Source organism: Phocoena sinus, chromosome 11 (genome assembly GCF_008692025.1).
Source record: "Phocoena sinus isolate mPhoSin1 chromosome 11, mPhoSin1.pri, whole genome shotgun sequence".
Taxonomy (NCBI): domain Eukaryota; kingdom Metazoa; phylum Chordata; class Mammalia; order Artiodactyla; family Phocoenidae; genus Phocoena; species Phocoena sinus.
Genome location: NC_045773.1, coordinates 14185190 through 14761905, shown reverse-complemented (window position 1 = coordinate 14761905; position 576716 = coordinate 14185190). Strand labels below are relative to the sequence as shown.

General features: G+C 36.1%; 1 protein-coding gene and 1 non-coding gene across 7 annotated transcripts; one reads left to right on the top strand and one right to left on the bottom strand.

Moving 5' to 3' along the window:
• Window positions 1-105477: 105477 nt before the first annotated feature.
• On the top strand, window positions 105478-399097 carry CNTN6 (contactin 6). Of its 6 annotated transcripts, XM_032648981.1 has the most exons (26): window positions 105478-105662; window positions 127877-127881; window positions 145753-145759; window positions 145800-145802; window positions 166531-166651; window positions 250464-250590; window positions 256501-256676; window positions 291214-291309; window positions 306189-306392; window positions 308655-308757; window positions 326731-326915; window positions 329916-330052; window positions 331559-331688; window positions 333608-333758; window positions 356896-357023; window positions 372599-372774; window positions 373147-373264; window positions 373900-374058; window positions 374180-374329; window positions 377128-377198; window positions 384792-385026; window positions 385138-385253; window positions 386837-387023; window positions 396285-396397; window positions 397160-397328; window positions 398182-398454. In XM_032648981.1, exons 5-26 carry the CDS (start codon window positions 166597-166599, stop codon window positions 398280-398282), a joined length of 3087 nt encoding a protein of 1028 aa, XP_032504872.1. In that variant the 5' UTR covers window positions 105478-105662; window positions 127877-127881; window positions 145753-145759; window positions 145800-145802; window positions 166531-166596; the 3' UTR covers window positions 398283-398454. The 6 variants fall into 6 exon arrangements, with proteins under 6 accessions (XP_032504872.1, XP_032504873.1, XP_032504876.1 ...); XM_032648982.1 differs by lacking the exons at window positions 127877-127881; window positions 145753-145759; window positions 145800-145802; window positions 166531-166651 and having other exon boundaries at window positions 105557-105653; window positions 398182-399097; XM_032648985.1 differs by lacking the exons at window positions 127877-127881; window positions 145753-145759; window positions 145800-145802; window positions 166531-166651; window positions 326731-326915 and having other exon boundaries at window positions 105557-105653; window positions 398182-399097.
• On the bottom strand, window positions 217469-217573 carry LOC116762949. Its single transcript, XR_004352377.1, has one exon. It is a non-coding gene; the product is annotated as a U6 spliceosomal RNA (small nuclear RNA).
• Window positions 399098-576716: the final 177619 nt, after the last annotated feature.

Genomic DNA, 576716 nt, shown 5'->3' with positions numbered 1-576716 from the left:
CTCTCTCTGCTCTGTAGGTTCCACTTCTGAGGAAGGTGATTACTGGATATCTGTGGCCCCTATTTACAGAAAATTGCTTCTATAAAATAAAAGAATACAAAAACAAAATGTGTCAGAACAAGCACCCCTGGCCTGTTCATGTCCTCAATGTTATGCTTATTTCAAATATATAATTAAAGCTATTTTTTTCTTCTTTTGAGGAAATGTTTACTATTAAAAGCTCTAAATTTCTTGTTATAGTTTAAGCTAGAAAAGGTTAATGAACTACTCATGGAACAAGAACATTTTATCATTTTCATAATGTTACTATTCCCTTAAAATATTTTAAACCTTATAAGTGATGCACTCATTTTTCCTTTCCCTTCCCTTCTTCTTTTTTTTTTTTGAAAAGAACAATTGTATTTGCTTCCATTCTTTATTTTCTTCTTCCTCCTTTCATTTAACACATATTTGTATAGTGTTTACTGTATTCCAGGCACTATTCTTGGCACTTGGGATACACTAGAGGAAAATACTGACATAAATCTCTGTCCTTGAGGAGCTGATATTCTAGTGGAAAGAGAAAGAATTTAAATAGAATAAATACTCAGGTTAGGGAATTAATGTCATGGAAAAAAAAGGGCTGGAAGTACTGGGTCAAGATAGGGGAGTATGGATATGAATTTTAAATGAGATAAGCCTTATCGAGAAAGTGACATTTGAGCTACATGGTATTGTATAAACAACACTGGGAGTTATTTTTTTAATAAGTTGTATTATTTCATATAAAGATTAAACTCTGTAGTACTTTGGCATGTTTGATATAATAAAATAAAAAATATAATATTGCGTGCTCTGATAATGACTTAGCATACGCCATTTCATTCAACCTTCATGACAACTCTATGCAACAGGTGCTACTATTATCTCTCCTTGGGGAAAGTTAGACCAACAATGATCAATTTTCTCTGGCACACAGCTAGTAAGTGGCGAGGTTGGCATTGATACCCAGGTAGTCTGATTCCAGATTCCATTACCTAAACCACTAGTCATATTCTCTTGAATTCTTTCACACCAAAGAAAATGTTGCTCTTTTTCTTGATGGATCCTCATTGGTCTCAATAATAATTTGCACTACATAAGGCAGTTGAGAGGGAGGAGGACAACTCTTAACTTTCCAATAAAAATGTTGGTGGTTGGTGAAATGAGTTAGGCATGTGGGATAAAGAAGGCATGAGACTCTCTCTTCCCACTAAAAATGGGCTACGGGTGATCAGGTGCTTCTTAGGAGAGCATGCATGATTAGTATGGATGGGAATTTAAATGTATATGTATGTATATATGGATATATATATGTATATATGGATGGATGGGAATTTAAATGTATATATGGATGGGAATTTAAATGTATATATCAAATGTATATATATATATGTGTATATATATATATATATATCAAAGGGAGGAAACATCACGTTGAATTTTAAAGATTGCAAATAAATATAGTTGAATCTGTTATACATATTCATATTAGCAATAACTATTTCAGAATTAATGTCGACTAATGCTAAGATTAGTGGATGATGTCTCTGAAGCTTTACTGCAGGCTATTCTCACAGAAATTCATTAATGCCTTTATGGTTAATTTCCTGAGGCTTAGTTTTTGGTCTTTCCTGATGAGATATTAACCTCTCTTTTTAAAAAAGAGATTTATTTGAAAAAAAGAAAAAGAAAAGTCTCGTTGAACCCAATACACAGATTTTTCTTTAAGATAGGCTGAGGCATTGCATAAAAACTGGAAAGACTGCAGAGGTCTGGGTAACACGAGTATCTGTGGAAGTTTTTTTCTTCTTGAACTTGACCTCTTCCTCTTCAGAACACTCCAAGTAAGGATGTTAATATCATCTCCAAAATGCATTTTATTGCTTCAAATATTGAGAAGACTGTTAATCTTCTACTTACAAAATCTCCAAAGGCGGAAAATAATTGGAGAATTTGGTACTCAACAATTTTAAGCTCTAATTTAACTACTCATCCCTTTCTGATATTAAGGGTTATATCAAAATTAAAGATTAGAAGTTTTAAAAAGAGAAAGACAAGTGTCTTGTGCTGTGGTTATTCTTTCCTCCTCTCTCTGAAATATGGCAATGTTCCTTAAAGAGCAATACAGAAGTATCATCTTTAATTTAACTTTTCTTTGCTTTTGGTAACAACATTTGTTTTTTTAACCCAAATTTGAATATTTTCCCCAAAATAATGTTCAGTGATATTTCTAATCAATCAAATCTTCTCTCAACTTTCCTCCTCTTCGCATCAAAAGTCTTAAAGCTTTTCTTCATCCTCTTCTATTACCTCTGTGTCTGAAGAGAAATTTATGTTTGCATCTTTATAGATATTAGATTTAAATCCTATTAATTGTCTTTGAGGGTTTGTTATATACCTATAAACTAGACTGCATACTGAATTCTTCTAGCTTCCTCAAATATCTGGCTACGAATCTCCAAACTAACATTTCCAATTTTCTCCCAACTTTCTGATTTGGGATCACTAAGAACAAAGACTATCCTTGAATCTTTCTGGAAGGGACTATACCAGATACTCTTCACTACCAGATGGCAGCCAAACTGCAGGAACCTGAATCTTGGGTCCATATATCCCAATTAAAAAGGGCTCCCTTAGGCCCTAGGAACTGCTCACCAGCTGGAGACCATAAGATCAAATTAACTACGAAAAGAGGTAGCCAACATCAAGGTAAACTGCTTCCTCTCAATTTGTCAGATCAAGAGGATCAAGAATGTTTCTTTCCTTTCCTCCTTCCTTCACTGACCATCCTTTTCCTAATTCTTACATCACGAAGGCATTTACAATTCTTTTGTCCACCTTTTGCCTTGTTCTGGCTTGGAAAGATAATGCCAATGCTCATATATCTCATATTACTCATTGTTGGGTAATACAACCGCCAAACAACTGTTGGATTTACCACTATGCCAGTGATCATAAAGTTCTGCTCATCACAAACTTTTTCCTGATTTCCGATGCCTCAATTTCTCTGGAGAAACACATCCCCTCTATATTGTGTCAGACTCCCTAACCCTGGGGGTCCATTCTCCTGTCTCTGGTTAACAACTCCAAACCTGTGGAAACTTACATCCAGGCTCTATACAAAGAAAGGGGCACAAGGCAAGGGTAACCAGAATAAAACCTCCTGTGTGGTCTACAGATCTTTACATTTTACTGTCCCCCATGGCTGTTACCTTTCTAGTTCTGAGCCACAGACTCAAACTGGAGTTACCAGGAGTCATTCATGATTCAAAATTTGCCTCCTTTGGCAGATCCCTACTTCCCTGGTTAGAAGTAAGTACAAATGAGACTATGATCAGGAATCTTTCCTTAGCTCTTGAAGATATTGCAGAATGTGCTGCTAAAGCAACAGCTGCCCAAGAAAATCCCTAGACTGTCTGGCCAAAGTTGTTTTTGATACTAGGATAGGCTTGATTACCTTTTAGCTGAGCAAAGAGGTGTTACTGCTGTGGCCAACACCACATGCTGCTCTTGGATAGACACTTCTGTGGAAGTTGATTCTTAGCTACATAAGGTCACTGAACAAGCCACTTGGCTTAAGAAAGTGACTCCTTCAACAGAGCACTTTCTTTGATATATTTGATTCTGATTGGTTTGGGTCTTGGGGACCATGGCTCCAAAATGCACTCCAGACATTGAAAATTATCCTGTTTATAAAAATCATAGTAGTGTCCCTTATGGGATGCATTCTCTCAAAAGCTTTAAATGCATGTTCCAAGCTGGTAGCCACCAAGAAAATAATCTCACTAAGAACAGGACATCCGAAAAGAAATTAAAAGATTGACTGGCTTAAATGCGAGCCCAAAGTTGTGACCCATGAATACCACAGAAAGAATCAGCAGAAAACTGCAGGAACTTCAAGGTGATAACTGGGAGCAATGCTAATGCCTTAAACTTTGATCACATCTCTCAGGCTGAGAGTCTGATGGAAAGGAGGGGATTGTTGAAAACAAGACAATAGGCCCCAAATGGAGTCACGCTAAATCCCATGTCACCAATCTCAGACTGAATTACAGTTTCAGCCTCTTCTAGAGAAGAATCTTAAATCAAACAGGAATCACTTGGCCAGCATTAGTGAGTTAATCTGCCTGATAGACCCCCGCCACCCCTAAAGGAAGGTGACCTTGCCACAACGAATCCATTTTTGCTGGCATAAATTCCTTGCTCCCACTATCTTCTACCTATAAAAGTCTTTCTTTGTGTACAGCTCCCTGGATTTCCTTTTTATCTGCTTGATGGGATGCTGCCTGAATCATTGAATAAAGCCAACACAATCTTGAAAATATACTCAATGGAATTTTGTTTTTTAACAGTATTTTCCCTCTTGGCAGCCAGATGCCATGTGGTAAGGAAGCCCAAGTTACCACATGCAAAGGCTAAGTGAAAATAAGTGATGACTTGTCACCCCCCAGTGGTTCCAGCCACTTAGCTAAGGCACCACATATGTGAATGTAGCAGTATGTCAGACATTCCAGGCTCAGCAGACATAATGTGGAGCAGAAAGACTGTCCCAATTAGGCAGCACTGATTGCCCAATTATGAGATATAATATTGTTGATTCGACTCATGAAGGTTTGTGGTAGATTTTTGCACAGCATTTGGTAACACACACAGCTTCTAATGTGTTTAGGCAACTCACCTCAACTCACTGATCCATCCTAATTTATAAAATGAGACAACTGAGCTAACTAATTTCAAAGACCACTCCCTGCAAAATTCTGGTCATCCATGGTTTTTACATATGCAAGTATTCTTACTGATAGAGGTGAGAACATGAGTTAAAAAATTCTGGCACCTCCATTATTTACTTTGTGAATCTTGTCCTCTCTTACTGGTATTTCTGCTTTAATTAAAGATAATCTAGAACATAAACTAGATTAAAGGAGATAAAAAGTGTAAAACGTGATTCTGGAACATGATAAGTACACCAGCAATGTTACCTTTTATTATTAATGGAACAATCAGGAGAACCACAGCTTAATCCCAGAATTATTCACTCTAACCTTCACCAACAGTGGAAGAGAAAGTGCAGTTTATGAATTTTAAAGATAATTTTTGTAGGTGTTTTTGAACTTGGTAAAACCTCTGTGCTTCCAACCTTTAAAACCTGAAAATTAATAATCTTCACACTTCTCTGCAAAAATCAATAAAAAGTAATGTACAGAAGCATCACATCTCTATTCCTTTAAAAATTATCTTTACTGGAAAATCAGAGCAGAATATCATGAGTAATTAAAATTAAACTCTGCCTGAAAGCATGTTAATAAAAACTGTGTTTGGTATTGTTAGTATTGTTACAAAAAAATTTTAGAACCATCCAGAGGAAAGAAGACAAAAATGAAAAAAAACAGAGTTGAATAAATAAATAACCCAAAATAAGAAAGAAAAGCATGTCTCGAAATAAACTCAACAAAAAAGTTAAAGGACAAACACAAGAGGAGGAAAAGACTTACAATAACAAACCCAAAACAAATAAGAAAATGGTAATAGGAACATACATATTGATAACTACCTTAAATGTAAATGGATTGAATGCTCCAACCAAAAGACATAGAAGGCTGAATGGATACAAAAAGAAGACCCGTACATATGCTCTCTGCAAGAGACCACTTCAGACCTAGGCACACATACAGACTGAAAGTGAGGGGATGGAAAAAGATATTCCATGCAAATGGAAAACAAAAGAAAGCTGGAGTAGCAATTCTCATATCAGAGAAGATTGACTTTAAAATAAAGACTATTATAAGAGACAGGGAAGGACACTACCTAATGATCAAGGGCTCAATCCAAGAAGAAGATATAACAATAGTAAATATTTATGCACCCAACATAGGAGCAACTCAATACATAAGGCAAATGCTAATAGCCATAAAGGGGGAAATCGACAGTAACACAATCATGGTAACACCCCACTTTCACCAATGGACAGATCATCCAAAATGAAAATAAATAAGGAAGCACAAGCTTTAAATGATACATTAAAAAAAGATGGACTTAATTGATATTTATAGGACGTTCCATTCAAAAACAACAGAATACACATTCTTCTCAAGTGCTCATGGAACATTCTCCAGGATGTTTTGGGTCACAAATCAAGCCTTGGTAAATTTAAGAAAATTGAAATCATATCAAGTATCTTTTCCAACCACAACACTATGAGACTAGATATTAATTACAGGAAAAAAATTGTAAAAAAAATCAAACACATGGAAGGTAAACACTACATTACTAAATAACCAAGAGATTACGAAGAAATAAAAGAGAAAATCAAAAAATACCTAGAAACAAATAACAATGAAAACACAATGACCCAAGACCTATAGGATACAGCAAAAGCAGTTCTAAGAGGGAAGTTTATAGCATTACAATCCTACCTCAAGAAACAAGAACCATCTCAAATAAAATACCTAAACTTATACCTAAAGCAATTAGAGAAAGAAGAACAAAAAAACCCCAAAGTTAGCAGAAGGAAAGAAATCATAAAGATCAAATCAGAAGTAAATGAAAAAGAAATGAAGGAAATGATAGCAAAGATCAATAAAACTAAAAGTTTGTTCTTTGAGAAGATACACAAAATTGATAAACCATTAGCCAGACTCATCAAGAAAAAAAAGGAAGACTCAAATCAATAGAATTAGAAATGAAAAAGGAGAAGTAATAACTGACATTGCAGAAATACTAAGGATCTTGAGAGATTACTACAAGCAACTATATGCCAATAAAATGGACAACCTGGAAGAAATGGACAAATTCTTAGAAAGGCACAACCTTCCAAGCCTGAACCAGCAAGAAACAGAAAATGTAAACAGACCAATCACAAGCACTGAAATTGAAATTGTGATTAAAAATCTTCCAACAAACAAAAGGCCAGGACCAAATGGCTTCACAGGTGAATTCTATCAAACATTTAGAGAAGAGCTAACACCTATCCTTCTCAAACTCTTCCAAAATATAGCAGAGGGAGGAACACTCCCAAACTCATTCTACAAGGCCACCATCACGCTGGTATCAAAACCAGACACAGATGCCACAAAAAAAGAAAACTACAGGCCAATATCATGGATGAACATAGATGCAAAAATCCTCAACAAAATACTAGAAAACAGAATCCAACAGCATGGTAAAAGGATCATACACCATGATCAAGTGGGGTTTATCCCTGGAATGCAAGGATTCTTCAATATATGCAAATCAATCAATGTGATACACCATATTAACAAATTGAAGGAGAAGAACCATATGATCATCTCAATAGATGCAGAAAAAGCTATGAACAAAATTCAACACTCATTTATCATAAAAACCCTCCAGAAGGGGGCATAGAGCGAACTTACCTCAACATAATGAATGCCATATATTACAGACCTACAGCCAACATTGTTCTCAACGGTGAAAAAATGAAACAATTTCTACTAAGATCAGGAACAATGCAAGGCTGCCCACTCTCACCACTATTATTCAACATAGTTCTGGAAGTTTTAGCCACAGCAGTCAGAGAAGAAAAAGAAATAATAGGAATCCAAATTGGAAAAGATGAAGTACAACTGTTACTGTTTGCAGATGACATGATACTATACATAGAGAATCCTAAAGATGCTACCAGAAAACTACTAGACCTAATCAATGAATCTGGTAAAGTAGCAGGTTACAAAATTAATGCACAGAAATCTCTTGCATTCCTATACACTAATGATGAAACATCTGAAAGAGAAATAAAGGAAACAGTCCCATTTACCATTGCAACAAAAAGAATAAAATACCTAGGAATAAATCTACCTAAGGAGACAAAAGACCTGTATGCAGAAAACTATAAGACACTGATGAAAGAAATTAAAGATGATACAAATAGATGGAGAGATATACCATGTTCTTGGATTGGAAGAATCAACCTTGTGAAAATGACTCTACTACCCAAAGCAATCTACAGATTCAATGCAATCCGTATCAAAGTACCACTGGCATTTTTCACAGAACTGGAACAAAAAAATTCACAATTTGTATGGAAACACAAAAGACCCTGAATAGCCAAAGCAATCCTGAGAAAGAAAAACAGCTGGAGGAATCAGGCTCCCTGACTTCAGACTATACTACAAAGCTACAGTATGCTACTGGCACAAAAACAGAAATATAGATAAATGGAACAGGATAGAAAGCCCAGAGATAAACCCACACACATATGGTCACCTTATCTTTATAAAGGAGGCAAGAATATACAATGGAGAAAAGAGAGCCTCTTCAATAGGTGGTGCTGGGAAAACTGGACAGCTACATGCAAAAGAATGAGATTAGAACACTCCTTAACACCAACCACAAAAATAAACTCAAAATGGATTAAAGACCTAAATGTAAGGCCAGACACTATAAAACTGTTAGAGGAAAACATAGGCAGAACACTCTATGAGATAAATCAAAGCAAGATTCTTTTTGACCCACCTTCTAGAATAATGGAAATAAAAACAAAAATAAACAAATGGGACCTAATGAAATTTAAAAGCTTTTGCACAGTAAAGGAAGCCATAAACAAGACAAAAAGACAGCCCTCAGAATGGGAGAAAATATTTGCAAAGGAAGCAACTGACAAAGGATTAATCTCCAAACTATACAAGCAGTTCATGCAGTCAATACCAAAAAAACACACAGCCCAATCCAAAAATGGGCGGAACACCTAAACATACATTTCTCCAAAGAAGATATACAGATTGACAAGAAACACATGAAAGGATGCTCAACATCACTAATCATTAGAGAAGTGCAAATCAAAACCACAATGAGGTATCACCTCACACCAGTCAGAATGGCCACCATTAAAAAATCTACAAACAATAAATTCTGGAGAGGGTGTGGAGAAAAGGGAATCCTCCTACACTGTTGGTGGGAATGTAAATGATACAGCCACTATGGAGAACAGTATGGAGGTTCCTCAAAAATCTAAGAATAGAACTACCATACGACCCAGCAATCCCACTACTGGGCATATAACCTGAGAAACCCATAATTCAAAAAGAGTCAGGTACCACAATGTTCATTGCAGCTCTATTTACAATAGCCAGGATATGGAAACAACCTTACTGTCCATCAGCAGATGAATGGATAAAGAAGATATGGCACATATATACAGTGGAATATTACTCAGCCATAAAAAAAATGAAATTGAGTTATTTGTAGTGAGGTGGATGGACTTAGATTCTGTCATACAGAGTGAAGTAAGTCAAAAAGAGAAAAACAAATACCGTATGCTAATACATATATATGGAATCTAAAAAAATCAATAAATAAATGGTGCTGAAAAACCTAGGGGCAGGACAGGAAAATAGACGCAGACATAGAGAACGGACCTGAGAACACAGGGAGAGGGAAGGGTAAGCTGGGACGAAGTGAGAGAGTGACATGGACATATATACACTACCAAACGTAAGGTAGATAGCTAGTGGGAAGCAGCTGCATAGCACAGGGAGATCAGCTCGGTGCTTTGTGACCATCTAGAGGGGTGGGATAGGGAGCTTGGGAGGGAAGGAGATGCAAGAGGGAAGACATATGGGAACATATGTATATGTATAACTGATTCACTTTGTTATAAAGCAGAATCTAACACACAATTGTAAGGCAATTATACTCCAATAAAGATGTTAAAATAGATAACTAAAAAAGAATAGAATTACCAGTGATCCAGCAATTCTACTTCTGGGTATTTACCCAAAAGAGGTGAAAGAAGGGTCTTGAAGAGATACTTGTACAACCATATTCATAGCAGCATGAAAAAAAAAAAAAAAAGTAAAAAGACATATGGCTCTGCACCCTCTCACAGACTCACAAAATTCATTTCTTCTTATAGATACAACTTGTTATATGGTGAACCCTGACACAATCACTCTTTGTATCCAGAGTCGCTTACTTCAAAATAATATGATTTCCAAATGATAAAGTTCCTGACCTCAAGGTGAGCTCAGTCTGATATTGCTATGCCACCTCAAACTAATCAAATTTACAACTCAGATGTAAAAAGTTAACCACAAAAATCAGAGAAACTCCTTATAGGCCCCAAGGTTAAGCATCAAAGGCAGAACTTCAATTAAAATGTTATTAGGACTTTGAGATATCATACAATCTGGAACACTTTCTAGTTTGAGAAAAGGGTCTAAACATGAAAGCTAAAAATTTTCCCTTGCATCAGCACATTAACAAAATAAAAAATCAACAAATAAAATCAACTGTTTATTCAGTTATTAAGCAGAGATTTGTAGTTTTGCAGATACAAGTCAGTCTGTGAAGAACTGTGGAGATAAAGGGGAAAAAATGACTTTAATTTTAAACTCAAGAAGCTAATAATTTTAAAAGGAGCTAAAACATATCCAGATATCAATGGTAATAGGTAGAATGTAAAAAAATTCTGGAAGAGTGATGCACATAACATGAGACAGCTATTTAAGTGAGGAGAAACTCCTCCTCCTTTTAGGGATGGTAATGCTCTTAAGAATTTTTATAAAACATCTGACGCTTGCCTTAGACTGAATATACGCACTCTACACAGACACACTGGTACACATACATTTATTTATTTCAGTCACTCCAGAGATTTTTGTGCACACTATAAAACAAAGAATGCTGCCCACCATGCAGTTCATAAGGATTAGTGGCTGCAGTTGCTGACCAATGTTGCATCTGAAAGGAATTCAGGACAAAAACCTGGATGAGGTACTCGGTACTTTGGAAAAACAGTCTCTTTAGATAGTTAGATGTACAGCTCAGGAAGAATTTTAATGAACCCAGATTCTTGCATCTTCCCAAATGTAAAAATATACCATAAATACAGAAATAAACAAATGGGACCTAATTAAACTTAAAAGCTTTTGCACAGCAAAGGAAACCATAAACAAAATGAAAAGACAACCTTCAGAATGGGAGAAAATATTTGCAAATGAAGCAACCAACAAGGGATTAATCTCCAAAATATACAAACAGCTCATGCAGCTCAAATTCAAAAAAACAAACAACACAATAAAAAAATGGGTGGACGATCTAAATAGACATTTCTCCGAAGAAGACATACAGATGGTTTAAAAGCACATGAAAAGATGCTCAACGTCACTAATTATTAGAGAAACGCAAATCAAAACTACAATAAGGTATCACCTCACACTGGTCACAATGGCCATCATCAAAAAATCTATGAACAATAAATACTGGAGAGGGTGTGGAGAAAAGGGAATCCTCCTACACTGCTGGTGGGAATGTAAACTGGTATAGCCACTATGGAGAACAGTATGGAGGTTCCTTAAAAAAAATAAAAATAGAGTTACCATATGATCCAGCAATCCCACTCCTGGGTATATATCCATAGAAAACCATAATTCGAAAACATACATGCACCCCAATGTTCATTGCAGCACTATTTACAATACCCAGGAGATGGACCATGGACCTAAATGTCCATCAACAGAGGAATGGATAAAGAAGATGGGGTACATATACACAATGCAATATTACTCAGCCATAAAAAAGAACAAAATAATGCCACTTCCAGCAACATGGATGGAACTAGAGATTGTCATACTGAGTAAAGCAAGTCAGATGGAGAAAGAAAAATATCATATGATAGCACTTATATGTGTTGTCTAAAAAAGGGTACAAAGGAACCTATCTACGAAACAGAGATAGAGTTAAAGATGTAGAAAATAAATGTATGGTTACCAGAGGGTAAGGCGGGGGTTGGAGAAGGATAAATTGGAAGATTGGGATTGACACATACACACTATGATATATAAAATATACATTGGCCAAAAAGTTCGTTCAGTTATTGAATACGTTGTTCAATAAAGTTCTTCGTGAAAATGAAAAATGTCTTTTATTTTCACCTAAATCCAAATGAACATTTTGGCCAACCCAATAATAACGACCTACTGTATAGCGCAGGGAACTCTACTCAATACTCTGCAATGGCCTATATGGGAAAAGAATCTAAAAAAGAGTGGACATACATATATGTATAATAGATTCACTTTGCTATATATCTGAAACTAACACAACATTGTAAATCAACTATATCCCAATAAAAATTAAAACAAAATAATACTCAAAGAAAAAAATCCCAAAATCATTAATTGAGATATCTGTTCCTTGAGACCCTTTTACTGAGATGTATGATTGACCACATATATTCCCTAGCTAAAACCATGTATATGTATATACTGCCTTCTGTCCTACCTCCAAGGAGCAGCTCTCTCAGAGCTATGGAGAGGCTGTTTCCTGGGATATAGTTCTCAGTAAATAAAACTGAAACTCTTACATTGTGCACTTTTGTTTCGGTCAAAAACACCTGACTATCTTCCAGATACTGATAAGACAGTCACTACCGTCAGGTGGCATACTATCTGATTAGAGAGAAAAGGTACAGATACTTTATTTTAATTAAAAGTGTAAAGCTTATTTACAAAATATAAAGGCAAAACGTCAAATGAGCAGAGTATATAGGGATTGATGCGTTAGAAAGCAGAATTGTATTAAGAGTGGGGAACTGGGAGTCAGGATTCCTGGGTTTGAATCCAGTATCTACCACTTACTAACCAAGGGGAGCAGAATTTGCTTGCACAAAACATGTCTCTGTGGCATAGGGATTATTTTAGACTGATTATTTTTAAGAAAAGGCAGACATTGGAAAAGCCTGGGAACTGAATAGAAGTTACCTTTTTATAAGAGACATGTACAATTATAAGGGACATCTCTACTTGAAAGGGGGGGTCTCCCTCTCTGTAACAGCAAGAGGAGGATGACTAAATCCCTAGACACTCTTATTAGAGAAGGCAATGACTTAAATCTGCTTAGCAACCATACTCTAGTTTTTTTACCCAGTAAACTTCCAGAAATGGCTTCCCTCTCCACCAACATCTTCTTTTGTCTGTAGCTGGAGATGTTATTTAAGGGATGGATTGGGCCATTTTGGAGAGTTACTCAGCCTTTCTGAGTATCTCTTATGTATACAGGAGGTATATATATTATTAAAGTTCTGTTTGTTTTTCTCCTTTTAACCTGTCTTTTATTACCAGGGGATGTGTAAGCCAAGAACTCAGAAGGGTAGAGGAAAAATTATTTGTCTTCCCTACACTGGACAAACTCAACTTTCTCATCTATAAAATGGGAATAATAAAATTAATAACTCCTGCCCTAGGAATGCTGTTAAGTATTAGATAGCATAGTGCCTAGAGCATAGTAAGCACTCAATACCTGCTAACATCACTCAGATCAGTGAGAAACTATCCAGGACTGAAGAGCTTGATAGAGGTTCAGGGAAAAAGAAAGATTTGAACTAAGCTCAGAATAGTCTGTAGGAATAAATTTCTTCCTTTATGATGAAATAAAGGAAGAAATTTAGTCCAAACAGGGACAGTATTGGAGCTAGCAATCAATAAAACTTTGAAATTTTCTTACTTAGAATTATTAGGTTCTCATTCATTTTTGGAATAGATTTGAGATTTACCTACACTGGCATTGTATCTGTCTTCTTAATAGAAAGTAGACTCAGAGAACTTGAGAAATTCATGAAAGTCAGAAAGGAATTTTGACCTAAAATAGTAAAACAGCCAGTTATTTTATAAGCAACAGTTTTGTTTGTTTGTTTTGCCCTTTTTTTTTTTTCAGGGTAGCAAAGAATTACAATCTAGATGTACAAACTATAGCAAACCACAGGCAAGTCCAGAGAACAAAGAAAGGGAACTGCTTTAATTGGGAAAAAAAGGGGAGTTGGGATTTGCTGTTCTAAATGAAAGTTCATTTGCAGAAAGTAGGAGTTTGGGGGCTTCTCATTGGCTGAGTAGCAAGATTTCAAATTGGCTGGGCTGTTTCTGGGCAAGAAGAAATTCTACCTTCCAGATAGTAAAGTAGTTGCAGGGTATACTTCTTCCTGTGGAGCATGCAAATGAAGGTCAGTGCCTACAAATGATGGTAAATGATAGTGCTGGAGAGCTCCCTTTACAGACCATTCCCAACTCTAGTTTTAGCTGAGGTTTCCTTTTTTTAATTTTCAGAAACTAACTTTCTAATCTCAGCATTTGGTGCCTTATCCATCTGACTAAAGAAATAACAAAGAGATATCATAACAATTCTAGCTTGAGAGGTAGACCCCAGTCTAAATGATCTGATTTCTGATGTACTACACTTAACTAGTTCTGTCACTTAAATACAAAAATAAGGAAAAAAGAAAATAAATGGTGATTTTTGTACTTTAATTTCACCATAGATAAAAGAGCTACAAATTATCTACCCCTCCATATTTCTAAGAAAAGTTTGATATAAGTATGAACCATGGAATTTTAAATAAAAATCTGGGAAAATAAATGATCTAATGAATTCTTCCAAGGAAAGGTGCTACATAAATATGATGTATTTCCATTATTAATAGCAATAAGCTGTGAATACTTGAGCAGATGAGACCTCTGAGCAATTCTGCTGTCCTTTCATGGCTCTGTACAGGTCATCACATTTGATATAATACAAACAATTAAAAGATAAATATGTTTAGAAGCTAAACAAATGATAATTGGAAAAGACAATGTCAGGGACTGATTCAGTAAATCACATCTGAGATACATCAATCTCCTGATGTTATGTTTAGTCCCTTAGCTTACATACTTTACTTTCTAGTACTTTATACTGAGTATTCATTATTCTACTTCCTCTCAAAATAATCTGTATCCTCAGGTATCAAATTAACTTAACTCTAGATTTAATGTATTTTTTTAGCTAAGTATTTAAAATTTTACATACTTTGAGCATGGGTAACTCTCAGTTAACCAATATATTCAATTATCTGAAACATCCCAAATCATTATATGTGTGTATGTATTAATTGATAAATAGCACACATGTGAGAAGGAAAGGGGGAAGAGGCTATAGGTGTTTAGTCAATTATTTGGTTAGACTCAAATAATATTATGACTGGAAGAAACCTAACTGTTTAGTGCACAGTTGGCTTTTTTTTTTTTTTTCTATAAAGGCCACACAGTAAATATTTTTGGTGTGGTGGGCCACAGAGCCTCTGTTGCCACTACTCAGCTCTTCCATTGTAGGGCAGAAACAGCCCTAGACCACACAAAAAGAATGAGTATGACATCTTCCAATAAAACTTTGTTTACACAAACAAGCAGCCCACCGAACGTGGCCTTAGAGCTATATAGTTGGCTAACCTCTCATCTACTGCAACTGACCTATTTCATATGTGAAAAAATTGAGGCATAGAATATTTAAATGCCATTATTAACTGAATTTCATGGGAAGAAATACCTTTGTCTGCTTACAGATTTTTATTTTGCTTTGTTCATGAATCTACCCTTCTTAAGGCTTGCTGGAATATTCTTTCCGAAATGTAAAACAAAATATGCCTTCTTTGTGTTTAAATTCCTTCAACAGATCCCTACTGACTTCCATGTGAAATTTAACTTTGGGGTCTAGCATTTAGGATCTGCATTCACGAGGTTTCTGCATGTCTGCACCTGTTCCACATTCTGCCCCATCTTCCAGGCCTTCTTCACCAGTCCCCCAACATATGAAAAGCTGCATGATGACAGGAACTGGGTCTGTTTTGTTCACTTCTCTATCTCTTGTGCCTAGAACAGTGCTTGATACACAGTAGATTCTGAAGAAATAGTTGTGGAGTGAATGGACAAATGAAGAGGTGGCAACTGAAAAAAGCCTTGGGACAAATTTGACAGAACACCTCCTTCCTGGTCCCCACTGAAGTCTCCCAAGTCTCACCAAGTGTACATGGCAAATGGAAGAACCAAGGATGAAGAAACACCCCTTCTTCATCTGGGCTCCACTTCATCAGTGGGCTCCATGGTAACCATCTTTGTATTAACTCTTGACTAGTCGGGGGCCCCATCCATACTGCTAAATTTACAAAAGTATTTCACAAACTTTCTATAAGAAAGTTGCTATTTTATTACTCTGCAGAGTTTTCATCAGGCAGTCATATTTCCCTCTGCTTCTTCAACTTCTTAAAGGAATTGGATTCTCCAAATGTACAGCTTGGTGTAAGTTGGCACAATCTGGAATTATAACTTGTGTTCCTAAGGACATCATGCTGACTCTCAGTAGGGGGACATTTTGACACCTAGATCCCTGAATCCACCAGGAATGCTAATATATATTTCAGTGTAATGTGTGGAATTATCACCAGGAGGGAGTGCTCCCCAAGATAGCATTGCCCTGCTACACTGAAAATGCTGATTTTTTATCAGTGTTGCTCCACACCAGCAGCATCTCTTCAGGGAACATCTCCAAGTTGTGGCCAAAAAAGAACATGCTATGATGTTCATGACCCACACTTTCACTAAGACAGGCAATATTTCTTTTTCTGTAATTGTCCCTCAAACAACCTATATAAAGGACTGTGCTTCCTTCTACCTTTAAAAGCATGACTTCTGAACTGTCTCCATTCTAGCTATTATATTAATAATTACATATGTTTACTAGTCAAATACTTTCTAAATTGTCAGCTTGATGTGCAGAATGTCAAGGGGAAAAACTTTACTTCTACTCTCTTACGCAATTGATTGGGGGTGTCAATGAGAAAAAAAAAAAAAATGTTGCTGGCCATATCAGTAAACAAAGGATGTTGCAGCCATCAAGCCATCACAGTATAGCCACCCTGATGGTGACCCCTAAGGGGACTCAAGATAGAAACAGGATGCCTGCCATCTAGCAGTCAATCCCTGTAGCCACCCACCTCCCTGAGGAGACGAAAGCACAAGATACTGGGCCCAGATAGCTGAGATGCCTGTCAAAGGAATGCTTTCAGGGAGCCCAGACACTTGCATCTTCCCATACATAATAAAGTGCTAAATTCCTTAACCTGAGATATCTGGTTTTGTTAAATTAACAGTAATCTTTTGAAGTTCTGCCTACCTGGTCTTTGCTGCATAAACTCCTATATATCCTGGCTCCTCCCTTACCTCTCTGGAGCAGTCGTTCAGACTCAGAGCTATCCAAGATGCTGTGTCCCAGGCTTAAGTCTGCAGCTGTGTCCGCCAAACATAATTCTCAACTTTTAGGTTGTACTTTTTTTTTTTCAGCCGACAGGGGTCTGCAAATTAAATTAACAAAAGGCAGATTAGCAAGAGAAGAGACAAAGTTTATCCACTTATATAGACCTGTGAGTAAGAAAGAAAATATGACTCAAAGAAGCAGTTAGAATTTGGGGTTTATATACCAGCTTAACAAGGGGAGACAGCTAGAACTTTAAGGGAAAATAAATGGCAGAAAATGACTGAGAAATATATGGGGAAAACTAATGGAAGACAAAGTTTATTTTAACAAGGTCTATTTGTGCAATTTTTCACCCCCAGGGACGGTAGTCACTCTTTCCTCCGGTACAGGAATCCTTCCTTAAAGTAGGGTTTATTTATGGCAGCTGAATTCTTCTGGAAGGGTCTGCTATTAGGCAAAGAAGGGGGGCACAGAGAAAGCATCTTCCTGCATCAATTGAATCTCTAATGCCTTCAGCTCAATATAACTTTTATGCCACAGTGGCATATTCTGGACCCCTTGAAGAAAAACTACACACCATAAAGTGGAAAATCAAAGCAAAGAACCATATAGTCCTGGGAGTTACAATTTCTGAGTAAAGTATCCAAATACCATGGTAGGTGTGCCTTTGAAGGCCCTAAGTTAATGTGACTAAGTATTCACTTTTTCACTTAAGCAGAGCCATTACATTGGAAGTTGAAACCAAGCACACTCTAATTGAATGTCTCCTCCCAGAAGATTAAGAATTTCATATTAACTTTTTATTTCAAAATGAATCAATTAACTGTTCAGTACAGCCTGTGCTTTTTTATATAGAAGTAGGTAAATTTATTATCCAATTTAGCAGAGCTGAACTCTTTAAAAAGGAAGGGCCTTCTGTTAGTGTGTGGCAGCATCCATACATTAATTAGAACCTTAGAATATAGGGGCTAAAAGATATTTTAGTAAGCTCACCACCTGATCGCTTGATTTACCATTAGAAAAACAGAGGTTCAGAGCAGTTAACTCATCTGCCCAAGGTCACGTAGCTAGTTAGTGCCTTAACTGAGACTTGAGTCCTGGGCTCTGTCCCACTGAAACACTTGAAAAGAGAGGAATCTAATGACTTATAGGTTAATGAATAGAAGTGTTTTCATTAGGTTAATGCAGCAAAGCTCTGGATATTGAGAAAACACAAAATGATTTAAAGCTAATTAAATACAGAGAGAAATTAGAAAATGAGCCTTAAGACAGAATTTTTAATAATTTCAGGTAGACATCTCATCTTCATGTTCTCAAAGTGCCCTATGCTCTCCTCTACCACAGTGTATTGTCACTCTGTTTTCTTTATGTTATAGATTGAATTGTTCCCTTTACCCCCTTTATATGTTGATGTCCTAAACCCCAGTATCTCAGAATGTGACCTTGTTTGGAAACAGAGTCTTTACAGAGGTAAACAAGTTAATGAGAGGTCACTGTGTCATTGGACACTGGTGTCCTTATCAAAAGGGGAAATTTGGACACAGATCCACAGAGAAGGAAGACAATGTGAAGAGACAGAGAAAATGGCCATCAAAAACTAAGGAGAAGGACCTGGAACAGGTCCTTCCCTCACAGTCTTGGAGGGAACCAAACTTGACCTCGGACTTCTATCCTCCAGAACTGTATCTAAGCTGCCCAGTTTGTGGTGCTTTGTTAAGGCAGCTATACAAAACCAATGCACGTTATTTACTTAATTTTCCCCCATGCCAACCCTCACTGCCACCCTGCTCACCACCAGTGGGCGTTGTGCTAACTCATCTTTATACTGAGAATCTTGCACCATATCTGGCCTATCATGGCTACTCAGTTAATGCTTGTAAATAAATCACCTTGCACACAATGGAGTTCTTGTACGTATATTAACTGAACTGATACTCACAAAAACTCAGTGATTTGGGTGGAGTATATATTATTATTCTTATTTAACAGATGAATCTCCAAGAAGATAATGGCTTTCTCGTCCAAGGGTACAAAGTGTTATAAAGGAGAGTAACAGGACTCTAGGCAATGCTTTTCAACTGTCATAATCCAGTATTCAAAATCTCAATTTATTTCTGTTGAATCTTAAACCGCCTTTAATCCACCACATGAAACTTGAGGGGTCCTTTCAACTAAAACTGGTTCCATCAGAAACAAAAATAAAATAAAAAATCTCACAACTGATTATTCAGCTTAACAAAAAAAACAGAAAATCCATCAATCAAAAAAGGATTTAAAACAACAAATTCAGTTTTGAAAAAAAAAAACTGATGCTTGCTTTTGACTATTCTGTTTACTGACAAACTAAAAATAGCAGGTCTTTATGTTGTGTCTTACAGACCTCTTTGTCTACGGAAATCTTGGAAGAGACCAACATAGACTAATTTAGGGGTTGTTTTCAGGCGTGATATACTGACACTGATTAAAAATAATAAATGAATAATTATTTCATCATTCTAAATATTATTTTGTTATAAAAAGCCAATATTTCTTGAATGCTGACTACTGACAGGCACTGTGCTAAATCCTTTTTGCATCAATTAGCACTCTGGCAGAAAAATGATGGCTTAATTAAAAGGGTTTAACTGAACAGAATTTAATGGACAGTTTTACAGAGTATGGACAGGGTCAAAAGAATCATTGGTGGTTGGTGAGGTGCCCAAAATCTAGCAAAACTGAGAAGCTGTTACTACCCTAGGCCTCAAGGGGTGGGGAGGTATCATCAGAGGTCTCATGAGGATTGAGGAAAAGGGGTGCCTGACAGAGACTCTAGCCAGAGAAAAATAGTGTCACTGACAGAGAAGCGGTAAAGCAATGGCTGCTGTCTGCTCAGGCCCTCCTTTGACCTGCCAAGCCCACCCAGAAGCCTGAGGGCCAGGGAGCCCAGCAGATGCCTTCTGCAGGACCCAATCCCAGACAAGAGGTAAACAATGAATGGGAGGGTCAGCGGCAAAAGAATAATCAGATTATTTAGTATGCATTACCTAATTTAATCATCCCCACCCTCCAGATACAGTTTACTAATTTAGAAGAAGCTCAGAAGAGTTTAAAACATGCCCAGGTTTTCATGAGCAAGTAAGAGTGGAGAGGAAGGAAAATTCCAACTTTCTTCTGAGTCTAACAAAGGAAGAGAAAAGAAAATAATCATTTTGTTCTCAAACCAAAGCTTTCTTTAAATGAAGGAAGAGGGGAGAGGGCATTATGTAAAGCTATCGAGGAAACTGTAGAGAAGTGTTATATCAAAGGAATTGGTATTTGGTTCAGAACATGGAATGATTTGGTGTGGCAGGGGAGCAGGGAGGGATGGCTATGAGGATGGAGAAGAGGCTGGACTAGTGATGAATAAATGGGCATGTGTTTATGGTGATGATCAAAGATGAAGAAATGAGGGAGACAGGAGGTTAAATATGTTAGCTAACTCCTTCACAGCACTATGTAATTTAGTGAACATTTTAATTTATTTTCATTTGGCTTGATATCCAAAATATCCTGGAGAAATACAATTATCTTTCTTGGTGCTGTTACTGTGATTTTTTTTCTTGTTTTATAGATTAAAAAAACAAGCTCAAAGAAGCTAAGTGGTTTGTCCAAAGCTACACAGTTTGTGAGTGGTGGAGATGGAATTTGAATGCTGGCCTGAAGATTCTGTCTTGTGAACCAAGAATAATTATTTGTTTGCAGAGGTCTGGGAGCAGTCTGTGATGTAGTATGGCACCAAATTAAAGCTCCTCCAGAAGTAATGAAGTTACAATTTAGCTTTCCTTAGTCATTTTTCTAATCAAATCTCTATTACTACCATGGCATGCTAGATATCCACACATTTTAAATCCTTTTTTTTTTTTTCTTTTGGACTGGACTCCCTGTGCCCCAAATAAGAAAGCTAATAAACCCTAGTGTAGCCCAGTGTTCTGATAATTTTCATCATCATCTCCTTAGTTTATCTAAGGCATCACCTGCCGAATAATTCTGATTAACAACCTCACTCCACAATTATTTTCCAACACATTCAAATGTTACCTCTAGAGGTTAATTGCCAAGCTTTTCTATCCAACTAAGAGTAGGTTGACATTTAACATCTTGGATTTATAGATTTCCTGGTATGTTATTGGACTGTTTTCTTTGTATAGATTTCCCAAGCATTTGAAATTGTATTTCTCCAAGGACAGGTCTATATAAGTAGAGGAGCTTATCACATCATTTCACTTCACTATCTTCTCAGGGAACTTAGTTTATTACAGTCTTGAAAACTCTTGGGTTGTTTCTCTGACTCTGAATGTGTCTGCATGTACCAGTTAAAATCATGACTACTGTGATCTATACATTGACTATAGATTACTTTCTCATTCCACGTAAGTATTTGTATGTTGTACATAAAAATATTACAGAAACGTAGTGACAAGGAGCCCCACTTACTCATTTACAAGGTCAGGGACATCTTATTAATCTCTCTATTCCCACCAAACTATCAGAGCATTATACATTCTAGGCGATTAAATGAAATTGATAGCATGGTTTATTGACTCTGAAAAGCACTAAGACTAGTTATTTACTATTTCAATGCACATATACTTCAGGTAAACTGCAGTATTAGCAATTGAGAAAATAAGTTTTGTGGCCTAATTATTTGAGTAGTGTTTTTTAGGTAAAATCTTTTAGTTTCCAATGATAAAACCCTTTCAAACTCAGTTAATAAAGGAAATTGCATGGAATAAAGGGCAAAGACAACAGAGAGGTCTTCACTTTTCTCAATGTGAACTTTATTATTTTCTCTCTATAGGACTTTAATTTTTTCTGTGTCAATGGCCATTATTATGCTTGATTTTACATGTACCCCATTCAAAGTCATCTGCATAGACTTAAGGCTAACTTGCTCCATTTCCAAACTCCTAGGAAAAAGAATCTGATTGGTCCACCCTTGGTTACGAATTTACATCTGAGGCTGCACAGCTCTGGCTCTCAAAGTTGATTCATGGCTGCTAGGGCAGCTGGGTAGAGGTAGCTATTCCCTGAGAAAGATGAACATACCTGGTCAACCCCCAAATGTTTCTGCAGCACCTAAGGTGTCCACTTCGATGGGCTTCAGGAACTAGTTTCCCTTGCATCTTGTCTTCTCTATGTTTAACTACAAACTACTTAATATTTAACTCTGACCCTAGGCTGTGAAACTTTCAAGCTGGCCAAAATGGTGACATGCTTTTAACAACAGTATGACTTCTCTGGGAAAGATTTATCTCAGGATCGCTGCAGGGGGTAGGGGTAAATCCTAACTGTTTCATTTCTAAGTACAGGGAGCCTGAACTGTATTATTATTTAGATACCAGGCTTTCCGAACTGACCCTGGGCAAGAGTCAACTCCATCATTTCAGTGGGACTTTAAAACACAGTGGCAATTTTTAGAGGTGACATTTGAGGAGATTGTTCTTTTTTCTACAAGATGGGGGAGAATAGTGTGAGACAATTCTATATTCACACAGCAAGATATCTTTAGTGAATCTCTTCTCTATTCCTCAGCTAAAGACATTTTAACTTTTTCTCTACAGCAGAACCATCACAGTTAAGATATCATGCTAAGCCCTCAACCTTTTTCTAGCAAATATGGGAGGTAACAAAATACAGGTCAGATGAGCCAGAAATTCCATTTAGGAAACAGAGAAAATCTACCCCTTAATGAGCATGCTGTGTAGTCCCCTGTTCCGCCCCCCGCCCCCCCGCCCCACTTTTCTTCCTCAAAATAAAATCTGAATAATAAAGCCACCAAATCCAGTTAATAGTTGTGCCTTTAGGAGAACAACAACATAAAGTCACAGAAGGAAAAACATCATATGACAAGCTTTCCTTGGTTTACAAGGACTTGAAGTTAAGTAATTTCTTCTTCCGTTATAGTTTTAAAATACTTACTTCAGGAGTTGTCAAATCAGCCTGTCATGGTGCTTGTTACAAGTAAACAGGTTCCTTCTGTCAAGGCTCTAGCAATCAGCTTTCCCAGGGATTAGGTAATGATATCCCAAGGCCAGCTTTTCTCCCCATTGAATTTATCTATTTGTGTATCTGTGCACTTAGGCAGACAATGTAATATATCTATTTATCGTCAGCACCTGTGTATCCGTCTAAAGCTATATCCAAAGGCATGTGTTCTCATATAGTGAGAGAGGCACATTAGTCTGGCTTGATGCCACAGTCACAGGCTTTATCTTGCAAGTTATCTGAAGATAAGGGGCTTGATTGTTGTCAGACAACACAGAGAGTCATTACTGTGTGATTGCAAGGAGGCTGACAATTCAACTGGGTAAAACTCTCAGCAGGTTCTGCATCAGAACTCAGAGCAATGAAAGTGACAGAAGGTGGGGTCCTGGTTCTCTATTTATTGTAAAATAGACTGTTTTCCATCAGGCCATGAGTTCTTTGAGGTCAGCAATTGGGAATTTATTTATCATTGTACTCGATGATTTAAAAAAAAAAAAAAAAAACAGAACACAGTATGTGATAAATGTTTATGAGCAAATAGATGCATGGATAAATAGATGGATAGATGGATAGATTAATAGATGCATGGATGGATGTATGCATGCCTGGTTGCATAGATGAATAGACTGATACATGGAATCATGGGTGGATGAGCTAGACTACTTACTTTCAAAGCCTTCTGAATAATATGCTGTGCTAGGTTTTTAAGAATGCATGACTAGTAAGTAACTTCCAGTGTGGGCCCTGCCTATCTCTTTGACTTCTTATAACCTCCCTTCCTTGCCCACTGAATTCTAGCTATCCTGGGCTTCTTCCTGTCAGGACCACTGCACAAACTATTCTCTTTGCCTGACAGGCTTTTCTTCATAATATTCACACATCTAGTAGTTTCCTAATACGCAGGCGTCACCTTATATGTTATATCATTAGAAATGATTCTTCTAACCACCCAGTCTGAAGTAGCAACAAGGTTGTTCTCCGTCATAGCTCTATTTCAATGGTCTTCTTAGCATTTATTGTACTTTTATGTGTTTATTTGATGGTTTTATTTTGTGTGTGTGCCTTTATTTCCCTTTCTCCTCCCAATGAAATCTAAGTTTCATGAGTATTTCCTAGATTATTTAGGACTATATCCTGTGCATAAGTATCTAACCACATTTTGACTGACTGACTAAATGGATGAATGGGAATAAAATCAAATGATTTTCCATAATTTTAATTACTAGAACTTCTGTGTATAATACACTCCTATAATACATTTAGAATAATGTTAATTACACAATTTAGACATACACAGCCTTTAAAAAGATTAAATCTCCTATTTAAAGAAAATGATTATGCTGACCTGTTTAATCCACCAGCCTTGGAAATATATAAAAGGATAAAAAAATACATTAGTGTCACTTTCTTAAATCTTTTTGGAATGAGGTGAGGTATAAACACACATGCCTCCCCCGCCCACCCCCCCAGGAATTTATTAGTTCAGACTAATGACAGTTATATTCTCTTGCAAATAGACCATTTTTAGTATACATTTTTTGCTCTATAATTATTTAGAAAGGTGGAATTTTTCCAAGTAAAAAGGAGGTTGATGTCTTCTAGTGCAGGGAATTTTACTGGGGCAGTATGGTTTTCTAGGTAGTATTTTGGGATTTGATGGGATGTGATGGCTATTATAATTGGGAATACTAATGGTATTTGGTAGCCAGCACTGCTACAAATCACAAGGCGTGGAAAAGTCTTACACAATGAAGACAGCTTTTCATATCTCACACTACTTTTAAAACTCTGTTCACAATCACCTGAGCTTTGTATATAATTCTGCTTTACTTTTAAAGACAAAATATTTTGCATTCAAAAATACCAACTAGACTCTAGCCCCAAGTGCTAATATATGGAATAGGGCCTATTACATTGTACCCCTTTTTTCTCTGAAAATTTATTAAAACTCAGTTATGAAGGCTGCCTTTAAACATATCAAAAGGGACCTATGAAAGATGACCACAATGTGAGGTCCTTCCAAATACCGTTATCTTCTTTAGCCAAATACCTTTGGGAATTTCTAGAGTATGTCAAAAAAAAAAAAAAAAATCCAGAGTTAGATAAAGAGAGGTTTTATTCAAAAAGCCTATTGCAATAGGAAGAGGGAGAATATTGCAGTAGAGAGAACACTTTGATTGTAAGGTCTGCAAGAGTCTCAAAGGTCAGGCAGAATGGCTCTTCTTTTATAAGTGGACAAAGCTGAAGGAACTGGATGTGGGAGTTGGGGAGAAGCCTGACTAAAGTTTGGTCCAGCTAAGTCAGCAAGTGTTTTGTCCAGATTGATCAAATCAATAAATCAAATCTATTTTCCTTCCTCAAAGTTAAGGGTTGTTTGCCATTTGGGGAAGTCACATCACTAGCAGTCACACCACTTGTGCTATATAAACTGCCAATACAATTATTTATATCAATCTATATTTGTGGCCACAAAATTCATGGTAATTCTGGGGAAACAGGTGCAAACAGGTAACTATTGTGTTTTATCTTCTAGAGTAGTCATACTAAAGCAATTACACAGTGAAAAATATTTCATCAGTTGGTTTCCTTCTGTTTCTCCATTATGTCAATTTAGAGCATTATATAACTTTTCCATTTTCCTAGATTATGTGGAGAGATAGACAATAATGTCTGTGAACTTAATTTCAGGATAATAAAAGAGGCATTATAAAATATTTGTTCTCTAAAAGGGGTGAAGTTCCTTTAGAATTGAGCACCACTGTTCTACCACCAGATTATTTATGGATAATAACACTGAAACTAATAGAAGTTGACAAATTTGCCCAAACGTACAGAGAATATGGATACAATTATACACACATACTCTCAAATTGTTAAACTTTTTTTGGCATGACAAATATGGGACTAGGACTACAGATGCATAAACAATCTTTATTTTTTCTAATAGGAGAAAAGAAATGTTCACACATAAATGATAATGTGGTTGGTTTAGGAAACACAAATTTCTAGAAAATGTCATTTCTGATAAGCACACAAATTAAACTTTGCCTGGCTGTGAGATTCTTGCTGTATTTGAAACACATGGGAAAGTAAAGAGAAATTCTCTGAGGATCTATTTCTTGATCAGTAAAATGGGGATAAAAGTATGTACCTAATGGCATTGTGAGACTTAAACAAGCCAAGTGGTGTGATCCATGATTTCCAAACATTAACATTCTCAAAAATTACTTGAGGATATTATTAAGATGTCAACTCTTATTCATTAGATTTCAATGGTGCTTGAGATTCTACATTTTTAACAAAATCTCTACTAATTACCAGTGATACTGGCTGGACCACTTCGAGTGGTGGCAAGGATGTAATTCTGCTGGCACATCAGAAGGAGCCAGTTCTGGGTGTACCTCCTTCCCCACTCCTCCCTTCCCCTTCTCTTCTCTTCCCTTCTTGTTCTCTTTTTGAAACTATAAGAAGAATTGGCTTTGTTTCCTTGGGGACTTGATGGTTTTTTGTATTTTTAAATCACTGCCATTTCACTCATTTATAAACTTTTGGAAGAAAGGAAGTGATAAGATGTAGATGGTTTGGGGTAATAGGAATTAAGACTCATTTGAAAGAAATTACTGAATAAGCTTCTTTCCTCCTCCCACACTCCAAACTTATGATTCTTAATGTTATTGGGCAATACTTTACCCAAGTTCAAAGCAGCCCCACTGTACCAGTACAGCTAGTAATAGAAAGGGAGACAGGAGTTACTGTTATTTTATTCTACAATAGCATCCATGTTTGCTACATAAATATGTATCCATTTATCTAAAACAGCCTCACATTTCTAACTCATTTTGCAAAAACAGTTTTGCTATTGTTCAACTATGATCTAAAATAGCACAATTTTTAAAATGAGAAATGATAAAATGAAGCACAAAAGAGTTTTATTAGCCTCAAAATCCCACAGATGCTTCCTCAGTGGATCTTATAAGGATGATAGACAGTTTTTTTTAAAGAAATCTAATTCTAAGATATCTTGTAATTTTCAGTTTCACCAACAGATGACACTAGTGATTTCTGTAATCTTTTTTCTTTTTTTTTTTTAAATAGCATGTCAAGAAAATTCTTCAAGGCTGCAGTTTTGAGAATAAACGTACAAGCTAAATAAACTATTAACTCTGAAATGTTAACGTATTAAAATTACTCTTTCATAGAGTTTTATTGTTTTTTGTTGTTATTTTCATACAATTTGCAAAAGCATAATCAAAGATTGTTCCTGTGGCAAAAGACTGAACATCTCAATTTTGTTCACCAACCCATAGTTATAGCAATAATTCTGAAATAAAAGAATGTCTGAGGTATTTTCATGAAAGAGATATAGAGATATATATTTCATATTGTAAAAATTGGATGTCTGTTCTTTCATCTATAAAGTACAATAGTCTGAATATATTCTCAGGTGTCTTTCCACTCTTTATTAAAAGCATTGAACAGAGTAGCAAGAATGTGGCATAGCAAGAGAGGACACTACCTAAAAGAATCGTCAAATCAAGTCATCTAATAAAACTAGTTATGTAATCACTGGGGCCAAAGTGCCTCAGCAGTGACATGGGAGTTTCTGAAGGTTGTCATGCCTTCTAGATGTTTGTAACCTGTAAAACGATGTTAATATGAATGGCTCTTTTCTTTGACTGGTCTAAGAGTGATTCACACTCTTGATACCGTTCTGGGACTGGAGATATTTAGTTCTGAACACTTGAAACCTGTGCATTACTGGGTATATTGCACACCTGCCTTTTTGGTTATTCTTACAGTCACACAAACTGATGATTCTTGTCATAACTGTAAATTGGCAACGGGCCAGATGCTTTATGCACCTCCTCCCTTCCCCCAGTAACTCCATGTTGGACACAGACATTAATTGGCTTGTGGAATTAAATTTACAAAAAGGAGACACAAAAAAGCAACAGGTGTGTGGTATTACTTGCTGTGATGTGCATTAAAAGAAAGATCCAAAGGGAGTTGTGAGCACCAGCAGGACATGCTTTCCAAAGGGCGCATTCAGAAAAATCTAATATAAGGTTACCTGTCAAAGGAAAATATTCCATCTTAAACAGATGTTGAAGAATTTTATAGAGACATAGCTTTCTTTTGATTAGTAAAAAAACATGTAATGCATGATTATCACTACTCAGGCATGAAGCAGAAATTATACAAAGCTTTATCATTCCTGATGAAAAAGGAGAATATTGAGTAATGCTAGTCATTTTTCATTCTTTCAAAAATGAGTAAAAGTGAGTGGCTAATGAGAAGCTTAACTGCAATTAAAAAATAGTGTTCCCTTTTTACTGTCTTTTTTTGAATAAAAATTTCCATAGTTTTCTTTTTAGCAACAGGTTAAAAAACTCTTTGCTAATCCTTTTAAAATCCACTACAAAATAATAATAAAGAAAACTCATAACATATTTGGTTTTCACCATCACTGTCAGTAGTCACATGTACTAACTTCAGAGACAGGAAAAAATTACATCTGAGTTTTTAAAAAGATTATTTGTGTGGTGGTTGTTTTAAATGATTTTATGCGTTGGGGCAGAACTACCTTCAGTAATTAATTTGCATGGATACATACAGGATAATATTTTTCTACATTTTTAAGATAAAATATTTTTTCTTGAGATCATTTGTAATGTCAATGTACATGTACATACTATATGGCTTGGAAGAACAGCAAGGCAAGATGCTCAATCATATTATTGCAGGAAAAAAAATTGTTAATTTTGTAGATCTTAGTTCTGCTCCTGTTTTAAGAACCTGAATTTTTCACTAAGAAATATTTGTTACATGGAAATAATATTTATATGCATTCAGATATGTATTCATATATATTTACATATAAACACATGCATAAAATATATGTAAATTATGAAATGTGTTCATAAAATAAACACACCACTACCTTACTTAACAAAAGCTACACCTTAAAGTCTTGGATAGGGGCTTCCCTGGTGGCGCAGTGGTTAAGAATCCACCTGCCAATGCAGGCGACACGGGTTTGATCCCTGAGCCAGGAGGATCCCACATGCCGTGGAGCAACTAAGCCTATGCGCCACAACTACTGAGCCTGCGCTCTAGAGTCCACGAGCCACAACTACTGAGCCCACGTGCCTAGAGCCCGTGCTCCACAACAAAAGAAGCCACCGCAATGAGAGGCCTGTACACCACAACGAAGAGTAGCCCCCACTTGCTGCAGCTAGAGAAAGCCACCGTGCAGCAACGAAAACCCAACACAGCCAAAAATAAATAAATAAAATAAATAAGTTAAAAAAAGAAGTCTTGGATAAAATTGAAAGGATTTATAGGTAAAAACTCTTTAGAATATCTACTATGTTAAATAATTGTAGTAGATATTTTATTATCAAAAATTATATTTTTCAGGCTTCCCTGGTGGGGCAGCGCTTGGGAGTCCGCCTGCCGATGCGGGGGACGCGAGTTCATGCCCGGTCCGGGAGGATCCCACGTGCCGTGGAGCGGCTGGGCCCGTGAGCCATGGCCGCTGGGCCTGCGCGTCCGGAGCCTGTGCTCCGCGACGGGAGAGGCCACAGCGGTGAGAGGCCCGCGTACCGCAAAAAAAAAAAAAAAAAAAAAAAAAAATATATATATATATATATATATATATTTTTTTTTTTCCCTCCTTTTATTTGAGTAGAGCTTCTCATCCCACACACAAACATGATTTATATATATGAACTATAAGAGAAAAAATTTCTGTATGTTTGGTGTTTGGCAGTCAGCATAAGAATTGTTTTCAGTCCCAAAATATGCCCTGTATTCGATATTATTTTTAAGTTGTCTTTAGAGCACTATTCATTCCCTAGATTTTGTGGTTTTATGTATTTTCTATTTTCTGTGCACATATGCTAGCTTCTTGAAATTTTGCTAGGTGGGATTTTTGCCTTTAAAACAAGCACCAATTATACATTTTATTCTGCCCTTTATTACAAAAATAATCTGAGGAAGTAGGCAAAATTAACAGCATTTTCGTACAAATAATCATGAAAATATAAAATAATTTCCAAGTTTTGGGTGCCAAAACTTTCCTCATTACTCCCGATTTGAAAAGAGTAAATTTAAGAATATTTAATTGAATTACTTGCATCCAATTTGAAGTTCATAGTTTAAAAATGCCATATTTAACTATAGCAAAACTGCATATTTTTGAGAAAATACTTTAGGCTTTTAACATGCTCTGAAAGAGACTCCATAGCTATTATTTCCAAATTATAAATAAAAAAACAAATGCAAATTCAAGGCGATCTTCCCAAATCCATTTAGGGAGCAAGTGGTAAGGGAATTACCCACTCAATTTAGAATTCCTTGAAACAACTGTAGGTTGTAAGCACAGAGACTGAATTACACTTCCATGGTGTTATCAACACTTTCCTCACTGTGCATTGTGCACTCTCTAAGCCTCTATTTCTTTATTTGTAATATGGGAATGATAAAAATAACTATCAAATCAGCTTAAAGTTAGCACAGGTCTAACAAAGGGTGACAATAAATTTTGGAGAACAGTCTTATCCCTAAAGATTAGCACAGTGCTAAATGTTTACTGAACTAAAATTTGAGTATCTTTTTTTGAGGTCAAATATACTGAAGTACAATTTATATAAAATAAAATCACACAGGTCCATCATTTTTGATAGATATGTACATTTATGGAACAAACATTAAGATACGAGACATTCCCATCTTCCCAAAGTTCTCTTGGGTTCCACTGCAGTCAATACACACGACTATCACCACCTCACACACCAAACAATACTAATCCAATTGCTATCTTTATAGATTATTTATGCTTATTAAGAATTCAATATAAATGAAATCATGCAGTATAGACCTCTCTGTGTCCAGCCTCATTCATATAACATAAAGTCTGTATTATTGGCTGAATTGTGCCCCCCACCCAAAAAATTCATGTTTTAACCCCCAGTACCTCAGAATGTGACTGTATTTATTAGTGATATTTTTGACATTTTGGTATTTGTGTATTTTGACACATAGTTTTGATTTTTATTCCTCAAAATATTTTCTTATTTCCCTTGTAATCTCTTTATTGAGCTTGGATTATTTAGAAATGTGCAATTTAATTTCCAAATATATAAGGGATTTTTCATGTTATTATTATTGATTTGAAATTTAATTCTGTTTTGTTCAGATCATGTACTCTGTGAGATTTCAAACTTTTGACATTTATTGAGACATGTTATAGCCCAGTGTGTGATCTGTCATGGTTATACTCTAGAGTTAAATGCTATATGTCACAGTTACATGCCAATTAAGTCAAGGGAGTTGCTTGTGTTGAAATCTTCTATATACATATTTGTCTGCTTGTTCAGTCAGTTACTGAGAAAGGGATGTTAACAATCAGACCATAATTGTGTATTTGTCTGTTTTTCTTCTCTGACAGTTTTTGAGTCATACATATTAATACTCTATTATTAGATACATACATAGTTACAATTGTTATGTCTTCCTGGTAAATTGCTTCTCTTGCAAGGTATTGCTCCTCATTATCTCTTGCAATACTTTTGGTCATGAAATGTACATTTTCTGATATTACTATAGCTATCTCAACTTTTTTACTTACTCTTTGTATGCTATCTTTTTTCCTTCTTTTATTCCCAATCTGTCTATATTTTATATGTTAAAATCATGTCTTGTAGAAAAGACTTAATTGGATCTGCTTTATTTTCATTGTCTACCAAATTTCTGCTTATTAATTGGAACTGTTTAGTATATTTACATTTAATAAAATTATTGATTTCTTTGGTTTAGGAGATCAATATATTTGCTTGCCATTTGTCTTTTCAGTGTTTTGTTTCTCTTTTGTATTTTTCTTGTTTTTTAAAAATTATTATTTAACTTAGCATACCATTTTATTTTCCTTATTGACTTTGTAGCTATTTCTCCTTTTATTTTTTAATTGGTTCTCTATGGGGAGCAATATATATCGTTAACTTGTCAAAGTCCACTTAGAGTACCCCTTCACTCTTCACATTATCTGGTACATTTTGGGGGGTCTGGTCCTGTATTTGCGTAGCCCAGTCCTAACCCGGAGACTCCTCATAGGAACTGTGAAGCCCCCATTCTGCTCAGAGCCCTCCTCTCTGTTGTTCTGTCCTTTAGATTTTCACCACATTAGCTGCCTAAACTCTCTTGACTGCTTCTTCAGCTCAGTTGGACACCCAAGCTATGCTCGGATTACAGCTCTCTGAAATGTGGTCATGAAATTATACTCAGGCATAGAACTGGATTAATGTAATGCTCACATTGCGAGTTTTCCTTCTCTCAGTCATCACAGTCTTGTGCTGCCTGCTGTCCACTCCTGAAAGCATTGGCTTCATATATTTCTCAAATTATAAAGTTTTATCTGTTGGAAGGGCTAGTTTCTTAACAGTTATTAAATTATGACCAGAAATGGAAATAGAGCATAATGTGAATGTACTTCCTATGAGAAGAAAAAAGAAAACTAACAAGTACAGTGAGAGCAAACTTGGGGAATGGAGAGAAACTACCATGCGTTCACAAAGGTAAACAATTGTAGGAAATCTTTTTCCATGAGAGAAGATACCACAAAAAATAACATGATTTATGAATAGGCATGTGCGTCTGTCTTATTTTTAATAGCTGTCTGTAATTTAAGTTGAGTTAAAATCATTGTCTCTTGAGTTAGACATAGCTGGATTTGAATCCCACCTCTGCCTCATATGAGTTGCATGAAAATTTCTCTCTTTAAATACCAATTACTCTATCTATATAATTGAGATAATAAAAAATAATACATATCCTACGTGTACATACAAAACTCACTGTCTTGAGTGTTAAATGAGGTATTTTGCTCAGTTGAAGACTGAATATACTAAGAACTCAGTAAATATAAATTACCACCATTAGCATCAGGAACAGTGTTATTATTATTATTCCTTTATCATTCAGATATTCTTATGTACTTTATTATGATTAGTTAGTAATCTACAAATATATTTTTATAAGCTTTGAAATAAATCCATGTAGAAGAACTAAGTTATATAGTGCAGTGAGTCAATATACATGTTAGATACAACATAAAACAGTTCATATGCCCTGAAATCCAACTCTATTTTCCCACATAACTGGACATTTATATTCTCATGATAGCTTTCACCCACATACCAACATTACTCAAATGTATTATATTTTAAGAGAACAGTGTAAATGTGAGCCATTATTTGGTTATGATACTTTTAGCTAATTCTTAAGGTCTCTCTTAGCACCATATTGAAGTCTGACTTTGTCCTACAATCAGTTAAATGAAGATTGGGTTATTGAAGGACTTTTCTTTTTTCCCCAGCTGATCTGTCTTTGAAATAGTTCTCTCTGAAGTGTAAGAGAATTCTTGGCTGGACCTGCCCATTAAAATACATATATATATATATATATATATATATATATATATATATATATACACACACACATCATCTGCAGATAATGAAGTTCTAGTTTCAGATTTCTAGGTGAATAATTCATTGTTGTACTTAGCAATACAAGTAGTGACAAGTTAAAACTTAACTCAAAAAGGACAACAAAGGAGACAGTACACATTCTTACCTATCACATTGGTCTAGTGGGAAATGGAAAGAGCTGACATCAGAGGTCTTTATGGCCCCAGATAGGTATTATACAGAACTCTATCGCTTATGTGTGAGATTGAAATGGAAATAGTTGGAAAACAGCTATTTTATCTTATCAGATCCTTTCAGGGGACTTATGGTTCACACTAGCATAACCTGAGCAATATTTGTAAGGAATTGCTAAGTAATGAAAATTCACCCTATAGTGCCAACCAGAAATGAAAGTATCATGTCAGCACAATTCCCGTCAGATGGTCTTTAGATAAAGATTCTGGGCTTTTAACTTCACCTAATGAAAAAAACCTGAGTAATCAGTCAGAATGTAATGGAACTTTTATCTCAGTCTGTAAGTAAATTATGGAGATAGTTATACACTCAGGAGATGAACTACATAGTATATTCAAAAAGGCAAAACTAAGAATGGTATTCAACCTTGACCCAATTTTTTCACCTTCTCTGAAAAATTAGGGGGATGGGTTTGGTGAAGTACTGAATGCAAAACATGTCAAAAAAATCATATTTTATTCCTAAGACACTCCTTAAGGGTTCTTATCTTTTTCACAGAGTAAGTATGAAACTGCTTGAAATATCTCTATCTGCACCTTTAGATGAGACCCTGCCCTCTGAAGTCAGAAAGACACTGGGTTCAAATATTGGCTTAGATGTTTACTTTCTTTGGGCTTGGGTGATTTACCTAAGTTTTTTGAGCCTCAATTATCTTATACGTAAAATACGACTAGTACTTGCCTGGCAGAGTTAATCGGATGAACTAGTAAACAATTAAAAAGAAATGGTATCACTACGCTCGACACATTTGAATACTCAAAGGTAATTATTATTGGTTGATGATGATATTCATTTTAGATGTGTGGACTTAAGCAATTACTAAATCTCTGTGTGGTTCACATTTTCTAACTTTAAAGGAAAAATATACAAGTTTCTATTATACTACCACCTTATAAGGTTGTAGATAGAATTAAACCAGTTAATTCATGTAAAACAAAGGCAACAGTGCTTTCACGTTATAAATGTTTCATAAGTGTTACATTTTGTTATTTGAAATGAGAGTAACAGATAGCTTTAGGAAAAACACATGCTCTGGAAGCTTACTGCCAGGATCTGAATATTAACTCTATCACTTATTCAATCTCTCTGTGTTACTGTTTCCTCATCTTTAAAATTTGTGATTTAATAATAGCATCTCTCACACAAGATAGTTGTGTGGATTAAATGAGTAATACACGGGGCTTCCCTGGTGGCACAGTGGTTGAGAGTCCGCCTGCCGATGCAGGGGACACGGGTTCGTGCCCCGGTCCGGGAAGATCCCACATGCCGCAGAGCGGCTGGACCCGTGAGCCATGGCCGCTGAGCCTGCGCGTCCGGAGCCTGTGCTCCACAACGGGAGAGGCCACAACAGTGAGAGGCCCACGTACCGCAAAAAAAAAAAAAAAAAAAAATGAGTAATACACATAAAGAGCATAGAACAGTACCTGGCACATAGTAAATGCATAAAAATTGACTTGATCCTCTATGTGTACCTTTCAAAAAATAGATAAAATTATAAAGATTCATACAAGAAGCATCCATATGCTCAGTAACAAAAAGAAACAAGTGCTAACAAGTTTTATCTTTCTAACAAAATAAAATAGTTCAATACATTTTTTTGTACGGAGTGAAATATTGAAAGGGTGTTTTTTTCATTTTTTTTCTGTAATCCTGACACACTGAATTTTAAAATGAGACAATACTAGTTATTGGTAAAGAGCATGTGCCCTTGGAATCAGATCTCCTAAATTTGCATTTTAGTTTTACTACTGAGTACTGTTCCATCCTGGTTAACTTTCCTAACTTTCCCAGTCATGGTTTTCTCATTGGTAAAGTGCTGATAACAATACTTCCCTTACAGCTCCATCACAAAGAAAAAAAGTATGTGGGAAAAGTGCTGAGGACAAAGCATGCCATACAGTAAAGGCTCATTTCATTGAAAAACAAATTCCTGGAACATTTTCTTAAAATCATGGGTTATGATGGGCTTTGAAAAGTCAGTTAATCTAATCTTCTTATGCAACTTCAGTGTCTTGAATTTAGGTTCTAGGAGGGCAAGATTTTTAACTTTGTATATATTTGTATATCCCCACTGCCAATAGTAAAGAACTCAAATATTTATTGAATGTTACATGAATAGGAAAAATTACTTCAGTCAAATAAATATTTTTTAACAACATAGATTTTAGTTATTTCATTTTTTGATTAATAATCTTTTTGACCTCAGCCCCACCCACACTGATTTATGTGTATGGATTATAATAGCTTACATTTATGTTGCATTTAGTATGTGCTAAGTACTATTCTTAGTACTTTGCCTGTGTTAGCTCATTTACTCCTCACCCCAATCCAAAGAGGAAGGTGTTATTAGCCCACTTTAAAGATGTAAACTGGGGCACAAAGAACTAAGTCATTCTCCTTAGGTCATATAACCAATAAATATCAGAGCTAATTCTCAAATTTAATCTCAAACCCTGGCTCTAAAACTTTTGCTTCTGACCAGCGTCTTTGCTAGTATCTGTTTTATTTTACAGACAAAAAAACAGAAAAAAAACAAAAAAAACGTGTTTTAACAATTGATCATCATTGTGAGAGAAAAAACAAAGAAACAACAAAAACTGTGTAGCAAATTCATTCTCTAAAAACTGGCCACTTGACACAACAGTCTACCTCACAAAATCATGCAGAGCTTGAGAGGAGAAAAAAAGAGATGTACTCTTCCCTTATACAATGCAAAAGAGTGGGGGAATCACTTAAAGATAGTATTATTTATTTGGAGCACAATGTTTGAAAAAGCATTATGTGTAATATACTGTGCTATTTAACTAATGTTGGATCTCAGTGCCACTGGAGAGAGAGAAATAGAATAGAACAACAAGGGTCTGATTTGTTTCCGTTAAAAGTCCGTCCTTCAGTATAAAATTGTCCCTGGATCTCCCCACCATCTTAACACCCTAAACCAAAGTGTCTATCACTTATTTGAGGTTATCTTCTATATACATTTATTAAAGGCCTTGTAATTGTAAAGATACATGTCTGTCTCCTCCATGGTTCAAGACCTTCTCAATCGCTCTTTTATCTTAGCACTTAGCATAGCCCAGCACTTCTTGGACATTCAATAAATATTCGTTTAACTGGAGAATGAAGAATGACAATGGTTTTGAGCAACAGATACTCTCATCAGGCACATTGTACTTACTGCTCCACACTCGTCAGCGGGCTTACAGTCAGAGAAAATTGTGTTCTTTTTTAACTGTAGATTTAAGCTCTTAAATGAATAACAAATACCCACTTCAAGGGAGTCTATTTCATTATTATTATTAAGATGCCTTAACACACTGTAGCACTTGATTGAGGTATTCTTTGCTGTAATGGCCACTGAAGGCTTTAAGCTGAGAACTGCTAAACTATGAAGGAAACACAAAAGATAAAGGTTTGCATTTTGTTTCATCTACTGAGGGTGTCTGATTGAGTGTACACTTTCTTTAAAAATTGTATCAGATTGAAACTTAGAAAAGAGCAATAGGAGAGACTAGTGTTTTAGACAATTTCATGCTATTTTATAGAAGTAAGGTAATGATAGGGCCACAGGTATAAACACATTCAATTTTTTTTTAAGATTTCTTTCTCCATGTAGATTTATCTTTTTTTAAACATCTTTATTGGAGTATAATTGCTTTAAAATGGTAACACATTCAATTTTGAATTTAAATTACTTGGGGATACCGAGCTCTTCATTGAAATACTCCTTACCCTGCCCTCCCCCCCCACACACATACTTTCTCTCTCATTCTTTCTCCCTCGCATTTCCCCATTTATGTCCCTTTTAGTATGCTGTACTTACATTTTTAAAAAGATGTTGTTAAAAAAAAAAAAAAAAAAAAAAAAAAAAAAAGATGTTGTTGCTTTACCATAAGAGTGCCATAATCAGGAGTAAAGTCTCACAAGGGTAAGAATTCTTTTACTTACATATCAGTCATATCTATCCGCAGTGCTTTCACTTACTTGGGTTTTCTGACATAAGCTTTCCTGTAGATTAAGCATCTGAAGCTCAGCCAAATTAAGTGAATTGCATCAAAATGCCCAGATCAGATAGTAGGTTTCATTGCTGGGTACCATTTCATGGACTGTTATGTAGTTTGCTATCTGAGTAAAATGGGAATAGATCATTTTAAACCTGGTGACATGCATAAAGTCAGGCTGTGTTTAACGGTATACCTATGAAACCCGTTCCAATATGAGTTTCAATTAACTATTGATAAATCTATACAGCAGTGAAATCAAAAGGAGAAGGTGCATGTGCTATCTCGTAGTAGAATAATTTTTCTCTATGTATATAGAAGAGACCTTCTAATTAAAAGTTGCCATTATTATTGTTGTTGCTTTATACATCTACAGACTATATATAAATTCTGCACAGTACTTCACAAACTCAACAACTTTTTCTAACAAAGGGATTTTTAAGCAGTAAATTTGTATATTTTCCCCACTCCATCACTTCCCTGAAGGTTCATCCTAAACAACTTGGACATAGGAATGAAAAATTCCCAATATTTGTCACTCAGGAGGTAGGGAATAAATTGCTTAATTTTTGAAAGTACATTAAGGCAAGTAATTAGGAAACCATTATGTGGTAAAAGCCCACTAATATATCTTCAAAAGGCAATCTATTTCCACTTAACTTTATTGACCTGTCTGATAAATCCCACAGAAGGTGATGGTGGAGGTCCGTTTATTTCAGGAAACACAATTTAGATATATTTTTAGTCAGTGTCATTGCTGAGGTAGAAAGAAATGAACACATTTTGCTTCATCTCAAAATGTTGCCTTCTGGGAAATTTAAGTCACCCCAAGAGAAGGACTATTGGATACCTAAATAGTTTTTGAAAAATGAGATCCTTCCCTCTTCTTCCAAAGCTCAAGTGTACCTTTGTTTCTGACACTGTTATAAATCCATGTTCATGAGAAGAATTCATCCTGCACTTTAAATTAATCTTTATGAATAGTCAAAGTAATTTCCCCTTAGTGTTCAAACTTTCTGCAAGTGATTGATCAGTAATTCCAGAAATCAAAATATATAAAAACTGCATTCTAAATTAGCATATGATATTATATTGAACAATAAGTGAATATTCTGCAATTTTGCTTTGTGTTATCACTGCATATTACTGCAAAATAATGTTGGATATCAAGATTTAAATTCTGAGTGCCCAATATTTTCTAAACAGATCATTTAAGAAATTTTGGTTATCAATTAATGACATTATTCTTAAAAACATTTTTTAAAGTCGAGTAAGTAAATACTGTGTACAGATTGATTAGATATTATAAAAATTAAAATAGTTTATTGTAAAAATTAAAATAGTTTAGATTTTTCATTCTCAATTTTCCATAGATTGAGATTCTTAGAATGTTAAAATAGGAAGGAGCTAGTCTTCCAAAGGAACTGGTTTCAAAGTTAATTTCATCCTGAGAATTCACTGTTCACCTGAAATCTGGTGAAGAATACCAATATGGAAGCAGGGGAGCTTCTCGGGATAGATCAGAAGGGAACTGGGTGCCACAAAATTTCTCCCAACTTCTTCCCTGCCATGCTCTCTCAAGAATTTTGTCAGGTACAGTTTGAAAAGTAATGATCTAGTCAAATAAATACAAGTTTCTAGAAGAATTAAAAAAAAAATCTGGAAATGTTAATTGAACTGAATTATCCAGTATCACACAGAGAAATCAGAATTAGATATAGATATCAGTTCAGTATAGTAGAATAGATATCAGTTCAGTAATCTTTTATAACAGACTTATCCATGAAAACATACCTGAGAAAATTTTGCCCTTGTTAATCCATCTTTTTTTTGCCCTTGCACTCCATCTTCTCAGCAACCACATCATTTATTGTTCATTATGACATAATGTAATTTGTGAAACGTTTCAGATCAGTGAAGTATTCTGCTTCCTAGGAGAATTGAAAACCATTTGAGGGTAGAAACTATATAGCACATCTCTTATAATCCCATAAAGTGCTTTTGGTCTACAAAAAACAAACAATGGATAAAAGATAAGACCAGCCATAGAATACAATACAGTACTGCTCTTTGTGTAATATATTTTACAGAAAACATTTACACAGATTATGCATATGTGTCTCATTAAAAAGGAATTCCATGCACAAATAAATGTGAGAGAGGCTGGATTACACTAAGTTAAACAGTGCCAGTGGTCTTCTCAGAGCTTTTTAATATGCTAACATACATTGTGAATCTGCAATAATTGGGATTTTTGAAATTTATTTGCCATAGAGCCTTTAAAAAATGTTTAATATTGCATCCCTCAGCATGGTGATCTGCAGAATATATTTAGTAAAGTTTAAGAAAGGGCAAGACTAGAAGGCAGAAGCTTGGTGATTCTAACTCAAATACTCACCTACTATGTAAGCTTTGGGAAGTAACTTATCTGAACCTCAGTTTCTCCATCCATAAAATGGCATATATAACACCAGCATTGCCTATGTGAGAGTTAGTTAAGTACCAATAGGATTATGACTGTAAAATGCTTTTCAAAAAGTTAAGCACTATTTAAATGTAAATTATGCTTTTTTGTACTGTAAGTTTATAATCTTAACTTCAGTGGATAAATTTGAATAGAGACACAAAAAGCATAGCTTCAACCATGCTTTTCAGAACAAAAATAGTATTATTTTTAGTTAATTATGTAGTCTTAGATGTTAAACCACAGTTTGATTCAAAGAACTTGCAATTATAATGGGCATTTTTCAATTGCTTCTAGTAGCAGAGAATTTGGATGTTTATTTCTTTTATTGTAAACTTATTTTTCCTATGGAGAAATTAATTGAAAAATTAGCAAATTCTATATATTTGTCAATATAACAAAAAGAAAGATTAAGTAGGTATATTAAATGTATCTGAACCATTTAATTTTTTATCTCTAAAAAAGTTACTATAAAAAATCAAATTCACATTTCAAAGAAAGAACAATATAGTCTTTCTATGAATATACAAATTATGTAATTTAATATTCAGTCTAAAGGGATAAATTCAAGGTATTGATTATTTTAAAAATAATTGGTCACTATATTTTCCTCAGGGATTAAAGTTACTTCTGAAATAACTAATATTTTGATTTATTCTAATTTTCCCTTCCCATGCGCACAGAACACTTTCACTATGGGGCAGTGGTACAGAAGAGCCACGTAATTTATAGTTCCAATAGAAATATTTTTAATGGATAAAAATAGTCACTTAAAGGAAAATTAAAATTTTTTGATGCCAAAAGAGTGTGGAATTGATATAAATAGCAAAAGTAACAAGTTTTTCCTATATTCAAAATCTGACAAATTCAAAGTAGAATATAATTTCCATGAGGACAAGGACTCTGTCAACTTAGTTTTCTATTCCATTCCGGAGTCCAAAAGAATCCCTGGCATATATTAGGTACTTTACATATATTTTTCCACTAAGATCTAGGATTAATAGTGCCCTGGTAACTGACAGAAGCAAATATAAAAATTCTTTCTGAAAGAGAATAACATCATCCAAGATCTCAAATTATTTTTACAAATATTATTTCAAAGACATGTCCAGCACAGAAAAAAAGGTATCTTGGCAGATAAGCAAACAAAAAAACAAGAACTGGTAACATACACAACAGATAGAAGAAACAGAAGCACAGGTACTACAGATATTGGAAATAAAAAAGAAATAATAACAGATAGATGGCACAGTCAAGAGAATGAAAAGACATCCATGGGCTGGGAAAAATATTTGCAGAAGATATATATGATAAATGACTATTGTCCAAAATATACAAATAATTCTTAAACTGAACAAAAAGAAAACAAATGACCCAATTAAAAATGGGTCAAAGAGATGCTTCTTTGCATATACTATGTATCATTAGAGAAATGAAAATTAAAACAACAATGAAATACCACTACACACATATTAGAATGGCCAAAATTCAGACTACTGACAACATCTAATATTGGCGAGGATGTGGAGGAACAGAAACTCTCATTCACTGTTGGTGGGAATGCAAGATGTTACAGCCACTTTGGTGTTTGGAAGATGGTTTGATAGTTTCTTACAACATTAAACTTACTTTTACCATATGGTTCAGCAATCTCACTCCTTAGTATTTATCCAAGGTTGTTGAAAACTTTGTTCACACAAAAATGTGTACACAGATGTTTATAGAAGATTTATTTACAGTTGACAAAATTTGGAAGCAAACCAAGAAGCCCTTCAATAGACAAATGAATAAATAATCTGTAGTATATCTGGACAATGGAATATTATTTAGGACTAAAAAGAAATGACCTATCAAGCCATGAAAAGATATGGAGAAAACTTAAATGCATATTAATAAATAAAAGAAGCCAATCTGAAAGGTTACATACTGTGTGATTTCAACTACGTAACATTCTGTAAAAGGCAAAAGTGAAGGTAAGTAAAACGGTCAGTGGTAGCCAGGGCTTGAGGGGAGGGAGGGATAAATAAGCACAGAGGATTCCAAGGGCAGTAAAACTACTCAATATGATACAATAATGGTGGATACATGTCATTATACATTTGTCCAACTCATGGAATGTACAACACCAAGAAAGAATTCGAATGTAAACTATGGATTTTAGGTGATAATTATGTGTCAATGTACATTCAATTGTAACAAATGTAACACTCTGGTCAGCGAATGATAATGGGGAGGCTATGTGAGTACGGGAACAGGGCCCGGGGCAGGTAGTATCTGGAAAATCTCTGTACTTTCTTTTCAATTTTGCTGTGAACCTAAAACTTCTCTAAAAAGTAGTCTATTTAAAAAAAAAATAACAGGCAATTTTGCAAATTTCCAGTGATCAGGAAACCATAAAATACAATATAGCATATTTTAAAATTAATTGAATAAAATTCTACAAAGGAAAACAAAATAACCTAAACTAAGAACTTAATGGATGTTTCAGCAACAAACTAGATTTGGCTGAAGGGAACTCAGTTAAAAGAAGTAATAGGCTGAGACAAATGTAAAAAGAAATTGTCTGGAATAAAAACAAAGGGGTAAAATATTTTTAAAGAATTGTAAAAATTAAAAATATATATATAATGAGGAGTTCTAATGTAAGAGTTGTAGAATCAAAGAAGGAAGAGAATGCAGCAGAAGTAAAATTTGCTGAGACAATCACTGATAGTTGCCCCCAAACAATAAAAGACGTGAATCCACAGAATCAATAGGCCTAAAAAATACCAAGCAATATAAATAAAAACTAACACCTAGTCATATTATAGCAAAATGACAAAACAAATATAAAATTATAAATAAATCTAGGAGGAAAAAAAAAGGGAAAAAAATAACAGGATGCCTTCAAAGGAGCAAAGCTGGAATGACAGCAGACTTCTACAAAGCAACAATGAAAAACAAAATACACTGGAATGATATTATCAAAAAAATAACTCCCAACCTAGAATTAGATAATACTCAGTAAAAATACTGTTCGATTATAAAGGTGAAATAAAGATGTGTTTCACAAAACAAAAATTGAGAATTTACCCACAGAACTCCACAAAGTCAGTTTGCATTTTCCAAATGTGCTCATCGTATAGTACAAGCATCATTCCCATGTAGGGGTAGGGTCTATGTTCTCTTCTCATGAAGAGGCTGGGCTTTGTAACTCTTGTGATAAATAAGCATGACAGACGTGATAATATGAAACTTTCATGGTAAGGTCATAAAGATGATCCTCTTCGGCCTGACACTCTCCCCCCACCACCCATCTCTCTCTGGAACTTTGCCTTTGGATCCCAACCATGCTACTGGAATTCCCAAACCAGACACATGGAGAATATAACAGGAGGAGAAACTGAAGTCCACAGTGAACAGGCAGCATCCACTTCCAGTCAAGTGAGAAAAAAACTTTCAAAGTTTTCCAGTCCCCAGTCTTCCCTTCTTCCACCTGAGACCCCAAATCTTGTGCACTAATACCAATTGTTCCCACTATACCCTGTCCAAATTCCTCACCCACAGAAACTGTGAGAGATACTATATGATATTGTTTCTTTAAGCCACTACGTTTTGAGAATTTTTGTAATAATTATAATAACTGGAGCAGATTTTGGTACCATAAATAGGGTCCTTGGTAACAAAAACTTTAGAAACTGCCAGTGGCTATGGATGGTAGACAGAGGGACGTTGGAAGGGCTTCGAATAGTTAGTGGAAGTCTGATGGCCTCTGAGGAGGCTGTCAGTGAGATCTTACAGAAAAAGGAAGAAATTTTGAAACTGAAAGAAAGGGAATTATTGCTATGTACTGGCAGAAAGTTTTGCAAAACTACTTGTGATAAAGTAGCAAGTAGAAAATGTATCTAATGAAATGGAAAATTTATCTATGGAGATTTCTAGGCAGAATATGGAAGATGCCTCCTGGGTTCTTGCTGCTTATAATAAAATGCTAGAGAAGAGGGTAAACTAAAGGAAGACATTAAATAAAACAGACCCAAGATGTCCTGGATTCACAAATAAAACTGTCTTTCTTCCCAGCATCTGCAGGACTCTCAAATTAAGAAAGTGTTTCAGAGTAAAGTCATATATTCTTCTTAAAGGTCCCCAAATATATATATAAGGTGATGCCTTGAGAGAATTGGCCAGGGAGACAAAAATCTCTTTATTGATTTTAAAAGCCATGTTATATTTTATTTAAAAAGTTCCAAATTCAAAGTTTATAAAACATAGGGATGACTTTTACTCTCATAAGCAATATTTTTACAATGTCCAATAATAATTTTCTCTACATAGAATATCACATTTGGTTTATCACAGCATGGTTGGGTCCTCAGTCTCCATTTTATGACCAGGTTAAAACCAAACTCATATTCCTAAACTATAAATAGTAATGTGATTTCTCAAATAAATAGTACCTTACTTATTAAATCTAAGCTGCCCTCATTAGACATCTTATTTTTTGTAAAACTGAAGGAGAAAAATTCCTGCCAAATCAACTATGATACAAGGCTCTCTTATTGTTTCGTTATGTCTTCTTCTTACTAAAATCTGTGCTTATACTTATTAAATAAGATCATTTCGAGGTTTCTTTTTGGTCATTTAAAAAAGTTAACTCCTATGTGTATGTGAAAAGGAAAACAACTTTGAAAACAGTTAAGGTTTCTCAAATGTCTTAACATTAAAATCCAAAACTTTTATATCACTTTTCAACTCGCAGTTGTTGGTGTCAGTGTTTTTCCACACCATGATGTCTTCTGTACCATCCAAGGCCTGGGGGAGAGGAGAGGGCAGGAACATTTTTTAAAAGATGGCTTCACTGTTCTCTCCAGGATTCTCTTATAAGGTCTGACACCAGTGATGCAAGTTTTATTGCTTTCCTGACTTTACCAGATGATGACAATTGAAGGTTTTTCAGACAGTATCTAGAATTGGTAGACTTCTCCAATGATTCTCAAGTGGTTTAATAATTTACATGTCAAAAGGTTGCTCGTATCCAGTGATGTCACCCAAAAAGAAATAAAAATTTGCACGTACACAAGCAACTACCTCATTAATGTTATCTGGCCAACTCTACTTTTAAGATGCTTCTGATTGTGATACAGCTCTATTTTAGAGATGTTAAATTGTCAAATTTATACACCCTAATATCAGTAAAATATGGTATTTCTGTATCTCAATTAGTGTATATTTTTCTAGACCCAGAATAATTTAATAAGCACACTTTGGTTTCTTGATGGATCCAAGGGTGACATCCAGTAGGATATAAATGAATTAGACTTTATTCCCTACCTGAAAGTAATCTTAAAGTCATATTAGAGCCTTACTAAATTGAAGACTTAGACACAGCCTACCAAGAGTGATAAGTTCAATGAGAATCACTAAGCAAACTAGTTGGTTAGTTACTTCTGTTGCCTAAGCCCTAAGTATCAATAACATGAATGAAAATTCATACTGTGCCAGTGTTCTTCAGATCAACGCAGATTTGAAAAGCTATCTATTTAGTGTGAGGAAATAAATACAATTTTTATAAGTATCTGGGCTCTACAAATTGAATCTGATGACGTCAAGCTAACCTAATAATTGTTAAGGTGGGATATCAGTCGCAGATTTCTAAGATTCTCATAAGCTCATTTGTATATCTATAGTTCCAAATTTCCTGAAGAACAAACACAAGAGCTACCACTGAATGATAGATTCTTATGCATTCCAAATGACCACAAACGTGTACTTCATTCACAGAAACCTTGCCAATCCTGACTAATTACCCCGGTTTCAAACCAAGTGCAATGTTCCAGAAAACAAGTGCTCCAGGATTATGAGGCCAAACATTTGCTTTAAAAAAATTGTTTAGCTCATATTAGGGGACAGAAGTACTTCTCTTACCAAGATATTTAAAATGTAGTTCTACTGATAGCTCACTATTTATGAAATACATCATTTGTATCTGCAATCTGCTATTTAGATCCATCTATATGTATATAATTATTTGCAATCTGCAAATAGTTATAATTAAACGTAGCCAAGCAAAAGCATAATGAGATTTGTGACACCTGCAAATTTCTCTCAAAACCCAGTATAATCGTTACTGATTAGCTAGTTATCAGGTGATTTATTTTTCTGCTTGCTTTATATCAGTACTTTTAATAGTCATATATACATATTTCAAACATCCTCAAAATGGTATGTTTCTTTCAGTTAACCTCCACAAGGGTTTTAAGCCTTTGGATGGAACTGGTGAATGAAATTACCCAGATATATAAGCACATGTTTAACATGAGAAGAGACAGAATTCAGTATATCATTTGACCAGGTCTGTAAGAAATATATTAATATTATTTACATTCCTTACCAAAAAAATCAGTTCATTTACATTTTATCCTGTTCAATATATTGGCAAAGGCAAAAGCTACTGGAAGGAGAGACCATTTGAAATGCTAATGTGGTACAAAGTGATAGAGATGTCCAATAGAATTTGGAGCGAGTAAGGCTTTCAAATCTGGGCCCCGCTGTAAAATGGAAACTAAAAGTGCATGTTTTCTGGCTTCATTACCAAAGTAGGAGGATAGTATCAAGACGCTGTTCTCTCTGAAGTGTGATGTGGTGGCTAACACTCGGCTTAAAATTAGAAAGTACAGAAAGGTTAAGAGACTTGCCAAAGGTCACTTATGGGAAAGAAGTAGTACATTCAGTTAGCTTAGCAGATGCTTACTCCACAGTTCTTTCCTTTACTCTATAAAACCTCCCACTAATATAGGTACTTTGTTGAGTATTAAAAATTATATTTTAAAAATGGGTAACAAGAACCACACACAGCTCTTCTATGGTCTTTAAAATACTTAAGGATTCAAGATATGTATAGCTGAAATGATTAAAGGCATATGTAAGAAGTGTTAATTGTGACGGAAGAGGAATAAGTGCTTGGCATCAACAAGGTCTATCAAAATATTGATAAGAAATCATCCCCCAAACAGAGTAGTAAACAAACATGCATTTATCATTGCTCTTACACTTATGAGTAGACTGGTTGGTTCTGATGATCTGGGTCAGGCTTGTCCCATCTTGGCAGGGCTCACTCACACATCTGTACTCAGCTGGTGTGTGAGCTGGGGGCTAGATGTCCTAGGATGGACCTCATTCTTGCCTGGTACTCAGCTGGCAGTCATCTGACATAATGACTAACCTTGTGTCTTTCATTATCCAGCAGATTATCCAGAGCTTGTTTTCATGGTAATAGCAACATATCAAGAGAGAATGCAGTAGCGTATGGGGCCTTGGAACCGGCAGAGTTTCATGTACACTGCATTCTATTTGACAGAGCAATTCACATAACCAGCCTAGATTCACAGGGTAGACAAACCTACTCTACTCATGATGGAAAACACTATCAAGTCACATGGCAGAGGGCTTGGATATAGAAAGAGGTGATGAGCTCGGGACATGCTTTTTAACCAGCCTACCACAGCAGAATATTTTGGAGGCATCAGAGACAATTTCTCAAAAGAGATCACAGTTGAACTGAGCTTAAGAGTTACATGAAGGTTATTATGCAACAATAAAAAAATTGAATGGTTTGGCATGTGTGGAGATAAAGAGGTAGAGTACTAATAATGTAAACAATTGATGCTTTCTGATATTAATACTATAAAGAAAATTTTCTGATTTTAAATTCTATTTAGTATTAATAGTTGAAAAGTGAGGTAAAGAAGAAATTGCATTTATTAAATGAACTGATTAGATTTAAAATGTAATTTTAATATATAGTTTATCTTGTTTGTTAGATTTCCATACTTTGCTATGACTGAACACAAAGGGTTCAAATGTAGATTGAACCTGAAAAGTTTTTTGTGTCAAACAGACAAAATTAGGAATTTCATAGGCATATATCATAATACTGTAGTTTATTGCACTTTTTTAAAAGAAAATGGTAATTGTCAATGTAACCATTTGTTCAAGCTTTCTCACTAAAAATATTTAGATATAATAGAAGTTTTAGCTTCCTAATTCATAAGAAAATAACAAAAATGACTGCTTGCATCAATATAAAATAAAATAGAAATAAAAACAAATGATCATGAACTTTTACTTAGAATTATTCAATAACCTTAGGAAAATATAAAGATTATTTGGCTGTCTTGAAAAAGATAGGAAAGGTTATCTGGTTCATCTTTCTGACTTCAGATGGAATATTCTTCACATCAGAGTTCTATATTTAGCAACATTTTTAGACTGTGTACACAAAACATCAAGAGACTAGTAACTTGAAATAATACAGGTTAAAAGAAGAGACCTTGAGTGAATACAACTGCTATTCTCCCTCCGAATTGAATTCTGTCTGTATCTAGACACGAGCATCTCTGATCTTTTGAGCATGTTGTACCCCTGACTATGTAAACCACGGACAAGTCACTTAACTTCACTGGACTCATTTTCTACTTCCATGAGCAGGAGACTTATATATAGGGTTACAGCTGGATACCATACGGGATTATACTTAAGAGCCAGTATATTGTAAATGTGAAGTGTGGATTTTGCAATCGGGCACATTGGACTTCAAACCCTTGTTTGGGACTTTCTAAATGTTCTCTGGCCAGTTCCTGAGGTTTCTAAGCCTCAATTTCTTCATATGGAGAAAATAGGTACTAATATAATCTACCACGGTTCCTATCTTTATAGGGAAATGGGAAAATGCATTTAGTCTCTTGCACATTTCCAGCATGTGGGAAGTACTTCCACATTAACCATCAAATGATTGGACAAAGGAATGATCAGATAACTCAGTATTCCCTAAGTGATTTGAAGTAATTGATGAGCTGAATATTATGATTAAAGGAAGATGAAAGAGTATGGTACTAAGCTCTGAGCTGAACTGAGGATCAGTCACCTGAACTTGCTCTTAGCCTGCAAATCAAAATAGGTGTACACTGAACTTGATATTATTCAATCATTACATATTAGAACATATAAGAGCTCTTTAGAAGTATTTTTGATTATGTTAGCATTTTATTCTAATAATTAAATCATTCTTACTAATGACTTTCTAATTGAAAATTTTTTTTCCTGACAATTAAGAACATTCTGGAAGGACTTCCCTGGTGGCGCAGTGGTTAAGAATCTACCTGCCAACGCAGGAGACATGGGTTCGAGCCCTGGTCTGGGAAGATCACACATGCCGCGGAGCAATTAAGCCCGTGCGCCACAGCTACTGAGCCTGTGCTCTAGAGCCCCTGCTCTGCAACAAGAGAAGCCACCGCAAACAGAAGCCTGTGCACCACAACAAAGAATAGCCCCCGCTCGCCGTAACTAGATAAAGCCTGTGTGCAGCAACGAAGACCCAACGCAGCCTAAGGTAAATAAATAAATAAATAAATAAAGTTTAAAAAAAGAACATTCTGGAACCTTATTACTTTTACACCTCAATTTTACTCCAAACAATAAACCAGTCCAATCTGTCTTCATTTAAATCTCGCCTTGCAACTCTCTTTTACTATTTCAACTTTAAATATATACTCTTAACTGTGGCATAATTTATATTTGTTTCAAAATAACTAAAAATATAGAAAACTGCTGCATCAATGCTTCCCTATGCCCATAATGTAATTATTTCATCCCCAGTGGTAACAAGCCACTTACAGTTGTTTTTCTCATATATTTTTTAAAAAGTTCAGGACACTAAAATAAGTTTTTTCAAAGTAGAGCTTCTAGAGTTTTGTCTATCAGAGCAGAAATAAAACATGGAGCACAAAATTGATTTCAGGAGGCAGCAGGCTTTGTGGGGTCAAGCATGCGTGCACACCTGAGGAAGTGATGAAATCATTCACTCGATTCACCTCCTGTACAAGGCAACTGGTAATAAAAGCCTAGCAGAGACATAGATCAATGTTTAGACCTGTAAAGGATCTGAGAGCTTCTCTAGTCCAATACCTTTACTATGTAATTGAGGAAACTGAGGCACAGAGTAAGTAAGTGATTGTTCAAGGTCTTGAAGCTATGGGAAAACCTGGATAAGAATGGAAGGCTTCCGACTTCCTAATCTAGTACTTTTTCTCTACAGCATGATGAAAGGAAGGGAAGGAGATCAATGGAAAGTTGGGATTCCTCTGTGGTTATGCAGCCAAGCCTTTGGTGACAGACCAGGAAGAAGAGTCGACACAGAGTAGATGAGAGAGAGGATACCTAAGGACTGCATCTGGCTAAGGTAACCTGCAGAAAGTATTAGTCACTACTTCACTTACACTGTCCAAATCTCATGCAAGTTCATTTTTTCGCCAAATTCAACCTGCAACTATACAATGAAGGGGATTCTGGGAAATATAGGTTCAAGCTCAACCATGCTGTCACAGTCAAACCATCTTAAATGTTATCCTTTGACCCATTCTAAACATAAAATTCTTCAGGCATCACTCTACTAAATTAAGTATTTTTATAATAGCAAAGTTCTAAGGTGAATAGAGGGAAATATTAGTTTTCAAAATATTTTTAAATTTCCATGTTATAATATTATAAACCTCAGTTCCTTTCTTCAACATTTCCCATCAACCAAATCTTTTAGAAATATGCAATGCTTCTTACTGGGAAGAAGTTCATAAAACAGCCATTTGGATAGATAGATGATAGATAGATAAATAGATAATCTTAAACTGCTTCACTACATAATAAGGGATTTAAGTTCTGATACTAGATTTTTAAAATAAATTTTAAATGCTTTCAACCTTTTGTTTTACTTGACTCATATTTTTGGTTCTATCTTGGCAGCTAAACTGGCATTGGTACTGAAAGAGTAGTTGTTGATATACTTTTTTCTCCACCAGTATGCTCTTGTGAGTGTTGAACCTTCTGGTAGATGAAATGAACTCTCAAAGGCACTGTTCTCACTGCCACCAAGAGGGAAGTTTCCTTCTGCTAAGCACTAATGTTTCTCAGACCAGCTCAACACTCAAAAAAATGGATGGGGATATGAAAACAGTTATCCCAGTCATCCGAGGAAATACTCACTGGATACTTCAGGCTAAAGCATCTTTTGCCCTGCACTACCCCAATAATTGCCTTCTAGCCCCATGGTGGACATGATTTGAATGTCCACTTAAGTTAATATCTCTCTTCACTTTTTCCTCTGTTTGTCCGAATACATTGTTGAGATCATCCCCAGATAATTTTTTATTTTACTCTGTTTTTGGGTGTTTTAGGGGATCCACTCCTGGTGGAACCAAGGGGCACCTGTCAAGGCAAAGGAAGTCTCTGCTTCCAATTATTTCTGCCCTGCAGGCATTTCTCATAAAGGAGCTTTCTTTGCCAAGTTCTAGTTATTATTTCCTGAGGCTTTTTTTTTTCCTTTCCAAGATTCCTCTTGAGACCAAAACTTCTGACAGGACTGCAACTTTGTGACACTAGATATTAAAAGAATCTCTCATTATTTTGGCTTTTTCACTTCCTGACTTTTTACACACCTATAATTGCATGCTTTGCAGTCTTTCCATTTAGATTAAAGCTGTATCACTTAAGAGATTTTTTCTTTTCCTTTATTTCTGTGGTTATTATTAGAAAGAGCGGTTTCTGGTAACCTTGTTGAAAGTACCAATGTGTCTAGTTCATTTTTAATGTTGTCTTAAATTCAATCTCTTTTCTTTCAATTTGCTATGTTCTGAAAGTCTTACAAGTTTCTAAGCATAATATGACAGAAAAACTTTCACCCTCTTTGCACATTCATAGACAGTTGAATTTAAAAGGAAACTTCTCCAAGGACGATAGCGTGGGAGTGGAATCACACTTTGTCTGTTCTTACTTGTATGTCTAAACAAAATAGACATGTTCAAAGGAATATAGTTCCAGATATACCAGCATTTTGAATGATTCTGAAAATATTTTCCCGGTGTAACTTTCAGCTGAAACAATCAAAAAAGTGATCATATTGCAACATAATCAGTGAATCCAATATTTCTCTTGGTCATATACCATATTTCTCTTGGTATATCAGTAAGAATCTGATTAGTTCTGAGACTCTTTTTATGACTGAGAATCTCCTTAATCTTAAAACTATTTTTTAGATCTGGTCTGCTAAAGTTCAGACCAATAAATATAGCTTAAAATTACCCTATTAAAGCTACAGATCTGCCTAATTTGGATTCCACAGTAATGAGTGCATGTTCGTCTCTGTATGCATATATATGTGACATCAAGAGTCATCTAATTACAAAATAAACTAAAAATCGACCATTTCAATTATACATAAATAGATTTTGTATAGTTGTACAACTTCAAGTCAAAAGAAAAGACCATTGGGACATTAATAATTAAAGGATTTGGAAGCTTTATTCACTACTTCCACTACTTAAATATTGTTTTCTTTTAACTTTAAATAAAAAGAAAATTGATGTTGATTAAAGAAGAAAATGAATCTATCAGTGTTAACAAATGCCATCTATTATTTTGAGCCAGTTTTTTAAAATGAAATCTCTTTGGGGGAACAATGTGAATGGGAGATCATAGGAAAAATTTGAGGAGCCCTGCCAAAGCAAGATAACTTTGCAATCAGAATCAGAAAAATCTTGCTTGAAACAAGGATTATTCCACAGAAGCCCCCAGGTTCCCTAAACACACACACACACACACACACACACACACACACACACACACACACCCCCATAATCAATTCAGAAAGAACTCTAAGATTACGAAGCATGTATAGACATCATCTTCTGTGAGGCTTTTTTTTTTTTTTTGCGGTACGCGGGCCTCTCACTGTTGTAGCCTCTCCCACTGCGGAGCACAAGCTCTGGACGCGCAGGCTCAGCGGCCATGGCCCACGGGCCCAGCCTCTCCGCGGCATGTGGGATCCTCCCAGACCGGGGCACAAACCTGTGTCCCCTGCATCGGCAGGCGGACTCTCAACCACTGCGCCACCAGGGAAGCCCCTATGAGACTTTTAACCTTGCAAATGCCATATGCATTTGAATCCCATTTATGTTTGTAAATTAGACAGAATCACTGTCAGTTAACTTTCTTTGCTATAGATATCCAAGGACACCACTCTAGAGTATACATTCAGAAATTTAATAAAAGACAAGCCTCCATAATGAGCAAGATGTCAGTATGATATAGTAAAAATAGTGTGGTCTTTGGAACTACAACCACCAGCATTCATAATTAGCTCTGTCATAATTTAGATAAGCAACAAATTCTATCTGAGCCTCACTTTCCACATCAATAAAATGAAGATTATATTTAAGATTTTATAACAATTAAGTGAGATCACATAGGTTAAAGACTTTCTATGGAATCTGATATTTAGGTGTTAATATTATGGTACATACCATCATATATTTCAAAACTCTCTGAGTACAAATACAGCAATACATCACTTATCCAGAATCACACTTGTGGAATTATCGAGACTAGAAGTTGGTTTTACTATTCTTTCTTACCAAGGATATTGGGGGAAAATATTACAGTTATAGAGAAACATTTCTTGTAGTAAACATGGGATGTAAAAGATGTTTCCAGGCACATGGGGCAAGAAGCCATGAAGATATGAGACACATAAAGTTTTCCATTTCTGACTGATCCAATCCGATTGAATAGGACCTTCCCTGCTAGCTGTTAAAAATAGCTAAATAGTCTTATAGCTACAACGATGTAAGTGGTACCTAGTAGCAGTTGACAGAACAATCTGCCATTTTATGTTATCGGCTTCAAATTCCCCCCAAAGATACCTTCCCACGACCAGATGATTTGAATGTGGTGTACAGATTGCCAATTTTCATTTTGTGGCTCAGACTAGAGGAGTTCTGTCACATTAAAAAAAATACATCACACATCATTCCTTGATAGATAGGATCCAACTGCTGCACCTACGTTGCCACTTGACCAGAGTTAAATCTGATAGATACAGACCATAACTAACAGCCAGTCTACTAACAAATGATTCAGGAATGCTATATGGATACATTTTTCTTTTTAGTAAAATCAGTACCAACTAAGCTGCCTGCTGAATGACATTGCTTGAAGCATTATAAACACCATGATCAAGAAATTCAACAGCAACCTCTATCAGGATTGCTAACAACCTTTATCATAGATTTAAGCCAAAGTGAACAGAAGCAGAGTGTATAAAACAGGGGTCTTTAGGTATTAATTCCTACTTAGGGAATATCATCTTCTTGTATAAATACAGCAATCCTCCTTGGCTGTACATGAAGAATGAAGTAAGCAAAATTATTTTCATCATACCTAGAAGCCTTGAGTTCAAGACCTAACTATGCCCTTGGTAAGTCAGTTGTATGATCTTTATCACATGCTATGTCTTGAGACTGCAAAAGGAGGAATTAGACCAAGTTATTTTTAAATTCTCTTCATCTATGTTTCTAAGATTGTCCTTCTCCACGCTCACTGTAGGAACACAGATATCTCAAATTTCTACTCACAATACTAAAGTTACTCAGTGTTTTATTTTGTTCATTTAGTTCAGTTATTCAAGGAACTTGCATTGCACACTAATTATATGCCAGGCACAGTGAAAAATTCTGGAGATAAAGCAATAGTCCACAGTATTAAGAAACTTAAAAACAACAATGTCCCAAGCTCTGAATTTCTATAGCATTCATTGTTTTATGCGGACTCCTGGGCTCAGTTTTCTAAGGTATCAATTAATTATCTGATTACCAACCCATGGTAATGCAGACTGCTTACTATGGTCCTTTGTTCCTTATAAAATGAAATTCTTGATAGTTGGCAATGGGGTGAGTGCAGGATCATTTTATTATTTTAAAAAAATACTGTCTAATAGTAAAGCACAAACTGTACCCAAAAAATGTAGTTTCTGCACTCTGGCGTGAAATTAATTTTTGATGTCCCAATAATTATTATATACTGATCAGAATTTCTGAATGTTAAGGACATATTACTTTGGTGAAAAAACATAGGAAATTTATTAATAATTAGTTCATAAATTATAGTTTATATGGTAGACAAGATATATCAAAGGATTGAATCCATAGCGGAATGGTACTGTGATTAAACAAGGTGATTTTTAAAGTCCCTTTGAAGTTTAAAATGTGAAGATTCTTTATACCTCTGGGTTACCTCTATAGATTTTAGAGTTAAAAATTCTCACTTCCAAATCTTGGATTTATATGTGGTCTCAAATTTCATATATGATCCCAAGGGCTAAATGTTTTATTGTTTTTGTTTTTGTTTTAGGTTTAAGAAACAGTATAGCCGAGAAATCCTTTAAACTAAATAAAAAAGAAATAATTTAACACTAGAGCCCATGTAACACTGAAGTAAGCAGAGTTACACATTATAAACAACCACAGTAAAATAATTAATCACTTCCTTAAAAAGCCAGATGAAACTTAAGACTGCAATTCCAAAGGGAACTCACTACAAGAAGCAGCCAAAATGGTGCCATAAAAATCTTTAATATTCAAATTTAGCTTGAAGTATTTTGTACCAGACTGAAACAACTGTAATTTAAAAAAAAAATGGGGGGGGGATTACTAATAAGATTCAAATGTTGATTTATATAGCACAACTAACTCTAAAGTATCTAGGTATTAATTTTAGCTACAAAGAATATTACACAAATAACACACTGGTTCTCACAAGAGAATAAACAGAAATGTTTCAGCTCTTGCTCTTTTAATGTGGTATCACAGATTCATTGGTAGTTTGCAACTGTACCTTACAGATTTACTTAGTCAAATGAATGAACCAGCCTTTGAAAAAGCTGTTTAAACTATTACTAGACTTGGGAGGAGTTGAATTGTTTATGACATGTCCTTATTTATAAGCCAAATACCTGAGGCTACAACAGGAATTAATATACCAGTAGAATCCAGCCGGGACATTTTTCACAGAACTAGAACAAAAAAATTCAGAATTTGTATGGAAACACAAAAGACCCCGAATAGCCAAAGCAACCTTGAGAAAGAAATATGGACCTGGAGGAATCACGCTCCTGGACTTCAGACTATACTACAAAGCTACAGTAATCAAGACAGTATGGCACTGGCACAAAAAAAGAAATATAGATCAATGGAATAGGATAGAAAGCTCAGAGATAAACCCATACATATATGGCCACCTTATCTTTGATAAAGGAGGCAAGACATACAATGGAGAAAAGACAGCCTCTTCAATAAGTGCTGCTGGGAAAACTGTACAGCTACATGTAAAAGAATGAAATTAGAACACTCCCTAACACTATATACAAAAATAAACTCAAAATGGATTAAAGACCTAAATGTAAGGCCAGACATTATAAAACTCTTACAGCAAAACATAGGCAGGGCACTCTATGACATAAATCACAGCAAGATCCTTTTTGACCCACCTCCTAGAGAAATGGAAATAACAACAAAAATAAACAAATGGGACCTAATGAAACATCAAAGCTTTTGCACAGCAAAGGAAACCTTAAAAAAGACGGAAGGGCAATCCTCAGAATGGGAGAAAATATTTGCAAATGAAGCAACTGACAAAGGATTCATCTCCAAAATTTACAAGCAGCTCATGCAGCTCAATATCAAAAAAAACAAACAACTCAATTCAAAATTGGGCAGAAGACCTAAATAGACATTTCTCCAAAGAAGATATACAGCTTGCCAACAAACACATGAAAGGATGCTGAACATCACTGATCATTAGAGAAATGCAAATCAAAACTACAATGAGGTATCACCTCACACCAGTCAGAATAGCCATCATCAAAAAATCTACAAACAATAAATGCTGGAGAGGGTGTGGAGAAATGGGAACCCTCTTGCACTGTTGGTGGGAATGTAAATTGATACAGCCACTATGGAGAACAGTATGGAGGTTCCTTAAAAAACTAAAAATAGCACTACCATAAGACCCAGCAATCCCACTACTGGGCATATACCCTGAGAAAACCATAATTCGAAAAGAGTCATGTACCACAATGTTCATTGCAGCTCTATTGACAATAGCCAGGACATGGAAGCAACTTAAGTGTCCAGTGACAGATGAACGTATAAACAAGATGTGGCACATATATACAATGGAATATTACTCAGCCATATAAAGAAATGAAATTGAGTTATTTGTAGCAAGGTGGACAGACCTAGAGTCTGTCATACAGAGTGAAGTAAGTCAGAAAGAGAAAAACAAATACTGTATGCTAACACATATATATGGAATCTAAAAAAAAAAAAAAACGGTTCTGAAGAACGTAGGGGCAGGACAGGAATAAAGATGCAGACAAAGAGAATGGACTTCAGGACACGGGGAGGGGGAAGGGTAAGCTGTGACAAAGTGAGAGAGTGGCATGGACATATATACACTGCCAAATGTAAAATAGGTAGCTAGTGGGAAGCAGCCACATAGCAAAGCGAGATCAGCTGGGTGCTTTGTGACCACATAGAAGGGTGGGATAGGGAGGTTGGGAGCAAGAGGGAGGCGATGTGGGGATATGTGTATATGTATAACTGGTTCACTTTGTTATAAAGCAGAAACTAAGACACTATTGTAAAGCAATTATAACTCCAATAAAGATGTTAAAAAAAAAAAGAAAGAAAAAAATCCTGCCGCGAAAATGCTATATTTTCTATCTAAATTCTAATTTACAGGTTACACATCATTTTTTTTTTAGTTGTATTTGAAGGTGGCCTTTAAATAAATAGACTAGAAAATTGCTGCCAACTTGCAACAATGCAAGTAACGGAAAACAAGTCAGAGACCATCTAAATACTGCAAACTGGGGGGAAATAAAGTCTACAAAATGAACAGAATTTAATATCTTTCTGAGAAACCCCTCGAGAGTAGTGATATTTGTTAGCAAAATTGAGATTTGGGGATGTAGCTTTTAAAATAAGTATGATTATGGAAGCATTCAGTTAACTTGTTTTCAGATCTCCTTTTCTATTGATTAAATAAGCAGCTACTTTAGAGGTACTCAAATAGGCTGGATGGTCAAGATGTACAACAATTGTGGACCAAGCAAATGATTTTCATGGAATAAAAATGCCAAAAGAGGAAAAAATAAATAAAATCAAGACCTATAGCTATTTCTTTTTTAATCTTTTTTGGTTTTAGTATTTATTCGGAATGAAGGAATTCCTAAAGAAGTATTAAGTTCCCCCTGGAATATCAGAAAGAAAATAACAAGGTATACTGTAGAAAACATAAAAATCAAATATGAAAAGTCTGGTTAGTGTATTAATTGAAAACTTTTCCCTAGAGGTCATTCCAGTACATGATCCTCATTTTATATAAAAGGGAATTGAGACCCAAGCAGCAGGGATAATACAAAAGATGTTGAGGAAATGAATCTGGCTTAGTGAAGACCCCTATTTTTCAACCTTGGGAAGAGCAGCCAAGGACAGTTATGGTCTTTACTATCAGTCAAGCTCATGGTTACAGACAGCATATTTGACCAACACCTGAAAGTAGCAGCTATTCTGATTTCATTATATCACATTCTTTTTTTCAACATGTGTTTTGAAATTATGTGTAGAAATAGTTTGGAACATGTATTTGTTTATATATTCACTTCTGCGTTCAACACATTTCTTCAGCATCTTCCATCCTCAAAGAGTGTAAGGATTGGAGATATAAAGGGAAACCAGATTACAGAGTTGTTGCCCTCAGAGAGGTTATAGGGTAATGGGAAAAAGATAGACATTAAACACATAATGCTGATAAAGTGTGACATACACAATTACCAGGTATTATATAAGCATATGTTATAACCCAATTCAGATGGTCACAGAAGTTTTTATGTAAAAAGTAATGTTTAAGCTAAGTTCTGAAGGACAAATATTCATTAATTAGAAACAAAAATGTAATGAATGAGTGTGATTGAGGACAGTGAACTCAGTGAAATATTGTGTCCAAGTGCCACACACATTTGCTACACTATAAAAATATGACTAACACTTGACCTATTTTATTTACTGAACTCTTGAACTTCTTAAAGTCAATCAGAATTGGTCCTTTAACGTAATTGTTTTCAAGGCTTAAGGGGAAATGTTGCCATTTCCACATGTCAATGATTTTCAGAAAGTGCTTCATGTTTAAATGAAAATCTATTCAATTACACAGTAAATCACATTTGACAAGAAAACACATTACATGACTAAATGTAAAGAATTATGGACCCTTAAATAGGACAGTGGATTTTCTTAACAATATTTAGAATTTTTGAAACATTTGTATTTTAATCAAAAAATTATATGCTGAAGTATAAGAAACTAAAGGTAGAATGCCATGAAAAATAGCTTTCTCTACTCATTTTAACATTTTCTAATGTGAACGGATAGATTAGATTTTGTAATGGAATCTAGTTATGATTAAAAAGAACAAGTTGATCCAGCTAAAAACATATTTATTCCCTAATACCAATACAAACCTAAGCTCCCATTATATTCTATAAATATGAAATAACCTTTAGTAGTATGACAAATGAGCTGATGTGGAATGATACCCTTCAGTCCCAGATAGTAAACAGAACTTCTGGATAAAATATAACAAAAGCAAGTAAGTAGTGGCATTGTCTGTTTGAGAAGGAGAAGGAGAAGCAAGGAAGGAAGGAAGGAAGGAAGGAAGGAAGGAAAGAGGGGAGGGGAGGGAGGAAGGAAGGAAGGAAGGAAGGAAAAAAAGAATAAAAATCTCAAGATGCCAGAAATTATTCTAAGTGGTAAAAATTTGCTGATGCTCTGGGTCGTCCATTCTAAGAAAAAAGAACCCCCTAAAGATGAATTTACAGTGAAAATCACAACCAAAAGTACAATCTACTCTGAGGCATATGTAGCAGAATCAAGAAGTAGATTTAGAGATCAAAATGTAGAAAAAAATTACTTTAATTATACATGTAAAAGGTTATGGAACAGTAGAAAGTTTTATGAATAGTAGCTAAAAAATCATAAAATATTAGGTTATAAGGTGCAATATTTTTGGAAGGAAACTGAAGCCCAGAAGAATAAAGGGAATTAAGTTCACATAGGTAGCACAGGATAGTCCCAAAACTATGTTCTTTCAGGTTTGACAGGATCCAATTCCAATTTTAAGACAGACTTTCTTCTGCTGTAGTCATATTCCATCTATTTTTGTCATTTCTATGCACTAGTATACATTTAATAATGTCCAAATTGACTCAATTAGTATTCTTAGATTTATTTCAAATGGAGATTTTATATCACTAGAACAAATTTTAAAAATCTATGTGTTTGCCATAAATAAAAGCTAATTGTAAATATATATACAATGAAAACATAACACTATTATTTTAATGGCAATGGAGTAACATAAACAAGTAAAGATAAATGACAATAAATCTAATTAATTTACAAAAGGTGGATCTGAATATCAAGTCCCCAATGAGAAGGATATAGCAGTGTCAGATCAATACATTTGGCATACTGCTCTTAGTTTTAAAATGGTGAGATAGCAAGCTGACAAGGTGATTTCATTTTCTAGTTTGGTCTTAATGCCAACACTTCATTTGTATATATATTATTGTTGTTGTTGCTGTTATTATTATTATTAGGGGACTGACTACTAAGATTTAGTCCCTAACCAAAATGATATGATTCTATTCAACAGCACTTTTCTACAAATGCCATTTGAAGCAATGCTGAGTGTGATTTCTCTCTGAACTTGTCAAGTTTGTGGAGAATATTTTTGTAGAGATAGGAAAAAAGTATATTTTATCTATTCATTGCTGTCATGCAGACTGGGAAGGAACTACCAAAAGGATTATACAAGACTTTAAAAGATGCAAAGCTGACTGAATGAATTAGTAACTATGTTTTCAGATGACCAAATCAACACCATTCATCGTAACCTAAGCATGAAAAGCATGGCTCTAGTTTTTCCATTCACTTTCTTATACATTAAATACTGATGAAGCTTGCTTTCTACAGATTAATTTTAGTTTTTCAGATGACCAAATATACTAGCAGTATATGTTATTTTAATACATAATGCAGTTCTTCAACTGAACATAATATATTAAATAATTTTTCTCCAAACAAGCAAAAACTATTAATGAGAACTTTTCTATAAGAAGTCCAATTAGCTTTAGTAAGAAATAGGAGTTATTGGTAATCACACTGTTAACAAAGCAGAAGTGGGGAAAGGCCATGGATTCAGTTCCTCACTCTTAATAACGTTAATGGCTTCACTGAGTACTACTCTTGAATCTTCGTTCATTTCTAGGGCTTCCCAGTGACAAAAAAGTGAAGACTGTGATGAAAAATTTAGTGCAAGTAGTAATAAGTAATAATAAGTAATAATTAATAATAAGTAATAAGTAGTAATAAGACATATATCTCCAGATTGATGATTTTGCCTTTATTTTTTATTTATTTATTTTTTTAACATCTTTATTGGGGTATAATTGCTTTACAATGGTGTGTTAGTTTCTGCTTTATAACAAAGTGAATCAGCTATACATATACATATGCTCCCATGTGTCTTCCCTCTTGCGTCTCCCTCCCTCCCACTCTCCCCATCCCACCCCTCCAGGCTGTCCCAAAGCCCCGAGCTAATATCCCTGTGCCTTGCGGCTGCTTCCCCCTAGCTATCTACCTTACTACGTTAGTGTGTATATGTCCATGACTCTCTCTCGCCCTGTCAAAACTCACCCTTCCCCCTCCCCATATCCTCAAGTCCGTTCTCTGCCTTTATTTTTTTGTAGCACTCTAATACTTAAGTTTGAGTCTCTTTGGAAGAGACGAGAATTTGAAAGCAAATATTTAACATGGCAGGTGCAGGGAACACTGGTAGGCTGATAGGGAAGTATTAAAGGGAAGAGAGGAAACAAAGAGTATAATATCAAGCCAGTAACCACAATGAGTCTCTGGAGTTCAGTTTTATAACAAAGCTCTGAAACATGGTGCAAAACACAATCCTTTGAATTATTTCACCAGAAAGAAAAGGGAGCTGGATATTTATACGTGAACTTCTGAGACTCATCGGTTGAGAACTGCTCTCAGAGTTTTGATTCTCTGACACTCTGTTCTACAACACAAGCATGGCTGAACAGCTTTCTGTGGTTCTGCAAAATGCCTTAGGCTCTGAGATACATTTACTGGCAGTTGGAAATTGCTGTACGCACACCAAAATAGTAGGTCTGAGGAATACGAGTGAGGCACTGACAACATCTGCTACAACTGACAAATGATTTAGGTAATTAATGAATTTTAATGACTGATCTATAGCAAATTCCAAAGAAAATATAGATAGATATGAAATCAATTCACAATTATTTTTTGATTTATATATATTTTGCTGATCAGTAATACCTTAATGGTGTAGTATTGGGAAGAATGCTGTGGTGTATATTGAAATTCTATATATTACAATCTAAAATAGCAACTTATCTTGTCTCTACTATCTATACTTCTTAATTCATATAAGGTGCTTTGGGGCTCCAAGGAACCAAACCCTCCCCAAAAAGGGCTTAAACAATAAGGAGATTCACTATCTCATATAACAAGCGGTCCAGACACACGCTAGATAAAGGAATGGTTGATTCAACAGCTAATAACATCACAAATTTATAAGGTTTATTGCTTCTTTAGCAGATGGAGTTTGCCTTCAAGTCAGACACAGCCATGATTACAAGCTGAGTCTTAACTCATAACTGAAACCATGCTCAGTAAAAGAAAGGTTTGTCGCTTTATATGTACCTCCTTTTAAAGGTGAAGGTGTTGTTCAAAAGCACGTGGTACAACGTCCATTCACCATTTTAAAGTGTAAAGATTTTTAGTATATTCACAAGATTGTGTGACCTTCTAATTCCAGAATATTTTCATCACCTCACAAAGAAACCCTGTATGCATTAGTATTCACTTTCAGACTTTCCAACCCCATCCCCTACTAACAATTAATTCACTTTATATCTCTATGGGTTTGCCTATTCTGGATTTTCATTAGATGGAATCATACAATATGTGGTCTTTTGCTTCTGGCTTCTTTCACTTAGTATAATGTATTCAAGGTTAATTCATGTTGCATCAGTACTTTGATATTTTTTAAGGCTCTGTTAGGAGGAGGAAGATCACCAGCAGCAGCACTGAATACATTCAACAGATGAATGTTTAGCCATTCATCTACTGGTGAATATTTGGGCTGTTTCCATGTCTTGGCTATTATGGATAATGCTGCTGTAAGCATTTGTGTAAAAGTTTATGCATGAACACAAGTTTTTAATTCCCTTAGGTATCTATCTAGAATCGGAATTTTTTGGTCATATGGTAACTCTATACTTAACTTTTCAAGGAACTGCCAAGATATTTTCCCTGGTGGCTGTACTTTTATATATTCCCACTGACAATGTATGGCTGTTCCATTTTATTCACATCCTTGCCAATGTTTGTTGTCTGTTTTTTAGTTTTTAATTTTATATCTAGTGCGTATGAAGTGGTATAACACTGTGGTTTTGATTTGCATTTCCCTGATAATGTTGAACATCTTTTTATGTATTTATTGGCCATTTGTATATCTTCTTTGATGAAATATCTATAAATTCTTTGCCCATACTTTAACTGGAATATCTTTTTATTGTTGAGTGGCAAGTTTTCTTTGTATATTATGTATACTAGACACTTATCAGATATTTGATATGAAAATATTTTCTCCCTTACAGGGGTTCTATTTTCACTTTCTTTATACTGTCATTTAACCATAAAAGTTGTTGTTTGCTTTAATTTTGATAAAGTCCTACTAATCTATTTTTTTTTCCTTTGGTTGCTCATGTTTTAGGTGTTATATCTAAGAATTCTTTACCAAATACAGGGTCATGAAGATTTAATCCTATTATTTTTTCTAAGAGCTTTATGATGCCTACATTTAGGTCCATTTTGTGTTCATTCTTGTATATGGTGTTAGCCTCAACTTCACTCTTGCAAGAAAATATCCAGTTGTTCCAGCACAGTTTCCTGAAAAGATTATTCTTACTTCACTGAATGATCTTGGCATCCTTGGTTGAGATCAACTGGCTGTAGGTGTATGAGTTTATTTCTGAAAACTAGACATCTGAATACTATAATATAGTAAGTCTAGATGTAAATTCTCCTCATTCCCCAATTTGCTGTTTTTATTTTGCTTTTTTTAAAAATTGGTGATTTGTTTAGTGATTTTCCAAACTATATTTTTGAAAAGATTGTATTCCTTATTATATAAGATCATTGTCTCTGTTTCTCAGCTTGTGTTCAGGTACTGTTTGGACAGCAATGTTCTCAAGTGTGTGGAGATTAAAAAGAAGCGAATATGCAAAAGGAAAAAAAAAATGAAAACAACCTGTCTCAGTCTTTGCATCTTGGCTCTGTGTCAGGGCACTTCCTCACCACTTAGCCAGTCTTGCACTGAGCCTAGGTTCAGCCTAAGGTAAAAGTTTAAGGTCTTCTCCAAACTTTTCTGAGTGTGCATCTTGCTTTGAGCAAGCTTTCAAAATTGGCTTTCTAAATCCCCCATTCACATAAAATCCTTTTGAACTTCCTAATTTCCCAAAGAAGTTCTCTCCAACTTTTTCTTCTGGGCCTTAAGCAGTCTACTGTATGTTTCTTACCCCAGATATCTGTGGTTTGTTAGTTCATCTTGCTGTGTTTCTGAGGAATGCCCACCACTTTTCCAGCTTGAATTCTGAGCCAGGTGAAAGAAAGTTGGGTGCCTTGTATCAATTGTGCAGATAGACAATATACATGTTAGAACAGACATACATGATGATTCGTGATGAAGGGCTTCTCTATTCCTGCCAGAATGAGGGCTCAGAGTTCCACACTGGGAACATACACTTCCATCATCAGTAGTGGTGCCACACCAGGGATGGGGATGGGACAAGTGCGAGTAAAAATGCAACAAAATTTTCTTACCGTTTTGAAGTTTTCTTTCTTGATTTAGTGTTTGCTTGGTTGTTGTAAATCTTTGACTCTTTTTCAGCATTCCGACAAAGTTGGAACTCATAGTTTTTCTTGTATTTCAATTGGAGGAGAGAGCTTTGGAGCTGCCATTTTGCTGATGACCCTCCTCCCTCTCTATTCTTTGACCTAAAGTGCATCAGAGTGGTTGAGAAAAAACAGAATGTATTTGTTAGAGTTTGGGATAAGGCCATCTGATCCAAAAGCACACTGATTTAAAGACAAGTATAACTGAGACTACCTGTATCACCATTATTTAGTTTTGTGTTCAGGAGATTTTGCCCAGGAAAGAAATGAATTTAGACCACCTAAGCTGTCTTTGTTGAGTTTTCTGGAAAACCTTTGCCCAAGAAAGAGAAAACTACATACAAATCCTATTTTCTTCAGGGAATTCTTGAAAATCGTTTTTATCTGAGGTAAGAGTTTATTTACCTGAGCAAACTGCTTGCTTACCAAACAAGTTTACTTAACAAGAATCATTTAAAGACCCTTGCCTAACTATATCCATCAAGTCTGAATTGTTATCTTAAAATTTTCCCTATCCTAATAGTTTTCCTGACCTGAAAGATTTCCCTTAAAACATCTGAATTCAGAACAATTCCTGTAAATACACAACTTATGACTTTCCCCTTCTAAGAAGCTGGTAGGATTCTGTTAAGATAGTATTCTCATTTATTAGGTATTCTTAAAAAGTTAGGTTGGACTTATTAACAGGTTGTCTGATGAAATTTTAGAGAATTCAACATTAATTAACCAACCATGTATACTACAATGTTAAATAGTTATGGTAAAATTTAGTGAAGCTCTGAAATATCAAAGAACATGTTTGTGCTGTACATATGCTGGTAAGTTTTAACAACTGCTTTATTTGGACTCTCTATACCTGAGCACTTCCTAAACTACAGTGTGCATATTACAGTTTTCATAGGCTAATTATATTGTTTTATATAATCAATTCTAAAATCATATCTCTTATTTTTTCATAATATCTTTGTTCTACATAAAATTATCATAGATACCCTATCATTCTCAATTGTTGAGAAACTTAACACAAGATTCTGTTATGAAGGATCAGCCAATCATTAACTGTGACCAATTAGCAAGTATCATTGCATGAGTCACTCAAATGTGTCATGTAAATTCCTAGGGAGTGTGATGTGGATTTTAAAGCAGCATTTTTGTATTTATAGATGTAATCATCTATCCATTGAAGATACTGGAGTAAGTAGTGGTATCTCTTTGCATTCTGCATAATTGGATGGATAGACTTGGGGGAGATGGTTAAGGTACTTAAGAATAATAGCTGAGCTCCTAGATATATTTAAATTTAAGCACTATATTTACTTAGCTATCAATTTTCTTTGTTTAATATTTCTCAGTGGAGTTTTCCACACCCACTGGTCAATTTCAGCATCTCCTATATAAGGAGAGAAGCTGTGTTGCAAAGAAAAATGTAACCAGTCTGTTTTTACTATTTAAAATTGTTGAAAATTGTGGTTCAATTTTCAACAAGGATTTGAGGCATATTTACAATGATCACTAAACCAATACTTCCACTGATATTTGTAGTTGTTTATTAATCAATTTATTAATTTGTAGACCCCATCTTATAGGTAGCAGGCTTTTAGTTTTAAGATAGTAGAGAAATGTTCTTAGGCCCTATCATCTCTTATGCTGTAAGAAGTACAAGAAACAGAAATGCAAACTCTGGCCTTAACGAATCTAAGATAAATAAATATCTCCAAATCACAATATAAAAAGATGGAAAGTTGAAGACATGGTAATAGGATAACCAGGGCAGAAAAAAATGTCAGATCCCCATAGTAGATGAAGGAAATAGTAACAAGGTGGCAGCTGACTTACTCCAGACAACTCCTGGAAAGCTGAAATTTGAAGGCACATATTATTGAAAAAGGTGCAGTTAGGTTGATGGTGGATATGCTTCTAAGAGAGATTTTTTTAAAGTTTGTATATAGAGAAAGACAAACCCAAGATTACCACTTACATTACTAATAGTCACGTGGATAAACCATCTACATCCCAAGAGATAGGGGATCTAATCTTTGAAGTAACTGAATCAGTTACTTCCAACTCCAGGATCCCAGGAAGGTAGGATGCTGCTTACAGAACTGTGACATTTGAGCTCTCTTTTTCTTCCTGGTTTCTATAAAACTAACAGAGAGGTTTATGACCTTCAATGAAGGATGTAAGAGCATCCTTCTCTGGCTAAACTGAACCACTCCAGAGAAGAGACATCCAAATATTGATATTGGGGAGTACCAAGTGAAATATAAACAAATAGCCAAAGTTGAGGAGCACATTTTAGGAAACTTTCCAAGGTGGAAGATGACTAAGTGAATAAACTTAAAACAAAAACACAAATAATTTAGGATGAACAAGACTTTACAGAAAGTAGAACACTTCAAAAAAAAAAAAAAAACTATAATCAACATTCTCAGATAAATTCCAAAATAAGAACAGAGGAAGCTTTACAAAAGTTATACAAATTGTAATTAGAAAACAAAATAAGGATTTTATAAATTAAGTAAATGATTAGATAAAATTAAAAGCATCTAATTTTTAAAAGATATGTCTGTAATATTTTTTGGAAATTACATGGATACAGATCTAGATAATAGTGGTGAACATATAAGAAGATATGTGTGAATGAGTCAGACACTCCAATATCCTGTAAGAGATATTCCAGAAAACACAACAGAGAATAGAACAGGAAATTAGTAAAGAAATGATACTGGAAAAGAAATCCCAGAACTGAATAAAATAAGTCTCCACGTTAGAAGAGTCCATGAAGCATCCAAGAAAATGAATTTAAAAGGATCCCCTCTGTGTGAAGTAAGTCAGAAAGAGAAAAACAAATACCGTATGCTAACGCATATATACGGAATCTAAAAAAATGGTACTGATGAACCTAGTGGCAGGACAGGAATAAAGACACAGATGTAGAGAATGGACTTGAGGACACAGGGGGTGAAGGGGAAGCTGGGACAAAGTGAGAGAGTGGCATTGACATATATACACTACCAAACGTAAAACAGATAGCTAGTGGGAAGCTGATACATAGCACAGGGAGATCAGCTCAATGCTTTGTGATGACCTAGAGGGGTGGGATAAGGGAGGGTGGGAGGGAGGCTCAAGAGGGAGAGGATATGGGGATATATGTATATGTATAGCTGATTCACTTTGTTGTACAGCAGAAACTAACATAACATTGTAAAGCAATTATACTACAGTAAAGATGTAAAAAAAAAAAAAAAAGACTCAAAAAACATCCACTCTGTGGTATGTGCTCATGGTATTTTCCCCAAAATACTGCTTATAAAAAGAAAATCCAATATCTTTCAAATCTTAATAATAAGGAAGTTTCATACAAAGAACTAGACATCATCTTGGCAGGAGACTCAACATCCACACAGAAAGCTAGAAGATAATTGAATCAAATATCTTCAAAAATCAGAGTGAATTTGTTTATTTACTTGTTCATTCATTCATTCATTCTAATAAATAATATGACTGAATACAGATTTATAAATTGAGAAAGAATAATGATGTGTTGAAATAACCAATGTTTCAAAAATTTTCCTTCCATGCCCTGTTCTGGACTCGAATGCAGGATGCACTACAAAGATAATGAAAAAGAAAAAAAGAAAATGGAGGCATTGGATCCAGAGAAGAGAGATCTATTCCAGGAGTGAGATCAAGGGAATTCCCTAGATGAGATCAAAGGAAAACCTGTGATAATATATGGACAATAGGCCCTGATAAAAGCAACTAGTATAATTTGGAGCAGTAAGGAAATGACTCCAGAAGAGATATCTATAAAGGGTGAAAAAAAATGAAATTGACAGATTTTCTGAATATGTGAATATTGTATTGAGAGGATTTGGGGATCTTTTGGAGGGTGTAGGAAGTCTTGGCAAAAGATTCAAAGACTAATAAGTGATAAAAATGAGGAACGCTTACCTCCAGGATAAACAAAAGAAGGAGTAACAAGAAAGCAAGTATAATCATAGTGTAGTGTGACTCAAAAGTGAACAATATTTACGTGGTCATGATTATTAAAATACTGAATATGGCATTACCTAAAGATTATGATATAACCATGTTTGGAGGATAGAGGTAGGGAAAGTAGACAGTAGGAGAGCTAAAATCCTCACCTGCCACGATACAAAATTTAACAAAATTTAAATATCAGTCTACAGTCTATCCATTTAGAGACATCAATATAAGCTTGTTATTTGGAAATATAGAAGCAAGATCCAGAAGACAGTTTCTTCTTCCAAGTTTGGGATGAGGGTTGAAGGAGATTATGACATTCATCCTAAGCATGTGGTGACACTATTTAATTCTGTAAACACAGTGTTTGTTTTACTTTGATAAAGTATTAATTAGTTAAAATGATTTAGCATCATTACATGTACTTGGTTACTGTGTTAGTAACCAAGAATAAAGCCTTGTCTTCAGAGACTTTTCCAGAAGTGTTGAGAATCTTTCAAATTTCAGTAATCTTCACTCTTTGTATGCTCTCTGAGTAGCATACAATTCAAATAATATCGCAGAATTTTTGCATAAAGACATTTGCACATAAATCTTCATGAATTAAGAAACTGAACTGAAAGCAAGACTTTCAAATTGCTTGGATTCAAATTCTGGATTCTATACCAGATTCCTCCATGCGTTTGAGCATTTATTAACTTCTCTCTACTTCATATGCAGTTTTCAAATGATTTTACTGCTTACCTTGTGGATTTGCTGCCCTTTCTTTTTCCTACTTCTTTGATGGTTAAGAAGATCATGTATGTAAAAGTGCTGAGCGTGGGACTTGTTTTAGAGTAACTAATGAATGATGATGAGGAGAAGGATGACAATGATGAAAGGGGTGGTGGTGATGATACAACTGTGCACCAAGGTAAATATTCATTATTCCTCAAGCCTCTTGAAAAATGAACAAACTTCCCAATCTACATAATAATCTTCTTTAACCCTAATTTTTTCATAAAGTTGTAGCTAATAACATCATGTGTGTTGACATCAAAATGAATTATAACTTGGCAACCAATTTATAAAGAAAGAAACATTTGGATCATCCTCATAATTGAAGTTGAAGTTCTTCAGGTGTGTACATTTTCATTATTTTTCTTAATTTTGATTCCATTTTTTGTTGGATTCTGTTCCCATGCAAGTCCATATTATTCATTTGCTTTGACTGCTCCATCTTTTAAAATATGAATCTCTATCTAAAGTCAAAGGAGACTCAATGCATGAAAGATGTACAAAATTGTGAACGTGGGGGAAAGAAAGATGTCCCCAAAGGGTAGATTGCTTGGTCAAGAGTGACTCAGAATGAGTCAGATAAATTATCTGTTACTAACATATTTTCCACAAAACATCAGAGAAGAGGGAAAAGGTTAAACGTTAATGGTTCTTTGCCTAGTGCTATCCTGTCCTTGTCATTTTGAATAATGCTTTCTTGAAGGGACACCACTGTTCTAAGGCTGTGAATTCACAGGAAAATTGCCACTAACATTTTGATGCTGACTCTTGTTTTTAATTAGTAAATACCAAGAGAGGTATCAGAAACAGAGTGATTTTTAATTTTCTTTCCAGTTTACGGATTTTTAAAAATTAAGTTTTAATCATTTACAGAGAAGAAAGTCACATTTGTGTAGTAAACCACCTGAAAATAGAATTTTATACCCTAGTCATGGTTTGAAATAAAGTAGTGCTTTTGAAATGGCAATCAATCCATATTTTGAAGGCTGATTAGAGATATATCAGATATTTAGCATGTTGTGAGCTTCTTCTGGGCCTATTTATTGTCTAAGCAGCACTTAAGAAAATTAGACATAATCCCACACTAAGCCTGAGGCGTAATCAATCTATTCGATAATTCCCTCTATGTCTTAACCTCATAAAGTCACTCCATTGTTGATAAGTCTTGATACAAAGTCAGCGGTTCAAAGCTAAATAATTTTATGGTTAATGAGAACATCACACATATATTTTTAGGTGTATCTTCCTTGTCTGTGAATCCTAGTTATTATTGTTCGTTGTTTTTATGTAAGTTGCTGCTCATCAATATGTTCATAAATTATTCTCCAAAGGACCTAAGTGTCCTGAGCAAGAAATTTTGCAGTGATTTTAAAAGGCTTGTCCCTTTTCAGTCTATTGACCATTGGCTTTTGAATTACAAAAACTTGTTCCTGAGAGGCAGCAAGAGAATTATAACTACATTTTATGCACAACAAATAGCCATGTCATCTCCCATGTCTACATGATAATAAACAAGTGCTTGGGAGGAAATAACCTAGTGCATAAGGCCACTAAGGAGTTTATCTGCAAGAAAACAAAATTTGTTAAAGAAAATGCTTCACTCCAATGCCTCTTTTTAGTGGTGCTGAAGAAAAGTTTCTAGCTACAGTGTTTTTAATTCCACTGAAGAAAGCCGAGCATTTTAATGATGATTGGGACTCATTTTTAGACTATCTCTCTCCATTCTGCCATTTGAAAAGAGGGTTAGTATTGGAGAGATTTTCACTTAACTTCACAGTAAGTGGCTTGGCTTGACTTCCTGGATGCTTTCATGAATTGGTGGTAAATAGGCAGTGGTGTCGAATGACTGAACACGGAAGACATAAGGATCAGTGACTCACAGAGACATTGATTCAGAAAGAAACCTTAGGGGAAACAGACTTCCCCTTTTCCATCTTGAGTAGTCAGGCCTCTGTCTTTTAGTTGCAAGAAATTTAAACCGAACTCTAACTGAAGGCAAAATTAATTGACTAGTATAGTCAAGGAGGGATATGGGGTAGTTCATACAACCAAAGAACCAAAAGACTAATGGATTCAAAACCTAGAACTCTGGGTTTGATGGCTTCAGGGTTCTCTTTGACCTTCTCTAATTCCTATTAATTTTTGTGTGTGCTGGTCCAATTTCCTTCTACCAAACATAAGTTAACAATAACCACATATCAGCAACTCTAATGTAAAAGCACATGGTGCCTCTAAAAATCCATGGATTAATACCAAGTATCCATGGATTAATACCAAACTCTGATTTGTCCATTGTTTGGGCCAATCACAATTGTTTGGGATATAAGTTATAACAGTTGCCAACTTCTATTGCTGATTCCTATAACTGGGGGACTAGTCTCAATTTTAGGAATAAGGATAGAAAAGCTAGCTGGACAGACAGAAAAATAACTAACAGAGCCCAAGGCACTATTCCTTGCTGAAACAATTCTACAACGTCATTATAGGTGTTCCTCCAGGATCGAATTGTAAAAACAGTGGGTATAATGAAGAAATCACTAGATTGGGGAAGCGAGACTTAGATCCATCTCATCTCTGCTTCTAAACAGTTTTATGATGTTGAAAAAGCCACTTTGCAGACCCCAGACTTCATTTTCCTCAACTGTAGGGTAGCTTCAAGCTTGCTATTCTATCAAGTTTAATTTCTATGAATAGAAATGACTACTACTGATAAGCATGTTCTGCTGTTGGAGAATTCAAAGTTATATTGAGCTGGATTTTGCCTCTCTTACAATGTAGTATAGAGATTCAGAGTGGACTCTGATATCAAATAGCCCTGAGTTTGAATCCTGGAATGTGACACTGAGCAATTTACTCAATCTCTTTCTGTCTCTGTTTCCTCATTTGTAAAGTCAGGGTAATAATTTTACTACCTGGTAAGGTTGTTCAAAGGATTTAACTAGAAAATATAGGGCTTCCCTGGCGGTAGAGTGGTTAAGAATCCGCCTGCCAATGCAGGGGACATGGGTTCAAGTCCTGGTCCAGGAAGATCCCACATGCTGTGGAGCACCTAAGCCCGTGGGCCACAACTACTGAGCCGGTGCTCTAGAGTCCGTGAGCCACAAATACTGAAGCCCGCACACCTAGAGCCCGTGCTCCGCAACAAGAGAAGCCATCGCAGCGAGAAGCCTCCGCACCACAATGAAGAGTAGCCCCAACTCGTTGCAACTAGAGAAAGCCCACACACAGCAATGAAAACCGAATGCAGCCAAAAATAAATAAATAAATAAATTTTAAAAAATGTATATAAAGTATTTGGCAAAGTGCTTAGTACATATAAGCACTGAATAAATATTAGTCATTGTTGTAATTATTATTACTGTTTTCATTTTTTAAATTTGGACAGATGTTAGTCCTGCTCTCAAGAGTCATTAAGAATTAAAGAATCTTTCATGTTACAGATCCAGATCTTTTTTTGTCTCACACCCTTCCTCCTTTACCATAGCTCTTTATGCTTTAGTAAATAGGTTCTTCAAGACTTCCACACAGGGTATAGAAGATGCCTTTCCTTTTCAGTTGTCCAAGGTCAGAGATTAACTGCTCTGTCATTTTAACTGTGTTTTGAATAATTTATAATCCAGAGGTATCACAACATATCACATTTTTAAAAGTGGTGGTGGAAAGCACCTGGAGAACATGGGTTGAGAGATTGTAGGAGCAGGTTCTTGAGCACAGACGGTTCACTTAAATATTAAGATTACATAAAAGTACTTACTTAGGAACTGACCCAAGTAATTTGATCATCTTGTTTTGCATGATGAAAACTGCTTTTGATAATTAGTTTTCTGGCATATGCTCTTGTCCAAGAGAAGGTAATAAAAGATGAGAAAATAATTGTTATTTTATAATGATGTCTTCAGGATGCCAAAATATCCCATCAGTTGGGTAAAAAATTCTGAGTCCAACCAGCTCAGAATCATGTAGACAGTTTGTTTATGGGATAGGCATTTTTTACTGTCTGTCCAAAACAGCTTGGTTTCCTCTCTGCTGTTTTCTTATTTTCTGTCTTGAACGTGTATACTTGTATGAATAGTGATATTTTAAATTAATTTTAACATAGAAATTTGAAATGGAAATTCGTGTTTCATTATCTTTATAACCTCAGAAGATAGGTAAGGCAGGAATTATAATTACCACCTTCGTTTTACCAAAAGAATTTGCTCAGAGTCAGAGACTTGCAAACAAATACTATAATTCTAAGTAAGTGTCCTTATTAATAGAAAATAGTGTAATTTGTTCCTTCTCATTGTCTAATGTTGTTTGAGATTCTTTAGACAAAGCATCAGTATTAGGTTGCTCATAAATGCATCTGAAGATCAATGGAATTATGTTGGGACAATTCTAAAATGAACATTCAAGGAATGATATCCCTTAGAGTTCAATTATCTGAGTTAAAACTGTAATAATAAACCTTGGTATACAGCTGGCAAATTTCTCTGTGAGTTTTTCCTTTTTCCATCACCTTCCAGTTTCTACTACAACACTCTTAGGAATGTTACTAATAAATTAATTATTGCAAAAGCATATATAGCCTCAAGGTTTATCTACCGGTAGCCATTAGCCACAACATACTAGAGTAGATATTGCATTTCCGTGTTGAAATACCAGTCAAGTAGAACTACATAATCAATGTTCAGAAGACAGGCTGGGGATGGAGTCAGGTGCGGGGGAAGAAGATGTATGCATATTCACTTGGGATATTAACTCCATAAGGCATGTTTACTGAAAAAGAATGAACTCATGCAAGAACTGCACACAGCTGGTTGGAACCATGACGCTAAGAAACTGGGAGATGTTTTATAGATGTTTGTTCCAGTTTAGGAACGGGCTCTCTTAATAACAGCCTCGTTTTAGTAGTGGCATCTTAGGCACTTGATCCACAGAGGGAAGTAATTAAATTTAACAGACGCGATCCTCATTTTGAGGATATCCTCGATTTAAAGTAGCAGGGGAGCATAATTAAGTCTAATAGAAACAATGGCTTCAGAATGAAGATACACTATGAAGCAAACACAGACCAAGTCTACACATTACCAATTACCCAGTCAGCCAGGGTTACAAACTGTGCTTATGTCCTACTATTCAATCAAAGCAAAGCTAGAGGGTTGAGATGTGTTTGTTTGTTTATTTATTTATTTGGTTTGAATCGCATTTATAATTGGTATTGAGTGAATGTAAACCACAACATTAAGATGAGGTTAAGCGTTACACATACCCATTACAAAGTTAAGTGAAATAATTAAATGGGTGTTTCTAACCAAAAGAATATATTCTAAAACCTAAAGATATTTGAATTAGAGAATGTGTAGCCTAAACCATCAGATTAATTGTCTATATTCCCTTTCCCAGTCTTACATAATATACTTGTAAATATATTTGAACTTAAAGAAAATCATTCGGATTTATAGTTAGATTATAACATAATAGCTGTCGTTCTGTCTGTTATGGATAAACTCAGCTTGATGCGATGGAAAGACTCCCAGCCTGGGAGTTGAAAGTTCTCACTTATTATCTCGTTTCTGTTCATTTATGCTTCTATTTGTCAGATATATGTTGACCCTATAATGTGCCAGTTAGCATGGAGAGAAGTGGGGGAAATAACTAAATTAACAGGATTCATTTCTTACTATTGAAGAGAGTGTAGAATATTAGGAGAGAGAAACATGTAAAAATAATTATGGTCGAATGTATTTAACATTAGAATGGATGTTTATAGAATGTGTTGTAAGAGATGAGAGAGGGAGTCTGAGCCAACTGAAAAAGAGGTAATGAATGAGTTAATGTTTGTTCTGGGTCTCAAGGGATGATAATAAAAAGCCCAGGAAATGGCATTAGAGGTTGAGCAAGCAGTATGTGTAAGGGTACAGTAAGGGTCCAAGACATTTCTCTGAGACACCAGTGTATATGGAGGTAAAATGTGAGTGGGGTTAGAAGGCTCTGGATGTTCAGAGCAGGTAGGACTTGAGGTGAAAAATAAAACGTGATGCCAGATAGCACACAACTTTGTAGGACATATTCAAGAGTTTGACTTTACCTTTTGTAAAATAATCTTTTAAACCAAGGAGTTATTTATGTTCGATCTGTGTTCTTACCGGAACTCCATGATCTTGTACTTTTTTCCACCCAAACAGTGTACAGTTCACTGTGTGTTGAATGAATGTAAATGAGAAAATAATTGGTCTTATTCTAATTCTATTTTATGTCATAATTTTAGATTTATGACCTTAAGGGGATTTGAAAGATGATGACTTTAATAAATTTGTCATCCAGTGGCACTCCTGGAATACTTTTACGCTCAGATAAAACACTGGGAGTATCAGAATAGTGTAAAGTGACCGTATCAAAGAAGTGGCACACATGTCAAGAGCCAGCAATGTAAGCTCTGTCTTCAGAAAACTTGGAGCAGGGCATGTATAGCTTAAGAGAAGACTGTGTTTTGGGAAGAAAAAAATGGAAGGAAAAGTTAAGGAGAACTTAATGTCTAACTCAGGCTCTGGCACAATCTAGCTGTGAGAACTGACATGCCACTCCTTTCCTCTAGGTTTTATTCATTAATTCTATAAATATTGCTTGATCCTTTACTGTGTTTCAGACATTAGGGCATGAAGCAATGATAGACACAATTCTTGTGCTTTCATTTAATGGGCTAAAGTCAGCAATGTTTCTTTGAGAGCAAGCAACAAAAACCAGCTGGAGCTCTCACCAGCCAAAATGACTTAATTAGAAGGAACCAGGGTAGCTGACAGATTTGAAGGGGAAGCTGGAAATCCAGGTTTCAGAAAGACCAGAGACCAAGGAGTTCCCGAAAACTAGGTAGCAAGAACTGGGAGAAAATGGACTGTGTGCCGTGGTCATCAGGGGAGGAGCGACTTTGCAAAGGAGAATTGAGTAATCACTAAGAGAAAAGATAATGGACACTGGACAGGCAAAAGAAAATGTTTTTCCCCAAAGCACCTCTTAATCCTTAGGTGATTTCTAAGGCTTTTAAAAATTCTAGGAATAAATATAAGATCATGATTTGGTGTTTCACATTTTTTGGTGTACTTTCGTTAATATACAACCCTGCCTTATGTGAATAGAATCTCATAAATAAAGGAAGACGACTTTCATCTCAAAGTGAAATGAAAAAAAAATCAGTGAAAATGTATTTCTTTCAAAAGAAGAGGCCGTGATTGTATTTAAAGTAGTTCTATAAATAAGCATTCTGCAATCTGCTACACCCTTTAGAGAAAGAGCAAGGTTCGATTCTATAGCTCATTTAAAAGATATGCTTCTTGAGTTGAGATGGCCCCACAGAGATTTATTTTCATGGATATATAAGCTCTCAGAAACTGCAGTTTTAATATGGGCTAGCTGAGAGACGTTTAATTACTGACTTTGGTCATTGCAGGAACGTTAGTCCTCTAGTTAAAGAAAACAACAGTGTTATCAAAACTAACCTGTGAAGCTTTATTAAAACTATTTTTGGTGATCATCTCTTTTAAGAAGCATGGCCTTTAACTAGACCCTGGGTTTGAAATCAAGAAGGGTCAATGAAAAATAAATGTTTAATCATACCGCAGCTACTCTATCTTTACAAAATTCAATTATTTCTATCCAGCATAAGAATAATTTGGCAGCTGATTAAAACAATTCTTAAAGCAAATTATAGCACTGTCAGAAAACAAGAAATCAGAATGTCAGAACACAAGGACATTTCTATGCAAAATGTCTTGCAAGTGTCTGTGACAGACGATTTCTGTCTGTTTGTTATATTGGTTTCATTAATTTGGTCCACATCAAGCAAAAGAAAAAAAAGTACTTCCATATGTTTCCTATTTGAAATAAAAATCTTCAAATGAATAATATTCCCAAAGATAACCGAAGTAGCCACGTGGGGAAATTTTATGCTTTAATTTTATACAAGCTTACTCAGCACTGTAAAAATCTATGTACAGGTTTATAGCTGTAGAGATCCCAAAATAACTGCTTTTTTTTTTTTTTTTTGCAGTAAAGCTGCATCTATAAACTTTCAGCTACTACTAATATGTAAATGACATTAAACCTAGATTTTATTTATTGCTTTCTGGGCAGAGCCAAACAATGTGTTATTTGTAATATATTCATGTACACTGTAAAAAGTGAACGTATGAGCTACGTAGATCTGAGTTGTGTGTCCTAAAATACATTGTTATTTTGTCTTAAATCTAAATGTTATTTTTACATTGTTCACAAAAGATTACAGAATTTTCTCCTCTTTTAAAGCTAAAGAGAAACTCAAAGACACACATTATGGAAAGATGAAACCATACATTAATAGTGAAATAAGGTTGCCCACAAGAAATCTGGCTTCTTTTCACTAGATTTCCTGTCCCATATCAAAACTCATGCACTACAGTCTTGGACCCAACCTTATAAAGTCAGTTAACTGACTGTGCTTTGCACAAGTATGAATGCTTGTTTTAGTGAAGCAAAGCCTTGACTACCGTAGTTGCTCAACACATTTGTTGCAGTGTATTGAAATAAAGAGATGTGAGAACAATCAGTCACCAAGTGTTCACTGAGCCCCTTAGAACTGCTTGCTAAGAAACTTTATACTCATGTTAAAAAATTTTATAAAATTGGGTCTTAGCTTAAATAGAAAAACAATTTGAATCATGGAGTTTTATAATACTACTTACCAAATTGGCAAGTATTACATTGTGTAAATTTTGTACACTTCTTTTAAATAATAAAACCTCAGTTGTGAAGACTTCTGAGACAGCATCATGGTGATAATGAGGATGAGAGAGAGAGAGAGAGGGAGGGAGACAGATAGATATTTTTGGCTCAGGAAATAAAGTTTCAGAAGGAATTTGGCTTTGATTCAGGAATTCAATAGATGTGATCTGGATTTATTCTCTTTCTCACACACATACATGCACAGGTGTGCACACACACACAGACACTTCTGCCTTCCTTCTTTGGTGTTAACTTCATTCTCCAGTAGCTCACTAATTCTATGTAGTTGACTCCCCCAATTCTAGGCTTACACATTTATATCTTAGCAAGTATCCCTAGTGGAAGAGAAATCATCTCTGTTTTGAATAGTTACAAAATGGTTCCAGTATTGAGATAATTTTTTTTAACTCACTTGCTTTCCCTAACTGTGGCCTATGGGGATGAACTGGGATGGCTGACATCATGGGTATGTCTCTGGTTCCAGGGATGTAAATCAGTCCCTTCCAAACCAGGGAATGAAAATAGAGAGCGAGGGCTCATTACAGGAGACATCAGTGTGCTGATTTCAGAGAAAGGGTGTAAAACTGTAAGCAAACACAGCCAGTGTCCATAGCCAGCAAGAAATACAGCAGTGGAAAAAAATATATAAGGGGGAATTATATAATATAATATCAACACCTGTTTTATGGTCTTCCTTATTTTCCGTTAACTTCAACTTTCATGTCTATGATCCTCACACAATTCTTTACTGGTCACTAAACTCCAGCATCCTCCATTCATCAGAATTCTCCTCTCAGACAACCAAGAGGAGTCCGGGCTTATGGCTTAGGCTGAGACAAGGCTTGGCATGGATATGGAATGGAGGTAGCATGGTGCTGTCAGTTTGGAGAAAAGAGAAGCTAACTTAAACATATCAAAATTCTAGACCCACATTGCCACCTGCCCACCAGACTACTTTAAATACATGATCCCTAGCATGATAAATTCAATTATTCTAAGACTAAACTCATTCACTGAGTTCTAGGCTGAATTGCTTCTCTTTTCTGTGGTCAGTTATCTTCTAACTTTCTATTAAACTCTTTATAATTCCTCCCTTAGAATCCTCCCTATAATGTCTTTTACAATTCTTTTTTTTGTTTAATTTAAAATTTCACTATGTAATGAATTCACTTATAACAGTGAAATGTTTCCCTCCCATTCATAACTTCTAGTTCCCTAGATCTCAGTGTAGTCAAACATTGCTATGAATTTCTTGTAGATTAACCTTATTAAGATATGTATGTATACACAAATGTGCATACTTATTTTAACCTAAGGTAAGGTTTGTTTTGGGTCCTATCTTTAATAGTTTGCAATACATCTTCTTTAATATATAGAATAGTTTGTCAGTTTAAAAGAAACAACTTCATTTTTTAAATGGATGCACAATATGATATAGTATCCATGCACATAATGCCTGTAGCCAGTCCTCTCTGATGAGCACATATTTCCAACATTTTTGCTATTGTCAGCAATGTTTCAATGAATAACATTGTACATATATCATGTGTCTTCTTTCTTATTGAGTTTTATATATATATAAAGGAATTTCCTTTATATATAAAGAAAATTAGACTCCTCTACAAATTCTAAATATTTTTATTCAAGTATATAATTTGCTTTTGATTTTTCTTGGTTATGCAGAATTTACTTGATGTACATGAATGTATAAATTTTTCTTTTATGGTTTTTGAAGTTGATAAAGGTCTTTCACAATCTAACACTATTAAGGAAAAAAATGAGACAAAAACTTCTGTGTCTAATAAATCCATAGTAATGCTTTTAATCTCCTGTTAGAATTATCTCATTCTCCTTTGTCTCTGCTTCCCTGAAAGATTATAGACTCCTGCATGTTTGTAGCCTCACGGTGCTTGTTACCTTGTCCCTAACTATCTCTCAACAAACATTTGTTCATTGGAAATAAATTGCAAGCATTGTTCTTTTTAAATCTCTACAGGAATGTGTCTAATGCAAGTAAGAGGTTCTCTGGTGCATATTTATTTAACGGACTATACAATCTTTTTTAATCAAATATTGATACTTGAGTATAAAACTGTTTTTCTATTAAGGACTGTGAAAGATAGGCACCCTGACCTACTTTCAAGTGGAAGAAATGGGTGGATAGTTTGAAAAGAGAAGAAGGGATTTTCAGATAAGGGTATGGTTTTGAATTCAGACAAACATTGTTCTGAGTCTTGGTTTTACCTATTGAAGCTATAAGAGCCAAGGCCAACTTCTATGTAATGTGGAGTCAATAAAAATATCTCTAAGACTCAGTTTGCTCATCCTGGTAATGGGGTTAATAGGATTTACCCCATTTAGTTTCTGTGAGGAATAAAGGAGGTGATGTAAGCAAGCCACATTTTTTTAAATTGAAATGCTATTCTAACTTGCATCATCAGGTAGACTGAAACTCCTTTTTAACATTGGATATACACTTTGATTCACAAGATGACCTCATAGTGCCAGATAATAGTGCCATGCATGATGTTTAGGGGATCAATATTACCCACAAATTGAAGGTGAAGCCATTTCAGAGTTTGAACTAAGTTGTGAAGCAACACCTACTCAAAAACAGACGCCATGGACAATCCCCAATGGAATATCAAGAATTTTGGGCAGTCCTAAGAAGAGAAATTGGTACTACGCACCTTCTAAAGGCAAAGTATCTGTGATTTAAGGAGATGACTAGAATCCAGCTTTTTTTAAAATTTTTACTTAGCATTTAATTAATCCTCTGAAGTGTTTTGGCAGAATTTTGGCCTCTCTCTCATTCTACCCCAATAAATGCACTTACCAGTCTACTGAAAAAGAAGAATAGGCATGTCTTGCTTTATTTAAACAAGGGAACCAGCTAAACTTAAGAATCAGACCAAAACCCCATAATTTTGTGTGTATGGACAATTAATCCATAATCCAATTACTATCTCTGCATTTTATGAAATTAACTTAAAAGTGCAGGCCCTTTATTTCTGATCGCTTTCAGTAATGCTCTGTGCACATGCTCACTGCCTTACCCAAAAGAAAGGTAGTAAGATTCACGGAATAATATTTCCTGAAATTCTATTTGAAATCCCTTAGGTAAATATTGCCTCCCAGCTCCGTTTACTAACAAACAAAAGAAAACAAAACCCAGAAGCTTTGAGTTTCAGTCCTTTCAGAACTCTCTCTTCTGGTGGAAATAATTAGAAGGCCAGTGAAGAATAGGAAGCTCCTTACCTAGGAGACAGAATTTGAAAAGGCCAACATGTTTGTCAGCATTTCAGGAACAACACAGATAGAAGAAGTGGACCTGCGAAGAGAAAGCCATTTCTTCAATTCAGAGAGGACACTTGACCAAAACATAAACAACTCAATTTGATACAACCATGGAGAGAAAGAAAGTTAAAAACAGTTTGTGTGGATAGGCGTGCAATATACTACAGGAGAGGGCCATGTATTATACACTTTTTCAAAATGTAAGTGTGTGTGTGTGTATTGTGGTGGTTGTTGTTCCTTTGCTCTCTAAGTTTCTGACTAATACTTCCAGCAGTTTCAGTTCAGCAACCTTTGGAATTCATTGCGAAAAGCCAGAAAGGATGCTATAGAGTCGGAAGGCCTGAATTCACTTCATGCTTTCACTTGGATAACTAGCTTAGCTGTCCTAACTAAAGGTTGGAACGTGAGGTGGAGGTTTTGACTCTAAAGTCATAAATCTCAGCAGTAGAAATCATCAAATGGGTTAGTTCTATTTCCAGGGCATGTCTGTACATGCCCTCTGCCCAGTTTCCAAGTATAATGTACCTCCTGGGTTTTTGAAGTCAGGCACAAAATCTACAGTTTAGAACACAAGCAGTGACCCTGATCATTACTGAACGAAGTACTTCTTTCGGTACTGTCCAGAAATATCAGAGTATGTCTCTCTGCTTAACAGACATAGCACTGATTCCGTTTGGATCTTCCATTTGGCTAGGCCACTCGTTCTCAACCTGGGGTGAATTTGCTGCCTCCCTCATCACCAACGGACATCTGGCAATATCTGGAGACAATTTGATTGTCACACCCAACATCAAATGAGTGAAGGCCAAGGACCCTCTCTCACCACCCAAATGTCAAAAGTCTAAGGTTGAGAAATCCTGAGCCAGCCTTTGGGTTGATCAAAAATTCAGATAAAAATTCAACCCAGCTCCTTGAAATGAAAACTTGATAAAGGAAAAGTACCAATGAATAATACTGAACATTTATTCTGAGGACACTGAGATTGAGATTTTGCCATATAAACGCATGTAGGTACAGAGTTTCTACTAGATTTAGTTTTAGTTCTCTTCTGCCAAATGGATTTTTCCAATTGAAAGAAGAATCTAACATCTTCTTTGGGGAAAACAAAGCAACTTAGTTGTTTGCATTGCAGTAGCTCAATTATGAATAATCTGTAAATTTCCAACCCTTGAAAAATACCTTTTGGCTATTTTTCTTCTTTAAGAAAGTGTTGTAAAATTAAAATGGCGTTTGCCTATGCAGGTGTGCTTTGCCTTAAGCAAGTTCTGTATATGAAAACATTGATTTATAAAAAAGATTAATCTGGGCCAAACGTTTGCTTTAGAATAAGAATTTGTAGCTTTATAAAGACAATGTAGGAATGACTCATGTAGAAATCCAAACTGTGGTATTTTACACAGTGTGATTCAGTTTCCACTTTGGGAAACACATATATATTAACTTAAATTTTTTTAAAATTAAAATCAGTTAATCAACTGACCATTTTAATAAAACAATCTGCTAATTTTCTAACGAAAATGGTTAGTTACCTTCCTCTGAGTAAATAACATTGTTAAAGCACACGTTCTACATAATTTCTGTACTTATTAAACAGGTCCCAAAGATGTGTTGTGTGTGTGTTTTTTTTTCCCTACACCACTGTCATTTTTATATGAAATATGGCCAAAGCTAAGACTTTTTGTTTCCTTATCAGTATAAGTCTTTAAGAGTATTAACCCAACTGGACAATGCAGCATCATGTCAGAGGTATGTTGAACATATATTGAAAGTCAAAAGAAAAATTAGAAAGACACCATTAACTATTTATCCAACATAAAGCCCAACAATTATTTCTGTAAAACTCCCATTGCATTAATTGATTCAATCATCCATTTTATCATCAATTATATACACAATACTTACCAGAATTTAATGCCTATGAGATGTCTTCTAGCTCCAAAGCCCTAGGTTATGGTGATGCAGTTTTTAAACTAGGACAGCCTCCTAGAGAAAACGACATGTTAAAAAAACGACATATTAAAAAAAAAAATACAGCTTTGAAGTGCCTCGAGAAAAATAAAAAAAGAATGCTAAGGAGCAGATAAATTCCCCTCAAGTGTCCATGAAAACTTGAAGTCCACTTCATGTTATGATGCTTTTCATTTATTATGCCCTTATTTTAATAAACTCATCTATATAGCCTTGTGGGGGAAGCATTCATTCATAATAGAACCCAGACGCCAGACTAGAACACATATATACAGAACATTTTAAAAGATAAATGTTGCCCAAAACTATATCAATGATATAATCTGCATAGGGTAATTTAGCCATTTCGTACCGATGGAGTCTTCTTTTGACTAAGATCTAGGTTCAAATAATAGATCCATAATCTATCAACTGCACAGCCTTGGAAAATTCATCGTACCACTCTGAGTCTGTGTTTTGTCACTCTTAAAATGTACATAATAATACCTATCTTTAGAATTTTGTTCTGAAATTTAAAATTATGTATCTATAATTTCTAGCACATAGTAGGTGAACACTAAGTGGTAGTTTAATTTTTCTCTTAACTATGAGAAATTGGTCATCATACTTGAAAAAGTTATTAGAGAAAATTTTAATTTAAGATAAATGATATTCACATATGCAACATACATTCTTTATAGAAAGCATTATAAAATGACATTATTTTTGTGAAAAGATAAGAATTCTAAATGTCAGCTTGATAAGATGGACTGAACTAAATGAGATTTTTATTATTGAAGTATAGAAAAAAATACTTTAATATAAAATTTTTAAACATTCCAAAAATGAAAGATGAGTATTGGGCAAAGATTAATGTGATACTTACATGGTATTATATGATATGGAAAAGAATCAGTTCATAATTAAATTATAGGTTTCGGTGATGGGCTAAATAATGGGCTCCCTCAAAATCCATGTGCTAATCCTCAGAACCCAGCAGTATGGGTTGCAGATGTGATTAAGTAAAGAACCTTGAGATGGGAAGATTATCACGGATTATCTGGGTGAATCCAATGTAATCAATCACAAAGTTCCTTTTAAAGGGAGGCAGGAAGATCGAATTTGTAGTAGGAGGTGTGACAATGTAAACATGAGGTGGAAATAATATCAGCAAGGTAAGAGCCAAGAGCCAAGGAGTGTAGGAATCTGAAAAAGGCAAGAAAGTAGATTCTCCCCAAAAGCTTCTAGGAGGAATACAGCCTCCCAACACCTTGATTTTGGCCTTATAACTTCCAGAAATATAAGATAATGAATTCATATTATTGTATTTTATTTTAATTAATTTTTATTGGAGTATAGTTGCTTTACAATGTTGTGTTAGCTTCTAATGCACAGCAAAACTTGATAGCTGCATGTACAAGAATGAAATTAAAACACTCCCTAACAGTATACACAAAAATAAACTCAAAATGGATTAAAGAGCTAAATGTAAGGACAGACACTATAAAACTGTTAAAGGAAAACATAGGCAGAACACTCTTTGACATAAATCGCAGCAAGATCTTTTTTGAATTCATATTTGAGTTTCTGATCATTTGTTATAGCAGCAATAGAAAACTTACATAGGTCTAAATATACCCAGGTTTTGAAAAATATTACATAAAGGAAGAAGACTGAAAATGACACAATAATTAAACAAAGGATGTTAAAAGCCAAAATGTATTATATATTTATATTTTTCATTGCAAAAGTAATATAATTACTTTTTATATATACAGAATTACTATACAATTTTCAGATTGTATTGAATTCATTTTACAGTAGTATGAAATAAGACTAGCATAATGTGTAATACAAATACTATGAGACAGTTGTAATACAATAAGGAAACATCATAGAGATACTTTATTTCTCAGGAGCTTATTTGTCACTTTGTTTATCAGTAAAGTCTTTCTTCCTGGTCAAAACTTCACCTCAACTAGAAGTTAACGCTATTCTGTATGTTTGTTATTTTGGAATTAATTGTAGATGTTAATGTATTTATGGTTAGTATTGTAAGTAAGCTTTAGAAAAGCCTCAATTTGTTTTCCATATCATAGTAAAATTGATTTCGCTGTATGTAGACCAATTTCTCTTTGTGTGGTTATATTTCTCAACTAATGTAATTTTGTTTTAAGCTGCTCACCAGAAACCTGTGTCTATGTTATTGTGTATGATTAGACAAAGCAGATCTGTTAAAATTTCCCAAAACTTGTATCATCTTCTCCCTATGGTTGAGAATGTCCTCTTGTTTGATTCTACTACATGGAAGTGGGACTCCTGGTTGAAATGGTACTTCAGAAGATAACAATGAATGACAACAGAGGTTGGAAGAAGGGGAAAACAATTGCTGGAAAATCTCCATCTTTTTTAATGTCCAGAATGCTGATTACTTTGGGGAAGAAATAAATTTGTGTTGGCTTCTGGGAAATCAGTTTGTGGACCATACTGCCTTAGGGGAATTTTGTTGCATTTTTAATTCCCTGACCTGGGTCGCTCCAATCAAACAAAATTTTACTCTTTTCACTTCTGTTCCAGATGGAAGAAAATGTAAACAGCTGTCCAAGTGGTGATGGAGCCTTTTCTTCCACATTCTTGCATGTCATTATGTTAGAGATATACTTTATCAGCAAATTAAAACCTCTAAAACCTAGTAATCAAAATTTCCCCCTTTCCTTCACTTTGTATTCCAATGAGCATCAATTGCTTACTTTCAGAAATAGTTTTCCAAAGATAAAGCTATGATGAGTATGCATGGTCATTATCATATTTACTCTTGTCAGTACCATATAGCATTATGCTGTTTACAATAATTAGCTGTTGGAAGCAATTCTGTAAACACAACAATGTGACAGTCTGCATATAGAAAAGCAAGTCACTGTTAAGGGATGGATTTGGGTACTATTCAGTGGCTCTTGTGACCGTAATGTAAAGGTCCAAAAGAAACCACTTAATACTTTTCAAGATAATGAATATATGTGAAGACAAGAAGATGGGAGGGAATTTAGAAGTTTTAATAAAATCAATGGGAAATGTCATTTTTTTTTAAAGTTGGTGTGCTAATTATTTTCACTTAAGAAGCAATACAATAAAATTGTATAATTAATGTATTTAACTTACACAAATTTAATTTCATACACAGGATATGCCCGTCTCTTTTTTCATATTAAATGGGCAATGGATGTAATCACACCAAAAACAACAAGTGCAAACTATCAAAATGTATGAGAAGTACATATAAAAGTTGTTTCAAGATTTCCTGGCCATTGGAAAACATTAAATTCATTGTTTAAGTGATCTTCAAGCAGGTAGTGATGAATTATCACTATCAGCAAAGAACAAACTGATGAAAAATTGAGAAGCATAAAGGAATATTGACCAACATGAAATTAGAGGAGCGGACACAGGGATATACAAACAAAACCATATATGTTACTTAATGGGAGTTTTATATGCTTTCTAAAGATAATTTCAATTTTATGGAATTGTTGCTTTCCTTGCTGCCTTCAAAATGTGACTTTCTCATAAAATGTAACTTCACTTTCTATTTACCAACTCAACACATGTTCATTGAGCACCTCCTATTTGCAAGGCTCCCCTCCATGGAGAAACATGAAGAATCAGACACTGCTCCTTCTAGGAACTGCCTGTCTCAATTGTACTGCTATATTAAAATAAAAAATGATATGATTTAATACTGGAATTCACAGTGTGCTAACAAAACATCAAAAAAGTTGGAAAATAGTGTGAGAAGAAAAACTATTTGATTTCTCCATTAAAATATAATGGAGTTTTAGAGTTCCACTGAGTTTGCTAAATTATTAATAGAAGTCAGATTATGCAAATTAGAGGATAGATTGGTAAAATTTACTAGCATATTTTAAGGAAAAGAAATGCATATTTTGACGTGTACTCTTGTGTTTTACTTTGCTTTTCTAGTAGAGAGGAAATGCGTTTTCAAAATTATTTTATGGCCGAAGAATAAACAACTTATCAATAGATAGTGAAACAATCATACCAATTCTAAGTGCCAAAATTTGATATTGTTAGTGAGAGTTCAAAGGAGTTTCTTTTAGGAGAATTTCTGAAAAATACTAGTGGTAACTTGTTGTTTCCTTGTAAATGCATACTTGTTTACTTACGTTTGTAAGGGATACTTATTAAGGGTTTCTTTTCATCCTCTGATGATCTTATAAGACAGAGTAATCACTTTGTGTGGTTAGGTTAAAAATCTGCTGTCATGTGGTGACCCAAGGACAGGCTTCTGTAGTGGATGCTGTTGCTGCCTGGCCCCGGCCACTTCTCCAGACCTGGGCATGAGGCCATCAGCTGCTGTGAGAATGGGCTGCTGAAGTTTTATGATGCCTTTTTTTTTCCAGAGAAGTACCCTCAGTTAATTGGATCTGTGGTGACTGGGGGAGTGTACGGCTCTCCACCCACACTCTTCCAAAGCCCACAGCCAAGACTGATTTCCGTGAGGGTATAGAGGCTGTTTTTCTTGCCACAAAGTGGAATCAACTCTGTGGTGCAATCTATGCTCCAGAGCTCTCACTGAGACATGCTGGCATTTGTTTACAGCTACTTAGCTTTTTTCCTCTGCCCTATCCTGCTTTCCTCACTCGCTTTACCCAGAGAGCACTTAGCCTATAAATTACCTGAATAAAAATTCCCACCTCAGACTTTCTTCCAGGAAAATGATAACTAATGATAATTGAATAAATATGGAATGGGGTTTACGTTCATGGTATTAGCCATTCCGTGGCACCCAGGACAACTGGTTTATTGGTGAGTATATAACGTGACAGACTTCTCTACACTACAATGTTCAGAAAGAAAGTAATTTAAGTGAGCATTTAGCAAACTCAGGAAGTACAACATTGAAAATGTCATTTTTGTTTTCTTTTTTTTCAGGTCTTTCTGCACTTGAGAAATCAATGTAAGAGGATTCAGTCAAGTTGCAGTAACAACAGCAACCACTAAAAAAGAAAAAAAAAATCGGGACTTTACAAACCAACCTATTCTAATCTACAGATTGTTAAAAGAAAAAGTTGCAAAATACCTGCTGTGAAAAAATTGGAGACTGACTGGCTACAAAGCTTCTATAAAGATATTGAGGACAGCTTAAGATGGTACAATTGCATTACGGTTTATAATTTACACATGATCATTCATTTGAAACTAGTCAGAAAAATATAGGCTCTGAAATAACTTCAGAGTTTAACCCTTCCCACATTTTTTCTCCAAACATCCAATTATCTCTCATCAGTCTTGACAGTGAGTTGTCTTGTTAAAGAGCTTGCAATTCCATTACAGATAAGCTTCAAATATTGATTTGAACCTTTTATTTCCTTGGTCTGAGATATGAGAAGGCTAAAAAATGTTCAAATCTGTTGCTGCATAGCAGAAAAGAAATGGCTCCAGAGAAAGACAGATCTCAGATACATGCACAAAATCGTTTGCCACATTTCTATTTCACTGGACATCGTGCAGGCTTGGCCTATGTTTGTCCAAAGAAGAAGGAAGTACAAAAGTGTGAGCAATAAAGGCAGCTTTGGGACACAGTAAGTGTTCAATAAGTACACATGGAAGGTGGTTATAAGGCACGGTTTCTGCAAAGCAGCAATCTGAGAGCCACTCTGACATCATGGCAGTCAGCAGGAAGGAAATATTGTGGTAGACAAGAATTCACAATACCTACTTTATAGTCATGCAAATTAATGAGTTTGTTGTATAAAAGAGTTAGTGTGAGCTCCTTGGGGTAAAACAAACAAACATATGAGCAAAAACTGGTCTTTGTCTCTTTACCCTCAGAAATCTATACCATAATGAAACACTAGAAGATGCTCATTGAATTAATTTAATGAGTGAGTGATAAATTTAGAATAATTACTCTGTATTAATTTGGCAACAAATGAGAGTGACAAATGTTGGGAAGCCATTCCAGCCTTGCCGGCCCCTTCTTACTGCTTCTCAGTCACTCCTGCCTTCTTTTGATGTTTTGAATACTCATTGCTTCCTTTCCAATTCAAGACCTTTGTCCCTACTGTTTCCAGTGTTGATCATGTTTTTTGTTTCCCTTCAGTGCAATTAACTCTTATCCGTTCTTTAGACCCTGGCTTACACATTTTGGTTTTAGGGGAGTTTTCCCTGAACTCCAGTTTTCATAATCAGTTTGTTTACTTTCTACCAATCATTTTAACTTGAATTTAGGGATTTTTTTTTCATTCGATAAGAGATTGATTTTTATCATTAATTAAATAGTATTATAACTGAAGGTGAACTTGGAATTATTGTCTAATAAATGCCATCAGTGTGAACTACTAATTTAGATAACTACCTTGAAGTAATTTGTATTTTTCCTTTACAGTAAATTTTTTTAACTTATGTTTAATTTCTCCAAATAACTCTACTCAAACTATCTAAGTTAATAAGAATAGTATTGGCTATATTAAGCAATCAAATATCATAGAATTTTTCTAGTAATAATGTTTCTACCAGATAAGAAAGGTATTAATTATATGGGATGTTTGAAAGTTAGCTTGTTCTTACTACACAATTATATAGACATTTATGGTTACTGCTCTATTTCTTCCATTTTTAGATTTAATTTACTAATACATTAGATTAATTAAATAAGAAAAATAATTTTACAGAACTTTATAGGATATATATTATACTAAAACTTATGTAAGAATTAACTTAAAGGGAAATAAAATCAGAAGCCCTTCTTCCTGCTGGTGAACCACTGATCCAGGAGATTTGTTGGCAGGTTATTCAGAAAGTAGACAAGATGATTTTAGGGTATTAAACGGAATTCTCAACATATTATAGAAGGCATCTGGCATAAACTGTTATTGTTTATCTAATATCCATTTCCTGTGCCTCATGAATCTAGAAGGAATCAAGTGATTCATTCTTCCAGTGGAGAATGAGCAGAGCTGGCATGTCCCTCTGGTCTTGACATACATACGTGGATGTATTTTCCCTAGCTTTTTCTCTCCTTAGCACAGGCATAAACAAAGGAGGGTGAGGTGACAAAGTTGAGAGATAGAGGAAGCCTAGTCTATGAATTACTCTCTGGAAGACAGCCAAAAGCCATGTAACCTGCACTGGGCTTGGGTTATGTTATGCCAGAGAAATTCTGGGTTTACTTATTACCATGGCATAGACTTGCCTCGCCTGACTATAGCACTTCCTGAGATTTACCTAAACAAACTATCACATCATGCTCGAGCAATAAAATCAATCCAACAAAATTCTTTTTAGTGAGCACTAAGTAGTATACTGCATGTTGGAAATATAGACAGAAATAGTACCCCTTCTCTCTAGAACCAAAAACTCATAAGGAGAAGCCTAGCTTTATAAATCAATAAACAAATGGTATATGCGGTTATCATGATTTAAAAAAAAAATAATAATAAGATCAGTATTTGTGTTAGGTAGCTCAGGATACCACAACAAAAAACCATAGACTAGAGGACTTAAACAACAGAAATATATTTTCTCACACTTCTGGAGGCTGAAAGGGCAAGATCAGGGTGCCAGCATGGTTGGATTCTGGGGAAGCCTCTCTTCTTGGCTTGCAGACACTGCTTTGGCAGAGAGAGAGAGACAGAGAGAGAGAGAGAGAGAGGGAGAGGTCTTCCTTTCCTATTAGATTAGGGCCTACCCATATGACCTCACCTAACTTTAATTACCTCCTCTTGACCCTATCTCCAGTCACTATCACTTTCACTTTTTGGGGTTAGGGCTTCAGCTTATAAATTTTGGGGACAAGGGATCACAATTCATTCCATAGTGATATTTTTCTAGAAAAAATAGCATTAGGAATTAAATGCTATATTTAGAACCATGTAGAAAAGGAATAATGCTTTCACAGAGGAGGCAGGGTTTCTCAATCAAGTCAAATTATGAAATAAAAGTTATTAAAATTTAGAATATTAAAAATACAATTAAATACACACACAAACAAAAACATTGAGTGTAAAAACTTGAAGATTAAAAACATAATTAAGATAAAGGACTCAAGACGATAGATACTAAGACAGAAAAGATATGATAAATATAAGATCAAAGAAATGCAACACCAACCTATTTTACTTTTTGGAAATAAAGAGCAGAATAAAGGGAGGGGAAGGAATTATCAAGAAATAATAAAATTAAATTCCCCAGCATATTAGAGACACACATTTTGAGATTAAAAGTATCAACACTGACAAAGGAAGGAAATTTTTAAAAATGATATACCTAAACATACCTTTATAAGATCTGTAAGAAACAAAAGAAAGTGCTAAAATTTTCAGAAAAAAAGATAATCTGCAATATATTAAGAATAAGAATCCGACTGGCATCAGTAAAACCAGTTTCTAGAAGATAATGCTTTCAAAGTTTGTGAGAAAACTATTTTGAGTATAAATCCTATACCAAAGAACCAGCACCCAAATAAATATCTCTCAGACAAAAAGACTCACAGGATACATATGGATATGTGCCAGAAAAATGGAAGCTGAAAACCAAGAGAGAGAAAGATTTGAAACATAAGAAAATATTAAAATAACTTTAAAGTGCTATAAAATTAGCTGCAGGACGATGGTCAGAAAGGGTCTAACTAGGTGAAGGAAATTCTAAGATCTAAGTTGAATTTCTTCCAAAAAAAGAAAAAGAAAAAATGGAATGGAGTCTGTTAAAAGAAAAAAATTAATAAGAAGCTAGAAAATGATAGTCGTATGTTGTACTTGAAAAGAGAATCTTTTTTTTCTCCCAACAAATAAAAGCAAAGATAAAATCACAAAAACACTTAGGCACATCCAAGTTTCAAAAAGAAAGTAAAATAAAATGTACCATGACCCTAAGCAACTGATGAGTTCAGAAAATAAAGGAGTTTATCTGAATATCAACCCAGAAATAGTTTTTATTGAGTGGCTGAAAAGCAGTGGACATTGGAACCACAAGGAAGAAAAGGAAATCCAAAATACAGATGGTCCTTGACTTATGATTGTTTGACTTACAATTTTTCAGCTTTACGCTGGTGCAGAGGCAATATGCATTCAGTAGAATCCATACTTCAAATTTCGAATTTTGATCTTTTCCCTGCAAAACGTGGTATGATACTCTCTCGTGATGCTGGGCAGTGGCAGCTGCATCTTCCACTCAGCCACACAATCACGAGGGTAAACAACCAATATACATACAACCATAGTGTCCCCATACAACTACAGTATCCTGGTTTTCACGTACAGTACAGTATTCAATAAATTATATGAGGTATTCAATACTTTGTTATAAAATAGTCTTTATGTTAGATAAATTTGCCCAACTGAAGGTTAATATAAGTGTTCTGAGCACATTTAAGGTAGGCTACACTAAGCTCTGACGTTCAGTAGATTAGGTGTATTAAATGCATTTTCAACTTATGATTTTTTTTATTTAATTTTTTTAAATTTTATTTTCTTAAATGTATTTTTCTGAAGTCCTTATTGAATTTGTTACAATACTGCTTCTGTTTTACGATTTGTTTTTTTGGCCACCAGGCATGTGGGATCCTAGCTCCCCAACCAGGGACTGAACCTGCAACCCCTGCGTTGGAAGGCAAAGTCTTAACCACTGGACTGCCAGGTAAGTCCCCAACTTATGATATTTTTAACTTAATGATAGATTTTTCAGGATGCAACCTCACTGTAAGCTGAGGAAGATCTGTAGTTAAAATATGATTAATGGCTTTTAGAATTTCAAATCAATTGATAGAAAACTTACACGTCTTAATTACATTTACTGGACCAAAAAACAAGGTTATCACAATTGGCAAATTAAAAGGAAAAAACACAGCTGAAGAAAGGAGTTGGAGAAATTTGGAGAGAACAGAGAATGCTAGTACTCCTTTATATGTCATAATGTGTAGAAGTACTTTCTAGATTTGACAAAATGATGAGTGATTTAAGATTCAGAATAATCCTCTTAAGGACATTCAATGAACTACAAGCAAACACAAGCAGATGATAAAACCATTAGGAAAACAATGCATGAACAAAACAAGAAGTTTGATAAGGAAATAGCAAATATCAAACAAACAAACAGAAACCCTAGAGTTGGAAAATACAATAACTGAACTGAAGAATTCAATAGAAATTTTCAGAAGTAGATCTGACCATGCAGAAGAATCAGTGACCTAGAGGATAAGACATTGGAAATCACCCAGTCAGAGGAGCAAAAAGAAAAAAAGAATGACAGAGTGAAGAAACCTACTGGAATTAGGTGACACAATGTAAAGAAACAATATTCGCGTTACAGAAATTCCAGAAGGAAAAGAGAAAGAGTAAGGGACAGAAAGAATGTTTAAGCAATAATGGCTGAAAACTTTCCAAACCTGGGGATAGAAATAGATTTCTTGATCCATGAATCCCAAAGATCCCAAATAGTTTTAACCTCGAAGGGACTACACATGGACACATTAACATTAAATTTTCAAAAGTCAAAGGCAGGGCTTCCCTGGTGGCGCAGTGGTTGAGAGTCCGCCTGCCAATGCAGGGGACATGGGTTCGTGCCCCGAAACGGCAAGATCCCACATGCCGCGGAGCAGCTGGGCCTGTGAGCCATGGCCGCTGGGCCTGCGCGTCCGGACCCTGTGCTCCGCAACGGGAGAGGCCACAACAGTGAGAGGCCCGCGTACCGCAACAAAAAAAGTCAAAGGCAAAAAAATGAATTTTAAGAGCAGCAAGAGATAAGAGAGAAGTTGTATGTAAAGGTACTACCAGAAGACCATAGGCAGGCTTCTCAACAGAAACTTTCCAGGCCAGAAGAGAGTGGAATGACATATTCAGAAAACTGAAAGAAAGTAACTGCCAAGGAAGAATTTTTTAGCCAGTAGGCTGTCCTTCAGAAACAAAGGAGGGATAAAGACTTGACTAAACAAACAAAGCTAAGGAAGTTTGTTACCATTAGACCTGCCATATTATAAGAAATGCTAAATCTCATATGATGGTAGGTAAACTCACAAAGGCTCTGGGACTGCTATTTTAACATTTTTAGGTGTCCAAATATCTGTGGCATCCGGAGACATCCTTTCTAAGATAGGACAATTTATTTCACCATATACCCCCTATCATTAATAAAGAGGCACGTCACTTGGTGGGCCTTCTGAGTTTTTCAGCCGACATATTTTGCACCTGGAAATACCAACTAAAAGAAGAGGGAAAACATACATCAAGCCTATATAACAGTTCAGTTGTGAGATATTGGTGTGAGCCAAAAATGGACTACTATCTCATTATATCCTATTTCAAAGGTGGCTCTAAACAAAGTGGTAAATGGAAATCTTTCTGGAAGACTGAGAAGTGAACAGTCCAATTATTGTTCTCTTTGTAGGGAAGGAAAAGGGTCCTGAGTTATGAATATACATGGACCCTTAAGCAATAATGAATGGTTTGCCTAGTTAGTAGAGAGTCTGGAAAGAACAAGAATAGTAAATCAGAAACAAGGGATAGTCATTGGAGATAGACACATAGTAGCAAGCATGATTTGTGTATTTCTTTGTGTTTTATATTCATGTCCACCAGAAGGCATCCACTGCAAAGAGGCCCTCAACCAGTGAACTGGAGAGAATAACTTAATCTTGAATGCCAGTCATTCTCTCTTCTTGGCCACACAAGTTCTGGTGCAGTAAGCCCAAGAACTGAGTGGCCACGGCCTCATGGATGTAGATAGGCATAAATTCAACAGCATGCCCTTCTTCAATGTGTGGATGACTAGCTACTGCCACTGCTGCTTGCCTAGTCTGCTGACAGCAGAGACCAGTCATGACTCCTCAATACGGCACCATTTCTCAGGAATCCAGGCACCCACTTGATGGGAAGTTGATTATAATGGACATTATCCAACCTGAAGGGAACAGTGACTTATGCTTATCAGAATTGAAAGCTACTCAGGATATAGATTTTCCTTCCCTGCCTGCAATTCCTCTGCCAGCACCACCATCTGAGAACTTACAGAATGCTGAATCTATCATTATGGTATCCTATATATCACTGCCTAAGCTGAAGGGATTCATTTTATGTCAAAGTATGAGTGACAATGGGTGAACAAAAATGGGATTTTCAACATTCATTCTATATGCCCTTCTTACTCAGGGACAGCCAGTCAAATGTAATGATGGAGTGAACTGTTCAAAACTTAGCTAAGTTGACAGTTCCAGGAACATACCTTGCAGAGTTAGAGCCCAGTCATCTGGGATGTGATATATACACTAAACCTGCACTTGATATATGGTGATGTCCACTGTGAGTGGGATATGTAGGTCCATGAAATGAAGGGCAGTAGTACAATTAGTCTTTCTTACCATCATTCCCAATTGCCCATTTGCAGAATTTGTACTCCTATCTCTTCAATTTCAGATTCCTTAATTTAGAGGTTCTGAATCCTAATGGAAGAAAACTTTTACTAGGAGACAATAAATATTCTATGACATCTACTTGATCTCTTTAATTATTTTATTCTAGTGACCCAAAGAAAAAGAAAGTAACTATTATATTGCTGGGACTAGCTAACACTTAATATCATTAGGAGCAACATTTTCTGCTACAGAGTGGGGTCTTGGAGGAGAACATCTGTAATGCTGACTATACACTGGATTATCTCTTGAGTTTTATTGTAAAATAATAGTTGGGAAGTGTGCCAATGTAGTCTCACTAGGGCAAGAGGTCTAAGGGTATAATCTCCCCAGGGAAGTATGTCTGGGTTACCTAAACAGAGAGTCAAGGACAGCCAAATTCCTAGCTGAGGGTAAGAAATCTAGATTTCGTAGTAAAGAAATGAGATGATAGTTATCAGTTACCATCCCAAGTCTAGTTTCAGTGGGGCTATAGCTATTTTTCTCTAAGCCTCTTGTTTTTAAGTCATTGCAGAGAATTTGCCTGGCTCAATCCAGAAGTTGACTCTGTTACTGATTGGACTTAATGAAGGTTTTGAATAGATCTGAGTATGGCAAAGTGGGAACTAAATTCAATGCCTTTTTCTGCACAATTTCAAATCTTCTCAGTCTGACCAAATATTCAAGGCAATGTTTCATCTAACACAGATGTTACCTGACAAATTTTATCTCTCATAACTCTTGTTTCCCATTCAGCAGTTTTTCTGATTCCATGGTATTGAGTGAGCATACAAACCTGATTGGCACTCATGTATTTGTACCATGGATGCGTAGAAAAGTTAATGTCTCCTAGGACAATCTTGGACCAATAAGTAGGGTGATCACATGTCCTCAATGGTCCAGGATAGATTTGAGTTATACCAGTTGTGCCAGCATTACTATTAATACTTTCTCTTTTTACTGTTATAATTGTCCTGTTTTACATAATGAAGTGTATGATCATGTTACCACTGGGGATGGCAGCCAATAGATATATGCTTCTCTAATGCTCAATCTAGGTGGATAGCCCAGAGGCACTGGATATGATAAACTTCTTATATGTTCCCATATTATTGAGCAACCATTCATACTGAGTGATGGAAAACTCAATGATAGATCCTGTATTGGATTTTTTTGCTCCCTTTTTAATTCTCTTTGTCCCTCACTTCTCTGAGATCACATTTTCAAATAAATCACTCATCTATGACAACAGACAAAAAGTCCTTATCTCAGGCTCTGCTCTAAAAAGAATCCAGACTATGTTGACTTGGGTTCAAGGAGTGATAATATCTATGTTGGCTAGTTATTGTTGCATGACAAATCACCCCAAAATTTAGTGTCTTAAAATAATAAAAATTGATTTTATTGCTTGTGTTTACAAGATAGCTGAGGTTCAGCCCATCTGGGCTGCACTTACCCAAGTCTGTGAATCAGCTGAAGTAGCTCTGCTCCAAGTATCTTTCATTCTCCTTGGACTGCAGGCTAGCCAACATGTTTTTCTATAGTAACACCAAAGGAACAAGAAGGTGAACAGAAACACATGGATTTACTTAAAACGTAGGCCTATAGCCAGCACACTGTGACTTAGATTCATATGCTATTGGTCAAAGCAAGCCACATGTCAAGTCCAAAAATCGAGGGACAGGGAAGTATACTCCACCTACAATGAAGCAATAGCAATTGTGTATACGCAGGGAAGGATAAAGACTTGAAGGTAATAAACCAATCTACCACATGATTATGAAAGAAATACCATTGCATTGTCAGTGAAAGAAAAACCTGTGCAGTATTTCTGGTAATGATGCCAGTGGGCCAATAAGTAAATTCCACTTGATGGAAACTCTGATGAAACTCATGTTTTCTATGTCTAATCACCATTAAAACTCAGTGTAGTAGTTTGTATATTGCATAAATGAAGGACAAGAATGGGGAAGCCAGAACAGTTGTTTAAGCAGCTAAGCTCCAGATTTTAGAGTTTATGTGCTGTGACCTCTTCACTGTGTCTATGACATAGGACACATTCATAATTATTATGCATGGAAAATGTCTCAATATTCAGGGTTAAAAAGACTAGACTAGAAGTGGAGCCACATTAATGAAATACATTTATTTTCACTGAGGCCCAAGCAATTTACTCTATAATTTAGAAAAATCATAGTGGGCCTCATGGTAAATAATACTCCTAAAATAGTGAGCCTTGCAGAGCAATTGGTGCTCATTAAAATTCAGTGTTGGAAGCAGCAGGTGGCAGGCAGTTCCATGGAACAATTTCTCAGTGTCCTTCTCTGGTTGAAGCAAAATAATTCATGTCACAAGATACCAGATCTTACCTACTCCCTGTTGTAAGTTATCATTGTGTAAAAAATCTTCTATATTTATATGAACATATTCAAGGTGTTTGAACTGAATTATTGGAATATACTTCTTCTAAAATATACCTTTTCTTACTATGTGGTAGAAGAATATATTCATTTCCCTGACTATCTTCCCTTTGAAAAGCGATACATTTCCAGGCAAAAAAGTGTTCCTTTTTTTTCCCCAAAGGGAAGTGAATTTTTGAATATCTGTCAAATTATACATACATGGTAAAAAGTGAAAAAACAATTTTGTGTTGGGGCAAAAGACTAAGAAAACTGTTATCATCCTTCCTTCAATGTGCTCTTTTCTGAGGGAAAGTAAATGTGATATGTGTACTGAACTTCCCTTCATAGCACTCTAATCCCTACCTCTCTCTCACCAAAAAGGAAAAGAAAATGGTAAGGGAAAAATTATAGTTTACATTTCTTGGGACCATTTAATACTTCTATCCTTTTCAAAGCACTGTGGAGAGTTGAGCCAAATATTTAGATTCATACTATTTTCATGAGAAATCAGCTGTTCTATAAATAATATAGGGCTTAATTATCTAGTTAATTGTCAAAGTCTGTGCAGTTATAGCTTAAACAATTGTGTTCAAGAGAAACCTTTTATTTTATGTCTTTAAGAGTGAAATAACCATAAAAATTATAGCAGTTATTTTTGCCTTCCATTAGATATGCCATTGTATACAGCAAAGAGCTCCTAGCAGAGAGGTTCAGGAGACAGATGTTGAGGGTAATGGACCTGTGTTCAAATTCCTGTTTGGCCTTTTACAATTTGTATGATCTTGGCATGCTGTTTAATCTTTCCAAATCTCAGGTGCCAGTATAGCAAAGGTGATAGTAACTACATCATAGGGTCGTCGTAAGGGTTAAGTGAGATTTTAGAGTTAGCGTCTGGCCCATGGGAAGCCCTCAGGAAATTATAAAAAATTGTTTATATTTTGGTAATATTAGGAGAAATGGCTATCATGGGCAGGGGAAAATATCTCATTAAATATACACATTTTTAAACAAGGGTTATTTAGAACAGGTGTGCATACCAAAGTATCTGAATAGAAAATAAAGGAAACAAAACAATAACATCAAGAAAACAACACCTCTATGTTGGTATATCATATATCTTTAAATAATTGCATTAGTTCAATAAAGTAACCTTTCTTTTAATTCCTTTAGAGAAAGAATGTCATTAGAGGTTTCTTCACAATAAGGCAACTATATATCATTTATAGTTAATAGGCATGTTTTCAAGAGGAAGAAATAGATCAAGATTTTGTGGGGCTTGAAGCTTATAAAATTTGGGGGACCCACTTCAAGAGTCGGCAGGTGAGAGGAGCCTATGTATTCTACTGGGAAGTGTTGGGACGAAGACGAACACTGTGTTTTTTGTTGTTTTTGTTTGTTTGTTTGTTTTCCTTTGGTACCAAGAGAGAAGAGGAAATAGCAGCATGAAGGGAAATGCTCCCTGAGGCCGTGAGGGGAAAAACAGCCCCGTCTCATAGTTCCCTGAAGTTGACTTAACTGCTGAAGGAATTCTGTGGCAGAACTGAGACATGCATTATACCCATCAGCCTGTGCCTAATGTCGGGGGTCCTGTCGAATGAGGCTGTCCTACTGAGCTGGGTAGAACCTGAAATGTAGGTCTCAATGTCTCCCAGACCATGTGGGCACGTGGCAAATATCTGCACACAGAAAGACTCCCAACTCCATGCCTCAGCCAGACTGAGAAGAAAGAAAGAGATTCCAATACGAATGCCAGATACCACGCTAAATGCAAATGCACTAAGCTACCCTATCAGAAAGCAGAGCCACATTGGGTTGAAAAAGCCCAACTACATTCCACATATGTGTGTTAATATATGATATTTGCTTTTCTCTGACTTACTTCACTCTGTATGACAGACTCTAGGTCCATCCACGTCTCTACAAATGACCCAATTTCATTCCTTTTTATGGCTGAGTAATATTCCATTGTATATATGTGTCACATCTTCTTTATGCATTCATCTGTCAGTGGATATTTAGGTTGCTTCCATGTCCTGGCTATTGTGAGTACTGCTGCAATGAACATATGTGGAATCTAGAAAAATGGTACAGCTAAACCTATTTTCAGGGCAGGAATAAAGACACAGATGTAGAGAATGGACATGTGGACACGGGGAGGGGAAGGGGGGCTGGGATGAATTGGGAGATTGGGATTGACATATATACACTACCATGTGTAAAATAGATAGCTAGTGGGAACATGCTGTGTAGCACAGGGAGCTCAGCTCGGTGCTCTGTGGTGACCTAGATGGGTGGGGTGCGGGAGGGAGGGAGGGAGGTCCAAGAGGGAGGGGATATATGTATACATATAGCTGATTCACTTCGTTGTACAGCAGAAACTAACACAATATTGTAAAGCAGCTATACCCCAATTAAATAAAAGAAAGCCCAACCTTATGATGATTATGAGAAAGACAGCTAAAACAAAGTGGCAACAAATTTTGTTAATGTGCAAGTGTATATAGGAAAATGCAAACCGGAAAGTAGGGATGCCAAATAGAATTCAAGTCCAAGAGATGTGAACAAGTTTAAAAGGATTCCTAAAGATGTTATAATATCATAAAGATGCAATCATATGTATATATACATACATATACGCTCATAAAGCTGCAATTCACTGTATAGGTAGGTAGAGAATAGATAGATAGATACTATATATAGTATATATATCTCACTATAGTGAGATACATAGTGATATATATGTACATGCACACACACACGCACACACACATGCATAACATTTATCTATTAAGCACTCTAGCAGGAGAATATGTAGTGCAAAAGCTTCTTGAAAAATAAGGATTACTTGATTTAAAAAATCTTTGTGGGAGAAATTTAATATGCTTTTCACAGAATTTGACATGTCAAGTAGACAAAATGTAAAAAGAAATATAAAGATTTGAATAATAAAATCAATATTAATATTGAATTCTTGAGCCAGACTGCCTGGGTTTGGTCCCTCCTTTACACTATCTACTGCCTAGATGCTCTTAGACAATTTAGTTAACCTCTATGTGCTTCAGTTTCCTTGTTTGTTACACATGGAAAATAATAACACTAATCAGGTTATTGTGAGGATTAAATAAATAATATAAAATACTTAAAAACACTACCTGGCACATATTTTGAGCTATAAAAGTTACCTCTCAATATCACCATCATCACCGTCATCATCATTTTCCCCTAGAAAAATAAAAATGAACCAAATTGACACAGGTAGATCAAAAAGGATTGAAAGGACTAACAATCATAGAGATTGTAGAGGACAATTTTCATTGTCCACTAAAATCAGTAATAACAATAATAGCAAAAACAATAATATTTGGTCAGAATGATAGGCTTGTCAATAATTATTTTTCCAAAACCTGTAAGAAAAACTACTACTACCATCATCATCATTAAATTTATTAAAACCCAACTTTATAAGATATACTTTACATGAAATAAAATATACCCACTTGTAGAGTATGAAAACATTTGTCAAATGTACATATCAGGTAACCACTATCACAATCAAAACCAATATTTTCAGCACTTTAAAATATCCCGATGCCCAGCTGCAATTAATCTTCTCCCACCTCAGCCTTAAGCAACCATTTTTTGTTTTCTGTCAGTATAAAACTGCCATGCCTTTTTAAAAAATATCTTTCTGTTAGCATATTATTTTCTAGATTAATCTAAGTAACGAGTATCAGTAATTTTTGTCTTTTTAGGGCTAACTAATATTACGTTTATGAAAGTAGCACAATTTTTTAATCCCTTAATCTTCTGATGGACATTTGTGTAGTTTCCAACTTTTGGCTATTAGGAAAAAACTGCTCTGAATCTTCAGTGCACAACTTTGTGTAGACATACACTTTCTTTTCTTTTGGGAAAATACACAGGAGTGGAGTTTCTTGGTAATAGTATTTTAAGAAACTACCAAATTGTTTTTCAAAGTAGTTTTAACACTTTACACTCTAAGCAGCCAGGAGTAAGAATTCCAGTTGTCTCACATCCTCAAAAATGCTTTGGTATTTTCAGCGTTCTTAATTTTAGTCTTTCTAATAGGTGTGCAGTGGTATTCCACTGCAGTTTTAATTTTCATTTTCCTGATGAATAATGATGTTGAACACCTTTTTTTTATGTGCTTAAATGTTATTCACGTATCTTTGGTGAATTGTCCATTTATATATTTAAAAATTTTTTTTAGTTGGTTGTCTTCTTGTTATTGAGTTGTAAAAATTCCTTAATGATATATTTCAAAGATCATTTTCCACTTTGACAAAGCCCAATATTTCTATTTTTCGCTAAGCTTTGTGTTATTGTGTATACATATGTATGTATATGTGTGTCCTAAGAAATCTTTGCCTAGCCCAATAACTTGTATATTTTCTTTTAGAAGTTTTAAAGTTTTACTTTTAGGTCTGTGATCCATTTCAAATTTTACTTTTAGGTTTGTGATCCTTTTTTTGCATGTGTATGTATGGTGGGTCAAAGTTAATTTATTCCAAATAAATATCCATTTGTTTAAACACCGTTTATTGAAATATGATGCTTTCATCATTGAATTATCTCAGCACCTTTGTCTAAAATCAATTGATCATATAAGTGTGGTTCTATTTTTAGACACTCTATTATGTTCTGTTGAACTATCCTGCCAATACTACACTGCTCTGATCACTTTAGGGTAGTAGTAAGTGGTAAAATCAGAGTATAATTTCCCCAATTTTGTTCTTTATCATTTTGATTTTACTTTTCTTAGCTATTTTCATTCTACAGAAATGTTATCATCACTTGACAACTGCCACAAGAAAACTAGCTGAGATTTTGATTAGAATTATTTCAAATCTAAAGACCTATTTGTAGACAATTGACCTCTTAAAAATATTGTTTTCTAGTCCATGAACATGGTATATTTCTTTACTTATTTAGGTCTTATTTGATTTCTCTCAGTACTCCTTTATAGTTTTTAGTGTACAGACTTTAATTTAAAACTTTGAGGCTGCCAGTGATTAAAGATTAGGAAGATGAGAAGATACCAGCAAAAGTTTTTGAGCAGGAACAGCTAGTGAGACAGGGAACAGTGGGGAGAAACAGCCAATCAAATTGGATTCAAGGGAGAAAGGAAAAGGATTTTGAAGACCATGAGTATAGACAATTCATTCAAGGTGCTTTAAAAAAGACAGAACTGGTGATTCTGAAAAGGGGGACAAGTAGCTGGAACAGTGTTTGAATATGTAAGACAGCACAGTAACTAGAGCACAGTGGAGGACCTGGCCTGAGGAAGGAGCATGGTCTTTGAATATGGGGCAGAAGCATTAGAGATTTGAGTCAAGGGGTGTCCTTTAAACTAAATGAATTCCTCTTCATGGAAAAACTTACTACAGTATGACTATTTTTCTCATACATCCTCAGAAAAATTCAGCATGTTGGAATTTTTATAAATAAACAACATTTTGATTTCAAAAAAGAGAGATGCCTTTAACTTAAAAAGTTTTGCAGTTCAACTAAGACAAATATCCCTATAAAATAATTCTTCCAATTTGCATCCCCATGAATTAAAAGAATAGTACAGACCATTTTGAGTTTACCTAGTGTTATGAAGCATTAACTCCTCTCTAAACCCTCCTATAATGTTTGTTAGACCCTGTGTAGAAATGAGGTACGTGACTGACATATTTACAGAAGAATGTAATCATAGAAATCCATAGAATGTAGTCATAACACGCAGTCATAGCTCATCAGATAAAAGAAAACTGAGTCTGAAAGATACCATATTTGATTTGTGGATTTCATCTTCCCAGTATCTATTTACTTTAAGATGTAAAAAGTGCAATTTCTTTTTATTACAACATGAAAATAAGTTCAAGCAATTTTTCTGCTCTCATGTTCTAGCCATGTGTGTATCTGTTGGTGTCTCTGCATGCAGGTGGTCTTCATTTCTTAGCTTTTATTCAACAAGCTGTTACTTCCTTCAAAAGCAATACCAAAACTCAAACATATTAAAAAGTTTAGTTGAAGGGCTGGATGTGAAACACAAACAGCATTCTTTTCCTTACAGAGTTGTTTTGCAAACACATATACAGTGGCTCTCGGCCTCAGGAGATTATACATATGTAACCTGAGAGAGCAGCTATACTCTTTTGGCCTTTAGTTTCTTTATGTGTTTACCTGTCTTTTAGAAGCCTCATGCACGTATTTTAAAAATATGGTTTAGAAAGGATTCAGTGACAGTGCATAAGATCCTTGGGTTTTATTTCCCTTTTCTCTTCACCCTAACGAGTCGCAGGAGCTATAGGCATGAAAGCTATAAGAAAGCTTACGTTTGAATATAGGCTAAATTCGGGCAGACACTTGACCAGCTTAATCTTTGCTTGCAAATGACAATGCAGTGAAACCAGAGGAAGAAAAAAATTTACTTCTTTTCCTGTTGGAAACCTAATAAGTAGTTAGCCTGACCCAGTTTTCAATAAGAGAGATTTTCTGATGACCCAACAGGAGTGACTATCTCTAGTCAAAAAAAAGGGGAGGGTGAATTTAATCTTTCATGCCACTGGAATGGCAGCTGCTTTCAGCATTCTCTGATTCTGTGAAGGATGATGAAGATAGAACTGGCTTTTCAATGTACGGAGAATTTTCCTTTTGAATATTCCAAACGGGAGATTTGCACATGTGCCTCAAGAACTAATTGTCTAGGTTCCGTCAGTAATGCAGCAGGAGAGGAGCGTGTTTTATGCTTAAGACCAGAGAAGAGCCACGCAGTACTCAGTGGATAAAAGGCTTGCGGTCCCAGCTGGGAAAAAGAGTCCCATTATCTCCCAGCTGCATAGACATTCCATACGGCTTGGTTCTGCCTGGATGCACAGCATGCCTCGCTGAGAGCTTGAAACAGAGTTCTGCAGAAAAATTGTACAGATCCCGAGACATTTCCCTGGTAAGATCTGTAAGTACAAAATTCTGCTGTCTGCTGCAATGAGAATATTGCTGGGCAAGCTGCAGCTTTTCTTCCTTTCAGTGTCTTTGTATTAGCATAACAGGTAAAATCTGGGGTTGGGGGAGAAGTCTCTGCTTTATTTATGCTGTGTTTCTATGATGCTGATGCTTAAAATACATTTATTCCTGTGAAAGAAAATGTATTGAATCTGTATTCGGAGGAGCTTAGGATCAAACCAGGGAAAGAGACTACAGGTATATTTTTCAGCGTTTCACTAGTCTTTGCTGCAGTAAAACTAATGGGTAAGATGGGATGACAGTGCTAATTCTGGTACTTTCAGATGGCTTCACGCCCTTTCTGTAATGGCAAATGGGAAAATGTTATTGCTAAATTTTTTTCGTCAAAGGGTAAAGGCGTGGGGTTTACAGTGTACAACGGATGATTTAAAGGAATGTTTATAAAAAGTTTCCTGGGGGAGGGTTTTAGTTAGGGGAGCAAAGCAAGACTGGAGGTCACATGAGCTCACCAAATTTATCTGGTATTTTGCCTCTTATGTAGCTTCTAGATAATAGCTTCTGGAGTTTCCATTTATAATAGTTAAGCTTGTCAGTGTTAAGGTATGTATAATACTTTATGGAAAGTTTCAAAAGTTGATGACTTGGGAATAAAACTTTTAAGAGCTCTGAGATTAGCCACACATAACCCATTATGTTAATGGAATATTGTCAACATTGGGGGTTTGGGGGGATATTGGAATTCATAATTTTGCTTCTCCAGTTGTAAACTACTTACGTTTAAATAATCAGCATCCTAACTATGTCCTCTGAGAAACATTCACAGAATGACTAAATAGAAGAGGAAAAAGTAGGGAGAACAGTAGAATTACACAGAATCAATTCGGAAAATGAGGTATTCATAATCTTATCTAAAGTGGCAATGTTTTTCAAAGGTCTTATAAAAAAAAGAAGCCATATGTTGAATATTGAATTGCTTGTTTTGAACAATTTTCATTTGCCTCATGGGTTTGTTTATCATCTTTTTTTTGATTATTGTTTTTAAAGACTACCAATTTATGTGCATTGTATTTTATAAAAAAAAAGAGACATTTAAGCACACTCTCCCTTGACCCTCCCTTCTTTTACATACGTGTAAACCTACACAAATTCACAGAACAAACAGATACACACAAAAATACTGACGAGATTTGTATAACAAACAGAAATACAGAGTCATTTTATCTTTGATGCTTCAGTGATTTTTTTTTAAAGCAACAACATGGCTATGCAGTCCAAAGATTTCAAATATATAAATCTGCAAACTTTTATATAAGGCTTTATATGAGGTTATATAAATGCATAACTTATCACGTCTTAGCAAAAAAAAAAAGCCCATCAACTACTGTGCATTACTCTTTGAACATTTCTAGTGAAGTACCAGAATATTTTTTTTTAATTCTCCATGTAACTTTCCTTAATAAAAAATAATTTACATTGCCATTTAGAAAATTATTACATATTTGGTCCAAACTCAGACAAAACAAATTAATTATCTTGTAAAAAGCATGTGAAGTATATCGTTTGCATACTTTATTTTTTCTGACAAATAAAATACTCAGTAGTACAAAAGTAAATTTGTACCTCTTAAATTATTTTAGTGGAGGAAGGTTATGAAATTATTCATTTATGTATTTAACCTCATGTTATTTAGAATGCAGTAGCATAAGCTATACTCATTAAAAATAACTCAAACATAAAAGTTTGAAAAAGAAATCTCAACACTCATAAATAACAACCATGAAATTTAAAGACTATCATTGGAGAGATCCAATGCCGATGCCTAAATGAGAAAGAGAAAGACTTTGGTAAGAACAATTTCTTACCGTACATATTTAATTTTGTTTTTACAAATAAGAAGTATTTAAATAACATGATCGATGATTGATAGATAGATCCACAGATAGATATTTTTAAAAGGATATGATTTTACCCTACTCTTTAAAAAAGGTACTGAATTTAATTTCAGATTTGGATTAAGCAGAAAAAAAAGGAGTTGGTATGAAACTGAAGAAATGACTAAATTTGGGGTATTCATTTCTTTGCAACAGAGATTAGTTCCAGAAAAATTATCTTAGAGTTAAGAACAACAATTATGAAAATGTTAATAGTTTCAACTCATTTTTAAAATGCATTATTAAACAATCTCTTATAAGTCCTTGTTGTGATAAAGAAATTAGCACATGTACTTTATGATTATCTCCCTTACACATACCACCTGAATTTTAATTATATTATCAGTTTTACATTACTGAGATTTACAGTATTTACATCCTGGCTTAATTCCTACAGTCTTGGTTTGGACTTATTTCAAATTTGAACGGATTCAGTCCTTACCAATTGCTCAATTCACCATTCCTGTATTCTTTATTTTGAATTATTTCTCAGGTTGTTGGAGGTTACTGTTAAGTAGTACCCCTCCACCAAAGAAACTGTCATAGATGCTGTATTTTCTCTGTGCTTAGATAGACTGTTTCTTCCATTTGCCTTATACATGAAAGACAAGTTATCTTTGTTGAATCAAACTTATTTTTTCCTTCAGAAATTTGTAAATATTTATAAACAAAGCTGAGGACACTTCCCATATTGAATGGTGCTGCCCAGTGGTTTTTAGATATGTTTGAAATTTTCATCCTTGTATATAACTTGCTTTTATTGTGATGGATGTCCACATGATTCTTGTTTGTCTGTTTGTGTTTGCCAGAATATGTTCTGAAGTTGGTCGGTCTTCATCAACTTTGCTTGAATATGGTGTACTCCATTGATCTGAGGTTCTTTTATTTCCAAATTTTTTGTTGTTACACTATGTACTTAATTTTTTCCTAGAGAATGGGGAGATTGTTTTTATACTGCTTCTTTTCTTCAGGATCACCAATTATGGGCATGTTGGATCTCATTTGTATGTCTCCAATATCTATCATATTATCCAAATTATTTTTAATTTTATACTTTTTCAGTTCACTTTGATTTTCTTTTTTAAAATATATGCAGAAGATATTAAATCTACGTTAAGAGTAACTGTCTAAGCACTTTCCCCAAGCTGGGGCTGATTCTTCTTGAGATTTATGTTTTTTAACTGCATTTCCCTTTGTTCCCCCCACCCCATGATCTGCTTTTCCTTTCAAAATATATGCACGAAATATGAATAAGCAGAACACAGATGATTTTTAGGGCACTGAAACAATTTTCTATGATACTATAATAGTAGATACATGTCATTATATATTTGTCATAACCCACAGAATGTACAACACCAAGAATGAACCCTAATATGAACTGTGGGTTTGGGGTGATGGTAATGTAACAATATAGGTTCACCAATTGTAACAAATTGTAGAACCATGTATCACTGTGGTGGGGATGCTGACAGTGGGGGGCACTGTTCACGTGTGTGGGCAGGGTGTATAAGCTAGCGGGTTTGGGGGCAAACTGCATTCTCCTAAAAGAGAAAGAGAAAGTAACTGTCACTTTTCCCTGATGCATCCCCCCTTAGGTCCATGTTTCTTCGGACTTTGACAGTGACGGAGATGTGCGTCAGAGTCTGTGTTTTGGGGTAACCCCTACTCACATTTTTCATTGAAAACAGAGGGTTTTTTGCTTTGTTTTTGTATCCCACTACCATCATGTTTTTCTTTCTTCCTTGTTTCTGCAGAATAAATGAGGAATAGAAATCTCTTTAAGGAACTTTAAGTAAAAATCTTTCAGTTGGGGAAAATTCTTTTAAGTGGAAATTTCATTAGAAAACTAGAAACTAAATTATTTTCATTCATATTGACAAGAGCTATTTTAGTTAAAATTGATTTCATGTGCACTATGTATTCTAGTATTAAATACTTGTTATAGTAAAGGCATAACACAGGGCATACTAGAGAAAAAAAGAAAAAAAGAAAAAAAACCCAGAGTCATTGGGCATTCTTTTGATCTCCTATTAGTCTTTCATGATGAAGTCTATGGCTTACTTAACTATCCTGCAATGAATCCTAAGGTAATTTACAGTGAATTTGAGTCCTAGTAGCATGAATCAAAATTAGCACTCTCAAATATTTTATGGTGGTAGAGCGGGTATAAAACTTACACATAATTGGTTTCCAATTAAATGAATAAACGAATGAAATTAATTAGGTATTGATATTTTTGAAAGAAGCAATAAAAGAATCATGTATCCTATGAAGTAAAAAATGAATGATCTTACTGGTAAAACATGTTCCATTAAGTTCCATTCTCTGCATGGCTATAAAGTGGTAAGCAGGATTCTGAAGGCAGGCCACTTGAGCTGAAGTGCCACCCATCAGTTATATACCTGCTCTTCTCTAAATCCAGTACAGAATAGCTTTGTTGCCTTAAATGAGTTACTTAGCCTCTCTTTAGCTCAGTTTCCCCATCCCTAATGGAGAGAATAATAGTACTGACTTCAAAGTACTAGCAAGAGGATTAAATAGGTTAATATGTGAAAACACCTTGGAAGAAAGCCTTGAAATTAGTAAGTACTCTTTGTATTAGTTGTTTAATTGTTTTTATGTTAGTATCACTACTATAACATTTGTCTATAAGCTTTGGGATCAAGTGGGAAAAATAATAGAAAACAATGAAAAGAATGAATATTACCATCATCTATTCAATTATATTGGGTATTTAGTAGACAATTAAATTTGGAGGTGTAAATCACAATAAGATATGAAAATGGAGCTCAGGGAGCATTATGAGAGATTTAGAGATGCTGGCCCTAAGATCCATATAGCTTAAAAATAGAAGTGATATTTCTGCATAGACCAATCAGGCCTGATCAAGAAAAAAGATTTATTTAATTTTCTGATTATAAATTCAATGCACAGAAAAACATTTTTAAAAAAGCCATAATTCCTTTCATCAAGAAAAGCCATGACAAAATGCTTATGAATTTCTTTCCTGTTCTTACTAAGGGCTTTTTTTTTTAATTAAAATTTTAATGTCCTAAAAAAGTAATACATGCAGCTCGAAACAACAGTAATAAAATTTGAAACTACAGCAAAGGTAGTAAAATAAAAATACCTTCCTACACATTTCTAGTCCCACTTCCCAGAGATAATTTCAACAGTTTATTTTATTGTATTTATTGTTTACTGCCTTTTATTGGATTGATAAATATATTATTTATATATTTTTTACTAGCTTAAAAATTGGATACTCTATCACATTTTAGTGAACATAAATATTCTAACATAAAATATAACTTTATATTTTCTAAAAAAGCTAGAGATAATATATAAATCCTCTTCACAAACAGGACCATGACTTGTTTAAATTTTCTCCAAGATATTTTACCCAGTGTCTGCCTTTCTACCATTTTATTTTCACTTTATTTTTAAACTGCTTCCAATATTTTTAACTAAGCTTATTTTAAAGTTGAATTTTGATTGTTCAACTAGTTTTCATTTTTAGAGACAAATTATTCCATTACTTGTGTCTGCTGGATTTCCCTCATGGTGGCTCATTCTTTCTGATGTTTATGATTTCCTTTTATGGCAAATTCATCTTCAGCAGATGTCGCTTTCCATAAGAGACCAGCATCATGTGAGTAGAAGATGCTTCTCTATAGCATTGCTCCACTTTTGCCTCTAGGGTGGCTCTATAATTTCCCCGTTTTGGACTACTTTCTATGTTAACTTTTTGGCCTAAAATTACCTCACCATGCAGATGGAATAAATTTGAGCCCTACAACCAAGCCTGGGATAAACTTGGTGTTATGGCTACCTATGACAGACTCTTTTTCCACCAGATAAGCAGAATCCTTCAAGATCCCCTGTTTCATGCAGGGTCCTTTTCTCCTTGGATTATTTTAGCTTTACCACCTCCTCACCAGTCTATGTTTGAGTGTCCTCTTCATTTTTGGTTCCCTGAGCATTTTTTGTTTTCATTTACAACCTTGGTTATATACATTTTTATATTTGTTTTAAAGTATATTGTACCTAGATAGTATTTTATGCATCTGTGGTGGAAATGATAACTTTCTCATTATACTGCATAATATCATATACTTCCACGTTGACTCGAATTTTCCCCATCTGCTTTCTATCTTGTAGAAAGTCATCAAATTTCTGGCTTACTGTTTTTTTTCTTCCTGGCCCTCTATGATTTCATATATTTCTTTTGGTATGTTTTGGATCAATTCAATGGTACGTTAGGGGTGGAGGCATACACTCATTCCAAAATATTAAGCTGAAAGTTAATCTGAGGGTTTTTTAAAAATTTAATTTTATTTATTTTTAGCTGCGTTGAGTCTTCATTGCTGTGTGCGGGGTTGCTTTCTCCAGTTGCAGTGAGTGGGGGCAACTCTTTGCTGTGATGTGCGAGCCTCTCACTGTGGTGGCCTCTCCCGTCTCGTAGCATGGGCTCCAGGCGCGGGCTTCAGCAGTTGTGGCTCATAGGCTCTAGAGAATAGGCTCAGTAGTTGTGGCACACGGCCTTAGCTGCTCCACGGCATGTGGGATCCTCCCGGACCAGGGCTCGAACCCATGTCTCCTGCATTGGCAGGCGGACTCTTAACCACTGTGCCACCAGGGAAGCCCCAATTCTGAGCTTTAAAAATAGATTTTTCACAGAAATTAGAGATGGTTACTTTCCTTAATTTTTAAGTAATTTGCTAGATTCTCACGTTATCTAACAAGAAATGGTTAAAGCCAGCTGTATCTGTGTTTCCATTGGTTCCACAAATATTAACTTACTAAAGTGTCTGATTCAGTCCAAAGGGACAGTTCATTCAATAAGAAACTATGCTAGGTAATACTCTAGAATTTAGTTAGAAAAGCTGAACGTTTATATATTCTTTGGGAGTGGTGGCTATATTAATTCTTTAAATTTAACGATGTGCAAATTCTTAAAATGTAGCAGCAATTATTGAAAATGTTTTTTAGCACAGCAATTCCTAATGACACAGTAAAGCTGAGTGCTAAACAGACCATTCTTCCTTTAGGTGGCTTCTGCTGAGTAAGTGAGAATATTGGGGTGGATGTGTTTTAAAAGCTCTTTAAAAGTCTCCTTTTAAGGCCGGAAGGAAAGACTCAAATATGACATTTTGCAAAGTTTCTAGTAATTTCTCACTCTTGTGTGTAAAAAAGCCAATATGGACACTTTACTTTCAATACTTTTATTTTATTATTTCAAAGTTTAATCTATTTGGCTTCTATTACATTTGCATGACTGACAGGGCTGTGTAAGGAGCTGTATATAGAGAATTCTGTGGTGTCTTTGTAAATGTCAGGAGTGCATTACACTTGTTGGAATAGAGCTCTTAGCCAAAGAACCTAATTTTCCTCTCTGACATCCATCAAATTTCTCCAGTAGTAAAGAGCAGCAAATGAAAGAGGTCAGAAACCAGATATGCTGCTAATTTTCTATCGGCTGATATGAGTAAATTAAAGAAATTCCTTAAAGTTTTATTGAGATGAAAAGCTTATAGTTACTCAAGGTTTGATAGAAGGAAAGTTTTTTCAAATGTTACGTTAAGATGTTTTCTAGGCATTTAATATTGTTAGTCAGCAAATTCTTAAACATGCTTAATTGTGAATCTGTGGTGCTGACAGGTATGCTAATTCTTACATTCCTATATCTAAATTAACACAAAAGTGTGTATTCAAGAGTTCTCTTAAAATTAAGTTTTCTTAAAATAATATACGTGTTTTTCAGAGATGCCGACATTATTGTTATTTTGTGCCAACTGTGTCTATATGGTTTGTAGACAAGAGAATGAGGCCTCTATCTGCTTCTTCCTTTCAAGCTATAGGGCACTTTCGTGGGGAAAACTGTCTTAGCTGACTTCACTCTAGTTTCATCTATTTTTGTAAGATGGTCAGAGTGATTATGCAATGACAGAAACAGCTTTCTTATAGAAAAAGAGAGAAAGGAATTTAAAAGAAAAATAACCTATTTGCCCTGTGTGGTTCAACATAGAAACCCAAATAGAAGTTTTCATACATTTACACACACACATCCATCATCTGCACAATACTTGAGCCAATTTCTTTTACCATTAGTGACTTCTTCACTTAAAAGGTAAAAGTCCTCAAGTCCATTCTCTACGTCTGTGTCTTTATTCCTGTCCCGCTCCTAGGTTCTTCAGAACCATTTGATTTTGTTTTTTGTTGTTTTTTTAGATTCCATATATATGTGTTAGCATACAGTATTTGTTTTTCTCTTTCTGACTTACTTCACTCTGTATGACACGGGGAGGGGGAAGGGTAAGCTGGGACGAAGTGAGAGAGTGGCATGGGTATATATACACTACCAAATGTAAAATAGATAGCTAGTGGGAAGCAGCCACATAGCACAGGGAGATCAGTTCAGTGCTTTGTGACCACCTAGAAGGGTGGGATACGGAGGGTGGGAGGGGGACACAAGAGGGAGGAGATATGGGGATATATGTATATGTATGGCTGATTCACTTTGTTATAAAGCAGAAACTAACACACCATTGTAAAGCAATTATACCCCAATAAAGATGTTAAAAATAATAATAATAAATAAAATAAAAACATCTTTAGATAGAGTCACAGATGTAGAAAACAAATTTATGGTTACATGAGGTGAAAGGGGCGGGGGGTAAATGGGGAGACTGGGATTGCCAGATACACACTACTATATATAAAATAGATAACTAATAAGGACCTACTGTATAGCACAGGGAACTCTTCTCAATACTCTGCAGTGACCTATATGAGAAAAGAATCTAAAAAAGAGTGGATATATGTATATGTATAACTGATTCACTTTGCTGTACTGCGGAACTAACAAAACATTGTCAATCAACTATACTCCAATAATAAATAAATAAATAAATAAATAAATAAATAAATAAATAAAAAGGTAAAAGTCATTTTCCACAAAGAAACTTGGAAGAACAAAAAAATCGTTTTATACCATTGAAGTTTCAAGACTTATAAATGTATCTTTGGATGTCCTAAAGTTTTTTTTATTCTCAGAGTTTTAGCCCCTGGGTAACATTTTCTTTCATGCTTTTATCTGTATATGAAATTATCCCAATTTATTCACAAATTCTGTTTAATCCAGATCAATAATTTAACATACTTAATTACAATACTTATAATATAATTCAATAAAATGTATTGATAGCAGTAGTAAAAGGAATTTTCAAGTTTAATTAAATAACATTTCAGTACACTAAAATTTTTCAATATTATCTTTATAAATGATTGAAAAAATGTGATGTATACATTTATAATTATTGTCTTATAAACACAGTTAAAAAAATTTTTTTAACACTTTGTTTTCATGGAAGTTTGGACCATATTTTAATTTGTTTAATTATTTATTCCAGTTTTGTTCTTCCCTAGAGTCTGAGTTCCTGAAGGCTTGGGCCCTGACTTGTTCCTCTTTGTGTGTTCAGTGCCTGGTTCATTGTAGACAGTGATTTTCACTAATACATTAATTCCACAAATATTCACTGAATACTTACTATGTGATTGATGCTACTTCAGGTACTGGAGTGCAACTATAAACAAGACAGAGAAGAGTTCTGCTACTGTGAAATCAAAATTCTAATATGTGTTTTGAATTCAATTAAATACCGATCTCTACCAATTTGGGGGTCTAAAATTTTAGATCTTACTTGAGAAATGAGCATTAGAATTTAATAAAATATTTAATTCGAAAATAATTTTTAATGAAAAAACTGTACATAGTGAGAAACACAGAAAGGGCTACATAAAAAGGAATGCATATTTGTTTGGAATAATTATCCCTCTATTGTTGTTGATATATTCTAGGTTACCCAGTGGATTCATAAACTACCTGAAAAAAATAACATCTCATATTATATACATGTTCACATAATTTTCTAATCACATGTCCCAACTTCTTTACCTGAATGTTACTCATTTTCATCAAGTAAATGGTACTTGTGGACTCACTAAGATGATGAAATATGTTCAAAATTTGCAAACTACACCAAATTCTTAAATAACCTCAGCAAATTACTCTACATAGCAGTGAAGGAAATTGAAAACAAACAGAATATCACTTATTTTAATCCCTTTTTACTGATTATGCAAGTTGTATATATTTATTATAAAAAATTTGGAAATGAAGAAAAATAAATATTACTCATTATCCTAACACTCAAGATAATGGCATCCTTTCAGTCATCTTTTGTGTGTGTGTGTGTATCTGTGTGTGTGTGTGTGTGTGTGTGTGTGTAAAATACAACATCGGGATGAATCTATGTGGTGGTGTTTTTTTTAACTGTAAAAAATGTATTTATTGATGCTGGCGGGAATATAAATTAGTACAATCACTTTGTAGAATTACAGATGAAGTTGTACACACTCTTTGAGCTTGTAATTCCACTCTGGCATATACCCTAGAGAAGTGTGCTGAAATGTATACTAAGAGACATGTTTAAGGATGTTCACACCAGTAATTTTTGGTAGTAGCAAAAATTGTAAACCAGCTGTCCATCAACAGGGACTAGAAATGGAAATTTTGGTATATCCAAATAATGGAATATTACACAGTGCTGAAACTAATATAAAGCATCACTCATTATTATGGATCAATTTCAAAATCAAAATGTGGGGTGAAAAAAGGCAAATTGTAGAATACATATGTTATGCTGCTATTTACATGAAAGTTGAAAGCATGTGAAAACTATACTATGTATTTTATTTAGGGGTGCAAACATATGTAAAAGATGTGAAAATTAAAGGCAATGATGATTCTTAAGGTCAGGTTATAGTAGTTACCTAGGCTGTGAGGGCAGGAGGGAGAGAAACACTGGTTGGTAATGTTTTATGTTTTTAAAGTGGAAGGTGAGTACATGGATATTTAAATTCCTTTTTGTATGTATTACATAGTATATCAAAAAATTTTCCATAAAAGATAAAAATGCATTTGGATAGATCACAACAAAGTTTTAAGAGCAAATAATAAAAGTGTTGCTTCTGCACGGGGTCCTCTGCTCCAAACTGCTGATCATATTTTTCCTTTCCCCTGAAGACCATGCTCAGGGCTGTTCAACCAAACTTGTGACCCCCATTGCCTCAGTGCTGGCCACCTCCCTCCTGCCCTTGTGAGGCCCTGAGGTCACGCCTCCTCCCCTGAGCTCCAGATGGGCCAGGTGGGTGCAGGTACAGTGTTTTTCTTCCACTCCTGCCTGGTGGGGCCTCTGCTCTTCTTGCTGTACTTGCTCTCCCTTGATAATTAGAGCTGAAGCTAATCATTTTCTCAAATTCATTGGCCATTAGTTAGAGTTGCCAGAGTTGGCAAATGAAAATACTAATGTAGGATTGCCTAAATTGTAAATTGCATAAATTGGAGTTTAGATAAACAACAAATAATGTTTTAGCATAATTATGGCCCAAATTATTTGTTATTTATCTGAAATTCAAGTTTAATTGGGTATCCTATATTGTACCTGGCAGTCATACATTTGTTCCTTTACTTCCGGGAATCATCTGTCCAAAATTTTTGCTGATTTTTAAAATAGGAGTGGTAGTTTTATTTTTCACCTCACAGACTGACTTGGGAAGAGTTTTTTTTTTTTTTTTTTTTAAATACTAAGAATATTAATCTGTTTTGCTGTCATGTCTGGCAAATGCCTTTCATTATGAAAAGACACTGGTTCCAGTCTTCTAAATTTTACATCTTTGTGTAACTAATCTGTCATTATGGTTTCTGTCTTTGGTGTCAGGATGAGAAAGGTCTCTCCCTGCTAAGATTATAGAAATTAGGGTGAATAAGTTTATAAAGGCTCAGACTGCACAAGCAGCAACAAATACAATACACAGGTCAAACATCGATTTAATGTTCATATGAGTTTATACAGTATTTTCTGTGAATTAAACTTCTTATTGTAACCCTGTGGAAGGAGCACTTGTCCTGTGTTTTCAGAAATTTTCAACAACATTTGGAAAGAAGATGTGTCAACCGGAAGTATTCTGTCAAGATAATTACTTGGGGAAATTTATATAGAAAGTGTTACTTTCAGTAAACAGGCTTTCTTGGAAATGACAGTAGGACTTTGGCAAAGAGCTTAGACTCTTCCTCATCTTTGGGTCCTTTCCATTCATTAAAAACACTTTTCTTTGTTATGAAAACTTCCAAATATATACAAAAAAGCAGAGACTAGCATAGTGAATTCCTATGGAACCCTCACTGAGCTCCAAAAAAAACTACTGGCAAATCTCAATTCTTCCACCCATCCCTCTAGTCCTCTGATCATATTTTGAAACAAATTCAGACATTTAATCTTATCATCCATAAATATTTTCATATATATCTCTAAAAGATAAAGACATTGAAAAACACCTAACCAGAAAACCACATCACAACCAAAGAATATTAACAACCATCCCTTAATATAGGGATTATAATGTAGAATTCAGACAACATTCAAATCTCCCTGATTATGTCTCAGATCAAGATCCAATTAAGACCACATATTGGCTTCTCTCTTTGTTTATATTTTTTAATTTTTTGTTTTTTTTCTGATAGTTGATTTTTTAATTTAAATTTTATTATTATTTTTTATATAGCAGGTTCTTATCAGGTTATCTATTTTATACATATTATGTATATTTGTCAATCCCAACCTCGCAATTCATCCCACCACCACCCCTTGCCCCCGGTTTCTCCCCTTGGTGTCGTTAAGGTTGTTTTCTACATCTGTGTCTCTATTTCTTTGTTGCAAACTGCTTCATCCATACCATTTACCTAAATTCCACATACATGTGTTAATATAGGATATTTGCTTTTCTCTTTCTGACTTACTTCACTCTGTATGACAGTCTCTAGGTCCAACCGCATCTCTATAAATGACCCAATTTTGTTCCTTTTAATGGCTGAGTAATATTCCATTGTATGTATGTACCACATCTTCTTTATCCATTCGTCTGTCGATGGGCATTTAGGTTGCTTCCATGACCTGGCTATTGTAAATAGTGCTGCAATGAACATTGGGGTGCATGTGTCTTTTTGAATTATGTTTTCCTCTGGGTATATGCCCAGTAGTGAGATTGCTGGGTCATATTGTGATTCTATTTTTAGTTTTTTAAGGAACCTCCAATACTGTTTTCCATAGGGGCTGTATCCAATTTACATTCCCACCAAACAGTGCAAAGGGTTCTCCACACCCTCTCCAGAATTTGTTGTTTGTAGATTTTCTGAAGATGCCCATTCTAACCAGTGTGAGGTGATACCTCATTGTAGTTTTTATTTGCATTTCTTTAATAATTAATGATGTTGAGCAGCTTTTCATGTGTCTCTTGGCCATCTGTATGTCTTCTTTGGAGAAATGTCTATTTAGGTCTTCTGCCCAGTTTTTAATTGGGTTGTTTGTTTTTTTTAATATTGAGCTGCATGAGCTGTTTATATAGTTTGAAAATTAATCCTCTGTTAATTTTTTGCAGACATTTTCTCCAATTCTGAGGGATGTCTTTTCATTTTGTTTATAGTTTCCTTTGCTGTGCAAAACTTTTAAGTTTCATTAAGTCTCATTTGTTTATTTTTGTTTTTTATTTCCATTTACTCTAGGAGGTGGGTGAAGAAAGATCTTGCTGGATTTATGTCTAAGAGTGTTCTTCCTATCTTTTCCTCTAAGAGTTTTATAGTGTCCATTCTTACATTTAGGGTTTTAATCCATTTGAGTTTATTTTTGTGTATGGTGTTAGGGAGGTGTTCTAATTTCATTCTTGTACATGTAGCTGTCCAGTTCGCCCAGCACCATTATTGAAGAGACTGTCTTTTCTCCATTGTATATCCTGCTTCCTTTGTCATAGATTAGTTGACCATAGGTGCGGTGGGTTTACCTCTGGGCTTTCTATCCTGTTTCCATTGATCTATATTTCTGTTTTTGTGCCAGTACCATATTGTCTTGATTACTGTAGCTTTGTAGTATAGTCTGAACTCAGGGGGTCTGATTCCTCCAGCTCCATTCTTTTCCCTCAAGATTTCTTTGGCAATTCAGGATCTTTTGTGTCTCCATACAAATTTTAAGATTTTTTGTTCTAGTTCAGTAAAAACTGCCATTGGTATTTGATAGGGATTGCACTGAATCTGTAGATTGCTTTGGGTACTAGAGTCATTTTTCACAATATTGATTCTTTCCCATCCAAGAATATGGTATATCTCTCCATCTGTTTGTGTCATCTTTGACTTCTTTCATCAGGTGTCTTTTAGTTTTCTGAGTACAGGTCATTTACCTCCTTAGGTAGGTTTATTCCTATGTATTTTATTCTTTTTCTTGCAATGGTGAATGGGATTGTTTGCCTTAATTTCTCCTTTCTGATCCTTCATTGTTAATGTATAGCAATGTAAGAGATTTCTGTCATTGATTTTGTATCCTGAAACTTTACCAAATTCTTTGATTAGCACTACTAATTTTCTGGTGGCATCTTTAGGATTATCTATGTATAGTATCATGTCATCTGCAAACAGAGGGCACTTTTACTTCTTCTTTTCCAATTTGTATTCCTTTTATTTCTTTTTCTTCTCTGACTGCCATGGCCAGCTCTTCCAAAACTATGTCAATAATAGTGGTGAGAGTGGACATCCTTTTCTTCTTCCTGATCTTAGCGGAAATGTGTTCAGGTTTTCACTATTGAGGACGATGTTGCCTGTGGGGTTTTTCGTAGATAGCCTTTATTATGTGAGCAGCTTCCCTCTATACCCACTTTCTGGAGACTTATTATCAGAAATGGATGTTGAATTTTGTCAAAAGCTTTTTCTGCATCTATTGAGGTGATCATACGGTTTTTTATTCTTCAGTTTGTTAATATGGTGTATCACATTGATTGATTTGTGTATATTGAAGAATCCTTGCATCCCTGGGATAAATCCCACTTGATCATGGTGTATGATCCTTTTAATGTGTTGTTGGATTCTGTTTGCTAGTATTTGTTGAGGGTTTTTGCATCTATATTTATCAGTGATATTGGTCTCTAATTTTATTTGTAGTATTTGTCTGGTTTTGGTATCAGGGTGATAGTGGCCTTGTAGAATGAGTTTGGGAGTGTGCTTTCCTCTGAAATTTTTTGGAAGAGTTTGAGAAGGATGGGTGTTGGCTCTTCTCTAAAGGTTTGACAGAATTCACCTGTGAAGCCATCTGGGCCTGGACTTCTGTTTGCTGGAAGATTTTTAATCACATTTCAATTTCATGACTTGTGATTGGTCTGTTCATAGTTTTTATTTCTTACTGATTCAGTCTTGGAAGGTTATACCTTTCTAAGTATTTGTCCATTTCTTCCAGGTTGTCCATTTTATTGGCATAGAGTTGTTTGTAGTAGTCTCTTATGATGCATTGTATATCTGCCATGTCCGCTGTAATTTCTCACTTTTCATTTCTAATTTTATTGATTTGAGTGTTCACCCTCTTTTTCTTGATCAGTCTGGCTAAAGGTTTATCAATTTTGTTTATCTTCTCAGAGAACCAGCTTTTAGTTTTAATGATCTTTGCTATTGTTTTCTTTGATTCTATTTTATTTATTCTGCTCGAATCTTTACAATTTCTTTCCTTCTAGTAACTTTGGGTTTTGTTCTTCTTTCTCTAGTTCCTTTAGGTGTGAGGTTAGATTGTTTATTTGAGATTTTTCTTGTTTCTTGAGGTAGGATTGTATTGCTATAAACTTCCCTCTTAGAACTGCTTTTGCTGCATCCCATAGGTTTTGGATTGTCGTGTTTTTGTTGTCATTTGTCTCTAGTTATTTTTTGATTTCCTCTTTGATTTCTTCAGTGATCTCTTGGTTATTTAGTAACATACTGTTTAGCCTCCATGTGTTTGTGTTTTTTACATTTTCTTCCCTGTATTGATTTCTAATCTCATAGCGTGGTGGTCAGAAAAGATACTTGATATGATTTCAATTTTCTTCCATTTACCAAGTATTGATTTGCAACCCAAGATGTAATCTGTCCTGGAGAATGCTTTGTGCGCACTTGAGAAGAAAGTGTAATCTGCTGTTTTTGGATGGAATGTCCTATAAATATCAAGTAAATCTATCTGGTCTATTGTGTCATTTAAAGCTTGTGCTTCCTTATTTATTTTCTGTCTGGATGATGTGTCCATTGGTGTAAGTGAGATGTTAAAGTCCCTCACTACTATTGTGTTATTGTCGATTTCCTCTTTTATAGGTGTTAGCATTTGCCTTATGTATTGAGGTGTTCCTATGTTGGGTACATATATATATATATTTATAATTGCTAAATCTTCTTCTTGGATTGATCCCTTGATCATTATGTAGTGTCCTTCCTTGTCTCTTGTAACATTCTTTACTTTAAAGTCTATTTTATCTGATATGGGTATTGCTAATCCAGCTTTCTTTTGATTTCCATTTGCATGGAATATCTTTTTCCATCCCCTCATTTTCAGTCTGTATGTGTCCCTAGGTCTGAATTGGGTCTCCTGTAGATAGCATATATACAGGTCTCGTTTTTGTATCCATTCTGCGAGCCTGTGTCTTTTGACTGGAGCATTTAATCCAATCACATTTAAGGTAATTATCAATATGTATGTTCCTATTACCATTTTCTCGATTGTTTTGGGTTTGCTTTGGTAGGTCCTTTTCTTCTCTTGTGTTTCCTGCCTAGAGAAGTTCCTTTAGCATTTGTTGTAGAGCTGGTTTGGTGGTGCTGAATTCTCTTAGCTTTTGCTTGTCTGTAAAGCTTTTCATTTCTCTGTCGAATCTGAATAAGATCCTTGCCCTGCAGAGTAATCTTGGCTGTAGGTTCTTCCCTTTCATCACTTTAAATATAACATGCCACTCTCTTCTGGCTTGTAGTGTTTCTGCTGAGAAATTAGCTGTTAACCTTATAGGAGTTCCCTTATATGTTATTTGTCATTCTTCTCTTGTTGCTTTTAACAATTTTTCTTCGTCTTTAATTTTTGTCAATTTGACTACTATGTGTCTTGGTGTGTTTCTCCTTGGATTTATCCTGCCTGGGACTTCTGCACTTCCTGCACTTGCATGGCTATTTCCTTTCCCTTGTTAGGGAAGTTTTCAACTATAATCTCTTCAAATATTTTCTCGGGTCCTTTCTCTCTCTCTTCTCCTTCTGGGACCCCTATAATGTGAATGTTGGTGCATTTAATGTTGTCCCAGAGGTGTTTTAGGCTGTCTTCATTTCTTTTCATTCTTTTTTTCTTTATTCTGTTCCATGACAGTGAATTCCACCATTCTGTCTTCCAGGTCACTTATCCGTTCTTCTGCCTCAGTTATTCTGCTATAGATTCCTTCTAGTGTATTTTTCATTTCAGTTATTGTACTGTTCATCTCTGTTTGTTTGTTCTTTAATTCTTCTAGGTGCTTGTTCTTTAATTCTTCTAGGTCTTTGTTAAACATTTCTTGCATCTTCTCGATCTTTGCCACCATTCTTTTTCCAAGGTCCTGGATCATCTTCACTATCACTATTCTGAGTTCTTTTTCTGGAAGGTTGACTATCTCCACTTCATTTAGTCTTTTTTTTGGGGGGGTTATCTTGTTCCTTCATCTGGTACATAGTCCTCTGCCTTTTCATTTTGTCTATCTTTCTGTGAATGTGGTTTTCGTTCCACAGGCTGCAGAATTGTAATTCTTCTTTCTTCTGCTGTCTGCCCTGTGGTGGATGAGGCTATCTAAGAGGCTTGTGGGAAGGGCTGGTGATGGGCAGAGCTGGGTGTTGCTCTGGTGGGCAGTCCTCAGTAAAACTTTAATCTGCTTGTCTGATGATGGGTGGGGCTAAGTTCCCTCCTTGTTGGCTGTTTGGTCTGAGGTGACCCAGCACTGAAGCCTAGAGCACTGAAGCCTAGAGCACTGAAGCCTAGAGCCTAGGGGCTAATGGTGCACTCCAGGAGGGCTCACGCCAAGGAGTACTTCCCTGAACATGTATTGCCAGTGTCCTTGTCCCCGCGGTGAGCCACAGCTGCCCCCCACCTCTGCAGGAGACCCTCCAACACTAGCAGGTAAGTCTGGTTCAGTCTCCTATGGGGTCCCTGCTCCTTCCCCCTGGGTCCTGATGCACACATTACTTTGTGTGTATGCTCCAAGAGTGGAATCTCTCATTCCCCCAGTCCTATCAAAGTCCTATAAGCAAATCCTTCTAGCCTTCAAAGTCTGATTATCTGGGAACTCCTTGTCCCATTGCAGGACCCCCAGGATGGGAAGCCTGACGTGGGGCTCAGAACCTTCACTCCTGTGGGTGGACTTCTGTGGTATAATTGTTCTCCAGTTTGTGAGTCTCCCACCCAGTGGTTATGGGATTTGATTTTATTGTGATTGCGCTCCTCGTACTATCTCATTGTAGCTTCTCCTTTGTCTTTGGATGTGGGGTAAGCTTTTTGGTGAGTTCCAGTGTCCTGTTGATGATTGTTCAGCAGTTAATTGTGATTCTAGTGCTCTTGCAAGAGGGAGTGACCACACGTCCTTCTACTCTGCCATCTTGAACAAATCTTATGTGTTCTGTTTTGTAACTGGTTTTCATTAATTAACATATTGTGAACATTTTAAGTATCATAAATATTCTTCTAAACTTGAAGGACATTCTACCAGATGTGTATGCCATAATTTTACTCAAACCAATAACCTATCATTAGATATTTAGCTTTTTCTAACTATTTACTACTTATAAAAATATGATGATGTATATATATCTTTGTACCTGGATCTTTTACACGTGTCTCTGATTATTCATTAAACATAAATTTTAGTATTACAATTTCAATGTCATATGACACACTATAGTACATTATTTTGAAGATGTCAATGTGTTTATTAGTAAATTGTGCTTTAGGAAGACAATTCCCTTTGTATTTCCAGGCAGATGAATTCCCATTGCCCGCATATTTGTAAACACTACATGTTATTGGTGTAAATGCTCTTTTGATTGAATTGGAAAAACAAATGCACAAATAAAATCTATTTCAATATTTCTCTAACTCACATTTTTTCAAAAATACAGGCTGAATATTCCATGGGTGTTTGAACCAGTTGTATCTCTGCCTTTTGTTAAGGTCAGCCCATATTCTTTGTCCGTTTTTTCCATTCAGACTTTTTTCTTATGCTCAAGAAATTCATCATATAAGGAGATAACCCTTAATTTTCATACATACATACCTCAAACTTTTTTCAAATTTTATAATATATTTACCTTATTGCATTTTAAGTGTGAAACCTTGTAAAATGTATGAAATACTATCTGAACCTCCGTTTCCATATGTTCACAGTGGAGCCAATGATACCTGGCCTGGATTCCACAAATTTAGAGAAATTGAAATGAGTTAGTATTCCCAAATGTACTTTTATAACTATTGTTATCAGTCTTATTAAAATTAAATCACTATTTGACCTAGCTTGTTCATCAGATCACAAACAAGTGTAAATTAATAAGTTTGAAGTCTACTAAGGATAGGAACTATATTTCCAAGTTTTTAGGTCTAGTACCTAGCACAGTGTCTGGCATGTGGTGGGTGCTCAATAAATGCTTGCTTAATGAACGTAGATTCTAAATATACTAGAGAAACATAAATTCAAATACATCTGTGTTCATTCCAAGTATGCTATTAGAATGCCATCTAAATCTAATGGTGTAAAAAATAGCACATATTAAAATGATAATTAATGTTAAACTTAAATTTATGTCTCTGCCCTTGGCAACCTCAGTAATCCTCTCCATGATGAAGCAATCAGGAAATTTAAGTCATTATTTATTACATCACTACAAATTGTATTTGTCTTGTCTTTGGATCTGATGTATATTGTGGGCTTGACAGGGATTTGGCATAAAAGAGTGACTCAGAAGTGCATAGAGGTAATAGGAAATAGATTTGAGGGTAAAACTTGTAAACATCTCTAGATTCATAAGCAATTTATAAATTACAGAGAGAGTATATATGAGCTTTGTAATAATTTCTTATCTCAAAATTATATGAGATACATAAATTTCTTCTCCAAATGCAGAGTAGAATTTCTTTTTTGTGTGTTAACCTGCATTTAACTTAGTATAACTTGTTATGTTCACATGTGATCCTATCTTAATTTGGAGGAAAATAATGAAGTATTTGGCTTGGCCAAACAGCATTTTAGGAATAGTTTTGTGTGTGATTTAGACCCAATATATTCACACTTTGTTTGGCATATTGAATGATAAAGATAAACGCTATCAAACAAACATGTTTTACTTGTAGTTTAGAATCACGATATTCATAAATCAGGTTATGCCACAATAACAAACAATCCCTAAATCTTTTTTTTTTGACAAGAGGTCTTGCTCATTTTATTCAATGATGTATATTCAGTAGATGTCTACTTTAAACAGAGACAACACAGACACAAACAAGAAATCAAATATCATTGTATGCATGTTACTGAGTGCTCTCTTCACTTGTTTTTTTTTTGTTTTGCAGCTTTTTAAAAGATATAATTTACATATAATGTTATGTAAGTTTAAGGTACACAACATAAGGATTTGATATGTGTATAGTGACAATCCTCAATGTACAATGGTTCAGCTTACAATTTTGTGACTTTACAATGGAGCAAAAGTGATATACATTCAGTAGAAATTGTACTTTGAATTTTGATCTTTTCCTGGGCTAACATATGCGGTATAATCTCTCTTGATGCTGGGCAACAGCAATGAGCTGCAGTTCCCTGTCTACCAGGTAATCACAGAGTAAACAAGTGATACATTTATATCCATTCCATTTTTTCACTTTTAGTATAGTATTCAATAAATTACATGAATCAATACTTTATTATAAAAAGAGGCTTTGTGTTGGATGATTGTGCCCAACTATAGCCTAATCTAAGTGTTCTGAGCATGTTTAAGGTAGGCTAAGCTAAGCTATGATGTTTGATAAATTAGGTGTATTAAATGTATTTTGACTTACAATATTTTCAACTTATGATGGGTTTATCAGGATGTAACCCCATTGGAAGTTGACGAAGGTCTGTACAGTGTGAAATGATTACCACAGTAAGGTTAGTTAACACATCCATCACCTCACACAGTTATCTTTTTTTTTTATGGTGAGAACTTTTGAGATCTACTCTCTTAGAAACTTTCAAATATACTATACAATATTGTTAATTATAGTCACTATGCATGCATTACATCCCCAGCACTTATTCATCGTATATCTGAAGGTTTGTACTCTTGGACCATCTTTACCCACTTCCCCCATATCCACCCATTTCCCCCATATCCATCAACCTCTGGCAACCACCAGTGTGTTCTGTTTCTATGAGTTTGTTTTTTTTAGATTCCCCATGTAAGTAAGATTATACAGTATTTATCTTTCTATATCTGGCTTAGTTCACTTAGCATAATGTCCTCAAAGTTCATCCATATTGTCATAAATGGCAGGATTTCTTTCTTTTTTATGGATAAAAAATATTTTAACATATATATTCTAATATATATATATATATGTATATAGTTATATTCTCTTTATCCATTTATCTGTCGATGGACACTTAGGTTGTCATAAGTGCAGCTATATCTTCAAGACATTGATTTCATTTCTTTCAGATATATACCCAGAAGTGGAATAACTGGCTGGATCATATAGTAGTTCTTAATTTTTTAAGAATCCTCCACACTGCTCTCAATAGTAATTGTAACAATATATAATCTCACCAACAGTGCACAAGGGAAACAACCTCTAAATCTTAGGAGTTTGAACCAACCAAGATTTCTCTGGGTGCATTTCTGAGGAAACTATCCTCCATGAGAAAGCTCAATGTTACAATTTCATATGAACATGTGCTTCCACAATTTCAGAAAAGAGAATTCTAGTGTACTGCAGTGGCGTTTAAATGCTTCCACTCAGAAGTGATACATAAACTTACATTCACACTTCACTGGCTAAAGCAAATCACTCAAGAGAGTGAAGAAGTGAAATTGCTTGTGTACCTTACAAGAGGAGGATGAGAAATATTGCTGAGTGACAATAATATCTACCACTTTGAGTTTTGTAACAAAAAATATTTTACTTGTACCTTTTGCCGATGAATAAATTTACTTCATTTGTGTCAAGCAGTCGTACTCTCTTTTGTTTTACTGAGATTCATTTTCACTCTTTGTACCTATTAAGGAGTAATACATATCAACATTTTTGTCTGCTATACATTAAGCAGTCACCTCGTTCATAGCATTTTCATTCATTGATTCATTCATTCAGTAACTATTTATTATCTATTCCACATGTCCAAGACTCTGTTTGGAGTATTAGGGCTTAGAGAAACATATCTTGTACTCATGAATCTTACAGCATTTTGAGGAGATATATTTGAATTAAATTACCACATAAAGTAGAACCTGTGCTAAGTGCCCAGGAGAACAGCTCCATGGTGCCATAAGAAGACAATATGACATAAGAAAAGCCAGTGAAGACTTCCATGGGGGAGTGCTGACTAGGTGCTGACTAGTTGGATGTGAGGGGAGATGTTCATACAGAAGGAAGAGCAGATGAGCAGAGGGGGCACAGCAGGAATGAGAAACTGAAGAAGGCAAGATTCAGTTCCATGTGGACCAGAGGTCCAGGTGCCCAGAGGAAGCTAGAGAAATAGATGAGAACTTGACCAAGGGTTTTGCAGCTCCTACAAAAATAGAGGAGCTATTGAGGACTACTGGGAATGAAATAATACCACCAGAATTAGGCACTAAAGTAATTCTCCTGTCTACAATGTGGGAAAATTCATTTTTCACTATTCAAATATTTAGCATCAGGATGATATGGAAATCAAGATGGAATGGCATAGGGAACAGAGAAAATAACCACCTATTTAGAGTTTCCTCTCATTTGATAACAAAGCAAAACCTGTTTTGAATTTCACAAATCCTGCAATTTTGTTGTTTTTTCCTTATGTTGACTTTTTCACACAACAGTCATTTGAAAGATTTGAAAAAAATAGTAAAAGAACAGTTTATTAATTTTTAAAGTATAGGTCCAAAATGGAAAGTTTGGAAAGTATATAAAATAATAATATAGAAAAATAAAATCACAAATAGTATATTCTTCCAAAAATTACTCCTAAATATTTCCCTAAACTTTTATGTTTTAAGGATAACAAAACTTCTAATATTTCCACTCTAAGCTAAAATTTTATTAAAAATATACAGAGATGTAAGATTCTCACTGTGGTAGATAATCTCCAAAGATAGTCACCAATAAGCCCTCCACTCCCCGTATATATGTACCCACCCTCTCTTCAAGAAGTGATGTCTGTTTCTTTCCCCTTGATTCTGTTCTGGACTCATAACTTGTTTTGACCAAAAGTGGAAGTGAAACTATGGCAATTCTTGGTCCCTAAGAGGCCAAGCTATTTCTACTTTCATTTTCTTGGAACCCAAACAGCAGGCATTAAGGAAGTTCTCATTTCTGCTGAAGGAAGAGGTCCGTAGAGTCCCTATAGACACACTACACAAAGAGAGAGGCTGCTTGGAGGGAAACACAGGATCCCCAGCTAAGAGTCTGTGCCAAGGCAGGAAAGAGGGTTTCTTGGATCTCCAGTCCAGTTCTGATATGAGTGACCCCAGGAGACACTACATAGATCCAAAGAACTATCCAGTGAACCCACAGGACTTGGAGAAATAATAAATTGTTGTTTTAACCACCAATTTTTGTGGTGGTTTGTTAGGGAGCATTCAATAAATGAAACAATCACAATCACTTGGTCAATTTTTAGAAGAAAAAGAAAATGCTGCATTTTTCAGCAGCAGACCCCTAAAACTTGCATTTTTCACACTGCAGACCCCTTGTTTATGCATCCCTATGAAAAATATACCAAGGCTCGCATGGCACAAGGCTGTCTCTAAAAGTTGTGTATGCTTAATTTTGGATTTCCAAGTCCTTATAATTATAAACTGCTAAATCAGACTAAGGAAGTTTAAAAAATAGACACAAAAAAATCTGTTAGATTCATTTTCACTTCAACGTGTATTATATGCGCAGAGTTGGTTAGAATTTGAACCAAGACCAAAATATAAGACTTATGTGCTGGATTTGGCCTTTGATGAGAAAAAAGATAAAGAGTAAAGCAGGTTCACAGGTACCCATATACTTAGAGTCAAGAATATATATGACTTCTCTTCATTGTTGTAAACCTTTGTAAATTTCTTAAGTGATTTTTTTTTTTAATATACTGTGGACTTAAGTGCTATTTTAATATGAAGTTATAATTATTTTTGGCTAGAAGCCTATCCAATAGATGTCATACATTTCTCTGGGCTCATGGTTAACCAGAACACTTCAGAGATGAATATGTAACCAAAGATATTTATATATTTTTTAAGCATAACTTTATTGTTACAATGAGTGTCACCATGTGGATTTTTCTTTTGTAGCATAATAATTTTGTTTTATTAACATACATCCTTCTGGTCACTAATGATAATAATAATAAAACAACATTGAAATTCTCAAGTGTTGTAATATTAGTAGATAAAAGAAACTCAGTTGACCTGGTTGAGAAACAAATACTTTTCATGTAAAAGCCAGAGAAATGACCATCAAATATGTTACATGGTTTAAAATGATAATTTTTGCGTATCTATTTCCCTAAAAGTTCCACTGTTCATTTGAGGACTAAATGTTAAATTGATTCAATTCTCTCTATAATTGTGAGATGACTGCATATTTATTCATAGCAAATTCAAGTACATTCATTTGCAGTTGCCATTCATGGAGATCTCAAAAATGCCACTTTTTGTTGTGTATATTGTGAGAGGGCAAAATAAATAACCTCTCCTGCTTAAAATTAGATTGCTTGGGCTTCCCTGGTGCCGCAGTGGTTGAGAGTCTGCCTGCCGATGCAGGGGACACGGGTTCGTGCCCCGGTCTGGGAAGATCCCACATGCCGCGGAGCGGCTGGGCCCGTGAGCCAGGGCCGCTGAGCCTGCGCGTCTGGAGCCTGTGCTCCGCAACGGGAGAGGCCACAACAGTGAGAGGCCTGCGTACCACACACACAAAAAAATAATAATAAATAAAAAAATAAAATTAGGTTGCTTTTTAAATGTGTCATCAATCATACGTTAGACTCTAAAAGATCAAAATGAAATGGTTCAGAATTTTAAATTTTCCAGGGTGATAAATGCTGAGTAAGTTAACAATGTTTGACCATACTTCCCGGTGTGTTTGAGAATTTCTGAAGATGATACGCTTCTCTGTTCTATTACCTTTCACTTTTTATGTTAGGTGCTAATGTGTGTAATTAGCAGGGTTCAAACCTGGAGTTGGGACACCCCCCCCCACCAAAGACAGATAAATATCTATAAGAGGTGTGGCCCAGCCACATCAGAATACTATGAAATGCACAAGGAATTAGATGAACTGCAAGGAGTTTACTGAAAGAAGTTAACTGTAACCTGGGTCACGGGTTGCAAAATGAGCCATACAAGGCTATTTAAGAGTGCAACTAGAACCGCAAAATCCACCTCCATCTGAAGGGTTTAAACTTGGAGACTTCAGTTATTATAGTAAATATAATTACAATTTTCAGTGTGTCTCATGTGTGTTATGCAGAAAATTATCCAAGGCATAGTTAGCTCCTAGCACCTGTTCTCAATTTTATGCCGCCCAAAAGTTTTAACTGATTTGAGGTTGGTAAACACCTTAGAGGATAAATGTCTTTTAACACGAAAATGTTTTAGAATGAAATATAGAGATAATGATATAAATCAAACCCATGGTATTAATACTCTTGATTTCAGTTTAGGGTAAGTTTTTGCTCATTAGTACCACTTCTGTGCATTGATGTATAAAGGGCCTGTAATAATTAAAACTCTGAGGATCCCCTGCACAACTAAGACGTATGTTTATACTTTTAAGTTTGTAATCAAATAACTGATTTTAAACATATCAGTTTAAGTTGAACAATATATAAAAAGTAACTAATTTAAAACATTTTGAAATGTTGAAAAGAAAGTTAAGATTTACTATTTTATGAGGGTAATATAAAACATTTAAATACTTAGATTTTCCTTGTTAAGGTCCTTATGTTGATTGGTTAGACCTTTGAGACCCTTAAGAGAACAAAATACTTAAATTTTATAATTACCATGTAAAGTATTTGAGGACATTATAATAAACTAAGTTATCAATGGCCCTTATTGTTTAAGTAAGTTTAGTCTACTCAACTTGAAATAATTGAACATTAATAATGGCAAAAGTAAAGAGATTTTTCTTATTTTACTAAGATTATATAAAGAATATAAATTAAGCCTATGATTTTAAGAGAAACACAGCATTTACATTTGAAACTCTAATAAATTGGATGTTAATTTATGGTCTGCAATGAGCACTGAGACCCTGAATTCTACGGAGATAAGGGGACTTGCCCAAGACTGTAGAGCAAACACTGAGACACAGATTTTAACATGCAACTCCAGTGGCTGTGGTTTCTATATTCATTCTCAAAGGAAAAAGTTAGCTTTTTGTAGGTTTGTGCAAAATTTTCGAGTAAAATAATCTAATGCTCTGAAATACTCTGTAATCTTTTATTGCTAATTTTCTGGTTTAAAACCTACCAAAGCCAAAAGAAAATAGAACATACAGTACTTTTTTTTTTTTTGCGGAACGAGGGCCTCTCACTGTTGTGGCCTCTCCCATTGCAGAGCACAGGCTCTGGATGCGCAGGCTCAGCGGCCATGGCTCACGGGCGCAGCCACACCACGGCATGTGGGATCTTCCCGGACCGGGGCACGAACCCGTGTCCCCTGCATCGGCAGGCGGACTCTCAACCACTGAGCCACCAAGGAAGCCCAGTATATTTTTAAATAGTCAAAATAGTGTAAATAAGATATTATCTACCGTCATTTTTCTCTTCCCAGTTTAAGAAATAAGTTCATCTTTGTGGCTATGATTTTTAACTCTAAATAGCCAGCAGTTGTTCTGCTGCTGTTGACTTTCTAAAATGGTATAGTTATTTTGAGCCTGTATTCACACTGTATTCTTATTTAGAATACATAATAATTCATTTTACATTATTTATTGCCTCTGAACAGACTTGAAAAGATTTGAGTAATAACTTTTAAAAATGATATTTTGTTTTCATTCTCCTCTCTTTACCAGTTTTGATGCTGATCCTCTAAGGTAAATCTAAATGGAAAGCAAATAGACCCATATTTCTATTTATATGCACATATAGGCTTTGTATTTGTATACAGTTTTTTGAAAAAGGAATTACAAACAGATTCCAGTTTTTTCAGTGCCTTCTCTTGTTCTGTTCTTTAATTGTAATTTTTAAATGTTTAGTTATTTTTATATATTTCTTCTCTATAAATGTCTCCTATAGCTGTTTTCACTGGGTAGGTCAATTTTAACCTATCTATGGATGGTGTTTTCAAATTGTTGTCTAGTGTTGGAGCACTTACTTGTCAGCTGTTGTGTTACATTTGAATATTTCCCATGGCTAAAATTGTGCTAGACCTGTGTCCTTCTTAAGGAAAAGTGCTTTATGTTTTCTAATCTGATATTTACACCACAGACATTCAAAAAGCAGTGAACCAAGTCTTATGAAAGAGACAGAAGAATCACCATTTAAAATATTGGTGTCAGAGAAACAGAATTGCTTTTTGATTTACATTATGTAAATATTCACTCATTAAAAGATTGACTTTAAATCAGATCCAACTTTGCTAAACAATAGACAAACCATAGAAGAAACTTTTTTTTAATTTAAGAAACCACATAAAGCAGGTATAACATCATGGGGAAAGTAGATACTTTCTATATCATTGTCAAAAACCAAACATTGCTTCTTGATTTAGGACACCATAGACTCATGTAGAGGTTTGAGTGGCTGAAAGAAATCAATACCATCCATTATTCCTTAGATGGTGGACTCCACACATATTCTAGCCTCTGAACATTTCTAAAAGTCTCTCTCAAAGTTGGTAAATTTGGAAAAAAATAAATTCCTTTTATAGATGAATCCTGCAGGAAGGTGATATATTTTATAATGACTCCGTTAAGATTTTCACTTAATATTCAGCAGCCCTGAAGATTTCTATCTTGTACTCTAAATCAGTATTTCAGGGAAAAAATGATGAGCAGATTGACAGTGTTGTCAGGACTGTGATTGAGATGAAGCTGCAATTGTGAATGATGTGAAATACAAGTCCTCCTGGGTCCTGACCCAACCTGTACCTGGTTTTACAACCTCTGCTTTGTCCTTCAGTTGTAAGAAGATCTAAGATTCTTAGTCTAGTGACAGAAACTGCCTTTCCCTTTGGTCCATCAGAAGGGGTAGTAGTGAAGAATTCAAGTTGGGAGTCAGGCACATCTGGATTTGAATACTGGTCAGCTGAGACACTTACTAGCTGGTTGAACTGAGATATACTTTTTGACAACTCTAGCGTCAGTTTTCTCACTTGTATAACTTGGAAATAACATCTCTCATGATTGTTTGGAGAATTAATTGATATAAATGAATCTAAAAGTCTTAGCACAATGCCTGATGTAATTACTCGGTGAATTTCAAGTAATATAGTATCATTAGATTCACTATGAGTAAAGAAATAACGTAGATGGTATAGGAATAGTGGTAGACCCCCGAGGACATACAGCGACCCTGTATGGTGTTTGGCTGATCTCTACTACAAAAGCAAGATATTTAGTTCAAATTAGTATTAATCACAACAGTAATAGCTACCCACTTTATATAGTCCCAAGCACTTTCCTAAGTTCTTTTCTTAGACTAACACAGTTAATTCTCATAAAAACCCTAAGAAGAAGTGATATCATTCCACATTTTACATATAAGTAAATTGAGATCCAGAAAGGTAAGTTGCTCAAAGTCAAAGAGCCATTCAATAAAGGAGCCAGAATTCAAAACCAAGCAGTCTTTTGCCAAAATCAATGTGTTCTACCACCATACTCTCCATTCCCAAACTGAAAATCAAGGCACCCCAGAGCACCACAGTGAATTCACAGAGGCATCACGGGATATAATTAAATGTTCCAGAGCAACACATTGATGCTCGACACCTGTCAGCTACTGCATGGACTATTACTTTGAGGTCGTTTTGCTCCAACATTTTATCACACTACTTGCTTTCAATATCGTGTCATTGTTGGAGCTGAGCTTCCAGTGGTTGTGATTTACAAAAACCAAATGCTGCGTGAAAATCAGTGTTGAATAGGAAATAAGGCTGGGCACTCTTATTTCAAGGGTTGAGAAGTTGTGCTCTGCCTAACAGGAGCATATGTGCCATAAGTAAAAGTGGTTATTTAAGAAGAAAATAAAAATATTATCTTTTCTATCATTGCAGGCATACCTCAGAGATACTGTAGGTTTGATTCCAGAACACAATAAAGCAAAAATTGCAATAAAGTGAGTCACATAAACTTTTTGGTTTCCCAATGCATATAAAAGTGATGTTTATACTATACCGCAGTCTATTAAATGTGCAATAGCATTATATCTAAAAATGTCTATACTTTAATTAAAAATAGCTTGTTGCTAAAAAGCGCTAACCATCATCTGAGCCTTCAGCAAGTCATAGTAGTAATATCAAAGATTACTGATCACAGATCACCATGACAAATGTAGTAATAATTTAAAAGTTTGAAATATTGCAAGAATTACTACCAAAACCTGACACAGAGACATGAAATGAGCAAATACTGTTGGAAAAATGGCACCAATAGACTTGCTTGAGGCAGGGCTGCCACAAACGTCAGTTTGTAAAAATCATAGTATCTGAAGTGCCATAAAGGAAAGCACAATAAAACAAGGTACGCCTGGATATGCATATTATTTTTCAAACAGCCCCTAGGTTGTTAAAACATAAGTTGTTTGAATCAAACTGCTTTATACATGCAACTGTTCAGTGTTTATTTTGGCCTAGGGATGCCAGGAGAAAATTACTGAGACACTGAGAACAACAGGATGAGAAAAAGTTGTGGATTTTCTGCACTTCACTGTTCAGTTCCTCAGGGAACACTCTATCAGTTTAATTAAACCTTAATGCACCTATAATTTCTCAGGTACTTAGAAATTCCTTTCTCAAAGAGCTCACAGCAAAATAGGGAAAATAGACCCAAAGATTCATAGGAGAGTGCAATGTTAAGTGTTGGAGGGACCAGATCCTCCTAGGCAGGTTACATAAAGATTCAGAAAGTCCATGACATTGAGAAATGCAAGGGAATTTTATTGGGTGGAAAAGCAATCATAAGCAATTTCCAAGAAGAGATGAATGAACGAAAGAGGTTAAAATGTATAGCACTTATAGAATAATGGGCATGGTAATATTGAGCATTCACTGATCACATTATTACTTATTAAATACTTGTTAGGTACTAGGCAATACAATAGCCACTGAGTTGTGAAGATGAAAGTCAGAGTGCCTTTCCTCACGCTCTGATATCTCATGGGGTTACTGACAGGAAAACTGAGTTCAGGCGAGTGGTAGAAAATGAGATTAGAAGGGAAAGATAGGGATGGAAATACTATATTGCCTTTAACTCCTGAAGAGGCAAGGAACTTTTAGAATAATAAATACACAGTCTAATTACTTTGGATTAACTAGTAGCCAAATGCGTTCACAAATATTGATATTATTCAAATCAGCTTCATTTTACTGAAAAAAGATGCTGGATTTTTATACCCTCCTGGTGAATAAATGAGAGGCATGTGTATATTTTTCCAGAATCATGACTTATTCAGTTTATGGTCTAATTATTGATTCAGAAGATAAATAACAAATTATCATATGAAAAATGTGAGGCTGGGAGTAATTATGCAATAAAGTATATTGCTCAATATGTGAACAACTTCATTATAAGTTCTAGGAAAAGGAATGATTTCTGAAGAAACATAACATGAAAAAATATTAAGAATTAAATTAAGAGATAAATAAAACATTCGTAGGATGTACTATTCAAATTCAGTAAACAAATTCAGTGACAGTCACAATGAGACTATTGAATCTGTATAGCCCTGTCTTTCCTAGGGGATTGACTCAGGTGGTTAAGATGCAGTAATAACTCTCCTGTGTCATCTAGTTAATCCTAGATACCACTCTAGTGTTAACTGGAGACCTCTATTTAGCTGCAGACTGTCTCAGGTTGCACATAGAAATTCATGTATAATTACACAGAATGGCATCATGTTACTAAAACATATTAGTTAAAAGTCCTCACCTACCCAGTGGGTTAGGAGAATCATCCTTCTAAAATATCTCTCCATGACTCTGGTATGGGCACACAGCTAGAACAATCCTGTTCCCACATATGGTCACTATTCATTTATAGGTCATTCTGATAGAGATTTGCATGTTTACAGCTAGTCACTGTGATAGCAAAAGTACTACAGAATTCAAAAGAGAAAGAGATGATTTCCAGCTGGAAAAATAGAGATGTCTTCAAGAAGGTGGTGGCATACAATCCATGTATTAGAGAACAGACTTTTCAGTTATGTATGGTTCCATGAGTATCTACAATTCCAGTCACAGACTTCTCCAGGACAGGAAGGTAAAAAGAGAGAGAGAGCGAGAGAGAGAGAGAGAAAAGAGGAATGATTGTAAAGGCAAGATGACTGGTAGCATTAATTGAAGAGCTCTTTATTTGTGTTCACTCACCAGTGTGAGCATCTTTTCTCTTTAGCCATTGTATAACTTCAGTTTAGGTGTTTTTAGTTGCAGCTTTATTCATCCAATGAATCAAGCCTTGGAAATGTTGAAAGCTGAATTCCTGTGTGTGGCAGGAAGGAGGAGAGATATGAATAGAAGTAATGACACAATAACATCCTCTTCCTTCCTCCTTTATTAATGCAATTCAGCAAGTGGTTATTAAGCATCTCATATGTGGTAGGTCCTATCTGAAATTATGTAGATAGTAACTTACTAAAAGACAAAGTTCCTGTCTCACAGGTCTATAGGAACACAGGGATCTGTAAAGACTCACAATAAATGTAAAACGAAAAAGAACATAAATATAGACCAAGTAAATTGGTAGCTCAGAAGAGGTAAAAGATAATTGTTGAGATGTTGTGAAGAAGACTTCACAAAGGTGCTGTTTTTAGTCTCAGGATGTTGATAAAAGACATTTCTTTACCTGTACCCTCTCTAAAATGATTCACAAATAACGAGGACAACAAGAAACAGAAATCAAAATTCCATTGTCAATGAAACACAGAGAAAAGTTATAATCTCAAAAACTACAAGAACATGAAGTGGAAGGATAAATGCAGAGAGAGAAAGCGTTATACCAAAATACTCTCAAAGGAAGATGACTGCAAGAAGTAAGTGAAATATCTTGTGGATTCCCCTCAAAGGACCAGGAACTGGAGTCACCTTATAGCTTGGAAGGTAGTGGCAGGGATGCTAAAACTGGAGTAGAAGGCTTATTTGAAAGGCTTTCATTTGGGCTCCCAGGTCATCACCTTCTCCAATCAGTGGACTGTCCCTCTCTGTCTGTCTGTCTGTTTGCCTCTCTCTCTCCCTCTCACTCACACACAAACAAAACCTATGGGAGATTGGAAAATATGTGCAGAGAAATTGAGTTACAGGATCTCCAGACATTCAGTCTTAAGACAGAAAAGAAAATAGCATCAGGCCTAAGATAGAAAACCGACTTTGGATGATCCTTCTGTGCAGAAATTGAAAGACCCGAAACATAGACTTAAAAATATCCATGTTTAGGAATTTTCCAATAAAAAACTGTCAGCCTTAATAACCTAAAAATGAAGAGCATCAGCCAACACACTACATCCATGAATACAGATATATGAATGAAGAGCTAGGGTTATGAACCATTTGAGGAAGCCCTCAGTATACAAGAGTAAAGCCTTCAACTAAATAATAACCACTAAAATGGCATTATAGAGAAACAAATAAGAAAACTTAAAAAAATCACTGATTTCTTCATATCAAGATTGTAAAAACTTGGGAAGGATAGTTTTGGAGTTTGGGATTGGCATGTACACAGTGCTACATTTAAAATAGATAACCAACAAGGATCTACTGTATAGCACAGGGAATTCTTCTCAATACTCTGTAATAATCTCAATGGGAAAAGAATCTGAAAAACAATAGATGTATTTATATGTATAACTGAATCACTGTGCTGTACACCTGAAACTAAAACAAGATTGTTAACCAACTATACTCCAACATAAAATAAAAATTTTTTTAAATGATTTTACAAAAAATTACAAATAAAAACTTTTTCATCCACAAAAAAAGACATTAAAGAAATAAAAGGAAGAAAACAATACAGGAATTAGAAATCATTTTTGGAAGCTTACATTATGATAGCTAAAATCAAAACAACAATACTGATAACAAAAATTACATTCAGCACGGAGTTGTAAGATAAAGTTGAAGGAATTATCCAGAAAGGAAAGAAATAAAAATAATTTTATAGTAGTATAGTAGCAATAAAATAAGAAAGGTAGAGAATTAATCTATAAAGTATAATATCCTAGGGAACTTCTAAAACATAGACAAGAAAAAAGAAGGGGAAAATAATATAAAACATATTATCACAAAAATATCCCAGGTGTGAAATGTACTGAGAAGAATATTCTTGAGATATTAAAATATTTTATCTGATAGAGGTTTCAATGAAGAAAAGTGAGATTTGGCCAAAAACTGGATGCCAGGGTGAACACTGACTCCAAAACCAAGAGAGTAGGAACTTTAAAGTCCTGCTTTCACAAAAGTAAAAAGTAAGACCTTCTGAGTAAATGACTTGCCCATACGTTCACAATTCACTGATCCAAAAGTCCTCAGGTCCTTAATAATGTGTGTTTTCCATAATTTTTTGAACTCTAATTCTAATTTATTATTCTCCTCTCTTCTTTAGGTTATAGTCTGTGGACAGGTTGTAAATATGGGTAACATAATTGCTGAAAGAATGAATATTTATTCCCCACACCAATCCAATTCATATTGTTTTCCCCAATTCAAGTACTGGTCACTTGGCCTTTCATACAGTCATGTCTGTCTAATTCATAATTTAATGGAAATGATTTTGGCAAGTCCAAGAGACATCTGAGAGTTAAGTTTAGCATTTGTGTCATTGATGTTTTCTGCAGATTGATGACCTTTGTGTTATTAAGATGACTGCTTTCCAATTCCTCTATAGAAATTATCATTTTCCACTCTCCTTTTTCTTTTATTTACAAATGTAATCTCTGATCCATAAATTAGGAAGGTGGAAATGGTGTGTGGCTAGCTTTTCATATAATCATACATAAGGGGTCGAATTCACTGAGCCATCTCAAATATTTCCACCCACTTTTGGAAGAATTCTGAAAAGAAGTCAATGTGGCATAAGTGGAGGAGGGAACTGTTGGCAAGTGTGTCACAGGCTCTTTCAGGTTCCCTCTTCCAAATAACTGTAATATGAATTTTGAAGCTGAACTATTAGTAAAGTGATTATTTCAGTCCTGTTTAAGTCAGTAGATGTAGATCATAATATGACTATCATTTTATTTGTTTGTTGATGGTCTGATTTTAGGCCTTAGAACATTACTGTCTAGGCACATTTGAGAAAAAAGAAAAAGTAACATTAGAAAACCTCTGTGTGCGTGCGTGTGTGTGTGTGTGTGTGTGTGTCTGTGATAAAAAAAAATTGCAAAATCCAAGGACAGTGCTCCCTTGGTCCAGCTCAACTCTTAGAACAGCTTCAACTTAAAAAAGTCCATGATCATAATATTTATTTTTATATATCCAGATATTTATGCTATTTACTAAAAGTTCTGAGAAATAGTTCAACTGAGTTGTCTTATTACCAGGTTCGGAGGAAATGTTCTTTATAATTTTGAGGAAGTTTAATTCTATTCCTAGCTTTCTGAGTGTTTTTATTATGAAAGGGTGCTGGATTTTGTCAAATCCTTTTTTTGTGCATCAATTAAGATAAGCATTTTTTCTTCCTCTTTTTCTCCCTTCACTCTATTAGTGTGGTGTATTCCATTGCTTAATTTTTCTTATGTCAAACCATCCTTGCATCTCTGGGATAATTCTCAGTTGATAGTGACACATAATCCATCTAATGTGCTTCTGGGCCAGCAGTGATTTTGCACCCTAAATAGACATTTGAAAATATCAAGGTAGTATTGATTATCACATTGGAGGAGGGTGGTAGCAGCATCTGGTGTATGGAGGCCAGGATATTGCTAAACAGTCCACAATAGACAAAACAGCTGCCTTTCCTCTTACAACAAACCATTAGCCATCCCAAAGTGTCAATATTGCCCAAGTTGAGAAACTCTAAATTACATCAACCCTAGTAACATTATTCTTTCATTAACGTGTCATTTAGTCTCTTTCCCCTCAGACTCCTCAAATCACCCTACCCTCTTCTTTCTATGCTCTAGCCACATTGAACCTCACTTAGTTTCTTCTGTCAGTCAAGTTGTCTTTTGTGCTCATCTTCCACACATTTACTTCCCTCTGATCAGAATATCCTTTCCCCTTCCTCACTCCCCAACACCGTGGAGTTTTACTTCTACTTATTCCTTAGTTCTCAGTTATTTCCTCCAGGAAGGTTTTCTGATCCTCCTTAGACTAAGAGAGGTACTTTTGTAATATTTCCCCCCAATACCCACACTGCTTACATCATAGCATTTATCAGTTTCTTAAAATAACAAGTTAATCTCTATAAGGTTTATACACAATCCTGTTTGCTCAATGTAGTATCTTCAAGACCTGGGCCTTTGCAATTTATACAGTAGTTTTTTGTTTGTTTATTTGTTTGTTTTTAAGTTATGGAATGAGCACAAGAATAACAATGAATCAGCCTACTTTTTTTTTTCTTTATCTGTAACATTCAGGAAATGTAGCACTTAAGAAATGTAAGTTAATGTTTTGTGTGTGTACACTTAAGATATCTCTGTGAAACAAAAATAACCAATTAAAATATTTTTAATCTAGTTATCTAAATCTTTAATACTGTGCCTTACCCATAAATGACAGTTAATATATCTGACTGTTTTAAATTACCAAATTATTGATTCGCTATCTGTGCAAAGACTGAGAGACAAACCCAGAGTTTTAGAGCACTCATTTTCAGAATTGGTTTTGAATAAATTCTGAGATACACAAGCAAGATTTGAAAATAGAATCTGGGGCAAAAGCAAGCAGTTTATTTCTGCCTTTTAAATCAATAGGCTTGGAGCACAATTTTCTAGGAAATTCTGGCTTTCCCAGGCAGAGTTCAATTTCTGGAGAAAGAAATAAAATGTAGTCTCTGCACACAGTCAAATGCCAGAGACAATGCGAGTATTGTGCAAGTTCAAACCAGGTCAGAATAAAAATGACTACTAACCAGTCACCCAGCTTGTAAAATGATATAAGAACTCATTCTTACTTATTGCCCTTTACAAATATTAAAAAAATAAGTCATAGTGTCAGCAAGATGCCTCAAGTTTCAGTGTTGCTTTATGGACTAGAAGTGTTTCAAGTAAGACTCGGCTGTGATGTGAATTTCTGTAAATCAAAGCCTACTTTTCCACTTAATCTAATCAAGGTACTGATACTACATACATCCTAATGTTTATTTGACAATCCCCAATACACTGAGATGATGTCATCCTAAGAGAAAAGATTTAAGACAAAAGCCAGTACCATATTGCTACGATGAGCTAGATGTGTTCTGCCTGTTGGGGATTGTAGTTTTCATTTTGCTTTTATATTTCATTAGCATTTTAAATTCTAATGTCTCCTTTTACCATTAGGTACTCTTCATAACCTCTAGAATCATAGCAGTTCTTGAGAGACTAACAATCTTCCAAACCAGTGTTATGTTCCTCAGTTTATATTTGTCTTCCTCCTATGTTTTCCTAAATAGTTACATTGATAGTTGTTTGGAAAAGTTTCAGATTTCATGAGTTTATTTTGCTTGCCAACCTTCTGAGCCTCCATTTCCTCATCTTCAATATGGAGAACTGCAGAGAAAGTTAAAATCAGTACTTGATATTAAAAAAAAAACAAAAAAAAAAAAACAAAAACATGCATATGAATGTATGCTAATTATAGATTCTTTAGATAAATCTAATTCTGCTGGTTAAGACTCATTCCCCACTTTTGGCTTATCATGTAGTAGGTGAGAGCTCATTTGATTGGAAGGATTTTCAGTGATGTGACCTTCCCTAATCAGTTTACCTAAAGTAGCAGGATGACTCCCCATCTCATTATACCTCAGGTCACTAATTATTCTATTTATTTATTTCTTCATACTTATCACAATCTTTATTTATTATGGCTCTGCCTATTTTCCTATTGTCTCTGGCCCATCACCTTTAGAATAAAAGCTCCAGGAGGGCACAGACCATTTTTGCCTTGTTCAACTTTTTATCACTGACACAAAGAGCTCTTAGTAGGTCATCAATCAATGTTTGTTAAATAAGATTTTTTTGGTTGCAGACACCACATTTTATGGAATGAAAGTAATGTCCTGGGTCAAGCCAGAAGAGATGAGAAAGGCTTTCAAAAAGAATGCATAACCTTTATATTTAGAGCTTCTTCCTGTGTCTCTTCTACATGCCTCTTCTTCCCATCACCAACTAGGAACTCCCCACATGACCAGAGGAAGGATAGAGTGAAAGTCATCTGGAGAGTCAGCACCTTTCCCATTAGTTCTGGATCCTCTTATCTATTAATTATCTGATATGTCATCACTACATCACTGGTGTCCTAAGTACCTTAAATTATACATATATATAAACATACATACATATATATATAATATATAAATTGTATAGAAGTATATACATTTCATGTATTTTATATGTATTATATATAGTTTACACATACTTTTGTAAAAGTATTTATGTGTTTTCAATTAAAGTGGAAAAGTTAAAAATGCCTATTTTTGTCTATTACGTGATATGGAAACACTTGCTTAAAGGACAAATCCTAGCACAGTTCTAAAATAACTATACAACCACCAGAAAAAAGGAAAATTAATTTCTCTTGATATTACAACTTTATATAAGTGCTTCTATTATATTCTAACAATATTATTATATAATGAACACAAGACGGAACATTTCATAAGACTGATACTTTGTGTTTTGTAAGCCAAATCCATTTTCGATTACATAAATTCTTTGAATTCAGATTATGCATCAAGTTTATCCATATTAATATCTACTGTCAGATATATATGTAAGCACATAAACCTCTCTAAAAGACTACATTTTATTCCCCTATAACCATGAGATTTAATTAGGGCTGTGGCTAAGTAACACTAACCAATAATATGATTTGGCTGACACAACCAGAGGAAATCTGTAAAGTCAATGAACTACTTTGATATCTTGTATAGAAAAACAGTAAGTTGATTGAATTTTCACCTTTTAATCTGTTACTTTGATATCAAGTATTCTCAGCATTAAATATATTTTGTTGATTGAATTCTTGTCCACTAGGAAAAGGCAGTCTAACATAAAACTAGGGGGTCTTTTCTACGTTTCCAGAATTTTTTAGGGTCTCCTGCTAGGCTAAAGCAATGGTTAAAGTGATATTCTCAATATGTAAAACTTCAATATTTGATGCAGCCATTCAATCTTGTGTGGATGTATATATATATATGTATATGTATATATAAAACATAGATTGTTAAAAAAAAACCAAAAAACTCTGAGCAATAGAAAGCAAAGGATATGTCTCTGAAATTGAGTGACCACCCACTGCAGGGCCCAGAGCTTCAAAACTTTTGTAGCAGCGAATGGCTGTCTACAAGAAATATTCTAAATTAAGTGCGTACCAACCAGATTTACATAATTGGCTTCTCTTTAGCTACTTTTAGAGTCTACCTTGAGTTGGTTTAACCTATTTATTGGTTGAATTATAGAGACAACCTATCTGAATCAATCAACTTATTCTTTTGAAATTATGTTTCTTTTATCTCAGAATATAATTTTTCAGACCACAACTTTCAACATTACTTGTACATAATAAATGTTTTTGACATTTTGTTACATAATGATTACTTTGTTGCATTCATTCCCATATGATGACACCTTAAAGTGACCAGAATGACATGTGAGGCCAAGATACAGAGTGGGCACCACCCCAATCCTGTGCATCTCCATTAATTTAGGATCAACTGTAATGTTCCTTGTCATCAGGTCAAGTTCTATAATTCATTCTCTGGATAATTTGGAAATCATCTGGTCCAACTGCCTCCCCACTCCACAATTTGTCAAATAAAAAACTGACATTCAAACAAGCAGAGTACTTTCCGAACGTCACACAGAAAATTAGAGACAGTGCCTATACCAAAACTCAGGTATGTAGATAGATTAATGATTGATTGCCCTGCAGGGATGGAATCAACAAATTGAGAATTGAGGAATTTAGTTGTGCTTGTTTCAGGGAAATAAAGTCACTAGCTATTCACCTAAATAGTTTTAGTTATAAAATTCAACAGCCTCCTACAGATACACGTATTTCTTCAGAACAACACACTTGAGGGCGCTGTTTGTTTCTATAGTTTTTGATCAAACAAATGACAACATTAGAACTTCTGATTTTCCCTTTAGCAGCCCAAATATATTCAACTTACAAGCTGAAAGATATTGGACTTTTAATAATTCAAGCTTTCTGAGTACTATTAAGCTCCATAAAGCTATTTTAGGTAGACAGTTTTTTCATTTCTTATCTAATCTAATCTTCATTTCAATATTGGAACAACTAGGTATATGCCTTCTTTTATTTGTATGGTTTTCCTTTTAGGATTTATGTAAATGAATATAGGTGAAAAATGAGTAAACTATATTCCAGGAAGGGTATTAGAATACTAATGTAGCTAATGCTATTCTTGGGAGCCACTTAGGAAAAAGTGGATTCATTTAAAAAAGCGAGTTATAGAATATTATCAATATTAAGAGATCAGCTGTATGTTATTAAAGAACTGTAACTTTCGAGAACAACTACAGAGCAGTATAATCACCAAAGACTTCAGCATATGCTTCTAAAACTATGTGCATATTTTAAGTGCCAGGCAGAAGGTCCAATTTTCCCTGTTTGTCTGGGGTGGCCCTGATACTAGAACTCAACGTATTGCATCCCAGGAACCTTCAATTCCCAGGCAACTCAAGAAATTTGGTCTTATTGGTCTGACCAAAATTTCCAAGTGAAATAGTAGCTGGAATTGTGTTGTCTTCATGCATGTAGGCACAAGCTGGTAAAAAAGGTTTGGGATGATTTTTGGTTTCAACTTTTCCTAGTTTTGTGACCTATAGAAAATCAACTGACTTTTTGCACTGTCACTTTCCATTTTTATAAAATGTGAATAATACTTTTCTCACATATATTTATGAAGTTTAAGTAAAAATATGAATGTGAGGTGCATTTTAATATTCAAAATGCTATATAAATATAAGATGTTTTTCTTAACTCCAGTAAGTTTGTAGGATCAATGCTGGAACATAAAACACTTTCTAAGTGACAAGTGTTTGAGGTATATGTACTGTAACTTAAATATTTAACTGTACATGAATTGGTTTTAGATATGAGTTTCTAGGTAATTTTCCACAGTGGCTGATTTAAACTCCCAGGTCATGCTTTTGAAAACTATCTACATCAGGCAGTGTTCATTTACATAGAATACATTTTGTTTTCTCTCTTTAATTTTTTATTGTTACTTTAAATATTAAATCCCTTTGAAAAAAAGCATGCTTCCTTAATATGGAGTTTAGAAATTGGTTTGAAAGGCCAAAGCTTAATTTTAGTGTGACTTATCTATAAAATGTTCTGTCTTCTCTCCTCTTTACTTAATGAAAAAGCCAACTGCAAAGCAAGAAGATTGATGTGTAGCAATAATCCTGGTGTTCTAGTAATAAAAACCTTTGCTGAAGTCCCATTTTTATAAAAGGCACTGATTCTATTTCAAGGCTAATGTACAACCCAATGTCTAATAAATGGCAGAGATTTACTAATTATAGCAGATGTTGTCCATGCTCTCAATGAATCTCCCACCCCCATACCCATCATCAGGATTCACAACTACAACTCTGATGACTGTGAAAACCTGACTATCTCTGATTCCGGCCTGAGAAACATGCTTTTCTCCATGCAGGCCAAACTAGCACTGCCTGAGAGTTAATGTTCCCAGAACCAACTCTCAATCAATCATGGATGAGAAATTGATAAATAAATACTCATCTTCTGTGCCCCTCATTTGGGATAACTGAACATTGTTCTGCATCCAGTACTCCCCAGAGAGACCGAGATCCAGTTGACCACACTGACAACTGGCCTGATAATAAACTTTTACTGGCTCCATTCTGTGTCTAAGCCACTTCCCTTCCCATGTTTCTTAGGATAGCTTCCCAACCAACCTTTTTGCATTAAAAAGTCCTTGACTCACAGTCTACTTTTGGGGGAGCTCAGAAAAAGCAAATACTGTTTGACAAATAAATTAGTTCACCCTTATGAAAAGATACACACATACACAGAAAAACTTCTGCCTCTCTGTGTCAACATATAAATCATCTCATCTTTCTCTAAGCTGGTTTATAAGAGCTGTTGTAAATGAAACTCAGCTTATAGTTGGGGGGAGTGAATCCTTTCTTAATTAACTTATTATTAAACTAATTATTGAAACATACTATTTTACTTTATCTCAAGAGATTCTTTGAATGTAAATAATAAAGTTGAAGTCATAGACTATAAAGAATAGCAAAAGAACTGAGAACTCTATTTTTTTCAACTGGGAGGTTGATCCATTAACATTAGAGGCAGACCCTGGAGACATTCCATAAAGCTAACTTCTGCTAAAGTCTGTTCTGACATCTCCTATATGATAAAAGTTCCTGACATTTAGCAGGAGTTGACATCTTTGTATTCCACCTGCAAATGGTAGGTTTGCAGGGAAGACGGAGCACTATAATACGCATCCTAGAAATTTAGCACTTGAGCTCAGAAGTAGGTAGAGTGCAAATTATCTGCTGCTGCTGATGGTCATGTCTCATACCCAATTCTGCCCTGGGGTATGGGGTACACAAAGGGAGGTTCTTGTTGATACTGGTGGATGCTGTGTGTAAGCTTCCAAAGGAACAATTAATCCTTCGAGTCTAATCAAAGGCTGCTCAGGGGGTTGTTCTCCTTGAATTAATGGGAGTATGAGTGTTCAATGAGGGAGATTAGCCCCAGAAGACAGGGAAGCAAATTAAACCTTTATTTTGATTTGAATTGGGAGTGAATAAAGTGTTGTCTGCGCACTTAACTCAAGTGAAGTTAACATGAGAGAATGAATGGAGACTAGCTTCTCTGTGTGGCAAAGGAGACCTCAGGGCACTTTGTACCCAGAAACCTCCTGAGACAGAGCTGAGATGGAAGTGGCCATTCACCATGCTCTGGGGTGATGGGGATTTTCAGTAAATGCTGTATCAATGTAGTTAAATCTTCCCAGAACCAATAAAAATGCCCTTTGCCTTTTCTACCCTCTATTACAAGTAATTGCTACCCATCTAATTATGGATAACTTGGAAGTAGTTACAGAGTACTTGGAGTGCCTGGGGGATGAAAAGTTCGAAGGAAAAATGTAGCCGTGTATCATTGGCATTCATGAGAAAATTCACATTAGATGTTTGAAAGGCAGGTCCCCAGGAGGCAATAGAGAAGTCAGGAAAAATATTGTGCCAAAAATACCATTCTGGCTGGGGACATGAGGGAGTTTATGTCAGGTAGAGTGAAGGAAAGCTATTTGGAAAGAAAAGATATATGTGCTTTTCTATATGCATTTAGTTTATTTATATATGTACATCCCCTGAAAAACTAGTATGTTCTGGGAACTGACAAGCAAATTGGGACTGAAATTTCTGAAATATGCAGCTGTGCTTATATTTCTTTTACTGTAAAATCTCCAAATAACATCTTGCAACATGATCAATATGTTTTCAAACTCATATCGTTTTAAAATCTGTTTGCAACCAATAAGCCAAAAATGTGTTGCACCCAGGTACCACTTTACACTTGGGCGGCCAAGTTTAAGCCATTGGAGATTCAGATGCAGAATCCAAAGTCACTGCCCTTTCAGAAGATATACCTCTTCTGGAAGCCTAAAGACCGGCTGTCCCATTGATGACATACCAGACATATAGGTTGGAAAAAGATGTTAAGAGGAGGATAGGTGATATCATCCTTGCCTGGAATCACTTTAGTGCAAAAAGAATTCTTCTTTCACTTATTTCCTCATTCTAGACTGTTTGGGTAATAGTCACTTGAAGACAGGCAAGGGTAAGCCTACTTACTTCTCTTCATTACCCTTATTTAAAAGGTCTAGTGTATCACCTTTCAAGGAGACTGTACTGAATTCTATAACGTAACAAAGAGAATGATAACTCTCAAAATTATTATTGCTTCTGAATGCTTTTTCCATAACACCCCTGAAATACATTTAAGTCATAAGTAGCAACCATTCACCCGCTCAGTGAATTAGTGTAACTTGATCCTTCCTGTGTACAAGGACACACACACTCACACACACAACCCTGAAGAATAGACCAGCAAAATATATTATGGAAAAGTAGTCATACCTTAAATATTTTATTCATCCCTCATTAAAGATAAATTGATTAGAAGTTGAAAGTGAAAGCATTTCTAAATGAAGGTATAATGAAATCTTCATGGGATAAAGGTCATTGAATCTTGGCAGAATTCTAAAATTGGAGAATTCTAGGAAGATGGACCAACATAACCAAAGATAGAGGCATCCTTGAAAATGACCTGATCTTTTAAATTTGGTTGTTTTGTACTTAATAATAATAACAATAATGATGACAATAATAATAGCAGCTATTATTTAGTGTGCTCTGGTTTCATATGAGATACTCTTCAAAGCAGTTTATATGAATTAACTTATCCTCACCTCAGACTTGGGAAGTAGCTACTATTATTATTCCCATTTTACTGATGAGGAAACGAAGGCACAGAAGAGTTAGGTAACCTGTACCAAATTCCTTACTGAATGAGAGGCAGAGGCTGGATTGAAAGGAGGAAGCCTGGCTACAGAGCATAGACCTTCAGCTACCACTGTCTCCTCTTGAAAAGCTCAAAGCCACTGAGTCAATGACTCTGTCATCCTTTCCATGTCCCTTCAGACATGGTGGCCTAACAGAACCAATGCCCTCTTGCACATAGGAGTTCAGGGCAGTAGTGGGCATCTATCTATATGCAAAATGGACTGCTGGATTGGGTTGGGAGCTATTCCCCAGAATCATGGCCTTTTGTTTACATTATGCAGAGAAAAGAAACTACTGTCTGGTGTTCTCTTTCCTTCCACAGATCTGCTTAGTCTAGTAGGCGGCCATAGGGACAGAACAAAAGGCAGTTTTAAGAGCACCACTCTGCCCTTAGTCTCACTATAGCCTGTCCCACTTTAGATATTTTCCTAAAACTACCTTTACATTCAAGTTGCCTACTATTCTGGAAACCAATTAATGTCTTTTTCAGAATAATTCCAAGTATATATGTCCAGATCACTGACATCAATCCTGTGCTTCCTATATATAATATGGAAAGGGCCTTAGTCTTAAAATCAAAAGACCTAGGTCCAAGGTCCAGCTCAGCCACATACTACCTATATGATTTTGGCCCAATACTTGAAGTAGCGTTACATTATTTGGAAGCCTGCCTCCTACTTGTTTCTGTTGAATTGCCTGCTCTCCCATCTCAGCATAGAATTCTGAGACCAGAAATGTTGCTGGATTTACTAAGATTATGTAACTGGTTACTGGCAGTGGTGGACTGTCTCTGAGCCCTTTGGATTCCTGGTCCAGTGATGTTGTCACTGGGCCAGTCTGCCCATGGGGAACCCCTGCAGAAGGTACTGCTCCTTTCCTCTAAGAATGCTTTTCACATCCTCCTGCTATTCCCTCCCTACTGTTCACAGCTCACAATACCCTTACCTATATCTGGATATAAATTAGAATACAGTTTTGTCCCAAGTCACCAAAATTTGAGGGTGGAAAATATAAAACAGTACTTTTAAAAGAGTATGCATACTTTATCCTGGCTGACTCCAGGAAAGTTAATTAATCTCTCAGAGCCTCACTTTTTGTTTTTCTTGGTAATTAAAAAAAAAAAAATCAAAACGAGACATTTTATTTGAGAAAGCACTTTTCACACTATATATCAATTTACAAAAGTGGGGTACTATTTATATAAACATGAGATCCAGGTATTGGAAGGCAGTTTAGGTCCTATTAGTAAGAAGGCAGGAAGCAGGCTTGAATTGGGGGAAATCTGAGATAATATCTTAATACCCTGCCTTTGGGGAAGTGTATCGTCAGGTCAGCAGATGACTTTTTTTTTCCTTACCTACAAAAGCCATCTCCAAAGGTGAAAGAATGAGCAAAGGGCTGGGGAATGAGGTCTGTCCCCTGTGCCCCAGGCCACAGCATCTTTCCTCTCGGGGACCATGTATTTAGCGAGAATAACACACTCAACAGAAAGCCTGATCCGCATTTCTGCAACTTCAAAAAGCCAAGGAATGGGGCACTTAAGAGACCAAGGTTCAATGCCATTCCCTGTTGCCAAATGAGTTATTTTTTTCTCTCTCTCCTTTTTATTTTTCTTATTTTAGAAATTCTAGCTTCTCAATAGCAGAGGAATTTCCCAGTTTTACAGCGACAGTGTTGACAGGCAACTGCATTTTCCTCCGGAGATGACTCCTATTTCTGTGAGGTCAGGACTGCCAACAGGAGCACATATCAGGGGACAGGTTGATGCAAGAGAAGGCAAAAGGTCCAATTGTCCAGGGGCTGGGGACCATGAACCTTAGCCAAAGGGAAGGGAATGGAATCAGTGTACATCCTGCTATGAGTACTCACTATTTCTTTCCTCTTTCCTTCCTTAATAGATAGCCTTGGAAGAAAGTGTGTTCTTTCTCAGCAGAGAGCTTACAATTGCATAGCTTTAATGTATTCATGACAATATGAATATATAGATAATATTTTGATAATTCTTTCCAGGTAGATCAGAAAATTCACACATTTATGCATTTTAAAAAGATACAACATTATGTGTGGTCAGAAAATTGCTGATTGGCATGAAAGTGATTAAAATCTAGCCCATTTCCCTGATCAGTTATGTAGGAGACAGAAACATTAGTCATTTAATCCCTTATGCATACCTTGGGCTTTTTTCAATTTAGAGAGCTCTTTTAAATCCTCTTTTAGTTGATCCCTATAAAAATTTGGAGCAGTCAGTAGGACAGATATTACTGTCCCAACATAAGAACAGAGGTTACAAGACTTAGATCACATAGCTAGCTGTTGGCAGAGTTGGGACTTTGATACCATCGCATTTCTGGTCCAGGGCTCTTTTCTCTCTATTAGGTTTGTGTTCTATGGAGCATTCATTCACTCTAGGGTAAACACTGAAGAAAACAGAGTCCCAGGATCATGGAAGTCTAAGAAACAGTACGTACCCTTCTCCTCAGATTCTACAATGTGCATTAGAAGAGTAGAGACACTGAGAAATCCTGCAGGAAAGAACTTGTTCACCTTATTTAACCTTGCATTTTGCATAGTATTTGACTACATGCTACTTTTTTTTAAGTCCAAAAAGCACACTGTGGGAAACCTTGCATTGTGCCATATAGATTCATAACAGTTCAGGTTATTCACAATGAAGGAGGAATCTTCCCTTTACAACTCTGATAGGAAGAGATCTTTCCTATCAGAAATATGTTTGCTCAGAAATTAGAACTGAATCTCCCAGGACTGGCTTTAGGCAAAATTGTAAAATTTGTAAGATTGGCCATTGTGGAGGAAAGCAAAGGTTCAGGATTGGAACAGATACTGGTCAGATGAGAAACTTTTCTGCCATTTATTAGCTGGGCACACCTTTGCACAAGTATTTACCCCTCCAAGCTTTAGTATCCTCACCCATTAAAGGAAAGCAATCATTTTACACACCTTATAGGACTGCTGTAAAGATTAAATGAGACAATGTACATACAGTCCTTGACATAGAGCCTGGTAACTGGTCAGTATTCAAAAACTAATATTATTAATACTTTTGTTGTTAATCTTCCCTTTCAGACAGCCTGCCGGTATCCCATTCATTCTCTTCCTCCTCCTATTTTTCTATCCTGTCCAAAAGGACTGCAGTCCAGAAGGACTGCTTCCAGCTATCTCACCTAGCTAATGTAGGACAGAAGTGGCAATACACCGCCTTCAGAGATCAGGCAGGTGATATGAGACTAAGGTGGGCTGCATCTTAGACGAACTGGGTCTATTGTCTAAACTGAGGCAAATGATATTAAAGGGCCAAGCACTGCTGATGCTTGCTGCTAATGCTTTTTAAAGGTGCTGTTACTGATACCAAGCAGGGTCCTGTGAGGCTCCTATGCACAAAAAGCTTTCTGTGTCCCCCAATTCTTTGATTATAAGAAATAGGCTTTATTCAGCCTCCATGACCTTCCCAGAGTTCCAACAGGCAGGTTCAAGTAGCTGTTATTAGGGAAGGGAGGGGACATGAGACAGGGGAGAAACAAACAATAGTGCCACCTTGGGGCAAGGTCCTGTTCCCCATCAAGGGATACACACAACAATATCTTTAAGCTGTTTTGTAGATACTGAAACCCCCATCAGGTGAGTGAAGTTAACAGTTAACGAAGGTATGCTGCCCACAAGCATGTAGACCCCAGACCAGTTGGAACCAGAAAGTTGATGATGCTGACTCCCACTTACCTCACCACCAACCAGTCAGAAGAACGCCCATGAGCTGATCACACCCTCTTTGAACCATTACTATAGAACTTCTCACTACCCTCTCCAAGTGGGGACACACAGCTTTGCCGGCACTAGCCTGCTGTGGCCCCTTTTGCCTGGCAAAGCAATAAAGCTATTCTTTTCTACTTCACCCAAAACTCTGTCTCCAAGATTTAATTCAGTGTTGGGGTACAGAGGCTGGATTCGGCTTCTTAACCATGTAGAAATGTGAACCATTGATACCAAGTCTTCAGATACTTAAAGAGAAGCCAGAATGTTCCTTTTTATTCTGGTTTCCCAATTTTCAAGTGTTCTTCTAGGGGAATCCAGCTTTTGGACCACCACCTAATGATCCCTGGTACAGAGGATTTTCAGTTTCCTGCTCCTATATAGAAATAAAAGATACAAGTTTAGAAGGGCTTAAGAGGTCATCTAGCTTAACCTTCTACTTGGTGCAGAAATGCCCTCTATAATATTCTAGAGAAGTTGTCATCTAGCTGCTCCTTCTATATGCCTAGTCATGAAGAACTTGGTATCTCATGGAGAAACCACTTTTCTCTTTGTATGCACAATCTCACTGAATCCTTATATAAACCCATGCAGTAGATAGTACTTTTTCCATTGTCGTTATCATAAAACTAAGGCTCAGAGACAGTATTTTACTTCCTCTAAAGTCACAAAGCTATTAAGTGACTGTAAGTTTTGAGATACAAACCTAGAAAGTCTAGGTTTCAAAGCCAGTGCACTTAACCACTGGCTGGACAATTCTACTTGTTAAAATGCTCTGGGCTGATATTAAGCTAAAATTTGCTGCCCTGAAATGTCTACTCTTTGGTCCCAGTTCTGCTCTCCTGAGACACAAATAATAAGTCTAATCCTTCTTCCACAACATGGCCCTTCAAATATTTGAAGATGGTTCTCCTCTGCCTGCTAAATCCTCTCTTTCCCAGGCTAAGCATACTCATTTTTTTCCAGTGACCCTCATAAGCTCCCAGCCACTTCATCATCCTCACCCTGCTCCCTAGGAGAGGCTTTCAATTTGTCAAAATTTCTCTTAAGCCTTGATGTTGAGAAGAGAATACAACCCCCCTATGTGGTTACATAAGCGCACGTTAAGGTAGAAATAGCACATCCCTTGTTTTGGACACTATGCTTTTATTAATGCAACCTCAGTTACATCTGATTTTCAGCAACTATGTCAAAAGATAAGCAAATATTGAATGTTGGCCTAGAATCACCCCATATTGTGTTTGTTTTTCTAACTTGAAATTATGTAAAGTCTCTTTTCCCCATGCTGCTCCTATGCTGAATAAGTAGATCAATGTTTTAAACCTAAAACTTAATATGTACTTTTATTAAATACCATCTTATTAGATTTAGATATTGTTTTGGCCTATACCAATCTGTTTTGCTTTGTTTTTCTTTAATTTGACAAATTTAGTAAAGCAGAAAAAAAGAAAAATTTCCCCCAGTCTGACTGCTTTTTCTTAAGCACATAAAGAAGTAATTTTTTTTTCCTCTGATGCTCTAATACTGCTCCCAAATAAGCTTATTTATATTCCCCCAAACAAAACAAATGAACAAAATGCTTCGTATGCATAGTTGTTTCAGTAGGATCTTGCTATAAATATTCTTGTTTTCTTTAGTCCTTTTTTAAATTTGGAATACATGAAGAAGCAAAAAGAGTGAAAAGAAAACTAATCTGCTTCTTACTGTTAAACTTATCTATGTATGATATATGTATATCATATACATTATAATATATATCATACAGGTAACATAGATATCAGTAGCAAAATTCAGAAATATTTAGATTAAAAAGAATGGGGCAAATGACTATACTCCATTTGTTTTAATCAAGATTTTCTGAATTATATTTCTGAATATATCTTGTACCTGATATACTCACTCTCCCTCCCAGCTTCTTGTCATTCCAGAGGTTACTCAAATATTCAGTAGGCTTGGGCTGATAACTTCGCACTAGAAACTTCTCTCCATGCCATTCTTTAGACAGGGGTTGGCAAATTGTGGCCTTGGATTAAATGCTACCCTTGATCACTTTTTTGTAAATAAAGTTTTATTAGAACACAGCCACTCCCATTTGTTACTGTCTTGTCTATGGCTGCTTTTTTGCTACAACAGTCCTATTTAGTAGTGGCAACAGAGGCCGAATGATCTGTAAAAGCGAAAGTTATTTCCTATCTGATTCTTACAGAAAAATTTCCCAACTCCTTTCTGCTTTGGTGCTTGGTTTGCAGTCTGTCCATCTTATTATTCAACCCATTACCAAGAACTGAAACTGGCATAATTCCCTATCCCTGTGTTAAATGATACTGAAAGCAAAGTAATTTAGTTATTTGCTTTAGGAAGTATTCACTTCTATAGGACAAAACTTTCATTTCAAGAACAACATCAAGACCTACATCAAGAGTCTAACCACATGGCGCCCATCAATCTAAAGCTATTACACCATGAACTCTGCCTATTTCTAGTCAGTTCTTCATCTTGCAAGATCAACCTTAAAATCACTCAGCTCAGGCCATAAAATCCTATAAATATAATCGATAACTTGCCCTTCTGAGGTAGTACTAAGACTATTTCAACTTATAGTCTCTCTTTCTGTAGTAAGTCTAATAAAGTTAGGTTTGCCTGAACAGCAAATATTTCTTGTCACCGCTTTCAGAGATGAGAGTTGACATTACAAATCCTCCAAACTACATTATCACCCACCCTGATTCTCTTAGTCTGATTAATAGAGATACGACAGCATTTCTATGAGATATAATTACCTGCATTTTTCAGTTGGGAAAATAGGCTCACAGAGGCTGAAGCTATACTTAGGTGACAGGTCCAGTGTCACAGATCAAAAAGGGCATGCAGTAGGGAGGACTCTCTATCAGGGATCTGCCCTCAGGTCTCACTCTAGGTCATGAACTGAATAGGGATAATTATTTACTCCTTTGAGGCCTCAGTTTCCTCCCCTACGAAAGCAATATTATCTCTACACAGATGGACCCCAACGTACGATGTTTCAAATACAACTTTACTTTGAATTTTGAACCCTGATCTTCTCCCAGGTTAGCAATACGCCGTAGGCTCCTATCTCATGATGCTGGGCAGCTACGGCTCCCAGTCAGTCCCCCAATCACATAGGTAAACAACTGATACACTTACAACAATTCTGTTTTTCACTTTCAATACAATATTCAACGTATTACAAGAGATATTCAATGCTTTACTATAAAAGAGGCTTTGGGTTAGATGATTTTGCCCAGCTGTAGGCTAATGTAAATGTTCTGAACACGTTTAAAGTAGGCTAGATTAAGCTATGCCGCTCAGTAGGTTAGATGTATTAAATGCATTGTTGAATTACGATATTTTCAACTTATATTGGGGTTATTGGTGCATAACCCCATTGTAAATCGAGGAAGATCTGTACTTTCTTTCAATTCTGAAATTCATTGAAAGGATGATTTCTTATCACTTAGAAAACTAATTTCTTCACGTTGGTCTCTTTCAGCAAGACTCCACTGCCTCAAGCAAAAGCCATATGAGATAGACTATTGATGACTAGGTTAAGTTGTACAGCTTGGTTTCGCTAATAAGAAAATGTGTAGAAATGATTCTAACTATTTTCATAACAAACATATTTGCATTTATTTCATGCTGTTAACAACTTAACATGTAATCATGTCTCCTCGAAGAAAAGAAGGAATGTTTCTTCTATGATTGCATTAAACACGCTGTGTTATATCTTTCTGCTAATCTATCATCTATTATGACTGCCTATTTTGAGAGCTGGCATAACAATTATCATAAGTGATTGCATTATATTCTGAAAACAAAGACTGTGATGGCATAATTTATCTTGCTACTTTGCCTGACTTAAAGGCAGCTGGGGTTTCCTAGTCTAAATCAGATTTTTCAGATCATAAATATTTCATTTTTTAATTTATTATTGATTTAGTTTGATAGTAAATAACTCCATGAATGCTGAGGTTGGAAATCTGTTGTAAAATTATTAAGCATCTTCCCTTCTATCTGGCCACAGATTTTTATCATACTGAAATAAAACAGTGGGGCTACCTGAAGAAAATGGATTTGAGATTTTTAATTTATCTAGTGCAGTTAATTAAGTGGTCAATTAAAAACAAAAGGGCAATTAGTGCTGAGCACATTTGTTCTGATGATGAACATGCCATCTGAAAATGGATCTTAATCTCTGCTATGCAATTCTTCAATGTCAAAGCAATGTTGCTATAAGTAGAGGAAGAATAAGCCCATTAGGAGTAATGCACTTGCAACAATGATTTCCTTTCATGTTAAAGCAGCACAGTTAATACACATAGAGAGAAGCTGGCAACATTTTAAGTAATATTCCTCCATTGGTCATTATATTACCCTGTATTTATAGTGACCATTAAAGCCAATGAGTAGTTGCTTCTTTTTCCTACTACCAAAGTAAGAAAATCATTTCAGATAATGCAGAAAGGTCAAGAAACAGGTACAATATGTAATAGACCTGAGGATTTTTTTTTTTTTTCTGTACGCGGGCCTCTCACTGCTATGGCCCCTCCCGCTGCGGAGCACAGGCTCCGGACGCACAGGCTCAGCGGCCATGGCTCACGGGCCCAGCCGCTCCGCAGCATGCGGGATCCTCCCGGACCGGGGCACGAACCCACGTCCCCTGCATCAGCAGGCGGACTCTCAACCACTGCGCCACCAGGGAAGCCCTACCTGAGGATTTTTATACACTGTATGTACCGATTAACAAAGTTGTCTGTCACCCAAATTGGTATCACATAGATGTATCTACAGATATTAAAGAGCATCAAGTTGAGACAGACAAGAATAGCTCCCCATGTTTTTCTTCTGTCATTCAATGTGATGTGTTAGGTTTTCTTAGGCATTCTCTGTGGCTTGTAAGTGTAGTTATTGAGTACCAAGTAGAATCCTTCATGAGCCCCTTTCAAAGCCTTGTTAACAAAGCTGTACGTGCACATCCACCCACCGTTGTGTTTAAGCAAATGTTGCTAGTTCTCAGTGCAAAGAGAAGTTGGAAGGTACTTTTGTAAAAGCTAAACAGCAGAGATGCATTCCATCTCTCTTTTGGTATCACTCATCGTCTCCCATGTCTGCTAGGCCCACCACAATTTAACATGGCGACAACCTCCCAGAATTACTCTATTACCTAAAGTCGAGCCAATACTTAACTTCCTAATCATTCCTGGTTTACAAGCATTTGTAGCACATTCATAGACTGACGAATGGTTTTATGGCCAAGAAATAGATTGAGTGATGGCTTTCTATTTGAAAAAAAAAATGGGTTATTCTGAACCAAATGAAGGAAACGTTTGTGTTGTGTGGGTTAAGAACAATCAGTCTTAGGTACAAACTCACAGACACAGCAATCATCTCTAAACTCTTCTCTCTTGTGCCATCTGGGGGGTCAGATGCTGACTGGGGACACGTGGTAAGAAGATACCCTATTAAGGTACGATACAGTCCGAAGCTACTTCAAAATCAAGACCCATTTATTTTTTCTACTAAACATGTGCAATTCTTGCTGAGTATGTATACAGGGGGTTAGAGAAATAGAGTTCCACATTCCTTTACCTGAAATCTTCACAGCCAAATGTCTTTTGACTTTAGAATATACTAGACCAGAGATCAGCAACAGAACTTCCAAAAGCCCTAAAGTTATAAAGGGCCAGATAGTAAATATTTTCGGTTTTGAGGGCCATATGGTCTCTGGCACAACTATTCAACTCTGCGTTTGTAGCACAAAAGCAACCATAGACAGTACATAAATAAATAGGTATGCTGGGTTCCAGTGAAACTTTACTTACAAAAACAGGCAGGAGACTGAATTTGATCAAAAGACTTCAGTTTGCTGATCCCTACTTTGGTCTTTAGAAAGGCAATGTTCAAATTTACACGTATTTAGACAATACCTTCGGTGGGCTGAACAGCTCTATTATCAACCAACACTTTCTGTTCAACAGCAAAACCTAAATATTCATGCTAAGTTAGATGAAACAGACTAAACAACCTCACATTAATTTGGTGCAGATTTTACCACCAAATTAATGTTGCCACTCAACTTACAAGGGTATTTCAACTTTCAGAGATTTAAAAAAAATTGGGGGTGGGGATTACAAGAAAGAGATTGTGTACCTACACATACTCTTGTGTTGAAGTGTTTGAAATTGTTACTTTTGCACTGAGAAATTCCATGAGAGGAAAAAGAAACACATATGGTCTGGAGGGGACAAGCTTGTCCAGTAATAATAGAACAATAACCTCAGCAGCTGGGTTATGAACCAAGACACCCACTTCTTCAGGCCAAAATGATATTTAAAGATTGCATGGTTTATAAACCTCATCTAAAACAAAGTGCTGGTGATGCATTTTTGAAACTTTTTTAGAGCTTCGGGAAGTTCTTTTAAGTTAAGTTTGTATACTGGCCTCTTTTATTTTGCCTCAAGCAATCTTTAGGATTCTAGGAACCTAGAAATAATTCCTGTGGCTATTTTGCGTGTCAGTGCCCAGCATAAATTTTAGCTACTGAATATTTCTATCCCTTTTTCCTGTGAGTAAATAACCAGACTCTTCTTATCTAGATTGTTCTCATTGAGCCAGTGTATTCTCCTTCCTCAGGCAATTTAAACTTTTACAAATGGAACTTTTTCGAATGGCAACTGATGCATAAATATTAGCTATCTAGGCTGTCTTTATAGAGCATTGCAAAATAAAATATCTCTTGGACTTGGCCCTCATTAGAGGATGTTGATAAGCAATCAGATGATAAAGGGAAATATGTGTTATGAAGTTAGATACCTGGTTGAATCAAACAATCTTAGATTATCAGAGCTGGAAGAAATTTAAGGGTGATCTCTAGGTCAAACCCTTCCTTTTTCATAGGAGGAAGCTGACAATCATTGTGACTATAAATGAAATACCCAATATTAATAAGCTGGTTAAGAGAAAGACAGTAGTAGAAGCAAAGTCTCTAGATTCCCAGTTTAGTCTTTTTCTTGATAATACTAGATTGGTTGGTTGTCAAATACAAACCAGACACTTACTTACTGAATACCTATGAGCTCTACATTACATACCATACCATGTATTAGGAGCAAGCATTACATACAGTTTTATCTTCAAGATAATGTACAAAAATGCTGGCAATATAATGGAGTCTTTGATAAATACGAGGCTCAAGGGGTATATATCATGTCAGTTTGCACTGGAGTCTTTAAGAAAAACTTTATATAAATTCAGGCTGAAAAATGAATACACTAGTCAGATGATTTTGTTTGCAAGAGACCAAAAAAATTACAACCCAAACTGGATCGGGCAAAGATTTTGTCTTATTCATTCACATCTGGGAATTCCAGATTTTAAGCATGGCATTTCATAATGTCATGATATCAGCTATGACTACAGGTTCTTTAGATGGAGGAACACAACATAATAACACTCAGATATGTGAAACTGGGATATATGAAGCAAAACTCTTGTTTCCTACAGATCCAAATGAGAGAAGGGGTATTCAGAGAAGTATACCCAGGGACAGGATAATAGCAAGCTGGGACTTATGTATGACAAGTATGTATGGACAGGATAAGAGCAGCTAATGTATGGCAAGTGAGGTAGTGTTAGCTAAGTTTCGAGGGCATCCTTGAGATTGAGTATTTTGAATAATTCTGTCAGCCCTAGGAAGAAGGGCCATTCCTGGTTGTTAGGTAACTGGAGGCCTCTGGAAATTGCTTTGTGTGCATTATAACCCAGAAGTGTCAGGGCCTGATAAGGGAAGAAGTTGGGGTGGGGACTCAGGAAACTATCTGCTAAGGGGAATTGAGAGTTTTTAGCCATGCTTTCAAAATTGGGTCAAGACAGGACTTGCAAAATTTTGAATTACATTGGATCAACAGATTATATCTTAACAACTTAACTGTCTTAATATTATTGACAAATGTCTTGGCTTTGTTGTCACTGGTTTGGCTTAGGCTACATGCCCATCCTTTTACAAAACATTGTAGCCAGGGGAATTAATTCCTGATTGACATAGCCCTGGTCACATCCTCATCCCTGGAGCTAGGAGGTAAAAGAAATCTCACTCTCATTATATGGACTGAGGGTGTGTAGGGAGATGGTTCCTAAAAAAACAAAGACAAAAACAAAAAACCACAGAGCTTTTATCAGAAGAAGGGGGAAGAATTGTTTGGTCGGAAAAAATAATGAATGCCCATCAGATAAATTGGTAATTATAAGTTTTTACTTTGTACTCCACCCCTTCCATTCTCCACATCAGCCAGTAATGTTTGTACAATGTATATTAAATTCAGTCTGTCCTGCTTAAAAATCCTCATTATAATGTGGAAGTACAACATCCATACTCGTCAACATGGCCCACAGTTTAACCTCTTTGTCCTTCTCCAACCTTGTCTTATGTCACTGTCCTTCTGAATAGCAAACTGGATCTTTGTCAGGTCTTTGCAAATGCAAACTCAGGCCTGCTTCAGGATCTTGTCACACTCTCTCCCTTTTGCTTAGACAGCTAGTAGTCTCCTTCTACATCTTACCTATCTTAATCCCTGCTCTCCTATGCTCCCTACCTCATGTACATGTACTCTTTGCCTGGCTAAAGCATACTCATTTTTCAAGCCTCCGTTCAAAAATACTACTTGAACCACACCTCATAGATTGCACTTGTTTTCTTCAAAGTATTACCATATTTACCACACCTAACTATTTATCAGTGTTTGCGTGTGTGTGTGTGTGTGTGTGTGTGTGTTTGATTTTGCTGTTTTTCTTAGAAGTCTGTATCTCTTAAAAGATGGCAAGACCTCAAGGGTAGAAATGAAGGGTTTTAGATTCACTACTAACACCAAAGTACCTAATGTCTGGCAGAGAATAAATATAAATAAATAAATATTTCTTGAAAAAATATAAATTAATGAATGGATATAGTGGATAATTTCACTTAAATATAGGGGATTAGAGCTTAGAACCTGTGGTGTCAAAGAGAATGCAAAGACGATGTAAGATATGACAGAATTTCTGGTAGGACGTTGTCAAATCAGCATAGCATATTGACCTGAATATTGTTTATTTTCTTTTTGATTTTTATTCTTAGATTAAATTTGAAAGCATTTAACTTGGATTTTATAAAGACTTAAAGTTGAATATGGTCACTTTTTGGGGTTTAAGTTGAAGTAACTAGTAACAGAAAGAAATTAAAGATTTTTACAATTTAAAAATATATCAGGAAATGATCAAAAAGAAATTTTTTTTTACTAGACTTACACTTAAAATCCACATGCTTCCAAGCGATATTTGAAGTTGCAAGACAATACATTTACACTAAGTTAAAAGTTTCCAAAGGGTCCTATCATTTGATATAAAATAATTTTATCAAATGTGACCTACGTGAGTTTATTATTCTATACTTTTTTGAGATTATGAGCTTTATGAGCTGCTTACTAGATTTCACTTTTGGAGTAAAGGCTGAACAAACACTTTATCTTGATTTCATTTATCACTGGAAAGCTTAAATGTCAAAATAAATTAGAGAAAATTGTGATGTGATCACAAAGGAAATGTATGTCTCACACTTGAAAGATAATACTACCAGAAATTGAGTTCCAGGAGAAATTTTATACCACAATATTAATTTTAGTTCTAGTAACAATAGGAAAATAATGTTTCCCAATGAATATATTCTCAATATATTGAGAATAATACTGATTAAAAAAACACTTCAATATTCATGAAATGTATAAAATCACTGTTAATATATATAAGATAGAGTAATATTTTACCTTATTCCTAATGGTGTAAAATCAAAAATAAAAGTCACCAACAGAATTGTGGGAGTTAATTTAACATGTTTTTAAACCTCTCTAACATTTTTCAAAAAGAACCAAATATAAAATTATACTCATGAATTTGGAAGAAATGGACAAATTCTTAGAAATGCACAACCTGCCAAGACTGAATCATGAAGAAATAGAAAATATGAACAGACCAATCACAAGCACTGAAATTGAAACTGTGATTAAAAATCTTCCAACAAACAAAAGCCCAGGACCAGATGGCTTCACAGGCGAATTAGATCAAACGTTTAGAGAGGAGCTAACACCTATCCTTCTCAAACTCTTCCAAAATATAGCAGAGGGAGGAACAATCCCAAATTCCTCCTATGAGGCCACCATCACCTTGATACCAAAACCAGACAAGGATGTCACAAAGAAAGAAAACTACAGGCCAATATCACTGATGAACATAGATGCAAAACTCCTCAACAAAATACTAGCAAACAGAATCCAACAGCACATTAAAAGGATCATACACCATGATCAAATGGGGTTTATTCCAGGAATGCAAGGATTCTTCAATATACGCAAATCTATCAATGTGATAAATCATATTAACAAATTGAAGGAGAAAAACCATATGATCATCTCAATAGATGCAGAGAAAGCTTTCGACAAAATTCAACACCCATTTATGATAAAAACCCTGCATAAAGTAGGCATAGAGGGAACTTTCCTCAACATAATAAAGGCCATAAATGACAAGCCCACAGCCAACATCATCCTCAATGGTGAAAAACTGAAAGCATTTCCACTAAGATCAGGAACAAGACAAGGTTGCCCACTCTCACCACTCTTATTCAACATAGTTTTGGAAGTTTTAGCCACAGCAATCAGAGAAGAAAAGGAAATAAAAGGAATCCAAATCGGAAAAGAAGAAGTAAAGCTGTCACTGTTTGCAGATGACATGATACTATACATAGAGAATCCTAAAGATGCTACCCGAAAACTGCTAGATCTAATCAATGAATTTGGTAAAGTAGCAGTATACAAAATTAATGCACAGAAATCTCTGGCATTCCTATACACTAATGATGAAAAATCTGAAAGTGAAATCAAGAAAACACTCCCATTTACCATTGCAACAAAAAGAATAAAATATCTAGGAATAAACCTACCTAAGGAGACGAAAGACCTGTATGCAGAAAATTATAAGACACTGATGAAAGAAATTAAAGATGATACAAATAGATGGAGAGATACACCATGTTCTTGGATTGGAAGAATCAACATTGTGAAAATGACTCTACTACCCAAAGCAATCTACAGATTCAATGCAATCCCTATCAAAGTACCACTGGCATTTTTCACAGAACTAGAACAAAAAATTTCGCAATTTGTATGGAAACACAAAAGACCCTGAATAGCCAAAGCAATCTTGAGAACGAAAAAAGGAGCTGGAGGAATCAGGCTCCCCGACTTCAGACTATACTACAAAGCTACAGTAATCAAGACAGTATGGTACTGGCACAAAAACAGAAAGATAGATCAATGGAACAGGATAGAAAGCCCCAAAATAAACGCACATATGGACACCTTATCTTTGATAAAGGTAGCAGGAATGTACAGTGGAGAAAGGACAGCCTCTTCAGTAAGTGGTGCTGGGAAAACTGGACAGGTACATGTAAAAGTATGAGATTAGATCACTCCCTAACACCATACACAAAAATAAGCTCATAATGGATTAAAGACCTAAATGTATGGCCAGAAACTATAAAACTGTTAGAGGAAAACATAGGCAGAACACTCTATGACATAAGTCACAGCAAGATCCTTTCTGACCCACCTCCTAGAGTAATGGAAATAAAAACAAAAATAAACAAATGGGACCTAATGAAACTTCAAAGCTTTTGCACAGCAAATGAAACCATAAACAAGACCAAAAGACAACCCTCAGAATGGGAGAAAATATTTGCAAATAAAGCAACTGACAAAGGATTAATCTCCAAAATTTACAAGCAGCTCATGCAGCTCAATAACAAAAAAACAAACAACCCAATCCAAAAATGGGCAGAAGACCTAAATAGACATTTCTCCAAAGACGATATACAGACTGCCAACAAACACATGAAAGAATGCTCAACATCATTAATCATTAGAGAAATGCAAATCAAAACTACAATGAGATATCTCACACCAGTCAGAATGGCCATCATCAAAAAATCTAGAAACAATAAATGCTGGAGAGGGTGTGGAGAAAAGGGAACACTCTTGCACTGCTGGTGGGAATGTGAACTGGTTCAGCCACTATGGAGAACAGTATGGAGGTTCCTTAAAAAACTACAAATAGAACTACCATATGACCCAGCAATCCCACTACTGGGCATATACCCTGAGAAAACCAAAATTCAAAAAGAGTCATGTACCAAAATGTTCATTGCAGCTCTATTTACAATAGCCCGGAGATGGAAACAACCTAAGTGCCCATCATCAGATGAATGGATAAAGAAGATGTGGCACATATATACAATGGAATATTACTCAGCCATAAAAAGAAACGAAATTGAGCTATTTGTAATGAGGTGGATAGACCTAGAGTCTGTCATACAGAGTGAAGTAAGTCAGAAAGAAAAAGACAAATACCGTATGCTAACACATATATATGGAATTTAAGAAAAAAAAAATGTCATGAAGAACCTAGGGGTAAGACAGGAATAAAGAGGCAGACCTACTGGAGAACGGACTTGAGGATATGGGGAGGGGGAAGGGTGAGCTGTGACAGGGCGAGAGAGTCATGGACATATACACACTAACAAACGTAGTAAGGTAGATAGCTAGTGGGAAGCAGCCGCATGGCACAGGGATATTGGCTCGGTGTTTTGTGACAGCCTGGAGGGGTGGGATAGGGAGGGTGGGAGGGAGGGAGACGCAAGAGGGAAGACATATGGGAACATATGTATATGTATAACTGATTCACTTTGTTATAAAGCAGAATCTAACACACCATTGTAAAGCAATTATACCCCAATAAAGATGTTAAAAAAAAAATAAATAAATAAATAAAATAAAATTATACTCATGAAAGTTTTAATCCACATAGAATACATTCAATTGAATTGTACTCCAGCCCATAAACTACTACAGCAAATGACATGTATTTCTAAGGTATGAATTGAAATTATGGAAATATGAACTGAAATTATGGAAATTTACAAACTACACATATATATATATATAAAGTAGACCTTTAGGTTGCTTTATTTAGGTTAATATTTTAATATCAACTTGAATGAATATGCAACAATTCATACATACTTTACAATATGCATGTTTGTATATTTGTCATTTCATGACAATTTTATTTTTCTTTCAGACTGGAAGATAGACATTTTCTTTCCGGCTGATTGTATGGGAGAAATTTTGACCTCAGAAAGTGGAAATGAGGTTGCTTTGGAAATTGGTAATTCTGCTGACACTCATAAATATTTATGCAGGTAAAGTGTTCTACTATTATGAGTTTTGTTTGATAATCTATTGGCATTTTATTTTTTTCTGCAGGGGAAGCAATTTTCAAATACAAAATACTTATGTTAGTTAAATGACTAAAATGATAAAATTTTGAAGGTAATCTCTATGGCTAATATAGAGAGTTTAATCCTTAAAAATAAATCAAGTGCCATTTTTAAACAGAACTAAGATTATTTCAATTATAAATTGTCACATGAAATTTTTATAGTAAAAAATGTGATTAAGTAATTTTCTTATCAATAAACAATGAAGAATATTTCTTTTTTATTTCCTTTAGAGTGGTCTTTAAAAACTAAAATAGAAATGTATATTTCCCCTCAAATTTAGAATTTGGTATGGATAAAAAAAAAAGCTGTACTGGTATAGAAGAAAACGTAATATAGAATTTCACATCAGAAGTAGAATAACTTTAGAAATAGTTTTCTTTCCATTTCAATGATATATCCTTTCACTCAACTAAAATATATTAAGTCTGTGTATCAGTTAGCTTTTGCCATGTAATAAACCATCCCACATCTGAATGGATTAAAATAACAAATTACCATGTATTTAGTTAAGTCTGTAGGTTGGCAATTTTAAATGGGATCAACTGAGCTATTCTTTTGATTTTGCCTGAGTACTTTACATCTGTGGTTAGCTACTGGGTCATCTGGGATCTGGCTAGTCTAGGATATTCTCAGCTGAGACCACTGGGCTGTCTCTGCCCTGGGCCAAGGGTTCTTTCATCCTTTGTGAGTCTGGCCTCCTTCACATAGTGCCTGCTCAGAGTTCCAAGAGAAATCAGAAGTATGCAAGTTTTTTTAATGTCAAGGCTTGTTAACTGACACAATGTCATTTCTGCTGCATTCTTTTAACAATTCCACGTCACACAATCAGTCCAAATTCAAGAGATATGAAAATATACTGCATCTCTTGATAGAAAAGCCACAAAGTTACACTGTAAAGGGGCATGGAAACAGTAAAGGAGATACTAGTAGCTGTATTTGTACATAATCAACCATAGTCTATTAAGAACACAGAATTGTGTTCTGAATTTTCAAGCTTACCTATGTGAGTTGCCACAGAGCATGGATGTTGTCCGGGTCATTTGATTGCCAGAGCAGCTCTTCTATTACAACATACTGCTTCCCATCAACTGCCGTAGTGGATACTATTGAAGTTTCCAATGTTCATGACAAAGCCCTAATATATTGGGAGAAACACAGGAACAAACATAGTAACTTACAAGCCAGAAACACAGTAATTGTAAGAGACAAATATTTAATGACAACTCTAAGAAGTGGAAAGATTTCTAATCTTAAAAGCTATGAGAAGGCTAAAATATGCAGAAAACAACTATTAGAATCAGATAACCATTTAAATAAAAGTATTTTTACTACTAGAGAATCTAGTGGCTAGAAGTGCTACAGCCATATCATGTTTATTCAAAGTTATAACATTATTTTGATTCATGTCACTTCTAACTCTCTGTAACAAAGAATCAGAGTTAAATAACAATATTTTTTTTGTAATAGATAAAAAAAAAAGCTGCATCAAGGTGCCCCCAAATTATACATATGTGAATAAAAATTATATTTCTACCCTCAAGTTTCAGCTTCCCGTCAAAATTTAACATTAACATTTTGCCCTTTAAATATCTATATTGAATCAACACAGTATCTCTAGAAGAACTTTTATGGTTAAAAAATAAATTATTATTTTCAGAGCACATATCAGATCTGAAAAATCCTCCAGTTCTTCTGCTAACTTTTATTTATTGAAACCGTATGTGATTCAACATGTCTTTTTGCTTTATCCTAAAGGGAAAAATAATCATATATCCTTGGTGTACAATTTTCTTGTGAAAGAACAGATTGGATCTTTTTTTGTAAGCCATAGCTATTTAAATAAGATAATCTGAGCTAAACATTGCCCCAGAGGTAAGGATGCTGATAATGATATACACAAGAGAGTATTGCTTTAAATCTGCTTGGTTTTTTTAGAGATTTCATGGTGTCTCCCTACTTGCAGATATTATGCTAGTTTAGAAAATTAGATTCTCTAATGATATACTACTCTTTCTATGTGTATATGTAATATCTTCTTTGTTTTTCTAAAACTTGCCTTTGATTCATTCTGAAAGGCCAGCAAATCTTTCACAATTATGTGCTTTTTCCGTCCTATTTTTACGGTTACAGTCTTTTCAAAATGTTGACATTTTAAATCTCTCCACACTCTAAATTAAAATTTAAAATTTTGCCCCCAATCTCTTCTCCTGTTCTTTTTTTTTTTTTTTTTTAAATTAACTTTACTTCATCTAACTCCTTTACTATGAACATTGGCCTTTAGGCTTTTACCATGAACCATAATCTACCAAGACACACTTTATAGTTCTGGAACATTTTTGAAGTTATGGGTATTTAAAAGTTCTATTGTTCCATTTTAATATTTTTAAAATATTATGAGAAAACCATTTAATTAAGAAACACGATTGCTAATTATATACTTTTTTTTTTTTTTTTTTTTTTGCGGTACGCGGACTTCTAACTGCTGTGGCCTCTCCCGTTGCGGAGCACAGGCTCCGGACACGCAGGCCCAGCAGCCATGGCTCACGGGCCCAGCTGCTCCGCGGCATGTGGGATCCTCCCGGACTGGGGCACAAACCCGTGTCCCCTGCATCGGCAGGCAGACTCTCAACCACTGCACCACCAGGGAAGCCCACTAATTATATACTTTTTAATTATTTCATTAATGTGTGTGGTAGGCTAAATAACTGCCCCCAAGGATATCTAGGACCTAATGTCTGGATCTTGTGACTTTTACATTAAGTAGCAAAATGGATTTTGCAGATGTGACTAAGTTAAAGATATTGAGATGGATAGTTTATCCTGGAATAACTGAGTGGGAAATCACAAACACCCTTGTAAGAAGGTGGCAAAGGGGGATTTGTCACAGAGAAGAAGGCAATGTGATAAAAGAGGAGAGAGAGATTTGAAGATGCTATGCTGCTGACCTTAAGTACATAGGAAGGGACCATAAGCCAAGAAATGAGAGAAATGAAGCTCTAGAAGCTGGAAAAGGCAAGGAAACAGATGTTTTCTCTTTTGGAGGGAGTATGGCCCTGTGGATACATTGGTTTCCACCCTGTGAAACCCATTTTGGACTTGGGACTTCCAGAACTGTGAGAAAATAAATGCCTGTTTTTCTAAGCCACCAAGTTGTAATTTTTAGAGAAGCCATAGGAAACTAATGCAACGTGTTTTTTCCTCACTAACCTTTAAGTTCCAGGAGAGCTGGGACTCTATCTTCCTGGCACTTGGTAGGGATTCCGTAAATACTTGTTGAATGAACGAATGAATGAATTAGATCCAATGCATTGGTCCTATTTGGATTATCATCAAGTAGAAAAGGTTTAGTCATATAATTTCCTCTGAGGAATAATTGTTCTGGTGTATCCCTGTACGATTGACCCTATGTTATGTTATTATCATAGAATTTTAGAGATGAAACTCTAGTAACATTTGAAAGTTTCGAACTATGTCCTATTTGAAAGTAAATTTCAGGAGAGCAGAGATTTCCACCTGTTTTATTCTCTGCTGTTTCTCCATTGCCTAGCATATGGTTTGTAGATATTTATCAAATTAATTAAATAAAGCAATTCCATTCAATTCAACAGATAGTTTTAGTACCTTAGATGTGCCGGGCACTGAGCTAGATATTGACCTTCACCAATAAGAGGGCCATGGTTCCTGTCCTCTTCAGCCTAAAAATGGAAACAAGCAAGTAAGTCAACAATTGCAATAGAGAAAGTACAACTTGCTATTTGAAAAACATAGTAGGGAGCATATAACATGGAAATGTTCTAAGAGGACATCTGGTGTTTTTGTCAACCCTCAATCCATTTCTGCTTCCTCTGATAAAGAATATTTGATTTTTATTGGGAAACCAATCTTTCCTATCAGCCTTTGTAGTTTGAATGAGATTGGTATAACCTCATGATCAGCCAATTGGCATATTCCACCCTCCCTCACCATACTATTTGGTTCAGGATATATTATATCCAAACAAATCCCTGGGCTTTTGCTAAATTAAAATGACAGAAAGACATTGCATCTGTGCTGTTCTAGTTAGTATAAAGATGTACCAAGGACTGCTATGAAGGAAGAGTTGGCCTGGAAATGAAATTCACACAGAGGCAGAACAATCCAAGGGAAGAAAGGCACAATTTCTTAACTTTATCTTTTGAACTTTAAGCAATATAAACCAATAAGGTGCCCTTTTCCTAGTTTAGGCTAATTTCTATTGAAATTCTGTCCCTTGTGATGGAAAGAATCTTGTCTAATACAGATTAAAAATTGTTTTTAACATATGTTAGTGAACATTAGTGAAGGAGTTAGATTAGAAATAGAATTCCACTTGAGATAGATATCTACTCCCTGCTGGGAATGAGGAATAGAGAAAATAAAGGAATGGAGAAAAGGCACAATATTTCCTGGAAGGATAAAAAGCATCAAGAGGTTTAATATAGACTCAGAAGGTTGATTTTCAGTCCCCAAATTACTGAACCATCTATCTCTCAGGGTTGGAAAAAACATAACATTAATGGGGTAATTGGAGACCACATTGATCAATGGAGGAAAACCTACAACTCTGTTTTCTTTTCTTGTAGCCAAGAAAGTTTTCATGAAGTACGGGAAGTTTTCATGAAAAAATATTTTATGCTTAAATAAGTAGTAAATGAAGTGGCTGGAACAAATCTGTAGTGTACAGCAGAAGCTAAAAAATCATGTAGGATCAGATTTTGTTGATGTTAGAATGTCACATGCGTAGGAAACCCAAGGTTTACCGATGTGGTTAAGTGTTAAATTTTCCAATGGTGAAAAAAAGGCTCAGAATGTACTATATGTTATTATTCATTTAAGTCTTTCATCTCACTATGATTTTCATATAAAATTTGATAAATTATAGACAGATTTCACAATTTAAGTCCAAATCTTTAAAAATTTGATATTTTTAAAAATACTAAATACTTGATTAGTAAGGTAAAATAATCAGCTAAATCTTGTGCTATATATGTTATGAGTTATCCAGGCTTAGAGATGGCACAAGTTTAAACCCAGAACCTCATTAAAAACTCTGCTGTCCTTAAGAGTAGTGTCAATGAAGGTCAAATGACTGGTATTTTAGACTCAAACCTAATAGGAAATAGCAAACATCACTAGTTATAAGGGATTTAATAATATCATCTTAAGAATTTCTGCCTAATAAATTCTCTTTTAACTTCGTTACTTTAAGAAAATATTACAGCTTAAATGGTAGTTTTTTAAACAACACATTTGGTTCATAAATGTATGTGGCTCATTTGTGTGCCATTTGTATTTCTTTTCCTATGGCCAAACACTTTTGTCCATATCTTGTAAAACTATGACTGAACATCTCTTTGGTTAGTCCTGAAGAAGTACTGCTTATGCAGTATGAGACTCAGTTTTTCCAGAGAGAAACTGAATAATTCAAGGACGTGAACAGGAAGCTAGTCACATTTATTGGCAAAGCAGGATTAAAGGCCTCCTGCAGGCATGTAACTATTGTATTATGTCATCAGGGCCTAATGAGCCACTTTCTCTCACTGTATTAATTACTCTTGAGGAAGAAACTGAGACTAAAATTATAAGATGTTGTTCCTGCCACTATTTTTATGTAATATCTACCGATAAATGTAGTTATATTATTTTCAAAACTACTCCCAGAGTAAATGATTCTTAAAACTTGAATCAATTTGTTTCTAGGGATTATACCAATGAAGAAAAAAACAAAAACTGTTTTGTCAGTGTTTTTGCACGGCATGCCATTTTACAAATGGAGTAGCCTTAACGTGAATCTGGAGAAAATGTACCTTCTTCTAAATACTCACAATCAGGGGTCTGTGATAAGGGGACATTGAAAAGTATGTATGACGGCTTGAATTTTACTCTATTTCAAACATAGTTTCTATTGAACTAAGAACCAGAGTAATTGAACTAGCTGACAAAGAAAGCCACAAGAATGGAAATATGCACTGTGACCAAGATTTCTTCAGAGAAGACGATGTTTCACACAGCAAATCCATGAAAATTGGCAGGTGTAATAAACCTGCTTTACTCAAGGATCCCAGAAGCACATAATGGATATTCCTTTGGGTCAGAGTGTGATGAATATTGAGTACATCACAACCCACACTCTGCCTACAGTCTTGTTCAGATTTATTGTTAGCATAATAGCGCCTTTAGGAATGGAACACCAGGCTATATTCTTAAGTCAAGTGACGTCTCTGCAATTTCTACTGGAGATGGTCCAATTAAGAAATGCTGAAAATCAATTTTTATGCAATGCCTACTAATAAAGGTAGCTGTATGATAATCAAATCTTTTTCAAAAGTAATTGATTCTTTTTAAAAAATTTTTAAAACATCTTTATTGCAGTATAATTGCTTTGCAATGGTGTGTTAGTTTCTGCTTTATAACAAAGTGAAACAGTTATACATATACATATGTCCCCATATGTCTTCCCTCTTGCGTCTCCCTCCCTCCCACCCTCCTTATCCCACCCCTCTAGGTGGTCTCAAAGCACTGAGCTGATCTCCCTGTGCTATTCGGCTGCTTCTCACTAGCTATCTATTTTACGTTTCGTAGTGTATATATGTCCATGCCACTCTCTCACTTTGTCCCAGCATTTCCTTCCCCCTCCCCGTATCCTCAAGTCCATTCTCTACTAGGTCTGCGTCTTTATTCCCGTCTTCCCGCTAGGTTCTTCACAACCTTTTTTTTCTTTCTTTTTTTTTTTTTGGTTCCATATATATGTGTTAGCATACAGTATTTGTTTTTCTCTTTCTGACTTACTTCACTCTGTATGACAGACTTTAGGTCCATCCACCTCACTACAAATAACTCAATTTCGTTTCTTTTTATGGCTGAGTAATATTCCATTGTATATATGTGCCACAGCTTCTTTATCCATTCATCTGTTGATGGACACTTAGGTTGCTTCCATATGCTGGCTATTGTAAATAGAGCTGCAATGAACATTTTGGTACATGACTCTTTTAGAATTACGGTTTTCTCAGGGTATATGCCCAGTAGTGGGATTGCTGGGTTGTATGGTAGAGCTATTTTTAGTTTTTTAAGGAACCTCCAAACTGTTCTCTATAGTGGCTGTACCATTCCCACTAACAGTGCAAGAGGGTTCCCTTTTCTCCACATCCTCTCCAGCACTTATTGCTGTAGATTTTTTTATGACGGCCATTGTGACCGGTGTGAGAGGATATCTCATTGTAGTTTTGATTTGCATTTCTCTAATGATTAATGATGTTGACATTATTTCATATGTTTGTTGGCAATCTGTGTATCTTCTTTGGAGAAATGTCTATTTAGCACTTCTGCCCATTTTTGGATTTGGTTGTTTGCTTTTTGATATTGATCTGCATGAGCTGCTTCTATAGTTTGGAGATTAATCCTTTGTTGGTTGCTTCATTTGCAAATATTTTCTCCCACTCTGAGTGTTGTCTTTTTGTCTTGTTTATGGTTTCCATTGCTGTGCAAAAGCTTTGAAGTTTCATTAGGTCCCATTTGTTTATTTTTGTTTTTATTTCCATTTCTCTAGGAGGTGGGTCAAAAAGGATCTTGCTGTGATTTATGTCATAGAGTATTCTGCCTATGTTTTCCTCTAAGAGTTTGATAGTGTCTGGCCTTACATTTAGGTCTTTAATCCATTTTGAGTTTATTTTTGTGTATGGTGTTAGGGAGTGTTCTAATTTCATTCTTTTACATGTAGCTGTCCAGTTTTCCCAGCACCACTTATTGAAGAGGCTGTCTTTTCTCCACTATGGATTCTTGCCTCCTTTGTCAAAGATAAGCTGGCCATATGTGCGTGAGTTTATCTCGGGGCTTTCTATCCTGTTCCATTGATCTATATTGCTGCTTTTCTGCCAGTACTATACTGTCTTGATTACTGTAGCTTTGGAGTATACCCTGAAGTCAGGGAACCTGATTCCTCCAGGTCCGTTTTTCTTTCTCAAGAATGCTTTGGGGATTCCCTGGTGGCACAGTGGTTGAGAATCTGCCTGCTAATGAAGGGGACACGGGTTCAAGCCCTGGTCTGGGAAGATCCCACGTGTCGCGGAGCAACTAGGCCTGTGAGCCAAACTACTGAGCCTGCATGTCTGGAGCCTGTGCTCTGCAACAACAGAGGCCATGATAGTGAGATGCTCCCACTTGCTACAACTAGAGAAAGCCCTTGTACAGAAATGAAGACCCAACACAGCCATAAATAAATAAATAAATAAATAAATAAATAAATAAATAAGCCAAGCATTTGAAGCCCTTTAAAAAAAAAAAAAGAATGCTTTGGCTATTCAGGGTCTTTTCTGTTTCCATACAAATTATGAAATTTTTTGTTCTAGTTCTGTGAAAAATGTCAGTGGTAGCTTGATAGGGATTGCATTGAATCTGTAGATTGCCTGGGGTGGTAGAGTCATTTTCACCATGTTGATTCTTCCAATCCAAGAACATGGTATATCTCTCCATTTATTTGTATCAGCTTTAATTTCTTTCATCAGTGTCTTATAATTTTCTGCATACAGGTCTTTTGTCTCCTTAGGTGGGTTTATTCCTAGATATTTTATAATTTTTGTTGCAATGGTAAATGGGAGTGTTTTCTTAATTTCACTTTCAGATTTTTCATCATTAGTGTACAGGAATGCAAGAGACTTCTGTGCATTACTTTTGTATCCTGCAACTTTACCAAATTCATTGATTAGCTCTAGTAGTTTTCTGGTAGCATCTTTAGGATTCTGTAAAGATGCTACCAGAAAACTACTAGAGTATATATAGTATATATATAGTATATGTATATATATATAGTATATGTATATACTATATATAGTATCATGTCATCTGCAAACAGTGACAGCTTTACTTCTTCTTTTCCGATTTGGATTCCTTTTATTTCTTTTTCTTCTCTGACTGCTGTGGCTAAACATTCTAAGACAATGTTGAATAACAGTGGTGAGAGTGGATAACCTTATCTTGTTCCTGATCTTAGTGGAAATGGTTTCAGTATTTCACCATTAAGGACAATGTTGGCTGCGGGTTTTGTCATATATATGGCCTTCATTAGGTTTAGGAAAGTTCCCTCTATGTGTACTTTCTGGTCTGTTTTTATCATAAATGGGTGTTGAATATTTGTGAAAAGCCTTTCTCTGCATCTATTGAGATGATCATATGGTTTTTATCCTTCAATTTGTTAATATGGTGTATCACGTTGATTGATTTGTGTATATTGAAGAATCCTTGCATTCCTGGGATGAACCCCACTTCATCATGCTGTATGATCCTTTCAATGTGCTATTGGATCCTGTTTGCTAATATATTGTTGAGGATTTTTGCATCTATGTTCATCAGTATATTGGCCTGTAGTTTTCTTTCTTTGTTACAGCTTTGTCTGGTTTTGGTATCAGGGTGATGGTGGCCTCGTAGAATGAGTTTGGGAGTGTTCCTCCCTCTGCTATATTTTGGAAGAGTTTGAGAAGGGTGTTAGCTCTTCTCTAAATGTTAGAATTTGCCTGTGAAGCCATCTGGTCCTGGGCTTTTGTTTGTTGGAAGATATTAAATCACAGTTTCAATTTCAGTGCTTGTGATTGGTCTGTTCATATTTTCTATTTCTTCCTGGTTCAGTCTCAGAAGGCTGTGCATTTCTAAGAATTTGTCCATTTCTTCCAGGTTGTCCATTTTATTGGCATAGAGTTGCTTGTAGTAATCTCTCATGATCCTTTGTATTTCTGCAGTGTCAGTTGTTACTTCTCCTCTTTCATTTCTAATTCTATTGATTTGAGTCTTCTCCCTTTTATTCTTGATGAGTCTGGCTAATGGTTTATCAATTTTGTTTATCTTCTCAAAGAACCAGCTATTAGTTTTATTGATCTTTGCTATCGTTTCCTTCATTTCTTTTTCAATTATTTCTGATCTGATCTTTATGATTTCTTTCCTTATGCTAACTTTGGGGTTTTTTTGTTCCTCTTTCTCTAATTGCTTCAGGTGCAAGGTTAGGTTGTTTATTTGAGATGTTTTCTTGTTTCTTAGGTAGGATTGCATTGCTAAAACCTTCCCTCTTAGAACTGCTTTTGGTGCATCCCGTAGGTTTTGGGTCATCATGTTTTTTATTGTCATTTGTTTATAGGTATTTTATAATTTCCTCTTTGATTTCTTCAGTGATCTCTTGGTTATTAAGTAGTGTATTATTTAGCCTCCATGTGTTTGTATTTTTTACAGATTTTTTTCCTGTAATTTATATCTAATCTCATAGCCTTGTGGTCACAAAAGATACTTTATATGATTTCAATTTTCTTAAATTTACCAAGACTTGATTTGTGACCCAAGATATGGTCTATCCTGGAGAATGTTCCATGAGCACTTTAGAAGAAAGTGTATTCTGTTGTTTTTGGATGGGATGTCCTATAAATATCAATTAAGTCCATCTTGTTTAATGTATCATTTAAAGCTTTTGCTTCCTTATTTATGTTCATGTTGGATGATCTGTCCATTGATGAAAGTGGGGTGTTAAAGTCCCCTACTATGATTGTGTTACTGTCGATTTCCTCTTTTATGGCTGTTAGTATTTGTCTTATATATTGAGTAGCTCCTATGTTGGGTGCATAAATATTTACAATTGTTATATCTTCTTCTTGGATTGATCCCTTCATCATTATGTAGTGTCCTTCTTTGTCTCTTGTAATAGTCTTTGTTTTAAAGTCTATTTTGTCTGATATGAGAATTGCTACTCCAGCTTTCTTTTGATTTCCATTTGCATGGAATATCTTTTTCAATCCCCTCACTTTCAGTCTGTATGTGTCCCTAGGTCTGAAGTGGGTCTCTTGTGGACAGCATATATACGGGTCTTGTTGCTGTGTCCATTCAGCCAGTCTATGTCTTTTGCTTGGAGCATTTAATCCATCTACATTTACGGTAATTATCGATATGTATGTTCCTATTACCATTTTCTTAATTGTTTTGGGTTTGTTATTGTAGGTCTTTTCCTTCTCTTGTGTTTCCTGCCTAGAGAAGTTCCTTTAGCATTTGTTGTAAAGCTGGTTTGGTGGTGCTGAATCCTCTTAGCTTTTGGTTGTCTTAAAGGTTTTAATTTTCCTGTCGAATCTGATCCTTGCTGGGTAATGTAATCTTGGTTGTAGGTTTTTCTCCTTCATCACTTTAAATATGTCCTGTCACTCCCTTCTGGCTTGCAGAGTTTCTGCTAAGAGATCAGCTATTAACCTTATGGGGATTCCCTAGTGTGTTATTTTCCCCTTGCTGCTTTTAATATTTTTTCTTTGTATTTAATTTTTGATAGTTTGATTAATATATGTCTTGGCATGTTTCTCCTTGGATTTATCCTGTATGGGACTCTTTGTGCTTCCTGGAGTTGAGTAACTATTTCCTTTCCCGTATTAGGGAAGTTTTCAACTATAATCTCTTCAAATATTTTCTCAGTCCCTTTCTTTTTCTGTTCTTCTTCTGGGACCCCGATAATTCAAATGTTGGTGCATTTAGTGTTGTCCCAGAGGTCTCTGAGACTGTCCTCAATTCTTTTCATTCTTCTTCTTTATTCTGCTCTGCAGTAGTTATTTCCACATATTTTATCTTCCAAGTCACTTATCCGTTCTTCTGACTCAGTTATTCTGCTATTGATCCCTTCTAGAGAACTTAAATTTCATTTATTGTGTTGTTCATCACTGTTTGTTTGCTCTTTAGTTCTTCTAGGTCCTTGTTAAACGTTTCTTGTATTTTCTCCATTCTATTTCCAAGGTTTTGGATCATCTTTAATATCATTATTCTGAATTATTTTTCAGGTAGACAGCCTATTTCCTCTTCATTTGTTAGGTCTGGTTGGTTTTTTCCTTGCTCCTTCATCTGCTGTTTCTCTGTTTTCTCATTTTGTGTAACTTACTGTGTTTGGGGTTTCCTTTTCGCAGGCTGCAGGTTCATAGTTTTCCGTTGGTTTTGGTGTCCTGTCCCCAGTGGCTAAATTTGGTTCAGTGGGTTGTGTAGGCTTCCTGGTGGAGGGGACTAGTGCCTGTGTTCTGGTGGATGAGGCTGGATCTTGTCTTTCTGGTGGGCAGGTCCACGTCTGGTGGTGTGTTTTGGGGTGTCTGTGGTCTTATTATGATTTTAGGCAGCCTCTCTGCTAATGGATGGGATTGTGTTCCTGTCTTGCTAGTTGTTTTGCATAGGGTGTCTAAAAGTGTAGCTTGCTGGTCGTTGAGTGGAGCTGGGTCTTGGCTTTGAGATGGAGATCTCTGGGAGATTTTTGCCGTTTGATATTTCGTGGAGCTGGGAGGTCTCTTGTGGACCAGTTTCCTGAACTTGGCTCTCCCACCTGAGAGGCACAGCCCTGATGCCTGGCTGGAGCACCAAGAGCCTGTCATCCACATGGCTCACAATAAAAGGGAGGGAATAAAAAAAGAAAAAATAAAAGATAAAATAAAATAACATAAAATAAAGTAAAATAAAATAAAATGAAGTTATTAAAATAAAAAGTAATTTTTAAAAAATTTAATAAAAAGAAAAGAAGATGATAGCAACCATACCAAAAAACAAATCCACCAATGATAACAAGTGCTAAAAACTATACAAAAACAAACAAACAAAAAAACGGACAGAGAGAACCCTAGGACAAATGGTAAAAGCAAAGCTATACCTACAAAATCACACACAGAAGCATACACATACACACTCACGAAAAGCAAAAAAATGGAAAAAAAAAAAATATATCGTTGCTCCCAAAGTCCACGTCCTCAATTTGGGATGATTCGGTGTCTATTCAGGTATCCCACAGATGCAGGGTACATCAAGTTGATTGTGGAGATTTAACCCGCTGCTCCTGAGGCTGCTGGGAGAGATTTCCCTTTTATTCTTTGTTCACACAGCTCCTGGGGCTCAGCTTTGGATTTGGACCCGCCTCTGCATGTAGGTTGCCTGAGGGCGTCTGTTCTTTGCTCAAACAGGACGGGGTTAAAGGAACAGCTGATGCGAGGGCTCTCGCTCACTCAGGCCGGGAGGAGGAAGGGGTACAGAGTGCGGGGCGAGCCTGCGGCGGCAGAGGCCAGCGTGACATTGCACCAGCCTGAGGCGCGGGGTGCGTCCTCCTGGGGAAGTTGTCCCTGGATCACGGGACCCTGGCCGTCGCAGGGTGCACAGGCTCCCGGGAGGGGAGGTGTGGATAGTGACCTGTGCTTGCACACAGGCTTCTTGGTGGTGGCAGCAGCAGCCTTAGCGTCTCATGCCCGTCTCTGGTGTCTGTGCTGATAGCCGTGGCTCGCGCCCGTCTCTGGAGCTCCTTTAAGCAGCGCTCTGAATCACCTCTCCTCGTGCACCAGGAAACAAAGAGGCAAGGAAAAGTGTCCGGTCCAGACTTTTTCCCGGAATCCCTCCCGGCCAGCTGTGGCGCACTAGCCTCCTTCAGGCTGTTTTCACACAGCCAACCCCAGTCCTCTCCCTGGGATCCGACCTCTGAAGCCAGAGCCTCAGCTCCCAGCCCCTGCCCGTCCCGGCGGGTGAGCAGACAAGCCACTCGGGCTGGTGAGTGCTAGTTGGCCCCAATCCTCCGTGCAGGAATCTCTCCACTTTGCCCTCCACACCCCTGTTGCTGCGCTCTCCTCCGTGGCTCTGAAGCTTCCCCCCTCTGCCACCCACAGTCTCCGCCCGTGAAGGGGCTTCCTAGTGTGTGGAAACCTTTCCTCCTTCACAGCTCCCTCCCACTGGTGCAGGTCCCATCCCTATTCTTTGTCTCTGTTTTTCCTTTTTTCTTTTGCCCTACTGAGGTACATGGGGAGTTTCTTGCCTTTTGGGAGGTCTGAGGTCTTCTGCCAGCATTCAGTAGGTGTTCTGTAGGAGTTGTTCCACATGTAGATGTATTTCTGATGTATTTGTGGGGAGGAATGTGATCTGTGCGTCTTAATCTTCAGCCATCTTGAAGCTCCTGCAAAAATAATTGATTCTTAAACCCTAAATGAAATTGCTTTTTAAGAATGATAACAAAATGTAGAAAAAAAAAATTGTTTTGTCAGCATTGAAAGGAAATGACTGTTATGTAGACAAGATATTGTATAGGGAATGTAGACCCCTTAGTAGAAAGGAATGTGAAGAATTGTGCTTTTAACCTGAAGTCTTCGAAGAAAAGGGTCAAGGATTCTATGGAGGTGATAATATCAGGGAATTTTTTTTTAATTTTAGGGGTACCATAAATAGTTATTCCATAAATTGAAAATAACATGGGGGATTGATAGTTTGTTTTTTTTTTCCACTTAAATCTCTCCTGAGATTTAAAATCAAACTCCTTACCATGACACTAGACAATCTGACTTTTGTCAACCCCTTCCCTCTCAACTTATACTAAACTCCCCTTTTTCCATTATATTAGAGCCATTATTCTTTCTTAGGCTCCCAGAAATTTCAAAATTGTTCCTTAGGGTCTCTGTATTTGCTGTTCAGTTGCCCAAAACACTGTTCTCCAAATCTTTCTCCAAATCTTCTCTTTCCATTACACCCACCTCAGATCAATCACCTCCATAAAACGACCTTCCCTTAGAACACTGTGGAGGAAGTCAGCACCTAGTCCCATCACTGGCCCTACTCTCATCAATCTTATTTTACTGTCTTCAGTGCACTTTTTACTGTCTGAAATTAGCTTATTTATTACTTGTCCATTTTCTTTCTGTATCTTGTGGAATATAAGCTCTGCGTAGATAAAACTATTTCCAGTCATATATATGACTGCATCTTTCATGCCTAGAACATTGCCTGACACATAGTAAGCAATCAATAAATATTTTGAAATAAATGAATAAATGACTGACGTCTCAAAGTAAGCCCCTATGACTACTTAGATGTAATCCAATAGTCCCAAACACTTTTAGAATTTTATTGGATATTATTAGAATCCACTCTTAGGCATAAGTGTTTTAATCACAACACATAATTTGGTCTCAGATAGGTACTTTTTTGCTTTTAAAACAAATCATGATATACAATGAACACATAAAGCTACCCCTAATTTGTAAAGCTAATACAGTTTGCTCAGACGCACTTGACCTACTCAGGCATAATGTTAGTGTTGTTTGTTCAGGAAGTAGCATACTGAACACACAGCCAATGCTATTTTAATATTATTGTGTAGCAGATGCCCATTGATATTGTGTCATAAATAATATAAACGTTTAAAACCTTTGTGCTGTATTTTACCTCAGGATACATTTGTTCATTCCTTTTCCAGTTTGAGGGTCATCAGTCAAGCCAACCCCCCATTACTCTGCCCAAGACTTTTATAGTGGTCTCCTAAGACTTCTCCCTATTTCAAGACATCCTCTACATCCTTTCCAAGACATAGCTTATTGACACAGACTCCTGTGCAGACAAATCATAAAGCACAGCTGATTTTGTCATTACTCTGTGTCAAGACCTTCACAGATCCCATTTCCTATGAAGTTCAAACTGTCTAATCAAGCATTCAAATGCAATTTCCTTCAACAAATATTGAAAGTTCTCCAGTTAACTCAATTCCACCTGTGTCATGAGCCATGTCTTCCCTTACTCTCCTTAATGTATCCTTCATTTAAGTCAGACTGTACTACTAGTACGATCTCTGCAGTTTTTTTTTTTTATTCCCAAGTCTCTCCTCATATGATTGTCTCCACCTGCATTGTCTTTCTTCAGATCGATTTCCCCCCAACTGAAGGCAAATCCAACCTTTCTCAGCCAAGTTCAAATGTGACCTCCACTCTGAATAATCCTCCAAGGAACCAATAATTTCCCTTTCTCCTTAACTCTTAAGAGGAATTTTATCATTTCCACACACTTTGCTTAAAAGATGTCATTTTTCTCAAATATATACTCATTCTGAGATATATATATTATTTTGCTCTTGTTGAAAATAAGTTAATAATCATGGAATGTCCAGTTCTAAAGGGAAAAGAAAGACTAATCTTTGATATTTGATTAGTTATATCTTTTACCTAGTGTTTTATAGTTTATAAAGTGTTTTACATGCAGTGTTTCATCTGTGCTTAAAAGTAGGCAGAGGAAGTATTATTCTTTCTTCTATAGCTGGAGAAACTGAAATTCAGAGGTACAAGACTCATCAAGGACCATAGGACTAGAAAATAGCAGAGTTTATGAAAAGAATCCAATATTCAGATGAAAATTTTGTTCAGTATTTATTCAAGACTTTGCTTCTCAACATAAATTCAAATTTATGTAACAGTTGGCTTTTTCAGGTTGGTGTTCATTGTGTAAAGAAGCTAGCTTCTGTTCAAACTGTAATATGATTTAAAGAGATAGTCACCAAAATTCTATGACCAGAAAATAAAGTAGTAGTTATAAACATATAAACCCAACAAATCTAAATTTATATTATATACATTATAAAACACACAAAAATCAAAGTTAAGGAAAGTATTAGATAAAATAGACAGGTATGGAATGCCTAACATTTTCTTCCCTCACCATCAAATGGTTCATTTTGTACACTCTATAGGTGTAAACCACTTCACTTTGGAGACTATGTATTTTAAATATAAGAAAGGATGTGTCCTAAGTGGAGAGGTTGACAGGGAAAGAGAAAACTATCTGTATTTACAGAAATTCTCCTCAACTCACCAGAATAAAAGAGGAATTGGAGGTAGAAATGCAGTTACATTTTTAAAACCATGGTTAATGCAAAAGCAGGTAAAATTGGGAAAAAATAGATTTAATGTACCTCCTTTCATTAAAATATATGCAAACCTTAAGAACACCTTCGCAATCCTACAGATATTGTTTAAAACTGTAGGTATATGTATCAGTTGCCTATAGCTGTCTATATACCTACCCCAAAATTAGTGCTTTAAAACAACAATTCACTATTTTTTTTTTTGTTGTGATTCTGCAGGTTGTCTGGATATTTTCTCTGCTGGTTTCACTTTGTTTGGCTTATGTGGCTTCACTGAATTTGAATCAGAGAAAACTAGAAGGCTGGACAGAGAGAGAGAGAGAGAGAGAGAGAGAGAGAGACTAAACTACCCAGGGCCTCCTAAGTCATGATAGGGAGCTACATTTTGTTCAAAATACCTCCTAATAATATGATTTTTTTGCAACTCTATTATCTTTTATATAACCTTTTTCTTTTTTTTAAGTGAACATATTAGTATATTTTAAACTACTGTGAGTTGACAGATCATTTAAACTATGTGGAAAAATTCTGGTTCTCAAACTTCACACTGGAATCACGTGAGGACCTTTCAGAATACTATGCCAAAGTCCCACCCTTAGCAATTCAGATTTAATCATGCTCAGTTTGGTTATTGATATTCAGTATGAATATCAGCTCAATGAATTTTCACAAATTGAACCCACCTAATGTAACCAGTACTCAAGTCAGGATGCAGACCTAGGCTGTCATCCTAGAAGACCCACCAATCACAGCTGAGAAAAGGATAACCACTATCTGACTTCTAATCACATAGATTAGGTTTACATTTTATATATAAATTATATGTAATACAAAACATCTATATCATATATGTATATTAATAATTTATTTAGCCAGGGATGTGCAGGAAGTGATTTGCGGCAGCTCTTGAGAGCTGAGTGCTACTTTCAGGAATTTTGTAAGCAAGTTATTAAACACAGCCATTATTCAAAGTTAAATTATGCAATCTTAAAAGTAAAATAATTATATTAAAAAGTAATAAATATTCAAACCTCACTACTTCCTAATTGCTTTACTACATTTTATTATTATTTATGGTCTTGAAGTGGTTTATATGTATAGTACCTGTATGGTGGAAATACTGTATCATGAAGAACTACTGTATCTCTCTTCCCAAATCCTCATTCATGGTGATGTCATGTTAGCTTGAAATCAGCCACAGGAGTATTTATACCATAGAAAGTGGCAAATGCTACAAATCAGGGCTTGATTGAGTGCTGATGCTGAAAGAGTTTTCAGTAATGAAATAATTTGTAAAAGGGTGAGAAATTGTTTAAGATTATATAACACAACAGATTTAATGACAATAACCTGGAACAGACTTAGTGGATTGGAACGCAACTCCAACTGTCAAGTCATTGTTGAATTGCAACAAGTGATTAACTAGGAGTATATGCATTCAGTAAAACTTAACAAAAACCTTCTGTGAGAATAAATTGACTTTATGGAATTTATAACAAAGAGTACATTTTATTATTATATTTAAATTGCTAACATTCATTGTGTTAATATTACTGATAATAAACATATATATACATACATGAGCACACATATATAGGTATACAAACACATATATATGTGTACACAAACTTTTTTTCAGAGAGTTTGCTAGTGTGCTGCTAGTGTGCTGCTTCATTTAACCATTATAAAATTTTTTAGCCTTTTTATTAGTGGAAGTATATCATGTTTATAGATTTATTAGAGACCCAGATCATGGTGACCTTAGGAATATATATAATATATCCAGAATATATATATATATATCATATTAATCAATATATTAAATATCAACTTTCTACAGAGAGGGAGAGAGTTGATATTATAATTGTTTTTGTTTCTTTTAGCATTAATTTAGATTTTGATATTTTGTTTACAGAATTAGTGCTAATTTTAGGAACAAAGATAATAGATTTTCACTCTGTTAAAAAAAAACTCAATCTGAAAATATACTTATTAGGTTACCAGAAAAACAGATGAAGAGAGTTTCTTTCCCTCCCTGTAATTAAAAAAAATCAAACTTGCATTTCCTAAAACTTGCAGCTAACAATAGGTGTGGTCTGCTCACTTTGCCGGAAACTCACAACGAAGAAATCTGGTATATACAGAATTCAATCAACATTTGAATAAAGAACAAACTCTCCCTGAATGCTCTGACCAGCTTTATAATCAGTTTTCAACACTGAGCCTGGAAACAATGTCAATTTATTTCAAAAAAGAGCAGGAAGCTTTGTTTATTTTAGTTTGTGTGGTTTACCTGTATTTGCATGCATGGAAATTAATAGAAAGCACTTATATCAAAGAACACAGAAGTGCTACATTTGTGATAAGAGCTTTACAGAGCCACAACAGTACAGCTGGAAAGGGGAGAGGTGCAACTGCTCATCCTCTACACAGTCTTATTCAAAATCACCAATAATTGAAGGAAGAGTGTTTTCTGGGAGCAAATTATCAAAATCTACTGGGTGGTCACAGCATCTCTTAATAACTGTCAATTGTCATTTTACTTTGTACTCTTTATGTAGCAATGCTAAACTGAATCCAAGGCCACGGGTATAATTTAGTATACCTAAATTCATGGCGATACACTTATCTTGCTTACCCAGACTCAGAGTCTCTCTTAAGTAGAAGTTGACAATTTGCCAAATGATTTGTTGTTGTGTGATAAAATATTTGTGGAAGCTGGATCATGCTTTGTGTTTGAGAACACATTTCCAGAGTCCAAAGCATGTGAGGATTGATGATGCCGATGGGCTGTTCAGAGAACTGGTTCCAGAAAAATCATCTTCTATTCAACTGCCAGGTTTTTCTGTTTACTTCCTGGCTGGACATTCTGCCCCTTTGCACCTGCCCATTGCCTATATTTTTACTACATCAAAATCACTCCAAATGAGGGTGTCGGAATAGAAGAGAAATGAGATGCTGAAGAAAAATGAGACCAAGGACAATAATCTATGCCTGGGGACTAGCCTCTCAGATTATTTCTGATTTGGCCCTTGAAAATATTAGAGTTTATAATCTCTGTACCAGCAGACCTTTCCAGCCCTGATATTCAATGATTTTAAGATGAAAAGTATTACACAATTTTACTATTTTTTGACATATCAAACAACGACAGCATCACTTCTTTTAGCTAAAAGGCACTTGGGAACACATCTCTGAATTGTATTTATCCATCTTATGCTATAGAGTGAATTGCTCTGTGCTGTTCTTTCATCAAACATTTTCTGATTGTTATTTTGAAATTATTTTCAAGAGCATCACTGATGGAATTTAGTCACAGATGGGTAATGGTTTTTAAACTCTACTGTTGTTGTCAAGTTGTTGAATGCTACAATTCCATGGCTAAGGTTGTGCTATACCCAAGTTCCAGCTTTGAAAGCTCATTGATTAGCCTGCCTGTCTGTCAGTGTGGTCAAATTGGTTAATTCAGTGAGACACTCAGACACTCCAGACAAACTATTAATGTAAAGAGATAGCGTGAAACACATGTTTAGCAGCTGATGTGTTAAGAAGGTAAACATTTTGCCAATATATAGTCGTTGAATTCTTGCTTATTTTCATTAGAAAACTGAGTGATGATCAGGGGAAATCTGAATCCAGAGATAAGAAGGACCAACAAACTTGGCTTAGCTAAAACTAAATTTCCCAAATTTCCTTTCTCTGTATGGTTCTGGGTTCGAGTTGATTAAAAAGGAAATTGAGTGAAATTCGGAAGGTGGAAATGACAAGTTTCTCTGAAAGCCACATGTAAGTAACTGTGGTGAGAGAGAGATGTTGATAAGCTGAAGAGTGTGTCCCTGTCTCCTTCCTCATAACCAGCTTTTGTCCCAACTGCTGGCACTGATGACCAACAGCGACTCTAGGCCCACTCCCAGTTTCAGAGATGACAGTCTATACCAAGGTCTCCTCATGTCCACTCTGGCAGCTGGACTTGCAACCCTTCCAGATCCACTTGTAAGATCTGACTTATCCACCTGCTCCAGTGCCCAAGAGGGCTTGTTGATAACATTACTGCGATCCTTCAGCTTCCACTTTTGGACACCTAGTACTCCAGTTTCTCTTATAATTGTACAAGATCTTCATCCTGAAATAAATCCCCTATACTCTATTATTCATAGTGAGTTTGCTTTCCTGACTGAACCCCGGACTAATACAGTTCAAATTTGTCATGCTTGATGGGGGAACAATATCCAAATCACTATAACGTGGTTTCCCCTGTGATGTCTGATGAGTGTTGAGGTTCTCAGGGAACTTAAATTTTCCAGGTACAGTGTGACTGGCATAGTGAATAAATCCTTTGCAAATAGTATGAAAGCATAATACTCAGAGTATTGATATTTTTATCTCAGCTTCTTTGTATAGAAGCTCCCATACCATTTAGTTCTCAGGTAGCAGTCCCTACTTAACTGCCCTAACCTCTTTTAAACCTTTCTCTATCGCAGAAGCCAGCCTTGGCCCTATTTCCCAAGTTCCATGCTTTAGAATGAGACAGCATGCTGTTTCACACTCAAGAACAAAGGGCTGAGAGTATTTTAAATCACTGTGCCTCTGGGTTGCCTTACTGTTGATTTGACCATGATTTTTAGTGCTTTCACCCAAAGAAAGAAAAATGCAAAATAGTGTGGGAGGGTATCAAGCTGTAATTGGGTTACAGGGATGTCATTCTTTAATGGCAACATAAACAGTGCTATACAGAAGATAGGATATTTTCACACATCATCTTCTTTACTGCTCATGATTCCTCCTAAGGTTATTGGAAGGGCAGAGGTACATGCTCGCCCATGATTATCTGTGGCATGAAGGAACTGAACACAAACAGGTACTCATACTCTAGTGTTGCACTGAAACATGCTGCTACTCCAATGAGATGAGGTCATTGGTTCCCCCGTTTCCACTCTTATTACTCTGTTTTCCATTCTTTTTACCTCTCACCTTGGCTGCTGCAAGAGTCTCTGCAATCACCCTGTCTTCACTGTCAACCACACCCTGCTCCTCCTATGCCAATAAGAGATGTTTCACAATAGTTTCATGTTTTCCATTTTGAAATAGAGTTCCAATAGTCCATCTGCTCTGATCAGACCTCACGTGCTGTCCCTTTGCTGCAGAACCAAGTAGATTCTTCTTAACTTCATATTGAAGCCTCTTCAAGACCCCAGTAAACCTCTTAGAACTTTGTTCCCTACTTTTCTTCTTTAAGGATGCTTTGTGCTGGTCAAATTGAGCTCAAGTCTCACAAACACTCACTTCTGCAAGGACACACTAATAATAATATTTGTAAACGGTATTTGTATTGAGCATTTGTAAGATGCCAAATATCCTACTAGTTCTTTACCTATTACCCATACAATAAGGTATGTATTATTATTCCCATTCTGGAGATGAGGAAATCAAAATTGTAAAAGCTAAATGACTTGCTCAAGGAAACATGGCAGATAAATAAAAGAAGTTATATTTTAGCATAGATTGAATTTAGAAATCACACTCTCAACTCACTGTATTCTGTCCACGTCCAGCATTAATCCTCAGTGCTTATGTGATGATCCAGATTTTGACTGGATATTTAGCTCTTCAGGGATTCTGCAGATAATGATGAGAAGTATTCATATTTCTTTAGCATAGACCATATTTAACAAGAGGCTAAAAATAATATAAAGAAATTGTATGGTCAAGTTTCAGAGCTGAATTGGAAAAGTAATTCTGAGTAGTAGGATTTCAGTGAATTTTATTTCCTCTTTGTAATTTTCTAAATTTTTAAGTGGGTTTATATTATTTTTGAAATAAAATATTAATAGATTTAAGAAGTTTTGCTAGTTAAATAGATGACTTGAGAAGCTGAGGCATTTTCCCCACTGAACTAATCAGACAATTGACCCAACCTTTCCACTTTATTTGATAAACCTTGACCATTCTAAATTTCCAAACACCACCAAGGATCTTGACTTTGATAAATAATCAAATACTTAACTCTTTGGTGTATTTTCTTAGAACTCTTGGGTTACATATATGACATAGGTTATAGTCATTGTAAGTTTTAGTAGAAAAAGTACTTGTAATATTCACATATACTGTTCGAAGTTCTTTAATTTTACTATCACAATTAATCATTAAAATATTATGAGGTAGAAAGGAATGGATACTCTCTCCATTATATAGACAAAAAAAGGGTAAAGCAGTCTTAACACCAGAAATATCAAAAGTAGCAAAACTGCCTCTAAAACCCAGAATGTCTATTTAAATCACAAACTTCTTTGGGAGTGGAAACACTCGATCTCTAGAGCCCTTTGATTTCAAGAATTTGATATCCCAGGAAGATACAAATTGAGATCTTAGCACAGATCATAATAACCAAAGTGAAACTTAAAACATTTTTATAAAGCTCAAAATATTTCCTTTCTGTATTACTTGTGTTATCCAAGTCTTAGCTCAAGGAACACAGAGAATCAAACAGTGTCAAAACTTACATACCCTAGGACTTTTCCAATGCTTTTCTCCTTACCTTAGTCCTTCCTCAGGTACACTGCCCTGTTCTTAACATCTAACAACATGGGCTTTGGAGAAGGACATACCTGTGTACCAACCCTATCTCTGCCCTTTAAGTAGATGAGTTACTCCTGGCAAGTTTCATACTTTTCTCAGCTCTCTCTTCACTTTACAGTGAGTTTTACATTTCACTATTCATTTGTATAGATATGCAGAAATGCAAAGTGACTAGCACAGTGCTCAACAAATGATAGCTAGTGGGATCATGCTAAGAACCGTGCTAAGATTTGGGTTAACACTAACAGTTGAAGTAGCATCAATAGCCAAAACCACTTGCTGCTAGATTGTATTTGTAACTCTAAGGATCAGATTTTAAAACTCAGTCACCTGGGAAATGTACTTTGTCTTTCTTTGATCCCTGGGCTTTGGATGGCTACTTCCTACTGCTCTGAATCAAATATTCAAAGTGAAAATGAACAGGGGGTCATGCTCCATCTCAATTACCCTAAGTGAATAACTGGGTTATTATGGCCACAGATTAAACCCTAAATTTAAATGAAGGAACAATTATAGGTGCCAGAAAGACATGGGAGGAACTGTGAAAATACAGGTAAAATAACCTAAAATTTTGGCTACAAAATCACTTAATTTCCTATTTGGGAACTTTGCAAACCAGTGTTTCTCATCTTCAACCTACAGATTTGGGGCCAGATAATTCTTTGCTGTACAGAACTGTCCTGTGCCATGTAGAATGTTTACTGGCATCCGTGTCCTCTACCCGCTAGATGTCAGCAACAACACCCACCCAAGTCATGACAATCGAGAAATGTCTCCAGACTCAAAAAGTCCACTGGGGAGGAAAAGTGCCCCCAATTGGGAATGACTTCTGTATACTCTTAAGAATGCTCCTAAAGTTAAGCAACAATTAGTTATACTCTGCCTTCCAACAAAGCGTCAACCTCTGATTTCACACCAAACCTACTACAGCTGTTGAGTCTGCTGACATGGAGACTCTTACCATCACCTACTGGACCATCTCTCCATGGAGGTTCACAGCTGCTTCAGGATTCCTCTCATGAAACCCACTCCCCTCGTGTGCTCTGTGAAGAGTAACTACACAAACTTCATACTTCTCTCTCTCTTCCAACTATGTACCTACTTTCTCAGAGGTGCCTAAAAAGATAGTATTTTTCACTATTCTGAACCCACATTCACTCTTCCATCAGTTTCTGAAGGTCTCCAAAAATAGTAGGACTATATTGGCTTCTGCAGATACTACTGGTTATAAAAAATTAAAAACCAAAAGAGGCTTTTAACATAAAAACAACGTGTTAGGAAGGAAGAAGATAAGAAAGAAGGGAACTAACAATGATTAAGCTACCATGTGTCAGTTTCTAGATTACTTAGTATCTCATTTAATCCTTACAGTAAAAGTTTTAGATGAAGAAACTGAGACTTAGGTAGGTTGTTTCCAACATTGTACTGTAAGTAAATGGCCATTCCAGATTGTTCTGCCTTACTCAGTACCCTGTGTCCACTTTAGTGTACCATTTCTAACAGTGTCCAGGAATTCTTGTGAAAAGTGGGGACAGCCTGTGATGCTCATATTTATGTGTGTATATGTGTGTGTGTGCTATGTGTATCTCACAACTTAACCCATACTTTTGAAATATTAAGCATCTCACTAAAACCCGGAATCAACTATGTCCCAGAGGATCGAAGAGAACAGTCAGATTTCTCAAAAAGCAACCTTTACACGTTGGATAGAAGGCAAGTTTCTATCTACAGATCTCTCATGAGGCAAGCTGTCTCTTTTTTTAAATGATTTAGAGGCATCTGGCCTCCAGTCTGCTAGTCCCTTAGTGTCTTACTTGGCTGTTCACCATCAGAGGCAGGAATCTCTGCCCATTTCACATAAGGTACATGTCTTCCTACTGGAAGATCTTTCTCCAGAAGCGGATGGGTTCAGGCCAAGGTCTCTGCTTACAAAACTGAGACAGAACTCAGCACTATTTATATCACACTTGAGCTGACTCAGTGCCATTGCTCATTTAACCTACTTGTCTTCCTATCTGGAGATGTTGTTTTCCTTCTGGCCTTCCTGCCAGCTGTGACATCTCCCAGGCAAACCTTAAAGAGAGGACATTTTTAAGGATTACTCTCTTTCATTCTGGAAACAGAGGATGTTTAACATCCTAACTATACTTACAGACTGTGGTTATATATATTATCATCTTCTTTTCAGTAGGAGTTAATCAGTCCAGTTCTGTTTATTACTGTCTCATTTCTGGCTTCTTCTTTTGGAAATCCATCCCTTATGCTAAATGTTCTTAAATCATCTGGCAGTTTGCATAGACTTTAGTGTGAATGCTCCAGTAAAAATAACTCCCTTTATTAAGCTTGCCAACATGTGCCCAATACTGTGCTAAGTGCTTTACATGAATGATTTCATTTAATTCTCAGGAAACTCTAAAGGGAAATAGGTATTATTATCCCCATTTTAGATAAAGGAAACTAATGAAGAGAACGTAAATAACTGTCCAATTTCACATAGCTAGTATATGACAGAGTTGGGATTTGAACCCAGATCTATCCAATCCCCAAACCCAAGGTTGTTCATTTTATCACACTGTCTTCATGTGAGTTTCTGTTGAGATTATCTTTTATTGCTTGACCTATAATGTTATTTTCACCTTCATTTTACTTTGTAGTTGACAAAAATAATGCATTTGTAGAATGTGAAAAGACATGGAAATTGGATTACAAGCAAAAGAGTCTCCCGAAGTGCCAATTTCCTAGTATTTTTCTTGTAGAAGGAACCTAGAATAACAGATTCGATCAGTATTCTAATCTCAGATATGCCACTAATGGCCAACACCAGAAAAATCATGTTACTTCTTAGACTTCAGTTTCTTTATTTATAAATTGATGGAATTGGACTGATAAATTATTAATTCCTTTCTATCTATGATATTCTATGATTTTCTGATGCATAGGATATTTCTGCCTCACAAAGGGCTTGCAAAGTTCACTGGAGAAAACACCAGTAATAGGAAATTCTACATTCACTGCTACTTAACTTTGTGCTCATTCAAATATCTCCATAGTGCCTCTCCCCAGAGATTCCAAATACTTATTTAATTTAATATAGCCCTTTATAAAATGGGTCTTCTCTGCAAATCTCAGCTTGAGGCATTTCTCTGTTACCCACAAAATACATCCATTTTTGCAAAGGCTTTATTTTTTCCTCTAAGAATTTCCTGTTCATTTAGCTACAGCCAGAGGTAAAACTAACAAATTTGTACATCTCTTCAGAAGCACCCAATTTACTAAATGTCTCTTAATTGGCATGGGAGCCTGCAGAACACCCTCTGAGAGGCAATGAGAAGAATTATTTCTTTTTTTTTTCCTATTTATTTGTTATACAGCTGGTTCTTATTAGTTAACCATTTTATACATATTAGTGTATATATGTCATTCCCAATCTCCCAATTCATCCCACTACCACCACCACCACCCCCGTCACTGTCCCCCCTTGGTGTCCGTACTTTTGTTCTCTACGTCTGGGTCTCTATTTCTGCCTTGCAAACCGGTTCATCTCTAACGTTTTTCTAGATTCCACATATATGCGTTAATATACAATATTTGTTTTTCTCTTTCTGACTTACTTCACTCTGTATGACAGTCTCTAGGTCCATCCACATCTCTACAAATGACCCAATTTTGTTCCTTTTTATGGCTGAGTAATATTCCATTGTATATATGTACCACTTCTTCTTTATCCATTCCTCTATCAGTGGGCATTTAGATTGCTTCCATGACCTGGCTATTGTAAATAGTGCTGCAATGAACATTGGGGTGCACGTGTCTTTTTGAATTATGGTTTTCTCTGGGTATATGCCCAGCAGTGGGATGGCTGGGTCATATGGTAGCTCTATTTTTAGTTTTTTAAGGAACCTCCATACTGTTCTCCATAGTGGCTGTATCAATTTACATTCCCACCAACAGTGCAAGAGGGTTCCCTTTTCTCCACACCCTCTCCAGCATTTGTTGTTTGTAGATTTTCTGATGATGCCCATTCTAACTCGTATGAGGTGACACCTCATTGTAGTTTTGATTTGCATTTCTCCAATGATTAGTGATGCTGGGCAGCTTTTCATGTACTTCTTGGCCATCTGTATGTCCTCTTTGGAGAAATGTCTATTTAGGTCTTCTGCCCATTTTGGGATTGGGCTGTTTGTTTTTTTATATTAAGCTGCATGAGCTGTTTAGATATTTTGGATACTAATCCTTTGTCCGTTGATTCATTTGCAAATTTTTCTCCCATTCTGAGGGTTGTCTTTTCGTCTCCTTTATAGTTTCCTTTGCTGTGAAAAAGCTTTCAAGTTTCATTAGGTCCCATTTGTTTATTTTTGTTTTTATTTCCATTACTCTAGGAGGTGATTCAAGAAAGATCTTGCTGTTATTATGTCAAAGAGTGTTCTATGTTTTCCTCTAAGAGTTTTAGAGTGTCTGGTCTTACATTTAGGTCTTTAATCCATTTTGAATTTATTTTTATATATGGTGTTATGGAGTGTTCTAATTTCATTCTTTTACCATTAGCTGTCCAGTTTTCCCAGCACCACTTATTGAAGAGACTGTCTTTGACATACATTAGCTGACCATAGGTGTGTGGGTTTATCTGTGGCTTTCTGTCCTGTTCCACTGATCTATATTTCTGTTTTTGGGCCAGTACCATATTGTCTTGATTACTGTAGCTTGTAGTATAGTCTGAGGTCTGGGAGCCTGATTCCTCCAGCTCCATTTTTCTTTCTTAAGATTTCTTTTGCTATTCGGGGTCTTTTGTGTTTCCATATAAATTGTGCAATTTTTTGTTTTAATTCTGTGAAAAATGCCATTGGTGGTTTGATAGGGATTGTATTGAATCTGTAGGTTGCTTTGCGTAGTAGAGTCATTTTCACAATGTTGATTCTTCCAATCCAAGAACATGGTATATCTCTCCATCTTTTTGTATCATCTTTAATTACTTTCATCAATGTCTTATAGTTTTCTGCATACAGGTCTTTTGTCTCCTTAGGTAGGTTTATTCCTAGGTATTTTATTCTTTTTGTTGCAATGGTAAATGGGAGTGTTTCCTTAATTTCTCTTTCAGATTTTTCATCATAAGTATATAGGTATGCAAGAGATTTCTGTGCATTAATTTTGTATCCTGGTACTTTACCAAATTCATTGATTAGCTCTAGTAGTTTTCTGGTTGCATCTTTAGGATTCTCTATGTATAGTATCATGTCTTCTGCAAACAGTGACAGTTTTACTTGTTCTTTTCTGATTTGGATTCCTTTTATTTCTTTTTCTTCTCTGATTGCTGTGGCTAAACATTCTAAGACTATGTTGAATAATAGTGGTGAGAGTGGACAACCTTGTCTTGTTCCTGATCTTAGAGGAAATGGTTTCAGTTTTTCACCATTGGGAATGATGTTGGCTGTGGTTTTGTCATATATGGCCTTTATTATGTTGAGGTAAGGTCCCTCTATGCCTACTTTCTGGAGGATTTTTATCAAAAATAGGTGTTGAATTTTGTCAAAAGCTTTGTCTGCATCTACTGAGATGATCATATGGTTTTTCTCCTTTAGTTTAATAAGGTTTGTCACACTGATTGATTTGCGTATATTGAAGAGTCCTTGCATTCCTGGGGTAAACCTCACTTTGTCTTATAGTTTTCTGAGTAAAGGTGTTTTACCTCTTTAGGTAGGTTTATTCCTAGGTATTTTATTCTTTTTGTTGCAATGTTGAATGGGATTGTTTCCTTAATTTCTCTTTCTGTTCTTTCATCCTTAGTGTATAGGAATGCAAGAGATTTCTGTGCATTAATTTTGTATCCTGCAACTTTTTATTTCTTTAAATACAAAGATATAGAGGACACATTTTTCAGACTGAATCTTTTCATATGCAGTAGAATGGACTCTACCCCAAACTAAATTATTTAGCTGTATCCCGTGAACTTTCCAGATTTCCCATCACAAACGTTTTTCTGTCAGGTTTTCTGTCATAAATGTGACCTGTGGTTTGAGTAATGGTAATGACAGCCACTAAATCCTTCTCTCTTTTTTCTTTCCAGATTGTAATTGTGGTAGGAAGTATAATTAGAAACTATCTGTGTTGATTTTGGAGTCCACAGTAATCTCATAAAATCACAGTCAACCATTTAACAACTATTAGTAACATGTCTTCTACTCTTCACAGCCTAAATCAGTGAGGAACGTATAGGAGGACCCCAATGAATAAAATTGAATTAAGATACCAAGCTCCGTGCTGTAGGTAAAGTACTGAGCAAAACTGACATGGACCAATCCTTATAAAGCTTGTAGTCCAATGACTGTTTATTCTTACACACACACACAAACACACATCTGTGATTAGTGCCCTAAAAGACAAATGACTTTAAGAGCCTGTAACAGGAAATCTCACTTGGTTTGGGGAATTCAAAAAAGCCTACCTTCAGGGGCCCCCACAGGACCTCATGGTGTAATGGTAGCACATCTGACTCCAAAGAAGACTACCTTGAGGAACTGACTTTCTAAAATATGAATAATAATTGACCATTAGTTATATACAGTGGAGAAGAGGCATTTGTTGTGACATAAGCAAAAATAAACTCCAAGGAAAACTAGGTGGGAGGAAACACAAGTAGTTCAAGGCCAAAAGAAGGGTAGAGCAGATAGTAAAAATGGGAAGAGCAGATGAGGCAACAGGGAGAGGCAGGACCAAACCAAATAGGAATTTGTAGGTCTTTTTATAAATTATTAAGGGTTTTCCCTTTGTCCCAAAAGAATGTAGTCATTTAAGATTTTCTAGCTGGAAGGAGGAGGCAGGATAGGGAAGAGGAACAAGAAAGAAATGATCAAATTTGTAAACTGAAAAGATTACATTGGCTCCTCAATGGTGAATATATTGAAAGAATAAAAAGAGTGAGAGTTAAAAGGCAATCACCGTAATCAAGGCTAAAAAACACAATGGTTTGGTGTAAGGATCTGGGTGTAGCAGTAGAACTATTTAAGTAGAATTAGGACTGAGTTGAAGGGTTAACAATTGGACTTGGCATTGTGTTATGTAGAGAGGTGAGAGGAAGATGTTAAGGAGGACTCCCAGGTGTCTAATGAACATTTAGTTCAATCATGATGCCATTTCTGAAGTAAAGAGGGAAGATAACCAGATCTGGGTTTTGACCATGAGTTCCTTGTTCTTTGTAAGTTTATTATTCCTGTAGAAGTGTTTAGTACAAAAATAAATATCCATGGAACAAAAAGAATAAGGATGAGTTACAGCCAGGGTGAATTTGGCAATCATCATGCCATAAGTATGAATAAAATATGGTAAGCATAAATGAGAGCAGAGGCACCATGACCAAACTAGAGACAACTTTATTCAAGCTGGTTATCAAAAGAGTGGCTGATAGAGAATATTTACCATGCAAAGGTGAAGAAGAAGTAGTAACCACGAAGATATGAAGCAAACTAGAGTGTGTTTTATCACAAAAAGCAAAGAAAAAGAGTGTTTTCAGGGGAGACAACCACATATGACCATTGAGTGGTCAAGTAAATGGATAATTAAAAAATATACAAATCTATAGATGTGATGACAAATATGTCATGTGATACATTAATTGAGCTAACCTGTTTATTTATGAGATAAAGAGTAAAACTGAATTCAGTGAACGAGGAGTGTGGAAATAGAAGCAATGAGTATAGAAGCAAATTTATAGATGTTTAGCTTTCATGGGAGTTAGAATGTTTATAATTTATTAGGGAATAAAATGTACTATGCATGACCTCAAATTATCAGTACACACATTACTTCTTCATTACAGAGTGGCAAGATGTGCACAATCCACTCTAGCCAAGTGATCAAACAGCATCACTAATAAAGAGACTAACTGATATAACATGCTCCCTCATACAATAGGAAGTAGAGAACATCACACATGTGATAGTCTTGCCAACAATATTTTACCTGAATCTAATCTTGTGGAAACCACCATACAGTTTAGATTGGGCAACTGTCTCCACAGCCCAGGATCTTCAAAAACATCAATGTGATAAAAGTAAACTTTGGAGAACTGTTCCAGATTAAAAAACTAAAGAGATTATATTGAAAACGCAATGTTGCTTTGATCCTGAGAAACAAAAGCAGATACAAAGGATATATGTTTTTGGCCAGTTGGATAAATTTTAATATAGGCTATAATGAAATGCTGTATCTATATTATATTTCTCAATTGTGCTAATATTATCATGATTATTGAAGGATAATATTCTTTTCTTCGGAAATAAATGCTGAGGTATTTAGAGATGAAATGTGATATTTTGCAACTTACTGTCAAAACAATTTTTAAAAATTGAATTGTACATTTACCTTTGTTTATTCTATTTTTAGCACACAATTTTACTGTCTAGATTCTGTCTAGCATCACATTCCTTCCGCCTGAAGAGCTTTCTTAAATATATGTTTTATTGCAGGTCTGCTGACAATATACTCTGTATTTTGTTTGTCTAAAGAAAATCTTAACATCTCCTTCATTTGTGAAAGATATTTTCACTGGGTATACAATTATGGGCAGACAGATTTTTTTTTACAGTGCTTTAAAGATATCACTCCATTTTCTTCTCACCTGCATGACTTCTGAAGGGACGTTTCTGTAATTTTTGTATTTGTTTTCCTGTGTCCTTTCTCTTTGTTTGTCTTTCAGATTTTCTGTTTGTCTTGATTTTCTGTTTGATTATAACTTACCTGCATATTTTTAATCTTGATTGATGTTCCTTCTTCCCTGGTCTCATGTTCTTCTTCTGGAATTCCAATTACACATGTGTTAGACAGTTTGATATTGTATGACAGCTCCTGGAGCCTCTGTTCTGCTTTGTTCACTCATTTTTCTCTTTGTATTTTAGTTTAAAGATTTCTATTGACTTATCTTCAATTCCACTGGACTCTGTATGCCATGGACAGTGTCTCTAAACATATATCACATCTACTTAGCTCACACCCTTGTTCCTGCCACAATTGGAGCCTTTCAAATGGGTTTATTAACTTCAGTTTCTCTGAGGCTGCATGTTTTCATCAGTGTGACTGAGGAGACCCCAGTCCAAAGACATATAGATAAAAACAATTATAAGGTCTATTCAGCCACCTCTTATTTTAGTCTATGCTTCTCTTGCTTTCCAGCTAACATTTTACTCACTTGGGTCTGTAGACTCTCTGGTTTATTAAAACTTTTTAAATCCAAAAAAAAAGAAAAATAAGCTCTTCAGTGGAATTCAGATACACCTACTTTGGGTGCGTGATCCACAAGATTTCTCTGCAGAGTCGACCAATAAATGTTATGGACTCGTCCACAGGGGCAAACTTTGGTATTGGAATATGAGTGGACTGGTACATATGGACTGGTACATACTTTGCCAGTCCTGAATCTTTGTTCTTAAGAAGTTTTTACACTCTTGTTCCACATTGTAATTTATAATGCGAGATACTTCTTCCTGCCAAATCTTCAGACCGTAAATGTTGACATAGTCCTGAATGTATTCAAAAGAACGATGGAACCCAACCATGGTAGTTCCCAGCTCTTTCAGCTTTCTTTCTTCAGGTGTGTTGAGTCTGCCAATGAGACTGTTGAAGGCTTTCTTCATCACTGCTGCTGTATTTTTCATGGCTAACATATCCAATTGATTTTCTCCATCCATCTGTAGAAAGCACCCTGCTGATGTTGCATATAATGTTTTCCATTAGAGCTTTAATATATTAATCATAGTTATTTTAAGTTCTCTTTGTGATAATTTCAATATCTGTGTCATATCTGATCCTGGTTCTGTTGACTGCCTTGTCCCTTGGTTGTACAGGTAACCCCCACTTCTAGGAAGTTCACTTTATGCCGCTTGAATTTTACAAAAAACCTACATTAGTGCCTGTTTTCGCTAACTGAAAGGAATCAGAACCGGATTTTTACTTTTATCAAAAAAAAAAAAAAAAAAAAAAAGGTGAAAAGCAAAAACAGAGTTCGGCTTTATAGAGGCAGGGTGCACCCCAAGCAGTGAGAGTGGCACCATCAACCTCCTCTCCTGGGGACTACATCTCAGCATCAAGCCACCACAGAGTTGAACTGTGTTGGTGAACAACTGTGCTCTATATCAATTTATTTCATGCATGTGTTAGCAAGATGTGTTCTAAGGTAATTGCTTCTTCACTTTATACCATTTTAGCTTATGAAAGGTTTCATAAGAACACTCTTCTTCTGCATCAAGGGGGAAGCCTACTTTTTTTGTGTGTTTTCTCACATACTTTATAATTTTTTTTTGTTGAAAGCTGGACATCTCAGGTAGAAAAACAGAAACTATATAGTATCTATATCTGGAAGCGGCATGTTTTTACTTCTGGTAGGCCATTAGTGTGGGAATTTGAGTCAATCTAGTTAGGAGTAGTGCTGGTTTAGATTTGCTGTGATGACCATCAGTGTACCACTGGCTTCAACTCCTTTTGGGGATAACTGTGTTTAGGGTGAGGATCGGTTTGTCAGTGGGTTTTTCTCAATGTCTGTTCCATCCTCATCTTTGGGGTCTTCTCTTTGCACTGTACCTCAAAGAGTCTCTACCCACATGTTTTTTGAAACTTCCAAAGCTGAATCCCACTGTTAGACTTCACTGAACTCCTTGCAGCTTTGGGATACAGTGGTTGGAGGGTCATTCCTGTTCTGATTAAATCTCTGTTTTAGGCAAACACTATGTCCCTGGATTTCAGGGTTGTGGCTGTCTCAGTCTTCCTGCCCTCCTCCGAGCTATAACTCTCGGAAAGGTATAGAGGTTTGGTTTCGTTTGTTTCCTATCCCCGGCTGCAATGGGTTTTCATCCCTTCCTGAAGGCACTTCTCCCTACAGTTTAAAGCTTTGCTTCTATAGGAGAGATAGGGGAAGGGAATGTGAGTGTGTGAGTGAGATGTCTTGCCTTTGCTATGGTGGCTGCTGTTCCCTTGTATCTCTGGCCTCAAGTTTCTACAACAATGGCCTGAAAGTGAGAGAATTTCTATTCTATCTGCAGCCACCAGGCCCACGCTCTTCCTTACCAATCTGTTACCAAGCAAACAAATGCTAGCTTATCCTATCTCCTTATAGGCACATCTTTCTTTAGATTTTAGGCTAGGTGGTATTCCTGCAATCTCAGCTTTCTGGTTCAAGAAAAGTTGTGAATTTGTAATTTGTCTAGTTATTTTTCGTTGAGTTGGCATACTTTCCAGCTTTGTACATCCTGGGCACAAACTGGAGGTCCAAAACTTGATTTCAAATGGTTTAGCAAAAAAAAAGGAAAGAAAGACACAGAGAGAACATGCAAAAAAGAAAGCAAGAAAGCACAAATGTGGCAAAACATTAATAGTTGGTACAACTAGGAGAAGTGACTATGGATATGTATAATACTTATCTTTCCATTTCTCTGTGTTAACTCATAAGAAGTGCTCAAATCTTTTACATGTAATTAAGACATAATCTGTTAAGTGATAATATTATGGTATTCTTATTAGTCCTAGTCAAAATAGGTGAATCCGCAATAAGAAGCCTGTGCACCGCAACGAAGGGTAGCCCCCACTCGCCACAACTAGAGAAAGCCCGCGTGCAAGCCCGCGTGCAGCAACAAAGACCCAACACAGCCAAAACAAAAACAAAAACAAAAACAAACCAAAAAAAATAGGTGAATCAATTTTTTTCCATCCTGGTTTGACACTGTCATCCTAAGATACTACTCCTGTTTATTCTATTTTAAAAACAGACTCCTCACAAATATTTCATTTACTTTTCTCTCAGCAATGTTTCAAATAAAATAGAAATGGTTTTGCATAAATTCATCACTTATTAAGGAAGTCAGCTGACTGGAAAGAACATTAGATTTGGAATTAGGAAAAATAGGCTTAAATGCAAGCTTATTCATTTAACAAATATTTATGGAGATTTTACAGTGTTCTACTGGTTGTTTTTAGAGACATGGAAGAAAACGGTAGTCTGCTGCCTACTAGTTCTTTGAACTTGCACAAATTTATAACTATCTTCAACTTCATCTCCATCTCAGTGAAGTATTGGTAACAATTCTTACCTCACTTGTGAGGGCTAAATTCCCTGGTATATGCTAAAGCATTTTGTGAATCATACATAAATTACCGAAAAGCATATTATTATAATTCTCGTCTAGTTGTTTATTTTTTCCACTTGTTAGAAGTATTTTTTTGATGCTTTCCTCCATGTTTCTGTAATGTCCTTGGCCTTTGTTTCCTACTTTATTTTATTACAACTGCTTACAATGTTATAGCCATATACAACTTCATGTTAATCAAAATCATGAATTTCAGCAAAGGCAGCAATCCCTGACTAGTCTGTGACATTTTTCCCTTTGATCCTGGCATCTGAAAGCTTTTTATACATTTTAATTCTCTTCCATTTTAATAGCTCTGTGAAGCAGTCCTATTTTCTTTGACTGATAAGATCATTGAAGGTGACCTGATTTTCTCCAGAGATGCACAATGAATAAAACACACGCACTCACTTACCCATATCCTACAAAAGGGGAGAAAAACTTGGAGTTGCTGTTTCTATATGGAGGTCATATTAAGTGGAACTGACTTCTCAAATACCGTGATTATATGTGCATCATCAAATCATGCAAGCTGCTTTATTAATCATTCCAAATCTTTGCTTTTTTGAGATTTCATCTTGTTTTACAAAAAAAAAAAAATCAATGTAAACAAAAAATTTTTACGACAAGCAATATAGAGTTTATTTTTGCTTTGTTTTGTTTTTTTTTAAGTGCTCTGTTAATACAAACATCTAAACTTTTGGGCTACGTCTTTTTGAGACACAAAGTTATACATGCACTTTTAAGCATTTGTGTATATGTGTGTCTCCAGGTATTATGTTTATGCAGTTTTGAGTTTACAAGGTGAACATTTCTTGCTAGGTGTGTGCCTTGCACATAGGGTGCTCTATCCTTGTGATTTGTTTGTGTCAATGTTAATGCCTCATGACTTAAACAGCTAGGCTATTCATGGGTGTGGAAAATTGATATTTGAGAGCATTTTATTCTGCTCAGTCAGGCTTATACTGTATAAAGAATACAAACAGTAATAACATTTACAAAAGACTACTGAATAGAATATTTGATGTGTATGTATTCCACACATTTGTGCCCTTCCAAACACTCCAGAGCAAAACACCCTTTCTGCTCACCATCAGCCGTCACCCTGACAATCCTACCAACATCACTCCTATCACCATGGCTGTCTCTCCAGAAGATCTTTTCCTTCTGCTTTTCGAAGCTTTAAACTTTTGACACACTCAGTATATAGTGTATTATTTCAAGACATTTTAATATTCATCCTTTTTACTAATATCTCATCAACCATTTCCAGCTACTCTTCTAAGACCTTTGTTCAGGAATGGTAGAAGAATTAACTCATTGTTTTATCCCAATATCCCAGAGAGACAAAACTAACTTAGCATTCCTATGTATGAAATTTTAGTAATTATATTTCACCTATCATGGTTAGAGTCTGACAATGACCATCTTCCTTCTCCAGTTTTCAAAGAGGTACTTCAGTTAATGGACTTTCCCTATAGTTTGTTTCCACAGTCCTACATCAGTCAGTCATGGAAGACAGGGTGTTCTGTTTTCTGAAGTCACTATAGAACCACAGTTACTTGGTAGTTCATTTTGAGCAAGTCTTGATAATGTTTTTCGAATTCAAAATAGTATCATCAGCCTGAGCAAGTATGGCAAATATGTAGTTATAGTGAATATTCTCTTAGTTTAAAACACAGCATTAAGATAAAGGCAAGCATCTTCTATTGACATTTTCTCTGGCTTTTTTTGTTTTTAGCCTTCAAAAATGTAACTCCTATACAAAGTGTGTGTATATTTATATCATATATCACACATTTCATATGGGTAAAAGAACATAAAATTGATAAAATGTGCCTGAATGCTTGTGACATAAAATTATATTTCAGTTCTAGCTATAAAAGTGTAATCCAATTAAAATGTTTATCATGCATCTATGAATATTTTTTCTTGTATACATAGTGGTGTTGCATGGAAAATTTAATTTCTTCCTTTAAAAGTAATCCTGGAGGAATTCATTCTATAGCTTTTCACAAGATACACCTAAAGATCAGCTCTGTAGAAGTCCAAGTTTAATGCATAAAATGTATTGTCTCAAATAATTATTTTATTTTATTTTAATTCTATTGTTGACTTATTGTGCTAAAAAGCATTGGTATAATTTTCATGGGCATGGTCTCTCTTTTTCCTTCATGTGTGAGCTAAAGTAGTGGTTTTTTAAAAGGCCAAGATGAAATACTCTATATACATAGGCATAGAATTTAAAAGGCAACATATAATGCTGCTAACTTCACACTGAAACTTACAGTTCTCAGAAATATATAACCATTTTAACATCAAGATTATCATCAGAAAAAAAGTAACAGTGAAATAAAAATCAGCATAGAGAAAGTAAAGGTAGCTGTGAATCTGAAGATAAAATGTGACAAATTCTTCTATTAAGACAATTTCACTTATTCAAAGAGGAACCATGGATTAATATTTTTTATTGGTCAATTGGAAACTTTAAATGTATGAAAAATATATAAGTGAATATTTAAATTAAAAAAAAGTGGGTTCATAAGAGGCTGATATAACCAGGCTCTTGGTCATGATCATAAATATTTTTTCTTTCCACATTAGTTAAGTATGAAACTGTTTTGCAAGGGCCAGTATTCTACTTATTGTACAGTATACAACTGGATTTCATATTTTTGTAATCCTCAGTGCCACTTATTCTCTCGGCATTCTAGGTTCATTCCCATATTTTCATATAATTTAGTTATTTTTTTACTTTTAAGAAGAGGGGCACCTCTAGGAATCAAAGCCCTAATTCTGTTTCTGGCTTCAAAGAGAACAGGTGCCTGAGTTACTATATTAAGTTTCTGATGCTGTATTAAAACACTGCCATAATAATATTATGGTACAATAATACCATTAAATTAGAGGCTTAAAACAGCACCCATCTATTATGTCACAGTTTCTGTGGGTCAGTAGTCTGGCTACAGCTCATCTGGGTTCTTTGATTTGAGGTCTCATCTGAAAGTGGCAAACAAGGTGCCGGCCATGACTGGGTTTTTATCTGAAAACCCAACTGGGAAAGGATCTGCTTTCATAGTCATATGCTTGTTGACAGAATTCAGTTTATTGAATATTGTTAGATTGAGAGCTTCAGCCACTTGCTGGCTATTGGCCAAAGGATGCCCTCAATTCATTATCACATGGGTATCTACACACAGCTGCTTACTTTGTTAAACTGTGCAAATTGACTATGCAAGTGAGACAATTTTCTAGCAAAAGGGAAGTTATAATCTTATGTACCTAATCACGGAAATGACATTTCATCCCCTCTGCTGTGTTCTACTGGTTAGAAGCAAGTCACAGGTCAAACCTACACTCAAGGGCAGGGGATTACACAAAGATGCCCAATACCAGGAGGCAGGGTCACTGGGGGTCATTTTTAGAGTCTTCCCACCACACTTTTTCTATTCTGTAATTGGCAGATAATTTTGCCTAAGGAATATTATAGAAGTGTAATAGAAGAGATAGTATATGTCAATGAATCTAGGTCTAACCCAGAAATTTCAAGGAAGGTGATGCTTATACAGTAGATTGAAAAGTTTTATTATTAATTATTTGCTTTGATTGTTATCAAAAATTCTAATGATGTTTAATTGAGAAGAATATGCTTTGAGATTAGTATATATCATAAAGATGCCACCCTTTAACTTAATGGTGGATATATGTCTACAAAGTCTGATGTTTATGTGTAGGATAGTTACATATAGTACATGTAATAGTAATACCATATCTGAAGGACACAAACTTATTCATGTTAAAAATAAAAAACCAGAGCCCAAATTTGGAACTAGTTATAAGATAACTAATATACTGATTGCAATGGAATATAATGATGCCTCTCTGTATGAATATCTTAAAATAAGTAATGACTTTTATACTGGTCCTAGGAAACGATTAAACAGCTAACTGCAGACTGAAAAAAACTTACATAGCCTAGGAATTAAGCATTTGTGTGAACGGCAAAGCTTATGGAATTATGTATTTTTTATTAGAACATTTTCATTCCTGGTATTTCTCACCAGAAGTTCAATTAGGGAATCACATGGGAATGTAAAATTAATATATAAGAATTTGTTGGTTGTCTTTATAGAATTAGGAATAACTAGTGCTTATTTTAGCATTACCTTAACATAACTTTGGTATGGATTAGAGGAAAGAGCAGCTTTACTGGAAATGGTAAAAAATAAAATGTACATACACTAAAGTATTGGCATCCCATTAACAGAAGTTAGAGAGTAAAGAATCATTCTTAAAATTTGTGGAATAATCATTGCTTGTTACATCTTTAATAAGGAATTTAAGATGGTTCAGTAGTTAATAGATCCAGTTTGGTGGGATATGGGTGACCTCAAAACCCCTTCTCCTTAAAATTAATGGATTTAAGGAGCAGATGCATGATTTCTTTTCTTAATTAGCTATCTAGTTTACATATTAGTAAAATAGATACATATACGTGTTAGTGTATAGATGTCAATCCCAATCTCCCAATTCATTCCACCACTCCCCACCCACCGCTTTCCCCCTTTGGTATCCATATGCTTGTTCGCTACATGTGTGTCTCTATTTCTGCCTTGCAAACCACATATATGTGTTAGTATACGATATTTCTTTTTCTCTGACTTACTTCACTCTGTATGACAGTTCCTAAGTCCATCCATATCTCTACAAATGACCCAATTTTGTTCCTTTTTATGGCTGAGTAATATTCCATTGTATATATGTACCACTTCTTCTTTATCCATTCCTCTATCAATGGGCATTTAGGTTGCCTCCATGACCTGGCTATTGTAAATAGTGCTGCAATGAACATAGGGGTGCATGTGTCTTTTTGAATTATGGTCTTCTCTGGGTATATGTCCAGTAGTGGGATTGCTGGATCATATCATAATCCTATTTTTAGTTTTTTAAGGAACCTCCATACTGTTCTCCATAGTGGCTGTATCAATTTACATTCCCACCAACAGTGCAAGAGGGTTCCCTTTTCTCCACATCCTGTCCGGCATTTGTTGTTTGTAGATTTTTTGATGATGGCCATTCTGACTGGTGTGAGGCGATACCTCATTGTGGTTTTGATTGGCATTTCTCTAATAATTAGTGATGTTGAGCACCTTTTCATGTGCCTCTTGGCCGTCTGCATGTCTTCTTTAGAGAAATGTCTATTTAGGTCTTCTGCCCATTTTTGGATTGGGTTGACTGTTTTCTTAATATTGACTTGCATGAGCTGTTTAGATATTTTGGAGATTAATCCTTTGTCAGTTGCTTCATTTGCAAATATTTTCTCCCATTCTGAGGGCTGTCGTTTCATCTTGTTTACAGTTTCCTTTGCTGTGCAAAAGCTTTTAAGTTTCATTAGGCCCCATTTCTTTATTTTTGTTTTTATTTCCATTATTCTAGGAGGTGGATCAAAAGGATCTTACTGTGATTTATTTCAAAGAATGTTCTTCCTATGTTTTCCTCTAAGAGTTTTATAGTGTCTGTTACATTTAGGTCTTTAATCCATTTTGAGTTTATTTTTCTGTATGGTGTTAGGGAGTGTTCTAATTTTATTCTTTAACATGTAGCTGTCCAGTTTTCCCAGCACCACTTACTGAAGAGATGTCTTTTCTCCATTCTGTATTGTGCCTCCTTTGTCATAGATTACTTGACCATAGGTGCATGGGTTTATCTCTGGGCTTTGTAACCTGTTCCCTTGATCTATATTTCTGTTTTTGTACCAATACCATATTGTCTTGATTACTGTAGCTTTGTAGTATAGTCTAAAGTCAGGGAGTCGGATTCCTCCAGCTCCATTTTTTTCCCTCAAGATTGCTTTGGCTACGCGGGATCTCTTGTGTCTCCATACAAATTTTAAGGTTTTTTGTTCTAGGTCTGTAAAAAATGCCATTGGTAATTTGATAGGGATTGCATTGAATCTGTAGATTGCTTTGGGTAGTAGAGTCATTTTCACAATATTGATTCCTCCCATCCAAGAACTTGTATCTCTCTCCATCGGTTTGTGTCATCATTGATTTGTTTCATCAGTGTCTTTTAGTTTTCTGAGTAGAGGTCTTTTATCTCCTTAGCCAGGTTTATTCCTAGGTATTTTATTCTTTTTGTTGCAATGGTGATTGGGACTCTTGCCTTAATTGCTCTTTCTGATCTTTCATTGTTAGTGTATAGGAATGCAAGAGATTTCTGTGCATTAATTTTGTATCCTGCTACTTTACCAAATTCATTGATTAGCTCTAGTAGTTTTCTGGTGGCATCTTTAAGATTATCTATGTATAGTATCAAGTCATCTGCAAACAGTGGCAGTTTTACTTCATCTTTTCCTTTTATTTCTTTTTATTCTCTGATCACTGTGGCGAGAGTGGACATCCTTGTCTTGTTCATCTTAGAGGAAATGCTTTCAGTTTTTCACCATTGAGAATGATGTTTGCTGTGGGTATGTTGTATACGGCCTTTTTTATGTTGAGGTGGCTTCCCTCTATGTCCATTTCCTGGAGAGTTTTTTTTATCATAAATGGGTGTTGAATTTTGTCAAAAGCTTTTTCTGCATCTACTGAGATGATCATATTTGTTCATATAGTGTATCACACTGATTGATTTGTGTATATTGAAGAATCCTTACATCCCTGGGATAAATCCCACTTGATCATAGTGTATGATCCTTTTAATGTGTTGTCGGATTCTGTTTGCTAGTATTCTGTTGAGAATTTTTGCGTCTATATTAATCAGTGATATTGGTATGTAATTTTCTTTTTTCTAGTATTTATGTCTGGTTTTGGTATCAGGGTGATGGGGGTCTCATAGAATGAGTTTGGGAGCGTGACTTCCTCTGCAATTTTTTGGAAGAGTTAGAGAAGGCTGGTTGTTACCTCTTCTCTAAATGTTGATAACATTCACCTGTGAAGCCATGTGGGCTTAGAGTTTTGTTTGTTGGAAGATTTTTAATCACAGTTTGAATTTCATTACTTGTGATTGGTTTGTTCATATTTTCTATTTCTTCCTGGTTCAGTCTTGGAAGCTTATACCATTCTAAGAATTTGTCTTTTCTTCCAGGTTGTCCATTTTACTGGCACAGAGTTTCTTGTAGCAGTTTCTTATCACGCTTTCTATTTCTGCAGTGTCTGTTGTAACTTCTCGTTTTTCATTTCTAATTTTATTGATTTGAGTGTTCACCCTCTTTTTCTTGATGTGTCTGGCTGAAGGTTTATCAAATTTGTTATCTTTTCAAAGAACCAGCTTCTAGTTTTATTGATCTTTGCTATTGTTTTCTTTGTTTCTATTTCATTTATTTCTGCTCTGATCTTTATGATTTCTTTCCTTCTACTAACTTTGGGTTTTGTTTGTTCTTCTTTCTCTAGTTCCTTTAGGTTTAAGGTTAGAGTGTTTATTTGAGATTTTTCCTGTTTCTTGAGGTAGGCTTGTATAGCTATAAACTTCCCTCTTAGAACTGCTTTTGCTGCATCCCATAGGTTTTGGATCGTCATGTTTTCATTGTCATTTGTCTCTAGGTATTTTTTAATTTCCTCTTCGATTTCTTCAGTGATCTCTTGGTTAGCTTCCATGTGTTTGTGTTTTTTTATATTTTCTTCCCTGTAATTGATTTCTAATGTTATAGAGTTGTGGTCAGAAGATGCTTGATATTTCAATTTTCTTCAATTTACCGAGGCTTGATCTGTGATTCAAGATGTGATCTATCCCGGAGAATGTTCTGTTTGCATTTGAGAAGAAAGTGTAATCTGCTGTTTTTGGATGGAATGTCCTATAAATATCAATTAAATCTATCTGGTCTATTGTGTCATTTAAAGCTTGTGTTTCCTTATTAATTTGCTGTCTGGATGATCTGTCCATTGGTGTAAGTGAGGTGCCAGTCCCCCTCTATTATTGTTTTACTGTCGATTTCCTCTTTTATAGGTGTTAACATTTGCCTTATGTATTGAGGTGTTCCTACGTTGGGTACATATATATTTATAATTGTTATATCTTCTTCTTGGACTGATCCCTTGATCATTATGTAGTATCCTTCCTTATCTCTTGTAACATTCTCTATTTTAAAGTCTATTTTATCTGATTTGAGTATTGCTACTCCAGCTTTCTTTTGATTTCCACTTGCATGGTACATCATTTTCCATCCCCTCACTTTCAGTCTGTATGTTACCCTAGGTCTGAAGTGGGTCTCTTGTAGACAGCGTATACACGGGTCTTGTTTTTGTATCCATTCTGCGAACTTGTGTCTTTTGGTTGGAACATTTAAGGTAATTATCAATATGTATGCTCCTATTACCATTTCTTAATTGTTTTGGGTTTGTTTTTGTACGTCTTTTTTTCTCTTGTGTTTCCCACTTAGAGAAGTTCCTTTAGCATTTGTTGTAAAGCTGGTTTGATGGTACTGAATTCTCTTAGCTTTTGCTTGTCTGTAAAGCTTTTGATTTCTCCATCGAATCTGAATGAGTTCCTTGCTGACAGAGTAATCTTGGTTGTAGTTTCTTCCCTCTCATCACTTTATGATAATCGTTCCACTCCCTTCTGGCTTGTAGAGTTTCTGCTGAGAAATGAGCTGTTAACCTTATGGGAGTTCCCTTGTATGTTATTTGTTCTTCTCTTGTTGCTTTTAATAATTTTTCTTTATCTTTAATTTTTCGCAATTTGATTACTATGTATCTTGGCATGTTTCTCCTTGGGTTTACCCTGCCTAGGACTCTCTGTGCTTCCTGGACTTGGGTGGCCATTTCCTTTCCCATATTAGGGAAGTTTTCAAATATAATCTCTTGAAATATTTTCTCAGGTCCTTTCTCTCTCTCTTCTCTTTCTGGGACCCCTATAATGTGGATGTTGGTGCATTTAATGTTGTCCCAGAGGTCTTTAAGGCTGTCTTCATTTCTTTTCTTGCTTGTTCTTTATTCTGTTCTGTGGAAGTGAATTCCACCATTCTGTCTTCCAGGTCACTTATCTGTTCTTCTGCCTCAGTTATTCTATTGATTCCTTCTCGTGTGTTTTTCACTTCAGTTATTGTATTGTTCACCTCTGTTTGTTTGTTCTTTAATTCTTCTAGGTGCTTGTTCTTTAATTCTTCTAGGCACCTCTGTTTGTTTGTTCTTTAATTCTTCTAGGTGCTTGTTCTTTAATTCTTCTAGGTCTTTGTTAAACATTTCTTGCATCTTCTCGATCTTTGCCACCACTCTTTTTCCAAGGTCCTGGATCGTCTTCACTATCATTATTTTGAATTCTTTTCCTGGCATGTTGCCTATCTCCACTTCATTTGTTGTGTTTCTGGGGTTTTATCTTCTTTCAGTCATCTGGTACATAGTCCTCTGACTTTGCATTTTGTCTATCTTTCTGTGAATGTGGTTTTCATTCCACAGGCTGCAGAATTGTAGTTCTTTTCTCTTCTGCTGTCTGCCCTCTCGTGGATGAGGCTATCTCAGAGCCTTGTGCAAACTTCCTGATGGGAGGGATTGGTGGTGGGTAGAGCTGGGTGTTGCTCTGGTGGGCAGAGCTCAGTAAAACTTTAATTTGCTTGTCTGCTGATTGGTGGGCAGAGTTCCCTCCCTGTTGGTTGTTTGGCCTGAGGCGACCCAGAACTGGAGACTACTGGCTCTTTGGTGGGGCTTACGGTGGACTCTGGGAGGTTCAGGCCAAGGAGTACTTCCCAGAACTTCTGCTGCCAGTGTCCTTGCCCCTGCAGTGAGCCACAGGCACGCCCCACCTCTGCAGGAGACCCTCCAAGACTAGCAGGTAAGTCTGGTTCAGCCTCCTATGGGGTCACTGCTTCCTCCTGGTTCCTGCTGTACACACTACTTTGTGTGTGCCCTCCGAGAGTGGAGTCTCTGTTTCCCCCAGTCCTGTAGACATCCTGCAATCAAATTCCACTAGGCTTCAAAGTCTGATTCTTTGGGAATTCCTCCTCCCATTGCTGGGCCCCCAGGTTGGGAAACCTGACGTGGGGCTCAGAACCTTTACTCCAGTGGGTGTACTTCTGTGTTATAATTGTTCTCTAGCTTGTGAGTCGCCCACCCAGCCATTATCGGATTTGATTTTATTGTGATTGCGCCCCTCCTACCGTCTAATTGTGGCTTCTCCTTTGTCTTTGGATGTGGGGTAATTTTTTGGTGAGTTCCAGTGTCTTCCTGTCAATGACAGTTAGTTGTGATTCCGGTGCTCTCACAAGAATGAGTGAGCACAGGTCCTTCTACTCTGCCAACGTGAACCAATCCCAAGTCCATGATTTCTTTTAAAATTTTCCATCTATTTGCTGTAGTTTTTACACTCAGGGTTTCTTATCTCTTCCACAATGAATACTGCATGTTTTAAAAAATTTTATAAAATATGTGAAGAGAAAAAGAACAAAAAACTTACGAAACACTTTCTTTGGTATCTAGAAGAGCTTTGACTATGCAAATGGATGAGCTAAAAGGATACTGGGGACCCCTGGTTTTCCAATCCACATTTTTATAACCACTGCATTAGAATAAAACAACAGAAGTATGAAATCCTCAGCCTATGTTTGGTATTGTTAAAGGCCAATGAAAGTGCTAATATAACCCATCATGGCTTACAGCCAGCTTCTGTAAATAGAATTCATGGTACAAATGAATTAGTGCATGTAAAGCACTTACAACAGACATAATAAATATAGTCTGTCAGGAAAGCTATATATAGCATAGTAATTAAGAGCACAGCCTGAAGGCTGCATTGGTTCAAATCCTTGCTTTGCCACTGTCAACTTGAATACATTACATCTCTGCATCTCACTGCTCTTATCTGTAACACTGAGATATTAATAATGACATCTCATGAAGTTTTATGAGGATTATATAAATTAATAAAACAGCGTCTTGTACAGATTATGAACTATGAAATGTTTATTCTTAATTATTGCTATTTTTTAGTTCCTAGAGACAGATGTAATCTTATCAATAAATTTTAGGGCTTTGTTACTTTCATTCATTTAATAAATATTCATTGATTCATGTACCAACTTCAAGACACTGCCCAAATAATAAGAGGACTAAAAAAGGAAACAGGGGCTTCCCTGGTGGCGCAGTGGTTGAGAGTCTGCCTGCCGGTGCGAAGGACACAAGTTCGTGCCCCCGTCCGAGAGGATCCCGCGTGCCATGGAGCAGCTGGGCCCGTGGGCCGTGGCCACTGGGCCTGCACGTCCGGAGCCTGTGCCCCGCAACGGGAGAGGCCACAACAGTGAGAGGTCCACGTGCCGCAAAAAAAAAAAAAAAAGGAAACAGGATGTGACTTTTGGGATGGAAATTGTGTAATGTAAAAGATAAGATTTTGCATATATGTTAGTAGTATATTGAAGAAAATGAAAGCTAGTACAAGATAGTAAAATCTCAACATAAAAGAGTTATTTCCATGAATTTTTGAAAGACGTCATTTTGAGCCGTACCCAGAAGGGTGTCAGCATTGAACCACAGAGATGGCTGATGTTACTAAAGGGTTACCTATGCTTTGAAAAGAGATTTGTAGATCTATGTTTATATATGAGAACATCACATACCTGCAGACATTCATGCGAATGTAAACGCGATTTTCACACATGGGTTAACAAATTCCAACCAGTCTCCCAAAATTACCTAGGAGAGAAAAAGACCTGTCTCATTTTAACCATTTTGGGAAATTTTCACAAAAATATGTTTAATTTAGAATGAATTTAAAATGAACAAAATATTGAGTCCTGTGGACTGACCAGCAAAATAAAACCCAAATGCAAGTCATTTAGCTACTCTGCTTTCCGCCTAGGTGTTTTTCTTTCTTTAATATTTCCTGTAAGTTAGGGCTCTTTCATCTTTTATTTGCAGCATAAAAGCCTACGTGGGCATCTCTTAACTCCTAATTTAGCTGTCTGTTTGGAAAAGACAACCTGAACGTGGCTGTGGTGAGAAGTGCTGCTCCATCTAGTTGGCTAGAGACCCTTTACAGCTGGAGCCCCTTTTACAGTGCTGAAGTGGCTGCCACACTCAGCAGAAGTCCCTCAGTTGTACTCTTATTTTTATAATAAACGGGGAAAAACGAGGTATGATAAGTTGCCCTTTTCAGTATGGTTTCTCCCCATTCTCCCTGTCCAAATAGAAATATAAAAGAAATCTTGTCATGTATAAAGGTCTATTTCACATTGCCTAAGAGGAAAAGAGAAGAAGTTGAGGAGTGAAGCCAATTAGGGGAAATGGGAGGTAAAGAGGTAAGGCCAGTGGGTCCTCATAAATGCCCCCAATGTGAGGATTTTTACCTATTTATCCACATAGAATGACTTGCAAAAGCCTTTGTTGTTTTTTTTTTTACAATTCATAGGCTTCCCACTGATTATTTCCTATGGTCAATTGCCCCCTACAGTGAAAACCTTCCATCGGGAACTAAGCAAGCTCAAAAAACTGCCTGATGTGTAATAAAGCACTTTTTTGCTAACATCAGTTCCATATATACATACCACTTTTTTTCTTTCCTACACCTTCACCCCCTTCCTTACATTCCTTTGAGCTGTACAGAAGCCAATGAGGATGAAATAATTAGAATGTGTGTCTGCTGCACAAAAGTCCTTCTCCATGGGCACAGTTTTCACCTGATCTTTTATAGAAAGCATAGTGTGTTTACATACACATCCATAGGCCAGTACTACATATACAGAATTTGCCATCCCATTGTACACTTAGTTTTTCTATAGTCTCTGAGGACTTGATTTTGGTTAAAAAAACAAACTATTAGAAGTTTTTAAAATGCTTTTTATTTCAAAAAACCAAAAATACAAAATGAGAAATGACTATACACTATAACCTCAAAAATGAATATTGTCAAGGACCAAGATAAATAATAGCCCAAAATATAGTGAAAAAATTTTCAATTGAAATATAGAAAATGGGAACATTCAATTACCTCCTGGAGAACAGTGGGTTTCCTCCCAAGCCTCTACTGAAGAATATGATGTGAAACTGTTTCCACTGTTTTTCTATTAAAAATCTTCCAATGGACTTCTGTGGTGGCGCAGTGGTTAAGAATCCTCCTGCCAATGCAGGGGACACGAGTTCGAGCCCTAGTGTGGGAAGATCCCACATGCCGCGGAGCAACTAAGCCCGTGTGCCACAACTACTGAGCCTGTGCTCTAGAGACCACGAGCCACAACTACTGAGCTCATGTGCCACAACTACTGAAGCCCACGTGCCTAGAGCCTGTGCCTCACAACAAAAGAAGCCACTGCAATGAGAAGCCCGTACAATGCAACAAAGAGTAACCGCCGCTCACCGCAACTAGAGAAAGCCTGCGTGAAGCAACAAAGACCCAACACAGCCAAAAATAAATAAATAAATAAATTTATATTAAAAAAAAAAATCTTCCAGTTCAGTTTTCCTGTACTGACCCAATTCCCCGGTACTTAGGGCAAGGCTGTTTTTTGGTTTGGGCTTTTTCTTTTTTTTTTTTCTTCTGTACATGTGTGATTGCTTATCTGTCTAGAATAGTCTTATTTGCGTGCCAAATAAGTCTTCAATCTACAACCTCCTTTTGATACGTTCAGATTGGGCCCCCATTAACCTTTTTTTTAAATCTCATATTTTCATAATGGACAAACTCATCTAAAAGATCCTTATAGGATAATATCCAAAATCCGTGCATGGCCAAAAAGCCTTCCGTGATTCATTCCCCTAGGGTACTACAAATTCCCACTTTTACCAAACTATTTATGCTTTAAGAAGACACCGTGTTTTTTGATTTCTCTATACCTGTTTTAGTTGCTAGTGCCTCTTCCAAGAATATTTATACTTATCTTGTCTTCCTGGAAAACTACTACTATCTTTCAAAACCTAAAATAAATATTTTTTGCCCAGGAAGCTTTTCTCTGTCCAGCATTCTGGTTGTAGGAAACTGTTGCCTATATGGATCATAATACATGTCATTTGCAACATTGGAGGCAAATGTCCCTTGTTTGCTGCATATTAGTTTCAGAATAGGTTTTACTCTTCTGGAGGTAGAAAGATTTGGCTTAAGTCCAAAAGGATTCCTTTTTGTCACAGATCCACACATGCTGTTGAGTTTTATGTGTGCATCAGTAACAACAATGACATCGATTATATATATATATATATATATACACACACATACACACACACACACACAAACAAATATTCACACACACAACCAGTGTAAAGGAAGCTTCAAAACTTCCCTCAAATAATAATTTTTTTTTTTTTTTTTTTCTCTCTCTACCCTCACTTAGACAGCTTGGAACCTTCTCTTTTCAATGTGTTCACTGGAATCTTCTCTTTTCAATGTGTTCATTATTGCTTTCTCTGCTTAGCTCACCTATAATGCAATTAAATTAGCACAGGTACGCAAACTACTCACAAATTATGTATACCCGACAAGCCAAGTGCATAAAAATCTAGGGTCAAGATCACAAGAATGACTCAGTAAACTCAATCAGCTCCTCCCGTCTTTTTTGCAGCTCTGTATTTCATATGTACATTAATTTGCCTGAAGTTGCTGTATTGACTTAATGGAATGCTGCTGACCATACTGAGACATTAAAATTCTGCCATTTAACCGAATTAAAGAGATTAAAATAATCAGGTTTGGCTGTGCTATTGTTATAGCACATATTTATACTTTTACATATTTAAAAGTAGAGTGGCCAATATGATTCAAGTTGCCATTTAATGGCTCATCATGCATAATTAAACTAGCCTAAGCTAACCTACAATGACTGAATGGAAGTAATATGCCTTGGTTGTCAAGAGTACAGACTTTGACATCAGAAATAGAGCCTCAAGATTTAGCTTTACCATTTTTAGCTTTGTAACCTTGGGTAGGTCACTTAACCTGTCATTGTTCAAAAGGTAAAAATGGATTTTTAGCAGTGACTTCTTCATAGGGTTGGTATAAACAATCAATGAAATAAGGAATTTGAAATGCCAGTACAATACCTAGCGTGCGGTAAGCAATCTGGGCATGCTCTTGGATACTTTTCCCTCTAGTGCTGCTCTTCTTCCAGCTGCAATATTTGTAAAGTCAGTTTTATCTGTGGGCCTCCATTTTCTCATGAACTCTTCAATTTATAAATATGTGATTTTCCAATGCAGTTTCATCTGTTATATAAAGTACAATAAGCTTATGCTTAGTGCTCTATTTATTCAACCTTAGTTATATATAAGGCAGTCAAACCTGCAAACCCCAGAGTTAAATCATTGTTTCAGTCTTCTCACAGCACTCATTTTAAAAATTAAAGCATGTTTAATATTCAATAAAATACAATGATCTTGTGTTCAGTTTAATAAGTTTTTATAGTTGTAGTCACTCAAAACAAGATATAAAACATTTCCATTATTCCAGGTAGTTTCTCATGTCTTTTTTTCAATAAAGAAGGAAGAAAAAATGGAATGTCTCAAAAACATTTGTGTCATCCTTATGCAAGTCCTATGCTCATCTTCTTTGTATCAGGCCAATTTTACTTCATTTTGCCAAAGTGGGCACTACCCATTGCATTTCTGATTACCTCCCTTATTCTCTCAGATGCAGCAGAAATTATAAAAAAGAGAAAGAACAATTAACCCAGAAATACTCGAGCCAATCTAAGATCAGCAAACTCTTGGTGAGTATAGAGCTGCTCCTCCACCCCCAGCCACTTAAAAGCACAAATCTCTGTTTTACAAGATGTCTTTATAACATTAATGATATTTTAGAGGGAGAAGATAGGAAATCTTTTAGAGAAATGGTGGTGCCCAAGCAGAGAATAGTGGAGTTTCACTCATCACCCTTCAGAGTCTGATTCTCAGTTCTGTGGCTTTGGAGACTAGGTTTTCTTGGCACAGAGTTGATCAGGTCTTATGGACAAACACTTGCTGAGCAAATTTATATGACTTTATATATAAATCAGAAAAAAATTTATATTAATATATTAGTACATTAATAATATATTATTATAATGGATTGTTTTTCACTTAACAGAATATTTACATTCATTATCTAGGATACTTTATTCCAGTTTTTCTCAACTTTTATTTTATTTCCACTCTCCTTTTGCCACAAAGGGGCCCACTCAGTCCCCCACCCATGAAGCTTTAATACCATATATATTCTGTTTATTTATTCACATACGTAGTCCTGTGCTTTATACATAAAAAGTAACATTTTTTTTCACCATCCTCTCCACTCCTTGGAACTAATTTTCACCTCCTTGGGGGTGATATTGACTCATTGTGGGTGTATACCCTATTTCTTGTTTCCTGCTACCTGGCAGTATGGATTATTGAATAATCATGCCATCTCATTTTCTGTATTTCTGTTACTTTGCCATCTGGGGCCTTGCTGACCCTGGAGGGTCTGCCCCTCCCAGGGCTACCCAGTTTCTAGAGACACCATTGAGCTGTCTTTCATATGCAAACCAACCTATTAGAGTCCATACCCAAACCACCTCCTTTATTGGGATCTCACACTCCGGGCCACTATTCCCCAGCCCTAATCACCTCAGGGGCAGTTATCAGACAACTAGAGACAGACCCTAGACCCCAGAGGCTGCTGAAAGTATTCAAACTAGTCAATCCTAAACCTTCTTAGCCTGCCTTCCCTGTTTCTTCCTATGGAAATCACAGTACAAGCTCTCGCCTCCACTTCCTCTGCCTCCTGACTGACACTGGTGCTTCCCTGTGTAGGCTTGCATGGCATGGAATCTCCCCTGCTTTTGGGAACTGTAACAAACTTTTTTTTTTTTTTTAACATCTTTATTGGAGTATAATTGCTTTACAATGGTGTGTTAGTTGCTGCTGTATAACAAAGTGAATCAGTTATACATATACATATGTCCCCCTATCTCTTCCCTCTTGCATCTCCCTCCCTCCCACCCTCCCTATCCCACCCCTCTAGGTGGTCACAAAGCACCGAGCTTATCTCCCTGTGCTATGTGGCTGCTTCCCACTACCTATTGTACATTTGGTAGTGTATATATGTCCATGCCACTCTCTCACTTCGTCCCAGCTTACCCTTCCCACTCCCCGTGTCCTCAAGTCCATTCTCTACATCCGTGTCTTTATTCCTGTCCTGCCCCTAGGTTCTTCAGAACCATTTTTGTTTTTAGAGTCCATATATATGTGTTATCATATGGTATTGCAGTAGATGGACCTAGAGTCTGTCATACAGGGTGAAGTAATTCAGAAGGAGAAAAACAAATACTGAACTATCTTTTTAATGGCAGTCATCTCCTAAATCTGTTGTCCTTACTATACCTGAATAATAATAAAACCTACATTTTAAAACAATTAGGTATCAAGAAGTTGGTTGGCCAGCATAAAAAATGGATAGTCTTGAGACTGTGTTAGAGTTATGGTGAAGTTTTATAAATCCTCCCTGTCCCTTACAGAGTACCATCCTTACTGATTTCTACACTAGTGTGAGAACTGAAAAGTGATTAATGTATGACTTTAGCAGTCAGGCTTTTGGGTTTCAAACCTTAAATTGGCCACTTCTTAGCTATGTAATCTTTTTCTCTTTTTCTTTTTAAATTGAAGTGTAGTTGATTTACAATGTTGTGTTAACTTCAGGTATACAGCAAAGTGTTTCACATATATACACATATATATGTATATACATTCTTTTTCAGATTATTTTCCATTATAGGTTATTATAAGATATTGAATATAGTTCCTTATGCTATACAGTAAATCCTTATTGTTTATCTATTTTATATATAGTAGTATATACCTGCAAGTCCCATACTGCTGATTTATCCCTCCCCCCACCTTTCCCCTTTGGTAACCATAATATTGTTTTCTAAGTCTGTAAGTCTGGTTCTATTTTGTATATAGCTTTGTTTGTATTATTTTTTAGATTCCACATATAAGTGTTATATAATATTTGTCTTTCTCTGTCTGATGTACTTCACTTAGTATGATAATCTCTAGGTCCATCCATATTGCTGCAAATGGCAATATTTCATTCTTTTTTATGCCTGAGTTATATTCCATTTTATATAAATATAGCACATCTTCTTTATCCATTCATCTGTGGATGGACACTTAGGTTGCTTCCATGTCTTGGCTATTGTAAACAGTGCTGCAACGAACATTAGGGTGCATGTATCCTTTTGTTTTTTTTAGTATAAATTTATTTATTTATTTTATTTTTGGCTGAGTTGGGTCTTTGTTGACGCACATGAGCCTTCTCCAGTTGTGGTGAGCAGGGGCTACTCTTAATTGCAGTGTGTGGGCTTCTCATTGCAGTGGCTTCTCCTGTTGCAAAGCATGGGCCCTAGGCATGTGGGCTTCAGTAGTTGTGGCACATGGGCTCAGTAGCTGTGGCTTGTGGGGTCTAGAGCACAGTCTTAGTAGTTGTGGCACATGGGCTTTGTTGCTCCACGGCACGTGGGATCTTCCTGGACCAGGGATCGAACCAGTTACCCCTGCATTGGCAGGCGGATTCTTAACCACTGCTCCACCAGGAAAGCCCAAGGGTGCACTTATACTTTCGAGTTAGAGTTTTTATTTTTTTTGATATACGCTCAGGAGTGGGATTGCTGGGTCATATGGTAACAATATTTTTACTTGTTTTAAAAGAATCCCCATACTGTTTTTCATAGTGGCTGCACCAGTTTACATTCACACCAACAGCTTAGGAGGGTTCCTTTTTCTCCATACCCTCTCCAGCATTTATTATTTGTAGACTTTTTGATGATAGCCATTCTGACTGGTGTAAGGAGGTACTTCATTGTAGTTTCGATTTGCATTTCTCTAATGATTAGTGACATTGAGCATCTTTCATGTGCCTGATAACCATCTGGATGTCTTCTTTGGAGAAATGTCTATTTAGGTCTTCTGCCCATTTTTTGATTGTTTTTTTGATATTGAGTTGTAGGAGCTGTTTGTATATTTTGGAAATTAAGCCCTTTTCGGTCACATCATTTGCTAATATATTCTCCCAGTCCATAGGTCATCTTTTGATTTTGTTACAGTTTTCTTTGCTGTGCAAAAGCTCATAAGTTTGATTAAGTCTCATTTTTTAATTTTAGCTGGTATGTCTTTTGCCTTTGGAAACTGATCTAAGAAAATACTGTTATGATTTATGTCAGAGAATATTTTGTTTATGTTCTCTTCTCAGCCATGTGATCTTAAACCTCATTAGTTTGCTGTGAGGATTAAATAATATGTCTGCAAAGTTCTGGAGTTGCCAAGATCACCCTCACTTCTGGTACTAACTGCAAATTCAGGAGGTCCCAAGATCACCTCATGGGAATTCCCTGGCAGTCCAGTGGTTAGGAATCCTGACTCCATGCTTCCACTGCAGGGGGCCCAGTTTCGATCCCTGGGTGGGGAACTAGCATCCCACAAGTTGCATGGTGCGGCCAAAAAGAAAAGTAAAAGCTCAATCCAAGATCACTCTTAAGCTTGATAATTCCCTTAAAGGACTCACAGAAATCTGCAAAGCCACTATACTGACTGGTACAGTTTATTACAATGAAAACATACTGATTCAAATTAGCCCAGGGAAGAGACACATAGGGCAGAGTCCAGAAGAGTTCCATGTGCACAGCCTTCAGGTGTGCTCTCCTAGTGGAACCGTGCAGAGTGCTTATTTCTAGGAAAGATGCATTACCATATGCAGGGAAGCACGCTCAGTCTTGATGTGGAGTCTTTACTGGGGCTCAGTCATGTAGACTAGTTGACTGCCCGTGTGCCTTACCTTAGGCTAAAGCCCTTCCAGAGGTCAAGCTGATACTGCAGGGCCCAGTCTTGCTTTACCTCCCACCCTCTGCATCACCAATCACATTGTTAGCCTAGACTATCCAGCATGGCCTAGGCCCTAAGTAAACAGACATTCTTACCAGGTTTGACAGCCCAAGGGCTTAGAGATTACCTCTAGGGCAAAGAGCTGAACATCCCTTTGGGCAAGTCTAATCTTTACTGAATGTACACAAGTTGATACACTCATTAAATGCACATAACCATTAATATTTTATTGTTTTAGTGGCCATGCTAGAGTCTCTCCTGCCAAAAGAGTACTATAAAAACACTTCCAGGGTCTTCCAGTGGTTGAGAGTCCGCCTGCCGATGCAGGGGACACGGGTTTGTGCCCCGGTCCGGGAAGATCCCACATGCTGCGGAGCGGCTGGGCCCGTGAGGCATGGCCGCTGAGCTTGTGCGTCTGGAGCCTGTGCTCCGCAACGGAAGAGGCCGCAGCAGTGAGAGGTCTGTGTACTGCAAAAAAAAAAAAAACGCTTCCAAATACTTACTCCTTTTGTTCTTCTTTTCTGGGTCTAAGCAGACACTTCTATGTTGTTAAGAGGCTTTTTAGTTATTCATAGTTACATGTACCAGATTAAAACTCATAGCTTTGGTTAGACCCACCCTAGTTTTGTCTTGTTACTTTACCCCTTGAATGACCTGGGTGTTACCAGACCTTTTCAGGTATATATTTATAGACAACCCATGGGGCTATTTTGATGGTTGATCTGATTCATTATATATTGGATCTTACTAATCTCACCTTTAGTGTAATCTTATTTCCATGTTGCTTAGGGATTTATCACTTTAACTTCCTATATTCCACACAAGAACCTATACCCACTATTTCAGCAGCCAAAGATTTTTTTCATGAGCAGCACTAAAAGCTCACACAAAACTCAGCAGCAAGTAATTCCTTTTTAGGCAGCTTGAAAAGGTGCTCTCTTTGTCATAAAGCAAAAAGAAACAATGAAAGGTTAGGTTCTTACTGCCCCATCTCATTATTGTTAATGAAAAACTCCAAATTAGTTTGCTTCTGCTTATGGAAATATCTCCCTTAACCTTGGTGATTCAATGAGAAAGAATTTGTTTTAGAGATAGGCATTGCTTAACAGCATTTGGCATCTGCTCAGGCTGAACAATCATCCAGAGAGCATGTATCTTCCTTCTTTCTTTAGTGTAGTGATCACCGCAAAAACAGTACATGGAGTATGGTACAGAAAACCTTTAGCATGGTGGTTGGTGTAGAGGCTTTTAATAACAGTAGGGGCTCTTTAGTTAAGTACCTGGGTTTACCCTGGAACAAGTCTACTTCTGACTTCAGACAAATAGTAATATCACGTTCTTCTTTTCAGATCCAAAAGAAAAAAGGGTTTCTTTGTTTATCTGTTTTGTTTTCTGCTGTTTGCTGTACCTCTAAAAGTGACTGGCCCAGAGGAAGCACAAAATAAATATGTGTTGTTGAATGAACAAAGGGTTGTGATGAGGGTAAACTGCTAGAATGTATGCAAAGCCCTTAGACCAGGGCCTGGCACATAGTAAGCTCTCAGTAGATATTCATTTAAAAAACATACAGTTAAGACAAAAACAGATTAAATCCTTTATACTTAATAAGAGTTCAGTGATGGGTTTATAGGAAATCAATTAATTATAATATTAGATTCCTATTTTTATTGTCCATTTATTTATTTATTCACCAAGTAAGTATCCAGCAATGATCATATGCACTATTACAGGTCCTGAGGATTCAGAGGTAAACAAAAATAGACAAAAATAAAGCACGTCCATGAAACATTCTGCCCAGCCCAGGGCAGTTCCTATATGTCTATCAATAACCAATCCCTGAGGAAGAAGAAACCTCTAGAACAGTGATGAAAACAGAGTATTCAAATTATTAACTTTATTATTAATCTTTTGGCATTTCTGTATCCATCAGATTCTCTAAAACTCTTGAGATACAAAAGCATTTTCTCTGAGACAAGAGATTATTCAGAGACTCTCCTCTTTACTGCCAACGTTTGCCCTAGAGAATTTCTCAACTAGTTCTTTCAGATTATAGACATAATTGGCTATTAGTTATTTTAGTGGCATTGTTCTTGATATACATCTAAGCATCATCTCTGGGCCCTCTGAAAAGCAAGGTGTCTGTTTCTGATTAATCTGTGGCTGGTCACTGAGGATACTGAAGCAGCTCCTGGTTAATTAGACCATTTTATCTCTAACCTCATCTATTTTCTGAATGTAATAGTGATAGAGGTGCCAGCAGTTCCAAGCACAGCCCTGAAACCTTGCTAATCAGCATCTGTGATTTGCTAGTGGTACCACTGTTTGAATTGTTAAAGCCAAATTGTTATGAGAGGTTATGCATAAGTGGACATTTTTATCTCCAAGTCAATTATGCATTTAATGAAACTTAAGGAGCTTATAAAGTTAAATAAGTAAATAAATAGAAAGCAGCACCTACAGCACTTAGTGATGCAAGTCAGGTGCACCCTCCTCACCCCCACTCCCAGGACACACGCACAACATGATAAAATAGAGAAATGTGTACTTACATGGAAAGGAAGCACACATAGTGACAAAGAGTGTAGGCTCCTTATATTATCAGCTGTGTGAACATGGGCAAGTCACAGTCCTCTGAATGTCATCCTTCTTATCTGTCAAATGGACATAATTTTTTTTTTTTTTTTTTTTTTTTTTTGCGGTACGCGGGCCTCTCACTGTTGTGGCCCCTCCCGTTGCGGAGCACAGGCTCCGGACGCGCAGGCTCAGCGGCAATGGCTCACGGGCCCAGCCGCTCTGCGGCATGTGGGATCTTCCCGGATCGGGGCACGAACCCGTGTCCCCTGCATCGGCAGGCGGACTCTCAACCACTGCGCCACCAGGGAAGCCCTGGACATAATATTAATAACTACAGGGTTGTTATAGGGTTGTATAAGGATTAAAATGCATTAAATACTATTTTATAAAATATTTCATACACTGTCTGCTCTGTAATGTGTGCTGATTATATGTTAGTTTTTATTATTCTAGGAATGATTCCATCCTCCCAGAATAGGCCAGAATACAAAGAGAAACTGAAAGGCAGAGAAAGAAATGAGTTTTATATGAAGTATTTGAAGCTCGTCTTCCCCAACATTTCCAAAAAACTGTCCATAAAAAACAAAGAAACAAAGAAACAAACATATCATAAGCTGCTATTTAAAAAGAAAAAATCTGCCTTCAAGTAAGTTTGGGACACATTGAATACAGATTGCCTCTTTTTTTAAATAAATTTATTTATTTATTTTTGGCTGCATTGGGCCTCTGTTGCTGTGTGTGGGCTTTCTCTAGTTGCAGTGAGCAGGGGCTACTCTTTGTTATGGTGTGCTGGCTTCTCATTACGGTGGCTCTCTTGCTGCGGAGCACGGCTCTAGGCCCGCGGGCTTCAGTAGTTCTGGCATGCGGGCTCAATAGTTGTGGCTCACGGGCTCTAGAGTGCAGGCTCAGTAGTTGTGGTGCACAGGCTTAGCTGCTCCACGGCGTGTGGGATCTTCCCAGACCAGGGCTCGAACCCATGTCCCCTGCATTAGGAGGAGGATTCTTTTTTTTTTTTTATTAAATTTATTTATTTATTTATATTTTTAATTTTTGGCTGCATTAGGTCTTCATTGCTGCGCGCAGGCTTTTCTAGTTGCGGCGAGTGGGGGCTACTCTTTGTTGTGGTGCGCAGGCTTCTCATTGTGGTGGCTTCTCTTGTTGAGGAGCGTGGGCTCTACATGCACGGGCTTCAGCAGTTGTGGCTCGTGAGCTCTAGAGTGCAAGCTCAGTAGTTGTGGCACACAGCCTTAATTGCTCTGCGGCACGTGGAATCTTCCCGGGCCAGGGCTCGAACCCATGTCCCCTGCATTGGCAGGAGGATTCTTAACCACTATGCCACCAGGGAAGTCTTAGATTGCCTCTTGCACCTTAAGGAATAACAATTCTTATTTTAGTGTTGAAAGTGTCTGAGAAATCTGGAACAGCTCTAATAAAAGAAATAATTCCAAAAAATGCTGAGCTAAGTGCTGTGGGTTCAACAGTGTCCTCCACAACATTTATGTCCACCTACAAACTAAGAATGAGATTATATTTGGCAATAGGGTCTTCGAAAATGTAATTTATTAAGATAAAATCTTAACAGATTTTGATTGGGTCCTAAATCCAATGACTGGAGTCCTCTTAGAAGAAAACACACAGAGAAACAGAAGGTGGTGATGTGAAGATGGATGCAGAGATTGAAGTGATGTGTCTATGAGCCAAGTAAAACCAAGGATGGCCAACAACCACTAGACCCTAGGATGGAGGCATTGGAAGATTTCTAGAAGCCTCAGACCCTCCAGAAAGAATCAACCCTGACGAGAGTTTCATTTTAGAGTTTAAGCCTTTTGGAACTGTGAGAGAACACATTTGTTGGTTTGAGCCTCTCAGTTATGGGTAATTTGTTATGGCGGCCCTTGGAAACATGTATATGGTATTACAAAATGGCCATTTGAAATGTGGAAAATGCCACTAAATATAGCTCAATAAAAGCTTTTTCTCTCTTCTTCCCATTTGTTTTTGTTCCAATTTTTGGTGATGGGGGGGTGACAAATTGTACAGAGTGGGTGGAGAAAACACTGCAAAACATTGTGATTGAGTTAAATTATGACTCAAAAGTGAGCTCTCCATTATTTTTTCTGTTATCACTTGTGCTCTTGTCAACAAAAGTCCTTGGCATTTGTGAATTATTGGTGTTTGTGAAAAGTTTACAAAGCAGTCAGCTTCTTCTATGCTACCTCTAGAAGAAGCAAAAGAAAGGATAAAATAGGTAATAGCCAATATACCATAGCAATGTTTGCTAAATGTCAGTTAGTCTCTCTGCTAGAATTCTGTTTTTATTTCTTTGTCTAGAAAATAAAGCACATATTTTGTTTGTTTGTTTGTTTGTTTGCAGTAAGCAGGCCTCTCCTGTTGCGGAGCACAGGCCTCCAGACGCACAGGCCACCAGTGGCCATGGCTCACGGGCCTAGCCGCTCCGCAGCATGTGCGATACTTCCTGGACTGGGGCACGAACCTGTGTCCCCTGCATCGGCAGGTGGACTCTCAACCACTGCGCCACCAGGGAAGTCCTAAAGCACATATTTTAATCCAGTCCCTTTCTGGAGCAGCATCCAGTGATTACTATGTGAATTGAGTCTACAGTATATGTGACACTTGCTCGGTCACTGGACAGCAAAGATACCTCCAAAGAAAGAGCCAAGATCATGGAATCAGATGAAGCCAGAGACATTTGGACCCTTTGTGGACAGATAGGCAAATAAAGAAAACAGTAGATTTGCCCTAAGTCTAGTTCCTTCTTGTAAATGAAAAATGTTGCCTACCATATCAGTAAACAAAGGATGTTGCAGCAGCCATCAAGCCACTACAGCCACCCTGACGGTGAGCCCTGAAGGAACTCAGGATGGAGACAAATGGGCTGCCCACCAAGCCCTCAGCCACTGCAGCCACCCACAGCAGTGCACCCTGAGGGGACTCCAGACGGGAAAGAACAGGATACTGGCCCTAGGTAGCTAAGGTGCATATCAAAGGAATGATTTCAATGCGTCCAAACTTTTGCATGTTCCCATACAGAGAAAAGTGCTTAATTCAAAAATGGTAATCTTTTGATGTTCTGACTACCTGGTCTTTGTTGCAAACACCCCTATGTATCCTGGCTCTTCCCTTACTTCTTTGGAGCAGTCCCTCAGAGCGATCTGAGAATCTGTCTCCTGTACTTGAAGTCCTCAGAAAATCTGATGAATAAAACATAACTCTCAACTTTTAGGTTGTGCTTTTTTTTTCAGTAGACCTTCTTATCTGGAGAGCACTTCATATCTGGGCTCTCTGTTAAGCTCCTTAAATACAAGCATGGCAGCTACTGCTTCCTGGCAAATTTGCATGAGAATTTGGACATGTTTTTCCAACTGAAAAATGTAATCACAAACTTAAATCATGTTTATGGCTCCCCAAAGACCTCAGGATTAATTTCTTATTCTTTAAGGTGGCTAAAATTTCCTTCTTGATGTTACTTTGGATATCTATCTGTCTAGCCTCATCTCTTGTCAACTCTTTCCTTAGCAAGGATTATGTGAGTTCTCCAAATTCTCCTTAATTTCTCTCAACTCAGGGCATTTGCATTTACTTACTCTTTCTTCTTTCTAAATAATCTCTCTATTCCTAATTCCTGTATCTTCATGAGTTGTTAAGATCATGGCTTCTGATGTGAGACATACTAGTGTCAAAATTCTACCCTGTGTAAAATGGGGGAGAGCTAGCATTTTCCTCACAGAGTTGTGTTAAGAATAAGATAACGAATGCCAAGCTAGTACATCTAACAGTAAGTAAATTGTCAAAAATGTCATCATCCTCATCATCTTTCAAACCCTAGCTGGGTTAGAATTTGTACTAGAGAGCGTTCTCTGATTTTATAAACATTAAATTAGATGAAAATTATCAATAATTATCAGAGCAATCCAACATTAATTCTCTTATACTCACTAATTCCAATTCTAGAAAAATTATACTCATAATCATAAATACAGAAAAGGCATTTATTATTTCATTGTTTTGGTAATAGAAAACCAAAATATGGAACAATGTAAATATTTTCATTTAGATGCACCAGTCATATGATGGATTATTATGAAACTTTCAAAATGTATAGTTCCCTTAAAAATAAAATTTCACAAGTGCTAATTAAGAGCAGAGAAATGCTTCTCTCATATTTTTAACTGAGTAATAGCAGAGATTAAAAATTAACAGGATAGTATATAGTAAAAAATCCTGGAATTATCGGTACCAATATCCTAATAGTAGTTATTTTGCAAAAACACAATTGGGTATTTTTTCTCTTCATGTTTGAGTCTTGCAAATATTCCATAATGAGCATCTATTGTTTATATAATGGCATAAAATTAAAAACTTTAAACTTGAAACAATACTGTTGAGTAAATAAAACTTTTTCCTACATGTCCATACCAGTCCCTGCCAATGAGATATGTGATGTATTTCTCTTGTCTAAATTTTCACCTATCGTAAAGAACATGGAAGCGGGTTGATAAAGAACATGAAGGGGAAAAAAAATCAATAGGAAAGAGAAGAAGAAAAGCCTGACGCATATTCATCTTTGTAAAATGTTTCAAAAGTCAATGTAGCATCACAGGATAAACTGTTTATGTTCAAATACTGAAGTGAAAAAAAAAAAAAGGCAAAATTCAGAAATAGCTGATCCTTGAAAGAATAAACAGAAAAATGTCAAGTGCTTCTCTCACATAGGGAATCAGCCAGTTTCCCTACTCATAAAGGAAAAGAAAAAATCTTTTGTTGATTATGAGTCCAGAAAAAATTGAACTCGTTTTTCTCATTTCTGTAAACTATCCCTGTCATTTAATCTTTATATTGGGAAGAAGACAATATAGCATAATGAATCAGGGGATGCTATTTCATTTTCTTATTTCACATTCAAGTCCGGTCTAGTGTAATTATGGTGTTTATGAAGTTTAAAACGATGTAGCAAGAGAGAAATAAACAGAATAAGTTGTTCATACCACTCTAAGGAGCATTTCTTGATAAGAAAGATCACAGTTGACAAGTACAGGAAATGCATGAGAGGGTTTTATACAATCAATAATTTTACATTTATAAGAAATTTTCATTGTGATAAATTGGAAAACAATATAAATCTATTTCTAAATAAATAATTTTTTAACCAAAATGAGGCAACCTTAACAAAAATGTTTCAAAGTTACGGGGAGATAGAGGCAAAATGAAATAACAAATACCTCACCACCCCAGCCTGTGAGAAAAGAGCTGAAAAAGAACCAGAAAATTATAAATGAGCAGATCTGCCCCTTGGCTGTAGGCAAGATCTCTAACACGGTAATAAGGAGTGAGGTTACCAAACATCCAGAGAGAGATGAGCTGATAAAACTTAATCAGGCTAGTTTCACAAAGGGCAAACCTATTCTGACAAATTTGGTGGCATTTTTGCTTGGCACAAGAGGGCAGGAAAAGGACATGACTAGAATGAGTGATAGAATTGTACGTGAGAAAGTAGAAAGGCAATAGATGAAATATATGGGAGTGAGGTACTGTTTTAACTTTCAAAGGAAGCCACTTGGCTGACATTTAACCCCCAACACACTGATTTCGTTAAGATATTCACGCTGGCAATAAGTACAAGCAGGACTGATAGATCAGCATGCTTTGCTGTGATCACTGTGTAACCAAAATTAAGTCTGTCATCATCAAATAATATACATTGGGGTACTATGTCTGGCATTCACAGATTTTTAGAGTGCTTTTCTCAGTTATTTATTTTTCTTTATTCCAAATTTTCTTTCTTCGGTTTGTTATTGGTATATATATGGAATCAATGCCATTTCAGGCAGACACAATCTTATCTCAGAGAGCTACCAAAGAGGACCCTGTAATATCTCATGATAATAATAGGTTTCCAATGGTTTTCTAACATCTTCACTCTGGGACATTTTAAACAAAGTGCTTTTGGTGGCTTTGTGTTCCTGACAGCATGCTGTTATTTTTCAAAGGTTTAATGCTGAAATGCTCTAAATTGGGCAAGTTATAGGGTTCAAAGACCAGAAGTTTAAAAGACAGAATCTAAGTTTGCCTCTCAGTCAGCCCCTCAGCCTACAAATAAGCTTGTCCCTTTTTCCTAAAAATATAAATAATCAGAACTGAAACTCACATATACCAACAGCTCTAGGCCCTGCTGTTATTTCTGTTCACCTCTCTCTTTCTCTCTTGCCATCTGATTTCTTTGTAGAGTACTTTATATACAACGCAATAGTTTTCTCTGTCTTGAATTTAGTTAAAATTTGGCCTTTATGTCTCAATCCATCTTGACTTTGAAAATGAAATTTCTCCTAAAGAAGAAACAAGAGACTTTCTGATGACCAACACTAGTGCTTTGCTGTTGTTTTTGTTTTTCATTATTACTAACATGTGACAATGTTAACTATGTCCTTTATTAAAAGCTCTCCTTTCTTGGTCTCCCATGTGATGGGTGTGATGGGCAGAATAATGGCTCCAAAGATGCCCATTCCCTAATCCCTGGATGGTGTGAATATGTTAGATTACATGGTGAAGGGGAATTAAAGTAGCAGATAAAATTAAGGTTGCTAATCAGCTGATCTTAATAGGGAGATTATCTTGGATGATCTGGATGAGCCCAGTGTAATCATAAGGGTCCTTAAAACTAGAAGAGAGACAAGTGAATCAGGAAAACTGTGACTATGGAAGAATAGCCAGAGTAATTTGATATGAGAAGGATTCAATGTGCTTGCTGTTGCTGTCTTTGAAGTTGGAGAAAGGGTGTCCACAAACCAAGGACTGCAGGCAGATTCTAGAAGCTGGAAAAGGCAAAGAAAAGGACTCTACTCTGGAGCCTTGAGAAGGGGATACAGTTCTACCAATCTTGATTTTAGCTCAGTGAGACCCATTTTGGAATACCGACCTAGAGAATTATAAGATCATAAATATGTGTAGGTTTCTGCCACTAAATTTCAGGTAATTTGTTATGGTAGCCATAAAAAACTCATACAACGATCCTGGTAAAATAGTCTCAACTCCTCACATAGATCTTCCTCAGAATTTTTTGGCTGTTTTCTCTCTTTTGTCAATTCTATAGATGTTGATGATCATTGGTCTTCCATCTTCAGTTTTCCTTTTTATTTAAATTCCATGTTGTTACTACCTTTCACAAAGCAATGTCATCCAACTCTGCCTCTGTCCTCAGCCCCCTCCAACTTTGAGTCCCTCTGGCATGAGTCCCTCTGGCATGTTCAAATTTAACATGTCTTAATGATATTCTTTAAATGACAAAAATCATGAATCTCAAACAAATATAAATAAGCCCATGGGAAAAATTTTGCTTCAACAAATCAATTAATGTGGAAACCAGTAAAATGTTGCAACTTGTTCAAAATAGAATGCAAAGAACCATACAGGTGATAAGAAATGGTAATATTAATTTATAAATAGATGCAATATGGGTTTATCATGGCTAATCATATGGCAAGTGAATTATATTTCAAGAAAGCTGTTACAAAACAAAACAAAAGGCTGGTTTCTCCATAAGGGAAAAAGGGAAAAAAAACAATGGCATTCCACTGGACACAATTCATTTGCATTTTAATGGTTAGAATCATTTGCCTTCTTAATAGTTTTCCACCTCCTTTCACTGCTGTAAAATAGATAAAAGACACTGAAAGGCAAAATTAACCCCAAAAAGTGCACTGAACAGGACACTCAGTAATCTTTTCATGTCCCTTTTGAAATCTTTCACAAATATTCATGGTTTGTCCTGTCACAACACATATCTCTTGTCTATTCACTTTTTCATTCTCCTGATGATCATTTTACACATTATCACCTCTTCTCAAACTTCCCATACTTCCTCTCCCATCATCTGTGTCAGCTAATGATATTCCTTTCTCCTTCCTAAGAAAGTAAGGGAAAAAAAATCTGAATATTATTTTAACAGGTTTTCAATCCCACTTGTATCAGTACGTTTTCTATCTGTCTCTACTCTGCCTTCCTTCCTGTTATTGTGAAAGAACCTTTCTAAAGCCAGTTACTAAACAATGAACTAGATCCCTCCTCTGTCACCCCAAGGGCATCACTCAACTGTCAAGGAGGAACAGCTTAAGGTGTAAGATTCTGAAACGTGAACCTAAATACTTGCAGAATTTCTTGAATACTTTTATTCTCTAAACCCAGTTTGCCTTGTAAAATGATTCTCTGCAGTGAATGGATGTTTCATTTATTTAATCATTCAAACTTCCATTCACATCTGCGTGATTACAGAAAACATGGGGTGTGTAGGCTAGTAACTCATAAGGAAATTGTTTGTGTCTGAATGAATGTTTGTTTAAAAAATGAATGAAAAATGAATTAAACATCTCTACTTTCTCATCTCCTTTCGTCCCCACCGCCCTTAGTGTTTCTTCTCCTTTTCCCTTTAACAGTTAAGGACTTCAACATACATGCATTCTTGCATTCATCCACAATAGCTATCTCAGAGTAATCTTAAATGTTCTCTTTCCTTCACCTTTCACATCAAATCAGTTATACCAGTCTGTTGGTATTGCCTCTAAACACTTCAAAATGGCTCACTTTATCCTCATTCTTTTCATTCTTACTGACAATGCCCCAGTTATCTCAGTGTTTTCAAATGTTTGATAAATAATCTTCCTGATCTGTGGTTTTTCTTCCCCTATCCTCCTCCAGTTAGTCATAGATCTAAGTTTGTCATATGTCTGCTTAAAATTGAAAACACTCCCATGTTTTCTAACTTTTACACATCAGGTTCAAACCTCTGTCATATCACTGAAAGTCCTTCAAAACTCTTCTAAACCTATAATTCCATCCTTATATTTCATTACTCTCCTTCGTTCCAGACCAGTTACATTTTTTGAATGACAGGTATTTTCATATCGCTATACTTAAAAGTTTCCTTACTATTCCCTTTTCTTTCAAAGGCATTCTCACTCTCATTCTTTTACACTTAGTTCAAATATTGCATCTTTTGTCATTTGTCCATAACCTCTAAGTAGAATTAATTACTTCCTTCTCTGGACTTCCTTAAAATCATATTTGTGCTTTTGGCAGAACACTTATCCTGTAATAATGCAATTAGTTAATTGTTTTTGCCAGCCTCCCTTTCTGGAGTATACATCATAGTGATGTAGAGCATGGGTTCTGGAGTCAGACTGCCTAAATTCAAAACTGGATTCCAACACTCTCTAGCTGTTTGTTATTGACTAAGTTACTTAAGTTCCTCAAACATCAATTTCTTCACTCTTATGATGGGAATATTGGAATCTATGTGACAGAGTTTATGTAAGGATAAAATAATTCCTATAAAAGTTCAACTTTGTCCCTGGCTCTAACTATATGACAAAATTGCTCTTATTTGATTATAAGCATCTTGAGTGCAATTCATTTATTTATTTTTGCATTGTCAGTGCATAAAGAAGGTTTAACACATAATCAGAGCTAATTAAATGTGGTTGAATTTACTTATGTTGGCCTTTATCACTGTGTGCTGGCAATATCAAAATAAGCAACGATGGAGAATTTTATTTTGGTTTGGCTTTTGACTGAAGAGATCAACAGATGTGAAATATATGGTAAGACACACTTACTATGATTTACTTTATTATCTGTGTGCCACTTCCAATATGTCATATACTTTCCAGGCAGGTTTAAGGCTTAACTTCCAAATCAGTAGGTCACCATAGTTGTCTGAGTAGACTGAAATACTGCAGGTCTCCAATGTTATACCATGTGTATATCATTAGTTCATTCTGCAAGAGTAACTTATAAAAAAATAACCAAAATGATTCTATCATGTTCAGAGTAGATTCTCAGTTAAGAATTGTCTTCTCAAATGTCTGTTGCATGAAAGAAATATCAAGCATGGCCACTCTCAGGTAACTATTAACCTCCTCCTCTACAGACTTTTCATGTTTACTTGAATAAGAAGTCATTGATTATCCAGGTGTAAAAAAATGCCAAAGTCAAAATATACCTTGAATCTAATTAATGCTTAAAGTTAACGCTAATTTGACCCTATATTTTTTCCTCAACTTTACTGAGATATAATTGACATTGTGTAAGTCAAATGAGATATAACAGCATTGTATATGTTTAAGGTATACAATCTAATGATGCACTATATGTATTTATTGTGAAATGATTACCCCATAAGTTTAGTTAATACATTCATCACCTCATGTAGTAATAATTTTTTGTGTGTTTCTTTTAAGAGCTTACCTCTTAGCAAATTTCAAATATACAATACACTCTTGTTAACTATAGTCACCATGCTGTACAACTTTATATACCCCAAACTTACGCATCTTATACTATATGTTTGTACCTTTGACAACCTTCACCTATTCCCACCTCCCCGATTCTTCCTCACCCCTACTCCTGGCAACCACCAATATGTTCTGTTTCTATGAGTTCCAGTTCTCTAGATTCCACTTATAAGTGAGAATGAGTTATTTCACTCAACATAATGTCCTCAAAGTTCATCCATGTTGTTATAAACACCAGTACTTCCTTCTTCTTTATGACTGAATAATAGTCCATATATATGTGTGTGTGTGTGTACACACACACACACACACACACACACACACACATATATACATACACATATATGTATATACCACATTTTCTTTATCTATTCATCCACTGATGGATATTTAGGTTGTTTCCTGTCTTGGCTATTGTAAAAAATGCTGCAATAAACATGGGGACCTACTTTTTTGAAACAATTTCAAATATATCTGTAGAATGTATTGCCATCAAACCATCAGTAGAATAAAATTCTCTTTTCACTAAAATTTAAAGACCAATGAATCCAAAAAACCAGTCTCTCCATCCCAGCCCTCATTACCAAGCCATATCAGTATATACAACTATTCCTTGGACAGCTAAACCTATGAGCCCCAAGGAGCCGTGAAAATCAACATCTGCAAATCTGAACTAATTTCTTTTATTTTTTCTCCTATTTTGAAAAACAGTAAATCTCTGAGCAATTTTTAATGTTTTCTTTCCACTTAAGCATCCTCCAAATTCAATTAGTTGACAAATCACCTTTTCATTTTTCCTTTCCATTCTTACTCTCACTGCATTACTTTAGGATGTATCTCTCCGCGGACTACTGCAATAATCTCATAGCTATGTTTTAAACTCTATTTATCTTCGTTATTCTCTGACATAGCTGATGATTTTTCTCTCTCGTTTCTCCACTAAAAAATAATCCTAACACATCTTCCCTGTATAAAACCTACCACAAGCTAAGCATCAAGATATACTGGGAATTCCAGTGCAGAGCTCTATAGTCAGATTTAAGACTCATGTCTGCCTCTAATTCTTAAATGACGCACTTGACCTCCCTGGAGTTACTTCTCCTCCCCTGTAAATTAGGTGGAATTTATTTTTTTTCTATTTTAAAATTCTGTGGCTTGCTTAGAATAACAAGGGAAATTGGTGAGAGAGAGAGAGAATGAGAGAAAGAATGAGAGAAAGAGAGAGAGAGATTTTCTCTTTATAGAACCTTAATTTCAGGGAAGACACAACTGACCTTAGTCTAGGGTAGGTTTGACAGGCTAAAGAAATTGGTTTGGAAACTAAGGCAGAGGCTTAGTAAGAGAAAATAAAAAAAGCAGACAGAATAGAGCTCTTTTAGTCCTGGAAATAAACAGAACTCTGGTGGATATACTGTAGGGTGTACAACTTTGGACTTGGAGTCAAACCTCTGTTTGAGTACCCCTTCTGGAATATCACTAGCAGTGTGACCTTGATCAAATCATTTAAATTCTGTAAACTTTAGTCAGGCTATCTCTCTTGATCTGGTATGATGTTTTTAATTTGTTATTTAAAGTCACTTTCCCTTGGGCACAGGGATATTTGTTGAGTAAAGTAGACCCTTAGAGGCCCTGAGGGCCTCTCTCCACTACTTTGTGCAAACATGGCCCAGATGCTGCTGCTGGCCACTGGATTCTGCCCCTCACCAGTTGCCTGACCAACATGTTGTGCCCGGGACCATTCCCCCAACTCACAGCAGATGGACAACCCTCAAGGCATTGCAGTCTCTGTGCCAGGATACCCCAGGTACCTAGAACAGGAATGGATAAGAGCCTCACCCTTAACAAGCAGCCCAACCCTATGTACTATGTACTATGGTGCCGCCAGGTGGGGGCAGGAATGACCACCTCCATGCCCTATTCTGAGACACAACGGCACACTCACAGCAGACCCTGCCGCTGTGTGAGATCTACCTGGGCCCCATCCTGGAGCTGGGGCTGGAGGTGTTGCTAGGCAGAGGGGATGAGGGGAAGGCAGGAGAGGCCTGAGGCATCGGGAGATGAGGAGCAAAAGGAGAAGAACCTGTCCAAGGGGGCAGGCCTGGAGGTGGCTGGAGGAGGCACCATCCATTAGCCAAGGCTCCAAGCACTCAGGACTTATCAGACTCACTGGACTTGACTTAACAAAGCACAAAATTACAGGTAATAGTATCAAGAATGTTAACATGGTGACTTCAGAGCATTAAACTAGAATTGCTAGGCCCTTCTAAGCGCCTAGCCCTGTGCTGTCGCATTGGTTACACATCCTGGTTTTAGTTTCTTCTTTGGTAAAAACAAGCACAGATATCTTCTTTTCTTTTACTTTTTTTGCTTGTTTTGCCCTGTTTTTAATGAATTGGAAAATAATTTTAAAATTGAACTTCTGTAACAGAAGATGTTTTTGGGGGGCAAGGAGCCTGGGTGGGGAAATTTATTGGGAGGGATAGGACTGTAGCACAAAGAGAGATGCCAGCAATTTTCGCTCTGGGTGTGACCTTGGAGAGTTCAAGTCTTAACCCTCTGTGAAACCTGAAGTTGCCTAAGCCCAAACAATGAAATTCAAGTAAAACCACGGATAATATGCCTTTCAGTTCTGTCCTCTTTTAGATGCAGGTCTTCTCATGTGCTTAACTTTGCCCCTAATAACTTCTCCTGAAAACAAACTGTTGTCTGCCCAGGTTATCTGCACTTTGGTATTTCTGGAGAGGAGAAAAGCAGCAGAACACTGGTCATTCTATACTGTTTATTTGAATCAGTCTTTCCCAACATCCTGTCTATTGCAAAAAAAAGAAACTGTATAGTCAATGGCTCATGGAACCCAGAGGCAGGTCTCACTAGAAACTGGAACCAAGGATTAATAAGCTTAGGGAATAAAGTCCCGCTTTATTATTTAGTCTTTCTCTCCATCATTCTACTGTCTGTCTGTCTGTCTCAATCTTTGTCTCTATATAGACTAGCATTCTCTCTTTTTCATTTTTACACTTACCCAATTTTATTTTATTTACATCATGTACAGAATTTTTTTTCATGGTTTATATACTGTATTTGTGTGTACCCAACACTGTTCTTTTTTTTTTTAAACATCTTTATTGGAGTATAATTGCTTTACAATGGTGTGTTAGTTGCTGCTGTATAACAAAGTGAATCTCCTATACGTATACATATATCACCATATCCCCTCCCTCTTGCACCTCCCTCCCTCCCTCCCTATCTCACCCCTCTAGGTGGTCACAAAGCACCGAGCTGATCTCCCTGTGCTATGTGGCTGCTTCGGTAGGTTGCTTTGGGTAGTATAGTCATTTTCACAATGTTGATTCTTCCAATCCAAGAACATGGTATATCTCTCCATCTGTTTGTGTCATCTTTAATTTCTTTCATCAGTGTCTTATAGTTTTCTACAGGTCTTTTGTCTCCTTATGTAGGTTTATTCCTAGGTATTTTATTCTTTTTGTTGCAAGGGTAAATGGGAGTGTTTCCTTAATTTCTCTTTCAGATTTTTTATCATTAGTGTATAGGAATGCAAGAGATTTCTGTGCATTAATTCTGTAACCTGCAACTTTACCAGATTCGTTGATTAGCTCTAGTAGTTTTCTCGTAGCATCTTTAGGATTCTCTAAGTCCTCTGTATCATATCATCTGCAAACAGTGACAGTTTTACTTCTTTGCCGATTTGGATTCCTTTTATTTCTTATTCTCCTCTGATTGCTATGGCTAAAACTTCCAAAACTATGTTGAATAATAGTTGTGAGAGTGGGCAACCTTGTCTTTTTCCTGATCTTAGTGGAAATGGTTTCAGTTTTTCACCACTGAGAACGATGTTGGCTTGTCATATATGGCCTTTATTATGTTGAGGTAAGTTCCCTCTATGCCTCCTTTCTGGAGAGTTTTTATCATAAATGGGTGTTGAATTTTGTTGAAAGCTTTTTCTGCATCTATTGAGATGATCATACGGTTCTTCTCCTTCAATCTGTTAAAAAGGTTTATCACATTGATTCATTTGTGTATATTGAAGAATCCTTGCATTCCTGGGGTAAACCCCACTTGACCATGGTGTATGATCCTTTTAAGGTGCTATTAGATTCTGTTTGCTAGAATTTTGTTGGGGATTTTTGCATCTATGTTCATCAGTGATATCAGCCTGTAGTTTTCTTTTTTTGTGGCATCTTTGCCTGGTTTTGGTATCATGGTGATAGTGGCCTCACAGAATGAGTTTGGGAGTGTTCCTCCCTCTGCTATATTTTGGAAGAGTCTGAGAAGGATAGGTGTTAGCTCTTTTCTAAATGTTTGAAAGAATTTGCCTGTGAAGCGATCTGGTCCTGTTCTTTTGTTTGTTGGAAGATTTTTAATCACAGTTTCCATTCCAGTGCTTGTGCTTAGGTCTGATTATATTTTCTATTTCTTCCTGGTTCAGTCTCAGATGGTTGTGATTTTCTAAGAATTTGTCCATTTCTTCCTGGTTGTCCATGTGATTGGCATATAGTTGCTTGAAGTAATCTCTCATGATCCTTTGTATTTCTGCAGTGTCAGCTATTACTTCTTTTCCATTTATAATTCTGTTAATTTGAGTCTTCTCCCTTTTTTTCTTGATGAGCCTGGCTAATGGTTTACCAATTTTGTTTATCTTCTCAAAGAACCAGGTTTTACTTTTATTGATCTTTGCTATTGTTTCCTTCATTTCTTTTTCATTTATTTCTGATCTGATCTTTATGATTTCTTTCCTTATGCTAACTTTTGGGTTTTTTTTTTTTTGTTCCTTTTCTACTTGCTTTAGGTGTAAGGTTAGGTTGTTTATTTGAGATTTTTCTTGTTTCTTGAGGTAGGATTGTATTGCTATAAACTTCCCTCTTAGAACTGCTTTTGCTGCATCCCATAGGTTTTGGGTCATCATGTTTTCATTGTCATTTGTTTCTAGGTATTTTTTGATTTCCTCTTTGATTTCTTCAGTGATCTCTTGGTTATTTAGTAGCATACTGTTTAGCCTCCATGTGTTTGTATTTTTTATAGTGTTTTTCCTGTAATTGATATCTAGTCTCATAGTGTTATGGTCAGAAAAGATACTTGATACGATTTCAGTTTTCTTAAATTTACCTAGGCTTGGGCTTCCCTGGTGGCGCAGTGGTTGAGAGTCCGCCTGCCGATGCAGGGGACATGGGTTCGTGCCCCGGTCCAGGAAGATCCCACATGCCACGGAGCAGCTGGGCCCGTGAGCCGTGGCTGCTGAGCCTGCACGTCCGGAGCCTCTGCTCCGCAATGGGAGAGGCCACAACAGTGAGAGACCCGCGTAACGCAAAAAAAAAAAAAAAAAAATTTACCTAGGCTTGATTTGTGACCCAAGATATGATCTATCCTGGAGAATGTTCCATGAGCACTTGAGAAGAAAGTGTATTCTGGGTTTTTTTGAATGGAATGTCCTATAAATATCAATTAACTCCATCTTTTTCCATTGCTACTCCAGCTTTCTTCTGATTTCCATTTGCATGGAATATCTTTTTCCATCCCCTCATTTTCAGTCTGTATGTGTCCCTAGGTCTGAAATGGGTCTCTTGTAGACAGCATATGTACAGGTCTTGTTTTTGTATCCATTCGGCCAGTGTATGTCTTTTGGTTGGAGCACTTAATCCATTTACATTTAAGGTAATTATCAATATGTATGTTCCTATTACCATTTTCTTAATTCTTTGGGTTTGTTATTGTAGGTCTTTTCCTTCTCTTGTATTTCCTGTCTAGAGAAGTTCCTTTAGCATTTGTTGTAAAGCTGGTTTCCTGGTGCTGAATTCTCTTAGATTTTGCTTGACTGTAAAGGCTTTAATTTCCCCGTCGAATCTGAATGAGATCCTTGCTGGGTAGAGTAATCTTGGTCATAGGCTTTTTCCCTTTTGTCACTTCAAATATGTCCTGCCACTCCCTTCTGGCTTGCAGAGTTTCTGCTGAAACATCAGCTGTTAACCTTATGGGGATTCCATTGTATGTTATTTGTTGCTTTTCCCTTGTTGCTTTCAATATTTTTTCTTTGTATTTAATTTTTCATAGTTTGATTAATATGTGTCTTGATGTGTTTATCCTTGAATTTATCCTGTATGGGACCCTCTGCACTTCCTGGATTTCAGTGACTTATTTCCTTTCCCATATTAGGGAAGTTTTCAACTATAATCTCTTCAAATATTTTCTCAGTCCCTTTCTTTTTCTGTTCTTCTTCTGGGACCCTTATAATTCAAATGTTGGTGCATTTAATGTTGTCACAGAGGTCTCTGAGACAGTCCTCAGTTCTTTTCATTTTTTTTTCTTTATTCTGCTCTGCGGTAGTTTTTTCCACTATTTTATCTTCCAGGTCACTTATCCATTCTTCTGCCTCAGTTATTCTGCTATTGATTCCTTCTAGAAATATTTTCATTTCAGTTATTGTGTTGTTCATCATTGTTTGTTTGCTCTTTAGTTCTTCTCGGTCCTTCTTAAACGTTTCTTGTATTTTCTCTATTCTATTTCCAAGATTTTGGATCATCTTTACTATCATTATTCTGAATTCTTTTTCAGGTAGACTACCTATTTCCTCTTCATTTGTTTGGTCTGGTGGGCTTTTACCTTGCTCTTTCATCTGCTGCATATTACTTTGTCTTCTCATTTTGCTTAACTACTGTGTTTGGGGGTGTCTCCTTTTCACAGGCTGTACGTTCGTAGTTCCCGTTGTTTTTGATGTCTGCCCCCAGTGGCTAAGATTGGTTCAGTGGGCTCTGTAGGCTTCCTGCTGGAGGGGACTGGTGCCTGTGTTCTAGTGGATGAGGCTGGATCTTGGTTTTTTGGTGGGCAAGACCGCGTCCAGTGGTGTTTTGGGGTGCTTGTGAACGTAGTGTGATTTTTAGGCAGCTTCTCTGCTGATGGGTGGGGTTGTTTTCCTTTCTTGCTAGTTGTTTGGTGTGGGGTGCCCTGCAGTGGAGCTTGCTGGTTGTTGAGTGGAGCTGGGTCATAGCATTGAGATGGAGATCAAGATGGAGATCTTGATATTAAGTGGGGCCAGGAGTTCTCTGGTAGTCCAATGTCCTGAACTTGGCTGTCCCTCCTAAGAGGCTCAGGCCTGACACCAGGCCAGAGCACCAACACCCTGTCAGCCATACAGCTCAGAAGAAAAGGGAGAAAAGAAAGAAAGAAAAAATAAATAAATAAAAGTTATTAAAATTAAAAATTAAATATCGTTAAAATAAAAATAAATAAATAATAAAAAAGAGAAGAGAGCCGCGAAACCAATAAAGAAATCCACCAATGATTACAAGCACTAAAAATTAAGCTAAGATAACTATATAAATCAGAAACTCGTCAGTCACATACAGGAAACCCCAAGTGTACAGTTTCTCCCAAAGTCCACCACCTCAATTTTGGGATGATTTGTTGTCTATTCAGGTATTCCACAGATGCAGGGTACATCAAGTTGATTGTGGAAATTTAATCCGCTGCTTCTGAGGCTGCATGGAGCAACTTCCCTTTTTCTTCTTTGTTCGCACAGCTCCTGGGGTTCAGCTTTGGATTTGGCCCCACCTCTGCAGGTAGGTTGCTCTCTGGCATCTGATCTTTGCCCACACAGGAGGGGGTTAAAGGAGTGGCTGATTGGGGGCTCTGGCTCACTCAGGCCGGTGGAGAGGGAGGGGTACGGAATGCGGGACCAGCCTGCAGCGGCAGAGGCCGGCATGACGTTGCAACAGCCTGAGCCGTGCCCTGTGTCCTCCCAGGGAAGTTGTCCCTGGATCACGGGACCCTGGCAGTGGTGGGCTGCACAGGCTCCCAGAAGGGGAGGTGTGGATAATGACCTGTGCTTGCCCTCAGGCTTCTTGGTGGCTGCAGCAGCAGCCTTAGCGTCTCATGCCTGTCTCTTGTGTCTGTGCTGAATGCCGTGGCTTGAGCCCACCTCTGAAGCTCATTTAGGTGGTGCTCTGAATCCCCTCTCCTCACGCACCCTGAAACAATCATCTCTTGCCTCTTAGGCAGCTCCAGACTTTTTCCCGGACTCCCTCCCAGCTAGCTGTGGTGCACTAGCCCCCTTCAGTCTGTGTTCACGCAGCCAACCCCAGTCTTCTTCCTGGGATCTGACCTCCGAAGCCAGAGCCTCAGTTCCCAGCGCCCACCCACACCGGCGGGTGAGCAGACAAGCCTCTCAGGCTGGTGAGTGCTGGTCTGCACCGATCCTCTGTGCGGAAATCTCTCTGCTTTGCCTTCTGCACTCCTGTTGCTGCACTCTCCTCCATGGCTTCCCCCCACCACCCACCCCCCTTCTCTGCAAGCAAAGGGGCTTCCTAGTGTGTGGAAACTTTTCCTCCTTCACAGCTCCCTCCCCTAGGTGCAGGTCCCGTCCCTATTCTTTTGTCTCTCTTTTGCCCTACCCAGTTACCCTACCCAGTTTGCCCTACCCAGAGTTTCTTGCCTTTTGGGAAGTCTGAGGTCTTCTGCCAGCATTCAGTAGGTGTTCTGTAGGAGTTGTTCCACATGTAGATGTATTTTTTAAGTAGCTGTGGGGAGGAAAGTGATCTCCACATCTTATTCCTCTGGCATCTTGAGGGTCCATCTAGACTAGCATTCTCTTAACTCTTAACAAGTTTTATGGAAGACGGAGGCTCTAATAATCCTGAAGAACCTCCTCTCTATTCAAGTAACAATCAGAAACTAAGAACCTCTTCATTTTATTTCCTAATTCCCAGGAGAGAGAAGTACAGCAGCCGAGCAGGACATATTCACCTTTTGTCCAGTCATTCATGGCCATAAGAATGGGGTGAATTAAAAAAAAACACAAATTTAAGGGCCTATTCCTATCAGTTAAGAGATGATTCTCCATAAAGATGTTCATGAACTGTTCAGAAATGACAAAATGTCACTGCCGTCGATATAATCAAAAGTTTTTGGCATTCAGGGGGATGACAATGAACCTTAGATTCTGGTAGTTTGATCCAGTATTGGAATCAGATCAGAGGACTAATTTTTTTTTAACTCCATGGAAGATAAAGAAAAATGGGGCAGAACCCTACATGAATTTTCAATAACATTGTATAATTTGCTTTTAATTGTCATTTAAAATTATTTACTTTTCAATGTTCCTCTATTGCAAAGTTCTTCCTTTATTGCCAAGTAAAACATTTCTTATTGCGTAGCATTATATTGTATGTGATTTTATAGCAGTAGGTGTTGTCAATACAACTATTTAATCACTATTGATCAAAATACCGACACTTTTCCTAAGGTCTAGTGCATTTTTAAAGAAAAGGTACTTAAAAAGCATTTTTGATTTCTCGCTTTTGATATTATATTATCACATGGTTTCAGCTCTTCTTGTACAGAAAGCTCATGTTGTCCTTGCTTTCTGACACTGTGCAAAGCAACAAAAGTCTGCTATTATTTAATCATTTCATTGCAATATGAAAAAAATCTAAGGATTTACCACAAGAGACTAAACAATTAGTTGACAAAAGCTAGACAGTTTACTGGTATGAATTTAAGCTCTTAAAAATTTGATAACAACAAATATAAATGACTAAATAAGATATGGACTGATGATAATTCACCAAAACCAAGCTTTTCTGACTTTCAAAATGAACCAAAGTTTGTTAGAAAATGTCTGATTTTATTCGTCTCAACTTCTTCACCTGTCAAATGGGAATGGAAATGTATGTCTCAAAAAAAGTGTCACAGGAATTTAATTTGTTACTTGGTGCATGTAAAACTCCTTGGAAAGCTACAAATTACTCTCCCAAATATAAAAGATTATTAAGTCAAATTATACCCTTAGTTTAGATTATATGAAGATCAAACAGAGCTTTTCTCTGAGTGAAGGTAAAGGAAGATAAATTAACATTTGTTGTCTGCCTATTTTGTGCATAGCACGGTGCTTAATATTTCAGCCAGGTTTTCTTTTTAGGGGGAGAGGAAGGTGGTTGAAAATGTTTAAATTATAAAGATCTATGAAAAAACAAACAAAAAAACCCTGCTCATATTCCACTTGAATTTTTGCTATGAAAGAAGATGATATTAGCACTCACACATTTCAAACTATACTCTTTTACCCATCCCTCATTTTTCTGTTTATACTGTTATATTATCCAAGTTTATGGCATTCATATTCTGTTCTATAACTAAAACCAACATGGTTTTTAAGTGGTAGTTTTATATTTAAATGTATTCATTGTGCATCCTATTCCTCCTTCATTCTTTTTTTTTTTTTTTTTTTTTTTGCAGTACGCAGGCCTCTCACTGTTGTGGCCTCTCCCGTTGCGGAGCACAGGCTCCAGACATGCAGGCTCAGTGGCCATGGCTCACGGGCCCAGCCGCTCCGCGGCATGTGGGATCTTCCCGGACAGGGGCACGAACCCACGTCCCCTGCATCGGCAGGCAGACTCTCAACCACTGCGCCACCAGGGAAGCCCCCTCCTTCATTCTTGAGATCTGTATATTGGTTCATTTTTACCTGGATAAACTTCATTGTTAAGTCATTTCTTTAAGAGTGTTCATTTATGTTATATTCCCTGAGGGTTTTTTGTTTGTTTTTTGATGTTAAAGCATGTTGAATGTCATTAGATTCGAAAGCTATATCAGTGGGTACTAACAGTCATGTCACCCTTTTATTCAGAATACTGTAGACTTTCCCTCACTGTCTTCTGGTATAGAATGCTAATGCTACTATTATAAAATCTGAAATTAATCTGATTTTATCTTTCACTCTTTTAAGTAATTTTCTGTTTCAACCTGGTCTTCTTGCAAAGTCTTTCTTTAAGTTTGAACATCAGTCACTTAACTAACACGTGCTTTGGTGTTAAGTCCTCTCTCTAAAATGACTCTGGAATGTGGTGTATTCGTTCAATTCACAGGAAGTTTTCTTGCTAATATCTTTCAATACATTTGTTTGTCTATCTCAGTGACATCAAGGATCTTTACGTTGGATCATCTTTTATCTATCTTTCTTATCCATTACCTTCTCTTCCCTCTTATTTGTGTTTTTTAAATTGTATTCATCACAATTATCTCTAATCTTCTCTTTATGTCAGTAAACTGACTTTTAGTAGGTATCTGTTTTGTTTCTTGCCTATTTTAGTTGATTTATTAATTCTTTAATGATGCTCTTTTGGTTGCAATTTTTATGTTTAAGTTACATCCTAATTTATCTGATTCTATAGTTTGTCTTTTTCATCTTGCCATTGAGTTACATTTTTTGAATTCAGGTTCTTACTCTACTGTGTGAAAAATGTTGAGAAATTTCCTAGGATTCCTTGAGTTATATTTTCTTCTAGATTGGATATTTTGTCTATCTTTGGCATGCTATGTTTTTCACTTTTATTGTTGCAATACATGTCCATACTTACTATTCCGCTTCTTTTCATTTGCTCATACTTGAGGAACTGTGTGCAGACAACTCAGTCATTCCTTTATAGAAAGGGATATTTTTAAACGTTCTTCTCATCATATCAAGGAACTGTTTGTTTTCTTCCTTTTAGCTCCATTTTGGAGGCTGAATACCCACATATCATGAGTACCCCCATTTTGTAGCCTGAGGGAATACTGGGATTGTGGGAAGCTCAGCCTTTAGCAGAATATCTGGGTGCTTCTATTTTAAGGTTTTTTTTTTCTTTTTTTTTTTTTAGTGGTTTGTAGCAAGATTATTGGTGGAAGAGTCATAGGTATACTTTATTGGGGAAATGCGTCATTTTTTGGTTGGGCTTTAGAGATTTTACCAAGCGAATATATAGGCGTGAAACTATTAGTTTGTGAAACAGAGTCAGCTTTAATATTCATGCTTCTCTGCTTCACTCTTTTTTCTCCAGGAGTCCTGTCTACTCCTCTCTTCAGCCAGAAGAGAAAACAGATTAAAACACACTTTGCATGTATATACAAATCTGCTTAACTCCAGAATTGGAGGCTGTTACGAGAATTCTCAGAATTTTGTCATTTCACCAGTAAATCTCACAGAGGTCAGGGATGAGATTAAGACGTCAAGAACTCTTTCGCCCCTCTGAGCCTAGACAAACTCTTCTTATGCACAAATGTTTTTTTCTGTTGTTTCTTTGCTTATTTTGATTATTTTTAAGCCAATGGCATTGGAATTTGTCCCTTTTCTTATTCAGACACTGTTAATTTGTTTGTTGTTTATTTATATTTACAATTCCTTGTGCATTTCATCAGGTACTAGAGTAAGGAAAGTCTGTATTACATGTTTAATTCACTCTTTCTCAATCAGCCTTTACAAAAAAACAAAGATGTAAGATGTATTGCTACTTTATAGTTAAGAGTTATAACTTGTCCAGCATTATACAGCTAATAACTGTCTGCACGTCTACGTAAATAATGGAGTATACTAAAATTACAATTTAAGATAAAGTTACTAAATTAATATTTTACCTGGGTGCAAATATTCTGGAAGGAAGAAATAGATCTGAGTGGATGGTGAAAACAGTGAGAGAATCAAGATGCCTAAGTTTAACTTCCTCCTATCTCTCAACACAGATGGTGAATTTGGAAAAGATGATTCAACTTCCTGGGTTTTAGTTTCCCTTTCCCTGTGTGTAATAATAATAAGGATGACGATGATGATGACAATAATGATGGTAATTTTCACAATTTGATGATTATACATTTACATGTACCAGGCACAATGTGATATACTTTATAAGTAATATGTCATTAAATCTCAAAATAACCATCTGATATAAAGAGTCTATTCTGTCAATGAAGACTGCAAATTTCACAAATCCACTGAAGCCCATTTGATTCAAGGGCACATGCTATTGACCACTAGCTCTATTGTCTTTCCAAACCAAGAAGTCTGGCCTGAATGGTCTACAAAAGACCTACCAACTTTGAGATTCTCTAGAGCTGTGGTTGGTATCAGAGGAAATGACCATGCTCATACATGACCCTCAGGTACAACTACTAGAGTTCTGGACTGGGTGTCCTAAAATTAAATCCTAACATGATGAGGTTTTTGCTTTATGTATTCATTTGCACATTTTAAAAACACAGAATTTAACCTAAAACGTCAGTACCGAACTGTTCCTCCTCCTTTCCTCCAAATCTTTCTTTCTTAACTATTCAGTGCAAATGCCATGAAGTGGGGCTCTGTAAGGTGGGCATCCACATGAATGTGGATGATGAGCACCACGGTAGCCCAGCATGAGTTGTTGGAGCCTAAGAGTGGTGAGAAGGTCAGGCATGCAGGACAAGGGGTAAGGCAGTGGTGGCCCAGTGGAGTGGCAGAGCCCGAGGAAGGTGAGAAGGGCATGCCCTTACTGAGGTGGCCTGGCACAGGCTATCAGAGTCTGAGAAGCCTGAGGAGGGTTCCATTGCCAGGAGAGGGTGGTGAAGGTAGAAACCTGGAAGCTAAGCGAGTGAGGACAGAGTCTCCACAGGGAAAGGGCATTCCAGGGTGACGTGTTAGATCCTCAAGGATGTGAGAAAGTTATCCACTTTTGAATATAACCATGCACAGATTGTCAGCGGTCAAGAGGAAAGACAGCATCCACACAGGAGGGAGACCCTGCACAGGGTCAGAACATGAGTGAGGTGAGGAGGTAGGAGACAGCTTACAAGTGGTGTCAAAGAAGGTATGGGAGTAAAACTTGCAGCAGGTATCAGAATCTGTACAGGGTGAAGAGGAGCTTCACATAGGGGAGAAGGTGTTGACAGTAACTGGAGGTTAGTTACATACAAGGAGATTGAACAAATTCATAAATACACTGAGAATAGTGGAAACCAGGGTTCTCACAGCTGGAACAGGGAGTTAAAAATATAGACAGAGGACTTCCCTGGTGGCTCAGTGGATAAGAATCTGCCTGTCAATGCAGGGGACACGGGTTCGATCCCTGGTCCAGGAAGATCCCACATGTCGTGGAGCAACTAAGTCTGTGAGCCACAACTACTGAGCCTGTGCTCTACAGCCCGCAAGCCACAACTACTGAGCCTGCATGCTGCAACTACTGAAGCCAGCATGCCTACAGCCTGTGCTCTGCAACAAGAGAAGCCACCACAAGGAGAAGCCCGTGCACTGCAATGAAGAGTAGCCCCTGCTCGCCACAACTAGAGAAAGCCGGAAGGCAGCAACGAAGACCCAACACAGCCAAAAATAAATAAAATTAAAAATATATACATAGACAGAAAAAACCTATAATAAACCCACTATAAATCACCATAGATAGATAGAAGTATGGAATAAGAATATATACACACACACACATATATACATAGTTACATAAATATATGTCTGTATATAAAATTATACATATGCATACTTATATATATTCATATGTGTTTATAAATTCATATAAGTATCTATATGTATGTATTCACACATATAATCTATAAAACCTACACACACACACACACACACACACACACACACACACACACACGCAAACACTGAAAATCCTCAGAGCAAGAACACCTCAATAACAATAAGTACACTTAGTTCCAGATCATGGTTTCTACATACCATTCTCTAATAAAAGGAACAAGGTTTTCTTAGGGGAAAAAAAGACTACTCTGATGGCTGGAACAGGAGAAATGCAAGGTGATTCTGGAACACTTTCTGGTACCAGAAAGTAAAGAATAGTATAAAGAATGATAGGCCCACGTCAAAAAGATGAAGAAACCAGCTTGAATGGCTCCTGCTGGCCAAATCAGTGATGATTTGGGCAACAAAATAAATAGTAATGGATTATAACTTTAATAAAATAAGAAACGATGGATTCACAGTGATAGAGTAGATCATACTGATAGAAATAAAAAATTTTAATGTTCAGTAAGGAACAGTATATTTACATTGTCTCAAAGTCCCTAACCACAAAATGTTTACCAATTATAAAGGGGGGGAAACAAAACAATTTTATAGTGGAGAAGTCTAGCAGGCAACAGCACGTTAACCAAGTGATCAAAGTTAATTTCAGCAGAAATGGGACAAACAGAAGTCCTGCACTATCTGGTAGGATACAATCTGAAGCACACAGCATTCCTGAATCTAACTGTAATGAAACAGCAGACAAAGTGGTGCACCCAGTGGGTGAGGGGAATGGAGGGACAAGATGGCAAGACAATGTGATCAATATACTCTGGCTGGTGGGGACCAGTCATTTTCATGGTGATAATTTTTAAAAATAAGAGCCAGTTTTCTCATTGGTTTTATTAATGTTTTTTAAAATCTTTATAGACCGTTTTTATTACCCATACCCTCAGCACACAGCTCCTACCAGGACCCCTACCCTGTCATCACTCAGATAAGCCCAAATTGAGTGAAACTTTACCAGATCAGTGCCTTGTAATTTTCGAAGGTACCAAGGTGAGGAAAACCAAGGAAAGACTGGGAAATTGTTCTGCATTGAAGGAGACTAAGAGGAGAAAACAACTAAATGAAATCTGTGATTATCTACTGGATCTTTTTGCTATAAAGTATTTTATTAGGGAAAATGGAGAAATGGGATCTGAAGATTAGATGCTAGTATTGAATCAATGTTAATTCCTTGATTTTGATTTTATTGTATGCTTTGTAGGAAATATAAACTAATTTATTTGGGATGATGTGGCATGAATTTGCAAAATTACTCTATATGGCATGGAAAGAAAATTTTTGTACCATTTCTGAAACATTTTCCATATGTTTGCGATTATTTCAAGATAAAATGTTTTTAAAACTATGTATTGACTTGATGTCTAATTCAGACTTGCATTCAAAACAGGGTCAGGTTTTTTTCATGTGGTATAATTCTTTTCTTTTTCCAGGTGATGGTCGTTTGAGCCGTCCTATTTTTACCCAGGAACCACAAGATGTTATTTTTCCTTTGGATTTGTCAAAATCTGAAATCATCCTGAATTGTGTTGCTAATGGTTACCCTTCACCCCATTATAGGTAAAGTTCTACTTCTGAGTACCACACTGCTTGTTTTTTTTTCTTTGTCTTCGGGGTAAAATATACGTACAATAAAGTGACTAAATTTGAAGTGTACAGCTCAAAGAATTTTTACATAGGTATACAGCTGCGTGCCCACCACTCAGATGAAGATATGGACATTTCTGGTACAGCAAACTGTTCCCTCATGCCACTTGCCAAGTGATGACTACCCCACCCCCACCCGCAGCAACCACTATTATGACTTATTGATTAGGTCTGCTTAGAACAGTTATTCTTGAGATTGGTGCCATGCAGTGCCATGTTATGAAGAGAACTGACAGAGGAAAAGAAAGAAAGAAAACGGAACGAAAGAAGAAAGGAAGGAAGGAAAGGAGGAGGGAAGGAATACAGGAAAAAAGAAAAAATAAAGGGAAAGGACAGGAAAAGATTTGTTTCCCCAAAATGAAAGACTATAAAGCACAAGTTCATTTTGTACTCCCTTCCCCACAATTTGGAGCCACTGCCTCAGTTGCCCCATATACAATGCCTGTGAAAATGTTCCCCTAAAAGGAATTAATCCAGATGGAAACTTTATTTTATCCGACTAATTTTTGTGGCTCCACTGACATGTCCCATCACCCAAAAAGCACTGGTTTTAGAAAAACATGTTGAAGACAGCTATGTACCATCTAATGCAGAAAAGGAATTTTCATTCTGGGCAAGTAGAAAAATATATATTTGCTCCTCACATATTACCTCTGAAATAATAAGGCAGAAAGTTCTGTAGTGTTTCAGTTCTTAGAATATTGCAGTAAAGGCAGAATCTGATCCACCTTGTGGGTGGACTTCACAAATTTAAAAATATATGCATGTATATATTATGCTTATATAAATCATAAAGATATTTTGTTGGTAAGAACTGCATATGCAGTGTGAATATAGGAAAAGTAGAATAAATATTAAAATCACTATTGATTTTAAAATCACTATTGGCTTTGGGATTTTAAAAGCATTTTTTTAAAGTCTTAATTTTTAGTAGTTAAGTTAAATCATCACACACAAAAAGCAACAATTTCAGTCCATTTTGGCAAAATAAGCTGGCTTGGCGTGATTTTTATGTTCCATTAAAAATACCAAATTTCTATGTGTAATTACTTTGATCTTAAGATTGTCTAGATTAACTAGCTAAATGACTTAAATGCACAAAGTTAAAGAGAACTCTCCTTTACATTGTATTTTGTCAGAAGAACTTCAGAATTTGTTTTTTACAACAAAAGAGCTGAAAAACCGTGTCTTACTACACTTTATTAAAGCTTTCCTATCTTTAGGGCACCCAAACCAATAAAGTCCATCTGGATGATGAAGATTACTTAGTTTATAAATTGGTTCACCCAGTGAATGGTTGGTGGTTTGTTTTCCTTAAATAAAGAGTTATCTTACTTAACTTAAAATTTGGCTAAATATATAAAAATGTGATTAACACATTTTTCAGGATCACCTTACAGTTTAAGTTGGAATTTTATTTTTGAAAGCCAATTTGATTGATCCTAAAGATTGACAGAATTTGTTAGAGAAAGGGAAAAAAAAAGTATGAATCCCTATAAAATAAGAAACATTTGCTAAGTATAAGTAAGATAAATCATCAGTCAATCATGTACTTATATAAAAATGTCTATTGGCTTATAACAGGCCAAAAGATATAAAACAGTGGTTCTCACAACAATTTGCTAATATTATCTATGAAGAAATACACTGAATGAAGAGATTGCAAATTCCAGTGTTGTGAAATGGCTTCTGTTTCTAACATACTTAAAAATTAGGAGGCTAAAGACAGGTAATTTAGCTTCTTATTTCCAATCCCCATAACCAGGTTTAGCTCGGCTCTAATATCATGGTATAAAATACTCATAGGCAAGAGGCTTTGAAAAAAGAGTGAGAACAAAACCAAGTTTTTAATGCTTAAATGCCAGACTAAGACCCAATTTTCTTGATAATAAAGCAAAGGGCAGAGGTATTTCAGACAATGCACATTAGCAACAAAATACAAAATTTAGTTTTAATATGATCCTTTCTAACTTAAAATTTATTTTTAAAAAACATCGTAACTGTATTCATCTTAGATTGTGTGTGTGTATATGAAATAGAGGGACAATCTTTATGATTCAGAGTCTAACATTATTTGAGGTTATTTGGATATAGTGTGAAGCCGTATTAAAGAGCCTTTGACTTAGATCCATTCCATATGTGACCTTGGAATAGTCATTTCTTTCTCCTGGCATTGGATTCCTTATGCACAAAGTGAGGGTGTGGTTGACTTTAAGGTGTGTTTTATTCCTTTTAGTAAATTCCTTTAGCAAATGAAATCTCATAGGAGAAAATAAGCAATATTTAAAGCAGAACTTTGGAAACAGTTTAAAAGTAACTTGCCTAAAGTCACTTACAGTTAGAGTCAACACCTTCACAGACAAGATTTCAGTAGAAAACAAGAAGATACAGATGTCAGGCAAGTTGGCACAGAAGTTTTCCCATGGAAAGGATCATTCTTTATTCTTTAAAAGACCAGGCAACACATGGCAATTAACATCTAACCAAGAAGCTCTGTTAAGGGAAGGAAAATGGGTTATGCAAAAATGTACTTGGGTAGGATTGCTTATACTTTAAAAAGTTTAGGAAAATCAGATAGTAATGAGTTTAGTTCCAGCTCAGAATATATCTTTCATTTGGGAAAATGAAGCAACACACACATAAATCATTTTTACATTGGATACACTCTCTATCAGATACACTATCTTTGAATGTCATAGAGGATTTCTAACACATGTTCTCTGGACCTGGTCACAAGAGGAGGTTCCTTTCTGTAATTTAATCTACTCCAGTCACAAAGACATTCTTAAGTCTGGAGAAGCTCTAGGTCTCTGAGTAAAAATCATAAAAGTAGTTACTCTGCCCTTCTATTCTTTTTATTCATTTCCTCACTTGATCTTCTTAACAACCTCATGTGATAAAGCAGGATATTTTTATTGTGCAAATTTTATAATTGATGGATATGATTTTTGGAGAAGTCATTACTTGCACAAGCATACACAGCAAAGGAATGTCAAAGTTAGGCCTAGGACTCTTTCCACAGGGTCAATGGAGCCAAGTTTAGTGCACATTACAATCACCCAGAGAGACTACTAAAAAATTTACATTTTTGAAGTTCTTCAAAGGTCTAGGGATGGGCCCAGAAATAGTGCTCCATGTAATTCTAAAGCAAGGCTCAGTTGTGAAAAACACGTACACACACACACACACACACACACACACACTCATGCATTATCACAGGCCAGCAAACAAATATAGCCCCCAGCCATTATATTCTTAACTACTCAATAGGGAAGGATGTTTACCAGAAAAAGTTCAAGATTTTAGTTCAAATCCATATGTTTCATGGAATTAATATGATATTAAGGCAGATGCTTAAAATAATCATCTATAGCATATTTCCTAGTTTTCATCATGGGATAATTCTCCTGGGCATGCAATTCTATCCGTAACGTTTGTATGACAATCACTTGAATTCATTAATACTATTTCTCCATTGATTTAAACATATTAGGACAAAGCCCACACCACGACTTGAACCCTTGATCTACATGCACAGTTTAATAATCATTGTACCATAGTGATTAGAATGATTATGGGGATACTGTGAAAAATTCATTTGCTGCAGCTAAGCCAACAACTTTGAATTTGTGTTGAAAAACAATTACTGAGCTTAATTAGGAGCATATAATGATGACAGCAGTTATTTCAGTGACTGATTCCAAAATTAAAGAGAGCTGGCAAACTAAGTGCTGTATAGCCTTTGCATTGAAAATGAAAGGGAACACAAAGGTTAAAAGACCATGTAAGACAGTATTACAGTGCTGGCAAGGAGAATATTCGAGGCTTCAGATAGGCCTAAAAAATAATAGTTTTCTCCATTTTCTTCTTCTGAAATTGAGAACAAGAGGCCGAACAAATTTCTCTAGAAAAAAATTTGGCAGATAGCTCAGGCAAATGAAATATACTATTTTTGACTGTTGTCTTTCAACTTCCTTTATTAAAATGAAGTTGAGGTGCACAAGAATTGGCTAAATAATTTAAAAGTGACAGAGTTTGTTCAAAACCTCTGGATGATTTGATATCTGGTCAATCACTTCTCATCTTTAATAGGGTAGATTACCTAAGTCCGTATTTCTTTTCTACTGTTGTAGATATTTGCCAGACTTTTTCCACGGGATGTTTCAGAATACTCCTAAAAAAGTCAATGACATCTGGAATAATGCTATAAAATGTCATTCCTTTCTTACAGTTAGCTACCTCTACCAAAATAAGGGAAGAAACTGCAAAGCTGGCATAGACCCTACAAAAATGATTTGGAAATTGGCTATATTACATAGTAAGAGGCCACTCACTTGTTTTTCTGACTGATTATCTTAATTGAATAGTTTAAAATGGGCTTCCCTGGTGGCGCAGTGGTTGAGGGTCCGCCTGCCGATATAGGGGACACGGGTTCGTGCCCCGGTCCGGGAGGATCCCACATGCCGCAGAGCGGCTGGGCCCGTGAGCCATGGCCGCTGAGCCTGCGCGTCTAGAACCTGTGCTCCGCAATGGGAGAGGCCACAACAGTGAAAGGCCCACGTACCACAAAAAAACAAAAAAAAAGAGGTTAAAATATCTCTTTTCTTAAATGCTTTATATGACTACACACAGCTTGTGCCCTAGAAATGTATCTGTTTAAGTATGTAATATTCTTATTTCAAAATGTCTGAATATTTTGATGGAAGTTAGGGGTTGCAAGGTGGGGGAAGTGAGTCCAGTTAAAGATAATTACTGGCTATTCATTCATCTTAAAATGACCAAATGCAATTTCTAAAACATCTTATGTTTCTTTGAAAATAAATATAACTGTTAGGCCTTTCTGATACTTAATTCATGTACAAAAAGACTGTTGACTAATAGGTAAGCCAAGAAACTTTTTGCAGCCTAAAATAGAAACTTCTCAAACTGCATTTGTTTTTGTTAAGGTATAATTTTAGTTTGGCATTTCTAAATACTGTTGAAATATTTCTAAATACTGTAGAAATACTGAAAAATATTCAGTATTTCTAAATACTGTTGAAATTAATTTTCCTAGTAAGAGACTAACAGAGACAATCACGTTCTAAAGTAGTCTGGTTATTTTTGTTTTGTTATCGGCCTCAAATTGGCATTGTAAAATCTTTGCTGGCTTTCTTTGTGCCATTTCTGATATATTTTTCTTGGATTTCTATGTCTAAATCATTTTTTTTTTTTTTTTTTTTTTTTTTTTTTTTTTGCGGTACACGGGCCTCTCACTGTTGTGACCTCACCCGTTGCGGAGCACAGGCTCCGGACGCGCAGCCTCAGCGGCCATGGCTCACGGGCCCAGCCGCTCCGCGGCATGTGGGATCCCCCCGGACCGGGGCACGAACCCGCATCCCCTGGATCGGCAGACTCTCAACCACTGCGCCACCAGGGAAGCCCTGTCTAAATCATTTTTGACATTCAATTTTGCAATATCAGTTGTGCGTGTTCAGGTATGGTACGTGTTATTTGAAAAGTTGCTATAGGAATAGGGTGGCCAGGTTTATTGACTGAATGTCTACTTTTTATTTCTCATGTCAAGAGTTCTATTGCCTCTTTGTACACATTTGGGTGAATGTTCATAATCTGTAAAGAGTAGAAGATCTTCAAAATAACATAGTTATTGATATCACAGAGCTCATGAAGACAATTATCTTCGATGAAACTGGTGGGATGTATCCACATAAAACCATGTTTTGTTTCATTTTAACAGTCTCAGGAATTACAGGTGCATGTTGTTTAACACAGGAGTGGTCAACTCTATATCAGAAACATGATTTGATTTTTTTTTCCTTGAAGGTGGAAGCAAAATGGCACAGATATTGATTTTACCATGAGCTATCACTACAGGTTGGACGGAGGCAGTTTGGCAATCAGTAGCCCCCGCACAGATCAAGATACTGGCACGTACCAGTGCCTGGCCACCAACCCTCTGGGAACAATTCTGAGCCAGAAGGCGAAGCTCCAATTTGCATGTGAGTTTGTGGGAAAAATCTATAATCTTTATGTTTCTAAAAATATATTTTTATTATAATCATAGTAGAAAAAAATCCAGCTTTGCCAATCATATGCTCTTTGAGAGCAAATATGAATTTATAGAGGCAAAAAGTTTTAACAGTGTGCATTTTGTGAATTCAGACTCCTGGGGATAGCTGAAATCTATTTCAAAAAAGGAAGGAAATATCAGTGTTATTGTATTTTGTGAATTATATTTAGAAATATCTCTGAAAGTTCCAGATATACATATTAAGATAAAGATTATACATATTACTCTTTTTCCTTTTTCTTTTGCATTGGGTATTAGTATGCAGAGCACACGAAGCAAAAGCTGAGGGCAGAGATGTCTTTTGGGGGAGGCAAGTATTCTCCCAGGAAAAGTGATCATGCATCCACAGTTTGATGTAGGTGGAAATAAAGTAGTTGCCAAAGGCAGACTCTATATTAACTGTAACAATGTCCAGCTGCGTCACAAAAATGTCATCCAAATAATTACCTTGGTGACATTTGAGGACATTAGCAGATGAACAACAGACATACTGCTCCTTATATAGTGTTTTTTGTAGTGTTTCCAGGGGCTGAAATATTTCATATTGGATCCAGGGAAAGCCTTGTTTGAAAGTAATTACATCTGTTGATACGGATGAAGTAGAAGCCTTAAATGCCTCCTTTTGTACCCCCTCCCTGACCCAATCCCTACCCATGTCCACCTCAGAGGATATATCAGGGGCCAAAGCGCGAGAAGCTACTCTTTGCAGCCCTCATGAAAAGGTCTATGCTTCTGTTACTTTGAAAAAGTAATTATTTTGAAATTTAAAAAATAAAATATATGTCCAAAGCCCACCTTGTAGAACTACTTTAGTCATCACTAGATATATAAATTAACAATTGGGTCTGTTTCCCATTGCAAATCTTGTGTTCCAAATATGCCTTGTTCTACACATAGTTCCCCTATGTTGACCATTCTGGGGATGGCATTGTTTCTGAATATGTATATAAGCTTATTCAGAAATAAGTACACACACACATACGTATATATATGCATGCGGTCATAAATATACACACATTATACATATGTACATATATGTATGTGGTCCTATATATACACACATACACATGTATACATACACACAAACGTTACTAAGTGTATCTGAATGTATTTATATCTGCAGAAATCAAAGGATAATGCAAACGTTTATAGAGCTAAATGGAATCTGAACAAAGGCTGATGGCTGCTTGAACCTTACGGTAAAGATAAACACAATACTTGATGTCTGCATTTCAGCTAAGACCAGCACTTGGAAAAATAATAGCAAGCAAAATACTAATAAGAAACTTATTTTACAGAAGTAAACAATTGCTCCATAGACTGTCAATGATCCTGCCAAAAGAATTATATCTCCTACTTGGATAGGTGATAACCCTAGAAGATACACATGATTTGGATCAGATTGCATAAGAATAAATTTGGCTTTCTGGCAAAGGAAAACACGCACAGCACATTTATTTGCTATACCCTGGAGTTTCTCTAAAGCTATGGATTCTATCCATTCTTGAAAATAACTGAATACTTACAATGAAAATTAATGCACTATGCTTTACATGGCCATCTATTTCCTCCTCTTTGTTCCCCTTCTTAAACAAAAAATATATTTTTTTATTCCCCTACATTATTTTTTCCTCACCATTTTTCTGCTTTTAAAAATATGTGTAACTAGAAGTTTTTCAAAGTTAAATCATATTTTCTCGTTGCTAAAAAAAGAGGAAAGGTTTCAATTAAGAAGAAATTGTATGCTTTCATTTGGATGAACGGGAAAATCAATTCTTCTGTCCTTGCTGACTTTCTTGTCTCTTCACAAAATTTTCCTTTTTTTGAGTTGAAGGTGTGTGACTGTTGATCCCTAAAATCGTTTCTATTACTATTCATGCAGAAAGAAGAATGGCCTACATCCATTAGCTGATCTTTCTCCTGCAGACTTAAAGGATCTTATGTTCCAAGTCTTAAACTTGAAAACAAGAACAAAAACAAAAAAAGAACCATATCATTCTGCCTTTCATGTCCAGTATCTGTAGTGGTCCCACGCCTGAAACATTTCCTGCTAAGTCCATGGAGAGATTTGGTTGAGTGTAATTATCTCTTGAATCAACCCTAAGCATAACCAACATATTTTAATCACCTATAAAGTATCTCCCTTCATTTCCTGTATTTCATAAGTACTCTCGCCACCTTACTTAAGTCAGTTGTTCATTCCAAGTAGTAAATAACTTCTTTTCAAAAGGTGAAAATACCAGGTCTAGCTTTGCCACTGCTATTATGCAACTCTGAGTGGTTTATTTTTTGTACAAATGAGCACAAAGATCTTAAAGATGAATCGAAAAGTGTTGATGGGGACTTCCCTGGTGGCACAGTGGTTAAGAATCCGCCTGCCAATGCAGGGAACATGGGTTCCAGCCCTGATCCAGGCAGGAAGATCCCACATGCCGTGAAGCAACTAAGCCCACGGGCCACAACTACTGAGCCCACGTGCCACAACTACTGAAGCCCACATGCCTAGAGCCCGTGCTCCGCAACAAGAGAAGCCACTGCAATGAGAAGCCCATGCACCACAATGAAGAGTAGCCCCAGCTCACTGCAACTAGAGAAAGCCCACAGGCAGCAAGGAAGACCCAGTGCAGCCAAAAATAAATAAATTAATTAAAACATCCTTTAAAAAAGAAAAAAAAAACACCATAAGTCAAGACATAGACCATGGAAAAAAGCAGAAAGTTTTCTACTTAAAAAAAAAAAAGTGTTGATGACTTACAGCCCAGAAGACTCCACTTACAAATTCTTTCTTCTAATCTCATTTAAGAGATACAGGATATTAATTTTGCAAAATAGGTTTTCTGAAATTTCATTCAAAGAAATTACATTTGTATCCACATGCAAATATATGCATATGCATAACCTCATTAATAAGGTTACTCTTCCAAAAAGGGAGGAAGGGAAAGAGAGAGGCAGAGAAATAGAGAGACAGAGAGAAGAGAGGCAGAAAGAAAAAGAGAGAACGTAATAGAAGAGAAATATCCAATTGGGAATTTGTTTCTCTATGAAAACATCCTGAACATGACTAATCAGTACAGAAATACAAATCAGAGCCAGAAAATGCTGCTTCACACTCATGAGGATGGCTATTATTTTAAACACACACACACACACACACACACACACGCACACACACATGCAGAAAATAACAAGAACTGGCAAGGATGTGAAAACATTGGAATCCTTGTGCATTACTGGTGCGAATGTAAAATGGTACATCTACTGTGGAAGACAGCATGGCAGTTCCTTAAAAACTTGAACATAGAATTACCATGACACAGCAATTCCACCTGTAGGCAAATGCCCCAAAGGATGGAAGGGACTCAGGCAGATGTTTGTATACCCATGTTAATAGTGGCATTATATATAACAGGTAAAAGGTAGAAAGGACCCAAATGCCCATCAACAGATAAATGCATTAACAAAATGTGGTATAAACATACAACAAAATATTATTCCACTTTAAAAAGGAAATTTTATAATTCTATTACATGCTACACCATGTATGAACCTTGAAAACATTTTGCTGAGTGAAATAAGACACACACAAAAGGATACTTATCGTAGGATTCCATTTATATGAGGTAAGTAACTAGGCAAATTCCTAGACAGAAAGTAGAATGGTGGCTTCCATGGAGTAGGTGAAGGAAAATGGGGAGTTATTGTTTAATGAGTACAGAGATTTAGTTTGGATTGATTAAAAAATTCTGGAGATGGATGGGGATTATACAACAATACGAATGTACTTAATACTAAAGAATTGTACACTTAAAATGGTTTAAATGGTAAAGTTTATGTTATACATATTTTACCACAAGTTTTTAAAAAGTGATATCATCAGAATTCAGTGGAATAAAAGTAATCATTTCAGTTGGCTATTTTTCCTCCCATAATTATCAAAAAAAAGAGAGTACGTTTTCCTTATTAAGTATCTGTTCTGTTTCTTTGCACAGAAAAAGTAGAATCCAAATGCAAGTCTCCAACCAAATGGAAAGTTTCTAAAGTACAAGAGCCGCACCCTCAACTTAATTTGAGTTCTCACCACTACTTTCATAAATTTTCAACATTGTCTATTTTGCTAGAAAGGCTTTTGTACCTTTCTGAACATCGCAACAATGGTGGTCAAATGCTAATATTTTCAATACAAACAGATCTGAGTTCAAATTCTATCTTTGTAAGACAACCAGTAGTATGATGTTAGGTCACCTCTTAACAGTATTAAGCCTCTTTTATGAAATGTATACAATGAGAATTACAGCAGCATCCATAGGACAGTGAAATGGATTAACTGAGGTAACGAATGTGAAACCCCTGGTCCCTTATAGGCACTCAGGAAACGGTAACTCTAATTCTTCTTTTTATATTTTCATTTCCTCTCTCAAGTTGGCCAAACATCTACATATTTCAAACTGCTACAGTTACTCATAAAAAAATCTAGTTTACATTTTAAAACTTTCTCCAGACCAGCTGTTCCCTTGTTTTCAAGACTTTTAGGTATTTGACATATATTACCTTTCTTGAACTGTGGAACAACCACAAGAGGAAGATGCTATTGTTGTCCCCATTTTACAGATTAGAAGCCTGAGGCTCGCTGAGATTGGGATTTTTTAAAAAGTATATTGTTAGAGAACCAGTTGTAACTTGAGTATAAAAGTTCAGATTCTAAATCTTATGGCTTTTGTGTTAAGGTATTCAGTCCTTTTCAAACACTGCCCACACAAATTATGTGGACCTTTTTTCTTTATTTCATTTGCTATTGGTATAATCATTGCTGAAATAATAAGCCATATCTGTAGGACAGTAACCTTCACAATAAGCCTGGTGGTAGATGCTGTTGGTGCCGGGTCCAGATTCCTTTTAACGGGCAGTGGGCCCAGCTGTTAATGCCCACAGCTGCCCCTGTTCTTCAATGAATGCCCTAGAGCTCCCCATGGGGTCAGGATGGAGCTAGACAACAGCTGAGACACCTTCTTGCTTAGCCCTTTCCCTTGCTCTATCCAGTTTCCATCCCTCCATTTCTCCTGGGAGTGCTTCCTCAATAAATCAACACCTTGAATCTCTGCATCAGACTCTGCTTCTAAGGAACTCAAAGTAAGACAGACACTAAATATTTAATATATTTGATCTTCTTCTTGACAGAGAAATTGGGTCCAGAAGCCCTAATACGAATTTCCATAGGTAAGAACAAAGCTATACATCAAAATAAAATTGTGTCAACAACTCTGCTTTCTACCACTTGGCAGTCAACTGTATAGTGCCACTTTGACCTTCAGAACAAATGAATTATGAACAGCCTTTCAGTAACTAACTTGTCCATGGGAGAGACTCTGTAGGTAAATACATTTAGATAGTTGATGACTTTTGTTTGCAACTTCTGTCCTGATGTTCAGAAATTCAAAAGCACCCTTGGAGTTTATATTAGACTCAGCCTGTTAGAGTCTGCCTTACCCTGAATCATCCCACCATGAAACCATCCTGAAATGCAGCCCAAATATAAAAAAACTCTGTTATGAAAAATCCTCCTAAATCAAATTTGTCTTTAACCAGCTATGTTACTCAGACAAGTCAGTCATCTCTGTGGACTTATCAAAAGTATGTTTTGAACTATTTAATTGCAAAAGTCTCCTTCAGTTCTTCCACATAAGATTCTGTCATTCCAAATTCTCAGATAGATTCTAATTTAAGCTCTTCTCTTCTTCCTCTACCCAACCTCAACCCTAAATCAAATTCAGCAAGTGTCTAGTCATCAAAAGCTCCTGTTATCACCCTGGTATTCTTGAATGATAACACCAGTTTGACTTTTTACAAGCTACACTTGTAGCTGCTTTGAATTTCTTTTATTTCTCAAGGACTTTGGTGGTAAAGGTTGAATGTAGACTCCTTCCTTTCATATGTATGTTAATGAATTACTCTGTACTTGTGTGAGAGAACATTGCATCTGTCATTGCTGTTTAAAATGTCATCCTTGAGTAAAAAAGACAGGCATTTTGAAAGAAATCCATGATTTCACTGAGCTGTATTTTTTTTAGACACTCATAATATACAACTCTACCAATGAATAGATCAACATTGGGATAAACGTTATTTATGAATAGGGCTCTTTTGGTCCTGTACTATTTAAAATTTAATCACAGATACCATTTCACATAAGTTTGTTCCATTATTGCTGGAGCCTCCTAACCTAGCTAGACCGAAGCTAGACTAGTTGAATAAATGAATGGTCATTTATTTATTCATCCACCAAGCAACCAGAAAACACCTTATTTATATGCATCAAGCACTGTGCTAGGGAGTAAAGATTAAATGATAGATAAGAAATAGCTGCTCCCTGTCTTCACAGAGCAGGCAGATGAAATCTTGAGTGCAAGAAAAAAAGGAAAGAAATTGCTAGCATTTGCACAGTACATATTATATAGCAGGCACCGTTCCGAGCTTTTTATGTAAATTAACTTCAATGAGCCTTACACAACAACCCTATGAAGTTACTATAATCCCACTTTCAGATGAGCAGATTGAGGCCACAGAAGAGTTAACTAACTTGCCCAAAATCACACACATAAGTAGCAGAGTCAGTATTCAAACCCAGGCAATCAGAGCCTGGAGTCCAAGTTCTTACTGCCCACTGTACCTCCTCAAAAAAAGCACCAGATGATGTGAGATGTAACCTATAAGGGAGACCAGAGAAGGAAGTAGTAAAGTTTGTCTGGATTGGACAAAGGGCAAAGGAAGCATTCCAAAGGCAATTGGGCTTGAACTGAGCCTTGAAATATTAGTTTGTGTTCCAAACACAGAAAGTAGGTGGAGGAGAACATTCAGGTTGACAGGAGAGTGAGAGGAAACGCAAATGCAAACAAGTCTCAAGCATTAGAGAAAATGAGAGGGCAATGGCAAAACCCAGGCCAGGGTGCCTGGAATGTGAAAGGCCATGATTTAGAAATAACTGGTTTTCTAGGACAAGGCTGAAACATAATTTGGAGGCAGGTATATCCAAATTTTGGAGACCCTTTATTTCCAAGCTTAATCTACAAATAATGGAATGATCGGGTGATATTAGGAGATGACAGAGAAACCTGCAGAACTCCCTCATATCATGAAGCTTTTAGGCAGAGGTACCAGGCATGAACTGCCTATGTTTGAAAAATATTCCCCACTCAATGTGACATTGTGCACAGGTGTGAATTTAAGTGTAAAATGGAGGTGTCAGTAGTACCCACTTTATGTAGGTTTACTGTAAGGCCCAAATACTTATGATTACATGTAGAGCAGTGGGTAAGGGCACCTGATATATTGTTGTTGAGCTGTTGATGGAGAGCTTGGCAGAGGTCTGCCCAAGCAACTATTAATAGCCCAAGTTTGGGACTTCAGTACTTATCCTATGAACAATGGAAATACTTTGATGTTAAGGATTTTGAAGTTATTTATAGAGCATTGCTTGAAAACACCACATACTTTTCCCCTTAAAAATATCAGTCTGATAAATTAATGATATTACTAATGTTATTAAAACCACGGTACACATATTTAGGGATGTTCCAAACCTCATTTCTAACACTTGTAGGATGGGGTTAAGGGATTCTTGCTCCGTGTCACAGGGTTGATTTTAGGTGGCTCAAGGTTAAAATGCAATAATATTTCATTTTAAAGGGTTATAAACATGCAGGCATTTACAATCACCATAATTTTTTTTTCCAGAGAAATGCCAAGGGTTTTATATCTGCAATGCTGTTCATCTTTATTCTATACCTGTAAGCTCTCCTAAACCATGTTTTACAGATGAAGAAATTAAAGAAATTCAAAGTGGGGCAACTATGTTACTCGTCCAAGGTCACCAACCTACCACAGACTTAGAATTTCTCACATCCCCATCTGAAAATAATTTTTAAATATACATTTATTTGTAGATAGAGGAAGTAAAACAGAATCCACATGAATCCAAAACCCATAGTCAGAGAACAACAGAAAAGGTCTCCAAGTAAAAGTAATGATATCAAGGCCTTTGGCTCTTTCGAGAAGGATTTCTAAGATATCTGTATATTTGTAGGTGATGTGTATTTTTATTTCTGTCTCTTGCCCAGGGTCTGTACAAGCATGAAAAACAACAACAAAAACCCTCTCACATCTAGAAATAAATTTTAAAATCTTCATTGGGTACTGATGAATTCAGAATTCTTTAATATTTTTTCATATATAAGAAATATAAAAACAGTTATACATGATCCTGAAGATATACTGACAAAGTGCATTTATATCTGAAAAGCAAATTAAAACTCAAGAGAAGGGGTTTTAAAAATAACACTTAAAAACGCATTTGGAAATTGTAAAGGCTCTGATAATTGTGAAGTGTGTGTTAAGTGGGTAACGCGTATCTAATTATAAATGTAAATGCTAGATGGTTTTTAACCTTTTTTTTTTTGTACATCAGAAAAGTATCTAAACAAAGTGGGTAAAGAAATATTTTTCTTTAATTTATTAAATAAAAGAAATCTGATAAATTAGTATTGATTTTTAATGATCATTTCAGAAACAGCACTAAACAATGTAGCAATGGATTTAATATTCTGAATTTATCTTAATGTAATAACCGTCAGTGGGTATCATAAAAAGGAGAAGAGTTTGTCTTCACTTTTAAAAATAATCTAAGCCTTAAACAAATGGACTCAGAGCAGCTGCATGGTTGAATTACAGCAAGCCACTGTTATTTTTATTTTTTTCAATCAATAGGAGAGTGGATTATCCAACGTTTTAGCCTCATTTTCTCTTCATCATCACTGCTGGACATCTATTTATGTATCTTATCAGAAATGATACTTTTTAAAAATGCAGGCCTTCTCTTATCCCTCACCTCTACTCATATTCAGCAGGACCTAGTCTTTTTGGTCCATTTGAATAAAGTTGTACATTCGAGCTGCACAGGCAAAGAGTTGGGGTGGGAGAAGACAACGTTAGAAAGTAAGGTATTCATCCGATCAAAACTGAGATTTTCTGATGTGTAAAACTGAGAAAGAAACCCAAAGCTGAAGCGCTTATTTATTACTCTTATGCTATCTGACAAATGATTTTGAGGAAGTTTTGAACATAGCCTGTAGAGATTTTGCTTTTGAGATTTATAAATTTGGTCAGGAATCACAGCAAAATTTTTATTTGTACTAAAGAATCAGATGAACTATTTTCTGGGGTTTATTATTAATGTGTTAGCAAAATAGCAGACTAGAATTAAATGTTTAAAAAGTAAATTCAAATGATAAAGAGGATTTGGTGGCAACCTCTGGAAATGTTCATCATGTTTTAACGTATTAATTTATATACAATCTTTTCCAAGAAGCAAAACACATACAAGAAAATTGCAAAACATACATAGATCAGTGAAGCAGTACTAAACCAGATTCAGAAACAGAAAACTGGGAACACTCCAGAAGGCCCTCCCCTGGTCTACCCTTCCTGTTACTACTCTCTCTCTCTCTTCTCCACTATCTTGATTTGTAAATATATAATTAAATATTGTCTTTTTGAATTTTATATGAATAAAACCATACAATATATATTCCTTTGAGTCTGGCTTTGTAGCCGACAGTATTTGTGAGATTCATCCATGTTGTTGTGGGTAGCTGTAGATCATTAATTTCCATTGATATATAATATTTTATTGTACGAACATACTACAATTTATGAATGACTTCTACTCTTAATGGAAATGTGGATTGTTTCTAGAGGCAAAGATGAATAATTCTTTATGAATAATCATGTATCTATCTTCGGTACATTTGTGTATACATTTCTCTGTTGTATATACCATAGTGTAGAATTAATTATAGGGCATTTGGGTATGCATATTTACAACTTTAAAAGATAATGCCAACTATTGTCTACAGTGGTTTTATTAATTTATCTTTTTACCAGCAATGTTTTTTTGACAACACTTGGTATTGTCAGTCTTTTTTAAATTTTAGCTTTTGGGGAGGATATGTAAGCGTATCTCATTTGGGTTTAATTTGCATTTCCTGATAACTAATGAACTTGAGCACCTTTTACATGTATATTGGCTACATGCAAAGCCTCCCCTGCTTTAAAAAATTTTTAAATCATTTTTCTATTGAGCTGTCTTTTTCTTAGTGACTGATTCTAGATATCAGCACAGTGTTGGTTTTATGTAGGGAAATAGCTTTTCCTACCTTGTGGCTTGCCTTTTTATACTCTCTTAATCATGTCTCTGATAAACAGACATTTTCAAATTTAATATAGTCCAATTTATCGATTGTTTCCTATATGTAATGATGCTTTTTGTAAAAAGTTTTAGAAACGTTATCCTGCCCTGATTAAATGAAGATACTCTCCTATATTATCTTCTACAGTTTATTGTCTTGTCTTTCATATTTAAAACTGCAATGCACCTGGAAGTTATTTATTTATTTATTGGCATGGTGCAAGGTAGGTTCTATATATATCTATATATATATATATAGATATCTTCATAGGGATCCAGTCGAGCCAACCAAGATATTAAAAATGCAGCCCTTGCCTCACAGTTCTATAGTGCCATCTCTGAAGGTAATCAAGCATGCATACCCACTGCTTGGGACTGCATTTAGGCTCTCTCTTTTCTCTTCCATTGTTATATTTGTCTATCTTTGTGCAAATGCCACACTCAATTACAGCAGTCTTATAATTAGTCTTGATATCTGAGAGTTATTAAAATAGATGATATGGATTAAAATTGAGGCTCAATTTGTCAGCTAAACTCAAGGGGAAAAATATCTCAAGTAAAATAAAAAGGGAATAAAAATTCATATCATAAAGTCATATCCAATTACTAAACTCGAGCTTTTCAGTGGCCAAGGCAAAAAAAGGGTTCATATCTTTCAGGGGATAAAAACATGTCAATTGTTCCTATAAGCATAATCGCTCTGACTCTAGAACCTGAGAGAAGCTTCTCTTGTGAATCCTCAAGAGCAAAGTGGGTGATTCAGTGGATCACATTCCCCTCACAAACCTGCTCAAATGCTTACAACATTGGATTTCTTACGGTGACTTCTTATAACATATCTTAAAAATAATAGCTCACATTCATTAGATACTCCTTAAGCCTCTTCCATAGTGTTAGTTAAGAGGCTTCCCGAACTATGTGCCTCGTTTACTATCACTGTAGCCAATGTCACTATCTCTATTTGCAAATCTCACCAACCTCTGGCTATAGCTTGTAACACCACCACAGTAGGTCCTCTGCACAGGCCATAGAAATGAGTTGCTAAATTTTTCAAACTTCAGGTGAATCCAATGCTTGCTTTATTCACATATTATGTGGCTTTTCTTGGTGGAAGGCTCACAAAGCATAACTCAGTCCAGAGGTCCTGCCTACCTATTTCAGAAAACTAGGTTAGAATATTTTTCCTGGACATTTCTTGGTGTGCTTCCATGAGCCTGTGCCTTTCCCTATACTTCCGAGATTGATGGTTTGGGAAGAAAATTGTTCTGCTTCCTGAACTGGTGGTGTTACATTTATGTTATCCGCTTCTCCATTCTTGTAGGTGCCAGGGAATTATGGGAATTTATAAAAATAAGGCACATAAGCATTTCAAGTTTTATGATACTGAGTACATCCTCTATGATGGATGCTTACATATATGTTCCTAAAAGGAGGTCACAATCTTCTCAACAGTTCTTTCTAGCTAAAGAGGATAATTTACTTTGATCCTTCAAACTACCATGTAACACAGAAGCTACCATTATAAACCCAGTTTTATAGATGAGGAAAATTAACTTCAGAGAAGTGGAGTAACATGCCTAGGGTCATTAGAAAATAGTGTAGGTGAGATGTAATGCCTGAAATTCTTGATGTTATAACTCACTTCCCTAATCATTCAACTAGTGCTTGTCAAACGTTAATTTAATATACATACAAATCACTTGGGGACCTTATTAAACGTAAGTTCCGTTTCAAGAGGCCAAAGGAGGGTGCCAATAGTTTAAGTTTCTAGCAAGCTTCTAGGTGACACATACGTTGCTGGACTCAATACCATATTGAGCAGGAAATACAGTCTCAAAATAAGACTTATGTTAGTGCCTAAAGACAATCTAATAGCAGCATATACAGGTTAACCCAAGGTGATATAAAAAGGCAGCTATGATATGGTCTACATAAATCCAGGGGAAAAGCAAATGTTAATCTATATTTCCAAACTCTAAGATGGCCATTAACATATTTATTTCCACATTCAAATAATGCATATTTATTGAGCACCTACTATGTGACAAAAACAGGTGAGAGCAGTGAGCAAAGTAAACTCTATTTTCGGTGTTTGTGCACCTGCTCAAATATAACTATAGGCTTACTTTAAAAAATATATCAATGCCTTTGGAATATAGAACAAGAAAAAAATGTGTTTGAGCATCAACCAAAACAATAGGTTTTCAAACTATAATCCCGTCAGAAATTTCTACTCATGACATCAGAAAATGCAAATGAGAAAGTCTAGATCTACAGGTATGACTTAAGGAGTCAACTGCAGGGTGTTTCCCCACCTATTTGAGAATACTTAAGTTGACAGATCTACTTTCACATGCATGTTAATGAGTTTGTTTGCATAAGTTAATTCTATTTTATGAATGGGGATTATATAACCCTCATTTAATTCTTCCAGAAATCCCATCCATAAGAGCTACTAGAGTTTATCTTACTAGGAGTCTATCCCTTGAGCACAAAGGATTTATTTTAATTATTTCATCAGTTTTAAGCAAAAGTAATCAAATGTAAACAACTGTGCTACGGGGCTGTTCCCCCCACCAGTTGCCTCTCAGCTTTCTGTTTTTGTCTTTGTACTGTTCTCAGGATTCATTTAGAAAGTAATCCTAGTGTTTTCATTTAAAAAGGAACAAAATCTGGCTGAGTCAAACATCGAAGTTTATGACATTTCTTTTTGGCATGTCTAGCAGGTTTAGGGCCTTGACTATGGTTATTAACGTAAATATTAATATTAATAAAAGTTAATACGTATCCAGTAAGCCAAGCCCTGGGAAAAGCAGTTCCCGGGCTTGCTTAAATTCCCACAGCAAGTGTGCGGCAGACCCAGGATTTTAAACGTGGCTCTGACTGACAGCAGAAGTCAGGCTTTCAACACAAGCATCCCCAGTGGCAGGTGTCCTAAAGAAGCATCTTACTGCCTGTGGTCCCGGTTATCTCATCTCTGCCCTCCACCTCTCTTTCTGCAGTTAACAAAAGGAAACGTCAGTCTGTGATGCTCCGAATAAGTGTCCCTTCCCCTCAACTCCACGCTCTCCCAACAGAAGTGGAGAGGGTGTTTTGACAAGACCCTCCACCACACATCCCCAAGCACGTATCCTTGCCCCTGTATTTGCCTTGACATTACCATCTCTGATATGTTGGGGATCCACTGCGCTGTACATAGGGCACTGTAATAAGCCTAGAGTTCCAAGGTCACCCCTTACTGCCCAAACCCTCATCTACAAGTAACTCTGCTTGTTCCCACTTCTGACCCCATTTGCCAACCCTCCCCCAGCTGCTAAAGTTCTTCCCTGGACTTCATGAAACGAAGTCAGTCATCAGCCGAATCCTTATACCCTTAACCTTTGCTGACTTCCTCCTCACTGGGTTGCATCACCTGAAATTTGGCTTTCATCTGAGGATGCTGCTTCTCTTGTATTCCGCCAAACTTGTGACTATTTTCTCCCAGGTCCTCTTTTTCTTAATATTTTTATTTTATATTGGAGTATACTTGATTAACAACGTTGTGTTAGTTTCACATGTACAGCAAAGTGATTCAGTGATACATATACATGTAACTATTCTTTTTCAAATTCTTTTCCCATTTAGGTTATTACAGAGTATTGAGCACAGTTTCATGTGCTATATAGTAGGTCCTTGTTGGTTATCTATTTTAAATATAGCAGTGTGTACCATGTCCTCTTACTACCCAGTCTGTGAGTGAGGACACAGTGCCCCTTTTTCCTCAATGCCACTTCTAGATGACCTTTCTCTCATATGTAATGCCCCAGTCACTAGGATCATGGCCGTTAGACTATGCTACCCATGTTGTCTTCATGTTCTCATTCCAGATCATCCCATCATTCCTTGGAGACTTTACCTCCTAGCTTATTGTTAATTTCACCAAAATACTCTTGTCATATTCTTGGCCATTTCATCTTACAGTATATTCAGCATTCAGTATTCAATAACCTGATTTCTCAGTTCCTTGATTTTTTTATCTTACACTGACCTTGTTCATCTCTGTACCTTAGCCAAATGCCACCCAGTCAAGCTGACTCCAAAACCTTGTCACTATCTAAAATGCCAAGCTTCACCCATATCTAATTTTTCAACCTTCCCAACTCTGGAACACCACTTCTTAACTATCTAGCTCACTGCCCCTATTATAGTCCATGGACTCCAACCACACTTCGACTCATTGGATCCTATAATATACTAATCCTAACTACCCTCTGTCCCTCTCCCACCCCTTGTCATCATTCTGTTTTTTTTTTTTTTTTTGCGATACACGGGCCTCTCACTGTTGTGGCCTCTCCCGTTGCAGAGCACAGGCTCCGGACGCACAGGCTCAGCGGCCATGGCTCACGGGACTAGCCGCTCCGCGGCATGTGGGATCTTCCCGGACTGGGGCACGAACCCGTGTCCCCTGCATCGGCAGGCGGACTCTCAACCACTGCGCCACCAGGGAAGCCCCATCATTCTGTTTTTAACCAGACTATATTCCCTGATTTACCTTTGAAACCATTTTTTTCCAGTTACCCCTGACTCAACTGCTCATTTCTTCCTCCATTTTATTCATCTGGTGAAAACCGAACCATGGTGAAATCCAAAACAGAATTTTCACCCAGAGAAAAGTCCAACCATGACAACTGGTCTCATTTTTAATTCATAAACACTGACATCAGTGGGACCTTATTGTCTCTTAACATTAAGATTGGGAAGGGAAGTAATCATGAAATTCAAAGATGTTACTGTGTCGGGTTTCTCTTCCCCCACAAAGTCTTCAAAGTCTTGGCCTTTTTTTTTTAATCTCACAACCTATTCCCACTTTTTAGACATCATCCAGCTTGCCTTTCTCTTTAAATACATGTCATCATCCTCTTTCTGTACTGAAATTCACTTTTCCTGAGTCTGACTGTGTGCTGTCCTCCAAGGATAAGCATACAGGTGTGTGATTTTCTTTTTGTGTGCCTTTTCCCTCATTAGTAGTAATCAGTAATAGAATGGCCCAACTACTTTCTTTCCCTAAAGTGTCTGCATTTCAGAATTCTCAAAGTTTGATAGTAATGATCTTTCTTTTAAAATTCAAGTTTCCTGACTAAGATGCTCATTTTACTTCTGGGGAATAAGATTTTGGAAATGCCAAACTACATGTAAAACTGCACGCAAAGAGGGCTCCTTCTTGTCAAGATGACTTGAGGAGACTCACAGAGACTGGTAAAATGGCATCTGTGAGAACCTCCAAGTTGGGCCATTCTAAATCCTATTGGTGTTTGGCTCAGTCCAGGGCTTAAATAATCTTCCCAGGGCATCTCCTTAACAAAGGTTCCCTGTTGGAAGAAGGCATTGTTTGGATAAATCTGGGAAGTCAGATGCTTAATTTCTGCATTTTCTCCACTGGACTGCTAAATCTTATTTAGAGACAGGTATAGGAATGCATACAATATGGATGGTCTAATCTAATTCTCAAGCATTCTCTTTTGTCAGCTGACAAAACCCCTTCAGCATCAGTTCTCACACCACCTCACCTAACCCAGTCCAGCATCGTGATGCCATACCCTTTACTCTTATATTTTTGAAAGCAAGAAAAGGACTGTTTATATTTTTATTTATTCTCTTAACTCAGTAGTGTTGGTCTGCAAAAAATTGAGATCTTAATAAATACTGAAGTAGATTTTCACTCTTTTTCTTTATATAAATAGAATTATTGATGTATATATTCTCCTCATAATTATTATATTTTGAAGTGTGGCTTTGTGTTTTTATTCCTTTTGTTTTAAATCTTGGTATAAATGATATCAGAGTGCAATTCCTTTTGCAACGTTTTTTTCCCCCTCTACACTAAGTTTTAAAATTCAGTCATATTTCTACATGCTGGTTTTCTTCTTTCCTTTTAACTTTTGTATAGTATTTCATCACATGAATAAAATAAAGTTTATTCTATTTCTATGCAAGGATGGAAATAAAAATTTAATCTTATTTTTCAGGAACAATATATTACAAAGATATATTCATATATTTATGAATTCATTTAACTTGTTTTTACTGAGCTACTATCATGTGTCAGACACCCTGATATTTTGAAGGTACAGTGCTTGACAAAACAAACATGTCCTTGGCCATGATGAGTCTGTGTATGTAGTGGGAAAGGGATCATCTAAATATATACATAGCATAAAAACCTTAATAAATAGTTGAAGAAACTCTGAGAGACTAAAATGTAGGGGTTATTTGTTGGTGGTGCAGGAAAGTAGGACTCAAGATGGATGAAATCTCTGATGGATGAAAAGTAGAGTTTATCCAATATCAGTGATACATTGTGTTTTTTATACCTAATGCTATAATAATGCTGTTAAACAAACAAGGAGAAAACCCCTGTGGCATATAGCAGTAAACCTTTATTTCTGGTCACAAGTCTTTGGGTTACTAGGTGGTTTTTCTGGTCTCATCTGTGCTCACTTATATATTGGGGATGGAATAAGCAGCTCTACTGATTTTGCTGGGTCCTTTCAGTCCAGGCTGGAGCAACTGGACTGACTCAGTTCTTCTGCACAGAGTCTCTTATGCTCCAGCAGGTTAGTCTCAGCTTTTATCATAGTGGCTGGGTGGGGTTCCAAGAGAAAGAGAGTGAGCAAAAGATTACAAAGCTATTTTAAAGCAGAGGCTCAGAATTGGCAGATTGTCACTTCTGCTGCATTTTGGTTGTAAGGCCAGGCCAGATTAAGCAGTGGTAAAGTAGACTATGCTTGTGATGAAAGGTCCTCCAAAGTCATATTGCAAAAAATGGGGATATAGCGAGAGGCAAGGAATTGGGGCTAATTTGCAAAAACTCTCCTGTAAATGATACAAGGGATGGCACTGAAGAAAATTCCATTTAGGGGGAACAACATATTTAAAGACTTAGAGGCTGAAAGGAACTAAGACATTCCAAACCTAGAAAAAAAAGGACATTGTGGAGTTTTTTGAAGAAAATGAATGGTATGAGAGAAAGCTGAAGTGGTTGGCAGGGATCAGGTCATGCTGGCCTCACTGCCCATGTTTTGGATTTTGAATTGTGTTCCAAGAACAATAGGACCCCACACAATTTTAAGAAATCGATTGCATGATCTCATTTTAATTGATTTTATTATCTAATTTAATTTTTTCATGATTTAATAATTATATAATCTAATTTTTAATTAAATTTCTTTGGCTAATATGTGTGATAACATATAAAAGACTGTAATTATGCAAGTGATGAAACAGTTTGGGAAGCTATACAGTTGTTCAGATGTTATTGAATAGATAAGGAAACCATGGGTGAGAGGGTAGCAAAGGAGAAGGAAAAGTGGAGATACTGTGGAGGAATTTGTGATGTTAATAATGTTTGCTGCTGGAGGGATATCAATTTTGAGGGAGAAGATGATATCAAAGATGGTCAAATGGATAGTTGTGTTTTGTATGAGTAAGACTGAAGAACTACGTTGAGGAAGGAATTAAGAGTTCCATTTTAGGGATGTCATATAGTTAGATGTGAAGGTCTATATTGCATATAAATATTACCTGAAGCCATAAGAGTGGCTGAAGTCACCAAGAGTGAAATTTTCTAAAGAAAGAAGAGGTCCCCAAAATAAATCCAAAATAATTCCAATTATTAGGCATCAAGGAATATAGATAGACACACACTTTTAAATGGCTACGTAGTATCTGATTATATGAACTTTACCATATTATTTTAAGTAACTCACTGTTAACGGGCTTAGTTAGACTTCATTAGACAGTGATATAATGACCATGTATTATATATTTCTTTACTCATTTGATGAATTATATCCTTAGAATAGATACTAGAAAGTTGAATTGCTGGGGAATGTAAGTTTTACATTTCACATGTGAATACATCTTGATTAAAAACCCTTAAGAAACAGTTATACCAAATTATACTTGCAGCATCACTGAGTATGCGGTTTCCTCAGTCCCTCTCAAGTGTATATATTGCTTAATTTTTCATTTACCATCTGATAAGTTACAAATTTTTGTGGCTTTAATTTGGATGTCCTGGTTTATTAATAAAATTGAACTTTTCACATGCATATTAGAAATTCAAAATTCTTTTGCAAATTTCCTACACATGGTCTTTGCCTAGTTTTGTATGGAGGGGTTCAGATTTTTCTTATTAATTTCCAGAAATTATTATTCTAAGTGTATTAATATTTTATTTTAATTTTGCTTGTGGTATTTTTATATTATAGAAATTTTAGCATGTAAAATTGATATTTTTGTAATTCAAAGTATCTCTGATTTCCTTTAAATTTTTTTGTTTTGTGACACATGCAAAAACATTTCTAAAGCCCAGGATTATAAAATTATTCCCCTTTAGTATCCTTGTAATTTCACTTATTACATCTAGATCTGTGATTCATCTAGAATTTATTTTTGTAAGGAGCTTGAGGTAAACACCTAGCTTTGCTTTCTCATTTCTGTCCTGTGACATTTTCTCATTTTCATTTATTAAATAGTCCAGTGTTGACAGAGCCCATTGTCCACTTAAAATCCAAGAAGTTATTTGCTGTGGAGGCAGTAAAATGTAGTAATTAAGAGTAAAGACTCCAATTACCCTAAATAATTCCCTTCTGCCCTCATCCTGCCCCTCCTGGTAGAGAATGTAACACTGGCTGGTGACACAGTAAACTGTTCTACAGAGCTCAAGATTGTACCACAGGGTGATATTTCTCCTCTGGAGAAAGCCTGTTTATCAACTAAAGACAAACTTTTAAAAAGGCAGCACTGCCTAAATCTTAGTAGTTTTCGGTGTTTTATTCTTCCTATGAATAGGTCAGATACAAAGGTTTCAAAGGCAGCCATTAAGACCAAACGCAGCATCGAAACTGGAGAAAGTGAGTGAAGAGTTGCCTTTGAGTCCATTCCATCAATTTCATTTTAACCTGATTTATTTGGTTATATGTCTGTCCCCCTCTGCATTTCCTGTATCAGCTTTATCACAAATCAGTCCCCTGAAAGTTGTATTGAAAAAGCAATATGTGTGATTGAGATATTGTTAACAACAAAGCATGTTTTGGTCCCAGAGCTGTTAGATTCTGATTGATAAAATTTAATATTTTGAAGAGAGAGAGAGAGAGAAAAAAAAAAGACTATTATTCCAATTCCTTTATTTGTTGTATGGGTAAAGTTCCTTTTATCTCCTCTACTTTCATTGTAGCAGTACGACTGAGATTCCAATAAATTATTGAATGCAATATCCAGACGTCCAGATTATTTTTTGGTGCTGCTGCTACTTCTTAGTGGGTGAGAGAAAAGATAGTTGAGGTTCTGGAAAAAGTGTCAAAGCTCAGCAATAAAATAAGGATTTCATTGAACAGAGAGTAATGAAATCACCGAATTTATTTTCCTTTCACTGTTGTAATGCAGGTAAATCTTGCTTCATATGCATCACAAAGCTTGAACGTGCAGTGGCCTGGCTCAGGTGGTGCATGGTTTATGTGTGTGGGACTGGAAGAGTACTCATAAATACCTTTAATAAAAAACTGTGGGTTGAAGCAGCTTAGTTTTTCAAATAAAAGAAGTTTCATTTGTGTCTGGGGATCATAGCTGTTAAAAGTTAACTTTCTCAACTTTCCCCCCTAGTACCACTCTTCTAATATCGCTGGATGCCTGAGGATTTATATCTCCAGTTCATATTGACACTCTTAGGTTTGGCTTTTATCTGCTCCATGGTGCAGTTACCTTTGTCTGGGGTACTTTCAATTTCCTTTCTCAGATCCTCTTCTTGGCTGTGTCACATAAAGATCAGCCAGGCTTAATAGAGATATTAGTCTGAAGGAGTGTTGGTGAAGGGGTAGACCAGGGGTGTAAAGAGCCACACAGTAAATACCTTTGATTTGCAGGCCAAGCTCTCTGCTGTTACAGCGTGAAAGCAACCATATATAAACAAATGTGTGTTCCTGTGTGCCAATAAAACTTTATTTACAAAAACAAGCAGTAGACTGGATTTAGCTTGTGGGTCATCATAGTTTCCTGAGTCCTTGAAGAGACAGAATACTTTTTTAGATGCATTCTGCCAATGGGGATAGCTAACATTTATTGAGCATCTACTCAAAATCTAAGAGGCAGGAACTATTATAAACCCATTTTACAGATAAATAAGCAGAAGCTGACAAAGATCAAGTAATTTTCTAGGACATGGTACAGGGATGTTTGAGGTCAGGCTCATCCTGGGACCCAAGCTTTCTAACCATTTATTCCATAATGCTTTTCTAATTAATCAATAGGAATGAAGATCCCACAAAAATCCATTTCGGTGAGATGTTTCCCTGTGTGAATAAGTTTTTTTTCCTTTAATTAAAAAAAAAAAATGAAGTATGACATAATGCTCTAGCTTATTATTCACAGGATCCTAGTTTGCTATTATTGTTTAAATTTAAGTGTTTACATTTTTATCTGGAGAAAATTAGTTATGAATTTACTGGTAGGGGAAAAGTACAGAAGACTAAATACAAGATGTGTAAAGTCAGCATGAAATGTTGCAAAGTGTCAGGAATTTGGAGTTAAATGAACTGGCTCTATCACTTACAAGATGTGTGAGTTTGGGCAAGTTGCATTTTGAGTCCTAATTGTCTCATTTTTAAAATTAGAGCAGCACTGGCTCTATAGCTACATTATTTTCAGGATCTACTGAATTACTAAATAGAGACATGCTTGTACAGATATATTAATATACAAAATCATGAACAGCGTAGTATATAAAATACATAGCATATAATTAAATATATATATGCAAACATACACACACGAAAGTATATGATGTATGTGAAAGTGTATGTTAAAAAGTTATATCTTCTTTAGATGAGTAAAGAGAGTCTAAGTTTCAATGATCTAAACCAAAAATGCTTTGAATGTGAACCAAAATTTTAGAAGAAATTTTCACAGATTCTGAGGCATAAAGAGCTGTTAGCGGGTCATGTAGGCCATTCCTCTGTCTTCAGGCAGAGATATCCTTAAGCAAATGCATATGAGATTCTGACTACTTCTTTTAGAAAAGCAATTTAGTGAAAGTGCCTATAAACCCTTTGCTGATAGAAAGAGAACCTCTTGAATACAAAACTGACTCCCTGATTGTAAGTGACTCTGTGATGACAAGCAAGAGAACTTTTCAAAAACAGAATATCAAGAACATTTTTTGTTTTGGCGAGCCAACTGCCTTGCCTGCCTGTGGCTTCCAGATGGGGGTTCAGACTCAAAGCATCCAGAGGCTCCATCTGTACTTACTATGCAGCACAGCACCTCTTACGGTCCAGAGGTGAGTCTGAATATTTTATACCATTAACTATGTAGTACCAAAGATGGATTCAGGGCAGATGTTTGATGTTGCAGCATGTTTGGGCTGTTGAATATCATTGTGAGTTTCCCTACCTCTCGTCAACATTTTAATAGTGGTAACAACAGCAATACAGTCCCATTATTTGCTGCTTTAGGTAATAATTTACTGAAAGAAAAACAAAAATTGATTTTGTTTATATAAGGCATCATATTCTCTGCTTTATGAAGAAATAAGGAAACTGGCTGTTCAAAATTAATGTGAAGCTTCAGAAAACTCCATGTGTGCCATGAAAAAGAAAAAAAAATGAGAGAAACATGGAATTCCCACAGGAGACGAATCTCTTTGGCTATTTAGTTCATCGCTGCATTTTCAGCTTCTGGAGCAGTGCTTGGCAAAGAGTCGCTGCTTAATAAATTGGCAGATAAGACTTGTTTTAAATGTCTGTGGTATACTCTTTCTGTTTGCTTGACTTTCTTCAAAACCAGACTTCATGACAAGGATTTGGATGAAGTAGTATATTTGGAAGGTAATTTCAGGAAGCATGGTGAAGGACAAGGAAAGTATAAAGGAAAGACAGAAAACCCACAAAAAGGAAGCTCAGGAGTAGGTTATCACAGTAGGTAACTATGGCTAAGTACAGTGGGCCCCTCTGAGAAGCTGTACAGAACACACCACACGATTGCTCCACCACAGGGCAAGGAAGCTAGGGTTCTTACCTACCAACTCCCTTACCTCCTGGGTTGAGGGTCACTCCTGAGGACATGAAATCCCCAGCAGGCATACAGGGGATGTAAGTCATACTATGCTCATGGAATAAAGAAGTCCACAGAGCAGTTTCAGGCAGAGAGACCCAAGTGCTGAACGTAGCAAATTCTCAACTGTAACTGTCCCCCAAAGTGTCAGGTGACTTCCTAGATGGGCTGAGCTACAATGGCTGCTACAATCATACCTTGAAAGAATCACACTACTTTTGGTTTTCTAAGTGACAGTCATAATGTGAGAAAATTCAAGAAATCTGTTGGTATTTACACCTGTTACACAGTTTTAATTAAAAAGGTCACAGAGACTTATCTAATAAGGTAAGAGGGTATGTAAAAGTTCAAAGATAGCAGTTCAGGAATTTTATGTTTTCCATATACTTGACCCTAGTATTTCTATGAGCAAATATGTTATTTTTCAGTTGTTTCTGATTACTGAGTAAGTGATTGGACTGTACTTATTCTACCCTTAAAATAAATGAAATACCTAATTGAGGCAATTGGACAGTGATCTCCTTGATTAATCATTATGCTGAAGATGATAATTACAGTTTCTGCTTGTCTTGTAAAAGAGCAAACCTAGGTTGCTGGATGGATAACCTCTTTTCTATAGTCACAGTTGTCTGGCATTAAACATCTCAAAAATCTCAAATAAGAGACACAAGCAAACTTCATGGTAGGTTCAAGAGCTGAGAAGTATATAGAGCGATTAGGATAAGCCAAAACAATATGCAGTCTGAGATTTTAAGGGTGCATGAACTATAAGTAAATACAAGGAGACTGATCTGCAGAGAAGAGAATGGAGCAGATGCTCAAAGAAAAGCAGAGATGACGAAGACCATGACAACTGGAAAAATAAAAAGGAGATGGAGGAAGGGAACAGCTGTCCTTTGGCCTTCCTGTTCTCAGTCACGTTTCTGTACTTTGTTGGCATGATTTCTCTTGAAAACTGTATACCTGCCCCCTCCTTTAGTTTAGAATGCTTTAAGTAAGTTTCTGTCCCTGCCATGCAAAGAGACCCAGATCAAACAATGAAAATGATTATGACTGTAGCAGAAATTAGAATGTGTTAGATCAACTGGGTCATCATTTAGGCATTATGGCATTGTGGTAAAAACTGTAGCTCCTTGGAATTTGAAGCTTAGCTCCAACAATTAATTACTAGTTCAGTGACCTTTTGGGAAGTTTTCTTAAGCTTTTGGAGTTTAGCATTTCATGTGCAAAATATGCATAATAATGGTACATACTTATTAGGTAACCATATAGCTTATTGAGGACTATTTGACATAGTATTTAAACAGGTTACTTATAGCATTTCATTTGATTCTCACAATAATCCAATAACATAACATAATATAACATATGTTTATAGATTAGATTCACCCATCCATTCTTCTTTTCAGCAAACGTTTGTTGAATATCCTTTAGGTATCAGATAATAAGTATATTAAGTAACACTTAAAAGAGCTGAGAAGTAAACTTTCCAGTGTCTCACAGTTTATAAAACCAAGAGCTAAATTCAAATACAGGCTTATTTAAATCCAAAGCCCAAACATTATCTTTCAACTATGTGAACACTCTTTCCTTTTATATAAAAGAAATAAACATCCCCTCTGCTCATGGGTTTGTCTCTCTCTCCTTGGCCATGATCTTTTATGACCAAACTTCAGAAGTGATGTGCCATAATTTCTGCCATACTGTTGGTCACACAGACCGATTCTAGTAAAACGTGGTGGGAAGGGACTAGAGGAGGAAGTGGATACCATGAGCAGGTTCACTGCGGGCCATTTTGGAGTCTGGCTACAACGTCATTTTTCAGAATACATCCTAGCCTCTGCTCTCTGCAATCTTCTATGATCCAAGAAAAATTGTTCTTATTTTTTCAATTCCTGAAGAATATATGCTGGACTCCATATGTAGTATTTTGCATTCACACATTTGCTTTAGTTATAATTATTTGTTAATTCATTAAACATGTTCAATACCTGCTTTTTGTGAGCACTGACCTAGTTACTGAGGGAGGACAAGGTCCCTCTTCTCTTGAAGCTTATAGTCTATTTCGCAAAAATTGAAATAAATTAAACCAATCATCATTTCTGACAGTGATTAGACCTTTGGAGGAAAAATAGAGAGTGATGGGGAGCTGCTATTTTAGACTGTTTGGCCAAGAGAGGCTTCTCTAAGAAGGTAGCATGTAGGTGGAAATCTGAATGTTAGAAAGAATCCAGCGATGCAGGGATCTGGGAGGAATTTTTCAAGCAGAAGAAAGAAAAAGGCCGAGGACCATAAAGGGAAGGAAACCTATTGTGTTCTGAGAAACATGAAAATAAAATGTTCATTGTGTATGGAGTTTCCTGAACAACAGACGAAAAGAAGTGGTAAGAAGGACCATATCATACGGAGGCTTAAATAATTTAGTAAGCAATTTAAAGTCGTTTTTTATTTCTCTAGTTCATTAATCATTAATCAAACATTTATTGAGTACCTACTGTGTGCCAGCACTGTGTTATGTACTGGGAATAGAAAAACAAGCCCACATACTCATTTTGTACAAGGAAGTCATATATGCAATTGCAGTTGAGTAGGGTTAATAAATAATTTCACGAATACATGAACTAATGAACAAACTCTACATTTAAGATATTCTTATAATAAATTATAATGAAATGCAAGCAAATCACTTATCGTTTTAGTGTATTAAATCAACCAATACTTCTCGAGCACCTGTCTATGAGATGCAGCTATTTAAAGGGATCCTGAGAGATTCGGCAGAATGAGGCTGAGACTGAAAGAACCAATTTCAACTTTGTCAGAAACAAGTACTATGACTCAGACCAATTTCATTTATACAAAACTCCTGTCAGCTGGCACTTCCTGCCTCTTAAAGTCTAAATAAAATCTACTCACTCTTCTGTAGGAAAATCAGTGTCCAGATTCCTGCATATCCCAGTAGACAGATATTCATTCTGACCATTGCTTCCAGCTCCAGCTTTGTCTCTGCACTACCTCTTAGAGTTTTCCCTCTTTTCTTCACCCTGGTTTTGACCCAAGAGTGGATGGTACTTTTAGTTCTGTCCCCCACATAAAGCACTGCTAAATATATTCACATTGTTTTTGGTTTGTATCAAAACATGTGGGGAGGTTTGGGGGAGGAAAGGTATATTGACACAAGAACACAAACCATTTTAAGTTGAATTGTCTTTTTCTGAAAGTCCTTCAGCATTCTGTAAGTTGATTTTCCTTTTGTTCCTATTTCTTCCCCCACCCCTACCACCCAACCACATCCCTGCTCATTCCTAACACAGACCACTCTGGTTCTCTCAAAAGTGTCCTGTCTCCTGATCCACCATATCCTTTGGAGCTCAAACAGCCCATTTTCTTAAATCATCCCCAAACTTCAGGCATCTACACATTATTTTTGTGGGGTCTGAAATATCCACGTACCACATACACTATTATTTATTTTTCCCAATCAAATTGCTTTGACTTTTTAGTAAGTACATTTGTTTAAAAGGACATACTTATCACCACTGTATCTAGAAAATTGGTGTCATTCATCATAAATAGAAGGAAATTTTAAAATGCAATGCACAGCAATTAAAATTTAAAAATATTTATTTGTATAACACTTAAGTGCACTGCCCATAGAACCAAGTATACCTATCCTGTACATTGGTAGTATCTTTCCTGTTCACCTGTCAAGGTTACTATAAGTAGTTACAAAGATGATAGAAGTGAAAGTGCTTGGGAAAAGAATGGGGTTTTATTTAAAATAGGTGCACATTCTTGCTCTAGCTTCTGCTCTCTCTCTCTCTCTCTCTCTCTCTCTCTCTCTCTCTCTCTAAATGACAATGCATGCAAAAGTCCTTATCACTGACCCTCAATTCCTCTGAGGGCTGAGCTGGTGAAAGCTGCAAAGAAAATGCAGATTGTAGCTGTGACTCCAAAGACCTTGCTCAGAGTAAAACAATTTGATAGAAACAAACAAACAACAACAAAAAAACCCAGTATTTAGCAACAATCATGAAGTCAACTCCTTAATTCCAGTTGTGCAAGTTCTTGCAAATTGAAGTCGGTAGGATAAAAACTCTGGTAAACTCAGAGCGTAAGTGTGTGCGAGGTGTTTGAAAAAGTGCTCTCATTTCACATTCTTTGTATAAACAGGAGTAGTAACACATTTAGCCAGGGGCTCAGCTCCATTACCTTGAAAACTCCACCTTCTATATTCTACATAGGTTGCAAATTTTGAAATCAAACATTCTGATTAAACCATCACAATGAATAAAAGGGCTTATTGTGTGCTCTGTCAGAAAGGACTCTGGTTGCTGTAAATGTTCACATTAATCTCTCTTATCAAGGATCCTGGAGACTTACTTCAAGGAAATCATTCCCTTTTACTCTAATGAGCATCACAAAAGTGGGTCAAACGGGAGTTAAGAGTGGGATTGTTCCTGAAAGAACACAGGTTCACCGTATTTCCACCAAAACTAATACTCCAGCCCCCTTTGCTGATGATCTGGGACAGGAGGTAATTACAGCTGAGGCTCTGGACAAACTCCCTCAGACCTCTGGGGGGCCAGCGGTCAGTTTGGCTTTTTTGCTACAACGTGCAGACTTTTGTACCAGGCTAGGACTTTCTTCCCCAAAAGGCAGGAAGACTGTTGGATAAAAAAGAAATTCTGCTTTGCCTTCTTCTTTTCCCCTTCTCCATTTCCTCTGCTTTTTCCCTCTCCCTCTATGGAATGACCAGAGTGGTATCCTGAAGAGCTGAAAGTGCTTCCAGAGTCAGAGCTAGGTAGGAGTCCCTTTCTGGCCATCTTCTAGCTGTGTAGCCTTGGGCAAGTTACTTAACCTTTCTGAACTTTGGTATGTTTATTTATTATAAAATAGTGTCATAGTAGCTACATCTCAGGGTCACTGTGAAGATTAAATGTTATGATGTTTATAAAGTTCCAGTAACTGGGAAGTATGTCAGTAAATAAGAATTCCCTTCCCCTGTACTAGAAACCCCTTTCACTGCAACCCTCCAAGCTCTTAACTGATGCATTCAAATGTTTAACTGAAATTTATTTAAACCCCAGTGTCTTTTGGATGAGCTACTTTGTTGTTCACGATGGAATGTATTTTCTCTGTCACTCATGGCTCCTCAGCAAAATCCTCAACTGTTTATTCTGGAGAAAAGACTACCTTGATCTCTCCCCCGCCACACACACCCAGCTGAGTCCACATCTTCCCGCATGCTGCAGTGCATCCTTTATTCACCTGAGGACTTGACCTACTCCAGATACTCCTCTTTTTGCACTTGAGCACTATTTGTATCATTCATTCATCTCAAGGAGCACAAATAGCCCTAAGAAATCTCTTTAGAGATAATTGACTAAAAAGGTACTGGCACTATCCTCCCTGTAGAACAAGAGGTGGGAAAATGAGTAGGTGCCAAAAGGCACAATCCAAGACCAAGAAGAAGCAGGGCAGCCTAGGATTTTTCTGGCTACTCACACACCAGGCCAAGAGGTTACTTCTGCCTCCAGCTGGGCTGTGTAGCTTTCTGGGCAGAGAGGTTCAATGACCCTCCATGTAATAACTCCTGTCAAGTTGGCTAAACATTCTTTGTAGTAAAATGAAATGTGATGTGGCAGTGCTTGGAATAAAATTTGACTTTAGGCCTTTTTTCTTTCATTTATTTCACTGAGCATTTGAGCTGGCCACTGGGTGAGCAGAAAAGGGAGTTCCATAAACAGACTTCAAGAAAATATGTTTTGTTACATCATCAGACTGAGATGAAAATAGAAAATGAAACCTATTTAAAAATTCTAAACAACCTCCTTTTGGTGATATGTAGGTAGATCATTAATAATACAAAGTCCCCAACATTATTATTTAGTACTTAACATCTTCTAAACATTTAAAAGACATTATATGATTATTCCTCTAAGACAGGTGCTCTTGGTAGCTTCATTTTAATTAATTAGGCCGCAAGGCTTGCGGGATCTTAGTTCCCCGACCAGGGATTGAACCCAGCCTACGGTAGTGAAAGCGTGGAGTTCTAACCACTGGACCACCAGGGAATTCCCTGTAGCTTCATTTTAAAGAGCCAAAAACTGAGATAGAGAATATTTAATCTGCCCTGTATCAACAGCTAGCACTGTGAGGTTAACATTTGAACCTACACAGTCTGATCCTAAACCTGTGTTCTTAATCGTTCTGATCATTGGTCACAGTCTGATCATTCTGTTCTATCACTAATAACCTCGTCCGGAATTCATTAATGGGTTGTTTAATCTTTGCATGCCTACTTAAACTGCTTCTTTTCTTTCCAGAAACACTGAAGATCTGAACTCTTCAGTCCTCTCACATCCAGTCTATCCTTGCATCACTCCATCCTTCACTTCTGCTCCTCTCATTTAGTTTTAACTATAGGGAATATGCAAACTTAATAAGCAAGACAGAGGACAGGTCATGCCTAAAACTTGTATCTTTTTTTTAAGTCATAGCTGACACTGTTCTTACCACCATTAATCAGACAAATGAGTCCATTTATAGAATTTCAAATCCAGTCTTACATGTATATTGTAATAGACCAATTATTTCATATTTGTTTACTTGTGTTTATTAAATGCTTTTCACTCTGAAAACCTTGATGCTGGGTTGATAGAAAAAACCTATCCCCCCCGACTATTATCCTATATATTTTTTCTTAAACACCATAAGAAAATGGTTTTCAGTGGGTTCATTATTCTCAGGAAACCAAGAAACGACTCACTTCTCTCCATTTATTTATGAATTTTTATAAAAATACTTTTATACCACAAAATGAGGAATTTTAACTTGGATTGTAAATGGATTTGACACCAGTATCTCTTAAAATATCTCTTTACTTCCTGCTTGCATATTACCATTCCAAATTTATGTCCAGTATCAAGACTTAGCTATTGCCTCTTTTACAGAATTTGACAATATCACTGTGCTTTATTAGGTTATGTCATGTTATGTTACTGAGTTGTGCTAGGAAACACAGTAATATCACAAACTCTGTAACTGAGTATATCACATCTTGAAAATGATGGTGGAAAATGAAACTGGTCTAAGTAGAGATATTTTTGTATGCCACTTAATAAAGATCTGGGAAAATTAATTACAGTACCAAGAACTTCAGCTTATTCAAAACCATCAGGAAACAGGAAATAGTAACATGAACAATTTTGGTATTCTCCATGAGTGGTCCTCTTCCAAGGGGAAAATTAATGGAGATATGAAATCAGAATTACCTTACCTTGTCTTAAGATTCAAAAAGAGTACTTTGATTGCAAAAGTTGCATATACTATATCTGGGAATTCTGCAAGACTAATGCAGAACTAGAGAATTATTCTTGGTATCTCTCACCATTTCCCTTTCACTGGGCAAGAGTATCAGCTTCTCCTCCTCCTCCAAGATATTTTTGCCATAGGTGAAAACAAAACACGTACCTCCAACGTGAGAACTGCATCACAAAGGTGAACACACACACATGCTCCTCGGTCTAGTTTACTCCAGCACCACATCTCAATGCTGAGACTTCTTCAGAAGGATCTGCAAAGGGGGGAAACAAAATTTGATTGGTGGAAAAGCCAGGGAGCAGGGTAAAAGAAATCTTAGAGCTGAAAATCAGATTTAATGTTCCTCAAAGTAACACATAATTGAAGGTTGCTTTTGAGGTGTGGAAAGAGAGAAAAACGAGCACTGTCTCTGGTCTGAGGGCAGATCATATGGCCTGTGTCTAGGGTCAGACTCTAGTTAGAGAGGCAGTTACGCCTTCGGTGAAGCTCTAGCTAGAGAGGCAGTTAAGCCTGGTGGTTAAGCAAATGCCCTCTAGAGAGATGATATATGGAATTGAATTTTATTTCCTTTTCTTATAAGCAGTGTGAACTAGGGCAGATGCATCAATTTCTGAGTTGGTAGTAGGAGCTGGAGGGAGGTGAACTTTTTTGCAGAGGAAAATGGGAAGATTTTGATTTCCCTTGCTCTTCAAAGAGAGGGTTGTAGTGGGAAAAATTGGAGAAGAGAGAGAGAGAACAGACTAAGCAAGAGAAAGGAGGAGCAAAAAGAACTTTTAAGAATCAAATACCTAATATTTGATTTTAAGGTGTTTTGGGTCACATACTTACTAAAATCAAGTAAGCTTGACAACAGCGGCACAAAGTATGTTAATGGTGGTGCTTCAAGTGTGAGTGTGTGTGTGTTGTGTGTGTGTGTGTGTGTGTGTGTGTGTGTGTTGAGGGGGTAGGGACCCAAGAGTGGAGGTAAATCAAGAAACCTACATCTGAGGGAAAAAAAAAAACAGGATTCAGAGGAGTAAGGATATTAGAAAGGGAGCTATTTCTAACACCTAGCAATACAGCACTCCCACACCCCAACCCAGCAATCTGCAGAACCCTGTGGAAAGGCAATTGAGCTTTCGTGCTTGTTTGTTTGAAAATGGAACGGGAGTTTTATGCCATTTTATATGCTGTAAGTGGCAGGGAGACCTCAGTCAACATCTGGAAAGCAGAATAACCTGGTGTATTGAGAATGTGAGTCCTGGAACCAGACTATCTCCTTTTCAGTTCTCTCTTGATGAATAGAAACTGTATGGTCTTCAGTAAGTTGCTAATCCTATTTGAACCTCAGTAGCCTCTTCTGTGAAATGATGTGAACGTTGGTACCTATAATTCCAGGATCATCATGCGATTCAATGAAACTGACTTTCACTGAGTGTCTGGCACTTAGTACTTATTCTTGATATATGAAAGAAGAAAGAAAAAATAAAGAAGATTTAAAAACACTAAACAAAATAATTCATGCACTGCAAATTAGAGAAAGATCCAATTAATAGTATTATTTTTACTTTGGCCAACTCAACTACACTATGTCCTGCTTGAAGCATGGACCTTTCCTGGTGAATAGTTTTTCCTATCCCTATCTTTTCAGGTGCTGTTCTCTGGTCGGATCAATAAACTCTGGGTACCCACAGCCTCCTGCGAGTTTATGAGAGTTGGCAAACCCACTAGCCTCCTTCTGTGACAGGGGCTGGCACCGCCAAGCACATCCTCTGATTGTGATCCTCAGTGCCTTGGCAGCGAATACAGTTTTCTCGCTTTAATTGGGGCTGAGATTCATTCCTACAAGTGGCAGCTGCAAAGATGTATTCTCTTTACAATTAGGCGTTGCAATACTTAGCATTGCTTGACTTAATTTTAATACATTTTGGTGGCCCTTTTCCATCCACTGCACCTTGGTTGCTCCAGGAGAGAGCACATGTCCCAGTAATTCTTTAAAAGCTCATTTTATGAGCCATTCTCAGGCACTTCCTGCTGGCCTTTGGAACAGAGCCTTGTTTGTGAATGCATTTTTGCTTATGCTCCTGCCAAATGCTTCCTCCAAAACCAGCAATAAAACCACAGGATCCAATAAGCCCTGGTCACCAGAATGGCTATAATGAGAGCAACCTCAACAACTGGGGTCTTTAATAGCAACCAGCAACGGCAGGACTTATACCTTGGGCACAAGGACATCCTGGGCAGGGTCACCTTTCTGGTTTATGGGAATTTCTCCAGATATTATAGAATTTGAGACTCAGGGAACGACTCATACTAAGCTATTTTTCTCTTAAGCAAAAAAATGGGATAGGACAAAAATAGGAAAGGTGGTTCTCTCTGGCCTCTCCTTAAAGAAGAATAATCTGGAGTTTTTAAAGGTCTTACAGAGCAAAGAAAATTTCACTGAATGAATGTAGTGGCTACCTTCAGTGAACCTTGCTTCAAAATAATCTGAATTATGTTTCTGGTTAGCAGAAAGGTACTTGAAATACAGGTTGGATACTTAAAACAGATTCTTGTTCAATAGTACATTCACATGAGATGGTACTTAAATTCACTTAATTTAGATAAAGCAAAACTAGATCAATGTCTATGATCTGTGTGCTATTAAACAGTTTTAAAATCTGAATTATTAATTAAAACCTGTGAACTAGTATTATCTTCAAATGACTGTGTTTTGATTGCTAACAGAACTTGGGTGACTTTTGGAAGAGGTTGATTTCCTTTCATGTCAGCTAATAGAAACCCCTTGTACTCATAAGGCATGGAGAATTATGTTACAAGTGGATACTATTTAAGTGGAAGTGAACACAGAATATATTAAAGTACCCATAGTCTTATCAACAGTGTGTTATAATGGCTTCTGATTAACACTGAAAACATGATCGATGTTATTGTGAACGTGGAACACTGACAATGTGACACAGGGAATTTATTCGAAAGCTTGTTAATTTCATGACACTTATTCAATTTCTCACTACTCCTTTGTGACAGTTTTTGTTTTCATGACCATTAAAATGTCATGACAATTTAATGGGAACTTTCAATGATAATAGTAAGGAAAAAAAACCCTTAAAATCCTCACCTGTTATTACTGCTCGAATAGAAACAATCATATATTGATTTTTGGTTTTAAATTCAGTTTGTTAGCCTGATTCTTATGAGTCACATGTAAAATGATGCAAACCCAAGTCAGGGCAATAATTCACATCAATGGTACCAACATATGTAGGAGCTGATTTAGTCTTTCTATGGCCAAAGAAGAAAGAGGGAATATTTGTTTAAAAATCCTCTAGAAGAAAATGTAATGTACAAGGCACTCTAGATCCTAATCAGATGTAAGGCTAATGACTGCTGAAGAGGAAGGGGAAGAGATTTAGGTGGGAAGAAGCCGAGTCCATCTTGGGCAAATATTTTCATTATTAAAAGTAGAGCATATATAAGAGTTATTAAACTTATAATACTCCTGCCCCCCAAAATACCTCAACAAGATAGAAATTTACCAATATCTAATATAATAATGCAAAGTAGGTGGTCAAGATCAGCTGTGCTTCTGCTCCATGCAGTCACTCAAGCACCCAGGCTAGTGGTCTTTTACCTTCAATATTTTCATGTCATTGGCCATCTAGATGGTGGTGATATTGGGTGGGTAGGTAGAGAACATTAAATTTTTGGATATTTCCTCTCAAACGTAATAGGTGTAAGTTTCACAATATGTGAGAAGTTTCTGCTTACTCTATTTGCTGCAAAGATGTTTGGGAAATGTATCTTTTGGTTAGGAAAGTATAGTATTTGTTCTATAAATCTATTACTATGGAAGAAGGGAGAGTAGATTTTGGTAGACAACTAGCAGTCTGTACCTCATGACACTTATCGCGATGTGTATATTTTATACACACACCACACGTTTTTTAATTGGCCTTCTACTTTTCCTTTTAGTAAGCACAATAAGGGCAAGGTACAAGTCTGCTTTATTTACCAATATATCTTCTGCCCTTAAATACCCTTCCTATCTTTTAGTAGGGGTTTAATACAAAATTTTTAAATCACTGAATGACTGATTGAATGAATGAATGAATAAAAGGGATTTTACAAGTGAAGAAACTAAGGTTCAGACATTAGCCTTTCCTGGAGTCTGGGTGACCATTTCTAGGAATGTTGAACGATTTCCAGCTCAGATGGATAGGTTATCAAGAGAGCTAGTAAGCTGTCTTCCAGCACTGAATATCTATGATTCTTCGGTGTTGTAGGAAATTACAACACTTCACAAAAGACCGTGAAGCTGCTTTGTGAAGGAGTATATCAACAGAAATTAGAAATATACTTTCTTCTCATTGGTTCAATCACATAAAACTCTGTCCCTCACAACATTCATGCTAATTTCTCACAGACTTCATCCCCACATCAAAACGGTTACCATTAAGCTTAGATGCTAGAAGACTGCTGCACATTTGCCACATACCTTTTTTAAATCACACCTTCCTTGGCAAGGAAAAGTAAATATGTGCTGGTTTAAAAGATTTCCTATCGGGCTACAGGCTGCCTGGGAGAATAAAAGTAAACAAAAAGTGAGTTTTTGTTAACAAATGTCTTTATCATATACTCTGTTTAACTGCATTAAGATAAAAGAAGGAAAGACAAAAATTCTGAGAATATAACCAGGGTACGGCAATTGACCATCAACTAAAACTTCTGGTCAGACAAGTGTGAGTGTTCATTACTGTTAACAATAAGTTTCTCTTCTAAAAATTTTTCTCGGCAAAATAACGAGTTCTAAACTTGCTTTTCTTTGTTTTTCAAGATATTGAAGACTTTGAAACCAAAACAAGAAGCACAGTGTCCGTCCGAGAAGGTCAAGGTGTGGTGCTTCTCTGTGGTCCACCGCCACACTTTGGAGGTATGGTGGAGCTATTCTGAGGCACACAATTCAGGCGGCCACTCAGGGAATAAAATAGGCACTTCAGTTCTTAGAGCCAATGGTAGACCTTCATCAAATTTAAGGGACCAGGAAGGTTCAGACTCATCTTGCTGCATCCCAACAGTCCTAATCCAAATCTTTTCTTTAAGAATATTTATTCATCAGCCACTCAACAGATATGCCCTTAAGGAGACGCAGGATGGCTCTGTACACACGTGTGAGAAATGGGGCTTTGCAGTGAAACAACCACAGCTGTTAATCTGCTGCCTGTCATCCTGCATGACAAAGGGCAATTTGTTTACCTTTTTAGGCTTAGTTTCCTCACCTGTAAAGTGAGACACTAATACCTATATTATAGTACTGTTGTGAATGTTAAATGAATTGTAAAATCAAATTAGTTTAATGGCTAGTGTTTTATTTGAAAAAGAAAGCTAAGATTGTAATTTTATTTTTATCATCGGGCTCTATGGAGAAGCGAAATGCCACACTCATTCTGGCGACCTCATCTTAAGTATTGGAAGAGGAAAGTTACCCCCTAATTGGAAGCAAATGTTGGATGGCTCTGAATTAGAATATCTCCTAGCAATGGTGAAAAATCAAGCAATAAATGCCACTCTTTACTTTGGAAGAATCTGGATTAGCCAGTGAATTAACCTGTTGCCAGGGATCTAAACCACCCACTGATCTGCAAGCCCTTGGGCTGCATTTTCTCAAATTCTGTACGGTTTGGTACAATTTGCAGATTCTCAACCGAACTGTGATCCTGGAGGATTCAGTGTAAAAATATCCATAAGTCATTTCATTTAGTACAATCCGATATCATACTGACTATATTGTAGCTAGTTTAATAACAATAGCAAGTGCTTACATAGTACACACCTAAATACTTTACATGTATTAACTTTTTAACTCTGTACAACAACTACTACTCGAGGGAGATACTATAATGATTATTATTTTACAGATGAGAACACTAAGGTACAGAGAGGTTAAGTACTTGGTCCAATGTCATGCAGCTGGTAGGCAGTGAAGCCAAGCTTCAAATCCAGGCAAACTGGGTCCCAGACCCTGGGCAGCTCTTTACCACCACTGCCTCTGTTATAGTTGATCTCCACTTTGGAATGGGAGGAGTTTTGGAAACACATAGACAAATATTTAAAAATAAAATGAAAGCAACTTTTCTTCTAATATTAAACCAAATCTTTTTATGATCCTTTAAAAAGTTGAAAATATTTTACCATTACTTTCATTTTTATACAACCTTGTGAAATGCTGACATAAAAAGAAAGAAAAAAAACGAACTGGAAGTTAACAATACTTTTATTCAATATTATTACAGACTGGTATGTCACTATGCTCACCTGAAATATTAGGGAAGAGTTACAAAACTTTCAATGCTGAGATAAAATAAGAGCACACAAAAATGTGATGATTTTTTTGATGTTTTTTAATAATAGGAAAATTATTTCCAGTACCATGATCTAAGATGACAAGACATGCAAATCATGTTCGTTTGTGCTGTCAGTCTGTGTGATTTTATACTCTGAGATTGGTCAAAGAGACTTGACAGAATCGAAGATTATTTTTACATTTGTTTACTCTAAATAAGAATAACAGACATGCAGAATACTTCTAAATGAGTTGTCATATATTTTAAAAAGGCCATCAACTAGGAGAAGCTTTCCCTTGTCACCTTGCCACCTACCATGAAGAAGTATATGTTGATCTTTTAAAGTGTATAAGTCCTTCATTATAACAGTGTCTTCTTTCTGCTTAATGCCATAAGACTAAATAACAGATATTACAAAACCTGCCTTAAATTAAGATCGTCATAACTGAATAATGCATCCCTGTTGCACGGCAAATTATGACAAACTTGCCTGATACCAAATTCGATTATGTAATATGAAATATTTTAGCAGGATTCCAAAGGTATTTGTCAATATTGACTTCATCTAGGTATTACAAGAATTTTCTTCCTGAGAGTCATGGCTTCCTCATCTCTACAAAGGAAGGAATGCTGGAATACTGTTCTTTTGCCCTTTATTGCTCTCTCAGATCAAAACTGAGGGGAATATTAACAGATACCTTTTGCTCCAATTATACAAATAGTCATTCATTCATTAAAGTATTAATAAAGTAATTAATTCATTAAATTAATGCAATAAAGTATTAATAACAGTAATAAGAGCTACCAGTTGTTGAACTGTTACCATCAGCAAGCACTATAAGACCTTCCATTTATTTTCTCATTCCCACTATTCCAATATTTTTTTAATTTTTATTTTATTTATTTATTTATTTAACATCTTTATTGGAGTATAATTGCTTTACAATGGTGTGTTAGTTTCTGCTTTATACCAAAGTGAATCAGCTATACATATACGTTAATAATAATAATTTTAAAATGAGGAAATTGAGACTCAGACTAAGTAAATCGGTTTTCAGTTAGTAAATAAAGGCAAGATTCCAACCTAGGACTTTCTGACTTCAAAAAACGCCTACAGGTTGAAGACTCTATAGTTAATTCTTAAACCTCAAGTTGTTTATTAGTTTCAAGAATCTTATACCTTCAGGTCTGCTAAGAGCCCTGAGAGTGTCTTTAACTGGTTCATTAAAACAATTCTTTATTCTTCTTTTTCCTGCCTCACCTTCTTGTGAAGGTGAATTGTACCAGGAAAGACCTCAAGAAAGAAGAGAAATATATTCATCAGATAACCTTTAAACTGGATTAATGGACAGCTGGTTTCAAGTGGGCTGACTCTAGAGACAGACATGGTCTATCTTTGTCTTTGTAATTTGTCCTTAGATTTCATGTATATCTATGATCAGTGTCATAACCAGATGACTTCTTTTCTGGAGAGTCTGAGGAAGAACCCACTTCTAAGCTCATTCAGGCAATTGCCTGAATTCAGCTCCGTACGTTGTAGGTCTGAGGTCCCCGTTTCCTTTCCGGCCAGCTGTCAAGAGCACTCCCATCTTCTAGAAGCTGCCCACACTTCTTGCCACATGCCTCTCCGTTTTCAGAACCTCCTTTGCATCAGTTCCCTCTAATACTTCAAATCTCTCTAGCCAAGAAGCATCCCATCCCAGGAAGGGCTCACCTGAACAGGTCAGCTCCACTAAAGATAAAGTCACTTTTTCCAAGTCAACTGTGCCATCTAATCTAACGCAATCATGAAAGTGACATCTCACCATATTCATTAATCTCATCATACTCAGATGGTGGGCAGGGGTCAATGGCAGTTATTTTAGAATTTTGTCAACCATAATACACTTTCCAAAAATTTTGCCTTCATTTATTTCCATCTCTCTAAAGGCTCCATATTTACTTGCACACTTGGCAGTCACAAAAACATGCCTTCAAAATATACTAATTTGGGCAGATGAGGTTAGCAGGGCAGGACAGAGCAAATGTTGGCATGGCCAAATTACTTTTATATCCGGTGTGTGAAAAGCAAAGATACACTGTAGATATCAATAAAGCTTCTCATAAAGAAAAGTGCTACAGATTCCATAGCGATAGAAGACCATTAGGGCTGAAATTTTTACATCATTTTTTGGACAATTTGGTTATGTTGCCTTTCTCTATGTACCTGGTCAGCAGCAGTGAATCCCTGAAGTTGCTCAGTAACAAGGGAGAAATCATATTAAACGTTATATTATCAGAACATCCTGAATTCTTTGTGCTTTCTCTCTAGTGTATTCACAAAAAACTTGCAAATTCTTTTCTTAACAAGGCCTATCAAATACATTTCAGTGTGTTTTATAATATTAAAAAAAAAACAACAACACCTACAGGAGAGTAGGAAAAATTATCAGCTAGGCTGAATCCTATAAATTTACCCAGCAAAGAATAGCTCCAGGAACAAAACAAAAGAAAAAATGTGTGTAAACAGATTTCCCACAGAAATGATTGGTCACAACTCAATGAAATAGAGTAACTGGCAAAAACCAAACTGAACAGGTGCTGTTATATGGACATCCTTTCTTTCAAAAAACCAAAGGAGATCTGAATCCAGAGTAGGCATTCTTGTGGATGCTTCCTACACAATTTTTAGGGCAACCACAACTGCAGATGTGCTACTCATCTAGGAAGGGGCGATTTATAGATAAAGGTTATTCTAGGAGAAACGTACCCACAGTGGAAAAGAAAAGCAACCTAAGCAATAATGCCAGAACACAAAACCAGCACATTCTGCTGTACCCCTTAGAAATGTGAGATTTGTAAACAAAACAGTAACCATTCCCTATACTCTGAGGAGAGAAGTTTATTTTCTTCCTTAATCCTACTTCCTAACTAGAGATAAGCTCCATGAATGTGACTGAATCCATGCTGGCAGAAGCAGACTCATCCCTCCTTTCCATCCTCCTAAAAAATATATAACTCCAAAATATTTCAGAGAAATGTAAGTTGTACTGAAGATTTGGTGGAAAGAACACATCGGACTGAAACATTTCATTTCCCATTAGACCTCATTTCTTCTCCTAACCTCTATTGGTCGTCCATGACTTCCCTTATCTTGACACAATATCTAACAGTTCCTTCCATTATCTATTATAGTTTTTATCCTTAATTTGTATAACTGTCTCAGAAAAATACAATTTTCCTACTTAGCTTCTTGGTGCTTGGCAGAACTAAAATTTGGAGAGTCAGCTAAATAAAACCCTTTTCTTTCCTCTACTATGTCTCTGGAGGGTTCTAAGGTCATTCCTCTAAACACAGGTTCATGTGAGGGAAGGAACCAATAGAACATTTATTTTACTAATTCATGTTGGGGAGGGGTCACAGCCTTGAGGTGGACTTTGAACTGTTATTCAGAGAGGTCGCTGCACCTTGAGTTCTCACTCACCTCAAGAGTGAGCTTTTGTTAAGAGCCTCAGTCACTTGTAACAATGATTTTGCATAAGTCATCTGCAAAAGGACTAAAAGCAGAGTTTCCTCTAAAGTTTTGAAATGAACGTAAAACGCTTGAAGCCAAAGCTATTGGATGAATATGAAAATAAGCAGTCAATAGATCTTCATGAGTACAGTGAATGAGCCTGGCCTCACGTGAAATTTTGTTTAAAAATGACAGTGTAGAAATGATACATGTTGTCTAAAACAATTAAAATCACCTTCACTGTGAAATAATAGTTCCACCATATTGAAAGTAAAGCACATTCTTTCCCTTTATTGTCTGGATATAAAACTCAATCCTGGGCTCATAAATATCGTAGGTTTAAAATTTGTTTTAGAGGAAATGTTCCATTCTCTCCTCAGATACAACTTTTAGGTTTGTAGAACAATTGAATTTATGCCAGTACTTTGGAGAATCTATGTCTGTAGTAGAAAGATAGCACTATTGTTTGAGCCCAGCATTTGTATTTGAGTCAATAAAAATGTTGACAATGCAACTTAAATTGACAATCGTTCCCAGCAAGGCTCAAAATTGTGTTAGAGAATAAAGAGGATAACTACTGAGAAAACGTGCTAAACTTTCATATCTCCTTCCCAATTAGTTTGTTGGTTTTTTTTCCTGTTTCTGGAGTAAATTACACTGGTGTTGTCTTAGTGGGTAGGCCAAATTGGCAGTGACAATATTACTTTTGAATGTTGCTTGAATGTGTGAAATATTTAGGCAGATAGGCCCAACAGCTGCTCGTTAGCATAATATTAATAATAGTGATGATAACCATCATTATTGACCTTCTACTATATATTTGCTCAGCAAATATTTATTGTGTACTTACTAAGTGCCACTCATTTTACTGAGTTTTAGGGATATGGTGGAGAACAAAGCAACAAAGTCCTTCACTCCATGAATCTTAACCGTAAACAAATATAATAAAAAATATAAGTATGGCAGATGGTGAAAAAAGCTAGGGAGAAAAATAAAGGGGATATGGAATGATGGGTGTGGCTGTCGTCTACTCAGAGGACAAAGAAGCCTTCATTGACATTTGCGAAGAGAACTAAAGGAGTGAGTGAGACATTGAGAAAAGGCAGTTTGGGGAGTAGGAGCAGCATGTGCAACGGACCTGTGGTAGGACTGTGTCTGGCATGTTGGAAGAACAGTAGTGAGCCCCGTGTGGATGACGAAGGGTGAGCAAACAGGAGAGTGGATGAGGGTGGAAGCACTACTTTCAAGATATTTTACAGCCTTTGGAGTTTCCTGTGAGTGAGATTAGAACGCATTGCATGATAGTGAGCAGAAGAAAGACATGCTTTCTCTTTCAGTTTTAATAGTTTTTTCTGGAGAACAGACCATCAAGGGGCAACAATATAAGCAGTTAAAAGGTGATTACAGTGATTCAGGTTAGAGTTAATGGTGGCTTAAACCAGGATGATAGCAGTGGACAGGTGGATAAGTTGCCATATTCAGGATATATTTAGAGGGTATAGCTGAAATAACTTCCTGAAAGATTAAATGTAGATTGTAAGAAAAAGAGGGGAGTAAAAGATAACTCCAAGGTCTTTAGGCAGAGCAGCTGGAAGAATGCAGTTCCACGTACAGGGATGAGGCCAATAAAGGGGGAGCAGGTTTTGGGATGGGGGAAATCAGGAATTTATTATAAGACACGTTAATTTTCAAATATCTAACTTCAGAGCGAAAACTTCAAGTACACAGCTGAATTGATGTATCTAGGAAGAAAGGTTTGAAGAACGAAATTTGGAAGTTATCATATGTAAATAGTATTTAACACCATATGATTGGAAAGATAATGAGTGCCGACTATACACTGGGCGTTCAGCTCAGCATCTGGTAGCATGTAAATTTCTCCAATTTACAAATTGAGTAACTGTGTTAAAGAGGTTACTGTTAACTTGGCCAAGATCATGTCTCTGGAGTTCAAGGGATCCTATCTAAATACCACTGCATCTATTCTACTGCCTAATTTTGTCAGGCATAACCTGGCCACAGCAGACACTTAATAATTACTGCATAAAGTATGCAAAGAGATAGCAAGTGTTCTGAACTCTATTGGAGAATATGTAAACACCATCCAGAGAGGTGGATTGATTTTCCTAAAATTAGTGTACAGTATGAGAACCAGAAAGATTATGGCTCTCCCACTGCATGTAGGACCAAAAATCCAGTTTATTCTTCTAGGTCCCTTGCTGCACACCCCCTCTCTCCACATTCAGAATCTCATTCATTCCCAGGAAGAATGTTTTCCTTACTTTCAGCACATTGAACGGAACTCATGTTACAGCCTGTTACCATCTGAATGGCCCAGGGTTTTTCAATATCAGTACTACTGACAATTTAGGATGAGATAATTCTGTGTTATAGGGTTTGTCCTGTGCATTGTTAACATGTTTAGCAGCATCTTTGGCCTGTACCCACTTGATGCCAGTAGTACCCCCTCTCCCAATTGTATGAAAAATGGCTCTAGACATTGACAAATATCCCCAGGTGGGCAAAATCACCCTTGGTTGAGAAGCACTCGTTTAGTCCATCTCTTACATTCACTCTATTAAGCTCACCCTTGAGGATGGAAATTGAAGAGGAAAGAGGAAGTCTAATCCTTGTGTATTATCCCCCATGACTTGCCCAGGCTTCCTTAGAATTGGAGGATTCCCTGAAGTTTATTCAGAAGCTGGCTAGGTTTTAATTCCTTCTTCAGAAAGGATTTGCCAGTACAGATGCTGTCCTAGAATTCACTGGAACCTAGGAATCATAGGAACTCTGAGGGCCTTTACTTAGTGATTGTCTGTAGGCCACAAAGGCAGCGATCTCCATGATTCCAAACAGGACGTGCTGTAAATCAAAAGGTATTGAATAAAATCTAGGTCGTCAAGAAGTAATTATGGAACAAATGCAAGCTCAAATAGGAGTGATTATAAAGGTGTTGGGGCAGTTTTCTGGCTTGCATCATAAACTTGCTCAGCACCAATATCAGTGACCTCAACCCAGAATAGGAATTATTCTTCTTGGATTAGGTCTTTACCACTGAGCTGGCATAACCATGATTTACCACCTAAGAGCCAGTCACATTTTACCCTGTAGCACTACACAATGTTTGCAATAAATTATACGCATACTGGAATATTCCAAAAAAGGATTTAGCCACTAAATCTGAGCACTCTGCTTCAAATTCTGTTTTCTACTCATTTATTTTCTGCCTCAAGAAACATGCTACCAATTTTGAGATCCTTTCTACAGGGCCAACAGAAGTTCTCAGTGTCAGTGTTTATTTTTACTGGTCTCTTTCACATGAGATGCTTCCCCTCTAATAAAAATTACATCCCATATAATGGGTATACTTGCATATAACTTTTGTGTTTGTATTTTACATATCACAGTACAAGATATAGGGCTGTAAAAGATGTTATAAGTATTCATGCTCTGGGGAAAACAGGATTTGTTGTATGCTTGACAGAGCAGTAGATAGTCTTTAATTGCTTACTGCAGATCTTCCATTTCTAATAATAATTGTAGAGGATGGTGTCAATGTGAAACTACAGACAATGGTTCAGGGAGGACCTATTATCATTCAGTTCTAGTGTTCCTGCTAAATCATCATAGGGAGAATATATCACAATCATCAATAACAGATAAATGCCATAGATGGTGGAGAAAATATTTAAAAATTCAATGGTTTCAACTTAAGTGGCTCATGAATTATACATTTAATTAAGAAAAGCCAAATGGGAAGAATTTTAAGCTTCTAATTTGCAAGGTATTTTTCTTCTTTCCCCATTAAAAAAATATACAAATTAAGCATGGCAGTGGCTGATAATGGAACAAAACAGATAAAAGCCCCCACTGCAGGCTGGCTGCTTGGATGAACTGGAAGAGTCAGCCTATGGGGAGAAGGGAGCAGGGCAGGATGAAAAATAACAGTGACAGGAAGGGCTTGCAGCTTTACATCTTCACCAGTTCACAGAGGGGCACAAAAGACACCTGGATTCTAGTCTCAGAGCTACTGCAAGCTTCCTCTCTGCTTATTTGCCTGTAAAATGAGGAGGTTGGGCTGGAAGAAATCCCAGGTCCCTCCCATCCCAGACATTCCATGAATCTATGAACTGATGTTCATCCTTTTCTCCAGCCTCCTACACACCACCCAAAGGCAAATATACAAGGTGACCACTGTTCTATCAAATCCTTCCTAGTGTGATCACGCAGAGGACACTGAGATTTACCATTAATAGCAGTTATTTTCAAAGCAGACTTTGCCCAGTGTCAGCACCCTGTGGGAATTTGTTAGCAATGCAAATTCTCTGGCTCCACCCCAGACATACTGAATGAGAAACTCAGAGAGGGGAGCCCAGCAGCTGGCATTTTACCAAGTCCTCCAGGTGATTCTGATGCTCACAAAAGTTTTAAAATCTCTTCTCTAGAGAGGACTTTTTGGAGAGAAGGATTACTTATTACAGGTTTTGCAAATGTGTTCTATTCCCTGCTAATAGTAGCTATAAGTACACTGGAGTAATTTAGAATAGCGGGTTAATCATTTATTCTACATCATTCTGAGGAAACTGAATCCAGGACAGGCAGTACTGATATGGGAGGGAATGCATGGTGAGGAACAATTGTCCTAGATGTGAGTAGGTTCAGGTATGCAGGGAGCTGGGGTTTTGGAAGTCTGAAGGCAAGGAAGAATAGCCAGGAAGAGCATACTGACACAGAAAAAGAGGATCAGTTGTAGATACACAGAAAAGAAGAAAGGTGGTATTAGGGAAAGAACAAAGGGTTTGACATTAGAAGGATGTAGGTTCAAGTTCTACCCCTTTCTACATGTTAACAGTATGATTTTGGGAAATTACTTTTATACCCCTAGCTCCAGTACCCTCCCCTATATATATGACAGGCATATTAGCAATAGCCAATTAGCCTCACAAAATAAATTGTGGGAATGATGAAACAGGTATGAAATAAAAGTCCTTCTTAGCTTTTTAAAAAAATTATTCCTTAGGTAATCCTCCTTATTTCTGAACCACATTCTTTGAGCAGCTTCTAAATATTCCACAATTGAAGAAGGATACACCACATGTAGGAACAGATCGAAAAGTTTTAGCAGCTAAGGTAAAAATGAATTCAGCAAGGGAGAGATGAAAATTACAGTCTCTGGCCCCAAGATTATAGGGTAAGAATACACAGATTTATTGGACACTAGCGGCATATCTGTAATTTCTGTAAATTGAAAGGGGTTACCTTGGATTTCGGAGAGCTAGAGCTTATTTTTCTCCCACAGAGGTATTGATGAAAGATCCCTAAGCTGAACACAGCCCTGGGAATTTGCTCAAGATTTGTCTTTATTCTATAGAAGGTTCGAAAGATGAGGAGTCACTGACAACAGGGAAATCTGAATACATTTTTCCTCCTCTTTATACCGAAGAAAAATTTTGCTATCTAGATGGCTCTCCAGTTTCAGACAAAACCCTTTGAGCATCTCTTTGGTAAAGACAAAGCAACAGGCTCAGAAGTGAGACAGCAAAGGACATCAGTAAAGAAACTCAGAAGCAAGAGACCATATGAAATGATAGAAGACTCCAGTAGGGACTTGAAAAAGAAAACAAAGATTCAATACCCGGAAACAAGACAAGAATGTCAAAGTATATTTTAAAAAATAAAAAGCGACTTGTATTTATGCATAGTTTTTCTAAAAGCATAGAGTATTAGAAAAGTCGAAGCAATGTTGAGGGTGGAGTAGACCATTCATAGAAACACAGGTTTAACCTCCCAACCACTGCAAAAATTAATCTTTTTTGCAATACCTCAAGCAATGCTCATCCATTCTCTGCTTGGTCATCTCTCATGATAGAAAACTTGTTATCTCATATATCTTCTGCTGGTATAGCTCTAAAGTTTGGACTGGTCTTCACTGTATCCTAATACAGTCCAACAGCATTCTGTAACCTTCGACAGCCACAAGTTCTCCTTTTGCCTTCTGGATATCAATGCAGAGGGCTTCATTTCGCCCTTTATGAACACGACAGCAATTCGACCTATGAAGGCAGTTCAATTATTCTTCCCATTTTCTCCCTCAAGGGTCAATATCTAAGTTCTTATCACTTTCTTTGGTGTCCTAACTTCTGGCCTTTGCTATGTTTTGCTTCTATCTCTCTTGATATACTTGAGATTTTTAATTCCCTCTCAATAACGGGTGCTCTGAAAATAATATTACAGTTCAACCACGAGACATTTGTAGGGTATTGAAAACAGATTCCATGGTATTTTACTCAGATATTAATAAATCAAATTGCTAGGAGGAGGATTAGCTATCTGTACGTTAACAAGCTTCCTAATGTGCTCTGAATAAAACATAATACTCCAGCCTTAACGGTTCAGAGTAAGAATAAAAAATATTATCCATCATATTTTTTATAAGTCATAAAAACTTATAAGTTGTAAAAACACTGCTTCATTCTAGTGTTTAGCTTTCCTGATACTATTTTCATCCTGTTGCTTCTTTTTCCCATTTACACAAATATTACATAGTAATTAAAAACTCTAATATGGCAAAACACATTATGCAGAGAGTGAAAACCTATGGTATTCCTTCTCCTTACCCTGAGAAAACCACGATATACATTCTTAGGTTTCTTAATTTAATAATTTATATGAACACACACATACATACATATACACACAAGTTCTCACACACAGATACGTAACTCTTAATGGGATCATACTAAACATCTTGATTTACAACATGCTTTTCATATAATAATGCGTCTTGAATTTTTTTCTTCCTGAACACTACTTTTATAGGTTTAATGCCACTTTGTGCATTTGCACATTTCATACTTTAGTGACATTTTTGTTGCTGTTCTTCCCCTGTGTCATATATTTCCCTTATATCTTCTTCACTCCTGAGAATGATATCAGAGTTCTGGCTGTATAGATGAATTTATTTTTGTTGAAATCATTTATGAATTGTTGTGAGAATTTAATATACTATTATATAGAATATATATAATTTAACGTATAATATATGATTTGATTTGATTTAGTTCCTCCTCACTATTAGTCTGTTTTCTTGTTACACCCACTCTTTTCTTCTTTCTCCTTCCTATCCTCCTTTCTTATATTCTTTTAATAATCTGGTTCCCTAAGTGTATTGTTAACGCTTTATGTCTTTTTCTCTTGGTGAAAGGGATGATAAAGAGGGCAAAATTCCATACCCCAATTTCTCAAAAGTTTTTCTATATGGATCCGTTTAAGGTCAGAATAGCTGTCAATCTGTATTGTTTCCTCATCCTTTAGACAATTTTAAATCAGTACGACTAGTGAAGAATGTTCAGGTGGTCTGCTTCTATCTGGAAAGACCTGCTAGATCACATCAGAAATAATTAGCCTTTTTTTTTGGTCTCTACCATGTCTTGCTTCTGCACCAGTTTTAATGTAAGTGCAGATGACAGATATGACCTGCAACTTCTGTCTGGACAAGAGGCCCCTAGTTGCTTCAGGTGCTCTCCTATGAGCTGTGATTTCTAAGCGTGTGATGTCCAAATTCATCTACAGGTGAAGATATTTTAACCATAACTAGTATATCCCCCTTTTCACCCCCAGCACCTATACTTTCCACTTATTAGGGGGGAGGGGTCATTTTTGAACCATTTATATTCTTCCACTTTCCTAGACATAAGTTCCGTTCTACCTAGTTTCCATAATACGTATAATTTTTAACCTTCATATAGTACCACACTTATAAAACCTTAATCCATGAGAATATTTTCCTTTGCTCAAAGATATCTGGCTAAAATAAAAAATGACAACACGTAATTTTTGCAAAAATTTAGAACAACTCTAACGTTCATATATTGCTGATGGAGATATCAACCGATACAACTTTGGAAAGTTCTTCTGTAGTTTTTTATAAAGTAAAACATGCATCTATCCTATGGCTCACTCCTAAGAACTTAACGAAGAAAAATGAAAAGTCCACAGATAGTTTTAGAAAAGAATGTTTATTTCAACCTAATATACAATGGTCCCGAGATGGAAATAATTCATATGTTTTTCAAGAAGAAAGCAGCCAAACACATTTTGGTATATTCATAGAATGGAATCCCACTCAGCAATAAAAAGGAAAGAAGTACTGGTAGTCATAACTACATAGGGAAACATTAAAATATGTTCAAGAAACCAGACACAAAACAGTACATTGGGAGTTTGGGATTGACATGTACACACTGCTATATTTAAAATTGATAACCAACAAGGACCTACTGTATAGCACAGGGAGCTCTGCTCAATACTCTGTAATAACCTAAATGAGAAAAGAATTTGAAAATAATAGCTACATGTATATGCATAACTGAATCACTTTGCTGCACATCTGACACTAACACGACATTGTTAATCAACTATACTCCAATATAAAATAAAAATTGAAAAAAAACACGTACATTCTCTTTGATTACATTTTTATGAAATTCCAATACTGGCAGAAATAATCTATGATGATAGAAATCAGGTAGTTGTTACAATGGTAGAGATTGACCAGAAGGGACATAAAAAAATTTCTGAAGAGATGGAAATGTTCCATATTTTATTTTGGGTTGGTGGTTTCCCAGGGTTTAGATTGTTAAAACTAATTGGACTGAACACTTAGGATCTGTGGATTTTATAGTATGTTCATTATATCAATTATATATGTCTCTATATATTTACATTCATATTTATATATAAGATTTCCAGAGATAGATTGATGTTCAGCAAAACTGATATGTTCTTTTTCATCTTCAAGCTTTTATTCTCTGAGCAATGTCTGGCTGCTCATCTGCTGCTTGGATAGCTCCCAATCATACTTCTGGTTTGAACATGGAAATTTTTTTTTTAAAGATATTTTTAATGTGCATTTTTTTAAACATCTTTATTGGAGTATAATTGCTGTACAATGGTGTTAATTTCTGCTGTATAACAAAGTGAATTAGCTATACATATACACTTATCCCCATATCCCCTCCCTCTTGCGTCTTCCTCCCGCCCTCCCTATCCCACCCCTCTAGGTGGACACTGAGCTGATCTCCTTGTGCCATTCATCGACAGATGAATGGACCATTTTTAAAGTCTATATTGAACCTGTTACAACATTGCTTCTGCTTTTATGTTTTGGTCCTTTGACCGCAAGGCATGTGGGATCTTAGCTTCCTGACCAGGGATCGAACCCACACCCTCTGCATTGGAAGGCAATGTCCTAACAACTGGACCGCAGGGAAGTCCCTAACATGGAATTCTTTTCAGAAGAATTTTCTGACCACAGATCATTCTAGCTTCCTTCTATGGGCTCCCTACAATGCTTCTGTCAAAGCACATATCATCCCACATTGACATTATCCACACTAGTTGTAACTAGTTTAACTGGTTAAGCTTTATACGGCATAGGTTTTACTTTGCTGTATTCTAAGTCCGAAAATGGTCACAAAATAGGTGTTCAGAAATTATGTGATGATTGAATGATGGAATGAATGAATTCCAAGATCAGTGGTAGAGTCCTTGAACTTACATCTTGAAGTTAAATTTTTAGCAAGTACACCTAAACATGATTAATGCGGGCATCCTTCTGACTGCAAATTGAGAAACACTGCTTCAACACAAGCATTGCTGGAGAAACTCAGTGTGTATTTTGAGTCCTTAGTATTTTGTATCTTATAGCTTTTCTTAATAAGTTCATTCACTTATTCCCTTGACATCCTATCACCACATCCTTAATTACAGAAACCTAGTGATGGATAGGGAGACTATATCATCCAAATTGGGATATATTTAACTATAAGGGAATATGACAATTACAGCAGGACAACAGGCATAAACTGGACAAGCAGGGGTATAATTGTATTCTACTTATGGAGAAGTAGGGCACAGAACTTTCAGGTAAGAATGAATACAGTAAGGATAATACTTCTTTTTTCTGTTTTCTAGGTTTATCTTATGCGTGGACTTTCAATGATAACCCCTTATATGTCCAAGAGGACAACAGGCGGTTTGTCTCACAAGAGACAGGAAACTTGTACATTGCCAAAGTGGAGCCATCAGATGTTGGCAACTATACTTGCTACATAACAAACAAAGAAGCCCAGAGAAGTGTTCAAGGACCACCCACTCCATTAGTGCAGCGTACTGATGGTAAGATGATGAGTTATCTTAGGGATATACTTTATCTGTGGATCTTGAAGCCTGGGGAGATCTGTAGAGCTTTCTGCTTCCCTCTGGTTCAGTGGAGCCATATCATCTATGAGGTGAGGCTTAATTCACAATATGATGAAAATCACACAAAAAAATAGAAAACTATATAATTTATCCACATAGCACAGTATAGATGATTCTGGGTATACTGTGCCATTTCTTCTCTGGCATTGGAACAGATCATCTTTTCTTTGCTTAAGAAGTATTTTGTTTACAAAAACAATGTTTGTTTGGGAGAGTAGGCAGGTGTGTAGACATGTGTGGGTGCTGCCAAACTTACTGACTGAATTAATATATTTTCAATGGACATGTGACACAGCTTCTCTTTAATGTCTCCTTCTTTTCCGTATTTGTATCTTTTGTTCACCCTTTATTTTCCTGGTTGGCAAGGCAGGTAAACGATTCAGATCCAAGGAAAGTAAATCAAGTCAACATTAATTATGAGCATTCCAAAGAAAAATGAAACACAACATTCATACTAATTATATTCCTCCAAGGAACATAATTCAGATTGGTCTTTGATGAGTTTTGTAGTTTAGTCAAGCTGGTACAAGATTTAGAGAGTTAGAAAACCTAAGGAAGTCACTGAAGCAGAAAAATCCTCTAGTTGATTCTTTAATTACATATTCACAGTGGGAAATGTAAAGATGGAAAATCTGTTGATGCATTTTGTGATCAGATTCTGGACTTGAAATGTAACACTGCATTGAGTTTTTCTCCTCTCTAAGGAGCTTAAGAAAAGCAGGAATACAATGTTAATGATGGCTAAAGAATCATGGAACTAGCTCCTTAGAGGGAGTACTTATGACAGAGCTTTTATAATCACTAACCATTCAAATATATTTTCACGGTCTTAATTCAGTATTCAGCAACCACTAGATTTATTCATAAGTCCAATTTCTCCCCTTCAGTGAGTACTCTTCATGATTGCAAGAGCTCATGAGCCAATAATATGCATAGAAACGCTACCATATTTTCCTTTCTTCCCCCATCTACTCTTAGTTTCCTCTATCTCTTCTTAATTCCTTCATTCTTCCATCTCCTCTATTCTTTTCAACACATTTATGGTAAAAAATGACCAGAAGCATCATACATAATATTAAAAAAGAAAAAAAAAACTCTTCTAAAAGTAGTCACTCAAGAAATATCAGATGTCAAAGAAATAGAAAACATAAAGTTTACCAGTTTAGTTGAATGAAGTAATACTCTTGACCTCCTCAACCAGAGCCTCTTTGACTGTTTGGAATGATTAAGGTCTTAAAAATGAGGTATTTTCATTTTATATGTATTTTGTAAATTTCACTTTTTTGTGCACTTGTACTGGCCACCAATACATCATTTATGTTAGTAATGTATTATTCTGGTGTTTGATATATAAGTAAAAATAAAAGAAATTCAACATTTTTAAAGATGTTTTAAAGAAATTTAAACATTTTAAACAACAGTTTGTTGTTCATTAAATTAATCAAGTTAATGAGGATAGCCTGGAGATACATTTCTACTTTTTCCAACTCTTCTGGTAGCTAGCATATTTACAATACCTTAGACTATTAGTCTTATCTTAGCCCGTATCCATAATTCCTTTTGAAAAATTTTAAATTATTAAAATAAATTTTTATAAGGGTACAGTAAACTCATTTAGTGGTAAAACCTTAATAAACTGACATAAGAATATTTATGTCTTTATTTACCCCAACTACTTACTTCAAAGGTTTTGCTGCAAAAGTACTGATATGTTGGATTGAGGTGCTGTATCAGATCTATTACACAGTGTTAGCTAAAAACTTCTTTATTCCTAAGCAGATCTGGCCCGTGAGTTTTGTGAATGGGTGAAAGATCCAAGAAATCTCTAGAGAAGAAACTTGCTCGATAACTCAGAAGCATTTTAAAGCTGGGTATATTCAGTTCTTAATTGGAAATACTAATTCTTTTTAAGATGCTGTTGTGGAATATAGGGAAATTTGGAATGCCTCTATTCTGATACTTTGAGATACCTTAAATATTTATTTTTTAGGGGAGAGAGGAACAAACTAATTCCTTAAATAGCACCATGAGGTTTCATTGCCCTCTGTCACTCATTATAGTATAGAAAAATATTGTTAATTGAACAACAGAATAATCAGATTTTGGTAAATAAAGCATTTGCTTCATAGAAAACTTCTATTCTCTAGAAATGCTGCTAGCTCTTTTGGTATTTAACAGGTGTGATGGGGGAATATGAACCAAAGATTGAAGTGCATTTTCCTGAAACTATTCAAGCTGCAAAGGATTCATCTATAAAACTGGAATGCTTTGCCCTTGGAAAGTAAGGTTCTGTTTTGTTTTTTTTCCTGGTTGTTTTAATTAAAACAAATGAGTATTTTGGTATTCAAATGCTGCTCTAAGGTAAATTAGCAAATAGACTTTAAATGCTGGGCAAAAGTGGAACTTTCTGATTGGACTTTAAATAAACATGCCTAATACTCTGAAAGTGATTGGGGCGGCAATTTCCCCAAATAAGCCGATATTTACTTGAGTTTGAGCACAATGAAACCCGTTTAGGCAGCACACTGCAAAGGAATAAGTGAGCTTGTATAAGACGGTGAGCAGGTCACTAAACTTTCGACGTATCCTTCACTCCATCTCATCCTACATCCAGAAATATATTGCCTGGAGTGTCTCCTTGCTTAATTAATCAGCGACTCTTGTAAATGAAAAACCTGCACTGCTAGTGTCCAAAATAAGACTAATTAAAAGCCATTGTTCATAGTGGATAATTAGAATTGAGCCAAACCTGTCCTGGCAGTGGAGGCATTTTATTTTACTCAGATAAGTGTTTATCAGCAGTAGGTTTGGAAAGCTTTGAAGGCAGCCAAATATCTGCTTTTGTGCATGGAATATTGAGAACATTTCTTTGCTTTTTGGCAATATTCAAATTTTATTTTTATGCCCATAAACACCAGAATGAAGTAACAAAGTGATAGATCAGATTTGCCATTTTAAAACACTGATGTACATATGGATTATCTGGGGGCACAGTTAAGTTGAAATTCTGTAGATCTGGGGTGATGTCTGATTGCTCCATATCTAACAGGCTCCTAGGTAATAGTGATTCTTCTTGTCTACAGAACATACTTTGAAGAGTAAAGGACTTGACTCTCACTACCACATTTCAGGGCTTACTTATAAATCCAGAGTCTACTTTTAATGTGGGCCTCACATTCAGAAATAGTGACTTACATTCCAAACTATGGAAAACATCCTTAAAAGTCTGCATCTTGTTATTAAGTAAATATACTGAGTAATCCAAATAATGCTGGTTACTACATCTTTTAGGTTCCTTTCTATATATGAAATCTTGTAGCTCTTTAAATTTCTCAGGTTATCCATTTTTCATATATTTAAGAGACCATATTTAATTTTTATACAATACTGGTCCCACAGTATTGCCCAATAAATAATTGATTGATCAAATTATTCTTTAAAAAGTGACAAATTGAGGCTTTGTCCATTTTTGTTTGCCTGCCTTTTAAGACATGATGAACTTTCACCATTTTCAAGCTTTCTCAGAAAATAAAGTATACAAAAAACATAAAATGTCAGCAAAATACTTTGACAATTAGTTGATTAATTTAAAAAGAAAACCAATGAAAGACAGTATCTGAAAATAATATTAATAGGTTATTCTATCATGTTTGGCATCAGGAAATATTGATTCCTGTAACTTAAAAAATACTCATATAATAAATAACTGAAAGGGATTGAGGCTGGTTCTCAAGAATCTCATATAAATAAATTTCATTTGTTAATCATTTATAACTAAGAATTTATATGACAGACATAATCCTCATAATTATGCAGGGTACATAATATTTTTATTATATATGAGTAAAATGAGGCTCAGATTATACAAGTAACCTGTTCAATTTTATGCTTCTGATAAGAAAGAGAGGGCGATTCAGATTTAGTCCCACCTGATTTGAAGTTCTGAACTTAGAAACTTTGGAGTAAATGCTTAAGATAACTGCTCTCCAAGTCAGAGGAGGCAGACTGAATTCCCAATTTTCTCAAGAGTTGTCCGACCATCAGCAAACATGCTGCTTAAGCTTTATGAATTCCCATATTCTCACACAAAAAATGTTATAATGATACCTGTCTCCTGTGTTTGTTTTGAAGATGAGAGTGGATAATACATGTAAAACCATGGCAAGTCCGATGTGTATGTACAAAAAAAACCCTGAATGATAAAGTATACATTCATTGTTAAGTTTATACCTAAAGGAACTACAGCACATGAAATAAAATTAAGGAAGAATGGGAAAATGATGAGAATTACTTAATTGCACCTCATAGAAAATTGTCAAGGAAATAATTGATTTAATGGAGTATGCTTAAAAACACTTTATCTGCCAAAATTAATGTTGAAATTATATTTACTAAATTATTAATATGGAATTGAAATGCCTAGGTGTTAAAATGGAAAGTCCAAAGCATCCACAGGGTCAAAGAGATAGTGTTAAAATGTCATGTATAAGAAACATATATTCTGTGTAACTGAAGTGCAGATCTAGTTCTCATTTCTTCAAATGAACAGAAAGTGTATGAAAATGCTTTGTATACTTTGGAAAATATTATACAAATTTTAGCTACTAACAAAAAGACTTTTTATATATGCTCGCCAATAGTTTTCAGAAAACAAGTTGCACTATAGTTGAAACATTGCAAACATACTGAAGAAGCTTTCTAGTCCATTAAAAAATTTGACATTTACCAAATACTTTACTGACTTTTTAAAATTTGCAACATTAACAAACATAAAAACAATGCACTCCCTAGACAATTAATTACGTGATAGGCATAAATAACAATCTGAAAAGAACAAAATCAAACCACTTTTTAAATTATAAATCTCTATTTGCAGATTTATTGCCAAGCATTTTACAAACTATTGAATAATTATAATCATGTTCTCTGACAGCTCTTTATAAAAATATTGCTGTTCAGCACTTGGTTTTGTTATTTTTTTCCCCAAATGTTGGGACTGCTTTGTATAAATCCTTTTAAATCTACTTGTTCACTTTCTGAGGTACTGCACTTCTCTGTAATAAGTTCGATAAACCCCAAACTGAAACAAGCTAATTGGTTCAGTGAAGAATAGAATCAAAGTTCTTTTTCTTATTAACAATGTTTCTAAACACTTTTGCTAACTACTGACTACTATTTATGCTATAAACTACACATTCATGAAACTAAGGTTTAAATATTTTAGTTAATAAGAGAAAGGAGGGAAAGTAGGGAGGGAGGAAGGAAATCAGTAGGTGGATAGGTGAATAGGAAAGAGGAACAACAACAAAAAAATAACACAGGTCAATGCCACATCTTATTTAGTTTTTTATTTTTAGGACCTACGACAGTTCCTGAAATACTGACTAGTTTTCATTAAATATTTGTGGAAATACTTCCTAAGTAATTAGGAGATAATTCCCTTTATCCCTGGGAACATTCTTTCTCTTGAATGGGTAGATTATTTTGGAATTTATCTTGCTTGTTGTTCTCTGAGCTTCCTGGGTCTACGCTTTGGTGGCTGTCATTAATTTTGGAAGATTTCCAGTCATTGTTATTTCAAATATTTATTCTGTTCATTTCCCTCTTTGTTCTCCTTCTGGTATTCCCATTAGACATCTGTTGCACCCTTTGTAATTGCCCCCAGTTCTTGGATATTCCATTCTTTTGCTGTTGTTTTTTTGTTTTTTGTTTTTTTTTCTCTTCAAATTTAATTTGGGAAGTTTCTATTGATATTTCTTCTAGTTCACTTACTCTTTCCTTCATCACATTCAGCCCACTGGTGAGCCTATCAAAGGCATTCTCATTTGTATTACAGTGTTTTTATGTCTATAATTTTTTTTTGAATTTTAGAATTTTATTTATATTTTTATACAGCAGGTTCTTATTAGTTATCCATTTTATACATATTAGTGTATATATGTCAATCCCAATCTCTCAATTAATCACACCACCATCCCCCAGACCCTTTCTTAGAATCTCCTTTTTTTCTGCTACATTAATCATCTGTTCTTGCATGTTGTCTGCTTTTTCCATTAGAGCCCTTAACATATTAATCTTAGAAATTTTAAATTCCCAGTCTGATACTTTAAAAATATTTGCCATATTTGAGTCTGGTTCCAATGCTTGCTTTGTCTCTGCATTTGTATTTGTCAATGGGCCTTTTATATATTTTTTGTTGTTGCTGAAACCTAGATATGATGTAACAGGTAAAAAGAGGTGATTTTACACTAGATTTTGGTGTAAATTTTTATGTTTATTTGGCACAGAGTTAGGCTGTGTTTACTGTTTGCTGTAGTTGTGGTGTCAGAGGCTAAAATTTCCTCCATTGTTTTTGTTTTTCCTCTTGTCTTTGGGTTTCCCTAGAGACTCTTTCTTAATTAAAGACTGAGGTTTGCAGTTTCTTTACTTGTAACCCCCAGCTATCATTCAGGAGCCCTATTGATGGTATGAATGTCCTTGTTAGCTAATTCTATAATCTCTGTAATTTACAGATCTGTTTCTGTTGACTGTTTTTTCTTCTTATCATGATTCCTATTTTTTATGCTTTTTAGTTTAACTAGTAATTTAGATTGAATTAGAGACATGATAAATGTTGGGTTATTGAATGCTGCATTGTGGTATATTTATTTCAAGTATTGGATCTTATTGATAGAAGTTATGATGAATCTCATCTTTCTAAAGCTTATTATTAAACTTCCTTGGGTAGATATAGAGTAGATGTTAGTCTAAGGCCTGTTTACTTCTAAGATGCATCTCCCAACTGAATGCTCTAAATGTTTGCTAAGTCTCTCTTCTCGGGCTTGGTGGAACTCTAACATCTTCTAGCCCTGTTTGAGCTCTAAAATTTGTTCTTTGCCCAGCTTCATGTGACACTCTTACGTAGATTTTTGGAGCACTTTCTTTTTCTAGTCTCATCCTCTCTGATAGTTTGCTTTGCAATCCCAGCCACTTCAGTCACCTGTGTCTCCTCAACTCAGGGATGCAGTCTTGTCCTATTTATGTTTGCTTCCTGATTCCGTGTTCTGGAAAGTGCCTACAGGTCAAAAATCAGGGATTCCAATGGCTTACTTCATACATTTCCCCTCCTTTAGGGATCACAGTTTTGTGCTACCCATTGTTACATCTCTGGAATCAGTTTGTTTCCCATTATATTTGTCCAGTTTTCTAATTGTTCCCAGCAGGGTAAATACAGTTCCAGTTAATCCCACATCTCTAAAACCCAGGTATTTTTTAAGGCTAATTGTGAAGGTAAATGAGGTGAAGTTTAGAGAAATGAAATGACTTGATAAACGTAAGTTGTAAATCTGGGATTCAAATCTAAATATCACTGATTCTGACTTCAAAACTCATGCTCATAGCCATTTGATATTTACATCAAATTATCCTTTTAATATACGAATTAATTCCTCATGTGCAGATGTAGTTAGCCCTCAGTTCTGTAAGTGTTTTCCTTAAAAAAGGCTTGAAACATTTCAGCAAAATGGTAAAAAGATGTTATTTGGGGAATGAAATTATGGATGTATTTCCCATTTAGATTCTCTGTAATTACTAATAATTCAGCAAAAAAGTAAGTTCAATTTTATACATTAATTTTTTTAAGGATTCAAAGATAACCTTTTCAAAATTCAAGCTGCTTTTGAATGAGAAGAAAAAAGTGTTTCTAAAAGTCAATCAGGGCCATTGTGGAGCATACAACCCACTGGTTTGTATGCGATGATGGTAGTATCTACCATTTATAAAAGTCTGGGGTAGATGATTAGGGAGAGCACAGAAAACATGCCAATCAACCTAGGAGTCTGCTGCAATCATGCAGGCAGGGAGTATAGAGAGTGAGGTCTATAGAAGGCTGGCTAGAGTGTTTACTCATAGACGTTAACCATCTCAAACCACCACAGGCTAATGTGAGTATAGAATAATTAAGACAAAACTTCAGATACCTGCTTGAACTTTAATTACTATGACTTTGGGGACATGCAACTCACTTTCTATGTTGGAGTTTCAGAGCTGACATGATCACAGCTTTCAACTCTCACTTTTGTCTCATTTGTTTAACATGGCAGACTCTTAATTATCTAAGCTGCAAATTAATTGTATTGTGAAACACCCGAGAAACTCCTTGGATAGGTGCTATGCAAATGTAGTATGATTGACTTATAGATCTGTGTGTCTCCTCTCAAGAAAACATAGGCCTTTGCTCTTAGTAAAGAAGTTAAACTGATATCCCTCATAACTCTCCTACCACTCTTGTAAACAACCAAACATATTTACTTTTCTTTTCTTTTTTGTGTGTGAATCTTAATTTAGTAACTTTGCTGTCAATGCTCTGGAATGTAAATGAAATTAGTCGCTGCACTAAATGTTCCTATGTGTTCTGGAGCCTTCACACAGAGGACTATATTTATGTATACATGTATATCTTTTTTTTTTTTTTTTTTTTTGCGATACACGGGCCTCTCACTGTTGTGGCTTCTCCCGTTGTGGAGCACAGGCTCCGGACGTGCAGGCTCAGCGACCACGGCTCAAGGGCCTAGCCGCTCTGCGACATGTGGGATCTTCCCAGACCGGGGCACGAACCCGTGTCCCCTGCATCGGCAGGCGGACTCTCAACCACTGCACCACCAGGGAAGCCCTTTATACATGTATATCTTATTTATTTTTTTCTAATTTATGAAGAAAAAGATACTCAGCTTGACTATTAATGTCAAGCAATAAATTTGAAGTCTCACCAAGATGTTTTGATCTATTCCAGAACTTTTAGATGACAGAGCAGCTAATTGATTTTGCTTCTCTTTTTACACATATGGACATCATTGCAGATCATACCACAGAAAGGTTGCTCAAGACAGTCAAGATGACAGTATTTTAAAACCAAACTAGGTACATTCAAATTTTTCAGACTTTTAACACTTAGTTTAAAAAAAAAGTCAGAGAGATATCTTAAAATTGTCCCATTTGAATGTCTAATAAGCAGTTTAGCTTTTTTATTTTCCTCATTGAATTGAATGGATAGAGGGCAGACTATTTTCCTAACATAGCTTGTCCCGTTTGCCCCACAATGTATACTGAAGCCTACTCATTAGGTTCTCACTAACTGCTTTGCTTTTTTATCATGATCTTATATTGCTTGGCATAAAACAGTATGGTAAACTCCATGCAAATCTGAGAACTGACAAATGTTCAAGCCAATCTTTGAAAAATTGGAAGATAGTAACCCCTCAACAAAAACACAGTCACACACACACTCACCCTGGGGCTGAAAGATTTATCAGCAGATTTACTAACATTTCAAGGCAACATTGTGTTCTGGAAAGAGTATAGACTGAATTCAAAGAGATCAGGGTTTAAATTCTCAGATCCCCTGTCAATAGCTGGGCCGCTATGATCAGTTTTCTTATCTGTAAAACAAAGGTAAAAACTAGGTAGATAGATGGATAGATAGATAGATAGATAGACGACAGAGAGAATAGGACTGATGTAAGGACCGGAAATACTATTAAACTTTCCTACCAGAGTCCTGCCTTATAATAGGCAATCAATAAATTATAACAATTTTATTAATTGTGGTCATTGTCAGTGCTGCTTTGGCTGAGGAGGTATAAAGGAATACACAGGAGGGAGAGAAGGGGTTTCTGCATTCTATTTCTGTGCTAACACAATCCTCAAGGACTTGCTCAGAACAATGGATTTACCATTTCTAAATAATGTGTTTAATCTTTATAAGGATTATTGACATTCCCTCATTTATTCATTTGGCAAATTAAGCTCCAGTATCTATTAACTTAGCAAATATGCATTAAATACCTCATTCAATAATTAGTTCCTTTATTCCTTCACTTAGTCAAAAGGAATTCTCCTGGCAGCAGATGCTAGGCTAGGCCCTGGGGAAATAAAGATGATATAAAGGCCCCAGGGAGTTTGCAGGCTACTGAAAATGGGATTGGTGTAACAATATGTGATCACACATTTCTCCTGGGATCTGCTCTTTCCTTACAAACTTTCAATGAAGGAAGATTCAAGGATAGTCACTCTGGGAGCTTTCTGGATTATCTTTTCCCCAGGTTACTCCTTGTTAAATTGAGACTGGAGACAGTCACTCTCAATTCCTTTGGTAGAACTAATGTTAGACTGTTATTGAAGGGGTCCTTCGTATCTCTTAGAAATAGAAGATTCTTGCTTCCTTTTCTCCCATTTCATCAATACTTTTTTTTTCAAAATTAATACTTTTGAAATAACAGTTTTAGAACAGAAAAATTGAGCAGATGGTATAGTGAGATCCCATATAATGCCACACACAGTTTCCCCTATTATTAACATCTTACACTAAGATGGTACCTTTGTTACAATTAATGAACCAACATGAATACATTTTAATTAACTGAACTCCATAATTTACTCAAATTTCCTTGTTGTTTTTTTTTTTACCTGATGTCCTTTTTTTATTCCAAGATTCCATCCAACATACCACTTTGAGTTTTCTTGTCTCCCTAGGCTCTTCTTGGCTGTAACAGTGACTCAGACTTTTCTTGTTTTTGATGACCCTGACAGTTTTGAGGAGTGGTGGTCAGTTTTATTGTAGGATGGCCCTCTATTAGAATTTGTCTACTATTTTTCTTATAATTAGTCTGAGATTATGGGTCTTGGGTAAGAAGACTACAAAGGTAAGGTGCCATTTTCGCACATCATATTAAGGTTACTCTCTATCACAATGATCTATGGCTACTGATGCTGTCCTTCATCACCTGGCGGAAGCAGTTTTGTCAGGATTCTCCACCATAAGCATACTCATTTTTCTCTCTTTACATTTGAGTCTTTGGAAGGAGGTTAATATGTGCTGTCCACACCTAATGAGTAGGGAGTCATGCTACACCTCCTCTAATCTATGTAATTTATTTGGAATTCTTCCTCATTGGAGATTTTTCACTTCTCCCTCCTCATTTATTAATTTATTCAATCCTTTATTTATATCAGTATTGATTAGTAGATATTTATTTCATACTTTCAGTCATAATCCAATATTGCTTTATTTTGCTGCTCAAATTGTTTCAGCATATTCTTCTGTAAAATGTTTTAATTTTTTTTTTTTAAATGTACACTATGAATGTATCTCTGGGTCATTAAACAGTTTTCTGTACCCTCAATTGTAATGACAGTGGGGTATTCAGATGTATGTTTTCAGTCAGTCTCCTACTGGTGGACATTTAGTTTCCTTTCGTTTTGTTTTCATTTTTTATTGTCATGAATAATGATGTAATGCATATTCTAATGGCTATATTTTGCCCATCTCCATGGGAACTTCCTCAGTATATTTTTTAAAAATTAGAATTTTTGGGTAACAGTAATATAAAAGCTAAGGTTTCTGATACATGTTGCCAAATTCTCCTGAAGAACCACTGCAGAGGATCCACTTTCAAAGACCAGGACCCTAGGTTACAAGTTGGGTCTCTTTTGATCTTACACACATGCTGAATTCAATGGCAAACATTCCTTTCATTCTTTTTCTATTTCAAAAAACAAAATTGGATTTTTACACTGCTGTTTCCAAAACTAAATTAATTTAAAGGTTCTAAAAATCATCCAAGAAGAATATATATACTTCTGCAAGTGACTGTTCATCCTTTCCATTCCAGTCTATCACCACTTTTCTCAGGAGACCTACAGTTCTTACTTTTTAAGTAACTGGCAATTGCAGGAGAGAAAGATTTCAAATCCAAGTTGGAACTGAGCTGAAGGAAAAGAAGTTACTTCCTTTTTTCCAGCTGACCTTGGAACCCATGTCTAGAAACTTTATTGGAATTTGGAGGCATCTCAGTATGTTAAAAAAAAAAAACAACTCTATGATTTCATCTTCTGGCCCTTGGACAAAAGGAACTCTACCCACTGATTATAAAACATGTTAACTCATTAGGTGAAGAATATATTTCTAAGCACACATTATACAGACTAAAAAGGTGATTCTCATGTTGTAGCTGGTTAGCTCATGCGGGAGCAGAAAAACATGGTGGTTTAGAGTTCATTATGGAAAGACAGACTTTAGCTCAAAACTTTTCTTTGAAAACTTACTGTGTGATATTGGGCATGTTACTCAACCTATTCTAGTCCCAATCTCCTCATCTACAAAATGTTAATAGCAATAGTACTGTGTCTCATGGTATTATTATATGGTTTCAATGAAGCACTTAGCACAGTGCCTGGCATATAATGTGTTCAATAAATGTTAGATCTATTAATAATAGAATGATTAAATATAATAAACCATATACAATATCTCCTTTATATGAAAGTTTATGATTATGAGCAGAGCTAAGGTTAAGCCCTATAATTCTTAAAGAGTTATAATTCTGAACATAATTCTGAAGGAACATGTGCCTCGAGAACCTACCTCAACCAAATTATCATTTTCTCTGCTGTAGTGCCACATAGCACTCATATGATTGGTGAAGTATTTATTTAGGGTTAATATTATGTATTAATAAAACATTATGGAGAAGCTGTCAATTAACTGCTAAGTGCAGTATCATTTTCGGCTCTACCACACCTTGAATTATGGGCTCCAGTTTTATGTTTCATGTGCAAATTATTACTCACATTGTGGAGTAGAAAATAGCAATAAAGTCTTAGGGACTCTTTGGATGATAGAACCTTCCTGTCCCTATGTGATCATCATGGTAATAAGGCGACTTAGTAAGCTTTATTTTTGGTTCAAACTTTATATTTCAGAATGTATTCTCATAGTATATCCTCATTTTATCCTTTCAAGAAGACTTTTACGTACCCATTGTTACCTCTAGTTATAGAGAAAGCTGAGGCTCAGAGATGTTAGGTAATTTGCACTCATAGATGTTAGGTAATTTGCACTCATTTACACAAAACTCATCTGTGTCCTTTCACTCTACATGTAAGTACTATTCTGCTACCACTGCTCTTACATCCAAACCGTCTGTGGCTTTTCAATTGGCTGCAGCAACTGTAGTGTCAAGTGTCAAATACCAGATAAATACATGCACATGATAACATTTTTCCCCCAAGGGAAACCAGGTATACACACTGACCAGTAGAACAGGATCATGACTATGTTTAGATCACTCAGAAAAAAAAAAAAAAAAAAGATTTTCCTTTTTCCATAACAGTAAGATTGCTTTTCTACAGAACTCATGAATTTATCCATATTGTATCCCCATAGGACAATCTTATATTCCAAGCTCTTTGTATGAATATTTCAAGTTGAGGAAATGAAAGCAGCTAGCTGAAGTCTGAAAATTTAACAAAGGCACTCCTTGCTGGGTTTGTTATTCTGCTTCCCTCTCTTCGATTAAAAATGGCCACTGACGGGATTTTCTGAAATGAGTTTCAAGTTAAGAATAATCCCAAATATAAGCATCTTAGGAAACAGGTTCTCTGTACCAGTTTCTAGTTAAAATACTTGGTATGGCCTGGATTTAAGCTGTGGATAATGAGATTTAAGAAATCCAGGGAAGAAATATAAGCTTTCTCAAATAGCACTAGTAATGAAAATTCTATTCATGGCTAAAAGTATAGAACTGAAGCAGAGTTCGTACAAGAGTGTGAATAGCTTTAATTTAACTTCCAGTTCAGGTTGAACTAGGCCAGAGGGTTAACAAATGTATTCTCTGTCTCCAGATAAAATTAATGGGATGCTCACTCTGTAAAAGCATAATGACAAGAGAGTAAGGAATGAAAGTCCTTATTTATGGCAATGCTTATTTAAGAAGCACAATACCAGAGAGAGGGGCAAGAAAGAAAGAAAGAGAGAGAGAGAGAAAAAGGAAGGAAGGAAGGAAGGAAGGAAGGAGGAGGGAGGGAGGGAGGAAGGAAGGAAGGGAGGGAGGGAGGGAGGAAGGAAGGAAGGAAGGAAGGAAGGAAGGAAAGGAGAAAGGAAGGGAGGGAGGAAGGAAGAAAGGAGGAGGGAGGGAGGAAGGAAGGAAGGGAGAAAGGGTGGAGAGAAAGAAAGAGACAAAAAGAGGGAAAGAGAAAGCAGGAGGGAGGGAAGGAGGAAGAAAGAAACTTTGCTTTTATGATCTAGTAGTATTTTAGAACTGTGAGGACTCACATTTCAGGAAAATATAGAAACAAAATAAGAAAAGGCTTTTGCAAAGTTTTTTGAAATACACGGTTCATGAATGCCTCATCTATGGTCTGAGGAAACTCTGGATGAGAGAGTTGCTTCAAATTGATTTTCTTTATTGAGATTTGTATCCAGGCTGGATTTTGACACCATATTTGTGAAGATTAAAAAAAAAAAGAAGTGGGGAGGAACTGGAACTGAAAGGGAAATGTTGCCAGAAATGGCTGATACCTGTAGTTAGGATGATGATGGCACCATGTATTTTAACTTAACCTTTAAACGACAGAGTTTCAAGAGACTTAATAATAATCTCCATTCTGAAGACCCTTCAAAGATCTCCCTTGCTGCATGGCATTCTTCATATATTAATATATTAACTTTGCACTTTAAATAGATCACTTATTTTAAATTAAAATGAACTGCCAGAGAATATTACATCACTAATATCATCATCGTGGACAAACTAGGTAGATCCTAAATAGAATGCTAAAGCCACAGAAGGAGGCGTCTACTAGTGCTAATAACTGAATGGGTGGCAACTCAGAGAATTGGAAGGTGGATCACAGTAAATTAGCCTGTACTGGAACTCTAAGTGGTAGAGAATTGGCAGGTCATAATTTAGCAGAAATTACCTGTCTAAACGTGAGTACCATTCCAAAAAGGTAATTAGGATTGTTAACAAGTTCCAGCTGAGTATTTAACTCGACATATGGACACCATCTGTCACAATCCTGGTATACAGTAAGCACTCAATTAATGGTTATTAATATTCATAAATAAACGTTCAGCTTTCTTACAACGCATTTTTTTTTCCTCTTTGGAAAATGTTGTCTAATTCCTTTCCTCTCTACCGTAATGGCCCTAGATGATAAGCCAGGCTGAAAAAAAAAAAGTATTTTACAGCAAAGCATGTTATATCTCACCTGAGAGATCCCTGCTCTCATGAGGAGGAAATGAACATTACCGCTATGATCAGAGGCATTATCTCCTTACCAGCCAGTGTATTAAACAGGAAGAAGCAGGAAATTTACTTCTAGAGAAATATGTGCATGCTTGTGTACCCATTTCGTTCACAGTATGGAGATTTGATTTTAGTTTATGTATGATTCATAAATCAATTTATGTCAAATGCCTAGTCATATGGAGTTCTTAAAGGAGAATAGAAAACAGATAAATATAAGCTAGGAATCTGGCTTTTGAAATAATAACAGTAACATAATAATCTTAAATTATTTTTAACTTGTCGTTAACACAAAAAATATATTGTTTAAAGTGTTCTAGACAGTGTGTTAAACACATGAAATGTATTATATCATTTAATCTTCATTCTAATACTGTGACTTACATACTAGTGTTAAGCCCTATCCTATAAATGAGAATATTTATGTTATAAATGTGCAATAGCTGGTAAGTGTAAAAACTGCACTCTGCTCTGTACTGTATAAATAGTATTCTATTATAATAGCTTTGTTATTAATATTAGCACTAGTATTAGTATTATTTATACAGAATGTTATCTCTTGGAAAAATTAACTTGCATTTAAAACTAAAGCTCATTACTAAAATAATTTCATCTTTCGTTGATTTTAGTTCTTTCTACCCACTGTCCATTTGGCATGTCTTCAGAAAAGAGAGACGGTGTGAAATCTAAAGCAATTCATTTAGTGTCTTCATAAAAAGCGCCCAGACTAAATGGGAACTTTTCATTAAAATGCACATGTTTTACATGTATTCTCCATGATCCTATATCTCACATTACCAGTGGTAATCAAGAGGCTCATGACATTCATATTTTGTACTGACATAACAAATCTGAAAACAAAATCTCAACGTTTAATTAGTAACTGTGAAATCATATAAAACTGCTTAATTTTTCTCCCATTAGAAATTTTGTTAACATGAAATATAGCCACGAAACGCACTTCATAAGACTTTTGATTAAAAAGTTTAAATGTCTGAGTGACTATTTTTTGATAGTTTAGTTGCTCTGAGAATTCTAAAATATCTAGAGTATAAAATATGATATCCTGAAGGAATCTACCATATCATACAATTTGATCACACAGATAGAAAATAACATAGCTAGGATTTGAACCCAGGCATTCAGACACTATTTGTAAAGTCTTTTTTTGGACGAAAGCAGCAGGAAAATTACTCAAAAAGGCATAAGACAAAAAGAGACTGTATTGACTAATGGAAATGTTTAAGGAGATTTTTTTTTTAAATTTTTTTGGGCATCAAGCATGACTTAATCTAGACATGTAAAGAATCCCACATTACCTTCTTTTGTGTTAACTTTGACTTTCAAAGACACTTTCTCCATGTGGTGGAAAAGTGCTGCCTAGAAGCTCCAAGCTATATCCCACTGTCTGAAGAAACCCTAGGGACAAAAGATCCTCTCTTTAATAACTCCTCCAAAAGCAGTCCCAGAACTGAGTCTAGTTGTCTCTGATTGGGTTGTCTTAGTTTCCAGAGTTGACCAACTATGGTGGCCACGGTACACTAGCTTCTAATGGCAAGACCTGAATCTTGTGCTCAGTCCTGCAGCCAGAGGTATAGTCCTCCCAATTCAAATCAGATAGACTAAAGACAGTAAGCATTGGGTTTTCTAAGGAAAATCAAAATGCACACACAAAAACCAACACATGTCCACTGCAGACTGAGAATACAGAGGTCTAATTCTTATACCTTTCTTCAAAATTGAAAGTTACGTTAGAAGCCAGTTCACTGAATTTTTATAAGCTTCTCAATAGTTGAGTGGTTTATGAGAGAAGATATATCACTCCAAACATAACTGAGGTAAGAAAAACAAGATCTAGAGGGTGTTCTTTAAGTGAGAAACTTATGTCTCTCTTCAGCCTCATGTCTCTTTCACATTTCTTGCCTTCTAGTGTAATTTTGACCCTATAGAGCATTGTTCTGAAAATATAAACCACACTCATGGTTTTTCACAAGGATTCTACTGCTCAGTTTTTTATCTTATATGCCATTAATGTTCACTTCCACAGAATATCATTTTTATGTGTCTAGTGACTATATAGAAGTACCATATTGAGAAGTACTTACAGTTGGTATTATAATCAAAGTGGAATATGATTAGAGCATATTGGGGGTTCTAATAAGCTGTTTTCCAAGAAGTAGATCTTGAAAGGATATTTTTTTTAAAGTGACTTTTTAGAAGAGCTTTTATGAAGAACGCATCAGGGAATGGACAAGCCCACTTGGGACAAAAGAGTAGTCAGGCAGAGTATAATGTCATGCAAAGTTCCACAGAAGATATATTTGCCTCAGTCTTGTACAGGAGTTCTAGAAAGAGTGCAGGTCACACCTAGAGGTATTCCACCATCAGGGGCAGGGGAGCTGGAGTAGTTATGCCTCATTTAGTCAGTTATTGGTTGAGAGTTGCCCCAGGGAGTATGTAAATTCCTGTTTTCAGCTCTTTTTTTGTGAAGGAAAAGTTAGCTACAGCGGCTTAAGCATAGTTGACAGCAAAATGATGCATGTACTAACTGTTGAGGGTGAAAGCACATCAGGATTTGGGGTGCTAAGGGATAAGAAAGAAAACGGGTGAAGCACTGACATTATCTGCTACACTACTTCTGTTGGAAAGGTATGTCTATATAGGATACATTATTTTATCCTTCAAGGGAAAAATGCTTGTCCAGAGACTCCAGTGTCCTCACTGAGTTCTTTTGGAGGGAAAGGTCACAATAATTGGGATTGGTGGGACTTGTTCTTTTTACCCCCACTTAATTGGGCCACTTAAGATCGTGATCCACTTTTACAAAACCACAAAAATTGAAAGCTATCAAAGGATGATTTTACAGTAGCTGTGATGTCTGTTTTGTCTTGTAAGCACACAGATTCTGAGACAAAGAAACCTGGAAATAAATCCCAGCTGTGCCACTTTCACTTATAGAAAGAGAAAATGAAATTATATTTACACATTATACACATAGTGCTTGGCACATAGTCTGTGGTTAATAAACCGTAGCTCTTCATTGTGATATTATTATAGTTATTATTATTAAATGTCAAACCATTTAATTTCTGGTTCAGAGATTTAGATATTTAGTTAGGTTAAAAATGGACTTCTGTCTTTATAGTTAAAATAAAGAACAATGATATAACAATGGGAAAATAGTCTTTACTGAAATTTTTTTTTTGTCTGAATGTTTTAGGTTAAAATGTTTTTTAGTTGAATATTTTGCATGTATTTGTCATAAACCTCAGAGATACACTATCATAAAAAGACAACAAAGGATCATGAATTCAGATAAATATCAGAGCCTCTATTTATAATATTTTTCTCTTTGTAAATAAATTTTCTTAGAATTTTTCTATTACATGGGTAATACATGCTCATTGTAAGAAAATAATGGAAAAATTGAGATAAGCAGAAAAAAGGAGAATAAAAGGCATTCATATTCTCACCACCTATAGCTACTAACTTTTCATGTTCACATACACTTTACATGTATTTTTAAAAACTGGATAATACTGCCCCAGACTTGGTGAAGATCTTTCTCTGTGAGTAAACTTTCTTCTAGAACTTTATTTTTATTCTTAGTTTGGTATTTCATAAAATGAATGAATAAGAAAACCAGTTCTTTGGGTTAACTGTTGGCAAGAATATGCCATATTACTAAAATATCAACCTAAAGTTGTGGCAAGTGGCAAAGCTTTTTAAAAGGACAAAAACAAAACTTATCATAATACATAATGATGTTGTGTTTAACAAAATTCAAGTTGTATTTGTCACTATATGCTAATTCTGAGAAAAACAGATGAATCAAACATTGATTGGGGAGTATGTTTCCTGTGAAATATGTGTGAGCACATGTATGACTTTCTGCACGATGTATATCTTTGATTTGCACAGCAGGATCATCATTGTTTGCAATAAAAAATTCCTGAGCCTTCATCAGTTTTCCTGCTTTAATTGAAGTCTCTACTCAGTCATCACCACCAATTTTCTGCTGTTGTTACTGCTCAGACTCAGTAGATCTTCATTTGTCAACCACTTTGTATGTGACTGAATGGTTCTCCTACACCAGTTTCATGGACTTGAAAAAAATTCTGCGTTGCCTACAAAGTTTTCTAATTTGGCTTTGCAAAATGATTTACTATTATTATTTTTTTTTTTGAAATACGTTTAGAACAGAAATATTTAAAGCACCTGAAAATCCATAAGGGAATGAAGAATTACTTGAAAGTAAGAAAGGAAAGATGATAGTGTGAATAGATTGGGGATTGATTTTACAAATGATTGGTTTAGGGAAGATTTTCTGGTTATAACTTTATAAGCTACATTTCTTTATATTCTATCTGTACAAGTGAGGCCTTCCTCACCATGGTATTTTTGCTGTTTTAAAAGATAATCGTATTAGACTAAACATATTAGATTTAAGACCTTAAGCTAAATTCCTATAAATACAGGAATTCTTTACAAATTTTTTCTGAAAAGAGACAGAGTACAATGTAAAGTTATCTTTTATGTCATTTTGTTTTAAGTTTGGGTGTAAATAAGTACATTCTTTTGAGGATCATAGATTCTGTGCTCCCAATTCATCTGGGTCTGTTATATAATACTGATCCCCTTTGATAATTTAACTCACCCATCACATATGTCTTCAGTTACATATTAGTACCAATTTAGCTATAGAGGAATCTGTATTTTTGTCTTAGAATCTGTAAATAGAGAGAGCTTGCCTCCTCTTAAAAGTCACATCCTCACAAAGAATTTCCTGACCACCGTATTTAAAGTGATATAATCTTGCTATTATCTCTGCACCTTATTTCCTTTGTTTCAGTTATTGCAATTTACAAATATATTTGTTTTTCATAATTTGTTTATTGCCTGTTTCCCCACTAGTCTGTGAGCAACATGAGGGCAGAAAACATGTTTAGTTCAGTCATCAGTTTATTCCCTGATCCTAGTACTGTGACTTGCACATGACAGGCTCTTAATAAAGTGTTATAAATCGCTGGATGAGTGAATGGCAAATGACTGCATGACGTGAAAACTAGTCACAATATAATATATTGATTTATTTTTTTCCTTGAGAGTTATCCTTAAGGAATTCTTATTTTATCCTGCTGTCATAAAGACTGAACCATCTTCTATTCTAATGAGGTATAACTGTTTAGTCCAGTCCCTGATATTAGTTGGAGGAGGTTGGATGGAAGCCCGTTGCCTGGGAAAGTCAAGTACAGCAAATCCCACGCTATCCTTGAAATCCCAAACTTTCAACAGGAAGATGAAGGCGTCTATGAGTGCATTGCAAGTAACCTTCGAGGAAGAAATCTTGCAAAAGGTCAACTCATTTTCTATGGTGAGCTAATGAATTTCAAAAAGTATATGAAATAATTGGTCATATCCTTCATAGTAAATAGGGAAGGTCTTTAGCATGTTGTGGAAAAGTGTCATAGGAAAAACAGAGAAGACACATTTCCAGGAAAGTTTGCTTATTAATACAATGATTAGCAGATGGGAATGACCATTTTTAAAATATGGCTTTAATTTCAGCATAGTATGCTAATAAATAATAGCATGCTATTGTTTATTATAATTGCCTTGGAAATATCAGCAATGTTATGTAAAAGCCATAGATGTTTACAACACAAAGTAGAATGGAATTCAATATATTTCCCTTAAACATTCAGCAACAGCCTATGAAAACCTTAATTATAATCCCAAGTAGAACTTAACAAAAGAAGGAGAAAATGACAGGAGAAACATAATACTTAATGGTAGTTTTCAGTATTTGTTTATATTTCCAATAATTGTCTACTCATATGTAGGTAATAGAAAAAAAAAACTCATTACTTCATTTAAAAAATATATTTGCCTCAATTATCAGAATCTCTCATGGACTTAAGAGAGATGGTGAAAGCATATATTTTCTGAAAGTTGCCTTTATGTCTTCTTTCATCCAGGCCAAAATACACACTTGCATGAAATTCACTTTTTCTTTTTTTTTTGATGCGAAAAAAACATAAAATATACCTCATAATTATCAAAATGTTTGTTGCTTTTAAAATATTATTAACTTCTTCGCTAAATTTAATACATCTGTACTAGGGGACTTTTAAAAACTGTATTTATACATGGCCAAAAGTCATTTTCTATGTGACATGTTTCTATGTGACACATTTATAATCAATAATAAAGTAATCAGAAGAAAAATATCCATCTATATTGTGTCCTTATAACCTCCAAAATAAGTTTATAAAATATTATTTTCATTATAAAAAACGGAACACATTTAGAGGAGTTAAGTGAGTTATATAACCATTGATGGGGGAAAAAATAAATCTAAAACCCAAGCCCATATGGTAGACTTGAAATCTTAAGCTTTTTTTTTTATGTAGTTCCTACTTAGTTGAAGATTTAAAACTTTGTTCTTCAGAATCCTAAGCATCCAAAGAATGTACACATTAAATAAATAAATATGGTTTAAAGTTACAGTTATTGCACTAAGCAACAAACCATATATATCTCAAACTCCTGTAAGCTATGTGGATTTTATATGACCATGCATTTCTTCTTCCAGGTCAAACATATGTTAGGGCAATTTCTGAACAATTACCTACAAATTATACATTTTAAAAATAATAAATAGAAACATGAATCAATTTCACCCATACACTCAGTTCTTCTAAGGGTTGCCTTCATTTATCCCTCAAGGTTGTGAAAAACATGTTCTGTAACTGGAAGTTGCCCTGATTTCCACAGGAGGTAATCTAGGCTTACTTTTCACCACAGTGGGACATCATGATTTCTTCCTCTCCTCCCTGAAGGACGTTCTATCTTTGTGGGAGCAGAAGTTACAGTGGAAACACCCTGAAAGTCAGATATACTTGTGCATCATTTCAAACTCTCCGTTCCACTTTCTCCAACTACTGCTGCAGTGACCAGCTCAGCACCGTGGTTTGCAGGTGTAGCCTGACAGAGTCTTACCGCAGGTGCCACAGAAGGCCATCTTGTTTCCTGCTCCAGTTTTCTTTGGCCCCTTCAAGAACCTACTCAGCACTTAAGCACACACAACCTGGATGTCCTAATAGTTAACACCTGCACTGCCCTTGAATAACTGTGAAAAAGAGCCAATGAATAAATGCTTCCTCCTCCTTTCCTGGATATGCAGTTACAGACATTCCTTATACATTCACAGAGGATGGAGTAACAATCGTCCGTGCTGGTGGTCAACTCAATAACTCATCCTTGCATTAACTCTCTCCTTCCCTGTTGACTCTTCCTTTCCTGACACCTTACCTTGGCCAGCACTCCCAAATAAACAAACTGAAACACAACCCTTGACTTTGGCTCTGCTCTCAGAGTAAAAAGATAGGTTTCTCTGTTTCTAACTATGTCTTCTTGAGCAGGTTACCTAACACCCATACAACAAAATCCTCTATAAAAGTTTGGAGGAAGAATTGAGTACAACACATGTAAAACACCTAGCTGGTAATAGACCTGAGATTCCCAAAGGAAGGCTCCTCCACCCCAACATATCTAGAATAGATCTAAACAAAGGAGAGGGATTAAATTGCAAATCCAGAACATTTCCTATCATCATTATAGAATAAATATTAATTTTAAAGCATTTAACTTATACACCCCTGTTTCCATCAATGTTAGAAAGGATAATACGACCTTACACTTAAATAACGTTTCAACATCAATTATACCAGTTGCTTTTTGCTTCAGAACTATGTAGATTAGTTCTCAGATTAGAAAATAAGGTTTGGAAAATTCATGCCTAGGATCAAAGTTAGATGCTTAGCCTATATACAACTCCAAAAGTTCTCATTCCCTGTCAAGAATTTTATGTAGAGAAAAAAAAAAACTGGATTATAACCGTACTAAAATGTGATGAGGCTGATATTTGATTTACGCTTCAAACTACTGAATTGTAATTATATCGGGTATAGATACAATTATTTTACTTAGCTTAATCCAAATGTAATCAATGGCCTTTTGCCCACAGAGGGTTCAGATTTGATATACATTTTCTAACTTGACCTATATACTAATAGTTAACATAGAATTATTCTCTAGCCTTGTTCCCACAACTCTCAAGTTGTTACACAGGTGCAGCAAAATGACAAAAGGCAAACATCAATCTTACGCAAAAGGTCCACCGATATTTACAACAGGGTTTCTCTTATCCCACTTTGGGGGTCCTGCATTTCTCTTCCCTCAAATCATGTGTGTACAGTACTACCAGACCCAGTTAGCCTTGTCCTTCTGATTTCTACAGTCCTTGGAATGTAAAATAATGTCTTGGATAACTGACTTGCTAAATAGCTGCTGTTGTTTCTTTTTGAAACAGCCCCTCCAGAATGGGAACAAAAAATCCAAAATACATACCTGTCCATCTATGACAGCTTGTTTTGGGAATGCAAAGCTAGTGGAAAGCCAAACCCTTGGTACACGTGGTTAAAGAATGGTGAACGCCTCAATCCAGAGGTAAGCAACTGTGCTGATATTAAACATTCACCTACTCTGCTAGGGAAATTTTGTTACTAACAGAAACTATGTTTCTGGAATGTTTAGTAGGTGCCAGGAAATAGAGTATAATCTTTATATACCCTAATTTATTTAATCCTTACATTTATTTAATCCTTACATAGCTATTAATATTATCATCATTTTTCAAATGAGAAAACTAAGGGTAGAGAACACAACTTGTACAAGGTCACACATTACTCAGTGATGGATCCGTATTCACATGATATCATTATCATCCTCCTCCTCCTCCTCCTCCTCCTCATCGTCATCAACATCCACTGAACTCTCATATGAGCCAGGCCCTGTGTTAAATATTTTCCATGCATTATATTATTGTATCCTCATGACAGTTTTATGAGAGAGATATGATTATTATTTCTATAAATGAAAAAAAATTGGTGTCAGAGGGCTTAAGTCCATTTGTCCAAGGTCACACTGCAGCTAGTAAATGTTAGAATTAGTATTCTAAGCATAATCTGATTCCAGAACCCAAGCTCTTAATCATTACCCAGTATCTTGGTTTTATGAAAGCTAATGGCCGCCTCTAAACCTAGGGAAGTAGAGAACTGAGGCAGTTATCCACATTTTTCAATCTAAAGCACACCTTATCCTACAATATACAGAAAATGAGACAAGGTTATTTTTCCCATCAAATTATCCAAATAATTGTGTTAATTCTCCACTCTACTTTGCACTTATAGGCACAGTTAGAGATAAAAGGAACATCTGTTGTTTAGAATCTGAATGGAACACTGTTCTTTGTTTCGGCTTTACTGAAATTTAATCCTGAATCCCTATTGCATGTAACATTCCCTGTTTCCTCCAGCCTACTTTTGTTATCTTTAGAGGATGGTAATAGGTACCCTGAAATATTTAAAGTTATATTTGTACTATTAAACTATTTCATTCTATAAACTCAAAATTATATTTCTATACTCCAAATGGGACTGTGTAACAGATTTTGGCTATTTAAACATACTTTATAGTCAACTGCAGAAAAGAAGAATTTAGCTCCTTCAACTTATGTACTGAATTAGAAAATTATCGTCATCATATTTTAAGTCTTTTTGAGACATTATGATGGAAATCCAAGGAAATTTGCTAATCACTCTATCCATGTCTAACATTATTGTCAAACCATGTTTTCTGGAAAACTGGAATGGTAGAGTATTCCAAATTATTTTATATACTGTATAACAGAAAGGTAACATACCTTCTATGCAAAGAATGCCAATATTCAAAGAAATAGGTAACATAAAATATACTAACCACTAAAATTATACTAAGAACACTTCCATTTTCTTAAACTCCAGAAAGCTTCTCAGGCCTTGAAGTATACTAACCTCATTTTCATAAGCAACAGTTTTCATACACCAAAGTATCATAGCTCATAGATATGCATAAATGATAAGAGAATACCTACGTTAACACACTAGCATCTTTATGTGACTTTTCTTTTATTAGGAAAGAATTCAAATAGAAAATGGGACACTTATCATAACTATGCTGAATGTGTCAGATTCTGGTATCTACCAATGTGCTGCAGAAAACAAATACCAGATAATTTATGCAAATGCAGAATTGAGAGTATTAGGTAAGTCATTCATTTATAGCCAAAAAATTCAAACTGACATTTTAGCAAGCTCTGATTATATGTAATATGAATCCAATTTTTCTGTAAATTAGAAATTGCTTTTCCTTGAAATAATGAAAAATGTCTAAATTAGCTTCTAAAAAAATGTGAAGTGAGAATTATTATTCTGCTAGGGCAACATATTAGGGCTTGGAGGAGCCCACTACTGGGTTCATCCAAACCAGGAGTGGCTCCTCCAAAGCTGATCCCAGCATGAGGTTTTGAATACAACCCCAAAAGCATCTATTAGGAATGTTTCCAGCTGAAAATAAGAAATGAAAACCTCAATTTATAGAGACTTAAACAACAATTTATTTTATCTCAATAATAACTTCATGGGTGGTAGCGGAGCAATGGCACTGTGACTTGATGACATTATTCTTTAAACTCTTTCCTCATGCTTGTAGCCTTCTGGTTCCAGGATGACTGCTGTAGCTACAGAAATCAAGTCCACACTCAAAGCAGAAGAAGACAGAGTGGACAGTCCTTTTCATTAGTGAAGCAAAAATTTCTGAGCCCTTACAGCAGACTCCTTTTATGTCATTAGCTAGAACCCTGTCATGTGACCACTGAGACCTCAAGAGAAGCTGGGAAAATAAGGCTTTATAGTGGAAAATGTTGAGATAGAAGTGGTTTGCAGATGATATTCTGGGACAGTCAACCAGTGGTGTCTGTCAGGATAAATGACTCATTGATATCTTTCATCCTAAGGCTTTCTTAGCAGTAAAAAGACAGAAGATGAAAGAGAGGAGGAATTAAGCAAAAAGACAGTTTCAGGAGCATATGGGTGATGGAAATTGATTCATTTGTTTATTCATTCAGTCAGCATTTATTGAATGTTTGTTGTGTACTAAGCACCTAAAACATAATTATCAAAATTAAAGTGATCTTTACCTTCATAGAACCTGTAGTTTCACAGAGAAAAAAGGCTAAATTTTAAAATATCATGATTATTACAGTGAAGAATTGAATAGGTGTTATCAGTTGAACATAACCTAAATTGAGAACATTCTCTTTAAGCTGAGATCAGAAGAAAAAGCATGCACAAGTCAGTGGAAGGACAGAGAAGCCATACTCGAAACGCCCAGAAGCAAGAGAACATGGCGTATCTGCAAGAACTTCAGTTCACGTAGACTTTAGGCTAAGAATGGGGATTGGACACATAGGTTCCCACAAGAATGGAGCTGGGAAGACTTGGATGCACCCAGACAGTCTAATTATTTATCACCCTCATGAACTGGTATTTGTTGAAACTGACAAAGATTAGGTTTTGTTTTTTTTTTTAAGTTTCTACTCAGCCTGCCTGCTTCAACAGAAGGCAGACTATTTATTTCCATTTTTCTAGTTAAAGGCATGCCTGAAGAAATCTAAAATAATGATGATGTACTTCTGATTTACTTCAAAGGTATTTCATTGTCATATATGTATATTCACATTTAGGATTATTATCTTGGCTAGAACAGATTTAGTAATTTTCCTAATCAGGGTTAAAATTCCATCTTCTGTTCTTATGGAACCATCTTCACCCTCTTCATTATAAATATTATTAAGAATGTGACTTTCTGTAACTTGCTTCCTCCCTCACTCCAGCTTGCTTTTGTTATCACAATGACCAGCACCAAAACAAAAAATAAATTACATTTACTGAACCCATACTTTGTTCCAGGCACTATTTATCCTTCTTTATTCAATGTTATCTCATTCAAGACCTAGACTAACTTTCTGAGGTAATATCTACTGTCATCTTCATTTTACAAATGGAAACTGACTCCAAAATGCCAAATCCATAACTAGCCCAAAAAAACCTTGAGCAAAGTAGCTTGAAAAAAGTTTTGTTTACAGATATTAGTAATTTAACAATTTTGTAATTTTGTTTTTAGCTTCAGCTCCTGATTTCTCCAAAAATCCCATTAAAAAAAATTCAGTTGTTCAAGTTGGTGGTGATATTGTGATCGAATGCAAACCGAATGCTTTCCCTAGGGCCGCCATCTCCTGGAAAAGAGGAATGGAGATCCTGAGACAAAGCAAAAGGTAAACAAATCTCTTTTGTTTTAATATTTTAAATATTTTGTAATATAATATCTTCCAGATTTTTAGGGTTTACTAGGTCTTCCAAAATTCCCTCCCGTATTACTCCCTCCCAACTTACAACTACATATGCGGAGATACTAAACATTTTCACATGATGGTAAAAACAAAAGGATCTTTCAAGGCTACGAGCTGTTTGTACAATTTGACTGCAATATTTTCAGTGCATGCACTTGTAACAGATATATTTTAAAAAATCCTTTAACACCTTTTTCTATATTCAGTTTGAAGGCTTTTTCCTGACCCAGCCTAAGAAATCATTGAGAAGAGCATTATACAAAGGAGGCACTCATACTCACACACCTGGTATTGTGGTTTTTAAATAGTCACACAGGTGTTCACCCCAGGACAAAATGAATTCACCACATGAAAAAAATGTAGAGAGGTTCCTGTAGAGAAAGAAGAGAGGTTTCCTTCTACCATGGATGTGGTTCAGAAATCCCTGATTGGCACTGGCATGTTTTCTGGGAGAGTTTTGACAGCCCCAAAACAGGTGTTTTTGTCTACTCATAATACATTTCAGTCCATTGTGCTGTAGAACCTTGTATACCCAGAGTTGACTTGACTACAGTTGTAGCTCTAATTTAATGACCCATGTGTGTTTCTATGTGATCAAATACACAATGGGCTACTACTATGAATTAGCTGTTGTGCTGAAGATATGAAAATGGTTCAATGGGCACTTCTTCAGCATCATACGTGTCACAAACTCATATACATACCAGGCAGGTAACATAAATCATGAAACAGGCCAAGTGAAAGAAAAGACAACTACAGTGTGATGAAAAAATGGCTATCTGTCAATCTTGGAAGACTGTGAAGGACTGGAGAGCGAGTTCTACACCTAAAAGAGGCAGTCATAAACTCCGAATTCAGTCAAACGTTGTTTTATGGGAAGAACCTCTAACATTTCAGGAAAAGCTAGAAATCTGATTTTTGGCACTGAAAATTCTGAGCCAGAAAAAATGTCCATAGGTGGGTTGCAGGGACACCATTTTGTCATTTCTGATCTTAGATTGCATTTGTGGTCAGGAAGAGAGAAAAGGAAGTTAAAACAAGCAAATAAACAGTGTTAATTGTGTAGAGTGTTCTCACCGTTATATCTTCTACCTTGCAGACCCTCTCCTGACATGGCGAGATATATAAGAGAAAGCCCCTTCAAAGGCACTCTTTCTTTTCTTACTGTTTTCTGTCTCCAGGGGTCTCTACAGCCCCGGACTAAAGCTTTTCCCAGGAGAGGGATTCTGTCAAATGTATCCTTGTATGTCCTGTGCCTTGGCACAGAACCCAAACTCAATAAATGTCTGCAGAATGAATGAACATGTCCAAAAGGATGAATATGTAAGACATTACCAGCTTTAGAGAAAGGCTATTCTGGGAGGAAATGCCTCAAGACATAAGAACAGATAATTCAAAACTAAGGTGAAAAGTAAGGTGAAAGGAAAACTGGTGCCCTGCCTCAGCTGGGCTCCTTCCTCAGGTAGACTACCTGGGAAACTGCTGCAAGCACTCCCAACAGATCTGGATGTGGATCTTCTTTAAATGTTTTCTCTTTCATTCCTAAATCCTAATCAAGGTTTAAATATACTGCTATAGAACAGGAAAACTCCAGAGATCCCATAGGTTCGGAAAGATCGATTAGCTCTGCTTCATTTACTAAAGTGACTGTAAGTTTTCACCTAAAGAGCCAGAATGACTACTGTTTACCTTCTATAACCTTTAAAGGCCCAAATGCAAGGAATGTTGGGAAGAGAAAGAAACGGAAAAAGATTTAGATGGAGGTAAGAAAATGAGAGAGAGAAAGAGAGAGAGAGAGAGAGAGAAAAGAAAAGCTTTGTAGGGTACAAGGGAAACTGCTTTTTAAAACAGCTTTTCAGATTCTTGTTTTATTTGTTTTGCTCCATATAGGATGAATTTGGGATCTTTTTAGCCTCCAGTCACTAATAGTTATATCAGATTCAGCATCGTCTCACTGGGGTTAAAGGAATGGCCCACATGATTTTTATTTACAGATTCTTATTTCATAATTCCATTCACTCATTGCTTTAGAATTTCATTACAGGTTTCAGCAACAGAAAACAAATAAAATTATCTCCTGAATATGCATCCTAAAAAGTTGGGAGAAAAAGTCAAACCCCAGCAGAGTACAGTAATTACAGATGTGTATCTCTGCCAGGTATAGCTGATCTTAAGCAGTAATTTGCAAAGGTCACACACAGCCAGCTCTGTGACTTTGTGTTTCTGCATGTTTCCTATCCTGCCCCCTCTTCTATTGTTTTCTGAGATGACTGGTTTCATTAAGAGTTGACTCCATGCAGCTTATTGGGAAATGCAGCAACCATGCTTCTATTTGTGTTGACTTGATGGCTTTTTTGTAGTCTTATCATTGTGATTTCCAAACAGGCTGAAGGTAAAAATTAGAGCAGTGATAAAAAAAAAAAGGAAAGAAGGAAGGAAGGAAAGAAGAAAGGAAGGAAGGAATGGAGGAAGGGAAGAAGGGAAGGAGGAGGGAAGGAGGGAAAGGGCATAACGGTTTACTGTGGAGGTTGTATGTACAATGAAGACATAGCCCAGCCTCTATTCTATCCTAATTACACCATAACTTAGAGTAAGTCCCATGTCTTTGATAGGCTTCTATATCAAAGATGGATTAGAAGCATTTCATCTTCCTAAAAGAGAACATAGAGCCAAGTAGTCTCTCCAAGCCCATTCAAGCCTAAGGTTGATTATTTCTTCTATAGCTTTGATATGAGCCATTAGAAGGGAACTGACTCTTTTCTCCATGATCTTTTCTCCTTCTCAAGTCAGTGTTGCCAGGACAGTTCCCAAATTCTAGCAAAGTAACTGCATTCAGCTTGCAAATAGCTACCACACTGGAAGAACACTTTGGAGAGGAGAATATTAAAAGAGTAGGTAATGCCACAAAATAGTTCTTCTAACATTTGCAATATATGAATAGAAGTTATTTGACTTAGAGTCTGTGTATACATTTTTACACTGTACGTGCACACACACGTGTGTGTGTTTGTGTGTACCATAGGGGAAGCCATAATTTCTGAAACTAATGAAATTAATTACCTAGGAGACAGAGACCTAGTCCATTGTCCAAATTTTATAGAGCCAGATCCTAACCTCAAACACAGAACACTGAGTCTTAGTACACAGATTTTAATGCCACATCAGCCTGAATATTTTATCTAAATAGCAAAATAAATGTAATTCCTATCCTTTCATACTCTGTTAAACCACGATACAACTGTATACACAGGAAGATTAAAAGAATCAGGTACAGAAAACAGTTTAAATGATTCCAAGTAGGAACAGTTTTTAGTTCTTGACCTTGGAAATATCTACATGGGGAAATGTACGTTTTTAGTCTGTTATAAAACTTCTATACCATCCTGTCTACTTTGAAATTTCATTGTTGCTACACTTGCTTTCAATAAAGTGTAACTATCTAGAGATGGTTGAAAGGACTAAAGAAGCCTATTCAAAGTAATCTTACTGTATGCCCTACTTATAAAAATGTTGGCAATATATATTTTTTGAAATTTCTTCCAGTCTTACAAGAATCAGACAGCGTATATCACATAGCTAATGCAAAGCTTAGAACTGATGCCAAATCTGCCATCTCTGTTTCCAGATCTTTTCCTCTCTGCAAATAATGGAGAACATACTCAAACTCTTTATTTTCTGAAAGCTATTGTCACGTGATTTTACCAAATTTCATGTGTTGATAATTCAGATCAAGCAACATTTCTGAATATGGTGTTTCTTATTGGCCTGTATGTCACAACGTTTTGACTATTTTAAGAGTTCCATCTTTACAAGTGTGTATATTTGTGGCTGGCTGTCAGAAGAGAAAAGTTGTACTCCAACTAAAAATAGGCAGATGGCATTACAGAGCCCTAAGGCTGCCTGGTTTCCTGCCAGGAATCTATAGTCATACTCCATCTACCTCTTTCTTTTTGGAGCTACCAGTCATTTAGAAACAGCACCTAAACTGAAGAGAAGCAATGGTATGTTCCTGTGGAAGAAACTGGGACGTATTATAAAGAGTCCCTTGCTGGGAATCAGAAAACCAGGATTCTAGTCTCAGTTCTGTCATTGACGAGTGGCCTGAGTTTGCGTAAAATCACTAGCCTACTGTTTTTTTCATTGAGGTCACTGTTTCCTGGACTTATTTAAGATGAAATAATATGAAAACAACTTTCAGAAATACTAAGCATGCTACCCATGCAATGACTGCCAGAACAGAGATTATATGTTAGAAATCAATGCAAAACGTTAGCCTGGCAGGTTGAAATTGCAGATTCTATCATACTCTTACTCATAGTTTTATACATGTTTTAGCGATTTGTTCAGGTGACCAAGTGATTGAGCCAAACATGGTGATTGCTGTGAACTGTCAAAACAGCTAAAATGATCTGTTTACATGGATTCAGAGGTTACAGAGGGCCCTGGCATCTAGATTTACGCATCCCGAGAGTACTAGGCACCACTCATTAACTCACCATTATGGGCCCAGCACCCAGAATAAACCTGGAACATAACAGATGTCCAATTAATATTTTCTACTTTGCTAAATCAATGAAAGTTAAAATTTACTTTGTTTTGTGTCTACCTGAATTAAGAGATTTTGCAGTCAAACCAAAAACATATTTAATAATTAACAGACCAATGATGTGTTCCTTCATTCATTCTGTAAAGGTCTGATGAGCAAAAATTATACCCCAAATACTATAATAGGTTCTGTAGGTAATTTTTAAGTAGCCAACTACATGATACATAATATGCCTTCATAAGAAAGTGTGTTGTTTTTAAGTTATTTGGAGTCAAAGATCTGAGTTCTGGTATGAACTCTACTTCTAAGTTGATAACTTCTAGCAAGTCCTTTAACTTCAATGGTTCTCAGTTGATTTGTTTGAAAAAAAGAGAAAATAATACTTGTCTCACCCTTGGAGTTGTATGAGACTCAAATGACATAGAATGTGTGAAAAGGATGGGTGATCTGTATACACTCTGTTACCATTGGGTGCATTTACTGCTGTTATCCTAACCTTTATGCAAATCCAAGTTACACATTCTTACCTCCACCAGCCAAGGGAAAAACCACAGACTTCACCACAGGAAGTCAAGATGAATACAGATTAAGCTTATCTGTGCAAGGCATTCTGAGGCAACTGAAGGAATCAATTGCACATCTGCTAAGTTTGATTAATCGCTTCTTTTTTGCCTTCTGGATCCACTTAGCAAGTGAACTGACAGAAATCAAAGGCCTAGATTTATCTCCTTATACCCAGTGACTGCTGGCTACCTGTTCAGGGGTCACCTCATGAATTTAATAGAAAACGCAGGAAATGTGAACCTGCTGGGAAGACAGCTCAAAACGTCCTCTGAAGGGCAGCATTTAGCAAGACGTCTATTCTTGTCTGAGTGGGAACACAAGCTCTGAACAACAAAAACAAAGAGATGGACAGACTTTTTTTCCTATTATTGGAAGAATAATAATTGAATTAATAGGTAACCCATCACATTGCTTCTTCACTTTCCTAAAAAAATCCACCACATTTCTCCGTCATTTCATAAAATGAAGTAAAATAAAATCCAGCTATATGTTAGACTAATTGTCATTAATAATTAACCATTTTAAGTACCTCCATATGACAGGTAGTATACCAGGCTTTTCATATATCTCAAAAAACTAAAGCACACTTTTTTCATATTCAGATACATTTCTGAAGGACATAGTTGCCACAGAGCATATGGTTATGTTTGAACCACTTTTACCCTGGTAATCTCAAAGAGCTGAATACAAACGGCACTTTGAAATTCACAGAGGATCGAACTCATTCAGTCATAGAGATTCTGCCCCTACCCCTGAGCAGTTGGTTTCAGGATGTGATCATATTCCACAGACTTGAAATAAGAGGACTGTTGGATTTTTTGGAACCAATTTCATTACCTCTTTCCACCCAGATACACATATGTGTGTGTGTATATATATATATATATACATATACATACATATATATATATATATATATATACACTTCTAAACAGATCTTATCAAATCCTGGATTTTGTGCTTTATCCTACAATAATGACACCATTAAAACCTGCGTGGCCCTGGGCACTTCATAAAATGGTGTACCCTATGGGAACATAATGAACCCATTAGGTGGCATGGAATCTAGTAGTGATGCTTATTCAATAGTTTTGCCTTCAATCCCCCAATTTAGTGGGCCCACTCCATTTCCATCTGCATGGCACTTCAACTTCCAAGACCTCCCTCTTAGACACAATAGTACCTTGTGGGAAAGGGCCAGGGGAAGAAGAGTAGAGATGGGAAGCAGAAATGAGAGAGAAGGAGATGGGGAGAAACAAGGATGAGATGTCATTCTCTGTGCCAAGAGATAATTGATCATTATTGAGCAAGTCACTTGATCTTTCTTTTCTTCATGGGTAAAAAACACTTGGGAGAACCTATTTGAAAGCCCTTAGCACAGTGACACAGAAAAGGAACAGAATAAAAAAAAAAAAAAAGAGTCTGTCTTCATTCTTCTCCTTGCTAAGCTACCTGGACAAAGTAGTTCCTTTAGTTACAGTCTGTTGCCCAACACTTAGCTATCATTCCACTTTCTCCCTGGAGCCTTTTCACAGCCATCTTACCCTGTGGGGCATCAGCTAATGGGAATCTGGCTGCCTGGTTGTAAGGAAGCTGATTATATGATGCTCCCTCCCTATTTGACCCTTCTCTATGCATTTTTCAATAACTGCTTTCTAAATCACCACTATTCCTTCTTTTTTTAAACCTTTACCCCCAAGCGCTCAATCTTAATAAAATATCCCCTCCACACGTTTTTTTTTTTAATGCAACTTTAGCCAGAATGTAGCAACTGGTAAGCAGGATTTCCTAGCCCTTCCTCCTTGCAGAGCTTCCTAATGGAACAAGCAAGTAAACCTAATTTTATTTTGTATCACCAACTACTTAATATAATAGTGCTTAGTACATTAGGTGGCATGAGTATCAAATAGGCAAATGAACCATATGTTCCCATGTTTAAGGAAGAATGACAGTCTGCATAATGCCAGGCTTATTACAATCTCCCTTCTGTGCTGCTTCTTTGTAATAAAATTTTAAATCGTTCATCCTCAACTCCTTAAAGCCTTGTTAAGGTGAGCCTTTCCAAGGGAACACATGCTGAAGATGTCAAGAGCCATCTGATAACTCTTGCCTGTGTCAAGCAAAGATGTAACAAGCTAAAATCCTATGTGTGCCCTTGTCAGTCTTGCCCTATTTTTTTCCTCTTGCCATCCAATCTTCCTTTCTTTATCCCCATTGGCCTCCACTGGCCTGAAGCACTGACCCTTTAGCACATGCCTGCAGAGCCACCTACCTGACATGGTCTGAAAAAGCTCCAGTTCATTAAAGATGTAAAGCCTGTCTTTAAACCCAGCCTGCCCAGCTGGGTGTGTGCTGTTTTACACTGCTGCCTTAGTTAGACTATCATTGCTTTAGTTCTCTATTTAAAATGTTTTAATGATGGGTAGTAACATCCTGTGGTTTTAAGCCAAGGGCAAATACAGCAAAGCAAAGAAGTTCCACAAATAAATAGCAACTTATAAATTCTTGTACTATAAGCTATCACTGAAAATGCATAAGCCTCATTCATCATAGAGTTACTATGAATTCACTGGCAACATTGGTAGATTTCATTATCATGCATAAGATTTCCGTGCATAAGATTTCAAGATCATGCATGATTATGCATAAGAACCTTGTGAAAAATGCAGATACCAGAGCTGCATTCAAGATTTTGAGTTAGTGGGTAAGAAGGGCTGAGAAATCTGCATTTTTACAAATTCACTCTCTCTGCTCCCAAGTAAAGCTGAGACTGTTCAATACCACCTAGAGTAACACTGATTTGGTGCAAATGTATCATTTTAAAAATAGAAACTTTGTTTCATCCTCTTTACCCTAAGAACTCTGCTTCCTGTACTAACATGCTCAGCTCCTCATCTTATCTCATTGCTGAGGAGATGTAAGTCCTCAGTTCAGTTACTTTTTGAAAGTATGAATATAATTGGCCTTCGAATGGTGTCAACTTACTTAAGTGCTTGTTTCTAATTTCTGAGTGACATTTATATCTTCCAAAGTTTACGTAAGTATTCAACAGCAATAATTTTATAGACAGAAAAGGTCAGTTATCAGTGCAATTTATACAAATGACCTTTCATTCTTGGTTTGACTTTGGCAGAAAAAAGTGATCACTTGATATGCTTAAAGTATAATGTTCCTCATCTGGAAAGAAAATGGTTGCTTGACAAGTGTTTGTTATGCCCACCCTGTTTTAGAGATACTGGTGGGCATACAGAAAGTAAATAAATAGAAATAGATAGAAATAGAATTTTTGTCTTGGTAAAAATTATGATCCAGCTGAAGAAATAAAAGCCAGACCAATTATGTGACAGTGAGTCTTGTTAACATTTTCAAAATGAAGAGTGAGGCTGTCAGAGCATTTTTTTTAAGTCACTGGCTATTATTTCCCTATATCTTTTTTTTTCATTTTTCAACAGTAGAATTGAAAAGCATTTCCAAATGAAATTTATGCAAGAGCTCATTTCATAAAACAAGTAAAACTGAACTAATCTGGCTAATGTCCTGGAGGGAGAATCAGAGCCCCTCTCTAAACCCCCATCACTTTTCAGTCACAAGCAGCCCGTGGAGTGCCCTAAGAATCCCCTGGATCTCCTGAGAGCATAGCTGGAGAATTACTGAGTTAGAGCGACAAATCTGATACTCAAGTGTAACTTGTCAAACCATTCACTTATTTATAAGCACAACTGCAAACCAACTGACAGTCCGTGTAGAAGATTCTAGGTTTATAAATTTGAATGTGCCCAGAATCTTGCGGGGGAAGCAGGCAGGTCAACAGCTCCAGTGCAGTGGGGCATGTGTCACCACAGACAGAAGATGGTGTAGAGACTCACGAACACAGCTTACAGAAGAAGAGAAAGGCCTCAGCAGGTTGGAGGTAACTGACCTGGTGCTTGAAGGGTAGGTAGGAAAATTTCCTACATGAGGAATGTAGGAGGAGCAGGTTTACTGTGTGGCAGCTTTAACCCATAGTTAGCTTCATACTTGATGCTACTTCGAAGATTTAGATTTAGACTTCCCTTCCTCAGTACAGGATGTATTTCATCCATGATTTCTCTAAGTAGAGAATCAAATTATTTTACGAGCAATCCAAAAGTTGACTCCTTGAGTACTCAAGGGATGCTTAGATATACTTAATTACATACAGTTTTCATTCTATCTCAGATCAAATTAACCACTATAGCCAGAAATCTACCCTTCTCATAGTTGACCCTGACCCTCGTCATATATAATAACAATAATAATATCCACTAATATCCTACCTACAATGGGCAGTATATTAAAATGTTAGATACAACAATTCACTTAATTTTTACAAGATACCTATGGAGGTTATCATTTATTTATACTTTTTAGATGGGTGAAAACTAAGGCTTAGAGAAGTCAGGCATCATGTCCACAGTCACACAGATAGTAAATGATAGAAAAGCATTCAATTCCAGGAAGCTCTGATTTCAAAGCCATGTGTAATATTAAACACTACACTGTAGGTTTTTAATTAGCTTTTTGAAGTAGTATAGTGCCCATCTGTGGATCTAAATGCAGACTGTCATACTGTACACATTATTTGTTCCTCATTTTTTCCAGTTAGACAAAAATTCTTCTGAAAACTGTGATATATACATTCAAATTCTATTTTTATATTAATAAAAGGTATAGGATAAGTCCGTAAGTTGTCAATGTACTGAAAGATGGAGTCAACTCACATCAATAAAATAAAATAATTCAGTCCTCTTAGTGGCTTAGCATCCTGCATCTACAACGTTCAAATGACTGGATTTTCAATGTAACATACAATATAATTTTTGGTGACATATAAGACACAGATATGCAAATTCAACAAACAGGGATAAACTCCCTAAGCTCCATAAAGGACTTGATCTGATACGAAATTATGTGTTATAATTAAGAAGAAAGAATTAGCAGACTAGGAGGCACATCCAAGTTGACCTCCCATTCTCAGCCAGTTTGTTAGTTTTGTAAAGATTCTGAGGAGTACAATAATTCAGTAGCCAAAGGGGATCTAGAATTGGAAATCCCACTAGCATCCATTACTTTCAAAACTACCCACGTTCAAGATAGCAAGGGGAGGCATTTCTGAGATACACATGTTCTGAAATCACTGTATTACAAAGCTGGAGTGAAAGGGGTAATAATCATGAATGTTCCAGCTCAATTCCCTCACTTTTTATATCTGAGGGAAAACCAAGACCTCGAGGATAAAGTTACTAGTTTAAGTTCACCTGGCTGTGTTTGAATCTCATTCACCTATCTCAAAGTAAGCTGCAGATACAGCTTTACATCTGCAAAATTTCAAAGCCTTGAGGAAAATCACACTATAGGCTCATCATCATAAACATAATGAAAGTGTAGCCAAAATGTCCTTGCAATGTTCAAACTTCTCCATTCTGTTTTGCACAACTCTTTCTCCCATTGTGTTTTCAATCTGTTTGCCTAGAGTTATTTTGGGAGCATACTTTTCAAGATATTTCTTTTAAGTCCTATTTTCACAACTTTTTTGTCATTTGCTAACTTTATAATTTCCTATCTTTTCTTTTGATTTGCTTGGGCTGTAAGGCATGTTAGCATATGAATCTGTTTTAATTCCCTTTTGTGTTTTCTCAGGCATCCTAAAATACTGCAGCAAATGCAGACACTTTATCTTTCCCTTCTTCTACTGAACAGCTAAATATTCCTCTTAGGGCTCTTTCACTGGATTAATTTAGCTAAGTTCTCCATCTGATGCAGTTTTGTTAATGTTAAATCACACTTCCTTCACATTTTACGGGAATCAGCCTAGCAGCACACTCTTTGGCATGCCATCGAAATAAAGACACATCATGACACCAAATAATTATGTTATTTAGCAAAGGTTCTTATCTGGCATCTCCTAATTTATGTCACAATTCAGTTGCCCTGAAACTGTTTTTGCATTGTATGTCAGCCACTACAAAGCCGTTGCTGAAATTATTTGTGTATATTAAAGAAGGAGTCACATTCTGATGAATTCTAAGGTCTGAATATCTGATGCTTGATTTCTGCTTTGGAGTTTAGAACAGTTGAACCAAAGGCTTAACTCTGAAACATTTGGCTGTTCACACCAGTAATTATGCATTAGGCATAAAATGCAACCATAGAAACCAGGAATTTTTAAAAATTAGACACTGGCAGCAGTGATGTTTTTATTTCTATGCAAATTAAAATGTGTTTGAGTCCATTTTTAATCTCCAGGTAATACTTCTAAACAATCCTTTGCTAGTTAAACCCTCTCACTTAACTGTATAATGACCCTCAAATCATTTTTGATTAATCAGTTCATGACAAACGTATCTTTAGCTATTTAATCTGATTAATATTCCTTTAGTCCATTACAAGTAGTAAGAAAAAAGGGCATGCAGCCATGCATGCTGTGTTTTTTCCCCTAGGCACCTGAGAAAAACTATTTTCTGACAAAACATAGCAAAATTGAATTTATTTGTGCTACCGATTGGTGATGCCACACCATGTAGGTTTTTAGTTTGTTTACTTTTCCTACTCCACTCACATCCCATTATATATATAAATTTAAACACACTGTGCCTGATGTTACTCAATACAAGAGACCAAAGGAACACTGTTACTTCTTTGGAGCTAGGGAAGAGGCTAAGAAAATACAAAGGATTTAATAACTGTATTTTCTGTAAATTAACTAAATAATTAGGAACCCCCCAACAGGGTCCATATTACCATAATAATTTTAAAAAATTTATTAAAACTTTAGTTTCATGATTGGAACTATATAAAAGAATGATTAAAATTTGCTCTATATCCTTTTAGCAAGGATAAGCAAGCCTTGTCCTTGCTAAGACTGATCTGAATGTATTTCTTTACCTCAATTCTTGTCCTACTTTATATGGCATCAGCAAACGAACTGAAAGTCACTTAGCTAAATAAGCATCATGTTTATATTTTTAACTAGCTTTTACTTTTCTAAAAAATAAATTTATTTATTTTATTTTTGGCTGCATTGGGTCTTCGTTGCTGTGCACGGGCTTTCTCTAGTTGCGGCGAGCAGGGGCTACTCTGTGGTGCACGGGCTTCTCATTGCGGTGGCTTCTCTTGTTGCGGAGCACGGGCTCTAGGCACACGGGCTTCAGTAGGTGTGGCACACAGGCTCAGTAGTTGTAGCACATGGGCTTAGTTGCTCCGTGGCATGTGGGATCTTCCCGGACAAGGGGTACAACCCGTTTCCCCTGCACTGGCAGGAGGATTCTTAACCACTGCACCACCAGGGAAGCCCTAGCTTTTACTTTTAAACAAAGAAATTATTTGCCTGAGTGATTTTCGGTAAGTTTACTGAATTTATTAGTAATGGTAATAAATATACACCTGCACCTAGAAACAGAAGACTAAAGGTTTTGTGGCATATACAAACAGAAAACACGTATTTATTTAGTACCTATGAATTATAGGTATTGGTGAAAAATACAAAACACATAAAGAAGAACAGCTACCATTTGGGATTACTCATTATCCTCTAGGCTTATCTCAGCATTTTTAATACATTTAAAAAATTTGATTCTCAAAACAAACTGATGTTATTACTACTGTTATCCCCATTTACATGGAAATTTTTATAGAAAGCAAGCAAGTGCTTCCAAAGGAACAGAGCCAACAAGAGAGAGCCAGAACACAAAGCAAAAGCAAGCTGACTTCAGAGTTCATGGTCTTAAAACCCCTATATCACTTGACCCTTATATCACTTAAACAAAAAAAACTTAGCTTTTACAGTCTATTTAGAGAGTGAAAACTTGCCTAAAAAGAAAATTATGGCAAAGGAGCAAAGGCAATACAACGAAGCAAGGCAGTCTTTTCAACAAATGGTGCTGAAGCAACTGGACAGCCACATGCAAAAATAAAAGAAAAAAAAGAATTTAGACACAGACCTTACACCCTTCACCAAAACAAAACAAAACAAAACAAAACTCAGAATGGATCACAGACCTAAATGTAGAACAAAAAACTGTAAAACTCCTAGAAGATAACATAGGAGAAAATCTAGATGACCTTGGGTAAGGCCATGACTATATAGATACAACATCAAAGTCAGATCCATGAAGGAAAGACATAATAACCTGGACTTCCTTAAAAAAAAATCAAAAAAAACCCAAAAAACTTCTGCTCTGTGAAAGACAATGTCAACAGAATGAGAAGTCAAGCCACAGACTGGGAAAGAATATTTGCAAAATACACATCTGATAAAAGACTGTTATCTAAAATATGCCAAGAACTCTTTAAACTCAAGAATAAGAAAACCAACAACTCCATTAAAAAATGGGCAAAAGACCTTAACATACACCTCACCAAGTAAGATATACAGATGGCAAATACACATTTGAAAAGATGTTCCACAGCATATGTCATCAGGAAAATGTAAATTAAAACGAGATACCACTACACACCTATTAAAATGGCCAAAATCTGGAAGACTAACACCAAATGCTGGCAAGGATATAGAGCAACGAGAACTCTCATTCATTGCTGATGGGAATGCAAAATGGTACAGCCACTTTGGAAGACAGTTTGGCAGTTTCTTACAAAACTAAATATATGGGCTTCCCTGGTGGCGCAGTGGTTGAGAGTCCGCCTGCCCATGCAGGGGACACGGGTTCATGCCCCGGTCCGGGAAGATCCCACATGCCGCGGAGCAGCTGGGCCCGTGAGCCATGGCTGCTGAGCCTGCGCATCCGGAGCCTGTGCTCCACAATGGGAGAGGCCACAACAGTGAGAGGCCCACGTACCGAAAAAGTAAAACAACAACAAAAAAACTAAACATACTCTTATCATACAATACAGATATTGTACTCTTTAATGTTCACCCAAAGGACTTGAAAACTTATGTCCACACAAAAACCTGCACACTATATAGTTTATAGTATCTTTATTCATAATTGCCCCAAATTGGAAGCAACCAAGAGATTCCTCAGTAGGCAAATGGATAAATAAACTGGTATATCCAGGCAATGGAATATTATTCGGTGCTAAAAAGAAATGAGCTAACAGGCCATGAAAAGACATGGAAGAATCTTAAATACATATTACTAACTAAAAGAAGCCAATCTGAAAGTTTACATACTGTGTGATTGCAACTATATGACATTCTGGAAAAGGCAAAACTTTGGAGACAGTAAAAAGATCAGTAGTTGCCAAGGGCTAGAAGAGATAAGAATAAACAGGTGGAACACAGAGAACTTCTAGTTCAGTGGAAATATTCTGTATGATATTATAATGATACATGTTATTACGTATGTTCCCAAACCCAAAGAATGCACAACACCAAGGGTGAAATCTAAGGTAAACTATGGTCTTTGACTATGACTCGTCAGTGTATGTTCATCAGTTGTAACAAATGTACCATTCAGGTGGGGAATGTTGACAACAAGGGAGGCTATGCATATGTGCGGGTACATAGGAAATCTACCTTTCTCTCAATTTTTCTGTGAACCTAAAACTGCTGTAAAAAAAAAAAAGTCTTAAAATAAAGGAAAATTCAAAATACAAGGCAACATAATGATTCAGATAATGATTCAGTAGAAATCAGGATCAGAAGACCTGCATCCTTGCTGTAGCTAAGTAAGTTATTAAACCTCCCTGCATATGAGTTTATTTATTTTTTTAAAACAAAATATCTTAGTTCCCTGACCAGGGATCGAACCTATGGACCCCTTCAGTGGAAGTGCGGAATCCTAACCACTGGATCACCAAGGAATTCCCCATATACGTTTATTGATGTGGGTCAAAACTGCTAATTTTTAATATTTGGGGAGACAGAGAGAGTACTGTGAACTGTAGTGTTTGAGAGGACGGGTGTGATAGAGAAAGCTACATATCTTACTCCAGTTTCCCTAGGACACAAAACTAATAGTGAAGCAGGTTAATACAGACAGCAATGCAGGATCATATCTTATTACACTAGCCACTGACTCACTTTAAGCCAAGGGACACACAACAGGTAGGCTGGCATCAGTTAGTCATACAAACTGTCTCCAGACAGAAACTACTTGGGAATAAAAAGACTTTGGAAGGAAAGAAAATGGGATTTATCTGCTGGCTGCTGCTTTGCCAGCGGGGTTGTATTATCTGGACCTTTGGCAGCCAATGGAACAAAGAGAAGCTGAGGAGACACATAAGGTGTGTCTGAAACGGTGAAAATCAAAGTAGGCTTGGGAGGATGGATGGAATTCAGACAAGTGGATTGGAGTGCAAATCTTCTGCTAGATACTTGGGGAAGAGACTCTAGGCTTTCATCTGGCAAGTCTCTGAAGGATGTATTCTAACAAATATTTGCAAATTATGAACATTTGTTTTCTCTTTGGGAGTTACACATCTTTTCACTGAAAAGAATATTTGTGCTCTTTCCTAACAGGCAGACAAAATAAAAGAGAGAACATATTTAAGAATTCCTTCCAAAAATTTTGTTGAATTTTCTGGTATGTGTTTCCCCTTGTTTAGAACTGATTAAAGATAAAAAGTGTATTGTTCTTTGCAGAAGATGATCTACACCATTTAGTAGAGAGACTAGATTTTATTTTCTGTGCCCATTCAGTCATCTCTGTCTTGAGATAGCACTTCATTTTTATTGTCTCTATGTTTTTATCTTTTTTGTTATCTCTTTTTTTGGGTTATCTGTTGAGTTTTTTACTACTCTGATGATTTTATAAGGAATAATAAAATACATTTTAATAATCCAGTGATTAAACCTTTAAATGTTCCCTGTACAGAGGTGTGAGATATTTTCTGTATATAACTGCCATTAGAGCTGTTTAAAATTATTGATATAAAAAGATAGAAAAGGAACCTTTACTTTGATTTAAATGAGGAAGCTTATGTATTTACTTGTTTGTAGATCACTTTTTGTAGCTTGTTAAAATAAGGAATTTTTAAAAGATAGCTTATTAAATTACAGTGAGATAAGCATAGATATTATACCTTAACTATGCCAATCAGGTGCTAAAATTATTAAAATGTAATGTCAATATTTGATCTAAAATGGATTCCAGGAAGGTAAATTGATACAGCCACTATGGAGAACAGTATGGAGGTTCCTTAAAAAACTAAAAATAGAACTACCATATGACCCAGCAATCCTACTACTGGGCATATACCCTGAGAAAACCATAATTCAAAAAGAGTCATGTACCAAAATGTTCACTGCAGCTCTGTTTACAATTGCTAGCACATGGAAGCAACCTAAGTGTCCATCAAAAGATGAATGGATAAACAAGATGTGGCACATATATACAACGGAATATTACTCAGCCATATAAAGAAACGAAATTGAGTTATTTGTGGTGAGGTGGATGGACCTAGAGTCTGTCATACAGAGTGAAGTAAGTCAGAAAGAGAAAGACAAATACCGTATGCTAACACATATATATGGAATTTAAGAAAAAAAAAGGTTATGAAGATCCTAGGGGTAAGACAGGAATAAAGACACAGACCTACTAGAGAATGGACTTGAGGATATGGGGAGGGGGAAGGGTGAGCTGTGACAAAGCGAGAAAGAGGCATGGACATACATACACTACCAAACGTGAGGTAGATAGCTAGTGGGAAGCAGCCACATAGCACAGGGAGATCAGCTCGGTGTGGTGCTTTGTGATCGCCTGTAGGGGTGGGATAGGGAGGGTGGGAGGGAGGGAGACGCAAGAGGGAAGAGATATGGGAACATATGTATATGTATAACTGATTCACTTTGTTATAAAGCAGAATCTAACACACAATTGTAAGGCAATTATACTCCAATAAAGATGTTAAAAAAAATAAAAAATAAAATAATAAAATAAAAAATGAAATGGATTCCAGTGGGACATTTTACCTAAAACCTAAATTGTGCAGAGCCAAAATTTATACATAGTTTCCTACTTCTTATCTAACTCATTTTAATCCAATCTATTTTACATTTTCTAGATATCAGTAAAATTAAACTGTCAATTAAAATTTCATGGTCTACAGTATTATCTTTAGACAGAAGTGGAAGCAATACTCCAGTTAATAATCTAACTATAAAAATAGAAGTATTGCTCTAGTTTCAGCAATATGAAATTGTAGTTGTCCAATGTCCTAATTTCTCTGAGTGTAAGAAATTTAGCTATTCCTAATCTTCTATGTCCTCAAATTTTGTGTTAGGCTATGGTCAATAACTAAACAAAAAAAAAAATCAGAGTCTTCCTCATTTGCTATTCATATGGGTTCCACATAATATAGATCTGTTTTTTCTCTATGTAGGTAAATCAAAATTTGGACATACGTTAGATTAGTTGTAGTGATAAATAGATGTGAATGCTAATATCTATTGTATTTATGAAGCTTGTAATGAATTGTTATCATGTACAACTTAGGAAAGCAAGGGTAAAAATATTCAACATTAGTCCTTAGAATGACACAAAATTTGACACACATGTTCCAGGTAAAAGACTCCTATGAGTTCACCTGATGTCGTAGTCTATCTTCCTGATGTTTTATTCACAATAGCTCATCAAGTAGAAGGCAAAGGGTAAGAAAGTAGAAGACAACTAGTTAAGGCATCCATTACTTTTGTTTCTGCTTTATGCTACTAACGTTCCCTGATAGTGGGAAGATTGAAATGTTGGATGTTCAATCACACTACATAGTCTGCCTTCAACTTATCAGTTAACCTTGAAATGTTTACATATGTTGGTGGCTCAGTTTTCTACATTTTCTGTTTTCTAATGTGACTATAAAATCTCCCAATGTCACTTGACTGTCAGACACAGCTTGTAGTTCTGAATTTCCACCATTTTAATGCCCAAATGCAATTAGAAGAATAGCGTGATACATTACAAATGCTAACTACTAATTTTTCTATCGTTGAATGGTCATAATATATCTATACATGTAAATGTCTTTAAATTCTAATTATTATGTAACATTTTAAATGCAATGCCTTAATTTGTGATTTAATCATCTGAATAGAATACTAAGCTTTGGTAATTTGGGGGAAATTTTTCTATTTGATTGTGTGAACAGGTGAAATATTTTAATTAAGTGGATATTTGAGAATAGACACCAGAGAGGAACAGTGTTATCACTGAACTGTGAAATGATTATAGAGGAAGAGTTAAAGTGCAAACATACATACACCGTAAGTCAAGTATTAGAACTTGGTGACACCAAGGACTGATAACCATATTGTAGTTAAAGCCACAAAACATACTGCTGAGTCCAGTCAGATGAAAGTGTTTTTTAAGACATCAGGCAGGAGTAAGATTCAAAGCAAGAATTGAAAATGCTGGTCCCAGTCATGGAGAAGAGCAAAGACCAAAAACCAGTATCAGCAAAGAATAAGAATAATAGCTAGCATTTAATTAATTCAATTCTTATGACAACCCTATTTCCATTTCTAAAATAAAAATGAGAGCAATGCGGATCGGAAAGATTGACTCCACAAGTACAGACACGAAGTGGCATGAATTCAACGAAGGGTCTTAGGCAGTGAAACGTAACGCTGGGAAAAATCTTCTGGCATTCGGCTCCTTTCAAAAAGCCTGGCATATACCTCTCAGGTCCCTTTGTTCAAACTGAATTGTGACAAAACACTTCCTTCTTTCCCTGTTGTTACTGCTCATGGAGTTACAGAAGTGCTTACATTCTTTGGCAGAATGAGAAAATGTTTTATTAAAAACCTACTTATTGATGGCTAACCAGGAGTAGGGCACAGACAGGGCTGAGCATTTTAAACAGTTTATATCATTTACTCCTCATGACTCAGTGACACAGGTAATATTAATATCCCCATGTTACAGATGAGAAAGCTGAAGACTCTTGCACCGTTGAGTAACTTGGACCCAGTAATACAAATATCAAATATTAAGGCTCAGATTCAGTCACAAGCAGTTGACCCCAAACTCCACTTTTGCTAATAATAACTGTACTACATTATTGCATAGGACAGTGTAACAGAGGAAGAAAAATAATCCTTAGTATTAATATTGCCATCATTATTACCTCATGTTTATGGTTAAAACCCTCCTATAGTAGGGTAGATCAAACTTGCCTTTAAGATTTCACAAACGTTTAGAACTCTGAGGAAATGTGCATATATGCACACACACAAATGTTCCATAACATTCTGGGGAGTTACTGGATTCCCTGAAGGTCAGATTATAAACCTCCATATTAAAGATCATTCTATGCAAATACAATTTTATATATACGTTATATGTGCTCAAATTTGTGCTCTAAGTAACTATATTATTGGTAAATTATACTTTGTAAACTTGAAGTGAAAGAGCCCTTCTTAAAATAAGTGCTTCCTGGTGTAAAGAGAAAGGTATGGTTGGAATCTTGGTGCTACACTACCGAGTGTGTACCTTAAGGTACCCACTTCTTTCCATGCCTCACTTTCCTAACTTGTAAAATGGGAATGATAACAATAGTAAGCCCAGAGGTTTACTTAATAAGTCAATGAACTGACATTTATTATACACTTAGTAGAGGACTTGTGCAGAGTCAGCTTACAATAATAGTTCACAACCTGCTTGTGTTTTGACCAATGAATTTAGTCGTGAGAAAGAATATCCTCCATACTAACATTCTCTATTTCTTACATACCTATTGTAATATCTAACATAGTCCCTGGAACACAGTAGGTATTTAATAAATATTTGCTGAATAAATTTAGAAGGAAAAAAAGTTTAGCATTGTTCTGTTTGCAATCAGACTTAAAACCGCTATTAAATTTTTAGAAGCCTTACCATATTCCATGGTACCAGATATTTTCATATATGCTTTTATGATCTATTGTCTATTAGCAGTGTAATCTCAGCATTAAGTGCTAATTTAAATATGTATCTGTATTATATGTAATCAATCACTTCACTGTCTTTTGCTTTCTTCTCTGTAACTTATATTCTGTTTGCTAATTATTTATGCAAATTTCCACTTTTATCACCAGAGTGTTTTCTCAGTTTTTCAGTTAGCCGAGCATATCTGTACTTGTGGCTGTGATCTGTTTTTAAATACCAGAGAGTCTTGTATGAATAAAGACAACATTTTAATGTACTTTATTAATATATCCTTTTGAACCCTCCAGGTACTATTTTAAAATATCTTTTAGAATATTTCAAAAGGAGGATAGGAAAAGTCAGTTTTTATCTTTCCCTATGAATGTTACCAAAACTATCAATTAAAATGTTCCAGTAAATTTTTAAATGTGCATCCTTCCCTATCTGAAAATGTCAATTGCTCAGTTTTCTTAATACAGTTTGATGTTAATTGGGTGTTATTTCTTTTTTTTTTTTAATAATTTCTACTAAGCTGTGTTTTGATATGTGAGAGAACTGGAAATTCTCACTTTTCTTTAATAGTTTTTGTTTAACTATTCTGCATAAATTTAGTGTTATGATTAGATACTTTGAGACCATCTACACTGTTAAAGATTAAGTTTTCTTATTATATTTTAACATCTATTAATGAAAAAATAGTAAGTTGAAATATTCACACCATTTATTATGTTATAAAATCTCTAATTATAGTTAACTGTCTGGCTTTCTATATCCTAGGGCACTAGGGAGAATTACTTTTTTAAATCATCTAGTTTTAATAAATGATACATTGGTTTGGTTACTAGTTTGGTTATTTTCATAAAACATTTAAATCTAAGATATTTTATTCTTTTGCACATTTTTGCATATTGATCTATGAAAACAAAATGGATTCTTGCTTAGACATAATCTCTACAGACTAAAGTTTGATTTATAATGAACTGAGCAACGTTCTCAAACTCTATTGTGCATACTAATTACTGAAAATCATGTTAAAATGCAAAGTTTGATTCAGTAGGTCTGGGATGAGACCACATTTTGAGGAGCAAACACCTAAGACCATCTTATGGGCCTCTAATGATGACTCAGCAGATATTTCTTGAACGTCATAGTCAACATGCCAAATTATTTACTACAAGTGACACAAAGTGATGGCTCTGGAAAGAGCATGAGCACTAGAGATAGTTATAATTTTAAATTCATTCTTTGATGCTTATTAGCTGCTTAATCTTGAGCAGATTTTAACTTTTCCTAGTCTTAGTCTGTCTTCTTATTATCTGAAGCTTGAGAAATGTCAATTGATTGACTAAGATTTCAAAAGAAATAATCAGTTTCAATGATGATGATTTCAGTTCAATTTAACAAACATTACTGAACATACACAATGAGCCTGAAAACGGTGGTGGACTTAGGGTAATATTAAACCACAGTTTACATGAATTGTCCTTTTCAGAAAGCTAAGTGAAAAATTATGACATATAAACATTGGCATTACTAGCTGGGAAGTTTGTCTGATGGCCTTTAGCTATCAGCAGATACATATTTCTTTAACATTTAAAATGTTTTTTTGCCAAAATTTAACATTTCTCTGTTGCTTAAAATTCTTAGTTATTCCTAAATTCTAGAGGTAAGTGATGTACCCAAATGTTTCTCATATCGACCTCTTCTAATTGAATCAGGTGAAGAATTGTTTTTGGCCAGAAGTTTGCTGCATACTGGAATAGCTTTGTTGCTGTGTCAATAGCGGTATGATTCGATTGTTAGTATAAACAGGGATCAAGAAATCTAGACATTTCAGAAATTAAATAAGATGTCAAATGTTCACTGTTCGGGAATACTCCAAGAAAATGACTTAAAAGAAATCTGATTATGTGCCATGGAACATTCTAAACCCAGATGTGGCCCCTTCCACTCACTTGACAACAGAATATGGAACTTGTCACTGATAATAAACCCAACATCATAAGCTGGTTTCACATAAATTGTACTTGGCTGATGTTCTCTGTGTTTCAAATTGGGTAATTAATTATATTAGCTACATTTCCTGTAATACACATATTAGAAACAATGATATGTTTGCAATGAAAGAAATACTGTTTTGTTATTGTTAATGGATGTGACATGCATGCCAACTCTCTTTCCTTTCATTCCTTTAAAACCATTGTCATTACAAATGAGTTTTTACTGCTTATTTTTCTGCAACTCTGACTACCCACTAGTGTTTTTAGAGCTGTGTTTTTAAAAGGTCGTTAATTAAATTTATAAGACGTAAAATCGAGCACATGGTTTTGTTTTGCTTTGTTTTTCATTTTTTGTCTCTTACTAAAACATTTGATGATGATTTTGTCAAGAAACCAATCTTAGGGGTTCTCTTGATTACGACAGTGCTCTGATGTTTGCTTTTGACTATTTCTGAGTTAAAGAGAAAATTTCATACGAGTCATTTTTTGAAAGATTGGAACTTCTTAAATTCAGTCTGATTCTTGAAGCCTTCATTCTTTTTACTTCTCTCTTCCTCTTTTTAATGGGATAGGCCACATAACAAGATGGCCTGAGCCCTCTGGCTATGGAACCCCATGGATGGTTCCTTCAACTCACTAGCACAAGCAAATATTGTCATGGTTGAAAACCCTGTTGTTTGGTAGCTGAAAGTCCTGAGTAAAAACTGGTCTATAAAGCTGCAGAGTAAACAATGTGAAAATTGGCTTGCGTTTCTCTAACGCCAAGTTTGGTTTTCACCAGAGTTGATTTTTCAAAATGCATAGTAACTAGTTGTGTTTGTTATTAATCAAGCAATGGGCATTGTAGCACCAAGCACTCATTTGATTTTTAATGTGCATTGAAATCAGCAATGATAATTCAAGTTACAGCAAAATAATTATCAGTACTGTGTCAGAATAAAAGCAAATGTCATTTATTCTAATATGTGGATTCGCAGATTGCTCACAATTAAAAGCAGGATAATAGGAAAGGAATACATTCATATTAACAAATGCACCCATGGTTTCAGTAACGCTTTAAAATGAAAATAGGTGGTTAAGACTTACCAGTTTTAAAGAGCCTTACTTATGTTAATTATACATTTTCTTTTTAGAGTGTTTATCCTGAAGGATGGCAGCCTCAAGATACATAACGTTACCAGGTTGGATGCCGGATCATACACTTGCATAGCTACAAATCAGTTTGGTTTTGCCAAGAACACTGGCAGCCTAGCTGTAAAAGGTATTTTACTGTCTTCATTTGTGCTTGATGAACATTGGAGATATGTATGCATATCATGACCTCTATCACAGTGTCAACCCTGTATTATCATATTGTATATGTGAAATGTTTGATTTCACATTTTATTTAAGAGTTGTGTTCCCATATTCATTAATAGCATGCTCACTTTGCCAGTGGAATAACATGGTAGATGTGAATACCTTGGCAGTTGAAAAGCTGTCCAGCGGGTAATTAGACAAAACTAAAACTTGAACTAAAAATTTTGGATTTCCACAGATGCCTCAGTGTGGGGAAGCCATGGACATTTTGTTGACGTCAGTGGGTAATATTTTTTTGTGTGAAGTTTCCTTCAGAAACTCATTTTGTGTAAAATTTTTACCTGGATGTAAGGCTGTCAAGTGCATAATCAGTTCATTTCTTTCTATAACTCTAAGTACATAACTAGTGAAATGCAGACTCTCTTACATTCACCTTAATAAGCAGTTCTTTGCAAAGAAAAAAAATTAAAACATTAGTGTCCATTTGAGTTATTATTAGATTCCCATCACAGTAAACACATACGCTCACACAACTTCAGATGGTAAAAGTGCATACCCTAGTCTTGAGACTTTTAAACTAGTATCAATCCGAATGTAACTACATATATCACCAAGGGACATAATTAGCATTAGATGCATCTACTCCCCATCTTTGCTACTTTATTGAACCTCAGCTCATAAAACTAGTCTGTTTAGGGGGAGCCAGGTCACTTTTATCATTTTATTGCCTCCTGGACGACAAAAATGACTGCCTTGAAAGACAAGTTTGAGCAGCTACTTAAGCCCAAATGATTAAATTCAGCAATTGATACTTTATCATCATTTCTATTAAAAATGAATAAATACAATAAAAAGTAGTTAGCTGCTATACTTCAACTATCCTTTAAAATGTCTCAAGGAAAATCAACACTCATCTTTATCCCTGGAAGATATTTCTTCCAGCTTTATCTCAAGCCTATTATATTATGCCAACAATTGTCTGAAACACTCAGGGGAAATGTAAATGACAGAACTTGTATCAAAATTCAACCAGTGTAGCATAATTTGAAAAACTTCACTTCTTTAAGATTGTATTGTCATCAGGTTTTTAAGACAGGTATGGACTTAATGTTTCAAGGAATGTACTGTAGCTATATTTAATAATAGGGAATTTCTCCAGCAAAGTTTTGGCAATACTCATGTACTGAAGAGTGTGAATGCTTTATGTCTGGAGAACTAACATGTCCATTAAGGAAGAAAAACAGAGGAGATTACCTTATTTCAAATTAAGAAACTACAGGTGGTATGCACTCATTTTTATTACAGCAGAATATTAAAATATGGTAGAGGATAAAAAGGCATTGCAGTTAATTCTTACAGGTATGGAGAAATCCAGGAGGAGTTAAGATATGAAATTTTAAGGATGAAGACATCAGTAGTGGAAACGTAGTTTCTCAAAGGAAGTTTTGGTAGAATACTGGTGATGGGTGAGTAGGACCAATAATTTTCCTGCAAAAATACAATGATGGGGATGCTTTCACTCCAGAGACTAAGAGAAAAAGTTAATAGATTGAGCTAAATGGATAGTTTCTTTTCCTCAAATGTTTCTTTAGCATTTAGCTAAATGCTATCTTAATGATGTCAATTACTAATTAATGGAAGAAAAGTAAAAGGAGAAGACTCACATAAATGTGAGAAACTCAGGAGCAGCTACTGACTTAGTTCTAATTATGGAATTTGGATATTGTAGAGGTGAAACACAGCCATGTTTCTTACTAAATAGGTCCCTAATTCTTAAGATAGAATTAAGCTGATATGTATTTTGGGATATTCCATAAAACACACCATAATCCTCAGGCACTCCACTCTGTCTATGAGTAAGAAAATAACTAAGATTACTCAGTTAAAATACTGATATATTTTTGCTTATTTCTAGTGTTTTTTTGCTGGAGCTATTGAAACAAAATTATCTCAATCTACATTCCTGGTCAACTTTATCTTTCCTACTCTTTCTTCTTCTGTGGCACATTTCGTCTCCTTACAAAGGATATAATTCACTTATTTACATGTATTTTTTTCCCCTATATTTCCCTTCCTCTAGAAAAGAAGCATAAAGAAGGCAGGGACATCACAAATTCTAGTACAGTCCTGGGAACAGTATGTGTTCAATAAATATTTATTGATTGAGTGAAAGGATCTCACCTCATTCCCCTTAGTTCTCAGAGATAATTTCCATCCTGACTTTCTTGCTCTAAAATCTGAAAGTTTTCAATTTTTCAGGGTTTACGCTTGTTAGAATACTTCACAATAAAGAACATCAAAGGCAAATAACAAACTTGTAAATGCTTTCACTTTCCCAATTTTACGGTTTGTAGTTACATAATTCTAATACATAGAGAACCCCACACTCTGAAAGGGGGGACAAATATGAAAATACATGAAAATCTGAAAGACTTCATGCAGAGAACTCACTGTTCTGGTATTTTCAGCATAATACCAGAGGATGATTTACATATGCAAAAAGGGCTTATGTCAATATGCATGAATATCAAGTTATTTTCACTCATTTATATCTAATAATGGGAAGGAAATTGTGTTTGTTATTTTTAACCTTCATGAAATATCCATGTGCCATTTTAAAGGGATTTGGGGAATTCTGCTTCTTTGCTATTGACAGTAACCATTATATGCAATATAAATAAACACATATACATAATAACACATACATTTAAAAAAACTATATAAACATAAAATGTGTACAGTATGGATAAAAGCATCTTTAGAAACTTTGCTTTATTACTCATCTGTAATGTATAATCTTTATTAAACTGTGGGATTTTTACACAAATACAGTTCTAAGAGAAGTCTATCATTAGTATAGCTTCTTAACTAGACTGCTATCTCTAATTCCCTTTCATGTGGGAATGTTGAAGATATCACTGCCAAAATTATTATTTTACAACCTACAAATTTGAAGCTTTAATGTGAGAAGGAATCATAATACTATGCATTGATTCAAATATTTTCTTGACTATTAAGAGTGTAGCCATTTGGCTGTTTGTTAAGACGATTTAATACTTCTCTGTGTATGTATGTATGTGTGTGTGTGCACCTGTGTGTGTGTGTGTATGTTTGCATTTTCTTGTCTATAATGTTCATCTGATTGTCATTACACAGTCAAATATAATTTTATTTCTCAAATCAAAATCGTACAGTGACCTTTCTGGTAATAGGGTGGTAAGAAGCAAATGAGAAATTTCAGTAAAGCTGATAAAACAATCATCTTTCTTTGAATTTACTTATCTGCCTCAGTCATGCAAAAAATGTTGTTGTTAGATAACATGTAAAAAGATAATAGTTACAGGACCAAGATATTTTCCAGCTTAGGTTTTAGCTGATATGGCTTATCTGTGTCAAGAGGATTCTGAAGTTATCTGCACTGTATGTTGGAAATTTCTGTTCCACCATGCGACAGGATAAAGCAATTTGTTATTCAACACAGGGAGTGCAATTAGCACCAGTCTTACCAGAGCCCCAGCAGATGCCCAGTGTAATTTGAGGACATGTTCCATAGGCACAGACAGAGAATGGAAAGGAAAGAGAGTTTAAATGTTTTCATTTGTGGGGACTTAGTAAAATTACAATGTGTACATACACTAAGAGGTGTATGAAAATCACATAAAAGGGGAAATTATTTGATCTGGCATTTGGAAAATTATTAAAAAGCAGAGTAACAGCACGCTATAAAAATGATCTTGTTTGCAGGCAACATTTGTTTTCATTTCCCCACTGGAGAAGTTTTGGATGTCCAATTATAGGCCTCATTGCTTCAGCATTATTTTCAACTGAAATGTCGGAACTTGGAAAAGCATATCTAATGTGCAAATTAAGTTTATTGCTGCTCATTTAGTTGTTTATTCTTTGTGATAGAAGTCTTTATTTTATCAGCATGGAGAGTGGCCTATCCATTTTCTCCAGCAGAATGAGGGTGTTCACTAATATGGTTCTACATTTACTAAGAAAAATATCGAGATAGGTAGATAATTGGAGGCTTTGTGGCTTTACACTGCGCTTTAAAAGATTTGAGGTATTGAGCCCAGCTGTATCCAGAAGCCCAGCTTCACTGAGTAAACCAAAAATACAATTTCACAGAAATGACAAGACACAATGGAATACATCCATCTTTTTGTAGTGGTTGAAGCCTCCCAGTACTGCTAATACCTTTCCCCAAATATTTAATTCTACATTCCAATTTTCTACAAGAATGAATTAAAACATTTAATAGAAAGAAGGCATTGATTTAAAAATTATTAATGGAAGTATTCTTAAGGTGAAAAAATATATAGTGAATTTTTATACTGTCTAGAAATGAAATTTTCTTCCCCCCTCCAGTATTGAAAATAACGCTGAGTTCTTGAGACCTGAATTCCATAATCTCTTCAAGTATAAAGGAGAAAACAAACAAAAAACTTTCATGTAAGCAAACACAATAATATCAATATTATTTTATCTTCATAACAATTTAATTCATAGTCTTTTAAAAATGTAGCACATATCACTCAGATGAAATTTCCAGGCATGTTAATAAGCAGTCTTTTTTCTTTTAAATATATATTATACAATATATAATGTAAAGCATGTTATATATTAATTATAATTAATGAACTATAAGTCTGTACTTTTTTATTATGCAAGAAAATTATCACTGAACCTATTATTGGTTAAAATTTTGCTTTGTTTTATTTATTCTTAACAAAAATAGGGGGTGTATAGCTTGTGCTTTATACCAAATAAAGAGGCCAGACAGATGAGTACATACCACTTCTTAAAGAGATGAAAAGCAGAAACTTTGAAATTAGATTAACTAGTTCAATTACTAACTAGCATGAAATCCTAAAGATTTTGTTTTTGCTGTTTGATGTTGTATTCTTTATTATTGTCATTAATTACACTCTATTAAATATACATACTCTGCTCCAGGCACTGTTATAGCTGCTTTATGTACATCATCTCACTGAACCCTCCGAACAACACTTTGAAGCAGATGATCATTAGAGATTAAGGCACAGACATCTGAAAGTACTTGCCAAGTTCCCTTGTTATTAAGTGGCAGAACTCTTTTTTCCCTTCTAGTAAATTTATGTAATAATACTTACATGAGACACTTTTATATGACATTGTTTAAAGTTCAAAGAAAATAAAACTATAGTAACTTGCAGATATTAGTACTTCCCCCTAAATACTTCAGTTTTCCTTTGTTAAATAGAGTTCAATATTTGTTTACATCTTTATCATTTGAGATAAACTTTACATATATAATGAAATACATGTCTTAAGTGTAAATTTGCTGAATTTTGGCAAAGGCGTACACCTGCGTAACCCCTAACTTTACCAAGATACATTACCATCATCCTATAGAATTTCCCTCATGCCCCTTCTTAATCAATCCCTACCCCCACCCCAGTCCTAGAAGCAAGGACTGTTACAATTTTTTTCTGCCGTAGATTTCATACAAATGCAATCATACAGAATATACTCTTTGGCATCTGGCTTCTCTCACTCAGCTTAAATCACTAGCTGTCAACCTTCTGTTTTTATTAAAAATGAACAAAACTAAACAAAATTTGACCAACAGTAGGTTTAATCTGTGTAGTTAAAAAAAAAATCTTGAATTATAAATATCTTTGTCTCCAGTTTCCTTCCCAAACTTGTACACACTTATGCCCTGAGTATTGGGTTAGGAATTGGAAGTTCTGTAATTTTTCTCTTGATTCCAGTCTGAAGCTAAAAGAAGTGATTAGACTCCTCTGTTACTTAGGCATTCTATTTCTAAACCAGCACAGTGGTCACTCAAGCTCTAGTGACATTTTTTTAGGAAAAATGTGTGTCATTACAACATTAAGGAAAAAACCCTCAGATGCAAGGTCTGTTTTAGGTCTGTGGATCCTGAACACTCAAGGAAACAGTTACTAGCAAATTCTTTCAAGCCAAAAAAAGGAATGGGGTAGGAGCGGGCCAAGGGGGTGTAGAGGGGAAAAATAATCAAATGAACTGATTGACTCTGATTCTCCTCTTCTGGATTTGATTCTCTCATTTCATCTACCCTTATCCCAACATAAATGTTCAGAAGAAAACATTTTCTATTAGGTCCTGTAGGCAAGCAAAGTAAAATTTCCTCATTCCATCCCTTTTAAAACTACAGAACACTTCAACCTGATGTTTTACTACAACCCAGCATAAAGTTACAGTTGGAGGACTGAGCGAATGCTATCTATTTATAGGAAATATAAATATGATCCCATAAATAGTCATTGCCTATTATGTATTACTGCTTTGAAAGTGAGTAGTTGGCATATTTAATTCATTAAGCAGAATCTACAGTGCATGCTCTTTTTAAATAGATGTCAGGCTCTGTTTTGATTACTTGTTAATATAGAAGATCTGTGTTTACATTTTACATTATTACTTGCTAGGGAATTTTTCAGTGTTACCTTGCCTGATACTTAGACTTGTTTTCTCATTTAGACAACTCAAATTTTAGACAATTACTTTCTCTAGACAATTCTTCATTTGTTTCTTTTACTCTGGGGCTCAGGGTAGTCTTTTAATATTTGTTCTAAATCATTTAAATATTGAAGTGGAAGATAAATGAGTTATGGTAACTGCAGAGAAACTGTAATATACTGACCATGGTTACTTTGTAAATTGGAATTAAATCATGCTCTGCCTATGGTGGAATATAATATAAATACCAAGTACTGCATGTAGATTTTAGTGGATATAAAACAACCTAGCCTACTGCAAGTGTATGTACAAAGAGGAAAAATGTATTAATAAAGATTAAAAACTCCTCCATTTCTTGCTTGCCAGAGGTGGGGAATTAAAGACTCTATCACACTGATTTCCTTGTTTGTTTGTTTTCTCTACAGGGTTTATTTCAGAGTACTAGCTTTGATTTTCCCGTGCTTACTTTTCCTAGAGTCAGTAATTTTCTTGTTTGTTTGCTTAGTTTTCTACGGACTTGGCAACAATTCATCCCTCAGCTCTATCTCAACTTTCTTCCTTTAATATCAATCTACCTTTGTGTCGGGAAGCCTGGTTTCCTAAGCACCATACCTTTCTCTTGACATACTTCCTCATTTGGGTAAACTGTATCTTCCTATGGATTTCTGAGGACCAATTTAAGAAAAATGCAATGTTTTTGAGATCTTTCTTGTTTGAAAATGTCTTTACACTATGATTACATTTGATTGATGGTTTAGTTGGAAACAGAATTCTGGACTGGAAATCAGGATTCTTCATAAATCTGGAGATGTTACTCTGCTCTAAAAGCTGAAGCCATTTTGATTTCTGACCTGTTGTTTGTGACATCTTTTCTCTCTCTCTCTCTCTAGAAGTCTGTTTTTCCCAGTGTCCCACAATTACATGATGATGTGCCATGGTGTAAATTTATTTTCAACCTTTTTACAGGGCATTTGGTGTACTTTGTCATCCTGGAAACTCGTAGTTCTTGGTCCTGGAATATCTTCCCAAATAATTTAATAATTTACTCCATTTCTTTTTCTGAAATCCCTATTATTTAATAGATTTCCCAAACTGGTATTCGAGTTTATGCGTGTGTGTATGTATGTATGTATGTAACTATTTACCTATCTATGTATATAATATTGTATTTTATATAATTATATATATATTTAGATATATATAATTTATATACATGCTCATGATTTTTATATATATATATACACACACATATATATATATACACACTTTTGTTTGTTTCTCTCTCCTCATAACCATTTTATAGCTTTGTTGCTCTATCTTCTAGGAGATTTTCTCAACTTTATCTTCCAGACTTTCTATTATATTTTTGTTTTTGCTATTTTGAAAGAATTTCTAAGTGTCCTTTTATTTTCTGGCCTTGCTCTTTTTCTCCCCCTTCCTCTGAAAATATTGCTTGTAGTTTTTCTATTTTCTAGTTTATTTTTTATGCATGGTCTCTGTTGTCCCAAACTATTTTCTACTCTTTCTTTGTTTTAATCCCTATCCTTTATTAAGAGGTGTACAAAGATACTTTGTGCATCTGTTGCCTGCTCATATTTAAGAGTGGGTCACTAAAAGTCTTACAGAAAGCTCTGATCTAGTGTGGGGATTTTTGAACATGTACGAGCTTTCTTTTTTCAATCTTTCTGGTCAATTCTGTTTTGAATCCATGCAACCAGGCTATTTTCCTACCATTTCATCAATACTGTTCTTAACAAGGTGACTAGTAGCCTCCACACTGTTTTATCCAGCGGTCAGTTCTCAGTCATCTTACTTAAAGTATCAGACTAGTGATCACACAGTTCTTGATACACATTTCTCACTTGGCTACCAGGACATAGTATTTTTCAGGTTTTCCTTTAACATCTTGAGTCATTCCTTTTCAATTTCCTTTTCTAGCTCCTCTGAATCTTACCAGTTTCCTAAATTTGGAATATCACAGGGAACTGTCCTCGAATTAAAATCTACAAGCTAATTCCCAAAATGATAACCCAGCTTAATTATCTATCTTAATCCCAAATCCAACTGCCAATTTATCTTCACTTACCAATTTACTATATCATAACACTAACCTCCTAACTCTCACTCCCAGAAACTGCTCCTGCCACAGTAAATCCCCACTATAATTAATGACAGCCTACACCGACACTTGCTCAAGCCAAGTCCTTGTAGTCATTTTCACTCTTTTCCTTCTTTCAAACCCCATATCCCATTGTCCAACAAATGGACTCAGCAACAAGATATGTAAAGAATCTAACCAGGTCCCATAACTTCAATGACCAAACATTAGTTTAAACAATTACTGTCACTTTCCCAAAGTGTGTCTCTAGCACAGAGATACCCAACTAAGTTTATTTTGCCTCCTAGGGGACATAGGGCAATGTGTAGGGATATTTCTCGCTGTCACAACTGAAGGATCTACTAACATCTAGTAGGTAGAGGCCAAAGATGCTGCTAAATATCCTATAATGCACAGAACAGCCTCCCCACCTCACTCTGAATCCACTTACACATACATGCGACAAAATATAATCTGGCCCAAAATGATAACAATATTGAAATTAAGAGACTCACCCACAGCCTCAAAAGTATGGGCCTCAATTCCATCTTTGTCTCCCTTCTAGAAGCTTGAGTGTTCCTCTTAAATTGTAGATGAGTTTTTTGCCTCTGTTATGCAAATCCTCTAAAGGCTCCTCAGTTTGGTGTTGTTTTATTTGCTCAGTATTCACACTGATGTACACCTGGAAGAAAGTAAGGGTTCAATACTAATTAAATGGTTTTGAATAAAATACTGAATAAACAATTAGTATATTTTTATGTTAAGGGTTTCTACATCTGTCCAAAGTAGTGCTCACTTCTTTTTCCAAATGACATTAAGTATCATACTGTTGAAGCTATTATCTAAAAAGCTACTGATAAATGGCCGAAATATTTCCAACCCTACACATAATCTATTAAAAAAGTTAATAATATTGGTGAAACTTCTGTCCTGAGTAGTTGAAGTAGATTTATCACACAAACATCATACCAATATCAATCACAAATAATGTAAAAATATTTTAAAAATAAAAATCTCAAGCAGAAATTTTGGTGTTCTCACAGTGCCAGAAAGAAAAAAAGTGGGGCTCATAATCAACCAAATAGAATGAGGCCAGCTAAACAATTCAATCTGGAATCAAGACACCTCAGGGATTATGCCCTTAGTAATAAAAGCAGAGCAAAATTGACCAGGACTTAAAATCAATGACTCAATTTGTATCAATTCCTGACTAGATTCTGCTCTTTTTCAATTGCCTGCTTAAAAACTAAGTCTTCTTGGGAAAAATACAACAAAATGAAAATATTTACATTTTGAGCCACAGTGCCTGACATTTCATAAAATGTTACCAATAGCTGGAGCCAGGACCAAATGACCAAAACCCAGGGAAATATCAGATAACAGCAACAAGTCACGGCTGATTGAAATATAGAAGCTATCACACAAGGGTTTTAAAATAATTGTGATTAGTATGTTTTTTTAAAAGATGACAAGATGGAGAATTTCAGAAGAGAAATGGCATGTATTAAACATCAGTTGGAAGTTCTAGAAGTGAAAAATACAAAGGCTAAAATTAAGAACAAAACAGACTGACTTAACAGCAGATTAGATATGGTAGAGAAGAAGATTAGTAAAGAGAAAGATATGTGAATACAAGATATCCAATATGGAGAGGAAATGCAATAGGAAAGACAAAAAAGAACACAAAGAATATATTGTCGATGGTGAATAGGTCTAACATACATGAAATTGTGGTTCCCAAAGGGGCAGAGAAGGGATGTGGGATGACCAGTTTGAAGAAAGATTTTCCAGAGAGCTCAGAAAAACTGAAAATGACATCAGTCATCTATTCAGGAAATCATATGAGCCTTAATTAGGATAAACACAAAGGAAAGTTTAAATAAGCACATAGTAGCGAAAACAAAGGAAAGAAAAATCATCGCAATTAAAAAAAAACACATTATCTTCAAAAGAATAACAATGACAATGACAGCTGACATAACAACAGAATTAAGGGAATCAAGAAGACAGTGGAATGACATTTTTAATGGTCTGAAAGACAATACCAATAAAATTCTATTCCCAGCAAAATATCCTCTCAAATGAGGACAAAACAGAGATGCTTTCACCAAACAAAACCTCGGAGAACTTATCACTCAAATCAGCACTAAAAGAAATACTAATGAAACTCCTATAAACAGAAGGAATGTGGTCACAGATTGAAGAAGAAATTAAAAGCAATGGGAAGAGTTAATATGTTGATACGAGGCTAATTTGAGATTCTGAGGAATTAGGAAGAGGACCAAATTTTAGAAGTTTTTATTTCTAGTCTTCACAAGTTAACTAATGAGAGAAAATATCAGAGACTTCCATCACCTGTTTTAAGTGCTATTTATACACTAGTTTCCTTTATATCAGTATCTTAATAACATTTCCAATAATGTCATAGACAAATGAAGGCAGAATCACATGTTGTACAGAGGGAGAAAGATTTGATGATTTTTCTTAACATTCGTCAATCTTTTGAGAGGAGTTGATAATTCAGAACCACCTGAGCAGTTATTATTCTGAACAATGACTGTGAAAGAGTATCACTCACAGATGGAGATTTCAACTGAGTTAAAAGTACAAAAGAAACAAACAAAAAGTGACCAAAAGTAATATTTTCTGGATGCTCAGGAAAGACTAATTACATGATGGACTGCCATCCCTGGCTTGTAAAAATGTAGCTGGGGATCATGATATGTAATAGTGTTTGGCCATTGATACAGGGAATAAGCCACACTTATGTTTAAAGAAGTCATGCTTAACAGTTCTGAGAGAAACTTTGTTACTAGTTTTCATGTCTCCTGAGGTGCTCTTAACTAAAGATGGGTTCTGGAAATATTGTCTATCTTGACAAGGTGAATTTGAGTAAGGCTATTCATCAAAAGCATTATATATTTTATTAAGCCTTTCCTTGTACTTCTTAAAGATAGGATTGTTAGATCAAGCTGTTTTCGTATGATCTGAATCTCACTGAAACAGACTGAAAAGAGTATATATTAAAATGCTGTAATTTTATGAACTCTCCATTAACGCATGTCATTCAAACTTAGAATAACCTTCAAAAAGTGGTCGGTCCTCTTCACACTAGAAGCTGAATGGAAAAGATGTCTCCCTATTCTGTATATAAATATTCACTACCCCCATCATTTCCTTTATGTCTTTCTTTTATTATTATTGAAAATTAGAAACACACAGAAAAGTAGAGAAAACAGTACCAGGAACACCTATGTACTCGTCAATCAGGGTTGATAATCATCAACTCATATCCAACTTTGTTTCACCTATACCCTCACCTACTTCTCCAACATCCACCTCAAATATCTAGAGGCAAATCATAAACATCATAATTTCTTCTATAAATCTTTCAGAATGTATTTTTAAATGACAAGGGGATCTTTTCAACATAACAATAAACCAGTTTTCCTATCTTAAAAAAATTAACAGGGGCTTCCCTGGTGGCGCAGTGGTTGAGAGTCCGCCTGCCGATTCAGGGGACACGGGTTCGTGCCCCGGTCAGGGAAGATCCCACATGCCGCGGAGCGGCTGGGCCTGTGAGCCATGGCCGCTGAGCCTGCACGACTGGAGCCTGTGCTCCGCAACGGGAGAGGCCACAACAGGGAGAGGCCAGCGTACAGCAAAAAAAAAAAAAAAAAAAAAAAAAAAAAAAAGATACAGCAGTAGAATGCATAAACAGGCGTTTTGGATTATACACAAACCATTAAGCCACTTTCAGTTTCTCGTGAAACCTCCACAAGTTACAGGATATGTCCGAAGAATCTAACAGTTCCATTGTTTAAATTTACATCTCAATTCAGACTTAAACAGAATGGATTTGTATGAAGAGATAAATCTTTCTAGAAAAGACTGTTCCTTGAGAATCATCAGCTCTAGATGATCTAAGATTCACATTTCAAAATAATTTATCAGAAATTTATTCCAATGTTGTCACAGCCTATAAAATACTCTCAATGGTTCCATAACAATTGCATCAACAGAAAGATCTTTGCAAAAATAAAAAAAATCAAAAAGCATCTGCGATTTTACATTTGCCACGTGCAACCGATGTCAATCACTTAAAAATAAAATTGCTAAAACATAAATTCTGATGACCTAATAAATTTATAGAACAGTGAGAAAAATCTTATGATCAATCAAGATATAACTTTAATAAAGTATTATTTAATGTATATATAAAATTGAATCAAAAATATATTTTTGTAATTTGTATGTTTATGTTGTTACTCATGTATCATTATTACCCTGTTACATTTTGTAGGTAATATATTATTATTTTTATTTATTTATTTATTTATTTATTTATTTATTTATTTATTTATTTATTTATTTTTGTCCCCTGCATCGGCAGACAGACTCTCAACCACTGTGCCACCAGGGAAGCCCCGGTAATATATTATTTTTAAAGCAAAGTAATTTCAAAGAAAAACACCCCGCATTTTTATTTCATACTGTGACCCAAAAACTATGTAGTTGGCCCTAAAAACATCTAAAGCTTACATTCTGACTACCACCATCACCAAGCTTCATATTCTCCACGTTCCACTCCTGTTTTACTCTCCAACACTTCTTTCCAGCAAAATGGCTGCCTTGCCTCAACAAACCATTCTTCTTTGCACAGATTGTTTGTAAATGCTCTTGCCTGCATAGTGAATAAAGTTACTTCTCCCTGCCTGTTATGTTTACTTAGCTAACTCCTATTTGCCTTTTACTGTCAGCTAAAGCAACCTTTTCCCAATAAACTGATCCCTCAGGATTCACTATTTTAATAGAATCATTTACTTCTAATACATGGCACTTATCACATTTGTAACTATGTATTTCTGAGTATGATTTGATTAACGCCAGCCTCTCATTTTATTCTTAAATCTCTGTGAAGGCAAGCACCACATCATTTTTATTTGGTGCTTTTTTTTTTTCTTCTCCTTCCATTGTATTTCCGATACTTAGCAGACAGCTGGAATTTGGTAGTTGCTCAATAAATATTAGTTAATGAATGAATGAACTAGTGAGAACATGTAAACATTATAATGAATTATAAATGCTTCTTATTCATGAAGTTTTAGTCATTATTACTATACTACTGACAAACTATGTATATAGGGAATGATTTGTCTAATTTTGCCACTTTGTGGTACCATAAATGGAAGGAGGGGCTTTCATTTTTAATATTTGAAAATTATTTTAACCGCATGATCCAAAACTTTAAATCACAGCAATTTTGCTCTACCAGCACAACCAGTTAGCCAACTCATCCTCCCATAAGTGTAAATAAGATATTAGCGATATATTTTTTTCAAGGATACTACAAGAAGGAAAATATTCTCTAGTCTTAAAATGTGTTACTGAAACCCTGGTTAGTATTTATTCTTTCTTTGTGGGAGACGTCTGAAGGCGGCTTGGAATGAAGAATGGACTTAGTCCACAAAATCATTCTTTAAACTTTTCCCCAGAAATAATTAGAATAAAAAGTACACGTGTCTAATATAATAAGGTAAAGAGTATCTTGAAAATATGAAAATATGAAGACACAGATACAATCTGATGTAGATTTAGATTTTCTTCATTATATTCAGAAATAAAATATGTGCTTTTTTCCATGACTCTTTTATCAATATGTACCTTAAAGCCCAAGATGATTACTTCCTACTTTTTGTTTATTAAGGAAACAATCACAAATTTTAAAATGTTGGAATAATACTTAAACATTCTATTGATAAAATACAGTGGCACACTCATCCATATGAACATATAAATTCAACCTCAATGCTACTTTGATTTCTTGAGCAGCACAAAGAAGCCAGAAGGAAAGTAAAGCTTTTAGCCTATGTCCTAGAGGGTAAAACTTTACCTTATGAGTGATCTTTAGAGAAAGAGATTTTCGAGGGTCCTCATTTCATTTTGTTTTGAAACTTCTTTATGTATGATACTTGCTTTCACTATAATTTGCCAAAATCCCTAATTCTTAAATGTAAATCCCTTAAAACATACTTTATTTTGGTAAGATAGTACATATGTAAATCCAAATGTATGTCCAGGGTTTTTTTTGTGTGTGTGCTTACTGAGTTGCCATCTTAGTCAATTCTTAGTCCTCTAAAATCAAAACTATGTATTTTTTTATAAAAATGTAGTCAAAAATGATATCACTATGAGTCTCTTTTAACCACAGAAATATAGGATTCACAAGTCCAGCTGGAACACTGTTTGGAATTATCCTTTGAAATGGGTCAATGACATGATATGACTTGTAGAGCAAGGGCTGATATTGTGACTCCTATTTCTAGATAGAAATTTTTTTATGATAGATGTGTAATTCTAAAATTGTAAAATCTCGATGAAAAAAGTTACCTCTTTCCTATTCGTGCTGCACCTTTATCTAAAATAGAAAGTTTTTATCACTGCTATGTCAGAAATAGAATAAATATGTTGTATTCACATTTTCAAATATAAGCTTATGATTATAAATCTCGATATAATATAAACTAATGTAGTTATGATCTTAGGGATGCAATTTGTCTCATAGTATATGAAATTAACATAGAATATTTAGAGCTGTAACCATTGTGTGGATTGTAATATTGTGGCTGGAATTTCAGAATAAAATAATAATAAAAATGGTGTGGTGCATTCTCTACGTAGGGACTGCTGTCTTTTGAGGTCCACAGTTTTCTATGAGCTACTTATTTTTATATTAAGTATAAATGAAAGTATGTCTTGAATTTTCTTACAAGTAATAGGCTATGTTGATTAATGCAGAAATATTTGAAAAGTGGGAATATAATTTTTCATATTGTAGAGCTTCATGTTTTATTTATATAATTTCAAACAATGGCAAAACCATTCAAAATATATATTTTATAGCCATATGCTAGCATTTGATAAGCTTTTATAATAATAATATTTTTTCTCAACAGAGAGGACTGTTATTACCGTGCCACCTTCCAAAATGGATGTTACAGTTGGCGAGAGTATAGTCCTACCCTGCCAGGTGTCCCATGACCCCTCCATTGAAGTTGTATTTCTATGGTCTTTCAATGGAGATGTCATAGACTTAAAAAAAGGAGTGGCTCATTTTGAGAGGATTGGAGGAGTAAGTTGCTGAAATTTTTAAGTGTTTAATAAAATGAATCAAGTCTTTTACATGAATCAATATCTTTCATAATTATTCTCCCCATATTGATTTGCATGGATAGTCACTGTCTGTTTATGAAGTTGCATCTGTTTTTGTTTTGTTTTGTTTTATGTCTTTCATAGAAATGCTTGTGTTCTGGATGCAATTAGAATAAAGTGGATAATAAAAAGGATCAAATATGAGAAACTATAATGATACTAGTATATCTCCTAATTTCAGAGCTGCCTTACATTTAGTATTTATTCAGCTGTAAAAAAAAAAAAAAAAAAAAAAAAAGGGACCTGCTGGGTATGATTATGTTTTTATACTTTTTTCCCTATCTATCTGCAGGAATCTGTTGGGGATTTGATGATAAGGAATATTCAGTTAAATCATTCAGGAAAATATCTGTGCACAGTAAAAACAACTCTCGAAAGTTTATCTGCCGAAGCTGATATAATTGTGAGGGGTAAGCATAAATGGTGAAAATGAATGAGCACACAGTTTATTCACAATCAAAAATGTTAATATGTATTGATACATGGTAGATCTTTGAGTAACCACATTATGATAAAAAAGTGAGATAAATAGTACAGATTTTTTTATTTTTTAAACTCTAAGACTCCAGGGTACGGGTATAAATATGGATATTGAAATGAGTGGGTTTTGTCTCTTTATAAGGAATGGTCAGACTTAGCAAGCAGTGTCGGTCCCTATAGACATGCTTTCTATTCATAATAAACCATTCTTGTCAGAGCAGGGTCAAAGTCACATGTTCCTGAAGGTCTCCATATCAGATGCATTTATTTGAGTTAGCTTTCAAGAGAGAATGGACAAGAACGGTTCTCAATTTTTGAGGTTAATTCCCTATCGGATGATATTCAACCATCCCATGACTGGCATTTTCTAATCTTCAAGGGAAGCATTTCTAAATTAATCTCTCACCGTGTAAGTTGAATTAATAGGGATTTATCTCAAATAATGTGCTAAAATACATTATGTTCAATATTTTATTTTCTAAGCATAACAGATTAGACTATCTCTGTCCCAAATCCATGAATTTAATAAGTTCCAATATATTTATCATAAAACATATTTTTCAAGGTCCCCCAGGTCCCCCAGAAGATGTAAGAGTGGAACACATTTCCAGTACTACTTCTCAACTAAGCTGGAGACCAGGCTCAGATAATAACAGTCCCATTCAAATATTTAGTATTCAGGCTCGGACACCATTTTCTGTGGGTTGGCAGGCTGTTTCTACAGGTAAGTGACACAAGTAGTTTTGAATAATTTTCTAAAACAGATGGTGTGTTTGTTTAATTGAATAACTGATTGTTTTTAACTAGTGCCAATTTAGGGGCCTGAAGCATCCCCTTCTTTTCAGTTCCAGAAATTCTCAATGGTAAGACATACAATGCAACAGTGGTTGGTTTGAGTCCTTGGGTGGAATATGAGTTTCGTGTTGTTGCCGGGAATAGCATTGGGATTGGAGAACCAAGTAAACCATCAGAAGTGTTAAGAACCAAAGCATCAGGTAAGAAATCAATGTCTTCTAAAGATGTGGAAGACCTTTTAAAGTATAGTTCCTCAAGAAAATAAGTGAGGAGGGTAGTATTTTTGGTCCAAAATCAGAGGCAGTAAATCGGTGGCTCTTATTTTCCATTTGTATGTGCACAGAGCAAGGTGTATTTTCTCCCAAAAAGTGAATTCAAAAATAGATGATTATAGTTAAGCAGGCATGTCAAAAATTAGAATTTTTCAAAAGCTGTCCTCTCATCTCATCTATTTTCTAGCCAAAATCCATTCAAGAATCTGTAGATTTGTAAATGCAAATGAGTTACTGCTTGTTTCATTAAATGTTGTAGCCAAGAATTAACTGAGACTCTGATGGTGCTGCCAGCCACACATTTCCATCTATTTCTCAACTCTGACCTAGCTGCAGCTTCATTGAGCGATAGTATAAATTTTTCCACAGGCAAATGAGGTAAATTTTAAACTCATTTAACAGAAGTGCTAATTGAGCATCAACTGGTTCACTGAACAGCAGAATTCAAGTGGAACCTGTCTCAGAAATCACACCACCTTAAGCTCTTTTCAATGGATCCTTTGTTCCACTCTTAAACTTTCACATCCAAGGTGACATTTGATCTGCGCAATGCATGTAGCCAACAAAGTTCACATTCTTATCCAGTCACCTATGGAGGATCACTGATGCTGCTGGCTTAGTTTAACAAGAACTATTTCAACGGTGTGTGCAACTGTCAGATGTCAATAAATCATTTTTTTTAAACTAAAGGTAATGCTAATCATTTTATTATAGGATTATGGCTGGAAAACAGCATATTTGGTAGTGATATCTTAAATCATTCTAAAAGTTTAGAGCTGAGAGGAGGGTCCTCACTTTGATAAGAGGAAGAAAAGGAAGACCAGGATGTTAGCTGATTGTTTTGGACAAAGTCAGGATTTGAATCCAGACATCCAGACTTAGGCACCAGCATTCACCATAACAGTGGGCCTTAACCTAAATGAGATAAAGACTGATATAAGGAAATGTCTAAATATAGAAATTCCCAGGCCCTACCACAGACCAACTGGATAAGAATCTAGAAGCGTGGTCCATGACTCTGGATATTAGCTTCAATTTCAGATTGTTTGTTTACAGCTGATTTATATTATGATAGTTTTGGGCAGGGTTGATGTTAATTCTAAAGTTTTTACAGTAAAGTTTTTATGTCACCTTCTGTTAACCATGGACGCTCTCATTTCAGTAGCATAATGAGACTTGGTATTCATAATGATTTCCCTGAGGCTCCAAATCATACTGAAGTGAGAGGTTGTGAGGTTTTGTTTGTTTGTTTGTTTGCTGCTATCATCAAAGACAGTTCTTCTCAATATGGCTTTAGGATGCGTATGGCTCATTTTAAAACTGAAGAAAAGAGGGACCTTTATTACCCAGAATATTGGAAACTTTTGCAAAGAGTTAAAGTATAATTTAAAATAATTTCTTTATGTATCTAAACTATTCAATTGTCCTGAAATATGTTACTGTAAGCTGTCGAGTACTAGAAACCCTGCAACTGTAGAAGCTATTCCAATTCATGCTGCTTTTGGCCAAAGGCATTGGAAGGCTTAGAAGACAGGGTATATGTTCAAGGCAATCTTTTAAATAAATTATGAAGATCAAAGCAGACAAAGTTAGGGTCAATCTGAATATGAGAGTAGATAACGTCTGGTGTTATTACTTAAAAGAACAATGAGATTATTATATCACTGTATCATTTATAGAGTTAAATATGTATGAAATGGGAATAAATAAAACAAGTAGTCTAGATTTATCTGAATGGTATAAATGGTGGGAGAAAATCTTGGAATGAGTAATTAAACATTACATATTTTAATTCAAAAATGATCGATATAGATAATTTTATCTATATATAAAGTATACCCTGCAGATTTACCCATTATCATAGATTTAGCATACTTTTGCTATTATTGCAGGGAAAAGAATACTTTTTAACACTTCAACATGTATAAAGTTTCATTCTGTTTATATACTATGATACTCTACTCATGCTCACAATTGGCATCGATTTTACAATTTGCCTTGAACTATTTATGTTTCATTACACTAGTCCTCACAAGGGTATAGTTGAAGGACATATTTTTTCCTAATTTGTAAAAATGATCAGTGTCTGGAATGTTCTACCACTGAGCCTTAGGGTCCTAGAGTTAAACCCAGGGAATCCTCTCAATCACATCCTTGATCAGAGAACAGTTTAGTTTGATTGTGAAAAATTAGAGGAAAAGTCCTGCTCTGTACTGAGAGATTTGAGATTCAAACAAAGAGTTATAAAACAAGAATTTTCAAAATTTATGTATCTTTAAGGATTCATTTTTAAATGTTAAAATATCCTGATGGCTAACAAAAAGAACAATTATTTTAGTTTATTTATTGAAAAATAATTGACTGCCTAAGTAACTCGTTTACAGCACAACTGTATAATTAGGCACTAAATCAGCAAGGTCGCAGTTACCATCTGAATGCAACATCATTTTGCCAATTAGTAGATGATGCATAATAATGTCAAATATACGATGTTAGTCGATTTTTAATTAATTTTGGAGCCAGGGTGCTCTTGTATCAAACACAACTGTGTCCTCTCTCCTAGAAATTTGGATATGTGTAAACATAATTTATGTTCATTAAAAATGCAAGACTCTCTCATAATGTGTCTGCGTGAGATTTTGAAAGCTGAAATCCAAAAACAAAATTCTTCCCAATGAAGACGTACTTTAGTAATTGCCATCCTATGTTTCTCTTGGTTGCTTTAGTCCCTGTCATGGCACCAACAAACATCAATGGAGGTGGAGGAAGTCGGTCTGAACTCGTTATTACGTGGGAGGTAATTTTCTATCCAACTGAGTTACTTTAAAGGAAAAAGATTTAGCTGGCAAAGAGGAATATTGAAAAACAAAAAAGAAGATTTATTTGATCACTATTGAGTATATAAAAATACGTGGTATGAGAGACTCCTGATGATGCATTATTTAAAAGAGGTATTGGAAACTTTTTGTATTTCTACTAAAGTTAAGAGAGTGTGACTAACTCAACACTATTTGCTTCCAAATATAAGAAACAGAAGTTCAATGTCTATTGAAGGTGGGTCAGTAGCATTTTTGTTATTAGTTAATGAACTAGAAATTATTTATTTATTACCTCTAGAACTATTCATGAGTAAGACTCAGCAGAGCGCAGGTAGAAAATAATTTCCCTATCATTGTTCCTTAAATCCTTCCTTTGTTCTTCCCTGCATCTAGATGAAAGCTTAGGCAGACGGGATAGCTTTTGTAGTCATTATTATTAAGTATCAGCAGGTAGGTTCATTTTTATACTTAAAATTGTTTTCAACCTAGTTTATTATCATAAACTTTAGACTTTCAACCAATCTAAAGTTTCTCATTTCTAGACACTCAGGCCTGCCTCAGCGGAGAAATGCTATAGTGTGAAAGGGAATGCATAGGCAGTTCTCCACCTTTTCTCCACTCTGCTATTCAATTTCTCCTTTCCCAAACTAGTTCCTCCAGAGTTGTAGTAAACTGGGATTGGGAGGAGAGGAAAAGGACAGAAAAAGTCCTGACTGCTGGTACATTTGTAATTTGACTTTGGTATACTCTAGGAATGGTAAATGACCAGACGTTGACTTTCATACAGCAGTTTTTTTGTTTTGCTTTGTTTTTTGGTGGTTTTTGGTGGTGCGGCGAAGGGGGCAACTTTTGGTTGTCGTTCCTTCGTGCAAGCTGCCAGAAGGTCTCCTCAGTTCCTGGAATCTGGTGGTCCATGGCCAGACTGTTCTGATAGAGGTTATCTCTCTCCTCTAGATGCTCTTTGTGGATACAGCATCATAAGGTTGCAACTCTATGATGACAGAGCAACCGTAACGTTGCTCATGGATAGCTCCCTACATGGTTTTCACATTTGCCCTCAGCAAACATGCACCTTTGCTCTATGTTCCATGGAAGTGCAGTGTGTCCCCACTTAGCCTCTCTTCACTCTGCCACAATACACTGTCCAGGTCTCTCTCCCCTTTGGAAGTTTCTCAGGCATTTGTCAGTTAAAAGAACCTGCATCCCCTAAATTACAGAGAATACATATCATGTGTTTCTTTCTGAAGCCTCTTCACTTGGTTAGGCAAGGGGTAAGAAGTAGCCCCTTTGCTTTCCCCTGGGTGGAGGGGTAGGAATGCACAGCTTTTTCTACAACCGTCTCAAAAGAAATATCTTCCTACTAATCTCTCCCTAAACAAACCAACATTCCCTTTCTGTACATTTCTCTTGGGTTATAGGCTAAGTTTTGCCAGGTAGACTTATATATAAATGGTTTGATATCTCTCTTTAGAATGCATGGCACTTCATACCTTTGTTATCAGCTTTGAGCCCCAGCTATAACTGATAAAAGAGCCTTGCCCTATTTCATTGGCCTGTGTACATGTTTCTGACACTGTGGCGATAATTTTCATAGCCAAAATATCCACTTCCGTGGACATTTTAATATCACACCTAAGAACATGATGGCTATGGGTGTTTTTAGTTAAAAATCATGATGTCTGATATATTAGAGGGGCTCTCATTGGGAGGGAGGGGTGGTTTCATCCCTCAGGAGATATTTACAATGTCTGAGGGCATGTCTGGTTGGTTACAACTAAGGCGAGAGGTTCATCTGGATAGAGGCTAGGATGCAGCTAAACATCCTACAATGCCCAGGACAGCGCCCCCCCACCGCCATGAGAAGAAATTATCTGCCCCCAGATGTCAAGAGTGCTGAGGTTTAGAAACCCTGTTGCAGAATAATAGGAATTCATTGCATCTGTAAATGATTTTACAGTAGTATAGGACCTTCTATATATATGGTCCATTTTATTCCTCACAAAATCTACAAACAATAAATGTTGGAGAGGGTGTGGAAAAAAGGTAACCCTCTTGCACTGTTGGTGGGAATGTAAATTGATACACCACTATGGAGAACAGTATGGAGGTTCCTTAAAAAAACTAAAAATAGAACTACCATGTGACCCAGCAATCCCACTACTGGGCACATACCCAAAGAAAACCATAATTCAAAAGACACATGCACCCCAATGTTCACTGCAGCACTATTTACAATAGCCAGGACATGGAAGCAACCTAAATGTCCATCAACTGAGGAATGGATAAAGAAGATGTGGTACATACATACAATGGAATATTACTCAGCCATAAAAAGGAACGAAATTGGGTCATTTGTAGAGACACGGATGGACCTGGAGACTATCATACAGAGTGAAGTAAGTCATAAAGAGAAAAATGAATATCGTATGTTAACGCATATATGTGGAATCTGAAAAAATTGCTATAGACGATCTTATTTACAAAGCAGAAATAGAGACACAGATGTAGACAACAAACGTATGGATACCAAGAGGGAAGGGGGGGCGGGATGAATTGGGAGATTGGGATTGACATATATACATTACTGATGCTGTGTATGAAATAGATAACTAATGAGAACCTACCGTATAGCACAGGAAACTCTACTCAATGCTCTGTGGTGACCTAAATGGGAAGGAAAGCCCAAAAAGAGGGGATGTATGTATACATACAGCTGATTCACTTTGCTGTATAGTAGAAACTAACACAACATTGTACAGCAACTATACTCCAATAAAAAATTTTTAAAAAGAAACAAAATTCTATTACAGATAGAGAAAAAGTAGTATTATTAAACCCTCTTCATATGAGAGAACACTGAGACACAGAGATGTTTTCTAAAGGTTGTAAACAACAGAGCCAGGAACCAGGTGCAGCTACTATAAAAGTTGTCCTTTCTTCTGGACGTCTAGTTTCACATATGCGTTATGGGCCTAGTACAGTGCCTGGTATGCGGTGCGACCTCCTGAAGTACCTGTTGGATGAACGGATGTGCACAGAGAGAGATGTGGCTCACTTGTGGAGCACTTACAGGATTTTCAGTGCTGTGCTGGACATTTCGTGTCATTTACTCCTCATGACAATGCTAGCCGGTGGCAATGCCACGTTCAGAAAAGAAAATAGGCTTAGAAATGCAATATAGGTGGGCAGATAAGCATCTGACTACAGGACTCTCCATGCTTTTTTACTTTGTCCTAAATTAGAATTCCAATGGTCCGTATGCAAAGTCATGGTTTAGAGAGGCCAAGAGTTTTCCTGTATGTGCCTTGAGTAGTAAGTTAATCAAGTTATTCTTGTTTACCAAACACGTTTGCCACAGAAACACTGACTCTCAAGTAGTCTAAAACAGGATTGGTTTTGTGGGATGGTGAGTAGGTTATTTAGGTTTCAATATTCTTTGAAGGCCATATAAGCATTTCATCACCTGCCTAACTTCACCCCTTGTTTTTTCTCCTCCATGGTCAGAAATTACTAAAGGTTGGTAAATCACAGCTTTTACTCAGTCTATACGTGAGGAGAATGGGAAATCCTATGTATACTGTTCTTAAATAGAGATGATGTGAATTACCAAAAAAAAAAAAATCTTTCCACGATTTATAATGTTCTTTTTAAAGCCAGGTTCCAGAGAACATCACCTACAGGCCAAATCTGGCCTGCTCCCCGTTTTCCTAGCCAAATTCACCCACGACCATACCCATTCTCTTATGTGTTATGTATCACTGCTTTCATGATGTTGCAAGAGACCCTAGATCCCCAAATGCTCAAAATATTTAAGCATCTGACCCTCTACAGAAAACTTTTTCTGACCTATATTTTAAAAAAATTAAGTTAAAATCATTCCCGCTGCGTATTTCTTCTTGGGATATCAGATATGAGGATACTAACAGAAACTATTACATAAATGGATGCAAGTTCCCATTTATCATTCACATTTGGCATAATGTACATGCAGTTACTGAGCCAAATTCTTCTGGTGCCCAAACTTCTTTAAGGAATCAGTTATGTGTACTTAGAAGGAAATGCATACATTAATTTGAGCCACCAGAAGGCACACAGTAACACTTTCAATTCAGTGAACACTAACGAGTAGTGCAGTGGGGGTACAAAAATGAATTTCTTAAAAAAAAAAGTCTTTTTGTTCAGAAACTGACAGGACAGTCTTAACTCAGCCTGAAATGAGGTCAGGAAAGGTACCATCAGAGCATATCTGAACTATGCTGTGAAAAAGAACTCGGGCATAAAGAGACCATTGCAGGCCAAAGTCACCGCACTGTGGATGAAGAAGTACCCATTGAGCTTTCAACACTAATCCAGGTCCAACCACTGTTCTAAACTCAGTTTGACTCCACCAAATTCTCTAGCTCCACATTGAGCTTTCAACACTAATCCAGGTCCAACCACTGTTCTAAACTCAGTTTGACTCCACCTTTATGGTTTATAAGTACACTGTGGTATAATCGACCCGTGTTTTCTCCTGTGCCAAAGTAATGTGTATTTTGTGTATGGTTATTTGTTTTGGTTTGTTATCTTTCCACTAACCTAGACATGATATCTAACTTTAGGGATGTAATAACTGCTAACCTTTTTTAAAGGTATCTTTACTCATATGTTATTTTAGTTTGTACCCAAAATACCCGCAAGTTTGAGGTGCTTATGACAAATGTCTCATAAAAAATATGACTATAAAATTAGGCATATAGGATAAAAAACTGTAGAGTAAGAAATAAACACCCAAACTGCTCATTGATACACTTTTTACCTAGAGGGTCAGCCAGTAAAACTATTCAGCCTTGCAAGCTACATGGCCTGTTTCACAACTTCTCATCCCTGCCATTGTCATTCAAAAGCCACATATCATTATACAAATTAACATGTGTGACTGTGTTTCCAAAAACCTTTATTTTCAAAACCAGACTACAGGCCAGATTTGGTTCAAAGGCCATAGTTTGCTGACTCTTGGTCTATACAAAAAATGTAGTTCTTACAGACGCGGTGACGGAGAATTATACTGTTAATCTTTATCAGCTTTAAGAGATTTCATTACCAGAGGAAGTTTTGAATTTCTGTACTCTGCTGAATACTTTCTCTGCTTAAAGGAGAAAACTCTCTTTCTGGCCACGTTAAATAGCTATATATATTTCTCTATCATTTGGCTCTCAGCCCATATGAAAGAATGAAAGTAAGGTCCTAAATAAGCCTTTTTTTCTCCTCTAAACTGAGCATGTTGGACTCAGATCTTTCTTGAGGGAACACCATGTGAAACATTCATTGCAGTTCACTACCAAAAACAAAAGTCCTCCACTTTCTCTGATGAACTAATAAACATCTTGATTAAATCTAAGATCAGAGAAGCACCCAAAAGAAATCAAATTCTCTAGCAAGCAGCTTAAATTCTCATAAATCTCTTCCATACCACTCAAAGTTAACCATTTTAATTCTGATCTACCTGTGAAAGGGAAGTGTCAACACAAGGAAGCATTTTCTTTCCTAAGATTTCAGGACATGTATTTTTCTTCTGCTTTTCACAGTCCATATTCCTTAGGTTGTTCCACATGGCAAGAAGCAGAGAGCAGCTCAGGTCATCTTGGTTAATGGGGATGTATTTTAAAGCTACATGGGAAGTAATGAGGATGGGAAAAAGTCTCAGTAACCAAGCAGACAGGGCAAAAGAAGAACCGGAACATCATTCATCACTGTTCTGAGAACCGTAGCCCTACCCTGCTGTCATGTGTTCTGGTAACCCAGCCTCAGTTCTAATAGTCCCTCCTGCTCCTCCTTCAGTTCTTCCTATTTACTTTACTTAGAGTTTACTTATAGTTTATAGTTTTCTACTTGACTAACGGCTAAATTCTATCCCTTCTCTGTATAATTTACAGCTTAGATTTTCTCCTAGCTTCCACTGCCTCAGTGTCCGTGCTACTGTATGTTTTCTACTTATTGCTTGCTCTAAGTTTATCTATTATTACCCCAACACACCTATGTTTCATATTCAAATTCCATAAGGGAGAGGAATTAATTGGGTTTGCTAGTCACTATAGAATTCAGAGATTCTGATGGATAAAGTTGTGATACAAATATACAACGGAATACTACCCAAACATAAAAAAGAATAAAATAATGCCATTTGCAGCAACATGGACGAGATTATCACACTAAGTGAAGTAAGTCAGAAAGAGAAAGACAAATACCACATGATATCACTTATATGTGGAATCTAAAATATGGCACAAATGAACCTATCTACAAAACAGAAACAGACACACAGAGATCAGGCTTGTGGTTGCCTGGAGGAAGAGGGTAGGGAGGAGGATGGATTGGGAATTTGGGGTTGGCAGATGCAAACTATTACATTTAAAATGGATAAACAACAAGGTCCTAGTGTATGGGGAACTGTATCCAATCTCCTGGCATAAACCACAATGGAAAAGATTATTTTAAAAATAATGAAATGTATATATGTGTAAAAAAAAAAGAAGAATTCAGAGATTCTGTACCAGAACACCTCAAAGATTCTGACCAAGAGGGTGCCTTTTGTTCTGGTGCCCACTGCTGGATAACCAGATGTGTGGTCTAAGTCACAGGATAATGTGATACAATAAATGGATACCTTTGGTAAGGAAAACCTCAGGAATAAAGCTGTGTGCATGAGAGACTCAAGCATTATGCCCTATCAGGTATGCCTTTATTAGTCTACATGAAAATGTTCAGAAATAAAAAGTATCTTCCTTTACAAAAACTAAATAACTTCTATCATTTTAAAATATAACTTTCTTATAAACAGCTGGAATATTTGTCTAAATTCAAGGACTAATTCATTTTCACTTCTTTATGTGATTATTTATAATGGGGAACTTGTATCTATTTTTGTTTTGTAATTTTAATAAATTTAAGTTTTAAATGACTCAGAATTTTGTCTCTGGGACTTAGCAAACTTTCTGTTGTTTGTTTTTTAATATTAAGAAAAGTGCACACTGATACTACGACTAATGAAGATGTATGTTTCAAAAAATATATATATATTAGACGGTCCCTTATATGTTTGTGTTTGAGTAATAGTCTATATGTTTTAAAGCAAATATTATTACACATTGATTATATCACCTGTATTTTACAAAAATTTGTTGAAAATGTGAAAGGAAAACATGGCTAGCCTTGAAATAGTTAACAAGTTAATTTTGTGCTGAGTTTAAAATTTTATATCAAAATTATGTTTTAGCTTATAAAATCTTACAATCTTATAAACCATTTTATTATTACAATTTAGGAATAATCAGGAAGGATATATAAACATGTAAAACCTGTTTTACATTTCCATTTAAATTTTTCATTTATTTATCTGAGTATCTTAAGTTGGGATCATTTTTCTAATTGGCATTCCAAATAGAAGTTTTTTTTTTTTTTTCAATACTTCATTAAACAGGGTAAATATCCATGCTATCTCTACAAAAGATATGCCAAACAATCAATAAACATAACAATAGCGGTACAATACCTTTTTCTAAATACTCAGTGATTGATCACTTCTGCCCAAGTCAATTCCAGAAGAACTACAGAATGGAGAGGAATTTGGATACATCATCATGCTGCGGCCAGTTGGCTCAACAACATGGACCAAGGAAAGAGTACCATTTGTAGACTCGTCAAGGTTTGTTTACAGAAATGAAAGCATCACCCCCCTCTCTCCCTTTGAAGTCAAAGTGGGTGTATATAATAAGAAAGGAGAAGGAGCTCTGAGTACCACGTCCATTGTCTACTCTGGGGAAGATGGTAAGTTGTGGTCAGCAGTGGAATGCTCCTCCTTGAGACTGTATGTGTATTTTGCATTTGTTTTCATGAACAACTCTGCTGAAGATGGTTGTGTCTTTCTCTGGATGGTAGAACCTCAAGTGGCCCCAAGGGGAACTTCTGTTCAAAGTTTTTCTGCTTCGGAAATGGAGGTTTCATGGAATGCTATTGCCTGGAATAGAAACACTGGAAGAGTTCTGGGCTATGAGGTAATCCACATTAATTTCACTTTCTACTATGAATATGCCAGCTAGCAATAGCTCTGTTCAACAGTCCTGTACTACTAACCTAGTTCTTAGTATATGATAGTATATGTCTAAAGCTATAGAGAGGAATTAATGGAGGGGACCTTTCCGGGTGATCTTAAGCAAGCAAAGTAACAAATGGTACCATTTAAAGAGTAATCAGGTGATTAACTTATTTAATTATCCAAACTGCAGTCATGTTTTTTTGTTTTTTGTGGTATGCGGGCCTCTCACTGTTGTGGCCTCTCCCGTTGCGGAGCACAGGCTCCGGACGCGCAGGCTCAGCGGCCATGGCTCATGGGCCCAGCCGCTCCGCGGCATGTGGGATCCTCCCGGACCGGGGCACAAACCCCTGTCCCCTGCATCGGCAGGCGGACTCTCAACCACTGCACCACCAGGGAAGCCCAGTCATGTTTGTTTTTTGGGGAGAAGTAAACATTTAATCTTCAGTGATCTTAAACCATAGAAGAGTCTCACTGGGAAACCTGCTCTAAGGACTGAAGCATAACTTGCAAAAAGTTAGTCATCTCGGAAAGGCAGTTAAGCGATAAGAAAAAGCCTAAATTCTCCTAATCTGTCATTTATAGTCTATCTAGAATGAGGCCAATCACTTTGAATTTATGGGCCTTCATTCTCACAAAGTTAAGGGATAAGACTTATTAATCACTTATTGTTCCTTTGACTTGTAAATCTAATGATTCACAAAATGAGTTACAAGGTTTATTTTGGAGTTAGAATAAAATTATGATTTTGCCTTGTACTGTTCTTTTTATTTTTTTCTTTTTATCTGAACCCTCTTGTCCAAACAGAAAGTTCTACTCATATGGTAACAGACAGATGCCTCTGCCACTCCAATCCTAGAATGCCTTACCTCTTATCTGAACTCTATTTATTTCTCAAAGTTCATCTCTAGTCTCCCCTGCTCTTTGAACCCTTCTCTGATCACTCCCTGATACTACGTTTCTTTAAATTCTTTTAGCATTTATTTCCATATCACTCTTTTGGGATGCATTCTCTGCTTTCTTTTTACATATGTACTCTAATATCTTAACTAGATTATAAGAGGTTCAAAGGCAGGCACTATGCTTTAATCTCTCTTGTCTTTTCCAATATGCCTAAAACAGTGCTAATACACAGGAAGGCCTCAGGATAAGTTGAATTATTAATTCATCTATGATTTTAAAAAACTCTCCAGGAAATGTCAATAGTAAAACATAATGTAAGTCTTTGATTGATAGTATGAATCTTGTTTTTTTCTGACTTATTGTATACCCTTTGTTAAAGCTGTCAACCTTTAGATATTTCATGAAATATTTTATTGTGGTAATCTAAAAAAACCTAGGTTCTCTAATTTCCATTGTGAATTTGTATTCTTTTTTTTATTTTTCCCTATAAATTTTGGACTTTGACTATTTTGTTATTATTGTATAACCATTTTAATTGGAAAATATTCTCTCATTTATGCACCTGACTTCTTCCCATATGCCACTGTGGTTCACAGTTGTTAGGGAACAATAAAACTTTTGTTCTTTGTTTTTAATGATCAGGTCTTATACTGGACAGATGACTCCAAAAAATCCATGATTGGTAAAATTAGGGTCAGTGGAAATGTCACAACCAAAAACATCACAGGGCTGAAAGCTAACACCGTCTACTTTGCTTCCGTGAGAGCTTACAACACTGCTGGGACAGGGCCCTCAAGCCCCCCAGCCAATGGGACCACCAAGAAGTCTCGTAAGTATATATCACATTGCAGGGACCAAGATTCACCTACAGTTAGAAACATTCCTTTGCTCAATTTCCATTTCATTCTTACCACCTCATCATTTTACTGATCACTTTATTTAGTCAAGTGGGTTTGTCCCTTAAATCTGGATAACTGTTGAAACTTTCTGGTAACAAAATCAAAATGAACTGTTCTGATCTTCTTGGAATTGCAAAAGAGAAAATATTTTCAGTATAAATGAAAGACAGAATATAATGGCTCCAATGCCCTCTTCCAACTTGAGTTCATAACCTGACCTCCCATCCTTGGACTGTTAAGTGGGTTACTTAATCTTTCAGTCTCAAGATCCTCATCTGTAAAATGAAGGAAAAATAGTACCTATTTTCTCACTGGGTTTTGTTCAAGATTCAAACAGATAATTAATAGAAAGTGTCCAGTACATACTTTAGTAAATGCTTAGTCAATGATTTTTTTGCTTGTTTTTGTTGGTTTGGTTTACCATTTGAGTCTTGATGTGATCCTTGCACTGTCAGATACCTAGATCTTTCCTTCTATGATATTTTATCACTGCAAATTACTTGGTAGCCCCTGAAATCCAAGAATTAACTCTTGTGCTTCTTTTTATCTCCCTTAACAATAAGCTAAATATCTTTCACACAGATAGGACCTACTAAATAAAGGATGAAGAGTTGATTGTTGCTGCATTTGTCCTGTGAGTGAGTCTGGTATTGCATAAATATTCCATAATATGAAGCAAAGTAGTAAAGAGCAAACTGATCAGATGTGACTTAGTAAGAGCTGCAATTTGTAATTTTTATAATTGCATAATATTTACATATTTCTTGTATATTGTAGATGAACATAAATTGTGTTAACAGGCTTTTTAAAGCACATTCTTTGGTCTCTAAATCCCAATGAAAAAGAGTAACAAATATAGTTGCTGAATTCTGAGAATGACTAAGACATGAATTCACTGCTACTAACCGACAGGAAAAAATAGAGCTTGCCTTTAAATACTGCATTCGTTTTTCCCTGTGTATTGGGAAAGAATAGGTGGTTTTAAAAAGTTTGAAAATCAAGTGATACAAAGTTTTTTTTTCCATATACATATTTTTCATGTCCAAAAAGAACTTGGGAATCATCTCAGTTAATAGGTCTTTGATTACAGACCGCATTATCCACTTGTGTTCATATCACCAGCCAGTAGCCAGAGATTTGTGTTCTAATTCTGGGTACGTCAGTGACTCATGACCTGATACAGGACAAGACATTCCATTTTTCTGCTTTAATTTTCTTAACTGTCAAATGGAAATTTTCTCTGCCCTCACTATTTTCTCAAATTATCAATGAGGCACAAACGAGGTTCTGATTATAGGAGCACATTGGAAAATACAAAGTACTGTGGAACTGCTAAGCAGGAAACAAACAGATGAACAAAAACTCTCTAGTACCAGTCCATTTTAAGGAAAGAGTACGTGTGGATCAACAACTCTTAAACCAGCTCTCCTTCAATCCCCTAGTTTGATAAAGACGTTATGAGTGATCTTCTAGAACTGACTAGCTAGAGATGTGGTTCTATTCCTCTTCCTGTTTTACTCCATCTTGACCAAGTTGATGACGTCATTGCCATATACCTGTATGAACGATTTGCTTCCATGGTCCTTCTGGAGTCTAGCCTCTTTCAGTTAATCTGAAAATCTGATTGAAATCTCCAATCAATCAGTGGTTTTAAATTTGCCCAGACATTTCCTTCTAGCTGATTGAGAGATGCCAAACTCACAGAAACTCTTGTGTGTAATTTAGTTTCTATCTCAGGCAAAATCAAGGGTGATTAGAAATGCGTAAAGATAGTATCAAAAAAACCTCACAGATCTGACAGATCTGTGACAAACTGACAGACATTTTAGTGTAGTTGTTGATGTAACACTCAAGCTGACTCATATTAAATGCGATTCCATTAACCAGTTTAAGGTGGGCTGAGACCTGAACAATAAACTTAATTATCAAGAAGATATAGAGATATAGATATATACATGATATACATAGGAGACCATGTATATACATCTATATATACACACACACATATACAATTGTCCTTCAGTAGCCTAGGGGGATTGGTTCCAGGAGCATCCACAGATGCCCAAGTCCCTTATGTAAAATGGCACAGGGTTTGCATATAATCTACATATATCCTCCGTATAATTTAAATCATCTCTAGATTACTTATTATACCTAAAACAATAAATGTTATGTAACTAGTTGCAAATACAATGTAAATGCTATGTAAATAGTTGTTAGCAAATTCAAGTTTTGCTTTTTGGAACTTTCTGGAATTTCTTTCAAATATTTTCAATCCTAACTTGGTTGAATCTGCCAATGTGGAACCCAGAGATACGCAGATACAGAGGGCCACCTGTAAAAACATACATACATACATATACACATATAACCTTAAAAATAATTTTTTTCCTTTAACTTGAATTTGTTTGATTGTCCATGCAACCTAAATTAACCATGTGATAGTTTGTGCTAACCAACTCTATGTGTTTAGGCAGAAAACTTGTTTTAGACACAGGTTTGCTCAGTTGACCCACTTGGTCCTACAAATGGGCTTGACTGAAATTTGGATTAAATGCCAAGAACATTGTTAGTGGTTTGCCTGAGTGTTCACATGAGATCAGCCTTATCAAAGAGTAGGAGACATATCCTTTGAAAACAATTTAATTAACAGGGAGTAATTTTATCAAGATACAGTGCTAGAATATATCTGCTGAGAGAAGAGTGAGATGAGAGTCAAAGTATAAAGTGAAGTTTAGTGTTTCTTTAGCATCCGCCTTCTTTTTTGATTCAATCAAACACACAAAAACCCTCGTAATTCCTAATCTCTTTCATGAAAACCTTGTTTCAATATTTCTTAAATTTGGCTTTCACCAGCCTGTGCGCATCAGCATTTTTATAAAAATATCCAACAAGGACTTGAGAATAAGGTTCTACAAGACTCTATCTTGTATTTGGATACAAATAAAACCTCTAATTTTATTCTTTCAACATTTTTTATCACTAACATTATGAAAATAGAACAGAAACTACTTTAGTCTCCTATTGTTGCTATTCAAATTAGCACAACTTAGTGGTTGAAAACAATATAAATTTGTTTTCAAACACTTCTAGAGGTCAAAAGTCAGAAATGAGTTTCACTGGCTGGAAAACAAGATATGGGCAAGGGCTGTGTTCCTTTTGGAAACTCTAGAAGAGCATTTGTTTCCGTGCATTTTCTGTCCTTTAGAGAGCCTTCTCTCCTTGGCTTGTGGCCCCTGCCTCTATCTTCAATGCCAGCCTCATGGTATCCTCAAGTCTTCCTCTGACTCTGACTTCCTCTTCTATCTTCACATATCCTCTGACTCTGGCTCTCTTGCCTTTTTTCCTTCATCAGAATCCTTGTAATTACATTGAACCCACCCGGAGAATCCAGGATTATTTATCCATGTCAAGATCCTTAACATAATCACATGCGCAACAAGTAACATATCCACAGGTTTTGGGGATTAGAATCTGGACATGTTTGGGAGGCCCTTATTCTGCCTATGACAGTTACAAAATACTGAGCACTCATGTCCCAAGCCCAGCGTTAATATTCTACATACTTATCTCAATTATTACAACACAACAAGGAGTATGTTATTTTAATTCCTAGATACAAGAAAACAGATGCTTAAAAAGGTTCTGCTGTGGCATCTTTTGGGCTGGCATACTATGAACATGGACTTTCTGAATCTCTGGATCCCATGGACATTGTACTAGTTTGCAATCTTCATCTCTAACCATCTAAATAGTCTCTCTCCCTCCAGACTCTCAAATCTTCAGTCCAGACCTCAAACTGGCTTGAGATTTTTATCCCTAAAATGGAATCATACTCTCTTCTAATTCCAAAATTTCACTGTCTCCTCTATTCCAGAGAACAAAGAGAAAGGTGTACAAGATCTTTCACAGTCTGTCCCCAAATTTCTTTTCATCCCATTCCTCATCTAGCCCTCGCAGCACCAGACTTACTGATCTTCTAAAGTTTAACATTCACTTATCTAATTTCACGCATTCTCCCAGTTTGTAGTGGTCCCACCGTGCCTATAAACAGACAAATATCTTTGCTACTGATCTATAAATTTCCCCTTTAATATATTTGCATTTTACTGGGTGATTCTATAACTTTGGACCATTGTGAAATATTATTGGAAATAGCTAGAAAAGAATTTCAGAGTGAAATAAAGTTGGGTATGAATCCCAGCCCAGCCATGAACTGTGTGGTAAGTCTAATTACTTAATAACTCAGAGCCCATTTTCTCAACTGAAAAACAGAGATGACTGTACTTTCCTCCAGAGTTTGCTCTGAGAACTAAAAGATATAATATATACCAAGGTGACCCAGAGGCAGCCATATACTGAGAGCTCAATGTGTAGTAGCATATATTATTATATTTCTTCTTTAGAGGTGATTTCACTTTCTTTGCATTTCTTAAAGTAGGAAAGCCCATCTACTTTCTACTTTCTTTCTTTTCATAAATTTGTTGCAGAAATTTTCTTCAAGGGTGATGGAAGGACAGGCAAAGCAAAGATGAGAAATGGCTTTAATGAAACATTGAAGATAGCTCTGATTCTAAGGGCTATCCCTGGATCTAACTTTGATTTTCCATGTCCTTGAGATGACACCAACATTACCTCTGAATAGTGCTGACAGCAAAAAATTCTGCATCCATCACACATTCATACTGTCACTGTCTAGATTTTCCATTTGATATTTGATCATCCATTGTAAATTCTGAGAAAGCAGAGCTCACATTTACCAAAATCTCTGCCTATTCTGATTGGGTACGCTAAACAGAAGACAGAGCCTTTTTTTTGGAAACATGATGAATTAGATAATCACTCAAGAAAACAGTGCCTGCCATGAGCCATGCACAGGGTTAGGTGCCTAATGGAGATTAAAACAGGAACAATACCTGCCTTTGGGCTATTGCTATTTTAGTGGGGAGGCAACTTAAAACAAGAAAAAAAATGAAATGAAATAATCAAAAATTATGAAAAGTAATATGAAGAAAATAAGAGGCTGAGATATACATAGGAGCACCTATATGGGGAAGGCTATATATTTTGATATGACATAAAAGATAAAAAGGAGCTAGTGGACAAAGAGACCTCCAAACAGAAGGAACAGCATATGCAAAGCTTCTGAAGTCTTTGTTATTATTGTTGCTGGTGATGTTGATAGCCTTACAGGTTTTTTTAAAGTAAATATCAGTGGTTTAACATTAAGTATTGTAGCTTACTAAAAATTATATCTTTCCAAAAGAAAACTGAGGAGCACTGCAAGTACAAATATATTGTGATCCACACAGACTTCGCTTAAATGGAATTTAGATTTACAACCAAAGGGAGAAAAATATTTACATCAACTACAAGAGGAAAAAGCACTGCTTATGTAGACAGAAGTATTCAGAGCCAGTAACAGAAAGTGTTTGCAAATTTTGGTTCAATTTGGCCCCTGACGTCGACTGACTAGCACTCTGTACTGGATTTTTCTTGCTGTAAATAATGCAATCAATCCATATTTAGACATAAAGGAAGCATTAAGCTTTTATTTCATCTTGCACTTATGTTCCTTCTCTCTTTCCCAAATGTCAACCCCATGCTGTTACTTAGAAGTGTAACATAAGAAGTTGTTTTTGAATTGAATTCACAGTGTGAACTACAGTGGAATATAAATGCCATCTACAGAAAAATTGATCACAGGGAAGCCATTAGAGCTGCAGAGGGCTAGTTTAATGTTGCTCTGTTATTTGATTAATAGAAAATTATTTAGTCTTTGGAAATTGCCTGCAAAATTCTTTCAGTAAACTAGAAAAGTGCTTGTTTGTTGAGTAGGTACTTGGTACTTGTACCAAGTAGGTACAAACATCCATGGCATGTTGTTTTACATTATCCACATGACAGTGTTTTGTTTTTCCTAGGTAATACAAATTTCAATTTCAACATAGATATTTGCAATCCAGTTTAAGCAAATACATCAAATTCATGAAACCAGGGCTGTTAAAGGTGTTCATAATAAGATGATGGCCTTTTGAAGCACATTTTAGAAACTTAAAAAAAAAAATACTGGACACAAGGCATTGGCATTGGAGTCACACTCATGGACAAAAATAAGAAAAGCTATAGACTATGAGAACTTCCCAGATAATTAGCTGAGACTTCACCACTTTATCTGCCTTTCGAAAAGCACATAAAGAACCCAAGTAAGAGCAAAATTATTAAGGGAAAATCTTGAGTATACCCTAATTATATTTAAGAAGTGAATCTTTTGCAAACTTCGGAATTCTGTTATTAGTAGCAAACTGCATTGAACACAACGGAAAAACTGATTATGTCATAATGCCACAGTGAAGAACTGCTACTCCCACGAAGAGAATTAACAGTTACTGAGCTATTTAGTTTGCACCACTAACCAAGATAGGAATATTTCCTATTTTATTTCATGGAAGCTAAAACTCTTATAACTAAAATATTTTAGTCTCATTCCAAAGATTGGAAAACCAGGCCTCTTGGAAGAGACTGGATACAGATTCAGGTCTCTCTGACTTCAAAGCCCAACACCTCCCGGATAGCAAGAGAGGTAAAGCATTCCAAATAATCCACACAATTGGCCATTCATACCGTGAGTTCATTCTTGACAGAATGTTTCTCATTTTATGTTCATGGAAAGCCTTACTTCTGTTTTGGCAGATGCGGAAATAAATGCAAATGTTCCAGTATCAAAGACACAATCACTACCATATAGTTAGTAGAAGTCAGTTCTTCTCTCTCTCAGTCTGGCGCTTCATCAATGGATTCATAGTGTTAAAAGTAGTACTTTTTATCTAAACATGCAAACAAACAGAAAGGGCACAGCAATAGATGAAACCTTCAGAATTCATCACTGCCAGTGACATCAAAGGACTGAATTTATATTTTTGCTGTATTGATTGTATGATGTTGTTAATGTTAGCACTTTGTTTTAAAGAACAAAGTAAAAGAAATGAGTCACAGGAGTATATTAGATATTAAAACTGGTATCTTGTGAGAATTTTTATATTATCTCTTTTATAGCTGAGAAAAAGATTAGAAAAGGCACTTTGGGATAAGTTGAGGGAAAACTGTTACAAAACTATAATCATTGCCATCAGTCCTTCAGAAATAAACATACTGACAATCATTCACTGAGTTCTTACCAAGCGCAAAACTCACAGTCTTTTATTATGATTGGGTTTATATTGCCAAGAAATGTACTAGGACATGGTTGATCCAATTGGCATGCTCGTCTTATAAATTCACGTGGATTGTTATAGGTTTGGCCATGTCAATTGGCCTTGATTATAGGACAGCATAATGAATGGACTGGCCACACTGTGTCACCTATGGATCTTCCCACAGCCCAGTACATAATTAATATGACCCAAGAAAATCACACAGGACCCCAAGTAGTTTTTCTTTAGCCATCTATTACACAGTCATTTATTTAACATATATGAAATATATGCCTCCTCCTACATGCCAAGCACCATGCTGGATGATGGAATACAGAGTTGAACAAGTCATATGTCCTCAGTAAATTTAAATAAACACAGAGCATGAATAGCTATAATTCAATGTGATAAGTTCATAATAAAATATGAACTGAGTCCCATGAGAGCATAGGGGAAACATTTATCTCTCCACTACATCCCAAATGAGGTGTAAGTGGCTGGGTGAATGATAACCCAGGGGATTGGCGAAGGCAAGTAGATGTATCATAATGCAATGTTGGACACTCTGTGATTCTTCCAGTAGCACATAAGACATTAAATAGCAGTTGAGTCAAAACTCCAAAAGAAATCATTTCTATTCCCATCAGTGTTATAATGAGTTAAATACTATGCTCATTCAACCTCACAAATTCAAATAAGATGCCAAAAACATCTTGCCGGGTAGTTTTATCTTTGCCTCTGCTATCCAGCTGAATTATTTTTAATGTCTCCAGTTTCTTAAATCTCAAAAATAATCATGTGGACTCAAATCTTTGAGAAACAGTATGCTGTCATGGAGAAAAACTAGATTAAAAATCAAGAGACCAGGATTCTGACTGGGATCAGCCACTCATTAGCTGCATGCTTTTAAAGATGTAGATTTCCAACCTGGACTCTAGTTTGCTCGCATGTAAAATTTCTCAGTTGGACAAGATCCATTCATTTAGAAGGCTGATTCTAAATACGTCTTCCCTTACTTTCCACTACGTTTCTCCCAGAAAACATTAATTTCAGGGAACTAAAAGCACAGTTTGGATTTAGAGTAGACACCTTTTGGGATGATCATCCAGTTTGTAATTTTTCCTCTTCAGGGTTCCTACCAGCTCTATCTATATTAAGTGACATGTATCTTTCTCACTGTCTAGCCACAATTGATTGGGCTAAGATAGAATATGGCCAAATTAAGCCAATCATCAGCTTTTACTTGGAAATTCTAGCTTGGACTATCTCTGAACAGAGGAAATTTCAAACCTCAGGTGTAGGTGAGCAGTCATGATTTCTGCCACACTCACTGAGAACAAAGAGATGGTCTATGGCAAGATGAGCATGCAGCAAAAACTACTGTGAGAGGTAGAGAGAGGAACTTCTTGGCTTTTGGACATTTTTTGTTCCTTCTGAGGCTCTGCTGCATTCTGCCAGGAATTCTAAGAGAGTCCCCTATATCCTTTACAGTATATTCCTAATATTTTGTTTTAAAACACCTTGAGTTGGTTGTATTACTTACAGTGAAAGTCCTAACTAGTACATGATTATTAAGTAAAGGACTACTAGGAATTAATACCTTTGTGTTGATATATGTAAAAAGTTTGCCGCCTGAGTTTGTCTGAGATGCTTATTGATTGATGGACAAATTAAACACTAGATAAAGAAGCCCTCCCTCTATTCATATATAGTAAAGTAAACAAATTCAACAGCAGTGATTAATAAATTAATACTGGACATCCAGCATGCCATTATTAATTCATAAGTTTGTCACAGAGATATTTCCAAATGACCGGAATTTGAATGAATTTGCTTACTCTGATTAGAATTAATATGATATTTCAAAAGACACTGAAAACATTTTAGCTCCTTCTATGCTAATTATACACGATTTATTTTCCCTTTTCATGTCAATGGGTCATATAGTAACCATGAGCTAATTTAAATTCATTTGGATCTTTGATCATCTTTTTAAAGCTCCAAGCCAACCACCAGCTAACATCGCCTGGAAGCTGACAAACTCTAAATTATGCCTAAACTGGGAGCATGTAAAAACCATGGAAAATGAGTCTGAAGTATTGGGCTACAAGGTGAGTATTCTGTTTTTCTTTTAACCATATCAATTAACTTACTAAGGAACCAGAAATGTCAGAACCAAATAAGAAACAAATTTTATGCCCATGGAAATATAGGAATCTTTTTTTCCCAATGTTCTGAAAATACTTGGCATTGCTGCTTTTAAATTCTTCATGGAAAATTTTATATTGTGAGGTCAGAATGTGTCATGGAGCATTAAGAAATAAAACTTTATAGTATGCAACAGTCTTTTTTCAAGTGACTCCCCTTGCCATCAAAAAATGATGGTGTATGTAGATAGTAACTGTGAGATGAGTATGAGGTCAAAAAGTATATTCAAATAGAATTTCTAGAACTTAGGCTACAGTAGGATATCATCTTTTAACAACATAAAAGGACTCCAACAAGAGTACAGTCAAAAACCCAGAGCAAACCATTTCCATCAGTGGTAATGAACATCCTCTCCTGGCAAATGCATATAGTATTCAGACAACTGAAATGGGTCCAAACTAACCAGTAACTTTTCACGACAAGCTCCAAAGATAATGGCCTGAAGCTATTTAATTAATAGAGAAAAATCTATTCTCATTTCAGAAGCACTGGCCAAAAAGGAAATCTTTCTCTAACAACTAAATTTAAAGAAAAGGCACAGACCAGATATTTCCATCCAAGGATTACAGCATGTATAATGCTCGTAGTGTTATAGTGTTCCATAAGAGTTTCTGAACCTTAGATAAGCAACATGTCCATTTAACTTGATTCACCATTTTATTCAGATTCTGTACCGGCAAAACAGACAGAGTAAAACTCATATTTTGGAAACAAACAACACATCTGCTGAGCTTCTGGTTCCATTTGAAGAGGACTACTTGATTGAAATAAGAACAGTTAGTGATGGTGGGGATGGAAGCAGCAGTGAGGAAATTAGGATTCCAAAAATGTCAAGTAAGTTGAATCACCATTCCTGTTGTAGATTTTGAATCCAGACAGATGCCAGCATGAAATCTGGGCTCTGTGAATCTTTCCAATTCTTGTTTAAATGTTGGGTGAAAAAATAAAAGGTCTATGGTTTCACTTTTCAATTGTGAGCAAGAGGTGATGAGTCAACTTTCTTTAATCCCTCAGATTTACAACATGCTTATAAATCACAGTTTTATATTTCCTCATTTTGAATCTAAAAAAAAACAAACCCTCACAACTGTGTGTCATTGGTATATGCTTCATTCTATTGGCACAAAAACGAGAACGTTTCTCTATGGCTACTTACTTGGAGGCTTCTGAGAGCAAGGACAGCAAATATGAAGCACATGTACATAACACCTCTCTTCCCATTTTCATGGCGGACATCACTAATCGATTACGACATTCATACTGAGCTGAGTCAGCGCTTTCAAATCCTCTCAATATGATGTCCTAAGCAGGTATCACCAATCGGTCATATTTAGCATGTAATAATAATTTATTATTTCTTCTTTAGAAGAATCACTCACGCATCTACCTGAAGCTGTGACTGAGTATAAGTCACCAGCTGCCACGTTAGCCAATACTACTCTGCCCTGTAGTCAGACTTGGCCAATTTTAGGCATTTTTCTTTTTTATTTTTATATTTAAAACAGATATCCTAGGACAGAGGGTTAAATACACTTCCTAAAATTAAATCCAATATAAGTGAAACAAGTGTACTAAAATGTGTTATTAAAAGAGAAATAACAGTATGCATTTTAGTTCATGAAGAATTAATCTAACAAGTAATTTTACTTTTTCTCAAGACATTTTGTTTCACTTTTATATTTTGCAGGTCTGAGTTCCAGAGGAGTTTCAGTCATAGAACTTAGCATCCATTTCCTGTCAATTGTCATCACGATTTTTTACTGTTTTGCTATTCAGCCTCTTATATGATGAAGAAAACAATAAATCTTTGAGTTTTTTTGAAAGCAAATCATTCTGTAAATAAGCTCTCCAGCCCCTGTTACAAGATACATTCTTAAAACTGACTTGTTTGGAAAGAAAAAATGTATATTATGAAAATCTTGTAAATATCTACGGTACATTAATAAAACAATTTTAAACACTTTGGAATTTTAAAGTCCACACATGATTACACACATTCAGAAGGCACCAAATTAATGCATGGAGTTGTCACTACTGTGGCTTTTAAGTAACTTAAACGGAGAGTATAAATAACTCTCTTGATGACGATGGTCAATATGAAAGAAACTGTAGTTTCCATAGCTAAGATGTCCATTTATTATATGCTCCAGGCAATTTAATTCAGTAAATTAAAATTTCACCCTAGTTGGAAATAAAGTAAAATCATTTGTTTATCCTTGGGGTTCTTTAAAAATGTAAGCTATTGTAAAGCATGCTGTGTTTTATCTCTGAATCAAATTGGGACAAGAAATATTTGTACCCCGTAATATATTCATGTACTTGATGTTCTTCTCAGCTCACTTTTCTATCAGTTCGGTAATAAAAATGGCAAAAAAAGCACTTTCTGGCAAAGAAAAAGAAAAGAAGGGAAAAAGGAACCAGCAAAAACATCTAATGAATCTTGTATACAGTAAGCAATTTCTTACAGCAAAGTTTAATTTTAAAATCAATTCTGAATTCTCCCAAGGAAGAGGTTGCATGAACAATTCTCAGGTAATTATTACAAAGTGTTAGCAATGTGTGTGGTGTTTATTTTTGTATTATAAATAAATCTGGGAATGGAATTACTTTACAAAGTTTTTTTGACATTTTGGTCAAAAAATATATATATATTTTTGCCAATCTTCTCTGCAACTATTAAAAATAATTCTATACCATCCAAGGCTTAGAAAGATTTTTGTGGGTTGACTCTTCTCTATGCTGTACCTGATAAGGTCAGCAGTCTCACTTCTTGGGATTGCACAGTCTGGACAAAGCAGCCTAGGAAGAGGAAAGGTTAATGAGGGAGCCCATGCCCTTCTAAGTAATCATCTATCCTTCACAAACAGCCTTGAGGGATTTGATCTGCTGTCAGCCTGCTCTACCTCCCAGCCAATCAGATTTGATGTCCTGCGAAGCTGGGAGTGAGGAATGGTCACACTAGTATTGCCTTCTTCACATGGCACAACTTCTTAATTAAATTATGCTGAAAATATCTGAACTCTCCTCCCAACTCTCAAATCACACAATCCTCAAAACTGGATTCTGTCATTTTCACTTCTAAAATATTTTAGAGCTGTTTAAAATACTCGATGTAGTCAACAGCAGATGGACAATGACTTTCCATAGTTCAGAACTTGCTCCTTGCTGAAGAGTGTGTCAAGCATGCAGTACAAATCAATGACCCTTATTATCCCTGCACATTAAGATCTGACTGTGCTTTGATGGAGCAAAATAAACAACAGAAAATACTGTTTGGCACACTCACATTAACAGCTGCCTGAACAACACATATTTGTATTGATCAGATATACCAGTGTTGGCACATGGTCTTAATGGTTTCCTCAAATTATAAGAGACAAGATTTGTGTCCTGGTTCCCAAAGTAGAGATTGAGCATGAAATACACTATGAGATTTTTGTTTTTGCGATTAAGAGAATTAGATACATAGTCATTTGAGTAAGAATCCAAAAGCTAAGTCAGTTCTTTTCAACAACACATTTATTTGCAGGTGTGTTTTAATTCATGATTACTGGAGTATTAAATGTCTGTATTATTCAATATCTAATATATTATTTATATTTTCACCCATCCATGCTAAATTTTTCAGAATATAATTTGGCATTAATATTAAAAAGTGTGAGATTTGACTCTCAATTGATTTGAATCTCTACTCTTAGTGAGGACTTGGGCACATCTTTTAACGTCCTCATGTCACTTTTATGAGGATTAAAGGACATAATGTACACAAGTATTGAGCACGTTGCAAGCAACACTGTAAGCTGTCAACAGAGCAGCTGTCATCTACTGCTACGAACTAAACACCTAATGAAATAAGTTACTTAACTGTTCAATAGACTATGAAAACATATTCAACCTGTATTTATATCAAATTCCAAAACAGCTTCAAGAAAAATGAGTAGTCCACCTACTCAACACTAAATGGCACTAAAGAATGGAACCAATCGTGGTTCCACCAATGTGTTTCAGGAAAATATTCTTTGTGATGTATACACTCCTTTGACATTTAGGAAGGATTGCCAGTGAATCCCTTAATTGATTGAGTATACTGCTGTTATACACTGTTATGAACATGATAACTCATTTCCATACTTCTTACAGGAAAAGGAAAAAAAAAGTGATTGTACCTGGAAATTGCCAGAAAACGAAAGTGAATAAGAGTTAGGACACTTGACACAGGGGAAATATAACACTATAGAGCTATGGGCTGCACAGATAATGTTAACTTCAAATTCAACTCCATTTTCTCTCTTCTCTTACTATTCACATTATAATCCTTCCAGGTCAGTGTCCCTTTTCTGACTATACACCAGAAGATGGCTTATAGAAGGGCACGCCTGCTCTCTATAACAGCAAATGCAAGCAGTGAGAGATGACCTGGAATCAATTTAGATTCCAAATGCAATAACATAATCATGACCTCCCTTAAGTAAATCTACTATTTTTAAGCCTCTATATGTTATCAGTTTGTACTCCATCTCCGGATGTCACGTTTTATACACCCACTGTATGCCATAATTATTACCTTATTGTCTACAGAACTACATATTTAATTCAACAACGTATTTAATTTGTTTCTGTTCCAGAATTCAAGAATTTATTTCAACATCTCTATTGAACACAGTACCTGAATTAGTCAAGTTCTCCTGGGAAATAGAACCGATGGAGTGTGTGTGTGTGTGTGTGTGTGTGTGTGTGTGTGTGTGTGTGTGTATGTGTATGCATGTATGTGTATATAGAGAGATAAAGACAGAGACAGAGAGAAAGACAGAGACAGAGACCCAGAGAGAAACAGAGAGAGAGAGACAGAGAGTGATATATTATAAGGAATTAGCATGTAATTTTGAAAGCTAAGAATTCCACACCCAAGAGAGCCAATGGTATAGTTCCAGTTTGAGTCTGGAAACCAGGAGATCCAATGGTGTAATTTTCATTCTGAGTCTGAATGCAAAGGCAGGAGAAAACCAATATCGCAGTTGGAAGATTTTCAGGCAAAGAGAAAGAAGTCTTTCCTACTGAGCCTTTTATTTATTCAGGCTTTTAATGAATTGAATGAGACTCATCCAAATTGAAAAGGATAACCTGCTTCACTCAGTCTACTGATTCAAATGCAGAAACACCCTCACAGACACACCCAGAACATTTGGGCACCTTCTGGCCCAGTCAAGTTGACTCATAAAATTAACCATCACAGCACTCTTTTTTTTTTTTTTTTTTTTTTTGGCGCTACGCGGGCCTCTCACTGTTGCGGAGCACAGGCTCCGGACGCGCAGGCTCAGCCGCTCCGCGGCATGTGGGATCCTCCCAGACCGGGGCACGAACCCGTGTCCCCTGCATCGGCAGGCAGACTCTCAACCACTGCGCCACCAGGGAAGCCCCACAGCACTCTTTTTAATTATTTTAAATAATTCAGTTCTAATCCCAAAAACTTTTGAAATGAAGTTATGGAGACACTCTCCTCAGTTTATTAATCTGTAAAATTAGATGTTGGGATTACATGATCTCCAAGTTCCTTTAAAATCCTGTAATTCTATATCAAGCTGCACAGTGGCATTTATTTTTAGTGCAAAACAGGTTTTAACAACCTTTCACAACCCACACAACACTCTGCAAGGCTTTTCCAGCTTTTTTTCTATATTTTCATTAGCCTAATTGTGTTGCGCTTTCTTAATTGGACTTTACTAAAACAATAGATAAAACTGAGTATGTTTTCCAAACGGCAAAGAACCCTTAGAAGTTCTGGCCCATCTTGACCTAATCAAACTCACAAGCTTTTGCACAGCAAAGGACACCATAAACAAAATGAAAAGACAACCTAGAGGATGGGAAAAAAATATTTGCAAACTATGTGACTGACAAGGGCTTAATTTCCAAAATATACAAACAGCTCATACAACTCAACAACAAAAAAACAAACAACCCAATCGAAAAATGGGCAGAAGACCTCAAAAGATATTTCTCCAAAGAAGAAATACAGATGGCCAAGAGGCACATGAAAAGATCCTCAACACTGCTAATTATCAGAGAAATGCAAATCAAAACTACAATGAGGTACCACCTCACACTGGTCAGAATGGCCATCATTAAAAAGTCTACAGAAACAAATGCTGGAGAGGGTGTGAAGAAAAGGGAACCCTCCTACACTGTTGGTGGGAATGTAAGTTGGTACACCCACTGTGAAAAACAGTATGAAGGTTCCTCAGAAAACTAAAAATAGAATTACCATATGATCCAGCAATCCTACTCCTGGGCATATATCCGACAAAACTATAATTCAAAATGATACATGCACCCCTATGCTCATAGCAGCACTATTCACAATGCCAAGACATGGAAACAACCTAAATGTTCATCGACAGATGAATGGATAAAGAAGATGTCGTACATATATACAATGGAATACTACTCAGCCATAAAAAAAGAATGAAATAATGCCATTTGAAGCAACATGGATACAACTAGAGATTACCACATTGACTGAAATAAGACAGAGAAAGACCATATGATATCACTTATATGTGAAATCTAAAACATGACACAAATGAACCATCTATGAAACAGAAACAGAATCACAGACATAGAGAACACGTGGTTGTCAAGGAGGTGGGGGGTGGGGGAGGGATGGAGTGGAAGATTCAGGTTAGCAGATGTAAATTTTTATATATAGAATGGATACACAAGGTCCTACAGTATAGCACAGAAAACTATATTCAATACCCTATGATAAACCATAATGGAAACGAATATTTTAAAACTGAATCACTTTGCTGTACAGCTGAAACTAACACAACATTGTAAGGCAACTATACATCAATAAAAAAAAAAAAGACAGGGCTTCCCTGGTGGCACAGTGGTTGAGAATCCGCCTGCCAATGCAGGGCACACTGGTTCAAGCCTTGGTCCAGAAAGATCCCACATGCTGCAGAGCAACTAAGCCCATGTGCCACAACTACTGAGCCTGCACTCTAGAGCCCACGAGCCACAACTACTGAAGCCCATGCGCCTAGAGACTGTGCTCCGCAACAAGAGAAACCACCGCAATGAGAAGTCCTCGCACCGTAACGAAGAGTAGCCCCAGAGTAGCCCCGCTTGATGCAACTAGATAAAAGGCCGCACACAACAACGAAGACCCAACGCAACCAAAAGTAAATAAATGTACTAAAAAAATAAACATAAAAAAAAAAGTTCTGGCCCATCTTCATACTCCACTGAGAACTGCTGGAGTATTTCAGTGGTTCCCAAGCGCAAGGCTGTGATAAAGTTTCATTGTTCAGTGAAAAAATGAGAAAAACTCACACAGTGTAGTGAGATTTTAATAATGAATAATTTATGAAATAATTGGGAGATTATGACTTTTTTTGGTTTTTTGTGGTGAAATGTTCACTCTTTGATGAAATGCAGTTGTATATGAATACTAGCTTGCTTTATGTGTTCCGTTTTAAAATATCTTACTTGGTAAAAGAGTAGGTTACTTTCTATAAATTAAATCAATTATTATTATTATTTAAGACTTTTATCTTCTGAGAAAATCAAAAGTCTTAAAATCACTTGTGTTCATGATATCTTTTTAAAACACTTTTATTTCTTTTATCTCATTACCATCAAATTAGTAAGTTCGACTTGGTCCCTCCACTAAAGTTTGTGTGCCAAGATCTTTATCTGTATCCCTTGAACACCAATGTTCTGAGTTCTATGTAATTAATTATTGTTTACGTACAGAAACACACTTACAGGTCTAGGAAATCTGGTCTAACTTTTAAAACAAGCTATTAAAATAATTAACAACAAAAAGAATATAAGAATCCTGTATTGTTTTATTATCTTAAAATGTGAAGACTATTTGCTTTCTACTTTTCCACACTAAAATTTCTTTTCTTTTATGAAATTACAAATAGTAGCTATTAGGCCTTCTTTCATGTCTTGACAAAGAAACATAATATTTACTAAAAGGCAAACTTGTCTCCCTCATTATTTTTAAAAGTTCTGTACTTCATAGTTCTTGGTACTGTCCTGGACAGAGAGAATGATGCTTGAAACACATATTTTGCTTTCTAGACTGATTTATACAGCCAACTGTTGGGGCAATTTGTTTTTCCTTAGTTTCATCAGGAAAATAAGTATTTTTCTTTTATAAGCCTGGCTAAAATAACAAGCTAAACTGAATTCCAGGTTTTGATGGGTAAATTATATATTCTTGAAAGGAATAAAATGAAGTAAAATTCTTGGAATACAGTAGTTTTTGAGAACATATCAGAAATGCCAAATTATTTTCCTATTTTTGAAATTTCCTATTTTTGAAATTTCCTGTTTTTGAAAACATATACTTTATAGTCTGTTAAGGCATATGTGAGGAGATAACTTTTCTTGTCCAAGGTAAACTCAGGAGAGAAACAAACATGGCGACTCTTTAAAATAAAGGTAGTAAGCTGCAGCTCAATGAGAGAGAAAATATAAATCCTGATGTAATAAAATGTTTTGCTCCCATCCCCATCAAAGACTAGGAAGTATGCTAGGCTGAAATCTTTGCAGGTTTCTCATGTTACTCCTGGAACTGAATGCTGTATTGGGTAGGTATCTGTTCTTGGACAGTGATTAATTAATGTTCATATATCACTTTGAAGATGGAACAGCACTTCATAAGTTCTAATGATTTTTTTTAGGATTTTTTTTTCCCCAGAAGTATATTGACTTTTTGCAATGGCACTTTGAAAAAGCATGCATTAGTGATCGAGGTCAGGTCCATGCCTGGGGGAAAGCAGTAACTGGGAAGTATGAAAGGTAAACATTTTGAGACACCAACATTTTAGGTGAATTCATAATATCCTGCATCGACTAAATAATTTTAATTCAAACATGAGGTAATCTACATCTATTCATGACTGAGTTACCAGCTTGTGAAGTAAATGTCATAACATGAAAATTTGTTCCTGATATTTACGCGTAACAAACCTCAAGTTTTCTCAAGGGCTTCAGATAGTAACAATAATGGGATGCAGGCAACTTTTATTACCTTTAAGTGCAGTAGTTAGTAAATCTCCCAAACCAACTTTGAGCAGATAAATTTCAGCCTATTTTTGTTGACAGCAAAAAGTAATTGAACATATTACTGTCTTTCTAAATCAGATTATTTTCCTTATCTATTTAAAAGTGAAAGTGTTGTCATCCTAAATTATTGTTATCTTTAGATTTGCAAACTCATACAGAGCTATTTTCATCCCTTTACATTCTTAGGGAGCAGAGCCTTTAGAAGTTTCTAAAAAAAGTCTCTTAAATAAAAGGACATGGCTCAAGTTATTTTCAGCAATATTTGGAATCATTTAATATTTCAAGCTAGACGTTTGCATAAATATGAGTTTTAACTGAAGACAATTTGAAGAAGCTACAAGCAGTTGTGAATGGACAGGAGAGAAATTAATATTCACTTCATAACAGTTGATAAGAATTAAGATACCGAATTTGTGTATCTGAAATTGATATTCTTCATCAGAAAACTTCTAATTCTTTATATCGCATTACCGTATGTTGGGTTATGTTATGTTTTATGTTACATTACAGTACAGTCATCTTTCAGTATTAAAGGGGGATTGATCAGTTCTAGGATGCCCTTCAGATGCCAAAATCCACAGATACTCAAGTTCCTTACAATTGGCCCTCCATATCTGAGGATGCAGAACCTGGAGACAGGAAGGGCCGACTGTAACATCATAATTATATAATATCATAATTATATAATATAATTATATATTATATCACATCATATCATATTATATTATTTTTTGCCTCACTCCTCTAGAAAATGAGTCGTGGAAGAGCTGGATGTTATCTTGTTATTCCTCCTTGCATCCATCACACCAAGAGAAATGTCTAAAATCCAGTAGTTACTAAAAAAATATATTCTGAATGAATAAACAACCAAAAAGAAGGATACATTTCTGTGCATAAATTGTGCACATAACTTGTGCAATAGACTCTCATAACCACTTCTCCAAAGTAGCAAAGTTTACCTTAAGAGTGTTACCTTTCAGTAAGCCTTCTGTGTTAAAGTACTATGATTTGGCAAGATGTATAACTAATGTAGCTCTGTCTGCATATAAAATATTTTAATTTTTTAACAAATATTCTAAAATAAAATTTTAAGGGCAAAACTTTTCATAGAAAATACCGTGGAATTGTACAAAAGCTTCTTCTTCCACTGTAAGATTTTTTTTTTTTTTTTGCGATACGCGGGCCTCTCACTGTTGTGGCCTCTCCCGTCGCGGAGCACAGGCTCTGGACGCGCAGGCTCAGTGGCCATGGCTCACGGGCCTAGCCGCTCCGCGGCATGTGGTATCTTCCCAGACCGGGGCACGAACCCGTGTCCCCTGCATCGGCAGGTAGACTCTCAACCACTGCGCCACCAGGGAAGCCCCACTGTAAGATTTTTAATAGACAAAAGAATCAAAAGTTTGATAAACACAACTCTCAGAATTGTAGAATCAAGCTCAGGAGTAACACTCATGTGTGAAAAAGCCTATGGACCATTCCAAGGTTTAAGTTGTAACATTTTCCCTGCAGTCAAATTAACTAAAGTCCATACACTTGATCAGACACTATAATGAAATGTAATCATCTTGTCATGCTGCAATTATTAAACCCATATATTCAGCCAGGAGAGTATTTTTAGTTGGCAGATAAAAACACAGTTATGACATCCTCTTCTAAGGTGCTACTTCCTTAGTCCACATTGTAAGATTCAGACAGTTTTGTTTCCAAAATCTCTGAATACCTGATGATTTACTGAAGTTTTCAGAAAAAAAAAATTCCCTTGACATTAAAGAGGTTGCAAACATTCAGCCCAAGGTCAAACCCAGCCATAAACAGTTTAGATGTCATGAGTGTCTGTTTGTTCAAAGACTGAAATAGTTATCAGTATTTAGAAGTCAGAAGATGTCATGTTAAATTAGCTTTCCATAGGTCATCCTGGACCTAACTTCCTGCATGATGCCAACTTAGTGAGCCACTGAATAGGGCCGTCCCTTTGAGAAACACTGCTCTTCCCTTCACCATACTCCCCTCCCAGCTTCCATAATCCATATACTCACTGCTCCATCTTTAAGCATTTGAGTTTGACTCCTGTTATATGTGACAAAATGTACTTAGAAAATAATATTTTTTGATGAAAGACCTTTGGACTAGCTATCCCTAGTTGGATACCCTTAAGCAAGATTCTTATTTGTTCTGAACTTCAGTTTCTACATCTGTTAAATGAAAATATCTTCTCCATATACATAATGGGGTTGTTCTAAGGAATACACAAAATAAAGGCTGGAAAGGGGTCTATACATTTTGAAGAGTTAAACAATTTTAAGGGGCACTGATTGGCTAAGACTCTTTGAACTTACTGTTTTAGATGAAGTACAGGTAGTACCAGAAAACGCCCATCATGGCTTTCAAATTAGGTTGTGAAAATAGTCTTTCTGTTTTATTTATGTTTATGTTATCTTAATTACATTAATTCCTAATTTTTACCCTATGTTTTTGAAAGCTTAGTAATAAATATCATTTTTATAGCATATTATCTTATTTAAATGAACACTTCATTTTAGGTCTCATGTGAACTATGAGCATTTAATGTACGAAAAATAAACATTTATATAAAATGAAAAGAAAAAGTTACAATTATGTCATCAAGTTTTTAAAAAATATATCTTCCTGTTCTCATTGATGTTAGAAACACTGCTGCTACTCATTGACTAGATCTACATTTATAATCCATCAAATCATTTGAAAAACATTCGTTGTTTATCATGTTCTATACATTGTGCTTGGCTCTGCAAAAAAAGAGTGAAGAGGAGAAATGTCGGGAGCAGGTATAAACCAACCAATTTCCCTGTACCCCACCCCATCCCAGCAAATAATAATAATAATGATAATAATAATAATTACAAGTTGAGGTGGATGCTAAGAGGAAATAAGGAAGGGGCTGTGATAGAGAATAAAACAAGGTCCAAAAACTTATAAAAAGTTCCATTTACACTGAAACCTGAAAAAGAAATTTGCAAATGCCTTAAGGAGGGAAAGAGCTCAGTGTGTTATAGTGGCTCAAGGAAGGCCACTGAGGATGGAGCCGGAAGGGTGCAGTGCATGAATGTGCAGAGGTAAGATGAAATGCCGTTATCCTGGACTTTTCAGGTCATGAGAAAGAATTTGGTTTTAATGTGACAAAGCGAGAGAGAGGCATGGACATATATACACTACCAAACGTGAGATAGATAGCTAGTGGGAAGCAGCCGCATAGCACAGGGAGATCAGCTCAGTGCTTTGTGACCACCTGGAGGGGTGGGATAGGGAGCGGGGAGGGGGGAGATGCAAGAGGGAAGAGATATGGGAACATATGTATATGTATAACTGATTCACTTTGTTACAAAGCAGAAACTAACACGCCATTGTAAAGCAATTATACTCCAATAAAGATGTAAAAAAAAAAGTTTTAAATAGTATGCATGTTTTAAGAAGATTACTCTGGCTACTGTGCGGTAAGTGGATCGTCAGGAGTCAAGAGTAGAACCAGAGGTTCTAACAGTAGCCTCGGTGATGGATAATAGTGGTACAGACTGAGCTGGTAGTTGGGGATGGACTTGCCAAGAACTATCAGTTGGCAGGCTATAACCAGGTAAGAGATTTGGGTTTTGCTGCTGTTATTTTATCAGATGGAGAAGACTAGGGAAGGAGTACACCTAGGAATACAGAGGTTAGGGATAAATCAAGATTTCTTTTTTGGGCTTGGTAAGTTAGAGATACCTATGACACATCTGGGAGGAAATGTCAAAGGAACACATCACTGAAATTAAGGTCAAGGAGATCTTGGATTCCTCAGGGTTCCAGCTCTTTCACTAACAGGCAGTAGTGAGCATTGACCTCTGAGGTTACTTTTGAAGTGGGCTACTTCACTTTTTGAGTCTCATATTTTCCTACTTTATAATGTACTGCTGTGTCTAGGGAAATTCTTAAATCATTTAGTAGTACTCAAGTAGTATAAATGATACATAATTGCTGTTTTGTAACAAGAACCCTAAACCCTGAAAGATGCTGAGGCAACCATTCAAACAGGTATATTCAGATTACCACCTTGACTTTACTAAGCTTAAATTTCTTTCTTTTTTTTTTTTTTTTGCGGTACGTGGGCCTCTCACTGTTGTGGTCTCTCCCATTGCAGAGCACAGGCTCTGGACGTGCAGGCTCAGAGGCCATGGTTCACGGGCCCAGCCACTCCACGGCATGTGGGATCTTCCTGGACCGGGGCACGAACCCATGTCCAATGCATCGGCAGGCGGACTCTCAACCACTGCGCCACCAGGGAAGCCCTTAAATTTTTTACCCCTAAAATGCTGAGAAGAAATGTTAACTGTAATTCAAAATTAACCAGAGAACTACATTTGCAGAATACTTTGAGATCGATTATGGATTGAAACCTAAAAGATTCTTTGGGTTTAATCAAATTCCAAAATGAGAAATCAACAGATCTTCTAGTTTTTTTTTTTTTTCTATGACTTCATTCCATAAAAGAGTTATCAAACTCTGAATTACTAAATTTAGGGTAACAAAATGATTTGCTATTCTGTGACATTTTTTTTTTTTCCTTTAGACCTTTAGTTATGCTCCATTCTCTGAATGGAATACCTTCCTCCCTTTGACTGCCTGGGGAAGAGCATCTTCAGTAACTAACCCTATTGCCAGACACTGCCACCTTGGAGAGTTCCCAGCCTATTCCACCCTCCTCAGACTGTGCATACCCTTCTGCAGTCCCTTGAGCTCCTTGCATACATCTCTATCACAACATTTGGCACTTGAGTTTTCAACTGTTGGTTTACTTGAGGACTATGAATTCTCCTGTACTTAACTATTATGCTGAGCACAAGGAAGACAAGAGGCAAGGAAGAAATGAAGTATTGCTTTTTTAAAAAAAAGAACCAGTCTGAATGTATTTTGCCAGCTATATATTTTCGAACAAAAAGAATCTAAATGCAAGAATATGGAATGATAATATTAAATACTCTCGTTTGCCAGCAAAAGTTTTTTTCTAATGTTTATAAAAGGAGTATCTTGAAATTGGAAGGAAAAAAAGCCTATTATCAACATGAATCTTTTATTAGTTCATCTCAGACATGCTGAAGAACAAACATTTTAAAGATATCATGACAAGTAACTCTACATGAATTATTTTCTGGAATTTGAATTTAAGACCATTCTGTTAGATTTATGACAATTAAACAAGCAGGGCTTTTCTGTAAACTTACATTTTAAGGAAAACAAAATCCCAGTATTATTGCCTCTTTTGTCCAGAAGACAGGTTAACATCCAAAGGTAAAATGATTTGGACATGTTCATTGCCAAGATCAATGTTTAACTTATTCTTTTAAATTGATTCCTCTTTACTCTTTAAACCCACCTACAGTCTTGGCAGTCAGCATCCCCAGAATCATAGAGTTAGATGAGTTCTTAGTGGAAGAAAATTCTAGCCATTCCCAAACTGTAGTCTCCAGATAGGATGAAGTATGACACTTTGAAGGTACAGACATTCACTAGTTGATGAATAAATTGTATTGTTCTAGGAAATCTGTCATTTGGTTGTTTAGACATATGTTCACTTTTCTTCATAGAAATATTGCTGAAGATGGTCCCCTCTACAGCCCACAAAAGCCTATTACTGGGCTTCCCTGGTGGTGCAGTGGTTGGGAGTCGGCCTGCCGATGCAGGGGACGTGGGTTCATGCCCCGGTCCGGGAAGATCCCACATGCTGCGGAGCGGCTGGGCCCGTGAGCCATAGCCGCTGAGCCTGCGCGTCCAGAGCCTGTGCTCCGCAACGGGAGAGGCCACAACAGTGAGAGGCCCGTGTACCGAAAAAAAAAAAAAAAAAAAGCCTATCACTTCATGATGGGTTGACAGTCTAACATTTGGTGGGATTCAAAAACCCAATCTTAAAATGAAACCATGATTTTCTGAGAAAGCACATTTAGAATTCTGATGTGCCTTATGGGATACATATCTTCCTCCTCCCGTATTTGCAACTTCATGGTGGGAAGAGGGGCTTCAGGACCACCACATGACAGGGTATCTCTCACGGTATGTAGGCGAAGCTCCAGTGAAACATGAGGGGAAGAGTAGAAACAGAAGATCCTACTGCAGGAATTAAAATGACTGTAGGTAAACAGCTTTCTCTCAGTGAAATCTCCTTTATCAGATAAACACTTTTCTACCATATACTGTTTTTCTACTCTGGTCAGACATTTTCTTTCCTTATTTCCTTCTGCTATTTATCTCCACTTCTAATAACCTCTTTAAACTCATCTGTTACTATTCTAGCCTTTCATTTTTAGTGTTCTAGCAGAATAGACCTTCACTTCCCCTTCACCCATGAGCTGTACCTCCATCTCACCACAGGACCTTTGCATATGCTATTATCTCTTCCTGGAGTTTCCTTTTGCCCTTGCTCATCTACCCTTGTTCCTTTCATCTAGTTAATTTCTATTAACTCTGATTAGGTAAACCCACCCTCTTATATTCTTCCATTGTAGCAATGTCATTCATTCCTAACACTCATCATAGCTACAGTTTTGTGGGGTTTTTTTTAACATTTATTTGTGTTATTTTCAATAACTTCCTATATTTTCCAATAAACTGCAAGATCCATGAGGACAGGGACCTTGTTTTTGGTTGATCAACACATCGCCAGTACCTAACACGGTGCTGGCACTTGGGAAGCTCTCAATAAATGAGATTTATTTAGAAACAAATAAGCAACAAATAATAAATTTGAATAAATATCTAACAAAATAAGCACACATTATTTAATCACAAAAGATGGAATTAATCATTGAGTTAATGACCATTACTTATATCTTTCCTGAAAGACTGTTCTGTTCTTAGAACCCAACTTAGACCTTCTGCTAGGCTACTTGTTCCTCAAAACAAGTAGACAGTTCTCAGATTTCATCGTCTTTTTTACGGAACACAAAATAACATGAAATTACAGAAGCTTTTATTAAATTATATTTGTAATGTCTATTTTATCTCACATCTACCTATATTAAAAAAAAATCAACCTAGTGGAAAAAAGGTGACAATATGTGACATGCATAACTCTACCATCCCATAACCAAGACAATTCTTCCTGCTGACCTTCAGAATTCTTTTAAATACAACGCCACTATGACTAGGCATTGTCATAGTTGCCACTAAGGTTAACTATGAATAATTTTTTTTTCGGAATTATGAGATGAAATTGACTTGACAGTAAAGAAAAAAGTCTCTTTCTGTGACCAGCAAGATAAACTTTTTTGAGGAATAACAAAAAGAAGAACACACTTCCTAATTACCCACATTGCTTTGGCTCCAACCATATATTAAGAACAGCTTTACATTTTTTCTATAAATTTGTCATAAAGGGTTTTCACAAAATATATATTCAGTTTAATCTCTTTCTTCTCACAATGTATACCAGACATTTTCTCAGTTATCTCAGATCTCTTAAACATGAATCCTGAAATGTGGGCTCCATCATTTAGATGATAGGATATCTCAGAACAGTCAGTATGGTAGGGAGAATAATGCTTCCTCCGAGAATGTCCGAGTCCTAATTCCCAGAACCTGTGAAATGTACCCAATGTGGCAAAAGGGGCTTTAAAGATGTGATTAAATTAAGGACCTTACGGCATGGGGAGATTAACTTGGATTATCTAGATGGGCTCAGTATAATTAAAAGGATCTTTATAGGTGGAAGCTAGAGGCAGAAGGAGAATCAGATTCAAAGTGATTTGATGTAAGAAAAACTAGATGGGCCATGTCTGGCTTTGACGATGGAAATGGCCACAATCTAACAGATGCAGGCAGCTTCCAGAAGCTGGGAAGGCAAGAAAACAGATTTTCCTCCAGACCCTCCAGAAGGAATGCAGCTCTGCCAAAACCTTGATTTTAGTCCACTGAGATCTATTTTGTGTTTTTGTAAGTCGCTAAGTTTGTGGTACAGCAGTAATAGGAAGCAAATACAGTGAGTTTAAGAAACTTGCCAAGGGCTTCCCTGGTGGCGCAGTGGTTGAGAGTCCGCCTGCCGATGCAGAGGACACGGGTTCATGCCCCGGTCAAGGAGGGTCCCACATGCTGCAGAGCGGCTAGGCCCGTGAGCCATGGCCGCTGAGCCTGCGCGTCCGGAGGCTGTGCCCCGCGACAGGAGAGGCCACAGTAGTGAGAGGCCCGCATACCACAGGAAAAAAAAAAGAAACTTGCAAAGTTCATACAGTGAATGGGGGGTCAGAAATAAAACCCACACAGCCTGACAAAAAAAAACCCATTTTAGGGACTTCCCTGGTGGCACAGTGGTTAAGACTCCGCCTGCCAATGCAGAGAACATGGGTTTGAAGATCTGGTCTGGGAAGATCCCATATGCTTTGGAGTAACTAAGTCCGTGCACCACAACTGAGCCTGCATGCCATAACTACTGAAACCCGCGTGCCTAGAGCCCGTGCTCCTCAACAAGAGAAGCCACTGCACACTGCAACAAAGAGTAGCCCCCGCTCGCTGCAACTAGGGAAAGCCTGCATGCGCAGCAACGAAGACCAAAAGCAGCCAAAACTTAATTATTTTTTAAAAAAGAAAGAAAACCCATTTTGTGTACCTGCTAATTTAAAAACAACTCAAAACTGCACACACAGATGAATATACAGACATGGCATGAATATAAATGATTAGATAACTATATATGTTTTAGACACAAACACACACAGACACAAACACACCAATGCAGTACTGCCTCATTCATTTTGATTACCTGAAAATAGCATATCTTTATGATAATGAAAGTGCAGAGAAAAACTTGGTTTCAAAGTGCTACTAAATACTATTTATTACAGCTTGTTTCATGGGATGCTGAAGATACACAGCACACAGTAATAATCAAAAGAAATTACAGTTCTACCAGCATTATCCTCAGGTTATAAACTGATTGTGGATTATGGATTTTACTGTGTGTGTGTGTGTGTGTGTGCGCGCACGCGCACGTGCGCATGTGCACACATGTGTGTATCTACTTTCTTTTAAAGCTTTGGGAATGTTTATAACTGTAATTGTTACTAATGATTGCTCATCAATTCTTCATGATTTAGATATGAGGAATCCTGAAAGCAAAACTAACCACAGTGGACAAGAAGTATAACCAGGTACTTAGGAATGTGTAGAGAAATAAGAGAAGGGTGCATCAGTACAAGAATGAGCTTCAGTAGCAAGCGTAATTGGAGAGATGCGTAAGCTCTCCTGAAAATCAGGCTTTGAAATAATTTGCAAGAAACTTTTTTTTAAACATCTTTATTGGGGTATAATTGCTTTGCAAGAAACTTTAAAAATGTTTGGAGAGGATCAGAGTGGCTCTCCACCTCCTAGAGCCAGGAAGAAGAGAGATCAATTCGCAACTCCATCATTTTCCAGCTGGCTGATATTGAACCATACACTTAACCTCTCTGAACCTGATTCTCATCTCATAGAAAGACACACTAATATCTACTACACAAGCCTGTCATAATGATTAAATGAGCCAATGCATGTAAATCACTTAGGAGAGGGTAGTTGTTCAGCAGATATTATTTCCTTTCTTCCCCTCTGCAGTTTCATTGATACTTTCCTGCATTCTTTAGAGCAATAAATCCTAAAATCTGCTCTGTCAAATAAGCTGCTTTCAAATGATACACAACTTAGGGTTCTATGTCCATTTTAAAATACGCAGTGTTGGGACTTTCCTGGTGATGCAGTGGTTAAGAATCTGCCTGCCGAGGCAGGGGACACGGGTTCGAGTCCTGGTCCAGGAAGATCCCACGTGCCGTGGAGCAACTAAGCCCATGCGCCACAACTACTGAGCCTGTGCTCTAGAGCCCGCAAGCCACTACTGAGCTCCCGTGCCACAACTACTGAAGCTCGCGCACCTACAGCCCGTGCTCTGCAACAAGAGAAGCCACTGCAATGAGAAGCCTGCACACCGCAACAAAGAGTAGCCCCCGCTCGCCGCAACTAGAGAAAGCCTGCACGCAGCAACAAAGACCCAACGCAGCCAAAAATAAATAAACTTATTTTTTAAAAATTAATTAAAAAAATAGGGCTTCCCTGGTGGCGCAGTGGTTGAGAGTCCGCCTGCCGATGCAGGGGACACGGGTTCGCGCCCCGGTCCGGGAAGATCCCACATGCCGCAGAGCGGCTGGGCCCGTGAGCCGTGGCCGCTGAGCCTGTGCGTCTGGAGCCTGTGCTCCGCAACGGGAGAGGCCACAACAGTGAGAGGCTCACGTACTGCAAAAAAAAAAAAAAAAAAAAAAAAAAAAAAAAATTAATTAAAAAAATAAAAGCTAACCAGCAATAGACCTCATGCACAGACTCTGTCAACTTGGTAATCTCTGGATTTCCAGTCTATGAAAGGTTTTTTGAAGATATAATTTCTTCTCCCAGAGAATAAAAGATGAAGGTTACAATAGTGGAAGCATACTTCGACATCATCAAGTGAATGTAACTTACTTGGCCTTCAAAAGTCATTGTTATAGCTGGATAATGAGCCACAGCCTAGAGTTTATACAGTTTCCCAGCAAATCTGCTTTAGAAATCCATCTTGTTGGACCCCCAGGGATAAAAGCAGATGCATACAAATAGAGAGGGAAGTAATCTGTGGTTCTTGCTTGCTTTACTTTATATACTTAAAATTAGGCTCCTTTTAAGGGTCTCTTGAGATAGGAAATTTATGTTCACATAGGTCCCGGAGGGAATACACCATCTAAAATGACTCTAGCAGGCTCCTGAAGTACGACAGCAACAATGCCAACTAAAGGATTTGTGTTAAAGTAGGCGGCAGCCCACAGGAGATGAAATTATATTTTTGTGTCAGAGAATGGACCACATTGTTAAAGGCCAGTTGATAGAGGCTAGAATAATAATAGCAGCTCAGTTTTAGGAAAAGCAGCATGAATACAGCAGAGCACAAGAACATGTGGGCCCTGGGGTGACATCGGTTTAGGTTTGGGCATTAGTCATGTTGTCTTCTCATTGTGTGGAACTGGAAAAATTACTTAGAATCTCTAAATCTCACTTTAATTCACTATGCATAAAAAGGATAACAATGACACCTACCTCATACATGGTACATACTAATGGTTAAATAATACTGATTTTTAAAAGTCACTGGTGTGCCTATTCCAAGTGCTATACATGTATTATACCTTCAGTACTCCCTCATCTCTCCAAGGTAAATATACTGTCCTTTTTTTTTTTTTTGAAATTTTGAAAACTGAGGCTATTTACCTATCCAAGGCCTTGCTGCCAGTACATGTGAAAACTGGGACTTAATCCAACTCCTTCTGACTGTACAAAGTCGAAATTTTTTCCTCCATGTTATTGTTCCTCTGAATCATCATGCCTCTCCCAGAGGGAGGTGCGTGTATATGTGTGTGTGCGTGTGTTGTATGTATATGTGTAAGTGAGCGAGCATTTATGTGTGTGCTCAACCTCTTCCAAAGGAACAACAAAGCCAACATGCCACGCACTTGGGGGTGCTCTTTCAACAGTGGGGATGCATATGTCGTAACCTAGGAATGCTCTCTTAGCTTTAGTGACCCCTGCACATTATAGTAAAGCAGCTGCTGAAGGAATCTGGTTACATTCATAGTTGCAGAACAGAAGGGAGATAATTAGGCTATGGAGGGACGGAGGGAGCAAGCCCATGACCTTGGCCTCATTAGCAACATGCTTTAATCATCACAGCCAAGCAACCACAAGTGTCTGTGCCCCGTGCAAATGTTCTGCATCTCATTTCCTGAAAATGTCAGTGTTTGAGATTATAAATATTACTTATAATCCTGGGATGATTGTACAGGTACTAATGGAACAGTTTTATGGTATTGATTTTCAATAGCTCATTTGCTGTAATCAGCTTAACTTCATCTGCTAGAAAACGAACTTCTAATTCCAGTCTGAAACATTACAAGAAAATGATTTTAGCCTAGCCTGCCACCACCTTGAATCCTTTATGGAAGTAGACTGGGTATAAATCTTAAATAAATAAATCAACTTTAGACTCTCCCAGATTTTCATGATCTCACAAGATTGATTTCCTTTCCTTTAATATGTTTCTAATAAAAGGGATATTTTCCTTTGAGACATGGTCCATAATCTTTTCCATATTTGTTATCATTCTCACAGACTTTCTCTTTTCAATTTCAAGAGAAGCAATGTTTCTCAGAGGAAGGCAGCTTTAATGAACCATTAAATCTGCACAGAATTGGAGGAATTCTAGGGAGAAGGAATGGTCTTTTGAGTGGACTGCGAAGAACAATACATGAAAGTATCAATAACACACCCCCTGCTCCTCGAAAAGTATGATACCATAGTTGTCTCTCTTACTCCAAGTTTTCTCTTATTTATATATCTAAAGAATTGAAAAGCCATTTGTCTATGAGAAGGAAAATGAACAAGAAATGTGGAAGGTGAACTGGGGTAGCAATAGATAGAATTAATAATAAGAGGCATTATTCAGAACGCAGTATGCACTTTATTAAAAGTTTTACCTATATTATGGTGCTGAATCACTCTAATACCCCAAGATTAAGACTATTATGATAGTCCTATCTTACAGATGTTTAGAGAATCAGATAAACTTTCTGAAAGTCGTTCAGCTAATATAACAGTGTCAGGACTCAAACCAAGGTAGTCCCACTCCAGAGCTCACTTGTCTAACCATTGGACTTCACTGCTTGTGAGGATGCAGGATGGAGCACAGGTTTGGAGGTTAGTTTTTGTTTCCAATTTTGTCTCTGGATCTTTGGGCAAAGCACATCACAACTGTGAGCCTCAGATCCTCTAGCTTTAAACTGTAGATAATGCCTGTCTCCTACCGTTGAGATAATACATGTAAAACACTAAGGCTGCTGCCCAGCTCATGGTAAAAACTGAATGAATGGTAACTAAATTTGCTATTCTTCTGTTATTAGCTCTGTGACTCTAGACAACTTATTAAACCACTTAAGCCTGGGGACTTTATTATTTAAATAAACATAAGCTTATTGCCTTTTTCTCTTCATCCTGCTGGTGGTTGTGAGGCTCCAAAGAAATAAGCAAACACCTTACAGAGTTGGAAGGTATTTAAAACTAAAAATAAATATTTTACACAGAGTTGGAAGGCATTTAAGAGTAAAAATAAAGTGCATCTCTATTTGCAATAAATGAAAAAAATGATTCCTGTTAATCAAACATCTCTACTCAGTAGGCCTAGACTCAATGGGTTGAGAATGGATTACTTTCAGCGGGGGACAGACATTGAGGGGGGTGTACCATGCTGCCTTTGGAGGTACACTATACACTAGAAGATAAATTCCTTAAGTGTAGTGATGTTATTCCTCTTTATATCATAGAACAGAAGGTGTGTGTGTGTGTGCATGTGTGTGTATATGCGTGCCTTTAAGAGAGACACACACAAAGAAAAATTGAAATTGATCCAGTCAGCTGATTATTGGATGAGTCAGAATGAGTATTCAATTTCATATTTGTCAAATTCCAAAGCATAATAATCATTTCTGAAATGATTATTATGTGCTGAGCTCTCTGCAAAGGGTTCATTCACACACACGTGCACACATACACACACACAGACTTTTTTGTTCAACATACTGTTGTTCTTATCCTCATTTTCTAGATGTGGAAACAGACACCCAAAGTGGTTTACTTGCTCAAGGATTAACAAAAGCATATGGCAGAGTCAAGATTCAAATCTAAGTCCATCTGACCACCAAAGCTGTGCCCTTCCTTACCTCTGGAGCCCACGTGATCCTTGTTGGTGCCTAATCACTAAGAGCACTGGGTGAAGGATCTCTGAGAGGGGGTGGGGAAATGCTGGGAGATCACTAAGCAGGATAGGGCTTGGAGGTAAGGTGGGTGGGGCAGTGGATGAATTGCTGGCTTCTTAATTTTGATTGTGATAACATGGTTGTGGACTCATTTCAGGAGAGTATCAATTCCCTCTCCCAAAATCTCTACTGGAAGAGTGAAAGTGAGGTAAATAATTCAAATGCATGTTCCTGAAGATCAGTACAGTAATTAGAGCTTATAATGACTCCTAAGAAGCTCTCATAATATTAGTACTCCGTGGTTAATGTGTACTTGAAGGGAATGTGCTTTGATCCGTGTGATGAACTCAGTCCAGTAAAGGAAACAGATATTTAAACACATGACTTGGACTCCAGCAGGGTAACTGTTACGCCAGAGATGAGATCACAGATAGAGGAAGTGACCACCTCAGTCTCAGAAACTTAAGGATTCTCAGAGGAGGAAACATTTGATTCAGGACTTGAAAATTGTGTAAGAGTTTTACAGAAAAAGAAGGTGTTGAACAAAGGAAAGTGAAGAAAAGGGGTATAGTGCTGATCAATCAATTAAATATGCATGTTTAAAAACTATAGAGAACCTTGTAAATAAAAGGCACAGTAAGAAAGTCCTTTATATTTATTAAAACTATATATGGTGGGTATAATGCCTTAATTTTCAAAGTTATTTCATTTATAATATATCATCTGATTCACACAACCCGATGAATAGAAGGAAATGGTGTTCTCTAAGTGTTCTCGTCCATTTGGGCTGCTATAAAAAATATCTTAGTTTGGGTAGCTTATAAACAACAGAAATTTATTTCTCCCAGTTTTGGAGGCTTGGAAGTTCAAAGTCCAGGCACCAGTAGATCTGATGTCTGTTGAGGACCCTCTTCCTCATAGTCTTCTCACTGTGTCCTCACATGGAGGGGCGGGGAAGGGAGCTCTCTGGGTTTCCTTTTATAAAGACATGAATCTCATTCATGAGGCCCCATCCTCATGATTTAAGCACCTCCCAAAGGCCCCACCTCCTAAACCTGTCACACTGGGTGTTAGGTTTCAACATAAGAATTTGGGGGACACAAACACTCATTCCATAGCACCAAGGGAATTGAAAAACTATTTAAATGACTGCATCATAAAACCACCAAGTAGTAAAGCTGAACTAGAATCCAGAACCCTTAAACTTTGATCCACTGCTCTGAGTAGATTTAATATAAACAACCTAATTATATTTTAATACTAGGAAAGAAAGCATTATCATACTTTTGGAAAAAAAGTGAGAAAGAAATAACGCATTTTCAGTTCTTTAACGACAAAGGAAAGAATTTCTTATGCCATTAAATTGAGTACTTTTAAAAGCAAGGGGCTTAAAAGTGAGAACTCTATTTCAGAAGCATCATATAATGATGTTCATAGTCAAGAGATGAATAAATTATTCACTCTTCTCTTTGAGAGAAAATCAAAGAACTGATTTTGAAATATTAGACATTTCATAGCAGTAGACTTTTGTATCTAGTGCCCACTATAATAATTTATCTAATTTGTCTGCAGCTCTACACTCAGACTCTTGATTACTCATAACATCAAGATTTCTTTAGTTACTGCAAAGTCCTGTGTTGCATTGTTGACTTTTAGATTTGTAAGTCAGTCTGAAGTTTTTTCTAACATGAATTGCATTGTATTTTTTTTTGTAAAAAGTTTTTGTGAAGTTATTGAACTTACATTAGATGTAATCACTTTCTATTGCTTTTAATGATCTCAACCCAACTGTTTTACTCCTCTGTTGTGTATTTGTCACTGATAATAATGAGCTAGCATTAATTGAGCACTTACTACATAACATGTCCTGTGTTAAGAATTGATTGTAACATTATCTAATAAAATCATCATAACACTTGGTTACTTTGTTGTATTTTACATCTTGCTATCAAAAAAGAATGCCAAGAAAGAGGTAGCTGTTTACAAGCAGGAAAATTTCTGCGCTTAATTGTGGAGATATGAATTTGAATACCAACTCCGCTGCTAACCAGCTATACAGCATTAGGAAGAACATATACTATAAACACAATAAAATCAATTTTTCTAACTATAAAACACATATAGTAGTCTCTGATGAGTATGTGAAATAGTGTATGAAAACACCTAAAATAATATGGCAAAGCAGATAGCTCTGTGTCTAGTATTCATCTGGGGACCAATATTTTCAGTTGGGTTTATTTACCAGTACTTTAATCCACATGAATACTTAGTGTACATAATCCTGAAAATATAAATGAGGGTTTCATTCTCTGCCTAATTAACAGAGTTGACGTTGTAGATCTAATGAAATGATGCACATGAAATGGTTCGTATATTGCAAAGTACTGTGCAGTACTGTACAAATGTAGCTGTTATTACTTTCCCTTGAGCCTAACAGAAGACAGGTAGAAGCTACTTCCTACTTCAAAAATGCATTGTTAGGGAAAAAGTAATGCCAAAGGACCCAGGAATGTGTCCTATGCGTTCAAAACGCATAGGAGAGGGCAGTTGCAAGTTAGCTCAGAGAAGATACTATTAAGATGCAACAACTTGGGTGTATGAGCAATGTTCCCGAGAAGGGCACAGAACATTTTCTGTTTTTTGTTCACTGAAAACCCACCTAGAGAAAACAGGCTACAAAAGAGATTTCTGTGGGATATAAAAACGAACTTCTAGACACTGTCAAGGTGATAAAACCCTGGCAAGGATTATTAAATTAAGTTGTTGAGGCTCCGTCCCTGGAGAACTCCAAGAAGAGAACAGACATCTATCTGTTCTAGAAGGCTGAGACATTTAGCTGCTAGGGGGCAAATTAAAGACTTCCAGCTGGACCAGACGATTTTTCAAGGTCCCTTCCAGCTCAGTCATTTTCTTACTCATCAATTATATTACCTCTGACATCTTTTCACTTTTTAAAAGGGACTCACTATATTTCTTAAAGAATAGCTCATTTCTAAACTTTAAAATTATTGCCCCAATTATATTTTTCATTTACTTTAAACATAAAATAGATATAATGCTCTATAGCCAAATTTAACCTAGAACTCACATTTAGCATTCACTGCTATTTAATGAGTAGAGATAGTCAAACAGGGGACTCCACCTGATAATTCAGTATATATAAGAATTCCACAATATAACACCTGAAATGACAGAATTATTGCAGTCCTATGATAATAGTTTATTTGGGATACATCTAGTGGTTCAATTTCCAAGTCATATATGATTAAGCTTTAGCAAGGATTTATGTTTCCTTGGGATATTTTGTTTGTTGGTTTTTCTTACTTGAAGAACTTGAGTGTGACTTGCTCTGAATTTTACTCTACAATGAATCTTGGGAGATCCATCTTTGTCTCTGACAGCATTTCCTCTAAAAGACACTTCAATGTCCAAATCAATGAACCAAAATGCCACAACCCTGAGAAGAAATTAACTCAAAGTTGTTCATCTTCATAATCCATGTCTTTGGTTGTTTCCATGGTGATTCCCTGGCCAGCAGCATCTTTGCTTACCGATGTCTCACTGCTCAAATGCTCATCTGTCTTAGGAGTTTAAAGTTTGAAAACTAAAGTCCAAGTATAAGATTTTTTTTTCTAAATATCACAGGGAAAGAAAAACACAGTAAAATTCATGTATTACTATAAAATGGGAGTGAGATGGAACAGAGAAATTGTCCTGTCACAGTCCAAATCACTGCATGAGAAATGATTCAGATTTGCATTGTGTTCTGAGATCATTGTGTTCTGATATGTTACAGTAATGAAAGGAGGTTTAATTATACTGGAAACAGAACTCTTACCTACTTGACAAACTTTATCTCCCTGTTGGCTCTGTGATGTGTAATATGATAAGTTCACATGGTAAGCCACTTATTCTTACCAAGTGCTGATTGTCACAAGTTCACCTGAAAGCTGATATTTGAAAGAAGCTTCAATTCAGAGGAGCCTTTTTGATGAAATGAGAGTACATGGCTGCCAAAGAGATACTACTACTTAAATATTGGCTTCCATGTGTAAAGTTCAGTCGATATCCTGCAACAAAATCACTTACCCTGTAAAATTTCAATTCAGTACCAGTTACCACTGACCTTGCCTCAACTTTGTGCTGCAGAATGAGAAAACAAAGAGCAGCGACACTAGCCAGTGAGGTTGGAAGCAGTGTAGGATCAGGTGTGAAGATGTGTAGAAAGGTTTAAAAACATAGCATGATACCTGGACTCCCATTCAGTGCAGTGCCTAGTGGTTTGTGGAGGCAGGGAGTACGGGAGGAGCTATGCTAGGCTGGACTCACTTGTTCACATTTCTCATCTAACAGCAGAGGAAACTTAGTGACGTAAGTAAATTCTTCAAGGTGAGGAAAAAGTACTGGTAGGACTAAAACTAGACTTAAGAATCTATTCTTTTCCAGCCCATGTAGGAGGAAATAGGTAATAGGGATTAAGAGTTTTGTACAACATAACCCAGATCTCTAGCATTTGTTTTTTAAAATCATGCCATTACACTATACTTTTATTTTGGTAATTATCACTGATTATCACCAGGAAGCCTCTCCTCACCACATCCCACCTCAAGTTCCTAAGGTGTCTGTTCCTTGTCCTTGGACTGAATGCTGGGGAATAAGGGAAAGCTGACTTGGAAAATCCATTGCTCTCATGCTAAACCAAATATGAAATATGTGAAAGGTCTTAACTTCATTGACTTTCTGATCAATGTTAACTTCTAAATCAACTGTACAAGAGTTATTTGCCAATCATACCCAGGAAGAGCACTGCACCAAAGTGTCAGGAAGCTGACACTCTGGGTGGTGGAAAAAGGAATACTCCCATAAAAGGACAGAATAGCATGCTATTCTCATACGACATCCACAGACAGACAACACAATTTGTTAGGAGTCAGCCATAGGAGGTCAGAAAAAAGAGAGATACATTTCAGCTGGAATGAGGAGAGACTCTGTGGGGGATATGAGGCCTGAGAGAGGAATTGCATTGGGGAGGAGTGGAGCATGCAGAATATTCATATATGTAAACTTGGGATTCCCACCTCCCAGAGTTATTAGGAAGATAAATTTAGGGATTCATATAAACCATTTCAGCACATTGCCTGTCATGTTAAAAACATTCAGTAGGGACTTCCCTGGTGGTCCAGTGGTTAAGACTCCTTGCTCCCAATGCAGGAGGCCCGGGTTCGATCCCTGGTCCAGGAACAAGATCCCACACGCGGCAACGGAGTTCCCGTGTGCCACAACTATGACTCGGCACAGCCAAATAAATAAATAAATATTTTAAAAAGTTATAAAAACGTTCAATAAATGTTATTTTTATTAATTAATGACCCATACAGAGGTAGAGTAGAAAGAATATTATAGAGAGAATCTAAAGCTCTTGGTTCTCAACCCAGTAACTAATTGGGTAAAATGGAAAAATCATGTAATATTTTAGTAACTGTTTTCTCATTGATGATATGAGAGGTTTAACCTAGAATGATCACTAGGATCCACTTTCACCCATAAGTTCTATGATTCTGGGACACTGAACCAATGCTTTATTCATCAGTGTTTGCCCACAGCAAGCATTTTATCTCAGCTAGAGAGAATTTCCTCTGAATCCTGGACTGAGGACTAGTTCAGTCTATGACTTCTGTAACATCTGAACTTTAAACAATTACATTCAAACATCAGAACGCTATTTGCTGACATCACCAGCTGCCTTTCTCATTACCATTAAGGTTTTTTTATTCATCATACAAGGGCCATTAATTTGTATTTCATATAAAGCCGAACAACCCAAATTGTTTAAGAAAATAAAAATCTCTATTCTATTTCTTGGTGGAAAAGTTAAGTTACAATTCCAGAGAGAAAGAATTAAGGAAGAGAGTTAAAAATTCCATTTAGTGTGTAAGAGTTTTTTAAAGATTAGCAGCAGTGCATGTTGTGAAAATTAAGTATCTTAAATAATGTGGGAGGTTCTCCTTAACCTCCCACAGGAGAGGTTGTCAGGAGATTTTTTTTGTTGTTTGTTTCTACTGAGTAACTATCTTTATGCTTTCCTTGTACCTCATACTGTGAAACAGAAGATTAGTGTTAGGTGTCATTGCATTAATGAAGATTATTATTTACAACAATGGCCAGAAAGTGATTGGAGGATTAACTCCAGTAACTTGAGCAATTAAAACGCTTGTAGGTTCCTTTGAGATTAAAAAATAATAATAATACAGATTGATAAGAGGAATTTATCTATTCAAGATGTATAGGTATTGTCAGTGTGCCTTGTTCAGGGACCCAAAACTGACTCTCATCAAAAACTGCTTTTGGAAAAGACCATGATATTATTATAATTAACACCTTAGATTTAAGAAAATGAATCCCATCTCCAAACAACAACTGGACTTTCACCCTCTTTTCAGATTCTATAATCATAAAATCTAAACATCTTAATAAGAGAATTCCAGGGCAATGTGACATAGAATTTTAAAAAATGAACGGAAATTTATTTTGAGATTTGAGATCGCCCATGACTTTCTGCAACTAAGACATTAATTCTGACCTCCTGAACTTCTTTGATTACCATCTTTCCTGGAGCTTTGGTTGCTTATTTTTCTCTTCTTTTTTTCTGTGAGTCCAGATGACTCCATGGGTGAATTCATCAAATACTTACGGAAGACATACCAATTGTAACTACATTCAGACAACAGAGAAAAAGTGAAAATCTCGCACTCATTTTATAAGGGCATTATACCTAATAATAAAGGATTAAAGGAGATATATATAAAATAATCAATTTATATTTATTATATAATTGATATAATAATATATATCTAATGTTTATAAATATATGTAAATATTTTGCATACTATAATAAGATATAGATATTAAAAGAAAAATCTACAAACCAATACAACTCATAGGCACAAAACATAGGCACAAAAATCCTTTAAAATATAAGCATATCAAGTCTAGTGTTATACACATTGGATAATACACTATAACCAACTGAGGAATGCAAAATTGAATTAATATTTTAAAAAATCATTCAACAGAAATCACCCCATTAACAGAGTAAAGGAGAAAAAATCATCTTAACAGTGAGTGGATGCAGAAAGGCAACTGACAAAATTCCACACCTATTTATACTGAATAAAAGCGTTCAGCAAACAAAAAATAGAACATCTTTGAGATGTAGTGCATTTGCAACTATTCTAAAGCTAACATCATATGCAATTGATAAAGCAAATGCTGTTCTCAAAAAGATCAGGAAAAAACAAAGATGTTTTCCCAGACTACTTCTATTCAACCTTGTGCTGGAGGGCCTGGTTAATATAATAAAAAGGATAAAGAAATAAAAAACATAAAATAGTGGAAAGAAGATAACATGATTGTGTACATTAAAAAATCCAAAGCAGGGCTTCCCTGGTGGCACAGTGGTTGAGAGTCCGCCTGCCGATGCAGGGGACACGGGTTTGTGCCCCAGTCTGGGAAGATCCCACAGGCCGTGGAGCGGCTAGGCCCATGAGCCATGGTCACTGAGCCTGCGCGTCCGGAGCCTGTGCTCCGCAACGGGAGAGGCCACAACAGTGAGAGGCCCACGTATTGCAAAAAAAAAAAAAAAAAATCCAAAGGAATTTACAGAGAAGCTAACTGAACTAATACGTGATTTTGGCCTAGGCATAGAATACAAAGTCAATGAAGTACACACGCACACACACACACACACACACACACACACACACACACACACAGAGTCAACAAACAACTGGAAAGTAAAATTTCTGAAATACCGTTTACAGCAGCATCAAAAAATAAATGAAAATACTGGGACTAAATGTAATGAAATGTGTGCAAGAAGACAATTATACTGAAAATGTTATATGAAAATATATAAAATATCACTGAAAAACAAAACAAATACAGATTTTTAGAATTGACCGAGACATGATTTAGAAGATTCAGTATTAAGATACTGATTCTTTTCAAGTTGATTTACAGTATCAATATAGCCCAATAAAAATCCCAAAAGGCTTTAGAAAAGAATGAGCTTATTATAACAATTATATGAAAATCCAAAGAACCTAGAATGTTTGAGGCAATCTTGAAGAAATATTGCAAGCTTGAAGGACTTATAACTGATTTCATGACTCACTTTGAATCTACAATAATTAGGAGTGTGGTGTTCATAACAGGGTACACAAATAAATCAAGGATACATCACTCAGAGTACTGAAATAGACACATATGAATGGTAAATTGATTTTAACATGTCACTGCAATTCTGTGGATAAATAAAAAGTTTTTCAACAGTTGATGCCAAAGCTGAATCTTGCTTTACACCATGCAGAAAAATTAATTTTAGATTTATCATAGACCTGAACATAAAACCTAAATCTATAAGTCTTCTAGAAGAAAATATGGAAGGATATCTTTATAACTGTAGTGCAGGCAAAGATTATTTAGAGAATTCTTTAAACATTAACTATGCAAAGAGTTGATAAATCAGACTATCTTAAAATGAAAATCTTTGCTCATGTCACAGATAAGAAAACAAGAGAGTAAACTCTAAACTGTGGGAAATGTTTGTAATAGATATCTGACAAAGGACTATTATCCAGGATACAAGCCAATTATAATAAGAAAATAATCCAATTTAAAACGTGGGCAAAACACTTGTGAATAAATATTTTACAGAACATTATGAGCAGTCAATGAGCACTTCATATGGTGCTTGGCATTACTAGTTGTAATGCAGAAACAAAGTAAAACCAAGAGGAAGTGTTGCTTCACATCCACTACAATGATTAATAGTAAAAAGTTTGACAAATACAAGAGCTGACGAGGATGTGGAAAACCAAACCTCTTCTATAAGGAAGGAAGGTGGAATGTAAAATGATACAACCAAATTAGAAAACCATTTGACAGTTTCTAATACAGTTAAAAACACAATACCTTATGATCCAATAATACTCAAGAAAACTGAAAGTATTGGGTTGGCCAAAAAGTTCATTCAAGTTTTTCTGTAACATCTTACGATAAACCCAAATGAACTTTTTGGCCAACCCAATATACGTATAAGAATGTTGATAGGAGATTATTTATAATAGCCCATGCTTGAAGTATCCCAAATTTCCATGAACATAATAGATTAGTGTTGTTCTATATTCATATAATCGAATGCCACTCAGGAATAAAAGGAACAAATTCTTTAGTCACAGTCTTGCAATATGGATTAATTTTTTAAATATTATATTAAGAAAAAGTAGCCAGACACAAATTTGTACATACACTATGATTCCACATATATGAATTTTAAGAACAAGCTAGGGCTTCCCTGGTGGCACAGTGGTTAAGAATCCTCCTGCCAATGCAGGGTACACGGGTTCAAGCCCTGGTCTGGGAAGATCTCACATGCCACGGAGCAACTAAACCTGTGCGCCACAACTACTGAGCCTGCTCTCTAGAGCCCGTGAGCCACAACTGCTGAGTCTGCCACAACTGTGATGCAACTAAGCCCGTACGCCACAGTTACTGAAGCCCGTGCACCTAGAGCCTGTGCTCCACTACAAGAGAAGCCACTGCAATGAGAAGCCCACGCACCTCAACGAAGAGTAGCCCCCACTCGCCACAACTAGAGAAAGCCCGCGTGCAGCAACAAAGACCCAATGCAACCAAAAATAAAATACTAAATAAATTTTAAAAAAAGAACAAGCTAAATTAATCTACAGTAGTAGAATTAAGGTTATAGGTTGACTCAACAGGTGGCTGGACTGACCAATAAGGATCATGAGAAAACTTTGTAGCATAAAGAAAATGTTCTATATCTTGATTTCAGTGATGATAAAGCCACATATATCCATTTATCAAAACTCAGTGAAATATACTCTTAACATCCGTGTGTCTTTCTGTATGGCAAATAACCATGCTAGACAAAAAACAGCAGATATACAAAGAGAGAGACATAAAAGTATATTTGTAGGTCATAAAATCATTTTCGTTAAAGCCATAAACAATGAAAACACTCTCTTGATAAATGTCTTTGTTAAAGAGATGAAGTAAAACAGAGGGTAGAAAGTTTTAGTTGGAAGAACCTTATTAGTAATAATAAACAGCTGGTATTTCTGTACATCGCTTTTGAAGAACCGACTTCTCTGGATTATGCCATGTTTATAAATGTTCTCAGAATAGATTTTCAAAAAAATAATATTTCTCTTTTACAGAAACTAAGATTTAGTCCTCTGGGTAACTAAGATGCTATATTAGAATTAAAATGATTAGTTAATTTATAGAAGTGGATATCAGTTATTATTAAAATCATTGTGTTATTTATTATTAAAAGAATCATTCCTTGAAAATAATGATGCATATGCTGTATAGAAAAAATGCAATTTAATAAGTGGAAAACTTAAACACTTTATCAATGCAATATTAAGTGTACTCCCTAGAAAAATCAAGATAGACCAAAGGTAAGGTTCCGACGAAAATGTTTTTCCCTCAATATCTGGAATGCTAATAAATAACAGTAAGATCCAAGTTAATTTTTTCCCCATCTCAATATCCTGGTAACTCAAGCAAAGGAAATTGTGGATAATTTGTTTTTGAAATCCAAGTTTATACACTCTGGGTATAAAGATAGTAATCTCTCTTTTTTTATAAGATGAAATATATTTCTCCTTCAATTTGTCAGATAATTTCCTCCACTGTCCCCACTGCTTAGAATGAAAAGGCTGAGTACTTTACAATATGAAAAATAGTGTACTCAGAACACACACAATCACATACACACAAATGCAACTGCTTATATACATATCCAGACTGCTTTGGGGGAGCACCAAATCATAATAAAAATAGCATTTTGGAACTCAGAATCTTGAAACTCTTTTGTATTTATGATTCAGTTACTATTCTATTTACATATTCATGTAATGATTTTTTTCTCTCTTTTAAAAGTCTGAAAAGGTTTCTTTGAAATCCAGGGCTCTGATATTACTTCATGTATCATTATACTATGTATGCCTAGAATTATTTTCTCAACTTTAAATAAGGAGAGCTCTCAAAGTTGGTGTATTTCTATGAATATTATAACAAAAGTGGAAATTCATACAAGTGTAGAACTGTTGGTTTGCTATGTACCTGGTGGGCCTGTTTATCTGGTGACCCCAGGAGAAGTACCTTCTGAGAAAATTCAGAAAGTAGCATAGATCCTTGTACTAAAGTTGAGTTCCAAAGTCAGACCAAAGGAAATAAGAAACAGAACACTTCAGGAAACGCATAAGAGCCCCTATTGGGTGAAATGTAAAGATTTCATTTAGTGCTGAAAATGTGCTATGTCATCTGCACCCATAGTGAATGTTTTGTTAGATCGCTGGTGAGGCTGCCTGTTTCTCTCTGTCTTGATTTCACAGCTTTGGTCACTGCTGTCCACAATCAGACAAACACGAAAGGAAGCATTTAGCTGTTCTTCAGCATTGGAAATTTTTCTCCAGACTGAAAAAGGCAGCAGGGAGTGCCATTTGTCCTTCACTTTATTCTGAGCTATGGTAACTATGGTGGAGGGTTCCCTGGTTCCCACTGATCTGTGCAATACAGAATAGCAAAATTGGCTACTGACAGCCAGCTGGGACAATCAGCACCAAGACTTTGAGAGGGCTTCATTTTTCTTCCATTTTTACTAGGTCCGAAAGCCACCTGTGTTGCAACGGCACAAGGGCAGAAGGCAGAACTGTTGTTCACCATTGTAATCCCCAACAAAAGCATCATATTAACGCACACAATACAACTTTGCAAATGATTGAGGAAATTTGTCCACTATATTATTTTATAGTTGTTAATCTTTACAATTATGACTCTGAGTTCAGAGTTGGTCAGTAAAGAGTTGAGAATATTTTCAACTCCTGGCTTAAAATGAAATGTGTTTTGTATTCTTCCCATTGCCCTTACATAAAGCCACGCCTCCTTAGAATGACATACAAGACCCCATCCTAGTTTATTTTCTAACCTAGTCAGCCAATATCCAAGGTCCAGACATAACGAACAATGTGTTTCATGAAGGTGCTATGTTCTCTCTGGAGTCTGAATCTTGTGCTGTCTTTTCCCTCTCCTGTAACAGTCCCACTCAATTCCACTGGGGAACTTAGACTCAGCCTCTGAATCTCACATTCAACATCTCTGCTTCTAGTGAAACAAATACCCCGAGCCTAGGCTGGCTTTCCCTTCTAAGTGCTCCCACTGAGCTGTGTGTGCCCCTTATCATCTTTCTTAACACAGTGCCCTGTTATTGCATGTCTCAACCACTAGGTCCTGTGTGTGAAGATGCCAGCACCTTTGCTGGACCTTGTTACTGCTAACACTGTGCTCTCAGAACATCTCTGTTGAAAGGAAGAATGAACAAGTGAGTAGATAGATAGAAGATGGCCCTTTTGAGGGTTAATGGAGGCAATTAAGCTCTGGAATTTGCTGGTGGAGTCATTCAGAGGTGGAGAATGGCCAAAAAAATTCTGTGCTTTGAGACTCCAAGTAGATGTTTATGAATGAAGAAATGACAAAATTGAGTCACAAAAAATAAACTGTATTTTAAAGGTCTGCCTTTGACATATTAACATACACTTAATTGACAAAATGTTGGGAGGAAATCTCAAAATCTAAAAAAAAAGATACTTGAAAAATTTCTGACCCAAGCCCCTTCTGGCCCAAGTCCCTTAATGGAAGTGATTTTCCAGACATGCAGAAAAACACACCCCCTCCAGGCGACACTGAGCCCAAAGAGCCTCTGAGAGCACACAAGTACTCAGCAGCAGCTTAACCTTTCCCTTTCCATAGCCCAGGCCCAAACAGGCACTAAGGAATAGTTACCCTTCTAACTGCCCTCCTCTCCACACAGAGTCTTCCGGAGGCAGCAGGAGGCCTCCAGCAGTAATTCCACTTGGTAACAAGCTAGAGAATTTTGCTGCCCTACCTATGGCACCTCACCTGGGGTGAAGCTACCCAGGGCTTGTCCAGGAAGAGAGCGCCTTGGGGCAGGAGATGCTGGGGGACTAGAGGGAGCCTGGGAGCCCAAAGACTGAGGGAATTTTTCAGGCCTTCAGGGATCTTGGCATAACCTGTGGGGAGCTGAGGGCCTATGAGGGAGGCCAAAGGGGCCTGGAGGGTTTTGAATGTGTCTTAGGGAACTCGAGGGAATCTGTGGGGAAGATAATGGGGTCTGGAAGTCCTGAAAGTACTGCAGGAGCATTGGGTCATTGGAGGGAGAGTCCTGGGAGAGTCTGAAGGAAACTGATGGGGTCTGAGCATACTGAAACAATTAGGGGAGCATGGAGGGGCATGACTCCTCTCAGCAGACAATACACTGTTCAACATTATTCATTTTCAAAATCTCTACTGATGTAACTTCGAGGTTGACATATTTGTGGTGCTGCACCCAGTAACAGCACAATCCAACTTGCAAAAGTCCAATGTAAGCAGAGCATCACATAGATTAGTTCTAGGAAGGAAATACATGTTTCTGTTTTTATTGTCTTTCCACCTCCAGATGCCATCTGTTCCACCACTGTGTAAGGCCTAGCAGTGTGGAAACCTGAGTGAACTGGCATTTTAAAATTATTCTGGAGATAATTTAGTGCTCTTTTCATTCAGCTGTATAATTTGTGGAGCCCAGTGCAAACTGAAAATGTGAGGCCCCTTGTTCAAAAATAATAAGAATTTCAAGATGGCTACAGCAGGACATTAAACTAAGGGCAGGGCCCTTCTAAGTGCGGGTTCCATACAACTGTACATGTCACACATTCATGAAGCTGGCCTTGTAGATGTTCCTGGCAGATCTCTGGCTAACTTGTGTTCTGGAACTGTGGGAAATGCAGTCGAGGTGGACCTACAGGTTCACTTGCATACTCCCAGAAACTCTGTTCCTCTTTTATCCTTAGGGAATTAGCCAGGCTTTCAGTTATTCATCCATCACTCAATTGTGGGATTCACCCATTACCTTTCTCTCCTCTCAACAGCCACTAGTCATTCCCAGAAAAAAGTCTGGGACACTCAGCAGAACCCTATGGCAGAAGGTGTATAATGTAGTGGTGGAGAATCCCTATTCTCAAGGCCAGAATATTTCAACAGGTAGCATAACTGAGGTTTTGTTTTAAGTAGCTGAAAAACAACTTTGATTCATCTCTCGGCCATGATTTCCCAGAATTGAGTCCCCCGGCCAAGGCTGAATGAAGCAAAGGACCAGATGTTAAGTGAATGCCTGCTAAGTAGGATGGCCTGAAATCCAGGTTGAAGATGAAAGTAGCTAACGGCAGGAAAGAAAAGCATTAGACTAAGCCAAATGTGAAAATTTGCTGGCACATTCCTAGTTACCATACCTTTCTTCCTCTCTACATCACCATGGAGCTGGTGTATAAACAGGTGCATAAATTAAAACCAGGCAATTAGCTGCCATGCTGACTACCACTGCTGCCCTAGAGCTGAGATAATGTTAACACTAGTTAAACAGCAGGAGAAACTATCACTGGCTAAATGTGTTCACTTCTGGAATCTCTCTCTCTTTTTTAAGTGTTTTAATAGATGAATGGCAGAGATTTGCTGTGGGTTTTGTAACACAAGTCAGTTAATCACGTTGAAGACCAAATTGACTGGAAAAGGTGTACTTTAAAATGTACACAGAACACTGAAGGACACTAGGGTGTACAGCCAAAATTGCTCAAGGTTTTGGAAAAGGCCATTTACATTGTAACACCCTAGCACAACAGTATGGTTTTTCTTTAATCACAGAAATTGCACAGAAACTGGAACTTTCAAAGTATTTCAAAACTGCTAACATTTCAGAATAAAGAATGAGATTCTTCTCTAGTGCTCTTTTAGGGTGAAAAATTAGCATTGGAGATGCACTTTTGTTGGTTCACATCAGTCCTCTAGAATTCCTCTCAATCTGTCTTTAGGCTAAAAATATTACTTTGAGATGGAAACTCTAATTCGAAAAGATACATGCACCCCATGGTGCTCTGTGATGACCTAGATGGGTGGGAGGGAGGTCCAAGATGGAGGGGATATATGTATACATATAGCTGATTCACTTCGTTGTACAGCAGAAACTAACACAACATTGTAAAGCAATTATACTCCAGCAAAATTAATTTAATTTTAAATAAAGAAGAAAAGATACATGCACCCCAATGTTCATAGCAGCACTATTTACAATAGCCAAGACATGGAAACCCCCAAGTGCTCATCAACAGATGATTGGTTTAAGAAGATATATATATATATATATACACACACACACATACACAATGAATATTACTCAGCCATAAAAATAATGGAATATTGCCATTTGCAGCAACATGGATGGACCTAGAGAATATCATACTAAGTGAAGTCAGACAAAGACAAATATTATATGATATCACTTATATGTGGAATCTAAATAATAACACAAATGAATCTATGTACAAAACAGAAACAGACTCACAGGCATAGAAAACAAACATATGGTTACCAAAAGGGAAAGGAAGGGGTAGGGGTAAATTAGGAGAATGTGATTAACGACCTACTGTACATAAAACAGATAAGCAATGAGGATTTACTGTATAGCACACAGAGAAATGTTCAATATCTTGTACTAAGCTAAATAAGCTATAATGGAAAATAATCTGAAAAATATAAATATATGTAACTGAATTACTTTGCTGTACTCCTGAAACTAACACAATATTGTAAATCAACTATACTTCAATAAAAATTCCTTTGACATTGTGCAATGTTTATATTTTAAACCCTGTTTTTCAGCAAAGTCTAAAGAAAGTATTTAATGTATAGGGTTGGGGAGAAGGAAGACAATAAAATCATTAGTGATGTGAACTAACTATAAAATGACACAAACTCAGTACCATTACATTATTGAAATGTCACTTGAGCAGACTTCATTTTTCATCCAGAATCTCTGGGTACTGACCAATTTTACAGTGATGTATGAAGGCTTTTCATAAGACACACTGAATGTCAGGAAAAATTGAGATCTCAGAAGAATTCATGATCTAAATGCGTGGCTATAATAGTTACAATGTGAAGACAGAGGTATCATGCTTATTTAGAGAAGCACCAAGGGAGATCAAGATGATTATCACAGTCATCCTCCAGTTTATTGTTTGAAATTAATGGCCCCAATGGACTATGGAGAGATGGTATGTAGTATTGAGAGACAAAACCAGGGTTCTTACCCCAGGTCACACTAAATGTGTAGACTTAGATGGACTCTTTAACTTATTCAGCCTCTGTTTTATAATCTCTTTAAATGGAGATAATAGTAAATATCTTACAGGCTTCTTTTGAAGGATTAAACAATTCATGTAAAGTGCTTAGCACAGTGTCTAACACTGTCATTATGTAAAGTGCTTAGCACAGGTCTAACACTGTCATTATGTATGTGACCTAATAGTTGATACAATGTTACCTCCTTTACCAATGCCTCTCCTCTACTGCATATTGAAATCCTCTGGAGAGGTTTTAAAAGCACTGACGCCTGGGGTCCACACTCAGAGATTCTGATTTCGTAAGTCTTGGGTGAGACCTGAGCATCATGTACTTTAAAATCTCCCCATGTGATTCAGCTCTTCAGGCAAGATTGAGAACCAATGCTTTAGACAATAAATTTTTCATGAATAATCACATTTATTTGTATTATGCAAGAAACTGAGCAGCCAGGCATATTCGAAGAATACTGAGTTGATCACTTCTCTCTAATGCTCATTTTTCTCTTTTTTGCCCTTTTGGAGTTAAAAGAGCAAATGAAAAGTCATGACCTAGTGATTTCAGCTTAGAACCTAAGGCTCCTTGTAGTGTTCTACTTAATAGTAAATAGCAGAGGAATTCTTTGAAAACTATCTTTAGTGTAGATGCTAAAACCATAAAATGCAGAATTGGGTACCTATCCTTTAATGAGATCAAATATATAATTCTTCCCCACCTCACTCCTTTTTTTTTAATCACATCTGAGTCTTTCTGAAAGAGTTTGGGCTAATCCTTGGATCTTTTGGTAATCCTGGGCAATCAGGAAGCAATACACACTCCTCAAGGAAAAGGACAAGCATATTTCCTCTCTCTCTCTCTTTTCTCTCTCCTCTCCTCTTTCTCTCTCTTTTATAAAAATTTTCTTTTCCTTTAAAATTTTTTTCGCTCTTTTTTAAGATGACTTCCCTTCCAGGTGAGAAGAAAAGAATTTCCAAGTGAGGCCAATTAAAGTTGCCCGGATGAATCAAAGTCCCCAGGGATCAATCAGAATGCCTACATAGATGAAAAAGTAGGAGCATGTCCTGTCTTTCTCCTTGTTAGAGTTTAGTTTCTGCCCTGAGGAATACTAGTTATTTATTTTCCATCAGAGAAAATAATAAGCACTCCACAGAGCTTAACTCTTTCCTAGTTGAGAAAGATAAAAATACCCATTTTAAAAATGAAAATATAAAATTCTCACTTTAACCTTGTGCACTTTCTCTCCTTAATTATACAGAACACGTCATTCACTCAGATTCTGCTTACAATTGCACTGTAAATGATGTTAAAGAGATTTACTAGCTGCCTGTTTAAACCAGGAGATTAGATTTATGGATATTCCCAGATTGTGTACTAGGGAACATTAGTGTTCACCAAGATATTAATAAAAAGTTTTGTGGTAAAATTAATTTGGGAAATGATGATTAATAGATAACCATTTCCTTCACACCCCTCTGAACCTTGCTGCTCAGAATTTACCTCCCACACATTGGAGGGGCATAACCTGGTTACCTGTTAGGAATGCAGGAAATGAAGAAGTATCAGGCCCCACCCCATGCTAGTGAATTAAAATGTTCCCTTTAACAGAATCCTGACATGATTCCTATGTACATTACAGTTTCATAAGCAGTGCCTTAGAGGATCCCAAATCATATTAGCATGTTAGCAAAAAACAAATTAAGTTAATAATTTAAATATCCTTTTTAATTGTGTTTATCTCATAGTTTAATGAAATTATTTGACCACAGAAACATAGCTATTTTGTTTTTGAAACAGCTGGTAATATCTCATAGCCCAAAACTTTTTCTCATAAGATAGTTAGGAAAAATCTAAGTCAAATTTCCAAAATTTCTTGTAATTCTCTTATCTTTTTACCTTAAGAAGATAGTAAAGGATATGCTTACTTCTTAGACTAGAAATAGTATTTAAGAGCATTGAACATCCTTTGTTGATGAATTGCCAATTAACATGGAAACTCTGGTCAGTGATAAAGAGGCTTTTTTCTAGTTTGGTCTGCTTTCATCTAAAATAGACTCTGCAGATATTGTATGTATGTATGTATGTATGTGTGTGTGTGTGTTTTGGAAGGCAGTGTTCAGCTTTTCCTGGCTCCATCCATCATAGAGGATGTCCTGAAAGGAGGAGCTATATCTCCCTTCAGCCTCAACGATATTACTTTATCCCTGCCCTTCTGAGTTGGGGTGGAACTTGGCACAACTTCCACCAGGGTGGTACCTGGATCTTGCCCCTCATCTAACTTTGATGGAATCAATGGAGCCACTGAGGTATACTTCCATACCTTCCAAAGACCACCAAGATTTGGGATTTGCTGGGTCTTACTCTCCTTCCATTCCCAGGCACATAGAGGCTTTTCATATTATGTTGGCAAGAATTACTCCGGAATTCTTCTTGCTTTCATGAATCTCTTGACCAAGAGCAGACACCAGTCTCTGTTCTCATGTGTTGCCTCCTGAATTCAGGGACCTATTTCGAGCAGCACTAGAACTCCTTCTCAACGATTTCCTCCAACAAATCAAGAGTGGGCCTATGGGTTCTCATCTAATGGGGGAACCAAATATCTTTGTCCCCCCCTTGAAAGATAGGGAACAAGATGTCCTTGTTCTTTTTTGAAAGGATGATTTCTATGTCTATCTATTATCATAAAAAAACAAAGCCAAGTGTGCTTCTCAACAAGCCATAATTTGATAAGTTAATAGACAACAACTTTAAACTTTGTATGAATACATCCAACATATTTTGACTCTCATCTTATTCTTCTGCCTTACCAAGGAACAAAAAAACATATATTTCTGAAAGAAAAAGTGGATTTGAGAGTTTGGAGTGTTTTCTTCAATTTTCTTCCATGAAAATAATCTATTTTGGATTTCTTTTGAAGGCAAGTAGACATTCAGCATTTACAACTAAGTAGAATTTTAAAGTTATGTCTCTAGCAACAAAGCACAGTACTGTATTTCTGAATACATGAATGTATCCTTCCTTGAAATAAAATCACTTACAAAGAATCTGTAATAAGTTGATCTTAGTCTTTAGGTTCACTAAGTCATACTATCTCAATCATGGTTTTAAATACAGAGATCATTTCAAGGCAGCATTTTATAATATGTCTGATTCCTATCTGTACTCATCAGTTTTGAGAAAAATTACGTCAATTAGAGAATACAAAATAACTACTTTCTGGCTCCTTATCAAAATTTTCCAGTGTTCAGATCAAAAATATAACATTTTTCTCTGAAATTCTAATTTTTAAGAGGTCAAGGTTAGACATGTTTATTTATGGCATATTCATTCCAAAGAGTATTCTTAAGAATGCCCTTGCTGGAAAGATGTTAGGTCTGAGAAATGAAGAAGAACTTGAAATCTATTTTTTGAGCTAGCAGTGAAAGAGCTTTCTATGTTTCAAGGTCATTTCACTGTGGAAGGAAATTGATAGAGTGTAATTAGAGTAGAAATGCTATAAAGTCTGCTCAGTAGAGACTCACTTGGCTAGCAAAGATAGCAGGGAGGAGTCGGAGGAAGTACGTAAAAATTTCTCTTATTGATTTGCATTTTCTATGGCCCAATGTGTTAAATGCATGTTCATATCACTTACAATGTTTTACCCTTGTCAGTGATTAATCTATGAACTTAGGGAGTTTTCTTCTGCTTACTCATTATGAGTATTCAAACAAGCACTGAATTGTAGATTTAACTCCATATGAACTGGCTCCACTTAACAAAATCCCAAAACATTTACTCAGAAGTTGTTATACAAAAGCACAACTGGCCCCAAAGATGTATAGGACCTGCACCTCTGGCTTGAAGTGTCTATAATTATAATTATATATCCATATTACTTCTTTTCTTGGAAAGAAAAATTTTAATTTAGTGTATTTGTACCTGTGTTCTAAGTGGGATCGTGTATAATTCATGTTTGTGTTTATATGTATAATATAAATAACTGATGGGAATAGGGAAAAATAATTATAATTTTAATGCCTCTGCAAATTTTATTTATGTCACTAAATAGTGAGACCCTGAGAAGATACCTGTTGTTTAACTGTTGTTAAGGCATCTTAATATCTGTTTCTGAATGTCCAAAAGTATAGCATGCATAATGGGTGACATATTTCCAAACCTATTCTTGTTAAGTAATTAATATTTTGATCTTGTGGATTTTGCTAATAAATAATACTTTGTTTTTAGAAGAATAGTATAGAGTTGAATTCCCTGCTCTAAACCTGTGATGTCTGGTACATATCTCTCATTCCATTTAATGATCCAGCTATCTTTAACTGAGGGAGAACAGAAGAAAATTTACACAGGTCTTTAAGATACTCTGTCTCTACCCCGAAAAGAACACCAGTGAAACTACTTCTTTGTAAAACCAGAGGATCACCATAGCCATAGACAATTTGGGGTCATTCATGGAGCGAGCAATCCCTTCTATTCTTGTCACATAGTTTGTTTCTCTTCCCCCTAAGAGAAAGAAAAATTTTCCTATAAAGTGTTCTGATTGTCCCTTTTACAGAGAGGAGGAGAATCAACTTCATTTAACATCAGTATAATTTATCAGAGGGACTCTAGTACTATGCAGGCAAACTCTAAATTACATTAAATCCAAATTCTCCTCACTCAAGATCTGTCAGATTTACTGCCCATCCATTAATCCCACTAGACTTCACAGCGCTGTTTTATCTTCTAATAATGTTTTTATGAGATTGCCATTGCACACTAGCTTTTTCTGAGATAAGTGTGCATGGGAGGCAGATTTACTGTAGCTTACCCATTCCTGTTAATATTGGTTTAGACTCTGATTCCATGACCCTTTAAAGTGAGAGGCAGCCTTCCAGGAAGAGGAAATAGGTTACTTTGTAAAATGATCTGAAATCTTGTCATGTCAGGAGCCTGCATGTGTTGGGATACTTCACAAGGCACTTGTTGCCTGCGGTAACATTTCACTTCAAAAGCATTTTCTTTTAATACCATTTCCCAGTTCAAATGGACTTCAGCTGATGCAGCATGTAAGTGGCAGCAAAAGATTTAAAAATATAGTGTAGTGGTTAAAAGTGAGCATTCTTGAGACAGATCGCCTGGCTTCAAAACGTGCACTTACAGGCTGTGTGATCTTGGGTAAGTTAATACTTGACCTATTTCCTATGTTTAAAACGGAGAGAATAATAATTCCAAGCTTATAAGTTGTTGGAGAATTATGCACGTTTATACATGCTTCACACTTTCAATAATATTGTATAAACTGAGCAGTCGATACTTGCTTACTTCTGTTGTAAATATGGAAGAGGTCATGTAAAAAAGCTTCACCATTGTACAAATGAGCAAACAGGCTCAAACGTAAAATAACTGACCTAAGTGTTCTGGCCATTAGAATCCAGCTTTAGGGGATGTAAACTGGTGCAGTCACTATGGAAAACAGCATGGAGGTTTCTTAAATAACTAAAAATAGAGTTGCCATGTAATCTAGCAATCCTACTCCTGGGCATATATCCGGAGAAAACTCTAATTTGAAAAGATACATGCACCCCAATATTCATAACAGCACTGTTTACAATAGCCAAGAAATGGAAGCAACCTAAATGTCCATCAACAGATGAAAACATAAAGAAGATGTTTATATATATATAATATTATACATATAACTATATATTATGTTTAATTATATTATAATCTGTATTATATATAATTATTATATATAATATATAATTATACATATATACACAATTAAACATTACTTAGCCATGAAAAAGAATGAAATAATGCCATTTTCAGCAACATGGATGGATCCAGAGATTATCATACTTAGTGAAGTAAGTCAGAGAAAGACAAATATCATATGATATCACTTATATGTGGAATCTAAAATATGATGCAAATGAACTTATTTACAAAACAGAAACAGACTCACAGACGTAGAAAACAAACTTATGGTTACCAAAGGGGAAAAGGGTGGGGGGAGGGATAAATTAGGACTTTGGTATTAGCAGATACACACTACTATATATAAAACAGATAAACAACAGGGTCTTACTGTATAGCACAGGAAACTATATTCAGTCCTGTAATAAACCATGATGGAAAAGAATTTTAAAAAATAATCCAGCTTTATTTTCTCCTTCTCTGAAGAAAGTGTGAGTATAGAGGCATTTTTGGCAGACCTGAGCTCAAGCTGCATCTCTACCTTGCATTTGTTGTATGACCTTGGGCAAGTCCCTAAATCTTTCTGTGAGACTCAAAAAGGCTGAGTAATCTGTCCAAGCCCATAGAACTAGTAGGCAGAGGAATTTGAATTCAACTTTAGTAGGTTTTATTCCAAAATCTGTGTTTTGTTCTCCAACACCATCAAGAAGTCACTGTATGTGGCATGTCTGTACATATTACTTTTGGACAATGGAGAAACATGTTAAAAGTCTCATGCATGGTTATAGCAAATTTAGACAGAGCTCAGACTAGAAATGAAGTCACTGAACGATCCACTAAATGTTCTTCCCATTAGATCAGTCATTCTCAACCCTAGCTGCACATTAAGTTTACCAGGGGAGCCCACCTTAGGAATACACTTACCTGGGGCCCCACCTCAGACTGTTTATTCAAAAGCTCACCTGAGACTATTTCTTCTTCATTTTAACGTGCCAATGATAAGAACCACTGATCTTGACCCAAACAGTACAAACAGGATCATTTTCCCCAAACAGCCACACAACCAAGTTGCTCTGAAATTAATTAAACTCAGATCTATCTTAACACACAGGTGGCAGTGGTTCTAGCCCCACCTCTTCACTCTACACTCCTTAATATTTTTGGCATACTCTGTCTCACATACATGAGTAGCTGTGAAAAAAGTACTAAGAACAATCCTCTCAGTCCCTCAGGAACACTTTCCTGATTTCTTTTCTAATTTGTCTCCTTCTCTAACCTATTATACTCCACCTTTAGATTAGTCTTACTGACAGCTCTAATCATCCTATTCTATTGGAGTGCCTCAGTGATTCCTCCCTGCCTACAGACTAAGTTTAAGTTCCCCTTATCCAAAGCTACTAAGATCTATATAATTTAGTCTTAAGTGACCTTTCCAAGCTTAACTCTGACTAACTCACCTTCATTTTACATGCTTTAGTGAGAGTTGTGATTTCATGGTTTTCTGAAAGTTCACTGTCCTGTCACCTTTTGTGCTTTTTTCCCTGCTGTTCCCTCTGCCTGGAATGCCTTGCCTTACACTTCTGTATATGGTATTGCACTTACTCCATGATTAAGCCCAAGCTGTTTTCTGCTTTTCCCATCTTCGCTGTTTATTCTTGAATGTAAAAATCCACCCAAGGCTATTAAAAGGCTATATACTCTTGAATCTTGATCCCATTGATCCATTTTCCTATAAACACCCCCTTTCCGAGTCTCCATAGCATATTTTCTTAATCTTTTTGATGAAATTCACCTCTTTGTAATTTATGTAATATTTAAAGGTAGAGATTCTTTTGAATTCATCTTTACAACTCACACTTCTCAAAACATAGTAAATAATGTTATGAAGGTTTCTAGGTTATCTTCTCCCATCCTTACCCAATTTCAAATGCACATAGGTATACCAGGGCTGAAACCCTAAGGATGGAGCATGTGACTCTGGCGTAAGTCCCATCCTCTAAGCCATGTTGATTAGTTTCTTGGGATTTAAATCTGTAAGTGTATAGGTGTAGCAAGATTCTGGTAATTATCTAGCAACAAAGAGGGAATAAATTATTTCAAGCAAGATTAAGAGATAATCTTAATTAAGAATGCTGTATACTAAGGACATATCTGGGACCTCTCTGTCCAGATGGACCTAAAGCTAGACCTACCTCTAGAACCTCCAGTTATATAACACAAGCCAATTCAAGTTAGGTCTTTTGTACCTGGAAACCAATGAAATAACTAATACGAGACATTTATTCAGTAACTGTTAAATAACCAATCATCAGAATGTATTATCCATTCAACACCATTTCAACAGGGTTGAAGGAGTACACTCAACCATCTCCTCCGGTCTAATGTGACTAAATGTTTATTTTTTCAATTTTTGCTTCTTATCTCAGCCTAAAAGCTATAGTCCACTAAAATTTCCCTGACATAATGCTACAGAACACACAAATGATAGAAAAGACACTTATGTCCCTCTGTTCTTCTATCAACCCCGTGCAGAAGGGGTCTGTGCTCATCATTTAGTTTGACTTTGCAATGTAGTATTTTCTACAATCTCCTCCAATCCACTTAATTGTAAATCAGGATATTCACTAAGGCTCAAAAAAAGATCAAAGATAAAAGAAGGAAAAAGAGAAAGCTTCATGTCCAGATCATGTTCCTTATCTTGAAAACAACTTGAATTCCTTTCAGGTATTTGAAAAGCAAGAGAAAAATCGATGAGAATGAAGGTCAGAGGAAAGGACCAATCAGACTATTACAGGTTTATCATGTTTTGGGTACAAAGTGACTGTTGCTTACCCTGAGTCCATTATCTGTCTGGGGATGACAGTGAGTATTGTTTTTTTTACTTTCAAATGCAGGACTAAGGTGGAGATAATGCTGTTAACATCGTGAGGCAATGTGAAGGGCTTAACGGCACAAGGAACACAGTATTGCTTATGGAATTGTGGAGGGCAGGAAAAATACATGGGTGGAAAGATGCTATAGGATCACAAGAGGGAGATGGAGGGGTTCTACAGAACCATCAGGGAGGTACAAAGCTCTAGATATATTTAACACACAGCAAAAAAAAAAAAAGGTTAGGGAAAAAAAAGAAGATGAAGGTTGTAAGAGTGAGGAGGATGAAGAAATGTAGACTGCCTTAAACAGCATATTTTCTGATTTGAATAGATAGCCTCATTTCAATCAGTGATAGAATAAGCCTCAATGAACTGTCTGAAATTTCTCTTTATGAATTAACAATGGTCATGCTGAAGCTATTGTAACACTCACACATTTATCCACTCAACAAGCACCTTTTGATCCCATACTATCCATGTATTGGTGGTGGAGACAGAAAATTTTGGAACATGTTTAAAAGAAAGCTACTATCGCATAGAACTTGAAATGCCACTTCAATTACTATGCAAATTCTAATGATGCCAAGAAACCCACTCTCAGCTAAAGGGTCCTATGTGTGATCGATCTAAAATGTGGTCATATATACACTACCAAATGTAAAAGAGATAGCTAGTGGGAAGCAGCCGCATAGCACAGGGAGGTCAGCTCAGTGCTTTGTGAACACCTAGAGGGGTGGGATAGGGAGGGTGGAAAGGAGATGCAAGAGGGAGGAGATACGTGGATATATGTATATGTATAGCTGATTGACTGCGTTACAAAGCAGAAACTAACACACCATTGTAAAGCAATTATACTCCAATAAAGATGTTAAAAAAAAAATGTGGTCTTTTGAAGTTGCCAGTGAAGGAACAAATAGGCTATGAATGCCTAGGGTCTGGTGTACCACTCATCGGCAACTTCTAAGACAAAACATTTGCAGGCCCAGAGATATGTCATAGAATTGCCAAAAGGACATGAAATCCATTACATGTATGGTGAAATATAGCTCATCATTGTACTTGTTTTTCGCCAGAGTTAGAAATTGTTAAATTTTCATCCATATAGAAAAGTGAAGAAAATCTGTGAGTGACATCTTCTACAATGATAGTCCTCTAACATGTCCAAAAAAATGTGTTTCCTTTAAACAATTGAGATCATCATCCGTAGGAAAAAGAAAAAGTGTATACCTCTTATGGCAAACAGGAAAGAAATGAAGAAGGAGGTAAACCCGAAAACATACTAGGCTTTTGACCTGGGAGAGTAATTATTTCAGGAAATTTAGTGTGGAATTGCCTGAGATTTATCTGGGTGTTTGATAACTATTATAGAAGCAGCACTCACACTTACTAATGCAACTGCTTTGTTACATACAAGCTCTTTGCTTCTTTCATTTTCTCCCTTAGTATTTAATTTAAAAAAACAACAACTCTGTGTGTTTGTCTAGACAGCCAGATAAAATAGAAAAATAGATAGATATATAAATACATGTGCATAGATATAGGTATAGATACAAATACAGACAGATTAAAATGTCAGCCTATCTCAGAAAATAGGAAGGAGCAGGGGTTGCTTAGGACTAGACTAGAATTTAAAAGGTTAAGTAGCATGTCCACTTGGAGTAAGTAGTGGCAGTAACCAGGAATTGAGTAACCAGGAGCTGAGAACCCTTAGGAGGAGATGCCTCCAAAAAGAAGTAGACTGATACCTGTCTCTCACTTTTCAAAGTGATTGTGATTTGCCCTCTAGTGTGCAGTTACAAGTTATTTTCCCCAGAGATAAATAACTGCTGCATTATTCTAACACGTCTACAGGTAACCCTTATTCCTCTCTGCACGCACATGCCTGGAAGTCTCCCTTCCAGGGGTGGTCTCAAGGATCTGGGCTTGGTTTAACACAAAAGCCCCCCATATTTAATAACATGGATGTCCACGGTGCTGCCACAGTACTCTTCAACCTGGACTAGGCCAGGCAATTTTGCCATTGACTTATCTAAGTAGCAAGGCTTAGCTGCTTCTTGAACTAGAATGAAACTTCCAATTCCAAATACATGTTGAAACACTTAAAAACTACAAGACACATAGGTTGTATCTATACGATGTTCACTGTGAAATTCAACTTCATTAAAATTTGAAATTTATCTTAATAAAACACTGGGAAAAACTAACAAGATGTTTTTTTAAAAATTAATTCTTATGTCACTCTTTGCCTGGAATGGGGCAAGGAAAACGGCAAATTCTGAGCCACGTCATTAAGAAATGGATATTATAAAACCCCTGCCAAAATGAAATATTTAACATTTTTTATAAAAACTGTGTGCATGATTATGATAATAATTACTATTATTAACTTCCATCTATTAAGCTGTACTATGTGCCAGTCATCTGCATGCATTATCTAATTTAAGTCTGCGATCACTCTATGAAGTAGGTATTGTAATTCTAATCTACTTACAAATGAGCTAGGGGAGGCTTAGGGAGGTTAAAAAACATGCCCAGTGTGCTCAGACTAACCAGAGGAGCCAGGTTTCAAGCCCATGTCCTATGCCCAATTAGGTACAGCATTATTAAAAAAAAATTACTTTCGTATGATGCAGCAAATAGACATTTTTCGTATATAATTGTGAATAAGAAACATTGCAGTAATACCACTGGGACTTGCCAAGTAATGACAGAGAGGCGACTCTAGCAAGTATTTGAAACTATGATTGTATTTGAAACCTGCCAACCACTAAATAAACATCAAAGGCAGCTGCAGCAACCAGATGTGTTCTTTGTTTCTTCACCTGCGAGCCTGTTCCCTGCCCAGGAAGAATGGAGCAATGTCTGGACTAAAAGGCTATCTTTGTGGCCCATTCACTCGTTGGCCTTTGTACAAACACTGCCAGCAGTACATCACTTAGAACGGAGTGCAGCCAAGATTTCTATAACGGAAATATCAATCAATCAAATCCGGGAGTAAGCCAGCAAACACATTTCACTGAGATCACCAGCCAGCAATCATCACATAGATCATCAGATAATAATGGTTCTTGACAAAAAGAAAAAGAAAACTAGACCAGCTGTGAGCTGCTGACTGAAGGGGCAAGGCCTTTATTTTTGTCCACCTGTTACCTACTGGTATACTAGAATCTTCTCTTGCTTTCGATTCCTTTAGTCATATTATAACTGCAACACATAGAATGAATCTTTAAATTCGTTACTGAATGAATGGTGTGACTTTTATCCTTTTAGCTTCTTTCGCTTTAAGGCAGGAATTTTCTTCCTTATTTTTAACTCAATAGACACCTTATTTCATCATTTGAACTGGAATTATTAGCCCTATACCTGTTATCTCCCAAAGTAGTCAAATAAAAATATCCATATGTTTCTAACTTGCATAGTGATAAAAACCCATATGTAGTTGGCAAGCCCCTATAATATACCTAGTACTGTAAGAACTAGTATTTCTTGAGAATTTTCTCTGTCAGGCACTATTCAAAACAATTTATTTAACATATATTCACAGAGTGGTTAAGTAACCTGCCCATGATCACACAGAAAGTGGTGGACCTGAAATGTGATCCAGGCAACAGTGCTCCTGATCCTACCCTCTGAACACATTAATGAGTGATAACATAGTGACAGTTGTACTTTTTAAATATCACCATATGTCAAACATGTATTCAGCCACTTAATAACTTAAAAATTGTTAACAATTTTGAAAGCATGAGTAGAACCCTTTTAATACTAAGACAATACCAATACTAATGTTTGAAAGAAATTATTTATTCAGGTCTAAGCTTCGTACTTGAAAAAGTCACCCTATGACCAAATGAGCCTTTTGAGAAATGGAAGAGAGGAAGGAATAAGAGATTTCACATTAGACACTGTCCTCTTTAGAATGACAGAAAAACTTGAATTTCATTACAATGGAGAATTACCTGCTGCCAATTGCAAATGTCTCAATTACTGAGCAATTCTTGGTGAGACAGACATACTCAAAAATTTCTCCACGGGCATCTAATCCTGATCAACAATAATGACAGCTCTAATTGCTCCCCAAATGTCCTACACCAAGTAGAAAGAGGGAAAATATCAGGAAACACCTTTTTGTGTCCAAAGCATAATTTCTTGCACTGATAGCAGTAGGGGCAGTAAAACAGTCACTGCTTCTGGTCCAGAACTCAGGATTATTTCATTTACAAGGGTCACAAACCCAACTCAGACTATCTAATCAAGAAACAAAACTACTGAGTCATATAACTAAAGATTCTACAAGCATCTGAGTTTAGGCAACACTAGATCCAGATACAAAAAAACCCCACGTCATTAGATATCTCCCTCAGCCCTACTTCTGTGTTAGCTTTATTTTCAGAACATTCTTGAAGGAATCAAGAAAAAAACATCACCCCCGGTAAAACAATATTTTCACCAAAAGAAGGCAGAGATGCAGGTCAGTATGTAAAAGCAGATGAGAGTGTGCCATGATTTCTTAATTGATAACAGTCTTATTTTGAGGGATCAGTGGTTATCAGAGTTGGAGACTCTTCCCAACAAGCTGGGTGTTATAAATGACTTTTTCTCATCTTACAACTCTCACTTTGGTGTTCTTTATACCATTAGCACTAGTACACATGTGGTCACACAATCCAGAACCTTCGTGCCACTCCTCATTCTCACCAAGCCCTTTACTTCTTAAATATTGTTCAAATCAATCCATTTATCCCTATTACTGGTTCTCTCAGTTGGATAACAACAGTGGTGTTTAATTAGTCTCTCTGACTCATGACTTAGCCCATTAAACCCATTCTCTATGCGGGTGACAATGAAATCTGTTTAAAACATAAATTCTGCCATGCCACTTGACTGTTTTAAAATCATCAAGGAAAATAAAATAAAATAAAATAAAACAATCAAGGGCTTTCAAGTGTTGTCAGAATAATATCCAAGGGCCTTAGCCTACTGTACATGGATAGCACGCACTTCTATAATTTTGCTACACTAAATGATAGCCACTAGCTGCACGTAACAATTTAAATGGAAATTAATTAAAATCAAACAAAATTAAAAATTCATTTCTTCAGCTCACTAAACATGTTTCAAGTGCTCAAAAGCCACATGTGGCTAGTGGTTATGTATCTATGTATCAGACAATACAAATATAGAACATTTCCATCATTATAGAAAGTTCTAATAAAACATAAAACATTGCTGTTTTGTGGCCTCATATCTGTTCACTATCCAATTGTTTTCTAAAAATAATGCTGAACCACTGGTAGGATCTGACCAATTCATACATATTCATGTCTCTGTAGCTTTGCTCATTCTACGTCTTCTTGGAATGCTTTTCATGTATCCCTACATAGTAATCAATATATATTCTTGAAGACCCAGCTAAGATGTCACCTTCTTTAGGATGGAAAACCTGAACTCTGGGGTTCAGCGCTAAGTGCTTTCAAGACACCCTGTGCCTACCTGTACCTTACCCATGCAGTGGTGAAACTATCGGTTTGTGCCTGACTTCCCATGTGACAGTAAACCTTGAACTCAAGAGGTTTGGTTCTTTGTTGTTCTTTCAGCACCAAGCACAATGAGAGGTATGTAGGAAGAAATCTAATACAGTACACATTTGTTAAAATGTAATAAATGGAAATAGTAAAGGCAATCCTTTCGACTTGTTAAACAAAATATCCACTTCAATTTTTCAAATTAATGAAATTAATAGATATCCCTGACCGTTTCTGGCTGGTCTTCTCTGGTCCTGACATAACCTCAGCTCACCGCTAACATCATACATTGTCCTCAGTTCACTTCCACTTTAGAACTGATTCCAGAATCTACCTACTCAAAATAGGGCACATCTACAGAAGGGGTTGAGGTTCAAGGATGATCTAAAATGAACATCTTTTCCAGGAATAACAATAAAGAAAGTTTAAGAATTGCTGAAGGCTTCCTTAGAGTGTCATAAATTCTATGGAATAATTTTACCTACGTTAGAGATAATGTCTTCGTTGTGTGAATTTCTGATGGATACAGCACTAACAAAAAGAAAAAACAAACACCCCATACCACCAGAGATATAGCCATTTTTCATTTAAAACATGATGAGAAAATAGAAAATCCAGAATTTAAACTTGGAATTTTTCTGTCCCTTTGGTGTTGAGATTTTGCACCTGCCTTAATGCAGATAGGTGCCCTTCCAGGTGGCTATTTCTCCTTCCTCTTCCCTTCTAGATGAACCTGGGAAGGAGGTAGTATTCCAAATTGACTTTGCAGAGCTGTTGGATAAGCTTAGGTCAGTTTTACATGATTTGGAACCTAATAACCCAGCAATACAGTTAAACATTTTGCATGTCAGCCTTTAAATCGCATCTAAATCTTTTGTTCTTTGACATTTAGCAACATTCTGTTTCAGTAAAGGTTGTTGCCTTTTTTTTGCAATGACTTTCTGACTTGTCTTTAAAGTTAGCAGTCCAATCAGTCTCCACTGACAGAGAAGAGTGACATATTGACTTTTACAAGAGATGAATCAAAAGGTGACAGAACATGAATAGATGGAACCTTAGCACTGAATTTTCCATATAAATGCAAGTGTCAACTAAACAAAGAAAAAGGCTCCTCTTTACATAGTCAATGCAGGTGCTCTATCCACATAATATATGAGTTATTACTGCAAAGGCCTGGTGATCCCATGGAATTGTGGGTATTCATTTTTTTTAATATAAAGTTGAATTTTACTCCCAACACTGCCTTACCTTAACTAGCAACATACTTGGAAAAGTTGATTATTAAAATCCGTCTCCCCATTTCTAATTTTAGCTGTGAAATGAAAAATTATTCAGACCTCAGAAATTTCTAATAAATTGCAAAATATAGACAATTTAAGTTACTTTGTCTTTGGAACTTTCTTTCTTCCTGCTTTTTCTTTGGTGTTCTAACATTCTCACTATATCTCTACTAATTCTTCAGTGCACATACCTCGAGAAAGCATGAGACACGCATCTGGTGTCAAATTCTATTCCATGTTTTACTCTCAGAACACTTTGACTGCTTTAGGCTTTCTCTCAGTCTTCTTTCCATAATCCAGGAGACTTGCATTAATCAATAACTCATTAATATTACTCATAACCTTAATATTAGCAACATTGATTGGGCATTTATGTATGTCAGTCTCTGAGCTCTAGGGTGTACCTAAATTATCTCAGGTAATTCACAATATAGTTCTATGAAGAAAATATGTTACTGTATTTATCCGCATTATAGAGATAAGAAAACTGAGACAAAGGATATTTAAGTATCATGTCCAAGATCATGCATCTTGCAAAGCCTTCAAGTCCAGGATTAACACCAAAATTCATGCTTCTGACCAGATTATTCCCATTTAGTTTTTGAAACATGAACATATATGTTTTCATGCTTTAATATTTAAGAAAATAACAACAATGTATATGATGTCAATCTTATTTTTAGAAAATTGTGTGGTAAAATACCACACAAATATTGGCTAATATAAAACAAATTTACTTTTCATTTCATGCCTTTAGTATAGTCATAAATTCTTATACCTATAAAAATATTCAAATAACTAATAAATATCAAGTATATTACAAGTCAAACATTATATGACAGTAGATAACTTTTTCATTTTTTATTATGTTTTTTATTTTTATTTTATTTTTTTATACAGCAGGTTCTTACTAGTCACCCATTTTATACACATCAGTGTATACATGTCAATCCCAACCTCCTAATTCATCACACCACCACCCCTACCCGCCGTTGCTTTCCCCACTAGGTGTCCATACATTTGTTTTCTACATTTGTGTCTATATTTCTGCCCTGCAAACCAGTTCATCTGTACCATTTTTCTAGGTTCCACATATATGCGTTAATATACGATATTTGTTTTTCTCTTTCGGACTTACTTCACTCTGTACAGCAGTCTCTAGATTCATCCACGTCTCTAGAAATGACCCAATTTTGCTCCTTTTTATGGCTGAGTAATAGTTCATTGTATATATGCACCACATCTTCTTTATCCATTTGTCTGTCAATGGGCATTTAGGTTGCTTCCATGACCTGGCTATTGTAAACAGCACAGCAATGAACATTGGGGTGCATGTACCTTTTTCAATTACGGTTTTCTGTGGGTATCGGCCCAGTAGTGGGATTGCTGGGTCATATGGTAATTCTACTTTTAGTTTTTTAACGAAACTCCATACTGTTCTCCATAATGGCTATGTCAATTTACATTCCTACCAGCAGTGCAAGAGGGTTCCCTTTTCTCCACACCCTCTCCAGCATTTGTTGTTTGTAGATTTTCTGATGATGCCCATTCTAACTCGTGTGAGGTGATACCTCATTGTACTTCTGATTTGCATTTCTCTAATAATTAGTGATGTTGAGCAGCTTTTCATGTGCTTCCTGGCCATCTGTGTCCTCTTTGGAGAAATGTCTATTTAGGTCTTCTGCCCATTTTTGGATTGGGTTGTTTTTTTTTTAATATTGAGCTACATGAGCTGTTTATATATTTTGGAGATTAATCCTCTCTCTGTTGATTCGTTTGCAAATATTTTTTCCCATTCTGAGGGTTGTCTTATCGTCTTGTTTGTAGTTTCCTTTGCTTTGCAAAAGCTTTGAAGTTTCATTAGGTCCCATTTGTTTATTTTTGTTTTTATTTCCATTACTCTAGAAGGTGGATCAAAAAAGATCTTGCTGTGATTTATGTCAGAGTGTTCTTCCTATGTTTTCCTCTCAGAGTTTTATAGTGTCCAGCCTTACATTTAGGTCTCTAATCCATTTTGAGTTTATTTTTGTGTATGCTGTTAGGGAGTGTTCTAATTTCATTCTTTTACATGTAGCTGTCCAGTTTTCCCAGCACCACTTATTGAAGAGACTGTCTTTTCTCCATTGTATATCCTTGCCTCCTTTGTCATAGATTAGTTGACCATAGGTGTGTGGGTTTATCTCTGGGCTTTCTCTCGTGTTCCATTGATCAATATTTCTGGTTTTGTGCCAGTACCATATTGTCTTGATTACTGTAGCTTTGTAGTATAGTCTGAAATCAGAGAGTCTGATTCCTCTAGCTTCGTTTTTTTCCCTCAAGACTGCTTTGGTTATTCAGCATCTTTTGTGTCTCCATACAAATTTTAAGATTTTTTGTTCTAGTTCTGTAAAAATGCCATTGGCAATTTGATAGGGATTGCATTGAATCTGTAGATTGCTTTGGGTAGTATAGTCATTTTCACAATATTAATTCTTCCAATCCAAGAACATGCAATCTCTCTCCATCTGTTGGTATCATCTTTAATTACTTTCAAAAGTGGCTTATAGTTTTCTGCATACAGGTCTTTTGTCTCCCTAGGTAGGTTTATTCCTGGTTATTTTATTCTTTTTGTTGCAATGGTAAATGGGAGTGTTTCCTTAATTTCTCTTTCAGATTTTTCATCATTAGTGTGTAGGAATGCAAGAGATTTCTGTGCATTGATTTTGTACTCTGCAACTTTACCAGATTCACTGATTAGCTCTAGTAGTTTTCTGGTGGCATCTTTAGGATTCTCTATGTATAGTATCATGTCATCTGCAAAGAGTGACAGTTTTACTTTTTCTATTCCAATTTGTATTCCTTTTATTTCTTTTTCTTCTTTGATTGCTGTGGCTAGGACTTCCAAAGTTATGTTGAATAATAGTGGTGAGAGTGGACATCTTTGTCTTGTTCCCGATCTTAGAGGAAATGCTTTCAGTTTTTCACCATTGAGAATGATGTTTGCTGTGGGTTTGTCATATATGGCCTTTATTATCTTGAGGTAGGTTCCCTCTATGCCCACTTTCTGGAGAGTTTTTATCATAAATCGGTGTTGAATTTTGTCAAAAGCTTTTTCTGCATCTACTGAGATGATCATATGGTTGTTCTTCAATTTGTTAATATGGTGTATCACATTGGTTGATTTGCGTATACTGAAGAATCCTTGCATCCCTGGGATAAATCCCACTTGATCGTAGCATATGATCCTTTTAATGCGTTGTTGGACTCTGTTTGCTAGTATTTTGTTAAGGATTTTTGCATCTATATTCATCATTGATATTGGTCTATAATTTTCTTTTTTTGTAGTACCTTTGTCTGGTTTTGGCATCAGGGTGATTGTGGCCTCATAGAATGAGTTTGGGAGTTTTCCTTCCCCTGCAATTTTTGGAGGAGTTTGAGAAGGATGGGTGTTAGCTGTTCTCTAAATGAGCGATAGAATTCACCTGTGAAGCCATCTGGTCCCGGATGTTGCTGGAAGATTTCTAATCACTGTTTCAATTTCATTACTTGTGATTTGTCTGTTCTTATTTTCTAGTTCTTCCTGGTTCAGTCTGGAAAGGTTATACCTTTCTAAGAATTTCTCCATTTCTTCCAAGTTGTCCATTTTATTGGCATATAGTTGTTTGTAGTAATCTCTTATAATCCTTTGTATTTCTGTGGTGTCTGTTGTAACCTCTCCTTTTTCATTTCTAATTTTATTGATTTGAGTCCTCTCCCTCTTTTTCTTGATCAGTCTGGCTAATGCTTTATCAATTTTGTTTATCTTCTCAAAGAAGCGGCTTTTAGTTTTATTGATCTTTGCTACTGTTTTGTTTCTATTTCATTTATTTCTGCTCTGATCTTTATGATTTCTTTCCTTCTGCTAACTTTGGGTTTTGTTTGTTCTTCTTTCTCTAGTTCCTTTAGGTGTAACGTTAGATTGTTTATTTGAGATTTTTCTTGCTCTTGAGGTAGGCTTGTATAGCTGTAAACTTCCCTCTGAGAACTACTTTTGTTGCATCCCATAGGTTTTGGATCATCGTGTTTTCATTGTCATTTGTCTCTAGGTATTTTTTTATTTCCTCTTTCATTTCTTCAGTGATCTCTTGGTTTTTTAGTGACGTATTGTTCACCCTCCATGTGTTTGTGTTTTTCACGGGTTTTTTTTCCTGTAATTCATTTCTAATCTCAGAGCATTGTCGTCAGAAAAGATGCTTGATATGATTTCAATTTTCTTAAATTTACTGTTGTGACCCAAGATGTGATCTATTCTGGAGAATGTTCCGTGTGCACTTGAGAAGAAAGTGTATCTGCTGTTTTTGGATGGAATGTGCTATAAATACCAATTAAATCTATCTGGTCTATTGTGTCATTTAAAGCTTGTGATTCCTTATTAATTTTGTTTGGATGATCCGTGCATTGGTGTAAGTGAGGTGTTAAAAGTCCCTCACTATTATTGTGTTACTGTTGATTTCCTCTTTTACAGCTGGTAACAGTTGCCTTATGTATTGAGGTGCTCCTATGTTGGGTGCATATATATTTATAATTCTTATATCTTCTTCTTGGATTGGTCCCTTGATCATTATGTAGTGTCCTTCCCTGTCTCTTGTAACATTGTTTACTTTAAAGTCTATTTTATCTGATATGAGCATTGCTACTCCAGCTTTCTTTTGATTTCCATTTGCATGGAATATCTTTTTCCATCCCCTCACTTTCAGTCTGAATGTGTCCCTAGGTCTGAAGTGGGTCTCCTGTCGACAGCGTATGTATGGGTCTCATTTTGTATCCATTCAGCTAGCCTGTGTCTTTTGGTTGGAGCAGTTAATCCATTCATGTCTAAGGTAATTATCGATATGTATGTTCCTATGACCATTTTCTTAATTGTTATGGGTTTGTTTTTGTAGGTCCTTTTCTTCTCTTGTGTTTCCCACTTAGAGAAGTTCCTTTAGCATTTGTTGTAGAGCTGGTTGGGTGGTGCTGATTTCTCTTAGCTTTTGCTTGTCTGTAAAGCTTTTGGTTTCTCTGTCGAATCTGAATGAGATCCTTGCCAGGTAGAGTAATCTTGGTTGTAGGTTCTTCCCTTTCATCACTTTAAGTATATCATGCCACTCCCTTCCGGCTTGTAGAGTTGCTGCTGAGAAATCAGCTGTTAACCTTATGGGAGTTTCCTTGCATGTTATTTGTCGTTTTATCCTTGCTGCTTTCAATAATTTTTCTTTGTGTTTAATTTTTGCCAATTTGATTACTATGTGTCTCAGCATGCTTCTTCTTGGGTTTATCCTGTATGGGTCTCTCTGCACTTCCTGGACTTGGGTGGCTATTTCCTTTCCCATGTTAGGGAAGTTTTCAACTATAATTTCTTCAAATATTTTCTCAGGTGCTTTCTCTCTCTCTTCTCCTTCTGGAACCCCTATGATGCGCACATTGTTGCGTTTAATGTTGTCCCAGAGGTCTCTTAGGCTGTCTTCATTTCTTTTCATTCTTTTTTCTTTATTCTGTTCTGCAGCAGTGAATTCCACCATTCTGTCTTCCAGGTCACTTATCCATTCTACTGCCTCAGTTATTCTGTTATTGATTCCTTCTAGTGTATTTTTCATTTCAGTTACTGTGTTGTTCATCTCTGTTAGTTTGCTCCTTAATTCTTCTAGATCTTTGTTAAACATTCCTTGCATCTTCTTGATCTTTGCCTCTATTGTTTTTCCAAGGTCCTGGATCATCTTCACTAACATTATCCTGAATTCTTTTTCTGCAAGGTTGCCTATCTCCACTTCACTTAGTTATTTTTCTGTGGTTTTATCGTGTTCCTTCATCTGGTACATAGCCCTCTGCCTTTTCATTTTTTCTATCTTTCTGTGAATGTGGTTTTTGTTCCATAGGCTGAAGGACTGTAATTCTTCTTGCTTCTGCTATATGTCCTGTGTGGATGAGGCTATCTAAGAGGCTTGTGCAAGCTTCCTGATGGGAGGGACTGGTGGTGGATAGAGCTGGCTGTTGCTTTGGTGGGCAGAGCTCAGTTGATAACTTTTTCTTAAGATTGTCAATGGCTCAGTGAAAAGGAAGGAGCAAGTGTGATACCAAGGAGTTTAAATTAATGACTTATCAATATACTGAGATGTTATATTGCTGGCACAGATAGAGGATTGCTGTATGATAGGTTCTTTATAAACCACTGAATTATTGATTGATTGATTGATTGGCTGCATCGGGTCTTTGTTGCTGTGCACAGGCTTTCTCTAATTGTGGCAAGTAGGTCTACTCTTCATTGAGGTGCGCAGCCTTCTCATTGTGGTGGCTTCTCTTGTTGCAGAGCATGGGCTCTAGGCACGAGGGCTTCAGTAGTTGTGTTATGTGGTCTCAGTAGTTGTGGTGCATGGGCTTAGTTGCTCCACGCATTTGGGATCTTCCTGGACCAGGGATAGAACCCACGTGCCCTGCATTGACAGGCGGATTCTTAACCACTGCACTGCTGGGACATCCAAAATCATTATTTCTAACAGTACATTTTCAGATAATACACACAATGAAAATGTCTTCATTTACGGTCACTAAAGAAAACTCATTCAAAAGGACTGCAATCTATATATGTACTTTGCGACAAGCAGAAGTACAAAAAGGATGGGAAAAGGAGAAAACAATGGATAAGAAATGTAAATAAATTTGTGAAAGAAAGAAAATAAATGGAAGAGTGGCAACAGAATTAGCAAGGTGCAATACTTAAGAACCCAAAGCCTACAGGATATTGAGGTAAGACTTGGTGCTAAAAAAGGGGAGAATTGGTTCTAGGAGTGTTCACAAGGAAGGGATCACGTGATCCTCACCTCACACTGTGCAGCAAGGTGACAATGACCCATCCTATCTCCAGGCAGCAGGAGACAGGAGGTATACTTTCCAGAGTTACTAAAAGAGATTTCTGGTCTGGGGACACCATGTACAGTAGAAGTCCAGAGTGAAGTATGGCTCAAAAAAGGGAGGAAGGCAGATTACAAAAGAATCTCAATGCCAAGCCATAGAACCTTGTTCCTAGGACACCAGAGAAATGTTTTCGGAACCACTCCCATCAGCCCTCCTATACATACAATCATCCAAGTGACTGAAAATTAGAAAATATTTCTCTGGAAGAACTGCATAGCCTTAGAGAAACAACCTTTCTGTGTTGTCATTGGGGATGCAGCTGATCATGCAATAATTCAATCATGAAGTCTACCAAACAAGAAACCCACCTATGCATATTAACCTCCAACCTTTTAAACATGTTTTCATTTTTCATTTTTAAATACACACAGGCATACAATAATGACCAGACAGTTGATGGAAGTCTCTAATTATAAAAAACAGAGATAAGGACAAGCCAACAAAGGGAAGGCAAAAAAGAAACATAATTATGTGAAATTAAAAGTTTACAGAAACTAAAATTAACATCCTTAACTACAAGAGAGTGAGACAGAGAAAGATAGACTGAGAGAAAGGGAACAAAAGATAACTCATAAATACTGGATAATCAAGTAAAAATTAAGGAGATAAGTTGAATACTAGTATAATATTGTGGTTGAGGAATGTCCCAGTAAGTAGAGTAAAAAGATCAATAAATGAAAGATAGTGGAACAACATGAGGAAGTTGAAAGTTGAGTTCAAGAACTACAACATTTGAGGGATAGAAATCATAGTAAAGGAAATTATATGTATTTTAAAAGTGGAAACGTTCCAGACATGAAGGAATGATTGGATTAACCAAAGATTAGCCCATTCCATGAAATTTCAGAAATCCAGGGATAAAGGAAAGATTCTAAATATTTTATGCTATGGTCTGAATTGTGTCTCCTCAAAATTTATCTGCTAAATTCCTAACCCCCATTGTAACATCCTTGGAGTAAGGCAATGATTAAGATTAAATGAGGTCTTAAAAGTGGGACTCTGATCCAATGAGATTAGAATCCTCTTGGGAAGAGTCTTCAGAAAGCCATCTCTCTCTCTCTCTCTCTCTCTCTCTCTCTCGCTCCCTCCCTCCCTGTTATGTTATGTGACAACACAGCAAGAAGGGCTGTCTGTAAGCCAGGAAGAGCATTCTCACCAGAAACTGAATTGGCTGAAACCCTGATCTTAGACTTTCCAGTTTCCAGAACTGTAAGAAATACATTTCTGTTGTTTAAGCCACTCATTCAGTCTACAGTATTTTGTTTTGGCAGCCCAGCTAGTTTAATACACTTTCATGGGGGAAAAGTCATATACATATGCTTAGGACCAGACTAGCATACAACTTTCCAACAGTAACAGTAAATACCACAATACAGTAGATGAACATCCTCAAATTTTTAGAGATAAATGACTTTGAACCTAGAATCATAACCAGCTAAATTATTAATTGTTAAAATACATTATATACATTTTGCAGAAATGCAAGGAGAAGAAACCAGGAAAATCTCATGAACCAAGTTCCCCTTTTAGAAAACAAGTGCAAAGTGAGTGTTAGGGAAAAAAATAAATAAATAAACCAACAGAGGGAAGGACATGCAGGAATGCAGGAAAGTTGTAATCCATTATCGGAGAGCAACAAAGAGAATTCCCAAAGTAACAGTGCATAATTTGCCCCAGTGTGAAAACTGCTCAAACTGGAGCATCTCTCAGTGGATTTTCAAGAAAAAATCCCCAGAAAAGAAATAAAAATAATGAAAACATTATTTGATTAGTCTGAATATTTGGAAATAATTATTTATAATCATGTAACATATCTGTTAGAGAATCTGAGGAGAAATCAACACAATACATATTATACTAAGCAAGTTAAAAAATCACCTAAAAAAGAGGTGATTATTTACTCCAGGCTAAAAAAAAGATACCAAATAGAAAATAAACATAATAATAGGTCACTTCTTCATCCAACAGTGAATGGTAATTTTATAGATACAAAAATGCACTAACTGTTCTGTAGACAATTGTGATAACTGGGAAGAATGAGGAGAAAATGTGAACAGGTTGGTTTAAAAATGATAAACCTCTGCCTAGGAAGTAAAAGGTAAATGCATGGTATTTAAGATTGATAAATCAATAAATAACAGAATGAACATTTTATTAAAATGTTCGTTATTTTAAAATGTGGAGATAGGGACTTCCCTGGTGGCGCAGTGGTTAAGAATCCGCCTGCCAATGCAGGGCACACGGGTTCGAGCCCTGGTCCGGGAAGATCCCACATGCTGTGGAGCAACTAAGCCCATGTGCCACAAGTACTGAGCCTGCGCTCTAGAGCCCGTGAGCCACAACTACTGAAGCCCGCACACCTACAGCCCATGCTCTGCAACAAGAGAAGCCACCGCAAGGAGAAGCCTGCATACTGCAAGGAAGAGTAGCCCCTGCGGGCCACAACTAGACAAGGGCCATGCACAGCAACAAAGACCCAATGCAGCCAAAAATAAAGTTAAAAATAATTTAAAAAATAAATGTTTAAAAAGAAAATGTGGAGATAGACAAACATATACATAGACATTTATTAAAATAAGCAAATGAAAAGTATAAGCTATTCACGTCTGCGGAAAGACTCAGGTGAAGGAAAGATTGGGCAGGGAACACTTGCTTTCGTTTTATTTTTACTATTAAAAATCTTTCAAAACATTGCTTTTTATAAAAGTACATGCATGCCTTAGTTTCATGACAAAAATTTTAATTAGAAAAATGACTCTGTAAGAGGAAACTAGTGGAAGGCTGTGTTAGAAACTATTATTATTTACAAATATTTGCTTCTACTCCCTGTCCTATTGGCTACAAATTTGAGTATGTGACTTGCTTTGACCAATGAATATTTCAGAACCAACAAGTAGATCCGTTCTGTCCTTCTCCTCTGTCACGACATGTAACATTGTGTCCAGACTGAGCTTATTTCATTAGCTTGGGTCCCAGAGTGAGCAGATGTGTAGCAAGTAATTGACTTCTGTCATTTTAGGTTGTTTTGTTGCCATAGGAAAAACTACTCTATGCTGACCAGTGCAGAGATGAAACAGAAATTCATCATGTATCAACTAAAGCACTGACTGGGGTATGTTGTGAAGGTAAGCAAGTCATTAATTAATCTTTGAGAATTTATATCATATAATGTTACAATCTTTCTAGACATTACAATATTTCCATTTCTGGTATAAGGTATACAACTTGTCTCCCTATTTGTAACAAATTCACACCACTGTCACATAAAGACATTATCTGAAGAAGCAAGTTTTAAATTGAATAAGGTACTTTCTTTTCATGCCCTATGAGAGATTTATGATCCTAATACCTGAACATCTCCAATCATTTCTCAAGTTTCCTCAGATTTTCAGTTAATTGCTTAACTTTTCACTGTATCACACAGTATTCCCTTTTGGATAGTGACAGAATGATTCCTATCTCCTCTTTTATACTTTATTTTATACCTTCATTAAGAAACTTAAACTTACTGTCCAGCTTATCAATTCAATTATTACTTAATTAACTATAGTTTCCGGTTTGAAAGAGATGATATTTTGACATTTGAAGTGCTCCCAACTAACTTGTAAGCTTGCTTAAGGTAGAGACTATAAATGTTAATTCCTGTTTTGGGTCTTGCAGTTTCAAACACAATTGGTGGGCACAAAATAAGCACTTAATAAACATTTGCTTAATAGATTATGTCTAAGTCTCCACTAAGCACATGGGAATTCGTGTTTATTTACCCATAAAATGCCATTTCTAACTCATGTATTCCCTATCTTGTGAATTATTCCTAGGCTATTTCACCCTTCTTCCCATCATGAATCTGAGTCATCTGACTATACCATCATGTGATGTGACCTGGGAATGAAACTAGTTTTAACACCAGCCCATGAAAAACATAAATATGAAAGTAAAAAATCCCAAGGCTAAATGTCAATGACTTCTTCTTTTCTAGGTTCACGCATTATCTCAGCTCCATTTCCCTTTATTAATTTGCAGGTTGTAAAATTATAGTGTGAAAAGGAGAAAGGGAGAGTATTTAATCCAGCACCTCATTTTGTGGATGAGGTGACATGACTCGTCTGGAGTCACATAACCTAATAATGGTAGCAGAAGTATCAGTATCATTAGACTCCATTACATGAATATTCCACCTTGAGAGTACAGTCTCTTGAGAGTTGGACGTCATTTTTCTTATTGACATTTCTTGCATGTCATGGCCCAGCCTAATGTTTACCATAAAACATATGATCTCATGTTTGTTGGGTTTACCTAATATAATATTTAATTTTAGGAAAATTTATCTGTAGTAATTTAGCAAGATAGCTGAATGCTCATGTATATATGAAATGCTGGATACTGGGCAGCAAATCAAATTTTATTTCTAAATCTAGTTCTACCAAATTTTCCTTATATTTCTCCTTCCTATTTTCTATAAGAACAGACACTAAAGCAAGAAGGTATAATATCCTGATCAAAATCATTTGTTCAGGAGGATGGGGGACCCCTAGAATTATTCAAACCAGCAATTGGGATGAGATAGTCTATATTATTAAATTAATTTTAAGACATTAATTAAGGTATTTGAATGTTTAAATTTCATGGTAACACGTCCAAAGGTGATAAACTATTGAACTTTATTAGCTAATTGTTTGATGTAGTATTTATGGCATGCTGTTACTTATCCAGAAATTCAGTATTTATTGCATTTATTTTTCCTTACTTACTGTTGGTTTTTAATGAATCTTACATCCTATTGTTAGACTTGCTCATGTTTGAAAAAGGGTGGAGTAGGAGCTACCTTTTTATTCCTTTAATTAGTCTCTTTCCTGAGGTTCATTAGCTGGCAATTCTTTCCTGTTAGATCAATGGCAAAACAATGATCTGTAGTCATTTTGCCTTGAGCAATAATCTGAACATCCTTCTTGGAAATGATCCATTGTGGCCACTGGAACATTTGAGCAGTAGTTTTAATTGTGTTTTCATCAGATTCTGGTGTTGCTGAGCCCTGTTCTGACGGCCAAGACAGTATAGAAACAATAGCATATGTGACATTGCAGTCTGTGAAACTGGTAACAGACTGCAAGTTAGTTTCAATGCTCTTTCCATACAGGTTTAATAATCAGAAAAAGAATGTTAACTCTTTAATAATTGAATATGTGTTTAATATTTAAACAGCCAGATCCTTCCAGTTGTTAAGCTAATATCAAAGTAGGATGGAAGCAGGCTACTTACTGGCAACCGTCCATCTTACAAATGTCTTTTGAAGTTCAGTGAGGTAATGGTATAGACTGCCAGGCTCAGGCTGGAGGGTGTTACTTCTAATAACGAGAACCAAAGACAATGCAGAAACTTTCTTTTCGTAATTATAGCCATGTAATAAAACCTATATGTATTAAAACTATAGTATAATTCATGATTTTTTTAATCTCACATTTTTTTTTCATTCTTTATAACTATTGAATGCAGGAATAATTTTCCTGAAAATGAAAAAGAAAATAGGCAATGTTTACAGCAGATTATGTGGTAGGAATGATTTCACTTGTAATTTATGTTCAAAATACAAGGAAGATCAGCGTTTACTTAAATATTTGTTATCCTAAAGTCTCCCTTTATTGCCCATGGTAATTTAACAATTATATTGAGGGGTGAGGGAAAGGAGTTATACTCTGGTGGGCACTGGCAACGCTCATATCCTGTGACTTCACTTTAGTGACCCCAGCCCACCTTCCAAATGACCTCTGGTGCACCAGAGACCCTCAGTTTACTCAGTCACAAGGCCTTTTGTAATGTAGCAGTTAATTTCACATATTTTATAAAGATATTTGACTACCTCTGCTAAAGCCTACTCCTAATTGAATATAAATCATAGGGTTAAAAAATCTTATATTTTTTCCTAAAACATCTGTTCTTGACACTTCTGTTCTAAAGTCTTTTTTTTTTAAAGACCAAGGTGACTTTCAATTTCACTTTGTTGAATTCAGGCCCTATCTTTTCCACTAATGATTTTAGGTGACCGTCGTGTAGCTTAAAAGTTCCAGATGGACTTCAGTTTTCTTGATGTAGTTTCTGTTTAGTTTTGCATAAGGAAATTTAAATGACTGTTTTATTCTTGACAGGAATTTCAAGTCAATCTTTGAGAAAATACATATCATTTTAAACTTTTAAAACAAGTAAAGATAGATGCTCCACACTCAGGAAATCTGATTCTGTAAGCTCTGGGTAAGGCACCATTATACTTTTTTTTTTTCAAGTCATTCTACTACCTACCATTGTTTGAGAACCACTGTTATAGACTAATTGTTAGAGATGAATTCCACCTTTATTTTTCTGTTCTCCTAATCATGTGAATAGGAAAATATAAAATCATAAATCAAATATTTCATGAAAAGAATGGGACAGCAGAATTGTAAGAACCTTAACCTACCACTAAAGTTCGATAAGACAGATAAGATTTATTATGTGCTAGGGCCATGTGACCCATGACCATTCTCTTCTTCCTTCTACCTTTATTTAGGACACAGTGCTCTAAAGACGACAGTGTTGAACTTTATTTCTTGGTAATCCTTTTTATTTATTTATTTTTTAAAGGTGATAATGACTTTTTAAAATTTTTATTTATTTTTGGCTGCATTTTGGGTCTTCGTTGCTGCGTGTAAGCTTTCCCTAGTTATGGCAAGCAGGGGCTACTCTTTGTTGTGATGTGCGGGCTTCTCATTGCAGTGGTTTCTCTTGTTGCGGAGCACGGGCTCTAGGGGTACAGGCTTCAGTAGTTGTGGTACATGGGCTCAGTGGTTGTGGCTCACAGGCTCTAGAGCACAGGCTCAGTAGTTGTGGCGCACAGGCTTAGTTGCTCTGTAGCATGTGGGATCTTCCCAGACCAGGGATCGAACCCGTGTCCCCTGCATTGACAAGTGGATTCTTAATCACCGTGCCACCAGGGAAGTCCCTTGGTAATCCTTTTCAACACTGCAGTATTTTAGAACTGCCTTATCTGGAAAGGCTTTCTTATAGTTTTTCCAAATCACTTGTCATGATATATGCCCCTTACTACTCTTCCCATCATTGGAGTGGGGGAAAAGCTATTCTTCACTCCTGTATTTTATTTTTATGAAGTTACGTCTCAAACTTCCCTCCCAGAGAAGACATACAATTTATTTGAGGACAAAAGAATCCATAACTGAGATTTAATTTTTTCTGCAAACCTGAACATATATTTATGCTTTGGTACTTCTCTTAGGTAATAGGAATGAAAATTTCCTAGCAAAAGATCATCATTTAAGTGGCTGTAGGAGAAAAATACTTCACGTCTGTGCAAACAGTAGTAAGTAGCATTTGATAAAATACATTCTCACCTTTCTAAGCTATTTTTTCCCTCCTGTTATGTGCTTAAAAATAGCAAACCGTTGGTGTTCAGTTTTTTCAACTTACCAAGTGATCCTGAAGGTCCACAACTTATGAATATTCTTCCCTTCTTCTGGTGCATGAATTTGAATCCTGAGTGCTTCGGGGTGGGTAAGTGCAGAGTGAGTCACTTAGAAGGTGACTAGTCAGCACCAGCAACAAGCCCACATGAAGACATAATTTCAAACATGTATTTGCTTCTTTGCATTTTTAATATGGGTCTTCTCTGAATTCGTTCTGGATTATCCACTGCCTAAGTGGAAAGAGAGGATGGTTAGAGCACAAATGAAAAAGAAAGATTCAGTGTTTAGCTTCTGAGCTCCAAAATAGGCCTTTCAAGCTCATTTTGAGGACAATCTTTGCACAAAAGCTGTTAATTTGTCAAACCCCGGCTCTCTGAAAACAATGAACGAATATATATCTATATTGATATACACTGAGTTTCTTCTATAATGAGAGAAAACTTGTGTTCTACAAAATCACATACTAAAATAACTGTATACTTTTAGAAAATAACTGAAGGTAGAGCACTAAAACCTATGTAACTTTGTAGCCAAAGTACTAATAAAAGCAATAATAATCTTAATATAAATATTATCAGAGTTAAATCTCAACTGGCCTTGACACCTAAAGTGAAAATCCATCAGTTTTTTTCCAAGGTTCCTGCCTCTTCCCCCAAGATAAACTTACTTAGAGGGATATACTCCCAATTGAGACCAGTTTTATCAAAATTTAAAATGTCACAGTGTGGACTTCCACCTCAGTTTTTTCTAAACACACAGGAAATATCTTTGCAGATTCATTTGGATTTGCAGTTTTGGCAGAGACATTACGGAAAGCTTAGCAGTTCTTAAAGCCACTAAACCAGCTAGTATTTGCACTAATAGAAAGCACTTATGTAGTATTTCCTACTTCCTGAAGGTTTCTCTTTTAATTCTGGGAAAGCATGTCCCAGACGGCTTCAAAATATTGGCATGTTGGGAAAATCAAGCACAGAATAATGCAACTTCCACATTTTATTAGTATTTTTCTGCTATATGTGAATTGTATGTGATCTAGTTTACATTATAGAAATACACATTGTAACAGAAAGGACACACATACATATATATACACGCAACCCTCCACATACATCATACATATATGTAAGTCACATATGCACTGCGAGAAGCAGATGCCTCACTGAGGAGATTTAGTGGAAAAAACACCTGTGATGGAGAAAGGGAGAAAGCATAGGAGGAGGCAAAATCTTCAGACCACAAGGCAGGTCTGAATCCTATGAAAGGAGAACGTGGAGGAAGGATTGGGTAGGAAGAGCCTCAGACCACAGCTCGGGTCTGAAAAACTTTCTGCCAGAACAACGGGGCGTCCTTAAACAAGCTGCCTGTTAGCAGAATCCTTCACTGAGCAGGAATCCAACCGGCACTAGAAGCCCACCCTCCTTTGTCACTGCGGGGAGGCAACCCTTGGTACGCGAGGCTTCCGAGTTCTCTGGATTGGCAGCTTGAGACTCTCAGTCAGCTGCTCCCCGCAGCAAGTCCTCTTCAAAGAGATCTGAGTAGCGCAAATCCATGGCTTCCTCAACACTTACATACTCTCTGTCCCTCAGCCTCCCACACTTTTGGTCCAAATTGGAAAACTCTAATATAGCAGGACACAAAGGTTACCCATAACCACTATACTGAAAAGCAGATAGAAGAAAACATTTCTTGTTGGACAAAGTACAAGAAGAAGGAACATGAAGAGGATGCTTTTAAAACCTACTTGGATTCAGAAAAACTGAGTTGAAACCACCCAATTTTTGCTCAAGAGAACAACTGATTTCACAGCTGGTGTCAGGGATGACAGCAGGACCTGAGCCTTGCTACAAAAACCCATCCATCATGATTTTAAAGGATTCTACACATTGCCCCCAAGAGAGCAGCTATGTTAACCACACTCACCCTGGTTTCTGAGAAGAGAATACCTGTAACAGCAGCTTGAATTTTGATCTTTTAGTACAAATGCTGCCCCCATACTGTCTTTACAAAGTCTACCAACAGCTAAATATTAGGCAACCTCCTTACTCAAATGGCCCAGGAGACCCGCTATGGTGGGCTTTAGACTCATGGGTCTGGTGGGGTTGGGAGGAGCATTGGTATGGAAGGAAAACACCCCCCACCAAATAAACTCTTTACCTTGGTGCAATTGAACAAGAACACCTTGACATTCCTCTCTATAACCCTCTGTTTCTTCTCAGAGTTGGCCATGAATTGAAGTGGCAGAGGGGGCTTTCGGCCCCATCGAACGGGACATGCACACCTGAGCTGACCCATTACACTCATTTATGTTACCTCTCTTGTCCTTCTAGACATTTGTGTCTATCAAATAATCAAAAAGTATGTAATCCAAATGGAGCTGCATTTTTCTTTCCTTTTCCCAGAAGTTTGTCCTTTATAATTATATTTGGATTGAGTTAAATATTAAAGATCACATTCCCAGAGCACACATCCTTGCAAAATCTGATCACAGAACTGCTGCTTAGTGGGACTAGACTAATATTAAAATTTTCTGCACAATGAAGATAACTTACACATATCTAATTGAGAATTTGTGGAATTTGACATCCCCAAAAAAGTTCTTAGTTTAGTGGATGAATAAAAACCTAATATGCTATTAAAATTTTTTTCTACCTTATTTTGGTATTATACAGAGAGAAGCAAACCTGAAAACTACCTTGTTTTCAGAAAGAGAAGGTTGATATTTGTTGTATATGTTGTTGTTGTCATCAATAACCAATGAAAACTATGCTGGGAGTTTTAAGACATTGAGATAGCCAAAAGTTAGTTAATACACAGCTGCCTTTCCAATCCTCAATTTAATTTTACCTTCATCCCCATTCTAGCATCAAATCCTGGGAATCTTCAGTTCAGACACCTTTGCAGGTGCTACACATAACTAACCTTTCAATAAGATTAACTGCCAGACTGTGACATTTGATGTGTGATAATGCAAGGCTTTGTGAATTTTATATGAGTCTGCAGATGAAGCTGGATACAATAAAGCCTTCTTAAAATATAATTTGAGGACCAGCCAGTAGCAAACATTAATTGTAGGAACTTCTAAAGATATAAGCATAAAAGAGTTAATTTGTGGAGGAGAGTCAAATATTTGGACATATTTCATGGGGTGTTTTAAATAAAAGGATTTCTACAGATGGGGTAACTTTAACTACCATCATTATTATGCCACACTTCATACTGAACACTTACTGGGGGAGAGAAAATGGTGCAATAATCTTCCTTTACACACTGAAAAAGTAATAGTAACAACAACAGAAGTAGCAAGGACTGATTGAAAAGAGTTTTTCCAGGTACTGTCTTAAGGACTTTATGTATATTAATTCCATCCCCATAATTACCCAATCATCCAGCTTCTTTTGAGTATTCATTTTAGAGATGAAGAAACTAAAACCCAGAAAGATTAAAAAACTGGATCAAAGGGGTGCAACAGAAAGTCTCATTCAGTCTGTTCCTCTGGTTCCAGGGAGGATCTTTTTAATCCCTGAACAAGGTGTTCCCCACATTTTCCTGATGTAAGGAAAGAATCTTCCCTACAGATTCTGATTTAGTAATTGCTTGGGAATGCGAATTAGTTCAGGCAACCCGGAAAGCAGTGGCCAACTTTATAGGGCCACATAGCTAAGAAGTTTACCTCCAGAAAGATAATCCTAACACTCACTTCAAATCAGGGCAAAAGATAACCATTTCAATATATAAACACAGAGCTCATTTCTGACTGAGGTTTGAGGGATGTTTACTTCATTAGGGACTAGCCAAGTTTATAACAGAAAAATATTTAAGAATATCTTTTCAGATTTACATAATTTTATTTTCTATTTCTATTCTATATGCCAAGAAATTATAGATGTGTCTCTCAAATATATATTATCTGATAAAATCCTCACATAAGTCCTGGGTTGATGTCTTTTAATTCCCGTTTTATAGGTGAGGAGGAAGGTATATTTGATTAATTTCAAGCAGGAATAAGAAATAATTCACCCGAGTGCTCCCTTGTTTTAATTTATTCAATGTTAAGGAAAAGTCAAACAGTGCACCTCTAGGTGGCAATTTTGAAAATGCATTGTCACAGTCCACTATAATCCATGCTTGGCCCTTCCCATACCAGCTACTCCTACACTGCCGACCTCCACTCACCATGCTTAGCAGAGCCTCAACCAACCAGCCAATTAAGAGTCCACTAATAAAATGGACAGATACTGCCCAATTGTTTCACGCAAAGCAGAAGAAATCTGTGTTTAAAATAGACAAACAATAACCATAGTTGAGGACTCTGACTCTAAACTAGCACTCTACAGAGAAGGATTAGCAGTCATGTAAAGAATAAACATTTTTTGGATGTCCCTGGGTGCAGTGGATAAGAATCCGCCTGCCAATGCAGGGGACACGGGTTCAAGCCCTGGTCCGGAAAGATCCCACATGCCTCAGAGCAACTAAGCCCATTCTCCACAATTACCGAGCCTGTGCTCTAGAGCCCACGAGCCACAACTACTGAGCCCGCGTGCCACAACTACTGAAGCAAGTGTGCCTAGAGCCCGTACTTTGCAACAAGGGAAGCCACCTCAATGAGAAGCCTGCACACCGCAACAAATAGTCCCCACTCGCCACAACTAAAGAAAGCCCGCACGCAGCAACAAAGACCCAACACAGCCAAAGATAAATAAATTTTTAAAAAAAGAATAAAAATTTTTAAATTATATTTTATATTTAATAATCAAGACAATGCTCAACATGGAAAAATCAGAAGGTTTGTTTAAGTAGAAATATAAAAATGAAAATCATTCATGGGTGAAGATACAAACAGGTAGCCATTGTTTAATACTTAGTATACTTCATTATTTCATGGATAGGATATGTTCTGCGCACAGAAATACATGGGGAATTGTGTTGATACTGTTTATTTTAAATTTTACAAGTGAAGAGAAGGATATATTTGTCATGCAGGTATGGAAAAGAAATCCTTTCACCGATTGACCCCTTGTTTTAATTTGTGCCAAAGAAGAATGAATATTTTTAACAAAAAAATTAATTCACATACCATAAAAGTCACCCTTTGGAAGTGTAAAATTCAGTGAAAATATTTTTAAACACCAAAAAGTAACTCGTTTGTTTATCAACACCTTTTCATGCTGCTAACTGTGTTCTACATTGTCAGTGCTTTTAAAAAATGCTTTCATACTATTCCATTGATGGTATTCCAATATTTTATTTCGTTAATTCCATTTTTTAAGACATTTAGTATGTATCATGTTTTTGCTTTTAGATACAATATTTAAATGAGTATCTGTGTAGCATAATCTTTTTTTAAAATAACCATCTTTATTACTTTATTATGCATTCTTATGCATGAATCACTGTCCCAAAGGTTTACACATTTTTAACCTAAGGGGAATAATGTTATAGTCTTAGATTCCATTTTCAAAACTGTCAGAGACTTCTGGCAAAAATGAGAAAATATGCATTTATAAAATAGATGAAGTGATGTTAAAATATGAATTTATGTTGATTATTTTATAATATGTAGAGAATAGGTAACTTGTAATATCCAATAATACTTTAGAGCCCAGTATTTAATAGTAAAGGTTATGTATGGTGTTAGGAAAGTTAGGATGAATCTAAATTTTGGCTCTGCCACTAACTAATTGGCTGATCTTGAGCAAGATCCTTGTTTGACTAAGTTCTACTTTTCTCACGTATAATATGAATAGAAAACAAAGCCATTTCTGGAACATAACAAGCACTCTAAAACTTGTAGGGGTTTTTTGTTAAATCTTAGTAATAATAATCATAGGCATATAGTTAATATTGAAATGCATGCTTTCCAAAGATAAAGCTATATTCTGTAAGCCTTCTTTTTATATTATGCTTAACACTAAGGATCTCTTGGAACAAATCCAACAACTATTTTACATTCTTTTTTCATGAGCCAGTTATCCAAGTGATGAATGCAACTTTTGTGAGTGAACTATTAGGAGTTAATATAGCAAAAACGAAAGAAAAATTTTAAATATGGCCTGATAACTTTAATATGCATGAAAAGACATGCTTTCTAATACAGAAGCAGAAAACCAAAAGAAGATAACAGATTGATATGAAAATATTACTTCATGAGATGAAAGGATGATGAATGTAAAAGGAAACACTTGCAAGGAAACCAAAAACATACTAGATGACTTAGAACACCATCGGAGGCAGGACTGAAAAGAAATATCAGTGCTGTAAACTAAGTCAATGACATAGGGACATATGTTGGCCACTACTGTATTTAATTTTTTAAAACCTATGTTTATAATGCAATTGGCTTTTAATTCAGTTATTTTAGATTATCCTTATCTCAGTTTGGCATTAGAACTATGTGACTTCATAAAATGAATTTATATATGTCCCATTTTCCTGTAAATTCTGGAACAACTCATATAAGATAGACTCTGAAATTTTGGTAGAACTCACTTCTGAAGCCACCTGAGGGTGATGATTTTTCAAGCGGGAAATTTTAGACCATCACTTCAGTGTCTTTATTTATTTATTTTTATTTTTGGCTGTTTTGGGTCTCTGTTGCTGTGCACAGGCTTTCTCTAGTTGCGGTGAGCAGGGCTACTCTTCATTGCAGTGTGCAGGCTTCTCATTGCAGTGGCTTCTCTTGTTGTGGAGCTTGGGCTCTAGGCGCACAGGCTCAATAGTTGTGGCTCGTAGGCCCTAAAACGCAGGCTTGGTAGTTGTGGCGAACGGGCTTAGCTGCTCCATGGAATGTTGGATCTTCCAGGACCAGGACTTGAATCTGTGCCCCCTGCATTGGCAGATGGATTCTTAACCACTGCACCACCAGGGAAGCCCACTTCAGTGTCTTTTATAGGTTTTTATTTGTTCAACATTCTATTTATTTGGAGGTTAAATGTGGTAATTCACAATTTTCTAGAAGGTTATCAATGTATTCTAGGTGTTAAAATTTATTGGTGTAACTAACTAATCAAATATTTAAAATTTTAATATATATTGCTTTTCTTTCCTTTCTGCACTCTGCAAAATATTCACATCTGCTTTTTCTTTTCCCTCGGTGAGTCATGTCCAAGGTGTCTATAATACAGTATTCATAATCATCTCTTTTGCTTTTTGTCATTTCAAGCTATGATATTAATTTTTGCATTTATTGATTTTTTAATATTTTATATAACTTTAATATTACCTTTTTTGATATCTGTTTTGTTTGTTTCCTCCCCTGTTGTTTTCTCTCTCAGTTTTAATTTATAAGTTTAATGCAAGGGGCGCCTTCAAGATGGCGGAGGAGTAAGACACAGAGATAACCTTCCTCCCAACAAATACATCAAAACTATACCTACGTGTGGAACAACTCCTACAGAACACCTACAGAATGCCAGCAGAAGAACTCAGACTTCCCAAGAGGCAAGACAATCCCCACATACCTGGGTAGGGCAAAAGAAAAAACGAAAAACAGAGACAAAAGAATAGGGATGGGACCTGCACCTCTCGGAGGGAGCTGTAAAGGCGGAAAACTTTCCACACACTAGGAAGCCCCTTCACTGGTGGAGACAGGAGTGGGCAGGGGGGAAGATTCGGAGCCACAGAGCAGAGCACAGCAACAGGGGTGAGGAGTGCAAAGTGGAGAGATTCCCTCACAGTGGATCAGTGCCGACCAGCACTCAATATCCTGAGGCTTGTCTGCTCACCTGCTGCAGTGGGTGGGGCCTGGGAGCTGAGGCTCAGGCTTCAGAGGTCAGATCCCAGGGAGAGGACTGGGGTTGGCTGCGTGAACACAGCCTGAAGGGGGCTAGTGCACCACAGTTAGCCAGGAAGGGGTCTGGGGAAAAAAGCCTTGAACTGCCTAAAAGTCAAGAGACCATTGTTTTGCGATGTGCGAGGAGAGGGGATTCAGAGCACGGCCTAAATGAGCTCCAGACATGGGTGTGAGCTGCACCTATCAGTGCAGACCACAGAGACGGGCATAAAATGCTAAGGCTGCTGCTGCAGCCACCAAGAAGCCTCTGTGCAAGCACAGGTCACTATCCACACCTCCCCTCCTGGGATCCTGTGCAGCCAGCCACTGCCAGGGTCCCGGGATCCAGGGACAACTTCCCTGGAAGAACGCATGGCGCACCTCAGGCTGCTGCAACGTCACACTGGCCTCTGCCGCCACAGGCTCGCACTGCATTCTGTACCCCTCCCTCCCAGGGCCTGAGTGAGCCAGAGCTCCCTAATCAGCTGCTACTTTAACCCCGACCTCTCCGGGTAGGGAACAAACACCCTCAGGTGACCTACACGCAGAGGAGGGGCCAAATCCAAAGCTGAACCGCAGGAGCTGTGCGAACAAAGAGAAGGGAAATTTCTCTGTGCAGCCTCAGGAGCAGCGGATTAAATCTCCACAATGAACTTGATGCACCCTGCATCTGTGGAACACCTGAATAGACAATGAATCATCCCAAAATTGAGGCAGTGGACTTTGGGAGCAACTGCAGACTTCTGGTTTGCCTTCTGCATCTAATTTCTTTCTAGTTTTATGTTTCTATTAGTTTATTATTTAGAACTTATTAACACTGGTAGATTTGTTTATTGATTTGGTTGCTCTCTTTCATTTTTTATTTTATTTATTTATATATATATATATATGCTTTTTTTTTTCCTTTTTCTCTTTATGTGAGTGTGTATGTGTATGTTTCTTTATGTGGTTTTGTCTATAGTTTTTCTTGCTATTTGTCCTAGGGTTCTGTCTGTTTTTTTTTGTTTGTTTGTTTGTTTGCTTAGTATAGTTTTTAGCTCTTGTAATCGTTGGTGGATTTGTTTTTTGGTTTGGTTGCTTTCTTCTTTCCATCTCTCTTGTTTTTAACTACTTTTTATTTTTTCATTTTTAATATTTTTTTTCCATTTTAAGAACTTTTAAATTTTATTTATTTATTTGTTTACTTACTTACTTATTTTTCTCTCTTTTCTTCTGAGCCATGTGGCTGACAAGGTCTAGGTGCTCTGGCTGGGTGTCCGGCCTGAGTCTCTGAGGTGGGAGAGCCTAGTTGAGGACATCAGACCACCAGGGACCTCCAGCCCCACGTAATATCAAACGGCGAAACATCTCCCAGAAAACACCATCTCAATGCTAAGACCCAGCTCCACTCAACGACCAGCAAGCTACAGTGCTGGACACCATAGGCCAAACAACTAGCAAGACAGGAACACAAACCCATGCATTACCAGAGAGATTGCCTAAAATCATAAGTTCACAGACAAAACACAGCACCGGACGTAGTCCTGCTGACCAGAAAGACAAGATACAGACTCAGCCACCAGAACTCAGCCACCAGTCCCCTCCACCAGGAAGCCTACACAACCCACTGAACGAACCTTACCCACTGGGAGCAGACACCAAAACAATGGGAACTACAAACCTGCATCCTATGAAATGGAGACCCCAAACACAGTAAGTTAAGCAAAATGAGAAGACAGAGAAATACACAGCAGATGAAGGAGCAAGGTATAAACCCACCAGACCTAACAAATCAAGAGGAAACAGGCAGTCTACCTGAAACAGAATGCAGAGTAATGATAGTAAAGATGATCCAAAATCTTGGAAATAGAATGGAGAAAATACAAAAAACGTTTAACAAGGACCTGGAAGAACTAAAGAGCAAACAAACAATGATGAACACCAAAATAAACGAAATTAAAAATTCTCTAGAAGGAATCAATAGCAGAGTAACTGAGGGAGAAGAACAGATAAGTGATCTGGAAGATAAAATAGTGGAAATAACTACCACAGAGCAGAATAAAGAAAAACAATGAAAAGCATTGAGGACAATCTCCGAGACCTCTGGGACAACATTTAATGCACCAACATTCGAATTACAGGGGTCCGAGAAGAATAAGAGAAGAAAAAAGGGACTGAGAAAATACTGAAGAGATTATAATTGAAAACATCCCTAATATGGGAAAGGAAATAGTCAATCAAAACCAGGAAGCACAGAGAGTCCCATACAGGATAAATCCAAGGAGAAACATGCCAAGACACATATTAATCAAACTATCAAAAATTAAATACAAAGAAAAATATTAAAAGCAGCAAGGGAAAAGCAACAATTAACATACAAGGGAGTCCCCATGAGGTTAACAGCTGATCTTTCAGCAGAAACTCTGCAAGCCAGAAGGGTGTGGCAGGACATATTTAAAGTGATGAAAGGGAAAAAAACTACAACCAAGATTACTCTACATAGCAAGGATATCATTCAGATTTGACGGAGAAACTAAAAGCTTTACAGACAAGCAAAAGCAAGAGAATTCAGCACCACCAAACCAGCTCTACAACAAATGCTAAAGGAGCTTCCCTAGGCAGGAAACACAAGAGAAGGAAAAGACTTACAATAACAAACCCAAAACCATTTATAAAATGGTAATAGGAACATAAATATCAATAACTACCTTAAATGTAAATGGATTAAATGCTCCAACCAAGATATAGACTGCCTGAATGGATACAGAAACAAGACCTGTACATATGCTGTCTACAAGAGACCCACTTCAGACTTAGGGACACATAAGACTGAAAGTGAAGGGGTGGAAAAAGATATTCCATGCAAATGGAAATCAAAAGAAAGCTGGAGTAGCAAGTCGCATATTAGACAAAAATAGACTTTAAAATAAAGACTATTACAAGAGACAAAGAAAGACACTACATAATGATCAAGGGATCAATCCAATAAGAGCATATAACAATTGTAAATATTTATGCACCCAACATAGGAGCACCTCAATACATAAGGCAAATGCTAACAGCCATAAAAGGGGAAATCGACAGTAACACAATCATAGTAGGGGACTTTAACACCCCACTTTCACCAATGGACAGATCATCGAAAATGAAAATAAAAAAGGAAACAAAAGTTTTAAATGACACATTACACAAGATGGACTTAACTGACATTTACAGGACATTTTATCCATAAACAACAGAATACACTTTCTTCTCAAGTGCTCATGGAACACTCTCCAGGAGAGTTCATAACTTGGGTCACAAATCAAGCCTTGAAAAATTTAAGAAAATTGAAATCACATTAAGTATCTTTTCTGACCACAATGCTATGAGACTAGATATCAATTACAGGAGGAAATCTGTAAAGAATACGAACACTTGGAGGCTAAACAATACACTACTAAATAACCAAGAGATCACTGCAGAAGTCAAAGAGGAAATCAAAAAATACCTAGAAACAAATGACAATGAAAACACGACAACCCAAAACCTATGGGATGCAGAAAAAGCAGTTCTAAGATGGAAGTTAATAGCAATACAATCCTACCTCAATAAACAAGAAACAACTCAAATAAAAAACCTAACTTTACACCTAAACCAATTAGAGAAAGAAGAACAAAAAAACCACAAAGTTAGCAGAAAGAAAGGAATCATCAAAGATCAAAGAAATGAATCACAAAGATCAAATCAGACATAAATGAAAAAGAAATGAAGGAAACGATAGCAAAGATCAATTAACCTAAAAGCTGGTTCGTTCAGAAAATAAACAAAATTGATAAACCATTAGCCAGACTCATCAAGAATAAAAGGGAGAGGACTCAAATCAATAGAATTAGAAATGAAAAAGAAGTAACAACTGACACTGCAAAACTACAATGGATCGTGAGAGATTACTATAAGCAATTATATGCCCGTAAAATGGACAACCTGGAAGAAATGAAGGAATTCTTAGAAAAGCACAACCTTCTGAGACTGAACCAGGAAGAAACAGAAAATATAAACAGACCAATCACAAGTGCTGAAATTGAAACTGTGATTAAAAATCTTCCAACAAACAAAAGCTCAGTACCAGATGGCTTCACAGGTGAATTCTATCAAACATTTAGAGAAGAGATAACACCTATCCTTCTCAAACTCTTCCAAAATATAGCAGAGGGAAGAACACTCCCAAACTCATTCTACGAGGCCACCTTCACCCTGATACCAAAACCAGGCAAAGATGCCACAAAAAAAGAAAATTACTGGTCAACATCACTGATGAACATACATGCAAAAATCCTCAACAAAATAGTAGCAAAGAGAATCTAACAGCACATTAAAAGGATCATACACCATGACCAAGTGGGGTTTGCCCCAGGAATGCAAGGATTCTTCAATATATGCAAATCAATCAATGTGATAAACCATACTGACAAACTGAAGGAGAAAAAACATATGGTCATCTGGATACAGAAAAAGCTTTAGACAAAAATTCAACACCCATTTATGATAAAAACCCTCCAGAAAGTAGGCACAGAGGGAACTTACCTCAACATAATAAGGCCATTTATGACAAACCCACAGCCAACATCGTTCTCAATGGTATAAAACAGAAACCATTTCCACTAAGATCAGGAACAAGACAAGGTTGCCCACTCTCACCACTGTTATTCAACATAGTTTTGGAAGTTTTAGCCACACCAAACAGAGAAGAAAAAGAAATAAAAGGAATCCAAATCGGAAAAGAAGAAGTAAAACTGTCACTGTCTGCAGATGACATAATAGTATACATAGAGAATCCTAAAGATGCTACCAGAAAACTACTAGAGCTCATTAACGAATCTGGTAAAGAAGCAGGATACAAAATTAATGCACAGAAATCTCTTGCATTCCTATACACTAATGATGAAAAGTCTGAAAGAGAAATTAAGGAAACACTCCCATTTACCACTGCAACAAAAAGAATAAAATACCTAGGATAAACCTACCTAAGGAGACAAAAATCCTGTATGCAGAAAACTATAAGATGCTGATGAAAGAAATTAAGAATGATACAAACAGATGGAGAGATATACCATGTTCTTGTATTGGAAGAATCAACATTGTGAAAATGACTATACTACCCAAAGCAACTTACAAATTCAATGCAATCCCTATCAAACTACCAATGGCATTCTTCACAGAACTAGAACAAAAAAATTCACAATTTGTATGGAAACACCAAAGACCCCAAATAGCCAAAGCAATTTGAGAATGAAAAACGAAGATGGATGAATCAGGCTCCCTGACTTCAGACTACACTACAAAGTTACAGTAATCAAGACAGTATGGTACTGGAACAAAAACAGAAATACTGATCAATGGAACAGGAGAGAAAGCCTATTGTCACCTTATCTTTGATAAAGGAGGCAAGAGTATACAATGGAGAAAAGACAGCCTCTTCAATAAGTGGTGCTGGGAAAACTGGACAGCTGCATGTAAAAGAATGAAATTAGACCACTCCCTAACACCATACACAAAAATAAACTCAAAATGGATTAAAGACCTAAATGCAAGGCCAGACACTATAAAACTCTTAGAGGAAAACATGGGCAGAACACTCCATTACATAAATTACAGTAAGATCCTTTTTGACCCACCTCCTAGAGAAATGGAAATAATAAAAAAATAAATAAACAAATGGGACCTAATGAAACTTAAAAGCTTTTGCACAGCAAAGGAAAACATAAACAAGATCAAAAGACAACCCTCAGAATGGGAGAAAATATTTGCAAATGAAGCAACTGACAAAGGATTAATCTCCAAAATATACATGCAGCTCATGCAGCTCAATATCAAAAAAACAAACAACCCAATCCAAACATGGGCAGAAGACCTAAACTGACATTTCTCCAAAGAAGATATACAGATTGTCAACAAACACATTAAAGGGTGCTCAACATCACTAATCATGAGAGAAATGCAAATCGAAACTACAGTGAGGTATCACCTCACACCAGTCAAAGTGGCCATCATCAAAAATCTATAAACAATAAATGCTGGAGACGGTGTGGAGAAAAGGGAATCCTCTTGCACTGTTGATGGGAATGTAAAATCATACAGCCACTATGGAGAACAGTATGAAGGTTCCTCAAAAAACTAAAAATAGAACTACCATACGACTCAGCAATCCCACTACTGGGCATATACCCTGAGAAAACCATAATTCGATAAAAGTCATCTACCACAATGTTCATTGCAGCTCTATTGACAATAGCCAGGACATGGAAGCAACGTTAAGTGTCCATCGACAGATAAATGGATAAAGAAAACACGGCACATATATACAATGGAATATTACTCAGCCATAAAAATAAATGATATTGAATTATTTGTAGTGAGGTGGATAGACCTAGAGTCTGTCATATGGAGTGAAGTAAGTCAGAAAGTGAAAAACAAATACCGTACACTAACACATATATATGGAATTTTAAAAAGCTGTACTGATGAACCTAGTGGCCGGGCAGAATAAAGATGCAGACATAGAGAACGGACTTGAGGGCACGGTGTGGGGAAGGGGAAGCTGGGATGAAGTGAGAGAGTAGCAATGACATATATACAGTACCAAATGTAAAACAGATAGCTAGTGGGAAGCAGCCACACGGCACAGGGGGATTAGCATGGTGCTTTGTGTCCACCTAGAAGGGTGGGATAGGGAGGGTGGGAGGGAGATGTAAGGGGGAGGAGATATTGGGATGCATGTATATGTATCGCTGATTCACTTTGTTATAAAGCAGAAACTAACACACCACTGTAAAGCAATTATACTCCAATAAAGATGTTAAAAAGGTAAAAAAAAATAAAAATAAACAGGGTACATTAAAAAAAGAATTTAAGATAAAAAAATACAAGTTTAATGCATTTCATAACTGAAAGTCAAGTTTCAGGGTTTTTTCTTTAGTGTATTCAGAGTTATTTTTGTCAGTGACAAGTACTAAATGAACTGCATCTGTCATTTCTCTACTCTGTGTCTTCACTGTCATTCAGCCTGAAATAGTTTGTGTTTTCTCTCCTATCCCAGTAATTATTTTTTAAAAATTTATATCTAATTTTATCTATTATTTTGTTATTTGTCTCTAATTTCACTGCAGTGTGGTAAAAGAACCATAATCAGTAGTGGAGCAGCTTTTGTTGTTGTTTTGTTTTATTTTGAGTCTTTGGAATTCACCAAGGCTTTCTTTGTTGTCTAGTAAATGCCTGACTTTTCTGTGAATGGGCCATGGGTGTTCGAAACATAGTTAAGTTTTCTCTGTTGTACACAATGATCTCTCTCTGTGTCTTTCTGTCTATATATCTACCAACGAACAGTGATACACACAGACTAGATGACACAATTAATCATGTTATTTGTACTTTGCATCTGTGCATATTTCTATTTGATCATATCAGGTTCCAAGCGGGATTCACTATTATAACTACTGAACTATAATTATTGATTTTGTCTGTCTCATATATATATATAATTTTAGCATATAATTTGATAGTTTATCTATTTGGGACTATATTGAGATAGGCACAGTAGTGTGCTAGAGACAGTTCATACCATCTCATGAGAGCCAGTTGTTAATTATCAGGAATCTTGTGAGCCAGTGGTCAAACCTAACCATTATTAAATATTAAACTATATTAACTTATGATTAAATGTATTATAGTAAAAGATAAACATTCAAAATTCATACTTCCTAACTATTCACCTACATTTATAAGAGAAATAATACTTTTACGATGCATTGATCCAGCAGACCCCAATGTATTCAAATGGTCAAATTTAGCATCACTAACAACAGAACAAACTAACAGTAGGTACCTCTGCGGTGATACAATAGAAAGTAATCAACAATACCTACATGAAAGCATCTATGTCTTTACACTGAATCTAATCTTGAGAAAACAATCAGACAAATGCAAACTGTTAGACTACAAGACAACTAGCCTAGATTTTGAAAACATCAACCTAATGGAAAAAGGAAAGAAAACTGAAACAGAACTGTTCTCAGGTGAAGAGATTAAAAAGGCACGACAAATAGCAGCAAAAAACTGTGATTTTTGATTATCTAAAAAGAGAAGAGAAGAGAAGAGATGAGAAGAGAAGAGAAGAGAAGAGAGGAGAAGAGAGGAGAAAAAAAGAAAAGAAAAGGACAAAGTAGCAAGCCTGAAGGGCTCACACTAACCAATCCTGACATAGGTATAGTAATAACTGATTCAGGTCAAGAACACTTTTGAATACTAAAACCAATGGGTGTATAGTTTTTGAGAAACAAAATATTTACAGAGTTGCAAAGATCAACCCATACACTACTAATTAATTCAATTTGCTATAATCTATGCTCTTGAGGTTATTTCTATCTATTATGTCAGTATGATGGAAATGCTAAGTATTGGAGGGTTATTGCACATCCCTTCCCAGCTCTATGTTCAGTGACATCATGATGATAGCTTAAAATCATCCATAATGGAAGCTTTTACATCACCAAATTAACAACTGCTACACATCAGGGCTTGATTTATTGTTTTGTTGATTATCTAGCCTTACATGTAAATTGCAGATAATATTTTATGAATGTTAAATTTCTTGGATGTGCCAATAATATTGTGGTTATGTACGACAATGTCCTTCTTTTGGGAAAAATAAATGCTGAATTATTTTCTGGTGAAGAGGCGTGATGTTTGCAATTTTCAAGTGAGTCAGTAAAACACACACACTTTTATCTTTTGTGTAAAATCCCCCCCATCACGCACACAGACACATACACACACACAGTCTTTGAGCTTCAGTATAGGAAACTACCCTATAGCTATGCTTCATCTCTCTCTTCAGCTGTGTGGCAACTTCTCCTTAAGGGAGAGCGCTACCGGCCCATGACCATATGACATCTTTTTCAGATTTAAAAGTTTGCACCACTCTTATATTCAAACAATCAGCATATAGTAAGTGATTCATACCATATGGTCTCAATTGTGAGAGAAGAGCATAGTACACCAGGATGAAATGTATAAGCTAAAAGATTTTAATTATAGTTATTTTAATTTTGAGATATAAATTATACACAGTGAATTACAAACATAGTAAGTGTACTGTGTGATGAGTTTTGACAGTTGTATAAACCAGCTCAAACAAGACACAGAATATTTCTATCATTCCAGAAAGTTCTCTAGTTTGGTTCTCAGTCAATCCTCTTCTTCTTCCCTAGCCCTCTGTAGCCATCTCTCCTAGGAGGTGACTTCCACCAGTAAAGATTATTTTACCTGTTCTTGGATGTAATGTAAATGGAACTGCCTCTGATTTGAAGTAATGAGTTGTTAAAGTTAAGACTAGATATCTGATAAACGATTTGTATCTAGAATTTATAGAACTCTAACAATTCTATAGTAAAAAGACCGAAAAATCCAGTTAAAAATGAGCAAAGGATTTGAATACACATTTCACCAAAGATAACACATAAGCAGCTCTTAAGCATACGAAACACTATTCGTTGTTATTAGAAAATGCAAATTAAAACGAGATACTATTTTACATCCACTAGGATGGTTAAAATAGAAAGAAAATAATTGTTGGTGGGGATGCGAAAATCTGGAACCACATCCACTTGTGAGAATGTAACACGGTATGACCACTTTGGAAAACAGTTTGGTAATTTCTTAAGAATTTAAGCATAAACTTACCAGATGATAAGTAATTCCACTCCTAGGAATCTACAAAAGATAAATGAAAATATACGTTGTTAACATAAGGACTTCATAGTGAATGTTCACAGCAGCAGCATTCTTAATAAAAGCTCCAAACTGAAAACAACCCATGTGTCCATCACTGGTGAAGAAACAAAACATCGTACACCCATATGATGAAACACTGTTTAGCAATCAAAAGGAACAAAAACTGATCCTGTGTCTACATGAGTGGACCTTAAAAACAGTATCCTAAGTGAAATAAGCCCGATGTAAACACGATATATATGATTCCATTTATAGGAAATGTCCATAAAAGGCAAATTTATAGAGATGGAAAGGAGATAAATAGTTGCTTGAGGCTGTGAGCGAGAGTAGGGATCGAAAGCAGACAGGTACAGGGAATTTTTCAGAGTAATGAAAATGCTTGAAAACTGGATTTGTGCAAATGGTTGTGCAACTCCATATATAACTGTGGGCATATATTATTGAATCATATGCTTAAAATGGTGAATGTTATGGTATGTAAATTATGCTTCAATAAAGCTTTAATAAAGTGTGGACTTCTGGATGATTTACTTTTTATGAACCATTTTCAACATAAATCTGTCTTTTTTTAGCATTAAATTCGCAGAAGTTCTTCCCAGCAAAACCTATTCTTAGAACTCACTTATCTTCCAAAACTATATCTAACTACTGCTATAACTAGGGTTAAGAAAACTCTTTCTGTAAAGGGACAGATAATAAATATTTTATGCTTTATGGACAAGACTGTCTCTAATGAAACTATTCGACTCTGCTACTGCAGAGCAAAAGCAGCCACAGATCATACGTAAATGAATGGGTGTCACTGAGCTCCAATAAAACTTTATTTAAGAGAACAAACAGTGGGCAAGATATGTTCTGTGAGCCATATTCAGTTAATAGCTGCTATAGACTAGTAACCTTTGATCTTCTAGTAAAAACTGAAGTTGCAGTAAATTACACCCTGGAATTTGCAACATGAGGAAACAAAGCCCTCAAAGCATTATAACTGTGCTATTGTAACAGTGGCTTTTAAAGAGATCTTAGGTCCTCAGTACATGTCCCTAATGGTCCTTGATTCAGATCCAGCTTGTAACTTCTGTGTCCAAGACCCAAAACCAACATTTTCTTTAAAAAATTTGGTTTAACCTACCCTTCCCTCTTTCTACCCCTGCCACAGGTAATGACAGTGTAAGTCAAGTTCTGGAAACTAGACATTCTTATTGTTACTACACTTTCATTTCCTGTAGAGCTAAGAAATGTTTATATTTTCTAATACATATCTAATACAGTTATCACTGCCAATTCAATTCCAACAGCAGTTTTTCCTCCCCTTCCCTAATAGTGAAAGTACTGGTTCCAAAGCACAACGGTGCATTTATTCATTTGCTCTATCACTTAATTCATATAAAATACTTTCCAATTTAATAAATTCATACCCTCTAATGACAACAAACCTCCTGAAGTTCAGAGTTTCTTTTCAAAGAACCTAAAGCTGTACTCTGATCAAAAATAACTTGAAATACTTTTTTCCTGTGTGTTTACATTATATATATATATTAATTTGCTTTAGTTTGTATTCAATTTTAGGAGGTTACTTTTTTGCATGTCTTGATTTTATTTTATATTTGACTATGTTCTAAAGTCATCACAGTATAAAAAGATAAAGTCCTGAAGGCCTCATATCCATCCCTATTCCTTCTACATTGTCCTCACTGAACCAGCTACAGGTATCTATTTTAATTTGTTTTTGTGTTATCATTTCTATGTTTCTTTATAAAATAAGCAATATGCACGTATAGCTACACACACCCAATTAATCTGATTTTATATATGTAACATATACATATATGTACATATGTATGTGGGTATATATGTGTGTGTAGGTACACACACACACACACACACACACACACACACAGCCTTCTTATTCTCCTTTATTTTTTTCCACAGATGGTGGATTACTCTACATACTTATTTTCACCTTACTCTTGTTTTGCTATTTGATATTATATAGTGGAAATCACTCCTTATCAGATCATAGAGGTCATGCTCACTCATTTTTTTATGACTGCACAGTGCTCTACTATGTGGATATACCATAGTTTACTCAACCACTCTCCAGTGGAAGGGCATTTAGATTTTTCCAGTATTCTATTATCAAAAATAATGCTACAATGAATAAACTTGGAGGAATGTGGTTTTGTATTTTTGAATTTATTCTTTTATACTGACAAAAATCTTTATTTTAAAAAGTGGTATTTTAATTTAAAAACTATTTTCAAGAGCCCATAATATCTTGGAAATTAACCCATTACTATACATGTTGTCAACATCACGTGTTAGGAAGAAATAACTGGCTTGCCCCTTTTAAGTGTGTTTAAAATAAATAAAAATATACAATTTGGGTAAAACTGGTCATAAAACTAGAAATCAATTTGCTGTTTACTATGTTTCATATACACAGACACATATATTCAACTATCCAACAAGTAAACATGTTTCTTACCTAGTCCACTAAGAAATTTTAAATTATGCTACTCAACCCTAAGTCTAAATTTCTGGCAAGATTAAACTTGATCCCATACCTGTTTCTTCATGTAATAATTAAAATGATATGAATTATTCCAAAGAAGTACAAGACCATTTTGTGACTGGTTAGGGTACAACAAATTGAAAAGAAAAAAGAACATCTAAGGGGAATTCAGGGAAGCAGCAGCAGCAGCAGTTGCACTTGACATGGTCATTACCCTGGAGGATTAAATTACTTTTCTTGTGTGTTTTGATTTATTTTTTTTAAAGACTGATTAAACATTGGGTGTTTTAACTGCAACAATTCAATGTTTGCCATTGCATCTACAAGTAGGAAAAAAAAAAACTTTCTGTAACTGCAACCCTAAAAATATCATTTAAACTTGGACAGTTAAAGGATAAAAATTCCCTTTCTTACAGGCACTCAGCAAATGGGAGAAATGAGCGAGGTGGTAATGGTAAAATTAATATTATCAGAATCCTATTATTTTCTTTAATTCCAATAATGTGAAATTATCATGTGAGAATGTTATTCCAGCCACATGTAATTCCTGTTTTTTAAATGATTTATCTGGAGAAAAATATGGCCCAAATTCCAATAATTTCCTTAATAAAAGAACTTTGGACATGACTTATGTAAATTTGCAATTGCTCACATATAATTTTTTACCAGTGGTTCTCAAATATGGCTGTATATAAAAATACAACAAATGATATTTTTAAATAATATAAATTCCTGAGTCTCATTCCAGACAAACAGAGATGGATTATCTGGAATTGTAGGCTAAGTAATTTGGTTATACCACAGTTGATAAATTCTATATGCTAAGTATATGGAGAGGGTATAGGAAATTAAATAAATTATCATAGGCAGAAGTGGTCATGAAACCTTCCTACAAGGGCTTCCCTGGTGGCGCAGTGGTTGAGAGTCTGCCTGGCGATGCAGGGGACGCGGGTTCGTGCCCTGTTCCGGGAAGATCCCACATGGAAAAAAAAAAAGAGAAACCTTCCTACAGACAGTGGGCCGTGGGCCTTTAGTTGAATCTTAAAAGCAAAGAGAAGGAGGAGAACATGGTAGTTTTATATTATGTTTCCAAATTCTTTGACCCTTCTTCCATCAAAAGGTAGAGCTTAATTCATGACCCACCCTTAAGTGGAGTTCTACCTAATGACTTGCTCTTAATAAATAAAATATGGCAGAATTGATGGCATGAAACTTCCAGAACTAGACCGTAGAATGGACTGCATCTCTTTTGAATTCCTCCCTGTAGGAGAAGTTGGCTGCCATGTTGTGAGGACCCTCCAGCAGCCCTATGGAGAAGTCTATATGGTGAAGAACTGAGGTCTCCTATCACAGTCAGGTGGAACTAAGACCTTCTTATGACAGATACGTTGGTGAGCCTTGTAGGAGGTGTATCCTCCAATTCCAGCCAAGCCTTCAAATAACTAAAGACCCAACTGATATCTTGATTGCAACCTCGTGAGAGATCTTGAACCAGAGCTGCTGTCACTTTACTGGCCCACAAAGAAGACCTGAATAGACATTTTTCCAAAGAGAACATGCAGATGGGCAAGAGAACATGAAAAGTTATTCAACACTGCTAATCATCAGGGACATGCAAATCAAAACCTCAATGAGATATCACCTCACGCCTGTCAGAATGGCTATCATCAAAAAGAACACAAATAACAAATGTTGGCAAGAACATGGAGAAAAGGGAACCCTCATACACTGTTGGTAGGAAGGTAATTTGGTACAGCCACTGTGGAAAACGGTATGGAGGCTCTCAAAAAACTAAAACAGAACTACCATGTGGTCCAACAATTCCACTCCTGGGTACATATCTAAAAGAAAAAAAACAAAAACACTAATTCAAAAGGATACACGTGAAAAAAAAAACAAAAACACTAATTCAAAAGGATACATGCAGCCCAATGTACATAGCAGCCTTATTTATAATTGTGAAGATATGGAAGCAACCTAAGTGTCCATCAGCAAATGAATGGATAAATAAGATGTGGTATGTACATGCTATGGGATACTAGTCATCCATAAAAAAAAAGAAGGAAATTTCACCATTTGCAACAATACAGATAGACTTGGAGCATATTATGCTAAGTGAAATAAGTCAGACAGAGAAAGACAAATATTGTATGATATCAGTCATATGTGGAATCTAAAAAAATACAACAAACTAGGGAATATAACAAAAAAGAAACAGACTCACAGATATAGAGAACAAATCAGGGTTACCCCTAGGGAGAGGGAAGAGGGAAGAGGCAAGATAGGGGTAGGGGATTAAACAGTGCAAACTCTTATGTATAAAATAAGCTATAAGGATATACTGTAGAACACAGGGAATATACCCAATATTCTATAATAACCATAAATATAGTATAACCTTTAAAACCTGTGAATCACTGTATTATATACCTATAACTTATGTAATATTGAACATCAACTATACTTCAATAAAAATAAATATGCAAATAAATAAAGTTACTGGCCTTCAAAAAATAAGATTAAAACAGTGTAATGTTTTAAGCTGCTAAGTATTGGGGTAATTTTTATGCAGCAATAAAAAAATAATACAGTTAACAAGGTTTAGAGTATGTGGGGAGAGTAAAACACTGGACATTATCTAGAGTAAAGGAAGAATATGTTATATATATCTAAGCTTAAAATCTTAGCAAATGAGAATATAGGATAATATTAAATTATAAATTATATTAAATGATGCTTTGGGGCTGGATTTTTTTTTTTGCTTTTTTTGTCTTTTTCGGTACGTGGGCCTTTCACTGCTGTGGCTCTCCCGTTGCGGAGTACAGGCTATGGATGCACAGGCTCAGCAGCCATGGCCCACGGGCCCAGCCGCTCCAAGGCATGTGGGATCTTCCCGGACTGGGGCACGAACTCGTGTTCCCTGCGTCAGCAGGCGGACTCTCAACCACTACACCACCAGGGAAGTCCTGGCTGGATGTTTTATTGAAGCTAAATACATGAGAAAGTTCTCTTATTATCAATTATTTTTCCTTTTTGTAAGCTACTTTAGAATTTACAAAAATATCTTGATATATTTTGTTTTATTTAATACTCACTATAGACCGGTGAGGTCTATGTTACCATTCTCAGTCCATACAACAGGAGATAGAAGTTTCCTTTATACTATAATGAGATAATTATGCTAATTGTCTGAAGTGGCTCTGGCTGGTCAGGGCTAGAGTTTGATCTCAGGCCTTGTTATGAGTGATTTACTGATCATTTCTTTACACTGGTTTTTACCAACCTCTACACTACTACTCTTTGCTGTGGGGTCTGTCCTGTACATTTTAGTATGTTGGGCACCCACTAGATGCCAGTAGCAACCTCACCCCAGTTTTGACAATCATCCAAAACTGTCTTCAGACACGGTTAAATGTCCTCTAGGAGGAAAAATCACCCCCATTTGAGAACCATAGCTTAATATTTTTCTAATCAGGGGATTATGAAATATCTGTTGAACTTATGAACGAGCAAAAAATAATTTATCAAACCTAATATAATCTGATTTTTAAAAGCTAACTGAAGGGAAAGTTTTATTATAATGACTATAAGCAACAAAAGCATTGTGCAATGTTTATAATGATTTGTTCAAGAAAAGGCACTCCACAGAAATGGAAAATAATACTATTTCAAGGTATAGAAGCAAGTAGGGTCAATATGGTTAAAGGAAGACCTACACTGAATGGAACAGGGTCTGAAATTTTTATTCATTTTAGGGCAATACGTAAAAGGCATTAAATCTTTATTGTACAAACTTCTAGTTATAAAATAAATGTCATGGGGATGTAATGTACAGAATGGCGACTATACTTAATAATACTGTACTGTATATTTGAAAGTTGCTAAACTTAAAAGATCTTAAAAGTTTCCATCACAAGGAAAAAAAACTGTAACTATGTATGATGACTGATGTTAACTAGACTCATTGTTGTGATCATTCCATAATATATACAAACACCGAATCATTATGTTTTACACCTGAAACTAATGTTATATGCCAATTATATCTCAATAAAAAACTTTGTTTTATTAACTTAATTTGTACTTCCAAATCTCAGTATTTATGATTAATGTGCAGAAATGGTTATAAAAGTAGTTTGAAAATTGAATTTGTAGTTTTACTGAGATTATATACTGTCATAAACCTAAGATTAAATTATTTTTATCAAGTTTTAAGTAGAAGTCTTACTAAACCAAAAACTGCAACACCAAACATCTTAATTGTTCTCTAAATAAGATTATGTAAGCATTTTCCCAATTCATTTCAGGTTTTTTGTTGTTGCTGTTCTGTATTTCAGCAAGGAGGACTGTTTTTCTGGATAAAGCGCTTTTGCAGAACATGATGAGCAAAGTGCTGTCCTTTATCTTGTTAGAAGCCTCATATGAGAGATTTAGGAAAATTTATCAGGAATACCACCTGGGGCAACTTGAATTGAATCTTAGTTAGCTGAGACTTTTGACTAATTTATTCTCCCATTCTACTTGCATGATGGATACAGTTTTTACAGTATGTTGACATTTTGCAAAGCAGTGCCAGATTGAGGAATAAATGCTATTGGATAAAAAACCACGGTTGTACTGTAATAAGATATTTGTTATGAATATCATACAAATGCATGTTGACTGTAAAACTATTTTAAATGAGTTGAATGGTCATTTTATAAGAAAGGCAGATTCATTTAATTTGAGTCCTGCTTGGGGAAAGTCAATACAGAGATTGCCAATATAAGCAATTACATATTAAATGGAATTTGTACAGTACATTTGAGTGTAGATCTTGCTTTTCATTTTTTTGCATAATTGCAAATGATTAGATTCCAATGAGGCAATCCATGCTGCAAGTCATGGGAAACAACGGTGCTTCTCATTATGAACCTGTCGGAGTGAAAACTAAGTTGAAACTATTGGATGGTAATAATAGAACCAAAGGATAAAGAGGACAGTGAGAGACAATGGTCTCGTTTCTAGGCTGACACAGAATTACTTTTAATGACTGAATGAATATCCCTATTAAAGAAGGTTCTTATCTCAATAACTTATAATTCTAAATTTTTTCTAACTGGAAATTCTCCTATGCCTTGAGTCACTCATGTCACATTTTCTTCTTCCTCTGTTCCTCTTAATAAAAACGGGAATTCTTAGAGTATAGTTCTCATGTTAGAGGGGTACTGGAATGCTAATATACCCTTTAATGTCTAGAATAAGTTATTTAAATCCCATAATGTTTCATTCATTGAGGGGCATAAGTTAGTACTCAATAATTGTTGGCCTGAATTCTAATTTCATTCATTAAGTGTTAATGAGTACTTACTATGTATGAACTGCTAACCTAGGTTTTAATATGAAAACTATACAAAAATATTTGAAAAGCAAGATCTGAGGTTAAAGGTATTGAACTATACAAATATGAATAAAGTACCCTCTGCATTTGCAGAGTTCCTTACAGCCTGAGAGAGAAAACAAATACACAAGAAACTACTTGCAATTTTGTGTAACCATATTGGAGGAGGTCATGAAGAGAATGTGACTCTATTGACACGTCAGCTGGGCCCACACAACTGGGGGCTCCTCACCAATCCCCTGTCCTCGTTATATGCATCCCACTTGCTTTCCCTGCACTAGAAGCTGCCCCAAGAACTCAGCCTGGAGATAGTGATGTGTTCTTGAGACCGAGCTGGATGGTACACACGAATGAACCCAGTTAAGGCCTCTGTATAAACTTTCAAGATTCTGGCAGGTGGGTGAGAGATCTACTCATCGTGCTACCGCCCAAGACAAACCCTGTGTGTAAGTCCCTTGCTTATTAAAACTGCCCCCTTCCAATCTGGAATGTTCTGCCACTTTCTTTGGTCTCTCCTTGCCTTCCGTGTATGGGGGCCAGTTTCAGATTTCACAGGAGAAGCTCCTGAGGTTTTTAAACCAACAAACCAGTACTCTGACGGAAACGACAGCCGTACTTCTAATTCTACTTTGAATCTATATGCTCAGTCCCAGGTCCAGATAATGACTCGGGAAAAACTCAAACTGGGATTTCCCTGGTGGTCCAGTGTGTGAGATTCCGCGCTCCCAATGCAGGGGGCCCGGGTTCAATCCCTGGTCAGGGAACCAGATCCCTCATGCCGCAAGGAAGATCCCACATGCTGCAACTAAGACACGGCAAAGCAAAAAAAAAAAAAACTTCAAACTCACCTCCTCCCCTGGACACCCGGAATCTATAGCTACCTATTTAATAATGTCTTCTGAAAAGAGCCTAAAACTGGTGGAGTGACCCCTTCACACTGGGCCGAGAGGGAAGCCACATCTAAGCTGCGACCCAAAATCAGGAGGGTGCTCCATACCTGAAGCTTCTTTTTTTTTTTTTTGCTGAGGAAAAGTTGGGGTGTCCAACACTGGGCATCTCAACTATTAAGACCTGCACTTGGGAGACAAGGCCCCCAAACCCCTGGCTTTGAAGACTGACGGAGTCCACACGGACAAGACCCGAGGGGCTGAGAGAAATTGAGAAACTCCTCGCACAGACTCACCCGCTGCTCCAGCGCCCGGCGCAGAATCCGTCCTTTAAAAGGTGCCCAGACTCTATGTGAAAGAGACTCATTTGCTAATTTTAAGTGTGGGTTTGAAGGGCAGGAACCTGCTGGGATACTCTGCGGACCAGGCTGGTGGGCGCCATCTTCGCGCTCTTCCTCCGTGGTGCTGAAGCCCGCGGGCATCATCTTTATTTTTCTTTTTCCTTTCCTTTTTTCTTTTCTTCCTTACTCAGAGGGTGCCTCCTTGTGCTCTGCTATGCTGCGCAAAGTGTGCCAGAATCTCCTGGAAGGCAGCTTCTCCACACATCCGGGGCCCAGCTTTTTTAGCTGCTGCCGAGGACACGCCCCTTGAATCTCAGGCTCCAGAGATGCGGGTGGGGTCGGGGGAGGGGGTTGCTTTCCTGAGTCCCTGCAGCTGTGGCATAACCAATCACGGAAGGCGCAATTCTCCAGAGGCTGCCCCCGCCAGGGCTCAGTGCACACAGCTGACTAAAGTGTGCTCCCATCTTTCTGAGGAAGGCCTATTTGCCTGTGAGGAGTTCCCGCCTGAGGGGAGCTCAGGTCTGATGCGAGCGGAGGCTGCCGACGTCCCTCAGGGCGCTGTGTCGCCATCTTGGCGGGCCCTCTGCCCGCATAGTTCGCCCGTGTGCCGCACACGGGAGCTTCCACGCTCCTCTGGAGCCCTGGTATTTGCCGCTGCCGCACAGGGGGCACCTCCAGACTGCCTGGCTCTGGCGGCTTCTGCGCGTGGCCCCACAGGACTGCGTATGTGCGCTTCTTTAAGAGCTGCCGTCTGAGGCTGGGCTTCCAGTCAGCCGAGTCAGTGCGGGCTGAGACCTCCCCTCTCTTCAGGACGCTGACACGGCTGGGCAGAGCCTCACCCACTGGGAGCCGCGAAAAATAAAATAGGCTGCTGGACGGTAACAAAGCCTGAGAGACAACCGAGAGCCGGGGCAGGGCTGCAGGATAAAGTCCGTCTACACGAGGCCTCTCCTTCCAGACCAGCAAGGTGGCCGCTTCACTTAATGCATGGAAGCCGGCACCGAGAGTCGAGGAACATGAAAAAACAGAGGAATATGTTCCAAGTGAAAGAACAAGATAAAACCTCAGGGGGGAAAATTAATGGAACAGATAATTTACCTGATAAAAAGTTCAAAACTAACCTATATTCTCAGATGAGAAGGCAGAGGCTGAGTCAAAAAGTGAAGATTCACTGTCTTCCGTAGCACTGACAGTTTTATCCGAAATATTGAAGGTATGTTTTTCAAAACTTTTTTTCTTCTGTCGTGGTCTTATTCACAAGTGGCAAAATATCACTGTATTTGGTTGCCATATGTAAATAAAAACAGGATAACTGGGTGGAAGAGTACATCATTAATGCAGAATCTGGAAGTTTCTTAATGTTAGGAGAGTTCAAGGAAACAAACTAAGCTTAGAGTTCTTTAAATGACAACAGATGCCTAAGAATTTCAACTCCTCTAATCATAACTGTTTGTTGACTTCTGTATACAACTCCAACTGGTATTTGCAAAGCATTCAGTTCAGTAGGTCAAAGAAACTTGAAGTTTCCTTTTTCATCTTGAACATAAATTGCTAAAGAGGTCTGAAGAGGCGTTGGTTTACATTATCACCATAGTAACTACAGTTGGTATTTTTACATTTAGGTTTGTAGATGTATTGCCTACAATAAATTTAAAACCAAAATATTTTTAATAGAAAAACAAAATATCTATGCATAAATTCTTTAGAGTTTGTCGCCTGGTTTGAAGTTTATGGAACAGGACTAGAAAGAATGAACAGGTTTTATCTGACCTACCTTCTAGCAATCCTGCTAAAATCCAAAAACATGGATTTTAAGTCAATAATTCTGAAAATAATACAAATAGATAGTTGTTCCCAGAGGAGAGAAATACGTGGTTGACCTAAAATCTAGAGCATCATTCAGGTTAGTTTGGCCCTTTTCCACCTGTCAGAGGTGATAATGCAATTGGCACCCACCAGTCAATGTGTTCTTACACCTGGTTCATCCCTAGTTTAAGTGAAGTTGTAGTTTCTTCTAGTATCTGGTTTATATCAGAAAACACTTTTTCTGGTAATTCCTATATCTGCTGGTTTTTCAGAGTAATATAAAAATATTTTCTTCAGTATATACAATAGATTAAAATTTAAATCTCATAAAAAAAGGCAATAATTTGGCTGCACATTCCCCTCATTAAATGTGGTCACAGATAAGAAAATATCTCCTAAGAGCATTTGAGAAGGAACTCCCAAATTTCCTACTTCTAAACAGTGTCAAGCCTGGTATGTAGCAGAATTAAAGGTGCCACCTTTGATCTGTATCTCCTGACAAGTTTTATCAGCCCACTTAGATGATAAAATATTTAGAACTCCCTAGTTGCTAAGTAAGTTTCTAACTGCACAATAGTTGCTTTAAAGAAATGTACACTGATGCATAGTGATTACATTTTTTACTAAATGAAAACTATGAAAGCACTTTGATTTTGTCTGTATGCCTTAGGTCTCCTGAACTCTTCCCTGTTCAAGTGAAGGCTTGACCTTTTCCACACAGTACTGAACCAAATTAATGCCTTATAACATGCTAATTATGTCTTACGGAGACTCTCAATTATTCCCTTTTAAAAAAACTTTTTTGTATTGTGTCATTAGAAGAACTATAACTCACATTTTATGAAAGACAGCTAAAAGACAATGTTTGGGCCTTAGATACTGAGATTCAATTGTGTGTCAAAGTTCTAGAAACTTCTTGACTTCTGGTGGCATATAATAAGAAAAAAAGAACCAAACAGACATAGGAACTATAGTCAACTGAAGGGCCTATGAAAGAAATATTTTAAAGTGTTAACTGAAATGCTATTTGCAAATTGTTTTTATTTGATGATCTCAAGTAAAAGGTTAACAAGAAGGGAAGAAAATGGGGAGGGAAGCTATGTGGAGGCAACTCTTGAAAATCTGTCATATTTGTTTCTGGGTTTTTTTTTTACATCCCCCTTGCTTTTGTGCCAGGCATCTTCTGTATCCTGGGCCCAGTACTCTAAAATGAAAAACAGAAGATATATAGACACCAAAGAAATTCACGTCAATAACAAGACACTAATGACATTAAATCTGAAGTTTTTCATGTCACGATGGCATGGATGCAGTTGACATTTTATTAATAAAGTGCAGAATTTTCTTGATAAAAATATGTAAGTGGAATGTCAGTGTGGTAACATTTTTGACTGAGGTAAACAACAGTAAAGTGGAATTTGAGAACGGATAAGAAAAGCTATAGTAAATGTCACATCCCTAGATCTCCCCGTATACTCTTTAATGTATATGTTCTTTTTTTGCCAATGTTTAATTATAATGATATCGTACAAGGTGGTTGAAGGGAATATTTTCATAGTGGCTTTGACAGTTCCTCAGCCAGCAGAGAACTTTGTGGTGCTTGAATTTTGCAAAATTAATCATTCAACACAATTAGCATAGGGTCTCTTGAGATAAAAGCAAGGTCTTTCTTTTATAATTCAAGGTAGATCTTAATAAGAAATGTTATTTTTGTACTGTTTATGATAATTATGTTTATGATTCTAGATGCATACAAGAATATTTTGTTGTATGGGACAATAAGACAGTACATTAAGGATGTTTTTGTTCTGTATTAATCTATTTTAAAAATCTATTTTAAGCATAATACAAAATGTCTATGTAAGAATCATATCAAGTCAACCTATGGTTATAAATACTCATAAGTAATTCCACAGATCATTCAAAAACTCTTTTCCAAAGTCATTGTTCTATTATTTGAGAGGATGAATTCATTGTCCAAAGCTATATGTAAACATGAGATTTTCTACCCCAGTACGTATCAATCAATTCTAGTGAGGTTAGGGAAAAGGCAAGTCTGAGATTAAGTATTTTTAAAGGATAATGTAATTATGGGCAATAAAGAGTTGGATGTTCTTATGTATCCTGAGTGTACGGAGAAACAATTATGATCGAGAAAAGTGGAAGGAGCTTTTTCTTCTTACATGCAGTGTCTCAGGTGTTATGGAGAAAACAACACAGTCTGTAAAATCATGTTTTGTTAAAAACGGTATTGCACAGTGAAATCCTGGGTGATACATCTATGAGGAATCTTGGAGATCACCCAGTCTAAATCTTCCATTAAAAATAACAAGCTTTTATTGCTAATTATCATTAGAGATGATAATTGGCATATTTAAGATGAGAAAATTAGAACTCAAATCTCCTGGCTCTAATTGCAAAACACTTTCCATGTTACCATACTCCTTGTTTTGATTTAAATTTAACACAAGCATTTGAGTCAAGTGATGGAAACATAGACAGGGCTGAAGATATTTCCCCCCGTTTTAATACCTTCCCTTTGACACCTCCAGCTGAAATCCAGTTGACATATACTGAGTGCTCTGTAAATTTCCAGGATTACGTCATTATCACAATTCATTATTCACCAGTCAACTTCCCCTGTATGGTAGGGCTACTCCAGTTTCTAAACTAATCATAGTTGGACAGAAAGCTTTAGCACCTCCCAAAAGTAAGGATTATAATTATAGCCTATGAGCTTCTACCTTGATTCCCTGTCTAGCACTATAGTAATACTCTGTAAGCATTACAGCTCTCTCTTTGAAATCACTCTACCCCAGTCCACAAACTTGTTGCTTTTTATTTTAGCATTGCATTTGAACAATTTAATAGCCTTTTATTTTCATGGATGCTTGTCTTACTAATGCAATGCATTAAGCAGTTCTTTCTTCTCCCCTCAAGTCCCTCAAATCACAGGATTGACTTGTTGAATTAGAAATGCTTCATTTCCCCTGTGACTTGCAAAGTAGCTTCCCCGATGACATTTGGTAAACGAAATGAGTAAATCGACATTTTGGTGGTGTTCTTGAATTTCATTCATTCTGGAATTAGCAAAACAAATCACTGTTTTGGAATATATTGTAAATAACATATATCTATAGATGGGGGAGCGGTGGGGGGGTGGGGTGGCTGGCATTAAGGTACAATATGACATCAACAATCCTAAGAAATACTGACCCAAAGAAGTCTGTTGAAGAGAGAGTTCAGTTCTAACTAATGATTGAAATCACTATCCAAGGTCTCTTTAAAAACTGAACTTAAGTTCTCCTTTATCAGAGAAATAAAAAGTGGTTTAGTTAGGGACAAAGCCCACTTACCTGAAATCTTACTTGTATTAAGTGTTACTAGTTCCAAGTAGAAATAGGACATAGTCTGAATTCACAAATATCATAGTGAGCTCCCTATGTTTTTCACCTTCTTCAATGAAGGAACTCATCCCTATCCAACAAAGTAGAAACCACAGTTTGTTCTTCAAAAACAGGTACCAATTTATGTCTGGAGACAGGAGAGCATAGGGGTTTAGAAAAATGTGGTCTCTGGAATTAGACCTCCTGTGCATGTCTCCTGAGTCTAATTTATTCTGTCTTTATCTTGGGCAAAATAGCTCAACTTCTCTGGGGCTTCCACTTTGAGTTGTTGATAGAATTAAAAGAAACAATGAATGTAAATTTCTTAGAACAGTGCCTGGCCACTGGAAAGCATTCAATCATTAATAGCTATTGTTATTCTAGAATTGAAATCATGTAATTTTTTTTTTTAACAAAGAGCAAGTCAGAAGTAATAGGCAAAGCACAGTTATAATGCTTTGAGGGCTTTGTTTCCTCATGTTGCAAATTCCAGGATGTAATTTACTGCAACTTCAGTTTTTACTAGAAGATCAAAGGTTACTAGTCTATAGCAGCTATTAACTGAATATGGCTCACAGAACATACCTTGCCCACTGTTTGTTCTCTTAAATAAAGTTTTATTGGAGCTCAGTGACACCCATTCATTTACGTATGATCTGTGGCTGCTTTTGCTCTGCAGTAGCAGAGTCGAATAGTTTCATTAGAGACAGTCTTGTCCATAAAGCATAAAATATTTATTATCTGTCCCTTTACAGAAAGAGTTTTCTTAACCCTAGTTATAGCAGTAGTTAGATATAGTTTTGGAAGATAAGTGAGTTCTAAGAATAGGTTTTGCTGGGAAGAACTTCTGCGAATTTAATGCTAAAAAAAGACAGATTTATGTTGAAAATGGTTCATAAAAAGTAAATCATCCAAAAGTCCACACTTTATTAAAGCTTTATTGAAGCATAATTTACATACCATAACATTCACCATTTTAAGCATATGATTCAATAATATATGCCCACAGTTATATATGGAGTTGCACAACCATTTGCACAAATCCAGTTTTCAAGCATTTTCATTACTCTGAAAAATTCCCTGTACCTGTCTGCTTTCGATCCCTACTCTCGCTCACAGCCTCAAGCAACTATTTATCTCCTTTCCATCTCTATAAATTTGCCTTTTATGGACATTTCCTATAAATGGAATCATATATATCGTGTTTACATCGGGCTTATTTCACTTAGGATACTGTTTTTAAGGTCCACTCATGTAGACACAGGATCAGTTTTTGTTCCTTTTGATTGCTAAACAGTGTTTCATCATATGGGTGTACGATGTTTTGTTTCTTCACCAGTGATGGACACATGGGTTGTTTTCAGTTTGGAGCTTTTATTAAGAATGCTGCTGCTGTGAACATTCACTATGAAGTCCTTATGTTAACAACGTATATTTTCATTTATCTTTTGTAGATTCCTAGGAGTGGAATTACTTATCATCTGGTAAGTTTATGCTTAAATTCTTAAGAAATTACCAAACTGTTTTCCAAAGTGGTCATACCGTGTTACATTCTCACAAGTGGATGTGGTTCCAGATTTTCGCATCCCCACCAACAATTATTTTCTTTCTATTTTAACCATCCTAGTGGATGTAAAATAGTATCTCGTTTTAATTTGCATTTTCTAATAACAACGAATAGTGTTTCGTATGCTTAAGAGCTGCTTATGTGTTATCTTTGGTGAAATGTGTATTCAAATCCTTTGCTCATTTTTAACTGGATTTTTCGGTCTTTTTACTATAGAATTGTTAGAGTTCTATAAATTCTAGATACAAATCGTTTATCAGATATCTAGTCTTAACTTTAACAACTCATTACTTCAAATCAGAGGCAGACCAAAGTAGTATTAATCCTCTGATAAGTTGTAATGCCTTGTAGTAAATAAAGTGTAGACTTTGGAGTCAGGCGGTCCTGGGTTCATGTTTTATCCCTGCTGTTACCAGCTGTATAGACCCTGACTGGGTTGAGGCTCAAAGTTTTAATTTTCTTCTCTTTAAAGTAGGATTTATAATACAAACTTCATGTGAGAAATGAACGAGTGAGTTCAGATCAGGAACTTTGTTTGAAGTGAAGTGAATACGTAAAACCCAATTCCTGCCCTCTGATAGTTATATTCTCTTTGGGAGAGAGGTATTTAAATAGAGAATGTCATTCTGTGATAGCTGCTATTTTAAGGTATTGACAGGGTCCAGCTGATACTGGGAAGCAAGAAATTTGACTGAGTGAGGCAGAATGGTCAGGAAATCCTTTTTGGGGGATCTGATACCAGGAAGTGTTAAACACAAGATAGAAGTAAGCCACGAGGAGTGAGCATTCAAGGCTGGAACCAGTGTAGTTTTAAAAATATTCCCTTTGTGTTTGATTACTGAGTAAATCTTTTAGAAAAGATTTATAGGTGAATTTTCTCAGAGAATATTTGTTTTCCATCTACTGACAAAAAAGTGTTATTCATGTTGATGCCATCACGGCAAAGGAGAGCTAAATTCATGAGGCTTTGTTGGTCAGTTGCAATAAGACTCCTGAAATATCTGATAATAAGGTTCAGAATCATTTCTAAAGGATTTAAAAATACATGCTGGAAGTGTTAGGTTGTAACTATGTATAGAAAAGAATCCAGAGTAATCCAGTTCCCACTTTTTTCTATTTCATCGCAATGATATAGTGCTACCAAAAAAAGTCAGCAAAGAAGGGAAAACGTGTTACTTTTGTCTAGTTGAAAGCTGGGAGACTGTGTAAGGTATATTGACTTTTTTCGTGCCATCTGACAACCACCAAACATTATTAGTGAAGCTCAGAGAACAGTCTAGTTGTGCATGAGTTTTGTATTGAATTGATAGCAAAATGAAAGTGTGATATTTAAGATGCTGAGGGATATGCCTGATGTCATTCAATGCCCTTTTCTTATTCTGTACATTTATTAGGAGCCTGTCTTCAAAATATCTTTAAGTTGGGCTTAATGTCAAGAAGATGAGGACTAATATTACATGAAATAAGAATAAAAGGATAGAGGGAATTCAAGGCCTTGGAGAGGCTGAGAAAAAGGAGGGTGTAAAAAGTCAAAGTATAGACAAAAGGTCATCTAGGTAATGGAATGTTTGCACTGTTTTTCTACAAATTGTGATCTTTCAGAAAGTCCCAGAAGCAATTCATATCCTGATCTGCCTTGCTTCCCTTCAGGATAATCTGAAACTTAAGTATAAAAAATAATATCATCCGTGGAAGTCACAGGCAGTGTAAAATGTATAGTTATGTTCAAGGGGCATTTATTATCAATCACTAACAAACAAAACAACAACAACAAAAAGAAGACTGTAATGCTAATGTTTGGAAAGACAAAAACTGTCAGATGTGGAATTGAAAAAGAGTTCCAAGTAAGTTTCATTCAGGAGCTCTTCACTCCCTTCTTAGCACTAACTAATTTTATAGAAGAGCAGAAGCAGCACTACCTACATGAAGCAGTTTTCAAATAAGCCATGATTGTTAGTATGAACTGAGAAAAGAGATGGAAAAGAGAATGAGTCAAAAATAAGGCAAAGAAAAACTATAGTTAGTAGGAGAAAATGGAAAAAAAAGGAATTGGCTGGGGGGAAATATCTGTAAAGTTCTGTAGGGAATTGAGATTTCAACTTCCTGTATAAAATAAAGCACAGCTTTGACGATTATCAGTTTAATTTGGTCTTGAATCAAAGTACGTTTTCCTTTCACTTGTTTCCAGGGATCAAATGAACTGGATAATTTCTAGAGTTTCCATTTTGGGTATTCATACACAGCATTTAGATTCAAGTGCATGGGCCATGTTAGGAAAAAAAAAAAAGTTGGTAGAAAAACCTGTATTTGAACCATAAAGGATAAATGAGTTTATGAGATAAATCAAAGCAGCTACATAAGAGGTGATTTGCATAGACAGGGGAGACATAATAAACAGACTATTTGTCTTTCAAAGTCCAGTTCAAAGACCTTCTCCTGATATCCTGATGGGAATTAATCATCCTTTCTCTTCACTCTCATTGTCCCTCTATTATAGCAATTATTTCATGTTTGTTTTATTATTATTTACGTGTTATGTTTATGACATTTTAATTTTAATGTCCTTGAGGATATGACCTAGGTCTGACTGAGTTTTGTTTCTTCCCTCCTCTGACTTCTACACAAACAGACACATATCCATTTTCCACCCAGGGTACAGGGCATAATACCATGCAGGTATTAGTAAATTGGACTCTAAGCAGAGAAGGACCCAAAATTCAGAACTTGGCTCACTGCATGAAGTCTGAGCTTAGTCCGTGACTCAGGCTTTTTAATTCTGCTTCTTATTCTGTGAAATGGGATTATAACTCCAATTTAACCAGTTACTGTAGGGTGAAATGAATTTTTTTTCCTGCCTCTGTTGATTGGGATAGATATACAACTTGAACTCTCTTAAGCAAGAATAAGTAGAGATGGAGAGGGTAAGCTTTGATGAGGGAACTGTACCTGGGGAAGCTCACAGATCAAAGAGAGAACTCTAGGATCAGGGGAACCCCCTGAGTCTTCAGGTATTTCTGAACTCATTTTCAACGAGACTGTATTGATGCAATCCTAATTTCTTCATTTTTTTTAAATGTTACCTTTATTTCTTCAGTCTTTGTATGTGTCACGGAATGGTTTCCCAAAGGAGAAAGAATTTACCTTCCTTTCAAGGTCTAGCAGAAAAATCCCAGGGAAGGACTTTGGTGGTCTCACTCTCTGTCATGTGCTCACTTTTGACTAGAATCAGAGAATTACCAGAAAGAGATTCCTGACAGAAAAAAAGACGATAACTACCAAATGCACTCCACACCAAGTGCTTAGCACAATGCTTTGCACATAACAAATGCTTACAAAATATCTCATTTTTATATATAATTTTAATGAAGAACCAGTGAATTCTAGAGAAAGAATGATTCTCTGTACAATAGGTTGTTCAATAAGAATCTGTTACATGAGTAAGTGTCTGTGACCATAAGGTGAAAAAATAAATCATCTGGATTATTATAACATCCTTCTTCCCTGTATCAGTAAATTGCACTATCCACCCAAAACCTAGGAGATTTGCAGTTGATTTCTCTCCAGAATAGATAATGACCCTGTGCATGTATCTCCATTTCCATGGATACAATCCTCGACTAAGCCACTGTCATCGTTCAATGGATTGCTGAAATAGGCTTCCAAAAAGTTCTCTGCTTCCACTTTTGTCCTCTTAGTGGCTATTTTCCCCAAAGTAACCAAGATAATTTTTTATGAGTAAATCTACCCAATCAATCTTCTGTTTAAAATGAGTGTCTTCTCATGGCAATAAGAGTATAGTCTACACCCTTAACCACGTATAAAATCCCTTCTCCATCTGGCTTTTCCCTCCCACTGTACCTTCATCACATACTATTCTTATGTCCCTGCACCACCGACCTCATTTATGTCAATCAGGAATCAAACTTCGTCCTAGCTCAGGTTGTTAAAACTTCTTCTCCAGAATGTTCTTATTCCAGACCTTTGTATGGCTGCCTCCTTTGCTGTGGATCTGTAATGAGATGCATCATCATAGCCAAGAGCCTTCTTTATCATCCTTAGCTAATGTAGTGCACCCTCACCTCATTGCTCATTTCCCCCAAGTAGAATATGAACTCCAAGCATTCCTCAAACGCAAATCAAGGGTTTCCAGAGCCTTGGAGGCCTTCCTTAAAATCTGTAAGGAAAGGATACCAAGAAAAAGTATATGAATTGCCAAGGAAGCCTCTCCAAGGTACAAACTAGGATAGATGTCATAGTAACCAGTATGGGACTGTCCTACTTATTTTGTCAGCTCAGGAGGGGATAAACGAGGAATGTTAAGATGAAGCTAGTATGCGTGTGTGCCTGTGTTTTTGTGCCTATGTATTTTTCCATCTTTTATTATATTGATATATCCTCCTCTAAAAATTAACAAAAAAGAAAGTCAATTTTATTTATTAAGTATCACTGATATAGGTCCCAAGAATCTCAGTTGGGACTGGAGCTGCAAAATCTTTGTCTTGGTTGTAGCAGGTATTACAACCTTCGTGTGGGTTATGGATTCTACCTCAGGGCTACAAAAAGACAACAAAGTGAAAGAACTTACATGCTTGACTCATTTCTTTCCTCTGATACACTCTGAGTACACCAAAGTAGTGACTAATTTTCCAACTAAACTCTGATATGCCTTAGCATTTAGAACAGGATTTATCCATCAAGGATTTCGGGTTAGATTCCAGTAGACAGTGGCTGAGTCTGACAAGCAAAATAAGGGATTGCCTCTGAGGGAGAAATCCACAGAAGGAAGGATTCTATTGCATTTATTGTGGGATGAAATGGAGCTTGCTATTGGAAACAGGTCCCATGAAGAGTACTGACAGCAAAGTTTTTTATGATATTAGAAATGGGTGCTGTAAAATTCCATCTTTATTGAGAATATTTCCTCTTTGCCATCTACAAAATGTAACTGAACTAGGAAAAGGCAGGGAAAAATGGCTTGATCCTAATACAATATGCAAACCTCCCTCTGCTTTCAGTCCTCTGTGTCCATTTCCCAAAATGAGTTCAGGAAAGTAGATATGTAATGTTTCTTTCTGTGTGCAAAAAGTTGGAAGTTGAAAAATATAAACAACCTGTGTTTGCTATTTATTATATAAAGAGATCCCTAATTTTCTTTGCACTTAGACTGTGTTTTACAGAGCTGTATAAAATTTTCAATCTTCTCTGAAAACAGTAGAGCGCGCACACACACAGATAATTTATCTGATCAAAGAAAAATAGTACCAAAGGAATGCAAGGAGGCTTAAAGGAATACTAAATGTTACAAGCATAAGAAGAAAATAAATTCATTCTGGTTCAAATGATCTAGAAACACTTTTGGAATAATTTGAGCTTGAGCAGAGACTTAAAGTAGGAGTAAACCTTTAATGAATGGACATTAGGTTGTAAGCAAATGGGAAAGGTAGGAAACTGCAGAACACTTTGAAAGAAAGCAAGCAGTCTCATGAGATAGAGGTACGCATATGTGAAGTTGTGGTTCAGTTTAAGAATATAGCAAGTTATGGGCAGACCTGGGATTATGAATTTGACTTCATGAGAGTATAAACCCTTTGTTGCAGCATTCAGTACATAACAAACTCAAGGAACAATTCAAATCCTATACCTTTAATAAAGCCTTTCTAGTTATTGTGACCCTTAAGGATATCTCTGCACTATGACACTTTTATTAGCCAACATAGATTTTCGTCTTAATTGCAATCTGTCTTGTCTCAATTTCTGTTTCATCTGTGTTTATACTGTAACTCTCAAGAAACTCAGAACAACTTGAGTCCTAATATTATGTAAAAAAATAGAGCCTGACACAGTTTTAGATACAAAGTTACCACTTAATGAGCACATTATTGATTACATATGGGAAAGGAAAAAAAACATACTCCCAAATTGAAACAATGGCAGTCACAACCTCACATGTTTTGCTTAACCTATAGGACAGATATCCATCCCATCTGACCACAAGAAAAGAACTTGCATAAAGGGTTTACTTTCTGGACACTTCAGTCATATTCACTCTGCTGTGTGGTCAAAAATCCATTAGTGGAGTGCCAGCAATGCATCAAATGTGCTATTAATTTCACTCGCAGCAGAGGTTCTGCACTTTTGATGAGGACCACTTAAATTTAATAGAGAAGCAAGCTGCCCCGTGCCTGTTCTAAAACAGGAAAGTGACCCAAACTCAAGGAGACAGATTTATGTGACATGCCCAGAATGTGATGCATGCCTTTTGGCCAGAACCCTGTGAGGTGAAATGGCAGTTTTGGGGACAGGAGCTCCAGGGTGATATGCAAGAGCAGACAGGCTTGCTTCTTTCACCAGGACTCAGAAAAAGGATGACCCTCATATTAGAGAGCCTATAAATATGTAAAACATAATTTCATCCAAGACAGCAGCCCTCTGGACACTGAGGCTGTGAGGAGAACTGGAGGGAACGTGCAGGCTGCCACGGCAATTGTCAGAAATCGCTGCCAGAGAATCGGATGCTGTGGCTGCAGAGCTATTATCTGTGGCTTGGCATTTGGAGCCTACCCTAGAAGTTCAAAGAGGAGCAGCAATAACTGAACCAACTCTCAGGGGAACACAAGAGCTATATTATCTATAATTTTTAGGACTTTAAAGACAACTTTGATTTTGAGGGGATACACAGGAATGATGTTTCCCCTATAAGGGAAATTGCCTTAGAGCGTGTGTGCTGCAGATTTCTCTGAAGACGAGCATGCAAATTAAAATGACAGAGAAAGCTTTTCATGAACTGTCTTGATTAGGTAACTTCTGGTCATATTTGAGTCAAGCCATGGCAGTATAAGCATAACTCTAAAGGTGAAAAGCCTAATCAGTGCAGCGGAATTCTAACAACTGTAGAAAGATTCCCAGCCACCATTTCTAATGACTTGAACAGTAGAACTGCCCAACAAATAATGGGGAAGCTTACAAAGTATTCAGTCAAGAGTCCACACAGCAGCTGTTGAAATGTTTGTCTCCAAATTGCAGCCAGAGTAAGGATGGGGTTAGATAAGTGATGACGACTAGAATTTTGTCTCACATCAAAATGTAGGACTATACTCACCTAGCTAGTATCCTCCAGCATTGTATTAGGGCTTATTATTACTTCTAATGTATTATGACTCATCCATTATGTATAATGGATGAATTGATTCATTTATTCATTCACTCATTTATTCAGTAAGTAATTATATTCAGTAGGTAGTTATTGAGTGCACACTATGTATCAGGACTGGATCTAGTTGTTGGGGATACAGAAGTGAATATAACAGACAAGTTTCTCCTCTCTTTACCTTCTAGCAGAAGTAGGCAAAAAATAAACTAAATTAAAAAAAAATACTGCGAGTCTTTTAGATGGAAAGAAAAAAACAAAATAGGGAAGAAGCAAGGCACTAATGGAAATGCGATTTTAAATAGGATGTCCGTGGAATACCTCAATAAGATGGTAACATTTGAGGGAAGAAGTGAGTCATGTGGGTATCTGAGGAAAGAACAAGTGTAGAAAAGAGCAAGTAAAGAAGTCCTGATGCTGCTTTGTGTTGGGGAGTTCATGGAGTAGCAAAAAGTCTGTGTATGACTGGAATGGAATAGATGAGAGCATGAGAAGCAGAAGGGAGCAGGGACCTAGCTAGAGGCCATGGAGGCCATTGTGAGAATCTTGGTTGTTATTCCAAGTGGATGGGAAACCAGTGGAGAGTTTTTGAGCAAAGGAAGGAAATGATTAATCTTATGAGTTTAAAACATCACTCTGGCTGCTGTGATTAAAACCAAATGGGACAAGGACAGAACAAAGGGTCCAGTTAGGAAGCACTTGGAATAATTCAGACAGGGGGAGAATAAACAGCTTTGGAGCCATAGACACGTTGATGATGAGTTCAACTAGGTGTTAGTGAGTCTTCTTTAAAATCCATAGGGAGTATACAGAATGAAATCAAATAGTTATACTGCAAAACTGATTTTTTAAAATGTTATAATTGAGAGACCAAATGCTACGTAGTGCAGAGAAAAGAACTGATTTAAGCAGGGGCAGGTGAGAATCAAGTAAGCAAAAATCAGAAATGGCTTTCTGAGGGTCTGGTGTAGATTTGAACCTGGACAAATAGACATTTAAACACAGCCTGTTGCTCCCTGCGTGGTAGCTGTAGGGAAGAGCTGAAGGGAGTTGTTGAAAAAGGCTGAGGAGGAGATGGCAAATATATTTTAAGTACAAACATTGAGAGTAGCTGCATAGAATTATTCTAATACTGTATCTGAGATCAAGCAGGGGGAAAGTGAAGATGGTTAGTAATACTTTCTAGGAGCACAGAAAAGGGTAGGTTAGGGAACTCCAGAGGGTGGAGGTGACAGTGAGCAAAAATATAGCAGCAGGAATGTGTGAACCTTATTCAAGAAAGAATAGATTCTCTATCGTGCCTGGAACATAGGACATGTGGAGGAAACAATGAGAAATGATAAATCAAGTTTCAGCTACTCATTTTATTTTTATTTTTTTAATAAATTTATTTATTTTTTTATTTATCTTTGCGTTGGGTTTTCGTTGCTGCTCACAGGCTTTCTCTAGGTTGCGGTGAGTGGGGACTACTCTTCGTTGCGGTGCGTGGGCTTCTCATTGTGGTGGCTTCTCTTGCTGCGGATCATGGGCTCTAGGCGCATGGGCGTCAGTAGTTGTGGCTTGTGGGCTCTAGAGCGCAGGCTCAGTAGTTGTGGCATGTGGGCTCAGTAGTTGTGATGCACAGGCTTAGTTGCGTCACAGCATGTGGGATCTTCCCGGACCAGGGCTTGAACCCGTGTCCCCTCCAACCAGTATGTTGAATAAATTGGTTTTGTTTGAAACAGTCATTTAACCTATAAATTACACATGTTCTTCACTTTAAGAAGAAACAGGGTATTTGAAAGTTAATGTGGAATCTCAATAGTGATACATAATCATGTAGCAAAGATATTGAAACACATCTATCCAAATGGTTTAGAAAGTCTAAAGTAATTGCATTCAAAATTCTTAAAAAATGAATATAACCACTTAATTTTATTTTATCCCTAAATCTAGATTTTTCACAATTTGTAAATAAAGTATATACAATTTATATATATTAAAATATTGAGTACTTTTCAGAAGCTCTAGTAACATGTTTAACATATTGCAATAAAGTTAAATGATAAATAATTTGGTTCTTATATCTTGCTTTCTTCCTCACCAGTTATGTGACTTAAGCAAATTACTTAATACCTCTGTGCATTAGTTTTCTTCATCTGTAAAAAAGAGTTATTTTAAGGACAATCAAATTATCGATGTGAATGCAGTTTGGAAGTGCTGTGATCTTTATTCATGTCTTGCAAAGTGTGTGTGTGTGTGTGTGCTGAGAGTGTAATTATTGCAGTAAGCAATATAGCACCCAAACATCTTGATGTTTAGCAAATGTGTAGAACCTGTCAGCCTATATAGCAGTTGGATAGTCTAGTACCTGTCTAACAGGATACCTAGACTATAGGAGATGAGGTTGGAATAGTTATAGGCACAACCTGCCTGTGACAACCATTGGTTGCTATGATCAAGACTATCCTTAAAAGAATTGAGCTCATACAAAAAATTAACCTTGATACCTTCTATGCTACGAATGCAAATATGGTGGAAGGTACATCAAACATGAGATCATTAACGTATTTTAACAGTGATCAGTTACCAGCAAGAATATAGCACAAAATTATGATAACTACCAATTATTTTGGGGGGGTTACCCTGTGATCATAGCATATTATTTTAGTCAGTTCAGCAACCATATATGATATTTTCTCATGATTCATACACAAGGAAATTAAGGTACAGTGAGGTTAAATAATTAACCCAATAAGATGCTATTTTAAACAATATCTCTGTGTGGTATACAATGCTTCGTGTGATGTCCTACTCCTTTGTTCCCCATTAATCTCTTACTGACGTGAGGAGGAAGATGTATTTTGTAGAAAAGAAGAAATGTATGCTAAGGGGGAATGTGACAAAGATACCAATGATTAGATGTATCTATGTCAAGATTCTTTCTAATAACATAAGTAAATTATACACACACACACACAAGATTCTTTCTAATAACATAAGTCAATTACACACACACACACACACACACACAAGGTTTGCAATGGGTTTCAAATATATTTCCTTATACAATGACCCTGTAAATTGCTCTGTTTTGCATTTTACAGATGTTGAAATTGCATAGCTCACAGAGGTTACGTGACTTGCCTGAGGTCAAGCAGTACAGTATGTAGCAGATCTGGGTCATAAGCCCAGGATGCCTGAGTCAAAATCTATTTCTTTCCATTACACCACTTATCAATCCTCAGAGCATAGCTGTCCCCGTAATGTTGGCCTTGGATATCTGGTATCAAATCATTTCAGATGCCACATTTAGATTATTACAAAACTATTACCTACATAAATAATGTATCCGTTATCTTATTATTTATTGTTATTTCTTGGCGTACATGACAGGGGATATATAGGCATTTGGATTCAGAAATGCTGATAACTTCTTTCCAAAGAGGTTGTAATTGATTTTTTTCCTGTGTCTTGTTATCAATGCACAGTTAATAATATGTGTCACTCCAATGTAACATCTGAATTTACTGAGCTTAATGGGATGTTCCTGCATCATCAAGCTGAAATCCTGGTATTGCAGTGAGGAGAATACTGTATTGCAAGCAAGTGAAATGCTTTGTAAAGTTCATGCTTACATTATTGTAGGAACTTTATGAGTTCCAACTACATTGTGACTGACATGCCCTTTACTGTCTCAGGCCTAATCTTGTCACTTTTTTTCCAAGGCACAATGCATTTTAACAAGGATTTAGACCCAGCAATGCTGTAGAATGAGATTTTTTGACAATACAGTAGTTTAAACACTACTTAGGGACGCATTACATCATGAATGCAGTTATTTATATTCAATGTCCATTATCGTTAATGAACAGATTTGCTTGTGATTCCAGTGTGGAATCTATAAAGAATACAAATTTAATAGCAAACAATGGCATTGATCCATGTTCAACCAATAAATAACTGAGAAACAAGGGTGTGAGAGGTGGGTTTTCCATTTCAAGATGCCTGTATTCAGCATTCTAAAATACTGATAGTATGTACCTAGCAGAATTTATGTGTGTGCACTCTTAAGTTTTGTGTAGTTGCTCACTCTGGTATATTCTACAATTTGGGTTATGTAACTTTATCCCTTTCTGGTGTCATTGTATCCCTTTATGGTGTGCCTACCAATACTACCTACTACTCAAAAGAGTAGTTCTGACTTAAATAAACTGTAGAATATAATCAGGTATGACCAATGTAAAAAATATTTCTAGTGCTGAGCTTTTTTCATAGAAATGTGAAAACTTCATCTGTACTAAAAAAAAGAAAAATCCTAAGTAGAATAGTAGCATTTTTCTCAGTCCCAACATTACTGTAAATAGGAAGATGGACAGAGCTCTTATGATTTCCATTCAAATTGACTATACAACTGGGTAAGATTAAGATACTATGTAAAAAAGAAAGAAAAGATACTTATTTTGGTTATGGATTTTTGCTTTGACTAATTCATATTTTAGCTATGCTTAGATATATTTGGAAAGCTGAAAGTTATTAAAAACATACTACTACTATGTACAATCAAAACTTTATTGCTAAATAAAAATATGCCATTTGCTTTCCTCTCTTTTTTTAAACTTTAAAAAAAAAAGCAAATAAATTGAAAGAGAACAACAATCTACAGTGAAAGCCATCACTGAGCTACTTTAATGATGTACAATCTGTTAGCTATATGAAGACTGTAAACAGACTAATATTTCGAGAAGTGTAGGATGAATCACCCATTTAGAAGCATTGAAGAGAAAATGAAGAAGCTATGAGTGAGTTGTGAAGCAATGAATAAGAACGTATTATACCACAGGAAGCCATCAATATTTGTTTATTATGTCAGATGAGGAATAAATCTGTTAGCTAATTTGTATTCTCCACAGTTAATTCCAGTGTTCCTGCCTGAGTGTTTTTGTTCCAGAATGAGTGTTTGCACAGCTGTTTAATGATGCCATCAAAAATTCAGAAAGTCATGGTCCCTTGGAGTTAGAAAGGCATTACAAAGTATGATATCAAACCAGAAATGATATAACATTACCTTCAGACATTCTATACTTCTTTCTTGCTCTCTCCTGTAACTCCTTCTCTCTCTCTGTCATATTTTACATCTTTTAATATTCTCTCCAGTTTTAAAAATATCTGCTCAGACAAAAAGCAAAATAATTACTAGGTTAAATGGTTAAAGCACTATTTTTTTTTTTACACTTTAAAATGTTTTTGGGTTTACTTTACTTTAGCAATGAGTTATTCAATATAATTAAACTCAGAAATTAAACAAACAGTTAAACAATTTCATGTTTAGAAAGATCTATACTTACAAATTGCTGATAGGCATATCACAATATAGAGATTATAGCTTATATTTACACATATACCTGTATTAAAGTAGTAGTTTTAAAAATAATATTAATCCCTTTTAAATAATATTGTAAACAAAAAGACAACCTACTTAATGGGAAAAATATTTGCAAATGATATGACTGATAATGTGTTAATATCCCCCCAAAATGTAAAAAAGTATACAAGTCAATATCAAAAAGACAAAAAGCCCAATTAAAAAATGGGCAGAAAAACTGAATAGACATTTTTCCAAAGAAGATATACAGATGACCAACAGGCCCATGTAAAAAAGATGCTCAGCATCGCTAATCATCAGAGAAATGCAAATGAAAACCACAATAAGATATCACTTCACACCTGTCAAGATGACTGTCATCAAAAAGTCTAGAAATAACAAATGTCGTCAAGGATATATAGAAAAAGGACCCTTAGTACCTGGTTGGTGGGATTGTAAATTGTTGCAGCCACTGTGGAAAACAATATGGAGGTTCTCAAAAAGGTAAAAATAGAACTACCATATGATCTAGCAATTCCACTGCTGGGTATATATCCAAAGTAAACAAAACACTAATTTGAAAAGATTCATGAACCCCAGTGTTCGTAGTAGCAGTATTTACAATTGCCAAGATATGGAAGTGCCCATCAATAAATGAATAGATAAAGAAGTTATGCTATGTATCTACAGTGGAATATTACTCAGCCCTAAAAAAGAATGATGTTCTGCCATTTGGATGGATGTAGAGAGTATTATGGTTAGTGAAATAAGTTAGAGAAAGACAGATACTCTATGTTATCACTTATATGTGGAATCTAAAAGATAAAATAAATATATATAACAAAACAAAAACAGACTCACAGATATAGAGAAGGAACTAGTGGTTACGAGTGGGGAGAGGAAAGGCGGGAGGGGTGGGATAGGGGTATGGAATTAAGAGACACAGAGTACTATGTATAAAATAAATAAGCAACAAGGATATATTGTACAGGACATGGAAATATAGCCATTATTTTGTAATAACTTTAAATGGAGTATAATCTATAAAAATACTGAATCACTATGTTATGCACCTGAAATTAGTATAATATTGTAAATCAACTATACTCAAATTAAAAACAAATAAATAGTATTTTAGATAATATTTATTACTTTCTAGATTTTAGAAAGCATTTTCTGTGTTCTGTAATGCCACATTCCTTCCCTTCTTTCTGTTTGTTTTCCTACAAACATGATTAAACTTGGTGCCTTCTCTTACTTCAGAGGAAAGTTTAATTCTTAATCTCAGCCTGAAATTATGACAGGAAAGTGACAAACTGGACTTGTATTTCTGAACTCTCCTTAAATAAGTTTGAAATTTGCTCAATTCAGTGTCACAGAAGGTTCCAGATGAGAATCTTACTTTAGTGTTCATAATATCTTACATGCACTCTGGATTTAAAGGCTGAGAAACTACAGCCATGTTTGTGTTAATTTCTTTTTTGTTTTGCTGATAAACTAATGAATAAATTAGTGTCCATCTACCAATGGTTTTTACCAATGGTTTCAAAGTCTTTGAAAGTTGGGGAATAATAGAATACAAAATCAAATATTCTTCCCCACACCAAAAAAACTCTTCTTAACTAAATCTAATATATGCAATTTCAAAATTAACATAGTCATATTCTGTTTGCAAACCCAGTCATCAAGAGCTTGTCTTGTCTTTAAACACCTGAAGTTCAATGTATGATAATATATTTTTCTTCTTCTTAATAGTAGTAACGAAATTTCTTCCATTCCGATTGCCTTTATGTTCTTGCTTCTTATATTAAATTCAGTAACTATTAAATTGCTTTCTCTCTGTAAGAAAAAATTATTTTTCTTTAAATTGTATTTGACCTAAATACAAGAATTCATGTCATTGCACATATATGTATATAGTGTATCTATAGCAAGCATAAGATCGTGTATAGTTGTATTTATGAAGTATCAAACATTGATTACAAATACAAATTTAATCAGTCATATTGATATTTTCCTGCTTGATCCAAAACGTTTGGTCATCTGATAGCCAGATGATGAATGGGATACATTTTAAAATTTTTGTGAGTATATACATGACTAGTTCCACTTTTAGAATGAGGAAAATATAACAGCATATAATAATGTATATAGACTCTCTGGGTGTTAAATATTGTTAATTAAAGATGTAGATGAAACGGTTACATTTTTCAGGACAGATTTTTCCCAGCTGTAATTTACTAAAAATATTTAGCTCCTCTTTTCTGGGGTTTCTTTGGAGGGGAGATAGTAAAAGGAACATTTTTATGCATTGCTCAGTTGAGAAAACAGACTACACATTTCACTCCATAAGTCTCTAAAATGTGCCAGCAATCAAGTGAAAATCTCAATTGTTTTTTCACTAGAGATTTATAAAGGTTTTCAGAGTAGAACTCATTTCAGAATCATTCCTCTGAATACAAGGAAGGTCCTAAAGGTTTTCTGTTGACTTTCACTACTTACTTTTCATTAATCATCTGGTTCAATAATTTCTAGTTTGCAGCATTATGAAGTTAATTCCTGATATACTTTGAGGGACTGAAGTTATATGTGTTAGAAAATTGCACATCTGAGACAAATGATTAAATGTGTAATTAAAAGTGAAGTAACATACTTTGCAGCCTACATTACATGTTGTAAATTTGTTTGTTACACAAGAGATTTAAACAACTTTCTTTCCTCCAAAAAGATTAATATTAGAATTTTCCATTCGAACCACACAGGCTTAAAGAAAGGTTTTATGAGCTGCCTTTGGTTCTGAAAAAAAGTCATCCTCTTCTGTCAGCCAACTGTACACATCAGAGAACTCATGGCTTACTAATGTAATTTGCTCATGCAATAGCATTAGAGTTGACACAGTTGCACAATTTGCTTTATATTTGCTTCCCTAGAGCTACTCAGGCATGGATTCTTTCCAAGCTTCACTTATGTACTGGGTAGAAGGTGTACCAAAACTCAAAACTCAGAGGATAGCAAGAGTCAGATGCATAAGAAAGACACACCATTTAACCTGTGCCTGTAGCAGCAACTCTCTATCAGGAACCAATGTTCTGAGAGAGTCAACATAACTTTTTTTTTTTTTTTTTGCGATACGCGGGCCTCTCACTGCTGTGGCCTCTCCCATTGTGGAGCACAGGCTCCGGAGACGCGCAGGCCCAGCGGCCATGGCTCACGGGCCCAGCCTTTGCCACGGCATGTGGGATCTTCCCGGACCGGGGCACGAACCCATGTCCCCTGCATCGGCAGGAGGACTCTCAACCACTGCGCCACCAGGGAAGCCCAACATAACTATTTTTAATATGAACTTTGGCACCAGCTTAAGATCTAGGAAGTAGAGGGTTAATTGTTCATTTGTAGCTTTTGAGGGAAGAAGTCTGCGGTTCTCTTAGCTCTGACTTTCCCAGTGCAATTCAACAGTGCATGCCCACTAAGCTAGCAGGTGGGAAGAAGAGCAAAGCATGAGAAACAAATTAATTGTATCAAGAGAAATAGAGACAACCACTTAATGGATTATTACTAAGGATATGTTGTGAGAGTTACCACAGTGGTTATGAAGGGAAAGAGAGAATGATTAGAAAAAATAGTGGACTAGAGGTTAAGAACCTTATATAATTGTTCTTAACATATTATTTACACTCACATACAATTCTAAGGATGATAAATAGCCAGATGGTGGTAATTAGCAAAGGTGACTTCCATCTGTGTTACTTAATGAAAGAATAATGAAAATTTTAAAGTAGTTCTACTAGAAGTTTAATATTTGTACACTATATTATTCTTGATATTCACATTCAATAATTGACAACTATTCATTGAACACCTACTTCATAGTCCTTGACACTATACTAGGAACTGGAGACACAATAGTTGTACTTGTGGTCCAGCAGAAGAGGTAAAATTAAATATGATTCCATATGGTATGATAAATGAGAGAGAAATGTGGAATACTGTTCAAGCTTTTATTATGGAAGCTTTCAAATGAACACACAATAGCATGTTAAACCCCTAGGAACCCATCATCTGACTCCATCAGTTATCAATGTGTGGCAAACTCTTGTTTTATTTTTTACCTCTATTCTTCCCTCAACTTTTGCTTCCTATTTCAAAGAAGATCCTGGGCACAGTAGCACTTCACCCATTAAAAAATTTCAATATCTTTGTCTATAATATTAGTCCTTTAAAAAAAAATCACAATATTTATTAAACTATCATGCTTTAAAAAGTTAATAGCACTATTTGCTTAGTATCAGCTAATATCACTTCAGTGTTCATATGTCCCTGGTTTATCTAAAACAATATTGTTATAGTTCCTTTGTTCAGATCAAGTCAAAATATATTCTCTACATGTCATTTAGTTGTTTGATGGCATTTTTCCCAGCATTTCATAAGAAAAATTTCAAACTTACAAAGCTGATTAAAAAAAGACAACAAATGTATATTTACCAAGTAGATTTAACAGCATCTTATTATATGTATTCTAGCAAATATCTATCCATCTATCTATTTTTGCATTCAAACCATATTATTTTTTGAAGCTTTCCAACAATATGAAGAGAGTGAACAGTGTAAGAAAGGCTTTAGGGATAGGTATAGCTGGAGGAGTAGACTGAGAACACATTACAAAGAGCCTACTTTTTCGGTTAAGAAGTATGGACTTTATCTTATATTCTTGTGCAGAAGACAGACAATAGGCCTGGTAAACAAATGAAAGAGATAATATGTTATATAGTAATAAGTGGTAAGGAGAAACTTTAAAAAGGAAAGTGGAAGTAAGAACAGTTGGCAGGTAGCGAGATTTGTAATTGTAAAAAGGGTGGCCAGGGTAGGCCCCACTAGGAAGATGACATTTAAAGATCTGAAAAAGATGAACGAGAAAGCTGAGTAGATATCTGGAGGATGAGGAGTCCAAGAGAGAAAATAGTGAGCAAAGGCCCTGAAACTAGAATAGATTGGCATTGTTTTATCATTTTAATAAACTAATTGTACCAACATTGTAAGCATACAGTAAGAGGAATAATAGGCAATCATTGAATGAAAAGTCACCCATAATTCTGGTACTCTTGGAAGTCAAATTATTTTCACATTTTATCCTTAGTCTTTTTGTTTTTATGCACTGTGTTCACCTAAAATTTATGTGTGTATATATATATATATGCATACATACATAAATACAGTTAATTTTGCCTGTTAATTTATTATAAACATTTTCCATGTTACTGTATAGTCTAAGTAGTTATTTTAATAGCTACCTGTTACTCCATGGAATGAAACATCATGAAATTTTTTTTACCAAGCAATTCTATTGTAGTTATATGTCTATTTATTCTTACAAATATAGTGACAAATATTTTATATATTTAATTGCTTTTTATTTTTATTTTCAAAATATTTATTTTGGAAAAATTAAAAATAGAATTATAGTATGAAGGTATAAATATTTGAATGATTTTGCTTTCTCAAAATGTTCTATTAAACTGCACTTCCAATCAACAGTATGTGGCTTTACAAGTGTCACAAATAGGATAGTCAAGGTAAGAATTAGAGGATGCATTTTGATCATTTAAGCTCTAAAATGGAATTTTCTTGTTTTATTTTGCACTTTTTCCTATTATCAAGCTCTAATATTGTAGCATGTGTTTATTTAGCAGCTGTTTCTATCAATATATAGATTACATGGCCTTATATTTTTGCATGGCTTTAATTTTTTATTTGAAATACTTTACAAATGTTATTTGTCAGGAAAAACTGATAGAAGACCGTACCCACTGTTTGTCCTTTGCTTTACTTCTGGAAATAAGAACAAATATCTGTGAAATATAGATGAAATTTTAAATAATCATTATTAAAATATTCAAATATATGAACTTTCTGATTGTCAAAGAAATATATTTTAATTTTTTTTAACTTTGTATTGAAACTTAAAAAGTAAGACAATAAAAATCAGCTCTCTTTAGATGAAGTGGGAGGTTGGGGTTAGCAGATGTAAGCTAGTATATATAGGATGGATAAACAAGGTCCTACTGTAGAGCACAGGGAGCTACATACAATATCCTGTGATAAACCATAATGGAAAAGAATATGAAAAAAGAAAGTATATATATATATATATATATGTATGTAAAATATAACTGAATCACTTTGCTGTACAGCAGAAATTAACACAACATTGTAAAACAGCTATACTTCAAATTTTTAAAAAAGTGACCTTCCTTAAAAACAACAAAAATCAGCTCTTTGTGTATCAGAGGGTAAATGGGACCTATAAGCTCTCTCTTCCCCCAGTCCCTTCCCTGCCCCACTCTCCATTTAAGGAGCATTAACACCTGCTGACTGGGCAGGGGTGGTAGAGGGTATGAAGTTTTTATTAACATATGGAAAGCCAAAAGAATAATTTCAAACAAGAATGGGATTCTGATAGACAAAAGAGAACAGAGAGAATCTCTGCAGATCAGGCTTGGGAGAGCACTGCAGTGAAAATGAGGACAATGTTACATGGACTAACACACTAAAAATTTCCAAGTTAAGAATCAGTGATCACTGAACAAATTGGGTTCTGGAGCAATATTTAGCGGATTAAATGACTCTCACTGGAACAGCTATATCTGCTCCTTTTGTTTTATGTTTCCGCAAAGCACTGACGCAAGATCAATCTATTCATTTCCTGACACCCTTCATCAGAATGCAAGCTCTCTCAAAACAGGGACATCACCTGTTCTATTCCAGTGCCTAGGAAGTGCCTGGCACATAGTAGGTCTCAATATGCATTGCATAAATGAGCCAATGTATTATGTAAATGAGCCAGATCCCCAAATTTTCCCCACAACTTTCAAATGGTCGAAGTTCCTCTGCTTCTGGATATATATATCAGAGGTCTCAACTTTGATATTTTTCTATTAAATTTCATAGGTCATAGGCCTGAGTTCTTTCTGGAAATTCTTTCTAGGGAGACTGTCAGACCTGTATTTCCAAGATGCTTTTGTGTTCATCTTTTCTAGAACCTTCAAAGGCATTTTTGGTGGAAAGTAGGAAGAAGGTTCATCAGGACCTCTAGCCAACTGTAATGGTGGTCCATATGTGTTTTGTTTTAATAATTTAAAATTGTATCCTTGGCCTTTATGACTACAGTACAAGGCGTCATGTTTAATTGCTTATGTCTTTTGCTTCAGTAGAGTGGAGCCAAGAGGACCTCTATAAAATCCTTCAATTACACAGATTTTCCCAACTACTTTAATGGGATGCACCTTTGTGTCCTCCTACACTTATTTTTTAATCAACAACAAAGCGGCAGTTTTGCTTGTGGCCACACTCTAACCATCCCTGAACACTCGTCTAACTTCAAAAGCATAAAAAAGTATATGCTGCGTTTTGAAGGCTGGCAGAGAATGCACACAAACATACCCTAAGAGAGTACCATTTCTAAAAAGCCATTTGCTATTAAGCAGTTTCAATTTTTCTTTTATTTCCGTTTTTCTTTTTAAAAAACGTTTTTATCGTTCACTATTCTCTTGGTTTTGCTTGTACCTAGTTTATTATAAGGGGGGCTTTTGATCTTAAAGTTTTGTTTTCCTACATTTATTCCAACATTGTTTTTGTTTTATGCCATGTAGCCAAAGCATTTCTGCTGTTGTGTTCCTAAGAGTGGTTTTAAATGTGAAGCTCTCAATAATGTTTATTTAACTGTTCAATCTTCATTTAGACACTGGATAGCAGCCCTACTGAAGGCCTGGTATAGAGCAATAGGGAATCAAGCATCTGATTTAAAATTTTTAAGAGAAAGTGAAAGTTAAAAGTAATTGGCGAACAAGGGAGAGTAACAAAGAAAAGAGCAACCCAATGAAATTCCTGTGTTGGGGTGAACTGAGACCTATGAGGATGAAAAGGCATGAAGAGAGCAGTATATCTGACATCACAGTCAGTACACTAGAGACAGACACCCACAAGAGGAATAAGAGAATACGGTACATTATATCTTCACAACAGACCCTAGGGTTTCAATATGAAAAGCTTTCCAACAGTTTGATAACTGGAAACAGCCAATTAGATGAAGTTCAACATCTTTTACAAAGAGTTATTTAGTTTGGATATTGGTCAGTGGGTATTTATTAAACATCATCTGTCTGAAAAAGGCTTTTTTTTTCCCACATACTTTATCTCAGAGAATTCTAACAACAGTGTTACCATTTCATATAAGAGGAATTGAAGTTCAGATATTGTAAGTAACTTACAAAAATTACCCAGCTAGTAATTGTTCCAGTTGGAATTTTATTTCCAGATGGTCTGATTCTAAAACCAATGGTTTTTTCCTTCCATTTTATGCAACTTTCCCTGTTGGACCTACGTGGCCAAAATGAATGAAAAATAGCTGGATGTCTATTGTGTGCTTCACAGAAATACTCTTGTAGATAAGAATCAGGGTAAGCAGTGGTCATGAAACAAGATAAGGGAAGTCAACAAAACATTTTCTGATTTCAGAAAGGAAAAGTGTATCTCAAAACAGAGTTTACAAATGCTACATATATTTCTTATCTACCCAGTCCTGTTCAGTTGTTCCTGATTTAAACATTTTGCTCATCTTCCTGGTCTCAGGTTAGAAAACAACTAGAGTCAACAGTAAATGAGAGTAAGCTCTTTTTATTGTAATAAGATTCTTTATAACACACATATATATCATATACATATATACATACAGGTACACATTAAAAGCATAAAAATACATATTTCTGAATACAAATATGGACACAGATTTTTTTTTTTTTTTTTTTTGCTGTACGCGGGCCCCTCACTGTTGTGGCCTCTCCCGCTGCGGAGCACAGGCTCCAGATGTGCGGGCTCAGCGGCCATGGCCCACGGGCCCAGCCTCTCCATGGCATATGGGATCCTCCCGGACCGGGGCACGAACCCGTGCCCCCTGCACCGGCAGGCGGACTCTCAACCACTGTGCCACCAGGGAAGCCCTGGGCACAGATTTTTTAAACAATTTTGCTGTTCAGACTCTTTCAAATATTTCATCCAAAGCAAAAGTGGAAATATACCAGAAAACAATAGGCTAGAAAGGTACCTGTCTTGTACCATTCCCATTGTAAGTTACACTGTGATTACTTTCATTAAGTATGTGAATAGAATAGATTGATCAGTGTATACAAAACATAAATCATGGAAATAGGTACTTCTGAAGCCTTTGAGTAATATTTTTAAACTTTATTTTACTGAGACGTCTGCATTTAGATCAACCAACTGCAATGAAGTGTAAATCTTATTTTTTAATATTTATTTTCTGGCTGTGTCGGGTCTTTGTTGTGGTGCGTGGGCTTCTCTCTAGTTGTGGCGGTGCTCGCAGGCTCAGTAGTTGCTGCACGTGGGCGCTTAGTTCCCGACCGGGATGGAACCCGAGTCCCCTGCATTGCAGGATGGATTCTTAACCATTGGACCACCAGGGAAGTCCCTCTGAAGTGTATATATATTCTTTACTAAACAACAACAATTTGGTTTTCTGTTTATTCTACAGTCTCCTTAACTTGCATTCTTTTTCTTCCTCCCCCCTCCCACTTTCATGTTTTTGAAAGGCCATTATGGATCAAGGATAGAAGTAAACTCTTTTTTGGTACCCTGGTTTACTTTTCATGTGCTTTGTGGATTACATCGTTATCATTGACCCCATCAATAGGAAGTAAGGCCTCCTCTTCTGTCAAAATTTCACACATCCAAAATGCATTTAATCTAAAACTTTTTTTTTTCTTCTTATGTAGTTTACTCCCCCTTCAATGTCCTAACCAAATAGTTTTCTGTCTGTATTCACTAAATCCAGTGTATACTGAAAAATGCATCTCTGAATCTCATCCTTGCTCTCACAGCATCTCTCTCTTTTGTACAGTTGCTAATGTTCTCAATGATTATCTGCACAACAATTGAAATTTGTAATAGATTATGAGTAACTATGGGCATATGTTCTTTGTCATATTTGAGGATGGTGACTATCATTGAAATCACTAGTAGATGCAGACTATCTAGAAAGATAATGTAAGAGCGAATGAGAATACAAATCCCAGAAGCAGACTATTTGGGTCTGAATTGTGGTTCCATCACTTACCAGCTCTGGGCAGAGCAGCAAAGGTCTCTGTGCCTTGATTTCATCACCGTGAAATGGACATGTGATTTATGCCCATGTGACACATAACTTGTGTCAAGTTAGAGATCATACGAGCAAATCTGAGTACATGTCAATCACAGTGAAGAGTACCTGACATAAAAGTGCTCAATAATATTATTTTATATTATTGTTTTTAAATTGATACACTGATGATACTCCTTGGGATTTATGCATTCTCAAATATTATGCTGAATTTATCGAGTTCATGGATTTTGGATGTGGCTTGCTAGAGTTAAACATAATCTGTTGCCTCCTGGGATCTAATCATAAGAGAGTAGCCTTGATCTCATTCATAAAAGAAGCTAGGTTTAAGTCAATTGGTGACTGTTCTTATTAGAGTAGTTATTCTATATGATTCTGAGCTTATCTTTGGTCTAAGAGGATAAAACATTGGTATTTGTTTAACACCAACACAGTATCATGTTACAATTCAAATTTAAAAGATACCGACTGATTATAATTATTCTTTGAAACTTAATATATTTAGTTTCTTTTACACCACTCATGTTATTTATCAGACAAAATTTGACACCCTTTGTGTAAGTGGGAAAAACAACTCCATTTTTGTGAATGGAGAAATGAAAGAATTAATATCAGAGGCATTCTCCTTCTGTGTTCAAACAGTATGAGCAGTCGTTTGTTTCCTGCATGTGTTGTTAACTGGACACCTTTTTGTTAGTGTTTTTAGTAATTGGGAGTAAAGGATATGCTAATACACTGTATGTTATTGAAGACAGTCCCCTGCATATCCAACTGTGAACTGTTGATAAGTCGTGATATTGGCAGAAAGAAGGAGGTAGGACTGCACAGGTATAATTTATACATCTATTTCTGTGTTTTCTCCTGCCATCTGTACAGTAGCAGGGAAGCTGAACCACATGCCTCAATTTATTTAACGACAATGTTTATGTTTAACTCCCACACTGTTCCCAGGATGCACTAAAAGTATATTAATGATTACAAGGAAAATATTAATAAGGAAACAAATCAGGGAGCTCATGGGTTCAGCCAAAATGAACTTCCTTGTCCATGCCTGCCCATGTAAATACAGGTCTGATTCAGGCTGAATTTTCATTACCTTATTTCTCCATTGCAAGGCTGCATGAATACTAATGAAAGAAAGAGGTGTCAAGATAGGTAAACATGCAGAATCTAATACTGAGAGGTTTCCAGTTCCACATGGAATCATAACATTTCCGGTCAACACAGTGGTTGGATATTAATAAGTATGTAAATGATTTACTCTTGAAAATAGCTATTATTCAAAGGTGAGGAGCATTTATTTAATTATTTTTGCTGAGTGAGTGATTTGGAGAAATGCTGATTTCATTCTTTATGTGATCCTTGGGAATGAGGCAGCCTGGTTAAAATAAAAACAATACAAATAAACAGCGCAACTATGTGGGTTATTGGAAGTTATTTGTTTGCTTGCATGCCGATTTACAAATCTGAGCAAAATGAAAAAAGCTGAGGGTTCAGATCCATTAGAACAGAGCCTCACTTTGCAAATAGGCCATGATTTATAATATATAGTGATACGGTGTTGGATATAGATTCTCTGAAATGAAATTAAGTCTCTTCGGGCTCATTCTCATTACTGAATTTTATGGAAGGAAGTGAATTCTCTAGTTGGACTGTTAAGGCCTGTATTCTAAGGAAATGAATGAATATTTAATGAGTTCCAACCCTGTGTGAGGCCTCGTGTTAGGCACTCCAGAAAATAAAAAGTAAAAGACATGGTGCTGATGCTCAAGGTACTGAAACAATTAAAGGTATAAACCTGTAACACGTAGTCTTAGAAACAATGGGATCTTTGAAGTTGGGCTTGTACTTGAATCCTGGATCCCTTAACATCTCAGTGAATTAAGCAATTTATTGAAACACTTTGAGTTTAACTTTCCTGTCTATATAATAAGAATATGAAACCTAACTTGCAGGATTGATATGAATATAAACAATTATTTGCATGATGCCATAAGCCAAAAAATGTACTTGCATTTTGCACATCACCTGTCAGTTTCTCCAGATCTGTAGGTTCATTATATTACAGGTGAGCTTTTGAAAATTTGAGTAAACAGTAAACTGCTGTGATCAAAAGACCTAAAGATGCAATGACTCCAACAGGATAAAAGTTTATTTCTCTAAAGTGGTGGGTAGTATCTGGCAGGTAAGCAGACTGTGTCCCCAAAAGTCATCCAGGGACAGGTGGGTCTGCTGTAGTTCTCATTGTACCTAGTTTCAGTCACTTTGAATGAGAAGGATAAACAAGTACAGGTTTTTCATTATGAAAAAAACCTAGAAGTTGGCTCCATCAATTCTGTAACATTCTGTTGGTAAGGATTTACTCACATGGGTACATTTAGATAGAAGAGTGTCTGTAAAGTGTAATCACTAGCTTCATGACCATATGCCCAGCAATAAGGAAAAAATAGATTTGGAAGAGTCTTAGTTTGCTACATTTGTCCACTGTTTCACAGTAATAATAAAGCTGAATTGTGACGTTTTATTTCTGCTTGTAGTTAACTCCCAAATTTATCTCTCTAGGCTAAAACCCTCTTCTGAGCTCCATACTGATAATTCCCTCTGCCTCACTTAAAATCTCCTCTTGTAGGTTTTAAAGGCACATTTAACAAGCACATGTCTTATCTCTTAATCTTCTTTATAAACCTGATTGTTTTTTGTTGGTTTGCTACAGCAGTGGAATATTCAGTTAGGCAAACCAGACAGATCAGTCTCCACTACCTCATATCCCATAGCCAACTGAACACCAAGCCCTGGAGTTTTTACCTTCTAAATATGAAATAAACCTTCCCACATCCCTCTCTTACCACTGTTTCCACTCGTGGTACCCTCATCTCTTACCAGATTTAAGGTGCTAGTTTCCTAAATAGTTTACTCAGGTCCATCTTTGCACCCTATCAGTGTACTCTACACCCCAGCCAGAAATGATGTGAGTTTTCTTTTCTTCTCTTTTTCTTTTCTTTTCCACTCTGAAAATATGCCATTAGACCTGTACTTAAAATTCCTCAATGGCTTCCTAATGCCCTTAGTTTAAGACCAAAACAGGAGTCTTCAATGTCTTCCACAAAGCACTCCACATACTGGCTCCTGCCTACATACACAGACTCATTGCATATCTTACATCCCTTGCTCTTTCACTTCTCCTTTACCAATGTCTTGTCTATTCCTCCTAAGTCCCATGCCATCTCCTGTTACAGGAGATGGCATGTTTTTTTTCCTGTTTTCATATGTCATTTTCTGTGCAGTTGTTCTTTCCTCCCATTTTCAACCAATTCACTTCTCTTTATCAAGTAGATTTCAGCTCAATACTTAATTCCTAAGGGAAACTTTCACTGACCCTTTTTGATATTGTCAAATTTCCTTCTTATGTAGACTCAAGGTACCAAGAACATGTCATTCTAATAACACAATAGAAATACTATATTTATTTACCTGGTTATTGTTTAATTGTCTTTTATCTGTACTTTGTGTATGTGCAACAACATTTCCCCCCTCACCCTGATATTCTAAGACCTAATATAAGTATGTGGTCCATAATTATCATCCTATAGGTATTTTATAATTATTATTAAAATACATCTTCTTTCAAAATCAAAACACCTTATTGTTTCAAATGAGTAGTAAAAATAATGAATGTCATGAAAATTCAGAAGATTACGAAATAATATCAAATGGGTAAAGATTGGCTTCATCAAAAATGCAGTTTTTAAGGTACGTAATAAATGAAAAAAATTTCCTAAAAGGAGAGAAGAATATATAGAGATTTCAGATAACAGGAAGGGCTAGAGCCAGTGTGGAAAGGTAGTAAATTATTGGTGTGCACGGTGATGGTGTCTGGACCAGATGATCAGAAGAGAGAATTTCTGTGGGAGAATTATGACTGTGAAGATTTGGATCAGAATCCAAAAGATCATTTAAGTGAAGCTAATAAGTTGGAAAACTTAATTCACTTGAAGACCCCGTGAAGAATTTGTTGGGATGTATAGAGAGAGGAGAAAGAATGTGGGATGAAAAGATCTTTGGGCTGTTTACTGTGGCATTTGGTACCAGTGGAAACAGAACAGACAGCTGAGAGGACTTGTTAAAACGATTTCATTTTCAGAATGGGATCAAATTGAAGTTGTCTACAATACAACTAAAATATGGAAGTAGAGCCCAAGAAAGTGGTCAGACATAGGTTATGAGTTATCTTTGTGGAAGATTGAAACCCAAGAAAGAAGAAAATAGAGAATAAAAGAAGTAGAATACATAGACTGAACAGTTGAAACACCTGTGTCAAGGATGTCAGAGAAAGCACAAGATATAACAAACTTATAAACAGGTGTATTTTGGAGATGTGGCTCTCAAATCCTCCTTAAAGGAAGGATTGTGGGGAAGTAGTCAGCAGACACATTCTTTAAGATGTCAGCTTCTTCAAGATCTACCTCAGTATCAGAAAGCTTGGTCTACCCAAGGTCACACCATTCCAAATACAGCCCAAACACAGTGACTGAGCAAGGCAGGCATATAAATATCTGCCAGCTTGGCCAGACAGGAGACAATTCTAACAGATAATACTTCTTCCAGAGCTCCCTGTGCCCACACCTGGTGGGACAAGGCTATGTCAGTCAGGCCTGCATTGCAATTTGATTTCTTCTGCTCAATCCTGCTTCTTCCTCCTTCCCTTCCCAGCTTTTAGTTTAAAAAAATATAATAATAAAAAATAAAATCTTGCACCCCAAACTCCATCTCAGCATGTGTTTCCTAAGTGCCCATCTGTAATGAGAGTTGAGAGAAAGAGGTTGTGTGGCCTCAAGAAAGTATTTCATAATAATCATGTAGCTAGAAACAGAACTTTACAATTCTCAGATGACATTTACATGTGTCCTTCTAGATACCTGGTTCAGCTTTGTAAAATTGCCAAGTCACTTGAGGAAACTGAGGCTCAGGAAGATAGTTTCTTGCCTGAAGTTATCCAGCTAATTGGAAATATGAATCTGGAGTTCAAAAAAGGAATAATAGATTGGGAACCTTCCAGTTAAACTTCCTGAAAGTTATACTGCTAGGAAGTGGCAGAAATAGGGCCACAAGCTAAACCTTCTGTCTCTAAGAAAGGGCTCTTTTCATTGTACCCTAGTGCCAGCCTCAGCTGTGTCGGATGCTGGAATGGTTAGAGAATGACAACTGGTATAACTGATATATTTCAGAAACTTCCTAGAGAATGACTGAATGTTAAAATGAAAGGTTGTGTGGGAACTGATATGCTCCAAGATTCCTGCAATGTGCCAACAGTGAGAGTCATTTCTGTGTCAATAGATAGTCCATTATATGGCATAGAGGCAATAAGATCCAGGAGATACATTTTTTTCAGTAATTATTTTGTCTCTATAACTTTGGCTATTTAAGTGTAATAGGTAAACATTCAAATAAAGTTTTTGTTCAGTCAAAATACATGAAAGAAAGAGTGGTGATGGTTAACTCCCAGTAGATATGACAACAAGGTCTTCTAGTGTCTAGGGTGTCCTAGACAAAGTTCAGGAGAACTTGATTATTTCTAAATAAGTTCCATGACCATCTCAAAACATTTGAGCAGTAGATTTCACAATGTTTACCGGTGGGCTTTAAAGAATCAGCCCAAAGTAAATCAAGGTAATTAAAGAACGTTATACAATTAAAAAAAGGCATTGAAAAAAATTGTTTCTCAAATTGAAGGTGGTTTTTAATCAAAGTCTCTCTGCGTCTCTATCTGTCTCTCATATATATATATATATATATATATATACACACACACACAAACATATGTATATATATATATATATATATATATATATATATGAGAAGTTGAAACACCTGTGTGTTTCAGTATTTTTGCTGCAGGAAAGAGATTTATTTTATCACTTAAAATTCTTTCTACTATAATGACAACAACAAAAAAGTACACACACAGATTATCTTAAAGAATAAGGAAAGTTAGGACTTCCCTGGTGGCACAGTTTTTAAGAATCCACCTGCCAATGCAGGGGACATGTGTTCGAGCCCTGGTCTGGGAAGATCCCACATGCCGCAGAGCAGCTAATCCTGTGCACCACAACTACTGAGGCTGCGCTCTAGAGCCCATGAGCCACAACTACTAAAGCCCGGGTGCCTAGAGCCCATGCTCCACCACAAAAGAAGCCACCGCAATGAGAAGCCCGCACACCACAACGAAGAGTAGCCCCCACTTGCCACAACTAGAGAAAGCCCACTGACAGCAACGAAGACCCACCACAGCCAAAAATAAATAGATAAAGAAAGAAAGAATAAGGAAAGTTGTATTACATTACAGGAAATTGAAAAGTAGGGGAAGCCTCAGTGGCTAATGATACTTTCTTTGTGAATACTCTGCCATGGTTACTCTTGGCTGCATCCTGAGGCTAGTGTCTTTTGGTCACTTCCTTTTTAATTTATTTTTTTACATCTGGAAGCATTGATCTTGGTTTTTCACTCGTTTAAAGATTGGCCATTTATATCATTTATCTTAATTCACCCTGCTGGTCTCAGTAACCACCCTTGAACATTATTTATCTTGGTTTGATTCACATTTGCTCAGCAGTTGCCGTCTGACATGGCTCTTCCTCATTCACTTCTCATTTATTAAGCATCAGATATATGACATTGCTTGGTTTAGTTCTTTCCAATTCAATTCAACAGTGTTTGCCTCAAATCATACTTCTTCACTAAGGCATCTTTGTCCTATAGTATCCTCTTCCCCTCACTTGTGTACTTTAGCAATGATCATATAATGAGATTCAATTTCTCTTATCTCCCATGCATTCAGAGGTCATCTGACATCATTTGCTCCCATCCTCTTTGGGTCCATTCAAAATTATTTATCTTTATTATTTTTCTCTCACTGAGAAATTATAGTATTAATGCCACATGCTAGCCTTTTCTGTAGAACACTATTTCTGATCAAGAAATTAGGCATTTATTCATGAACACTGTTGAGACTTCTCAGCTTCAGTTGAGCCAGAGATGCATTTTCATCACATCAGACAAATTCTATAAAAAATACTTTAATGTTAAAAAATGGAAATGAAATGAAGTGACCAAAACATCCTTGGAGTAGACTACTTAAACTATATTATTAAAATATGTTTTCTGGATAATTCTCTATATAGGATTGCAGCAGTATTTCAAAATCTGCTTCTTAATCCTCTACCTCCAAAAAGAAAACAAAGTTGAATATCTTATGAGGTTCTACAAATTGTTTATACCACAGTGATGGCTTTTGCCTTCAGTTTAAAATATCCACAAGTACAAGGTGTAGATTTGCCCTCCACACAAGCATTGAAATGTGCCTTCCCGCAAGATATCCTACATGTTCTCTCCAATTTCACGTAAAGTTTAAAGCTGAAAAGTGTATAGGCAGAATGAGTGATAGCTTTATTATTACAAGATGGAAAAATTATATTCATTTAACAATGAATGTACTTAGTCCTTTTTCAGTTTTTACCAAAACCAGTCACACATCTAGTTCATCACTGCATTCAGAGAGTAATGTTTCAGATTCTGTTTGATACCATTTCAAAGGGTTTATGTACTTCTGACAAAAATAAAAAACAACAAACATATTTGCTCAAATCTTTTTCTCTCCTGGAGTTTTACTCAAAATTCAGTTACATATTTAAATAATCTGTGTAACTAAATGTTATCCAATAGTAATTTCCAATTAGAATTTAGAATGTTGCAGGAGAATCTACCAAGCAACCTAGGTTTTCTGAAATAGATACATACACCCATATCAACTCTAAGACTAGGTTTTCAGATTAAGTAAACTATTTGGTTTTAGATATAAGAATGTTGGCAGTTCTATTTCAGACTGTTTTTGATGCCATCGAGACCCCTCTCCCTTAGTAATATAATGACATGTTATGATGCTTACCTGGCTAGTTATGCAAATAGTGGTCATTACTGATTGTAGATCATTTCTTCTAGCCCTCATCAGAGTCTTTAGACAACTGGCATAGCACTGAGGTGATAAAACCTTTCCTGGTTCACAGAATCTTAGATAATTCCCTGATGTCATAAAACATGAGAGTGCATCATAAGCACAGAATGTATTGCTTTCATAGAGTGATACAAAGGATATAAAATAAATATTTGAATATCGCAATTGCAAAATATCTTGGATAGTTTCCTCCCAGTTTTGTTTCTCTTGTTTCTCCATCACATTTGTCCCACTGTGTCCTTTAACAAAAAAAAAAAAAAAAAAAAAGGGTGGGGGGTGGAGACAATAGGAATATTTCTGGTACTTCTAGGGCAATGTATCATTTTTTAACAATTCATAGTCTACTACACTGCCAATTAAGTGATATTGTCTAGATTCCAGCGTGCCCTCTATTTTAAGGGGACAAATCAAGTTGTCCAGATTCAAAATTATCATTCACACTGCATTCTCCATGCTCCCTGGGGAAGGGGGATATGTTCCCATAGAATACAACATGAACGTGGCTTCTAGAGTTGTTTCATTTAGTGGTGCTGATTTTAAGGTCTAGGTGCATTCTCACATTGTCTGACATTCATAAATACCTGGTTAATTGTGTGTCACATAGTAACACACATAGTAACAAGCCTATTCCTCATCAAGATGGAAATAAAATGTGGACTACTGGAGAAAGAACTTTTAAGCAGTAGAATCCCTAAATCCAGACCCAGTGGAGTCAGAGATTGGTGGCAAAAAGAAAACTAAGGACACTTTAGTGAAAGTTTACCCATAGAGTTGAATTTGTTGAATTTTTAAAAAGTGCCTTTAATTTTCAGATTATGTCTTTACTTAACAAATTTTATCTTTTTACGTGCAGTAGACCCTGTCTTAGTCAGTTTGGGCTGTCTTAGTTCAGCCTGCTATAACAGAGTAACATAGAGTAGGTGACTTATGAACAACAGACATTTATTTCTCATAGTCCTCTGGTCTGGGAAGTCCAAGGTCAAGCTGCAAGCAAATTTAACCACCAATGAAGGCCTGCTTCCTCATTCATAGAGGTGTGTGCTCGTGCTGTGCCCTCACATGGGGGAAGGGGTAAGGTGTTCCCCAGGGTTTCTTTTATAAGGACATTACTCTCATTCATGAAGGCTCCACGTGCCAAAGACCGAACCTCCAAATACCATCACATAGGTAGTAAGTTTCAACATATGACTACATTCAGTCTACAGAAGACCCATTTTAAAATATTTTGTTAGCTTATGAAATACAGTTTTGGAAACTGCTGTGGTAAGAAATTAAGATTTTTAAAATAAATGATTATCATTCCTCATGTAAATACCAACCCACTCAATTTCATATTGATTCCTATCTTGACCATGGAGAAGAGACCAGCGAGGAGAGATTTCACATAGTCTAGTGGTCGCTATAGTTCATTATAATTCTGTTTTCCCATTAGACCCTCACATGGTTGCTACTAGACTTTTAACGACAGATAGTATCAGTGGTCATTAGTGATGATGATTTAATGTATTTCATTCAAATATCTCAAAGCACATTATAGCCATAGTAACTACTGCAGATGCTAAGTCAGTTGTATTGGCTTTATAAAATAATGTTTTGTGGATGTGAATGCCCATTAGTCTAATCCTGAAATTCATATATATATATATATATATATAATTTTTTCCTTGTTTTTTATTGAGTGGCGTATGAAGTGAAGAAAATATAATCATAATGTTATGTTCAATGTTATGTTACTAATGCTCATTTATGTGTCTTATTGTTTTATATGTGTACATCTTGGTGTCTTAGCAAGATTTTGAGTTCCTCAAAGGTGGAATTGTTTATTTTTCTTTGGTATCAACTGAAAAATCCATTTCAGGGCTAGTGCATAAATGGGGTCAGGAAACACTTTTTGTATTTTGTTTAATAATAAGGTTAACTTTGAGAGCTACTTATATTTTCAAAAGATGGGGAAGCTTTAACCTGTATATAGACAAATAAAAATAAAGGTTTGATAAGTGTGCATTTCTATCCCAAAGACTGAAATAGAGTGGAAGAAGGTCATAAATAGAGAAATCAGTTTTAGGAGTATAATTTTATAATTGTCTGTTGTGTGTTGAGCATATATATATATTACAGTTTTATGTCTAAATTTTAAATTAATAAACTGTACTATTCTTACTAATGCATTTCAACATTGGGTCAATAATGTTATAATAATTTTATAGTTTAATAAATAAAAGCAAGCCCTACTTTCACAGTATGTAATAACTAGCACAGTATCTAAAAACTGAGGTTTGTAGTATTTCCAGCTGTAATATGACTAAGAAAATGTATTTTTTACTGTCTTAATTTCTTTTTCAAATTCTTTCATACAATCCAGCCTATCCACAGAATGACATTTAATTTTTTTTCATATTATGAGACTCTTACTCTTTAACTACTACAGAATTTTCTCTTCAACCATCTGGAAATGTTAAAATCCAAGCTCTGGAAAGAAGTCAGTGATAGTGATGATATTTTTCTATAAATTTATTTCTTCAATGCATTTCTTTCTTTGCTCTATCCTTTAAATTACTTTAAGAATTTTTTAAAGCATTCCTTATATTAAATTTTATATCTGATTTTGAAAAGACAAGATGTATTTCCATAAGCGTATTGATGCTATTCCTCTGAATGACTTGCTCACATTTGGGAATAATTACTAAAATAATCCCAATGGCTGTTTTATATAGTCTATGGGCTTATATAGTTATGGGGTGTATATTTTATCAATTATATCTATATAGGTACAAAATGTGTTGTTAACACACAAAAGTCCATTTGTTCTATGGTGAGTAAATCTAAAGCCCTATAGTAAATAGCCATATGGTGAGTCTGTAAGTATCATGAAAGTCATTATCTTTTCTTTCTTTTTATAAGTTTTCTAAAGTCATCTTCTCTGAGAACAGAAAACCAGTTATCTCAACCAATTTTTGTCTTCAATATTTATGAGATGAGTTTTTCCCCCTTCCTTCAAGGTCTCCCGAATTTGTCACTGACCCCAGTCTGCTGGGAAGTAATACTTAATGCCTCAGAGTTTCCTGAGAGGTCCTTTAAGCACTCTTTCCACACATGAAGTACAGCCCAGGTTTCTTAATGGTGAACTTGTCACACCAGATTAGTTGAGTTTTATATTAAAATGTGACATTTCTGGTTGTGTTCACTTGTTACAAATTCAGTTTGTCCAATTATATCCTGGTAAGAGAATGTGTATTATTGAGCCTTAGAAGTCACTGCATTGCCATAAAAATTAAAGAGACCAAATGAAGGCACCTTGTATAAATCTTAGCCAACATACTGAGGAATCTTATGGACAGAGACAATTAATATCTGCCATTTTATGCAGATAAGCCCTCTCAATGCTTATTTACTTTTTATCAGCAAAGAAACTGTACTTTCAAAAAAGCAGAAGATATGGAAACCTTTTTAATTTACATCTCTAGCACCTTTATCACTCCTAAATCAGCATTTTTCATTCTATGATTTATTAAATCCCGAAAACATATAACCTTTTACTAATGAAACACATTTTTCCATGGACTTTTATGTGTGTTATTTTTCTTTTCTTTTTTTTTTTTTTTTTAACATCTTTATTGGGGTATAATTGCTTTACAATGGTGTGTTAGTTTCTGATTTATAACAAAGTGAATCAGCTATACATATACATGTGCTCCCATGTGTCTTCCCTCTTGTGTCTCCCTCCCTCCCACTCTCCCCCTCCCACCCCTCCAGGCTGTCCCAAAGCCCCAAGCTTATATCCCTGTGCCTTGCGGCTGCTTCCCCCTAGCTATCTACCTTACTACGTTTGTTAGTGTGTATATGTCCATGACTCTCTCTCGCCCTGTCAAAACTCACCCTTCCCCCTCCCCATATCCTCAAGTCCGTTCTCCAGTAGGTCTGCATCTTTATTCCTATCTTACCCCTAGGTTCTTCATGACATTTTTTTCCCTTAAATTCCATATATATGTGTTAGCATACGGTATTTGTCTTTTTCTTTCTGACTTACTTCACTCTGTATGACAGACTCTAGGTCTATCCATCTCATTACAAATAGCTCAATTTCATTTCTTTTTAAGGCTGAGTAATATTCCATTGTGTATATGTGCCACATCTTCTTTATCCATTCATCCGATGATGGGCGCTTAGGTTGTTTCCATGTCCTGGCTATTGTAAATAGAGCTGCAATGAACATTTTGGTACATGACTCTTTTTGAATTTTGGTTTTCTCAGGGTATATGCCAAGTAGTGGGATTGCTGGGTCATATGGTAATTCTATTTGTAGTGTTTTAAGGAACCTCCATACTGTTCTCCACAGTGGCTGAACCAATTCACATTCCCACCAGCAGTGCAAGAGTGTCCCCTTTTCTCCACACCCTCTCCAGCATTTATTGTTTCTAGATTTTTTGATGATGGCCATTCTGACTGGTGTGAGATGATATCTCATTGTAGTTTTGATTTGCATTTCTCTAATGATTAATGATGTTGAGCATTCTTTCATGTGTTTGTTGGCATTCTGTATATCTTCTTTGGAGAAATGTCTATTTAGGTCTTCTGCCCATTTTTGGATGGGGTTGTTTGTTTTTTTGTTATTGAGCTGCATGAGCTGCTTGTAAATTTTGGAGATTAATCCTTTGTCAGTTGCTTCATTTGCAAATGTTTTCTCCCATTCTGAGGGTTGTCTTTTGGTCTTGGTTATGGTTTCCTTTGCTGTGCAAAAGCTTTGAAGTTTCATTAGGTCCCATTTGTTTATTTATGTTTTTATTTCCATTACTCTAGGAGGTGGGTCAGAAAGGATCTTGCTGTGATTTATGTCATAGAGTGTTCTTCCTATGTTTTCTTCTAAGAGTTTGATAGTTTCTGGCCTTACATTTAGGTCTTTAATCCATTTTGAGCTTATTTTTGTGTATGGTGTTAGGGAGTGATCTAATCTCATACTTTTACATGTACCTGTCCAGTTTTCCCAGCACCATTTATTGAAGAGGCTGTCCTTTCTCCACTGTACATTCCTGCCTCCTTTATCAAAGATAAGGTGTCCATATGTGCGTGGGTTTATCTCTGGGCTTTCTATCCTGTTCCACTGATCTATCTTTCTGGTTTTGTGCCAGTACCATACTGTCTTGATTACTGTTGCTTTGTAATATAGTCTAAAGTCAGGGAGCCTTATTCCTCCAGCTCCTTTTTTCGTTCTCGAGATTGCTTTGGCTATTCGGGGTCTTTTGTGTTTCCATACAAATTGCGAAATTTTTTGTTCTAGTTCTGTGAAAAATGCCAGTGGTAGTTTGATAGGGATTGCATTGAATCTGTAGATTGCTTTGGGTAGTAGAGTCATTTTCACAATGTTGATTCTTCCCATCCAAGAACATGGTATATCTCTCCATCTATTTGTATCATCTTTAATTTCTTTCATCAGTGTCTTATAATTTTCTGCATACAGGTCTTTCGTATCCTTAGGTAGGTTTATTCCTAGATATTTTATTCTTTTTGTTGCAATGGTAAATGGGAGTGTTTTCTTGATTTCACTTTCAGATTTTTCATCATTAGTATATAGGAATGCCAGAGATTTCTGTGCATTAATTTTGTATCCTGCTACTTTACCAAATTCATTGATTAGCTCTAGTAGTTTTCTGGTAGCATCTTTAGGATTCTCTATGTATAGTATCATGTCATCTGCAAACAGTGACAGCTTTACTTCTTCTTTTCTGATTTGGATTCCTTTTATTTCCTTTTCTTCTCTGATTGCTGTGGCTAAAACTTCCAAAACTATGTTGAATAAGAGTGGTGAGAGTGGGCAACCTTGTCTTGTTCCTGATCTTAGTGGAAATGCTTTCAGTTTTTCACCATTGAGGATGATGTTTGCTGTGGGCTTGTCATATATGGCTTTTATTATGTTTAGGAAAGTTCCCTCTATGCCTACTTTCTGGAGGGTTTTTATCATAAATGGGTGTTGAATTTTGTCGAAAGCTTTCTCTGCATCTATTGAGATGATCATATGGTTTTTCTCCTTCAATTTGTTAATATGGTTTATCACATTGATAGATTTGCGTATATTGAAGAATCCTTGCATTCCTGGAATAAACCCCACTTGATCATGGTGTATGATCCTTTTAATGTGCTGTTGGATTCTGTTTGCTAGTATTTTGTTGAGGATTTTTGCATCTATGTTCATCAGTGATATTGGCCTGTAGTTTTCTTTCTTTGTGACATCCTTGTCTGGTTTTGGTATCAAGGTGATGGTGGCTTCGTAGAAGGAATTTGGGAGTGTTCCTCCCTCTGCTATATTTTGGAAGAGTTTGAGAAGGATAGGTGTTAGCTCTTCTCTAAACGTTTGATAGAATTCACCTGTGAAGCCATCTGGTCCTGGGCTTTTGTTTGTTGGAAGGTTTTTAATCACAGTTTCAATTTCAGTGCTTGTGATTGGTCTGTTCATATTTTCTATTTCTTCCTGATTCAGTCTTGGCAGGTTGTGCATTTCTAAGAATTTGTCCATTTCTTCCAGATTGTCCATTTTATTGGCATAGAGTTGCTTGTAGTAATCTCTCATGATTTTTTTTATTTCTGCAGTGTCAGTTGTTACTTCTCCTTTTTCGTTTCTAATTCTATTGATTTGAGTCTTCTCCCTTTTTTTCTTGATGAGTCTGGCTAGTGGTTTATCTATTTTGTTTATCTTCTCAAAGAACCAGCTTTTAGTTTTATTGATCTTTGCTATTGTTTCCTTCATTTCTTTTTCATTTATTTCTGATCTGATTTTTATGATTTCTTTCCTTCTGCTAGCTTTGGGGTTTTTTTGTTCTTCTTTCTCTAATTGCTTGAGGTGCAAGGTTAGGTTGTTTATTCGAGATGTTTCCTGCTTCTTAAGGTGGGCTTGTATTGCTATAAACTTCCCCCTTAGAACTGCTTTTGCTGCATCCCATAGGTTTTGGGTCGTTGTGTCTCCATTGTCATTTGTTTCTAGGTATTTTTTTATTTCCTCTTTGATTTCTTCAGTGATCACTTCATTATTAAGTAGTGTATTGTTTAGCCTCCATGTGTTTGTATTTTTTACAGATCTTTTCCTGTAATTGATATCTAGTCTCATGGCGTTGTGGTCGGAAAAGATACTTGATACAATTTCAGTTTTCTTAAATTTACCAAGGCTTGATTTGTGACCCAAGATATGATCTATCCTGGAGAATGTTCCATGAGCACTTGAGAAAAATGTGTATTCTGTTGTTTTTGGATGGAGTGTCCTATAAATATCAATTAAGTCCATCTTGTTTAATGTATCATTTAAAGCTTGTGTTTCCTTATTTATTTTCATTTTGGATGATCTGTCCATGGGTGAAAGTGGGGTGTTAAAGTCCCCTACTATGAATGTGTTACTGTTGATCTCCCCTTTTATGGTTGTTAGTATTTGCCTTATGTATTGAGGTGCTCCTATGTTGGGTGCATAAATATTTACAATTGTTATATCTTCTTCTTGGATCGATCCCTTGATCATTATGTAGTGTCCTTCTTTGTCCCTTTTAATAGTCCTTATTTTAAAGTCTATTTTGTCTGATATGAGAATTGCTACTCCAGCTTTCTTTTGGTTTCCATTTGCATGGAATATCTTTTTCCATCCCCTTACTTTCAGTCTGTATGTGTCTCTAGTTCTGAAGTGGGTCTCTTGTAGACAGCATATATAAGGGTCTTGTTTTTGTATCCATTCAGCCAATCTGTGTCTTTTGGTGGGAGCATTTAGTCCATTTACATTTAAGGTAATTATCGATATGTATGTTCCTATTTCCATTTTATATATTGTTTTGGGTTCGCTACTATAGGTCATTTCCTTCTCTGTGTTTCGTGTCTAGAGAAGTTCCTTTAGCATTTGTTGTAAAGCTGGTTTGATGGTGCTGAACTCTCTCAGCTTTTGCTTGTCTGTAAAGGTTTTAATTTCTCCATCAAATCTGAATGAGATCCTTGCTGGGTAGAGTAGTCTTGGTTGCAGGCTATTCTCCTTCATCACTTTCAGTATGTCCTGCCACTTCCTTCTGGCTTGTAGGGTTTCTGCTGAGAGATCAGCTGTTAACCTTATGGGGATTCCCTTGTGTGTTATTTGTTGTTTTTCCCTTGCTGCTTTTAATATGCTTTCTTTGTATTTAATTTTTGACAGTTTGATTAATATGTGTCTTGGCGGCGTGTTTCTCCTTGTATTTATCCTGTATGGGACCCTCTGTGCTTCCTGGACTTGATTAACTATTTCCTTTCCCATATTAGGGAAGTTTTCAACTATAATCTCTTCAAATATTTTCTCAGTCCCTTTCTTTCTTTCTTCTTCTTCTGGAACCCCTATAATTCGAATGTTGGTGCGTTTCATGTTGTCCCAGAGGTCTCTGAGACTGTCCTCAGTTCTTTTCATTCTTTTTTCTTTATTCTGCTCTGCAGTAGTTATTTCCACTACTTTATCTTCCAGGTCACTTATCCGTTCTTCTGCCTCAGTTATTCTGCTATTGATCCTATCTAGAGTGATTTTAATTTCATTTATTGCATTGTTCATCGTTGCTTGTTTCATTTTTAGTTCTTGTAGGTCATTGTTAACTGTTTCTTGCATTTTGTCCATTCTACTTCCAAGATTTCGGATCATCCTTACTATCATTATTCTGAATTCTTTTTCACTGATAATTTGAAATATTTCTTAATATGACAGTTGTCAATTTACTTCTTAAAGCATAAGTATTATATCTGTTTCTTCTTATTGAGCTAGAATGTGGTAGTCAATTTTAGCTAGCTATTAAGCCTGTTGTCTAAGTAGGTTTGCTTCCCTGGGTGGTAAGTTATTCATCTTATTGTAATACTTTATAATTTTTTTTTAACACTTCCAGCTTGAGCAGGTGTGGGAAACTATTGTCATACTTTACATTAAGGAAATCCATTGAGGAAAACTTGAATGTATAAAATAAGAAGATCCATTAGAGAAAATTGGAAATAAGCTATAATTTTATTAGTAGGAAAAATGAATTTCTCTGTAAATATAACAGTACATAATGGAATTTCTTGGTTGATTTGTTATTTACAAGTCATAAATTCAGTAGAAGAGATATCAGGCAATAGAGAAACTGCAAGCTAGAATGACAGATCCTCTGTCAGCTAAAATCTCCAAAAGTCATAATATATAAAAATAAACTATGAATTAAATTTTAGAAATTACAATATTTTAAAGAACATTACCCTGTTTAGCAAGTTCTCCTTTGTAATTCTTTCTGTAAAATAAGTGAAATTGTAGTGACCCCAAATAATTATTTTTCCTTGGAAAAGTTATTTCTTTAGTTTTAGGAAATAATTTTAGTATTTAGTTTTTTTTTTTAATTTTTAATACTGGTTTATTAAATTTGTGGGGCAGCCTTAAATTAGAACTAGACCTGCTTTGCTTTGTGACCGCCTAGAGGGGTGGGATAGGGAGGTTGGGAGGGAGACGCAAGAGGGAGGGGATATGGGGATATATGTATACCTGTAGCTGATTCACTTTGTTATACAGCAGCAACTAACACAACAATGTAAGGCAATTATACTTCAATAAAGATGTTTAAAAAAAAAAAGTCTTATGAAATGTTTCTTTCAGATCAATGTGGGCTGACTTATTTTAACTTTTGTAGACAGAGTCAGGATACATAGAATTTTTACTTTTTAGAAGAGACCTTAGAGATCATTTACCTGATGATCTTTTGACAGTTGCAGTCCCTGTGGGCCACAGAGTTTAAATGCCTTCAGTCACACAATCAATAGCAATGGTCTGGCTCTCTTACTGTTTTTAAGCACTGATTTGTTACCAAAATGTTAGCCAAAAGGGTAGCCTTTTAAAATTATATATAAAAATTAAAGTTAATGATAATAGAAAATTAAGGAGAAGGATGAGGAGTTCGTATAAATATACAAATATCTAATTGAGCCAAATTTCTTATATATGTATTTAAGCTCATTTATGTTTATGTGTGCATCAAGAATAGATCCCAGGGCTTCCCTGGTGACGCAGTGGTTGGGAGTCCACCTGCCGATGCAGGGGACGCAGGATCCTGCGTGCCGCGGAGCGGCTGGGCCTGTGGGCCGTGGCCGCTGAGCCTGTGCGTCCGGAGCCTGTGCTCCGCAATGGGAGAGGCCACAGCGGTGAGAGGCCCGTGTACCGCAAAAAACAAACAAAAAAACCAAAAAAAAAAAAAAGAATAGATTATTATTTAAATTATTATTTCCAAACTCCTCTTCTATCCATTATATGTATCACCTACCGTCTTCTTAGTAATACAGTGGCTGTTCTACATGACTTTTACTTACCCTCATGCTTCCCAATTCTCAATTTATATCTTATTAACAGATGTTCTGGCCAGAATTGGGTTTGACGAGAAGGTCATTAACCTTTTCAAAAATAGTTTATCAATAACCTATCACTTTTGAGATTATCAATAACCTATCACTGTATGAGATTACACTGATGAATAAGGTAGATTGGATTCCTTCCCTCACAGAGCATATTATCTAGAGTAAGGCAAGGGTGCTCCATGAACTTATGCTAGTGCTTGAATTGCCTAACTGCTTAACCAATTACCCCCAAAATATAGCAGCCTAAAACAACATATATTCATTATCTCTCAGTTTCTGTAGGAATCTAGGCATACGTTAGCTGGGTCTCCTGTCTCAGAGTCTCTCTTAGGCTGCAATCAAAATGTCAGCCAGGGTTGTAGTCTCATCTGAAGGCTCAACTAGGGGAGATCTGCTTCTCATCTCATTCTCATGGTTTGAAGCAAGATTCAGTTCCTTGTAGGTTTTTGGACTAAGAATGTCAATTCATCACTGGCTGTGGGATAGAGGCTACCATCAGTTTCTTGCCAGATGGACCTTTCTGTAGGGAACACCATAGCATGATATCTGGCTTCCATCATAGTAGCAAGCAAGAGAAGAAGAAGAAGAAAATCAAAATGGAAACCAGAGTCTATATGTTACCTAATCTTGAAAGTCACAGCCTATCCCTTTTGACATATTCTGATCATAAGAAGAAAATCAGAGCATCTCGCCCACACTTAGGAAGATTACAGAAGGGCATTAAAAGCACAAGTTAGGTATTATTGGAAGTTACCTTAGAAGCTACTTACCACAGGTTTGTATTTTATAAATATATCAGTATGTGACCAAATGGAAAAGTTTAAATAAGAAACAATATTATGTCAAGAATTGTGAAGGGACTCCCTCTTGCGAGAGCACTGGAATCACAACTGGCTGCTGAACAATCATCAACAGGAAGACACTGGAACTCACCAAAAAAGATAACCCACATCCAAAGACAAAGGAGAAGCCACAATGAGATGTTAGGAGGGGCGTGATCAGAATAAAATCAAACCCCATAACTGCTGGGTGGGTGACTCACAAACTAGAGAACACTTATACCACAGAAGTCCACCCACTGGAGTGAAGGTCCTGAGCCCCTCGTCAGGCTTCCCAACCTGAGGATCTGGCAATGGGAGGAGGAATTCCTAGAGAATCAGACTTTGAAGGCTAGCGGGATTTGACTGCAGAACTTTGACAGGACTGGGGGAAACGGAGACTCCAGTCTTGGAGGGCACACACAAAGTAGTGTGCACATCGGGACCCAGGAGGAGGAGCAGTGACCCCATAGGAGACTGAACCAGACCTACCGGCTGGTGTTGGAGGGTCTCCTGCAGAGGCGGGGGGTGGCTGTGGCTCACCTTGACGACAAGAACACTGGCAGCAGAAGTTCTGGGAAGTTCTCCTTGGCGTGAGCCCTCCCAGAGTCTGCCATTAGCCCCACCAAACAGCCCAGGTAGGCTCCAGTGTTGGGCCACCTCAGGCCAAACAACCATCAGGGAGGGAACTTGGCTCCACCCATCAGCAGTCAAGCAGATTACACTTTTACTGAGCTCTGCCCACCAGAGCAAAAGCCAGCTCTACCCACCACCAGTCCCTCCCATCAGGAAAATTCCACAAGCCTTTTAGATAGCCTCATCCACCAGAGGGCAGGCAGCTGAAGCAAGAAGAACTACAACCTGTAGAACAAAAACTACATTCACAGAAAGAGAGATAAGATGAAAAGGCAGAGGGCTATGTACCAGATGAAGGAAAAAGATAAAACCCCAGAAAAACAACTAACTGAAGTGGAGATAGGCAACCTTCCAGAAAAAGAATTCAGAATAATGATAGTGAAGATGATCCTCCATTGGAAAAAGAATGGAGGCAAAGATCAAGAAGATGCAAGAAATGTTTAACAAAGACCGAGAAGAATTAAAGGACAAACAAACAGAGATGAACCATACAATAACCAAAATGAAAAATACACTAGAAGGAGTCAATAGCAGAATAACTGAGGCAGAAGAACGGATAAGTGACCTGGTCGACAGAATGGTGGAATTCACTACCGCAGAACAGAATAAAGAAAAATAATGAAAAGAAATGAAGACAGCCTAAGAGACCTCTGGGACAACATTAAACGCAACAATGTGTGCATCGTAGGGGTCCCAGAAGGAGAAGAGAGAAAGAAATCACCTGAGAAAATATTTGAAGAGATTATAGTCGAAAACTTCCCTAACATGGGAAGGGAAATAGCCAACCAAGTCCAGGAAGTGCAGAGAGTCCCAGGCAGGATAAACCCAAGGAGAAACACACTGAGACACATAGTATTCAAACTGACAAAAATTATAGACAAAGAAAAATTACTGAAAGCAACAAGGGAAACATAACATGCAAGAGAACTCCCATAAGGTTAACAGCTGATTTCTCAGCAGAAATTCTACAAGCCAGAAGGAAGTGGCATGGCATATTTAAAGTGATGAAAGGGAAGAACGTACAACCAAGATTACTCTACCTGGCAAGTATCTCATTCAGACTCGGTGGAGAAATCAAAAGCTTTACAGACAAGCAAAAGATAAAAGAATTCGGCACCACCAAACCAGCTCTACAACAAATGCTAAAGGAGCTTAGAGTGGGAAACAAAAGAGAAGAAAAGGACCTACAAAAACAAACCCATTACGATAAAGAAAATGGTAATAGGAACCTACATATCAATAATTACCTTAAATGTGAATGGATTAAATGCTCCAACCAAAAGACACAACCTCATTGAATGGATACAAAAACAGGATCCATATATATGCTATCTACAAGAGACCCACTTCATACCTAGGGACACATACAGACTGAAAGTAAGGGGATGGAAAAAGATACTCCATGCAAATGGAAATCAAAAGAATGCTGGAGTAGCAATACTCATATCAGATAAAGTAGACTTTAAAATAAAGAATTTTACAAGAGACAAGGAAGGACACTACATAATGATCAACGGATCAATCCAAGAAGAAGATATAACAATTGTAAATATATATGCCCCCAACATAGGAGCACCTCAATACATAAGGCAACTGCTAACCGCTATAAAAGAGGAAATTGATATTAACACATAATAGTGGGGGACTTTAACACCTCACTTACACCAATGGACAGATCATCCAAACAGAAAATTAATAAGGAAATATAAGCTTTAAATGACACAATAGGCCAGATAAATTTAATTGATATTTATAGGACATTCCATCCAAAAATAGCAGATTACACTTTCTTCTCAAATGCACATGGAACATTGTCCAGGATAGATCACAACTTAGATTACAAGTCAAGCCTCAGTAAATTTAAGAAAATTAAAATCAAGCATCTTTTCTGACCACAACACTATGAGATTAGAAATCAATTACAGGGAAAAAAATATAAAAAACACAAACACATGGAGGCTAAACAATACATTACTGAATAACTAAGAGATCACTGAAGAAATCAAAGAAGAAATCAAAAAATACCTAGAGACAAATGACAATGAAAACACAACAATCCAAAACCTATGGGATGCAGCAAAAGCAGTTCTAGGAGGGAAGTTTATAGCCTTGTATACAAGCCTACCTCAAGAAACAAGAAAAATCTCAAATAAACAATCTAACCTTATACCTAAAGAAACTATAGAAAGAAGAACAAACAAAACCAAAGTTAGCAGAAGGAAAGAAATCATAAAGATCAGAGCAGAAATAAATGAAATAGAAAAAAGAAAACAGTAGCAAAGATCAATAAAACTAAAAGCTGGGTTGTTTGAGAAGATAAACAAATTGATGAACCATTAGCCAGACTCATCAAGAAAAAGATGGAGAGGACTCAAATCAATAAAATTAGAAATGAAAAAGGAGAGGTACAACAGACACTGCAGAAATACAAAGCATCCTAAGAGACTACTGCAAGCAACTCTGTGCCAATAAAATGGAGAACCTGGAAGAAATGGACAAATTCTTAGAAAGGTATAACCTTCCAAGACTGAACCAGGAAGAAATAGAAAATATGAACAGACCAATCATGAGTAATGAAATTGAAACTGTGATTAGAAATCTTCCAAGAAACAAATGTCCAGGACCAGATGGCTTCACAGGTGAATTCTATGAAACATTTAGAGAAGAGCTAACACTCATCCTTCTCAAAACTCTTCCAAAAAATTGCAGAGGAAGGAACACACCCAAACTCATTCTGTGAGGCCACCATCACCATGATACCAAAACCAGACAAGGATACTACAAAAACAGCAAATTAAAGACCAATATCGCTGATGAATTTATTTATTTATTTATTTATTTATTTTTTTGCGGTATGCGGGCCTCTCACTGTTGTGGCCTCTCCCGTTGCGGAGCACAGGCTCCAGACGCGCAGGCTCAGCAGCCGTGGCTCACGAGCCCAGCTGCTCCGTGGCACGTGGGATCTTCCCGGACCGGGGCACGAACCCGTGTCCCCTGCATTGGCAGGCGGACTCTCAACCACTGCGCCACCAGGGAAGCCCCGCTGATGAATTTAGATGCACAAATCCTCAACAAAATACAAGCAAACAGAATCCAACAACACATTAAAAGGATCATACACTATGTTCAAGTGGGATTTATCCCAGGGATGCAAGGATTCTTCAGTGTACACAAATCAATCAATGTGATACACCATATTAACAAATTGAAGAAGAACAACCATATGATTATCTCAATAGATGCAGAAAAAGCATTTGACAAAATTCAATATCCATTTATGAAAAAAACTCTCCAGAAAGTGGGCATAGAGGGGACCTACCTCAATATAATAAAGGCCATATATGATAAACCCACAGCAAACATCATTCTCAATGGTGAAAAACTGAAAGCATTCCCTCTAAGATCAGGAGCAAGACAAGGATGTCCACTCTCGCCACTATTATTCATCATTGTTTTGGAAGTCCTAGCCACGGCAATCAGAGAAATAAAAGAAATAGAAATTGGAAAAGAAGAAGTAAAACTGTCACTGTTTGCAGATGACATGTTATTATACATAGAGAATCCTAAAAATGCCACCAGAAAACTACTAGAGCTAATCAATGAATTTGCAGGATACAAAGTTGCAGGATACAAAATTAATGTACAGGAATTTCTTGCATTCCTATACACTAATGATGAAAAATCTGAAAGAGAAATTAAGGAAACACTCCAACTTACTACTGCAACAAAAAGAATAAAATACCTAGGAATAAAGCTACCTAGGGAGACAAGAGACCTGTATGCAGAAAACTATATGACACTGATGAAAGAAATTAAGGATGATAGAAGCAGATGGAGAGATATACCATGTTCTTGGATTGGAAGAATCAATATTGGGAAAATGACTATACTACCCAAAGCAATCTACAGATTCAGTGCAATCCCTATCAAATTACCAATGGCATTTTTTTTATAGAACTAGAACAAAAAATCATAAAATTTGTATGGAGGCACAAAACATCCCGAATAGCCAAAGCAATCTTGAGGGGAAAAAAACGGAGCTGGAGGAATCAGACTCCCCGACTTCAGACTATACTACAAAGCTACAGTAATCAAGAGAGTGTGGTACTGGCACAAAAACAGAAATATATATCAGTGGAACAGGATAGAAAGCCCAGAGATAAACCCATGCCCGTATCGTTAACTAATCTATGACAAAGGAGGCAAGGATATACAGTGGAGTAAAAATAGTCTCTTCAATAAGTGGTGCTGGGAAAATTGGACAGCTACATGTAAAAGAATGAAATTAGAACACTCCCTAACGCCATACACAGAAATAAACTCAAAATGGATTAGAGACCTAAATGTAAGACTGAACACTATAAAACTCTTAGAGGAAAACTTAGGAAGAACACTCTTTGACATAAATCACAGCAAGATCTTTTTTGATCCACCTCGTAGAGTAATGGAAATAAAACTAAAAATAAACAAATGGGACCTAATGAAACTTAAAAGCTTTTTCAAAGCAAAGGAAACTACAAACAAGACGAAAAGACAACCCTCAGAATGGGAGATAATATTTGCAAACGAATCAGCAGACAGAGGATTAATCTCCAAAATATATTCACAGCTCATGCAGCTCAATATTAACAAACAGAGAACCCAATCAAAAAATGGGCAGAAGACCTAATTAGACATTTCTCCAAAGAAGACATACAGACGGCCAAGAAGCACATGAAAAGCTGCGCAACATCACTAATTATTGGAGAAATGCAAACCCAAACTACAATGAGGTATCACCTCACACGAGTTAGAATGGGCATCATCAGAAAATCTACAAACAACAAATGCTGGAGAGAGTGTGGAGAAAAGGGAACCCTCTTGCACTGTTGGTGGGAATGTAAATTGATACAGCCACTATGGAGGACAGTATGGAGTTTCCTTAAAAAACTAAAAATAGAATTACCATATGGCCTAGCAATCCCACTACTGGGCATATACCCAGAGAAAACCATAATTCAGAAAGGGACACGCACCCCAATGTTCACTGCAGTACTATTTACAATAGCCAGGTCATTGAAACAACCTAAATGCCCATCGACAGATGAATGGATAAAGAAGATGTGGTACATATATACAGTGGAGTCTTACTCAACCATAAAAAGGAATGAAATTGGGTCATTTATAGAGACATGAATGGATCTAGAGACTGTCATACAGAGTGATGTAAGTCAGAAAGCGAAAAGCAAATACTGTATATTAACGCATATATGTGAAACTCAGAAAGAGAAAAACAAATATTGTATATTAACGCATATATGTGGAACCTAGAAAATGGTACAGCTGAACCGGTTTTCAGGGCCGAAATTGAGACACAGATGTAGAGAACAAACGTATGGACACCAAGGAGGTAAAGCAGCGGCGGGGTGGGGATGGTGGTGTGATGAATTGGGAGATTGGGATTGACATGTATACACTGATGTGTATAAAATGGATGACTAATAAGAACCTGCAGTATAAAAAAAGAAAAATTGTGAAGAGATTGTCATTTTACTCTGCGCTGTATGCGATTTAACAAGTTAGCCTGCCACAATTTCATGGATCTGTGGTAGGAAGGCAAGAAACTATGGGTTCAGAGACTAAGGACCCTTTATCACTTGAAATAATGAGAAGCCAGAACATCAGCATTTGTTAATATTGTTTCATCAATCCAATTCTTGCCAAATGAAACAGAGTGCCCGATTACTCTTTCACAAGCAGTGGATTGCATTACAGGTGAGGAAGCCTGAGTTCAGCAAACCTAAATATTTTGTAATCAACAGTAAACATATCTGCTTTTTGCCCCCAAAGCAGATGCTATGTCTACATTCCAGGTTGTAAGCAAATTTGTGCTTTGCTCCAGAGGAAAACTCTGTCTATATCCTCCAAAGCTGTTCACAATACAAACATCCTTGAAAAGGTAATTGAGAATAAAAGGCAGTGAGTATGTCTCTCACTTAAAAGACATGCAAACATATGACGATCCCATAGATAATTGTTTCTCAACATGGTGGTTCTTTCACCACAGGTACTTTGAGAAGCACGGATCTAGATGTTTGTTTGCTCACAAAAGTTATAATCTAGAGGTTTTCAACCTCTGTTCTATATGATTTCAAGGGCCAGTGGTGGTGCCTCTGAAATCATTTTAGGGATTGGTAATTTTAAAAGAAAAGAAACCTTTGTTTCAGTTATGCATCATTCTTTTTTAAGAATGAAATCCTGGGACTTCCCTGGTGGTGCAGTGTTTAGGAATCCGCCTGCCAATGCAGGAGACACACATTCAGTCTCTGGTCCAGGAAGATCCCACATGCCGTGGAGCAACTTAAGCCCGTGCACCACAACTACTGAGCCTGCCCGCCTAGAGCCCGTGTTCCTCAGCAAGTGCAGCCACCACAATGAGAAGCCCACACACCACAGCGAAGTAGCCCCCGCTCACTGCAACTAGAGAAATCCTGCACACAGTAACAAAGATGCAACGCAGCCAAAAAAAAAAAGTGTTTAAAAAAAAAAGAATGAGACCCTGCTGAACTGTAAAAAAAGAACTAGAGTAACCTTAATTGAAAGGGATAAAGATAAGCCCCGGTTATGAGAAGTAACCACAATTTCTTGAGAATTTCTTCAAGAGAAATACAGATTAGAAAAGAACAAAAGCCCTTGAAGGCATTCTCTGGAGGATTTGCAAGATGGTATATATTTACACCTTGGAAGAACCAGGAAATTTCACTTCTTAATTTTATAGCTCATTTCATAGAAGAGGCTATTTTTGCAATGCTAAGTGTGAAATACTGATTAGAAAGGTAAGAAATGGAAAAACCTGCTGTGTAAGAGGAGGAAAAGACATTGTGGTTAACTTCTAGAAGTAAGAGAAATTAAATCAGTTAATTCCAGAGAAAACATATAGGCCAAAAGAAACTTATGGAGAAGTGAAAAATACAATAAGAAAACAAGAAAGGGACTTCCCTGGCGGTCCAGTGATTAAGACTCTGGACTTCCCTGGTGGCGCAGTGGATAAGACTCTGCGCTCCCAGTTCAGGGGGCCGGGGTTGATCCCTGGTTAGGGAACTAGATCCCACATGCATGCCGCAACTAAGGAGCCCAATTGCTATAACTAAGACCCAGCGCAACCAAATAAATAAATATTAAAAAAAAAAAAAAAAAAGAGTCCTTACTTCCAACGCAGGGGATGTGGGTTCCATCCCTGATCAGGGAACTAAGATCCCACAAGCCGTGTGGTGTGGCCAAAAAGAAAGGAAAAGAAAGAAAACAAGCCAAAGTGTGGAATAGTTTGCATCTTTTAATCACAAAAGTGAGAAAGACCAAGAATATAGTAGACATCTGACCAAGTAGAGTTAAATCAAAGTTAAGGCTACACTCTGCAGACTCTAACTCATAAGAATGGAAGTATATTGAGGAAAATGTCATGCAAATGAAATAAACAGTAATTAGAAGCACTGCTGCATATCATTTAGATAGCTCCATCTTGAGTGAAAGTCTGGAAAGGAGTTTGAAAGGGAGTTATGCTCCAGAGAAACAATGACATCTCAAAGGAGAAGAAGTTGAGTTAGATGCTCAGGGATGAGTTTATGTCTATGCACTCAAGAGAGGTTTTGGCAATTCCACACCTGTTGCTTTCCCCCTTCACACTATCAAATCAGAGTAGGTAATAAAGGAGGAAGTTGAACTTTCACATAGTTTCTCCTCTGCTTTTTGATGCTATAGGAGGCCCCATATAAGAGGAAAAGCGGAAAATCTTGTTTAATGCTCTAAAGTGGACTGGGACTTGTACAGGAGTCCAGGCAGCTTGCTACTTAGAATGCTCTCCTTGTTTGTATCATCTCCAAGAGGGTTGAATGTTGATCCCTCTCATGCGTGCATATGTGAGTGTAAAATATATGTAAAAATTTTAAATAATATAGATAAAGCAATAACCCCTTGACTACCACATCCCCATTCCAATATCATTTCTGTCCCAGATACACATACTATCAGTTTGGTATTTCTCCAGACCTATGCACAGATATTTATGTTATCACATATGTATGTATAAAATGGGATTATATACAAGAGGGATCAGAAAACTATAGCCTGGGGGTCAAATCTTTTTGGCCACCTGTTCATTTACTACCTGTGAGCTAAGGTTGGTTTTTACATTTTTTAATTGTTACTTTTAAATAGTTATATGAAAACTCATATGACAACTTCAGTTTTGTCTCTTGATCTTGGTCTGCAAAACCTTAAATATTTGCTATCTGACCCTTTAAGAAGTGGTTTGTCAATTCCGGATATAGAATGAACAGTTTTCCAAAATATCTTAATGTATATGTAAAAACATGTCTTAGATATCTTTCCGTGAATCTGTCTTATTCGTTTTAGCTGAAAGATGATATTGCATAGTACGGATTATTGCTGTGTAGACCATATACGTCTTGGTAGATATTAAGGTATTGTCCCATCTTTAACGTCACAAATAATGTTGAAATGCGCATACTTTTTGTGCACATGGGCAAGTATTAGTTTTATAAACATGATTACTTAGTCCCTTGGTGACTTAGGTAAATGTTAACATTTTAATTTTTTTAATAACACACATTATAATTTTTCCTACTGTGGAACAACTGAAGTGGAGAAATGATATAATCAAGTAATTTAGACCTCAGCTTCATTTTTATATTAAAATATGTGTTTTTGCAAAAACTGCCAAGAATGCATACAGTTCTGCCTAAAAGAGTCTTTAGTGTATGATACATATTTGCAAACTTAACAAGGAGAGGGAAGAGAAAGGATTTCTAGCACCTAAAATGTTATTAGTGAACTATATCATCCTTATCATTAATCATTATCTGTTATGTCATGTTGGCTCTCCATCTGGTTGGGTATCAGGTGTGATGCTGAAGAGTTTCAGTATATTGATTCCCAACTAGTTACTACTGGTGGCAGGCAGATTAGGTTACTCTGTGACTATTTATTAACTCTGTTAATTGTTTGACAAATTATTATTGACTACAATTCACACAATGACAGATGGCCAATAAGATGTTAAAGAGCATTTACTGTACTTTTTTGAATTCTTGTTAGAGCTTACATTTTAAAATCAAGAAACATTCTTCCTTTAAGGGGATGAATGAGTTATGTTATAAAATTAAGGTGTGAATAATTTTAGTATGGAAATGAAACCTCATTTAAAATAGAGTACTGAAGACCAAATTAACCTTAAATGCTCACACAATTAACAGTTGTTGTCAAAATCTTTCATTCTTCTCTGATAATGAGTGTATTAGAAGAGGGTTCTAGTAATCAATATTATAACAGTAGGAGAGCAAACCTGGGAATGAATACAAAGTTAGTGGAATAGTCCATGATACAAATGCTTTCTGAATGGAGTAATGAAAGGCAGACAAATGTGAATTCATGTTCTTTTCCAGCACTTTTATGCATATGAAATTTCAGTAAGGCCTGAGCAAGAGAAAATGATGAAACATGTTTTATTATTTTCACCTTTAAAACTTGAAAAAAAGGAGTTTAAACTTCAAAAATTTGCTTATTTGAAAATTGTTTTTAAATTTAGAAAATATAATGTGAATTGGCCTGAATACTGGAAACTAATTCGAAATGAGGATGAATATTGTGTAAGAAATCAACAACGAAACTTATTTCTGACTTTCCTTCAACTCAGCTTATACCTATCTTATTCATCAGTGCTTTCCTATATTAACTAGAGTAATGCAAGCTAATGTGACAAATAAACCTCAAAATTGTACTGACTTAACATAATTGAAGCTAATTTCTTGCTTGGATAACAGTTTTGATGCAGGTGTTCCCAGTCAGAATGTGGCTGTACTCAACCTGAAGATTTAGGAATTCGGATTTTTCCATCGTGGATCTGCCTCTCTTATTCTCTAGTATTCTAGAGTCGACTGTGCTCAGGTTGAATAAAAGGAAAAAAGAAGGTGGAGAAGCCCTAACACTTCTTAACCTTGTCACAACAAAAGTGACATATGCCACTTTTATATTCCGTTAGCAAGAAATAGTCTTATGACTTCACTTAGATGCAAGGGAGGCTGGGAAATGTACTTTCTGTCTGGGCATCCAGTTCTCAACCACTACCTATTCTGTGGAGGAGCAGCATAAATTTTGGTGCATGGTTAACTGTTTGACGTAACTGTTTCAGAAAAGATGTTACATTTATATTTATGGAATAAATGAATGAGGTTTGCATTTGTTTGGACTGCTTTCTGGGAGGGAAAATGATCATCAAGGTGAAGGGTCATCCATGAGAATCATGAAGTTTTCTCTCTTTTGTAAATGGCAACAGGTAGAAGCAGTGTGCCAGCCACTTTCCAGCTTCATCACACCATAAGACCCCTCTTATGCTCTGCTTCCTTGGTCTACACATTCTTTCTGAAATCTAACAACAGGACTGCAAAGTTCGTATGACATGCAACAACTGTAAGGAATACATCCTATTTCAAAACCCCAAAATTCTCATCCATTCCATGAAGTTTTCCTAAACTAACTGAAACTATCACTCTTCTGTTACCTTATATTTTCTTAACTATCTCATTCAAAATGACCTCTTCTTAATTTCACATTGATTTATAATTAGCAGTGGCTCTGTCTGAATTACAATTTTTATTTATGTTCTGATTCCTTCCCTACCTCACTCTGTTCATCAAATATATTTATAAGCATACCAACAAATATCTACACATTGCAGGGAAATGGCTTCTTAAAGAGATCTTTCAGTGAATTAAGCCCATGTTTGAAAGATTGGCTATGTTAAAATATATCAAATACTTATTGGTCCAAATAATAATACTGGAATCAACAGGTGGGGATTGGAGAGAGGTAGATTTTAGTGCAGTATGAGCAGACACTTTTAGAGAGGCAATTGGGGGTAGTAGAAAGAACACTGTACTTGGAATCTAAACACCTTGGTTTGCACCTACAATACCACTTAATGGCTTTGTGATTTCAGACAGGTCACTTACTCTCTCTAAATCTTAATTTCCTGATGCACAAAATGAAAATTATTAACAACAACTTTGTCCTTCTCCATACCATTTGTATGAATATGAAAAATAATATCAATGAAAGTCTCGTCTAAATTTCAATGTTTTGCTCAAATACATCATTGTCACTTACTGGAACTGTCTCTTCATGGAACAAGGCATTGCACCCAGTAATAGATTCTGTTTAACTTGAGCCATGATGCTTATGCACAGTAGGTCTTCAATATGAGTTTCAAGTTCGGTTGAGTGCCCGCAAGGGTCTCCTCAAACTGTGAGATAATCTGGTTTTATTCAACTGAAGCTCCTTATTTTGCAGATGAGGAAAGGAGAGGTGAAGTCACTTACAGAAGCGTAATTGCATGAGCACAGCACATTTACCCTAATGGCAGCATCCTCTGGAATCATGTGGGCTTTGGCCTTTGCTCTGTCTGGGCTTCATTTAGCCCTTTTAGTCAACTTATTTTGGTTGCTGTTTTCTTGTGTGCTGTGACCAGCAAATGCTCTTGACTTCATATAAGATAATTCATCCACACTCCAAAGAGGTTTAAGTCATTCATTTATGAATATCTTGATGACTCAACTGGCTTTTAAAGAGGGAGAAATCATTCAAGTGACTGTTTTACTTGGTCCCCAAGTTCAATATGTTTTCTAGTTTAAGTTGAACCTGATGTGGTCATCAAAGAATTGAATTATCTTTGGTTCAGTATGACTTAATACATAAACTAGCTCTATGAAAGGGTAGAATATTAGAGAACAATTTTATAATAATTCAGATTGTATGACTATATAATTTGAAATCAAGAAAAACATATCCTTACCACTGTGGCATCTATAACATTAGTATATTTAGAAGTCTAAAAGCTGATATTTCCTAGTGTCTAAGGAAATATTTTCCAATTAAGCTTTCAGCAGATATTTTTATTCTTTGGTTGGTTTATACTGCATGAAATAGTTCAAGATGAGATGGGTTTCTTGCTCAAATTAAGCAGTTTGATATGATGGTGACAGAGGGGGTGAATAACTATAGATTCATTCAATTACTGATGACTTGGCCTCTCATTTTATCTCTGTCAATATGTACCTTAGCATGGGTCAAGTTAATTTGTTTAAAATATCTGCTTTGGGGACGTGGAATTACATGATTTTCTGTGCTATTGTTTTGGTTATCTTAACTGAGGTTACCGAGTGTGTTAAATTGTAAATATCCCCCTTTCTCTACATTCTTACCATTAAAATATTCTGGTCATAAAATCCCTGATTTAGAGAAATTAATTGTGTCATATTCTAAATATATAGAGAATAACCTTATGTAATTTTAATGGAAAAAAATCACAGTGAAGGTATAAAGTGAAATTATAACGTATTGATCTGTTTTACCAACAAACTATAGTTGCTAGTATTGAAAAATAATGTAGTTAGAATGTGCTATAACTTGTATATTGGAAAAAAATATTTCATTTCTGTAAGCTTTTTAATATTGTTTCTATTCCATTGAAAACTTCTTCTAAGCCTTGAAAAACACAGGAAAGACTGTTGATAGACTCTCATGATATATAAAAGCCAGGCAGCATTTTAAACTGGTTTATTACATCTTTCACATATGTAATTAACAGGTATATAAAAGATAGTGCTGTCTAAAAATTTTATAACTGGAAGTGTTTCTTAGAGTTGCAGTTTGAGTATATAATCACAAGCTTGCATATAGCTTTATGAAATCTGAGCATTTTCTTCATCCATTGAAAGTGTTCAGCATAACCCCTGGCATATAGTATGGCCCTTGGTTGTTAGTTGTCCTTATTATTATCTATGAAATAGAGGACCTGAACTAGATCTACATAACATGCCCCAATGAGCTAAGTTTATTCTTCTTTTCTAAAGTCTTTCTTAATGTACTTCAAGCTGTGTATCTGATTCTAGATAAGATGTGATGTTCTCACAGGGAAATATTAATTTTTCTAAGATTCTCTTTTTTTAATTCTTGAAAATGCAAACAATGTCACAAAACAAACCAGTTTATCACTTTTCCTCAGAGAACGTATGTTTGTGCATGTGCATAGCTGTGAAATTAGTGACCGGCACTTTTAAGTTTTGCCCATTTGAGCTCTCTCATGCCCATAGCAGCATTCTTTCAGCCAATATGTAGACGATTCCAATCCCACTACAGAACATCAAAACTAGAATTTTAATTTGACTTTTGCTTTCTGTACAAAATATTTTAAAATTAATTTTTGGAATTTATATTTCCAGTAGGATGCTAGGCTTTAGAGATACAAATAAAATATCATCCTTAATTTTAAGGCAACAAAAATTGGGAAGAGATACAGACATGTAACTATTTATTTCTATTATTTAGTATAGTATCATATTATATTATCTAATAATCTGCTAAGTCCAATGGGAGGTGTACATGGTGATACAGATGTAGGGAATCGTATCATAAAAAAGGTGAACAGGAAATTACTTGGGGCTTTCTTTAAATTTAAAGAAAGTGGTTGAATTTGAAGATGGAGAGAAAAGAGAGAAAGTGAAAAGGATGAGAGGAGGTGGAAAGGACATCTTAATCTATATAGATAGGAACAAAGGCAGGAAAATAATAATTAAAATGGATTTGTGGGACACTGGCTAGCAAACTAAAGCAGGTCAGTATAGCAGGAGAATGAATTAAGGAATATCTGGCAATTTTTCTTATTGGTTTTAGACATATGCAGCCAGAGCTTGCAACCTACTTGAAAGCATTTGAACATCTCACCACCCAGTCTACAGGGGCATTCTCCTTTTCTGAACTTTAGCAGTCACTACTACATATTTGATTAATTTGTCAATTATACATGAACTTCCCTGATATATTTCTAAAGTTCTTTTGATTTTCTTAAACTACAAATTCTTATTGCTTTACTTCTCACATAAATTCTTTAAAGGCAAAGTTTAAATATAATATATCATGTATGCCCTACATTGCATACATGCTTCATATACAATTGATATTTGGTAGTTTTTGTCATTAACCTATATACTTTGTGTTAATATTTGTTTTGATTTATTATTCCCAAGTCATCACCTCTGTTATAGGTTGACTTGTGTCCCTCCAATGAAGATATAGTGCTTCTGAATGTGATCTTATTTGGAGATAGGGTCTTTAAAGGGGTAATCACATTAAAATGAGGTCATTTAGAATGGGTCCTAATCCAATATGACTGGTGTCCTTATAAAAAGAGGGCATTTGTAAACAGAGGGAAATACATAGAGGAAGAGAGTGTAAGGAGACATAAGGAGAAGGTGGCCATCTACACACCAAGGAGGGAATGACAAAAGAGTCTTCCTCATAGACCTCAGAAGGAACCATCCCTGCCAACACCTTGATTTCAGGATGTCTAGCCTCCTCCAGAACTGTAAGATAATACATTTCTGTTCTTTAAGGCACCCAGTTTGTGGTACTTTATTACAGCAGCCCTAGTAAACTAATAGAAACTCTAAAACGACTTTACAATCCTGCTGAAATGTTTTCACCACACAAAACAAAATTAAGCCTTAAAAGTTTTAAAGTCTGTTGAATACCCTAGATCCCTGAGCACACAGAAAATTACTCAGTCTCTGCTTCAGTCATTGTTGGAAGACCTGGACCATGGGTGTGACAGTTGATTTTATGGTGTCAACTTGACTGGCTGCAGGATGCCCAGATTAACCATTATTTCTGGGTGTGTCTATGAAGGTGTTTCCAGAAAATGTTTGCAAATGAAGCAACTGACAAAGGATTAATCTCCAAAATTTACAAGCAGCTCATGCAGCTCAATATCAAAAAACAAACAACCCAATCCAAAAATGGGCAGAAGACCTAAATAGACATTTCTCCAAAGATATACAGATTGCCAACAAACACATGAAAGAATGCTCAACATCATTAATCATTAGAGAAATGTAATTCAAAACTACAATGAGATATCATCTCACACCAGTCAGAATGGCCATCATCAAAAAATCTACAAACAATAAATGCTGGAGGGGGTGTGGACAACAGTGTGCACTGTTGGTGGGAATGTAAATTGATACAGCCACTATGGAGAACAGTATGGAGGTTCCTTAAAAAATGAAAAATAGAACTACCATACGACCCCGCAATCCCACTACTGGGCATATACCCTGAAAAAACCATAATTCAAAAAGAGTCATGTAGGACAATGTTCAATGCAGCTCTATTGACAATAGCCAGGGCATGGAAGCAACGTAAGTGTCCATCGGCAGATGAATGGATAAAGAAGATGTGGCACATATATACAATGGAATATTACTCATCTATAAAAAGAAACGAAATTGAGTTATTTGTAGTAGGGTGGATGGACCTAGAGTCTGTCATACAGAGTGAAGTAAGTCAGAAAGAAAAACAAATACCGTATGCTAACACATATATATGGAATTAAAAAAAAAAGTCATGAAGAACCTAGGGGCAAGATGAGAATAAAGACACAGACCTACTAGAGAATGGACTTGAGGACACAGAGAGGAGGAAGGGTAAGCTGAGACAAAGTGAGAGAGTGGCATGGACATACATACACTACCAAACGTAAAATAGATAGCTAGTGGGAAGCAGCTGCACAGCACAGGGAGATCAGCTCAGTGCTTTGTGACCACGTAGAGGGGTGGGATAAGGAGTGTGGGAGGGAGGGAGACGCAAGAGGGAAGACATGTGGGGACATATGTATATGTATAACTGATTCACTTTGTTATAAAGCAGAAACTAACACACCATTGTAAAGCAATTATACTCCAATAAAGATTTTTTTTTAAAAAAAAAGAGATTAGCATTTGCATCAGTGGACTCTCTAAAGTAGCTTGTGCTCCCCAATGTGGGTGATCATCATGCAACCTTTTGAAGGCCTGAATAGAACAGAAGGCAGAAGAAAATTATCCACTTATCCTATCCTGTTGGTTCTGTTTCTCTGTAGAACCCTGACTAATACTAGTGATAAACGGGCAAAGAGTCATGATGTACTTTTCCATTTCAAATATATCTTACACTCATAAGGGAAGTTTTATAAATACCTGCAAATGTTATTTGTCAGTCAGTTGCTGGTTGTCAGTCATCTCTCAATTATGCATGTATGCATGTATGAAGTATTCAGAGCTGGTTAATCTCAGGCTGATTTCATTGTGCCTCTCCGGCACACATGTGATTTCACTCTCTGTTCCATCAATTGATATGTGCTTAGGAAACGCAGACTAATTTAATATTAGCCTGAACTAACACATATAAAGCTAAGTCTGTTTAGAAATTCATGCATTCCCAAAGACAAATATGTATCATATCTGTATTAACAGATATTTTGGATTATTTAATGAAATGGCTCATTTCCTTGATAATCAAGAATATAATAATCTCTATGTTTAACACTGTTATAACTTTAGGTTTTAAATTGTTAATCATCAGTCAGATGTTTTTCATTTCAGTTTACTGTTTAGGCCAGCATTACAGTGCCAGCTGATGTAGTTTGGCACAAAAGGAAGAAATGTATCTGGCAATCTTAACTGCTAAGGTTCGGAGACTTTACTGAGTTCCACTCTCAGCTCTTAACAACACCTGCCTCTTTGGTGACTGCCTGTACCTGAGGCACAAGTGGAATCCAAGCTGCCGTTTCACGCTTTATATCTTCCATCTTCTAACCCCTCGTTCTTGCTGCTCATGTGGACAATTGATTGAAATTTGATATGACTACAACCTCTTTCCGAAGAATTTGGAATGTGGACTCAGTGAAGGAAGGCACCTTTGTAGGTGCTTGGATCTTATTATGTGACTTCAGAATCTATGAGTAGCCAGGTTTTCTGGCTTATATGAACTGGGAAGCAGATATGGCAGATCAACAAATAAGAGAATAAGGAAGCAAATGTTTAAGACTTCTTGCTGAGCTTCTCAGGCCCTGGTTTAGTTTCTTTCCGAAGCCCTGTTCCAATATTGCCCTTGAGTGTTGTAAGACTTCTCTATGTCCTTAAAATACTCCTGTCTGATGAAGTTAAGCTAATATAGAAATCATTTGGTCAAATCTCCTTCTTTTGTAAATGAGGATATTGAGGTCCAGGGAAGTTAAATTGTGGGTCCAAGTTCACAAAGAATTAGTATTAGTACTAGGAGAAGGACACATACCTCCAAATTCCCAGGTAATGTTTCATTTTGAGATAATTGGTCAGAGCAGTTCTCTGTCTTTGAAAATAGCTGAGTTGGAAGCTAATAACTAGTAGATATATCTATTAGTAAAATAATTATCATTCACTGTCTACTATGTGCTATTTGCATTCTAGGCCCTAGGGATATAGCAGTGGATGAAAAAAATGAAGTGTCTGATATCATGACACTTATAGAAATTATACTCTATCATCAATGTAGTCAAGACCCTTTGAATTTCTCTGGTAGGATGGATAGATTTGTACAAATGCATCTTTTTGCTGGTCTTCCCTAAGGCAAAGTTCATAAATATACAAAATGTTTGGCTGAAGCCACAAGTACAGGTTGGTCCTCACAGAATGTAGAGAAGCCAGCTGGTCCCCAGGGAACAACAGGCATGGGAAATACAACATAAGGCACTGGAGGGCATACTTATACCACACGTGCCCCACGGTTCTGACCTGTCCAATATGTCAGCGCACTGAGAAAGTTTAGGGAATTTTAACCCCTTAGAGAAAACAGTGGTTGTAAATATGTACTAGTCTTCTTGCCCCTTTTTATTTGATTTTCATCATAAATCATCGCTAATTGCTGTAGACCTCCTGACCTCAATCAGCCGACATGTATGCCCCGGTATTTAGAACTCTCAATGCTTTAAAACGTGAGATGCTACATTTGCAAGCACCATGATTTCAACTCCTTTACATCAAATTTAAGGTCTTCCATGATCTGGCTACAGGTACATATGTACCTCATATGTAGGAAAAGAAATTAACAACTGGTAACTGAAAGAAAAATATCTCATTCTGCAGTTTTCCTTAAAATTCCACACAAGTCCAATCAAATCAAAATATTTATCTTCCTGTATTCCACCACTACCACCACCTGCCTTCATGATTCCTTTCTACTTATGCCTTTGCCTCTGCAATTCAATGAATCACGAGTGCCTCCTTCCTATCTCAGAGCTTCAATAGCCTCTCCAACAGCTGTTATTCCACCTTTGTTCCTTGAGTGTAGGGCCAGTTTAAACACACTGTAGATTCCAGGTAAGTGCTTGCCTTACCTTCTTTATCACTAGAGTATATACCTATGTGACCATCTCCTGGACAACAGGCCAGGAGGAGAAATCTGCTAGGAAGCATTTCCACCATGGTAATTATATGTGTAAGGAAAGTCCCTTCCTCTTCCTTCCAGCTTTAGCTGTAGAACTGAGATGCAGATATGTATTTGCTGTAGCCAATTTAACACTCTGATGGGGAGATTGAGACAATCTCAAGAGAAATCCATTCAGAGTACTGCCATTATTGAGCCACTCAACCAATCCAGGTGCCACCGGGCTCCACACTTCTTGTTACAAAGGAAAAATAAATCTTTAAAGTCACTTTTATCTGGGTATTTTCATACTTGCAACAAACCCATGCCAACTGTTTTTAAGCTACTGCATTACTCTATTTGTACCTACATCTGTTTAGCCCTTCATATCTTACATTAAAATTATTTACTTATAACTTATATGAATATTTTACTTTATGATTAACTAAGGTGTTCTCCTCATGTTAAATAAGAACAAACTGAATCCTGCAGCAGTGCACTGTCTGAAGGCACACAACTAGAAAGGGGCAATTCTGATTTTAAGCTCATAGCATCCTTGAGGTATAGCTTCTCTTGCATAATTAGCCATATGCTGGTGATTTTTAACAGTGCTGAATTTTCATAGGTTCCTCTCTCACAAATTGCCTTCCTACAAGAAAGCTGGGTTTATGTGAATGTTTGTCGATTGGTGACTTCATGACTTATAACTATACTTGGCTATGGCTTCCTGATGGGGATAATTCTGATTGGTTCACACACTAAGAGAGTCTTTAGTATTTCTCAGAATAAGTGAGAAGAAGTATAGCTTAGTGGTTATGTGAATGGACTTGAGTCAGAATGCTGACTTCACACCCAGATTCCACATTTGTTAACTGTGAGCCCAAGACAAAGTAACAATAGAAATCACGTCTAAAATCAGCTCTTTCTCTAAAATCTGCTATGATATCTTCTGTCTGTTTTTACTGTAGGAAACTATTATATTTAAACAACTGAATAAAGCACACATGGTCCAGTATATAGGTGCTCAAAATGTGTTTAAATGAATGAAATGTGATAGGTGAATATCACCCAAGCCTGCTTTCATTGACATTAGTATTTAGTAATAAAAGTTTCCTAGAGAAAATACACAGGGGCAAATAATAGATACTGGGTTATTGTGGGTACTAAACCAGCTTTTCTGTCAATTTTCACCTTGTATCTCCCAACATCACAGGAATTATGGTTAAGGCAAAATATCTATTGTAGCCTCAAAAATGTTACAGTGCTGAAGCTTTGGGCTCCCAATTATATAAAAATTCATAATTGCCCACGGCATGATTTCTTTTAAGTCTTAATCCCAAGGGCTCTATCTAGTTTTCTTGCCATGTTAACCTCTCATAACTCACCCTGGCAGGTTTCTTTACACTCTCTCTCTTAACATGCATTTTGTGTGTGTGTGTGTGGCCACAGTTCTTTTCAGAGTCTTATTTGCTCAATGAGACATAAGAATCCAGTTCTTTCAAGAAAAAGCAAATTAAAAGTTTATTAAAGCATGTATCGCCAACTGGACAGGCCCCTCTGGATCCATTTGAGCTTATGACCATAGTGAGTCTTCAGGAAGGTTTTTATTTCACAAACCACTGAGCCCTTCCAAGCCACATACTGTTTGATAATTAGGGGCTGTATTATGTGTGATAGAAACCCAGTACTGAAGAAAACAGTGGAAGAGACTAAAAGAGACAACCAGCTGTTGTTTTTCTGCCACTGTACCACTTGACTTAAACTATGTTGCCATCCAGATTTATTTGGAGCCAAAACCTTTTCCTCACAGTAATGCAATGGGAAAGAGAACACTGTGCCATCCTGCTGTATTGCCACAGCAATAGCTAACATCTGTGTGGGCTTTACAATTTACAGTGTCCTTTTCTATTATTTATCTTATTTAATCCTCACAATGTAACTGCCAAGTAGGAAAACGTGGCCTTGTTTCAGAGGTGAAAAAGATATGCATGACTCTATGTGACGTGTTCGTTCAAAGTGCAGTGGTGGAGCCAGGACCATCTGGCTTCTCTTTGGTTCCTCATACTTGCCATCATCATCTATGTTTATTTTGATACCTGTGGAGACTCCAGCTTGTTCTTCCTTGTTCTCTGATGTCAGCAGTCCTGGGGTTTCTATAACACCAGCCAGCACTTTCCCTCCAACCACTTTTGACTGGGAACCATCAGTCCAATGACCATTGACCATTGGGTCAGCCCAGCTTAATTGGCTAATTCCAAACTGCTGTCCCTGCTAAGCTAACAGGGACAGAAGGCTCTTATGGCGTTAATCCCTAAGGGAAACTTCAAAAGAAGGCAACATGACTATTTTAGAAATTTCTCCCTTGGTAACTGCCTTCTCACCACAGTTCACCTGATTTAGATTTGAGCAACATTCAAGACCAAGTTTTACCAAATGAAAGCACATATAGGAACTATTTAGAAATTACCCATCTGGTAGTTTCATTTCTCTTTAGGAAAGTTCCTCGGTTTTATTAATCTTTGTGTTGCTTTTGAAGTCAAACCTGCTGGTCTTGCAGATCCTGCTTCCTTGCAGCTAGGACACATATGTATAATCATTACTTCCACTCCTTGAAGGCAACCTTTGGACTTTATTGATTGCTTTACATTAGTTAATACTCCCCTGGCATCCTTGAGTTGTACCTTATAGAACTGGCAAACAATTTTAGCATCCTCATCTTTCATATAACACGTTCACAAATGAAGAATCTGTGATTATTCTAGTGAGATGAGTACTGATATTTTTAGGATTCATGATGCTTCTTTCATGTTGATATAGAGATTAGAGAGACTGCTATTTTTACACTGTTGTCACCTTCTAACACTTCTTGAAAAGGTAATGACAAGGTAAATATTATAGGCAATATTTTTTTATAAATTTATTTATTTTTTGGCTGCGTTGGATCTTTGTTGTTGCACGCGGGCTTTTTCTAGTTGCCGCAACGGGCTACTCTTCGTTGTGGTGTGCAGGCTTCTCTTGTTGCAGAGCACGGGCTCTAGGCATGTGGGCTTCAGTAGTTGTGGCATGCGGGCTCAGTAGTTATGGCTTGCAGGCTCTAGAGCGCAGGCTCAGTAGTTGTGGCACACAGGCTTTGTTGCTCCACTGCATGTGGGATCTTCCTGAACCAGAGCTCAAACCCGTGTCTCCTGCATTGCCAGGAGGATTCTTAACCACTGCACCAAAAGGTAAGTCCCATTATAGGCAATATTGAAAGATATATTTTAAAGTAAATTTATAATTTTAATCCTATTCTTGATGTTCCATTTCTTCCCTCCCTCTCTCCTTCTTTTCTGCCTTCTTTCCCTCTCTGTTTTATTCTTTCTGATATCAGCTCTGATGCTCTATAGAAATATGAGTGGCACTAATTCCAGAGGAATCTTCCTTCAATGAAATAATCTTTGCCCCCAGTTTAAGCTAAGTTTGTAAAGCAAGGTGTGGCAAAAATGATTACAAACAAGAACATCTCTCTTCCAGTATACGTGGCTTCATTAATATTTCAAAGATTTAGAATCTTCTTTCTTTTTCCAGTTTTTCACAGTGATTTTTTTTCTTAAGCTTGGAATGTATGCTTTGGAAGAAATTATAAAGGTTACTAGAGATGCTTATTAGGTGGCTCTGAGAGGAGAGCCTGAGGCTGCAAAATTAAAGTGAAAAGATGAGCATAGAATGAGTATCTTGTATGCGTTGCTTCTAGAGATATAGTCATAATGACCTCTCAATTTCTGGAACAAGCCTAGCTTAGTCTCATGGGCAAGCCTTAATACATTCTGGCCCTAAACCTGGAATTTGGAATTTTTTTTTCCAGTATCTTTGTCTAAATGACTCCTCAAACATCAGGGCTCAACTCAAATGTCATCTACTCAGAGGAGCCTCCCTCTGATCACTGTAATGCAGGTCCCTCTGTTATTCTCTAACACTGTATTCTGTCTATCATTCATTATAATTATTTTTCTATGTTTACTTGATTTTGTCTTCCTTCTCCAACAAAATGTAATCTTCATGAGTCTGGAGACCTTGTGTACCTTGTTTCCATTTTATTTCCAGCAACTGAAGTGGGGACTGGCACATTGCAGGAATCCATAAGTATTTGTTGAAAGAACGAGTGAAGTCGTTTTTTCATAATGATTCTGAATTATTGAAATTGCCGGCAGGGAGCTGAGGTGGGGCAATATGTGGAATCCTGAATCTGTTTCCGTATCTGTTTTACATTTTTATTCAGGTTTATTGAGGTGTAATTAACAATATATGGGTCCAATATAAAGTGCACATTTTGATGAGTTTTGATATATGTATACAGACATAAATCATCACTGCAATCAAGATAATGAACATAATAGTCACCCTTCCCCCACTGCCACTTTGTCATTCCCTCTGACTTCCGCTACCCACACATCATCAGACAAATACTGCTATGTTTTCTGTCACTGAAGATTAATTTTCATTTCTAGAACTTCATATAAATGGGATCATAGAGTATGTAGGGTTTTTTGGCCTGGCTTTTTACACTCAACATAATTATTTTGAAATCCATCCATGCTGTTGCATGTATCAATAGTTCATTTATATTTGTTGCTGAATAATATCCCACAGCATAATTTGTTTACCGCATTCACTGTTGATGGAAATTTGGGTTGTCTCCGAACCCAAATAATGTTTCAATTGCTACATCATTGTATTGAATTGATTTTTTTCATCATCAAACAATAACCCTCTTTATCCCAGGTAATATTCTTTGTTCTGAAATCTATTTGGTCTGACAACATAGGGTCCTCCAGTTTTGTATCGATTAATGTAGGGATGGTGTCTGTTTTTCCATTCTTTTACTGTTAACCAACTTGTTTATTTATATTAAGCGGGTTTAAAATAGTACTTCCACTTCCAGTCAAGGTATTTACCCTTCCACCAAAAACAACTAAAAAAAATGGACAGAATGTGAGATAATTGTTTCCAGCATTGAGCTTTGTGCAGTACAGGGCAGCAGCTCCTGGAGAGAGTGGAAACAAGTGAAGTGAGTCCTACACGTAGCAGTTTAGTATGTGGAGAGTGTTTCTAGGTAGCAGTAGAGGAGGAAGAAACTAAGGCAGAGCCCAGTGGATGCCCAGAGTTTAGGAAATGGAGCTGGAATGTTAAGAAGGACCAGTAAGAGATTAATAGATTGGTAAAATTGTAGACATAGAAATAGACACTATTGAAAATGAAACAGGGGACTTTCCTGGTGGTCCAGTGGTAAAGAATCCACCCTACAATGCAGGGGACTTGGGTTTGATCCCTGGTCAGGGAACTAAGATCCCACCTGCCATGTGGCAACTAAGCCCACACGCCACAACTGCTGAGCTTGCTCACCTCAGTGAGAGAGCCCACGTGCTGCAAACTACAGAGCCCTGGAGCACGTGCGCCCAAACTAGAGAGAAGCCCTTGCACTGCAATGAAAGACCCGACATGCTACAACTAAGACCTGACATAGCCTAAAATAAATTAAATAAATAATAAAAATTTAAAAAAATAATAAAATGAAACAGAAAAAAAATGAAATAAAGAGACCATCATTGAGCTGTGGTATAGCTTCAAATGGCCTAATGTACATGTAATTGTGGTCCTGAAGGAGAATAGGGAGAAGGAGCAACAGAAAAAAATTTGAAGATTTATTGCTTTTTTTTTTTTAATTTTATAAAAATTAGACATAGATGTAAGAATCACAACCATCCCCAAGCACACAGTATATAAAGAAATTATACCAAGGCATATCAAATCAAATTTCTGGGAGCTAATGTTAAAGAAAAATATATTATTAGCAGTCTGAGGGGGGAAAGAAAAAGACACATTACATACAGAGGAGCAAATATAAGAATGGCAGAAGAATTCTCATAGGAAACAAAGCAATCCAGAAGACATTAGAGCTGCATATTCCAAGTATGTACTGAAAGAGAATCAATGTAGAAATCTGTACAGAGCAGGAATATCTTTCAGAAATGAAGACAAAATAAAAGACTCCTCAGGCATAATTATGCAGAAAGCATTCATCACCAGCATACGTACACCCAAAGGAAATGTTAAAGTGAATCCTACAGGCAGAGGGAAATGATGTCATATAGAAAGCAGATCTTCACAGAGGAATGGAAAGCAAAGGAAATTTGTATGTAAATATATAATATTTTTCCTATTTTTAAAGGGTATTTAAAAATGACTGATTAAAGCAAAAACAGTAACAATACATAGTATAGTTTATAATACATGTGGGAAGTGAAATAAAACTAGAACAAAAGATGGTAAAGTAAGTATACCATTGTATTTTTTAATATACTGAAGTGGTATAATATCACTTAAAATAGGACTTATGATATTTAAAAATGTATACTGTCATCTCCAAAACAACCACTAACAAAAGAAGTAAAATGAAATTATTTAAAACCATACTTAACCCAAAAGAAAGCAATAAAAGAGAAAAAAATGGAGTAATAACAGATGTCATAAATAGAAAACAAATAGCAAGATGTTATATTGAAACCAAACTTTGTCAATAATCACAGTAAATGTAAATAGTGTAAATAGTCAAAACAGCCCAATTAAAAGGCAGAGATATTAGATTGGGGTTTTTTTTGTTTGTTTTTTTAAGGGAGAATGCAAGATTCAACTATATAGTGCATAGAGCTACTTAGCTACAGTATTCCTTCTACATCTTTGAATTGTAGCAAACAAAAGTACCAACTGTAGAACAATAAAACACACACACATAAAAAACACACACAAAACACCAGATTGCAATTAATGCAAGTGACTCAGTACAAAACTAATGAATTAAAAAATAGAATAACATTTGAGCACAATCTGTAAAAATCACCTAAAACAATAAACATGGGGTAAGGTATCATTATGACCATCTACTTCTCCACTCTCTACCTCCTCATTCCTTCTGAATATACACTACAGTCTAATTAATTCACACCCAATTGTTTAATTTTCCAATTTATCCATTCTTATCACTCTTTTATGTCTTTGCACATACTCTTCTCTCTGCAATCCCCTTTCTACAGTTCTACGTTTGGATACATCATACTAATCCTCCAATATCTGGCTCATATAGCACCGCCTCCAATGAAGACTTTCTGACTTTCTCAAACTGTTTGATTTACACATGCTAAGTGATACAGTGCTAAAAGATGGTTATTCTTTAAGCAAAGCATTCTCCTTTAATGACTGATACAACCCTTGAGTCAGGCGATACTAACATGAAAGAAACTTGGGATGAGAAATTAGATAAATTATGCAAAATCATCTGTATAACATATGGCAGAATCAGAACTTGAATATCAGGTTTATCACTTATCCTAGTAAATAATAATAATTATTTTTAATTCACAGTAATGGACAAGTGTATATATTGTCACAGCATTCTTTCTCACTGAAATAGTTATACATTAAATAAGCTAATGGAAATCCTCTCTGAGCTTCCCATAAGGCTTATTGTGAGCATGTAAGCATTGTGTATTTCAGACAGTCTCCATTAAATCAGATTATATAGGATAATATATGTGAGTGTATACAAACAATGTAATGCCATTCAAATGCTTTTATAAGCAAATGAGATTCACTGATTAAAGACCTCTGTTGTATTATCCTTATATCTAGAAGAAAAAGAGGCAATTGTAATACTGTAGTTACAAGGGACTAGGTTAGCCAGTAGCATTGTAGAAGAGATTTGATGCCTAAGCTTTTCATGAGAAACGATATAGCTGAATTGATTTGTACCAAGGGATAGCAAACTGGACTTATCACTTTCATTTTTCTTCTCATCAGGAGTGACACTGTTGCAGTAGAGAATTTGCTCTCCACCTTTGGTGTCTATTATTGTATATAAGATTATAACTTTGATACTGATTTTCCCCATTACAGTAGGGTTGATATAGCTTGCTTAATGCAGGACATTCCAGGAACCTCAGAAAATAGCTAATGAAGTCAGGGAGGAGTGACTAGACCAGAACTAAGTGACACAACTTGGCTACAGAATTGGTCTTTCCAAAGATGCTGACAAGCAGGCTAAGTCACAATTTCCAATTGGCAAAGTTCTGTTCAACCCGTACTGGTGTAAATCTTCAAGGTGTAATGATGAAATTCATAAGATATGTGAACAGAAGATTCCAGACACTGATGATATCCCTCAGGGTGATGGCAACATCCTCATTTGGTTCAGGTCCCCATGAACTACTCTGTGATGGACCAGTTTAGTAGCCATGTGTTTGGGTTGGATGAAAGCAGGATCCTAACCAACAATCTGAAGTATGAAATGAGGCTCTAGACATGTCAAGCAGTTTATCTCCAGGCATATCATAACCTTTGATTTCAGAGTCTAGTCTCTTGTAGTTTGAGCTCCTAATTTTTGTTGGTTTTCATTCTAATTAGGTTCAAAGGAGCAGAAACTGCTGTTTGAAGGTCTTAAGTAACTGCTTTTAAGTAAAGAGAATCTCTCTCTAGCTTTCATCTTTCAAAACAACTGATAATAAAAAGGACAAAGGAGAAGAAAAATCGAAAGTAAATGAGATTTTCCATAAAATTAAAAATAAAAATAATGTTGAATCACAATCAAGAGAAGGCTAAAAATGCTTTGAAAATTACAACTAGACAAGGAAAAATACCATGATTTTATTTGTGAATATTTCAGATCAACTATTCAGAGTTCTCCCAAAGTATATTTCCCATCTCTAGGAGGAAAAGAAATTCCTTTCACTGAATATCAAAGTTCTAATTGTACTGTTAGAGCCTTCCCTGAACTTTGCCCTCCAAAACACCATAGTATGGAAGTGTCAAGGGCCAAGTGAGGAAGCATAGATAAGACAAGACAACATGGCAGGAATCAGAATATCACTGTAACAGTGTGCCAATTAAAAGTGGATGGCAATCAGTCTAAATCAGGAGGACCTTTAACAAATCAGGTTGCACTCTGACCAAGACCAGACTAGAGATATATTATGGAATAGATTATTTCTGAGAATGTGTTTGAAACAATAGACTAAAATCCAAGATGCTAACTCGCATTCCCACCTACTCCCTGACATTATTCAAAAATCATCTGGTCCAGAAAAAAAAAAAAGTACTCTCGTGTAAAAATGAGTAACCACCACAATAAATACAAAGAAACTATGTAAGTTTCCTTACATGAAAAGCTGATGGGAGAAAAGCAATTCAACTCATGAAGTGTATGTAGCAAAGCAGATTTAAATTATGAGTTATGAATATAAATATGACTTAAAGTGTCTGAAAAATGATGAAAATTAGAATTTCAAAGGTTCAAAGGAGAGGAAAAAAAACACAACAGAATTAGAAAATAAAAAGTAAGCTGAAAGGGATTAGTGAAGAAATGAAAGCGATAAACAGTAACATTATGAAAGCAAAAGTCACATTGGAAGGACCAAAATGAAAAGCACTCCAAAACATAGCAAGAATAAATAAGGTCACCTTCAGAAAATAGAATAAAATAAAATTGAAAAGAAGGCATGCTGGGGCTTCCCTGGTGGTGCAGTGGTTGGGAGTCTGCCTGCCGGTGCGGGGGATGCGGGTTCGTGCCCCAGTCCAGGAGGATCCCACGTGCCGCGGGGCGGCTGGGCCCGTGGGCCATGGCCGCTGGGCCTGCGCATCCGGAGCCTGTGCTCCGCAGCGGGAGAGGCCGTGGCGGTGGGAGGCCCACGTACCGCAAAAAAAAAAAAAAAAGAAGGCATGCTTACAGTGTTAGAGAAAACAATAACAGAAATAGAAGATGAAGGAGAATCAACATACAAATAATTGAATCCTCTGAGAGGAATAAGCTAAATAGAAAATAATCAGTTGTATGTATAGATCAAACAAGAATAGTGACAAAACCAACCAGAATATATGGTGGAGGTGAGGATGGGGAAGGGGGAGATGAATAAACATTGTATAAATCAAGGAACAATCAGAGAAGTGAAATCACTGGGGGAGAGCTCTCTCTCTTTCTCTTTCTCTTCCACCCCCACTCCATTCAATAGGAAATTTATTATATGGATTTGATCTTATGTTCTTCAGTTGTGAGAGGTGGTTAAAAAGTCTATGTAAAACTGTTGCCTCTGTGTGTGGTGCTAGGGTCTAAAATCCACAGGGCAGGCAGTTTGGGAGAAAAGAAAGACATGATGTAGGAAAAGCATGGACAAACAGGAGACTGTAAGGATAGACTGAAACCAATGTGAGGCTCTCACCAGCTCCGAGCTCCAACTTTGTAAAGAGGTGTGACCTGCAGGAGAAACTGCTGCCCTTCTTCTCAGAACTAAACACACACCTGTCCCAGGAGTCAGAGAAACTGAAGGAGGCAATATGGCACAAACTGAAGGAGCTGAATCCTGCTTCTGTCCCACTCCAGAAAGTAAGATAGAAAAGATGCTACAGCTTGTGAGAGCTATAACAATCCTCATACCCTGCACCAACTATCTGCGTGTAAAAAATATGTGGAGGCAACTTATAGAGACAGTAAAAAAAAATAAAAATCAGTGGTTGCCAACGGTTAGTGGGGAGAGAGTGACATATAGGTGAAACGTGGAGGATTTTTAGGCAGTGAAACTACTCTGTAGGGTACTGTACTGGTCAATAAACGTCACTATACTTTTCTCCAAAATCATAGAATGTATAACTCAAAGAGTGAACCCTAATGTATGCTGTGAACTCTGGGTGGTATTTGTGTGTCAATGTAGATTCATCAATTTCAATAAATGTACTACTCCAGGGCAGTATGTTGTTAGTGGTGTAGGAGCTATGCATGTATTGGGGTAAGGGTATTGGGGAAAATCTCTTATTTTCACTCAATTTTGCTGTGAACCTAAAGCAGCTCTAAAAAATAAAGTCAATTAAAATATACATATATACATATTTATATATACACACTATATATAATATATCTGCTTCCTGAACTTCTGCCTTTCAAATCTCATGTAAATTGTGTCTTTCGGCCCACGTTAACCAGATATATAGGAGAATCTGGAAAACATTGTTCTAGGTTGGCTAAGTTGATAAAATATAAATCCACCACAATGTGTTAGAGCATTAATTGCCACATCTAAACAGATATCTTTGAAAGCTGGTGACTCAAGGATTCCAAGTATAAACACATTTTCTAAAAGTTAAATTCCCTAAATCACAAAGATAGATGTTGTTATAAAAAGTAAATTGTTCCAAACATGAGGAAGAGAAAAAAACTCTTTCTCTTTCTCTCTCTCTCTCTCTCTCTCTCTCTCTCTCTCTCTCTCTCTCACACACACACACACACACACACACAAATTACTTTTAATTATGGCAATAAAATATATTGAGCAGAGGGTAGGTATTAAAATTAAACTTGTAGGGGGTTAGATTCCGGGCTGTCATTCTGTTTACTTATGTGACTTTAGGTGAGTGACCTACTTCTCCAAACTTAGTTTGCGCACACCTAAAATGATAATCACAGAACCTTCCTCAGAGCGAGAGAGGAAGTTGAACAAATACATGATGCCAAATAACTCTCTGGATCACTTTTTCTCACTAAATTGTTGGATATTTTTACCAAAATTACTGAGTTGTGCAATTTCGTGAGTGGCAGAGACACAGACCTAAAGCAACCTGGGGGAGGGTCTTTGCTCAGCCAGGGTTTCAGAGACTATTATGTTAATGAAGCCTTTGCACAGTACTCCATGAGTGGCAGCTGAGCTCCCAGCACCTGTTTCAGACCATGACGTGTTTAGTTGGAAAAAAAGACATGCCAAGACAGCTCTCACAGTTAGGAATCAGAAAATTGTGCTCAAGCCAGTGTCAGGTGTCTTTCTCAGAAGTAGAGAAGCAGAGAGAAACAATGGTTTGCTCCAGGACCATGGGATGATCTCCATTTCCTCTTCAGAATTGTCCTCCTCAATCTGTATTTTAGTGCTGAGTTTTTGTTTTGATTTTAAAGCTATAGATTAATCCCTCCAGTTTTAGCAACAAATAAACCTCTAGTACGGTAGCTGCAAAAATGGACTTGAATGTAACAAGTCGGTGACCTGGTTCCACATAATTTTAGCCTCCAGAAAGAGCATATGAATCTGGGGAGGAGAAAGTAAATATGTATGAGGCTTTACTTTCAGCCATTCCCTCAAAGACTTTGCAATGTTGGCAACAATTATGAAACATTTATTTATTTATTTATTTTTGGAATACATATTTTTTTCCTCTCCTAGAAACAACTGTATTTAATGTAAGGGCAATCATAATTCACCATGGAAAGCCACATGATGCAGTAAGGCATCTGAGCACTCTTTTGGCTTCTGTTATAATTTACTTTATTCAGGGCTTTTGGTAAATTGTGTAGGTAGAAGCATTATGAGCTTTTCCAATATCTCACTAAATATATTTAGAATGCTTAATTGAAACTTAACCTTTATTTTGTTCAATACATGTTGTCTCTAGTTAATAGTGACAGAGAAAAATAGGCTCCTAGGTTAACGTCTTATATTTAGCTACTTCTATTTTTCTTTAAAGTTGGAAAAACGAAGGTTCTGAAATGAAGTGATATAACAGGAAATCAACAGGGTAAAGAATAATTTTGATGATTTCTTCTTGGCCTTGCAATTATATCCAGTACACTTGCTGATGAAATAAATTCAAACGAAGCCATTAATTTCCTTCCTATCTACACAATTTTAATTAGAAACCTTTAATTGGACTTGGCTAAAATTTATCAAGAAATTTTAAGCTACTTATGTATAAGAAAATGTATTTTTCATCACTTACTAAATACAGTAAATAGCTGTCATTGTAGGTATTTCATGGAGAACATTCTTGTCAAAATTATCTTTTATCAAAAAATTTATTGGAAAACAAAGTTCTGTCAGGGTTTATTAGTTATTAAGCTTTTGCTATTTTAATCGTTATAATAAATAAGATGCCTTTTTAATATATTCACTGAATTTTATATGATGCCATATTTTTATTGCAAGCAATAAATGTGTTTGATGTTCCAAATACTATTTTATCACTGGATTTTTTTTTAAACTTTCATTATCACGAGCATTTCTGACATGAATTAAAATGACATGCAAATTTGCAAGCTCATTTAATTGAAGCAAAATTGCTAAATTGTTGAATTCATAAGCCTTTATTATTTAGGGGCAAATGGATCATTTTCAGACAAATTTTATAGAACTCAACCAATTGTCTTAAGCAGTTCTCTTTCATTTCTGTTATTCCATAACCATTTGTGTGTAGGAAATAGGCAAATATAAGTTTCTCAACTTAATGTTTGAAATAATAAACATTTCCACCAGTTACTTGAATTATCTTTATTCGAAGGCACTACACCATGTTTTCTAACTAAAGAAACTTTATATTGCCTAATTATTCCCAAGAGGCATATGATTCACAAAATATTTACTAACACATTTTTAAATGTGGTTATTTTGAGGTGTCTATATTTCCAATTGTATATAATAATAAAGATGAAATTTAAAATTTATTCTTTAATAGTCAGACATAAACAGTATGCTTTTATTCTCAAAGTCTTGGAAAAAAATTTGGATTTAACCAGAGAAGTTATTTGGGCACTTGGAGGGTGCAGCTAGCTAATATCTGAATTCATGCAATTCAATTTTAATTTTTTTCTAAATTGTTTGTTAACTGAAAATATTTCAATTTTTAAAATCAACTTTTTCTTCTGAACTTACAAAAGTATCCACATAATTGTTAAAAACATAAGTACCTCAGAAATATATAGAAGAGGGAATTTTATGCAATTACCCACAAAGATACAACACTTTGAATAGTTTGATGCATATTTCTCCAGATTTTAATATATATCTTTTACTTTTATTGAAAACACATGTCCATATTAGTTTGCAACTTATCCTTCTTTTTCAATAATATATTTTAGGTGTGAATAATTCAATCTATATTGGATTTTTTAAAAAAAGAAAAACACTTGATTAGTCTGAACACAACCTGAGACTTATATGGGTATTATAAATATGAAAAAAGTCAGCTCTATTCTGTCATTTCAACTCTTCAATTTATCCCTGTAGACATGCAGAGAAAGCAGGTCCTTTTTTTAGAAAATATATTAAATCAATATTTAATGATAGGAAGAAAAATTATGTGAATACAATGACAGAAATTTCTGAGACTTATCACTAAGAAAAATAGTGATCAAAAGGCTTTTTCCCCCATTTCTTTTAATATTTTACAATTTTTAAAGGTTACTTTCCATTTACAGTTATTATAAAATACTGGCTATGTTTTCTGTGTTGTACAATACATTCTTGAGCCTATCCTATTATACCCAATAGTTTGTACCTCCCACTCCCACACCCTTATAATGCCCCTCCACCCCCTCCCCACTGGTAACTACTAGTTTGTTCTATATACCTGTGGTCTGCTTCTTTTATGTTATATTCACTGTTTGGGGGGTTTGGGTTTTTTTTTTTTTTTTGTATTTTTTAGATTCCACGTGTAAACAGTCTCCTATAGTATTTATCTTTCTCTGTCTGACTTATTTTACTTAGCATAATTCTCTTCAGGTCCATCCATGTTGCTGCAAATGACAAAATTTCATTCTTTTTCATGGCTGAGTGGTATTTCATTGTGCATATATACCACAGCTTCTTTATCCATTCACCTGTTGATAGACACATGCTGTTTCCATGACTTGGCAATTGTAAATATTGCTGCTATGAACATTGGGGTGCATGTATCTTTTTAAATTAGTGTTTTTGTTTTTTTTTTATATATATACCTAGGAGTGGAATTGCTAGGTCACAGAGTAGTTCTATTTTTAGTTTTTTGAGAAACCTCCATACTTTTTTCACAGTGGCTGCACCAATTTACATTCCCACCTACAGTGTAGGAGGGTTCCCTTTTCTCCACATCCTTGCCAGTGTTTGTTATTTGTGTTCTCTTGATCTATGAAACATATCTTAAAATGTGTAAGGCCAGCAAGGAACCTCCTTTACCATTCTCTGTGTTTACTTGTTGAGCTCTGCCTTAAAAAAAGTCCTGGCTTTAGTTTATTGACTTTACTGTGTCTGGCTAATTGTGTTATAAACACAATAGGCTGTTGTTAGACTTTTGAATACCACAAATTTGTAATTACTACTCTCATATAAAGTTAATGACTACCTACAATATGCCAAGAGTTTTGTAGGCATTTCCTCTTTCAACTTTAAAAATTCAGTAAAGTATTATTTTTGCCCTCGTGTTACATGAAGGAATCAAAGGTATAGAGTGTAAACAATTTAGCAAATGCTATACTTATACTCAGAGGAGGAGCCAAGATCTGAAAAGTGTCAATTGTGGTCTTACCTCCATATTCTTAAATGCTATGGTACATGTCACCAAATAAAACAACCCATTTCCACAAATGAGCTCTGCTATACTTACTAGGTAAATGAACAATATCTGCATCTGCATAATCCTACCCACCTCCTTGTTTAAAGCACATGATTCAACTTCTTGTCTAGAGATGTAACAATTTACTCAAGGCTTGAAAGTTCAGTGACACTTGCTAATGGTTGACCACCTTAAAGTCATTTAGTAAACATTAAGAGTGATCATCTACTAAGTCTGTCCCAAAAGTGTGTTCCTTGAATTTTCCATCAGAGAATAATAACAGTTATTTACAGAAAACTTACTTTGCAAAGAGAAAAAACCTTATATGAAAATATACATTTTAAGTCTCTAAAAAGGGTTTCAAATATACTGATTTTTATTTTTGCTTTTGAAATATTTTATTTCGCATCCCTTTTCTTTTTCAGAAAATTTCTAATTACTATGGTTCTGTGAAAAAGATTTAGGAAAAATGCTTGTGTACTTATGTAATCGCTGAAGGACACAAATTTTAGAGTTAGTATGACATCACAGATTCATATCACTGCTTTATACTTACTGAATATTTTAACTTAGTCTCAGTTTTAGTATTTGTAAAGTGAGAATAACAATATGTATTCCATAAAATTTTGTGAAGATAAAATAGGTAACGTGCATGTGGCAAATTTTTGGAGTACCACAAATTATTTGGTGCTTTTCTAGTAAAATGTAGAGTCTCTTGGGTCTGAGCTAGTCTGTAACTGTATATAACCAATAAACTATGGTAGAAATGACTGTATTTCATTTAAGAGGGCTGACAGCTTTTGACTTGGTATTGTAAAAGCATGTCATCATGCATAAAACACTGTGGTGCCATCATACTGTGAGGAGGGCCTAAGCCATGTAGAGAGGGTTCTGGGTCATGAAAAGACATGAGAAAAAAAAAAGAAGAAAGAAGTCATAGTAAATCCAAATGACAGACCAACTTGAAAGAGGATATTCCAGACCCAGCCACTCTAAATGAAGCCATATGGATTAAAATTGAACCACCCAGAGAAGTTATGTCAACACAAAAGGCAAAATATGCACCCCCCAAAACCTACTTATCCATAAAAGCAATGAGAACTAGCAAAAATTGTCAAACTCAACTGTGGAAATCAACCAAAGGCTTGTGGCAATATGAGGAGCATTCACTCAAGAAAAATGGACGAATCTTAGTAATAACAGTGAGCTTTGTGTCATTTAAGCCCCCACTCCCCTGCTGTATGGCTCTCATAAAAATGAGCAACCTTGCAATTATCATAGTCAGGAAAAACAGAAGCATAGCAGCCACTAGAAAGTGGTAAACAGTTTTGAGTTTCCCCAGAGTCCATTCCCAGAAAATTTTCATGATTTTTCATGAAAATTTTCATACCATTTCCCTGGAAACCACCATTCACAGAGTTTGTCATTATTTGACCTGACTCAGAACTCACTGACTGCAACCAACTTTTTTCTAGGGCATTTATCAAAACAATCAGTAGCATTGCAGCTGTCTGAGGTGTAACAACAGTTGGAGCAAACAAGAAGCTGACCAAACATGTAGAGGAAAAGTTGGGAGTGATAGATCCATAGTGGTCCTTCGAAAAGCTCCAAAATATCTGGTGAGCTAGTGGACTAAGTACATGTATAGTACTGTGCACATACCCATAAAAGACCCAAGAATGCCTACACTTCTGTGTCTGCCTGATCATGAGGAACTATGAAAGCAAAAAGTGAAGACTAAGGCAGAATTGTAAACTCTCTACCTTGTCATCAATGGTCTTCCCCCAACAAATACTAAGGGTACCTGGCAAAGATGGTAGACTGATTAGTTTCAGACATTTAAGGAAATCTGTCCAATCACTAGTTG

Bases quoted from the DNA above. Each gene is read 5' to 3' on its own strand.
- CNTN6 (XM_032648981.1), top strand. From the start codon at position 166,597: ATGAGGTTGCTTTGGAAATTGGTAATTCTGCTGACACTCATAAATATT. The intron at 256,677-291,213 runs GTGAGTTTGTGG...TTGTTTTTCAAG, and splicing joins GGCGAAGCTCCAATTTGCAT to ATATTGAAGACTTTGAAACC. The intron at 291,310-306,188 runs GTATGGTGGAGC...TCTGTTTTCTAG, and splicing joins TCCACCGCCACACTTTGGAG to GTTTATCTTATGCGTGGACT.